General features: G+C 39.2%; 1 protein-coding gene across 7 annotated transcripts; it reads left to right on the top strand.

The window, feature by feature from the left end:
• Positions 1-153,979: 153,979 nt before the first annotated feature.
• On the top strand, positions 153,980-527,799 carry PDE194 (formyltransferase). Of its 7 annotated transcripts, none has more exons than XM_089448850.1 (13): positions 153,980-154,070; positions 154,502-154,564; positions 173,820-173,954; positions 176,838-176,940; positions 321,131-321,201; positions 321,308-321,412; positions 322,250-322,312; positions 420,649-420,682; positions 421,338-421,520; positions 456,246-456,346; positions 526,818-526,877; positions 527,019-527,225; positions 527,349-527,799. In XM_089448850.1, exons 2-13 carry the CDS (start codon positions 154,514-154,516, stop codon positions 527,436-527,438), a joined length of 1,203 nt encoding a protein of 400 aa, XP_089304976.1. In that variant the 5' UTR covers positions 153,980-154,070; positions 154,502-154,513; the 3' UTR covers positions 527,439-527,799. The 7 variants fall into 7 exon arrangements, with proteins under 7 accessions (XP_089304976.1, XP_089304977.1, XP_089304973.1 ...); XM_089448851.1 differs by lacking the exon at positions 153,980-154,070 and adding an exon at positions 154,071-154,196; XM_089448847.1 differs by lacking the exon at positions 153,980-154,070 and adding an exon at positions 154,077-154,415.
• Positions 527,800-576,716: the final 48,917 nt, after the last annotated feature.

The following is a 576,716-nucleotide window of genomic DNA, read 5'->3' as shown; positions in this document are numbered from 1 at the left end:
AATGGTTTCAAAATTGTGATGCTTACAAGGTTAAAGTTGTAGAAAGGAGAAGGAAAGCTATTGGTTGAAACTCCTAAGGTAATGCCCAGAGGAAGGAGAGCCACAAGGCCACAATCTCCACCACCCAAAGTTCCAATTCCAGCTGCACTTGAAACTCCTCAAGTTTTTCCTTCAACTAAGATTGAAGAAGTACAAGCAATACCAATTTTTTAGCCTGAATCCATAGCTATTATGTCTGGAGAAAGAGAGCCTGAAGGACCCTCTTCAAAAGAAGAAGAATTCAAGAAAGCTTTCTATACTTTGACTGAGATGGTTAAAGTCCTCTATGAAGAGAGGAACACTAGAATGGTTGGAGAGAGTAACACTAGAATGGTTGGAGAGAGTTCTAAACCTCCACATGGAGAAGGAAGCTCAGAGGACAAAAAAGATGAGAAGAAGGATTCCAAAGGGAATGGTGGAAAGCCACCTCCATCTCCACCATCCTCATCATCTTCCACTACCACCACTGAAACTGCCCATACACATTCAAAAACCCCAAAAGGAAAGACTCCATTACTGAAATTGGACATAAAATTCAAAATTCCCATGTACAATGGAGAGGTGAATGCAGAAAAGATGGACAACTGGATTTGACAGTTGGAGGTATATTGTAGAATTCAGAACCTTCAAGAAGACAACATAAAGGTCCATTTGGCTTCACTGAGGCTAGAAGGAGATGCGCTAGTTTGGTGGGAAGCAAAGACTCTGGAGGAAATGAGAATCCATGGTAATATATCCATCACTTGGGTTGAATTTGTTTCTGCAATTAAAAGATAGTTTTATCCTTTAGCCTATATGCAAAAATCCATTATGAGTTGGTAGAATTTTAGGCAGCTTAAAAGGCCAAATAGTCCAAGATTATACACAATAGTTTAGCAAAAAGGGCTTTGTTATTAGGAGTGAATTTGAATTCCCAAGATACACTACTGAAATATATTGGGGGTTTACATTCCTATCTGAAACATACTGTCCTTATGTTTAATCCAAATAATTTAGATGAGGTATGTGTGCAAGCCACGCACCTTGAATCTAGAGGAAAGAACATTCAGGAAGAGGGTAGTAAGAGGAAGCCATTCAAGGGTAAGGAGAAAGAAAAGGGTGGAAAAGGTAAGGGAAAGAAAAATTCAAGTGCGAAGAAAGAATCTGACAAAATCACATGCAAACATTGTTCCAAAGAGGGGCATGATGAAGCCCACTGTTGGATATTGCATCCCGAATTAATGCCTAAGAAACAAAACAATAAGGGAAAACAAAAGACAACCGCTACCACAAAAAATGACCTTGGTTCAGATTCTGGTGATGATACCAAGATTTTATCCATTTTTACAAAAGGAAAAGAAACTATTGCAAGCACTAGTTCATCGCGTAGTCAAAACAACACTCCAAATGAAGAGTCAAGAACAGAGTTGTTCCATGTTAGAGTGATTTCAAATCATACAAAGATTGATGCATTATTTGATAGTGGGTCACAATCAAACTTGATTTCAGAAGACTTGGTTAAAAAACTAAACCTTGAAAATTTACCTCATCATAAGCCATATCCATTGGGTTGTATAGTTAGCAATGCAAATTTACAGGTTACAAGGAAGTGTTTATTCAAGTTCGCCATTACTGAAAAGTTCATTGATGAAGTTGAGTTAGATGTAGTTCCACTTGACATCTCAAGAATAATTTTTGGTAGTCCTTATTTGTATGATATAAAAGCATTATTTTATCGGCATGACAACAGATACATTTTTCTCAAGAATGGGGTGGAGTACATAGTGAGATCCCATCGCAAAAAGTTGAACATTTCTTTGGTTAATGTAGGGCAGATGAAGAGACTAGTAAATAAAAATTTTGTGCTTCTCATGATCAAGAAAAAGAAAGATATTGATTATGAATATTTTGAAGCTTGTGATGATGATGTGGTAAGAAAGCATGGCGAAATGTTTCAGGAACCAAAGGGGTTACCTCCCAAGAGGGGAATTCAGCATGAGATTTAGTTGCAACAAGATGTTCCACTTCCGAACATTAGCATGTATCGCATGTCTATTATGGAGAGCATGGAAATCAAAATGCAAATTCAAGAATTGCTTAACAAAGGTATCATACGCCCATCTACTTTGCCATGTGGTTCACCCATTGTCTTGGTGCCAAAGAAGGATGGAACTTGGTGCATGTGTGTGGATTTCTGTGCACTGAACAAAATCACGGTAAAGAATCATTATCCACTCCCAAGAATTGATTATTTTCTTGATCAATTGAGGTATGCAAAGTATTTCACTAAGTTATACTTACGAAGTGGTTATCATCAAGTTAAGATAGTTGAAGAAAACATTTGGAAAACTGCATTTAAAACTAAACAAGGATTGTTTGAGAGGGCTTGTTATGCCTTTCAGTCTTACAAATGCTCCAGCTACTTTCATGAGGGTAATGGATGATGTATTGAGACCATTTCTAGATGATTTTGTTATTTTATACTTAGATGATATCCACATATTCAGCAAGTCAAGAGATGAACATGCCATGCATGTAAACAAAGTACTTGATGACTTAAGAAAAGAACAGTTGTTTTTAAAGATGTCAAAGTGTGAATTTGGAAAGACTTCTTTAGTGTATTTGGCACACATTATTGGAGGATGTGAGCTAAAGATAGACCCCTCTAAGGTTGAGGTCATTCTAAATTGGCCCAAGCCCAATACAGTTACAGAGGTAAGAATATTTTTAGGGGCAACACAATATTGGAGAAAGTTTATTGCTAATTTTTCTTCCATTGCAGCTCCATTACATGCATTGACAAGTGTCAAGAAAGTCTTAAATGGGGAGATGTACAGCAGAAAGCATTTGATGCTTTGAAGCAAAAGATAAGTTCAGCACCGGTATTGGCACTTCCGGATCTTAAACAGCCGTTCGATATTCAAACTAATGCAAGTGATTATGCCATGGGAGCAGTTTTATTGCAGCCTAGTAAGCTCATTTCACTTCATTCTGAAATCTTTAATGGAGTCGTAACTAACTATAACACATATGAAAAAGAACTTTATGCATTGGTACAAAGTGTTAAAAAATGGAAACACTATTTGATGGGGAAGGATACCATCATCCATATTGACCATCAACCATTGTAGTATTTACAATCACAGTCAAAGTTACAGCAGTCACGACATTTTAGATGGATGGGTTTTCTACAACAATTTCATTTGGTTATCAGGTATAAAAAGGGAATCTACAATAAGGTAGTTGATATGCTTTCAAGGCCTATTGTAAATTCATTTGTTATACTCAAGCATAATTCTGTTTTGCATGAAAGTTACATAGAACAATATGCAAATGATAGTGACTTTCAAGAAGTATATGCAAGCTTGAGTCAAGGAAATCAAATTGAAGAGTTGGATTATCATGTACATAATAGTTTGTTGTATCACTTGGGCAAGTTGTGTATTCCACAGGGAGAAAGAAACAGTATCATAAGGGAGGTGCACACTTCATTGATTGCTGGACACTTTGGTGTAGGCAAGACAGTAGCAAATCTTCAAAGGTATTGTTATTGGCCACACATGTTGGATAATGTTTCTCGTTTCATAAGAGGATGTTCTTTATGTGCTACAAGTAAGCCTAGCAATAGGAAACTTGGTTTATACACTCCACTTCTGGTACCTTCACGTCCATGGGAGAGTATCTCAATGGATTTTGTAGGAGGTCTTCCATTGTCAAGGAAAGGTCATGATTACTTGTATGTAGTTGTAGATAGGTTCAGCAAAATGTGCATACTAACACCATGTAAAAAGCAAATTACAGCTCAAGAAATAGCTCATCTTTTCTTCCAAAACATTTGGGTTTATTTTGGTCTTCCTACATCTATTGTAAGTGATCGAGATTCTCAGTTTGTTGGGAATTTTTGGTCAAAATTGTGGGTCATGATGGACACAAATTTGAAGAAGAGAACAACCTTTCATCCACAAACAGATGGACAAACCGAGGTGGTCAATCAAATAGTTATTTATCTTCTTAGAGGATATTGTAGCAAACATCCCAAGTTGTGGGATGAACAGTTGCATTACATACATCATGCATACAAAAAGGCAAAGCATTCTTCCACAAACACATCGCCATTTGAGGCATGTTATGGGTACTTGCCAAGATCACTATTGGACTTCATCTTTGAGAAAGATGTCGCCATCAAAGGTCACAGTGACATTGATAAGGCAAGGAAATTCATAGATCAAATTCAGTTGATACATCATACAGTGCAGGAACAGCTTGAGAAAATCCAAAGAAGCTACAAGGCAATGCATGACAAACACTGCGTTGATCATAAATTTTAAGTTGGCGACGAAGTTTGGTTATATATTAGCAAAGAGAGACTTCAAGGGGAAGGTAAAAAGCTTAAATCAATCCGTTATGGTCCTTTTGAAATTCTGGAAAAGATTGGTCACAATGCATTTAAGCTTGATTTGCCTCCTTATATGCAAATATACTTTGTTGTTAATGTTGAGAATTTGATATTGTTTGAGCCTCCTTTGATTGATGATCAAGGAGATCATGTTCAGCTGCCATCAATACATGATTTCTTGCCAGAATATCTATATGAGCATCAGCAAGATCTCATACTTGATAAAAGGACTAGAACTTCAAAGAGAGGGGATGTTAAATACCTTAGAGTGGGAATCAAGGGACAAAAGCCTTCTCAAGCCAAATGGTTGCATACCGAGAAGGTGAGGGAGTTGTATCCTCACCTGCTAAACAATTAATGGTATCTTTTGGGGTCCAAAAGGTTTCTAGTTAAGAGGAATGATCAGGTGCTCAGTATTTAGCTCAAAAATCAAAGTTATCATATTGGCTCGAAACTTGAATGACCACGTCCATCTTGGAAAAACGATCCTAATGCAACTCGTTTCGTCGAAAACCAAGTTCGTATGAGAAAGTTATTGTGTTTTGATCGCTTTGCTAAACAAGTGAAACTTACAAAAAAAATGCCCAGTCACCGCACAGTCAGCAGTCCATACTACTGACGTGGTAGGTGACTAGGCATGGTCAATATTGGTCAGCAGCGAATCAGGTATGGACAAGTGTCGTCATTTGGTTGGGTTGTACAGTGGTGAGTTGTTGCATTTTTATTGGTTTGATTTTAGACCAATGGAAGAATGCCACGTGGCAAGCTTGGAGGTTGCCACGTGGCACCTCCCGAGGGTCAAGTTGGTGGTCTACATTGGAGAAAAATTTATTGGCAGAAGTCAGGGTCAAACCCACGACCTACCACATACAAACCTCATGCCTTTACTGTCCGCTCTACACAATGTTTCTTAACCATAGAGTTCACAGTTTATATTTGAATGTGTAAGGTTTGGAGGGTGGCATTAGGGGAGGACCAGCCCGCAGGCCATCCCTCCGCCCATGTGAACGCAATGCTTAAAACCACAAGCGGCCACATTTTATTGACCCCGGCAACTACATAACCCTCCACTCCGACGGTTAAGAGCTTGCATGTGAATGCAACCTCCAACGATCAATTAACCCAACGACTATCCAAACCACAACTCCAATGGTTAGCATGTGAAGGATGGAGCATAACGCCTAATGGTTAGTCAGCTCCGATCATTCCGAGGGACCCTAACCGCAACATTTAATGCGACTTAACCGTTCCATGTGAACAGTCCACCATTGTCGTCGAAAGTCACAGTTTAAGTTAGCGCTAATCTCATTTTAACTCTAATTAAGTGCAGTTTATATTAATTAACTGCAAGTTTATTCTGGCGGTAAGTTTTGTGGTGCCCCCAAATTCGGGCCTGCCACCAATTTTAGCGGTGCTAACTGGAGATGTTCCAGAATTAGAGGAGAAAATGTAGGAAAAGACTGACTGAGCTCTAGAGAAGTCAATTTTCGACCAAATTGAGCTCAGAAAGAGGTGTTCTTGGCTAATTTGGACATTCTGAACACATTGGTGCAGGTATCAGGAGCCATAGAGCTTTGTAAATAGCATTTTTTCCACATTGAGCTAATACAGAGGCCCAAGCCATGGAAGTTGGACCAAGGAGATGTAGCCCAGGAGGGGTGAACTCCTTCATCAAAACACTGTGTTAATGTGTCTCTTTGATGGTTTTCTGCATTGTGCATATTTTTTGTTCAGTATTTGTTTATGAAGCTATTTTTCTCATGAATGTCTTTTTAAACTTAAGGAAATTTACCTGATTGTATGCACAAACAGCGAATGAAAACTCAGCGCAAGAAGCAATATGCAAGCACATATTTATAAATCTATAATTGTTATTAGCACAGAAAAACTAATCATGCAAAAACAGATCACCTATATGTTTTGATCACTGACTTTGAGTGTCTCTTAATGCATATAGATGAGTGTACAACTTCCATATGATAACAATAGGTAGAACTTGTTACATGTGAAGGGACCAAGACTAGAATAGATGCTTCCAAACAGACAAACACTAGCCAGTAGTATGTACGATAAGTTGTAGAACCAGCCCCAAAGTTAAATCCTCAGATGGAGAAGGACACCTATAAAGAGGCGTGTAGAGACATGATCATGACAAACTGGGATGCCCCAAAAGATAGTCTAGTATATAATATTCCCCAAATATATGATAAGATTTTTGCCGAAGATCTTGAAGGAGGAGACAAATCAACTAGAGCATTTTTAAAGAGTTGCTTGGAGTTTATTCAGGATGATGGATCCCTCTAGAATTTACACGGGATGATCAATTAGTGCACTAAGGATTTAAGGAGTGGAGTAGCGAAGATACCCAGGTGTGTAGTCAATAAGGTTGTGTGAAAGAAAGAACCATTAGAGAGTTCAAGTTTTGTGTGAAAATAGGAGCTTATGACATGGAGAATATTATTATTGATTTAGGCTATGATGTCAATATTCTACCTAAGAATACTTGGGAGATGATGGGGAGACCCAAGTTGACTTGATCCCCTATCTAGCTTAGATTGGAATATTAGTATAGAATTTTTCTTATTGGTAGGTTGTCAAATGTGGAGGTAGATATTAATGGGGTTACAACTATGGTGGATTTTGAATTTATTGAAATTGATGATGATACTAACCCATATCTAACTCTAGTAGGAATTGATTATGCTTTTAAAAATCGAGTGATCATCAATCTGAAGAAAAGGTAGATGGTTTTCGAGTATGGGGATGTTCAAATGATTGGATTGTTGGATCCAAGTGAAGGAGACTAGTACATGGAGGTTTTCCGAGAAGAGATTGATGGAGAGGAACTAGATGAGATTTACAAGATCAATGCGTTAAGGGAAGATTATGTCAACGCAACTGCAGATGGTGTTCTAGGTTGTCACAACATTGCTTCATGTTCTTTTGACTCTAACGAAGGGTTGGAGAATTGGCAGAACTGATTGCATGAGCTTTCTACCAGAAGGTGCACACATATCACTCGTGCAGTGCGATGGATTAGCACTAAAGTACTCAATCTCTCTGAGAGTAGGTACCTACATAGGAGAAGATACAGAATGTCAAGGCCCTGCATGGTTTTGCAAATGGATATGATCTCTCAAAGTAGATTCCAAAGGTGGAAGAGAAACAAATCCTTGTGTCTAAGAAGTGGGCTAGACATTGACCTATATTCTTGTCTTCGATCTACCAAGCAATGCACAGTATTCCAAAGAACATGGAAGGTGGAAAAATGACAAAAAGGGGAGATGGAAAATATGCTAGTTCGACACCTTCGTTGCAATGAAAGGGCTAGAGTAAACTTACTAAGGGAAGGGATATCAAACCCACTTATTCAATCAAGGTACTACTGAAGAATGTTTTAACAACTCCCCACTGGATGGATTGGTGCAAGGAATTAGCGATGCAGCGAAAGAGAAAGTTATGAGCCCAAATGTGTACTTTGTCGAGATATGTCATAGGGGTAAGTAGTGTGCAGTGTTGGGGGGAACATCACTACAGATAAGTACAAATATATATATATATATATATATGCTATTATTGGCACTGCTACTCCAACTTGCAATTGAAATACATCACTTCTTTGTTTTGATCTACTCAACAATATATCAGTTTCATATTCATATTTCCTTTATCAACATGCCTGGAAACATCAAAATGTTGAGGTAAAACTTGAGGTAAAAAATAGCTTGAAATCTTTTGATTTGTTAAAAATTAGGGGATAATGATAAGAGACTGTAAGCCTAGCATTCCATTTTGTTTTATATTGTCTCTCTCTTTAAAAACGGTTTCAACCCTCATCTCCTACCAACCCACTGGTTTGCAATACTCAACAAGCAGGATTCAATTCTTTTTCAACATTTGCATATGTCCTAACTACTTAGAGCTTTTATTTCGGTCCTTAATAGCCATTCCCTTCATTGTATATTGTGTCCTTCCTATTTTCTTTCCCTACTCATGTTGGGTCCAAATATATTTCCAATTAGCCATTCATTGACTATGTTGGTATGTGGCTTGCATCTACATACTATGTTTTTATTCATTTTTCTCCATGGTGTTTAATTTAGCCTATTTTGTATGCAGAAAGCTTCATATCAACTACCCAACTAGTCATATCTTGGAAATAAAATATTAAAACTTTAATCCTCTCTCCATATATATGTACAAAGATGTTTCTTAGTCTTAATTATGCAAAGGGGTCTGTGTGAAAATTGATGGCAATTACGATAGAAAAGCCTCGAGTAACGACTCCTAGTGTTATAGTAGTTGTTGAATGCTTAAGATTCTTAGCTATTAGAATAGCCTTTTTATGCTATCATGAGTAAAAGGTAGGGGAAGGCAACTAGAGCTAGTCCCGAGGTGATCTTTTGTGGCATCATTCCAACATGTACAAAGCTTTTGGCATTTGCAAATGGACCCATGTGTGAAGGATTGGTAGTGGTGTAACTTTGAGCATGTGCCAGAAATGGAATATGGAACTGTGGCAAGTGCAAGTTGGTCGACTCTCATGCTACCAACTCTACCTTATTTGCACAAGGACATGCAAAAGTGCAAGCGTGGGGGAGAATAAATATTAGTTGTATTTCTTCATGGAAGTCCATCTCCTAATTTATTAAGTCATATCCATGCATGGGAACAACAGGCTACGAACGACAAGGAAAATACTTTTTCATTTATTTACACCATTTTTCCATATAAAATGTAGAAATTTATTCAAGGATATCTCCTAAATCGCACATCAGATGACCGTGAAACTTAGAGGAGGGAAGCATTAAGGTAAGATGAACAAACTTGAAAAGTTTTAGGCAAAACTAGTTTATAGTTTTTGAGAAATTAAGTATCATCACATACATCCATTTTGCTTATATCTCGAGATATGTGCATTGAATTGCACTGATTTTTTGTGTGGAGAAGCATTAAAATAATAAAAACCTGCTCACAAAATTTCTTCAAAACCTAGTTTGTACTTTGTGATAAATTGGTTAACAAAGATTGTTGCTACACCTGTAACAATTTTCTGCTACACCTGTAATAGTTTGTTGCAACTCCTGTAGCAACTTGTTTTTTATATCTCAAGTACTATGCAATGGTTTGCTATGATTTTTGGTAGATAAGGAAATTAAATGGTGATGAATTGATCAGGTGCTCAAGTTTATGCTAAAAAATAAAAGTGTCAGAATCTTGTTAAACTCAACTTCCAATTGAAGAGCTCATCATTATGAATCCAACGGTGCAAACGACACTCAAATCCAATCTCGTATGCAGAAGTTAGATCAAGTCAAAGTTTAAGTTTGACTTGTCCACATGGCAGGATTGGGATGATGTGGCAAGGTCTTCAGCGAATGAGGAGGCGCCAAGTGGCAGGCTTCCATTGGCCCTCGTATTTCGCTATTCACAGTAGCAGGAGGAAAGGCATTACAAAATCGGCCCCAGAACAGCCAGGGTTGTGATGCGATAAGGCAATCGGAAATCGCAATCGCAATCGGTGAGGGGAAGGTATTATGAAAATTGGCCCCCGGCAGGTTGGGTTGCAATTTGATATCGCAATTGTATATCACAGGAAAAATACGGCCACAGACTTTAAGACCCCAATTATTCACCAATTGTGATGAGCGATAAGTTCCCGGATGCGATACATTTATGAGCCATAGTTTAAGTTCTCATCGGGTTTGTTGATATCGCATCGTACAATTGCCGCTTTGTTTACAAAACCATCCACCAGGTTTTTATGTTGATTGCGATTTGCGATACAGCCAAAGGGTTATGGCCCATAGCGCGGTGAAATATTTTCCTGGTTAGCAGATTTTGGAGCAGAAATGTGGGTTTCTGCCGGTTTTGGAGAAATTTGTGGAACGAATAGAGGGAGAACTAGGAGAGGTCATAACTTCTTCAGTTCTTATCCAAATTAGGTGCAAAAAGAGTCAATTCTAGCAGTTTTGGCTATTCTGAACTCATTGAGATAGGTTTTCAGAGGCATTTGAGCATTGTAAACACACTTTTGTTGTAATTTGGAGCATAATAGAGAGGCCCAAGCATTGGAATCTGGACCAAGGAGACATAGCCCAGGAGGGGTGAACTACTCATCAAATCTCTATGTTGTGTGTTGTGTTTTGATGTTCTTTGTTGTTATTTTGCTAATGTTCAGCATATGTTTTATGTTAAATTTTTTATAACATTTACATAAGAACCTCTCATGGGAATCAGTTAATTAAGAAAAAATAGTGAATCCTTAAGCACTTGATAAGAAAATGATAAGCATATTGGGTTGTATTCTGAATGGGGAATTAGCAAAGCATTATTAATCTGTTCCATTTCATATCAAGTTGGTATCAGAGCACTGGTTTTTTCTTATTAGATTTTCTTGTGCAAAGAAGGAGTATTGTTTGCTAGTTTGTGTCATGCTAACAAGGTTAAAACTCAAAAGAGAAGAAGGAAAGCTAGTTGGAAGCCCTAAAGTTGGTTCAAGTGGAAGAAGAGCAAGGTTTCCAAATTCTTCTACACTAGTACATCCTCAAGTTGTAGTTGAGACTCCAGAGATCATGTATCATGAAGGAGAACCTACAGACATTACAAAATATGAGAAGACCTTTAGAAAGGATTTCTTTGATATGACAGAGATGGTGAAGGTCCTCTATGAAGAGAGGAATAGCAGATTGCAAGGAGAAAGTTCCAAACCTCCCAAAGGAAAAGGCTCTTCAAGAGGAGGTAATGGAAAAGGAGGTAATGGGAATGGAAACAAACCTCCACCCTCTCCACCATCTTCTTCATGTTTTTCTTCAAAAGCATCTTCACACTCTTCCACTAATACAACCCTTACTCATACTCATCATCATACTTCAAAAGGAACTAGTAAATCACCTTTTCTAAAGCTTGATGTTAAATTCGAGTTGCCTATGTATAATGGAGAAGTTAATGCATAAAAGTTAGATAACTGGATTCGTTAGTTGGAGGTGTATTGTAGAATTCATAACCTTCAAGAGCATGATATCAAAATTCAGTTGGATTCATTGAGAATGGAGGGTGCAGCACTCATTTAGTGGGAAGCAAGGACTCAAGACGAGATCAAAAAAACATGGTAAGATCTCTATTACTTGGTCTGATTTCATTGCTGATATAAAAATACAATTCTACCCTTTAGCCCATATGCAAAAAGATATCATGAATTGGAAAAATTTCAAACAGTTAAAAGGTCAAAATGTGCAAGAGTATACTCAAAAGTTCGAGAGAAGAGCACTTATGCTAGGAGCAGACTTGCAGTCACAAGATACTTTCCTAAAATATATAGGAGGTTTGAATAGCTATATTTGACACACCATTCTTATGTTTAATCCTACGAATCTTGATGAGGTTTGTGTTCAAGATACATACCTCGAAGCAAGAGGGAAAAATGTACAAGAAGAATGTAAGAAGAAGCCATTCCAGAGAGGTGAAAAATGAAAGAATTTTAAAGGAAAGCAGAACAAAAATGCTTCTGTTAAGAAAGAATGGGAGAAACCTGTGTGCAAGAATTGTTCCAAAGAGGGCCATGATGAAGCACATTGTTGGAAGCTTCATCTTGAATTACAGCCGAAGAAATTTAACAATAAAGGGAAACAGAAGACCAACGTTGTTGTACAACAAGACTTGGGTTCTAACTCAAGTGATGAAACAAATATTGCAGCCACAGTCACTAAAGGAAAATTCGTGGCAAAAACAAGCAAAGAGGAAGTCGTGGCAAGCACCAATGCATCAAATAACTCCAACAATGTTTCAAATGAGGAAAACAGAATTGAGCTTTTCCACATCCGAGTTATTTCCAAACACACCAAGATTGATACGTTGTTTGACAGTGGATCCCAGGAAAATTTAATTTCTACAGATTTGGTCAAGAAATTGAATCTGGAAACTGTGCCTCATCATAAACCGTATCCGTTGGGTTGGATAACCAAGGATGCCAATCTTCAGGTCACACGGAAATGCATTTTCAGGTTTGCAATTACTGCCAATTTTGTTGATGAAGTCGAATTAGATGTGGTGTTGCTGGATATTTCTGGAATTGTGTTGGGAAGCCCATATCTGTATGACAGGAAAGTCGTTTTCCATAGATTTGAGAACAAATATCATTTGTTCAAAGACGGAGTGGAGTATATTGTGAGAGCCCATCATAGGAAGCTTAATCTGTCTTTGGCAAGTGCAGGGCAAATGAAGTGACTGGTCAATTCCAGAAGAGTCTCGTGCTCCTTATGATCAAGCAAAAGAATGACACAGAGCATGAATCCTTTGCAGGCTGTGACGTGAACCTGAAAGTTGAATGTGTTGATGTGGTCAATCAATATGGAGACATGTTTCAAGAACCGAAGGGATTGCCACCAAAAAGGGGAATTCACTACAAAATTCAGCGACAGCAAGATTGTCCACTCCCAAACATCGGTATGTATCGAATGTCAATTCTGGAAAGTTTAGAAATTAAGAAACAAGTCCATGAATTGTTAGATAAAGGTGTAATTCGCGCCTCTACTTCGCCATGTGGTTCACCAATTGTTTTGGTACCCAAGAAATATGGAACCTAGCGCATGTGTGTAGATTATCAAGCTTTGAATAAAATTACCATAAAGAATTGATACCCACTACCCAAAATAGATGATTTGCTAGATCAGTTGAAGAATGAAAAATATTTCACTAAATTAGACTTGAGAAGTGGATATCATCAAGTTAGAATAACTGAGGAGGATATTTGGAAGACTACTTTTAAAACCAAACAGGGATTGTTTGAGTGGCTGGTTATGCCTTTCGATCTTTGCAACACTCCAGCTATATTCATGAGAGTTATGAATGATGTTTTAAGATCCTTTCGAGATGAGTTTGTAATTGTCTATTTAGATGATATTTTGATATTCAACAAATCACTAGAAGAGCATGTCAAGCATGTGAGGAAAGTGTTGGATGTCTTAAAAAAAGAACAGTTATTTCTGAAGATGTCTAAATGTGAATTCGGGAAAACTTCTTTAGTGTGTTTGGACCACATAGTTGGAGGAGGTGAGCTGAAGATTGAGCCCTCTAAATTTTCGGTCATTGTGAATTGGCCAATACCCAAATCAATCACAGAAGGAAGGAGTTTTTTGGGAGCAGCGCAGTATTGGAGGAAGTTAATTTCCAGTTTCTCTTCCATAGCAACTCCACTACATGCTTTGGCCAGCGTGCAGATTGTCTTCCAATGGGGAGGCAAACAACAAAAATAATTTGATGCTTTAAAACAAAAGATCATTTTAGCCCTAGTTTTAGCATTGCCAGATTTGAAACAACCATTTGAAATACAAACAGATGCAAGTGACTACGCCTTGGGTGCAGTTCTTTTATAGCATGTAGCATGGTAAGCCCATTTCATTTCATTCTGAGATTTTTAATGGTGTTGTTATTAACTAGCCTACATATGATAAAGTGCTTTACGCATTGTTGCAAAGTGTGAAGAAATGGAAGCATTACCTAATGGGAAAAGAAACCATTATTCACACCGATCATCAACCTTTGCAATATCTGCAATCTCAGACAAAATTTCAGCAATCAAGGCACTTTCGTTGGATTGGATTCTTACAGCAATTCCACTTGGTAATCAGGTACAAGAAATGTATTTATAACAGAGTTGCTAATATGATTTCTAGACTGGTTGTTAATGTAGTCATTTTACTCAAGAATCATTATGCTTTGCCTGAAAGTTATGTTGAACAATACGCACATGATGTTGACTTTCAAGAGGTATATTCAAAATTGAATCAAGGCCACCAAGTTGAGGAATTAGACTACCATGTACATGATAATCTGTTGTATCATTTGGGAAAACTTTGTGTTCCACAAGGAGAGAGAGTAAATGTCACAAGGGAAGTGCACACTTCTCTTATTGTTGGACATTTCGAAGTAAGTAAAACAGTGGCAAATCTTCAGAGGTAATTTTACTCGCCTCATATGCATGAAAGTGTGTCAAGTTTTATCAGAGTTTGTTCATTGTGTGCAGTCAGTAAGCCTAGTAATAGGAAACTAGGATTGTACACACCACTTCCAGTGCCTTCACGCCCATGGGAGAGTGTTTCTATGGATTTTGTAGGAGGTCTTCCTTTATCAAGAAAAGGTCATGATTATTTGTACGTTGTTGTGGGTAGGTTCAGCAAGATGTGCATATTAATGCCTTGTAAGAAAAAATTACAGCTGAACAAACAACTCGACTTTTCTTTTAAAATGTATGGGTTCATTTTGGATTACCTACTTCTATTGTAAGTGATCGTGATTCCCGATTTGTTGGGAATTTTTGTTCTGTTTATGGAACTTGATGGACACCAAGTTGAAGAAAAGTACAGCCTTCCATCTGCAAACAGATGGTCAAACTTAAGTGGTTAACAAGATAGTTATTCATTTGCTAAGAGGATATTGCAGCAAACATCCTAAGTTGTGGGATGAACAGTTGCATTATATTCAGCATGCTTACAACCGAGCAAAACACTCTTCTACTCTAACTTTTCCTTTTGAGGCATGTCTTGGTTATTTTCCTAAATCGCCTTTGGATTTCATCTTTGAGAAAGATGTAGCTGTAAATGGACATAGCGACATAGACAGAGCAAAGAAATTCATTGAGAAAATTCAGTTGATTCACCAAACAGTTCAAGAACAACTAGAAAAGAGTCAAGGTAAGTATAAGGCAAGGCATGATAAGCATTGTGTGGATCATCAGTTTCAAGTAGGTGATGAAGTTTGGCTCTACATTAGCAAGGAAAGGTTTCAAGGTGAAGGTAAAAAGTTGAAACCAATCCGTTATGGTCCATTTAAAATTCTAGAAAAGATTGGTAATAATGCTTTCAAGCTTGAGTTGCCTTCATATATGCAAATTTATTCCATTGTTAATATCAAAAATTTGAGATTGTATGAGCCTCCTTTGATTGAAGATCAAGGACAAAGTGTACAGATTCCATCAATTGAAGATTTTTCTCTAGAATTTCTTGATGAGCTTCAGTAAGACACCATACTTGACAGAAGAACGAGGTCATCAAAGAGGGGAAATTTTGATTATCTTCGAGTGGGTCTCAAAGGTACAAATCCATCAAAGGCCAAATGGATTGAAGAGGGGAAGGTGAGGGAATAGTACCCTCATCTGTTCAATAACTGAATATAATCTTTTGGGGTCCAAAAGGCTTCTAGTGGAAGGGAGTGATCAGGTGCTAAAGTTTATGCTCAAAAATCAAAGTGTTAGAATCTTGTTAAACTCAGATTCAAATCGAATATCTCATCATTCTGAATCCAACGGTGTGAACGACACTCAAATCTGAGCTCGTATGCAGAAGTTAGATCAAGTCAAAGTTCAAGTTTGACTTGTCTACATGGTAGTATTGGGATGATCTGGCAAGGTCTTCAGTGAATGAGGAGGTGCCAAGTGCCAGGCTACCATTGGCCCCTGCACTTCACTAATCATAGTCGCAGGTAGAAAGGCATTACAAAATCGGCCCCAGAACAGCCAGGGTTGCAATGTGATAAGGCAATCGGAAATCGCAATCGCAACCAGTGAGGGGAAGGTATTACGAAAATCGGCCCCTGGAAAGTTGGGTTTCGATGCGATATCACAATCGCATATCACAGGAAAAACAAGGTCGTAGACTTTAAGACCCAGGTTCTCCACCAATTACCAATTGCGATGAGCGATATGTTCCCGAATGCGATACATTTATGAGCCACAGTTTAAGTTCCCGTTGAGTCTGCCAATATCGCATCGCATAATCGCCGCTTTTTTTACAAGACCATCCGCTGGTTTTTTACGCCGATTGTGATTTTCGACACGATCGACAGGTTATGGCCCGCGGTAGGGTGAAACATTTTCCTGGTTAGCGGATTTTGGAGCGGAAATGTGGGTTTCTGGCATTTTTGGAGCAATTTGTGGAACGAATAGAGGGAGAACTGGGAGAGGTCATAACTTCTTCAGTTCTTATCAAAATTAGGTGCAAAAAGAATCAATTATAGCAATTTTGGCTATTATGAACTCATTGAGACAGGTTTTAGATGCATTTGAGCATTGTAAACACACTTTTGTTGTAATTTTGAGCATAATAGAGAGGCCCAAGCATTGGAAACTGGACCAAGGAGATGTAGCCCAAGAGGGGTATACTCCTCATCAAATCTCTGTGTTATGTGTTGTATTGTGATGTTCTTTGTTGTTATTTTGTTGTTGTTTAGCATATGTTTTATGTTAAATTATTTATAACATTTACATAAGAACCTCTCATGGGAATCAGTTAATTAAGAAAAAATAGTGAATCCTTAAGCACTTGATAAGAAAATGATAAGAATCTTGGGTTTTATTCTAAATGGAAAATTAGCACAGAATTACTAATCTGCTCCATTTCATATCATGAACGCACCCACCAAAAATTGCCTCAATCTAAAGTGTTGTTTGCATGAAATGTCAAATGTATTTGAATCTACTGTAACTCCATGCACAAATTGCTACAACTAACATTGTTGCAACTCCACCAAAACTCTCAAAAGGATACTTTTGAAGATATGTTGGCTATGGGAATTAAACACAAGACTAATAAGTTTATCTACATAACAATGGATTGAAACGTCATATGTTAGATCACTAATGGAGACATGTGTTGTAAGAAGGCCTCTTTATGAAAAATGCAATTCTAATCAAATGGGACAACCATTGCTCAAAAGAGTTTTAAGGTGATATTAGGATTATCTTTTATCAATAAATTAAGCTAAGAGGTGTTAGCAAGTGTTGTTAATTACTATGCATTAAAAATTGGAAGCTTCAGCCTTTCCTAACCTTTATGCTCAACGCTATGTATTTTCTAGGGAAATTAATAGATCAACACAAGAATTATATTATAATAGTATGTATGTATACCCAAAAGGTGCAACAAATTCCCAAGACAACATCAACATTGATACACAAGAACAAATGTTGAACAAAGAACAAAATGAATCAATGTTGCCACACAAGAACCAATGTTAGATATGGAAGGAAAATTTGTTCTACAAGAACCTTTTGTGGGAATAAGAGAAATGATCAAGGTCATCGTCATTATTTTGTTGGAATCATTCATGGAAGGAAAATGGACATAAAATAAGGAAATCATTCAATGTAAAAAGCAGCTTTTTAGTAGAGGTATTGGGTTACATCGTAGTGGCAATTTTTGCAATAAACAGGAAAGTTTGATGCACTTATTCCTAACTAGTAGTCTTAGAGAAACATGGACAACAATCTCTACCAAGGGTGGAATGGAAAATGATGAGGGTGACATCAAGAATAGGTGACTCTTGTAATAAAGTCTACCATGTTTGCATGAGAACATGCAAAATTGAAAGTGTGGGGGAGATGTTGGGTCGCCAAATTGTCACCTCTTTCACCATTCTAAACAACCATTTTCAGTCATTTTATCATAATTTTTTTCCCTTCCATTACATGTCTTGATGTGTTTCTTCGTGAATGTGCCACATTAATCTTATGAATGTTAAAATAGTTAATTATTGTTATTTTTCTTTATTTTTGATGAGTTAGAAATGATTATTGTTGGTTTTATTAATGATGGTTTTCCTAGCTCTCTCCCTGTAGCTATTGTGTAGTAATTGTAATAACCTCCAAGGTTGGCCTACTTACGCAGGTCCAGGAGAAATTTTAGAACATGGGTTTTTATCCTAGGAATGTTGACATGGATTTATGTTACTAAATAATACCCAAGTTAACTCCATTAAGATCGAACTCATTATCTACATCTCAGACAACTTGTGTAACGCATAATCGAGTAACTAAATTCAGGCACGATTTCCAGAAAAACACAGAAGAATCTAGAAATGTTGACAACTTAATGCTCCTTAGCCCTTATGATTTTCTCCTAATCCATGGATATCTACTTTTGTAGGCATCTCTACGCCCCTGTCACCTCCTCTACCACATCCTTCCCACCTTCCTCTCCTTCCTTAGCACACCTTCATGCTGAATCTATTGTTTTCCATCTCCTTGTGTCATCAATCAACAAGGTGGCTCGGGAGACCCCTTTTAAGTTTGTACACATAAAAGAGGATATCCCATTAGTAAATATATCAGCCTACTTGGCTCAACAATATGCTTTGGATCTTGCAAATCAAGCCTTGGTTAGTCATTTTACGGTGTTATGGCCTTCCCCAAACGCAGTGAAAGAATGGCTTCAAAAAACCTGGTTTGGAATGATTAAGGGAAACCTCTCACACTTTTTTGTGGGAAAAGGTTTTATGTTTTTTATTTTGATTCAAAGGAAGATCGAGATATTATATTCAAAAGTGGGTCATATTTTTTGGGAACAAAGGGACTATACTTGAAATGATGGAATCTGGATTTCAGTCCAGACATTAACATCCATTCGGCAATTCTGGTGTGGGTTCGCCTACCTCATCTACCGCTTCACTACTAGGAGGAAGACATCATGAGGGAAATAAGGAATTCACTGGGAAATTACATTGATAAAGTAGAACCAAGGGCCAAAATGTTGGCTTGCACCCAAATGTGTGTGGAGGTAGACCTACAAAAGGGTTTACTAGAGGTTGTGGAACTAGTAATTTATGATTGGAAATTCATTCAGAAATTGGATTATGATAAATTTTCATTCAAGTGTAATCAATGCCATGAATATGGGCACTTTTCTAAAAATTGGCCCAAGAAGGAACAAGTAGGGCCAACTACCCAAGACAATAATGATCAGTGGCACCAAGTTAAAGGAAAAAAGAATCCAAGTAAGTAAGGACCTAACTAGCAGAAAATGCAAAATGAGACTACTCAATCTGGTAATCCTGAGACTCCATAGAAGAAACCCTAGGAAGTTGCTCAAGGTGTTGGAAATTAAATAACATAGTAATGGAACACATAAAATATTACAGAATCACAAACACAGAAAAAACATAAAACAATAGAGACACAGATATACGTGGTTCACCCAATTTGGGCTACATCCACGGAGAAACAGTCAATCCTTCCTTTTATATTATCCAAAAAAATGAATAGATACAACCTAAAACAAATCCTTTGTAATTTCCTCTTTACTCTCACACAGTCTTCTCTCTCTTTCTCGCAGAGAAGAATTATTCACAGCAGCAATAAAATTCCCTCATATAAACTGAGGGTTGCCTTCTAGGGAAAAAAAAAAACTAAATTAACATAAATTCTACCATCAAATATTTCGCTTAATGAATCGCCTATATTGACTATGAAATTACAATATTTATGGCCCTAGACCCCCCTGTCAACGATCTTACGAGGAACATTGTTGCCTCATTAGGAACCAGGGTCCAACGCGACTAAAGTGAGACCTTTGAATGAAGAAGATAATCAAGCTCCACACCCAATACAGGGATATAGCTAATATCCACAAAAGAAGAATAAAGACAAAGTTACCTTAATATCAGTTGGGGAACGTCCCTCGGGTTTTTCCCATACAAATAGGTATGACAGTCTAGCTCTTGATCCTCACAATGTTGTGACTGATATTCCATACATAGATATTGTGATCAGCCAAACCCCAATAGATATTGTATTGGTTCAAATTCAATAATTTTCTCCCTCACCAAAAGTGGCCAACAATATGGAAATTGGGGAAATTCACATATCACCTAAGCGATTTGATCCCACCCAGCTCCTCTCCTTGGGAGGGAAATAATCCATGGACATGGAAGATAAACCAGATGATGAAAAACTAGAGGTGGTTCAAGAAGTTTGATCTGGGAAGAAGAAGGGAAAAAAGGCTACAAAGGAGAAGAGAGAGGAACATGCTAAAAAGGGCAAAGAGATTGGACAACAAATAACAATCCCTTAAACAATAGGAAAGAGGAATACGTGTGTTGCATTTGGGGTAGCCCCAACCTTGGGTGTATCCTAGACCAAAATTATTTGAAATGATGAAAGTCCTATCATGGAATTATCGAGGAATGGGTAATAAGGAAGATTATATAGGAAGATTGATTACAAGAGAAAGGCCATCCATTGTATTTTTTCAGGAAACTAAGATGCAAGAAACTTTAGCCATCCAGAAGTGTAGTAAGGTGTTCAAGGCTACTAGAACCATTTCCCAGAGTACTTGGGGTGCATCCAGGGGGATTTACACTTGTTGATGTGAATCAATTTGGACTTATATGTCCTCTCAGTAGTCGTAACATTGGATCATTACATATCTGTTTCATAAAATCTCCAAGGATCAACTTAATGTGGTAAACATTTATATTCCAACCCTATATGGTGAAAAACAAGAGTTTTGTAATTCCCTTATGGCCTTGCTAGATGCAGAGGGTAGTGACAAGCTTCTAATTTCCGGGGACTTCAATGTCACCATTTCACAAGCTGAAAAGAAAGGGGGATCACTGGTTAGATATCCTTTTAGAGAAAAAATGAAGATCTTATGTCTCCTTGCAATTTGTGGGATGTCAAGCCCACAAGAGGTAAGTTTACATGGAATAAAAAACAAATTGGCCTGAGGCATAATGTAGCTAGGTTAGATAGTTTTTTTCTTCATAGTCTTTTTTGGAGGGCCCCTTTGCGTGGTATTCAAAATCACCTTCTGGGCAGACTCTGATCATCGACCAATTATGCTCTCTCAGTCTAAGGTACAAAGGTATGGTCCTCTCCCATTTTGATTTAATCCTATTTGGATTCAAAATGAAGAGTGTGTCACACTCATCAAGACGACAGTGAGTCACTAGATTGAAGGATCTCCTATGAAAATATGGGAAAGGAAAATTAAAAGGTTAAAAGGGTCCCTTGAAGCCTGAGCAATTATTTCAATTGAGAGACAAGTGAGAAAAACACAATTGAAGTTTGAATTAGCCAAGGCACAGCTAGAGAATGAGCTTGTTTCACTCAATGCCTTGATGAGAGAAAAGTGTTGAAGAATGTAACTAGTGTCAGTTTTCATAATTGTATTTGAGTCTTGATGTAATGTATTTGTCAAAAGAAAGAAAAATAAATTTTATTATTGAAGAAATTGACTTATTAAAACATGGGTTTCATGCTTGGGTCAAATTTGTTTAGGTCAAAGCCTCCATTTAAGGTTTCTATGGTTTATGTCAAGTGTCCTTGTTCATTCATAATGTAAAATATCCTTCTTTGGCTTCATTTGTAAAGAAAGAAAATTATTTTAATGTAAATTAGTTCTTCTAGGCCTCCTCCACCAATTCGGCCTCAAACTGGACAAGTCGGCCTAAATGTGGGGCTGAAACTCCTATATAAAAGCAGCAAAACTCAACCTCATTTGAAACACTAACTCATCAAGTTCGATCTGAAACTTCTGGGCAGAAAAAAGTGTGAAACAAAATGGAATAAGAGGAAGGGTATATAGCGAAGGAAAAGGAGGTCTTTATCAAGCACAAGAAGTTGAAATTATCTCTCTCTCTCACACACACATGTAAAGAAATTGAGCTGTTGGAGGGGCTAAAACTGTAGTGCTAAAGCTAGGCCGAAATTCTGAGTTGTTGGAGACTAAAATTCTGGATTTTTGTTGGGTTGTAGTTGCAGGACAAGAAGAGTCTATTAAAGGTTGTTGAATTTCATTGGAAGGCTAACTTGTTGGAGGAGGAAGGTCTTTAGGTCTAAGATCTCAGTCTATCTCAACTTGAATTTGCTAGTGGAAGAGTTTGACTTGGTTTTCCCCTATAAATGGGTTTTATCCCCTGGCATAATGCCTATATCTCGTGTCTTTGATCTTCGTGTTTTTATTTTGATAATTTCTTGATGAAACAAAGATAAAAGAAAAACATAAGAAATTTAATAATAACTCAAATATATCACAAGTAATTATCAACATAAGAAAATATTTATGCCTTTCTGATTTTCTAACATGGTATTAGAGCTAAGGTGAAGAAGGAAGAAAAAGGTAGACTGAAATATATTGAAAAGAGAGATATAAGAGAAAGTGTTTCAATGAAAGGTCACAACGAGTAGAAGATAGCAACATGACAAACTTAATGAAGGGAGAAAACAAACTAGAAGGAGCCTCCAACTATAGGGCATGGGAAAAGAGGATAGATCTTATCCTCGAAAAGCACAAAGTTTTGAATCTTGTTCAAGGAAAAGTCAAGAAACCTACCAGATGAAGAAGAGAAAGAAAAATGCAAAGAAACTGGAATCTTGGCCTTGACCTTAATAGTGGATGGAGTAAAGGACAACCTAATTCCATACATATCCAACATAGATTTCACTCGATAAATGTATGAGGCTCTCTCCAAGTTATTCACCATAAAAAACATTAGTCAAATAGCAAGCCTAAAAAATGAAGGACCATAAAGATGACAAGAGACGATATTGTATCATCCTACTTTGTAAGGATATCTAGAGTTAGAGATGAACTCCAAGGAATAGATGAAGTTATACCAAAAAAAGAGATCGTAATTGTTTCTCTTCTAGGACTACCAAAATATTGGAGTGCATTTGCATCATAAATTAGCAGTTGGAAAGATACTTCAACATTCAAACAAATGTGGAATGCATGCAATCAAGAAGAAGCCTGAATATCATTAGTAAAAAATAAGAAGGAGGATGAAGAAGAAAACACCTCTAATGCCTATAATGCTCATCAAAAAAAGAAGGGAACCTTCAAGAAGTTCAAATGACCAAATAAGAAAGTTGACCTATCCAGGGTTGAATGCTACAACTATCATAATATGGGTCGTTACAAAAATCAATGTCCTGAGAATCCAAGGAATGAGAAGAGAGATAGGGAATAAGAAAATGTTACCAATGAATATCAACCTAAGAAGAACAATACTGAAGAATTAGAAGTCCAAGGACTTATGTTAATAAGTCCTCTCTCACATATCCCTCCTAGTCTTCTATTCTAAATTTTGTATTGTTTTCCTTTGTGTTTTCATTTCTAGAATTTGTAGGTCTAACATGCCTTGTTAGAACATTTTTTAATTATTTTGATAAGTTATAGGTGTCCCTTAGAAATATTGAATTAAGAGGGGGCCTCCACCATTTTACCAAAAGATAATTATTATGTTATTCGTTTTCATCTTTTCATGTTTGGTTTCCTTCCCACATTAAGTTTTGTTTGCACTATATGTTAATAACCTTTTCTTTATATCTTTTCCTTGGTAGAAAATATTTCATAATACATAAGGGTTATGGAGGACACTTCAAAAGATAGACTTGAAGCATGGAAGAAGTTTTCAAAGGAAGCCTTTTAAGAATTGATGTCCTACAAGGTTTGTTAAAGAACAATTCAGGGTATGTCTTGAACTACAAGTTGTGTTACGAAGTTCTCTTCATAGAAAAGGTATGTTCACTCTCTTTAGTATTTTTCTTTACTAACATTGCTATGTCTAGGTTTTTGAATCTTAAATATTAATGTTAGGGTGATTGATCATTAGATTAAATCTACCCTTATCATACTATCATTTTGATCATTCTTGTGAAACCCTAACCTTTAGGGTTCACTATAAAACCCTAACCTCTTGATGCTAAGGGTATGTCAATAATGTTGAAACCATAGTCCTATTAGGGTTGATAATAAAGTATAGAAATCAAATACTTTTGATTTTTAGGGTTTTGGTATTGTTATGATGGAAACCCTAGTTCTTGTTGAAAAATGCAGCAAGAAATTGTCAATTTTATTTTTCCTTGAGAAAATTCGAATTTCCACATCAGCAGACAACTTGGGTGTAGTTAACTTGTGTGACATGGCTTGTGTCACCTAGTTTACTCAGTAAATTCAATTTAGAGGGTTTGAAGTTCAGTTAAGCGTGTGTGATTGCTAATTTTTAGCAAGCAAGTTCAATTATTTAAAGTTGTTTTCAGTTAAACTAGTGGTAAATGTTGAAGGAACTAGTGGAAGGTTAGTTGTGAAATGGGACAACAGTCTAACTCAGTGATCATCCAGTTAATTGATCAATCAACCCAAAATAGCTAGTGCATGAAGATAATTTGGGTTACCAAGTTGTGGTGGAGATTCCAAGGCAGTGTAACATCAGTTGTAGACTAGTATTTAGTGTACAAGTGTTGCATGCAATCAGATGATCAACCTTTGGAATTGTGCAATCAATTTAAGGAATTTCCTAACTAATAGGGGCCTAATTTCTCAAGGAATTACGTAAGGAAATAGAGTCTCAAGCAAAGGAAAAATTTGACTAAGTCTGGGTCAGAGCTTCTTAGTGAGCAGAGAGATAGGTTATTCACTTGCAGGTTGTTCTTAGTTGAGTAAAGCAATTGTAATACATCTCTATTCATCAGATTAATGCAAGTAGGAAAAGGGGTTTTTAGCAGATTTATTTCCCCTAGAAAAATATTGTGTGCATGTTTTTATATCTCATTGCATGTTTGTGATTGATATTTTAAATTGTGGCTTGCATTCCGCAAAGAAATAGAGTAGGTTTGTGTCTTGTGATTTTGATTAAAATTTCATGAGGAGTTTCAAATCTACACCATAATTTCTACATGATATCAGAGCAAGACTCCCATTAGAACAGGAATTTCGAAGCTCAATGTAGAATAATCTCTTTAGAGTTGGGAAGATAACCTTCAACGGGCTGAGAATAAAGTATTCCTTGGAAGGCAGCTCGAATTTCATTGCATGGAAGGATTGCATGGAGGCAGTGCTTGATACCAACAGATTGTTGGAATATTTTAAGACAAATATTGAAAAACAACAGACATACGATGCACAGAACCTAGCCTAATGGAAGAAATATGTATCCAAGGCAAGGAGAATAATCTTATAGGGAGTGTGAGTCCACATAGTCACAAATATCCATGGGAAAGAAACTCCTTACACAATGTGGCAGGCATTTGACATATATGTTCCATAATAGTACCAACCATAGGAAATTGGTGCTCAAGGATAAACTTTGAAATATCAAGATGCAGAAGAATGACACTATTTAGTAGTATTTGAGCAAATTCAAACAAGTTCATGATGAGCTTGCAGGCTTTTCCCAAGAGCTGGCATAGCTACCAAGATTCCGTGAATGGGAGGGAGAAACTACCACATTGGGAATGCTTATTGTCTGATTTGGTACATGAGGAAATAAGGTGGAATACCAAAGATGGGACTTCATCCAAGGACAAGGATGAAGAAAAAATTACATTAGTTGGAAAACAAAAGAAGGGAAAAGGGGAGAAATCACAAACTAAACCAAAATCAGCCAAGGGGGAAAGAAAAAATATTTGTCCAAAATTAAATGCTTCAATTGTCATGAATTTAGGCATTATGCCATGAAGTGTCTGCACAAAAATTCGAGCAAGAAGACATAACGAGGAATAGTAGGTGAATCCTTGGCTTCACAGTTTGAGCTTGACTTCACCCTTATTGAATGCATGGACAGCACAGTGATGGGGAGCGTGTGGTACTTGGACCTAGGTGCATCATTCCACATGACAGGGTGTAGAGAGTTTTTTAGTGACCTGGAGGAGAAAGATCTCTAGATGCACGTCGAGTTGGGGACGACAAAAGGTACAATGCGACTGGGATTGATACAGTCACCTTTCAAAGGGAGTTGGGCTCCCTTCTAAGACTCAAGGATGTCATGATCATTCCAGGCCTAAAGAAGAATCTCATTTATGTTGCAATTTTGAAAGACCATGGTTATGATGTGATCTTCAGCGAAGGGAAAGCATTCTTGAGACACATAGCCACGGGAAAAGTGAAGTAGATCAGGGTTCATGTGAAGACCCTATATAAGCTAAATGTGGTCGACTATGTTGCATCAAGCAGTAAGGCGGAGAAAGTGAAGAGCCACAATGTCGATGAACTTTGGAAGAGAAGACTTGGTCATTTGCATCATGGCGCCTTGAAGATTATGCAGTAAATAACCATTGGCCTCCCTAAAGGAGCACTTGAGTTGTGGAATGTATGCAAAGGATGTACCTTGGGGAAGTAAACAAAATCCACATTCCATGATCGGGATAGAAAAGCACATGCAGCCTTGGAAAGGATCCACTCTAATCTTTGTGGACCTTTCTCGATAGCCTCCATTGCAGACACAAATATTTTGTCATTTTTATTGATGACTTCTCAAGGAAGTGTTGGATCTTCTTCATGCAGAAGAAAGATGAGACATTCTCCAAGTTCGTAGAATTCAAGGCACTGTTTGAGAAAGAAATTGGCAAGAAGATGAAGACTCTCAAGAGTGATAATGAAGGTGGGTATGTTTCAAATGAATTCAAAAAAAAATGTGTGAAAGAAGGCATTCAAAGAGAGTTGACAGCATCCCACAACCCACAATAGAATGGGGTGACTGAGAGAGAGAACTATTTCATTATGGGAGTTGCAAGGGATATGGTTCACGACCAAGGCCTACCACTGCATTTGTGGGCAAATGCATGCAACATATCAGTCTACTTGTAGAACCAAAGTCCTCATTGGACTCTAGGTATGGTTACACCATAAGAGGCTTTCTTGGGGAGGAAGCTGGATGTGTCGCACTTCAGGATTTTTGGAGCCTTTGTGCATTGCCATGTCTCTAGAGAATCAAGGAAGAAGCTTGAGTCAATAGTAAATTTGGGGTATTTATGGGTTAAACAGAAACTCCTCACAACTACCGTGTGTACTTACCTTCCCTCAAAATGACAGTTGTGTGAAGGGATGTAAATTTTGATGAGGATAAAGTGTTGTGGTGCTCTCTTAAGAGGGAGCTTCAGATCCCACCCAAAGAGGAGATTTTAGCTCCAAAGGAGGACCCTCAGGAAGTCATGGAGTAGCCACAAAATGAGGAGCAGAGAGTGGAGACATTCACTGAAGCAGAACCATCTAGAGAAGGCAGAAAAAGAACCAAAGTTGTTGATAGACTTGCGCAGTATGTAAGGGAGAATGTGGGATCTCCTTCAAATTTGTGCAGGTAGAGAAGGTCACCTTAACGATACACTAGCTGCATGCCTCTAATGACTGAGCTTGTAGAGACTAATCCATCCTCTTTCGAGGAAGCAGTAGAGAAACTTTTATGGGTTGATGCAATGGTGGAAGAGTACAAATTCATTGTAAAGAACATTTTTTGGGAATTTGTCCCAAGACCGACAGATAAATCAGTTGTGAGTTCGAGATGGATATTCAAGATTAAGCATGTAGAAAACAAAAGCATACAAAAGTATAAGGCCATATTTGTGGCTAAGGGATACTCTCATGTTGAGGGAATTGACTATGATGAGACCTTTGCTCTTGTAGCAAGGTACTCATCCATTAGATCAATTCTTGCACTGGTTGCACAGATGGGGTGGAAGATCCACTAGATGGATCTAAAAACAACATTTCTCGATGGTTTTATTGAGGAGGAGGTGTACATCAAGCAACCAGAAGGTTTTGAGAAATTTGATCAAGAGTCTCATGTGTACAAATTCAAGTGAGTGTTGTACGGTCTCAAATAAGCACCCCGTGCTTGGTACACCAGGATCGACAGTTATCTCACTGGTTTGGGCTTCACAAAAAGTGAAGTGGATGCAAACCTCTATCACATCTTGGTAGAAGGTAAATTTTTTATTATTGTCTTATATGTTGATGATTTAATTTTAGCTGGTGATGAGTAGTTGATCAGATCTTGCAAGGAGGACCTTGCAAGGGAATTTGAAATGAAGTAAATTGGCCTTATGCACCACTTCCTCGGGTTGGAAGTATGGCAAGGCGATGGGAAAATATTTTTTTCTCAAGGAAAGTATGGAAATGAGATACTACAAAGATTTTTCATGGAGAGTTGTAAACCCATGGAGACACCTCTAGCGACCAACTAGAGGATGGAGGATGCTACTCTAGGTGGAGACATGGATGCTACCATTTATTGGAAATTAGTGAGTTCACTGATTAATCTTGTCAACACACGACCAAATATGTGCTATGTAGTCAACCAGATGAGCCAAGATATGATTAGGCCATCCAAATTATTTTGGGAGGTAGTTAAGCATGTTTTATGGTACCTCATAGGCACTACCTAGTTTGGACAATGGTACCGATGGATAGAGGGAGTGAAGTTGTGTGGCTTCATAGATGCAGAGTGGGTGGGGAGTCCATCTGACTGAAATAGTACATCAGGTGTAATATTTAGTGTTGGGTTCGTAGCTATTTCCTAGTATAGCAGGAAGCAAAGATCTATGACGCTCAACTCAACAGAAGCATAATACATGTAGTTAAGCAGCATGTGAGGAGATATGGATGAGAAAGATACTTATGGGACTATTTTGTCAAATGATGGATCTAACTGTGATCTACTATGATAATTAGAGTTGCATCAAGCTATCTAAGAATCTTGTATTTCACGATTGATCCAAGCAAACAGATATCTGGTATCACCATTTACGGGACTATGTGCAAAGGCGAATAATGTTGCTACAATACATTTCGACAAAGGAACAAGATGTTGAATGTTGTACAAAGGCTTTTTCAAGAGGGAAGTTTGAGTTCCATAGGTACAAGGTAGGGGTGGTTGATAATCCCTTTCTTGCTGAGAGGGAGTGTTGAAAAATGCAACAATAAATTATCAATTTGATTTTGCCTTGATTAAATTAAGAAAATTTGAATTTCCACATCAGCAGTCAACTTGGGTGCATTCAACTTGTGTGATATGGCTTGGGTCACCTAGTTTACTCAGTAAATTTTATTTATAGGGCTTGGAGTTCAGTTAAGCATGTGTGATTGCTAATTTGTAGCAATCATGGTCATTTATTTCAAGTTGTTTTCAGTTAAACTAGTTCTAACTGTTGGAGGAAGTAGTGGAAGGTCAGTTGTGGGTTTCATACTCGGGTTAGTTGTTTTTAGGTAAAAATCTCAATTGAAGGATTTTAGGTTTTATGTCAAGTGTCCTTGTTCATGTAATAATGTAAATGACCCTTATTGGGCTTCATTTGTCAAGAAAGAAATTATTTTAATGTAAATTAGGTCTTCTAGGCCTCCTCCACCAAGTCAACCTAACTGAGGGGAAAAAAATTCTATATAAAGGAAACAGCTCGACCTCATTTGACACACTCACTCATCATGTTTGATCTGGAACTTATGGGGCGAGAAAAAGTTTGAAATTCAAGGGAAGAAGAGGAAATGGATAACAAATGAAAAGGAGGTCTCTATCAAGCACATGAAGTGGAAATTCTCTCTCTCTCTCTCTCTCTCTCTCTCTCTCTCTCTCTCTCTCTCTCTCTCTCTCTCTCTCTCTCTCTCTCTCTCTCGCCCATGTGTAAAGTTGTTGAGTTGTTGGAGGCAGTGTTGAAGTTGGGCTAAAATTATGGATTGTTGTTGGGTTGTAGTTGTTGGACAAGAAGAGACTATTAAAGGTTGTTGAATTTCATTGGAAGACTAACTTGGTGGAGGAGGAAGGTCTTTGGGTATAAGGTCTTGGTATATCTCAACTTGAATTTTCCAGCGGAAGAGTTTGACTGCCTATATCCAATGTCTTTGATCTTTGTGTTTTGCTTGTGATAATTTCTTGATGAAACAAAGATAAAAGAAGAACATAAGAAATTTAATAAGAACTCAAATATATCGCAACTAATTATCAACATTAGAAAATATTTATGCCTTTCTAGTTTTCTAACAAAAGGAGACATTTTTTGCCTATCAAAAGGCCTTAATGGTTGAGGAGTAGCATCAAAGACTAAAGTCCTAAATTTTGTGGCTAAAGTAAGGGGTTTGGAAATTGATTTTCACAATAAAGCAAAGTCATGAGAGCTCATAAACAATGTGCAAGAGGTAATAGACTCATAGGGGTCAAATTTATTACTTATCAGCAAATCAAAGACGAAGCAGTGGCACATTTTCAAGCCCTTTACTCTGATTTGGGCCTAGGTAATCAAGAGATGGAACAAACAATGTTGGAGAATGTCCCCAAATTGGTGTCGGAGGAGGAAAATATGGTGCTTATTAAATCTATTTTAGAGGAGGAAATCCAGGAAGAAATATGGGCTTTTGACCCTAATAAAGCCCTGAGACCTGATGGGTTTTATGCTCATTTCTACAAGCAATGTTGGAATGTCATCAAGTTCAATTTGGTAAGAATGGTTCAATATGTTCATCGTTCATGTAAATTGGGGGGAGCTACAAAATCTTCTTTTCTTGCTTTAATTATGAAGGAGACTAACCCATCATCCTTCTCTAGATTTCGACCAATCTCCTTATGTAATGTGTCTTACAAGATCATAACCAAAATTATAGCAAATAGATTGAAGGCTCTACTTCCAAAGCTAATTTTTCCGAATCAAGGAGGTTTTGTGTCAAAAAGACAAATTATGGATAATATAGTGATGGTTCAGGAGGTTATTTACTCAAGCAGAACTAAAGGAGACAAAGGAGTGATTATTGAAATAGACATGGCAAATGTTTTTGACCACTCTTTTCTCAAAGTTGTGTTGGGAAAATTCGTATTCCATGCTCAATTTATTTGATGCATTGAATCTTGCATCTCAAGTCCTTGGATCGCCCCTCTAGTGAATGGGAGAGAAACAAAAAAAAATTAAGCATCAAGAGGACTCATGTAGGGATGTCCTCTCTCCCTAGCCCTATACATCATAATGGTTGATTGCTTAAGTAGAAAGATGGTAGCAAAAATGAATATTGGTCGTGTTCCTAGAATTTTTATTGTTAGGGAAGTTAAGAGTATTAACCACTCACAGTTTGTTGATGACACTCTCCTACTAGGCGGTGCATTTATTCAAATTGTAAGAAGATTTGAAATAATTTTGGATTCTTTTACCCATGTTTCGGGAGGTCTAATAAATAATCTCAAATCACATTTGTATGCCTATAATTTCTCAAAAAGGCCCATGGCAAGAATCTCAACGGCTCTTCATTTCCCTTTCTCTGTCGAATGGTGATCCTTTTCATGCTTAGGCATCCCTATATGTCTTGTGGCAGAAGGAATATTTGTGTGGCAACCAGTCTTGGAAAGAATAAAGAAAAAATGAATATGTGGGGTGCCTCTTGGCTATATCAAGCTGGCAGAATAATTCTTCTCAAATCTATTCTATTAGCTCTTCCTTTATTTTAGTGTTCTTCCATGTTGGCCCCCATAAGTATTCAAAATGACATTACAAAATAGTTAAGGAAATTCTTGTGGCAAGGAGGTAGATCCAATGCCACAAAGTTTCATTCAGTTTATTGGAAAACAATTACATCCCGTCTCTTTAGGGGAGGCCTAGGCATAAGAGACCCATTCCTAGGAAATATGGTGATGGGAATAGAAATGGTATGGTGACTTGTTTTTGGAAGATTCGATTGGTGGAAGTAAGTTATTGTAAGGAAATACTTGGGGAGATCGAGGTTGAAATTATTGGATGCCCCCTTCCCTTCTTTTAATGGTTCAACAATATGGAAACTAATCGTTGCAACAAGCATACCCATTATTTCTAATCTCACATTGCTACCAAGCTCTGAGAAGCATATTTCATTAGATCAAGCTAGAATCATGAATAAGCCACCTTTAATTGACATACTTGAAGTCTCCCCTTTGTTGAATTGGTTGTCTTCATAGGGGAAATCTTTTTTGAAGGACATCTCAGTTTGGGACACAAATGGAAATTGGATTAATTGGGACATAGGTTTCCCTCCTTAACGAGACGATTTGGTTCCAGTATTACTATTGAAATTGTAACAAGAAAAGGTTCATTTGACTAGTGCCTCAGTCAAATGGAGAAAATTTGATTTTCCACCTCAGCATAATGACTTGGATTGCAGTTAGCTAGAGTGGCATGGCCTTGTATACTAGTTATGGAAATTGGATTAATTGGAACATAGGTTGCCCTCGTCAACCTTGAGACGATTTGGTTTCAGTGTTACTGTTGAAATTATAAGAAACTATTCATTTGACTAGTGCCTTAGTCAAATGGAGAAAAATTGATTTTCCACATCAGCAGAATGACTTGGATTGCAAATAGCTAGAGTGACATGGCCTTGTCTACTAGTTAAGTTAGTAAATTCGAGTTTGTAGGCTAGAAGTAGCGTTGTGCATGAGTTGATTTCTAATATATAGAAATCTAGTTGAGTTATTGTTAGTTGAACTCAGTTAACTGAACTCTAATCATTAGTTGAGTCAATTCAAGGTCAATTGAGTAGTTATGATTGTTGTTAACTCATTGATCTCTTAATTAACTAGTCAATCAACTAAAAATAGACCCAATCATGCATGGAATTTGAATTTCCTAGTTGAGTGGATGGAAAAGGAATATTTGTATTTATTATTTTATACTATAGAGTGTATATAGTTTGTATGTAGAGGGTGAGGCTTTCCTCTTGGAAATTGTACAAGCAAATAGGGGCTTCTCCTATTCATTAGGAGCAATTTCCTCAAGAATTGCAAAAGGAAATAGGAGTAGGAGGCCAAGAATTGGCTAATTATTTTGAAGAGCATTATCAAGAGGAAGAGATCAGTATTATAGTGCAGGTTGTGCTTCATGATTGAAGTTATCATTGTAATGAATCATTTTCTTTCTCGTATGATATAATACAAACAAAGGAGGGGTTTTTCCCAGTTTGGTTCCCCTGTAAAATCACCGCGTTCCTTGTGTTTTGAGTGCATTTACATTTGTATTTATAATTATATACTATTGAGTGTATAGTTCTTTTTCATTGAGTAAGTGATCAATTCCTCTTGGATTTGTGCAAGGAAATACGAATTTCCTAATTTTTAGGAGCTTAATTCCTCCAATATTGTGCAAGAAATTTGGAGGTTGGTTGAGGCTTGAATTGGCTAAGTGTTGGCCAAAGCAGGTCAGGAAGCAAGAGAAAATTTATACTGTAGGGTGCACTTCAGAGTTGAAGTAATACATTGTAAATTTTTCTCTTTCTCATTTGAATCAATGTAGAGCAGCGAAGGGGTTTTTCCAAGTTGAGTTCCCTTATAAAATCATTGTGTTCCATGTGTTTTAATGGTTGCATTTTATTGCATGTGTTTCTATCGTGTGTTTTCCTTTTCGGAGAATAGTAGAAGAATTTTTTGTCTCTTTATTTCAGTGCGATTTCATTAGCAATATCAAATTTCTTACAATTTCTACATGGTATCAGAGCCTCAGAAAACTACATAGAAACCTTATTGCAGATATTCTCTCATAGAATTTTTTATTTGCAGAGTTTTTGGTGCAGATTCTCTTCAGTGTAGGAAAATTATCTTTCAACGGATTGAGGTTGGAGTATGCATTAGATGGCACCTCGAAATTTTGTGCTTGGAAAGACAGGATGGAAGTTGTCCTAGATGAAAATGGAGTATGAGAATACACTCAAACTGATATTCCAAAACCAGCAGCATCAAATGCACACGCACTTGCTCAGTGGAAGAAAGACACAACAAGAGCCAGGAGGATTATTTTAGAGGGTGTCATAGATCATGTGGTTTCAAACTTGCATGGAAAGAAGACTCCTTTTGAAATGTGGAAAACTCTCACAAATCTATTTTAGAGTAGTAGTGATGTTAGGAAATTGGCATTGAGAGATAAACTCAGGAGAATTTGAATGCAAAAAAATGAAATCATTCCACAATACCTCTCCAGATTCACTTAGGTTCGAGATGAACTTGGAGGAGTAGGAGAAAATGTTCCATCTTCTGAACTTATGAGCATGGCACTCCTTGGCCTTCTGAAATCCTGTCACAGTTATCAGGATTCAGTTAATGGAAGAAATAAGTTAGAATACTAGAAGAGACTTTGGTTTGATTTGGTGCAGGAAGAGATCAGAAGAAACATTAAAGATGGTGCCACATCCATTGCAGATGAGGAAGAAGATTGTGCTCTAGTTGAAAAAGGAAAGAAGGCTAAAGGCATGAACGCCCAAGTCAAGGCAGAATCCAACTAGAACAATGGAAAGAAGAAGGACCTCAGTAAAACAAAAATGTTTTCACTGCCATGAATACAGACACTATGCAACCAAGTGTCTACACAATAAATCCAGCAAGGAGCCTATTGTAGGAGCAAGAGGAGATGCTCTGACATCTCAGTTCGAGTTAGATTTCACCCTCTTTTCTTGCATGGAAAGCACAATAAGAGGGAGTGAGTGGTACCTAGATTTTGGTGTCTCATATCATGTGACAAGAAATAAGGAATTCTTCATTCTCCTAGAGGAGAAGGATCTCAAATTGCACATAGAATTTAAAGATGATGGGAGGTCTAGTACTAAATGAATTGGTACTTTCACGTTTAAGAGGGAGTCAAGATCCCATCTTCACTTGAAAAATGTAATGTATGTGCCTAGGCTGAAGAAAAACTTGATTTTTGTAGTTGTATTGAAGGAAAAAGATTATGATGTTGTGCTCAGTCAGGGAAAAGTTTTTTTAAAGCATGTTGCTACTAGACAAGTGAAGCATATTGGAGTTAGAGTGAAAAACCTTGACAAGCTAGAGGTAGATTTCACCATGCATGTGACCATGCCTCTAGGAGTGAGGTGGGGTGATGTAGATCCTTAGTCCTAGAGTTGCAAAGATTTGGGCAGGGTCCACTAGAGAGGGGTAGTAGTTGCAATATACCCTTTTCATTGATCATTACCCTTACTATAGGGTCCCACAAAATTTAGTAGCAGGAGGATCTGTGTCAGTTGGAGAAGTTAGATACTAAGGAACACAGAGCAGTGTTGATAGCAAATCAGGAGGCTCAATACCAGAGTCAGCAACAGTACAGATTTCCCAATAGACAGTGCAGATATTAGTAGCAGTCAGATTCTCAGGAGATAGTTACAACTCAGAGACACAGTTGATTAAGTATTTTGGATGCTTCTCAATTGTAGTTGTTGCAGTAGCAACAACAACAGTGAGAGGCAGTGTTATTTTTGTTTCAGTACATTCCACTGCAGTAGGATTGGGGTTGTGAAAAACCATTTTCTTGCTAAGACAGAGAGTTGAAATTGTAGCAAGAAAAGGCTTCATTTGACTACTACCTTAGTCAAATGGAGAAAATTTGATTTTCCACATCAGCAGGATGACTCGTATTGTAGTTAGCTAAAGTTACATGGCTTTGTCTACTAGTTACGTCAATAAATTTGAGTTTGTAGGCTAGAAGTAGAGTTGTGCATGAGTTGATTTCTAAGATATAGCAAAATAGTTGATTTATTGTTAGTTGAACTCAGTTAACTAAGCTCTAGTCATTAGTTGAGTCAATTGAAGGTCAGTTGAGTAGTTATGACTCTTGTTAACTCATTAATCTCTCAGTTAACTAGTCAATCAACTAAAAATAGACCCAATCATGCATGGAATTCGAATTTCCTGGTTGAGTGGATGGAAAAGGAACATTTGTAATTATTTTGTCTCATCAAAAATATTTTTAGTTCATTTATACTTAAAATCCAAAAAATCTTAAAATTCAAAAATTCAAAAACATTTGTACCTATGGTGCTCCATGCTGCATCTGGTGGAAAAACCAAATCTGGATCTCCTCTGAAGTCCATTTCGGCATAAGGGTAGTCTTCGACCGCAATGACCTATTGTTCCCACCAAAGGAAAAAATCGTCATCAAATGTATTCCTAGGGACCTCACCGCCCCCTAGTCGTTTCATTAGATCAGCCCACCCGCCCATTCGTGGATCCCTTGGGATACTGATTGTGAATAATACCTTGGGACGAAGCCCAGGTACTTTCTCAAAGAAGAAGGAACACAAGATGGTTCCATATCCGAAGTTCTTTGTCTGACCCTTCTGGATAGAGGTAATTTGTTTTTTCATATTGGCTAACAGGGGTGTGCACCAATCAAATACTGTAGTGAGACAATCCACTGCAAGACTCATTGAAACATGAGAAGCCTGATGTAGAGAAGCATAACCATTTACCCTGGCAATGGAAAAAAGAAGGATTCTCAGTGATAGACTCTCTACATGTTTGATTGGAATCTGGGTTCCAATCTTCTCAGTGTTTCCTAGGCAACAAATGTGTACGTAGTCTTCCACACAAAGAATACCTCTTGTTCTTCCTGTTGAGTGGACCCTCTCTCCCCTTCAGGAAAGACCTGTGATGAAATATATATCCTCTATTTTAATCCTCAGAGTCATTTGGTCAATAAAAAAAGCATCTTCTTCAGGACTCCAATAGTGGATTAACATCACAAGCAACATGGTATTTGCCTTCATATTCGGCATTTTGAAAAATTTTAATAATCCGCATCCTCGTAAAGCATATAATGCATCTGGATCTTCCATTACTTCATTATCAATCGCATTATTCTCTCTTTCATGCCAATTAATCGACATTCTACAAAAAAAATATGTTTTGAATCATTAAAATTGTGTTTCAAATTCTCAATTCACGCACACGCAGGTTTGGTATTCACACAGTCATGTATAGGGATTTTCTATACATAGTTCATACATGTCCAACCCATGTGTACGCAGAGCGAAAATTTTAAAATAAATTCCCACGATCAAATTTGTGACAAAAACATTTAAAAAGCATTAAAACTTATTAAAAGCTCAGTTAGAAGGTTACCTAGAAGATTGGAGGCTGTTTGAATGGATGAATTTGATGGAGTAAGCTTGCTTGGTTTTTTCTCCACAACTCCTTCACCCAATTGCTCAAAACACAAATGAAGAATTGTGAGTCAAAAAGTCCTTATATAAGTTGACATATGAAAATTATTTTTTCTAAAGTTTATTTTTCTTTTTTGTGGGCTTTTTTACCTTTTTGGCTTGGAGTGTTGGGATGGGTTGTTTTTACAGGATACTTTGGAGATTTTTTGAGAGATTGCTTCGGTTCCATGACTGCAGACCCGTCATGGCAGGTATCATTTTTTCACTGGAATATAGGTTAGAGGATATCATTTTCCGCTGCATTTTGCATACTAGCCTCCATACTGCAATATTTTTGCCATAGGGTCAACCCCATCATGTCTTGGTTCTAAAACCATTTTCACTCACCGACTTGTAAAATCATGATATGATGATAGAGCCAACCTTTACATGGGCATCTTAGTTAGATCCTCACTATCATATGTTTCCATGCTTCTATATTGCGTAGGCTCGGGAGTCCTCTTTAGTCCCGCCCTGACTTGTGCGTTGAAGACTCATTCTCTTACTTCTTCACTATTTTTCTAGTTTTATACCCTAGAGGCTCCTTTGTGTTGAGTTGTACTATTGCATTGCATGTTGACCATGTGTACCTTTTGGCCTTAAGCCGGCTTCACTTGGACTCATGTTTAAGCTACCTTTTGACCATGTCTTTTGTGAAATAAACCTTCCAATCACTTAGCCTCTGCAACTTGACATCCTCTTACCCTTGGAAAGAACATTCATTTGAGTGTCACTGACCAATTTCGTCACCTTGTATTGAGCATAGGAATGTTCCCCTCCCAGGAACTAGTGCATATGTATTTGGAAACTTGTTCTTTCCATTGTACTATATGCATTCTTTTATTCTTTTTGAGGCTTTCTAAATATGAAAAGAAAAGTGGGAATGGGACATTATTTCCATAATTGATGGCAGCTAGAGTCAGTTGTGTCACACTTGATCAAAGCGCTAAAAATAAGTCTTTGCTCCATTGGGATGGGCTATAGTTTGACTTAGGAGAGCCTTAACCTTGTTATTGAATCAGTACTCCTTAGGTTGGTTATCTCTTCCAATCATATGGAGAGTTTGTATATGCCTCATGCATGACAAACTTATACAAAGTTATCATATGTTGCCATGTAGTCACATTTGAGTCGTGCTCTTGTTCAAGGGAAGTAAACCTGAGTCGGCCTTTCTGTGGTGTCCCTTGACCTATTTTCACTCGACCATCCTTCGTTGTCAGAGTCATGTTCATTATCACATCATCTATTTGGCCCTTTGCTCGTGCTGGTTTGAGAAAGTCTCCACTGCATTCTTGTTGGCGAGTCTTTCTCTTATTGACTACGATAAATTTCTCTGAGAGAGGATCTAAAGATGCACCCTGGCCCTATTTTCATTATTGATAGGTCACCTTGAGCTAAGCATTGATCAATAGCATGGGTCTTTGACTGAGTGGTTTCCCTTGTGTTCTACGTCAGCTTTCATTATCACACATTGGGATTCGTGCAGTACCTTTGTTTCCATTTGACCCTATTGGTGGATTCCTCACCTCTGTGTTAGCTTTCATTATTGGTTCACTCAGAGGGTTTATATCGTGCCCTAGCCACATCTTGTGTACGTCGGAAATGTGCTTCGGTTGGGTTACTACATCTTTCTTCATCTGATTCCTTCCACATTATTGGCCTATGGGTTACACTCACATCGAATTGATGAAGGATGCCTTAATGCCTTCCTTTTAGCAGATCTTTTCCCACCGACTTCAACTCATTTCTCTGGGAACAAGATCTAGATTCCATTTGGCAATACCTTAGGTTTGCAGTCATCAGTGGTAGACTCTTTCGCTATCGATAGTGGGAAAACATCATTGTCTCCTGATTGATAGATCCTTCCAAGTGTTCGACTTCAACTCATTTATTCGCACTTATTAGATTGTATTGAGTACCTTGGCTCTCATCGTCTTTATCGGTGAGTAGTCTCATGTTTGTTAACGGTATACATCAATGACCATTAATTAAATGATTTCTCACATGGTCGAATTTAGATCATTAATTCCCATTGTGTAGAAATCTACCATGGCAGTCGGTGAAGACCTCGGATTTGCATCAGCATTTCTTGGTTCACTTGTTAGTTACTCATATTTCTACTAGTTGACACCATCCACCTTATATGTTGCAGTTCATTACAGCGACATCCTATATGTTGGAACCCGAGTAATGTGTAGTACCATTTGTTCCACCATTTGACTTGGTACTTTTTGGATCAACTTTATGACTTCAGTGATCAGCTTTCTACTTCAGCATCATTAATTAGTTCTTTATATGTGATATTGAGACATGTACTTCTATGGTATGATTGGATGATCCACTATGTATTTACAGTGCTTTTATACTTGTATACATATTGGATATGCTTTTGTACTTGACATGTGAACACGCTTTATTATCTCTGAGCATGGGTATGCTCGCCTCAGGCAACAGCGTTCTTTTTATCTCTTTCACTAGCTTGGTATGCTGAATTCTAGTGAACTCCTCTTAGGTCTTGGCAGGATTCCTTCTATACACTTAATAAATTTCGGCCATCATGTACCCCTTTTGTTGTCATATATTAGGGGGCATCTATTATAGCACCATGTACCACTCTTAGTAGATTTTATGCTCTGGTTATGGCCTAGGGAAACCCTTCCTTTCCAGACTTGGTCCAAATTCTAAAAAACAGTGTTTTAATTCCCATACGCTATTTTTCCTTGTACAAAAAGCATGTACACATGAGTCAGTTTATACCCAACCTGCGTATATGTGTTAAAACACTAAAAATATATATAATCTTCCTAAATTCGAGCGGAGTTTATGGGTTTTACCTGTTACTCACCTACTACAGCTCGTGGCCCAACTGTTTCCCAATTGAAAAAACTAATTTGGAGAAGTATAAATAAACCTCCATGGGAAGGCCTAAAGGGGAGAGAGATGATATATTGGTATTATAGTTGATTACATCCCTAATCAAGTTTGAAGAAATCCCTATGCCTCCTGCACTCCCAAGTTATATGAAACCTATGTTTCCTTCTTTGAGGTGTCCATCATCTTTGTATAACATCCTGGTGTTACTTTACAGAGGAGGACTGTTGAGGCCTGGGCAGGACGGATCCAGAGGATGGTTTCGCTTGGAGCTAGAGGAAGACTTAGGTTGTAGTTTTCCACCTTTCATTTAGCTTACATCAATAAAGAAATGTTGTTTTGTTCTTGATATTTATTGTGTTTATGCGTTAACCTATGTTATGATTTAAATGAAATCTTATGTTAATGCTCATTTGCTCACATGATTATATGATTTAACACCTATATCATGAACATGCTTTCTATTGTTGCTGTTGTATATGCTTTGCTTGGATAAGTTACAGGTTCTAAAGGCATTGGAAGGAGCAGAGGGTTTGGACCCTGCAGTATTGACCTCAAACATAGGACCTCTGGGTAATACCTCTTCTTCCTACTTCAGTAGTTAAGCATTTAGATTGCTTGTATGTGTGTTTCTTTATGCTATATGCCCTCTACTCTATTGGGGTTTTCAACCCAAAACCCTAGGGTGTTTCCACCCACAACAGAATTGGTGACCATACTGGGGAGGAAGGGTTGCCCTAGGCCATAACCAGAGCATCAAATCTACCAAGAGTGGTAAATGGTGCTATAACAATAATTGTATACTATTGATTGTACAGTGTTTTTGCACTAAGAATGTGATCATTTCCCCTTGGATTTGTGCAAGGAAATAGGGAATTTCCCTATTTTTTAGGATCTTATTCTTCCAGGATTACACAAGGAATTAAGAGGTTGGTTGAGGCTTGAATTGGCTAAGTGTTGGCCAAAGCAGCTCGGGAAGCAGGAGAATAGTTTTACAATGCAATTTGTACTTCAAATTTGAATCAAGACATTGTAATTGTTTCTCTTTCTCATCTGAATTATTGTAGAGCAATGGAGGGGTTTTTCCTAGTTGGGTTCCCTTGTAAAATCATTGTGTTCCATGTGTTTTGATAGTTGCATGTTATTGCATGTGTTTCTGTGTTTTCCTTTCCGCAGAATAGTAGAAGAAAGTTTTGTCTCTTGATTTCATTTCAATTTCATTAGCAGTAGAAAATTTCTTGCAATTTCTACAATTACTTCAAACTTGAGTGGTTGTGAACCCAAATCAATCAGATTAAACCATAGCTAAAGATGGGGTCACACTAGCTGTTCATTAAAATAAGGATATAATTCGTTAGTTCGCCAACAAGAGCTTCCCCCTGCTTCAATAATTTGGAGATGGGTGTGGTAGAAAGATAGACTACCCAAAGTTGATGTCTTTAGTTGAATGCTTTCACATAATAAAATCTTGACAGCTGAAAATATGTGCCAATGAGGTATACAGGGACGTTCATGGTGTGTTATGTGCAATAATAAATTGAAAGTTATTCCACATCTTTTCTGGAGTTTCCCATTCACAACGAAGCATGAAAGTGTTTGATCATAGGCCTCAAATAAAAAATTTGCTTCCCCAATGATTGGGAGATTGTATTAAAGAATTGGCATATTCATTACAAGGGCTCCTTCAAAGGCAAGTCCATTCTCAAATGAGCTTGGATTTCCCTCCCAAAATTCATGTCAAGAGATCTGGCTCATGCGAAACCATGCAATTTTCAAAGAGAAGAAAATTGATCTAAAGGTGGTCACTGACATGGCTCTTAGTTTATAAGATGAGGCTATCAACTCCCACCCAAAAAAAATGGAAAATATTTGATGTTGAGACCAGGGGAGAGAGATGAGATTAGCAGGATGGGAATCAGTCATGAAGCCAGTATGGAGAAATACGATATTGTGAATGACAGAACAAGTGTTCAATTACTAGCAAGCGGTAATGAATAGTTTTCTCTTGTATTTTGATGGAACCTCGAAAGGAAATCCTGGGGTGGAAGGTGCCGGGGGGGGGTTCATTTTTTATACTGGTGGACAAAAGGAGGACAAGTATGAAAGGAGTCTTGGTGACCTCACTAACAATATGGCAGAAGGTTACGCCTTGTTTCAAGGCTTAAAGATTTCTCAAAGTAAAGTAATTGCATGGATCATTGTAATTGGGGATTCACATAATATTATAAGGGCTTTGGTCATGGATCACAGACCCAAGAATGTGCAATTGGTTATTTTTTTAACCCAAATTTGTAGATTGATGATTAAAATTTAGTTAATTTCACTGTTTCATGTTCTGAGAAGATTTCATAAAGAAGCCAATAGCTTGGCCAACCAAGCATGCAAAGGGGGGTGGGGTTTCATGTTTGAACTCTCACCTTAACATTGGCTCTCTCTCCCTTGACAAATCCCATGGAAAGTTGAACTCAACACATGGACTGGAACAAGGAAAAAATCAAGACTTATCTTGTTAATTGACAAGTGCATGTATTTCAAATGTTTTTTATTCTTGAGCACATTTTGGAAAAATTTTGCATATACATATAGAATTTTGGTATTGACTGAAATAAGGATTGAAGCTCTCTGATTTCAGTATTCATGGAGAAGGTTATAGCTCCCATCCTTCAACCTAATTCTCACCTCTTTGTAATCTCACATTCTCTTTTATTAATACAAATACATTATTTTGGTTAATATATATATATATATATATATATATATATATATATATATATATATATATATAGAAAGTCCATGACATGGGTTTTTCAAATCATCCCCAATTAGGTAACTCACAATTGGTTTCTCCAAAAACTTTGTGGATTGGGAGATACGTGCGGTTCTTCCAAGAGGGCCTTTCTTGTTGTGACCATTGGCTAACAACGATCCATATAGAGCAACTAGTTAACCAATAAAACAAATCTAGCCTATCCTCAATTGGTTTCATGGTATATCAATCCAATGTAATCGAATCTTGAGTTTTTTTCCAACTAAGATCTTCCAAAAACAAGAAAACACAATATCTTGTAAATCTTTCCATAACTTTGATAGTCCAGATTTGGGGGAATTGGTTCTAATTCGTCCCCTTGTCTCTTTGTATAAAATGTATGGATTAAGGGTAGGTTGGGGGGGGGGGGTGGCATCATTATTTTCAGATTGTGCATCTTTTCATTTCATTTTCAAAGCTAATGCAATCTTTTATGAGTTCATGGTTTATTCATGATTTGTTGTGCTAGTCTATGAGCTGTGATTTACCAGCTCCCTACTAAGGAGGAAGGGCCCTCCTCTTTAGTGGGGATTTTTGTATCTATAGAGGTAGCATAGTTAATTTATTTTAATTGACTTGTATGTTATGATATTTTAATTCTTGTTATAATGTATCGTTGTTACAGAATCTTGTTAATATATTGTTGTTATTGTTGGTTAAGTTATCTTGCAAAATAATTAATACAGATTGCTCGTTTGTCATCATAGTTATTCTTGGACCAATCCTTACTAATAGTGTGGTTCTATTGATGTTCAATTACTGCTACAGATTTATAATACACTGATGATACAAAATATTAGTTAGTTGTTGTTACATATGATATAGTGTGTTATGCAATTAATGAGTGGGTTGAGTCTGATTAGATTGATGGTTGTGTGTGGTTGTGGTTGAATGATTTTTTGCAAGTGAATAATTTATTCCAAGTGTTATTTCTTATCCCTGCAAGAGTGATCTTAGAGTAGATGTGTGTTATTTTATTTGACAAGTGTGATTTCATTTATAGCATTGTGTGCAGAGTGTTACTTTTATGCAAGTGAGAATTTGACAGTGAGACTTTTGTTGAATTCATTTCCATCCCTGCAAGTGTGAAGAGTTACAACAACTTTTGATATGATTTAGTGCCAAGTTCTTGTACAAGAAAACTTAGTGATAATTAGGAACTAGTAGATGTCAGTTGACAATTGTTGCCTACATATATTGAGCGTGATAACCTTGAAATAAATAGACTTAATCTAGTTGAAAATTTATGTGTGAGTGAATGATTTGTTTTATTAAGACAATTAATTTTCCCAACAATTAGTGTCTCCTATAGTTTGGTGCCTACAAAGAAACCTAGGGGATTTGTGTCTCCTTAAGGTTGGTGCCTAGAAAGTAGCATAGGGGATTCGTGTCTCATGTAGGATGGCGCCTACAAAGTAGTAGACACTACAAGGAAAAGACCTGCTAGCAGAGGTTTTTCCGAAAGCACCTATAAAAATAGCCCAAAAATATGTTTGTAACAGAGGTCACTAGCGGAAATGGGTGAGCAGATGTTTTAGCGAATGTTTTTTAAAAATGCATCTAAAATACCCAAATGCACAGGTGCGTTGTATAATTATATGCAATGGTGATTAATGGAATGTGACAGAGTTAATATTTTATAGAAATAAAAAATGTAACGATGCACTAAGTACATAATGTTCACTACTGTGTATAGTACTCGGTAGCACCGGAAAGGTTTGAATTCAAACAAAAAAAATCGGTCCTAAAATTCATTTTTCCCAGTCTAATGTTATACTCTCATGACTCCCTAATGCTAAACAAGTACACGAACACCCCAATGCGTAACCAATATAGCACATCGTTGTGGGGTTTTTAACTTAAAAATAACAGTGTGCTTATTATATTATACACATCGGTGTCATTAATTGAGCTTAACACCTCGGTGCTTAATAGAAAGTGGTGCACCATTGCAGGGTTAATTTTTATAAAAATAAAAAACAATGGTGCACTACGTATATAAAGTGCACCGGTGTGTATACTACTCGATAACATCAGGCAAATATTAAATTTAAAAAACTTCAGTCGTAAAATTCATTTTCATCATTCGGTGTAATACTCAAACGATGCATCGGTCTTATTCATGTATTGAAACGCATCGGTGCGTAAATAGCAAGGCGCACCGTGATAGGGTTTTTAATTTAAAAATAGTGGTGTGCTTAGGAAAGTGCATGCACCTCTACGGTTACCCTAGCACATCGTAACATGGTTAAATAATAATAATAATAATAATAATAATAAATTAAAAATAAAAAACCCACCACTCATTAAATTCATTTTTACCATTTCCAGTGTTGTAGAGTTCTCAAGCATTGTTGCTACTCTTGCCTTTGTCAAGCACCCTGTCGTCGGTGCTTCCCTTGCTTGCCATCCTTCCATTTGTTACTCGGTGCATTGATTTCGATTTTTCTCAAATGGTGCTCAAATTTGTTTTTTTCTTTTACGTGGTAATCATGCCTTCTCGATGAGAAAATTTCTAGGTAGCTCCATGTTTCTCTCTAATTTAACTTTTTAGTGAAGTAGAATTGAAAAATTAGGTAAAAATATCCATTGTTTTTGAAAAAAAAATCCTACGCAGTGCAATCGAATGGTTCGGCTCGCACCGATGGCAGTGCACCCTATAAATTTATAGGGTGCACGCAAATCAATGTGTTCTGTTAATGCACCGTTGTTTTTCAATGCGTTTTGTAAATTGATACAAATCGGGAAAGTTGTAATTTTTACCACGGTGCGTCTGGTAAAAGTTACTTCCTGGTGCATATGTTTTTACCAAATGCACTACATGCATAAATATTGAAAAATATAGCTCCTTGCATTCATTAACCTGAACATTCAGTTTTGGTGCGAAAAGGTTATGCATACGCATCAGTGCGTAATGTTATGTCAATGCACCACGTCAAAAAATAAAAATAACCAATGTTTAAGCGATGTGTCAAATAGTTGTGCGCACTGTTGTCGGTGCTTTCCTATTTTGTGGCACACCATGTTTGGTGCATTACTGTTTTTTTAACGCACTAAGGATGTTTTTTATTTGAAAGTTATATTTCCATATTTATAAACACATTTTTCATTTAATAAAAAAAATATGTGTATGAGGTTGATGTATATTGTATGTAGATCATGCAACAGAGATGTTAACAGAGGGAGGAGAAACAACAACAAGAGAAAATGGCAAACCAATACAATGTGGTCCAACCATGGGAGGCATGAGAGAGGGAGAGAGATTTATACCCTCACCCTATTACCGCAGTGACCCAAGTCCTCTTAAGGAATGTATGCCTCCTTAAGTACTATGAGGAGGCTACATCCCTGAAGGGGCACTCTGGGTTGTTCGCACAACTGATCCGTCGGTGGGATGCCTACCAATAGGATTTTCGTGTCGATCCTAACACGTGGTATGGACCCATTGAGGAGGACATATATTTTATCACTGACCTATCCAGGAGAGGGTAGGATTTTCCCCATTTCCCTAATATCCCCCATGGTGTTGTAGCAGAGAGTCAACTTGTCTACTCTCAGAGATATGTTGTGGATCTTGTAGTGCATGCAATAGATTTTCAGGTGTCTAGTGGAAAACTACGAATTGCTTATTTTGGTGCATAGGTGGTTAGGTGCCTCTCACTATTAGTGAGTACCATTGCATACTATACTAGTGATGGGCGGTGCATTAGTTTCCCTCTATTGTTTTATGTCAATTCTTTGGTTCAGAGGCTATGATGTATCAGATGGTCTACCATTTTTTTGCGGAAGTTTTGTATGGCTTTAGATAGATGTCGTGCTATGATACATGGGAGGGAAAACTTCCCTTTTGCATTAGAGTTTTTTTGTTTATTTTTTGAGAGGTTTCAAGATATGAGGCCTACTTATGACCCTCACCCTCCTAGGTCAATGAATGAGGTGCAAATGTGCATGTGGGGCAAGATGATGTCAAAGAGGGTCATGTTGATATATCTGGCTAGGATTTCCATCGAGGCACTCGGGCTACTGGGCAATGAGACTGACCACATGTTTGTCTTGGTGTGTGTCGTTACGCGGGGATGGATTGGCGATAGTGTCCCAACATCCTCTTCACACTGGATGAGCTTGCAGATGATAGAGGTAATATTAGTGCTTTCTTTAAATTAATCTAGTTTCATTTTATTGTCTTAATTAATTAGAATAAAAAATAATTATATCACGTTATTTAACTTGCTTTATTAAATTGTTTAATGAAATTGTATAATTATTGTTGTGTACCATATATTTTGTAGACATCAACAATTTTGTTGGGGAGATGCAGATATGGTCGAGGCCGTAAAGGGTGAGGCGCATCCTTAGATACAGATGGGAAAAGGCATGCGAGAACATAGGGCTGGTGACAAATTCAGGATGGAGTATTGCGACCGACTCTCTAGACTTTTGGTTGATGAGGGAGTCTTCCCTACGATGGCTCGAGACATAAAGGTAGATCTTATGCTCCTAGAGATTTTGAGGGACTATCTGCATGATATGATGAGCCTTATACGTCATATCGTCAAATCTATCAAGCTACTAGAAGCGAGGAGGTATGGGCATGCAGCAAATACACATGAGTCTTCACCCACTGCTGCCCCATTAGATCGTAATGATTAAGGTGATGATCCCTCTGGTGATCAGGGTGGTGATCTTACTCATGATCCTTCAGATACATTTTTCTTCACCCAAACGTACTACCCATCGGATCATGATTAGGGTGTCGGTGATCCTTATAGTAGTACTCCATCTCCTAATCATTCACCTCATGATCACCCACTACCTCATGTTTCTCCTCATAGAGAAGACCAACCACCTTATCCTCCACATCATAGTTTGATTGTTGAGGCAGTTGACCATCCATTGTCTTCTGGTATAGACTAGACTGCCACTACTATTGTTGTATCATCTTCTGCTACGGACTGGGCTACCACTACTACTGTTATCATATATTTTGTAGAATTTTCTCGACAAATCAGCTAGCTCACTGATATCATGTAGAAATTTCACCTACAGATCAAACTGATATATGCAATGTACTAAAGCATAATACTAGATCTACATCTACCATAAACTTTGTGGAAGCTAATTAACCATGAGCAACATCAAGCATGAACACATATAACTGATAAGAAAGAATCAATCACACATAACACAGAAGAATTTATCTAGGAAAAGTACCAGCCTAAAACCCCATCTATGTATTATCAATCAAGTGGAAATCCTCAACAACATACAAAAAGAATCAGCTCAAAAGTTATCCTGCTCTCTCTATACTCTGATGATGTAGCTCATGGACTATCTAGGCCTGAATATATAGGCTCCACAAGTCCTCCAAGCCCTTATTTCCTTGCGCAATTTTGATTGGGGTCCAATTACATAACATGTGTGAATTGGCCCTAGTCATACCTGTTGTCAACCTCAGGCCCAACTACGCAATCCTTTAGGACTCAAGTTCCTCCTGCATGCAAGGAATATTCACAAGGAAGATCCTAGCATCTGATAGTACATTGTCCCTCATCTGATCTCAACTGGGTCTCTGTCTGAATTGCCATGCATCAGTTATCCATGAGAGAATATTTAGTTATCTTAAAATAATAGTTGTCACATGCATGCAAGCATCAACAAATTATATCTCATTAATTTAACAACTTGTTAAATTAATCTAACTGAACTTGACTAAGTTAAACTAAGTCAACTGATCCTCTCAATATAGAACTCATCCTTAATTCCTCAATCAGTGGAGCAAATCAAGGACACATTCCCCAATCAGTGTAGAAATTATTGCATGTTCTCACAAAGACTTCAAGTTTGATTTTCCTTGACTAATTAACTCATGGAGAATTAATTAATTAATATTTAAACTACTGGTAAGACCAAATTCGAATTTTACTTCCTATTTCTAGTCCAGGGACTGACTAAAATAGGAATCCACACTGCACTGCTAAAAATAGAACTTCTATTTTTAGCACTTCCATTTTTCATTCCCTGTTGCCCAATCCAGCACTGATGCCCAAACTGTTATTTTTAACAGTGTTATTTTTAGCACTTCTATTTTTAGCAATTTCTTGTTGCCAATTTTCAACACTCCCTCTCAACAAGAAAGGCTTCCTCTCGAACCCGATCCTGTACCTCTGGAATGTTCTGCATGCAACACATCTACCAAGTGTGGTTGCTCCAACAACTCTTAGAACAAAAAAAACTCCCAACCGACCTCTCTGTTGGGCTAGAAACATACTCTGATGCTGAAGCTCTACCTGCTACTGATAAGTGCTCCTTCTCTGGCCTCTACGCTACTGCAACATCTCCATGCATCTCGCATTGTTGCACCCTTCTCTATGCTACCCTACACTATGCAACACACTTGTGCCTCTCGCGTTGCTGCAGCCTGCATGCTCTGCACTATCCTGGGATTCCCTGCACTGTAGCTCTCTCTGTCACTCCATCCACATCTGTCTCTACCCAATCAGTCAATTCCTACTACTCCACATCGGGGCTCCTGTAGCAAATTCTCATCCAAGAGGTTGGGTACCTCAAGGATCCTGCCCCTCATCCTTGGGATGATCACTCTACATCACCCCACCTCCTACCTGGAGGTATGGTTGCATGTGATCTCTCAGCCCACCTGGCTCGAAGTTTCCCCCTACTGGAGGTCTCTGCATGAGTAGATGTCTCTACTCGATCTCCACTCAGCTTCCCTGTTGTGGCTGCTCCACAACCTCCTGAAGCCGCTGCACTAATCGTGGCTCCTCCATAATCATCTGAGACTTCTTCTGGCGCTGCATGTTGAGAAGTAATATACTCTCCCTCTCAACCACCAAGTCTCCATCAGTTGCCTTGCTGCTCAAGGCTTTGCATGCATCTTGAACCTCAAGAGCATACATATTCTTGACCTGTGAACCAATATGCTTCACCTGTCTAGTGATGATGTGTCTAAGGAAAACCTTTCCCTTACTGAAGACTACATCATAGCCTCTATCTTCCAACATCGTGATCGACACCAAGTTTCTCTTTAGCCCTGGTACATACTTGACATCGGTCAAGGTAAGGCGAGCTCCATGCTCCCTCTGAAAACTAACCATGCATACACCTGAGACACTATACTTTTCATCATTACCCATCGCTATGAGTATCTAGAGATATTTCTCCTCCAAAGTATTGAACAAACTCTTGTCGTCGGTCATGTGGAAAGAAGCTCCACTGTCAAGAAACCAACCACTTCCCACAATGGATGAAACCATGCATGCGAAGAGTGTGAAATCCAACTTGAACTGTGAAGCAAGTGCCTCACCTTCAGATCCTTCCCCGGATCCCTTCTTGGATTTTCTCTGTGGACAATTTGTAACAAAATGGCCCACCTCATGACAACGAAAGCATTGCACTTTCAATTTGTCAACCTTCTTCCCACCATGGGAAGAACTGGATTCGAAAAGAGAAACCTTCTCCTTCCCCTTCTTCGCCTTACTCGCTAAGGCACAATTCTCTTCATCCTCCATGGATGAAGAACCGTCTTTGGTGCTCCATCTGATCTCCTCCTGCATCAAATCCGACCATAATCATTCCCAATCTGGAAGTTTCTCCCTTCCATTAACCGAGTCCTGGTAGTTGTGCCAGCTCTTAGGAAGGCCAAGGAGTGCTAGACTCACCATGTCATCATCCGATGTCATGACCCCTACACTTCCAAGCTTATCCTTGCATGAGGTGAGCTTGTTCAGATACATAGAGATCGTGTCCCCACTTTCACACTTGATCTTTCGAAGTTTTTCCTTTAGTGCTAGCTTCCCTTGATCACTACTATTCTGATAAAGATCTTTCAAAGTTTTCCACATTGAAAACAGAGTCTCCTTCCCATGGAGGCTTGAGACTATGTGATCTCGAACTCCCTCCAGGATGATTCTCCTAGTTCTAGCCACACACTTCTTCCATTTCATCAGTTGAGTAGCATTAGTCGGCTTCGGGACTTCTTGATCAATGAAGTCCTTAAGACCATTATCTTCTAATACTGCCTCTATGCAATCCTTCCAGGCTATATAATTTGAACTGCCATCAAGGGCATATTTGAGTCACAAACCATAGAACGCCATCGGTGAAATAGATGTGATAAGAACTCAATTCAATATTTAGAAACCACAAACTTCAACTTCTCCCTTCTTGCATATTGTTCTTCCATGATCACTTGTGCTCTGATACCATGTAGAATTTTCTCTACAAATCAGCTAGCTCACTGATATCATGTAGAAATTTCACCTGCAGATCCAACTGATATATGCAATGTACTAAAGCATAATACTAGATCTACATCTACCATAAACTTAGCGGAAGCTTAATTAAACATGAGAAACATCAAGCATGAATAGATATAACTAAGAATGAGAAGTAATCAACCATAACACAAAAGATATAACCTGGGGAAAGCACCAGCCTAAAACCCCATCTCTTTATTATCAATCATGTGGAAATCCTCAACAACATACAAAAAGAATCAGCTCAAAAGCTATCCTGCTCTCTCTATACTCTGATGATGTAGCTCATGGACTATCTAAGCCTGAATATATAGGCTCCACAAGTCCTCCAAGCCCCTATTTCCTTGCGCAATTTTGATTGGGGTCCAATTACATAACATGTGTGAATTGGCCCCAGTCATACCTGCTGTCAACCTGAGGCCCAACTACGCAATCCTTGAGGACTCAAGTTCCTCCTGCATGCAAGGAATATTCACAAGGAAGATTCTAGCATCTGATAATACATTGTCCCTCATCTGATCTCAATTGGGTCTCTGTCTGAATTGCCATGCATCAGTTATCCATGAGAGAATACTTAGTTATCTAAAAATAATAGTTGTCACATGCAAGCAAGCATCAACAAACTATATCTCATTAATTTAACAACTTGTTAAATTAATCTAACTGAATCTATCTGAACTTGACTAAGTTAAACTAAGTCAACTAATCCTCTCAATATAGAACTCATCCTTAATTCCTTAATCAATGGAGCAAATCAAGGACACATTCCCCAATTAGTGGAGAAATTATTGCATGTTCTCACAAAGACTTCAAGTCTGATTTTCCTTAACTAATTAACTCATGGAGAATTAATTAATTAATATTCGAACTGCTGGTAAGACCAAATTCGAATTTTACTTCCTATTTCTAGTCCAGGGACTGACTAAAATAGGAATCCACACTGCACTGCTAAAAATAGAACTTCTATTTTTAACACTTCCATTTTTTATTCCCTATTTCCGAATCCAGCACTGATGCCCAAACTGTTATTTTTAGCAGTGCTATTTTTAGCACTTCTATTTTTAGCAATTTCTTGTTGCCAATTTTCAACATATTTGACTTGATGTAGTTATTTGACTTCTTTGTGTGTGTGTGTGTGTGTGTGTGTGTGTGGTGCATTTTTTTTTGTTCATGATGTTGTACTTAATTTATATGTTGGTGTTAATGTGTATATTGTTAGGTCATGTTAGATATGTTCATTTAATGTGCTTGCAGATATATGTGTATGTGATAGAAGTTATTAGACATGAGATGTATATTTGAGGATGTCTTTGGCGATGATGTTAGATTACAATGCTTTTGTTTTGTTAGATGTGATCACGATGATGATGCCCTATTAGATTATTAAATTTGTGTGCTAGCTAATGACACTTATATGTGCTAGAGGTGTATATAATTAGATGATGTTAGCGAATTTGAATGTGTATTTTAGATTGTGTTTATGTTTGTTAGATGGTTATTATCATGATGTTTATTTTTATGAAATGATATTTATAATTTATAGATTATTCATTGATGAACTTATATCAAAATTTTATATATGAAATTACATGCAAAATTACTTACTTTAAAAAAAACACAAAGATATTTTTATAGATTACAAAGTTTAATATGGTTTTGAAACTATAATTGTAAAATTACCATAAATATTTTTCTATTACTTAGATAGTTCATACATATTCATTCTAACCTAATTAGTAAAATATTTCAATACTCACAAGGAAAAATTAAGTAAAGGTAAAATAATTTAGTTAGTTCTTAATAAGACGAAAATGTGTCACTCATTCAATTTTAATATAAAATATTAATAATAATAAACTATCAATTACACCAATAGGTGCAAAGGAATGCTAAAAGCTCAATAAGCCAAGCATTTTGCTTTCTACTATCGGTGCATGTGGTTGCCTTCCATTTCATCTCAAGTTCATTGTCTCTTTCTCTCCTCCCTTGTGGCTCTCCCTTGTGGCTTTGTCTTTGTCTTTCTCTGTGCTAAGGGTGAGGAAGCAGTGAAGCTTAAACTAAGGTTAATTTTCCACTTGTGACTAATATAGGTTAACTTGCGACAAAACCATTAATATAATCTCTTTGGATGTAATTACACATTCAATCATTATTTCAAGGCATCTCATACATTTTAGAATAAACAACCTTCTCAAAAATTTAACCTTGTCCAATACTAAAGAAACTCTTCATATTTCACCATTCAATCTAATTTTTATGATTAATAAATTCATATAAATTAATAAAAATAGAGCAAAGACAATGATACCTTCTTACTCTAGTTTCCAAAAAAGGTTCCATCAAATTATAAAGGGGTGGATTACAGACTTCAATAACTCACCTCCTTTCCCCACCAGCTAAAACAACACTTTGACTAAAGCCTTGTAGTCACTACCAACTAAGAGTAACAATTAGCTCTAATACCATGTTGAAAATTGGACATGCTAGGAATCAAAGCCAAAAACTTCCCCTAGCTGGGGAGATGCTCTTCAAACCATGTAATTTTTGCATGATGGGTATTCATATTGATACAATGTCAAGGTGTAAATTTCTATCTCCAAAATTTACACAAAACATAAATATGCACCTTTTGAAAAAGGTTACATATGATAAAGGGAAAGAACATGAATTCATATCATAGTTACTGCGTTCAAATGCATGTTGAGATTGCAACAAGATGATGGAGCTTAGTGAAAAGAGTCGCCTTCACTAAGTGGGCCGAAGGAAAATTATGGCGCAAGTTCTATTTTTGATCCCAGCAAGGATGATCACAGTATGGGTGATCACAGTATGGGTGATCATAGTATGGGTGACCACAGTATGAGTGATCACAGTATGAGTGATCAAACTGTTTTTAGACTGGCTGTCAAAAATAGAAAAGTCAAATATTATTGTCTCATAATAATATTTGGACTATAAACTTGATCTTATTCTCTTGGAGCACTTCAGGATGAGCTACGAATGTGGTACATGTAGATCCCAGAAGGAAATACGTGGTTACCTATGGGATGACTAATATTTGCATGCAGGACTTCAGTTAGAACTCAAGTGAGTTGAGTTTAGTGGACTGGAGGTGCAGTTGATGGAGTTGTGTTCAGTTTAGCTTTGTTAAACTGGTTGTATTTAGTCTAACTGGAAAATAGACTAGAGATGAGTTGGGTGAATTAGTTATTAATTAATTCACAAGTTATTAACTCATAATGCAACTATAGAATACATCAGTTAACTTAGTTGCATGTCAATGCATGTTCAGTTCAACAAGGACAGGTGTTAGAGGATCAGATTGGTATCAGTTGTGACTATAGTTGTGCATGATGATTTGCACAATCAGAGGGATTGAGTATGCCAATGAATTGTCCAATACCAAGGATTGTAGCCTGTGCTCAAGTCCAACACAGTGTGAGTGATTCTTTGCAGGTGAAATACGAGTTTGGTAAACCATTCTCATCAGTTCTTGAGCAGGTATTGAGCTGGAGAGGCAGGCAAGCAGTGGAATAGATTTGGAGATCAGATCTGAGCTGTATTGTGTGTAACAGGTGGAGCTGGTACTGGATTGCTTGTGATAAGCATTGTACTTTGTAATGTTACATGTTCTCAATCATTAATATACAGATAGTGTGGGGTTTTTAGCGAGATGCTTTCCCCGGGTTATATACTGTGTTAATGTGTGAATGCTCTTGATGTTTTATTGTTATTGATGCTGCTATATTGATGATCAAAGTAGAGGAGCTTATGTATTGTGTATGTATTCCGCAATAGTACATGATCAGGATAATCTCTGTTGAATATGTGTTAAATTATTCAAAATTTCTACATGGTATCGGAGCTGTTGATCATCAGATCTACTATTCAAGAAGTGTTTACATTATATTTCTTCAGGCAGAGTCTGTAATCGGGCCAGGTAGCCTCTGGATTCATCCTTCCTTTGGAAGGTGAGATATCCGGTGAATGCCCATACAGTCAATCTCTGTACGAGAAATATTGTGTTCTCACGAATCTTAGATCCGAGGCAGTTGAGTTGGAGCTGGTGGAAATTCGAATTTACAGCAGTGTTTTCTTGGTGGCAACGCAGCAATGTCTTTCAACGGATTGCGATTGGAGTATGCTCTTGAGGGCAGCTCAAACTACATTGCATGGAAGGACAAGATGGAGGCAGTATTGGATGATAACGGGCTGAAGGAGTTCATAGAGACGGATGTCCCAAAGCCCACTGATGCTGCTGAGGCGGAAGTTTGGCAAAAGAAGACCGCAAAATGTCGAAGGATTCTGTTGGAGGGCGTGAAGGATCATATTGTGTCCAGCCTACATGGAAAGACTTCTCCATATCTGATGTGGAAGGCTTTAACAGATCTATTCCAAAGCAAGAGCGATCAGAGGAAGCTGGTGCTCAAAGATAAACTCAGAAACATCAAACGCGAGAAGGGTGACAGTATGCCCAAGTATCTCACGAAGTTCACTCAGTGTCGAGATGAGCTGGGAAGTGTGGGGGTCACTGTCGATGATGAGGACTTGGTGAGCTTGGCTCTCCTTGGTCTTCCGAAGAGTTAGCATTCCTATCAGGACTCTGTCAATGGTCGGGAGAAATTGCCAGGATGGGAAAGACTATGGTCAGATCTTGTGCAGGAGGAGATCAGGCGGAGTACCAGCGACGGATCTTCGTCAAAGGGAGCTGATGAAGAGAATTGCGCTTTGGCTTCCAAAGCAAAGAAAGGGAAGAGCAAGAAAGCTTCTCAGTCTGGTGCGAAAGGCAAGAAGCAGGATATGTCCAAGGTGAAGTGTTTTCACTGTCACCAGCATGGACACTATGCCACTAATTGTCCGCAGAAGAAGAAGAACAAGCAGGCTGCTAGATCTTCAGCAGGAGAGGCTCTAGTCTCACAGTTTGAGCTTTATTTTTCATTGAACACATGCTTGATTTCAAGTGTGATGGGATCAGTGTGGTTCTTGGACAGTGGTGCATCTTTTCACATGACGGGAGATAGATATTTGTTCTCTGATCTGGAGGACAAAGATCTTGGAGTGCACATCGAGATGGGCGATGATGGTAGATACAGTGCGACCGATATCGGTACCATTTCCTTTGAGAGGGAGTCTGGTAAACCCTTCGTATTGAAGGAAGTCATGCATGTTCCAGGATTGAAGAAGAATCTTATCTCAGTGGCAATGTTAGAAGACAAGGGGTATGATGTTGTTTTCAGCGAGGGAAAGGCTTTCCTGCGTAGCAAGACAACTGGTGAGACCCGGAAGATAGGGGTTCGAGTGAGGAACCTTTATCAGTTGCATGTAGATGGATGCGCAGCAATGGCGGGCAAGGCAGAAGGATTGGTGAGCCGGGATGATGGCGAGTTGTGGCACAGGAGATTGGGTCACCTTCACCATGGAGCCTTGAAGATACTGCAGCAGATCACTACAGGGCTTCCTAAAGGCACACTTGCGCAGTCAGATCAGTGCAAGGGGTGTACTTTGGGGAAGTTTGTGAAAGCCACCTTTCACAAGAAGGATAATCGTGCCACGATGATCCTTGAGAGAATTCACACAGACGTGTGTGGACCTTTCTCAGTTGCTTCGACAGCAAAACACAGGTATTATGTGATTTTTGTTGATGATTTCTCTCGTAATTGCTGGATCTTCTTCATGCAAAAGAAGAGCGAGACATATTCAAAGTTCTGTGAATTCAAAGCACTGGTCGAGAAGGAGTCGGGGAAGAAGGTGAAGACTCTTAGGAGCGATAATGGTGGTGAATACATCTCGAACGAGTTCAAGGATTTCTACAAGGCAGAAGGGATTCGAAGAGAGCTCATAGCTCCCCATAACCCACAGCAGAACGGGGTAGCTGAGCGGAAGAACAGAACGATTGTGGGTGCTGCACGGGCAATGTTGCATGATCAGGGCCTACCCCTTCACTTGTGGGCGGAAGCCTGCAATACAGCAGTTTATGTGCAGAATCGTTGTCCTCATAGGATACTTGGCATGAGTACACCGAGGAGGCTTATTCTGGTAAGAAGCCTGATCTTTCTCATTTGACGATTTTTGGTGCTAACTTTTACATGCATGTGACGAAGGATGCCAGGAAGAAGTTGGAGCTGACCGCAGAGGTTGGGATATTTGTGGGGTACACTGATATGCCCCACAACTATCGTGTGTATTTGCTAGACAGTGGTAAAATTGTTGTGCGATGGGATATAAAATTTCAGGAGGAGAAAGCCATGAAGTGTTCGCTTGAGAGGGAGCTACACTTGCATGCAGATGAGGAGCTATTAGTTCCTACGGATGAGCTTCAGGACGTGGATCAGCCATAGGACGAGGTTCATGGAGTGGAAGAGACCACTCATGCAGCGCCAACCATCAGAGGGCGAAAGCGCTTGATAGAAGCTAAGCGACTAGCTCAAGATGCAGAGAAAGTTGTAGGACCACCTACAGCCCAACGCAGGCAGAGACAGTCACCTGATCGGTACACTGGATACATGGCTCTTATGAGAAAGTGTGTTGTGATTGAGCCATCCTCTTTCGAGGAAGCTGTGGAGGATCCCGCATGGGTAGACGCCATGGTGGAAGAGTATGATTCTATTGTCAGAAACAGTGCATGGGAGATTGTTCCTAGACCGAAAGGGAAATCAGTGGTGGGTTCGAGATGGATCTACAAAGGTAAGCAGGCTACTGACGGGAGAGTAGAGAAGTACAAGGCAAGATTTGTTGCCCGAGGCTTTTCACAGATAGAGGGGATCGATTATGAGGAGACCTTTGCACCTGTCGCAAGGTATTCTTCCATACGGACGATTCTTGCTCTCTCAGCGCAGATGGGATGGCACATTCATCAGATGGATTTGAAGACTGCATTCCTCAACGGAGTCATTGAGGAGGAGGTGTACATTGAGCAACCCGAAGGCTTTGAGGTCTTCAGCAGCGAGTCGCATGTGTGCAAGCTCAAGAGAGCGTTGTATGGGTTGAAGCAAGCACCACGTGCTTGGTACACACGGATAGACAGCTATTTCACAGGACTTGGATTCTCCAAGAGCGAGGCAAATCCTAACCTATACCAGATTGTGGTGGAGGGTAAGTTGCTTATCATTGTACTGTATGTTGATGATTTGATTCTAACGGGTGATGAGCTGTTGATACTGTCATGCAAGAAGGATCTTACTACAGAGTTTGAGATGAAGGATTTGGGCCTCCTTCACTATTTCCTAGGATTGGAAATATGGCAGCGCAGTGGTGGACTGTTTATTTCTCAGGGCAAGTATGCTCGAGAGATACTGGAGAAGTTCAACATGCATGGCTGCAAGCCTGTTGATACTCCTCTTCCTGGAGGTTGGAGGAAGGAGGATGCCACTTTGGGAGAAGAAGTGGATGCCACTGTTTATCGACAGTTGGTGGGGTCGCTGATGTATTTGGTCAATACACGACCTGATATATGCTATGCAGTTAACCAGCTTTCACAAGCTATGGTTAAGCCTACCAAGCTCTTCTGGAAGGCGGGCAAGCATGTATTGCGTTATTTGAGAGGCACATTGGGATATGGTTTGTGGTACAGACAGGAGGATGAGGTGAAGCTATGTGGCTTCACGGATGCAGATTGGGCAGGGAGCCCAACGGACAGAAAGAGCACATCAGGAGGGGTCTTCAGTATTGGATCGACAGCAGTTTCTTGGTACAACAGGAAGCAGAGATACGTGGCACTCAGTTCAGCGGAGGCCGAGTATATGGCAGCAAGTTTGGCTGCATGCGAGGCTATATGGATGAGGAAGATCCTGGTTGGTTTGTTCGGTTCTCATTTGGATCCTACTGTGATTTACTGTGATAACCAGAGTTGCATTAAACTCTCGGCTAATCCTGTATTTCATGATAGATCTAAGCATATTGACATCATGTACCATCATATTAGAGATTGTGTGCAACGGAGGATCATGTTGCTTTCATACATTCCAACGGAGGATCAGGATGCTGATATTCTGACGAAGGCTCTCACCAGGAGCAAATTCGAGTACCACCGAGGCAGGATAGGGGTTGCTGATAATCCATATCTTGTTGAGAGGGAGTGTTGAGATTGCAACAAGATGATGGAGCTTAGTGAAAAGAGTCGCCCTCACTAAGTGGGCCCACAGGCAAATTATGGCGCAAGTTCTATTTTTGATCCCAGCAGGGATGATCACAGTATGGGTGATCATAGTATGGGTGACCACAGTATGGGTGACCACAGTATGAGTGATCAAAGTCTATTTTTAGACTCGCTGTCAAAAATAGAAAAGTCAAATATTATTGTCTCATAATAATATTTGGACTATAAACTTGATCTTATTCTCTTGGAGCACTTCAGGATGAGCTACGGATGTGGTACATGCAGATCCCAGAAGGAAATATGTGGTTACCTATGGGATGACTAATATTTGCATGCAGGACTTCAATTAGAACTCAAGTGAGTTGAGTTTAGTGGACTGGAGGTGCAGTTGATGGAGTTGTGTTCAGTTTAGCTTTGTTAAACTGGTTGTATTTAGTCTAACTGGCAAATAGACTAGAGATGAGTTGGGTGAATTAGTTATTAATTAATTCACAAGTTATTAACTCATAATGCAACTATAGAATACATCAGTTAACTTAGTTTCATGTCAGTGCATGTTTAGTTCAGCAAGGACAGGTGTTAGAGGATCAGATTGCTATCAGTTGTGACTATAGCTGTGCATGATGATTTGCACAATCAGAGGGATTGAGTATGCCAATGAATTGGCCAATACCAAGAATTGTAGCCTGTGCTCACGTCCAACACAGTGTGAGTGATTCTTTGCAGGTGAAATACGAGTTTGGTAAACCATTCTCATCAGTTCTTGAGCAGGTATTGAGCTGGAGAGGCAGGCAAGCAGTGGAATAGATTTGGAGATCAGATCTGAGCTGTATTGTGTGTAATAGGTGGAGCTGGTACTGGATTGCTTGTGATAAGCATTGTACTTTGTAATGTTACATGTTCTCAATCATTAATATACAGATAGTGTGGGGTTTTTAGCGAGATGCTTTCCCTGGGTTACATACTGTGTTAATGTGTGAATGCTCTTGATGTTTTATTGTCATTGATGCTGCTATATTGATGATCAACGTAGAGGAGCTTATGTATTGTGTATGTATTCCGCAATAGTACATGATCACGATAATCTCTGTTGAATATGTGTTAAATTATTCAAAATTTCTACAATGCATCCCAAACCTTTCAAATCAATCAAGGCCAAAACTATGAATTTGTCCTTTTTGAAAAGGAAACAAGAGCATGAAAGAATAAAGAAGCATATAATTTTTTATTTTTTTTAAGTACCTACCATATCTATAAATGTATACTATTTGTTTAATTTCTCCAGTATATATTCTAGTACTTTTCTGTGATTATTTAATTTTATGGGTAATATCTATAGTTTCTATATGCCATATTTCTGACCCATCACCGATCTGCCAGCTTCATCCCCAAGCTACTCTTAGCATAAAAGAGAATAAGTTGCTAGCAGTTTAGTTTGGATTTTCAATATTTTCAAGGGTCTTGAAAATATTTATCTTCATACTAAACATAAAAACATGTGGAAGAAATATTCTAGTGGTTCTTATGTTTTTACTTTGAAATTTGATAATTACTATTTTAAAAGAGAATAATGGAATATAAATTCTCATGAACAATGAGAAAAGAAATGTATCCAATTGAATAAAAAATGCCGCCTAAATTTTTTAAATAGAATCAAAATATATAGGTCATGAGAAAATGCAGAATAAAGAATTGGAAATGCTAAAATTGGACATTAATCACATGATAGATTAAATCAATGACCTATCTTTATTCAACTACATGTCCACTTTGTAGGGGAAAACTTAGTGAGTGAATCCGGAAAATATAAACAGATTACATTGGTATAAAGTTGAATGAAAATCTTTCCACAATGAGGGTCATCATCATACTATAATGAAAAGAGTAAATCTAGAAAATATTGCTAGATTACAATGGGAAAATGCTTACTTTAGTAGAATAATATGCTACTTTGTATATAGCATGCAATCCTTGTTCACCGAGAAAGTAAGGAGCACATAATTTATTTCAGATTAATTTGTTGCATTGTATAAAGCGTGCAATCCTTGTTCACCAAGAAATTTACTACGTAAGATTTATTTCCAACCAATTTTGTGTATTCACTTTCTTGATGTAAACTTCCAACTAAAGGTTATTCATCACTCTAGAGGCCATTAAAAAAATATGCTCAAATCCTGTAAAGCTTTGATCATGCAATAACAAGTGGCAAATTAACATATAATAGTCAATCTAAATAACCTACCTACCTAATATATATTTGTCAATCTAACTAACCTAGCCATACATAAAAGTGCATGGCTCTATTTGGCACAGTCAAGAAATATAACAGATTCCCAAAAAATCCAAAATAAAATTACTATCGAAATGCATATATAGTTCTACAAAAAATAAGCAAGGTGAAATGTCAATTTTGTCACTACTTTACCTCACTCTTTAGACATAATTGTTTTTCTTATGGCTTTAGTTTGTAAAGAAGAAAATTCATTATGGCTTCAAGCTATAAAGAAGCAAAGTTCATTTATTAGGTATGGAAAATTGTTAGGAGGGAAACTATATTGAAATTTATGTCTGTAAGCTGGGAAACATCTTAAGAATTTTCACATATGCTTCCCTGTGTGGTTGGTTACTATCTAAGTTAAGAATAAAGCTTTACGTCAATTATTTCACTTAGTCCACACCATGAAGTAACTTTGAAGTGTTATATGTTTTCTTAGGTTTGTGTTGGCCTTCATAAAGAAAGTCAGATGAACTATTCTTTTTTTGGGTTTAATTGGATAAGGCACTAATGATTCTTTAAACGGTTACCACCAAGATTTATGGTTATTGAACTATTTCATAGGTTGTTGAGCTTGGAAAATTTGTATTCTGAAAAAGCAATTTGATAGTTTTATTTTCATTCAGCTTGATGAACTCATACATGAAAAAAGATTTAATACACTGTAAGAATTGCCTTTGACAAACCCCTTGTGAGAGGTGTTACCTATACTCATAGGGTTCTTCATCTAGAAGAGGAGCAGTTTGAAATTTAAGGTCCACTCAAAAAATAATTTCATCTAATTTGACATTGGTCCATCTTATTATACACAAAATGTTCAAATGAATATTTCCCTCAGGGGCCTAGTTTAAATTCAATCTCTTCACTTGAAAAAATCTTTGTTCCTGGACTTAACGAGTTTCAATCCTAGTTCAAATGCATAAGTAAAACGAGGAACATTAAAAAGGTTCTAGACCATTAAAAAGGACTTAATATTTAACATTAGAGGTGTTTCTATTAAAAAAAATCGAAACCATGAAATGTAGCAAGATATGATCCAGACAATCTTCCACTGAAGTTGATTTCTATGACCTATAAAAATTAAGTCATATTCCTAAACATTTTGATTCAGGTTGCTTTGCTTGTCAATTGGTTCATTATACAATATTCAAATTATAAAAGAAAATGTCCATGAAGGATGTACATTCCGACAAGAAATTAAAACAGACATGTATCCTTAAGGCTTCTACACTAGGCCCAAACATAAAAACCCATAAACAATGTTATATGTTGTGAAAAAATAGAGAGAAATTTACCTTTGACATGCATGAAGGGCACGTGTAACCTATTGCAAATGGAGATCTTCACAAAAGTTGAAGCAATCAATGAGTGTGCAAAACATCTGGACCAACATATTTCTTGTTAGTGTTGTACTCAACAGTAAGAAGCCTTACATATTGACATAAAATACTAGATATCATGGATTTCTTAGTTGATAATGGTAAGGTTTAAAAATAAAAAATAAAACCTACTTACATAAACAGTTTAGCAGAATAAAAAAGTTATTTGTATTTTTGAATGTTTGTGAGCATGAGCTACACCTGGAGGAAAATTCATGAAAGCCATCCACATTCCACTTTGAATAAGTTTTAACCTGAAATCCCATCAAACCAGATACAACATGAGACCAAGCCAATCATTAAAATGTTGGAAATCGTCATCATAAACATTAAAAGCAGTGATATAAAAAAAAATATGAAAGAGTATAAGTCCCTTTATTCATAAGCATATCCATTGCCCAAATAAGGTCATCGTACCTCACAAGTGCTATGTTTAGGGAGGCATACACAATCTCCACAAACAAGGACCTTGTGCATGAAACAGTACAATGGTGTTGCCTGCAATATTGCATTCATAATAAGTATTAAAAATATTCTCCCATCATTAGATAGTAGTTTAAATCCAAGCAATAGTATTGTTTTGTCCCCTTTTCATTCTGTGAGATAACAATTTTTGAAATCAAATTGTAGTTTTTTCCTTTCTTGGTTTTTTACAACCTTACATGAGTTGCATCTTCCAATAGATTGCAATTTTTGAAATCAAATTTTAGTTTGTTTTTTTCCTTTTTTGGTTTTTTACAACCTTACATTGAGTTGTGTCTTCCAATACGGACTATTACAGCAAAACGCAATTAAGCAGGTGAGCCTATCAGGGGTGAACATTTTTCTGGGGAATTCGAACATTTGTTTGGGGTGATTTGAACCTTCGCTGGGAATAGAAATACATATGATCTACAACCAACCATGCCCAAATGACACAGATTTAAATTTTAATATATTGCATCATATTGTTCTTCATGTTCAACCATAAACCATGTTTGTATTTCAAAACGAGTATATGCAAACAACCCCTAAACCAACAAAGGAAATACGCCTTAGCAGGAGAAAGAATTAAATGAGGGCATTAAACTAGTGTTGGAAACAAGTTCGCAAATTGGAAAAATAATGAGACTTTTTATTTTTTCATGGCCATGAACTTTAGGGAACACTGGTATTGAAATTACTTTCATCTCTCAAAAGATACTCGACGAGATAATCATAGTGTTCAGCTTTTTGGTTTTCTATTCAATCAAACAATCTCCAGTTGCTCTTTCATTTGATATTTTTCATTCCAAATTAAAAACATACATGGTTAGAACAAATTCTTTAAACATATAATTAAGGAAATGAGTTTTGATTTATTTCAAATCAAAGCAGATGAATTCAAATTTACCAACCAGGACAGAAGATCAATATCCCAACGATAAATATGAAAAAAATAAAATACCTTGTGGCATTTACACACTACCATGGTTCAAATATTTGCAAGGAACTCGCCCACCTCTGTGAGCTCGAAGAAAAATCAAGTTTTCTTTTTGTTTAATATTCCACTCTGTTTCCAAACCATTGAAGCGTACTACATGACCTAAAATTAGTCGCATAATTTTCCACAGGAGCTCGTTGACGTACGCATAGAATCAAAAATATCAAGGAAAGTTCAGGACGGTATTCAGAATAAGGCTAAATTATTTTTTTAATTGATGTGCCACATGTTATGCCATGAAAATGACTAATGGAAATCCATAATTCAACGAATCATATGCTATGGCTGCATAGTTGTGAAAATTTGTCAAAATAGAGCACAATATTCCATGGGTTTTTTCACAAAATCCTCAAACAAAAAATGGGATTGTAAAACTGTTTGGGGGGATTTTGCAGTTGATATGTCTAATGGAGAAACCCACTGAGATGGCATATGGAAAATACAGGCAGAAAATTGTGCCTTGGATCATGGAAAAATGTCAATCAAAAGTCGTTGGAAATTCGAGCGCTGGGATTGGAGTGGAGGAAAGGATGATTTGGATACATGAATAAGGTGAGGGAAGGTTGTTGTTGTTCATTTAGGTAGGTAAGCGTGTAAGAATGGGTCCAGATTTCATGGAAGACTCCATTCCATTCCCCCGCTCTCATTTTTACCACACTATGCATTTCTTTTAATCAGGTAGTGCCTTAGAAGTGACTTCCTCCAATTTTTTTTAAATTGTGACAATATTTTGTATTCAAGGCCATGTTATGGAGGATATCTATGTAGGTCATTTGAATGTCACATTTTCACCAAAGAACCTAAGCTTATACACCTTCGTCAATGTGTCATGTAACCAACTCACAAATAGATAGATCAACGACTTAAAAATTATCCTCTTCGAGGGGAAACCTCCTTTACATTACATAAATGAAAAGTCTTGGATGATTCAAATGGAAAAACCTCCTTTCAATATATAGGAGTCTAAGGGGTCACAATATAGTCATAGTTGACATAACAATAATAATGTAATGGCACAACAATAACAATATGGGGACTACGTGGGCACAACAATAACAATAAGGGGGCTACATTGACAATAACAATGAGGGAATACAACAGTATTATACGGACCTAACATGCCCCTCTCCTTCAAAAAATTCTTTTCCTCAACGCTTGAGTAGTTCTAGATACTTCTGTATAAATTCTCATCCTACCATGTGGAATATTCAGTGGGTAAGTTCTTCGACTTGATGAGATACTCTAAAATTGATCGATTCGTAGCTTTCGAGTTCTTGTCTCTGTGTCTGCTTCAAGTTTCAATATGATTTTTCCTTCCTCATCAAGTTCTAGGAATATTGTTTGACCTAGGAGCTTGTCACCTATAACCTTCTTTAAGCATGAAACATGGAAAACTGGGTGCACTAAGGAAGATGCAGGAAGCTCCAATTTGTATGCCATTATACTAATCTTTTGCAACACCTTGTATAGACCATAATACATTGGTGATAATTTATTATCCTTCTTAGCTTGCTTGAGGGACATTTGTTTGTATGGTTGTAGTCATAGAAATACCCAGTCGCCTACATCAAAACTTCTTTCATTGCAATGTTGATCTGCATGTTCTTTCATTCTATTTTGTGCCAAAGTGAGGTTATCCTTTAAGAATTGGAGAACTTGTTGTTGATGCTCGATGTGATCTTCCTATTCATTTCAAGATCGAAATTTGATACCAAATGTTATGTAACCAGCTCACAAAAAGATAGATCAACGACTTAAAAATTATCCTCTTCGAGGGGGAAACCTCCTTTCTATATATAGGAGTCTAAGGGGTCACAATATAATCAGAGCTGACATAAAAATAATAATGTAAGGGCACAACAATAACAATTGTGGTATTCTATGGGGCTCAATAATAACAGTATGGGGACTACATGGGCACAACAATAACAATAAGGAGGCTACACTGACAATAGCAATGAGGGAGTATACCAGTATTATAGGCACCTAACACAATGGTAGATCGAATCACTGCCCAATCTCTTCGTCGAAGACCTGGTCCGAGACTTTGGAATAGCACTCAAGGGAGAGAATTGAGCAAGTTCAGAGCAACATCTCATAGACTTATGTGACTAGTGCGATAACAAAATTTGTGAAATAGAAAACTTGAGGTCATACGCCTTGTGAACCAGAAAACCAGTGTTGGAATATGCAAGGTTTTCGCGGGCCTCGTTATCCGAGCGGTTCGGGTTTCTTGCGAGAAATGATATAGAGGGAGCAAAGGGCGCGAGGTTGGAAAAACCGTCAGGATTGTCATTCCAATTTTTGCAATGGGAGGAGGAGAGGACAACGAATCTGAAGAGCCTCGAACGGTAACGATGTGGTTGTGGCAGAGACTCAAACCTAAGACGTGGCAAGTCTAACGACAGGAGCGATGTGGTCAAATACAATTGGATAGAGGAGGACGAAATTTAAGCTCACTAATTTGCTAGAGTGAATAGTGTTTGCACATCGAAAGCATGCAGAGAGAAACGCCTTCGTCATAATTATTCGAAACTATAACTTAAACAATGAAAAAATTCACATGATCTATATATAGAGATATAAAATCACTATAGATCCATCTTAATCACATATTTATGAAGCATTAAAAGAGATTAAATCTTTTGGCATGTACATATTTTTTCAATTTTTGCATTCTAAAAAGAGAGTTTCATATAATGAGATTTAATACATCTCGACTCTTGGTAGATTTGTTGTTAAGATGAATCTATACTAGTTTATAAAATTAAATCTATCGTTAAATTTAAAAAAACTTAAGTCATAGTTTGTTATAATTAATTTAGATTTAATATAACTTAAAAATTTCTATTTTAATAAATTTTAATTTATCCCTAAAGTTATGGGAGTTTCAAGCAATTTAAATTTAATATTTATGGCAACTATGACCAATTTAAATTAGAAATTTATCTATAAAGAGGAGGAAGAAATGTAAAATAAGGCTTGGGAAGTTACTTGTAGTTGGGGATTTGTTCTATTGGAAGTTCTCATTTAAAGAGGCAAGTGAACTTTTTCTAGTAATATAGATATAAATTTTGGTGCTAATTTGGTTCTTTATTTGTGATTGTGGTTTAAAATTATCTTTTTTTAAAAAGAAATACGAGTTAAATAATACAAAAATCATATTATATTAGATTTATCCTTTTTTAAAGATGAAATAGTACAGTTTATATTAATTTTGTGCTCGATCACGACAGAAAATCGGGTGATTTACATTTCCATTACATCTTTGGGCATCTTGAGCTGCAAATGTTGGCTTTCTAACCAAGCCCAGTTGTCCAACAAAATATCAAAACAGGACTGCACTCCTATTATTCTACTAGTATATACCCGACAGAACTGCGAGAGCAACAAGATACATAAGAAACCTGACATACAAACTAGTCTTCAAGAATGATAGGGCAGTTGAGATTAAGGCCCTATCTTTCTTCTGCAGGTGGAGAATTCTGCTTGGCAAACTAAATTTGGAGATCCTTGAGCATGCTTCTGAGCACCCCAACTTCATATTCAGCCTACCCAATTTGCTTTCTCTTTGTCATTAACTGCTCATGGTTCTCAATGGCTTCTTCCCTATGTTGGTGTAGGAGTATTCTGGTTCAACTATATCAGCACGTAATTTCGCATGTTCACCTAAACACAAATCATGGGCAGGAGGAGAAAAAGTGGTCATGGGAGGGCATTTGACCCACTCATGCACACCACTTCTAGCCACCTTGCCCGAGCACGGACAACAACCACCCCAAGAACTTGTTGCCATAGTGATTATTTTGTTGAGAAACTCTTCCAACCGGCATCTGGTTGCATGTAGAGGCACCCAATTCCTCACTAGATTCGTTATCGAATGCTTCCCTTAGTACTTTGTCAACTGAGCCAACTTCACAAAATACAGAGACTTCCAAGAATGGGGATAGTAGCTACCCCAGACGCTAATACCATTCAGGGGCGACACAAGCCCTTCAACAGAAACCATCCACTAACACTTCACAAGATAGAGTCAAACACCATCGCTAAGATGAATATCCTACTGCAACCTGTCATTAAATAGACATAGCCCAACAAAAGTCACGTGCAATCCAGGGGAGTGGTCTGCATACCCCCATGATCCCATGATGACTCCATAATTACTTTGTGAAATGAAATGACCCTCACTTCAAGCACCCTTACCTTCAAGTGGGCGAGTCATCCAATTCAAACCAGGGGAATTAAATGCAACTCAATCGCAAAGGAAGTTCACATGAAGCAAGCTTGAGAAAAACGGTGGTAAACCAAAATTTGAGGGACGGACATAAGAGCTCCCACACTTGATGTCACCTTCTCTTCAGGTAGCTTCACATGTGCCAATATATAAGCACCTTGCGTCAGCAGAGAGGGGAGAGGGGACATCAAATGATGCCAGGTGGAGCGGGAGGAAGGGAGATTCCAGGGTAGGCGGGGAGGGAGGAGGGAAGATCTGAGTGGCGGGAAATATTCAAAGGGTACTATGGTTAGAACATAAGGGGAGGGAGATAGGCATTGAGAGGCAAACATGTAAAACTTATGGGATGGGTAGAAAACCCTCATTTCCATTGACCATTGTATTACCTTCATTCAATTGACATGCCTTGTTGGCTTGAGTATCTGCCTCTGAGTTTAGTCCTCTTAGGATGTGGAAAAATTGTGACTTGTCAAAAATAGGGAGAATTCCATGAGCACGCTGAAGCAGTTGATTAAGATTATTGTTTTGAAATGGAGAGTTGTGGCGCATGTGATTTATGACCAAAAATGAGTCTCCCATAATTATCACTTCTTTAATTCCCTTTTGATGAGTAAAACGAAGCCTAAAATATAAACCATAGGCTTCAGCTTGGTTATTGGATTTCGTTCCTAAACCCCATGCATGTTGGTCAACTAGTATTCCTTCGGGATTAATGAGAATCCCTACCCCTCTTGCCACCCCAAGAATTAACTTTTTGACAAATAATATATTTGATTATTTTTTAATGAAGAACTCAAGAAATATTATTTTTTCCACATACTTATCACAAGATAGTCACTAAAATTCGTGTTTTCACATTTCTCATAGCTAATACGTCATGTTTACAATGATAAAGACGTGTCAACTTTAAATAATTTACTTATAAATACATAAAAATAGATATTTATTTTACATCATCTAAATAGGAAAGAAAAATGCATCACCAAGTCTATTAGAAAGTCAAACAAATGTCTCTTAATCACCATCACACTATTTATCATTTAATTCTTTGCCATAAAATATTTGTTAATTCAACTTTAATTTATAATTACCCTTGAAAAGAAAAGTCAGAACTCTTCCATTATCTATGAAGAAAAAAGTAAAACCTCTTATGCATCCATCTAAGCCCATTTGTTTCTCTTATGGTCCATAAAAAGATGTAATCAACAATTTACACATGCACATAGTTTACATAATGTTACCAAAACTGGAATTTAAATATAGTAAACATGAGTTTACCTCTCATGTCAAGAATTTAATCTTGTGTATTAATACACAAGTTTTTCATTGTTAAAGTCCTCTTAGATTTATCACTACATGATTTATATTGATTTTGATATAAACCTGAAGAAAAAACATGCAAAATGATTAATAAACCAATAAGTATATAATAGTTAACTATACATTCCTTCTCTTTAATTCCTTCATCTCAACCATTTTATGTCAAGTAGGGAAGAATCGACTTATTTTATCGAAATCGTGGAGTGTTGTTGTGAACTTTTCTAGAATAAATCTTCAACGTTGTTTCCAAATTCCCTGTTTTCTCATTTTTAGGATATTCTTCTCATTTTCCTAATTGAGAAGTACTGTCACATTGAATCCTTATTATCATAGATATTTTGCACCATGTTTTAAACATTTATATTTATGGTGATATGTTGCATAGTGAAAATAAGGAATATTATTTTACTATATTGAAAAACTTTGATGATGGTTGTAGTAAGCCTTTTAGTACACATATATAACATATATATGATTTTCCTTCTCCATTTTCTTTCTCTTTGTGAGATATTTTATATTTATACTCACAATGTCATTTGAGAAAGGAGATAATGAGTATATTTAGATTGATATCTTAAAAAAATACAATTATAAATAAGCATTCTTAATGGACTACTCACTTTTAGGATTCAAAATGTTTTTTATATTATCTAGAGTAGAAAATGTTTTATATTAGAAATATATTTGGGGTCACAAAAGTACAACAAAAAAGTACAAAATTGATAACTCATGCTTAGAATTACAATTTTTTTATCCACCCTGATGTCTCTCCAAAGCCTATAGAAGAAGTCCAATGTAAATCAGAATTAAACTATTATCACACAATTGGAAACACTTTAATTTTTAAATTATAAATTACACAATTGGAAATACTTGGTTTTAAGTGTAAAAAGATTTCCACTGGAAAAAAACATGTAAAAACGTTTGTGAATCTTACTAGTTATACAAAATGCCAAAAACACGAATAAAAACAATATAATTAATGAAATAAAGAAATCCAAAACATACAAAAATAATATAAATGATGAAATAACACAAGTACATATCACTCTCCATTGTCATCACCTTGATTATCTTCATCACTTGCCATGATAACAGCGTTGTTCTCAAAAATATGTTTTGACCTAGGGTCTTATCTTAATACGAACCACCGAACCCTATCGAACACATTGGATTAAAAAAACATGTGCTTGCAGTGTTTGGGGAAAACATAAGGCTCCCTAGCTTCATGCCACATCTTTTTAGAGTTGATAGATATCAACCCACTATTGTGATCTTCATTTACATTATCCTAATCAAAGGTGTCCCACTACTTGCACCTAAAAATAACACATGGGAACAAACATAAGTCTGTGATCTCTTGTATATTTCCAAACTAACCTAATGTCCCTTGTATTAGGTTTTACTCGTGGTGGCTAGCATGACTAGAGTGGTCGAACTTGACTTCCACTCCACAGTTTTGTGTCATGCATCCATCATCTACATCCTACATGCGAAAATGATATCCAGATGCCCAAATAGATGGGAACAAATGCACCTATAAAAAGGTGAAAAAATCACAATGTCGTGTGTCTAATAACCTGAACATAATTAAAATATAAAATATTGATGTTACCATTCAAAGATGAATTATGAAGTTAAAAATTTACAGAAAGAGATTATTACCGAGTTACTACACCCAATCCCTATGTTTAGTGCATCCTCCTCAGCATGCGGGTAACTACCAAGTGCATTGTATTTCTCTCTGACTTGATCAATAACCCAGTTGTTAGGGCATGCCATTGGCATATTTTCTTTTAAATGATCAAGATAAGACACACTTCTACCATTCAACCATATGAATTATTTCTGTCATTGTCCCATTTCCTCCTCTTTTGTTAGTATAATGCGACCTATGGTTGTGTCACTTCCAAATTGTAAAGAATGAATTTGTTGTTGGCTTCAATTTCTGAATTCACTAATGAAATAAAACCAACATATATAGTAAGTATGTGATCAAAATATGCATTATGAAGTTCAATGTGAATAGATACTATGTAGAAATTTGACAAATGATAAGTTACTTACTCTTTGTCATGCACCTTTTTCCATTTTTTTGGAGAAGCTCCCCTTCTCTTTTGTCTTCATCCCTTTTGTCGTCCCAAATCATTGCACCTAGTGTGTTGTCGATCTGCTTGATGTACTCGCTAGCATAATATAAAGACTCATAATATATGTACCCTTCCGCCATATACCCATCAAGTTTGTGCCTTTGTCGAACAAAATTTTTCAGTTTATTCATGTACCTCTCTAAGAAGAACATCCAATGATAAAAAAGCACCCCAACTAATTTGACCTCATCCACTAGGTGAATTAGAAGGTGAACCTACAAGTCCATGAAACTTGTCGACAGTTAATTCTCAAACATACAAACAATTTAGCTATCTCCTTATCCCATTGTGGAATGCTAGCCATATGAATCTCCTTTGATGTGATCCAACGTACAAATGCAGATGATTTAGATATGGCACATCATAGATCTTAGGGGAAGTCATGGTTCACACACCCATGCACGAGCATAGGACAATGACACTACAAAGTAAACACATACAAAAATTAATTATATTTTATCCCACTACATAAGAATAATAAAATCATATTTTTGACATACGTACTCTTAGAAGGTTCAAATAGTCATGTGATTTCAACCACGACAAATGGTTTTCCACAGTGAAGTAATGTCATAGTGAAGTCCCATATCAATATGGCACCCTCATACCCATTATAGCTTCCTTTGCTAAAGAAAGATCATCTTTCCTTAAAATCCATGGGACATGACCTTCATTCAAAGACCAAGAGGGACCAACCTCTTCTCTACTTTTTTGTCTTGGCCAATGTTTCTTTTTAGTTTTTGAACAAATAAGATCTCTCCTAACATCCAATGTGTCATTTTCTTTCGATTATATGTGCCTCCATAAATAATATGAACCTTTTTTAAATATATGCATGGGATCTAGTAAGTAGGCAATCTTAAGATGCTCCCAATAGGGAGCTCATAAAAGACATATTTCCTTTTCATCCCAATGTACAATTTTTCAACATAGGTGTCAAATAATTTTGAATCATCGAACATAGGCTCCCCATTTGAATCTAACATTTATGTAATATCCTTCTCCTTTTCTCTCTTATATTTTCTAAGTCATTCAGATGGTGCCATTATTGTAGGCCTTTGGGTTCTCTATGGTTCACCATTTAAAGTGGATGTTGCTCTTCTGTAAGGATGTTCTTCTGGGAGGAATACCCTAAAGAAGTCATACACTATCATTCGTAGGTGGTTGGACCACCTAACCTTTAGATAAGATCCACAACATTTACATCCATGATACCCTTTTGTTACAAGACCTGAGAAATTATTGTATAATACAGGGCACGTTAGCAATCATGAACATCAAAAAAATTGCAGCGAATTAAATTAATATGTGGAACAATATTGTTACATATATAAACAAATCAATAAATAGGTCATTTACCAGACCAAACTCCTAAGCCTGGATAATCATGTATGGTGTAATCACATATGTCGTAAAATGTAAAACTACTCTATGTTGCGATGAGTTTTGATACATCGTATACATGTATCCCTTCCCATAATTCCTTCAATTAATCTACCAATGGTTGTAAGTGAACATCCATATTCTTCACTTATCTTCTGCGAAGGACTATGAGAGCCAACATAAGATGTTCATTCCTTTTATATTATCTAACAAAATGAAGAGATACAACCTACAACAGATCCGTTGTAATTTCTTTTTCGCTCTCACATAGTCTCATGTCTCTTTCTGGCTCAGAATAATCATACACAGCCGCAATACAATTCCCTCATATAAATAGACAATTTCCTTATAGGGAAAAAAAACCTAAATTAACATAACTTCTACCATCATATCATTTGCCTAATGAAATTACAATATTTTACAAGGCAAATTTTCATCTATTTTTAGCTTTAGGGGCGGCCCCACACCCCCCCCCCCCCACGATGTTGGACCCACCAACATTCAGGCGATCTCCATGGTAAGAAGTCCTAACTAGACATCATATTGTTTAGAATGGGAGTCCCAGCAGTGGGTGGTAATGTAGTGTCTTGCCCGTGGTAGCGCACAGAGAAAATTATGATGACTTTGGTTGGAAGCAAGTGTGTGACATTGCAGCGGGTCAAGTGAGATGCATGGGGGTTCTAACACACAGCAGGGGAAAAGGAAGTGTTCCCCTTAGAAGCCTATAATAGTATGCAGCTTGAAAGGAACACACAAGTGAAATGACATCACAAGATGAAATGTGGAATAGTCCACAAACAAAAGTGACGTGTTAATCCAACAACACACATTCAACAAGATTCATACAATTGCATACAAAGTAGTTCAAAATAAACTGTGTAAGTCAAACAATATACATTGCTAAAGCAACAAGAATAGTCCAACTACAATAAAAACATATGCATGAAAGCGTGATGGCTCAATTATTATTATTATAAGTGAAAGTTCCATCCATACATACACCATTGACAGCCACTAGCCCCAATAGTGGAACATTACAATCAAAAACACCTGCTCCTCCAAAGAAGTATACTCGCTCTACACTATGGAGAATTCAAGGCTCATCACAATACTCCCAAGCTTTCTCTAAGCCTAAGCCTAGCCAAAAGCTTGGCTCCCAAAATCCCCTTCTATGAGTTATGAGGTTCTATTTATAACAAAGGGTGGGGTGACCCTTGACATTCCCCTTTGTGACTCTTTGACTACCCTCATGACTCTTCAACTTATTTACAAATAACTCATTACATTACATAGTGATTGTTCACATTCCACTAATGACACTTGGAATTTCACTTACAACATATTTACAAATAATATACATTTTCCACATGTACCTATGTCAGACAAAATAGGCTAGAGACATCCTAACAAGACAAAACACTATGACTCAGAAGTTTGGGGAAAGACCAACTCGGCAACCTCCACTTGATGCTTCTTGGTGACGTACTGATACCAAGCTTGGTACTGTGCTATGGTGTCCCCAAACTTCTTGATGGTGTCTTTATGATAGCAAACTCTTGGCTCCATAGCTTCTCATTATATGGTCTTGGAACCTTTGTCCAACTTATCCTGAAGCATGTGCAGCATGGTATTGACCATGACAGGACCACCAATGTACTTCTGCATGTTTTTTGCACTCAGCTCCAAGTCATCGTTGGTGGCCTCTCGCCTTAGCTGCTCCATGTACCTGTTGATCTCTAGCTAGAATTGGTTCTTGTGCTTAGCTTCGGTGAGGGAACTGATTGATGGGATCATGTGTGTTCTTACCATGACATCCAAACTCTTATACAACCATGCCTATGAAGCATGTATGCTACTGAGGAACGGGGTGAGTTGCTCATAGTTCTAGATCAACATTCAGATATTTTCTTTCTCTAGCTATGCCTGTGGCTTCATCATATTTGGAAAGTCAAGCGAGGCTCCCTTGTACGTCATTTTCCATTCTTGCACATGGGAAAAGCTCAGCATGTATGTCCTTGAGAGTTTGGACAATCATTTTGCTTCACTGCTGAAAGTCATATAGATGGACAATTGCCTTATGCATGATGACAAATCCGTCATAGAGTTTCCGCATGGTGGCCTCAAGAGTTGATACTTCAGCAAGTATCGCTTTCCTCATCCCTGCCATTTTGGAACCTGCAGATTGTTCTGCCTTCTGATTGGCCACTTACAAGTTCTTTTCCATATATTCATTCTCTACTAACACGAAATTGGCATTTGAGCTCGTGGCTCCTGCATAAGAAAAGGTGGCATCGGCCATGGTAACTGGATGCTTTCTGACATATGACACTATCACCCTTTCCTTCATGAATGTAAGTGATGCATGATATTTCTTTTTGCCTGTACAATCTTCTTCTGCAACTTGTCGAATGATAGATTGTACACATCCATCACCAGATCATAATCAAGGAGAACAACCTCTCCTTGCTCGCTCAAGACTAGTTATGATATTAGAGGTGGTGGAGGCTGAGGGGTAACCTAAGGTACATGCGGCATGAGGTCAGTGTCTTGATCCTGTGGTTCATCTACCAACTCTGTGTCTGTCACTTTGATCAATTGCTTAATCTATTGAGAAAGTTCCTGATCCTACATCGGCTCACCCTCTTCTTCAATTGTTGGTTGTTTTGAATCCTCAACCTGTATGGGCGCAATTTGCTCTGTCATCGCGCCTTGCCTTTCATTTTCTTCTTGTTTATGCTTCTCTTCACTCTCTCTCCTTCTTAGCTCCTGCTCTTCCTTCAACTTATTCTCTGTTTCCTGCATATTCCTTTTTGCTTCCTCCAGCCTTTGCTTTTATTTCTTCCTTCGCTTTGGCCTCTTTATGCGTTGTTGCCTCTTTGCTTCAACTGCCAAAGTTGATTTCTCAATCATAGGATCTTCTTTGATCTTGTAGATTTGCTCATCCTATGAGTACTTGACAATCTTCCTCTTACCTTTGTCCTACGTTAGTTTGTTGCTTATTGTTGTTGTCGTTGTTTCTTCTTGAGGTGTTGTTGCCTGCAAAGCAGCTTTCCATGTTGTGGCTATACTGACCAGTTCATTAAGCTTGGAGTAGTTGTAACAGTACCTCCAAGGGTCCTCCTCTACCAATGACATGGCCTATGGATCCATGGATAGTTCACCTTCACATAGTGGTTCTTGAAAATACAATGGGGATCATACAGATTGAAGTCTTTCGTGTCGAAATCAAACTTCACTATTTCCTTAGTTTTGTAATCTGCATCTTTCAAGTTCTTAATCTCATATAATCTGATCCGCAAAGGAAGAGTGGGCCATGGTGCCTTCTTATTCATGTGTATTCCCATTGATAACCCTGTGGAGAGGTGATATGTGACCTCCTACATGACCATCTTGTCCATGGCATACCTTGGTAGAACATGCAGAGGCTTTTCTCCACCAAACACTTTGATGAAGGTGCCACTAGGTGAGGCATACCAATTTGCAAGTTTAAGTATCGCCTCCATTACTTCTTGGGACATGCAAGGTGGATCGTGCTCAAATATCAACTTGTATAGTGGGGTGAGGAAATGGTGAGACAGCCTCGCCATAACTCCTCAGTAGTTGCATTCGAAAAGCAACTTGCAATAAATGTTGACAGTGGCCTCTTTTGGTGTCCATGTCCAACCCATGCCAGGAAACTGATGTTGGGCATAAATTGCATCAAGTAAATACACAGACATGTAGAATCTCACCTACTAATCCTTGGGTGGGTTCTGGGCATTAGTCACATGGAATTTCAACTGAAGAGCCAACATATCCGACTAGTTGAATGGCCTTCCATCATTCACCAACTGATCTAACACAACCACCCAATTTTCTGGAAAGGACTCCGTGCTCTTTTGACCATATAAGTGGCATGCAAAGATGATCAAGAATTGGTAGGCCTTCCTGAGTGACTTTGTCTTGTAAACATGATTGGGTGTTGTTCTGAACTTTGACGTCTCTTTCACCCAATGCTTTACAATATTTCTGGTGTTTACAAAGTTGTGGGTAGCATAGAAAAGTGAATCCATGCAGTTCACCAGTTGAGGTGAAGTTGGAAAGTTGTATCCCACTGGCACTGCTCAATGTCATAGTCTTTGGATCTGTGTGTGAGACAATCTAGTGGATGTTGTCCGCACATAGGAAGGCGGGGTACCTACATGAAAACTTATGTAATCCTTCCTTAAAGTCCCTAGTAAAGATATCCTTGATTTCCTGCCATGTTAACTTCATGCCCTTCTCAATGAAGAACTAAGTGTGCATAAACTAGAAAATTCACTGACACCTGCTCAATTGCTTCCCCAGTGTTACTCTCGACAATAAACTTTGATGCAACTCTCTTGGAAGCCATGTTACCTATAAATGCTAGAGAGTTGCTCAACAATTGTTGTACCTGGAGACATAGAGGACACTCGTGGCATGCAAATGATAGCTTGAAACCACAAGCACTTCAAGAGCAGACCACGCAACAAACTGGGTAACTGCTAGGAAGGATTATGAAATCTTGGCTCATAGAGGTAATTGGATCCCAGTTGGAGGTCCAAGCAGTCAGTGGGAGGTCTAGCTGACTAGAACTGCGCAATGCGTAATTCAATTTGGGCATAGGTCGGGAGAGAATGTACATTGCACAGTATCAGTGGCCAAGGTTTGTAGCTAGCTCCTAGAATTGTGTAGCATGAAGTTGGAGCCAGGCCTGGGAAACCTTTGCGCAATTCCAAAAGCCAAGGTCGAGGCCCTGAGTTCTAGAAATGTGTAGTGCATGCTCGAGAAGATGAGATCTAGGCCATGGAATCCTAGATATGCCCAAGAAAAATGAAAAATCGAACAAATATAAAGGATTGAATGATTTTGAGTGTATATCTAAGTGAATGATAATGCATGTGTGTGAAACAAGTGCAGGAATCAATCAAACTAAAGGAAAACAAAGCATGTGGAGAGAGTCTCCATAACGGTGATCGGTAGTGAAAAAATTGGGTAATGCATGCAACACTTGGGAAAGGCAATGAAAAACTTAAAATAACACTTGTACAAGTTGAAACGCCAGAAGTCCTTCACCAAAACAATTGAAACAACACTCTCACAAGCTAAACAAACAAAAGCGACAGAAAAAGTAGCAAAAGACTAGAAAAGCAAGACTTACCCATAAAAGCAACAATGATTGCACTGGAGGTTCCTTGATCTCCTTGGGAATGCTAGAGCTCTAAGATTGAATTTTAAAATGAGCTCTATCTATGTCAATTAAATAGATTTGTTCGATTTAGGGTTTATGACGTAAAGGTTAAAAATCAAGGAAAAAGTGACACTTGGCTATATTTTTCAAAATAACTTCAAGTGCCTCCTCTGAGCTGCTAAAAATAGATCCCTATTTTCTAGGGATGTTTTTCGCTTTTTATTTTTTGCTTTTTTAGGAAAATATTCCATGCATTTCCTAGAGAGATTGCGCAGTTCTGGGAAGGACTGGGAAACTCACCAGCTCATGCACTAAGCAACTTCTAAGGGAGAAGCTTCTACGCAATTTCTGAGTTGAGTTGATTTGGGCTACCTCTCAGGCTCTGCACAGTTTCCCAGTAGAAGATTGGGTTTCAATTGGCTCTGCGCAATTATGGAGTTGAAGGCTCGCTATTAGCTTGGACTGTGCAATTCCTGAAAGCAAGGTTGGTTTCCCTCAAGGATTGTGCAGTTCACTAAAGCAAGCCTAGAACTGAGTTGAAACCAAGTGAAGAGATTGGCTTGTGGGTTAGACAGTAAGTCAAGTGAGAAAACACAAGCCATAAAGCAAAATATGAAGCTCAATCAAAGCACAAGTACTTGGGTCAGTGCGAGATTAGTTGTTATGATTTAGGAGGGACACTCCAAAATGAAGCATAGGTAAAATTTTGGAGGGTGGTTGTAGCCGCTACAACATTGGCGACACACTAGTAGAACTCTAGCTCTATGTATGGACCTTTTTCATGTAAAGCGAGTCTAACTCTTCTGGAAGTATTGTTTGATTCTTTGATCGTCATAGCTTCCTCACTAGCTTGAGTTAAAGATGTAGTCCCTACCTTTCTCTTTATCGACAACACACATACCAATCCAATTCAACTGAGTTGTTTCGATTAGGGATGAGGGGTATATTTATACACAAGTAATATAGGTTGTCGAAGTTTTAGTTTCATCTATAATGTTGCTCCACTGCTAGTAGGCCTTGACAGTACCTCGGCGGAGTCGCTTCAAGAACACAAGCATTGCTCCTCTGCCAACGAGCCTAGACAGTACCCCGACGAAGTTACTTGCTTCACCTCTCTGCGTAATAATCTTTTCTCTTATTTTACCTTTATTTTATTTTTCTCATTTCCTTTTTCATTTTTCAAAGCATTGTGCATAGGCACTTATTTATATCATGACGCAGAAGAGGGATCCCGACTTATGGAGAGTAGAAGAGGTTGTCCCGTCAAAGAAGGATGTTTATATATACCTCTGACATACTTGTTAAGGTTTCCCCCCTTCAGCTTACTCTACTTAACTGAGTTGACAAGGGCTAACAGAATATAGAAAACTGAATAGAGTAGGTGGTACTAGTTAAGAGTGCAAGCGTTGTGTTTTCAACATGACTCACTCTAAATGGAACGTCTTTTCCGTCAGGGTACCATCAACTAGAAGAAACGCAAGATCTACATAAAGGGAGGGAATAGAAGAATAACCAAATGTTGATAGTTGTACAATTCCTCATGTATTTCACCTTGCTTATCTCAAGGATCCAAACATGGTTTCATGCGGAAACTAATCCTACATGTGCATAGGACAACAAAAGCAAAGGAAAGAAGTAAGACGAAAACAAAACTAAGCAAGCAAAAACAAAATAAGAAAGCAAACACTACTCCTACTCCTAAGCTAAGAAGAGCATGGGCCAAATCACGTGAAGTGACGTTTCCAATGCAGCCAGCAGCGCATTGGTTGACCCATGTAGGTGATGGCATGGTTGACAAGAAAGATATTAAAGCATACTAACAGACAAGAAGGATAAAGAAATGCAAACCAGAATGTTCGAAGTTTGAATGCATCCACAGAAAATAAAAAATTAAAAGCACATGAAAGGCACTCTGCAGACGTATCATGGTGTTGTGTCACATTGCACATGGAAGACAAGAATGTACACACCTTCAAACTTGAAAAATGAACAAACATGAAGAAAGAAGAAAATTTTTGTTTCGCAACAATGCTTGCTACGTATGACTCCTCCAATGCATGAGTAATAGGATCGTGTGATCCTAGTGGAGGATACGAAAATTGTGAACTATATTGATTTTCAATGCAAACAAGAGAGTGATGAGGAGCCTAGGGAGATTCAACATATTTATGATCGGAAGTTGGACTGACCACAAGGCTACGAGAACTTGACATAACCATCAACTCGAGCTGAAGTGTCTTGACAACTTGAGGGGTTTCCACTTCATCGAAAGATATATCGTCAAAGACTAGTGGCTTAGAAAGATCAACAGTAGATGAATCAGAATTTTGATAAAATGAATGAGTGAAAAAATCATGACAGCCATGATCAAGAAATTCCAGATGGTCAAAAACATCCTCATGATCTGATGAATTGTAGAGAGGGGTTGATGAAAAACAAAAAATTTCACCCTCTGAGTTTCTGGAAATGAAATATGAGAGGTCGAATGGATTCGGAAAGAAATATTTGTCCTCTCCACAATCAAATGACAAACTGACATCATGTACGTTCTGTGGATGATCGGAAGTGGAAACATATAGAGATGAATTTTCACAAGAGGGAACAAAATGGAAAAATGACAAAAGATGTGAGGATACACCAAACAAGATGCAGACAAAAGGAGGTCATCCTTCACCGTAACTTCTTGTTCAAACTCCCACACATAATCATAAAAAATGATAACACATGTTGGTTGTTCAAACCAAACCCATCCACAACTTGATCCTCGTGAACATCACATGTGAAATCCGGAATAGATGAACACAACACGCCGAAATCCGGAGGATCAAAGGCACTAGTGGACGAAGGTGAGAAGATGAGACCACGTGAAAACCATCAAGCTTGTAGTCCAAATATGCTCAAAAATCCAAAGTAGGTGGGGAGTGAGGAGATGGTGACAATTCAATAGTTAGGTTCACAACTTATCCCACCTCATCCTGCAGAGCTACAGTTGTTTGATGAGAAGGGACAGAGGGTCACTTGGGACAGTAACCTTGTCTATCTCAAATTTAGAAGCTATAACACTGGGGTATGCTAGGAGGGGTTTGAAAAATTCTAACTCATGTGGATTCTCAGATACATGAACAAGATACTGAAATCTTTCATTCAGAAATTTCCAATCAACTTCATCTTCCAGAAATTCAAAACAGTAATGACAGAAACGATCATAAAAATGCACAATAGATTTGTCATGTGCTTTTCGCAATTTTAGAATTTTGCGATTAAGTGCTTTACGGTCATAAAATACGAAAGCACAGCCTAATTCTCTGATCATGTGGTTGAAAGGGTGTATAGAGGTTGCAAGAAATGTGTGACACCATTTCTTAATGTGCCCTTCGAACATGTAAGCAAACAATCCACAAGCAATGTCATCTGAGGGGACTTCATTCCTATCATAGAAACCCATAAAGGAAATTGTGTGGATCAACAGGGATTCTCTTCTTTTGCCATCAAATTTGAGTTGTGACAAGTCATCTATAACATCCTATGGCACATTGAAATCATGAGCATGAAAAAAACATGTTGGGTTTGAGATTGTGATATAATTCATGAATGATGTGCAGAAATTCAAAACAGACTTTGAGGTCTCAACTTGTCATCTGGCCCTCCTTCTAGCACCATAAATGCTGATGGTGATAGACCCACCAACATTCAAGGGATCTCCCCGATAAGAAGTCCCAACTAGACCTGAGACCGTTTGGAGTGGGAGTCCCAACAATGGGTGGTAATGTAGTGCCTTGGCCGTGGTAGCACGCAAAGATAAGTATGATGACTTTGGTTAGAACCAAGTGTGTGACCTTGCAGCGGATCGTGTGAGATGCATGGGGGTCCTACCACACACAGGGGAAAAGGAAGTGTGCCCCTTAGAATCCTATAATAGTATGCAACTTGAAAAGAACACACGAGCGAAATGACATCACCAACTGAAATGTGGAATAGTCCACAAACCAAAGTGACGGTTTAATCCAACAACATGCATTCAACAAGATTCATACAATTACATACAAAGTAGTTCATAAGAAAAATTGTAACTCAAACAACATACATTGCTAAAGCAACCAAAATAGTCCAACTATAATAACAACATGTGCATGAAAGCGTGTTGGCTCAATTATTATTATTATAAGTGAAAGTTCCATCCATACATACACCATTGACATCCACTAGCCCCAATAGTGGAACATTATAGTCAAGAACACCTACTCCTCCAAAGATGTATAATCTCTCTACATTGTGGAGAAGTCAAGGCTCATCATAATACTCCCAAGCCTTCTCTAAGCCTAAGCCAAGCCAAAATCTTGGCTCCAAAAAGTCCCTTCTATGAGTTATGAGGTTCTATTTATAACAAAGGGTGGGGTGACCCTTGACACTCCCCTTTGTGACTCTTTGACTACCCTCATGACTCTTCAACTTCTCTACAAATAAATCATTACATTATTTAGTGACTGCTCACATTCCACTAATGACACTTGTAATCACTTACAACTTATTTATAAATAATATACATTTTCCACATGTGCCCATGTGAGACAAAATAGGTTAGAGACAACCTAACAAGACAAAACACTATGACTCAAAAGTTTGGGGAATGACCAACTCAGTAACCTCCACTTGATGCTTCTCAGTGACGTACTAATACCAAGCTTGGTACTGTGCTATGGTGTCCCCAAACTTCTTGATGGTGTCTTTCTGATAGTAGATTCTTGGCTCCATAGCTTCTCGGTATATGGTCTTGGAACCTTTGTCCAACTCATCCTTAAGCATGTGCAACACGGTATTGACCATGACAAGACCACCAATTTACTTCTACATGTTTTGTGTGCTTAGCTTCATGTCATTGCTAGTGGCCTCTCTCCTTAGCTACTCCATGTACCTGTTGATCTCTAGATGGACTTGGTTCTTGTGCTTAGCTTCGGTGACAGAATCGATTAACGAGATCCTATGCGTTCTTACCATGACATCCAAACTCGTATACAACCATGCATATGAAGCATGTATGTTGTTGAGGAATGGGGTGAGCTACTCATAGTTCTGGATCAACATCTGGATCTTTGCTTTGTCTATCTTTGCCTACAGCTTCATCATCTTTAGCAAGTGAAACAGGACTCCCTTGTACCTCATTGTCCATTCTTTCACATGGGCGATAGTAGCAAGTATTTCCTTGAGAGTTTGAACAATCCTTCTACTTCGTTGCTAAAAGCCATATAGATGGACAACCGCCTTATGTATGGTGACAAATCCGTCATAGAGTTTCTGCATGGTCACCTCAAGAGTCAATATTTCAACAAGTATCGCTTTCCTCATCTCTGCCATTACGTAACCTATGGATTATTCTTCCTTCTGCCTGACCTCTTGCAAGTTATTTTCCATCTATTCATTCTTTGCTAATAGGAACTTGACATTTGAGCTCGTGGCTCCTGCATAAGCCAATGTAGCATCAGCCATGGCAACTGGATGCTTTCTGACATCTGATACTATCACCCTTTCCTTCATGAATGCATGTGACATGTGATCATCTAGGAAATTCTTTCTCCACACCTATACAATCTTCTTATGCAACTCGTAAAATTATATATTGTACACATCCTTCACCGGATCATCATCAAGGAGAACAACCTCTCCTTGCTCGCTCGGGACTGGTTCTAATATTGGAGGTGGTGGAGACTGAGGGGTGAACTCAGGTGCATGTGGCATGAGTTCAATGTCCTGATCCTATTGTTCATCCGCCAACTCTATGTTTGTCACTTAGATCAATTTCTCAATCTGTTGAGCAAGTTCATAATCCTGCATCTGCTCACCCTCTTCTTCAACTGCTGGATGTTCTGACTCCTCAACCTGTATGGGTGCAGTTTGCTCTGTCATCGCACCTTGCCTTTCATCTTCTTCCTATTTTTTCTTCTCTTCCCTCTCTCTCCTTCTTAGCTCCTACTCTTCCTTCAACTTCTTCTTCATTTCCTGAAACTTCCTTTCTCCTTCCTCCAACCTTTGTGTTTCTTTCTTCCTTCGCTATGCCCTCTTTATGCATTTTTGCCTCTTTTTGCCTTTGTTGCCAAAGCTTCTTTCTCAATTAGAGTATCTTCTTTGAACTTGTATCTTTTCTCAACCCTTTTCCTGCATTGGTTTGCTACTTATTTCTACTATTGTTGTTACTTCCTGCGATGTTGTTGCCTTTAGAGCATCTTTCCATGTTGTAGATATATTGACCGGTTCATTGAGCTTGGATTAGTTGTAACAATACCTCCAAGGGTCCTCCTCTGCCCAATGACATGTCAATTGGATCCATGGATAGTACACCTTTGCACACTGGTTATTTCAAACACTGTGGGGATCATATGGATTGAAGTCTTTGGTGTTGAACTCAAACTTCACTATTTCCTTAGCTTCGACATCTGCATCTTTCAAACTCTTAATCTCGTACAATCTGATCCGCAAAGGAAGAGCAAGCTATGTTGCCTTCTTCTTCATGTGCAACCCTACTGATAAACCTGTGGATAGGTGATATGTGACCTCTTGCATGACTAGCTTGTCCATGACATACCTTGGTAGAACATGCGGAGGCTTTTCTCCGTCAAATACTCTGATGAATGTGCCATTGGGTGAGGCATACCAATATGCAATGTTAAGTATCGCCTCCATCGCTTCTTGGGACATGCAAGGTGGATCCTACTCAAAGATCAACTTGTACAATAGGGTGATGAAATGGTCAGAAAGCCTTTCCATAACCCTCGGTAGTTGCATTCAGAAAGCAGCTTGCAATATGTTGATGGCAGTCTCTTTTGGTGTCCATGTCCAACCCATGCCAGGAAACTGATGTTGGGCACATATTGCATCAAGTAAATATGTGGACATGTAGAATCTTGCCTACTGATCCTTGGGCGGGTTTCGTGCGTTAGTCACTTGGATTTTCAACTGAAGAGCCAACAAATTCGACTAGTTGAATGGCCTTACACCATTCACCAATATGTCCAACACAACCACCTAATTTTCTGGAAAGGTATTTGTGCTATCTTGACCGTATAAGTGGCATGCAAAGATGATCAAGAATTGGTAGGCCTTCCTGAGTGACTTTGTCTTGTAAACATGATTGGGTGTTATTTTGAACTTCAACAGCTCTTTTCAATATATCTGGTGTTCAAAAAGTTGTGGGTTGCATATAAAATTGAATCCATGCAGTTCACTAGCTGAGGTAAATGATACATATATTAATAGTTCTTTGCCATGAAGTTGGAAAGTTGTATCCCACTGGCACTGCTCAATGTCATAGTCTCTGGATTTGTGTGTGAGAGAATCCAGTGGATGATGTCCACAAATGGGAAGGCAGGGTACCTGCATGCAACCTTATGTAAGCATGACTAATGGATATTGATATAAACTTGTTGATCCTATAAGTCTTATTTGAAGTCCCCTGCAAAGATATCCTTGATTTCCTGCCATATTAACTTCATGCCCTTCTTAATGAAGAGCTGAGTGTCTACATAATTTGGAAAATTCACTAACACCTACTCAACTGCTTCCCCAGTGCTACTCTCGACAGTATCCTTTGATGAATCTCTCCCGGAAGCCATGTTACCTGTAACTGCTAGAGATTTCTCAACAACTGTTGTATGTGGAGATAAAGAGGACACTCATGGCATGCAAATGTTAGCTTGAAACCACAAGCACTTCAAGGACAGACCAAGAAAATAACTAGGCAACTAATGGGAAGGATTGTGCAATCTTGGCTCATAGAGATAACTGGATGCCAGTTGGAACTGTACATTGCGCAGTCCCAATAGCCAATGGGGAGGTATAGCTGACTGGAACTAGGGAATGCGCAGTTCAGTCTGGGCATAGGCCAGGAGAGACTGCGCATTACATAGTCTTAATTGCCAAGGCTCGGGATTGGCTCCTGGAACTACGCAATGCATAGTTGGAGCCAGGCCTGGGAAACCTCTATGCAATTCTAGAAGCCAAGGCCTAGGCCCTGAGTTCCAGAAATATGCAGTGCATGCTCGGGAAGATGAAATCCAGGCCAAGGAAGCCCAGATCTGCCCAAGAGAAGTGAGAAATCGAACAGATCTGAAGGATTGAATTATTCTGGGTGCATATCTAAGTGAATGATAATGCATGCAAGTGAAACGAATGTGGGAATCAATCAAACTTAAGGAAAACGAAGCATGTAGAGAGAGTTGCCGCAACGATGACCAGTAGTGCAAAAATTGAGTAATGCTTACAACACTTGGGAAAGGAAATGCAAAACTCAAAACAAAACTTCTACAAGATAAAATAATTTTAAACTCTAGGGAACATTCAACAAAATGGGTGAAACAACACTCTCACAAGCTAAATAAACAAAAGCTACACAAAAAGCAACAAAAGATTGGAAAAGAAAGACTTACACGAAAAAGCAACGATGATCGCACCGGAGGTTCCTTTGATCTCCTCGAGAATCCCAGAGCTCCAATATCGAATGTGAAAATGAGCTCTAGCTTCGTCGATTAGATAGATTTGGTTTATTTATGGTTTATGATGTGAAGGCCAAAAATCAAGGAAAAAGCAACACTTGGCAATAGTTTCCAAAATAACTTCAAGTGTATCCTCCGAGCTGCTAAAAATAGATCCTTATTTTCTAGGGATGCTTTTTCACATTTTTCTTTTTTTATTTTTCAGGAAAAGTTACCATGCATTTCCGAGAGAGATTGTGCAGTTCTTGGAAGGACTAGGCAACTCACCACCTCATGCACTAAGGAACCTCTGAGGGAGAAGCTTTTGTGCAATTTCTGAGTTGAATGGCTCTAGGATGCCTCTAAGGCTCTACACAATTTCCCAGCTAAAGGATGGCTATTAGTTGGCTCTGCTCAATTCTGGAGTTGAAGGCTCACTATTAGCTTGGACTGCGCAATTTCCAACAGTAAGGCTAGTTTCCCTCAAGTTTTGCGCAATTCACTAAGGCAGGCCTAGAACCGCATTGAAACCAACTTAAGGATCAGCTTGTGGGTTAGATAGTAATTCAATTGAGAAAACACAACCCATAATGAAAAATCTGAATCTCAATCAAAGCACAAGTACCCTATTCAATGCAAGATGAGATGTTGTAATTTAGGAGGGAGGCTCCAAAACGAAGCATAGGAAAAAATTTGGAGGGTGGTTGTAGCCGCTACAACACCCCGCTAGACCCCCCTAACGATGATTAAACGGGCTACATTTCCGCCCCATTAGGAATAGGGATCCAACGTGGATGAAACAAAAATATCTCTGAACAATCAGGGAGATATTCAAGCTCCACACCCAACGATGAGCATCATCCCCTAGCTCATCATTCTAGAATGCATCTAACAACATTGCCTCCATGTAAGTCGTATCCTGTAAGTAATTATACATACCAAACTCTATTTGGATTGCCTCCATTGCCAACATGTGATGAAGAACTACTATTGCTATTGTCATTCCTAATTGGTGAATCTGGACGTAGTGGGAATTGAATAGGTGTTGATTCAACCATTCTTTGTATGCTTCCTCTACGAATTTTGTTGTTAATTCAACTTTCTCTCGATTTTACATTGTAGTGGGGTGCTCTTGAAGATGGTAGGTGGGTCGCTCATCATCACTAGAACCCTAATTTTAAAAAATCTTGAATATTAGTACATCAATGATATTAGTAAGCACAATATAATTGGTTTGTTGAAATTACATTATACCAAACAATTATTATCATCATTGATCTAGGATTGTGGTTGGAAGATGCCAAGTTCCAATTGGCAACGTGAAGCGGCTTTCCATTTTCATCTACCAACTACTTGCAGTATGTTTCTCCTTATAAGAGCTTTCGACGTTTTTGAAATGGTGGAATATTTTTTGCATCTGAACTTGATTCTGAATCAGGATCTTGCAAATTTGGATACATTTTTATTTAAATTGACATGGAAAAAAAATCAATTAGATAATTGGAATATAAATAAAATTTGAACTTAATGGAGATGGAAATGGAGAACTTCGTGAAGGACTTTGAGAAATATGGAACAATCTAGACTTTGAAGAATTGGCCATTTGATATTATGAGATTTTCTTCCAGCATTTGAGCAAAACCGGCAATATTTTTTTATGTATCTACCTAAAATTAATTTTAAAAATCATATAACCACAATTTGAATTTCAATATATTTTTCAAACCATTTTTCAAAAATAAGGCGACTTTAAGCAGAAAATGTATACTATGAACTATTGTAACTCATGTGGATGCATCCTAAAGGATAATTTGAGATGAATATGCAATTTTATGTGAAAATAAAAATTCAAATAACTTTTAACACATATGGGTGCTCTTGTAAAAATAAATGCACCGATATATTTAAATAATAACAACACTAATGTGTTAACATAATAACCGCACCGGTTTCCGGGATTTCAAAAATAAAAAAGAAATTATATCATATTGGTGTTCTTCTCAAACTGAATGCACCAATGTGTTTCACTAATGACCACACTGGTGCATTAAAATAATAACCGCATCGATTTATGGGATTTCGGAGAAAAAAATGCATGTTTGTTTTTTCAAATTGAAAAATGAGCACTAATTTATTTTTCAAAATCTAATTTCATAAAGTTTTTTAAATAGTATGAATTTATTCACTATTTCATTATTTTTCCCAAATTTTCAAGGGAGAGATTTACAAAAGAGACATATTGGGAACATTATGGAGCAGCAAAATACTTTGCAACAACAAAACTATTCAAAAGATCAAAAGTGGAATGGTATGGTGATTCACTGAAAACACTGCATAGTAAATTTTTATTGTTGATTTTACTAGTATATTTTTTTTACAATTTCTGTTAGATTTAATTAAAAATGAGATTTTTAAGAGAGACATACTGAGAGCATTGTGGAGCAACAAAATACTTTGGAACAACATATCAACTATTCAGAAGATCAGAATTTGAAATGTATGGTGATTCACTCAAAACCCTGCATAGTAAAAATTTTAAATTTAATTGTTTATTTTAGTAAAAATAATTACAATAAAAAATTTACTAGTGATTTTACTAATAATATTTTTTACAATCTATGTTCCTATTTAGATTTAATTAAAAAACAAAAAACAAAACAAAACAAAAAAAATCAATACTTACCTTAAACACTTGCTTCTTCTTACTCATGTTGCTGCAAAATTTCACCTTTGGGCTTAACAATTAGGGCTATTCATTTCAGAAATTTTAGATTTAATAGGTTTGTGTATTACTATATTTAAGGTGTTTCACATGTAAAGCATGGGGACCAATTGTTGAATGAGATCCAAATCCTATCGATCTTGTCCATTTTTTTAGAAAATGACTTTTGTTTACTGGTGTGCCATGTTTTATATAACGCACTCGTGTGCCATGTTTTCTATAATGTCCTAGGGCGCCTATGACAAATAGAACCGTTAAGTCAAAAAACTTGTGCTTAATTTTTTATTTTCGTTTTTTATTGTGATGAAAATGTTTTTATCATTACATATCGCACATTCATAATTCAAAAATATTATTACCAAAAAAAAAAAAAAAAATTGTCGGTGCTCAATAATTGAATGCACTGGTGCTCCTATGACAAATAACATCGTTAAGTCAAACCACTTGTGTTATTATTTTTATGTTTTCGTTATTTACTATGATGGTAGTGCCTTTATCGTTACCTATCGCACTGTCATAATTTAAAAAATAAAAATAATATAATAATAATAATAATAATAATAATAAATTAAAAAAATAAATCATTGTTGGTGCTCAATAATTAAACACTCGGCGCATTTACTAAATTAAAGGCACCGGTTTCCAAAGCTCTTTTTGTCTAAAAATTATGTGATTTATTTATAAAATATATCTATTTTTTTTGTATTTAATGGTACAAGTTGTATATTGATAATAAAAAAATGTTTGAGAAGTGTTCAAGTAGCAAAAATATTGATCGACACAATGATAGCACATCCAAAAAAGAAGAAAATGCAAGTTCTTTGTAAATTCTTTACAAAATTAATACGTTTGAATTGTATGTAAGTTTAACTAATATGTGTTAGTTAGTGTGTGTCATGTGGAGCCACAAAATGGGGAAGCTAGATAAGATAATTTATGATCTAAATGCAAAATAGCGTAAAACCCTGATGGAAAAATTGCAAAAGGAAGAATTAGGTGAATGTAAAAATAGTATTCAATAAGAGTTTTTTTCTTTTGAATGTCCAATAATAATATACTTAAGAATATTAGATCACATGTTTCAAACAATTTATTAATTCACATATGTTCAATGTTCTATAGGGACCAACAACGAAGGAAAAGAATGTTGTTCTAAGAAAATATATATATAATATGTAAATGACGATGAATTGGTCCTTAACTCATCTATAGTGGTGTTGGAGGTTAATGAAACGAAAGAAAAAAATTACAAAACTATGAAGGATATAGTGGAACAAGCATATAGACATACCTTCCACTTACAATACACAAATCAATTCAATGATTTCAAGAACCAAATTATATTAAAACTATAGGAAGTGTTTCCAAGGCAATGGTCAATGAGACCTATCAGGCTTGCAATAACAAAAACATACAGCAATGAAAAAGAATAATTCAAAAAGCAATATTCCTAATTAAAATGTTTTCTAGAATTATATGTATCTGTTACTACAAAGCATTCATTTATTAATATCAATTTTGTTGTATTTAGTTTTCAAATATAAATATAAAAATAGTTTATTATTTTTTTGGGAAGATTATGAAAATCCCAAAGGATCAATGAGATGATATCTGAAACATTCGAGTATGATGTCCAAAAAAATGTACAAGAAGATGATCAAAGAAATGGACATAATTACATCACAATAGGAGCTATGTTAACAACAACGTGCTTCAAATGTATGTAACCATAGAATTTTTGTATTAGGTACATATAAACAAATAATCTAGCATTAACTATTATTTTTCAAGTATTTTCTTGCAAAAAAAAACAAATTGGAACCCATTCAACACATAAAATAGGACAACAAGGAAGAAAAGGGTTGATATCAAAGTTTGTGAGTAATTGTTACTATTTCCTTATAACTACTTAGATTTCATTTTTGTATATTTTAAATTGTTTTACGACCACCATCCTTGAATGTATTCAAATAGGTGCTAACATACAAGAAGAGCCATCGGCAGAATTGATTGACATTGGGTTAAATATGGTTTGTGAGTGTATGTTGGCATCTCAAAAATTAATTGTCGAATTTGTAAGTATCTATGTTGTTTTACTTCTTTGGGTTTATAATTAATAGAACAAAAAACCCTTTCTATTAAATCTATGATTTATTATGGGATATAAAACTTGCACAAAACAAAGTATGGAACTATGCCAACAGGAAATTTATTGCAACAAAGCATGAGACTTGGTTTTGAAACCATGTGTACAATTCATGACTCATTTCTTGTTATGGTTCATTGTTATTTGATTTACATTGACATATATTATTTATTTCAATTTTCATTATTCTCACCAGAGTAAATACACTCATTACACTTTAATTTTATGTTTGCAAATGGAACATGAAGAAGACAAAAACAATCGATGCAATCAACAAAACGTTCGTCCAAATAACCCAAGTCGTGGAAGTGGTTCACGCACTGACAGCAGTTCCAGGGAATAATAATGATCTATTTGGATATCAATGCCAACTATTGTATTTTTTGAAATAATTGTCTATGAAAATCAGACATTTTGTTTAATGTAATGGACATAATGTCTCAATTGAAAAACAAAGGGTTACCAATAACTATCCCATTTTGTATGAAAACAAGCCTCTTATTCATATATAATAAAATACATTTTAATTAATTCTATTGAATTGTCCAATGTCATTGTGAAATGCTATGCCACTGATTAAATATATAGATGATTAAATATTATAATGAAAATATGTGAAATATGATGACATAACAAATTAATTCAAATATCATATATAAATGCACTAATCAAAATTTAATTTATATGAATAATGTTATAAGATATATGTCAATTTTGTATGAATAACGGGTTTAAAAAATCAAAATAATTGCACTGTCGTAGGTCAATGTTTCTAAAAAAGAGAAAATGGATACTAAAACATCATATATTAATGTGTGCCGCTCCGAATATGAATTTTTCAACAATGATATTTATAATAATAGAAAATGGTATCCTATACAAAATCTTGGCGCATCTGTAAAATAAACACGCACTGATGCATTATTTTACGTAAAAGCACTGGTGGGGAGAGATTTTTTTCTTTTTTTTTGCATGACCCAATGCCCTTTTTGATAAGTGCAACACCAGGACATTCGGAAAAAATGAGCACCGAGGCGTTATACTTTTCAATCATCGATATTGTTTGCATTTAACATCCTGGTGCATTGTAATTCTTAAAACACCGATGCTTTCATAGAACCAACGCCCTAGTGCTCTAAAATATAATTTCCAACCTGTTGTGGTGAAAACACAACCCCCCCATTATTGATTTGTTCAACTCAAATAATTGTGACCCTTTCTATAAAAAGGGTGGCTAAACACCTTTTTGGATTTTTATTTAGTTGATTTCCCTACGCTTTTGTTAATTTTCCATTTTTTTTAGATTCTTGTTTTGATTGCTTTGTTAAAATCGATTTTTTATAAGCTTCCATTGACGCTTGTTTCGCCTCATTTAGTCAAGTGGTTCAAAAATGGTACTCCTTTGAAGTCTCATCATTTATCTAGTCTAAGTTAAAAATGCATAAAACGTACGATATTGCATTTTGTAAATAAATTAGTTCAATAACACATTCATTTTAAATATTAACCCGTAGTGAGTTTTTACTAACATTTTTCCATTTTTAGTTATGCAGCCAAATCATTAAGTATCGGGATTTAAGAAATTTACTCCAATTTCCAAATCAATTACTAATCTTAAAAACCCATAATATCCAAGTGGTTGTAGTTTAAATAATAAGTAACTAACTTCATTAAAAAAAAACCAACATAAAAAATTGATGTTTAATATTAAATTTTAAATTAATTAAATTAATTAATATTAAATATAATTAAATTAATTAAATTAAAATTTAAAACATAAAATATATATTAAAAAAAAATAAAAAATAAACATATAATATAAAACATAATTGTTATCGCATCGGGGGATCGGGTCGGAAGTTTTGATCGGACATAGTTTAAACAACCCCGATACCTACCATACCCCGATGCCGATTACCGACACACCTCGACCACTCAATCCTCCCGATCATTAAATTACATAAAGTATTAAACCAACTTTCGTTATAAGCTTTGATCACATCGGAGGTTTCATGTGTGACAAATTTAACGAACCCCCCGAGGACCTCCTTTTCCTAATCGCCGATGTGCGGTGGTTAAAAAGGATTTAAAGCATTAAGCTTAGTTTTCATATGACTTGTTTTTAAGTTTTAAAGCTTTCCATCTTACGTGTGAGTGAAATGAATAAGAATGAGTTAAAATGTAATATGAAGTAAAGTAGGAATGAAGGTAGGGTAGGGGTATTTAATATTAAAATTAATATTTTATAATAATAAATTTTATATTAATTAATTTAATTAATATTAAAATTTAATTAAGTTAATTAAATTAAAAATTTAATTATTATTTAGATTAATTAGTTTATAAATAGTTAATTATATTTTAATTAGTTAAATTTATATTAATTAATGGCAGTTTATCAAATAATTATTTTAGTTTATAATTAAAATTAATTTAGAATTAATTAGTATCCTAATTTAGGATTAGATTTTTAGCCCACCAACAGAATTTCCAAATTTATGTCATATTTGACTCATCAACTTTGGAAGCTCATAGATTGAGTTATACTTGGCCAAATGAGGCCTAGGATGGCTCATTGGAAAGATAAAATCAATGAGAATATTTCTGAGGATGTTTCACTAACAGACTTGATCATTAATTGGGTCAAAAATTATGCAGAAGATCAAGCTCCGAATTTCTAAAATAAAATCAATTTTCTGAGTTATTTTCTGCGTTTTCATTTATCTAGAGCCTCTTCTAATTGCAGATCCATTGGTTAACAATATTCTTGGCCAATTAAACCATCTCGAACATCAATAAAGAACTTATATTTTATTTTCAATTATTTATTTAATTGAATTTGATTGGATTTATTTTATTGCCAGAAATGATATTTTGATTTTATTGTTGCATCTTAATTCATTTTGATTTCTTTTGCAGGAAAATAATAGAAGATATATGGAGAAAAGGATCTCAATCAATGAGAAGGCTCCAGTAATTAAAGATTGGAATTTTGAGCAAATAAAATTGGATTTGGCAGATTTCTCTTCAACAAACTTTCCTCTCAACAATTCATTCACAAATATTATAAATAACAGATTGCAGAATGTAAGAAGAGGTTGCTCTCCTCTGCAATTTTAGACTTCTAAAAGCACTACTGTAATAGGAATTTAGAGTTGTAGGAGAGATGAGAGAAAATCTCATATCTGGGGATTATTGAGGATTTTCCCTTTGTATCTTGAATTATGCATGAAGGGCAAAGTTTGCACTATTGTGGCTTTAACTTTGAAAGTAGAAGTTCAAGCAATGTAAAAAGTTGTTAGAGACCAAGGACAGAGAAATGGATGCAATAAATTGGTATTTCTAATACTACTATTTCAAATATCAGTTTCATTTTTATGGTAACAGGAATGTCTCATTTTATTCATGTTTGTGAACTATTGTCAATATGGGTAATTTGTCTCAATATTGTTATCATGTATCTCTGTTCTTATGAATTAATTTCTGATTTCTGAGTAACTATTTACTCAGAAATCTGTCTTATAAAACTGATTTATTGAATGGTAATATGTTGTGAACTATTTCCACATATTATTGTTTAATTATTGGATTTACTGATTTGATAATCAATATCATTTTTGTGAACTACTTCCTGAGTGTTGTTGGTTTATTATTTCAGTTAATAGGTCTCAATAGGATGTGTTTTGATATCCATAATATCAGTTAATTGAACTACTTCATTAACTTGATATTCATTATAAACAAGACATATTTAAAATCTCAATACTTTAATTATCTTGCTCTTAGTTGGGTTAGATCTATATCTGCCTAATTAAAATAGAATTTAGATTAGTTTCTTTTGTTTGCATTATAGAATAAGTTTGCATTTAGAGTAATTTCTATATTCTTTTAAGTCCTCTTCTCAAAGAGGCAAAACTTTAGTTGTGGCTTGGTTGAACCCAAATCAGGTTAAGGGTCATTCTCTTGCCTAATCAGCAAGAAAAAGTGATCTGATATCCCTGTCTATTGATAGTTACAGATACATCATAAACCAATAGCGATAGGGAGAAGGTAGCTGGACCTAGTTAAACCAGTCGGAGCCACCACACCAAACGGAAAAAGAGCTGCTTTAAGATCCAGACCGGATGGTTATCCCCCATTATTGTTGAGGCGATTTTCGAGGCATCAACATTTTTGGCGCTAGAATGAGGGTCTGAGACTTTTTGTCTGTTGGAGTCTTTTCAATTTTAATATTTTATTTATTGTGATGACTCCTCTTAAACTTCCAATTTGGTGTTGTATCCATGGACGTGCATCTTCCAATACTCCACCCGAAGTGGTAAGACTCTTGTCTCAGGTAAAGTTTAATGGTAAGAGAAATTCTTCTGCTTTTAATCATGTCCTTCAATTTATTCAAAACATTTCAAATTATTATTTTCAAGGAATTGATGAAAACATCTTATGCAGAATTTTTACTCTCACATTCGCGGCAAAAGCCAGGACTGGTGTAGAACTCTTCCGGTTGCCTCAATCCACAGCTGGGATCAATTTGTTACAATTTTCATTTCTAAATTTGACGTCTATGATTATGAACAGGTATGTGATGAAATTGAATATCTACGAATATTTGAAAATGAGTCTGTTAATGATTTTAATACTCGATTTCATTTGAATTGTTTAAGATTTAAAGTTAAAGATAAACCTACGAAAGAAGAATCACTAGATTGGTTTGAATATATTTGTTCTCTTCCTCCCATTCCCAATCCATATGAAATTAGTTCAAGTTTTGTTCCATTCTCTTCCAACATAAATGAGAATTCCAATTTGGATGTGCAAATAAATTATGATGAATTGGTTTCACAAAGCTTGAAAAATATTTCTATTCAAATGCAAGAAGACAACATCAGAAATTTTGGAGAAAGAGCCGCCTTGAAATCTGAAAGCTACTTTGAGGTAAATTCAGCAAATCAGATTGGAAATCAGCAAGTGCAAGCAGAAATTAAAGCACATAATAAAATGAAAACTGTTGTACAAATTTCTGAATATTTCCATGATGAACAAATGCCGAAATCAGAGCAGCAAAGCAGCCTTCTTCAAGAAAGCATGAGTACGCAAAGTAATGATCTGCAATCTGAAATTTACAATGAGCATAATGCACAAGAGTTCTCAAATAGAGACACTTTTAAATACATTGTTTCAGGTTCACATTTTTCCCTTTATCCTGATATTTTTAATGATGGTAATTTTTCCCCTCTTGGTATTAATGATATTTCAGAAAATACAGAGGCTGATCTAAATGAATTACCATTAAGTTTTCATCAAGATAGAGAAGCAATTAACGATCATTCTTTTGCCATTAATAAACATGAAATTCTTGTTCCTCCTTGTTTGGATATATTGGATAAGATTGAAGGGAATTATAGAGAATCTTGTGAGGTCATTTATGATAATTACTCTGATATTGAGGATGTTGATTTCAATTTTTCTCAAGAAAATCCTCATGATAAAATTCAAATAACATCTGAGAATGAGGAACGCTTCAATTTAGGAATTATTCCAACCTATCCTCATTTCAGAGCAACAAATTATCTTCATGATTTCACTATTCAAGAAAACATTCCAATTAATGATTCATATCATGATCAAGCTCTCATTCCTACTCATAATCATAATTCTTTTTCTAATTCACAAGTTGGAATTCAAAATTGCTCAAATTCCATAATTCTGGCCAATCCTTATGAAAAATAAATTATTTCAAAATGATCCCAATTGTGTTGTAACAATAGCTGTACAAATAGTGATTTCATTTTATTTTTGTTTCCTTACTTATTTTGTATAAAATCATATTTAATTTCAGATTTTATTTTTCAAATTTTTCACACTTTTCGCTGGCATATTGAGCACTTTACTATCAAACATTCAATTGATGCATTGCCCTATTGGGAAATTGAAGTTTCATGTTATAATCATGAACATCAAGAGTTGTTAACATGTCAATGTCAATCGATATTCATTTCTTACCTAAAGCTTGTATTTTCTCAAAGGCAATGTCAACCAGAGAATATATTTTTACAATCTGGCCAGCAATCTAATTTAATTAATAATTTTCAATTGTATTTAACAGATTTCCATTCATTTTTCATTGACTCATTTGAAAAATATTTGGAAGTTTTTCCATTAAAGAAGATTGTTAATAATTTAATATTTGTACATAACACTAACAATTTTTTCCAGGCCTTTGAATTTAAAAGCTCATCTTCACAATCTGGCATGTTATCTCATCCTTTGAACATTTCCCAATCATTAATGGAGATCCATCCAGATTTCTATGATCCAATTGGTATTCAATTGGAAAGAAAAATTCATGAGAAGGAGATTTTAAATAAGTTACTAACAATAACTGTACATTTTGATTTCATATTTAACTTTCTTAGTTCAATAAGATTTCTATTTTTATTACTAACATTTGAACTGTACATACATGCAAGAATTAAAATGAGAAAATGGTTACACTGGAAATATGACTATACCTAGTCATCTTCATGTATATGGTTAGAATAGGAGTAGAATTAGTTTAATTAGTTTGTTTTAGGTAGTTGATTTATTTTTAATAGTCTTGCAGATTAAAAATAAAGAAAGCAGTCAGCCCTTCTCATACATGTTCATGTTCAGTGAAAACATTTTCTTCCTATCAGAAAATTTTAATTCTTGCTCTCCTTTTAAAAATTTCTTACAGCAATACCTCTACTCTGTCTATTTTGAAAAATGTCTTGATTAAATGTAATTAAAGTTGCACTTGGCATTGATTGCCTCAAAGCCACTTTTTTTCATTTTGGGATTTCCTTTTAAGATTTTCTTTTGAAATTTATATGGTAAAGATTTGAGGATATAAAAGCTTCATGACCCCATTATCCCATGAAATGTATGACTGTCTATGATAAGCTTAATTCTAATTCAATCATTATTAGTCAGTCTAACCTTTCACGGTAATCATATGAAGTTCATATTATCTTCCTCGGAATTTGCTAAAGCTGACCTTAAGGATGTCCATTTTGCTGAGTGCACACATTCAAATCTGTTTTGATATTTTTCCACAATTAGTGGCTTTATCCCATTCTGATCTTTAGTTGAATATTTGATGCTGCAATACGCATCATATTCATTTACTAAAGGCATTATTGAACAGTCGCTATAACAATACAGATTCTTCTCAAGTTATTCAGAATAAGCAGAGGTAATAAATTGTTGTTTCAATTCAAAAGGGAAGCCTATTTTTATATTTATTTCTGGTAAATTTTATATTTCTTGAACATAAATAAACAGATTTTATTTAGGCTATTTGCACGCTTAGATTTATAATAAAGGATGAGATGATTTTGAACAAAGGCAAAATTTTGATAAATCAAAGAAAGAAAAAGAATATAATGAGGTAAAATCGATAGACAATTTCCTTCCAGGTACGCATCTACAAGTTCATTTTCATCTATTACTAGTTTCTATTTTTCTTAGTTTATTTTTTTTCTTGTTCTGTTTTATTTGCAGGTTTTTATTTCTTTTCAAAACATAAAGTAAGCAGTAAACCCATTTCAAATTTGCAACGGGTTCAGAGAAATTTTACTTTTGATTTATTAGAATTTAAGCATTTTTTAACTTTGCTTTTATTCACTTAGAAAACCCAATTGAAATTTCAAGGAATATCGTAAGATCATTCGCATCATAAGAATTTCATTGGAAGTAGTTCTTAGCATTTTTTTTTATAACAAATTGTTCATAAAAGACCTCCGATGTATTATCTTACTCATATGCCATATCGCATTTCGCATATCGGAGCTTTTCAGTTGAAGTATACTTCCATTATCGTGAATCGTCGATCTCTGATAGTCGACTTTACTGATATTGCGATGACCACATAATTTCGGACCCGATATGAAATTCAAATGAAATTCATAAAAAATATCGCGTCCATTTAATCGCAATAATGGTAAGAGCACAACTTTAAAAGGGTCAATGTCTCGGATCCGATATGTTATTAAAATCCCATCATAAAAAGTTATCGGGTCCGCTCTTCATCGCATATCGGCATCGCAAGAAATATATTGTGTTACATCGGATGCTTAAGTTTTCCAATCGCCGATTAGTTATGATATCCATCGCATCGCCCATATTGCAATCGCTTCATCACATTTTTATGGCCATATCACTATTCCAAATTTGCAATGCGCAATGTGCAATGTGCAAAATACAAATCGCGAGATGCGATGTGCGATATAAGAATTGCAGCATGACTGTCCCCGATTCGCAATATAACAGCTCTTCAATAGTGTGATCACTACATCTCATCGCACATATTTTCTTCGCATGATCTCATATCTGCAATTTGATATTTCAACCACCGATGCAATAGCTTCCAATGCATGCCTTTGAGCCATTAACATTTAATCGATATATGGCATAGCAACAAAGGTGAAGTCTTGCAAATTAAACTTGAAGCATGGTGAAGAAACATGTTATGTGAATCATCCGATACGGCGATGTGTTATTTTAAAAGCGTGCTTGGGTAACCACTATGGGAAAAAGCAGTTGATGACAAATTTGCAGCATACAAAAATCATTTCAATTTCTCATACATTTTAGTTTTAAATATATAATTCCATAATTAAAAATGGAATTCAAGACCTCTCTATCTTCATATTTAAATTTTATTATCTTGGATTTGGTCTTGATTCTGGACAATTTATAAAATCATGGAGTTTATATGAAACTTATAATATTTTGAGAAACATTCGTTACTGCAAATTCTCATTCTCATTTCTGATGCATTTCTTTTAATTTCAATTCCCTTGAGCACTAAGCATTCCATTTTTACATTTTACTGCTTGCTTTAGTGTAAATAAAATAAATAATGATTTTGGGTTATAGGATTTTGGTTAGTTTGACTTCTTCATGTTTTTAATGATAATTAAAATAAGAAGTCAGCTAGTTTGGAGAAACTGATACATTTTAGGTAAGATCAAAATCAATTATCCAATGGTAAGATTCATGTACCCACTTTCATTAATTTCCATTTCGTTGCTTTAGTTTCAGTTTTGTTTTTCTGATATATAAATATGTTTTGCAGCTCTTCATAAAAACTTTCAATCCTCAGCCGGATCATATTTTCGAAGTTCTATACTTTTCTCCCGACTTTATTTCTAGAAGTAGCGATAATCTTCATTGAAACAGCTACACCAGGAAGTTTCTGAACCTTTATTTGTTTCTTTAAGCATTCCTTTTATTAGAAAATGATCAAGATGATGCTTTGAAACAAGAAGATTGATACCAGATAGAAAGTTTTCATTGTGGCTGAATTTTAACGTCGCTGCTATCCAAAAAGCCTAAAATACTTACAACCCTGCAAGGTATGATTTTCATAAATCTCAACATAAGAAAGATTGATTACACGATTATTTTCTTTTTCTTCATATTGTTGAGACATTGGTATAAACATTCTTGTTTGAGTTTATCTTTTGAAACTTGGATTTTCCTTTCCACTTTTAAAATTTCTTCATTTTTGTTTTGTTTGCTGATTTCTTTTCTCACTTTAGCATAAGAATTCTTTTCTTTTGGTTTTCAGTTTTGATTTTGGTGACTTTGCCGTGATTTATATGGAAGGCCTTCTTGTTACCTAACTATGGTCAGCATACATGGAGAAAAATTGTTAATAGTCACCTATTAGCTTTTTCTTAAATCTCTTAGTAAAGTTTGATTTTCTTATTATAAAGGTAGACATACTTAAGGAAGAGATTATCAATCAAAAGAAGTTGGCAAAGTATCATAAAATCTGGAGAAATTATTTTTCATCGAAATTGTAATTATTTTGAGATTTCAATATTTTATTAAGATCTTTCAAAGTTCTATTATCACTGAAGAAAAAATATTTTTAACCAAGTAAAGAAACTTTACAGCAAAGCACCTTTAACTCTAAAATTGTCATTATTAACTCTTAAGGAGTCAATGATTCTCCCTGTCCCAAAGAGTCTTATTTTTCTAGAGTATAATCCAGAAATATATTTAAACTTAAAGGATAAGAGGTCTCATCATGAGCCTGCTTACCATGATCATAGGGGAAAAATAGGCTGACATTACCAACACTACTAAACAAACCAGTGTAATGGCTTATGATTGCAAACAATTATAAGACAAGGAGTCTCATCACGAGCCAGTTTGTTCAGTCCAATTTTAACCAGTGAATGGCATTGTCAACTATCTGGCTACCATACCAGGACAATGACTTTTAAAGATTTACTTAAATATATATATAAAATAAAAATAAAAATGAAACATATATAAATGGATTTATCTCTAGGTCAATAATTCTTAAATAGATGGGATTCTGAATCATTGATGATTAAAAGGTAACCCTGTCGAGACTATAGATGTTTGCATGCAGCGGTGGCTCTACCTGTGACAAATGAGTATATTTTAAGAGCTAAGCTGTAAAGTGACCCCTGCTTTATCTATTCAACTAATTAATGACTGATATAGAGTATTGAAATATTTTAATTTATGAGAAATTTTGAGAAAAATTACAGTTAGATGATTCTTGCTTTTATTCAGACTAATTAACCTAGTCAAGCATTTCAAGTATAATTCTCTCTTCTTCAATTATTTTTACTTTGATTTTAGGAAAATCTTATTCATATCAAACAGAGATAACTGGTTTTTCTCCCGTGTGTCGCCATTGTTGTGGTGAAAACACAACCCCCCCATTATTGATTTGTTCAACTCAAATAATGGGGACCCTTTCTATAAAAAGGGTGGTTGAACACCTTTTTGGATTTTTATTTAGTTGATTTCCCTACGCTTTTGTTAATTTTCCATTTTCTTTAGATTCTTGTTTTGATTGCTTTGTTAAAATCGATTTTTTATAAGCTTCCCATTGACGCTTGTTTCGCCTCATTTGGTCAACTGGTTCAAAAATGGTACTCCTTTGAAGTCTCATCATTTATCTAGTCTGAGTTAAAAATGCATAAAACGTACAATATTGCATTTTGTAAATAAATTAGTTCAATAACACATTCATTTTAAATATTAATCCGTAGCGATTTTTTACTAACATTTTTCCATTTTTAGTTATGCAGCCAAATCATTAAGTATCGGGATTTAAGAAATTTACTCCAATTTCCAAATCAATTATTAATCTTAAAAACCCATAATATCCAAATGGTTGTAGTTTAGATAATAAATAACTAACTTCATTATAATAAAAAAACCAACATAAAAAATTGATGTTCAATATTAACTTTTAAATTAATTAAATTAATTAATATTAAATATAATTAATTTAATTAAATTAAAATTTAAAACATAAAATATATATAAAATAAATATAAAAATATAATATAAAAATAATTTTTATCGCATCGGGGGATCGGGTCGGAAGTTTTGATCGGACATAGTTTAAACAACCCCGATACCTACCATACCCCGATGACGATTACCGACACACCTCGACCACTCAATCCTCCCGATCATTAAATGACATAAAGTATTAAACCAACTTTGTTATAAGCTTTGATCGCATCGGAGATTTCATGTGTATTAAACCAACTTTGTTATAAGCTTTGATCGCATCGGAGATTTCATGTGTGACAAGTTTAACAAACCCGCGAGAACCTCCTTTCCCCGATTTCCGATGTGCGGTGGTTAAAAAGGACCTAAAGCATTAAGCTTAGTTTTCATATAACTTGTTTTTAAGTTTTAAAGCTTTCCATCTCCCGTGTGAGTGAAATGAATAAGAATGAGTTAAAATGTAATATGAAGTAAAGTAGGAGTGAAGGTAGGGTAGGGGTATTTAATATTAAAATTAATATTTTATAATAATTAATTTTATATTAATTAATTTAATTAATATTAAAATTTAATTAAGTTAATTAAATTAAAATTTAATTATTATTGAGATTAATTAGTTTATAAATAGTTAATTATATTTTAATTAGTTAGATTTATATTAATTAATGACAGTTTATTAAATAATTAGTTTAGTTTATAATTAACAATTAATTTAGAATTAATTAGAATCTTAATTTAGGATTAGATTTTTAGCCCAGCAACAGAATTTCCAGATTTATGCCATATTTGACTCATCAACTTTGGAAGCTCATAGATTGAGTTATATTTGGCTAAATGAGGCCTAGGATAGCTCATTGGAAAGATAAAATCAAGGAGAATATTTCTGAGGAGGTTTTACTAACAAACTTGATAATTAATTGGGTGAAAAATCATGCAGAAGATCAAGCTCCGAATTTCTGAAATAAAATCAATTTTCTGAGTTATTTTCTGCATTTTCATTTGTCCAGAGCCTCTTCTAATTGCAGATCCATTGGTTAATAATATTCTTGGCCAATTAAACCATCTCGAACATCAATAGAGAGCTTATATTTTATTTTCAATTATTTATTTAATTGAATTTGATTGGATTTATTTTATTGCCAGAAATGATATTTTGATTTTATTGCTGCATCTTAATTCATTTTGATTTCTTTTGCAGGAAAACAGTAGAAGAAATATGGAGAAAAGGATCTCAATCAATGAGAAGGCTCTAGCAATTAAAGATTGGAATTTTGAACAAATAAAATTGGATTTGGCAGATTTCTCTTCAACAAACTTTCCTCTCAACAATTCCTTCACAAATATTATAAATAACAGATTGCAGAATGTAAGAAGAGGCTGCTCTCCTCTGCAATTTTAGACTTCTAAAAGCACTACTGTAATAGGAATTTAGAGTTGTAGGAGAGAGGAGAGAAAATCTCAGATCTGGGGATTATTGAGGATTTTCCCTTTGTATCTTGAATTATGCATGAAGGGCAAAGTTTGCACTATTGTGGCTTTAGCTTTGAAAGTAGAAGTTCAAGCAATGTAAAGAGCTGTTAGAGACCAAGGACAGAGAAATGAATGCAATAAATTGGTATTTCTAATACTATTGTTTCAAATATCAGTTTCATTTTTATGGTAACAGGAATGTCTCATTTTATTCATGTTTGTGCACTATTGTCAATATGGGTAATTTGTCTCAATATTGTTATCATGTATCTCTGTTCTTATGAATTAATTTCTGATTTCTGAGTAACTATTTACTGATAAATCTGTCTTATAAAACTGATTTATTGAATGGTAATATGTTGTGAACTATTTCCACATATTATTGTTTAATTATTGGATTTACTGATTTGATAATCAATGTCATTTTTGTGAACTACTTCCTGAGTGTTGTTGGTTTATTATTTCAGTTAATAGGTCTCAATAAGATGTGTTTTGATATCCATAATATCAGTTAATTGAACTAATTCATTAACTTGATATTCATTATAAACAAGACATATTTAAAATCTCAATACTTTAATTATCTTGCTCTTAGTTGGGTTAGATCTATATCTGCCTAATTAAGATAAAATTTAGATTAGTTTCTTTTGCTTGCATTATAGAATAAGTTTGCATTTAGAGTAATTTCTATATTCTTTTAAGTCCTCTTCTCAAAGAGGCAAAACTTTAGTTGTGGCTTGGCTGAACCCAAATCAGCTTAAGGGTCATTCTCTTACCTAATCAGCAAGAAGAAGTGATCTGATATCCCTGTCTATTGGTAGTTACAGATACATCATAAACCAATAGCGATAGGGAGAAGATAACTGGACCTAGTTAAACCAGTCGAAGCCACCACACCAAACGGAAAAGGAGCTGCTTTAAGGTTCGGACCGGGTGGTTATCCCCCATTGTTGTTGCAGCGATTTTCGAGGCATCAACACAACCCCGATGCATTATACAAATTAACAACATTGGTACTTTTATATTAGTAGCACACTCGTGTTTTTGTGCAACTCATAAGCACCAGTGTTGTAAATTTAAATAAAAGCATTAGGTCTGCAATATTTTTTTGCTTGCCCCGATGCCATTCCTGAAAAGTACTACCCAGGGAGTTTGTTTAAGACATCAGCACCGGGGCAGTATACTTTTCGGCACCGATGTTGTTTGCATTCAATTCCCTGGTGCTTTTATTTAAATTTACAGCACCAATGTTGTTTTAATGTTAGTCCAACGTTGTTATTTTTCCATTAAGCGCACTGCTAAAAAAAATCTGCTAAAACCCCCGACCGACCAGATTCTTTTTGTTGTGATGAAGTTTCGTTATCAAATCCGGTAAAACATCTACTACTGCAAACGGATGTTGTAGCAGAGGTTTTTTTAACATTTTTTGCCAATTTTATAATAGTGAAAACCTCTGTAATAACCTCCACTTGAAGGTATTTTCCTTGTAGTGAGAGGGGATTGGTGTCTCCTATAGATTGATGCCTATAAAGTAGTAGAGGGGATTGGTTTTGTGGTTTTATTTCGTAAGGGTTTCCATGTATATCTTGTGTTACTGGTTCAGTTTGTGAGATTAATTTTTTATGTTGTTTGAATTATTAAATAAGTAAAAGTCGCCATTATATTGATTCACCCTCCCACACTCTCCATATAATTGTGAATCCAACATCTTTGTTTGGAGGACTCTAGATAAGGGGTTGCATAAATGTTTAGGATCAAATGAACATTGAAATATTCTCATATTTCCTCGTCCTCTCTAACAGACCCCATAGTTGTTGCCCCATAAATCCCTACTCCCTTGGCTCCATCCAAGAATGAAGAGTGGTCCTATTCTCCAGTAGGCGTTAAGAGGTTTGCAAATAAAATCACTAAGACAAAAGTCAAATTGATTCAAAAGTAGAGAGATAAGGTGCTAATAACTATGGGTGACGTTATATTAGTGGAAGAAATACCCAAACTTACTGATAAGATGACAGTCAAATGTTTCTACTAAAAATCCCTAAGGGTGGTGGTGATTAGGGGTTGGGTAGAGAAAAATTGGATTCGAATGTTAGGTTATGTCCCATAATTTTATAAACTACTTTGAGGATGGCATATGTTTAAATTTTCCTCTCTCTAAGATAGAAAAAAGGTGCTTAGCAGGAGTTCGATACAGGGCCCCTCGAGTTTGTTGTTGAAGAAAGGGGAAGTTTAATTTGACCCTAGGCACGAAACACTAACTATAACTTATATCTAAGTCATTTTTACAAGCCTCATAATCCACTTATGGATGAAGGAGATTTTGGAAAGGCTGATAAATTGTCTACGTTGGTTCTTCATACTTTAAAATGGGTAGGAAAACAAGATTGGAAAGTGTTAGTTGTGGTTGTTTGTTGAGATGGACATCTCAAATGGGCTTATTGATCATATTGAAATCAGGAGTGATGAAAATATCTGATCACGATGTTTGAATTATTGTAGGGTGTTATTTCGATGCTTTAGTTTCCACATTGTGGGATATGTACTTGCATATTGCAAACTCTATCTTTCAAATGTTGCCCCTTTCAAGTGTTTTTGGTGTCCTAAGTGGGAAAAGAACAATGAAAAAGATCCTAATCAATCCAGAAAATCCTATCCTTGCAAATCATAATGGATCATATTGGTATCAAGTCAAAGGGATTGAGGAACGGACAATTTTAGTTCATGTCGTAGGTGCCTGCATTGATTTCAAACTTGGGTAAGTTTTATCTCTCCCCTACTTTATAAGAAAAAGTTGTGGATGAATATATTGAAATTCTTCCCTGGATCCTTCTCCTGCCCCTCTTCTAAATACTTTAGAGGTGCCCCTTTCGTTTTCTCATCCATCCAATACCCTTAGTAATTTTCCCTCATTTAATCTACCTCTCAAACTCACTAATATTACACATATTCTTGTCCACCCTCTATTTTCATCTAAAGTGTCATGGAAGGCACATCCTATAGAAGGTATCTCATAGGAGTGCCTAGAAAAAAAATTTGCAATCCCCTAAGGCCATGCTACCTTCTCCGCTCAAGATTCAAGAACCAAGAAAAATGAATTGTAGTGGGTGTTTTGGCTCTTGACAAGCCTCTGAGGAGTCTATTGAGATAAATCCCACATATCCCTAACTAAAATGAAAGATGAGAAAGAATCAAAAATGTAAAAGAGCCAACTATTACTCAAGTCCTTGAACCAAGTAAATCTCATGAACAAGTGCAAAAATTACATGTCTTTCTTCAAAAATTCGAGGGCTAGGTAGTGAAGCAAAAATCCTACCTCTAAAAATAATAACATTGTCCTACAATCTAGATATCATTTTTTTTACAAGAAGTGATGTGCCTTTGATGTAAATCCTAGGGTAGTATCTCTCTGTGCTTAAAAAATTGGGGGCACGTAGCTTTGGACATTAAAGGCCAATGTAGTGGCTTGGTATTATTTTCGAGGCCATCCTTTATCTAAACCTATATCTCTCTCCTCCCATTAGGGAACTTAATGGACTTGGAAGATAGGGTTTTAAGTGTCACATTTTTCTTAATCAAAATCTATGGACCCTATGCAAACCATAAGGTTTTCTAGGATTGTCATTTCAATGGGAACTCTAGCTGCTCCTGAGGTCATAATAGGGGGAGACTGAAGCCTAAGTATGTCCCTCAAGGAGGCTTGCGTATTTCATCCACATCAAGATCCCTTGGAAGGGTACTTTAATCATATTTTTATCTCTCTCTCTTCAGTGGATCCAGTGGCCGCAAAAATTTCTCCAACCTTCCATAATGGTCAAAGTGGAGATCATACTGTGGCCAAAATATTTGATCTATTCTTAATCTCTAACAATCTAATCAACAAAAATTGGATAATCAAATCATGGGTATAATTGTGGGGGTTATCTACTCATTTGTCTATTATTCGACTAAAGTTGGAAGCTCTAGAGATGAAGCCTCCTTCCCCTCTCAAATTTTCTCCATTATGGTTATAAGAAGAAGGCTATATCTAGTTGGTTTCCTCTACATGGGTGCTTTTCAGCCCCACTTCTGAGGACTCTGCTACGAAATAATTCTCTAAGAACCTGAAAATAATCAAATCTATGTTGATCCCTTGGGCCTAATCTTATCAATTCCACTCTTAGTCTCTAATGCAATAGACCAAAAGTAAGCTCAAAGATTTTTTGGTGGACAATGTATCAATTTCTCTGTCTATAGAAAATGAAGCCTTGCTCAATTCCTTGCTAGCCATAAGAAGCAACCTCCTAGAAAAGAAGAAACCACTTGGAGGCTCAAAAGTAGAGCTATGTAGATATCATAAGGAGATAACAACACAAAATATTTTCACAAGTGTCCTTGCTTACATCATTATATGAACATTATATGGAAGGTTCGGGCCTTTCATGGATCATGGGTTTCATCTTTAATTAAGAAGGCCAAAGATGAAAAATATTTGTTTTTCTCTCTTTTTTATGAACCGTACAAATGTTCCACTCATAAGATTATGGAAGTTTTCAATCTCTTCTCAATTGTTTTCCTTAATGAAATGAGTAAGGATCTGGAAAAATAAACTTTTGATGCAGAGCTTCGTGCAATTGTGTTCTCAAGAGAAAAGGGCAAGGGTCCTAGTCCCAATGGATTAGAGGTTGAATTTTATCAAGATTTCTACAAACTGATTAAGGAAGATTATGGAAGTTATAAATATCTTCTTGAGTTTTTTCATTGATGAAATGGGTGAGGGTCCAGAAAAATAAATTTCTAAAGTATAGCATTGTGATATGTTATTCTCCATGAAAAAAGGAAAGCTTCATAGTCTTGATGGATTAACAATTGAATTTTATCAATATTTCTAGAAACAGGTCAAGATTTTCTAAAATTCATTCAAGAGTCAAATCAATCTAGTAGGATATTCAAATCCTTTAACTCCATCCCTTTTGCCCTAATTTTGAAGAAATAAGACATTAAAACCTTCAAATATGTTTGCCCTATTTCATACTACAATGTAATTTGTAAGGTCATCAAAAAATCATAACAAATAGGCTCAAGCCCCTATTCAGTGACTTGATCTTAGAAGAAGAGTTTGGATTTCTATTTCATATATAGATTGAGGAGGTGGTATCTTTGGCTTAAGAAGCCAAACCCAAAACCTCCCTCTTGTTGTAATAAAATTGAATCTGTTGAAGGCATATGACATAGTTGGGTGGGTTTATATAAGGTTGGTTCTCTTAAAACTAGGAATGTGCCCTATCACAGCAAAATGGACCATGGAATATATCTCCATAGCTCCCTTCATAATCCTCATAAATGGATTTCCTTCTCCCATTTTCCGTTATTCAAGAGGTCTTCAACGGGGATGCCCCCCTATCTCATTTCATGTTCTTGTTGATTGCAAAATGTCTTAGTAGAATGATGTCAATGGCTAAGTCTAGAGGGAAAATAAAAGGAGTAAGGGTGTTAGAATCAATTTTTTTAACCCATGTATGTGCAGCATCTCAGGAGGAAATTTCTTATAATAATAAAAAAAAATGCATTCCTATTACTTGGTTTTAGAAATAATCATCAATTTAGCTAAGTCTAGTCTGCTCTATCACCTCATAGAAGAGAATCTATTGTCAGATTTGGATCCATCAACCACTATGTTAAAGATAAGGTTAATACAAGGAGTTAAATATCTCATTTTATAATTCAAGCCAATTCCTACATATATGAAGATTGGTTATTTTTATACAAGAAAAACGAAGTGGGAATATTTAAGTGTGTATGTTTTAGACCTATACAACTAATCGCTACAAACATATTCTTAATAAAACAAAAAAGATGCAATGGCAAACACATATATTAACACAATTATTTTATCCTCGAAACCCAAACCAAGAAAACCAGCAAGATCTTTTCCAATATATTCTTTTGTGTAGTATTACAATACAATATATATATATATAGATATATAGATATATCCCACGTCATCCATAAAATACCAATCCATTTACCATAAATTAGAATACAATTGTAATTCCTTAATTGAAACTAAAAAACCTCCATGCTCCAGAAAACCACTAAAGGTGAAAATCATGCACTGAAAATCACCAAAAATGGACGCAAAAGACTACCCATATTTTCTTTTGAGGGGTCATGACGCACGAACCCCTTATGACCCCACTATTACACCCAATGCAACAAATAGTGCATGCAAAGATTATAACTCATACCCAACATTGTCCCACCTATTTTTTTCTTTGCTCATAAGGGGGCATAGGAGTACATAATCAACAATACAAGGAGATGATGCCCATTGTTTCTCTACACCAAGAGAACTTCTCAGTGCTCGTAGATTAAAACCAGCAAGATCTTTTCCAATATATTCTTTTGTGTAGTATTACAATACAATATATATATATATATATCCCACGTCATCCATAAAATACCAATCCATTTACCATAAATTAGAATACAATTGTAATTCCTTAATTGAAACTACAAAACCTCCATGCTCCAGAAAACCACTAAAGGTGAAAATCATGCACTGAAAATCACCAAAAATGGACGCAAAAGACTACCCATATTTTCTTTTGAGGGGTCATGACGCACGAACCCCTTATGACCCCACTATTACACCCAATGCAACAAATAGTGCATGCAAAGATTATAACTCATACCCAACATTGTCCCACCTATTTTTTTCTTTGCTCATAAGGGGGCATAGGAGTACATAATCAACAATACAAGGAGATGATGCCCATTGTTTCTCTACACCAAGAGAACTTCTCAGTGCTCGTAGATTTTGTTAATGAATCTACAACATTATTTAAAGTGTCCACCTTCACCAACAACACCCTTTCTTCAACCATATCTCTAACAAAGTGATATTGAACATCAATATTCTTTGCATTAGAATGGTACATAGGGTTCTTCACTAGGAAGCTCTAATTGTCGCAGTCTATCATCATAACTCGTTGGAACAACCCAATACATGAACATAACCTTTGCAACCAAATTTCTTCCTTCCTTGCTTGAGTCTCAGCCATGTATTCAGCTTCTGTAGTTGATAATGCCACTACAGACAGTTTTTTGCTCATCCAATTTAATGCACCTCCAAATAGTTAAAATGCATACCCACTTGTAGATTTTATGAGATCTAAATCCCCAGCCCAATCTCCATCAACAAACCCATGTCTGTCCAATATTGATCTTCCTTGGTAGCATAATCCATATCCAATTGTGCCATGCAAATACATGAAAACCCTCTTTACTGTTGTCGAATGTTCCATCCTTGATTTTGACATATACCTGCTCGATAATCCCACTGTTGAAAAATGCAGCATGAAATTCTCAATTTTACTTTGCCTTTATTAAATTGAGAAAATTCAAATTTCCACATTAGCAGACAACTTGGATGCAGCTAACTGAGGTGGCATGGCTCTTGTCACTCAATTAGCTCAGTAAATTTGAGTTGGAGGAGTTAGAGTTCAGTTAAGTATGTGTGATTAGTAATTTTTAGCAGTCAAGGTTAGTGGTTTCAAGTTTTAAATTAAATTAGTTCTAACTATTGGAGGAAGGAGTGGAAGGTAAGTTGTGCAGTGGGACTTCAATCAAACTCAGTGACCATCCATTTAACTGATCAATCAACCTAAAATAGTTAGTTCATGCCGATAATTCGAGTTCCCCAACTGTGGTGGAGATCCCAAAGCAGCGTAAAATCAGTTGTAGACTAGTCTTGAGTTTACAAGTGTTGCATGCAGTCAGATGATTAACATTGGGAATTGCGCAATCAATTTTGGAGAAATACCTAAATAATAGGGCCTAATTTATCAAGGAATTACACAAGGAAATAGGAGCTCATGTAGAGGCAGAAACTGACTAAGTCTGGGTCAGATCTTCTTAGTGAGAAAAGAGATAGGTTATTCACTTGGCGGTTGTGCTCAATTGAGCAAAGCAATTGTAATACATCTCTATTCATCATAGTAATGCAAGTAGGCATTGGGGTTTTTAGAATATTTCTTTCCCCAAGAAAAATATTGTGTGCATATGTGTTATTTCTTATTGCATGTCTAATTTTTTTGTTTTAAATTGTGAATTAACTTCCGTAGAGTAGTAGAGTAGGTTTGTGTCTACAGTGATACCGTGTAAGAGTGAAGATAAAAGGATGGAGCCGAGGGGACATGTTGCAAGTTTCGGGGTAGCCACGCATTTTGATGGGCCCGCTCTTGGGCATGGTGCCGCGGAATTGACGTGAGCATTTCGAGGTTGAGGTTTTGGCTGAACAAGTTCCCAGTTTTTCACCATTCAAGCTAAAGGTTGACTGGTTTGGGGTTTACTGTTACTTTCATCCTTCAGTTTTTTACACAAACCATTTTCTATTTCCCTTCTTGCGTCATAAAGGAGCTCTCAGTTTTATCTCTGGGTTTTTAAATCATTTGTGATACTGGGTTACCGGTCACATTCTGCTCCCTGGAGGTTCTTCACACATTGGTTCTTCATTCAGCTCTTCGCTGCTTGAGCCGTTACCTCAGTCAATACAGTCAGTCTGGTAGGTTTCTTTGTCTTTTTTACTCATAATTGTTAGCACGATGGTTAGCCTCGAGTATTATGTGGATTTGGAGTTGGCACCGGAGGACATTTTTTCGGTATGGGTTTTAGAACCAACACAACAGAATTTGGAGAAGGTTGTCTTGCCAGCTAGGTCTACACCTGGAAAAAGTGGCGGTACAGAGCTAGCATGGACCTTTGGCGGTGGTCTAGGGTTGTTGGAGGAGTTAAAACCTCTATCCTCAAAGGTTGTTTGCTGGTTTCCAGATAATGGAGTTCTCTTCGGTCAAGAAGGTGCGGTGCATTTGGTGGGAAAAATAGTCGGGTTGTCGGCGAAAATACAAGTAAGCCCAAAATCCCCACTTGAAGTTTCTGGTTTTGGTTTCTTAATGGTAGGAAAAATAGTCGGGTTGTCGGCGAAAATACAAGTAAGCCCAAAATCCCCACTTGAAGTTTCTGGTTTTGGTTTCTTAATGGGTGGGTTGGAAGACATTGTCAAGAGTAGTGGGATTAAGAGAAAGGAAGGGTTGCAATCCTTCTTAAATGAGGAATTTGGGTTTGATCGGCCGATTACGGGCTTGAGTCTGTACATAACTCAAAATTGCAAAATTATGGCGACGGCATGCTCAATAAACCTCTCCAAGTCTTTTTCTTTAGCAGCAGAGGAAGTGGGTAATTGGGAGAACACTTTTATTGGTTTCCCGGACTTAAATTCTTCTGAAGGTATGCATCTCTAGGCATAAACAAGAAAAGTTGATTTAGGGTTTCCATCTCTGCCTTACCAGGTTCTGGAACTGGTGGGTCAATTGGAGTTGGGCTCCCAGGGGTCGAAGGAGGGTAGTCATCTACCTATTCATGGTTTTGGTAAGCGGGCCTTGGAGTTTAGGGTTTTGCCGAACAATAATATGGTTTTGTTTGAGTCGTTGGAGGGTTTCTCGGTGTTTGAAATTCAAGATGGTGAATGCCACTCATCAAAAGCAACTTCTGTAAATGGTTCATCTTCAAGACTGAAGAGGAAGAATGTAAAATTGATTAGAAAGAAAGAGGAAGGTTAAATTTGGTTCTAGGGATCGAAATTTAGATTGACGAAGCTATGGATGCATCAGAGCACATAATAGTGGGGAGGGGGGGTAAAGGGAAGAAAATTCATAGCCAATTTCATCTCAGAATGGGTTAAAAAGGAGTGGATTAATGTTTTGTTGTCATAGACAGAAGTCATTTTCCTAACCATGGGTTGGTTCATGGTCCGATTTACAAATGTTGATGCTATTGAATGGGGTTCTTGAATGAAACTAGGGTTTTGGGAAAGCTCTGATTTGTTTTTAAAGAAATGCACTCCTCTCTTTAACGCTCAAAGAGAAACATTAGAAAAAAATCATGTATGGGTGCGTCTTCCAGCTCTTGCCCCTCATCTCTGATCAATGGACATGTTCAGGGTGGTTGGAAACAGTTTGTGTACTTTTCTGGAAGCCAATATGTCCTTTCAGGTGTCTAAGGCAAGGAAGGTGGCTTTCATCCTGGTAAGGTTGGACCTGAGGGAAGGATTGGTAGATATGATGGAGAGACAGGTTGATGGTTATCCTTTCACTCAGTTACTTGACTATGAAGAACTGCCTTATATATTCCATTGCTACCACAAGTATGGCCACATGGCAAGGGATTTCCCCTTGGGGTTTAGACGACGAAAAAAGAATAAGGTTGAGTTGACTCAAGAGATGCGGGACCAGCTCAAGGATGAAGTTATGGAGCAACCGACAATGACTGGGGATCATCGGGAAGAGGCACCGGATCTGATAGTGGTGCAGGAGGTTCAATTGGAAATCCCTGATGTTGTGGAAACCCCAGTGAATGAACACATGTAGGACGAGATGGCAGAGGAGGAGGCATCTCTTCCTACGAATACTACTTCTCTCCTTCCTCCCTCTCATTCGATTTTGTTGATGCCTAAAATGGATTTTGTTTTCGAGCCTGATCATTCCAGGACTTCCATTGAAGTATTATCTCCATGTTGTAACATGTCTTTAGCTCTTGACAGTATCATCACATCCATCTCGGTTTTAAATCTCTCTAGACTCTCTTTTGCGGGATCCATTTTTCCCCTCCCATCAGATCTTTGCCCTGAAAAGCCCCATTATAACTTTTGGCCTTGAGACAAAAGATATCATCTTGATGAACCTGCGGGTGGTCTCAACTTTATTCATGATGTTGTTAGTCCTCCCAAGACCTGTGGCTAGAAAACAAACATTTTAAAGGCCCAATTAAAAGAAAAGCTTGACATTGTTGATGGAAAACAAGTCTCCCTCAAAGGGTCGTTTAAAGCAGCGATGACCCCAGTGGTGGTTTCCAAATGATTTTGTTGGCCTTCAACTATAGAGGGATAGCTAGCACCTTGAAAATGTTGGCTTTAAAACATTTCTTCAAAAATGTCAATTGTGATGTAATTATGCTCCAAGAGACTCTTGGCCCTTGGGATTCGATAATAAAGTCTTTGAGCATTATGTTGCCTAGTTGGAACTTTGTGGCATTGGATGCAATTGGTCATTTTGGGGGTTTAACTATGTTTTTTAGGGACAGCATCATAAAACTCCTGAACTGTTGGGGATCTAAATTGATGTCAAGAGAAAAGGTTTTCTCCTTTGATCTCTGCACAAACCTAACCCTAATCAACATTTACGGACCTTTCCAGGAAAGAATTCCCTTCTGGAACAATTTGTTTTCAAAATATCTGTTGAATTGCTCCAAGATTGTGGTTGGAGGGGATCTTAATGTTTCTTTAGGTTTGTCTGAATCTTGGGATCCTTTGGCTCAGGTGGACCCTTTGGCTAATTTCTTCTTAAGCAAGATTTAGATGGGTAGATTCATTGATGTTTACCTATTAAAAGAAAAACATACCTGGATAACTATGAGGGCTGGAGACGCTAGGGTGGAAAAACGTTTAGATCGCTTTTTTATCAAAGAAGATTTGGCAACTCAAATTCCATTTTTTCGTCAGTGGGTCGAATCTGGGAACAATTTAGAACACTTTCCAATTTTCTTGGAGTTAAAAGGAGTAAGTAGGAATCCAAACACTCCTTTTAAATTCAACTCTTCCTGGCTAAAAGATCAGCCCAATAATAAGCTAGTTCACAAGGTATGGAGACCTCTGAACGAATCCCAGGGTTTATCACTTGCTCAATGTTTTATGGAAAATCTTAAAAATTTGAAATAGGCAACGATATCTTAGGATAAGGAAAAATCATTAAGGGATGAAGCGTTTCTAAAATCCATTGAGATTGAACTAGAGGATTTAGAAATCTTGGAGGGGAATGGGTATGAGACAGAATAGAAAAAGGGAAGGATAAAAGTTATGGAGGGTGAAAGGCATAGGATTTTGAAAGAAACTGAAGAAAAGTGGAGGCTCAAAAGGTAGGGCTATTTGGCTTGAGGTTGGGGATGATAACTCCAAATTTTTCCAAAACTATGCAAAGGGCAGGAGAAACACAGACACCATTTGGGAAATGAAAAAAGTTGATGGGTGTTTGGAAATTTCTTTTAATGAGCTAGTTGTCCTGGGTGTTAGTCATTGAAAACTTTATTTAAGGCCCCTCTTGAGGCCACTATAGCCGAAGTTATTTGGGTGGCACAGGTTTTTCCCAATTTTGTTGAAGAGGAAGATAATTCCATTCTCATGGCTTTCGTAACAAAGGGGGAAGTGGAGGGAGTTCTAAATTCCATGCAAAAGGAGAAGAGCCTGGGTCCTGATGGTTGGACAGTGGAATTCTTCCAACATTTTTTTGACCTTATTGGTGATGACTTGGCAGGACTGGTGGAGGAATCCAGAAGCAGAGGTTTTGTGCACGAACCCCTCAATTCAACCTTCTTGGCCTTAATCCCAAAATCCAATGATCCTCATAGTTTTGATGACTTCAGACCTATCTCTCTTTGCAATTGTACATATAAAATTATTTCCAAAACTATTGCAAATCGACTAAAACCCATACTTTCAAAAAACATTTCTCAGGAACAGTTCAGGTTTCTTGACGGTAGGCAAATTCATGAATCCATCGATGTGGCCCAGGAATCCTTGCACAGTATCAAAAGACTCAACAAAAAATGAATGATTGTCAAAATTGATCTTTCAAATGCCTATGACAAGATTAGTTTGATGTTCTTGCGTCTTCTAATGACTCACTTGGGCTTTGACATTGGTTTTACTAATTGGGTTATGGGTTGTATAACAAATGTGAGTTTTGTTGTTCTTATCAAAGGTGTTGCCTCTCCTTTTTCACTAGCCATAGGGGCCTTCGTCAGGGATGGCCTTTATTGCCCATATGTTCCTCTTTTCTACTGAATATTTGAGCCAATTGATTTATGCTGCCATCAGAAGGGGCGTAGTCAAAGGAATTGAAATTGCAATAAATCTCTTTGTCACTCATCTTCCTTTTGCTGATGATATCTTACTATTTTGTGATGGTTCTAGGGGTGAACTAACACAACTGAAGATGATCTTGGATTTATTCCTCAAGGCAACTCGAATGAGCATAAATGTTCATAAGTCCTCTATTACACACAATGGGCTCTCTCGGGTGGAGATCAATATAATTTTATCTTTATTTCCTTTTGAAATTAATCCATTGTCGGAAAGTCTCAAATATCTAGGGTTCATCCTTAATCTAGACTCATACAGGAAATCAGATTGGAAATGGTTGGTTGCAAAAATTGAAAATCAAGTCAAGCACTAGAATTTCAAGTGGCTTTCAAGAGCAGGGCACCTGGTTCTTATAAAATTTATTTTATTGGCTATCCCTGTATACTGGATTGCGCTTTATTGGGTTCCAAAAGGGGTTATTTCTCAGAACAGGAAAGTATGTGGGCGCTTCTTATGAGCAGGATCGAAGGATGATGATGTTCTTCCTTGGGTTGCTTCAGAGAAGATATCACATCCAAAGGATTGTGGTGGGTGGGGAATTAAAGATCTTCCATGCTTTTCTCAATCATTGGCTACTAAATTGGGTTGGAGTCTTTTAACTAAGGACAACCTTTGGACAGTTGTGATAAAAGGAAATATATTGATCCCTTAGACTTTGATCCCTAGCTGAGAATCCCAGATAAGTCCTCAATAAATTCTTCAACCATTTGGAAGGCCACTATTGAATCTTTTGACACTATTGCTGATGTTCTATCTTGGCTTGTTGGGAATGGCACTAGTGTTCGAGTGGGAGTGGACCCTTGGGTGGGTTGTAATGATGCTTTCATTCTTCCAAGGGATCTGAGGCAGTTTCTCGATGCTCGGGGTATCTATTTTCTCGATCAAATTAAAAATGAGGAACACACTTCCTTTTGGAATCAAGGTTGGAAGTCGTTTGAGTATTTAAACCTCGAAACCTAATGGGATGGAGTTTGGTTGGACTATACTATGGATTTGTAGATAATAAATGTATGCATTAGCAAAAGGGTTAATGAAATTCAATGGGTTCACTCTCCCAGTAGTATCTCTGCTCTGAAGTTTGGGTACAATCTGCAAATGAATCGAAGGGTTGGTGGAGTTAGGAGATGGTGGCATAAGCCACTGTGGAAAATTAGGTGTCCAACAAAATCTAGACTTTTTTTTCTAGTGTATTCTCAAGAAAAAAGTTCCAACTTGGGATAACCATCAAAAAAGAAACAAGCATGGGCCGGGACGGTGTATATTATGAAAAACATTTGAAGAAAACATTTCTCATTTATTTTTAAGTTGTCCTTTTATCTTAAAAATATGGGAGACCTTCTTGAATGTTGTCGGCATTAGTCTCAATTGGCATGGTCTTTCGCTAGTGGATTCTTGGAAAAATAGATGGTTTAATTCAAATGACACTCATTATAGGAACATTCCCCAGCTTATTTGTTGGGGGATTTGGTTGGCCCGGAACAAAGTCATTTTTCAAGAACAGACTTCAGATCCTTATCCTATTGCAATTCAATGTGCCTCTATTCTTGAACTGATCCCTTCAAACACCCCCCTCTTTATCCTGTCAGAATATACAAGAAGAACATATCATACCTGATGTCCCATAAGCATACTTTGATGGTGCTTCTGATGCACAAGATAGATGCGGGGCAGGTATTATCATTCATATAAATGATCACATATCTCTAAAAGCATTAGTGGGTATTGGTACAGGTTCAAACAATTTTGCAGAATTAAAAACCCTGAAAATCCTTTTATGTTGGTTAAGATAGCTAGGGATTGACTCAGTACAGATTTTTGGTGACTCTTTGAATGTGATAAATTGAACAAACAATGTGCAGCATTGTCAAAATCTTACTTTGGTTCCTATTTTAGAAGAAATTTCTTTTATAAAATCTGGTTTTGTTGATTTCTTTGTATGTCATATTTATAGGGAGAGGAATGCGGAAGCAGATCTCCTTTCTAAGAAAGGTTTACAGTAGGCTTTGGACAACTGGCACATAGTTGATTCCGATAACGGGGGGGATACCGAGTCGGATCAGCCTCCTTACATTTAATGGCTTGGTCATTTTGTGTATGCACAATTTTCTTTTCTGAATCTTATGGTTTTTTGGGGCTATATTGGACTTCACTAGCGCCTTTTATCTTCGCTTATATATGTATTTATCTCCAGTTTGTTTATGGCTACCAGTTTTTGGTGAAAACTCTGAACTATTACATTTATCTTTTGTTTGATGGGTTGTTTTCTCTGATTGTTCGAAGAGACCCGAGTTTATGGTCACAGTTTATAGTACTTTTATGGTTATTGGTATTGAGTAAGTGCTTTTTTCACTTTCCTCGGTATGTTGTGTCTTCACTTTCTATGTATTGTGGATTCACAGTTTGGTTTATGAAAGCTTTATTGCATCTAATATGTAACTTTTTATTCCCTTAATAAAAAGTTCGATTTTTCCTTTGGAGTTGCAAATCTACACCATACTTTCTACATGTTATCAAAGCAAGATTCGCACTAGAGTAGAAATTTCGAAGTTGTTTCTCAGGAGGTTCAAATTTGGAGTTCAATGCACCAGGATCTCTTCAGAGTTGAGAATATTTCCTTCAATGAAATGAGGCTAGAGTATGCCTTGGAAGGCAGCTCTAATTTGATCGCATGGAGACAATATTGGATGACAATGGATTGCTAGAATCCATCAAGAGAAATGTTGCAAAACCACCAAAATTTGATGCCCTTAACCTTGTTCTATGGAAGAAAGATGTAGCCAAAGTGAGGAGAATAATATTGAAGGTAGTATGGGATCACATTATCTCAAATCTCCACAGGAAAGAAACTCCATTCTGAATGTGGAAAGCACTGACATAATTGTTTGAGAATAGTAGTGACCACAAGAAGCTGGCACTCAAGGATAAACTTCAAAATATCAAGATGTAGAAGAACACACTATTTCGTAATATCTGAGCAGGTTCACCCAATGTCGTGATGAACTTGGAGGGGTTGGTGTAAATGTTGCAGAAGATTACTTAGTAAGCCTAGCCCTTCTAGGCCTTCCCAAGAGTTGGCATAGCTACCAAGATTTGGTGAACAGGAGGGAGAAACTACTGAATTGGGAACACTTATGGTATGATTTGGTATAAGAGGAAATAAGGTGGAATACCAGAGATGGGACTTCATCCAAGGGTGGAGATGAAGAAAAATTTTCATTGGTTGGAAAGAGAAAGAAAGGAAAAGGGAAGAAATATCAATCCAGACCAAAGTCCATCCAAGGGGGGAAAGAAGAAAGATTTGTCTAAAATTAAATGCTTCAATTGTCATGAATTCATGCACTATGCCACGAAGTGTCCACACAAAAAAGCAAGCAAGAAGACCTCAAGAGGAGAATAAAGTGAAGCCTTCGCTTCATAGTTCAAGCTTGACTTTACCCTTATCGCATGCATGGCCGGCACAGTGATGGGGAGTGTGTGGTACTTAGACTTAGGTGCATTGTTCCATATGACAAGTTGTAGAAAGTTTTTCAATGACCCGAAGGAGAAAGATTTGCAGGTGCACATTGAGTTGGGGGACAATGGAAGGTACAACGTGACCAGGTTTAGTACAGTCATATTTCAGAGGGATTTGGGATCCCCTCTCAGGCTCAAGGATGTCATGTTTGTTTCGGGCCTAAAGCAAAATCTCATCTCTGCTGCAGTTTTAGAAGACCATGGTTATGATGTCATATTCAGTAAAGGAAATGAATTCCTAAGACACATAGCCAAGGGACAAGTGAAGCAAATCAGGGTTCATGTGAAGAATTTGTATAAGCTAGATGTGGAAGATTGTGTTGCATTAAGACCTAAGGCAGAGAAAGTGAAGTATTGTGATGTCAGTGAACTTTGGTACATAAGATTTGACCATTTGCATCATGGTGCCTTGAAGATTATACAACAAATAACCATTGGCCTCCCTAAAGGATCACTTGAGCAGTAGGTTGTATGCAAAGGATGTACCTTAGGGAAGTACACAAAATCCACATTCCATGATTGGGACAACAAAGCACATGCAGTCTTGGAAAGGATCCACTATGATGTGTGTGGACCTTTCTCGACTGCCTCCACTGCCAAACACAAATATTTTTTCATTTTTATTCATGACTTCTCAAGGAAGTATTGGATTTTCTTCATGCAGAATAAAGATGAGACATTCTCCAAGTTTTTAGAATTCAAGGCATTGATTAAGAAAGAAACTGACAAGAAGTTGAAGGCTCTCAAGAGTGATAATGGAGGTGAGTATGCATCGAATGAATTTTAAAAAAATTGTGCGAAAGAAGGCATTCTATGAGAGTTGATAGCACCCCACAACCCACAACAGAATGGGGTGGCTGAAAGAAACAATTGTAGCATTCTGGGCGCATCAAGGGCAATGTTGCATGACCAAGGCCTACCTCTACATTTGGAGGTTGAGGCATGCAACACAACAGTCTATTTACAAAATTGGATTCCTCATCATATTCTTGGCATGATTACACCGGAGGAGGCTTTCTTGGGAAGAAAGTTGGATGTGTCACACTTCATAATTTTTGGACCCTCTATTTACTGCGATGTCTCCAAAGAATCAAGGAAGAAGCTTGAACCATCAACAAAATTGGGGGTATTTTTTGGGTTACACAAAAACTTCCCACAACTACTGTGTGTACTTTTCATCCCTTAGAATGACAGTTGTGCGAAGGGATGTAAAATTTGATGAGGAGAAAGTGATGCGGTGTTCTCTTGAGAGGGAGATTCAAATCCCACCAGAAGAGGAGATTTTAGCTCCAAAGGAGGAACCTCGAGAAGTTGCGGAGAAACCACAAATTGAGGTGTAGAGAGTGGATACAACCACTCAAACAAAACCATCTACAGAAAGCAAAAAAAGAACCAGGGAAGATGAGAGACTTGTGCAGGATGTGTGGGAGAATGTGGGAGCTCCTTCAAATTTGCACAAGCATAGAAGGTCATTGGATCGATACATTGACTAGATGGCTCTAATGACTAATCTTGTAGAGACTAAACCATCCTATTTCGAGGAAGCAGTAGGGAAACCTGTATGGGTTGATCCAATGGTGGAGGAATATGAATCCTTTGTAAAGAACAGTGCTTAGGAAGTGGTCCCAAGACCACCAGATAAACCAGTTGTGGGTTCGACATGGATCTTCAAGGTGAAGCAAGTAGCATATGGAAGCATATAAAAGTATAAGGCCATATCTGTGGCCAAGGGGTACTCTCAAGTTGAGGGAATTGACTATGAGGAGACCTTTTCTCCTATAGAAAGGTACTCATCCATTAGATCAAATCTTGCTCTGGTTGTGCATATGGGGTGGGAGATCCACTAGTTGGATGTAAAAATAGCATTTCTCAATGGGGTTATTGATGAGGAAGTGTACAACTAGCAACTAGAAGGTTTTGAGACATTCGATCAAGAGTCTCATGTGTGCATACTCAAGCAAGTGTTGTATGGTCTCAAACAAGCACCCCGTGCTTGGTACACCAGGATCGATAGTTATCTCACTGGTTTTGGCTTCACCAAAACTGAAACCGATGCAAACTTATATCATATCTTGGTAGAAGGTAAATTTCTTATTATTTTCTTATATGTTGATGATTTCATTTTTAACTGGTGATGAGTAGTTGACCAGAGCTTGCAAGGAGGATCTTACAAGGGAATTCAAAGTGAAGGACATGGGTATAATGCACTACTTCCTTGGTTTGGTCAGATGATGGATCCAACTGTGATTTATTATGATAATCAAAGTTGCATCAAGCTCTATGAGAATCCTATATTTCACGATCGATACAAGCATATAGATATCCAGTATCACCATTTACGGGATTGTGTACAGAGGCGAATAATGTTGCTACAATACAATCCGACAGAGGAACAAGATGATGACATTTTCACACGGGCATGATAGGGGGGTTGATAATCCCTTTCTTGTTGAGAGGGAGTGTTGAAAAATGCAGCGAGAAATTCTCAATTTGATTTTGCCTTGATTAAATTGAGAAAATTGTAATTTCCACATCAACATACAACTTGGATGCAGATAACTGAGGTGACACGGCTCTTGTCACACAGTTAGCTCAGTAAATTTGAGTTGGAGGAGTTAGAGTTCAGTTAAGCATATGTGATTGCTAATTTGTAGCAATCAAGGTCAGTTATTTCAAGTTGTTTTCAGTTAAACTAGTTCTAATTGTTGGAGGAACTATTGGCAGGTCAACTGTGCAGTGGGAGTTCAATCAAACTTAGTGATCATCCAGTTAATTGATCAATCAACCCAAAATAGCAGGTGCATGCAGAGAATTCGAATTCCCCAATTGTCGTGGAGATTCCAAGGCATGGTAACATCAGTTTTAGACTAGGCTTGAGTAAACAGGTGTTTCATGTAGTCAGATGATCATCCTTGGGAACTGCACAATTAATTTTAGAAAAATTCCTAAATATTAGGGGGCTAATTTATAAAGGAATTGCGCAAGGAAATAAGGGCTCAAGCAGAGGCAAAAATTGACTAAGTCTGGGTCAAAGCTTGTCAGTGAGCAAGAGATAGGTTATTCACTTGCAGGTTGTGCTCAGTTGAGCAAAGCAATTGTAATACATCTCTATTCATCAAATTAATGCAAGCAAACATTGGGGTTTTTAGTAGATTGCTTTCCCCAAGAAAAATATTGTGTTCATGTGTGTTATTTCTTATTGCATGTCTAAAATTTTTGTTCTAAATTGTGAATTAACTTCTGCAGAGCAGTAGAGTAGGTTTGTGTCTTGTGATTTTGATTAAAATTTCATGAGTAGTTGCAAATCTACACCATAATTTCTACCATGTATGTCCAATATTAATCTTCCTTGGTAGCATAGTCCATATCCAATTATGCCATGAAAATACATGAAACCCCTCTTTACTATTGTCGAGTGTTCCATCCTTGATTTTGACATATACATGCTCGATACTCCCACCACATATTAAATGTCTGGTCTAGTACATACCATTGCATACTTCATACTTCCAACCAATAGGCATTTGGAACATGGGACATGTCCTCTTCCTCTTCCTGTCTCTTGGGAGAATGTTTGGCATATAACTTTACAACTACAAGTATAGGTACCCTCTTTGGTTTACATTCCTGCATATTAAATATCTACAGTGTTGTCTTGACATGCTTCCTCTAATTTAACCAAAGTTTCATGTTTTCCCGATATATTTTAATTTCCATGCCCAAAATAAAATTTGCAACACCAAGATCCTTCATGTCAAATTTAGAGGACAACTAAGTTTTCACTTCTAGGATAATTTCCCTTTCATTTCCAATCAACAACATATCATCCACATACAAGACCAAATAAATAACATGATCGCCAACTAATTTGAACTGCACACAATGATCTACTTTGCTCCTTACGAAGCCAAGTCCCAATATATAAGTATCAAATATTTGGTACCACATCTTTGATGATTGATTTAACCCATACAAAGACATTTTTAGCTTGCATACCAACTCTTTCTTTCCTTTCATAGCAAATCCTTTTGGTTGCTTCATGTAGATTTATTCTTATAGATACTGATGTAGGAATGTTATCTTCACATCCATGTACTCTACTTCAAAATCAAAAAAAGTACTAGCAATAGGAAATAAAACATCACCAAAGCCAATTCCCTCTACCTAGTAATAACATTTTTCTACTAACTGGGCTTTATATTTTTTCACTTTGCCTTTTACATTTAATTTCTTCTTAAACACCCATTTGTTTCCAATGGAATTTCTTCTAACCAACACCTCCACTAGATCCTGAGCCTCATTCTTGTCCAAGGCTACCATTTCTTCAACCATGGCCTTTTCCCAAAGTTTTCCATCCTTTGAATCCACTACCTCCCTAACCATTCTAGTATCTTCATTAGTAATAAACAAAGACAAATTTGAACTAAATTTTAGGGACTATACCTTTCTAGCAACCTTATTTCCTGAACAAATTTCCTCATTAAGTCTATGTTTTTTTTCTTTTGATTCTTGTTCTTCTATAGAGTTTGATTCATCATCATTAAATTCAAACTATATCATCTATTGTTCTTCCTCCCTTCATAGGAATTCCTATTTGATAACATCCTTGACTACTCTAATATTACGTCTCAACTATACACTACCTTTTAAGTTTATGGGTTCCAAAGCTTATAACCTTTAACACCATATTTATATACAATAAGGATACACTTTTCAATGTTCTTATCTAATATACTCTTATTCTCCTTTGGAACATGTATAGCATCATTGCCAAATATCATAAGATGTTTAAGATAAGGTTTCTTACTAGTCCATATATCATGTGGTGTCTTATCATCCAACACATATGAGGGTAATCTATTTACTAGGTAGCACATAATATCTACTTCCTTTGCCTAGAATTCTTATCCTAGCCTGACATCACTGATCATACTCCTTACTTTCTCCATCAATGTTATATTCATCCTTTATGCAACTCCATTCTGCTAAGGTGTGTATGAATTAGTCTTCTAGCTTGCCATACCACACTTCTTAAATAGCTCTTCGAATCCATTATGTTAGAATTATCCACCATTATCTATCCTCAACACCTTAATTTTCTTCTTCATCTGATTTTCCAAAAGAGCCTTAAACTCTTTGAATTTTTCAAATACTTCAAATTTATTATTTAGGAAATAAACCCATGTATTCCCTAAGAAGACATCTATAAATGAGACATAGTCACAAATTTACCTAGTGATGTAACCAACATAGGTTCGAACACATCAATTTGCACCAACTGTAATATTCCCTCTGGCCTCATAGAACTAGAAGATAATGTTGCCGAATTACGCTGCCAATATAAAAAATGTTCATAGAAATCAAAATCCAAGGACAAATTAGACATAAGTTATACCATACAATTAGCATGTAGTACTTGAAGGCTCTTCTCTCTAATATGTCCTAGCCTTTGATGCCACAACCTAGTCTTTTCTCTAGAGACTGTAGGAGTTGTTCCTTTTTCATCTACACTCTCAGGAACAATGAAACATTGCACCCAACACTAATAGTTCTTCCCAAAAACATTTATTGATTTATAATCCAAACTCCCCGTCATAATACCATTCCTCCTTGAACCATCTTACACGTATCCTTCTCAAACATTGTTTCTACACTTGCATTGCTCATCTTGCTTACAGAAATCACATTTTTGGCAAATCTTGGGATGTGTAGAACACCAGGGAGTATTCTAATCCTTCCACCCATGAGCTTCAACTTGACTTTTCCTCGTCCTATTATTCTAGTTGTTAATTCATCTCCTAGGAAAACATCATCGCTATCATATATTTCATACTCGCAAAACCACTCCCTATAAGGACTCATATGAAACGATGCAATTGGTCGACCAACCATGCCTCATGATCTACATGTGTACTTGAATAAGCCCAATATACATCTCTCCTTCATATGAGGGGGTTTATGCTTCTACAAAAGGAGAATCTTTAAATCCCTTCCATTTCTTAGGAATTTTAGATCTATAATATTTATTGTATTTCCCTTCTTTTCCACATCTCCAACATACTTTAACAATTTTTCCTAGATATTTAGAGCTATCTGGAGGACTTATCTTTATTTCTATTTTGGGAGCATCATCTTGTATCTGAAGCATCAATGTTCTAACTTTCCATGTTTTTCCATCTAACCTCCTCCAATAACAAGGATGGGATTGTTTCACCAAAACTTAAGGTAGTTGCATGATTGCCTATGGAAATAACCAAACTATCCCTCAAGTCTAGTAAATAACAATTAATACACTTTATCTTCATCTGAAATCTTGATGTCAATAGATAATAATTGACTTACCAAAACATTGAAGGTGATTAGATTCTTTGTCACCGAGTCTCCATCCTTCATCCTCAAATTATACAACATTTCCCACATGAACAATTTGTTCACCAGGGACTTGGACTAATATGAAGCCTCTAAATTTTTCCACAAAGCCTTTGTCGTAGTTTACCCTTAAACATTCTGTAATATTGAATATGAGAGACAAAATCATATTGTGCTCTTTGCATTTCAATCCAACATGGTCTAGTATTTTGTTGACATCCCCATTGATGCAAAACCTAGATCTACAATGATCCATTAACATTTTTTCACCAACAGAACTTCCATTTTGAACTTTTGTAGCTCAAAAATTTTCCCATTGAATTTCTCAATCTCTATCTTTGAACTACTTTCCATTTCCTTTCACAACAATAATAACTTTCACATATCTCCCATTATAATAGGGCCAACCATATGCCTAAGCCAAACCCCTTACCCACAAAGGAATCCCCTTGAAGCCAAAACTGCTATGATACCAAATCTAGGTTTTAACCATGTATAACTAATTGTTGCAAACATATTCTTAAAAAAACAGAAAAGATGAAATGGAAAATACACACATGAACACAAAGATTTTATCTTGGAAACCCAAACCAAGAAAATGTGAGTGCTAGGTCAAAGAAATATCTTATCCTTCTCTTTCATTTTTGAAATGTATTCTTCAGTATATTCTTTTGTACAATATTACAATACAATATATATCCCACAACATCCATAAACTGCTAATCATTTACCATGGATTAGAATACAACTATAGTTTCTTAACCGACACTATAAAACCATGGGAAAAACCACCATGCACCACATACCCAACAATGTGGACCAAGAGTTGGTTCACTAGGGGTGGTAGAGTAATTCTAATCAAATCAACACTAGAGAGTATTCTAGTGTTTTAGACATCAGTCACAAAGGTTCCAAAACGTACCCCTAAAATAAGGAAAGTTTGATTTAGCTTTTTGTGGTATGGTAACATGGATTTGGAGGGGATTTCCCTAGTCAAATGGACAAGGATAGCTCAATCAAAAAAGTTGGGAGGATAGAGCTTGAAAAATATTTATACTTTTAACAAAGATCTTGTGGAAACAACCCTAAGGAAACTTAAATATGTTCAATCTATGTGGAGTCGTGTGATGTGCTCTAAATACCTAAGGGGTCAAATTATAATTGAATGGCACCAATAACTACTTAAGACTAAAAATAACAACTCCATCATATGGAAATCCTTTATGGATTCTTTCCATATGATAGGACGATGGAAACTTGAAAAGTGGGTATTATTAGGAACATTTGACAAGGGGAAGACATGTGGATTAGGGATGGATACCTATACAGGTTGTCTCAACAATTACTAGATATGTTACACAAGAATGGTCGATTTTCTCATAGAAATATTTGTTCTTGGGACCATATCAGACTAGGTAGAAATATTTAGCTCTAAATATAATAACTTGCTTTGATGGATGATCTCCCCTCATAATTGAATAAATTTGTTGATGCATTAGTTTCAAGTTTTATCCCTGTAGGGCATAGAATAGATGGTGATGAGGTGTACTGTTAAGTCATTGCGTGATGTGAAGGTCATTGATTCGAAACCCTGTGGGAAAAAATCTAGTCATCTTAAGGGTTGGTGTGGCCCAGGCCAAGTGCGACCCTAGGTAATTTTGATGGCTTAGATGCCCCTGGATAGTGGTTACTAAGGCCACAGATCAAGCCTAAAGTCAAACTCAAACAACTTGAAAAACAAAACAAAAAATAGTTTCAAGTTTAATCAATTTAGATAATGAAGTAGAAGACACTTCATTGTGTTGGACTCTAAATATGACAACATGATCCTTTATTGCAAAATTTGGCTATAAATCTTAGAGTGAAACCAAATTATGGTTGTGGGATCACTCGCGGAAGATTCATGCTCCCCTTAAAGCCAAAATCATGTTATGGTTGGCTTTCAACAACAAGCTTTTTTCATAGGGAAAATTAACTAAAAGAGGGTGGATTGATCCAAGATGGCAGCAACAAGGAATAGGTAGAAACTTCTCTTCATTCGTTTCTTTCATGTATGTCTTCTATTAAAAGGCAAGCTTACCATATCTTTAGCCTAGGAAGATCCCAACTTAGAGGCCATGTTTCACTCTTGTATGAGAGAGACCTCACTTCAAAGCTTTGGTTGTATTCCCCTCCTTATGATGCATTTTATATGGTAGTCTCATTCCCAAATTTTTTCCAAGATAAATTTGTGCCATTAGTATTGATTTCATAATTAATTTACAAGCTAGAAAGTGAACAAAAAATGGATATGAATCAATCCAATCCAAGGCAGCTGGTGATGCCATATCTAGAAGATTGCCTAGGTTAGGTAACTGGCAAAGAAAGAGTAGCTAGTGGAACTAGAGGATTAATGGTACTTTGATTTGCTCCTAGGCCAAAGGGAGAGGGTCAGAGGGGCTCAACTGACCTTATATAAGGGAAGGAGAGGGTTAAAGTGCTCTTTAAGACCGACCATAGGGCTTGAGGGAGAGGGTCTAGGAATGCGTATTTAGATATGGGTGGGCTGACTAAATTCATTTCATTAGGGATGTTGGAAAAGAAGGGGCTAAATAACAACGCTTATCACGCCCCACCATTCTAATCTACCCGCCCTTGTACACCTATCTGCATTGCAACAAACAACACTGCTCAAGGGCCTTGGGGGATCCCATTGGGATTCTTTTATGGGACAAGCCAAGGTTGATATTTCATATGTCTTCTAAACTAATAATTACTTCTTATAAATTCTTAAGTTAATATTTATTGAGTACACATTCATTATAAATAAATTACACAAAATATCTCAATAGTAGAAACAAAAATACCAGTAGGATCATAAAAGAGACAGCTAAACAAAAGACCCAAGTATTTTACCCTGGAAAAACCTAGCAACCCTTTCTTAGAGAAATTATTCAGTTCAACAAGAGATACAATCTGACACTTTACCATAATTAGATCTAGGTCAAACTTGATCAAACATAAATAATTATCCTAAGGAATTTTAGTCAACTCCGCCATAAAGAATTTCTAGCCTCCTCAAAGATCTGGCTACCTCAAAAAATTCGATTTTCCATGAACTTGGTCTACCTCATATAATTAAGTCTACTCATAAAACTTGACCTGCCCATAGATAATCTTGTTCTATTGTTTCACATGTGAACAAAAGAGAATAAGAGATTTGAATTGTATTTTTTAGGAGGAGGTAAAATCCTTTATATAGTCTTCTATGAGGTCGAGTGGGTGCCTCTATAAGATGCACTAACTTGAACACTTGGAGGCCCGACTTTAACAATTGGAGGGCCGACTTGATATTCTGGGAGCCAAAAATTCAAATTTGTAAATTCAAAATTCCCTCTTATTGAAGTCGACATGAAGGAAATGCCTTATATTTGTTATTACATATATTTGGAAGGATAAAAATATTAATTATGAAGACCAACCATAGCTACAAAAACCAACACTCCCTCTTAGCTACAAAGGTATTCATAATGGCTTCTTCATATGTTCTCTTGTTGAACAATTTCTTGAAGAAAGGTTGAATGAGCTCGCTATGTTTATTTAAAAGAAGGAAAGCATCATGCATCAACATCATGCTCAACAAGTCGTCACTTGGAGTTATTTACCAATTATCCAAGTCGTCACTTGGAGTTATTTACTAATTATCCAAGCCGTCACATGGAGCTATTTACCAATTATCCAAATCGTCACTTAGAACTTGGTCAACGCCTATCACCTATGGTGAAATCCTAGGTTATTACCATTCCTACATTTTAATTGAGTGGCAACTCTCCTTCCTGATGTTAAAGGCACTCACACACCCACCTGAGGAGAGATCCAAGCCTTTCTGCTCTTTAGGCCTTTTCCCTAGACACATGACATGGTCCCTCGTCAATAACTTCAACCCCTCAATATCCTAACCTATGGAGAATGCCTACCCCTTAATGCTACAACTGATCCAGGTGGATATTGGTAGCCACTCGCCTATTCCACCTAGACCCCCCAGTCAGTTTGATATGTTTCCTTGTTCATTTCAGCATTTAATATTTTTAGTAGTTTTTCGGGTCTTGAACTTCCAGAGCAGTTTTAACCCCCTAAACGGTGTTTTCCTAGGGTCCATGGCAAGCCCATAACCATTGGTAGTGGCTTGCGACGAAACTTGTAGTACTCAGAGAGACCTTTCCAACAAGGTATCGTACGCGCCAAATTGAGATAATATGACCAATTTACGACATTGGGAAGTTGGTTGCCCAACTAACCCCAACAGAACCACAAACTCTTGGTGTTACATCTCCTGGGGTTAGGGTTTTCTCATGTTTTCCAATAATAAATAGGCCCTTGAGCCTCATTGTAACATAGTTCAGAGGCATGTATCTGCCACATCTCTTCTCAGAGATAAGCTACCATCACTTGAGCTATCTTATTTCCATTATGTTTGTAAGCATATTTCAGTTCTTTGATATTAATGAAAGAATTTTTATTTCTGCTGCATCTCTGTGTTTATGATTATATCTATAATTTGTTGTGTTCTTGCTTAAATTCAGATCAGTGGTATCCGAGCGGTCTGCTCTTTCTCTATTTTTCTTTGCATATCCCCAATGAGGTCGGGAAATAAGGAGTTAGGGCTTGAATTGGTCGAACCTTTGCAAGGCCAGCCTCGCAAATCCCGATGACCTCCCATGGGGAAGAAAAGAAAGACGAGGGGGCAGGAGATCCTTTCAAAATGTTACTTGAAGAAGCCCTCGAGCGACAGAGGAACACGATGATGGACAACTTTGCCCAGTTCCTTTAGTGGCTACCCAAGGGCAATGCATCTACTTCCAAGAGATAATCTAGAAGCACCACACCCTTTAAGGTACAAGTTAACTTTGACATTCCCATATTTTGAGGGTCAGATAGATGCAGACGTCATAGATAAATGGTTGAATATGCTAGAAGGATATTTTTTTGTTCATGATTTTTCCAGCCAGGAAAAGATTACTTTTTCACTTGTCAAAGCCAACCCCCATGTCAAGGACTAGTGGAAAACCTAATGTGAGCAGAAGGATGAGAGAGAACCCTCACTATTTTCAGCCTCACCCACTTGGAATTCATTCCAGGATGCCATCAAGGAGCAATACTACCATGTTGGGAGCTATGAGGATAAATACATAAAGTGGATCACTCTGCTTCAAGGAAGGGAGCAAGACGTGCCAGAGTTTACCAATATTTTTCATACCCTTCGCACGAAGTTAGGTATCAAGGATTCTGAGTGGCATTTAGTACTCAAATACCACGTTCGCCTACACGGATACATCCAAGACGAGATGGGGTTCCTGGACATCTCCTCACTCAGAACAACATATCGATACGCTGTCAAGATTGAGAAGAAGATTAAATAGAAAAAGCGAGACTTTGGATATGAGAATCTAAAGCAAGGGAAAGGCGCCCCCAAACCACAAAACCAAGGACAAAGACAAGGCGGGGTGACCCAAGACAACCCATCGAAGTTGCGAGAAAGGAACAACACCACGAAGTCAAAGAAGGACATAGGAAAGTGGTGTGAGTTCCATAAGAGCTCCACTCACAACACAACTGAGTGTCAAGCCAAGCAGTCGTTGGTGGCCGAGTTGAAAGCTTCAGAATTAGATGTATGTTCTGCCTCTGAGTCAAAACCCAACAAGAGGAATGACAAAGGGAAGGAGATTATTTATGAGGAGTCGAGTGCCACTATTGCCACCACCAAGATCCAGAAGAATGATCCCGAAGACCCAAAGGAGGGGGAGTGTCTTTTCCACTCACAAATGTGGGTGAAGGGCTCACCACCGCAATTCATTGTTGACAATGGAAGCCAAAAGAACATCATTTCAGCAGAGGTTGTGAAGCGGCTATGCCTACTGACTACAGCACATCCATAGTCATACACCATCGGGTGGCTTCACCAAGGACGAGATCTTTGAGTCAGCCAATAGTGTCACCTTCCCTACAACATCAAGCCCTTCACAGATGAGGTATTGTGTGATGTTGCTCCTCTTGACGTTTGTGATGTATTATTAGGACAACCATACTTGTGGAAGTGACATGTTGTATATGAGTCTAGACCTCACTCTGTGATTATTTCTTTGGGTAATACATTATACAGGATACTAGAGGTAGCCCCACCTACCACCACCTCTTTGATATCTGCTAAGAAATGCAGTAAGATCATCTCCTAGACTAGGAAATTTATTTTCTTTCTGGTTCACTCTCAAAGTAAGGGGAAGATCGTAGCCACATCCATGGCCCCCGGGAAGGGTTCCTCCATGCAGCAGAAGCAGGTGGATACGGTCATGAAAGAATACAAGGACATCTTCTCCTCACCCATAGGGGTATTGTTGCACTGTCAAGACAAGCATTCGCTCGATTTGACTTTTGAATCACTTCTATCCAACGGGCCGATATATCACCGCTCCATTATGGAAAATGCCAAGTACAAGCATCGACATGATCAACATCGAGTGCCACACAAGTTCCAGGTGGGCAACAAAACATGGTTACATTTGCAGAAGGAGCACCTTGCTAGACCCCGCCGCAAGCTTCACCCGCTCCGATATGGGCCATACACCATCACTAAGGTCATCAGTGACAATGCCTTTGAGCTTAGCATCCCACCGTTTCATAGTTTGCACCTAGTGTTCAATGTAGATCGCTTTCGGCCATACTTTCCACCACTGTTGGACACATCTAACGTTGCAAAACAACTCATGCCAATAGAACTCAAGCCAGACTACATGGAACATGCCACAACTAATCAAATCATGGATACACAGATCAAGAACACTCACCAACAGAGGATACAGCTATATCGAGTTGTCAAAGCAGGACAACTCCTTCACCAGGGACCAGGTTCAACAGAAATTTCCTCACCTCATGGAGGCTCTACATGCAATGGGGACCATTTCTTCCTAGGGGGAAGGAATGATCCAGGTGGATATTGGTGGACACCCGCCTATTCCACCTAGACCCCCCCAGTCAGTTTCATCCATTTCCTTGTTCATTTCAACATTTACTATTTTTAGTAGTTTATCGAGTCCTCAACTTCCAGAGTAGTTTTAACCCCCTAAACGTAGTTTTTGGGGTCCATGGCAAGCCCGTAGTACTCAGAGAGACCTTTACAACAAGGTATCGTTCGCTCCAAATGGAGATAATATGACCAAGTTACGACTCCAGGAAGTTGGCTGCCCTACTTATCCCAATGGGGCCCACAAACTCTTAGTGTTACATCTCGTGGGGTTAGGGTTTTGGTTATTTAGGGTTTTCTCATGTTTTCAAATAATAAATAGGCCCTTAAGCCTCATTTTAACACAGTTCAGAGGCATGTAGCCGCCACATCTCTTCTCAGAGATAAGCTACCATTTCCCACGCTATCTTATTTCCATTCTATTTGTAAGCATATTTAAGTTCTTTGATATTAATGAAATGAAGTATTATTTCTGCTGCATCTCTATGTTTATGGTTATATTTGTAATTTGTTGTGTTCCTGCTTAAATTCAAATGAGTGGTATCAGAGCAGTATGTTATTTCTCTGTTTTTCTTTGCATGTCCCCAACGAGGTTGGGATAAAGGAGTTAGGGCTTGAATTGGTCAAACCTTTGCAAGACTAGCCTCACAAATTTCAACAACCTCCCATGGGGGAAGAAAATAAAGATAAGGGGGGAGGATATTTTTTAAAAATGTTTCTTGAAGAAGCCCTCGAGCGACAAAGGAATGTGATGATGGAAAAATTTTCCCAGATCCTTCAGCAGCTACCCAAGGGCGACACATCTATTTCCAAAAGCTACTATGGAAGTGCCACACTCTTTAAGGTACAAGTTAACTTTGACATTCTCATATTTGAGGGTCAGGTAGATGCAGACGTTGTAGATAGATGGTTAAATATGCTAGAAGGATATTTTTCTGTTCATGATTTTTGTAGTTGGGAAAAAATTACTTTTACACTTCTCAAAGCCGCCCCCCATGTCAAGGACTGGTGGGAAACCTATTGTGAGCAGAAGGATGAGAGGGAACCCTCACTATTTTTAGTTGCACCCACTTGGATTCGTTTTGGGACACCATCAAGGAGCAGTACTACCCTATCGGGAGCTAAGAGGATAAATACATAAAGTGGATCATGCTGCAACATGTAAGAGAGCGAGACATGCCAGAGTTTACCTATATTTTTCATACCCTTCGCATGAAGTTTGGTATCAAGGATTTTGAGCAGCATTTGGTACTCAAATACTGTGGTTCCCTACACAGGTACATCTAGGACGAGATGGGGTTCTTGGACATCTCCTTTCTCGGCATGACATACCTTTACGCTGTCAAGATTGAGCAAAATCTTAAACAGAAAAAGTGATACTTTAGATCTAAGAATCCAAAGCAAGGGAAAGACGCCCCCAAACCGCAGAACCAAGGACAAAACCAAGGCGGGGTGACCTAAGACAACCAGTCGAAGCTGCAAGAAAAGAACAACACCACGAATTCAAAGAAGGACATAGGAAAGTGGTGTGAGTTCCATAAGAGCCCCACTCACAACACAAGTGAGTGTCGGGCCAAGCAATCATTGGTGGACGAGTAGAAGGCTTCAGAATCAGATGTATGTTCTGACTCTAAGTTAGAACCCAACAAGAGGAATGAAAAAGGGAAGGATATTATTGACGGGAATCTGAGTGCCACTGTTGCTACCACCAAGATCTAGAAGAATGAGCCCGAAGATCCAGAGGAGGGGGTGCATCTTTTCCACTCACAAATGTGGGTGAAGGGTTCATTGCTACAGTTCATTGTCGACAACAGAAGCCTAAAGAACCTCATTTCAGCAGAGGTCGTGAGGCGGTTGGGCCTACCGACTATTGCACATCCATAGTCGTACACCATCGGGTGGCTTCACCAAGGATGAGATCTCCGAGTCATCCAACAGTGTCGCCTTCCCTACAACATCAAGCCCTTCACAGATGAGGTATTGTGTGATGTTGCTCCTCTTGACGTTTTTGATGTGTTGTGGCTAAATATTCCACCAACAGCACAAGTGCAGTAGGAGACAAGAAAGCTCCCTAGAGATAACCTATGGGTTGATTGTAGACCAGTGCCTATGACATCTTAAATAGAGGAGTGCTTGTAAGGTTATATGTGAGGGGGTTGGAGCACTCCAATTGTCACAAAAAAAATAGAAAATAAAAGTAAATAGGAGGGCTTGGTTCATTCCTCCAAAGGTATGAGCTATGTATTTAAGGTATTCCCTCACACACAGTTCCCTAAGTATCACATAGGACAACGGAGGCCGATTACTTAAAAGGGGATTACAACTTAATAAGCTTTGTTGAGTAAATAAGAGAGGATTGGGAGAAATAATAACTTATCATATAGAGCCCAACACATCTAGAAATCTATATTGAACACATAGAGCTGCAAGCAATGGGAAATTCTACACTTGTTTGAGTTACAAGCAAAAGTAATGGACTGGAGAGAAGATGGGCACTACGATTCTTATAGAGTAGTTTAAAGATATACTTCAGCCCTTCATACATGCATTATGCATTAATAAATCAACACACATGGATCTGTAAGGAAGCATGAAATAATTTCTTACAACTATTGTAGCATCAATGCAGAGAGGAATATGTAACATAGTGGAATTAACAGAGGAAAAATATATTGTAATGCTAAGAAGGAGGAATCACCACCATTTCTGTGATAGTCTGACAGATCTACATGGGTAAATAAATACTATCTCAAATAACAATCATTCACTTACAGAGTTATGAGCCAAATTGGTATCATAGAGTTCAGACCCCTCAGGTGAGAAATTTCGGAACCTCTGTATAATATTGCTTCCCCCTATTTATAAGAGGGGGGAGATGGAATTACAGTTTACAAAATATCTGAGCTCGAGCCCCAGCTATCATGCTAGACTAGCTGTCTCGGTCAGTCTAAGGCTCTACTGCCCCAAAAAGATTACAATCGGGATCGAATCCCTTCTTGGAAATAAACAGAAATTAATGAATAAAGAAAGAAAATGGAGAGATGAAGGAGGAGGTGTCCCCTTGTTGTTCCAGTGGAGGCCCCTGATCAAGCCACGTCCCTGCCATGATGTGTTCCACTTGCTGCTTGGCCAGTTTCTGTCAATTCTGCCTTAACTGCCTGAGTGACCTGTTCAGTGGAATAGGGAGTGGAGTGGGAAAGGCGTGTGCCCAAGCGGTCCTTTTCTGTGTAGAGGGAGTGGAGCACCATGTCATGCCATTAAGTCTTCCTAAATTCCCCCCATATTGTTCTACAGCTGTGCCATCTTCCATTAACTATTACAGCTGCCGGCACATCCACCCATTTAAAGTTTTGTCCTGCACTATCGGTGCCTCGTTGTAGTGTAACAACCAAATCTCTCAGTTGCAGGCCTTTAACATTAGAAACAGACGAACAGGCAGGCGTTTTTTTTTATTTCCCCCTTAGCCCCTATGCTTTTAGCCCCTTTTGTAACTTTTTGCATATGACCAGGGGTTGGAACCAAGGGCTTAGTCCTTTGAATGCTAAGGCTCTCAATAGTTGTGCGGGGGACTTATTCCTTTGTTATTGCAAATCCACATATCGGCACTTTAAACCTTGCTTTACCCTTTTCTTTGGAGTGGGCCGACAGTCTGGATGCAAGGTCCATATAGACTCGCCCTAGTCATTTTTCCCGTGCGGGGAGGAGTCCCACACATCACAATTATTCTACACCAATGTCTTAAGCTTTTTCCCCTTAACAACTGCGATCGTCAACCTGTGGGGTGACGTCCTCACTGCCATGTGGCGCCCTGTGAGTGGTGACACATGGCACTCGGAAATGGCCCCATGTTACCCCTGAAAACACTGAAATTGGGTGACACATGTCCCCTACCATGTCATCAACCATACTGCCACGTCACTACTGACGTCAGCTGCCCTATCAGCTCAGAGTACCAATCAGAGGTCGCCACGTAGCCCCTAGAGGAGAGAGAAAAGGGTCTACCAGCCATGTTTTGCAAGCCTTTCTTGTGTTAAACTTTTCGGTCCTCTCCCAATGATACAACACTATATCACAATATCGGCCCTCGCATGGTCTATCAAGTTTGGAACTCCGTCGATATGACTATCTTACGGGATGCGGGGTCGTCGGGATGCGGGAACCTGCCACATGGAGGAGAGAGAAAGGGGAGGCCTGACCCTTGTTTTGTCGACCATTTCCTTTGTATTTGGTTTTCTCGGCCCCCCGAAAATGCACCACTTTATCGCATGATTGGCGGTTTGCGAGTCTTTTGAACTGTGAACTATGTTGATTCATCGATATCATGGCACTATGGGACTGTGATATTGGCCTTCGGCCCCGAGAACTACCGATAATCCTTAAGTGTGAGCCTCAGGACTCCATCGATAACTGATCTGCGATAAATGTCGTGCTCGGCCCCGCCGACTATTGATATGCGATATCAGTCGATCACTTTTTTTCATTCTGCCCGTGTTCCTTGTCTGCCAGAAAGCTCGATTTGCGATTGCGATAAGCCTCCCAAGTCTCGATTGCAATTTACCTCGACACTTAGTCATTTTCTTAGTTTGTTGGACTTTTCCAAAGTAGACTTCAAAATGCCTTAACTTCTACTCTAGGAGTCCATTTTTGGACTTCCATATACTGTTGGAAAGCTCTTTTCGAGAACTACGCAATGGAGAGGGACCAATTAAGCTATGATAGCTTCTGTGGCTCAAAAATTGGCATCAAACTTCACTGCTTTTGTGTATTTGAGGCAATTGAAGACTGATAAAGTAGTGAGTGACAACATGATGTATTATTAGGACAACCATACTTGTGGAAGCAACATGTTGTATATGAGTCTAGACCTCGATTTGTGATTATTTCTTTCGGTAATACGTTATATAGGATACCAAAGGTAGCCCCAACTACCGTCACCTCTTTGATCTTTGCTAAGAAATGCAGTAAGATCATCTCCTAGACTAGGAAATTTATTTTCTTTCTGGTTCGCTCTCAAAGTAAGGGGAAGATCGTAGCCACATCCATGGCCCCTAGAAGGGTTCCTCCACACAACAGAAGCAAGTGGATACAGTCTTGAAAGAATACAAGGACATATTATCCTCACCCATAGGGGTACCGTTGCACTGTCAAGTAAAGCATTCGTTCAATCTGACTCCCGAAGCACCTCTACCCAATGGGTTGATATATCGTTGCTCCATTATGGAAAATGCCAAGTATAAGAAGCAACATGATCAACATCGGGTGCCACACAAGTTCCACGTGGGCAATAAAGTTTTGTTACATTTGCAGAAGGAGCGCCTCACTGGACCCCATCGCAAGCTTCACCCACTCCAATATGGGCCATACACCATCACCAAGGCCATCGGTGACAATGCCTTCGAGATCAACATCCCACCATTCCTTGTTATGCACCTAGTGTTTGATATAGATTTCCTTCAGCCATTCTTTCCATATTGTTGGACACATCTGACATTGCAGAACAGGTCACACCAACAGAGCTCAACCCAGACTGCATGGAACAGGACACAACTGATCAGATCATGGACACACAAATCAAGAACACTCACCAACAGAGGATACAACTATATCGAGTTGTCAAAGTATGTTGAAAATAGCAACAAGAAATGATAAAAATAGAATCCAGAATATTCCAATTTTAATTTGTCCTTGAATTAAAATTGTGAATTAAATTCGAATTTAGTCTCACCAGCAGCTTGGAAATAATTAATTAATTCATTATGGATTAATTAGTTGGATAAATTAAAGTTAGAAGTCTTTCTGAAGTCATGCAACAATTATCCCTTAAATTAAGGAGATTATCCCTTAATTAAGGAGATAAGATTGAGTTATATTTGAGTTGTAATTAGTTAACTCAATTTACTAAGTTAAGTCCAGTTAAATTAGTTCCAAACTATTTGAGGAACTAATTGTGAGTTTTCTGTTAGTTGATGCATGCATGCACTCAACCAGTGTACTCCAGATAACATAAGATTCCCTCATCAGAAACTCATGCATGTCTATTCTAAGAAAGGCCCATTTGAGCTAAATGTCAAGGACAGGTTACTATCGGTTGCATGTGTTTTCCTATAAAGGAAACTCATCCATGCAGTCAAGGTAAGGTTCCTTGAGGATTGCCCAGTTCTGACAGTGTGTTAGAGCAGTGTGTGAGAGCAGTGTTACACTGGGTGAAGGAGATCATCCCAAAGGTAACTGTGCAAGGAAATAGGAGCTTGGAGGGTAGAGAAGAAGGCTTGTGAGAAGCTTTGTTTGCCTATGAGCATCCAGGAGGATTGTACTAAGAGCTGGCTAGCTGTGAGAGCTAAGGCTTTGTGTAATTTTGATGTATTTCCACCTTGTATGATAATACAAATAGTGGGGTTTTTAGCTGAGGCTTTCCCCTAAGTTTTTTTTGTGTTTCATGTGCATTGATTCTTCTTCTTCTGGTTATATGTGTTTAGCTTTGATTCATCTCGATCTTTAAGCTTCCGCAAGTTTGAGTTAATCTACAGTCAGATTTTCTACATAGATCTCAGAGGTAGATTTGTAGAGAATTTGCAGGAAATTCTACAAAGTAGGCCAACTCCTTCACCAAGGCAAGTGGTTCACTAGGGACCAGGTTCAACAGAAATTTCCTCACCTCATAGAGGCTTTGCACGCAATGGGGACCATTGCTTCCTAAGGGGGGATGAATGGTCCAGGTGGATATTGGTGGCCACCCACCTATTCCACCTAGACCCCCTAATCGGTTTCACTTGTTTCCTTTTTCATTTCAGCATTTACTATTTTTAGCATTTTTTCGGGTCCTGAACTTCTGGAGCAGTTTTGACCCCCTAAACGACATTTTTCTGGGGTCTGCGGCAAGCCCATAGCCATAGGTAGGGGCTTGCGGCAAAAATTGTAATACTAAGAGAGACCTTTCCAATAAGGTATCGTATGCGCCAAACGAAGATAATATGACCAAGTTACGACCTCGGGAAGTTGGTTGCCCAACTAACCCCAACAGGGTGCACAAACTCTTGGTGTTACATCTCTTGGGGTTAGGGTTTTGGTTGTTTAAGGTTTTATCACGTTTTCCAATAATAAATAGGCCATTTAGTCTCATTGTAACACAGTTTAGAGGCATGTAGCCACCACATCTCTTCTCATAGATATGCTACCATTGCTTGAGCTATCTTATTTCCATTCTATTTGTAATCATATTTCAGTTCTTCGATATTAATGAAATGAAGTTTTATTTTTGTTGTATCTTTATGTTTATGGTTATATTTATAATTTGTTGCATTCCTGCTTAAATTCGGATCAACAACATCAACACTCCCTCTAACTAAGGGAAGCATTCTCAAATAATTTTAGCTTATCCTTGAAGTACACAAACTTCTCAAGCTTGTCCCTGGAGTGTACAAAACTTCTCAAGCTCGTCCCTAAAGTGTACAAACTTCTCAAGCTTCGCCCTGAAGGGTACAAACTGATTAATCTTGTCCCTAAAGTGTACAAACTTCTCAAGCTTGTGCTTGAAGTGTACAAACTTCTCAAGCTTATCCCTGAAGTATACAAACTTCACCGTGAGCTAGAGGCTTTATTAGAATGTCAACATCCTGCTCATTTATAGAAATGCATTGGAGCCTCACTGCTCCCTTCTGTACCATGTCCTAGATGTGGCGGTACCATGATCTTGATGTGCTTCGACCTTTCATCATGGTCATCTCTGCACCTGATCAAACAATCTCATGAGTAGCTTCTGAAGACACACTCCTTCACAACTCGCCAAAATAGTTGTACTATACTTGGATTTTGTAGTCTTGAGTGCGATAGATGTCTGCTTCTTTCCCAAGCAAAATATAAACTGAATCATCATCCTGATGTGTTATTCCTATCCTCAACTCTCTCGACCCAATCCAAATCTGTATATCCCTAGAGTTTTACTTTTCAATTCACATCCAACTGTACCATGTCGATACCTCAACACATGTTGTGGCACAACTACTTTCCAGTCACCCTAACTGTATGCTCCCTTTGACACTGAAACAAATCCTGTTGTAGCAATCTGGCTACTCCCTCTACCACTTAACTTATTTAGATTAGTTATCATGGAAGTGACCATTGACTGTCTATCCATCATCCCAACTCTCTAAAGGATCAGATATGCTTATCCAACTTCTACCACACTTCTACTTCTAAGAAGTAATGTATCCAACCAAGATCCTTCATCTCTAACTTAAATGTCAACTACATTTGACATTGAAGCAAGGCTTGATTACTCCCTCTATCAGGAAAGCAAATTCTCCTACCACTATTGCTTTGTCTGTCACGTGCGTCCTTCTACTTTCGTCAGAAATAAGTCATATAGTAATAAGGTCCACCAAGACTCATCATATATCCATATCCAAGAATACCAAACTAAACATATTTGCTTTTGATCGTACAAAAATGTTTTAGTCTACAATCACGAGACTTCTTCTCATGTACCTTAAAGCCCTAAGGTAGCTATATGTACACTTCTTCTTCCTCAATTATTGTATTAAGGAAAGCAATATTTGCATCCACTTGGTGCAATTTTCAAAGCCATAGAAATAATAATAGTTATAACAAAATTGTACCTAACAAGTGGAGGAAACATCTTGTCATAGTCTTCTCCCTCTTTCTAGGAGAATCCTCGAATCTTTCTTTGTACTTCTCTATGTTTCCATCTATCACATACTTGTAGATCCACTTGGAATTCACTACAGACTTTCCTCAGATCTTGACACAATATTCATTATGGCATCCTTCAAACTTGTTTTCATGTATGTTCCCTCTGAACTAGGATCTCTTTTGGCCATTAGGCGCGGTTCTAGATGTTAGTAAAACTTCTCCCTCTTAAACACAAATCACTTTGGGAGAGTCCTCTTGTCACAAGCTTTGATTCATTCTTCTTATTGCTTTCATTTGCTACCAAAGCCTTGGAAACCTTTATAATGTACCTGCAAACATCATTAGGAGGTCATGGAAGAATGATTATAACCCAACAAATAGAAATAAAGATAAGAGGTTATCTAATAGTAAATCAAGGAAGAGATATAAAAGATACTTATCTTTTGAGGATTGAGGGAAATTTGTTAGCTCCATCTTGATATTTGCTTTCTTCCAGAAATGAAATCCATTTGCAACCTCATCATCCTCATCTTCATCATCAAGAAGTTGTTTTCTCTCATAATTTATGGTTTCTTCTAGAAAGCATTGATCTCTAGCTCTAGGGTTTTGTTTACAAAAGCGAGGGTTTTTCTTAATCATATCTTTTAGGAATTACCTGATGTTTACGAACCCTAGGACTACCAGATCTTCAAGAAGGTCTTATATCACAAATGTTGTGACTTCCATGTAGCACCCGACCATAGATTGGGCTGAACCAAATATTTCTTTCAACCAATCACCCCTGTGCCATATTCCAAGCATGAATGTGGGATTCAAGACAAAAGCACCCAGGGCTTCTTCAGGATTTACCACAATTCCACTAAAACCGATCAAGGGAGTCTTAGGCCCGCAACAAGCACCTACGCAAATAGGCTTTACTGCAATCCTGCCATTATTGGTTAAGGGATTCCTAGGCCCAACCAAAAACATACACTACCAGGATTTACCACAATCCCGCCAAAATCGTTCAAGGGATCACTAGGCCCTAAACAAGCTTGGATGCCTACAAATTTCTTCACCAATACCTTGTGGAATTTTCCCATCTCCGCCCTCAAGATTTACTACAATCTTGCCATTACCAATCAAGGGATTCTTAGGCCCTTGGGAATTTTCCTAAGACCACCTAACCCGGTTCCAAAACCATCTGACAATCCAAATCTCAACCAATGAAATAACCCCATCACATCATGGCTATTCGGAAATGGCAAGGCAAGGTTGAAACCACTGTCACACCTGGCAAAACCCATGCCAATGATGACAAGAGAACCAAATACACACATGCATGTATCATGCATACCAAAACTAGCAAGGAAATCGTACATGCAACTCGATACCTGTAAAATAATCCTGTTATAGCCGCTTGATCCAACTCTTCCTTGCTTGATCTTTGCTTTCCTTTTCCTTCTTGTCATTCCTTTGCCTTCCTTACTCCAATGCTAGAGTGCTCCAAGAATGCTCTAAGTGTGCAAGAGTATGAGAGGGAGAGAATATAGAGAGAGCTCCAAAACTAAACTGACAAAAGTCTGTGAATTGATCCTCAAAATCCTTTTTATCATTGAGGCCTCTATTTTCTTCATTATTCCTTCAAATTTCCTCTCATGCAAACCTGTGACCTTTCGCCTCCCTTTTCTCCTATTTTCGTTTAGTTTAATAAATAAAATACCAATTAATGCCTCTTTTCCTTTCCAATGTCTTTGCCAATGTCTTTGCTAATTTCCATAGCCATAATAAATCGAAACAAACACCCACTAGGATGTTTTTCCCACCATTCAACTTTGAATATGTGTCCCATGACCTTGGTCTTATTTTTGCCTTTATTAATTTTATTACATGAAATTTTAACCCGAAGTTGTTATAGACCCCTCCCCCTTAGGGGAACACTATCCTCGGTGTTCTATGGCACCTATGACCAACAAACCATTGAAAACAAAACATACTGCCTATGGAGCTTTATAACCCAACTCGTTGCAGTATTTATAATGACATTCTAATGAAAACATGACAATCTCACCGTTTACTCGAGCTTTATAACATAACTCATTATGATATTTACAATAATAACCATACATAAATATGTACATATACCAAAACTCCTTTGCCTCAACCGGCAAACAATGAAGAATACATAGCCCACATCAGCAACAAGGGAATCCAGAGGTTCACACCTTCACCCTCAAAGTAATACTGAGATTCACCTCCTTCTAGGAAGTCCAGAATCTACTGCCAAAGTCAAACTTGCATACAATATCCAACACTACGATCCTTGCGCTGCTTGTTCTCTTAGTGAAAATTTATTGGCTCATTGTTCTAGGGCACAGTCCGAATGTGCATATGATTCCATCTAGCAATGCTAATGACCAAAACAAATCCATCCCCTAGCCTTCCCTTCTCTACTACACAGTGCCTCGGGCAATCCAGTAACCCCCTTCCATGCAATCACTCACCTTCCAAGTTCCCCAACATCCTGTTTCCCGGGCGATCCATCCCTTGGCAAGGTTTCCTCACATCAAAAGGTCCAAAAATTAAGGCATATCCTTGCCTCAAAACCATCATACGGGTCATAGCATGCTCACGACAATCAATGAACACTATTAGGTACCAATTTCCCATAATGACCTCCCTCTTAAATGCTTTACCAACACATTGTTGCCTGTTCCAATTCCTTTTTGTTGTTGTTGCTAATTCTCTAGTAGTCAATCCAACCACCCAGACCGAGCATTTCCATGCTTTCTTGTACCAAGCACATAATTGCCATTAGACTCAAAACGAATTGAAATAAATTCAAAACATACCTCATTGGTAGCTCATTAATAAGGTACACATGCAATTCTATTTACTTCTTATCATAACAAGTCAAACTAGCTCTTCGATCAAATCATCATGTATAAGCATATCACATCCAGTTAGCTCAAAATGAAACTATCATAAATCAAAATCATAGATCACATGCATAGCTAAAACTGAAATAAAATACTTATGCTTATCCTTCAATTGGTTCCTTGCTTCTACCTTTGTTCTTTCTATACACACACTAGATCAATTGCCACACCCGACAATCACCCAATGCCTTGGCTTCTCTTCAATCATGTACACATACACATAGTGTACGCCACACACATACGATCACACACATCATACAACACCACACAATACATGCACCTACACCCGACATACGTGTACACTGCACCTCATGTACACAACACCACATATACAACATGTACACAATACCATCGGTGCATGGAACCGCATATACAACATGCACACTGTACCACATGTACGCAACACCATAGGTACAACATGTACAACATATACACCACAGTAGTATTGCACATCCAAAAACCACATTGATTCTACCAAGCAACCTTGCTTCCAGTGTCTTCCCAGTGTCCAAGCTTGTCCCAACATGCCAGATATCACATTGCTTTCATTCTGCTGATGTATCCCTCAGCATTACCTGTTGATAACATAAACATAATCATAGTATAAACATATAATATCAATTCATATCCACATGATACTGATCTCATAGATATGTCAGGGCTACTCTTCCCACTCGATTCCTCATAATACCAGGAACCTCTTCATGGCATTCACTTGCCTAAGCAATCGCTCCTCCACAAGAATGATCTCTGACAACCCCATCAGACAACAACATACATACATACATATATACATATAAACAATAACATTAAACAATCATGATCCCTGATGACCTTGTCAGACAATGACATACATACATATATATACATGTAATCATCAACATAATCATGATCACAACATAATTACCAGATATCATAAGGTCTAGGTTAAGAGAACTCCCTTTATCTATGCACAACATGCACAACATTGAGAACAATAGTTCCCAACTTAGCCAAGGCATTTGTTACCTTAAGCCCATTTACTTTACCTTTCCCATTACCTTTCTCATGAATGTACAACCATTGTTCATTCATCCCCATGGACCCAACCAAATTAACTAGCTATCATATTCTTACCTTCAACTGCCCTTTACTCATGCACCAAGCTTCATCCAGTCTTACATTACCTATTGGGTTCCACACAGCTCTTCCTGAGCTCCATTAACTTTCCTCTTTCCCAAACCAATTCCCAAGACCCTCAAAACATAAAAGACAAGAACAAGAAGGAAAACAAGAAGAAAACCATGAAAACCAATAACAATACAACACCACAAACAAAGTGGAATGGCCATGCACCAAACATAAAAAAAATTGCAAATCAAGCACAAATAATTCACAAAGCACTGAAAGCACAAAACTAGCAAAAAACACCATGAATCAACCCCATGGGTTCCCAATACTTCCCAGGGAAATCTCAACCCAAGACTTCTTCAAAGTTTCATGGCAGATTTTTTTGCCATGCAATCCCTACATCGTACTTTCATAAACACATAACTATCAATGTATAAATAAATATAACAATATACCAATTATCTTACCTTATTGTGGCAAGCACGTTGCCTTGTAACTGAACACATCCACACTATCTCTCAAGGGACTCCAATTCCCTCGTTGGATCTAGACATAAATAGAAACCAACTGTTATACATGTCAAATACATGTTCATGAATCTAGCATATATCCACATAATGTTAGACAAAATCAAGGTTAAGAAGACTTCTTGTATTCATGCAAAACACTCATTCATTTGGAGTTGCGGTTTCCAAACATAGCCAAAGGAATTCTCACCCAATTCCTTTCTTTTAACTTTTACCTTGTTGTAATTAAGTCTTATTAATTGTTATCACATCACCCAACTATTAGCTATATAGACAAATCAATTATTACCTTGTCATGCTAATACCAAGCATGTTTCCCTGCAATTGTTTACACATGTCAGTCACATGTTCCAAAGGTCAAGACATCGTGTTTATTAATTTAAAATCAACTTTTACCAAGACTAACATCCATGACATAATCAACTCACAATCATTAGTCACAATACTACAACTAGCACCCACTTGCACTCAAGTACATATCAGTTGTCTCAACACATATTGTGTTAGTACAACCGTCTTAAACAAGATCATTCTTTCATGCAATCTTATAGACATATACTCATATCATGCAATTAATCAAACATTGAAACAACTTGTAAACATAACATGTTAGATAAACCAAATAGACGACATAATCAAACTCATACCTCAATGTATCTCAAGGGAGGATATCACATCTGCACAAGTCAGTCCATATTAGTACGACACAATATCACAAATATATCAACTCATCCTTGAATATCATAACCATAACTATCTACATAGGCCAATCCAGATTAGCACGAGACATAATAACATCAAGACCTCAACTGCAATGACCATAATCATCATGCATATAACAACAAGTTACTACCATGCATAACTAACCGACACACATGCATATGACCGTATTGATTAACTAACATCTATCATGCATGTAACCACAACAACAATAGAATGACATGCACGTATATAACCATAGTGCATATAAAAACCATTAACCAACATGCCTGCATGCCCAACATACAAACTTGTATGACGATATGCTCTTACCCCCGAGGTCCAGTGTTGCAACCTCGCTTTGATAATCTACTTCTCCTACTCTATCTCAGCCAACATATTAGCATCATAACATACCAAGAGCATCATGATGACATAAAAAAAATACAATGACCTCATGCATGACAAACTTAACCATGACAATGCATGCATAACACACATGCATCTAGTTAGATGGGCTGAATGGGCTAGCCATAACCATATCCAGTCCAAGTGTTTGAACCATGCTTCTATACCAATTTGTAACCACCCCTCCCACAATTACCCACTTTCACCGACTTGTCGGGGTAAACGTGAGCTGAGGGCTACTATGACATGACTCAACCTCCTAAGTATAATTAAGGAAGTGGAGTCGACAACCTAAAACTTTATTGGTTTTCCTCAGGAGTTACAAGACCCCTAAGAGACAAAAAACTACTCTAGGAGCCAAAACACTGAGTTAACTTGTTTTTTGAGTGATCTGGACTCCTAGTTTCTTGCATAACAAGTGAAGACAATGACTGTAAGCCTCCAGTCGCATGGATAACTCTGCCTCCCAACAACTGTAGTATAGATTTCTCAGTTCTGATCACGTGACCCTAGAATTTGAGCCACTTTTTCAAGGCTAGTATCTAGAACTCTACCCATAAATGGATAGCAATTTTCGACTTAGTCACCGGAGAATCCACAGTAAGAACCATTTTCTGCCAACGTTTCAAATCCCAACCGGGATCCATCATCAGGACAACTTGAATGCTTGATAGAAGAAGAGCTTATTCTAGGGTTAAATAGTAATGAGGAGAGAAAAGATGAATGTCGGCTCTCAATTTTTGATGAGAAGTCGGCTGTCTCTGATTAATTTAATTAATTTTTTTATTAATTAGTATTATAATAATTAAAGATAATTAGAATTAATGATATTAAATTGATCAAAGTTAATGTTTTTTTTTGTTTCTCAGAAAATTGAATTAATATTTAATATTTGATCAATAATATTTATTAATATTGATATTAATTGAAATTATTATTATTATTTATCCTAAATTAATATAATAATTAGTAGTAATAATTATAATCATCATAATTAAAAAATTTAAATCTAGGAATATTGTGTTAATTTTTATATTTATTATAATATATGTTTGGTACAATTTTATTTATTTATTTATTAAATTTTAGAATAGGTTTTAGCTTAGTAAGGAAATTAATAAATAATTGCTAATTGAAAATATTATTGTTATTAATAATTATTATTTATTAATCTAATAGTTAATAATAAAAATTAGAATTAATAATATTAAAAAATGAACATGATTAGAATTGATTAAATTAATTCAAGAATATTGTATTTATAATAAAATTGAAACTACTAATCCTAGCAAATTGCATTTAGAATTTAATAATTAAAATTTATTTAATTATATATAATAAATATGTTAGTACTGATATTTATATTTTAATTTAGAATAATTATCAAAATACTTTTGATAATTTGTGAATAATATTAAAATTGGTTAAACTTATTATTTCAAAGAGTAAAAAATATAATAATAATTATTATTGTTATGTTAAAATACAAATTTTAATATTTAAGAAACGAAGTAATTAATGTAAAACTTTCAAAATGATGAATGACACCAGGACAAAGCCATTAATGTAAAACTTAGTTAAGAACTTGACCTAACCAGGCCTAACCATGATAAACTTTTCGTCAAACACATTGTGAACATGAAATCTACAGTCATAAATGCATATATGAACATAAGGGTCGTATACTTATCTAAGAATCGTCAAAAAGGTCTAATGCCCTCTCACAATAGTTGCAATAACATCTATTAGGTCATAGATTCAATAACCATTCATTTACCAATCAAACATGGTATGAGCCATAACTAGAATCTGTCATAAAACCATGTTTATAACCAACATATAACCAGAATAATAACAATGATAGAACTACCATCAAAGCCACATAATAGCAAGTACATTTACTCATAAAATACAAGAGGAAAAGAGCTCTTATTAACATATGTAAAATCCGACCAAGTCAGGGACTTCCACATACCACCTGACCATAGATTGGGTTGAACCAAATCTTTCTTTCCACCAATCACCCCTGTGTCATATTCCAAGCATGAATGTGGGACTCAAGACAAAAACAACCAGGGCTTCCTCTGGATTTACCGCAATCCTGCCAAAACCAGTTAAAGGATTCTTAGGCTCGAAACAAGCACCTACACAACCGGGTTTTATCGCAATACCGCCATTATTGGTTAAGGGATTCCTAAGCCTATACAAAAACATACACTACCAAGCTTTATCACAATCCCACCAAAACCAGTCAAGGGATCACTAGGCCATAAACAAGCTTGGATACCTCCAAATTTCTTCACTAATACCTTCAGGAATTTGCCTGTCTCCACCCTCAGGAATTATTGCAATCCTGCCATTACCGGTCAAGGGATTCTTAGGCCCTTGGGAATTTTCCTGAGACCACCTCACCCGGTTCCAAAACCATCTGACAATCCAAAATTCAAGAAATGAAAGAACCCCATCACACCATGGCTATTCGAAAATGGCAAGGCAAGGTTGAAACCACTGTCACACCTGGAAAAACCCATGCCAATGACAACAAGAGAACCAAATACACACATGCATGTACCATGCATGCCAAAACTAGCAAGGAAATCATACATGCAACTCGATACCTGCAAAGTAATCCCACTGTAGCCGTTTGATCCAACTCTTCCTTGTTTGATCTTTGCTTTCCTTTGCCTTCTTGTCCTTCCTTTGCCTTCCTTACTCCAATGCTAGAGTGCTCCAAGAATGTTCTAAGTGTGCAAGAGTATGAGAGAGAGAGCTCCAAAAATGAACTGATCCTCAAAAGCCTTTTTATCATTGAGGCCTTTATTTTCTTCATTTCCTTCATTTTTCCTCTCATGCAAACATGTGACCTTTCACCTCCCTTTTCTCATATTTTCCTTTATTTTCATAAATTAAATACCAATTAATGCTTCTTTTCCAATTTCCATAGCCATAATAAACCGAAATGAACACCCACTAGGATATATTTCCTACCATTAAACTTGGAATACATGTCCCATGACCTTGGTCTTATTTTTACCTTCATTAACTTTATTACATGAACTTTTAACCCGGGGTTGTTACAAATGTCCACTATGCAATCCCATCGTCATTGTGGCATTTGCCCAATGGGCCAAATAAATTATCATTGTTATAATGTAACTATGATACCAACCAATTTTAAAAAAATCTACTTGGCCTCAATGCATCGTAGCAATGTCTCGTCGTGAGTAGAAGGGAAACCAAACCATTAACAAATATCATATTTCTTGGCATAATCCATGACATCCATAAAGAGTGTCAAACTCCATAGTCTAGCACAAAGCACCTTTCTAATGGTAGATTTCTCATTGTAATGATCCTTCTTCTCATTATGCTATTTCGAAAGGACAACCTATTGTTCATGATCCATACCACAACAACATAATTTATCCCCAACAAACTTCTAAAGGTGTTTTATGATTAGTTGGTAGTTTACAAATCCAACAATCAACTACCTATGTTATATCTCTTCATACTACTCTAATGTAGTTCATGAAGCAAGGAAATTCATAATGTCAATGAATAAGTCTAGAATTGTAACATCCCTAGTTTTGACCCCTAGAATAACAATATACATGTGTACATGATGAATGGCTTATGAGTTATATGACATGAGATGCAAATATTATACATTGAATGATAATAATAAAAATACATCATAGGTTGTAAACAGAGAAAGACAAAAAACACAAGGGGCGATGATTCCATGACAGAGGAAAGAAAGGGGTCTCAAGGGGTCAAAGAAAGATAATATTTTTTTATTGTGATCCTAAGTCCTTAAACCTTAGCTTTATCAAACTTTTCTTCATGTTATCGTAAGCCCTATCACCCTTGGGATTAGTTGCCAAGAGAGATACACAGGCTTCTCAGGAAGACACGTGGTGTATTATTAGCATGCAAATATATTCCCTAGTTTTGGCCATGAAAAGAATTGTCGGATGATCTTTTTTCCTCTAGGGAATCGCTCTCAAAGCCCAAGTCTTTATAGTAATGTTGTATTAGAAATTGTGGGAAATGATTGACATTAACCATGTGGAAAAATGATGATCCTGGGTGAGAGAAACTGTTTTCATTAAGAAAACTGAGTATAGCCGAGAATACCTACAATCCCTAGCAGAGAGATTTCTTGGTCGATTTGTGACAGAGTCATGGAGGGAAGTGGAATAGCTCAAGCAATTGCTTGAAAAATGACAGTATCCCTTTCCTTGGGTTGTGCAAGTTGATGGGGAAAGAGAGTTAGAGGATTGAGATAGTTGTAAGATCCAACCAATTATAAAATTACGGGAAATTGGGTTGCATGAAACGATTGGAGCCAACCATAATCATTTTTGTCCTCATGGACTCTTAGCCTCGACTTGGGAGTGGCCATGTTGCAAAAAATATTGGAGACAACAATAAGCTTATGGTTGGTTGTAATGTCCTTCGTATGTAACCAATAAATGGTTAATTTCTATAAATGTAAATGGTATGATTTATTTGTGATTATGTTGAATTCACATACTCCTTGAGCCTTATCATAACAAACCAAAGATGTCCCCTTGCGGGATTTGAAATTAGGTGGAAGGGATAACATCCCATTGTAACCACTTCGTTGTCCCATGAGGAGACAAAGTAAGACCATTATTTAACTACACAAGCCAACAAATGAGAAAAGACAACTAACATAAACAAGTGAAAGGAGGCACACAAAGAAAACAAACTCCACAACACCTCAAGCTCCTCTCAAAGGTGAGGATGCTAATCAAATGGGAAGCCTCAAAATGTAAAATAGAATTGAAAGTATTTTAGTTGTATTCATGATCAATTTAACATGGTAAAAGTTAATAAAATAACATTTAACTTCATTCCATATTTTATAAATGACACAATAATGAAGTAAGCAGATAGTCCAGAATCACAACTTAATAATATAATCCTATTACTTATATAATAATTAATAATTAATAAATATTATATTATATTGATCTTTATCACTTATTTCATATATTACAAGATTATTTCACAAATATTAAATTGTTTTATTATTATTATTAATTTTCTCTTTTGAGGGTGTTTTGTTAAATTCCTCTTTGTAGGAAAATTGTTGGTTTAAAATTTGGTGAAAGTCTTTCTCTGTCACAATTTAATATAACCCCTCATAACGGTAATTCTAATACCTTAAATCTCCTAAATACCTTAGATCACACTTTCTTAACCAAAAACTAACCTCACACTAATCTCAAATAATTTCTTAACCAAAAACTAATCATACAGATCATAAACAAATTAATCTCACAAAAAATTTCTTAACCAAAAACTAATCTCAACATCATAAGCAAATTAGCAAACCAATAATCTTACTTTGATTTTGGTTAATATTTGGACATGAAAAGACTTACTTTTTCATCTATACTCATGATTTACAGTGATAACGGTTTAATGAATAATCTGTCTTTCACGTTTCGTCATCCTAAAAAAGGAATCGAGATCAACTTCGGTACATCCAAAGCTACCATGTGAATGATGCAATTTTATCATATGGGCAATCGCAACTCATATGCACAAATTTGATAACTCCTACAACTAATTGTAACACTGCTAGAAGGATTCTTAGAGAGTTCAGGTGTGGGCCAAAGGCCGGGTTGGTCCATAACACATAGCTTAACAGATGATGGATTTGCTCTGCAGATCCAGTATTGTCTTATCTCTACAAATATGGAGATTCTCTAAGCTACACCCACCCTTCAAACGGAGGGGGAGTTCTTCCTCTCTGTGCACATATTGCTGTGCTGATATTGAACACAACAGAAAGAAGCAACTGGTCTTCATGGGGTCACCTACTGTATGCATTATGCCATTTTACTTAAACACAGTCGTTTATTTACGTATTTGGGACCAGTTATTTTATTATTTATATGTTTAATGCAGGTGGCTGCCGATATGCTGCATGAACTGGTGGATGCATCTCGTGCAGATGGCTCTATCTTTGAGGTATTCTTGAAAATAAATGAGATTGCCCATTTGAGTTAAATATCCCTTTTAATGCCTATTGATATGGTATAAACAGAGATACACATGTTTCCATATAGGCATTGACGCCCCCAAAAAGTAAAGCAAACAATTAATTTGAAATCAACTGGACACAAGACTTTTAGCTCCAGATTTTTGTCCAGTTAGTTTATGTATAGTTTTAAGTGGACTCAAATGGTTTGAGCTATGGAATTAGAGAAATTACAGCTCCCTGAGGTTAGGAAGGAATGTTTTTGCCCACATTTCGTTTCACCTAAAAATCTGGAGTATGCACAGGTAATATTGAATATGCAATTGCTGTCTAACTAAAATACCTTAGGAGGATTAGCTGTCTGAAGTGAACTGCATTTCCCATAAGAGTACAGAACTGTTCAAGAGGCAATCCTTCGTGAATAACCTTAGCAAGTGCAAGAGATGTATACGTACATACATCTTTTGTACATAACTAAAAGAGACGTGTATCTGCAGAAAATGGTTCACCTATATGCGAAACCATTCAACCAAAGTATGTGTGAAGATTCGTTCATTCAGAGGACATGGCTCGGTCCCCATAAAACCAAGACTCAAGACATTCAAGTTCCCCGATCAAGTCTTGTTGATAAATATTAAAATCAGTGTTTTAAAAGTCGGCCGAACGGGGACCGGAACTGGCCAGTTCGGTTAGTTTAACTTTAAAACCCCTGAACTGCTGTTGAGTCTATTCCGTACCGAACCGGCTGGTTCAATTGGTTCTATAATGATCTGGTTTGGGCGTGACCGTGTCAAGGAACCTCCTTTAAAAAAAAAAAAACCTAGAACTTCCTTGCTTTGACCTCCTAAACCCTAAAATACTGTTATATAAGGAATCTCCTCCCAATTTGCCTGACACCTCTCTCATTGAGCATCAGCAAGCTTTTGTAGTTTGTGAAGCTGCATTCAATAGTTGTTGTTCAGAGTGAGCTTGGAGCTTGTTAGGCATCCTTTGTGGGCAGTTTGTGGTGGATTTGGCATCCAAATCAAGAGGCTACATCCCATCTAAAAGCTTGGAGAAGTTTTTGACCAAATCCTTGTGCCCATTCATACTTAAGTTAAATCTGCCCATATCTTTTACTTACGAAAATTGCAGATGTCAAATATTTTTGTTTGGATGCAAATAAATTAAGATAGGGTTTTCATTTATTGCATTTGCAGATTTGTTTGCATTTACCATGGCCCTTGGGACCAAAGACCCTACATGGATCCATGTTGATATTGTTGACAAAGAGATTTATTGCAAATATTGAAAGAAACACATAAAAGTTAGGGGGGGCATTCATAGGCTAAAAAAACGCTTGACTGGTCAAAGAGGTCAAGTTGTCCCATGTGATTCCAAAGACATTAGAGTGGAAATGCAAAACCTTCTTGACAAATGTAAAGAAGACAAGGCTAGGAAGAAAGAAATAGAGGATGAAATGGGGATAAGGAGATAGATTGGATCTCAAACAAACCCTAGTGTTTAGGGCTGTTGCTCTAACTCTTCTGTCACTATTAAGAATCCCTTTCAGTATGTTCCTCCCATTCATGAAAACCGTCTCAATGTTACAAACTTAGTGCCTTAAAAGAGGCACGCAAGGGTTTTTTGTCTCCCTACTCCAGGGTCCACTCCTGCCAATGCCGTTCAACCCACCTTAGGAAACCATTGGAACAAGCAAAGACAAAGAATCTACATTCTAATATACTGCTAGATGGTGGTATCATGTAGATACCCCGTTCAATGCTCCCTGCTCACCTTATTACCAGCATATGTCAGATTCCATTGTTGATGTTGGTAAGGGCTCTAAAGGCCCTAATATGTATGACCCAGGGGGATCTCATTTGTAGAAACAAGTTGGGTCCATAAAGGAATATTTGAAGAGTTTTAACGAGTCATGGACCAAAATGGGATGTATTGTGCTGTTGAATGGATAGACTGATGGAAGAACCATACCATAATAAATTTCTTTCTATTTTGCTCAAAAGGAAATTAGCGTATGTCTGTGATAGGGTGAAAGATGAAACTTGTTATTTTAGCTTTTGGATGAGATTGTTGTGGAGTTATGGCCGATATTGTTTGGAATTTGGATCATCAAAGATAAATTCTTTAACTATGTTCTTGTTGGTAATATGTCAAAGAGTAAATACAAAACCATATTCTAGACCCCATGTGCCACATGTTGCATAGACCTCATGCTTGATATAGGCAAAGGGGATTGGGTCAGGAATACAGATAATGCCAAGAGCATTATAATATATATCTACAATCACTCATGGGTATTGAACATAACAAGGAAAAACTACTGATGCTAGAATCATACTCAAGGGGATTGATTCACTTTAGAATCCTATTCCCAAGGATTTCATTTAGGGAGTTGCCTTAGGAGCTTGCTCTTGAAACAATTCCATTATGGGAGTAGCCTTGGGACTTAGCTCCCAACCTTTAAAAATCATTCCCTAGAATTTTTGTGAGCTCCACTAGGGACCTCACTCCACTAGAGACCTCACTCCACCATCACTCCCTGCCTCACTCCTAGTCGCTCCCATACTGCTCATTAATTGCTCCTTACCTTGCCCCAAGATCACTCTCGGATTTTTCCTCAAATGCTTCTGTTCGCTCTTAGGTGCTCCCATAAAATGAAAAAAAGAGGCAAATTTTTATTTATCTGAAGGTATTGTAGGGCCATTGGGAAGGTCCCAATATCCATTTGAGGTAGGGGAAAAATACTTGGGAGTATTAGATCCCTTTTTCCTCATCTTTCTCACCCCATTTGATCATTTCATGCATCTAGGACTAGGGTTTTGAGAGAGAATCTCATTGGTTTTTGAGGAAATAATATTGGTGAGAGCTTGGAAGAGATCAAAAGATGCTAGTCACATAATATATTCCATTTTGTTAATAGTTATAGAGTTGAAGAGGTGAGCTCAAACCCCATTTGTCGTAAAGTTTTTTTATTTGTGTTCTTTGTTTATGGATGCATCATATGCTCTTTTCTCCTACTCCTTATATTCCTTCTCTCTCTTGTTCTATTGTAGGTTTGTCTTCCAAGACTTGAAGAAATATGGTGTATGCTTCAATTTTGATTCTCATGATGTTTGTGGAGAATAGGCATGATAGGGTCCATAATGAAGAAGAGGAGGATTTTCATAGTGATCCAATCTTGGAAGATGAGGGAGGGGATGAAGGAAATAAAGGTGAAAGTGAGGGTGAAGAGAAAAACAAATTTGACTTAACACCCTTATGGAAGTGTGCGACAATAGTTTATGGGGACAAAGGGGCTGGAACCACAAAATTTTTGTGCGAAAAATGGTCATAAAGGAAACCATACACCAATTCATATACTCTTGTTAAGAAGCATCTTTGTGGGATAAATGCTAGGTGACAAGCCTAAAGCTAGTGGAATTAAAGTTTGTCCCCTAATATTAAATGAGGAGAGAGCAAAATACATCAAGGAAGAAGAAGCAACAAAAAGAAAGAGTTGTAAAAAAAGTATCAAATTGATATCACATTGAGAATGTTTTGCCATTATAAATTCACCACATCTAGTTCCCTTATTGCTAGTAACGTTAGGTGTTTGCATGTGGATGGTGGAAGTAGAACAATGTTAAAATTGGCAACTAGGGCCAAACTCCATGTGGGTCATCTTATTAATGGAAGCTGATATTTTTCTTGGATCGGCAGAAGCCGGAACTGCTGGGAATAGCCAGAATTGCCGGAATTGCCAGGAACTGCCGGGAGAAGCCGGAACTGCGGGGAACTGTCGGAACTACCGGGAAAAGCCAAAACTGCCGGAACTGTCGGGAATAGCCGGAATTGTCGGAACTGCCGGGAATAACCGGAATTGTCGGAACTACCGGGAATAGCCGGAATTGCCGAAACTACCGGACTTGCCAGGAACTACTGGGAAAAGCTGGAACTGTCGGAACTGCTGGGAATAGCCGGAATTGCCGAAACTGCCGAGAATAGCCGAAATTGCCTGAACTGTCGGAACTGCCGAGAATAGCCGGAACTGCCGGGAACAGTCGGAACACCTGGGAAAGATGACGCAAAGGGCAGAAGCCGGAACTGCCGGAACAACCGGGAATAGCTGAAATTGCCGGAACTGTTGGAACTGTTGAGAATAGCTTAAATTGCCGAAACTGCCAGAACAGTGAGAGCATTTGCCTCCGAAGGAGAGCAACATGCAAGGGACAACTAACTAACATTGGGACAATTGTATGGTACTTAGCAGCAAATACACCAAGCATGCAATGTTACAAGTAGCATGCAAGGGACAGCTAGCATGCAAAGAACAACAAGCATGCTAGGGACAACAAGTAAGCTAGGGACAACAAGCAAGCAAGATGCAACCAACGCATAGGTCAGTATGGCAACATTGTGCAACAATGGCACATAATGCAGTGCAATGATGGGTACAATCATGATTAATGAAGCATGATGAGATGCAGCATAATGATGATGGGTGCAACATGGTGCAACATGGTGAGGTGCAGCATGATGACGAAATGCAGCACACCGATAGATTAAGGAGTCACCTTGGAGAATCAATTGAAGTAGCATGTCTTCAACTGATCTCATGTATCATCTTCTTAGAGATGATCTCTGCTCTTATCTAGATAAATCAAAGTGTTGACTTTTGTTGTAAATGTACTATCTCTTTCTCTCTCTCTACTGAACTATTGAAGAACATATAAGAAGAATTGATCAAGGGTTTCCCCACATTGGGGTTTGTCCTTGGTTAGCGCCACATCTTGTGTCCTCTTGTCTTGGCTTGTCTTCTGCGATTTATGTTTATGTTCTATCTGTAGTTTACTTTAATGCTGATGTGATTGCTAATTTGGAAAAGATATTGAGCTAACTGTGAAAATTGAAATAAATTGCTCTAAGCATAGAACATACCTAAAATTAACATGGTATCAGAGCTGAGGTGAAGATAATGCCCAAGCAAGAGTGAAAGAGCAATCACCGAAGACAATTGGGAAAGGACAAAAGGATCAGTGGATTCCTCATCCCTCTTCAAATTCACCGAGGGTGAAGTCGAAGCAGAGAATATTATCAGAATGGCGCAGCGGAAGTTTCTGATGGCCTACCTAAAGATCACTTCATTGGGAAGTCCGGATCTAAGGTTGGAAGGAAAGGCAGATACCTTGGTTGCAATAAGTTCGGCCATTATGCGAAGGAGTGTCCGAATGGCAGAGACACATCTCTTGATGAAGATAACAATCATTCCAGGGACATCTTCAATGATCAAAGGAATGACAGGTAATGCAGGTCATCAAGGAAATGGCCGACTCTTAAAAAAAAGCAAGAATCAAATGTTGTTTTTGATAAGATAAAGAAGCGTTATCTTGTATTGGCCCTCTTTGGGAATCTGGCTTATTGATTGTAGTGCTTCAAGGCACTTCATCGAATAGTAGGGTGCACTCTCTAATTTGGTAGAGATGGAAATAATCGTGGGATTATACTTGGAGCCGATGGCACCTATCCCAGAAAGGGTGTAGGAAATGTTACCCCTCAATTGAATGCAGGTAACTTGATTCATTTATAGAATCTCTTTTATGTACCTGATCGCAAGAAGAACCTGGTGTCCATTTCGGTAATGGAAGTCAAAGGTTACAGGGTGGCACTCATCGATGGAAAGGTACGTGTTTGAAAATAGAATTTTCAAAGATGTTTTTGAGTTCAGGGTTGTATCAAGTTGCAGGAAGTCCACTGGGGACCATGTCCATTGACACATAGCACCGAAGGTCTATGAGTTAGATGGTGACAGGGATGCCTGAATTCAAAAAGAGCATGAAAGTACATGTCTGAGATGTATCGAAGGAAAATCTTACAAGGGGACCATTCCCCTCATGTAGCAGGTCCACAGGTTTGGAACAACCCGAGGGGTTTGAGATTGATGATCAGGAATTTCACGTATGCAGGTGGAAGAAATCCCTCTATGGCTTGAAGCAAAACTCCCCGGGCGTAGTATGAGAGGATTGATAGCTGTCAAATGAAGCTGAGATTCACTAAGAGTGAAGCCGATCCAAACCATTGTTTGAAGGTTGTGGATGATAGACCTCTCATACCAGCACCTTATGAGGACGACCTATTTCTAACAGGTGCAGACCCTCTTATTTGCAGAAGTAGGAGGGAGTTGGATTCTGGATGTGGAATGGTAAACTGCAAGCCCGTGACTACCTCGAGGATCTTAACTTTTAGAAGTTATATGGTGATGATGCCAGACCAAATTTGGGAAATGCCTCTGAGTTCTATAAACTCATTTGCATTGATGTTCGTGGTGAACTTCCGTTCGGACATATGTTTTGCAGTTAGCATGGTGAGCTCATATCTGGTTGAGCCTCACTGGATTGGTGCTAAGAATCTTCTGAGATATCTTCGGGGCACAATCTCCCATGGATTGAGATACACTGTCGGAAATATGAAGCTGCATGATTATTTGAATGTCGACTGGGCAGGTAGTGTGGAGGATTACTAGAGCACTTCTCAGCGCTGGTTCTCTTTGGGTTCTGCTTCGATATCATGGATGAGCAGGAAGCAGAAGTCGATTGCTATAAGCACCTCTGAGACCGAATACATATCTATGAGTATGATCTCGTATGAAGCTGCCTAATTGTGGAAGCTCTTCAGTGAGCTATTTATACACATGATGAATACCATTGTGATTCTCTGTGACAATTAGAGGGGGGATTTGATTATTGAGGAATCCCGTATTCGATGATTGCTCCAGTAGATAGCACTGTTTTACAAACCGGCCGTTTCGAAACCGACTCGGCCGAGTCGAACCGTTTCAATAGCCTGAGGATTGACCCGGCCAAGTAACCGGTCCGGTTGACCGAGTCACACATGACTTGGCCGAGTCATGTGTGACTCGGTCAACCCGGCCGGGTCCGATATGACTCGGCCGAGTCACAAGGGGACGGCTGGGCAACGTAAAAACATAAAAAAAATTCATTTTTTTGGTATTTTTTCAAATGTTTAATGCAGTTTATGGATTCCAAAGTGTTATAGTAATTTGCTAAGTGTTACTGAGCAGTGTACAAAGGTACAGGAGTGATAATGTCAATTGAAAATTTCCCCCATCTATATGATCTGCGCCTCATTTAAAATGCAGCATGGAGGGCATGCATTCAAGGATGACTTTTGTTATAAAAACTATTGTATCGGAAGGAGGATATTCCTCATTGTTTTTAAAACTCCACCATTCAATTTTGAAGCATTATTGATGAGGCTATCTACCAAAAAACTATGCCCCATTAGATCATGGAAATACTTACATTTCCATAGCAATATGATTCCTTTTGGATTCTCAAAATATGCCGAGCAAGTTTGCCATCAGTCAGAGTAGTCACATTATTCATAAGTTTGATGACTAAAGAAGGATCCCTGATGACAATTATATTCTTGATGCAACTTGGGTCCAGGAGTTTTAGCCCTTTAATGCGAAGCTTCAACATGGTTACGTTATGTTATTCTTGATGTCCTTTCAAAGCTGAATTCTTGATCTTCATGTGGATCAAGGATGATTGTCTCAACAATTGTTACCATTGGGTTGCCCTTTAACTCTTTATGAAACGAAGAATATGATTGTGTGGTGATTATTGCAATTGTTTGAAGTCTACCTCCTTTCAAAGCTAGCTTTTTCGTCTTTGTGAGGGTTGTTGGAATGTTGAGATTCATCAAGTGGTTTACCCCATAAGGAGATCAACTATCCAATCTTTCTCTTGTTGATCTAGAAATAGGGTGTTATGGCCTTTAATTCCCCACACTTTGATGGTTTTCATCATTAATCCACATGCCTTTGCAGTTGTGATCCTTGGGTTATCAAGTTCTTGTTGAAAAATAGTTTTATTTCAAGACAACCACACTTTCCATCAACAAACTTTGGTAGTGCTTACCAATCTCTCTAAGAATTGGTTTGTTTGGGAATGTCCCGTTATATTTTCTATGCTAGCTTATTAACATATCCCTCCATGATTGGGGGAATAACCCCCTAGTCTTCCATCTATATTATAATGCTGTGTGTTTGGATTCTGGAAACATGAATGAAAATCTTTAAAATTATGTTTAAAATATTTAAAATTATGTTTTTTAATAAAAAAAAAAAATATTTAATGTATTTTTTACAACGACCGAGTCATTGAAATCGAGCCGGCCGAGTCATTACCGTTTCGGAGTCGGAGTCGGAGTCGATCCTCGGCCGAGTCGGAGTCGGAGTCGGAGTCTTAAAACATTGGTAGATAGACATCAGATACTGCCTTATCTGGGATATGGTAAGTCAATGAGCGAGGAGGCTCCATCGCATTGAGACTGATGTCCAGGTCGTAGACATTTTGTTAAAGCCCCGGGGAAAGGTCAAATCTGTGACTTTCCCGAACAACTTGGAGTCGTTGAGAGACCTTCTTATAAGGGTCCTGCATGTTGCATGCATTGAGCTCTGGGAGCTCTGGGGGGCTTGGGGTACTTACTGGAGCAACATACGACCACAGGGCGACTCACCCTCCCCTGGTGGTGCGCTATGTACAAGATGACAGGTTCAACCTTCCCTTGTGATACCCCATGGTGATTGTGGAACAGGATGATTAGTTCTCCTATGGAACAAGATGATTAGTTCTCCTATGGGCCAGGATGATTAGTTCTCCCGTGGCAATTGTGGAACAGGATGATTAGTTCTCTTGTGGGCTGGGATGATTAGTTCTCCTGTGGGCTGGGATGATTAGTTCTCCCGTGGCAACTGTGGAACAGGATGATTAGTTCTCCTATGGGCCGGGATGATTAGTTCTCCTGTGGCAACTGTGGAACAGGATGATTAGTTCTCCTGTGGGCCGGGATGATTAGTTCTCCCGTGGCAACTATGAAACAGGATGATTAGTTCTCCTGTGAGCCGGGATGATTAGTTCTCCTGTGGCGACTGTGGGGCAGGATGATTCATTCTCTTGTGGACAGGATGATTAGTTCTCCTGTCGAGGTATCCTACTCATGCAGTTTGGGACTCATGGGAAGTACCTCTCATTTGATCAATGAGCAGGGAAATGGGGTTAGGGACCATAGTAGTACTATCGATGGACGCATCGATGTATCTACCGTACTCCCTATGCTAGGATGACCTCCATTGATCTGGGATCAATGAAACTGATCTGGGATTAGTATGAGTGGTTTGAGACACTCTCTTGTGATATTGATCTGGGATCAATAAAATTGACTTTGGGCCAGTAAGAGTGATGTGACACACTCTCTTTAGATGAAATTGACTTCGGGTCAGTAGAGAATGGTATGAGACATTCTCGATCAATTCTTCTTCTTCATGGTTCAGCAAAGCAGAGCAGAGCAAAGCAGAGCTCAGCAGAGCAGAGCAGTGCAGGGCACTGATGGCAGAGATAGTACAGTCAGACATATGGATCAGCGGATGGAGTTCTCCCTAGTTGAGAGGGAGTGTTAAAATTGGCAACTAGGGCCAAACTCCATGTGGGTCATCTTATTAATGGAAGCTGATATTTTTCTTGGATCCCTCTCATCGAGAGGTGTAGGATTGATCTAAAGATCATCCGATTCCGATAAGTATTCATGGAGATATGAATTTATTTGTGTTATTGGACAATTCGTTAAGGTCGGCCAGCAACCAAATAAACCCCACTTGTGCTTAACGTTTTAGTATAAATAGAGGTGGCCTTCAAGTCATTTCAACACACTTGGGATCTCTTCCTCTCTACTTGTCTTTGGGTTTTAGTAGGAGGAGAGATCCTAGGGGATAATGCTGCCCTAATCCAGAGGGCAGAAGTTGGAACTGTCAGGAATAGCCGGAATTGCTGGGAACTGCCGGCACTGCCAGGAGAAGCCGGAACTACCGGAATTGCCGGAACTACTGAGAGAAGCCAGAACTGCCGGAACTATTGGGAATAGCCAATATTGCCGGAACTGCCGGGAATAGCCAATATTGCCGGAACTGCCGAGAATAGCCGAAATTGCCGGAACTACTGCGAATAACCAGAATTGCTGGAACTACCGAACCTGCTGGGAACTGCCGGAACTGCTGGGAAAAGTCGGAACTGCCAAAATTGCTGGGAATAGCCAGAATTGCTGGAACTATCTGAACTACCGGGATTGCCAGAACTGCCGGGATTGTCGGAACTGTTGGAACTGCCTAGAATCGCTGGAACTGCCGGGAATAGTAGGAATAGTTGGGAATAGTTGGAATAGCCGGAAAGATGATGCAGAGGGTAGAAGCTGGAACTGCCGAAACTGTCGAAATTGTCGGAACTGCCGGGAATAGCCGGAATTGCCGGAACTGCTGGGAACAACCGAAATTGCCAGAACAGTCAGATCATTTGTGTCCGAAGGAGAGCAGCATGCAAGGGACAACTAACTAACATTGGGACAATTGTATGGTACTTAGCAGCAAATACACCAAGCATGCAATGTTACAGCTAGTATGCAAGGGACAACTAGCATGCAAAGGACAACAAGCATGCTAGGGACAACAAGCAAGCTAGGGACAACAAGCAAGCAAGATGCAACCAACGCATAGGTCAGTATGGCAACATGGTGCAGTAATGGCACATAGTGCAGTACAGTGATGTATACAGTCATGATTAATGAAGCATGATGAGATGCAGCATAGTGATGATGGGTGCAACATGGTGCAGCACGGTGAGGTGCAACATGATCACGAAATGCAGCACATCGATAGGTTAAGGAGTCACCTTGGAGAATTAGTTGAAGCAGCATGTCTTCAACTGATCTCATGTATCATCTTCTTAGAGATGATCTCTGCTCTTATCTAGATAAGTCAAAGTGTTGACTTCTGTTTAAACGTACCATCTCTCTCTCTCTTTTTGTTGAACTATTGAAGAACATATAAGAAGAATTGATCAAGGGTTTCCCCACATTGGGGTTTGTCCCTGGCTAGCGCCACATTTTGTGTCCTCTTGTCTTGGCTTGTTTTCTGCGATTTATGTTTATGTTCTATCTGCAGTTTACCTTAATGCTGATGTGATTGCTAATCTGGAAAAGATATTGAGCTAACTATGAAAATTGAAATAAATTGCTCTAAGCATAGAACATACCTAAAATTAACAAACAAGGAAAGGTTTTGTTGATCTCGATAGTGCAATCAAAGTGGATGCAAAAGTGGTAAGGTTTCTCTATGCATTTGGTATACCTTGCAAGGTTCTTTGCTTCCCATATTGCATGCTATGGCCAAGATCATCTGTAATGCTCCAAAATTTCAAGAGCTTTGGGTACAAGAAAGCCTGATAAGGAAAAATCAAAGTCTAGAGAGCTTTAGGATGGTATATATATGAGTGGTTGGATAGTGGGGTTCTGCTGCATTTGATCGTTAGACAAATGTTAAAAGTCAACATTTGATAAATGTTTTTGGTGTGTTTCCTAGTGGTGGAATCTTCCTTGTAGTGCATGAATTTTCATTATTTAATGCATCTTCTCATAACATTGCAAACCTCCTATTGTAAAACATTAACGATATTCGACTATCTAATATGATTTAAGTAATTACAAATAATGCAACAACTTGTAAGGGAGCGGGAGAAATCATTGAGCAAGTACATCCTCACATTTTTTTGTTTGGTTGTTTGGTGCACATCTTGAATCTTTTGATACATGATATTCCTAAGCATAGAGAGTGTGATTCGATCAATGCCTCGTATAAGAAAGGGAAACCTATCATTGAATTCATCATAGGGCATACTGTTGTTCACTACATTTACCAAGTTCACTCTAACTTGTAGCTTCTTAAGCATGCGAGGCATAGATTTGATAGCTATTACCTCACCTATAGGTGTTACTGGCATGGGCTACTAAGGTGGAGAGTGATTTATGCGAGTAGTTAAGGTTACATAATACATTAGATTGAAAGTGCCGTTGCAATGCAACATATTGTTCTTGATCCTAATTTTTGGTCATTTGGTTAAACATGTTTTGTAGTTGACAAAGCTAGTTTATAACACGATTCAATTTGCAGATTCAGATCAACCAGTATTTGGGGTGGTGTATGGGCACATGGACAACATGGTAGGCCAAATTAAGACACTGTTGAGTCTAGAGATGTAAACTTGTATGACTATATTTGAAAAAATGGTTGGCAAAGATAAATATTCCATTCCATGTATTAGCATATGTCATTACGCCAAAGCATTATTTTACATCATAAGCATATGTCCTTATGCTTGGTGGCAAGGTGAAGAGAATATTGCACACGGATCCAAAGGTTTAGAGTGGTTACATGCAAGCATTAGACAAGCTTGTCCATGATGAAGAGAGTGTGATACCATAGAACAACAATTGAGCACGTACATAAGTGCCCATGGATTATTTGGTTATATCTATCTAGTTAGGGATTGAGAGAGGCAAACTTCTTTCTAGTGGTGGAACTTGTATGGTGGTTCTTCTCCACAGTTGTAGCATTTGGCGAAATGTGTACTTTCACAGCTTGTGAACACTTCCTTGGAGAGGTGTTGGAGCACCTATAGTTTCACACATAGTTTAAGAGATATAGGTTGGATGTAAATTGGGCAAAGAGATTATTTTATGTGTATTGCAACTTCTAGTTGTTGTCCTATTGTTGTGATAAGGAGGCAAAGATGGATAAATCATATAAGGTTTGGGACAACACTCTAGAGGAGGACAATTTGGAGGATAAAGCATTGGTTTTGTAGAACTTGGGGATTTCTCTTTTTGATGATGTTGATTGTGTGGAGATTGCCTCCCCACCTACTGCCATGTTCAATCAAATCGGGACTTCAAGCACAAGAACTTTATGCCCAACTTTATCTTCATAGTTACTTCCACATCCAAAACTACACGGGGCTTGTGGTGGTGCAAAGAGGAAGGAAAAATAGATAGTAGATTAGAACGATTTTTTTTTTTTTACTTATTTGTTTGTCATATTAGTGTTTTCAAATTTCTAACTTCAATTTCTAATTTCTATATTTGAAATTGGGTACATGGTCTATTTTATAAACATAACTCTTTGGTGATGATGACCTATTTGATTTCATAAATTCATAGTCTAATCTACTTTCTATTATTTGATTGTTGTTTCAATCTTTGTAAGTTTGCACTTTGTAATTTCATATGCAATGCATTTAGCCCAATGTGTTACCTCAAGTGGTTGAGTGTCGTGGATTGTAAATAAGAGGTCTTGGGGTCAAATCGCCAAGTTTCCTATCCATGATTTGTTAATCCTTGATGTCCTTGTTGAGTCAGGGACACTATAGTCCATGTCAAGATGTACCTTGGTCACCACCTATCAACAATGGCGAAATCTTTGTGGGTTTCCCATGCATGGTTACATGGGAAAAACCTTGCATTAGCAATATGGTTAATGTTATCACTGTGGTACTAAATGGCTCCATGATTAATCTAGTTTCTACTATGATGACTTTCCAACTTCATAGTAATGTAGACAAGTAACATAAATATGTATGTTTTCATCTTATCAACAACTAATTTAATATTCTTCATGTTTTTATGAACAGACATGCATTAAAATATACATAATATATTATATATAAAAAATATGAAGTGCCTTAGGTTTTTTGGGGAATGGTGCCCTCGATGCTCATGCTCCCCACATTTGCTCCCGCTGCTTCTTTGCTCTATGCTTTGACAATGTTAGGAAAAACACAAGGGCCAAGGAGCTTGCTAGGTTTGCTATCACAAATATGCAATGAACTTCCTCATGTTGCAATCTCTTCGTTCCTAGTTACAGAACTTGAAAAAGATGTTTGCAAGTGATGAATGGAATGCATCTAAGTGGAGTTGGAAACGTGATAGGAAAGTTTTCGAAAATTTATTTTGGAAAAAAGCAATAGGGGTTATGAAAATTTCCAAGTCCCTTGTTAAGGTGTTGTGGTTAGTGTATGGAGAAAGATTGGCCATGGGTTACATTCATGAGGCTATGGATCAGCTAAATAAGTAGATAAAGGTGGCATACGGGGATACAGTAGCAAAGCATGGGCCTATTGATAATAGATGGAACAATCAACACCATTGCCTTGTACATGCAACTAGGTATTTCTTGAAACCAAGGTATCATGATTCATTACAGAGATGACTTTGGAGAAGATCAAACTAGGGAGGTCAAAGATGGATTGTGTGAGTGCTTAGAGTGCAGGGTCTTTGATGAGCCCCAAATACCTTTGGTAAAACCCTAATGAAGATTGCGAAAGGTGTGAACCAACTAGGTAAGAAATTCCAAAGTTTTTTTAATTTCATTTGTTTAAATTCTTGAATTTATAGGCAAAGTCACAAACTAATATGTTGAATTAGCTAATTTTATCTTTAATTGTGATGATTTGATCATCGATTGCAACACATCGGTGGGACTCATTTGGTGGCCATTGTCCTCTTTTGCAAGAGTTTGCAATTCAGATCCTAAGTGAAACTTGAAATGCTTCTAAATGTGAGTGTAATTGGTTTGTCTTTCAACGAATTCACATGAAGAAGAGAAACCGTCTAGAATAAGAAGGATTGAATGATCTTGTCTTCTTGTGATGCAAACTTCAGCTAAGGCCCAACTAGTTGCTAAAAGACTTGATGTAGATCCCATTGCCGTGGTGATATTGATCCATCCTTGGAATGGGTAAACTCACTTGATAAAGATTGATGTTGACAACTTGGAGTGGATGGGTTTGGATGACGATCCACTAGTAGCACCAGGCATGGCAGGTATTAGCTGTGTTACTATTATTACTATAGATATCTTTGAGGAGTTTGTTGGGTCTGAGATAGAATATGATTTGTATTTCATGTTGAGGGTTCCATTTCTAGCAGTGGGGATGAGTTTGATGATTGATCATGTTGGTTGTTGATACGTAGTAGGCTATCAAACGCGGCAACTATTTTTGGGAATCTAGAGGCCATGTAGAGCCTCATTGTTTATGTATTTTGTTTCAAATATGTATTGCACTTGGTGCCATTTTTATATTCACCCTTAAATGTTTTTTCTTTTGATATCTAGCTGAATCGACAACGACGGTGGTATCGTACTCGCGTTACACGGGATCGAATCCCATCGGCTGCCACTATAACAGTTAGGAGGAACCACCCAGCCCGCAAGGAACGGCCCCTCAGGGTAAGACGAGACTTGAACCTGTGACCTGCACAGTGGCACGAACGACTTAGCAGACTGTTCGCTGACCACGAGACCAAACCCTTGCGGGCAATTCACCCTTAAATGTTACATACATGAGTATACTTTACATATTTGATCTCTACATTGACGTACATGATTATATATTTTGTATTAGTAGTTTTGTTGTTGTTGTTGTTGTTATGTTTTATGTATTTTAAAGTAAATTGTTTCATAAACTGAGTCATTGGTTGATTCTAATCTGAGTCACCTAGCGCCACCACACCATTAAACACCTCCGATTTAGTAAACCCTAACCCATCAAACAAACCCTCACTCATGCCATGGCCATGACCAGAGATCGAAAATCCATCGGAGAAAACACCTGCAAAAGGAACCCCAGGAGGGTAGACCGAGTTTGGGTCGCAAAAACAGACTGTGTAGGGAAGACTGGACTCTGGAGTTGAGGGAAATAGACCGTTGAAAAGTGGAGAAAAACCCTAGATGAATCCAAAGGGGAGCTAGCCGTAGGTGCAATAGGGACCTCCAAAACAATAGGTTTACGAGGAGGAAAAACCACACCGTCTACCATCGCTGAGGTTCCAGTTGACCTTTCCTCAGAAACCGCTCGTGCTTGAGTTGGCTTGTCTGCCCAGATGGAGACAGGATCGTCCAACTTAGGAGAATAGTCAACTAGCTCGTCCAAATCCTCGAAATTGTTGATAGGTGGTTGTCATTGATGTGAACCCAAGAAGCACCAGGAGCTACCCTGACCTTCCATGGCAAATTTGACATGGAAATTCAAGAAATCTTGTGTTAAAATCCTTCTAGATAGATTCTCCTCAACGAGATGTTTCCGTTGATATATGGTACGTCTCGTGTTTCCTCTTGGTTTGAGAGAAAATTGAGGTTGAAGTTGAAGACCCAATTTTGTGGGCTAAAACCCTAGGGGGTAGAAACATGACACCTTATTCACCAACAGTTGTCAATATATGACAGGAATTCTCACCGTAATCTCACCACGTATAAGTTGAATAACTTCAAGATCCAAAGGTAGTAAACCAATCATTGACTTCACACTCGGGTAGGACCAAATGCACTAAGCCAATCATTGGTTTGCTTGCTATTAACATCAAATTTAATGCTTTTATTAAGAATTATTAAGGATATGTCACTAATAAGAAATAATTTAAGTCAATAAGTATTAATACAAATGTTAGGAGGAATATTAAAGTGATCCACTTACCTTAGAACAAAAGATACATATTTTAAAATATTTAACATTCTAAATATATTATGCATTACTCCTCCAACGTACATTAAGAAGCCCCTCCTTAACACCTGGCGGTCAAATGATAAATATTGTTACTTAAGTATGTGGTGTCTCCTATAATTAAGGAGCCCTATCCAACGTCTAAGTGAGAACCTTATACTATATATATGTTGTGAAACCTTGGCATAGATGAACTGAATGTATAATCTCTGAAATTTCGGGACTGCCCTAAAGGAAAATCAACGCAGATCAAAATTTTTGTTAGGGCTCAGTTTGTTACAGGTCTATCAAATGTTAGCGGAGTTTTTGGCAAGGTCTATCAAATATTAGCGAAGTATTTGGCAAGGAAGCGAGGTCCTATTTTGTTGCAGGTATATCAAAGGTTAGCAAGGTAGCGAGGTTCTGTTTTGTTGCAGGTCTATCAAAGGTCTAATCACCAAAATATTAGCGAAGATTTGGGCAAGGTAGCGAAGTCTTAGTCCAGGCCTATATCACAGAAGTTTCAAGCATCACAAATATTGGTCAAGGAGTTACAAGTCTCGATCTAGAAGTTACAGGTCTTGGTCAAGAGTTTCCAAGCAATCATTACTGTCTCAGACTACAGAACCTTGAGCAAAGAAAAGTTTCGGACCTGAAATTACAAGTCTGAGATCTCGGTCCACAGATTATCGTTTCCATTCAAGATCAAGTGAAGGATCAAGGTCTCGGAACCCCACTTCAATCTACCAGAGACAAGCAAGTAAATATCTTGATGATCTGCAATCTCGTTTAAGGATCTCAGCCCTTCTGTTCAGCAACAAGCCTTGGTCTTCGTTCCTCATTCAAAAACATCACAGGCCTGAACAACGTTGAATAACCCTTAGCTTGTTGTGAAAGGGACGAAAGGTAGACCTGTAATCAAGCAAAGATAAAGGTCTGTATAATTCAAATTCCCTTCCTGTGTGTTAATAATGTACTTTAATAACTGTTGACTGCACTGTACCATGTATTAGGCTAGTTTTCAGTCTTGCATAACTGCCTTGTCATAACTGTAACTAGAGTTGTGTCCAGCTAGGGTAAGTTTTGTCCTATGTATGTCTAAGTCAATATTCATCTCTTGTATAGTCTTGTATAAAATATGGTTGTGTCAAGGTTGGGTATGTTTAAGTAGAGTCTAGGCTTGTGTTCAAAGTTTGTCAGCTGCTGCAACAAGTCAACAACAAAAGGGACGAACTCAAAACACAAACACATTTCAGGTACGCATTGTAATCATTTAATTTGTACATTTACTTTTATGTACTTACATGTGTACTACAGGCAAAGGTAAGTTGAAGGGTATTTTTTGTTTTCCGTTTGGGATTGGGTTTCGTTTGGGAAAATTTGCATGCAGGTAAAAGAAGACTCAAGACATCCAAGAAGACATTCAAGAACTTGAAGAGACAAATCATCATCTCTTGAAGGAAGCATTACAATGAGATAATTCTTGAAGGCAGAACAACTATCTTGTCACATCATCAACAACTATCCATGTATTAAGAAGCATTGTCAAAGTCAAGAGTCAAATCAATGTAACTGGGCCATTATCTCTGGTATGAGAGCCCATATTTATAAAAGAGTCAAATTGCCTAAGAGTTGTAAAAGGCATTGTTGGGAAAGTCAGTTTTATTGTCAAAGTTTGTCGGGACAAGGGTTTAGGTCCTAGTGTTATTGATCAGTCAAAGAAAATCATTGGAATATCATTGTAACGTGGATCATTGTCCCTGGTACAGGAGTCCACACTTTTGTATTTAATTTTTGTCTTTATAGGGTGGTAGGGTGGTGCTAGGCAGGTGAATGAAGTCACCTACAGGTTGGGGCCTGTAAACACTTCAGGGTGGTAGGGTGGTGCTAGGGCGAGTTGAGACTCGCTAGGGTGTTGGGGCATCCTTCCAGTGGGAATTGGAGAAGAATGCTTTTCTAGAGTTCTAGGAAGTCGTAGCTTTCTTTTCAATTGGGGTTGAAGATTAAAGAACTTATTAGAAAAGTTTTCAGTGGTTTTTGACCCAGAGGGGGTTTTCCACCTAAAAATCTTGTGCCTACTGTCTCTATTTTTGCATTGTTGTTTACTGCTCTTACTGAACAATAATAATAATAACTGAAGATTAACAAATGCTCTGAAAAAAATTATAAAGTGCTAATTGCTAAGAAATACTGATTCACCCCCCTCTCAGTATTTCCAACAGAAATAAAAATCACCCTCCGACCCCAAACTGCTAGCATTGACAATAGATTCATCCATCTTGCCTGACACCAGATTGAAAATGTCAGACCCCTTCCGTTATCCTGCAGGCAATCACTTCTTCCTTGCTGAAACTCTTGCCAAAACCCTAGCCACGCTGCAGAGCCATCTCTTCAATTTCGCTACATGCAACTGATACATATAACTATGTAAATATAAATATAATTTGAGACTTTAGCCCAAATGTAACTAATCCACATTGGTTTTGGATGATACGGATGTAAGGCAAAGAAGAATGTGCAAGAGATAAACTTAGCAAAGTTAGGAGTGGGGAAATCAAATCATTTAGTAAGATATCATCAAAATAATGCAAATCTAAAGTAAACTGTTAATAAAATTTTGTATTCCCTGTTTACTGACATCTTGAATCCATAACATACTCTTACTCCATGCAAATAACTTATTGCATTGCTGGGCATGCGCAGGTTGCTGCTGGTTAGCTCCTTTTGTTTTTGATCTAGACTTTAATTACCATCTATGGAAATAATCATTCGATCTTATTGCATCTACTTATTAAGAATCCTTACCAAGCATATCAGGATGGACATCCTTTTCATAGAAATGATCAAGTTGCTTACATGGTACATTTGCATGCAATATCAGGTCTCGGCAGTTGTTACACAGCCACCTTCTCACAGACTTCGAGGAAGGAAACAAATACCTTCTCCTGTTGCACAGCGGGCATTAGATATGAGTTTTCCAGCTGATCGCATTTTCACACCAGAAAGAGCTGGGGAGGTACTTCCTGATGCATTTCTATTCTCTATGCATGGGATATGAATTAAAAGAGCTTAGCATAAACTCAGCAGTTTACTAGAAGTAAAAACATCAACAATGCGGTTATCATCTTTTTTGTTACTAGTGTGCTTTAAAAACAAATGGAATCATGAAAAAACAATGGTTTCCATTGTCTATTTGTGTTTTATTCACCATCTTTATATCAAATTTTGGCAAGGCAATGTTTCTGTTTAAATGAGTGTGACGATATGCTGTGTTGAGCATGTTAACTTATAATTTTAATTCTAATTGGCTTTGGTTAAATTATTTCTGGCTTTAACAAATCTACAGTTGGGATGCATATTACTTTATGGTAATGTATGCTTAACACGGTGTTATTCCACCCTGATGTATGTTGACCCTACTATCAATAAGTCCTGCAATCTTGTCTTCACTGCATTTTGATTTAAGATTCATGATTATATCACTTCATGAATAAAAAGCAGGAGATAGGGTTGGGTTTGCCACTTCTATTTGGCCATTTGTTTGAGGGTGAAGAGATGAGAAAAATTTCAAGCAACAACCAAATAATTTCTGTATGGGTAATGACTGAGGAACGGAGTCTCCTTATTAGAAATAACACAGAATGGTGTTCTATAGTGTGTCCACATCAGTTAAAAGAACAGGTCTATAGCTTTAGAGATGTTAACAACGAAGTCAGACAGATTAGAGTCAGGAATGACTTGGTAAAGCTGAAGAGAAAGAGCCTGACTTGGATAAAGGAAATACACGGGGAAATATCTCTACCCCATCCTTACATACTAAATTTGTCTTCAATGCTTATGCCAACATCAGAACTGATTGGTAGTTTGTGCAGAGATCTGTTTGGTGGTAGTTACACCATCTACTTACTTCCTCTTGGTTGTATATATTAGAAACTATCTTGTATTAACTGGTTAGGAATTAACACCAAATGATCTACCTCTTGCTCCTTGCAATTTGTCTCTGGTTTATACTCTGTAATGCTTCCCAAAATAATGTATCCGTACTTCCAAGCATGGACCCCAATAACTATCTCAAGGTTGGAACTAATTGTTTTTTTAATACATATTTGGGTTGTAGCTTCTTTAAACTATTATGCACTTCTCTTACTTAAACAGAGCAAAGTCCTTTTCCATTGGTACACATACTAACCAAGCACCCTTTGAAATGATTAGATAATTATTGGCATAATCTTCTGGCTTTATTAACCTACTACAATCTGGAACGAATCTTGCTCAGTTTAGCACTTTCAATACTTGCTGCAAATGGGCCTTTCTTAGTTGTCTAAAGAGATTACTGAGTCTAGGTAGTGGATATTTGTTTCCGATATCCATATTGTTTCAAAAAATCCAACTAATATTATTTTAAATACGTACTCAAGTTACAACAGATAGACATAAGAGGTACAAGAATATCCTCTTCATATGAAAGCTAGGAAGGTCAACATATGAGTCTGTGCCCCAAGGGGCAAGTCTTAATCCATTTGAAACATATCAACTCTAGCTTTGGCACAAATTGCCAAATCATTTTTGAACAATCTAATATCTATCTTGTTTTTACTTGTGCATGCTGTTATAGTTAAACTAGGACCATTCCTACAATCCCATGGCAATAGGGCCTGTTTGTTGTTGGTCAAGGATCTTCTTAACTGGACTCATAATTCTGCCATGTCCTGTATAATGAAGCTATGTGGTGCTTTAGGGCACAATTGTACACCTATTTCTAAATTAATGCATCATCTATTTTTCAACGAGGTGGTAACCTTGATAATCTAAATACATGTGCAAACTCCAGCAGCAAGGGAATATCTGCACCTAACCTACCAGTAAGCTTGGTAATTCTTTCTTACACTCTTTAAATTTGCTCAGTTGTCATTTTGCACACTGAAGTAGGCCGTTGGTCCCTTGCAACTTCATCTTCTGTTTATTCTGTAGATCCTATTTCTATCAGTTTATGTAGAAACTAGAAATCAATCTTAGCTCTACAATGTACATGCACTCAGATACTATTGACCAGGACAAGTAATGCAGAATGTGGATTTAATTTCTGGACCTTGCACAAAAGATTTAGTTTCCATGTTTTTCTTAGCCTTATTTGTCACTTGTACGCACCGTGGGCCATCTTGTTTTCTGATTTACATATTGCATTTGTGTGCTTGTATGGAAGTGCTCTAAGTATGCAATTAATGAAAATTAGGCGACTATGTTGTTGAATATCTCTAGGCCCTATATATGTGACTGTCTTATTATCAATGAGAGCACGTAAAAACTGTTATATAAATTAAAGGCTAGATTCATATGCACAAAGGGCATGCACCTCTAGCAATATACATGACAGCTGCAATTTACAACATTTTTGCCTGTTGATTTAGTGTTTTTGCTGTCTCCAATACGTTAGGTGGTTCTTATGGTGTCTTGACTTTGGATTAGATGGTAGACATTCTGCTCAAAGTGCAATGTTAATAACCTTGTCAATAGTGAATTTCACTCAATAATTGTTCTCTCAGACCAACAATGCCATCATGACAAGTCCTCACCTTATTGCTGACTTGAAATTCAAAATGACGCTTTTTGTTCTGTCAGCTTTTTGTCATCATGCCAACTCTTTATGAACACTTTTCACCAAAGCCATGGTGTGTGGTGTGTGTAAATTTATAGATTTCTGCTTGTGCATGTGTACATTCATGTGCTGTGTCTTTCTTTTCTTTGGCTTTCTTCATGCAGGCTGTTTCAGCACTGTTTGTGAGAATTTATTCACAGCCATTTTCAGGCAAACAACGAAGTTGCACATGCATTATGGTATCATGAACATTGTTGGTAGCAAGGATGGTAACCGAGAGCATATCACTTTGATTATGTACAGGAAATGTTTTTGGCAGATTTGAGAGCATTAAAACCGGATCTCTGTGTGACAGCAGCATATGGAAATATTTTACCCAAAAGATTTCTGGAAATTCCTCAACATGGTAACTTGTCATCTTCTCTTCATTTCACAGAAGGCCATGGTAACTTTTGTCAAGAATTCTGTATTGTAAAATTTCGATCTGAGCTCATTAGCATTTCCTGTGGGATACATTGTGTTTGATAGTCATAGGAATAATTTGTACAAATACCAGGAATTATTCCTGTTGTGTTTTAAGTGGGTGGTAGTTCCTTATATCCTCAAGCTTTTTGATTTCTAGTTTGATTTATATATGGAGGCATTTATGATTGTAATGTACCTAATTCAAGCGTGACAATAATCTGCATTCCTGTATGCTTTTTCACTCAAGTCTTACAATTGGTTTTGAATGTGCAAGGTAGATGGGCAGGAGATGTTGAATGGGATGTTGGTAGTACTTGGTGCTGTAGGAGAAAGTAAACCTCTCCTATGCAAAAGAAAAAAAGTTTGGTCTTAAATGCCGAATTTGCCGCATAGGGCAAAATGGTGGGGCCTGCTTAGGGCAAAATGACACATACAGGTGGGAGTCTGGGACAACATTCAAAGGGCTTGAAAAGTGTTTGCGGATGTTTTTGGGGACAATGAATCAGCACAAAGCTGTTTGAATGTGATCCTGGGATTAAAAGGTGCGAAAATGCTTGATTCACAAATGACATCCAAGGACCATGATACCCCGCATGTCAGCAGCGGTATATACAAAAACTTTTGCAGCATTTATTACCATCATTGTAAGCCCAAGGTCACAAGTAAAAGCATTGTAACAACAATGTGAGGTTTTGTATTAGATATCTTAGGCTTGTGTCTTGTTCTTGATTTTGTATCTTGTTGTCTTGGTTGGACCATGGCTAGTTCGTTGTAGGGCACTTTGGGTGCATGACATCTTATATAGGATTGGAAAGCCTTAGGTGATTTTACTTGAGGACTCATGACTTTATGGGAGTATGCTTTTGTAGGGTTGATCACTAGTGTATGGGTTAGTCCAGGGTGCATCAAGGTGCACATATGTCTTTACCAGATGGTTATAGTCTATAGAGTTTGTAGGTGGCCTTGGCTTTGGTGTAGTATCTCTTAGACAACTCTCATGCATGGCAGTCTCATTTTTGACAACTTTCACATTTCCTAAGGTAGTACATGATTCCCAATGCACAAAGTGGTCCCATTGGTCAAAAAGGCAACTTGGTGTCAGAAGATTCAGTTTGATGAGAGGAGTCCATGCCATGCTGAATTTATCCAATCGGAGGTGGCAATGGTTCATTACAACTTTAGGTGGTAGAACAAGGGTAGTGTTGGGCATAATGATGCATGCATTACGTAAAAATGGTCTACTAAATGAGAGGAACAAAACCCATGTTTTGATTAGCATTGATTTGGGCTTGGCTAGGTTGTGGGTGAACATAGGAGTCCCCATGTAGGGTATTGAAAGGGTGAGTCTCACCTATGACATTCAAATGCTTAGGTCTTCCTCCTCTTCATCTTGCTCATAAGGGCTATCCTCTTGAGGATCCTCAGAAGGTTGATCCCAAGGTGACCCTCCTTGCCCTACCAAATTGGTTGGAGCAAGAGTGTTGGGAACATTCTGTTGCATGGTACGGTCTCCTTTATTGACCTCCTTAGGAAAGGATTTGTCCTTGTTGAATTGGTTTCTAGGAGGAAAATTTGACCTAGATCTCTCTCTCTCTCTCTAAAGTAGTAATTCTATTCATGAGGGTTTTTTGAACTTGAGTGACTTCAGTGGTAAATTTCTCCAATCTTGAGCAAAAGCTTGTATGACCTTGTCGGGATGCGACTTTGACTTTGTCTTAGACTCAATTTTAATCCTAGGATAGTTGAACATGTCAATTTGTGCAACATTCAAGTTTTGTTCAAACCCCCATCACTATCTTCTTGGCTTCTTCTTGGCTTCGGCCAAGGAGTTAGGGTTCTTGTCTCTAAGAATATAAGTCATGTGCCCTGGGCAACCCTTAATGCATCTTTCAAGGATAATGGCGTTGGAAGGCTTAAGCCTATCAAGAATTTCCCTAAGGTGATTATCAAACCTTTGGATGAATTCTTTAATGTTCTCTTTGTTAGTCTTGGCCATAGCTAGGAATCTATCAAGAGCCATACTCCCATCCAACTCAGATGCCCATGTCTTCTTGAATGCATTGTGAAATTGATCCCAGTTAGTGATGCTTCCTTGAGGTAGGCTAAAATACTAGTCCCTAGCATCACCATCTAATGATAGGGCAAAATGAATCATGATGACATCCTCATGGTCAATACGTTTAGCATTCACCGCCTAGTAGAAGTTGTGAACATGTCTTTCTGCGGTGGTGACATCATTGCCACTGAATTTAGGTATCCATTCATAGTACTTGTCAAAGAAAGGATGAGGAACATGCTAAATTCTCAGATTGTTCTATGCTGTATCCATTTCTTTAGCCCTATTCAATACTTCAATTAGCAATCTTTCAAATTACAATTAGTCTTTGCAATCATCAATAGTAATTGAAGATAGAACAATAAATGTAATGACAAAGGAGACAATCAACACATCAACTAGAGACACTAGGTTTGGTCAAAGACCAGGGAAAAACCCCACAAGGGGGAAACCCTTTGAAATTCTTCTTCTATTAGATTGTCATAAAATGTTCAACAGAGAGTACAATGAGCCCAATACAATATCATCTAGCAAAACAACCCAATAACATTTAGAAATATGTTTCCAACATCATAATATATTAGAGACAACATTTCTTGTCTGCGGTTAGCTGCGGTCAACTTTGGTCAACGGTCAAATTTGAGTCAAACTTCCTGGTCACATCAAGGAGGAGTTGTGCGAGCGACTAAAGGCTTCTAGTTGCTCCCTTGAGCTTGCAAGTCAGCGACCGCGGTCTAATTTGTCCTGTGACAAGCCAGCGATTGTAATTAAAAAACCCTAAAACAAATGCGAGCCTCAGACCCTGTAATTTCAGACCTTTGCGAACTTCTTTTGTCAACCCAACCTCAGACTTGTGCGAACCAATCAAAGAAGAGAAGAAGACGATGCTTGATGATGTCCAAATGAGCTTGAGGTCACTTGTATTTATAGGCTTCCATGGGTGTTCAATTTGCTTTAGGGATGACCTGTCCAAATGTGCATATGCGGGCTTTTCTTCATAAGTACGCTTTCCCTTGTCCAAATTTGATGATCTTTAGGTCGATTTTGGTCCTCTCGAAAAGAGGAATTCAATGCAATCATCATCTCCATCAAATGAGTTGTCAAAGGTGGAATTTGATTGTAGTTGCATAATTTAACACTCCCTTTCAACTAGGGAGAATTCCACCTATCAATATCTAATCATCGATCAATATGTCATGTATATCCTGTCGTCATATCATGTCCCATCTTTGCTCAACTCTATCTGCTGAAACATTCTCGAATCTAAAGAAAAAGAATCATCGGGGAGCAAAAGCTACCACCCTCTACATTGTCGGAGAGCATATCTCAATTCGAAACCACATCGGGGAGTACATCTCAACCCATAATCTCATGGGGAGCTAAATATCTCCGACCCCATATTGAGCAATAGGTGATATAGGGGAGCACATCTCAACCCATCCTATTGCCTACTGATCTTCCCAATAATGACCCTCAAGAGTCATGTGGTAGAACACCTGCATCATAATCTGAGCTTGGGCTAGATACCTGACTTACCAAAAGGTAAGGATCACATGCCCCAAGCCTCCTCAACCTGTTGGCCAGACGGGGAGGGACAATCCCAACAAGCCTGACTTGTGGGTATGATGCCAAATAGGGTATACTCTGCAAAGACCAAGATAGGGGAGCAACATCTCCAACCCTATGGGTAACAGATAGGGATGATACCCTATTGTCCAGAGATCCCTCAACCCCAAGAGCCCTCCATCTCAATTCCTCACCCTGGGAACTCAAACAAGGGGGAAGAGTTGGCTCAGTGTCCTCGATCAGCGATGCTCCTTATCAGGAGGGGTCACATCGATGAGTCCAAGCTGCTCTTTGAAGACCGAGAACTTCCCTTTCGGCAAAGCCTTGGTGAGAATATCTACAATATGCTCATATATTGATATGTGATGGAATCTAACAGCGCCTCTCTGCACCATGTCTCGAATGAAGTGATATCATATCTCTATGTGCGTGGACTTGTCATGAAATATAGGATTCTCTGCTAGACAGATCCCACTCTTGTTGTCGCACCATATCACAATAGTGTCTAGGACCTGCTCAAATAGCTCTCCAAAGAGCTTCCTCAACCAAACTGCTTCGTAGCTAGCCATGCTAGCGGCAATATATTTTGCCTCGGCAGTACTCAATGTTACGAACTTTTGCTTCCTGCTCATCCAAGATATCATGGCAGATCCAAGGCTAAAACAACATTCAGACGTACTCTTCCTGTCGACAACGTTTCCTGCCCAGTCAACATCAGTGTATCCATGAAGTCGAACATATCCAACAGAATATCTTAGAACAAGTGTGATCGTCCCATGCAAATATCTCAGAATGTGTTTGGCAACAATTCAATGTGCATGGAGAGGTTTAGTCATGAATTGAATCAACGTATTCACTGCATAGCATATGTCCGGACGGGTGTTCACTAGGAACAACAGAGCCCCAATCAACTGTCTATACTCAGATGGACAACTTCTTGAAGTTCAGTTCCATTAGTGTGGGTAGTGACTTGCATTTTGTCATTCCAAATATTTCCAGCAGCTTCACAACATATTTTCCTTGTGAAAAGAAAACTCACCGAGCCTTTGCCACACCTCAAGGCCTAGTAAGTAATGCACGAGTCCAAGGTCTTTCATCTTGAATTCAGAGGCTAGCTCCCTCTTACACTCGATCATCAGGGGCTCACTACCATGCTCCGGGAGCTTGCTTCAAACCATGCAATGCCTTCTTCAACCCGCAAACACATGTCTTTCGATCCTCTACTTCAAATCCCTGTGGCTGCTCAACGTACACTTCTTCTTGTAACATGCCATGAAGGAATGCAGTCTTCACGTCCATCTATGATTTGATGAAGGGTCCATTTTTGACTTGCAGCAAGGGCAATTATCGAACAAATAGTTGTATATCGAGCCACAGGTGAAAATATATCATCATAATCTTCTCCCTCTTTCTGGGAGAATCCTCGGCCCACGAACCTTGTCTTGTATTTCTCAATGCTACCATCGACTCCATGCTTGATCTTGAATAACCACTTTGAAGTCACCACAGATTCCCCTTTAGTCTCGACACAACATCCCATACGTCATTCTTCATAATTGATTCATATTCTTCAGCCATAGCATCTTTCCAAACTTGTTCTTTTACGGCTTCTTCGAATGTGGGAGGTTCGACTTGAATCATAGTGATCATGGCTGCAACATATCCCTGGTACCTGCATGGCTTCTTCCTTTCTCTAAATGATCTTCGAATGGGAGCTCATCTCTCATCATCCTGTAATGTGTCTCGAAGACAAAGTGGCCTCTTCTTGGCGGGAGGATCACATGGAGGAGGATCTAAGGGATCCATGGGCTCCATGGGATCATCAACAATATCTGTCTCAGATTCGGGTACGGAAGGACCATCTAAAATATCCATATCATCATTCTTCTCAGGAGGAGGAGGAGGAAGGTCCCTTGCTTTTCCAAGGGCGACATCTTCATTGAATGTAACATCCCTGCTAATTTCAACCTTCCTTTGACCAGGAATATATATTCTAAATGCTTTAGAATTTTCACAATATCCAACAAACGTACCTTTTCTTCCAGTGGCCTCCAACTTGTTTATTTTGTCCTTTGGCACATGAAAATATACGAGGCAGCCAAAGATACGGAGATGACCAACATCGGGCTTGACACTTGTGAATACTTCTTCGGGGGTCTTGTTGTCCAATGCTTGATGAGGTACCCTGTTTTGAACATATACGACAACATTTGTTGCTTCTCCCCAAAGGAACTTCGACAACTTTTGATCATGGAGCATGGCACAGGCAACTTCTATAATGGACCTATTCTTTCTTTCAACCACTCCATTTTGTTCGGGAGTATAGGGCACAATTGTCTCTTTCTTGATACCTTCCTTCTTGCAAAAATCAATGAACTCCTTTGATGTGTACTCTCCACCATTGTCAGACCTGAATATTTTGACTTTCTTCCCTGTTTGATTTTTGATCAAAGCTTTGAACTCCTTGAACATTTTGAAGGCTTCATCCTTGTGCTTCAAATAATATATCCATGTCTTTCTTGAGAAGTCATCAATGAAGGTGATATAGTAGAGATGGACACCAATAGAATGCACGGGCATTGGACCACATATATTGGAATGAATGAGATGGAGGATGTCATTTGTCTTGTTTTCGCTAGAGGGGAATGGTCCCTTTGTCTTCTTTCTGTTGGCACAACCTGGACATACTCCGTCATGATGGGCTTGAACCTTGGGAATCCCTGAGACCAATTTCTCCAATTTCGGAAGAGCATCATAATGTAGATGGGCCAATCTTTAGTGCCATAGCTCACTTAGATGATTAGTATCATGAACCAATGCTAGGAGAGGTCTTCCAGTAACCCTGTAGATTCCTTCATATCTTGATCCCAATGTGAATGCATCTCTCATAGGTGATCCAACAGGCCAAGTAAGAACCTTTCCCTTGATGAAGGCAACCCTCATCCCTTTGTCTTCCAAAGCGGATATTGATACCAAATTCTTCTTCAATCCTGACACATACATCACATCATGGAGCAAAATAGATTCCCCAAAATTCAAATGAAATTTGACGGACCCAAAACCTTTAACGGGATGAGTGGAGTTGTCTCCAAGGATAATTTTCAAATTTGACTCCCTCTCTACCAAATTAGAGAGAACTTCCTTATAACTAGAGAAGTGATGAGTGGCCCCACTATCAACCAACCAACTATCCCACGAATCCGGAGGAGATGAACTAGTAAGGGCAGAAATAAGAATATATTCAGATTGATTCGCAACATTACTTTCATACCTGGAGAATCTTGACTTCTTTTGTGGACGACGATCTTCTTCATGATCACTTGGAGCATCTCTTCTTCTTCTTTCATCTCTTCCATTGCGATCATTTCTTCGGTCATCTCTCCTTCTTTGATCATTGAACATGTTGTTGTTGCTTCTAGTATTGTAGCGTGGTCCATTGTTCTTCTCAGGGCAATCTCAAGCATAGTGGCCTTTCTTATGACAATTGTAGCATTCAATGTGCAATAATTCCTTCTTTCTATTTGGATTTCGAGGAGGAGGCTTTCTTGAATTTGATGGACCTCCTTTTCTTTTCTTCTTCTTCTTTTCATGAGTGATGAATGTAGCGAGCTCTCCTTCTTCATGCTTTTGAATCCTTCCTCTTGATATCATCCTTGATTCTTCTTGAGTGAGATTTCCAACAATTTCATCAAATGATGGGAGGACATTGTTGTTGCTTATAGTAGTAATAAAGGTTTCCCAAATAGGAGGGAGACCTCTTAGAGTCACAATCACCAATTCCCTGTCAAGCACAGATTCCCCAGTGCCTTGCGATTTATCTCTAAGACGAGATATCCTCATTATGTAGGATTGCACAGACTCTCCTTTGTTCATCTTTGTGTCTTTGAGTTGATCTTTCAAGGAGATGATTTCATTCAAATTGTTGACTTCATACATGCCAACTATCTTATCATACATATCCTTAGACACTCTCAAATTTCCAACATATGCAAGTAAATTATCTTGTAAACCATCAGCTATAATTTGCTTTGCTTTCAACTCACCTTTCTGTTAGGATATTCCGACACATAGGAAATAGTTAAGTACATCTTGGTCTAGTATAGAGTTAGGTAAAGTGTGTTTCTTTACTATGTACATTTTGTAACTTACAATCCGACGGTTACGATATGTAGTGATCCGACGGTTCATTCTCTCCTCGGTATTACCGACACTTGATCCGTGGCTTAACACCCGATTGGTCCATGATCTCTATTTAAAGAGCATGGAGGGTCATTTGTAGGTAAACCGTTCACGAGAGAAGCTTATGTAAATTTTCATTCTTTTATTAATAAATTGCCTGAAGTGGCCGCGTTGGCTCAGGCCGTGGACTGTTTCCCTCTTTGAGGGTTTTAACCACGTCAAAATACTGGTGTATTGATCTGTGATCTGTTTGTGAGCGGTGTCCTTTGGTGTTCTTTCTGAGGAACTTACCCTGTAAATTCCTACATGGTATCAGAGCTATTTGAGGGCCGCGTTCGTTGGTGATCCAAATCTGAAGCCGGTAGAACTGCATCCGACAACCGTTTCCTAGATCTACTGTTTCTGACTGCTTTTGGGCCGAGAGGACTGCTTTGTTGTGTTGGGAGCATCTGTTCCAGTGAGGAACCCCTTTCGTTTCACGCGAAAAGGTTTCCGGTAGCCCTAGCTGCGTCATTTTTAAGATCTGGAGGTATACAATGTTTATTTGTAGTTTACAGTCATTTTCTCTCTGTTTATTTCGGTTTCGGCTTATTTAGCCTTTTTTTAATTACCAGATCTATACCTTTCATTTCTGCGTATGCTCTTTGCCCTGCGACTCTGTGCGATCTGGGCAAATCAGAAACAGAAAGGAATGATTTTTCTCATGCGTATGCTCTTTTCCGCTGCGCCTTAGTGTGATCTCAGAAAATCAGAAACATTGAGGAAAATATTTAGTTTCCGGTTAAAGCTAACTTTGAGCTGCAAGGTTTGTTTTTGAAAATATCTAGTTTCCGGCTAAAGCTAACTTCGAGCCGCAAGGTTCGTTTTTTTTTGTATGTCCGTGTTGTGTTTTGTGTTTTTTGTTTTATAGGGAAAAAGAGCTTTCTCAAAGCAAGCACGCAACCCAAAGCATCAACCCCCCTCTCTCTCTCTCTCTCAAACTTTTTGTATAGCTCACTTGGTGCAAAGCTAATTTATGAGAGTAGAGGTCTTGGGTTCAAGTCTCCATTTTGTGGGGGCGGATTTTTCATTTCCGCACATTCCCGCACTTCGTCGGCGACTTCATCAAATTTTCTTCAAAAAGCCATAACTTCTTCATCCGGAAGCTGTTTTCAGAACCGTTTTTTTTGAAACAGCCTAATTTTTTGAGATCTTTCCATTGAAACACTTAGTTTCAGCATCTATAGCTTCAGTTTTTTTTTTTAAAATGGAAAGTCCATGCCAAGTTATTCTTGACAGCACCAACTACTTCCAATGGTGGTCCTACATTGTGGATTTACTTAGAAGTAAAGGTCTTTACAGAATAGCCACAGGCCAAGAGACCAAACCGAAAGATGAAGACAAGGCAGCTAAATGGGAAAATAGGCAAGACCAAGCACGTGGGTTGATAGGGATGTCTATTTCTCCAGATCTTAGATTCCATATTGCAGAACTTGATACTCCTGATGAAGCAATGAAACAGATTAATAAAGTCTTTGGAATTAAAAATGAACTTAAAGCCCATCAACTTGAAAATGAATTGCTTACATTGGACCCCAATAATTTTTCTTGCATTGAAGATTTTTTGTCCAAGTTCAAGACCCTTAGACTTCTCTTGGAAGGTGTTAAGGTTAAGAAAGAAGATAGTAGCCTTATCTACTCCATTCTTACTAAGTTGGGACCAGCCTATTCTGTGTTTGTTTCCACCTTCCATTCTACAAGAGAAGCCTTCATTTCTCAAGGACAAACCTACAAGTCCCCTTCCTTTGATTCCTTTTGTGATTCTTTAATAAGAAACAAGAAAAACTCTTACACCTTGGTCTTCTTCATCTTGGAAACTCTTCTAAGAAAGCGTTAGCCGCCCAGCAACAACCAAATCCAAAGAATCCTAAGAAGTTGTATCCTAAAAAGAATGGTCCTAAACCAAACAAGGGTCCTAAGCAATTTCAGCCTCAAAATGGAAAATCATTTCAAGAAAATGATAAGACAAATAAAAACAAAGGGAAGAAGACTGATAGACATTGCAACTTTTGTAATCGAGATGGCCACTTAGAATCCAAATGCTTTAAGAAGATGGAAGCCTTGGAAGCAGCAATGAAGAAGCATAACATCCATTTGGAGCACTCTTCAACTTCAACTTCATCTTCAGGAATGGCACTTTCTGCATGTGGTTGTCAAGCATCTCGGTCTGGCTATGCACTAAATATATCTTCTTCTCTTCATTCTCATGAGTGGCTCATTGATTCTGGAGCTTCTTATCACATGGCCAAAAACAAAGCCATGTTTTCTTCTTTAAATGATTGTAACACCAAAAATATATATGTTGGTGATGATAGATCTCTTAGTGTTGTAGGGACTGGAACTGTTCATCTAGACAATGGTCAGTTTAATGATGTATTATGTGTTCCAACCTTATCCTGCAACCTTCTATCTGTATATCAGATAACCCATTCAGGTGAAGGTAAAATCGTTGAATTTTCACCTCATGATGTTGTAATTAAGGACCTAAGAGATCCTAGACAGATTCAGCTACTGGCATTGCTGATGATTCTACAAGGTTGTATAAGTTTCACAACTTTGGGTCATCAAATCTTCCCTCAGTATTTGTTGCTCATAATGATGAAGTGAGCAAACTTTGGCATGAGCGATTTGGTCACTTAAACTATCGCTCTCTTCAGAATCTATGTAAAGAAAATATGGTGACAGGTCTTCCAATGGTATCTTGCAGAGATGGTGTTTGTTTCGGATGTGTACTCGGAAAACATCATCGGGACAGTTTTGAAAAACGTGCCTCTTGGCACGCCTCAACCCCTTTACAGCTCGTGCATAGTGATTTATGTGCTCCACTTCCAATTGCTTCATTCTCTGGCTACAAGTATTTCTTAACTTTCATTGATGATTTCTCCAGACGCACTTGGGTATACTTCTTAAAACTCAAGAGTGAAGTATTTAACATGTTCTTGGCCTTTAAGGCCTTTGTTGAAAAACAATCTGGACATCAAATTCTTAAGCTAAGATCTGATAATGGCGGAGAATATGTTAAAAACACATTCATCAACTTTTGCACTGAGAATGGAATTCAAATGCAACATACTGTTCCATATACTCCACAACAAAATGGTGTAGCTGAAAGGATGAATCACACCTTAAAGGAAATGGCTAATTGTATGCTTCAATCTAAAGGACTTAGTCTTAATTATTGGGCAGAAGCAATTAACTGTGCAAATTACATAATAAATCACACTCCTACTAAGGTTTTAAAGAATATTACTCCAGAAGAAGCATGGAGCTCAATCAAACCAGATGTAAGTCACTTTCGTGTTTTTGGAAGTGAAGCATGGGCCCATACTCCAGATGAGAAACATAAAGCTTTAGAACCTAAGAGTGAAAAATGTATTTTTGTTGGATATTCTGAAGATGTCAAAGGATATAGACTTATTCCACTTAAGTCCAAAAATGTTATCATTAGAAGAGATGTAAAGTTTTCTGAAAATATATCGGCCTGTGAGCCTAGTTCGGCGGATGTGCCACCTCTCCTTATCTCTTCTACTTTTGAAAATATTTCTTCTTCAGATGATGAAAGCGAGGATGAAAATCCTCCCCCACCTTCTCAGGATCCTCCTTCAGCTCCTCAGCTTCCAAAATGGGTCCGTGCTACTCGGGATGCAGCAGGTGATCTTGCCGGTGATCCTACAGATCAGCGACGTACACGTTCTTAGTTCGAGAGAGCCTCTTCTTTACTGGCTCAAGCTTCAGTGAATTATGATCCTGACACCTTTGCAGAAGCTTCAGGCCATCCAGATTGGGAAGCAGCTATGAATGAAGAATATCATTCATTATTGGCAAATGATACATGGGATCTTGTTCCTCTACCAAAGGGACGAAAACTTGTTAGATGCAAATGGGTTTACAGAACCAAGTATGGACCAGATGGGAAAGTTGATAAACATAAAGCTCGTCTTGTTGCTAAGGGTTTTTCACAAGTTGAAGGCATTGACTATACTGAAACCTTCTCCCCTGTTGCCAAAATGGACTCTATCCACCTTGTTCTTTCCCTTGCTGCCTCTTTCAAATGGGAAGTCCATCAGATGGATGTTAAATCCGCCTTCTTGCATGGGGACTTGCATGAAGAAATCTATATGGAACAACCTATTGGCTTTATACAAACAGACTCCAGCCTTGTATGTTGGCTTAAGAAATCCCTTTATGGTCTCAAGCAAGCTCCTCGAACTTGGTATGCCAAAATGGATAACTTTCTTTTAGAAAATGGCTTTTCTAGGTGTCATTCTAACAATACTGTCTACACCAAGAAAGTGGGCAAGTCTCTTATCATTCTTGTTCTTTATGTTGATGATCTTATCCTGACTGGTAGTGATCTCAACCTTATAAACCATGTGAAATCTAGCCTTAAAAGGAAGTTTGAAATGACAGACTTAGGACACTTACATTATTTCCTCGGTCTTCAAGTCTTGCAATCCAAGGAAGGTATTTCCCTTTCTCAGTCCAAGTATGCCTGTGATATTCTACGCCATTTTCACATGGAAGACTGTAAGCCAGCCCCTTCTCCCTTTCAGTCTGGAGTCAAAGTTTCAGTCACTTGTACTTCTCCTGAAGTTGATGCTACCTTATACCGTCAACTTGTAGGAAAACTTTTGTATCTAACCCATACTCGTCCTGACCTTTCCTTTGCCGTTGGCCTTGTTGCTCGGTTTATGCAAAACCCACATGAAAGTCATTGGAAAGCAGCTAAAAGAATACTTCGTTATGTTCGAGGTACAGTTCAGTTTGGGATTCATTACAGTGCCGAAGCAGCTCCTCTATTGGTTGGTTTCACTGATTTCGATTGGGCTGGTGACCCTGATGATCGGAAGTCTACTGCAGGTTATGTGTTCACTCTTGGTTCAGGACCTATTACATGGGCTTGCAAGAAACAAGGTGCCATTTCTCTTTCTTCAGCAGAAGCAAAGTATCGTGGTGCCGTAGAAGCTAGTAAGGAAGCCTTGTGGCTTCATCAGATCCTGTCAGAGTTTGGCTTTCAGCAGCAGCATCCGACTACACTTTGGTGTGATAATCAAAGTGCCATTCAACTATGCAAAGATCCAGTCCAACATCAGCGCAGCAAACACATTGAACTGCACATGCACTTCATCAGAAAGCTCATTCATGACCATGTTCTTGAAGTGCAATATTGTTCAACAGATGATCAAGTTGCAGACATCTTTACAAAGGCTCTCACAGAGGCGAAGTTCACTAAACTTCGATTTATGGTTGGAGTTCAGGAAGTTGTCACTAAGGGGGGCTAGGCTCTAATGCCTCCTTCCTTCTCCTGTTGTGTCATATTTGTAAATCCTTCAATCCTATCCCAAGTTGTTCTTAAGGGGGGATGTTAGGATATTCCGACACATAGGAAATAGTTAAGTACATCTTGGTCTAGTATAGAGTTAGGTAAAGTGTGTTTCTTTACTATGTACATTTTGTAACTTACAATCCGACGGTCACAATATGTAGTGATCCGACGGTTCATTCTCTCCTCGGTATTACTGACACTTGATCCGTGGCTTAACACCCGATTGGTCCATGATCTCTATTTAAAGAGCATGGAGGGTCATTTGTAGGTAAACCGTTCACGAGAGAAGCTTATGTAAATTTTCATTCTTTTATTAATAAATTGCCTGAAGTGGCCGCGTTGGCTCAGGCCGTGGACTGTTTCCCTCTTTGAGGGTTTTAACCACGTCAAAATACTGGTGTATTGATCTGTGATCTGTTTATGAGCGGTGTCCTTTGGTGTTCTGTCTGAGGAACTTACCCTATAAATTCCTACACTTTCTTGTACTTGTTCTTGGCAGCAACGAAAGCATTCTCTGGAGGCTCAGGTACTTTTCCTTGAATGTATTCCAAAACATCATTGTTGTCAGCTATGATCTCCAACCTGACTTTCCATGCAGCAAAATTGGATGAGTCACCCAACTTCTCATTTTCCTTGAAGAAGGAAGATATCTTGACTTGACTAGATTGGCTCCTTCAACTTTCCCAAAGATGATTGCTTCAATGCTTGTCTCATTTTGGGCTTGTCCTTCACCTTAGCTCTGATACCATGTTAAATTTTCAGATTGTTCTATGCTGTATCAATTACTTTAGCCCAATTCAATACTTCAATTAGCAATCTTTCAAATTACAATTAGTCTTTCCAATCATCAACAATAATTGAAGATAGAACAATAAATGTAATGACAAAGGAGACAATCAACACATCAACAAGATACACCAGGTTTGGTCAAAGACTAGGGAAAAACCCCACAAGGGGGAAAACCCTTTGAAATTCTTCTTCTATTAGATTGTCATAAAATGTTCAATAGAGAGTACAATGAGCCCAATACAATATCATCCAGCAAAACAACCCAATAACATTCAGAAATATGTTTCCAGCAGTAGATATATCAGAGACAACATTTATTGTCTGCAGTGAACTGCGGTCAACTTCAGTCAGCGGTCAAATCTGAGTCAAACTTCCCAATCGCATGGAGGAGGAGTTGTATGAGCGACTGAAGGCTTCCATTCGCTCCCTTCAGCTTGCAAGCCAACGATTGTGGTCTAATTTGTCTTGTGACAAGCCAACGACTGTAACCCAAAAACCCTAAAACAAATGCGAGCCTCAGACCCTGTAATTTCAGACCTTTGCGAACTTCTTTTGTTGACCCAGCCTCAGACCTGTGCGAACCAATCAAGGAAGAATAGAAGAGAAGATGCTTGATAATGTTGAAATGAGCTTGAGGTCACTTGTATTTATAGGGTTCCATGGGTGTCCAATTTGCTTTAGCGCCGACCTGTCCAAATGTGTATATGTGGGCTTTTCTTCATAAGTACACTTTCCCTTGTCCAAATTTGATGATCTTTAGGTCGATTTTGGTCCTCTCAAAAAGAGGAATTCAATGCAATCATCATCTCCATCAAATGAGCTGTCCAAGGTGGAATTTGACCGTAGTTGCATAATTTAATAGAGCATTAGGAAATCTACTAAATTTTAGAGGCTTGAAAGATCCAAGCTCCCAAGGCCTATTCATGGTTAGAGGAGGAGGATTGCTAGGGTAGAGTTGCCTAGCTATGGGGGTAGATTGCCTAATAGGGGAGATGCTAACCTCAACACCCTCCTAGTAGCATCTAGTTCTCAGAGCTATGATTATTTCAGGAGGAATCTTTGGAGATTCATAATTAGTTGATTTAGGAGTCGCTAAAAGAGGATCTATTTTGTCGTTAGAGAATTCATCTCATCAAATAAGATAGATGCTTTTGGGAAGGTAGACTCGCTTCTTCCCCGACAATAGTGCCAAAAATGTTGCCACAAAATCTAGTAGGCCTTGGAGAGGGGCACCCTAAAAGGGTAACACTATATCAAGTGACAATAATGGGGTGATGACCACTGTCACCACAACCAAAACCCACTGCTCTTTACGGATTTTCATCGATGGGAGGAGTCCCGGTATGTGAGAAGGTCACCTACTAGGTGTTCTAAAGTTAAAGTACAAGGACACAATGAGGGTATCTACAAGAAATGCACAATTTAGGCTCAAGGCTCCAAAATGAGGCAATTTGCTTTCTTTGTAGAGACATATAGAATGAAGCACAAGACCTAGGGCTTGATTGGTTAGTTGAGTGTTGGGGTGGCCAAAGGTCAAGGCAAGGAGAAAGGGTTTCCAACAATGTATATTAACAAGATCAAGGTACATGAAACCCTCAAACAAGCCCCTAAGTTGAAGCAAGACTAGACTAGGGTTTACCCTAGGGCAAACAACTAGGGCAAAGAAATTTGTGAAAAGATTGAAGTGGATGCCCACCAAAAGGATAGATTTTGTGGCAAATGCAATCCTCTTGATGTTTAGGCTCTCCAATCCCACAAATGTACCTTGCCTAGGGATTCACACCAAGCCCTAGTTAGCAAGCTTGGCCTTGAAGGGGTCGAATTAGAGAAGGAAGAATTTATGGATAAAAGTCAAGTTTGATCACCAACAAAATGGACCAGTCCCTTGTTCCTTGGGAGTATAGAGTCTATGATTTGATAGGACAACTAACAAGTTTTTATGGAGGCCGAAATCTTGATGCCCTTGCACAAAAACTCAAGCAATTACCTATGTAATGGATAATGAAATTTCCATGGGAGAGATAGTAAAAGATCACCACTAGGATATTCATTCACATGTTATTCATGAGTAATGCATGCAATAGTGATATCTAGATATCATTGAATAAAATTTCAATCAAATTAGGGCACAATAGCAAACCGTAGATTCAACATATTTCATACATTAGACATAGAAAAATAATATTCAACAATAGGTACACTTACAAGTTACAAGATAAAATGCAAAGAGGTTCCATCCATTTGATCCAAAAAATTGTTCCAAATGTCAAAATGGTTTCATAGATTTAAATTCTCCACAAGACTAGAAGGCCGAATTGTTAAAATTGGAAACTAGGGCCAACTTCCACCTTGGGACAGCTCATATGATGGAGATGATTATTGCATTGGATTCCTCTTTTGGAGAGGTACAATTTTGATATAAAGATCATCTCATTCTGACAAGCAGAAATGGAATTATTAATTTATTCTTCTTATGGACAAAATTGTCAAGGTCAGCCTCAGTGAAATGTAGGCTCATGAAGCCCAATAGATGGGTCTCCTCACCCTCAACGAATTGTATAAATAGGAGTGACCCTTCCCTCATTTGGACATTCACTCATCACACATCACATCATCTCTCTCTTCTCTTATTTGGTTCGTACAACTATTGGAGGTAGCTTCTCTTCTTCGCACGTGTGGCAGAAGGTCGAGTTTTTTTGGGGCAAAACAGATCGAAGTTTTAGGGCGTTGACCAAGGGGGATTTGACTAGCGTTGACCTCGGTTTTTGGGCTAGAATTCCGATTTTTCTAGGTGGCATTTATTGGCACAAAAACCGAGGAGTTTGGGACAGGTTGACCAACATTGACTTCAGATTTGATTGCAGAAAATTACAGCAGTGTTTCTCTCTCCTTTGACTGGGTTTGACTGAATTGTTTTGGGCTAGTTTTGAATCTCCTGGAAGACCGAATTGGACTGCTGTTTGGAGGACATTTTGGGACAACTTTGACCACCGTTGACTTTCTAGTTAGGGCTGCATTGACTGCTGATTTGGCAGATCTGTTTTGGGCTTGTACTTATGATATTTGTACTCTCTCTCTGTGCTGAACTATTGAAGAATAATAAGAAGATTTGATCAAAGGGTTCCCCACATTGGGGTTTGTCCCTGGCATCCACCACATCTTGTGTCCTCTTGTCTTGGCTTGTTTTCTGCATATGATTTTATGTTCTATTTGCATTTACTGTCAATGTTTATAAGTTAATGTGATTGCTATTGGATATAATTGGAAATTGTCATTGGGCTACTAAAGGAACATTGAAGTAAATTGTGCTTAAGCATAGAACATACCATTGTTATCTAAAATTAACATGGTATCAGAGCTGAGGTGAAGACAAAGACCAAGCAAGAGAGAAGCAAAGCAATCACTAAGAGAAGTTGTTGGACAAGGACTTGGAACTAGTCCCAATGACGACTACATCTTTCTTCAAACCTGAGGACAAGCTTAAGGATAAGTCCGACTATTATGCATAGAAGATGACTTTGGATTTGACTTTGGAAGAGAATGATGCCATGGACTATGTCAAAGGAAGAATAGCTGAGCCTCCTTCAAATGCATTTGCTACTGTACAAACCAAGTACAAGAAATGTGAGGTAAAAGCTAAGAAGATTATTGTTGATTCCTTTCATAAACCTTTGGTTGCATATATTTCTGATTTGGAAACATCCAAGGAGATGTATGAAAAGCTGGTTGGGATGTTCAAAGTGAACGATGCAAATCAAATTCTCTTTCTCAAGAACAAGCCGAAAGATATCAAGATGGATAGAGGAGAATCCATCCAATCCTATTTCATGAGGATTACTGAGATCAAGAATGACCTCCTATCTATTGGTGAAGTCACTAGTGACCGGGAACTCTCTCTCATTGCACTTGGGGGCCTTACAAGGGATTGGGATGTGTTCAAAACTACCATTCTCAACAATGACAGGATTCCTGGATTTGATGAACTATTGGCCAGATGCATTAAAGAAGAAATAAGGATGATGGAAAGAGACAAGCCCTCAAATGGAAACAATCCTACTACCTTCTCCGCTCATTCTAAGAGAAGGAACAATGTTGGTCCAAGGAATCAAGGAAAAGGGTTCAAGTCGAGATTCAAAGAAAGAAGAAAAAGAAGGGGCTCAATTGTAACAGGTTTGGCCACTTCGCTAGAGAGTGTCCTCACAAGAAGGATACTCCAAGAGATGATGACAACAATAACAACAACAACTTCAAGGGCAATGGCAATCAAAGGAACAACAGGTTCAATAACAAAGGAAAGAGGAATGCTCTTGCTGCTCGAAATGGAGGTGGTCGTCCTCCCAAGAAGTCGAGAAACTCCAGGTATGATGAAGTTAATGTTGTAAAGCAAAAATAATTTTATCTTATTTCTGCCCTCTCCACCGCCTCTCCTCTAGATACATTGGACCATTGGTTGATTGATAGTGGTGCCTCAAGGCACTTCACTGGGTACAAGGAGACCCTCTCTAACTTGGTTGAAAAGAAGACAAATATGGAGATTATACTTGGGGATAATGCCACTTATCTCGTGAAAGGAATTGGGACCATTACTCTTCACTTAAATCAAGGTCAAACCCTTCACCTACAAGAAGTGTTATATGTACTTGACTTGAAAAAGAAAGTGGTTTCTATTTCTGCGATGGAAGACAAAGGTTTTAAGGTGTCATTCATTGATGGGAAGGTTCGTCTTTGGCAAAGGAATCCAAGAGATGCATTCACTCTAAGATTCAGGGTTGAAGGTATTTATCAGGTTGGAGAAAGTTCGTTGGGAGCAATGATTTGTGACACCTATCTTCAATCCGAATGGCACCGAAGATTTTTCACCTTCATTTCAAAGCCTTACCCGACATAAGGAAGATGGTCACAAGGATGCTCGAATTCAACTTCAATCATGAAGGTGTTTGTCTAGGATGTGAAGTTGGAAAACATACAAGGGGACCATTCCCCTCAAGTGAGACTCAAACCACTGATATTCTTCAATTGGTCCATTCTGATCTATTAGGTATGTTGCCCGTGACATCTTTGGGTGGATATTTGTATTATGCTATTTTTGTGGATGACTTCTCTCACAAGACATGGATCTATTTCTTAAAGAAGAAGAATGAAGTATTCAAATGGTTCCTCTCCTTCAAAGCCTTGGTCGAGAATCAAACAGGGAAGAAGATCAAAATTTTGAGGACTGATAATGGGACCGAATATGAGTCTAATGAATTCAAACACTGTTGTAGAGAAGCTAGCATTAAGAGGGAGACTACAACCGCTTATACCCTTGAACAAAATGGTGTTGACGAAAGGAAGAATCATACTATCATTGAAGCCACCTGAAGAAGTATTCATCGGTAAGAAACCTGATGTTTCTCACTTTAGAATTTTTGGTTGTCTCGTATACTTTCATGTGCCGAAAGAGAAAAGAAACAAACTAGATGCATCTGGGAAGAAAGGAACATTTGTGGGCTACAGTGAAACTTCGAAGGCATATAGAATCTATGTGCCTGGTCAAAGGGAAGTGGAATTAAGTCATGATGTCACTTTCGATGAAGATTCTGCTCTTAGAAAGATTTGAGATCTTCCTATTCCAAGGAAGAACAATAATGATGCTGATGTAGAAAAGCAGGATGAACCTCCGTTCAATGAACCGATGCCCGATGTTGAATGTCCGATGGATCCCATTGATCCACCTCCTAGTGAACCCTCTACTACAAGGAAGAGGCCTTTGTGGCTCAAAGATACTCGTGAGGATGCCGAGAAACACATTGCATTAAGGGGGACATTTCGTGAAAGTAAGAAGTCGAATAGGTACCAAGGGTACTTAGCTGCCATGAGTACCATTGTACAATTTGAGCCTTGTACATTCGAAGAAGCCGTGAAGCAACAAGCTTGGAAAGATGCGATGAATGAAGAGTATGAGTCGATCATGAAGAATGACGTCTGGGATGTGGTTCCTAGACCCAAGGATAAGTCTGTGGTTACATCTAAATGGCTCTACAAGATCGACCATGGAGCTGATGGGAGTGCTGAGAAATTCAAGGCCAAATTTGTAGCACGAGGCTTCTCTCAAAAGGAAGGAGTAGACTACGATGAGATATTTGCGCCAGTTGCCTGATATACCACCATCCATCCGATCATAGTCCTTGTTACCTTCCAAGGATTGAACCTTCATCAGATGGATGTCAAAACTACCTTCTTGCATGGTTCGCTTAAGGAGGAAGTATATGTGAAACAACCCGAGGGGTTTTCAGGTTCAAGATCATGAGAGACATGTATGTAGGTTGAAGAAAGCCCTCTATGGGTTGAAGCAAGCCCCTAGGGCTTGGTATGAGAGGATCAATAGCTATCTTATGAAGCTGGGATTTACAAGAAGCGATGCTGACCCGAACCTATACTTCAAGGTTGAAAATGACAGACCTCTCATTCTGGTCCTTTATGTGGATGATCTCTTTCTGATAGGTGATGACCCTCTCATTCATCAATGCAAGAGGGAGTTGGATTCCGAGTTCGAGATGGACCTAGGACTGATGCATTATTTCCTAGGGTTGGAGGTCTGGCAAAAGCTAGGTGAGATTTTCCTTTCTCAAGGAAAATATATTGTGAAGCTACTTGAGAGATGTGGGATGGTGGACTGCAAGTCTGTGACTACTCTGATGGAACTCAACTTCAAGAAGCTATGTGGAAGTGTTGTTGGGCTTGGATTGGCGAACCCTACCGAGTATCGTCAACTTGTGGGAGCACTGATGTTCTTGGTTAACTCCCATCCTCACATATGCTTCGCTGTGAACACATTGAGTCAATATATGGTCGAGCCTCATCACATTCATTGGATTGCTGCCAAGAATCTCTTGAGATATCTTTGAGGCACAATCCACTATGGACTGAGATACACTGTCAGGGATTTGAGACTACATGGATATACAGATGCTGATTGGGCTGGCAGTGTGGTGGATCGTTAGAGCACGTCTGGGTGTTGCTTCTCTTTGGGGTCTGCTTTTATATCTTGTATGAGAAAGAAACAAAAATCGGTTGCACTAAGCATCGCCGAGGCCGAATACATTGCTGCGAGTATGGCCTGTTGTGAAGCAGTTTGGTTGAGGAAGCTCTTCAGTGAGCTATTTGAGCACGTGCTAGATACCACTGTCATCTTTTGTGACAACTAGAGTGGGATTCGTCTATTAGAGAATCCTGTGTTCCACGACCGCTCCAAGCACATTGATATTAGGTACCACTTTATCCGGGATGTGGTACAACGGGGAGCAATTAGGCTCCAACACATCAGGACAGATGAGCAGGTCGCTGACATTTTCACGAAGCCTCTTGAGAAGGTCAAACTCTTAACCTTCCGAGAAAGACTTGGAGTCATGGAACGACATAGAGCTGTGGGAGCTCCTAGGGGCATGGGGTACTTCTTGGAGCTATTTGTGAGCGACAATAGGGTGAGTGGTTTACCTTCCACTACTGGTGCGCTGGATACAGGGTGAATGGTTCACCATCCCTTGTTAACCCCATTATGGTTGCCATGTGTGTAGGGTGAGTGGTTCACCTTCTCCTATGGCATATGAGCAAGATGAGTGGTTCACCTTCTCCTGCTGATGCCCCGACACACATCCTACCCATAGAGTCTGGGACTCATGGGAAGTACCTCTCATCTGGCCAATGAGTTGGGAAAAGCTAGTTAGGGACCATAACACTACCGATGGACGCATCGTGTACTGTCGTACTCCCTTTGACTAGGATGCTTGGTGTTCAACAACTTGATCTGGGATCATGTAATGTTCCAAACTCAGATAAACAATGATATGTAAAGCAAGAACAAATACAATACCATAAATTTTAAACTTTCAGCAAATACTCATAAAAACTCTAGAAGTAAGAACCAGCTGAGCCATTTTATTAATCCAATGGAGCAAGTACAATAATATGAAGAAGTGCACCTGGGCTTGCCTGAATGGTAAGCGTGACAGAACCCAGGTGATAAAACATTGATCTCAAGTGCTGATAATAATTGCTCCAACGTTGCTCTGCGCTACCTAGAAGACTACACTGCTGGTTGGAAAGGAACTACTAGAAACCCCACCTCCGGTGCTCAGAAAATGCTTCAAAATTAACTCCAAGCTCCTTGACCAAAACCCACAAAAACCCATAAATGGTTTGGTTCGGTTCCAACCTCCCAAAATCGACCCCCAAGAGGCCCTACACCCTCCAAAACTGCTGAAGCACACAACCTGCAAATATACCAACAAAATCCTCCTCCAATGCTCCGGAAAAGCAACAATCACCTCCACTAGTGTTTCCCTTGTCTCTCCCGACAAGGATCAGCCTCAATAGCTGAGACTCCACCTCCCACGTGTGCACAATATTCTCCCTCTGCGCTGGCCCAGGAAGTGCGAAAACCCCACTGAATAGAATCTCTCTCTCTCAGCTCAAAAACTCATCCAAAATGCAGCAAAACACCCAAGCCTCCCTTCCGGAATTTCTCCCGGCCAAAGCTCCTCTGAAAGATGTCAAAATCACAACTCGGCCTCTCCTCACTACGTCCTCCAGGAATACGCACCACTTGGAGACACTGGATACAACTGCTGGAAATCACAATGAAAACCTCCTCCGAAAGAATGTAGATGAACCTCTCTAGGGTGGCACTCGAAGTCCCCCGAAGAAAGGGTGAGCTCTTCGCTTGAAGAACTCTTGCTAAACAACAAGTGACTCGGCTAAGCAACTCGAGCAACCAAAGAGAAATTTGATATGCCAAAGATGTCAAATGAAGAGTGTTGCGTCCTTTTTATAGATTTCGTGGAGCCTTTTTCCCTCCTTCGTGGGTCTCTCACTAAGCTTTCGATTTTCCCTCTCATGCATTTCAAATCATTGGATTAGGGAGTGCGTATTTCCTTGTGTGGGTGGCCCCACAGGCTACTAACAAAATCCCAAACTAACTTACTTCTAACACCTAAGTCTTCTAATAAAAATGAAATGGGCCCCGTCACCTCCAAAATTGGCTCCAAAATGTAGAAATTAATCCTGTTCCAAAATAATTTAGGAAGGGACGTTACAGATCAAGGACTGACTTTAGTCAGTGGAGTGTTGTATCACACACACTCTCGATCACTTCTTTTTCATTAATACTTCATGGTTCAGCAGAGCAGAGTAGTGATGGTATGATGGTTCAAGATGATAGGTTGGCATGATGATGGATTGGTAGGTGGAATTCTCCTTAGTTGAGAGGGAGTGTTAAAATGGGCAACTAGGGCCAACTTTCACCTTGGGACAACTCATATGATGGAGATGATTATTGCATTGGATTCCTCTTTTGGAGAGGTACAATTTTGATATAAAGATCATCTCATTCTGACAAGCAGAAATGGAATTATGAATTTATTCTTCGTATGGACAAAATTTGTTGGAAATACTGAGAGGGGGTGAATCAATATTTCTTTTCAATTATTATTTATATGAGTTAAAAACATTTATATTTGGAACACAGAAGTAGATAACAGGAATAGTTGCTTTTATTAATGTGATATTTGCAATAAATCAAGTACAATATCTATATATATATATATATATATATATATATATATATATATATATATGGTTTCAATCAATTGCCAAGCACTAACTTGGACCCTTTGTGAGGCTCCAACCTCCAGAGCACCAACTCTGTCTTGTTAAGGCACCAACCTTGAATTTAGGAGCACCAACTCCCAAGGACACCAATCCTTTCAGTTCTGAGGCACCAACCTCAAGGGCTCCAACCCTCTGTTGTAAACCGTCTGGATCTGTTTGGTTGTAATTCTCTGCTCCTAACCCTGCTGGGCCTATGACTTACTTCTGTCCTCCTGTTCCTTCCACTTCTGCCAGAACTTCAGCTTCCCTTTTTTCTTACAGTTCGCAAGCAACTCTAAACTTTCCTTGTTCTCCGTTTTATATTCTTGATACCCCTGGCCTTTGGCTTCCTTTCTCCGCTGGCTCTTTGGCTTCCTCAATGCTCGCTTGATCTTTTAGCTTCCTCTGCGCTCACTCTTCGGCTTCCTCTGTCTCTTCAATTCCATCAATACATACAGGACGCGTTAATGTGGAAGAGAGGCCGAAATACAATAATGTTGCCTATTAAAGAAAATATCAGAGAGGCCTCCCTTTTATAATATTCATAGAATATACAATAGTAATCCCGCAATCGCAATCGCAACGGTTCAGGTCCACTAAGCTATCGGAAACGTTAATTTATGCTTTTGGCCTTAAAAACCCGGGCAACATTATTTATTGAAATACACAGGAATACACGGAAAAACACCCTTCGAACACATAAGGCCGGACTTCAAATGCATTACGCCCGCATCTATAATTTCATCGGGTCTGCTCCTCCACAACTTTATCACAATCGACAGATTTTCACATAACATAGCCAATTCCCCTTCTGCTGACGAGACGGATGCGACATTCAATGAACTGTTTTTAATGAATCCATCAGGTCCATATGTATATATCGCAATCGGCGCTTTATAGTGTGGCAAGGCTTTACAATATATATGCAATATGCGACGGATGCGATTATATATTAAATCATATTGCAATGGTGTAGTCGGGTCCGTGTTATTATCGCAATCGCAGTTTTAACGTGACAAGGGCTTTAAATGCTGTGGTACATAACTCCCGATATGACAGACACGATATATCATTAGGACGCGATATAATAGGACCATCGGGTCCGCAGCTGTATATCGCAATCGGGGGTTTCAATGTGGCACTTAATAGAACCCGCCGCTTTGATTTCTCCGATATATATATATACTCTTCTGCTATATCGCATCTATATAATATATATATACTCCTCCGCTCTATGTATTCCTCTGCTCTTTCCTCTATGCTTCTCTTGCTCCTCTGATCGGTCTTCCTTTGGATTCCGATAGTTCTTTTTGGCATATATTACATGCGATACTCCCGATGTGGCTCCTCCGCTAACACTATTTATGCTCCTCCGCTTATGCACCTCCGATATGTGTTTCTCTTTGTTTCTCGTGGCTTCCAATGACCTCTTCTTATGTACCTTCGCTGATGCGATCCTCTTTCCAGTGGCTTTGCTCCTGTTCTTCACAAGTCTGCTCTGCTTCTCCTTGGCTTCATATTGACATTAATGACAATCTAGATCAACAATATCCCCCTTTGTCATTGATGGCAATATTCTTCTTCTCTCCCCCTTTGACATCAGTGGCAAAGGAGTGCTCAAGGACTCCCCCTGTTGAACTGTTCCCCTTGTCTTGCAACATCTTTATGAATCAACTTAAGTGATGCTAAAGAGATAACCCCCATATTTTGACGAAGATGTTCAAATGCTTCTCGAGGAAGAGGTTTTGTGAAAATATCGGCTATCTGCTCTTTAGTATTGATATATTCCAAGATGATGTTTTGTTTAGCTACTTGTTCACGAAGGAAATGATACTTGATTGGTATATGTTTGGTCTTTGAGTGCATCACTGGATTTTTGCTGAGGCTGATTGCACTTGTGTTATCACTATAGATGGTAATTGGTTGATTTGTGCCTATGTTGACATCTTTTAGAGCTTCCTTCATCCATAGTATTTGAGTACAACAATTTGCGATAGCTATATAATCTGCTTCAGCTGTAGATAGTGATATGGATGTTTGTTTTTTACTGAGCCAAGATACTAAACAGTCTCCTAGGAAGAATGCATTTCCACTAGTACTTTTTCGATCATCGACACTTCCGGCCCAATCAGCATCGGTGTATGCAGTCACTAGCCAACAAATGGGATTGCTTAGGAGCTGATTGAAATCTTCCCACCATTCCTACTACTTGCATAATGTCGGGTCTTGTAGCAGTTAAGTACAAAAGGGCTCCAATTATTGACCTGTAATGAGTTGCATCTACTGGAGGGGAGTCATCATTTTTTCTCAATTTGCAATTTGTGGTCATAGGTGTGCTCATGGGTGCACAGTGTTCCATTCCATATCTTTTAAGCATGCCTTTAAGATATTTGGCTTGAGATATAAACAGGCCTGCCGTGGTTTGAGATACTTGTAGTCCAAGGAAGTGAGATAACTCTCCTATCATCGACATCTCGAACTCTTTTGACATGTTTTGAGAAAATTCATGGCTCATCTCATCATTATTACTAGCAAAAATCAGATCATCAACATAAACAAGTGTGATTAGTAACTTATCCTCATCCGTCTTTATGTAGAGATTACTTCCTGCCACCCCCTTCTTGAAGCCTTGTTGTTGTAGATAGTGATCCAATCTTGTGTACCAAGCTCTAGGAGCTTGTTTCAACCCATATAATGCCTTTTTCAACTTACAAACAAAGTCTTTTCCTTCTATTAGATTAAACCCTTCTAGTTGCTCCATGTAGACTTCTTCCTTGAGTTCCCCATTCAGAAATGCTGATTTTACGTCCATTTGATAGATTTTGAATCCTTTTGAGCAAGCAAATGCCAAGAACATCCTGATAGCTTCCATACGAGCTACTGGTGCAAATGTTTCTTCAAAGTCGATTCCTTCAACTTGTGAATAGCCTTTACAAACAAGCCTTGCCTTGTTTCTGATGATTTGTCCATCTTCATTCATTTTGTTTTTGAATACCCACTTGGTTCCTATTATGTTTTTGTCCTTTGGACGAGGTACCAGCTCCCATGTCTCATTCTTCTCAATTTGAGACATTTCTTCTTCCATGGCTTTTACCCAATGAGGATCCTTGCTTGAGTAAATGTTTTTGGTTCTATCATGGATAGAAGAGCAACATCATTTTTCCTTGGTGTGTTTGTCATTATTCTTCGTGTCTGCATACCTTCATCTACATTGCCAATAATTTGCTTTTCTGGGCGATATTTTGGGGAAACTTCATCTTTGAAGGGGTTTGAGACGGTTCTTTTTCCCTGGGTTTTTCTTGATCTATTTCTTCTTTTTCAGGTTCTTCTTCTTCAATGAGAGGATCAACTTCATGTTCTTCAATTTCTTTTTTTGGAAGGTCTTCATCAATCTTTACATCAATGCTTTCCACTATTTTCCGTAGTCGATTATTATAGCACTTGTAGGCTTTGCCTCTTATAGAATATCCAAGAAAGATCCCTTCGTCAACTTGAGAATCAAACTTCCCTGGTGAGCCATCATTGATTTTATGAAGCACTTGCTTCCAAAAATCTTGAAGTATTTTACTGAAGCAGGTCTTCCTTTCCATAATTCATAAGGAGTCTTTTCATTATTTGGTCTTAATTGAGTTCGATTCAAGGTATAGACAGCTGTCCCGACTGCTTCTTTCCAGAATTTTGTCTGCAAGTTAGCTGCTATTAACATTGTTCTTGCCATTTCTTGAACTGTTCGGTTTCTTCTTTCAACTACCCCATTTTGCTTTGGTGTTCTGGCAGCAGAGAGTTCTCTTTTGATTCCATGTATTTTACAGAATTCATCAAATTCTTTTGATGTGAATTCTCCCCCTCTATCTGTTCTGAGACACTTAATCTTAGAGTCCTTTTCATTTTCGACAAGAGCTTTAAGATTCTTAAAACACTCAAATGCTTTGGATTTATATTTTATAAAATATACCGACATCATTCTAGTATAATCATCAACAAATAAAGCAAAGTACCTTTCTCCTTGGAGAGCCGGAGTTCTAGTTGGTCCACATAAATCAACGTGAATGATCTCCAAAGGCTTTGATGTAGAAAACTCATTGGTCTTGTGACTTATTCTAGTTTGCTTTCCATGTTGACATGGGCCACATACTCCTTGATATGGTTTGAATAACTTTGGGATGTCTGGTACTGCATTTATCTTGCTGATATTGATCAAATTATCGAAGCTCGTATGATCTGATAATCACCCTAAGAGTGACCTTAGTGAAGATTTATTAAACAAAAGGTATTACAGACCCATGTGCTGGTGTGTGTTCTGTGTTATTGAAACAACGGATCGATCAGATTGCCAATACACAGAAAATAAATGGAAAGACAACAGAGAAATACAGTAAGCAATACAAAGACAAACAATTTTTTAATAAGGAGTTCACCCTATTCTCCAAGGCTACGTCTTCGGTCCAGCTTCAGTGGTGGCTTTGTTTTATTGTGTCTTTCAGCAGAGAAATTACAATGCAGGGACTCAATATGAGTTCTCCTGAAGCAGAGTTTGATTGGCAGGGTGGTTCTTGGATTCCCCAAGCCACTTGGAGTACACAGGCTCTTGTTCTTCCTACCAGCTCTGTGACCCTCGGTCTACAGTGGAAAGAGTCAACTGTGATGCTCAATCCGGACAGATTCCTCTATGGGAAGGCTTGATTCTTCAAGCTCTCTGGTGCTCGATGCTGCCTGTGGTCAGCGCGGCCCTGTCTCCTCTGCTTGGCTTTACTGCTCTCTGTGCTCAGTGCTCCTCTCAGGGTTCACTGTTCACTGTCTCTCTTGGTCGCTTGGACTCTTCGCTCTCTGGTGCTTGATGCTGTCTCTGTTCATGGCTTTAGCCATTCGGCCTCCACGCCTATTCGGTTCCTCTCTCGCCTATGTCGATTCGCCTGTCGCCTATGTGCTTGGAATTCCCTGTTCGGCGTCAGCATGAACGCTCGAGAAGTAGCCACGTGTCCTCACTGGAACTGTGCTAGCCCGCTCGTCGATTCGTTGCTTTCTCCACCGTGGCGGTCAACGGATTCCAAATCCTCTTAAATCGCGGCTTAATCCCCTGTCAATTCCGCTCTGTCTATCAGACGTAATCTCAGCCGTCCGATCTGGGCTCCTCCAGATCCAACGTCATTCGCACGTCGAGCGCGGTTGACTTGCTCGACTGATAACACGCGATCACGGCGGTTTTTTTCTCACCTCCACTGCCACGCGTTGATCGCTGAGTGTGATCGCTCCACTTTCTCCAAAACCGCTTACTGTTCAAGGGCGCCCCGATCAAACCGCCAGTTTCCAGGTTGTGGGTCCCACCTTCATACGATGGCGCTTTACGTTTCTCCGCCCACGATCCTCTGGCTCCCAACGTGACTGAGTGCTTAAGGCTCCTCCTTTTCGGCCCTGTTTGCCCAGCGATGCGCGTTAGCGCTAACGCGCATCAAAAATCAGCTCCTTTTCCCGATCCGGGGCTCCCAGGGGCTATTTTGACCTCCTGCGTAGTCTCCATGGGCCTCGGTCAGCACGCTTTGACCGAGGTCCTCGTTGTTCCACGCCGGCTGCCATGGCCACTGGTTCAGGGTGTTTTCGATTGCTGTTTTGGATTCTTCAAGGATTTGTCTTGTCCCGATATAGTCATGGTCTTATGACAGTCGTTTATGGATCTGATTCGGATCACGGCCTCCCAACTGAAAAGCTTTTGGACCATCAAAAGTTGGTTTTCTTCAAGCATCGACTAAGTGAGGAAACCGCTGTCTCACTTGTCCGATCTCAATGCACTTCACACTGCTCGGCTTCGAACCTTTAAGCCCAATTCTGAGGTATTCCACCTGTCCACTGCACGTCGTCCTTACCTTCCTGTCCAGCACTGTATCTTCCTACAACTCATTAAGATATTCAAGTAGTAGGTCATCAACAGAAGGCAATTGACTCTGCTCTTCAGGGTCCTCAATCATTGAAGGTTCAAACAACCTCAAGCAATCTGCGTTCATGACTGAGTAGATGTGCATGTAAGCTGGCAGATCAAGGTGAAAAGCATTCTCACCAATCTTCTCAAGTATCTTGAAGGGTCCATACCTGATAGGTTTTAGCTTCTTACCTTCACCTTGCATCCTGTCCTTGCTGATATACAACCAAACTTGGTCTCCAACTTGAAAACTATGCTCCATCCGATGCTTATCATGCCTAGCCTTGTACTTGGCTTGGCTCTTTTTCAGCTGTTCCTGTACTTCCTGGTGGATCTCCTAGATCTGTTCAATGAACCTAGTTGCTTTGTCCACATCACTGTGTCCATCAACCATGGTATCTTTACCAAAGACAAAATCCAAGGGAGACCTTGGTATGAAACCAAAACAAGTCTCAAAAGGAGATCTTTGGGTAGAAGAGTGTTTGGCTCTATTGTAAGCATGCTGCACATAACACAAGTGTTCATCTCAAAGCTTAGGGTGTTTGCTGCAATATCCTCTCAGTAACTGGATCACTGTCCTGTTAACTACTTCTGTCTGGCCATCTGTTTGTGGATGAAAAGTTGTGTTTTTCTTTAATTTGGTGTCCATTAGTTCCCACAAACTGGACCAAAACTTTACCACAAATTGGGTGTCTTGATCAGATATAATGGAAGTGGGTAATCCAAAATGAACCCATACATGTTCAAAGAATAATTTTGCAGTTTGTTCAGCTGTAATCTGTTTACTACAGGGTATCAAAATACACATTTTGCTGAACCTATCCACAACAACATATAGATAATCATGACCTTTCCTAGATTTAGGCAGTCCTCCAACAAAATCCATGGAAATCTCTCCCAAGGGTGAGAAGGAACTGGAAATGGAGTGTACAAGCCTAGTTTTCTGTTGGTGGTCTTGCTTTTAGCACACATAGCACACCCCTTTACATATCTAGAAACTGTCTCACTCATTCTTGGCCAATAACAGAACCTTTGCAGCTGTGCAACTGTTTTACTTACCCCGAAATGACTTGATATCGGAGAAGTGTGTGCTTCCCTAATTATCTTTGCTCTCTTAGTTGGTGGAATGCAGAGTTTCCCACAATGATATAAGAGTCAGTCCTTTACATGATAGTCCAATTCTTCTACTCTTTTGCCTTGACTCAAAGTTGCATATACATCTTTAAAGTCCATATCCTGAGCATACTGTTCTATGTAGCTTTCATGTAGCACAGAATTATGCTTAAGTATGGTAGATGCATTTATAATGGGTCTAGATAACATGTCTGCAACCTTGTTATGTATGCCCTTTTTATATTTGATGACTAAATGAAACTGTTGTAGAAAACCCATCCATCTGTAATGTCTTGATTGTTGCAACTTAGTTTGGGAGTGTAGATATTGAAGTGGTTGATGATCAATATGTATTACTGTTTCCTTGCCCATTAAGTAATGTTTCCACTTTTTCACACTCTGAACTAATGCATACAATTCTTTATCATATGTAGGATAGTTAACTACTGCAGGATTAAAAGTCTCAGAATGATAACATATGGGTTTACCGTGCTGTGTCAACACTGCTCCCATGGCATAGTCACTGGCATCAGTTTGGATCTCAAATGGTCTTTGTAGATCTGGCAGTGCTAGTACAGGTGCTGTACTAATTTTTTCTTTCAAGGTGTCGAAGGCTTTTTGCTGTTTGCCTCCCCACTGAAACACCTTGTTCAATCCTGTCAAAGCATGTAAAGGAGCTGCAATTGAGGAGAAATTTGAAATGAACTTCCTCCAATACTGTGCTGCTCCTAAGAAGCTTCTCACTTCTGTAGCAGACTTGGGTTTAGGCCAGTTTACAATGATTGCCACTTTAGAGGGATCTATTTTCAATTCACCTCCCCCTACTATATGACCCAAATAATTTAGAGAGGTTTTGCCAAATTCACATTTGGAGAGTTTAACATGAAGTTTTTCTCTTTTCAAAACATCTAATGTCTGCTTAACATGCTTTAAATGTTCTTCCCACGTTTTACTAAAAATCAGAATGTCATCCAGATACACAATAACAAAATCATCAAGAAAAGGTCTGAGTACATCATTCATTAATCTCATGAAAGTAGTAGGGGCATTGGTCAAGCCAAAAGGCATAACCAACCATTCATACAATCCCTGCTTTGTTTTGAAAGTAGTCTTCCATGCATCTTGCTCTGCAACTCTGACCTGATGGTATCCACTGTGCAAATCCAGCTTGGTGAAATAAATAGCTTCCTTCAATTGATCTAAAAGATCATCTATGCGAGGAAGGGGATAACGATTTTTGATCGTTATTTTATTCAGTGCTCGATAATCAATGCACATTCTCCACGAGCCATCTTTCTTTCTCACCAAAATGATTGGTGACCCACATGGTGATGTGCTAGGCCTGATGAACCCTTTCTCGAGCAACTCCTGCACCTGCTTCTTGATTTCAGCATTCTCTAAAGCAGATAACCTGTACATCCCAATGTTAGGCAAAGGAACATCTTGCTGCAAAATAATATCATGTTCTATTCCCTTTTTGGGTGGCAGACCTTGAGGTTCTTGAAACAAGACATCATACTCTGAAACAATCTTTTCTATATCAGCTTGCTGATCAGAATTACAGCCCTCAAATACATTGGTTTTATCAGTTTTCTTTTCCTTTACAACCATTAGTAAGAACTGTTTGCATGAATTTATCATTCTTTTCATCTGTCATGAGTTTATGAGAGTATAATTATTCTTGAGCTTATGAGCTCTTACAAAGTATTCGATTCCATCTTTAACAAGTAGATACTTGTTCTCAGCTCTATAGAAAATAGCCTTTCTATCATACAAGTAAGGAGTTCCTAAAACAATTCCACATATATCCAAAGGAATTACATCTAACTCAACCTCATCTACAAATGCTGACCTAAAAGAAAACTTGAGTTTGCACTGTCTAGTCACTTGTAGTTGTGCTTTATCATTCAACCATCCTAATGGGTATGGTTTCTTATGAGTTGTAGTTGCTAATCCCAATTTCTTTACAATTGCTTCAGAAATCAGATTTACTTGTGAGCCATTATCAAACAAAGTATCAATCTTTTGATATTTGGAAACAACTCGAATATGGAAAAGCTCACGCCTTTTTCTCTCATGTTCTTCATCAATGACAGATTGAGCAGAATTACTAGTAGATGCTTCAGAATTCTTACCTTTTATACCTGTCGCTGTGATGATTGTTTCATCTCCCGAGTCTGACCCCAAATCATTCTGAATAGCTGTAGCAGTCTTCTTTTTCTTGCCCTCGGACTTCTTAGGTCTCAGCTCTGGATGCAGAATCCAACAGTGCTCATCATCATGCCCCTCCTTTTTACAGTGGGTGCATGAGGCTTTGCCTTTCTGTGCAGTGTTAGCCTTCCTTGCCTTCCACTTCTGCTTTCTTTTCTCCTTGCTTTTGCTTACAGTGGGTTGGGATGGTCCCCAACTTCTGGATTTCCATTCTTTCCTCTAGCTTCTAGATGAGTAGCTTGTACAGATACCTCATCTATACTAGTGGGATTAAACATGAGGATGGCATGCCTCATGTCGCTGTGTAGACCACCAATGTACTTCAAAAGAGTTTCTGGTGAGTCTAATGAAATACCCAACATCAATGCTCTCTTTCGGAACTCTTGAGTATACCCTTGTACACTTTGCCCTTTCAACTGCCGAAGAGTTTGCCAGCTCATCATGGCTTGTTGCATGTAGGCCAATGGATAGAACTGCTTTTTGATTGCAGTAACAAATTCACTCCAGACAGAGATGGTCTTACCATGCTTCCTCATATCAGCGTGGGTTCTGCCTTCCCACCAAACCAAGGCAGTACCCCCTAGGCGAAGGCTTGTCAGCTAAATCTTGCTCTTGTTTGAGTCTATATTTTGTACTCTGTAATACATATCAATTTGTCTTATCCAATTGTCCGACTTTTCAGCATTTAACTCTCCATCATATATAGGCAAATCAAATTTAACATCTAACTTAATCAAAGATGCTTTCTTTTATGCACAAGGCTACTAGGAGGTGTAGGGAAGCTTTCTTCTTTCCCCTTTCCTTTGGAGTGGTCATGGGAATGAGATTCATCTTCTTCTTTATCTTGCTTAGATCCTGATGAATCTTCATCCTTATGCTTTCTAAAGTCCCTATACATTTCTTCCACCATGGACTTTATAGCTAGGAAACTTTCTATGAATTGAGAGTTTGGCCCTACAGAGCCTTCTTCTGCCATTGTCTTTCGAGAATAGACTCTCCCAATTTCAGGACTAGTTTCCACCAATTCTCCTTCTCCTAATTTGAGCTTTGATCTAGTGAGCATTCACAGCCAAACCAACACAAGCTTGTCTAACCTTACAGCCTAGAGCTCTGATACCACTTGATCTGATAATCACCCTAAGAGTGACCTCACTGAAGATTTATTAAACAAAAGGTATTACAGACCCATGTGCTGGTGTGTGTTCTGTGTTATTGAAACAACGGATCGATCAAATTGCCAATACATAGAAAATAAATGGAAAGACAGTAGAGAAATACAGTAAGCAATACAAAGACACAAACAATTTTTTAATAAGGAGTTCACCCTATTCTCTAGGGCTACGTCTCCGGTCCAGCTTCAGTGGTGGCCTGGTTTTATTGTGTCTTTCAACAGAGAAATTACAATGCAGGGACTCAATATGAGTTCTCCTGAAGCAGAGTTTGATTGGCAGGGTGGTTCTTGGATTCCCCAAGCCACTTGGAGTACACAGACTCTTGTTCTTCCTACCAGCTCTATGACCCTCGGTCTACAGTGGAAAGAACCAACTGTGATGCTCAATCCGGACAGATTCCTCTATGGGAAGGCTTCTCTGGTGCTCGACACTACCTGTGGTTAGCTCGGCCCTCTATCTCCTCTGCTTGGCTTTACTGCTCTCTGTGCTCAGTCCTCCTCTCAGGGTTCACTGTTCACTGTCTCTCTTGGTCGCTTGGACTCTTCGCTCTCTGGTGCTCGATGCTGTCTCTGTTCATGGCTTTAGCCATTCGGCCTCCACGCCTATTCGGTTCCTCTCCCGCCTGCGTTGATTCGCCTGTCGCCTGTGTGCTTGGAATTCCCTGTTCGGCGTCAGCATGAACGCTCGAGAAGTAGCCACGTGTCCTCACTGGAACTGTGCCAGCCCGCTCGTCGATTCGTTGCTTTCTCCACCGTGGCGGTCAACGGATTCCAAATCCTCTTAAATCGCAGCTTAATCCCCTGTCAATTCTACTCTGTCTATCGAACGCAATCTCAGCCGTTCGATCTGGGCTCCTCCAGATCCAACGTCATTCGCACGTCGAGCGCGGTTGACTTGCTCGACCGATAACGCGCGATCACGGCGGTTTTTCTCTCACCTCTGTTGCCATGCGTCGATCGCTGAGTGTGATCGCTCCGCTTTCTCCAAAACCGCTTACCGTTCAAGGGCGCCCTGATCAAACCGCCGGTTTCCAGGTTGTGGGTCCCACCTTCGTACAATGGCGCTTTACGTTTCTCCGCCCACGGTCCTCTGGCTCCCAACGTGACCGAGTGCTTAAGGCTCCTCCTTTTCGGCCCTGTTTGCCCAACGATGCGCATTAGCGCTAACGCGCATCGAAAATCAGCTCCTTTTCCCGATCCAGGGCTCCCAGGGGCTATTTTGACCTCCTGCGCAGTCTCCATGGGCCTCGGTCAGCGCGCTTTGACCGAGGTCCTCGTCGTTCCACACCGGTTGCCATGGCCACTGGTTCAGGGTGTTTTTTTTTGCTGTTTTGGATTCTTCAAGGATTTGTCTCGTCCCGATATAGTCATGGTCTTATGACAGTCGTTTATGGATCCGATTCGGATCATCGTATGTCCAAGTCGCTTGTGCCACAACCAACTTTCATCGGTTTGGCTTAAGTAGCATTTATCTTCTTGAATCTTGTTCAGAATGTAGACGTTGTTTGGTGTTCTAACCCCTTTCGCCACAAGTTCCCCTGAGGAAGAGTTCCTTATTTCATAGTCTTTGGTGCTAAAGACAGCATTATGTTCTTGATCACAGAATTGGCTAACACTCAGGAGGTTGTGTTTGAGCCCGTCTACTAGTAAAGCATTTTGAGCTTTTCCTTTTCCATTAATAAGAGTAACAATTCCTTTTCCAACAATTTTGGCAGATCCACTTCCAAAGGATACATTTCCTTCCTTTTTGTTCAATGAGACAAACTTCCTTCTGTCCCCTGTCATGTGTCTGGAGCACCCACTATCCACAAACCAATGATTTTCATTATTTTGAGCACATAGAGCTAGGCCACATTTATCTGTGTTGGGATTCTCACTTCTTGCCTTTCCAATTTTGAGTGGGCAATTTTGTTCATTGTGTCCATTATTATTACATAATGAGCAAATCAGATCAAATTTGGCCAAGGGATCAAAAGAATTGTAGGTCTTGATTTGTCCTTGCCCTTTGGGGCCATATGGTTTGTTTATTTGATCCTTAAGTTTTGTTGTGTCATTCTTACGAGCCATGCAATGTCTAGCTTGATGACCAAAATTTTTACAATGGAAACAATGCCCAAAAAGATAGTTTTGTACCTGTTGTAATAGCCACGATTTGAATCAACATTCTTCCTTGGAGTTACTCCCGCTTTATTCTTTGAATTTGAGATGGGCCTTTGATGAAATACTGTTTTGTATCTGTTGTAGCATCCATGATTCGAATCAACATTCTTCCTTGGAGTTATTCTCTCTTCATTCTTTGGATCTGGGATGAGCCTTTGATGAAATAATCTTTCTTCCTTTGGGTTGGTGGAAAGTACATTGGCATAGCTTTTCGCATTATTCTTAGTGCTTGATGATTCTCCTTTAAAACCTATTTCAGATTTATCATGTTGAGGTTTTTGATTATTTAGGATAGTGTCAAGTATTTGAGAGCTTTTCCAACCCTTTTTAACTTGCTCCAATTCCTTCCTCAGAGATACTATTTCGGCTTCACGTTCTTCAGAAGCTTCTTCTTTTTCTTTTAGCTTGTTTTTCAAGAGATCTTCCATTCTTTTTATTTCCTCGTTTTCTACCTTGAGAGAAATGATTTTATTTCATAATTTCTCATTTTCTTCAATGGCACTTATTAACAATTCATCTACTTTTGCATCTAGCCCTGAGTCATCATCATTTGTGAATGCCATGAATAATACTTCTTGGCTTCCAGCATGGTCATTTTCTTCATCTGATTCTTCGTTACCTCCTTTGCGGTGAGGGGACTGGTTAGTTGATTTCTTTTTGATGACTACAAATTCATCTTCAGCAGACTCATCTTGCTTCGAGAGGAAATTCTTCTTATTGAGCCCTTTCTTTTTTTATACCATTCTTTTAGAATTTTCTTCATCATCACTATCATGCTTATGAGGACATTTTGCAGCATAATGACCTATTTTTCCACATTTGAAACAAATAAGAGGGTATTTACCTTTTAGCTCAGATCCTTTCTTCAGCCTTCGTACAAATTGCGCCAATTCCAATTCAACAACGGAGTCATCACTACTGACATTTCTTTCTTTCCCCTTTTTTGATTTTGAGGCCTTGAATGCTGCATCTTTGGAACTTGGGCAACCTTTTCTCATCTCATAGGCAATGAGGATTCCATGGAGTTCATCCATCTTGAGAGTATCTAGATCCTTCACTTCTTCTATGGCACTTACTTTGGAGTCAAATCTGTTTGGGAGAGATCTTAAGACCTTTTGAACAATGTTGCTTTCTTCAATGTTTTCGTCCAATCCTTTAAGAGAGTTGACCATTTCTGCTACTCGGAGAAAGTATGATGCAATATCTTCTTCATCATCCATTTTCAGACTTTCAAATTGCCTTCTATGTGTTTGAAGCTTTGCCTTCTTGACTTTGGAGTCCCCGTCGTATAAGCTAATTAGCTTATCCCATACTTCTTTGGCAGAGTTACAATTCATGACTTTTGTAAATTCAGAATCAGTGATTCCATTAGTGATGGAGTTTAAGGCTTTTGCGTTTGCAATGTAGACTTTCCTCTCATCTTGATCTGTTGGAAGAGTGGAAGGAGCTATGTACTCATTTAAGACCGAATGCCAAACTTCAGGTCCAAGGGACATTAAGTAATAGAACATTCTCTTTTTCCAGAAGCCAAAATTTGTGCCATCGAATAGAGGAGGTCTTCTTGACACTTCTTGATTTCTGTCATGACTAAGAATCCTTCTTCAAGCTGTTAGGCTGATATGAAGAAGCCCACTTTGATACCAATTGTTGGAAACACTAAGAGGGGGGTGAATCAGTATTTTTTTTCAATTATTATTTATATCAATTAAAAACATTTATATTTGGAACACAGAAGTAGATAACAGGAATAGATGCTTTTATTAATGTGATATTTGCAATAAATCAAGTACAATATATATATATATATATATATATGGTTTCAATCAATTGCCAAGCACCAACTTGGACTCTTTGTGAGGCTCCAACCTCCAGAGCACCAACTCTGTCTTGTCAAGGCACCAACCTTGAATTTAGGAGCACCAACTCCCAAGGACACCAATCCTTTCAGTTCTGAGGCACCAACCTCAAGGGCTCCAACCCTCTGCTGTAAACCGTCTGGATCTATTTGGTTGTAATTCTCTGCTCCCAACCCTGCTGGGCCTATGACTTACTTCTGTCCTCCTGTTCCTTCCACTTCTGCCAGAACTTCGGCTTCCCTTTTTTCTTACAGTTCGCAAGCAACTCTAAACTTTCCTTGTTCTCTGTTTTATATTCCTGATACCCCTGGCCTTTGGCTTCCTTTCTCTGCTGGCTCTTCGGCTTCCTCAACGCTCGCTTGATCTTTCAGCTTCCTCTGCGCTCACTCTTCAGCTTCCTCTGTCTCTTCAAATCCATCAATACATACAGGACACGTTAATGTGGAAGAGAGGCCGAAATACAATAATGTTGCATATTAAAGAAAATATCAGAGGTGCCGCCCTTTTATAATATTCATACAATATACAATAGTAATCCCCAATCGCAATCACAACGGTTTAGGCCCACTAAACTATCGGAAGCGTTAATTTATGCTTTTGGCCTTAAAAACCCGGGCAACATTACTTATCGAAATACACAGGAATACACGGAAAAACACCCTCCGAACACATAAGGCCGAACTTCAAATGCATTACGCCCGCATCTATAATTTCATCGGGTCTGCTCCTCCACAACTTTATCGCAATCGGCAGATTTGCACATAACATAGCCAATTCCCCTTCTGCCGACGGGATGGATGCGACATTCAATGAACTGTTTTTAATGAATCCATCGGGTCCATATGTATATATCGCAATTGGCGCTTTATAGTGTGGCAAGGCTTTACAATATATATGCGATATGCGACGGATGCGATAATATATTAAATCATATTGCAATGGTGTAGTCGGGTCCGTGTTATTATCGCAATCGCAGTTTTAACGTGACAAGGGCTTTAAATGCTGCGGTACATAACTCCCGATATGATGGACGCGATATATCATTAGGGCGCGATATAATAGGACCATCGGGTCCACAGCTGTATATCGCAATCGGGGGTTTCAATGTGGCACTTAATAGAACCCGCCGCTGTGATTTCTCCGATATATATATACTCTTCTGCTATATTGCATCTATATAATATATATATACACTCCTCCACTCTATGTATTACTCTGCTCTTTCCTCTATGCTTCTCTTGCTCCTCTGATCGGTCTTCCTTTGGATTTTGATAGTTCTTTTTGGCATATATTACATGCGATACTTCCGATGTGGCTCCTCCGCTAACACTGTTTATGCTCCTCCGCTTATGTACCTCTGATATGTGTTTCTCTTGTTTCTCATGGCTTCCAATGACCTCTTCTTATGTACCTTCGCTGATGCGATCCTCTTTCCAGTGGCTTTGCTCCTGTTCTTCACAAGTCGTCTTTGCTTCTCCTTGGCTTCATATTGACATTAATGACAATCTAGATCAACAAAATTGTCAAGGTTGGCCTCAGTCAAATGTAGTCTCAAGAAGCCCAATAGATCGGTCTCCTCACCCTCAACAAATTGTGGAAATAGGAGTGACCCTTCCCTCATTTGGACATTCACTCATCACACATCACATCATCTCTCTCTTCTCTTATTTGGTTCGTACAGCTATTGGAGGCAGCTTCTCTTCTTCGCACGTGTGGCAGGAGGCCAAGTTTTTTTGGGGAAAAACAGGTCGAAGTTTCAGGGCATTGACCAAGGGGGATTTGACCAGCGTTGACCTCAGTTTTTGGGCCAAAATTTCGATTTTTCTAGGCCACATTTATTGGCACAAAAATCGAGGAGTTTGGGACAGGTTGACCAGCATTGACTTCAGGTTGACTTCAGATTTGACTACAGAAAATTACAGCAGTGTTTCTCTCTCCTTTGACTGGGTTTGACCGAATTGTTTTGGGTTGATTTTGACTCTCCTGGAAGACTGAATTGGACTATTGTTTGGAGGACATTTTGGGACAACTTTGACCACCGTTGACTTTCTGGTTAGGGCTACATTGACTGCTGATTTGGCAGATTTGTTTTGGGATTGTACTTATGATATTTGTACTCTCTCTCTGCTGAACTATTGAAGAATAATAAGAAGATTTGATCAAAGGGTTTCCCCACATTGGGGTTTGTCCTTGGCATCCGCCACATCTTATGTCCTCTTGTCTTGACTTGTTTTCTGCATATGATTTTCTGTTCTATCTGCATTAACTGTCAATGTTTATAAGTTAATGTGATTGCTACTAGATATAATTTGAAATTGTCATTGGGCTACTAAAGGAACATTGAAGTAAATTGTGCTTAAGCATAGAACATACCATTGTTATCTAAAATTAACACGAATTAACTCAAGAGGCCAAAATTCACAAGTTGTGATGATGATTTGATACAGTGAATGTTTCCTCTACTTATATGAGGAATTCGACATCTAATTTTAGCCTAATGCCCCCCAAAATAATAAAATAATGTGCTAATCACAAGCTAGGTCATATGCCGACCTAGTAGCCAATGATAAAACATAACTCTTGCCGACATGTGTTAGCCATAAGAGAGAAAATGTTGACGCCATATATGTGTGAGCCCTTCTAGGGATAGCGTTGAGGCTTCTTGGTGCCAAGATGTGAGTAGAAGCCTTCTAAAATCACCTCCTAAGGTTTGGCCCTTAGGTGTCTGTCAATATTCCTTCGTGGACCGCAATTTTCACCTTGGGGGACAAAAGTGGTCTCATGGCTCTTTAGGTGATCAAAATGTCTGTCTCTGCTCCGACGTTGGGGGCTTTCAAAGTGGTGCTAGCCCTCCCATGTCTCAAGGTGTGAGACCATCCTCCTCTGGGCCCTAGATCAATTGCCATCCCTCTAATAGTGCTAAATTGACTAGGGGCATGCTGGGTCTAAGTGCATCATCCCATAAAAGTCATCAATGTAGGGAAAAGTGTTGGAACGTTGTGGGTGCTGGAGGTACCCATAGGTATGTATGATGCTTTGCTGTTGCTTGGAGTCCCATGGCTCTCAACTTTCCACTTATGGGTGTCAATATGTTCCTCTAAAAGACTTAGGTCCTAGTTAAGTTGCCCAAGCCAATGCTACAAAACCATCTGACAATTACACAATATATAGTGCTAGCAACTACATCATAAGGTACATTTAATCATTTTTGCATCGGAGTCATCAAGCTTGAAAGTAATGGGCAATCTGGCATTTCAAATAAGGCTTCCCTTCCAAAATTAAGGCTTTGAACTTGCAATGCTGTTATCTCCCTAGGTAGGAGTGGTTAATAGACCACCTTATTAGGTGTTCCTGACCCTTAAGGTGAAATGACATGTCCTTGGTCCACCCTTCAATTGATAGGCGTCATGTGAATAATGATGTAACCAAGGGGAAAATACTTCATGGCCAAGTGCCATGGTCAAAGGGACCAGCTATGAAGGGCTCCTCATACTAAGTGTACATATGTGGGGAGGGAGCAATCGTGGATGCATGAGTTACCAACTCGGCCTTTGTTTTTCCACCCCTCTTGTACACCTTTTACTTTTTCTTAATTTTTCTTTGTATCACTACTTGTAGCTCAAAGGGTTAGAGCTTGCTTTCTATGATGTATAACAATTAGTACCCCCTTAATGATGAGGTAGTTCATTACCCATTAGGGGTTAGGACATGTAAGGGTTCCTTCTCATAATATGAAGAGCAACATGTGCTCAGAAACTGGGTGATGGCCATAATGAGTGAGGTAGAGCTCATGTTAGGCTTTTGCTCACGTGCCAATGTGTATATCCCTACCATCTTTGCATTTTGATCTTTTTTTTGCTTGTGGCGATCATATGTTTTTCTTGCTCTTTTAGCTAAATCAACCTCCCAGGGCCTAGTGCTGAGCCCTACCTAGGTATGAGGATCTATGGTGCCAAATCCTAGAGAATCAATGGTCAACTGAAATAAAAGAAGGAAGGTGGAATATAGGGCTTGTAATATGAGATGGAAAGTGGTAAGTGTGGAATATGGAGAGATGGGACTACGCTATCTCAATTGGGGTTTTCCAAGTAGTGCCCCTCCTATACGCATTGGGTCTTTAAGTGAGGTGCCAGTGGACTAGGATGAAAGATTAACCCCCCTTTTAAGGTGAGGGAACAAGATCATGGTCAAAACCACTCTACCTTCTAGGTTACACCATAATCCATGCCAAATTCCCAAAATACAAACAAGCATGAGCGCTCGATTGCAAAATGAATAAAGTATCTTTTGATTAGAAGCCCAACTTCCAATATCTGCTCTTGCCGATTGGGCGAGGAAACATATAACTGATGCAAGTGGTAGAGATTTGAATGGCACATTGTCATCGACTATTAGTGGCTTTCAAGGGTTGCTGGTTGGCTTGCTGGAAGAGATGATGGGAGAAAAATTTCTCGTATGGGGTCACCCACTTTTGGTGGGTAACATATCCAAAATCAAGTTGTGGGTGCCTCGCGTCATCTCAATAGGTGCTAAGTAGACAACATGGTGTGCTCTCTAGTGTTGGAGCTCCCTCAGGTGCAATAAGCCCTCCTCAATCATCCTGGGGGAATGACCATCCTCGTATGGACTTTGGATCAAGGCATGCCCATCAAGTAGTGCTAAGGCCAGCCTAGGGGCATGCTACGTCCATTGGTACATCATCAAGAATCCTCCATGCCAAGCAAGAGAAACTTAACGTTTTGGCATCTAGGGGTGCTCTAAGGTATCCATCAACAACTAATATCATCAAAGTTCCCAACATTTTGTTGCATGGGGGCAACATTGTATTTGCAAGATCATCATGCTCTCTGGAAGTATAGTATGGTCTGGGCATCATGTGGAGTAGGGTGCCCTCAAGGCCTCAACCACTCTAGGTCAGTGTTATCAGAACTAGACCAGAACCGGTGGAACTGGTTGGTTTGGCCTTTTTTGGCCCAAAACCGGTTTGAACAAGGCTTCCGATCCGAAATAGGTTGGTTCGGTACTGAACTGGCCTATTTCACCGAACCGATTGGTTCAGGACCGGTTCCATGTAGTTTGTACCTATGCAGGGCAGCATAAAAAATTGCCTTTTTTTATTTTTTTAGTTGGTTGGCCCACTTCTAATTCTCCCTTAGGCTAGCCTAATATTCAAGCCTATGGCCCTCACCCTAATAATCAAGCCTATGACCTAATATTGCTATGAAATTCATGGTAATGTTAAATTCTTGAAGTAAAAGTGACATTCTCCTTTATCTTTCATTTTCATCCTTTTACTTAAATTTTTAACATTACCATGAAATGACTTAGGATGCTTGAGAGGTTCCAACCTCATTGGATTTAATATGGAGAAAGTAGAATTTTAGATTTCACACAAAATCTAGCAGACTTAACAATTTTTTAGGATTTCAGGATTGGGGGGATTGCAACGTTTCCATTGGATTTTGTTATGTACAAGGTTATGGAACTAGTATTTAATAAAGAGCACCAAGCCCTCTATATACTTTGATGTTAGTGTCATTGGTTGTCAAACTCCTTTATCACAACTCTACTAAAAGTGTACCCATCACTCAAACAAAATCTTGACAAGACATGCTATGTTTTTTCTATCTTATTTTAATGCCTAAATGGTTATATTGATGACAAAGACCCCAATATAGGCAATGGTTTTGATGATATGCAGGCATTTCTTGTAGCATAATTTTTTTTGGATGCTAGAGGCCATCTAGAGTCTATTTGTTGATGTATTTTCGGTTTAGAGATATATTGCACTCTATGCTATTTTGGTTGTGCACCCTTACATGCTATGTAAATGAGAACTTTTGTATATTTGTGTACAAATGGTTTGGATTCATATGGATGCACATGAATATACATGTTTTCCTTTAAAATATGAATATTTTATGTGTTTTTGGTAAACTGTTTTTTTTTTACAGTTTTTTTACTGGTTCCCGGGCCACAAGGTTTTTCGGTTTGATCATAGGTTCGGTTCTGATAACATTGCTCTAGATTATCTGGCAAAACGATCTTAAATTCAAGTGAAAACAACCATTCAGCAGAGATTAAGACCATAAATGCATCTAAGTGGACCATACCTAAGTGATAAGGGCATATTAATACTTCAAACTGAGATCACCTTCAATGTAATGTCCCCTTTTTCAATTTCCCTTATGATGCGGCTAGGATGGATTTCTAGGGTTGGCGACAATTTGGTCATGGGGGAGAGATTTCGTTATCAGCGGGCCTAGAGGGTTTTGGAGGAGTTTTATTGGGTTTGATGGGGATCGCTCACGACATTTCATCATTAGGGCCAGTTCTAAACAATTTATTCTTGGTTTCATTGAATTCCAACAATTCCCATAAAATGGGGTTGTTGGTGAACATATCTTAATTAAATATGCTTAAGGTGTCATTTTGGGAAGAATATTTGATGAAACACCTTAGTGTAATAGCTCGTTGGTGTTGAAAATTGTAACTAGGTTTGGTCTTCATTATGATGTAATTGTAATCATGACATTATATATTCTTTATAAAGAAAGAAAAATAAACTATATTTTATTTTTGGAGTATGGGTTTCATACTCAAGTTTGAGTCAAAAGCATGTTCTTCATGCTTTTAGGTCGTTTAGGATAAAAAATAATATTGGTCATGTGTTATGGTCCCATTTGGACTCATTGTAATGAAGAAAAATATTTATATTGTCAAGAAAAAGCCATGGATAAACCCAAGACCAAGTTGACCCAAGGAGCAAATTAAGTCGGCCTAAAGGGAGGGGATTCGACCCTCAAGAAAGGCTATATAAAGGAGAGGAGCTCGATTCGTTTGGAATCTCATATCAAGCAAGATCGACCTGCAATAACGAAGGTGACGAAGAGCAGTTGGAGGACGAAGAAGAGGAGTAGAGGTCGAAGTCTATCTCTTTCCTCGTCTCGCTAGGGTTCGTGAAGCTGCCAGTTGCAGGAGGCCAAAATTCTGAAGTAGTTGCAGGGGGCTGAAATTTTGTTGCAGGGGCCAACGTTGCAGCATCAAGGAAGCAATATCGAAGTTTTGGAAACTCTCATAAGGAAGGTCTTACTCGGCGCTGGCTTGGGCTTGGAGGGTTTGTTAGCTTTGGTATTTGGTTCTTGGAAGTCTCTTTTTGCTAGCAGATTCTAAAGAAGAAGAGTAGCATTTTCTGGGTTTTCCCTTGGAGCGGTTTTGCCCTGGCTTGGAGCCTATATCTTGTGTACTCTGTCTCTTTGTGATCTTCACTGTTTTGGTAATTGCTTGATGAACAAATCAGAAAAAGTAATAAAGAGCCAACTAACATCACAAGTAATTACCATGATAAGGAAAATAAGTTCTAATCTTCAAGTCTCCAGATTTTCCAAAAGTTGGAACCAGAACGAAGATATCTAAAGGATGGGATGGTGAAAAGTGACTTTCAGTGGCCTCAGAGATTGTAGATGCATATTTACCATTTTCCTAGATTAAAAGTGAATTTAATTAGTCACTTAATTAAACAAAAAGAAGAAAATGCTTAATTGTGGAAAAAGGCCAAGTAACTAAAATTGAATAAAACAAAATAAAAGTCACTTAAGATAAGGATAAGAGGAGAAACTTCTAGAGTGGAAAATAAAATAATAAAGAAGTGCTTCTAGAAAGTGGGAGAAGGATCCATCAAGTCCTTAAAAGGAAGAGAAACAAGACATTTGGGAATATCTTGGAGTTGAGTATTTTTCTATTGGTTAAGTTCGAAGAACTTGGTTCTAGCTTCAGTAGCCCCATGATGAAAACCCTTGGGTATTTCAGTGAGAGTGGATGAAAACCCATCTCATCCTTGGGATTTACATCCAGAATTCACAGGTGCACTTATATTGTTTCTAGTCTTAGTTTTGGAGGCCAACATCAACATTGTAGTGTATATTTTGGGTGGCCATTATCTCAACTATTTTCAACTGTTCTGTATTGGCATATATTCTTATTAATATAATAAAGCCGAGTTTAGATATTGCTGCAACATTTCTGATTGATTCTCATGTTACAATATTTTTATGAAATTGTCGTATAATTATGGGTTGATTGTAAATCTGAATTAATTACTAGCAATATTTTTTACAAATTTTATGGTGTTTTTGAGTGTATTTCCTCGTGCAATATTGCTGAGTTAAAACACTCGCGATTTTTACGAAAATATCCATTTGGGATATTACAGTGGTATCAGAGCATGATTTTGGCCAGTTATAGGTCAAATTCCAAGTTCGCCGTATTGTTCCTGAAGAATAAGGGATCCAAATTTGTGGGTTAAAATTATTAATCTATTTGTCGGAGAATAATTGTTGTAAGTGATTTTTCAAAGTGTCGAAGGAAAACAAATTGCTAGACCAGATTTATTGTAGGCGAATTTCTAGTGATCCTCAAGTGCCAAAGTGACAAATTTTGCTGCAGCGAGATTTATCTACTTGTTGGGCCGAGTTTATTTGTCGGAGCCCGGTTTATTTGTTGTAGCCCAATTTATTTACTGGAGCTAGATTTGTCTATTTCACTAGGCTGAATTTATCTTGTGAGGCCGGGATTATTCTGCTGAGCCAAATTTATCTTGTTGTGCCGAATTTCTCTTGTAGGGCCGAAATCACTTTTGTTAGGCCGAATTTATCTTAATGTGCCAAATTTTTGTTGCCGGGCCAAAATTATTTTGCTATGCCAAATTTCTCTTGATGGATCGAAATTATTTTGTTGGGCCGAATTTATCTTGTCATGCCAATTTTTTCTTGCTGGGTCGAATTTCTTTTGTTGGGTTGAATTATTTTGCTGGGCTGAATTTATTGGTGGAGTAGGTGATTATATTTGCCAAGTAAAAAAAAATATTCTTACTCAGTATTATTGGTTGGGCTTTTTGCTGTGGCATTTTTCAATTGAAAATTTGTGATTTACCGATTGGAATTTATTAAAATTTTCAGCAAAATTACTTTTGGAGATTTGCTGAAGAAATTTGATTAAAAAAAATTGTGACTAGCATGTTGACTATTTTTAAAGGTGGAATTTGAAAAATTTGCTCATGGATGACAGAAGGAAGAAAGCCTTAGAAGACCTCAGAAAAACTCTTAATAACTTTGAAAGAATATGGAATCAACAACAATTCAAGACAACACTTGCACTTGGTTCTTTGGGCTGCAATGCTTCCTTGGGCGAAAGAACAAAACAAAACCACATACCCTTCTCAAAGGGAATCCATGCTATTCTACAGTTGGAGCAGCTGAGGGATCTACAAAAAGAAAAGGATATAGCAAATCGACTTTTTGCACTTGGGTCAGATTTGAAACTTCGAGTCTCGTTCAATTAGATTCTCAAAAAATTCACACTAGCCTGTCGTATGCTTCGATGCTTCACTCTTCACATACCATGCATCCTCGTCGATGGCACCCTCGGAGAGTCCTCGAAACTTCTTGAGAAGTAATCCAGGTCACCTGAAGATGTAGCAGCCCTAGCTACTTCCTTTCCCTTCCTCTTCTCATTTTCTCCCTTCTTCTTCCGCGGACACTTGCTCGCATAATGACCATATTCGCCACATTTATAACATTTCATCTTTCTCAAGTCCTTCTTTGCCTTGCCCTTCACCTTACCTGCAAGAGCCACATTATCATTAGATGACTTCTTCTTGTGAAGATCCTTGTCCCACAATTCTTCCTAGATGAAGTCATCCCATAACCTATGCCAATTTGGCAGCTTATCATGAACAATAGTCCCTTTGATAAATGACTTCCATTCATTGGTAAAGCCCTTCAAAGTAGTCCTCACTAGCTGAGAATCAGGAACATTATCTCCGATGGTAGCAAGCTCATCACAAACTTGAGAAATCCTCGTCAGATACAGAGCCACACCTTCGCCATCCAACATCTTGGTGTTCTTCAACTTATCTCTCAATACCAACAACCAGTTCTTGTTCTTATTGTGGAACAAATCCTGAAGGGCTTTCCACATCACATGGGAAATGTTCTTCCTAGTCAGGTGAGGTATCAAGGGATCTTTTTTCACTATCTAGGATGATCAACTTAGCCTTCGTATCAACTTTTCATAGACTTCCAACTCCTTAGGGTTAGTTGGCTTCTTAATCTCCTTGCCAACGAACTCCCAAATCTGGTTCACCAACAAGACCATCCTGATCCTTTCCTTCCAATGACTATAGTTAACTATTATACAACCCATCCAACATGTCCTCATACCTCAGACCAGTGGCCAACTTTGCCATTGCTATTAGTCCTTCAACAACAAGGCAACGAACTCCCTCTTGAGCTGTACACTGTGCACACTCTAATTTAGCTATTCCTTTAAAGTAGCTATGATACCATGTTGATTTTTCCTCGGCACTTCAAAATCAGGTTTATGTCTAAAACACGATCATAAACACACTAAAATGCCACAACACAAACACTTTGCACAATGAAAAATGTATGACTGTGAATGAATGTAGTACACAAGAAATATTTGCAACCCAAAACATGTTATATTACAACTTTAATACAACAAACATAGGGCTCCCGTACTAGGGATCATGGGCCTTACCATTAGCCCTGATACAAGGAAAACTAGGGCTTGATGTCAACACTTTATGACACTCAATCTACCCTTAAACAAGACACTTGACTTACTCGCTAAAGGAGATCTCAGAGACCCCTCTGTTGTTTCAAAATGGCTTGCATCTTCAGCTAATCAAACCGCCCCTATTAGTGCACTTGTCTTCTCCAAAGTCACTGAACATAGGTCAACAAGTCTTGCCCTCCAACAGTCCTCTAGTTGTTCCTTAGATCACTATTCTTAGGGTCTTCAATCAATTTTCCCTTTATCAGCCCTTGCTGCTCCAAGAATACTGAACCTAGGGCTTCTATAAACAATCCTCTTAACTGGCTTCTTGCTGCTCCAAGATATCAATCCTTAGGGCACACAAAACAACCCTCACATAGTCCCTTAACACCCTATAAGATGACTGAACTTAGGGCTCAATAAAACGCTGTCCAAACATTTCACAGTGGAAAGACCTTCCACATCACCTTCACCACTCCTCCAATGATTCTGCCTGACGCTGGTCCTTCTATCACCTCATTACATCAACCCTCTCCTTTGTCCAAACACTTGCACTTCTGTTGTTAGTTTTTGATGGTTGGGTAGCATCGGACAAATGTTTTAGTCTCGACTTTGGTCAGAGAGGCTAAGAAACACTAGAGCTCCAGAACCCATAAAAAGTTTCAAGAGAAAACATTTAGAGATGGCTCAATTAAGTTAGTTAAATATTTCCTAAGTCTAACTTAGGAAGTGATTAATTAACATGAATTAATTGAGAAAGTTGAGATTTCTCTAGAAACTCACATGGATCGATGCAGAAATGATCTTAGCCGTTGATGAGGATTTAATCATGGCCATTGGTGAGCCAACAAGAGATTATAAGAGAAGATCAATGGGATTGAAGCAAGACACACTTGGTGTTGAGTTCCTTGACTGAGATCGAGCTTCTTAGTTGCAGTGATTTAACAGAGAGAGTTCGAGGTAGAGGGGACGTAGAGTCAGTGAGGGGCAGAGCCAGTGAGTCTGGAGGAAGATTTCCAGTTCGAGAGAGGCAAGAGTAGGAGGCTAAGTTATTCCACTAGAGGTTGCGCAGATAGCTTCAAAGTGGCAGACCAATTTAGCTGAGTTGATTCATGTTAATTTTAGATAACAATGGTATGTTCTATGCTTAAGACAATTTACTTCAATGTTCCTTTAGCAACCCATTGACAAATTCCAATTATATCCAGTAGCAATCACATTAGCTTATAAACATTGATAGTAAATGCAGAGATAACATGAAATCATACATAGAAAACAAGCCAAGACAAGAGGACACAAGATGTGGCGGATGCTAGGGACAAACTCCAATGTGGGGAAACCCTTTGATCAAATCTTCTTATTATTCTTCAATAGTTCAACAGAGAGAAGGAGAGTACAAATATCATAAATGTGAGCCCAAAACAGATCTGCCAAATCAGCAGACAATGCAGCCCTAACTAGAAAGTCAACGGTGGTCAAAGCTGCCCAAAATGTCCTCCAATCAGCTCGGTCAATAGCAACCCAATTCGGCCTTCCAGGAGAGTCAAAATCAGCCCAAAACAAATCAGTCAAACCTAGTCAAAGGAGAGATAAACACTGCTGTAATTTTCAGCAGTCAAATCTGAAGTCAACGCTAGTCAACCTGTCCCAAACTTCTCATTGTTCGTGCCAATAAATGGGGCCTAGAAAAAGCGAACTTTTGGCCCAAAAACTGAGTTCAACGCTAGTTAAATTACCCTAAGTCAATGCTGGTCAACGCCTTGAAAACTTTGCCCTGTTTTGCCTAGAAAAACTCACCCTCCTGCCTGTCATGTCCCTTCTTAAATTATTTTGGAACAAGACTAATTTTTATATTATGGGGGTCAATTTTGGAGATAGTGGGTCCCATTTGATTTTATTAGGAGATTAGACTTAGGAAAAGTTTTTTTTGTTGTGGTTAAGTTACACATGGGGGCCACCCACACTAGGGAAATATGCACTCCCTAGTTCGATTTGCATGGAGGTGGTTAAGTGAGGGCCCATGATGGAGGAAGAATTGGAGGGAAAAGTGCTCCACGAAATCTATATAAGGAAGGCAACTCTCCTCATCTCATTCATCTTTTGGCATATCGATTTCTCTTTGGTTGCTCGAGCTGCTTAGCCGAGTCACTTGTTGTTTAGCACGAGTTCTTCAAGCGAAGAGCTCACCCTTTCTTTGGGGGACTTCGAGTGCCACCCTAGGAAGGTTTTTCTTCATTCTTCAGGAGGAGGATCTCATTGTGATTTCCAGCAGTTGCATTCATCTCCAAGTGGTGCGTATTACTGGAGGACGCAGTGAAGAGGAGGCTGAGTTTGCTTGTGGTGTCTTGTAGTGGAGTTTGGGTGAGAGATTTTCCAGAGAGGAGGCATAAGAGGATTGTTGGAATTTTGGAATGTTTGGGCACTGGAGGAGTGTGCTACTTTGTAGGGTGATTTTCACACTTCCTGGGCCAACGCAGAGGCAACACTTGGTGCTCACGTGGAGGGTAGAGTATCAGTCTTTGAGGCTGAACTTTACTGTGGAGGTTAAGGGAAATACTTGGAGAGGTGATTGCTTCATTTTCAGAGCTTGGAGGAGGATTTCGTTGGTGTTCCTTGTAGGCCGTATTTCTTGAGCAGTTTGGAGGGCATAGGGCATATTGGAGGCCGAATTTGGGAGGTTGGATTCAGGCCAAACCCTTTCTGGGTTTTTGTGGGTTTTGGCCAAGGAGCTTGGGGCTAAAGTTTCAACATTTTTTGAGCACCGGAGACGGGGTTTCTTGCAGTTCCTTTCCAGCCAGCAGTGCAGTTTCTGGGGGACAATGCAGAGCATTAGAGGAGCAGTCATTTTCCAGCTTTGAGATTATTGTTTATCACCTAGGTTCTGTCAAGCTTGCCCTTGAGGCAAGCCTAGGTGCATTTCTCCATACTATTGTACTTGCTCCATTTCATTAATAAAATGGCTCAGCTGGTTCTCATTTCTGGAGTGTATTGAGCATTTGCTGATTATTTGATTTTTCTGTGTATAAATCATTTTTGCTTTTGCATATCACTGTTTGTTTAAGTTTGGAACATTACAGTGGTATCAGAGGTTAGATTCTGGCTCAGCCGTGGGAAATTTTTTCTATGAGTGAGGAGGATCGGCAGAATATTACTTACAGGAGATAGAGGTACTAGAGCAGGGAAAGGGAGTTGGAGATTACTCTAGACATGGAGGATCGTGGGAAGACTGTGGTAGCAGAAGATATGGGTGAGCCCAAGAGTAGGGAAGAGATGGCCTTCAATAGTCTCTTGAAGGCTTTGAGTGATTTGGCAAAAGGGTAGAAGGAGATGCTGGACGAGATCAAGATGCAGAACCGGGAGCGGAGCACTCACTAGGAGTTTGTAGTTGGAGAGACTTCAAGGGCCTCTCAACAGTTCGATCACCTTTCACCTACTACGCAGCGGCCATCCTCGAGTGAGCCAACTCGAGCTACTTTACCCTCTTTTATACCTTTGGTGCAGGGTGAAATTGGTGGAGGAGAGGATCCATTGTTGATGGGGGAGCATTTCCGGGAGTGGCAGTCCATGGGGGTAGACTTTAGAGAGGCTCTAACCTTCAGAGACTTTTGCAAGCTCAAACAGAATGAAAAGGGGAAGGGATATGGCACACAAAACTATGAGCTGCATCGTTCTATTGGGAAAATGTATTTTCCTACCTATGATGGCACTACCAAGTGCACAACACGTGCTTGGGTAGAGAAGCTAGACACATACTTCCAGTTGAACTGGATGACAGAGGTAGAGGCCATCAAGATGGCCACATTGCACTTGGAGGGGGAGGCACACGATTGGTGGTTTCATGGTTTGTCCACTCTGGGGCATGCCAGTGTGACCTCATATGAGGACTTCATGCAGAGAGTAGTGGAGCGCTTTGATCGGAGCGATATAGAGGCTCACTTTAGGGAGTTGACCTAGCTCAGACAGACAGGGCATCTGGAGCATTATATCACGGATTTTTTGAGAGTCTCAGTCATGGCATGGTACCTGATTTGTCATATGCGAGGAGAGTATACACATCTGTAGAGGGGTTGATAGAGCCATTGTGGGGACTGTTGAAGTCAAGCAAACCATCTACTCTTCTAGAGGCGGTATCTTGCACTCAAGATTTCCAAGGGGCTATTCCCAAGACCTAAGCTCCATTTCCTTCACGCACTCCCTACCCTCAGAAGGGAAGTGACACTAGAGCGCCCACAGTTGTTGCCCAATATTGGCACTTTCGGATTTTACTCAGCCTTTCACATTGGAGTGCGATGCATCAGGTGTGGGGATCGGGGCAGTCTTGTCCCAAGGAGGGCACCCCATTGCTTTCGAGAGCCGGAAGCTCCTCATGGGATGTCATATTCCATTTACGACAGGGAAATGTTGGCCATAACGCATGCATTGGCCAAGTTTAGACAGTACTTGGTGGGAAACCGATTTCGGGTGAAGACGGATCACAACAGTCTTCGCCATTTCATGGGGTAGCAGGGCCTCAATGACAGACAACAGAGGTGGGTTAACAAGGTGTAGGCCTATGATTTTGATATTGAGTATGTGCGGGGCAAGCACAACGTGGTGGAAGATGCACTATCCAGGAGACCAGCAGGGCTTTCACTCATGAGCATTTGTCATGATTGGAAGGCTCAATTATTGGTAGAGTACTCCAAGGATCATCAGGCATGCGAGATCTTGGAGGGTAGCTATGTAGATGATGTTGATTTTGGGGTAGCATCGGATGTGCTCTAGCCACGAAATTTGGTGGAGAGGTTGGGGCACATGAGATCTCCAATACCCAGAAAGGGTTTGGGCATATTCTAAATAGAACATGAGATATTAAAATAATTAATATTTTTAATGGAGTCCCTATGTCTAAACTTAGGGAAAATAAAATATTAATGTGTATTAATATGAATCTGTGTTAGAGTGGTCCAAACGATATGGATCAAGCCAGATCTAATCTTAGCCGTTGATTAGGGACTTAATCTCGGCCGTTGAGGTGTCAACAGGAAAAGTATAAGAGGAGGCTTGAAGGTCACTTGGAGAATACACCAAAGTGATCAATCCATTCTATTCTTTAGAGCGGGGTTTGCTAAGAGAGATAGAATCAGTGATCAGGAGAGTAGCTGAGGGGTACTGAGTACAGAGAAACAGAAAAGGCAGAGAGTGTGCCTGGAGAGCAGCGCAACAGCCAAGGAGAGTGACGCAGAGCCAGCAAGGGCTCACGTAGGGCCACGCAGAGGCAACCAAGTGCTGCGCAGAGCACCAGAGGGGCCAGCGTGGCTGACACAGAGGCTCCCAGAGCTGACGCAGGGCCTCCTGGGGCTGACGCAGGCCAAGGAAGGCTGACGCAGGGCCAACACTGGGCTAGGAGAGGCTGACGCAGTCTAGATTGGGCAAATGCTGGGGTTGCAGAGCAGTTTTGTGCTGAGGAACTGCCGGAAGGATTTTCCGGGGTTTCAGCCAGGAGATTTCTCTCAAACTGTGAGGTATAGCTGCTAAGGAAATTCTCTGTTGGGTAGGCTAGTTTCGGCACCTAGATTGTACTCTGATATTGCTTAATAAGAAAACCCTTAGATAGCTGCACTAGTTTTCCCGCATTGGGTTTTTCCGGGGACATTGGTCCAAAAATAATGGTGTCATGTGGTGTGTTTGTTCTTGTTTCTTTTAGTTGCTGATCTGTAATATGTTGAGCATGCACTGGTGTTTATTTTCAGTATTTACTTTGTAAATAACTTGCTAAAGGAAAAATAACAAGTATGTAGGACTAAATCAGAAAAAGTGCATGAAGGGTGTCTAAACTAAGTAACTTAGAAACTTCAACATGGTATCAGAGCGTGATTGTAGATCACAGGAGGACTAAAAGACATCACCCGAGCGGAGCAATAGTAGCAGAAAACAACTGTCCCGAGGTGACAGAAGTTGTTTCTAACAGCGTAGAAGCCAAGGAAGTGTGATGCAGAGCCAGCCAGAGCCACGCAAAAGACGTCGGGAATTGCGCAGAGCCTCAGATAGGCCAGTGTTATTGACGTAGAGGGCTAGAGGGCTGACACAGGGCATCCCAGGGGTGACGCAGACCCATCAGGGGTGACGCAGAGCCATTGTGGGGCAGAGAGGGGCTGATGCAGTTCACAGAGAGGCAGTTGCTGGGGTCTAGAAGGTTGCAGGAATATTACAGAGTGGAGCTGGTGAGGTACTGTAGTCAGAACAGTATCTGACAGAGCAGGGCCAGAGGAGTTGTTACCGAGGGTTTCTAGCTGAGGAACCTGGATCAGCAGTGCAGTTGCACAAGACGATCAGAGTAGGGGGCATCTCGACAAGCGGCAGAAGGATTTCCAGGAGGGAAATCAGGACTCAGAGGGAGTCCAAAAGAGAACTTCCAGACAGGAAGTAGAGACTTAGAGGAGTCGAATAGAGAACTTCCAGGAGGGAAGTAGAGAAGCGTCATGGCACTACACGGGGTAAGAGACCAGGAGACCAGGATAGACTGGATAGAGCATCGAACATTGCAGTCTAGAAGGCCATAATCTTATCAGTGCTTGACAGGAATCGTGTCAAGAACTTCGCCTTGAAGGTTATAGCTATCCAGTCGACCCTAATGATAACGACAAGTACGAAGAGGCGATGGTGAGGGCCAAGTGCATTATCCTTTACGGGGTCAAGGATCATGTGGTACCACATATAACCGAGAAGAAAACGACAGTTGAGATGTGGGAGGCTCTCAAGAACTTGTACCAGCATACTTCTGTGCAGAGAAGAATGTTGGTCGAGAACCAGATGAGGTCGTATCAGATGAAGAAGGGGCAATCGATTGACACCTTCCTCGGAGGACTGAATGAGATCCAAGACCAGTTGACTGCTATAGGAGCGACACCAGATTAGGAGCTTATGGTGAGGACAACCCTGAATGTTGTCTCAGAAGATTGGGAAGTGTTTGTCTAGAGTATCCTGGGCAGAGGGACTCTCCTACCTTGGGATGAGATGTGGGTAGCTCTTCGCCATTAAGAGATCAGATGGCAGTCGAAGACAGGTAGTAGTAGCAAAGGGATCAAAGTCAAGCAGGAGGAGGAGGATGTGGCCCTAGCATCTGAGGGAAAGCAGGAGAAGCGGAAGAAGAAAGATCTCTCCAAGATCAAGTGCTTCCACTGTGGGGAGATGGGTCATTATGCGACCCAGTGCCCAAGGAAGAAGAGTAAGGGAGAGTCTTCCGAGACTAAGGCAGTGCCAGCACGAGCAGAGAAGGAAGTTTTGACAGACGATGACTGTGCCATGAGTGCACACATGCCACTTGAGCGGAAGTGGGGAGACATCGAGCTGTAGTCAGGTGGACTATAGGCGATGAGGGGCAGGATCCTTGAGGTACCCAGCCTCTTGGATTAGACCTTGCTACGGGAGCCTCGACGAGGAGTAGCAGGACTGGCTGAGTGGGTAGAGACGAATGCAGATGAAGCGACAGAGAGAGCTACAGTGCAGGAGTCTCGAGACAGTGCAGAGCTAGCAGGCTGTAGCGGTGCGAGAGGCGCAGGAGTGTTGCACCAATGCAGGAAGGCACAAAGAGGTGTGCAACAGTGCGAGTTGCACAGAGTTGTTGCAACAACACAGAGGTTAGAGATAGGGAGCACTTGTCAGCGTCAAAGGGAGCTTCAGCATTAGAGGGTGTTTCTAGGCCAACAGGGAGGTCAGTTATTTACTTCTCAGTAATTGAGTTGCAGTGCAGTAGTGGGCGACACGATGCAACTTTATGAGAAGAGGTGCAGTGCGGATGCAGTGTTGGGAGAAAGGACCAGCAGCAACACGGATGCAGAGGGAACTGTCGTATAGATGCAGCAGTGGCAGTGGTAGAACCATGGGCAGCAGTACAGGAGGTAGCAGTGCAGAGGATGTTGGGCAGGAAGGCCTAGCCTCAACACAGGTACTGATGGCGGATGATCAGAGTAGTACTCAGTGAGGAGTATTGCTAGAGCACAATCCTCGCTATGAGGGAGTGTTGATTTGGGGTAGCATCGGATGTGTTCTAGCCACGAAATTTGGTGGAGAGGTTGGGGCACATGAGATCTCCAATACCCAAAAAGGGTTTGGGCAGATTCTAAACAGATCAGGAGATATTAAAATAATTAATATTTTTAATGGAGTCCCGAAATCTAAACTTAGGGAAAATAAAATATTAATGTGTATTAATATGAATCTGTGTTAGAGTGGTCCAAAAGACATGGATCAAGCCAGATTTAATCTTAGCTGTTGATTAGGGACTTAATCTCGGCCGTTGAGATGTCAATAGGAAAAATATAAGAGGAGGCTTGAGGGTCACTTGGAGAATACACCAAAGTGATCAGTGATTCTATTCTCTAGAGCGGGGTTTGCTAAGAGAGATAGAATCAGTGATCGGGAGAGTAGTTGAGGGGCATTGAGTATAGAGAAACGGAGAAGGCAAAGAGTGTGCCGGGATAGCAGCGCAACAGCCAAGGAGAGTGACGCAGAGCCAGCGAGGGCTCACGCAGGGCCACGCAGAGGCAGCCAAGTGCTGCTTAGAGCACCAGAGGGGCCAACGAGGCTAACGCAGAGGCTCCCAGAGTTGACGCAGGGCCTCCTGGGGCTTACGCAAGCCAAGGAAGCTTGATGCAAGGCCAACACTGGGCTAGGAGAGGCTGACGCAGTCCAGATTGGGCAGATGCTGGGGTTGCAGAGCAGTTTTGTGTTAAGGAACTGCCAGAAGGATTTTCCGGGGTTTCAGCCAGGAGATTTCTCTCAAATTGTGAGGTATAGTTGCTAAGGAAATTCTTTGTTGGGTAGGCCAGTTTCGGCACCCAAATTGTACTATGATATTGCTTAATAAGAAAACCCTCAGATAGCTGCACTAGTTTTCCTGCATTGGGTTTTTCCGGGGACATTGGTCCAAAAATAATGGTGTCATGTGGTGTGTTTGTTCTTGTTTCTTTTAGTTGCTGATCTGTAATATTTTGAGCATGCACTGGTGTTTATTTTCAGTATTTACTTTGTAAATAACTTGTTAAAGGAAAAATAACAAGTAGGTAGGAATAAATCAAAAAAAGTGCATGAAGGGTTTCTAAACTAAGTAAACTTAGAAACTTCAACAGATGAGCGCTACAAGGTGATGGATGAGGTTATTTATTATAAGGGCATATTTTTGGTGTCGGGATCCCAATTGAGAGATCGCGTCCTTCGAGTAGCTCATGATTCTCCTTTGTCTGGGCAATAGGGGTTTAGGAAGACTTATATCGCATGGAGAAAGTGCTTCACTTGTAAGGGCCTCAAAGGAGACGTGCTGAGGCATGTGCAGGAGTGCGAAGCTTGCCAGAGGAACAAAGGAGAGTTGACCCATCCAATAGGATTGTTGTAGCCTCTTCCCATCCCTGAGGGGAAATGGGAGAGTATCTCTATGGATTTCATCACCGGACTTCCCTCGGTGCAAGGGAAGGATTGTATTTTTGTGGTGGTCGACTGACTGACCAAGTTTGCACACTTCTTTGCCATACCGACACGATATTCAGCCTCACAGGTGGTAGAGTTGTTCTTCAAGGAGGTCTTTCATCTGCACAGACTCCCTAAGACTATAGTCAGTGACCGAGATAGCCGATTCATGGGAGGATTTTGGCAGGAGCTTTTCAGGCTAGTCGGCACTGAGCTCACCCCGAGCACCAACTATCATCCATAGACCGATGGCCAGACAGAGAGGGTGAACCAGTGGTTAGAGGGCTATCTCAGGAACTATGTGACAGGGCAGCAAAGGGCTTGGATTCAATGGTTGCATCTGGGAGAGTATTGTTACAACACCACCCATCACATGTCCATTGGTATGACTCCTTTCTGTGCTTTATATGGTTATGATGCTTTGTCTTTTGCTGACATTGTTTTTGGAGACAACAAGGCCCCAAAGGCCAAGGATTGGATCCTAGAGAGCTAAGATATCCTCAAGGCTCTTAAGGATAACTTACAGACAACCCAGAACCAGCAGAAGATGTATGCTAACCGACATAGAGTAGAGAGGCATTTTGAGGAAGGGGACTTGGTCTACCTTCGATTGTAGCCTTACCGTTAGTCCACGCTGAAGCAGAAGGGGGCCGAGAAGTTGCAACCAAGATTCTTTGGGCCTTACAGAGTGATCAGGAGGGTTGGAGAGGTGGCTTACGAGTTGGAGCTACCACTAGGGAGTAGGATCCATAACATTTTTCATGTGTCATGCCTCAAGAGGGTGTTGGGGAAACAGGTTACAATAGCTGTGGAGTTGCCTCCACTTGATGATGAGGGGCATTTGATTTTAGAGCCAAAGGCCATCTTGGAGACTAGGGAGAGGAAGCTCAGAAGCAGGGTCATTAGAGAGTACTTGGTGTGTTGGAAGAGTTTACCAGATGAGGATGCCACTTGGGAAGGGGAGCACATACTTGAGCATCCAACATTGAAGTTGCTTGGGGACAAGCAACATTTGGGAGGGGAGGATTGTCATGCCCCTTCTTAAATTATTTTAAAATAACATTAATTTTTATATTATGGGGGCCAATTTTGGAGATAGTGGGTCCCATTTGATTTTATTAGGAGATTAGACTTAGGAAAAGTTATTTTTGTTGTGGTTAAGTTACACATGGGGGCCACCCACACTAGGGAAATACGCACTCCCTAGTTCGATTTGCATGGAGGTGGTTAAGTTTTGCATGGAGGTGGTTAAGTGAGGGCCCACGATGGAGGAAGAATTGGAGGGAAAAGTGCTCCACGAAATCTATATAAGGAAGGAAACTCTCCTCATCTCATTCATCTTTTGGCATATCGATTTCTCTTTGGTTGCTCGAGCTGCTTAGCCGAGTCACTTGCTTTTTAGCATGAGTTCTTCAAGCGAAGAGCTCACCCTTTCTTCAGGGGATTTCGAGTGCCACCCTAGGAAGGTTTTTCTTCATTCTTCAGGAGGAGGATCTCATTGTGATTTCTAGCAGTTGCATTCATCTCCAGGTGGTGCGTATTACTAGAGGACGTAGTGAAGAGGAGGCCGAGTTTGCTTGTGGTGTCTTGTAGTGGAGTTTGGGTGAGAGATTTTCTAGAGAGGAGGCATAAGAGGATTGTTGGCATTTTGGAGAGTTTGGGAGCTGGAGGAGTGTGCTACTTTGCAGGGTGACTTTCACACTTCCTGGGCCAACGCAGAGGCAACACTTGGTGCTCACGTGGAGGGTAGAGTATCAGTGTTTGAGGCTGAACTTTACCGTGGAGGTTAAGGGAAATACTTGGAGAGGTGATTGCTTCATTTTCAGAGCTTGGAGGAGGATTTCGTTGGTGTTCCTTGTAGGCCGTATTTCTTGAGCAGTTTGGAGGGCATAGGGCATATTGGAGGCCGAATTTGGGAGGTTGGATTCAGGCCAAACCCTTTCTGGGTTTTTGTGGGTTTTGGCCAAGGAGCTTGGGGCTAAAGTTTTAGCATTTTCTAAGCACCAGAGACGGGGTTTCTTGCAATACCTTTCCAGCGAGTAGTGTAGTTTCTAGGGGACAGCGTAGAGCATTAGAGGAGCAATCATTTTCCAGCTTTGAGATTATTGCTTATCACCTGGGCTCTGTCAGGCTTGCCCTTGAGGCAAGACCAGGTGCATTTCTCCATTTCTCCATGCTATTGTACTTGCTCCATTTCATTAATGAAATGGCTTAGTTGGTTCTCGTTTCTGGAGTGTATTAAGCATTTGTTGATTATTTGATTTTTCTGTGTATAAATTGTTTTTGCTTTTGCATATCACTATTTGTTTAAGTTTGGAACATTACACTGCCACACGTGCGAAGAAGAGATAGAGAGATGCCTGCCACATGTGCGAAGAAGAGAGAGAGAGAGATCCTTGCCACATGTGCGAAGAAAAGAGAAAGTCCTCCATGCTATTCGAACCAAATAAGAGAGAGAAGATGATGTGATGAGTGATGTCCAAATGAGGAAAAGGTCTTCTCTATTTATACACTTCGTTGAGAGTGAAGAGACACATCTATTGGGCTTCATGAGCCTACATTTGACTGTGGCCGACCTTGACAATTTGTCCATAAGAGAAATAAATTCATAATTCCATTTTTGCTTGTCAGAATGAGATGATCTTTATATCAAAATTGTACCTCTCCGAAAGAGGAATCCAATGCAATAATCATCTCCATCATATGAGCTGTCCTAAGGTGGAAGTTGGCCCTAGTTGCCAATTTTAACACTCCCCCTCAACTAGGGAGAATTCCACCTGCTAAACCATCATTATGCCAACCTGTCATTGTGAACCATTCCTGCCATCATTTCCCTGCACTGCTCTGCGTTGCTGAACCATGAAGTAATAATGAAGAAGAAGTGATCGAGAGTGTATCATACCACTCTCCACTAACTAAAGTCAGTCCTTGATCCTAGATCAAGTTGTTGAACACCATGCATCCTAGTCATAGGGAGTACGACAATACATGATGCATCCATCGGTAGTGCTATGGTCCCTAACTAGCTTTTCCCAACTCATTGGCCAGATGAGAGGTACTTCCCATGAGTCCCAGACTCTATGGGTAGGATGTGTGTCGGGGCAACAACAGGAGAAGGTGAACCACTCATCCTACTCATATGCCATGGGATAAGGTGAACCACTCATCCTATGCATATGTCAATTGTAGGGGAAGGTGAACCACTCACCCTACACACATGTCAACCATAATGGGGTATCACAGGGGAAGGTGAACCACTCACCCTGTATCCAGCGCACCACTAGGGGAAGGTGAACCACTCACCCTATGGTCGCTCATAGCTAGCTCCAAGAAGTACCCCACACCCCCCAGGAGCTCCCAGAGCTCTGTGTTCAACTCATACAGGACCCTCATAAGAGGGTCATTCCACAACTCCAAGTCTCTCTTGGAAGGTTAAGAATTTGACCTTCTCGAGAGGCTTCGTGAGAATATCTGCAACCTTCTCATCTCTCCTGATGTGTTGGAGCCTAACTGCTCCCCGTTGTACCATATCCTGGATAAAGTGGTACCTGGTATCAATGTGCTTGGAGCGGTCATGGAACACGGGATTCTTTGATAGACGAATCCCACTCTGGTTGTCGCAAAAGATCACGATGGTATCTAGCATGTGCTCAAATAGCTCACTGAAGAGCTTCCTCAACCAAATTGCTTCACAACAAGCCATACTTGCAGTAATGTATTCGGCCTCGATGGTGCTTAGTGCAACCGATTTCTGCTTCCTGCTCATCCAAGATATAGAAGCAGACCCCAAAGAGAAGCAACACCCAGACGTGCTCTTACGATCCACCACACTGCTAACCCAGTCAACATCTGTATATCCATGTAGTCTCAAATCCCCGACAGTGTATCTCAGTCCATAGTGGATTGTGCCTCAGAGATATCTCAAGAGATTCTTGGCAGCAATCCAATGAATGTGATGAGGCTCGACCATATATTGACTCAACGTGTTCACAACGAAGCATATGTCAGGACGGGAGTTGATCAAGAACATCAGTGCCCCCACAAGTTGACGATACTCTGTAGGGTTCGCCAATTCGGGCCCAACAACACTTCCTCGTAACTTCTTAAAGGTGAGTTCCATCGAAGTAGTTATAGACTTGCAGTCCACCATCCCACATTTCTCAAGTAGCTTCACAATATAGTTTCCTTGCGAAAGGAAAATATCACCTGGCTTTTGCCAGACCTCCAACCCTAGGAAATAATGCATTAGTGTTAGGTCCTTCATCTCGAACTCGGAAGCCAACTCCCTCTTGCATTGATGAATGAGAGGGTCATCACCTTTTAAAAAGAGATCATCCACATAAAGGATCAGAATGAGAGGTATGTCCTTTTCAACCTTGAAGTAAAGGTTCAGGTCAGTATCACTTCTCGTAAATCCTAGCTTCATAAGATAGCTATCGATCCTCTCATACCAAGCCCTAGGGGCTTGCTTCAACCCATAGAGGGCTTTCTTCAACTTGCATACATGTGTCTCACGATCTTGAACCTCGAACCCTTCAGATTGTTCCACATATACTTCCTCCTTGAGCGAACCATGCAAGAAGGCAGTTTTGACATCCATCTGATGAAGGTTTCATCCCTTGAAGGCAACAAGGCTAAGATCGAACGAATGGTGGTATAGCGGGCAATTGGTGCAAATATCTCATCATAGTCTACTCTTTCCTTTTGAGAGAAACCTCGAGCTACAAATCTAGCCTTGAATTTCTCAACACTCCCATCAACTCCATGTTTGATCTTGTAGAGCCATTTCGAAGTGACCACAGACTTATAGTCTAGGAACCACATCCGAGACATCATTCTTCATGATTGATTCATACTCTTCGTTCATTGCATCCTTCCAAACCTGTTGCTTCACGGCTTCTTTGAATGTACAAGGCTTAGATTGTACAATGGTACTCATGGCAGCTAAATACCCTTGGTACCTATTCGACTTCTTGCTTTCACGAAATGTCCCTCTTGGTGAAATGTGTTTCTCGGCATCTTCAAGAGTATCCTTAAGCCACAAAGGCCTCCTTTTTGTAGTAGAGGGCTCATTAGGAGGTGGATCAATGGGATCCATCGGACCTTCAACATCGGGCATCGGTTCATTGAACAAAGATTCATCCTGCTTTTCTGCATCAACATCATCATTGGTGTTCCTAGGAATAGCAAGATCTCGAATCTTTCCAAGTGCAGAATCTTCATCAAAAGTGACATCGTGACTTACTTCCACTTCCCTTTGGCCAGTCACATAGATTCTATATGCCTTCGAAGTTTCACTATAGCTCACGAATGTTTCTTTCTTCCCAGATGCATCTAGTTTATTTCTTTTCTCTTTCGGCACATGAAAATATACGGGACAACCAAAAATTATAAAATGAAAATCATCAGGTTTCTTACTGGTGAATGCTTCTTCGGGTGTCTTGAAGTCCAAAGCTTGATGTGGGCATCGGTTTTGGACATACATAACGGTGTTGGCAGGTTCTCCCCATAAGAACTTCAAAAGACCTTGATCATGAAGCATAGCCCGGGTGGCTTCTATGATAGTACGATTATTCCTTTCGGCAACACCACTTTGTTCAGGAGTATATGCGGTGGTAGTCTCCCTCTTAATGCCAACTTCTCTACAATAGTCTTTGAATTCATTAGATTCATATTCGGTCCCATTATCAGTCCTTAATATTTTGATCTTATTCCCTGTTTGATTCTCGACCAAGGCTTTGAAGGAGAGGAACCATTTGAATACTTCTTTCTTCTTCTTTAAGAAATAGATCCATGCCTTGCGAGAGAAGTCATCCACAAAAATAACATAGTACAAATATCCACCAAAAGATGTCACGGGCAACATACATGATAGATCAAAATGGACCAATTGAAGAATATTGGTGGTTTGAGTTTCACTTGAGGGGAATGGTCCCCTTGTATGTTTTCCAGCTTCACATCCCTGACAAACACCTTCATGATTTAAGTTGAAACCAGGCATCCCTGTGACCATCTTCCTTACACTAGTTTAGGCTTTGAAGTGAAGGTGAGCAAATCTTTGGTGCCATAATTTGGATTGAAGAGAGGTGTCACAAATCATTGCTCCCAACGGACATCCTCCATCCTGATAGAGACCTTCAACCATGAATCCTAGAGTGAATGCATCTCGTGGGTTCATTTGCCAAAGATGAACCTTCCCATCAATGAATGACACCTTAAAACCTTTGTCTTCCATCACAAAAATAGAAACCAAGTTCTTTTTCAAGTCAGTTACATATATCACTTCTTGTAGGTGAAGGGTTTGACCTTGATTTAAGTGAAGAGTAATGGTCCCAATTCCTTTCACGGGATAAGTGGCATTATCCCCAAGTATAATCTCCATATTTGTCTCCTTTTCAACCAAGTTTGAGAGAGCTTCTTTGTACTCAGTGAAGTGCCTTGAGGCACCACTATCAATCAACCAATGGTCCAATGTGTTCGGAGGAGAGGCGGTGGAGAGGGCAGAAATAAGGTAAAATTCGTTTTTCTTTACAACATTAGTTTCATCATACTTGTAGTTTCTCGACTTCTTGGGAGAACGACCACCTCCATTTCGAGCAGCAGAAGCATTTGTCTTTCTTTTGTTATTGAACTTGTTGTTTCTTCGATTGCCATTGCCCTTGAAGTTGTTGTTATTATTGTTGTCATCATCTCTTGGAGTATCCTTCTTGTGAGGATACTCTCTAGCGAAGTGGCCAAACTTGTTACAATTGAAGCACCTTCCTTTTCTTCCTTCCTTGAACCCCGGCTTGAACCCTTGTCCTTGATTCCTTGGACCAGCATTGTTCCTTCTTCTAAAATGAGCGGAGAAGGAAATAGGATTGTTTCCATTTGAGGACTTGTCTCTTTCCATCATCCTTATTTCTTCTTGAGTGCATCTGGCCAATAGTTCCTCAAATCCCAGAATCCTGTCATTGTTGAGAATGGTAGTGTTGAACACATCCCAATCTCTTGTAAGGCCTCCAAGTGCAATAAGAGAGAGCTCCCTGTCACCAATGACTTCTCTAATAGAAAGGAGATCATTCTTGATCTCGGTGATCCTCTTGAAGTAGGATTGGATGGATTCTCCTCTATCCATCTTGATGTTTTTCAACCTATTCTTGAGAAAGGGAATTTGATTTGCATTGCTTACTTTGAACATCCCAACCAATGTTTCATACGTCTCCTTAGATGTTTCCAAATCAGAAATATATGCAACCAAAGGCCTATGAATAGAATCAACAATAATCTTCTTAGCTTTTACATCACCTTTCTTGTACTTGGTTTGAGCAGCAACGGATGCATTTGAAGGAGGCTTTGCTATTCTTCCTTTGACATAGTCCATGGCATCATTCTCTTCCAAAGTCAAATCCAAAGTCATCTTCCATGCATGATAGTCGGACTTGTCCTTAAGCTTGTCCTCGGATTTGAAGAAAGATGTAGTCGTCATTGGGACTAGTTCCAAGTCCTTGTCCAACAACTTCCCTTAGTGATTGCTTTGCTTCACTCTTGCTTGGGCTTTGTCTTCACCTCAACTCTGATTCCATGTTAATTTTAGATAACAATGGTATGTTCTATGCTTAAGACAATTTACTTTAATGTTCCTTTAGTAGCCTAATTTCCCTTAGTGATTGCTTTGCTTCACTCTTGCTTGGGCTTTGTCTTCACCTCAACTCTGATTCCATGTTAATTTTAGATAACAATGGTATGTTCTATGCTTAAGACAATTTACTTTAATGTTCCTTTAGTAGCCTAATGACAAATTCCAATTATATCCAGTAGCAATCACATTAACTTATAAACATTGACAGTAAACGCAAATAGAACATAAAATCATATGCAGAAAACAAGCCAAGACAAGAGGACACAAGATGTGGCGGATGCCAGGGACAAACACCAATGTGGGGAAACACTTTGATCAAATCTTCTTATTATTCTTCAATAGTTCAGTAGAGAAAGAGAGAGTACAAATATCATAAATGTGAGCCCAAAACAGATCTACCAAATCAGCGGACAATACAGCCCTAACCAGAAAGTCAACGGTGGTCAAATCTGCCCAAAATGTCCTCTAATCAGCTGGGTCAACAACAACCCAATTCAGCCTTCCAGGAGAGTCAAAATCAGCCCAAAACAAATCAATCAAACCCAGTCAAAGGAGAGAGAAACACTGCTGTAATTTTCAGCAGTCAAATCTGAAGTCAACACTGGTCAACCTCTCCCAAACTTCTCGTTTTTCATGCCAATAAATGCAGCCTAGAAAAATCAAACTTTTGGCCCAAAAACCGAGGTCAATGCTGGTCAACGCCCTGAAAACTTTGACCTGTTTTCCTAGAAAAACTCGGCCTCCTACCACACATGCAAAGAAGAGAGAGAGAGAGAGAGCTGCCCGCCACATGTGCGAAGAAGAGAGAGAGAGAGAGCTGCCTGCCACACGTGCGAAAAAAAGAGACCTCCAAGCTGTTCGAACTAAATAAGAGAGAGAAGATGATGTGATGAGTGATGTCCGATTGAGGAAAAGGTCTTCTCTATTTATATACTTCATTGAGGGTGAAGAGACACATCTATTGGGCTTCATGAACCTACATTTGATTGTGGCCGACCTTGACAATTTGTCCATAAGATAAATAAATTCATAATTCCATTTCTGCTTGTCAGAATCAGATGATCTTTATATCAAAATTGTACCTCTCCGAAAGAGGAATCCAATGCAATAATCATCTCCATCATATGAGTTGTCCTAAGGTGGAAGTATGCCCTAGTTGCCAATTTTAACAATTCAGCTTCCAAAGGTGTAGAAAATTTTCCAGAGGGCCAGAGGATCACTTCCAACAACAGCAGTTGGCATGACGTCAGACTCAGAGGTAGATTCTAGGAGTGTGAGTTATAGGCTATGCAGCATCTGCGCAGGGGTTTTGGACGGCTAGTTTTATGAGTGGTGTTATGCTGGGATTGCCCGTGGAGGGAGAAATTCCCTCAATAATTTTGCTAGATTTTCTTGCTGAGGATTGCCAAATTTTGGCATCTAGATTGTACTCATCTTTTCACTGCTGCATAATAATAAAACCCTCATCTACTGCATTGGTTTTCTCGCATTGGGTTTTTCTAGGGACATTTGTCCAAAAATAATTGTCAATTTTTATTTTGTGTGCATCATTTTCTCAATTCCTAGTTTTTTGCTTTCGCAGTTTTTTTATGGTGAAGAAATTGCAATGTGAATTATTCATTGTTTGTCGTTTCAAATAAATTGCTTAATAATTAACCAGTTAGAAGAATAATTTCCAGTTGTTGCATGTCAAGGAATTTTCACATGGTATCAGAGCAAGTTTGAAGATAGATTAGGAGCTCAACAACGAAGGAGAAATTTTGCACCTTCAGAGGGAGTCTCTGAGTAGAATTTTTTGGGTTTGCGCAGAGGCTAGCCAAGTAGTGCGAATTGCTGGACAGGGGTTCGATTTTCCATTTGCAGTTGGCAGGAAAGTTCGATTTGTTCAATAATAGTTCCAGCAGGTAGTGGTGTAACCAGGAAGCAATTCTGGTAAGCAGATTAGTGTTTTCGTTGGGTAGATCTGGGCACAGTTGTTTTTGCAGCAGTTTTGAAGTAGCAGAATTAGCGTTGGGTGGAAGAGAAATGACACACACAGAGGGATTTTTCTCAGAGGGTTTCCAGATTCAGTTTTTAGGAGGAAATCCATGATTTCCAATTGCAGGTGGCAACAACAGCTAGTAGGACTACACATTCGAAGATGAAGTGAGAGTAACAGAAGCAAGCAGCCTAGCAGTGAAGGAGGAGATTCTTGTTTATTTCACAGTTGTAAGTTTTTGCAGAAAATGGCCTCAACAGGACTTCAAGATCAGGATAGGTTAAATGGAGCCTCGAATTATTGTATCTGGAAAGCCAAAATGTCTTTCTTGCTAGATGAGCATGGTCTGAAGACGTATGCAGAGAGAGTTGTAGTCGTACCAACAGATCCGCAGCAGCTAGAGAACTATAATTTGGAGATGGCCAAGGGGAAGCAATTGATCCTCGATGGAGTTTGGGATCATGTAGTCTCACACATAGCAGTCAAGAATACAACCAAAGAGATGTGGGATGCTCTCTCATCACTCTACCATAATCCTTTTGTGAATCGTGTTAGTCTCTGTCGGTCCTGCCAGTCACCAGTGATCAAATGTACTCTTTCAAAGTTGTTGATAGGGTTATTAGGTCAAATTGTTATATTTTCAAATAAAATTTGATCGTTGGTCAGTTCTAGGTCATTGCTACTCTCTCCATTCTCAAGGTCAATTAATGCCATCATAGTCTTGTCAATAAAGAGTGTCTTGGTCAAGTCATCAAAATGGTCAAAAAAGAGTCATGACATCACTTATGGTTAATCATTATGGGAGTAGTAATTAGGGGAAAAAAATATGTTCAAGGAGATTTCAGCTTGTTTCAACATCCTCATTCATACTCCATATACCCCCCTCAAACTTTCCTCGTAAATCCCCCCATTCCATTTAAAACCCATTTTTCCTTGAGAAAATCCTTAAATCCTAAGTCAAAACCCATTTTTCCTTGGAAAAATCTCATATTTCGTGTTGAAATTCCCAAATTCTAGCCTTATCCCAAAGTCCCTTTGTATATTCTTCTAAGCCGCATTTCCATTGTTATACATTGAAACTCTAGCCGAAATCCCTTTTAAAATTCCAATTGTAGCCGAAAGACCATTCGGTATTAACTCTAGCCGCACCCATTTAAACTATGTTGAAGTCCCTTTAAAGCCCGGAGCCTATAATCGACGCATATCACATGAACTATAAAACAACGCTCCTCACCCCTTCCCGATTCCGATTGCGATATCCCGCAATCGGTCCCACATCAACCTTAAGTCTTTCCCCTTGCATGGTCCTTCCCTCGATTGTGATAAGTCCCAGCCCCCGACGATCGCACCAATCTAAATTCCCTCCCCCGCAAGGTCCTTCTCCTGATTGCGATTGCGATATGGTGAAAGTCCCCTTTCTGGACTTGCCGGGTATTTAGTTAGATTTTGAAAAACTTTGGGTCCGGGTTTGTGGTTAAGTCCTGCCGGATGCAATATATTATATAATGGATTTAAAGGGTTTTTCAGATCCGTTTAATGGAAAATCACCATGTAATAAGGATTCTGCCCCTTTTGTGCTGCGATTGCGATATGGAAAGCCCCGACTGGATGCCATATTTTATAAAGTTGTTCTTGATAAAGTTTCGGGTCCAGCTCGTCGGCAAAACACTATTGAACATGGTTAAGAGCCCCTCTCCCTGTTGCGATTGCAATATATAATCAGCCTGGATCAACGACCCAGATATATAATCGGCCCGTATCTTCTGTTAATAGCTTATATGAATGATAATCTCATCTCCTTTCCATATCTATGCTCTTCAGTGATTTTCCTAAGAGGTTTTAAACAAAATTCTTAAATTTAAGCTCTGTTTTGTTAGGAAATTCATGTTTATGTTACCTATCTTCTGATAAATGAATTCATGCTTGCCATGCTCATTTTGAATCTTTGCTTTTCCACCCTACACTACATCGACAAAGCCACAAAGTTTCACAAAAGCATACCTACCCTGCTTCTTTATATCTCTTGGAATTGAACCCTTGAGACCTGATCTAGCTCCTTGATTTTGACTCCTGATCCAACAAAACCCTAAATTTCAAAACCCTAGAGCTGAACATACCTAGCCTAATATCTTTTTCCCACTCCAGTCATATTTGGCTGTGAGATTTATAGAGAGAGCCCTCTTTGGTTTAGCAGGGCTAGTTGTTGAACCCTAAGTGGTTTGAGGTTACCTTCGTCGATCTCCTTTCTCAGCCTTGGGACATTGTGGAGGATAACAAATCGAAAGATGTTTCTGAAGGAGAAGCGAGAACCATTAGGATGCAAAAGGGAGAAGGTGTTACACCCTACCTCGCTAGGATTTAGGATGTCCGAAACGAGCTTGCCATAGTTGGACAGACACCTTAAGACACTGAGTTGGTGCATGTAGCTATCAATGGTTTCACCGAGGAATGGGCTACTTTCGCCCAAGGTATCACTGGACGAGATCAACTACCAGGTTGGGATCGATTGTGGGCAAATTTCATGCAGGAGGAGATGCGACTTGCTCTAGTCAAGAGTAATCTTAGTGGAAACAACAGAGGATTGAAGAATGTGAAGGAGGAGGAGAACGTAGCCCTTGCATCGAAGGGAAAGGCAAAGAAAATACTAGTTCAGGACAAGGCTCACAGGGAGGAGAAAAGAAGAAGAAGGATCTCTCGAAGGTAAAATGCTTCAGGTGTGGTGAGTTTGGTCACTACAGTATCCGGTGTTTTCAAAGGAAGAAGGACAAGAAGGAGAAGTAGGAGCAGGAAACAACTTTGGCGGAGATCGACAATTTGTCTTCCAGGGTGGAGGATGAATTCGCATTGTATGCAGCTATACCTCCAGAGCGAAGTGGGCTGTGAACTTTAGACACTAGAGTTGCATAATTTCTGGGTAGGGTCTTAGGAGGATAACATCGGACAAGTGTTTCCTCATGGATTAATATCCTTGCTACAGGGGCCCACCGTATTTAGTAGCAGATGGCACAGTCAGTTCTTGAGGGACAATTGCAGTACTAGTTGCAGTCAGATGCTGAGGGGTGCAAAGTAGTTGAAGCGTAGGCATTTGCAGTGGACGGTGCAGAGACTAGTGTGTTGATTTGGGGTAGCATCGGATGTGCTCTAGCCACAAAATTTGGTGGAGAGGCTAAGGCACATGAGATCTCCAATACCCAGAAAGGGTTTGGGCAGATTCTAAACAGTTTGGGAGATATTAAAATAATTAATATTTTTAATGGAGTCCCTAAGTTTAAACTTAGGGAAATTAAAATATTAATGTGAATTAATATAAAACTGTGTTAGAATGGTCCAAAAGTCATGGATCAAGCCAGATCTAATCTTAGCCGTTGATTAGGGACTTAATCTCGACCGTTGATTTGTCAATGAGAAAAGTATAAGAGGAGGTTTGAGGGTCACTTGGAGAACACACCAAGAGATCAAGATTTTGACTTTCTGGGGTTGGGTTTGCGGAGAAAGTTGAGAGAGTGATCAAGAGTTGCAGCTGAGGGGCAGTGAATACAGAAGCAGAGAGGCAGAAGTCAGAACAACCAGAACTGCAGGGAATTGCCGGAATAGCCGGGAAAGCTGACGCAGAGGGCAAAAGCCAAAACTGCTGGGAACAGTCGGAATTGCCGGGAACTGCCAGAACAACCGGGAAAGCTGATGCAGAGGGCAGAAGCCGGAACTGCCGAGATTTTTCTCTATTGGGTGAGCCGGATTTGGCACCTAGATTGTATTCTGAAACTGGTTAATAAATCAAACTCTCAGATCGCTGCACCGGTTTTCCTGTATGGGTTTTTCCGGGGACATTAGTCCAAAAATAATGGTGTCATTTGTGTGCTTGTTTTTGTTTCCTTCAGTTGATGATCTGTAATGTGTTGAGCATGTACTTGTGTTTATTTTCAGTATTTACATGGTAAATAACTTGTTAATTAATCAGAACAAGTAGGAAGGAATAAATCAGAAAGTACATGGAGGGTTTCTAACTGTTAGACTTAGAAACTTCAACATGGTATCAGAGGGTGGTTGCAGATCACAGGAGAACTGAGGACATCAGCAGAGCAGAGCAACAGTAGCAGAAAACAGTTGTCCCGAGTGACAGAAGCTGTTCCTAGCAGCAAAGTAGCAAGGGAGGGGTGACGCAGTGCCTGCGTCATCAAGTTCGAGCCAAGAAGAGGTTGTGCAAAGGCTGAGGGAGGCAAAGACAGGCTCACGCAGAGGCCAGGGGGCTGACGCAGTTGGCTGAGGAAGCTAGTTTGCCAGTGCTGGGACTGCGCAGAGCCTAGGAGCTCTCACCTTCAGGTTGCTGGGGTCTAGGAGGTTGTGGGTAAGTTGCAGAGTGGAGCTGGTGGGGTACTGTAGTCAGAACAATACCTAACAAGGCAAGGCCAAGGAGGAGGGAGTTGTTACCGAGGGTTTCTAGCCAAGAAATCCGGATTAGTGTTGTAGCTGCACAGACGATCAGAGTAGGGGGCATCTCGACATTGGCATAAGGGTTTCCAGGAGGGAAATCGAGGCTCAGAGGGAGTCACATCGAGAACTTTCAGGAGGGAAGTAGAAGAGCAGCGGAATGGCACAACAAAGAGTAAGAGACCAGGATAGACTGGACGGGGCCTCAAACTTCGTAGTCTGGAAGGCTAGAATCTTATCCATACTTGACAGAAATCGTGTCAAGCACTTCGCCTTGAAGACGATAGAGGTCCCAGTTGACCTAGCTAACAATGACAGGTATGAGGAAGCAATGGCGAGGGTCAAGAGTATCATTCTTGACGGGGTCAAGGATCATATAGTATCACATATTGCCGAGAAGAATACAACATTGGAGATGTGGGAGGCCCTTACCAAGTTGTATCAGCATACTTTTGTGCAAAGGAAGATGCTCCTAGAAAATCAGCTGCGGTCATACCAGATGCAAAAGGGAGAACAGATCGACACCTTCCTCAGTCGATTGAAGGAGATCTGAGATCAATTGACTTCCATAGGGGCCACACCAGATCCAGAGTTGATGGTGAGAACAACCCTGAATGCAGTCTCAGAAGACTAGGAGGTGTTTGTCTAGAGCATACTGGGCAGGGCGACCCTTCCAGATTGGGAGGAAATGTGGGCAGCTCTTCGCCAAGAAGAGATCAGGAGGGTGACCAAGACGGGAAGCAACAACAAGGGGATCAGAATCAAGAAGGAGGAGGAGGTGGATGTTGCCCTAGCATCTGAGGGTAAGCAAGAAAAGCGGAAGAAGAAGGACCTCTCCAAGGTCAAATGCTTCCACTGTGGGGAGTTGGGTCATTATGCGACCCAGTGTCTGAGGGAGAAGAGCAAGGGAGAAGAGCAAGGGAGAGGCTTCCGAGACCAAGGCAGCGCCAGCAAGGGCAGAGAAGGAAGTGGAGACAGACGATGATTGTGCAATGAGTGCACACATGCCACTTGAGCGAAAGTGGGGAGACATCGAGCTGTAGTCAAGCGGACTACAGGAGATGAGGGGCAGGATCCTCGAGGTACCCAACCTCTTGGATTATACCTGGCTACGGGAGCCTCGAAGAAGAGTAGCAGGACTGGCGGATGTCAGTAGAGGTAGATGCAGATGGAGTGACAGAGGGAGCTACAGTGCAGGATTCCTAGGACAACACGAGGCTAGTAGGCTGCAACAGTGTGAGAGGCACGGGAGTGTTGCACCAGTGCAGGATGGCACAGAGAGGTGTGCAACGGTGCAAGATGCAGGGAGTTGTTGCAGCAGCGAAGAGGTCAGAGAGGGAGCACTTGTCAGCAACAGAGGGAGCTTCAACATCGAGAGTGTCTCTAGCTTGACAGAGATGTCAGAGTTGGGAGATCAGTTACTTACTTCTCAGTAACTGAGTTGCAGTGCAACAGTTAGCAGTGGCGGTGCTATGGGCAACACGATGCAGCATGATGAGAGGGGATGCAGTGCAAACGCAATAGTGGCAGTGGCAGGGCCATGGGAAGCAACACAGATGCAGAGGGAGCTGTCGTACACATGCAGCAGTGGCAGTGGCAGAGCCATGGGTGGCAGTACAGAATGCAGCAATACAGATGATGGGCAACAAGCCTAGCATTAGTTACTGATGCTGGATGATCAGAGTAATACTCAGTGAGGAGTATTGCTAGAGCACAGTCCTCGCTAAGAGGGAGTGTTGATTTGGGTTAGCATCGAATGTGTTCTAGCCACAAAATTTGGCGGAGAGGCTAAGGCACATGAGATCTCCAATACTCAGAAAGGGTTTTGGCAGATTCTAAACAGTTTGGGAGATATTAAAATAATTAATATTTTTAATGGAGTCCCTTAGTCTAAACCTAGGGAAATTAAAATATTAATGTGAATTAATATAAAACTGTGTTAAAATGGTCCAAAAGTCATGGATCAAGCCAGATCTAATCTTAGTTGTTGATTAGGGACTTAATCTCGGTCGTGGATCTGTCAACAAGAAAAGTATAAGAGGAGGCTTGAGGGTCACTTGGATAACACACCAAGAGATCAAGATTTTGACTTTCTGGGGCTGGGTTTGTTGAGAAAGTTAAGAGAGTGATCAGAGTTGCAGGTGAGGGGCAGTGAATACAGAAGTAGAGAGGCAGAAACCAGAACTGTCGGGAAAGCTGACGTAGAGGGCAGAAGCAGGAACTGTCGGGAATAGCCGGAACTACTGGAACAGTCGGGAAAGCTGACGCAGAGGGCAGAGCCAGAACTGTCGGGAAAACTGTCGCAGAGGGCAGAAGTCAGAATTGCCGAGAACAACTGGAACTACCGGAACAGCTGGGAAGGCTGACGCAGAGGGCAGAAGCGGGAACTGCGAGGAACACCCGGAACTGTCGGGAACAGCCGAAACTGTCGGGAATTGCCGGAACAGCTGACGCAGAGGGCAGAAGCCGAAACTGCTAAGATTTTTCTCTGTTGGGTGAGCCAGATTTGGCACCCAGATTGTATTTTGAAACTGCTTAATAAATCAAACCCTTAGATAGTTGCACCGGTTTTCCCACATTGGGTTTTTTCCGGGACATTAGTCCAAAAACAATAGTGTCATTTGTGTGCTTGTTTCTGTTTCCTTCAGTTGATGATCTGTAATTTGTTGAGCATGTACTTGTGTTTATTTTCAGTATTTACATGGTAAATAACTTGTTAATTAATTAGAACAAGTAGGAAGGAATAAATCATAAAGTACATGGAGGGTTTCTAACTGTTAGACTTAGAAACTTCAACATGGTGGCAGTCAGATTCTCAGGAGACAGTGGCAATTCATAGGACACAGTTGATTCAGAGTTCTCAGTTGTGGTAGTTGCAACAACATGAGATTAGTTGCAGCGCAGTGCAGAGTTGGTGGCAATACAAGTTGTACAATGCAGTGTCAGCAGTGGCGCAGATGTAGGTTGGTTTAGCTTAGAGTAGCAGATGAATCAAAGTTGTGCAGTGGCTTGGTGGACATTGGCAAATTGTCACGGTTGTTAAACATCAACATGTATGGGAGGATGTTATGAGATGTTCTAGAACACCTTCCGCGCTAATAGGGAGTGTTAGTTTTTGATGGTTGGCTAGTGTCAGACAAGTGTTCTAGTCTCGACTTTGGTCAGAGAGGTTAAGAAACACTAGAGCTCCAGAACCCAGAAAACGTTTTAGGAGAAAACACCTAGAGATGGTTCAATTAAGTTAATTAGTCAACAATTAAATATTTCGTAAGTCTAACTTAGGAAAAGTGATTAATTAACAAGAATTAATTGAGAAAGGTGAGATTTCTATAGAAACTCACATGGATTGACTCACAGATGATCTTAGCCATTGATGATGATTTAATCATGGTCGTTGGTGAGTCAACGAGAGTTTATAAGAGGAGGTCAATGGGGTTGGAGCAAGACACACTTGAGGTTGAGTTCCTTGACTGAGATCCAAGTTCCCAGTTGCAATGATTCAACAGAGAGAGAGTTCGAGCCAGATGGGACGTAAAGTCAGTGAGGGGTAGAGATAGTGAGTCCGGAGGAAGATTTCCAGTTCCAAAGAGGCAACAACAGGACGCTGAGTTATTCCACTAGAGGCTGCGCAAGCAACTTCAGCATGGCAGATCAATTTAACTGAGCAGGGGGTCGATTTAGCTTCCAGAGGTCTGGAAAATTTTCCAAAGGGTCGGAGGATCACTTCCAGCAGCAACAGCAGCTGGCAGGACGTCAGACTCAGAGGCAGATTCCAGGAGTGCGAGTTACAGGCTATGCAACATCTGCACAGAGGCTTTCACAGGGATTTTGGACGATCAATTTTCTAAGTGGTGTTGTGCCGGGATTACTGGTAGAGTAGGGATAAATTCCCTTAATAATTTTGCCAGATTTACTTGTTGAGGATTGCCAAGTTTTGGCATCTAGAATGTACTCAGATTTTCACTGCTGCATAATAATAAAACCCTCATCTACTGCCCTGGTTTTCCCACATTGGGTTTTTCCAAGGATATTTGTCCAAAAATAACAGTGTCAATTTTCAATGTGTGTGTGCATTATTTTCTCTGTTCCTATTTTTGCTTTTGTAGTATTTTTTTATGGTGATGAAATTGCAATGTGAATGATTCATTGTTTGCCGTAGAAAATAAATTGCTTAATAATTAACCAGTTAGAAGAATAATTTCGAGTTGCTGCATTTCAAGGAATTTTCACATCTGTTCACTCTTTGAGGCAAGTTTCGGCCTATTTCAAGTTCAGAACATACACAAAAATGTGTGTATAGACCAGCGGCCCCAATCACAAAGATATATCAATGTAATAACCTCTTATTCAGGGTCTCGACCCTTCCCTTCAACACAAAACCTAAGCGCACTGATCACAGGCTTTAGGACAAAATATCATGGGCTGAGTATCTACGGAAATAGCCCTAACTAGGGCATGAACCAATCTCAAAAAATGACCTCTATACATGCCTGTAAAGACCTCCAACAAGGGCTGAAGATCACAGAGAAACTTCGTCTCATTCCTAGACAGATTCGTCCATCCAAACAAAGATATAATCACTACGAAAATGCTCCAGCTCTTCCTTACTTGAGGTCTGCAGCTCCCTTAGGTACTTGAACTCTCCTTGGGTAGAAATTACATGAGAAATGCTTGCTTGGATGGATCAAATGAGCTTAATCTTATCTCCCTTTTATAGTATTCATGGTAGAGTGCATTAGCCACCAAGGGTCACCACATATGTCCGAGCCGACCTTAGTGAATCATGCTTAAACACCAATAAAACTTGAGATAAAATTTCTTTCATTTATTTTTCGTCACATCATTGAAGCCCTAGGTGCCCCTTAGCCCTTCAAGGGTGCCCTTCATTCTTTCAGTAATTAAACAATTAATTTTCTAGTTGGGTCTTTGCCCACAACTTTGGGTACAAAGCCCATTGCTTGGGTACACTACCCATGAAGCTTCATTTTCGTGGGTTAGCTTCTCACAACCCAATGTCCTAGGGGTTGTGGGAATACCTCCCAAGCTACATATTTCAACACTCAGCGGTGCAAGGACATGAGGAGGATGATATGCATGGTGTGCATGATGAGCCATCTTTGTAGAGTCAGTTGCAGGCTCAAAATGGAGCCATGGTCGAAGGAGTTGAACATCCATCTTTGGGACCACCCATTGATGAGGTTCAAACACATGCAGAGGCGTTCAACAGTGCTCCAGAACTTCTAGATGGTAACCACCAGGAGAAGATTGCACATTTCAAGGTAGATCTTATGGTGTTGAAGCAGAAGATGCAAACAGTCCGAGGCACCATCTAGCAACAAAACAATAAAATTGAGGAGCTTAGAGTGGTATGTGCCGAGTCAACAGTCAAGCTGTCTAGCATTGAAGGACGACTAAAGTCTCTGGCGAAGCAACAAGAGGAGTACACTTGGGAATTTTAGAGTAGCCCTCTTCAGGATTACAACGATAGGGCTTACAACACTATCAACCCAACTCCGTGGTTTGGAAAGAAAAGTGCAGAGTTTTCTAGGTGGAAAAATGTAATGACCCGCCTATAAATAAAATACGAGTATTAGCATACATACGAGACCTCCATACGATAGCTATGTATGCATTGACCCGCATGTATCGCACTATATGTAAACTAGTTACTACTGGAGTAGATATAAATTAAGGTAATAAATTAATACCACACCAGAGAATCATATATATGATAAGTCCTTAAAACTAGCAGAAAATATTAATTTTAAAGAACAGATTAAAATTTACAATTTAAAATAAAGAAAATAATAAATTAATAATATAAATTAATTAAAAAATATAAATTTAATAAATTTAAATTAATTCATTAAAAATATATAATAAATAAACTTTATTAAATTAAACTATGTATCCAAATAAAGATCAACGAAATCAAAGGAGATTTGATTTCATAAAGTACATGTAACCAAAATTTTGACACGGGGATGAAGAGAAAGCAGTGGATGAGGAAATAAAAGAAGAGGGGAAAACCAGTTTGTGGGGGGCAGCAGAGTGGAGAATAATTGTGAATACAAGTCTTGATTATACTGAAGTTTTTGGGCACGAGGGAATCAGACTGCTTCATTTGTAAGCTTTCTGAGACTGAGTACCTAGGTTGTACTTAGTTCGGTAGGGTGGTTTTGACCGTTTTGGTGACATAGCCATTCAAGATTGCAGCAAAGCATATAGACTTTCAGCCGATTTTTCAATAGAGCAGACAACGGGACAAGATTTGCAGTAAACAGATTTTCAGCAAAGCAGAAAGGTTAGTATTCAGTAGATTAAATTTCTTTAAAATTATGTAATCATTATTTCAGGTTTTGGAACTGCTATTTAGAAATTAGCCTGAGGTTCAGGTTCTTACATTTAACATGAGTGGCGCATGGAGCAACATTGGCATAATAAACTTGTTCCATGTGTAGGTGTTCATGCATTTGATCCTTCCCATGGGATGGATTGGTGGGAGATTATGAGTTGGTATCCTATTGACGAGGTGATTCTTGGGATGCTATTTTTGGCAGAGGGTATAGCAGAACAGGAGCTCTTAGGCATGGACGATGATGATTGGCCATGGTGGCATTAGGATCCAGGTGAGTCTATTGATGGCAGGATGAGTTAGAGATTGGTTTGGGATCCAGGCATTGAGGAATCCATTCATGGTTGGTTGGCACGGAGGCATGGTGTCGCACAATGGTTTGTATGGGATCCTACTATCAGTGTACATATGCGAATTGCGTGAGGGTAAGCAATCTTGGGGCGGGAGGATTTGTAATGTCCCCATCTTCAATTTCCCTTAAGATGCGGCTAGGATGGATTTCCAAGGTTGATGGCGGCTTGGTCATGGGACCGAGATTTTGTTATGAGTGGGCCCGAAGGGTTCTGGAGGAGTTTTATGGGGTCCTATGGGGATCACTTGCAACATTTGATCATCAGGGCTAGTTTCGCTACATTCTAACAATTCCCGTAAAATGGGGTTATTATTGAGCATATCTTAATTCAATATGCTTAAGGTGTCATTCTAGGAAGAATATTCGATGAAACGCCATAGTGTAATAGCTCATTTGGACTGGAACGAACAGATCTACATGATGGGATGGTAGAAAGTGACTTTCAATGGGCTGAGAGATCGTAGAGGCAAATTTACCATTTTCCTAGATTAAAAGTGACTTTAATTTGTTACTTAATTAAATAAAAAGGGAAAAAAGCTCAATTGAGGAAAAAAGCCAAGTGACTAAAATGAAATAAAGTAAGTCTCTTAAGATAACGATAAGAGGAGAAACTTCTAGAGCGGGAAATAAAATAATAAAAAAAGTGCTTCTAGAAAGCAGGAGAGGGATCCATCAAGCCTTTAAAAGGAGGAGAAGCAAGACATTTGGGGATATCTTGGAGTTGAGTATTTTTCTATTGGTGAAGGTTGGAGAACTTGGTTTTCAACTTCAGTAGACTTGGGATGAAAACCCTTGGGAATTTCAGTGAGAGTGGACAAAAATCCATCTCATCCTTGGGTGAATTCATCTAGAATTCATAGGTGCACTTATATTGTTTCCAGTTTTAGTTTTGGAGGCCAACATCAACATTGTAGCCTATATTTTGGGTGGCCATTATCTCAACTATTTCTAGCTGTTCTATATTGGCATATATTCTTATTAATATAATAAAGCTGAGTTTAGATATTGCTGCAACATTTCTGATTGATTCTTGTGTTGCAATATTTCTATGAAATTGTTGTGTATTTCTAGGTTTATTGTAAATCTGAATTAATTACTCGCAATATTTTCTACAAATTGTATGTTGTTTTGAATGTATTTCCTAGTGCAATATTGTTGAGTTAAAACACTCGCAATTTTTATGAAAATATCCATTTGGGATAATACATTCAAATATCTAACTAGACCAAGTCCCATAAAAGTGTTCTGTACCTTTGTAGGGGTGGCTAAGTAGTCAACCCTATTAGGTGCTTCCAACACCTAAGGGGAGGTGGCATTTCCAAGGTTAACTCTTCAATCCATAGGTGTTAGTCAAAATAGGTGGCAATGGAGGGGAAGGACTTCATTGCCAAGTGCGATGGTCAGGGAGCCAACTAATGCGAGTACACATCGTGAGGGTATAGATGTAATGGAGGGAGCAATTGTGGAGGTATGAGTTACCGCTCTGTGGCTTGCTTTTTTCCACCGCTCTAGTGCGCCTTTTACTTCTTTTTGAAAATGCTTTTTATTGGTGCATAGCTCAAGGATCAAAGCTTGCTCGTTATGATGTAGCATTGTTTTATCCCTTGAGATAGTTTCTCGTTCATCAGGGTTGGACATGCAAGAGTTTTCCTTTTGACGAGATGTAGCATCTAGTGCTTAAGAATTGGGTGATAGCTAATGAGGGGAGTAGGGCTCATGCTAGGCTTTTGCCGACACACTAACTTATGTCTCTGTAGAAATTTCTCATTTCCCACCCCGGTTTTCAGTTTCTCCTTATTTCTCCCATATAGTTAAATGCCCTTTCCCATAACCATACATTTAACAAGCTGGAAAAAATAAATTTGCTGAAAACACAAATTCTGGAAATTTTACAGAATGCTGGAAATTGCAGAAATAAAAATCAGCAGTAATAAATAGCCATTAAAACACATTCAAACACTGAGATTTTTGGTCAATGTGACCCTGGAAAACCCCCTACAACTCTTGGGGAAAACCAGTTTGAGAGCTCTTTTTTATTTCTGGAAAATGCCTTTTTACAGTAAGAGAAATATTCAGCAAAAATCAGCAAGCAAACTTTTACAACTTATCTCAGCCTTGCTGAAACTCCGCCTTGCTGAAACTCCGCCCTGCTGAAACTCCGCTGTACAGACTTGCTGAAACTCCGCTCTGCTGAAACTCCGCTCTGCTGAAACTCTGCTCTGCTGAAACTCCGCTGCTGAAACTCCGCAGCTCACTGTCCAGAAATCTCCCTTGCTCGCTTGCTTTCCTTCTCTCAATCTGCTCATGAAAGAATGAATGACCTTTTCCTCCTTTAATCTAACCCCAAGTGACTTTTGGGTGATCCAAGTGACTTTTGGGTGATCCCTAAATCCAATGGCTGAAATAGATTGAGATTTAAGGCTGAGATTAAATGCTCATTTAAATCTCACTTTTTATTTTTTAATTCACCCCACTTTAATAAAGACCCACTTAGTCATTTATTTCCAAAGTCACTTTTCATTTCTAATTTTTCATTGACTTTATAAAAGTCACTTTAAAATTAGACTTAGTAACTTTATCACTTAAAGTCACTTTTAAATTAGATTTAACTTTATAAAATTATAAAGTCACTTTAGGAGAAAAATTAAATTCTTTTGGACACTTTTCCTTAGGCCAAAGATCAAAGCCTAAGGGAACCACCTGTCCTCCGGTACCAAATTTCAACACTCCCTCTTACTGAGGAAGGTGTTCCTCACCACACCCATCTTGTCTCTGAAGTAGACATGCTTGCCCCGTGGTAAGGCTTTGGTAAGAATATTTGCAACCTGCTCATCAGTGGAAATATACTCAAGCTTCACAGCTCCCTTCTGAACATAGTCTCTGATGAAATGATATCTGATCCCGATATGCTTTGACTTGTCATGAAATACTGGATTTCTCCGTAAGTTTAATGCAACTCTGATTATCACAGTAAATCACTGAAGGTCTCAACGGCTGACCAAATAAGCCAAACAACATCTTGCGAAGCCAGATAGCCTCACAACTAGCTAGACTGGCTGCCATATACTCTGCTTCCGCTGAACTCAGTGCTACTGACTGCTGCTTCCGGCTGAACCATGACACTACTGCTGAACCCAACCCAAAACAACACCCTGAAGTTCTCTTCCTATCAAAAGCACAACCTACCCAAACAGAATTAGTGTATCCTGCCAATCTCACTCCATCTCCCTGCCTGTAGTCCAGACCATAATCCATTGTCCCCTGCAAGTACCGCAAAATGTGTTTTGCAGCCACCCAGTGAGCCTTCCTAGGTTCACACATAAACTGACTCATCGTGTTGACTGCAAAACAGATATCTGGTCTAGTGTTGACCAAATACATCAAGGAACCAATCAGCTGCCTGTACAATGTGGGATCCACCAACTCGGAATCCGAAGCATGAAGCTTCTTCCAGTTGGTGATCATCGGTGTCGACATGGGTCTACAATCCTCCATGTGGAATCTGCTAAGGATGTCCACAATATACTTCCCCTGCCCTAGGAAGAAATGCCCCTCCTCCTGCCACACCTCCAAGCCCAAAAAGTAATGCATCAAGCGGATGTCCTTCATCTCAAACTCCGTCGCAAGATCTCTCTTGCAGTGCTCTATGAGTCTCTCTGCACCTGTAATGACCAAGTCATCCACATACAGCGCCAGAATGAGAGGCTCCTCACCAATCACAATAAAGTAAAGGTTCGGATCTGCCTCACTCTTTGTGAAACCCATCCCCGGCAAATATGTATCTATCCTGGAGTACCAAGCTCTGGGAGCTTGCTTCAGGCCATAAAGGGCCTTCTTTAGTCTGCACACATGGGACTCCTTCTCATGCACCTCAAAGCCCTATGGCTGCTCAATGTACACCTCCTCCTGTATGAAGCCATTGAGAAATGCAGTGTTCACATCCATCTGGTGGATCTTCCAACCCATCTCTGCTGCTATCGATATAATGGAGCGGATCGAAGTATATCGAGCCACGGGAGCGAAGGTCTCCTCATAATCAACTCCCTCTACCTGGGAGAACCCTCTAGCCACAAACCTTGCTTTGAATTTCTCAATGCTGCCATCTGCAGCATGCTTTACCTTGTAAAGCCATCTGGAAGTAACCACGGATTTGCCCTCAGGCCTCGGCGCCACCTCCCAAACATCATTCTTCATGATAGAAGAATACTCCTCCTGCATGGCCTCTCTCCTGACCTGCTGGCTAGCTGCCTCCTCATAGCTAGAAGGCTCAGAGTCAAGGATGCTGGTAACCATCGCCATATAGCTACAAAACCTCTCAGGTGGTCTACTCTCTCTGACCGACCTCTTCGGCTCAGCAACAGATGAGGCATCTCTCAAGGTGTCCTGAAGCCACTTGGGCTTCCTCTTCCCTGAGCGCACTTCTCCCACCAGAGAATGAAACTCCTCCTCCTCATCATCATCAGGAGCCTAAACTCCTGACTGTCTGTCTGCTGTCCTCCTGCCTGCACCTGAACCTGTAGAAGCTGAGGTACCGTGTGAACTGTCCATCAGTGGACTCCCTAGTGAACTGCTCTGTGAACTGCTCTACATGCTGCCCGAAGCACCACCCCTCTGGCTCGGTGAGCCACTGCTCACTGACGGACCTGACATCCTCATAGATGTACCTCCTGATCCTCCTGATCCTCCTGATCCCTACCCACTGGATCCTTGCGACTGACTCAACTGTTGCTGAGGGTCTGGTTGATCCAGATACTCTAACTCCCGTGACCTCCTAAAGGCCCTGTCCTCCTCGTACTTCACATCCCGTCTGACAACAACTCTCCTCTGTGCAGGAATGTAAATCTGAAAGGCCTTTGAGGTCTCATTGTAGCCCACAAAGATACCCTTCTCTGCGGTGGGCTCTAGTTTGGTCCTCTTCTCCTTGGGTATATAGGAGTATGTAATGCATCCAAAGATATGAAGATGACCAATATCAGGCTTCTTCCCAGAGAAAGCCTCCTTCGGAGTCATGTGCCCCAAGGCACGGTGCGGACTCCTGTTCTGCAAGTAAACAGCTGTGTTGCAGGCCTCTGCCCACAAGAACAATGGCAACCCCTGATCATGTAACATGGCTTTGGCAACCCCTATGATGGATCTGTTCTTCCTCTCTGCAACCCCGTTCTGCTGGGGGTTGTAAGGAACAATGAACTCCCTCCTAATGCCTGCCTCCGCACAATAGTCAACAAACTCTCCAAGGGTGTACTCTCCTCCATTGTTCGACCTCAGGGACTTGATCTTTCGACCTGTTTGTGTCTCCACAAGAGCTCTGAACTCCTGAAACCGCTTGAAGACCTCACTCTTGGTCTTCAAAAAATAAATCCAAGTCCTCCTGGAGTGATCATCAATGAATAAAACATAGTACTCATATCCACTCAAGGAAACATGAGACATCCGACCGCTCACATCGGAATGAATCAAATCAAGTATCCCAGTCGCTCTGCTGTCACTGCTGGGAAAAGGGGATTTGGCAAACTTGCTCATTGCACAACCTCTGCAAGTATCAAAGTGATCAGTACTGAAATCTGGCACACCTGTAGTGATCTCCCGTAATGTCCTCAAGGCTCCATGATACATATGTCCCATCCTGCGGTGCCAAATCTCACACAGCTCAAAACTGCTAGCTCTGCTGTCGGTACTACTGCTCAATGCCAAAAGGGGTTGGAATGCGTACACCTTTGCATGGCGTACACCTATCACTCTAGCTGAATCAGCTAGAGTGCCCCTGGGATACATCAACACCTGTCCTCCCCTGAACAGTACCTCATATCCTCTGTCCTCCAAAGCTGAGATGGATATGAGGTTCTTCCTCATCCCTGGCACATAAAGAACATCTGACATTTTCAAGGGAGGTTTGGACTCCCTCTGAAATGTCAGTGTCCCCACCCCGACTGCTCTAACAACTCTGTCATCACCGAGTACTACCTCTATATCAGTGCCACTCTCTGAAAGCTCTGAGAAGTACTCACGGACTCCTGTCATGTGACGTGAAGCCCCACTGTCCACATACCAGATACCTGAAGATGCTCTGCTAATCGAGGGAAAAGCATGCTCCCTCTAAACCTGTGTGGCAGGTGATCCTGCACTAGAGGACTCACACATAGTGAACGCAAACTCCCGGTCAAAACGACCTGCAAAGTCCTCAATCTCTGCTGAAGCTGCCACATCCTGGTTCTTCCCTTCTTCTTCTTCTTCTCCGGACACACAACTGCATAGTGTCCCATCTTTTGACAATTCCAACACTTCACCTTGGAATAGTCCTTCTGTGTGTTCCCCTGTTTACCTTTACCTTTGCCTTTGCCCCCACCACTGCTTGTGGAAGCCTGCTTCTTCCCTTTGCCTTTCTTGCCTCCTGCCACCAGTGCTACATCCTCATCCTGCTCAACTGGCTTGGCTACCCCAAGCTGACCTTTCCTGATCTCTGTCTGAATGCAATCATCCCAAAACCTCTCCCATGTGGGAAGGGTCTCACGTACACAAACCCCATCACCAAAGTTCAACCATGAACGGGGGAGGCCATTCACTGCAATCCGCACTAACTCAGTGGGTGGAATGGCCTCTCCAATCGTTGCCAACTCATCTCTCACATTAGTAATCTTTGTGAGATATCCGGCTGCACTATCATTACCCATCTTAATGTTCTTCAGCTTCTCCTTCAGGACCATCTTCCGGTTCTCATTGGTACTCTGGTAGAGATTGGACAATGCTGTCCACATCTCATGGGCATTGCTCTTTCCTCTCACATGAGGAATGCAATGGTCTTTGATTCTGTCTAGAATCAGCCTCTTACCCTTGTTGTTCTTTTTATTATAAGCTGTCAACTGAGTAGCATCAGTAGGCACAACAACAGGGTTCTGTGTGGTATGCACCATGATATCCCAGACTTCTGCCTCCTCAAAGATACTCTGCATTCTCTCCTTCCAAACGCTGTAATTTGTATGCCCATCCAGTGTATCTTCCACCCTCAATCCCAATGACATTCTGCTGTCCTAAAACTGAAAAATAGCACCGCTGTAGTAAAGATAAAACTGCTGTTTATGAAAAAAATCAGCTTGCTGGAATTTTCTGAGTGAAAAATCAACAGCTGTAATTTTTCCTTTTGCTGTCCCAAACTGTCCTTCAGCACTCAAGCTCTGATACCATGTAGAAATTTCTCATTTCCCACCCCGGTTTTCAGTTTCTCCTTATTTCTCCCATATAGTTAAATGCCCTTTCCCATAACCATACATTTAACAAGCTGGAAAAAATAAATTTGCTAAAAACACAAATTCTGGAAATTTTACAGAATGCTGGAAATTGCAGAAATAAAAATCAGCGGTAATAAACAGCCATTAAAACACATTTAAACACTGAGATTTTTGGTCAATGTGACCCTGGAAAAACCCCCTACAACTCTTGGGGAAAACCAGTTTGAGAGCTCTTCTTTATTTATGGAAAATGCCTTTTTACAGTAAGAGAAATATTCAGCAAAAATCAGCAAACAAACTTTTACAACTTATCTCAGCCTTGCTGAAACTCCGCCTTGCTGAAACTCCGCCCTGCTGAAACTCCGCTGTACAGACTTGCTGAAACTCCGCCCTGCTGAAACTCCGCTGCTGAAACTCCGCTCTGCTGAAACTCCGCTGCTGAAACTCCGCAGCTCACTGTCCAGAAATCTCCCTTGCTCTCTTGCTCTCCTTCTCTCAATCTGTTCATGAAAGAATGAATGACCTTTTCCTCCTTTTCCTCTTTTAATCTAACCCCAAGTGACTTTTGGGTGATCCAAGTGACTTTTGGGTGATCTCTAAATCCAATGGCTGAAATAGATTGAGATCTAAGGCTGAGATTAAATGCTCATTTAAATCTCACTTTTTATATTTTAATTCACCCCACTTTAATAAAGACCCACTTAGTCTTTTATTTCCAAAGTCACTTTTCCTTTCTAATTTTTCATTGACTTTATAAAAGTCACTTTAAAATTAGACTTAGTAACTTTATCACTTAAAGTCACTTTTAAATTAGATTTAACTTTATAAAATTATAAAGTCACTTTAGGAGAAAAATTAAATTCTTTTGGACACTTTTCCCTAGGCCAAAGATCAAAGCCTAAGGGAACCACCTGTCCTCCGGTACCAAATTTCAACAGTCTCGACCGTCTTTTGCATTCTAACTTTTATTTTTCTTTCATTGTGGCCGTCTTATGCATTTTCATTCTTTTAGCTGCATCAACCTCTAGGGCAATGGTTTTTGGCTTGATTTAAGGATGTGGATATGTGAGTGCCAAATCCCAATGAACCAATGATAGTTAACATGAATGGAGTTGATATCAAGGGAATGATGTGACATGGAAAATGTTAAGTATGGAAAGGGTCATGGACACACTACTTCAATTCAAGTTTCCCAAGTAGTGCCCCTCTTATGACCCTAACCCCTCAAGGGAGTTCCCACTAGACTAGGGCTAAAGATTAATTCCCCCGTAAGGTGAGAGAACAAGTTTATAGTCAAGATCTATCAATTATCCAGATCAGCCCTTTATCCATACTAAATGTCCAAAACATTAACTAAAAGCACTCGATTGCAAAAATGGTCATAGTACTTGTTGATTGGTAATTCACTTTCACCCAAGAAGAACGATGAATGGTGAGAGGTGTATAACTAGTGCAGATGGTAGAGGAACTGGCATATCATCATCAATGAGCAAATGTGTAGGACTGTTGGCCAGCTGGCTGGTTTTCTCTTATGGGGTTACCCAAAATGGTGGGTAACAACTGTGATCCATATTTATGTGGTCATATTGCACCATTTGATGGGAGTACTGATCCATCCATATTATAGGTTGATTTAAATTTTTTTCGTTAAGATGATCTAATGAGGGCATTTGCTCGTACCTTGGAGGATGAGGCATTCGAATCATTTCAAGATCTTGGTAGCAAAAAGTCTCCTCATTTGCTGATTTTATTAAAGTGTTTATTAAGCATTGGCACCTTTCTCATGAAGAAGGCAAGAATGGAAAGAATATTGGAGCCCTATATAAAGGGCACCTCGTAATTCATAAGAAGGTGATAATGGAGAATGTCTTCATGATTACATGGAAAATTTTCGTGATGCCTTTGAAGATCAGGCATACAAAGAAGGTAATGATGAAAAAGGCCCTCTAGTAATGAAGAATCTTTTCATGTTTTTATTGAAGATCGAACGCTTGAAGAAGATTTTGTTGGTAAGAGAATTGAAGTGTCGACTCCTCTATTTGAAGCCTTTGAAGACCAGGCATACGAAGAAGGTAATGATGAAAAAGGCCCTCTAGTAATGAAGAATCTTTTCATGTTTCTGTTGAAGATTGAACACTTGAAGAAGATCTTGTTGGTAAGAGAATTGAAGTGTCCACTCCTCTATTTGAAGACAAGGGTTTGGTAAGTTATAGCCCCTTTCAGATATTTGAGTTTGATGATATACTTGAGAAGTAATTTTTTGATGATAGATCCTTGAATTATGACGGGTTGACAAATATATTTACCTTCTCATTTGATGGAAAAGGACAGCCTAGGGCATGAAATTATGGACATTCAATTTTAAGTTTTTTGATCATAGTAGGGACATGGATTGTTCGAAAAATTATGGAGATCCTGTCTATGATACTTGTAGAGAGGCGTCTAATGAAGCAATTGTATGTTTGGTGCTTTTGGGATAGCCTAACATAGTGGAGGTAAATATTCTTTGTGACAGTTCCAGCCATATGCTTCTATTAATAATGCAAATTTTGGGACTCATGTGGTGTATATACATGCAGATTTTGGGTGCCATGTAGAGCATATTCATGCAGATTTGTTTCAGCCACGTCGTCTTATTTCTAGGGCAGATTTGTTCCAGCACTTTTAGCCATGTTATATGAGGTTTAATGCAGATTTTTCTCAGCATTTAGGGGAAATATATGCTGGTAAAAACTTTGAAAATTTCCATCCACAATTCTTGGCGAGTAAATGTGTGAATATCAGCTAAAAAATGTGTTTTAAGGGCTAGAAATTCTACGGTACAGAAGGATTTTAATTACATAAATTTTCAGCCACCTATTTCTTCAAATTTTTCTCATCTTCTGCATGTGTTTTCAGCTGGAAATTGTTTGGGGCAGAAAGCATTTCATTTTGAATCATCTTATTGAAATTTCTGGCCATCAAAAATAAGGTTTTAAGCCCTAGATTTGGGACTTAATTTATTTTTCTAAAGCTGTTATGTTGCTTCATATTTCATGTACATCATATTTGGAGGATAGCTGTGTCGTTTTAAGCTTGTAGGGCCTCCTAATCCCTTGTTGCTTGAGGGAGGTGATGATGATGTTGTAGCGAATGATGAGGTACTACTCTGACTTTTTCAGAAGTGATGATTTTTATATTATCCCTACCTAAACTTGGATAGACGAGTCTTGTGATGGTGCATGCCCTTCTTCACATGATTTTGGTATCTTTGGCCATCTTCATGAGCACATCTCGGATTTCAGCCATCATCTCATGGAGATTCCATCATTGATGCACCTTATCTTTGATGTATTCTTGTTTTGGTCAGTGACCAAACACAAGGGAAGAGTTCATGGCATTAATGAGATGCTAAGATGGTTACATTGGCTATTTGATTTCACTTAGCATCTTGCTTCATCATAGCATAGAGTAGGGTAGGATGGATAAGCTGAACATTCATGAGCATTAAGTTTACTTTCATGTCCTCTTTTGCATTGTTGGCTTATGCCTTATTTTGCAAATACAAATTCTGAAGAATTTTGTAGTATGAAGATTATGCTGGACTTGTGATGTGGTGTTTAAAGATGTGAATGTTGACCCTGTTGACCATGTAAATGTCAACAGTTCCAAGAAGCAGAGTACATAATTGTGGATTAAAATTTTTCATTATTATCATCATTATAATCCCAAATTTTGCGAATTATTGTAAAAAATTAAAATAATTCTAGTATGAATATTAAGCCATGTAACAACACCTAGGTAAACCTATGATTCTTTTTCAAAGAGTTTCACTCTAGGGAGTATTTTAACCTGCCCAATTACTTCTGTTTCTAAACATGATTAATTGGCATCGTTTTTCTCCCAGATGTACCCCAAAGCTAGGGTGGAACTCATTGACAAGGTCTTAGGTGAGTCCTAGTGTTATCGAGTCGATGATTTTTATCATACTAGATCATGTGTCTTGTGTCGCAGAATTTGGTTGAGTCTTAAGAGTTCTGTGTCTATGTGTAAATTCCCCTTCTAAGGGTTGATAATTGTAATATCTTGATGTAAAAGTGTGTTTCGAAATATTTTGGTGAATGGTTCCTCATAATTAGAACACCATTACCAAAGTATTTTTAGGATACACTTAGAGGGTGGAAAAAATATTTGTAATCCTCTCTTGAGCCCATAATTTTATTTTCTGGCAAAGATAAAAGAATAAATTAGCTAGAAATTGTCAAAAAATATAAGATGAAGGGAAAAATTAATTACCCTCCAAGTGGAAAAATTAATCAAAACATTATTGAGGCTATTTTCAAAGGAAAAAATTCTCATTTCCAAGGCAGGGTGGACTAGTCCAAAAATTTGTTGGGCCAAAGAAGAGTATTTCCTAGCAAACCGAAATTTTTGGACCAAGCAGTTAGTTATTTTGCACAAGAAATGATAATTCTATTTTTTGGAGGTCCTCCATGGTCCAAAAGTCAATATTTGACCCCTCCAGCATAGTGAATAAGGAAGATTGAATTATTTTGGAGATTTGTGCCTGCTAATCAAGGGTTTGATTTTTTTAGATGAGGATCAAGCCATGAATAGAGCTACTAGCTGTTATTTTCCACTTTGAGGGGTTGATCCCCCTCATTTTCTAGATAAGAAAGCTTTCTATCTCCTCATTGTAACTTATCTTTAGATGATCTGATCTACTGAGCTATGTTCTACTGAAATATTATTAATAAAAAGTCTTTGGGGTTTCAATTCAAAGTCTCTCTCTCTTGATGATTCATGGTATGTGCTGAATAATTTTAATGCTCTAATTGTGTCCATTATTGAAGATTATTTCTTCATAGCCAGTGGTTGGATTATCTATTAGCACAGGTATCTTGCTTTAGGTATTGGGCTAGAGTAAACACATTGAACCTGGCAGATCTAGCAGGTATCTCTAGATCTCTAGTTTTCTTGTGTGAATCAAACCCCTTTGAAACTAATAATCTATCTTTCGCGTGTGTAGAGAACTTCAGCTGATTCAGCCCTTGGGTAGGCCCCAAGTACATGGACTTTAAGGCGACCACGCCTTATTTGGACTTTGAGCTTATCTCACGATTTGTGATACAGGGTTTTGGCTAGTACATTAAAATAAAATTACTTATATCAATTATTTTCAAAATCTACTTGGGCTAAAAAGATTTCTTTGCTAATTAGAGCTTGAATTTAATTGTGAATAGTGTAAATAATTTGTGAAGTATTATCTAACCCTTGTATATTATTTTCCCTTTTTGTAAATAATATTTTGGGGTTTTTATTTTAGAATTTTCTATATCTTGTGGATTGGCTCTATTTATCTAACTTGTAGGTGCCAAAGATCAATTTTTTCAAGGACAAATCTCAAGTTGGAAGATCCTAGCCTTCACCTAGCCTAGACGACTAGGGTTTCGGCAGTCTTCAGCCTTAGGATGAGTCATCCAACCTCTTGGAAGAGAGCATTCAGCCAAGGAAGGTTGATTCAAGCCTTAGAGGCCTTGATCTACAAGACCCATGTCCCAGAAACTCAATGCCTAGCTTCTTTGTGGGGGCCACTAGCTCTAGAGGGCTTACTTGCTATAGAAACTGTGGTTTCACAAGTTTTTCTCATCCAAAATTTCTTGGCAGGGCTATCATTATTGTGTGGGAATCAATTCAACATCTGGAGGCCTTTGTGGTCTAGTCGCAACCCTAATAGGCCTTTTCAAGCCTGGCCATGGGGTTTTGAGGGGCTTAAGGCTTAGCCACAACCTTATCTTGGCCTACTAGGCCTAGCCATAGGCCTAGAAGGGCCTAATAATATCATTGCAATTGATTTTTGGGCTAATAATTTGTTTTGCAGGCCTAACATAATTTTTTGCAGGGGTTTTGAGGTGGTTTCTTTGAATATTTGCCATTAATCCATAAGGGATTGAGTTCATCTTGGCTAACCATTGGTTTTGCAGGACTACAATCCATTTGGAAGAAGCTTTGTGGGCTCAAATTAGGTTTTAGGCCTAGCCGTAGGCCTAGAAGTTCATTTTTACCCTAGCCATAGGGGTATCAAGGGTCTCAAGCCCTAGCCACAGCCTCTAAAGGGCTTTCAAACCCTAGCCACATACACTTGAAGGGCCCTTCTCCTGATTTCAAGCTAATTATTTGTGTTGCAGGTGTATGAGGGGTTAAACAAAGTCAAAACTTTACTATTTTGGTGCCTCAACTAGCCAAAATTGCAATCAAAGGAAGGCCGCTAGGCCTTAAAGGTTTGGACTCCCTAACTTTTCCTCCTTTCTTGACTGTCACATTAATAACCAGATCTGAAGCTAATCATAAGAGTGGCATTTAAGCTCATAATCTAATCAAGATAGCCTAAAAACACCATAAAAATATCATAGATTAATTGCTAATGCTTAATCATCATTCAAGTGTTTGTGTTCTCTTTTGTTGATGGCTATCTTGAGGTCTGATATAAATATTGCAGCAGTATAATCTCTTTGAAAGAAGCCCTAAAAGGTGATCCTCACAAGCTTAACAAGCTAAAGGAATATTGCATATTGACTAAAGGATCAATCATTGTTGTTTTGGCTTATTTGCAATTGACTTTGGGATTGTTTTCATAATAATAAGTGGGCTGATCTGATGCATCATTGAATGGTAAAAGCATTGGTGCATCTCTCTCTCTTTTGGTCTTGAGGATTAGCTAACCATTGCATCTTTCTCTTTGCATTCTTGCATCATTGCATTGTGTATCTCTTTCTAGCATCATAGTCAGTTAGATGCATTTGTTAGTCTCATCTTGCATCATTTATCACTGTTAGCAATCTCATTATTCCATTAGTGCTTGTTGCTATTGTGCTTAAAGAACATCAAAGCTTCTCTTGTTCCTACTCATAACATAAGTATAAGGGAGCTAGTTTAATTCATAAATAGGCATCTTGAAATCATTAAGTAATTGGTATTGCTAATCTTGTTTCATTGAGATAAAACATTCTCTAAAGTGCTTCATTCATTTGCTATTGTAATCTTGTAATCTTGTGTTAAAGGATAACATTTTGAGCATATTAATTTGAAGTGGTTTAATATTGTCATATTGGAGCATTTAATATACTCGTGATCTCATTGAAGCAATCAATCATTTGCATCTTCATTCTAAGTTAGAAGTGCATATATAAAAGCTACCTCCAAGCATAAGCTTGGTTGTAAGAGAGATAGGACCACCTTCTTCATCCAATTTGAGGAGACTAGACCCTCATTTGCAGTTAACATAGGTGACCTTGCAGTTCTCTTGTGGACAATCCCCTGTAGGAACGGAGGCACTTAGGTGGTTAGAACTCCATGAGAGCTATTGTTAATGAGGCCTTAGCCTCCTTCCTTTGGACTTTCCTCTACAACTTGTGTTCGAGACTAGCTTCAAAATACTTGAGAAAAATGATACACCTAGACTAAGCATTTAATTAAAATTGACTAAGATCTTGCATCTCATATTAGATTATGTCCTGCACTTCATCTAGGATAGATTTTTCATCTTGCGGTAATTGTTCATCCGATAATTTGATATATTAATCTCTATTGTACAAGTACTTTCTAATTTCAAGGCACTTGTTTATCGCTTATATCTTAAAGAATCTAATCTGGTTGTGCTAAATAATCATACTTGTCACACAATTTTAATTCAAGTTGCTAGGCCATTTAGTTGCATCTCCTGGAGTTGTTGGCTCCCAATGAGTTTCTCATCATCTCATCCATAGGGGCTACCCTCCTTAGCCTACATTTAGGAGATAGCTTAAACGGAGAGGGTGGGGATCAAAGTGACAACCCCTGCTTTGAGCATTGTCACATTTGGTGTACAATTCGAGCGACGACATTTTCTTGCACCGTTGCTGGGGATAAATTTCTTGTACTCGGTGCTACGACATTTTCTCCAGGACTATCTTTAGTTCTTGATTTTCAACTAACATCTCGACTTTTCATCTTTTGGCTCGACACTGTCACAACATTTTCTGGCACCATTGTTGGGGATAGATTTTTTTGTTCCTGGGCTTTATGACATTTCATCCTCACCTTTTCCTTAATCCAACACCGTCAAAACATTGTCTGACGCTCCTTGGTTTCCACAACATCTTTTCACTTCATCATTATCCCTTTGACTCGTTAATTGACACATTTTTTGGCATTTGATCATCACCGTTTTCTTAATCCGACATCATCAAAACATTTTCTAGGACTTGGGTGTTTGTGTTAGTTTTCTGTTTGGGTGGCGACTCCACTTATTCATCCTTTCACAAGAGCGTATACTAGAAGAAATCTAGGTAGTTTGGTTAATCCTGCTCTTGATCCAGAAATTGGCCTTATAGCTCGATTAAACAAACTCCATTCTAGTAAACATCATGTTTTTCTTGGACATGAAGCCTTCCTTGACATCCATTTTCTTTTCCCTGACCCCATCGAACAAGACATCATGGACTTGTTTGCCCCTTGTAACTTGGTATATGCGGGGTTATGCTCATGATCTTCTAGAACATGGTTTAGACAAAATGCTCTCTTTCCAAGGAAACAATGCAATTAGTGCTGAAGCTCATCTAAGATCTTTTACAACTTTCTTGATGAAACATACTAGCAGAGCTGCCTATAATCATGAAGATGTCAAAATGAAGCTCTTTGTTTTTTCCTTGGAAGAAGATGCGATGGAATGGTTCTCAGACAAGCCTAATAATTTTTTTGATTCCCTCCAAGCCATCATCAATGCCTTCAAAGATAAGTATGGGGATAAAAGGGAGGGAAGATATTTACTTAGAGCCATCAGTGATATCAAGAAAAAAGAAAATGAAACCGTGGTTGAATTCAATAAGAAGTTTAATGGTATTGTTAAAGAAATGCATCAAGATTATAAGCCCACTGACAAATCTCTATTGGAATATTATCTAGATGCATTTAGTGTTGATACGTCTTATGAATTAAGGCGTGCTAAGCCAACTGATTTGAAGACTGCTTAGACCTTGGCTGAGGAATTGGAAAAAGATAAGAAAGCATCTAGGAAATCTGATATCCCTGGTTTTGAGAGAGGTCCAACTAGGTCTTGTGAGCCTAAAGGAAAAGAGGTCAAAGAGGTTGAACATGATCCTATCAAGGAATTGACTCAATTAATTAAAGATATGAAGATTGAGCATGCTAGGGAAATGAATGTTATGCAATCTAGGTTGATCCAGATGGAAAAATCTCAAGCTCAGAATTTTCAGCTTAGGAATAATAATAACAAGAATAATAATGCATGGAAAAAGAAGAATCCTCCAAATGAGCAGAGACCGCCAAATCCGCTTGAAACTACCAATGTTGTTGATCAACCTTTGTCATTCTTCAAACCTTGCGAGAGTTTCCATGAAGAAAACTCTTGTGCCATTGCCAGAAGAATCTTGGATGAGGGAACAAGTGAACAGATAAATGTAAATAGTCAAGATTCCCATTTGCCTGCAAAAGAGGAGGATCATGATATGGAAATGATCCCGTCTTCCTTTGCCATTAACAATTTTTGTGATGAAAAAGATCCAATTATAAAATTGTATGGAGAGAAGCCATCTCAGGAACAAATCTTGGAGATTGCGAGAAGTAAGGGATACACTTATCGCAAGAAAAACAAAGATCAAGATAAGGAACAAATTGCTTCTAAAACTTATCAGTCATATTTGAAAATTGATTGGGTCACATGGATAAATAATGCTAAGATTTCTGTTCCTATGCTTGTGCTTTTAAAGATTCCATCTCAGAGAGCAGCGTTTCTGAACGCTGTAGGCATATCTCAACAGGATAAGCTTGATGCGCACCCTAAAGATGAAGAAATCAAGTTAAAGGACCCGTTGCACAGTATTTGTCAAAGTTCTAAGGAAGTGGAAGTACCAATTTTTTCAATAGGATCAGATCATTTATCAGCAGTTCATGTGTCATTGTAAACCCATTCTGCAAGTTATGTAATATAAATGATGCTAGTAGGACCATGAATGTATGTAACAACCTAGGTAAGCCTATTATTTTGGCGAGAGTTTCATTCTAGGAGGTTTTTCGTCTCACTGATTCATTTGTATTTCTAAACATGGATGGTCGGCAAAGTTTTTCCCTTTAGTCTCACCCTAAAGCTAGGGTGGAATTCTTTTTTAGTTTTAGGTGAGTCCTAGTGTTCTAGTCGAGTCTTATGTAAAAGTGATTTAGGAATAATTTAAGGTAGTTGGCTAAATTATTTTATTACAAATCACTCGGTCTACTAGATCATATTGTGTCGCAGATTGGGTATGTATTTTGACTCTTCAGGGTCTAAGCTGAATGGGTATTCCCCCTTTGAGGGTTGAATTGTAATTTTGATGTAAAAAATATTTTAATGCATGTTCCCTCATAATACTTAGACACCATGGTTAAAATATTAGAGGGTAAAAAAAAAATTAAATCGCTTCAAGTGTTAATTAATTAATTTTTCTGGCAAAATAAAATTAAATCCTAAGCCAGAAAATTAATTAAATTAGAGTAAAATTAAAATGTCTTAGGAAAATTAAATTCTCCAAGTGAAAAATTCGTGGGTCTTAAAAGAATTAATTTTTGGAGGTCTTCCACAAAGGGAATATTGAATATTTCAAGAAAAATTGGACCCTTAGACCTTTGTGGTTAAGTCAAAATCAATTTTTTGAGGAAATTAACTCAAAATAATTAATTTTGAGCTAATAAAAATGTAATTAAATGATAAATTCGAAAATTCCTCAAAAATAAAAATCCAACGACTAAGATTTAAAGATGGTCAATTATTTTTCAACGACCGAGATTATTTTGACGAGGATCAAGGAAACTAGCCGTTATTTTTCACTCAGAAGATTTATCTATAAATTAGAGGGTCATTTGAGTCTGTAATCATCTGTTTTCTGGCTAAGAAATTGCTGCTAAAGCATTTGTGTAAACTATTGTCTCGTTGGGAACTATTTTTTCTATCATAATAAAAACTTTGGGGTGCAACTCGAGGTGTCCATGTTCATTGATTTGTGGTATGTATTGACTATGGGCTTTCCTATGTTGTGCTGATAAATGGTAAGATCTGTTTTTCATTAGATGGAGATAAAATTATTGTATTGATATTTTTGGGCTAATCTCAGGTGATTTGATTCACCATATGATTAACAGATTGTCTTGAGATAAATACATAGTGTTTGCAAGTACTTCAGTCCTTGGTCTCCAAGTTCACAAACTGTGGGCAGGGATCAACTTTGCTTGGATCCTAAATATTTATGTGGTGGATTAAATCTTTGCTAAGGCTATAGTGTGCATGGGGTTTCTAAAGTGTTTTTAGCCATTTATCAAAGAAAATAACCATAAAAAAATTTATTTCTCAAAAATTTAATTTTCAAAACCCTTGTATATTTTTGTATTTGTAAAATAAATTTGTAAATTATTTTTGCTAATTGGGGTTTTGGGGTTTTAAGATTTTGTATATATTTGGGGTTTGGGTGTTTTATTTTCATTTTTGCAGGTGAAATCAAGAGAAGAGGCTGAAGTAGAGCTAGATCTAGGCCCTTAAGGGTAAGATTTAGTCTCTAATTTTTTTTTGCAGGGCCAGCCATTGAGAAATTTGCAGCAAAATTCAGATCTGGAAGAGAAATTTTTCCTGAAGCAAGGGTTTCATTTTTTGGACCTCTAGGGCCCGGTTTCAACCCTCCTAGGGCCAACTTCTCCCTTCGTTGGCCTGCATCAACCTTTTTTAGCCTCTGCGTCATCCTTCTGGGCCTCCAGAGGGCCAACGTCTTTTAGGGCTTTGGCCTTCCCTTGTGGGCCCAACGCTAGGGTTTTAAGGCCTTTTAGGCCTGGCCGTGAGGCCTAGAGGCCTCGGTCCCCTTCTGCAGCCCTCTTTCCTCAGGTCGTAGCCTTTGTGGGGCCCACGACAACACTTTTAGGGCTCTTTGCCTAGCCTTCTGGCCCTCTAGGGCTTCCTTCCTCCTACTTCAGCCTTTTCTTGGCCTCTTCCGCCTTCCTTTGCCTTTTCCTCAGCCTCCTAGCCTCCTTAGCCCTCAATGCTAGCCCTATTAGGCCTAGCGTTGGCCCTCCTTAGCCCTAATCTGCCCTAAATTTACCTCTAATTTTTCTGGACTAAATACTTGGTGGTTTTGCAGGTTTTGGGCCTCAAAAATTCTATTTTTCAAGTGGCAACTTGATCCCAAAGTTTCAACAAATTTGGACCAAGGGATCTTCAAGGCCTTGGGCCTAGGGTTTGCTCTCTAAACCCTAGCTTTTCACTGTTTACTACTGCTGTAAATTTTGTTTTATAACAGTGATAATTAGGCCGTAAAATCACATTTAAATTGGCCACTTGGGCATCAAGGATCTAGCCTAGATCTAAGTTTTTGTTTGCTGGAATTTACTGCATAAATCACTGAATCAGTTCTGAAATTTTCTGAATCATACACTCTAAAAAACCCTAAAACTTGTTTTTTTCAATTTTGGTAAATTTTTCCTAGTTTTGGGCATATTGGGCACTTGTTATAACACCATTAACTTGCTGACCTGCTGATTTGTTTACTGCTGTAATAAGTTACTTTAGATCTGATATATCACTGAATACTATATCTTAAGAGGGCTAATACATCTGATATTTGAGTTGGCTATTTTTATTTGGTAGTTGGATTATTCTTTGTGACATTGCGAAAGCATATGCACTTTGAATTTGATATTTACTTGCTGCTATCATAAGTCTCTTACTGCTGTCATAATAGTCACTTATTGATCATAAAAGGGTCATTGGAACATAAAGTGCATAAGTGTTTTCATAGTTCTATATTTTGTTGTTACTTGTTCCTAGCATTTACATTGTGAAAGTGGCTAACATTGTGTTTTTCTTATGAGTTTATGTGCTATTCATATTTCACATCTAATAGGCTCACTTACTAAAGCACTAAAATCATAAATCATCTTGGTGATGAGTCTCTTGGGCATATTGGTATCTTGTGAATCCAATTGAGTACTCTTAATAATTGGCATTGAGTAATAAGATCACACATAATCTTGTTTGGAAACATCTTTGGTAATTGTGATTGGCATCTTGTAGCTTTGTGGCTAATTGATAAGTGGATAGATTGCTCTAATTTCTTGAGAAAAATTGGTTAAGTATCTTGTGGATTATTCTAAAGTTGAAGCTTGCACTTGTATCTTTAGACACTTATCTTGTTTATGATTGTTATGTAATCAGTGTGAAGTACTCTTGCTACAAGATAATTTACATTAAGTACTTAAGTAACACAAACCAATCTTAACTCAAGATAATTTCACTCGTCATCATTGCACAAGCATTATACGACTTAGTTTTGCATTAATAACTTACCTCCAAACATAAGCTTGGTTGATAGACTCCTAGGACAACCCTTTCTCGACTAACTTGAGGGATTCAACCCTTCTTAGTGGTTAACACAGTGACCTTGTAGTTGCCAGAGTCACAGTCTCTGCAGCACCAAAGGCACTGGGTGGTTGGAACATGGGGGGAGGTATTGTTAATCAGGCCATTCCCTGCTTCCCGTTGGCTTCCATCTCACAATTTACTCTGAAAACTGTTTCTCAAAACAGTTAAGGGGGAGGTTCAACTTAGACTAGGCATTTAATCTAAAACTAACCAACGCCCTTGCATTTCACCTAGTTCTTAGGAATTGCATCTTTATATAGGATAGTCTATCATATTAAGAAACAGATATTCATTTGGTTACTTGGCATTAATTTATAATAAGCAAGAATTGTGACTCCATAAGGCACTGGTCTCATACTTAAAATCTAATCTAATCATTAATCTTGTTAAATTCTACCAAGTAGCTAGGCCACTCATCCATGTCTCCCAAACAAGTTGGTTCTCAACTTGTTTTACTTCACATCATTTCCATAGGGACTACCCCCCATAGTCTGCTGCTGAGAGACAACTAGAATTAAGTGGGCGGGGATCAGAGTGACAAGCCCCGCCCTGAGCAGTTGTCACGGTCACTGTATAATTCGGGCGACAACATTTTTTGGCACTGTGCCGGGGATAGATTTTTCTGTTCCTGGGATTTACGACAATTTCTTGTCCCGTCAACGCCACACTTTTTGGCACTTTTCTTGCATCATTCTTCATCTTCTCATGCCACACTTTTTGGCACCTTTCTTGCATCATTCTTCATCTACTCATCACCTTATCTTTTGTTCTTTCACTAATCTTCTCATCTTGTTCATTCACACCATTAGCACTTGAACATTTAGGTTGGTTTTGTTGAGAAATCAATGCTAGTAGAATTAGGGTTAGATTTCTCTTTCTTGATAATTACTTGTGAATTATGTTGGCTTCTTTTACTTATTTGTTATATTTTGTTTCATCATGCAATTACCAAATTATGTGTGTATGAAGATCACAAAAACACAAGACACAAGATGTAGGCACTCTGCCAGGGAAAAACTCCTATCTAGGGGAAAATCCCAGTCAAAATCTCTTCCTTCAATAGTTTTCTTGAGACTCATCAACCTAGACACAGACCTCCTCCAACCACCAAGTCAACTTCCTCTTCCAGCAACTTCGACCCAAAATTTCAACCTTGAAGCAGCAACACTTCGACCCAGCAAATGGCAGCAACAACTTCGACTAGACAAGGAAAACTTCGATCTCCCAGAGGAATCCAAACGAGAGAGAGAGAGATAGCCCAAAACTTCGATTTTCTCTTTTAATTCCTCTTTCTCCAACTTCGCACTTCTTTCAGCCTCCTTTCCTTCTTCGCACTTTTCCAGCTCTTTCTTCTGGATATCGAACTTATGAGTGAGTGAGAGAGTGCTCCAAATGAATTTGATCTCCTTGTATATATAGGCTTGAGGTGAGGTCGAATTGCCCTGTTTGAGGCTGACTTGATCTCCTTGAGGCCGACTTGGTGTGGAGGTGTCAAATACCTAATTTGACTCAATAATAAATCTTTTTACATGATTCAAAAGCCCAAGAAGGGTCTCTTTAAATGGACAATGACTCTAATGACTCAGAATAAATCCTAGAAGTCCTCAATGGGGACTTTGACCTAAAACATGATGACCCAAGCATGAAACCCATGCTTTAATAAGTCATTGTGATAATAATAAAAATTTTCTTTTTCATTCTTTTGACAAGTACATTACATAATGACTCAAATACATTTATGAAGACCGAACCTAGTTACATTTTTCAACACTCCCTCTTAACTAGGGAGGTATTCATAATAACATATACAAGTATAGCCATGTCTTTCTTGAGTGATCATCAATGAATGTCACATAGTAAAGATGACCTCCAAGCGATTTGTCAAACATTGGTCCACACAAATCAGAATGAATGAGGTCTAATATTTCTTTAGACCTTGTTTCACTATTTGAAAATGGTTTTCTTGTATGTTTACCCAAAGAGCATCCCTTGCAAACTCCTTCACGATCTTCTTTGATATCGGGGATGCCATGAACTAGTTGATTAAGAGTGGGAATGACCTTGTAGTGAAGATGACCATATCTTCTATGCCATAGCTCAATGGGATTGATTTCCATATGAACTAGGGCTTGAGGAGGTGGTGTAATAACTCTATATAAGCTTCCTTCACGAACTCCAATAACCCTAGCTTTATCAATACTTGAATCCTTTCCCCAAACCAAGACCTTTCCATCAACAAAAGCAACTCTATCCCCTTTATCTTCTAAGAAAGAAATTGAAAACAAATTCTTTTTCAAACCTAGAACATATAGTATGTTGTTGAGATGTAGTTTAGCTCCATTCTCCAGCTTCAAAGATGTTGATCCATGCCTCTAACAACATAGCTTTTGTTGTCTCCCAATTCCACTGCATGAGAAGATGGTTCCTTTGATAGAGTTTGAAGTTGTTTACTTTCCCTTGTCATATGCCTTGATGCTCCACTGTCAATGATCCATGCATTATCATCATTAAGTGAACCTGTAAGTGCAGCTAAGAACCCTTGACTTTTGACCTTGTTGAATAAGTAGTAGAAGATCTTCTTGATCCAACTTCTTGCAGTATTGAATCCCATTCTTATCATAGAGGGAGTAATCATTTCCTTCAAGCCAACGAAGTGATCTTCAATCTTCTTTGACCTTAGCTTTGATACCATGTTGAGAAATCAATGCTAGTAGAATTAGGGTTAGATTTCTCTTTCTTGATAATTACTTGTGAATTATGTTGGCTTCTTTTACTTATTTGTTGTATTATCTTTCATCAAGCAATTACCAAATTATGTGTGTATGAAGATCACAAAAACACAAGACACAAGATGTAGGCACTCTACCAGGGAAAAACCCCTATCTAGGGGAAAACCTAGTCAAAATATCTTCCTTCAATAGTTTTCTTGAGACTCTTCAACCTAGACACAGACCTCCTCCAACCACCAAGTCAGCCTCCTCTTCCAACAACTTCGACCCAGAATTTTGACCTTGAAGTAGCAACACTTTTGACCCAGAATTTTGACCTTGAAGCAACAACACTTCAACCCAGCAGATGGCAGCAGCAGCAGCATCAACTTTGACTAGACAAGGAAAACTTCAATCTCCTAGAGGAATCCAAACGAGAGAGAGAGAGAGAGATAGCCCAAAACTTCGATTTTCTCTTTTCCTTCCTCTTTCTCCAACTTCGCACTTCTTTCAGCCTCCTTTCCTTCTTCGCACTTTTCCAGCTCTTTCTTTTGGATATCAAACTTATGAGTGAGTGAGAGAGTGCTCCAAATGAATTCGATCTCCTTGTATATAGGCTTGAGGTGAGGTCGAATTGCCCTGTTTGAGGTCGATTTAGTGTGGAGGTATCAAATACCTAATTTGACTCAATAATAAATCTTTTTACATGATTTAAAAGCCCAAGAAGGGTCTCTTTAAATGGACAATGACTCTAATGACTTAGAATAAATCCTAGAAGTCCTCAATGGGGACTTTGACCTAAAACATGATGACCCAGCATGAAACCCATGCTTTAATAAGTCATTGTGATAATAATAAAAATTTTCTTTTTCATTCTTTTGACAAGTACATTACATAATGACTCAAATACATTAATGAAGATCGAACCTAGCTACATTTTTTAACAGGTTTCTTGTTTGGGTGGCGACTCCACTTTTTCATCCATTCACAAGAACGTACTCTAGAAGAAATCCTGGTAGTTTGGTTAACCTCGCTCCCGATCCTGAAAAGGTTTTTAGAGACCGGTTAAACAAATTACATTCTAGAGATCGTTTAAATTTTCTCGGACAAGAAGCTCTCCTTGATCTCCATTTTCTTTTTATCAACCATCCTATAAATCAAGACATCATGGGTGACTTCTACGAGCCTTGCAACTTCACCAACATTCAAGGATATCCACATGATTTTTTGAATGAATCCACTATGAGTAAGTTGCCTCTCTTCCAAGGGAACAATGCTATTAATGCTGAAAGTCACATAAAGAAGTTCAACTACTTTATCCAAAGATATGCTCATGCTACTGCTTATAATCACGAGGATGTTCGAATGAAATTATTTGTGCTTTCTCTAGAAGATGATGCTCTCGATTGGTTTCAAGATAAAGCTGACAATGCCTTCAACTCTTTGAGATCCCTTCTTGATGCATTTAGAGATAAATATGGAGATAAGAGGGAAGGGAAGTATTTGGTTAAGGAATTCAACATTATCGAGAAAAGAGAAAATGAAACGGTTGAACAATTTAACCAAAGATTTAATAAATTACTAAAGGATATGACTCAAGATTACAAGCCTCCTGACAAGACAATTCTGGAACAATATCTTGAGGCCTATCCTATAGAGACGCAGTATGAGATAAGACGTGCTCATCCCAACACTTTAGCTATTGCCCAAAGCATAGCTGAGGAATTAGAAAAGGACAAGAAAGCCTCAAGAAAGTCAAAGATCCCTGGTTTTGAAAGAGTTCAAATCAAGTCTAAGGGGAAAGAAGTTAAAGAAGAGGAATCTGAGACAGTTAAAGAATTGACCCGATTTATGAAAGAAATGAAGGTTGAACATGCCAGACAGATAAGCGAGATGCAAAATCAATTAATACAAATGGAAAGGTCCTGAATGCAGAGTATGCCGCCTAGAAATAATAATAACAACAGGGGTAACAACAACAATCCATGGCCGAGAAGAAATCCACCAAATGATCAAAGGCCTCCTACACCACTTGAGTCTGCTAATATGATTGATGAACTTGTTCCTTTCTGCAGACCTTGTGAGAGTTTCCATGGGGAGAGTACATGTGCCTTTGCTAGAAGAATCTTGGAGGAAAGTAGAAACCAACAAGATCATAACATAAGTTAGGATAACTCCAAGGAAAGTCGATGTGTCCACATGATATCTTTAGCTCGATGTGTCCACATGATATCTTCAGCTTTTGCCATCAATACCTTCAGTGAAGAGAAAGACCCCATTACTCAGGCATATGGTGAAAAGTCGTCTCAAGAGAAGATTCTAGAGCTTGCAAAGAGTAAAGGCTACACAAGGAGAGGTAAAGATCAGAGTCAAAATAGACAAGTTCCTGTCGAAAGGTATAAGTTTGGACTAAAGGTAGATTGGGCAACATGGATCAATAACATTAAAATGTCAGTTCTGGTAGAGTTGCTAAAGATTCCATCACAAAGGGCCTCATTCTTTAAAGCCTTAGGCATTGCTCAACAAGAAAGATTTGATACTCAACATAAAGATGAGGAAATCGTATTAAAAGACTTGAACTGCTATATGACTAATGAAGACCATCAACCTTTCTTCTTGACATTGGACATAAATGATCGTTTGCTCCATAATTGCATGCTTGACTTTGGTGCATCTACAAATGTTATGACTAAAAAAGTTATGGAACAGTTAAACTTAAGGATCTCTACAGCTTATCATAACATTTGCTCAATGGATTCTAGAAACGTTGAAGTCCTTGGTTTGGTTAAAGATCTACATGTCACTTTAGCTGATTACCATACAAGATCATCACCATGGACATAGCAGTGATTAATGCACCAGATGTGTGGGGAATACTTCTTTCTAGAAAGTTTGTAGCCAACTTGGATGGTTCTATTTAGATGGATCTATATTACACAACTATTCTAGTAGCAACAGGTGGCAAGGTCAGATTGTACAAAGAAGTGGAGAGAAGGTATCACTTGGGAGTCCCAAAGAAATTGGAAAACGGTGAACAAGTTGTGCCATAGGAGCATCTGCCTCATTTTGAGTCAGAGTTTGTTCAGCCAGTCTGCCACTTTTCTTTGTTCCACCGCCCATCCCCTCCTCCGAGCAGAAAGAAATAAATTTCAGTTTGATAGAGATATGCAACACAGTAATGAGCAGTTACATTGACTGAACACTGTCAAGTTTCAACACGAGACATCCGAGAAGTAGCCCAATGATCTACTAGTCAATGGACATATGCCCGAGATTGTGCCTTGTCGATGACATCTGATGCCATGGGGCATTGTTTTGTATGGTATCTCTAACCCTCCTCCCTTTCATTTCATGTCATTAGATAGTTTTATTTTACGCATTTATATTATGTCTTCTATGTTTCAGTTTGTTAGATTAGAATTTTATATTCTAGTGACATTTATTATGTATGCATGATGACTTCGATTTTGAATGGATATCTATTTGATGGACTTATGTTTTCTTGGATGTAGGATTCTGGGATTCTCATGTTACTTCTTGGAAGCAATGTGTCCCCATATGGAGCCAAATGTTGCAAAGTATTTGTCAAAGTTCCAAGGAAGCGAAAGTACCAATTTTTTCAACAGGATTGGATCATCTATCAGCAGTTCATGTGTCATTGTAAACCCATTCTGCAAGTTATGTAATGTAAATGATGCTAGTAAGACTGTGAATGTATGTAACAATCTAGGTAAGCCTATTATTTTGGTGAGAGTTTCATCCTAGGAGGTTTTCGTCTCACTGATTCATTTGTGTTTCTAAACATGGATGGTTGGTAGAGTTTTTCCCTCCAGCCTCACCCCAAAGCTAGGGTGGAATTCTTCGTCAAAGTCTTAGGTGAGTCATAGTATTCTAGTCGAGTCTTATGTAAAAGTGATTTGGGAATAATTTAAGTTAGTTGGCTAAATTATTTTATTACAAATCACTTGGTCTACTAAATCATATTGTGTCGCAGATTGGATATGTATTTTGAGTGTTTAAGCCAAATGGGTATCCCCCTTGAGGGTTGAATTGTAAATCTTATGTAAAAAATATTTTAATGCATGGTCCCTCATACTTAGACACCATGGTTAAAATATTAGAGGGTGAAAAAAACATTAAATCCCCTCAAGTGTCAATTAATTAATTAATTTTTTTTTATTTATTTTAATTTTTATTTTTAATTTTTATTTTTAATTTTTATTTTTAATTTTTAATTTATTTTTAATTTAATTTAATTTATTATTATTTTTTTTTTGGCAAAATAAAACTAAATCCTAGGCCAGAAAGTTAATTAAATTAGAGTCAAATTAAAATGTCTTAGGAAAATTAACTTCTCCAATTGAAAAATTCGTGGGTCTTAAAAGAATTAATTTTTGGAGGTGTTCTCCATCAAGGGAGTATTGGATATTTCAAGAAAAATTGGACCCTTAGACCTTGGTGGTTAAGTCAAAGTCAATTTTTTGAGGAAATTAACTTAAAATAATTAATTTTGAGCTAATATAAATGGAATTAAGTGATAAATTCGAAAATTCCTCAAAAATAAAAATTCAACGGCTAAGATTAAAAGATGATCAAGTATTTTTCGACGACCAAGATTATTTTGACAAGGATCAAGGAAACTAGCCATTATTTTTCACTTGGAGGATTTATCTATAAATTAGAGAGTCATTTGAGTCTCTAGCCATCTGATTTCTGGCTAAGAAATTGCTGTTGAAGCATTTGTGTAAACTATTGTCCCGTTGGGAACTATTTTTTCTATCATAATAAAGACTTTGGGGTGCAACTCGAGGTGTCCATGTTCATTGATTTGTGGTATGTACTGACTACGGGCTTTCCTATGTTGTGTTGATAAATGGTAAGATCTGTTTTTCATTAGATGGAGATAAAATCATTCTATTGATAGTTTTGGGCTAATCTTAGGTGATTTGATTCACCATATGATTAACAGATTGTCTTGAGATAAATACATAGTGTTTGCAGGTACTTTAGTCCTTGGTCTCCAAGTTCACAAACTGTGGGTAGGGATCAACTTTGCTTGGATCCTGAATATTTATGTGGTGGATTAAATCTTCGCTAAGGCTATAGTGTGCATGGGGTTTCTAAAGTGTTTTTAGCCATTTATCAAAGAAAATAACCATACAAATTTTTATTTTTCAAAAATTTAATTTTCAAAATCCTTGTATATTTGTGTATTTGTAAAATACTTTTGTGAATTATTTTTGCTAATTGGGGTTTTGGGTTTGGGTGTTTTATTTTCATTTTTGTAAGTGAAATCAAGAGAAGAGGCTGAAGTAGAGCTAGATCTAGGCCCTTGAGGGTAAGATCTAGTCTCTAGAAAATTTTTGTAGGGCCAGCCATTGAGAAATTTGCAGCAAAATTCAGATCTGGAAGATAATTTTTCTTTTTCTTTTCTGAAGCAAGGATTTCATTTTTTGGGCCTCCCGGGCTCAGATCCAGCCCTCCTAGGGGAAACTTCTCCCTTCCTTGGCCTGCATCAGCCTTTTTCAGCCTCTGTGTCATCCTTCAGGGCCTCCAGAGGGCCAACGTCAACCTTTTAGGGCTTTAGCCTTCCCTTGTGGGCCCAACGTCAGGGTTTTAAGGCCTTTTAGGCCTGGTCGTGAGGCCTAGAGGCCTCGGCCCCCTTGTGCAGCCCTCTTTACTCAGGCCGTGGCCTTTGTGGGGCCCACGACAACCCTTTTAGGGCTCTTTCCCTAGCCGTCCAACCCTCTAGGGCTTCCTTCCTCTTGCATCAACCTTTTCTTGGCCTCTTTCGCCTTCCTTTGCCTTTTCATCAACCTCCTAGCCTCCTTGGCCCTCAACGCTAGCAATAATCTTTCCTAGATTTACCTCTTATTTTTCTGGACTAAATACTTGGTGGTTTTGGGCCTCAAAAAAGCCATTTTTTAGGTGGAAAATTAATCCCAAAGTTTCAGCAAATTTAGACCAAGGGATCGTCAAGGCCTTGGGCCTAGGGTTCGTTCACTAAACCCTATCTTTTCACTGTTTTACTATTGCTGTAAATTTTGTTTCATAATAGTGATAATTAGGCTCTAAAATCAATTTAAATTGGCCACTTGGGCATCAAGGATCTAGCCTAGATCTAAGTTTTTGTTTGCTGAAATTTACTGCATAAATTACTGAATCAGTTTTGAAATTTTCTGAATCATAGACTCTAGAAAACCTTAAAACTTGATTTTTTCAATTTTGGTAAATTTTTCCTAGTTTTGGGCACATTGGGCACTTGCTATAACACCATTAATTTGGTGATCTGCTGATTTGTTTACTGCTATAATAAATTGTTTCAGATCTGATATATCACTGAATACTATATCTTAAGAGGGCTAATACATCTGATTCTTCAGTTGGCTAAGTTTATTTGGTAGTTGGGTTACTCTTTGTGACATTGGGCAAGCATATGCACTTTGAATTTGATATTTACTTGCTGTTGTCATAAGTCTCTTACTGCTGTCATATTAGTCACTTATTGATCATAAAAAGGTCATTGGAACATAAAGTGCATAAGTGTTTTCATAGTTCTATATTTTGTTGTTACTTGTTCCTAGCATTTACATTGTGAAAGTGCCTAACATTGTGTTTTCTTAATGAGTTTATGTGCTATTCATATTTCACATCTAATAGGCTCACTCACTAAAGCATTAAAATCATAAATCTTCTTGGTGATAAGTCTCTTGGGCATATTGGTATCTTGTGAATCTAGTTGGGTATCTCTTACTAATTGGCATTGGCTAATAAGAGCACACGTAATCTTTTTTGGAAACATCTTTGGTAATTGTGATTGGCATCTTGTAGCTTTGTGGCTAATTGATAAGTGGATAGATTGCTCTAATTTCTTGAGAAGAACTGGTTAAGTATCTTGTGGATTAATCTAGAGTTGAAGCTTGCACTTGTATCTTTAGACACTTGTTTAAGATTGTTACCTAATCATTGTTAAGTACTCTTGCTACAAGACAATTTACATTAAGTACTTAAGTATCACAAACCAATCTTAACTCGAGATAATTTCACTCATCATCATTGCGGAAGCATTATGGGACTTAGTTTTGCATTAATAACTTACCTCCTAGCATAAGCTTGGTTGATAGACTCCTAGGACAACCCTTTCTCGTCTAGCTTGAGGGATTCAACCCTTCTTAGTGGTTAACACAGTGACCTTGCAGTTGTCAGAGCCACAGTCTTTGCAACGCCAGAGGCACTGGGTGGTTGGAACACAGGGGGAGGTATCATTAATCAGACCATTGCCTGCTTCTTGTTGGCTTCCATCTCACACCCTACTCTGAAAACTGTTCCTCAAAACAGTTAAGGGGGAGGTTTAACTAGGCATTTAATCTAAAACTAACCAACACACTTGCATTTCACCTTGTTCTTAGGAATTGCATCTTCATACAAGATAGTCTATCATATTAAGCATTGGATGTTCATCTGGTTACTTGGCATTAATTTATAATAAGCAAGAATTGTGACTCCTTAAGGCACTGGTCTCATACTTAAAATCTAATTTAATCATTAATCTTGCTAAATTCTACCAAGTAGCTAGGCCACTCATCTGTGTCTCCCAAACAAGTTGGTTCCCAACTTGTTTCACTTCACCTTATTTCCATAGGGACTACCCCCCATAGTCTGTTGTTGGGAGATAGCTAGAACGGAGTGGGCAGGGATCAGAGTGACAACCCTTGCCCTCAGCGGTTGTCGCGGTGCTTGTACAATCATAGAGACAACAAGACCTAAATTGTTATGTGACAAATGAGGATCATCATCCCTTCTTCCTGACGTTGATGGTTAATGATCAGCTGTTGCACAATTGTATGTTGGATTCTGGGGCTTCAACCAATGTAATAACTAAGAAAGCCATGGATCAGTGGAATTTAAGAATATCAAGGCCCTACCACAATATATGTTCATCAGATTCAAAGAAGATTGAGGTTCTTGGTGTGATTAAAGATTTACAAGTCTGCTTAGTAGCATTCCCATACAGGATAATTACTATGAAAATTGCTATTATAGACGTCCTTGATGTATGGGGAATGCTCTTATCTCGAAAGTTTGCAGCTGATCTTGGAGGGTGCATTTAGTTAGACCTATCATATGCTATTATTCCTGCGGCTGTAGGCGGAATGGTTAGACTTTACAGGGAAGTTGAAAAAAGGCATCATGTTGAGGATCCAAGGAGACACAACAATGTAGATGTTGATGGACCTCCTAGAGAATATACTGCAATATTGACTGATTTTGTTGAGCCTACCCAAGATTCCATGTCATCACGTCTCATGAACAAGAAAAGGAAAAGAAATAGATTTAATTGGTCTATGTAATGCAATATTGGAAATCTTCATCAACCTAAGAGAACCAGTATTCAACAGGGGACATCAGAAAAGCAACCGATGGATTCGTTTGTGAGCAGACAGGTTCTCTAGATTGGACTTCACCGATGACATCTGATGCCACAAGACATTCTTTGTATTGTATCTCTAACCCTATTCTCTTAGATTAGTTTTCATTTCTGTCATTAGAATATGATTTTATTTATGTCATTAGATAACTTTCATTTCAGTGTTTGTGTTTTATGTTTTTAGATGCCATTGATAGAATAGGATTTCTATTCCAACAGTTGATGATATATATGATGATTTTTATTGGAATGGATATCTAAGTGACGTTTCTTTGTTTTCTTGGATACATGATTATGGATTTTCACATTCCTTCATTGAAGCAACATGTCCCCAAGTAGAGCCAAATGTTGACTATGTACATGTCAACAGTTCCAAGAAGCAGAGTACAAAAATGTGGATTAATTTTTTTCATCATAATTATCATTGTAATCCCAAATTCTACAAATTATTGTAAAAAATGATTCTAGTAAGACTAAGCCATGTAACAACACTTGGGTAAGCCTATGATTCTTCTCAAAGGGTTTCACTCTAGGGAGTTTTTTAACGTTCCCAATTACTTGTGTTTCTAAACATGATTAATTCGCAGAGTTTTTCTCCAAGATGTACCCCAAAACTAGGGTGGAACTCATTGACAAGGTCTTAGGTGAGTCCTAGAGTTATCGAGTCGATGTATTTTTATCATACTAGATCATGTGTCTTGAGTCGCATAATTTGGTTGAGTCTTAAGAGTCCGTGTCCATATGTAAATTCCCCTTTAAGGGTTGATCATTGTAATATCTTGATGTAAAAGTGTGTTTAGAAATATTTTGGTGAATGGTTTCTCATAATTAGAACACCATTACCAATGTATTTTTGGGATACACTTGGTGGAAAAAATATTTGTAATCCCCTCTCGAGTCTATAATTTTATTTTCTAGCAAAGATAAAAAAATAAATTAGTTAAAAATTGTAAAAAAATATAAGATGAAGGGAAAAATTAATTACCCTCAAAGTGGAAAAATTATTCAAAAAATTATTCAGGCGATTTTCAAAGGAAAAAATTCTCATCTCTAAGGCAGGGTGTACCAGTCCAGAAATTTGTTGGGCCAGAGAAGACTATTTCCCAGCAAATCGAAATTTTTGGACCAAGCAGTTAATTATTTTGCACAAGAAACGATAATTCTATTTTTTGGAGGTCCTCCATGATCCAAAAGTCAAAGTTTGACCCCTCCAGCATAGTGAACAAGGAAGATCAAATTATTTTGGAGATTTGTGCCAGCTAATCAAGGGTTTGAATTTTTTAGACGAGGATCAAGCCATGGATCGAGCTACTAGCCGTTATTTTCCACTTGGAGGGGTTGATCCCTCTCATTTTCTATATAAGGAAGCTTTCCAGCTCCTCATTGTAACTTATCTTTGGATGATCTAATGTACTGATCTAAGCTCTGCTGGAATATTATTAATAAAAAGTCTTTGGGGTTTCAATTCAAGGTGTCTCTCTCTTGATGATTCATGGTATGTGTTGAATAATTTTAATGCTCTAATTGTGTTCATTATTGAAGATTATTGTTCCATAGCCAGTGGTTGGATTATCTATTAGCACAAGTATCTTTCTTTAGGTATTGGGCTAGAGTAAACACATTGAACCTGGCAGATCTAGCAGGTATCTCTAGATCTCTAGTTTTTTCTTTTGTAAATAAAACCCCTTTGAAATTAATAATCTATCCTTTGAGTGTGTAGAGATCTTCAACTTATTCAACACTTAGGTAGGCCCCAAGTACATGGACTTTGAGGTGACCACACCTTGTTTGGGCCTTGAGCTTATCTAACGATTTGTGATGCAAGGTTTTGGCTAGTATATTTTTTTTTCGATCAAAGAACTTCTATTATATTATTAGGAAAAGATAGGTTACAAAATGTTTCTCAACGACTCCCCGAGCTTCACTCCGACCAAATTTGTTAGCTAGGAGAGCTGGAGTATGCAGAAAATGTTCCCATTGAACCTTTATTTTCGACAAGCCTTACAAGCCAAAAAGGAGACAAAAATAACAGACAACCTGTGAGCATCCTATCATGGAGGTGGCTGAGGAGGGTGCAAAGGAGGCACTGCAAATAGACCAGATCTCTCATGCATATGGAAATCAATGTGCTCGACTCTGGCCTCCAACTCATGCAAGCGATCATTAGTCCAATGTTGGCTCCGACGGATGTTAGCCAATTGCTCTAGAATCTCATTCTGACTGAACTGGATGTCGTTCATGTATGCCACGAGCTCATTCCTATCCTCATATCTATGCTCCTTGAGGATATCCAGGTTGGCTTGGATTCCTCTTAGTTTCTTTGCAATTGATTCGGAAGTGTCTGGCATAACCACGCGACCTGGGGAGCGACCTTGTTCTTGAGCTATCTCCTCCACGTGTTCCACACTCGCAGAATTTGCAATCGACGAACTATGGCTGCCTGCCTCTGCTGACCACCTCCTCTATGAGGCCGACCACACTGGCGAGGCATAGCAGAATTCACGCTAGAATCCCAACTTGAAACCCAAGTAGGGCAACAAACTCCATGAGGACACTACCCCCAAGAACCCAAATAGGATATATATAGACCAAACCACAAGGCGGGAGTAAAAATACTACAACACGACAGAGCCCACAAAACACAGGGGTGCTAACAGTCTTAGCCAACCCCAAGCAACTCGTACAGTGAATGAAGCTGAATTTGGAAGGAGAATTACATGCCCACCCTGCCCAGAAGATTTTTACGTTATGCACAAAGCTGCCAAACAGGACCGCTACAAGATAGCCTTAGCCCTGAGACAAAACCTGCCTAGGGACAAGTTCAAAGGAGGGTTGGACTGAAAATACCCTATACTCTCGAACAATAGAAAGAGCAATTCCCTCGAGGCACAGAGGAATCCCCACCTGAAAGCTGCCAAGCACACCACCTCCCACACAACCTAAAAAGATCACAGAAAGACTACACAATATGCACGACCCATAGGGTTGGGCACCAACTATACACCCAAAACCTCGAGCCCAGAAAAGCACACAACTGCAACTAGAATCGCAACACCTCTAAAACGAAAGCCGCGTAACAAAACCACAACTAGATAACCTGAAAGCCACAAAACGCTAGTCTGAGTGAGAGTCTACTTCGTTGGCAAGTGCCAGAGTTTCCACTGCCAAGCCCAAGTCTGAGAGGGAGGTCTGAAGGACAATTCAAGTGCACTCCAGGGTCCCAAATGAATGCTTGAGAGCTAGCCAAGATACAATCTGCTGCATAAAGGTTTGCCGTTGCTTTGCGCCAATTGTTCTGCTTCTAGGGTGAGCTCGCATGGACACCCTCGTTCAACCTCACCACCCTACACCCACTGCTCATCTCCCAATTCTCATCAACCTTCCCAAAATGCCTAAGAGTCATTATAACGATAACCGCCATGTTTGGAATGATCGAAGGACGACCATCCCATCCCATAAGGCCATTCATTATGTGGAGCATGTCCACCGCATGCCAGGGGGAAAACCCTGAGGCCAATTGGCCCAACGTGTGTACACCCCCATCGGGGGATTTGGATAGTACATTAAAATAAAATTACTTCTATCAATTATTTTCAAAATCTACTTGGGCTAAAAATATTTATTTGCTAATTAGAGCTTGAATTTAATTGTGAACAATGTAAATAATATGTGAATAATTTTGTAAAGTATTTTCTAACCCTTGTATAGTATTTTCCCTTTTTGTAAATAATATTTTGGGGTTTTTATTTTAGAATTTCCTATATCTTGTGGATTGGCTCTATTTATCTAATTTGTAGGTGCCAAGGATCAAATTTTGATGGACAAATCTGAAGTTGGAAGATCCTAGCCTTCACCTAGCCTAGACAGCTAGGGTTTGGATAGTCTTCAGCCTTAGGAGGAGCCATCTGACCTCTTGGAAGAGAGTGTTCAGCCAAGGAAGGTTGATTTAGGCCTTAGAGGCTTTGATCTACAAGACCTAGGTCCCAGAAACTCAACGCCTAGCCTCTTTGTGGGAGTCGCTAGCCCTAGAGGGCTTATTTGTTGCAGAAATTGGGCCCTGGGGTTTTCACAAGTTTTTCTCTTCTGAAATTTCTTGGCAGGGCGATAATCATTGTTTGGGCATCAATTCAACATTTGGAGGCCTTCGAGGCCTAGGCTCAACCTTAAGAGACCTTTTGAAGCCTAGCCATGGGGTTTTGAGGGGCTTAAGGCTTAGCTGCAGCCTTATCTTGGCCTACTAGGCCTAGCTGCAGGCCTAGAAGGGTCTAATAGTATCACTGCAATTGATTTTTGGGCTAATAATTTGTTTTGCAGGCCTAACATCGTTTTTTGCAGGGGTTTTGAGGTGGTTTCATTGAATATTTTCCATTAATCCATAAGGGTTTGAGTTCTTCTTGGCCAATCATTGGTTTTGCAAGACTACAATCCATTTGGAAGAAGTTTTGTGGGCTCAAATTAGGCTTAGGCCTAGTAGTGGGCCTAGAAGGCCATTTTTACCCTAGCCACAGGGGTATCAAGGGTCTCAAACCTTAGCCGCAACCTCTAAAGGGCTTCTAAACCCTAGCTGCATACACTTGAAGGTCTCTTCCCTTGATTTCAAGCTAATCATTTGTGTTGCAGGTGTATGAGGGCTTAAACAAAGTCAAAACATTACTATTTTGGTGCCTCAACTAGCCAAAATTGCAATCAAACGAAGGCCGCTAGGCCTTAAGGGTTTGATCTCTCTAAACTTTCCTCTTTTCTTGACTGTCACATTAATAACCAGATCTGAAGCTAATCATAACAGTGGCATTTAAGCTCATAATCTAATCAAGATAACCTAAAAGCACCATAAAAATATCATAGATTAATTGCTAATGCTTAATCATCATTCTAGTGCTTGTGTTCTCATGTTGATCACTATATTGAGGTCTGATATAAATATTGCAGCAGTATAATCTCTTTGAAAGCAGCCCTAAAAAGTGATCCTAACAAGCTTAACAAGCTAAAGGAATATTGCATATTGACTAAAGGATCAATCATTATTGTTTTAGCTTATTTGCAAGTGACTTTGGGATTGTTTTAATAATAATAAGTGGGCTGATCTAATGCATCATTGAATGATAAAAGAATTGGTGCATCTCTTTCTCTTTTGGTCTTGAGGATAAGCTAACCCTTGCATCTTTCTCTTTGCATTCTTGCATCACTGCATTGTGTATCTCTTTCTAGCATCATAGTCAGTTAGATGCATTTGTTAGTCTCTTCTTGCATCATTTATCAATGTTAGCAATCTCATTATTCCATTAGTGCTTGTTGCTTTTGTGCTTAAAGAACATCAAAGCTTTCCTTGTTCCTAATTGTCTCACAACATAAGTATAAGAGAGCTAGTTTAATTCATAAATAGGCATCTTGAAAGCATTAAGTAATTGGTATTGCTAATCTTGTTTCATTGAGATAAAGCGTTCTCTAAAGTGCTTCATTCATTTGGTATTGTCATCTTGTAATCTTGTGTTAAAGGATAACATTTTGAGCATATTGATTTGAAGTGGTTTAGTATTGTCATATTGGAGCATTTAATATACTCGTGATCTCATTGAAGCAATCAATCATTTGCATCTTCATTCTAAGTTAGAAGTGCATATATAAAAGTTACCTCCAAGCATAAGCTTGGTTGTAAGAGAGATAGGACCACCTTCTTCATCCAATTTGTGGAGACCAGACTCTCATTCGCAGTTAACATAGGTGACCTTACAATTCTCTTATGGGCAATCAAGGATAATTTTAGGGGCGAATGTTCGCCCTTTGGCGAAATTAAGGGGTTTTAAATTTTTAGTGGGCGAATATTTTGTATCATAGTACATTTTTACAAATCACCTCAAATAGCCCACCTTATTTTAAGGGAGAGGGTAAAAAATGTAAATTTAGCCCTTGAAATTAGGACTTACAACCTTCCATTCGCCCATTTTCAAGAATAGGTTTTATTTAAGTGAATCCATTCGCCCATTTTCAAGAATAGGTTTTATTTAAGTGAATCCTATGGGCCAAATACCATATTTATAAAAGAGGTATGGTAAATTAATAAAAATATAAATAAATGAGAGGTATGGTAAATAAATAAAACATTTTTTATATTTACTCCATAAGTCACCTTATATACATGTAAGGGTGCAAACAAATAAAAATATAAGTAAAGTGGAGGTATGGTAAATAAATAAAACGTCTTTTTATACTTACTCAAAAGGTATGGTAAATAAATAAAATTTATACTTACTCAAAAGGTATGGTAAATAAATAAAAATATAAATAAACTAGACGTATCGTAACTAAATAAAACCTCTTTTTATATTTAGTCCATAACCCTCGTTCTATTTATGAAGGCTCAAGAAAGAGGTTTTATTTAAGTGAATCCTATGGGCCAAATACCATATTTGTAAAAGAGGTATGGTAAATTAATAAAAATATAAATAAACGAGAGGTATGGTAAACAAATAAAACATTTTTTTATATTTACTCCATAAGTCACCATATATTTACGAACACTCAAAAAATGGGTTATATTTAGGTGAAACCTATGGCCAAAATACTATGGGACAAATACCATGGACTAGATTGTTATTAATACCATGAAAAAAACCATTATTAACCCTAATATTAGAATTAATAAAAATAAAAATGGCACATGGTATTGACCCATGGTATTCACCAAAATGGCACATGGTATTGACCCATGGTATTCACCTGGAATGTAGCGTATTTAAATGGGGGAATTAAACCAGCATGTAGCCTATGCTAAGATTCACTAGGACTTTACAAAGTTTTATTATTTAGTGAAAGACTCGCCAAGATCTTACAAGATTTTATAATTGAGTAAAATATTCGCCATGCCTGGTGAGAGATTCGCCAAAAAATTATATATACATATTATATTATTGATAAAATTGCCTTCCATTTTTCCTATATACCATGGAGATTCGCCCATTTATTATATTTATAAATTTAGGGGGGGTTCTTAAAATTTTCCCTGTGGGCAATCCCTTGTAGGAACAGAGGCACTTAGGTGGTTAGAACTCCACGAGAGGTATCGTTAATGAGGCCTTAGCTACTTCCTTTGGACTTCTCTCTACAACTTGCATTCGAGACTAGCTTCAAAATAATTGAGAAGAAAGATTCACCTAGTCTAGGCATTTAATTAAAATTGACCAAGATCTTGCATTTCACATTAGATTAGGTCCTGCACTTCATCTAGGATAGAGTTTGCATCTTGCAGCAACTGTTCATCCGGTAACTTCATATATTAATCTCTATTGTGCAAGTATTTTCTAATATCAAGGCACTGGTCTATCGCTTATATCTTAAAGAATCTAATCTGGTTGTGCTTAATAATCCGACTTGTCACACAATTTTAATTCAAGTTGCTAGGCCATTCAGTGGTATCTCCTGGACTTGTTGGCTCCTAGCGAGTTTCTCATCATCTCATCCATAGGGACTACCCACCTTAGCTTGCATTTAGGAGATAGCTTAAATGGAGAGGGCAGGGATCACAATGACAACCCCTGCCCTTAGCGTTGTTGCATTTGTTGTCCAATTCAAGCGACAACAGATCCATTTGAACACATGTTTTTGTTTGATTTTTGATGGTCATTGCTAAAAGGTACATGTCAAGATTCTGAGGTTCTCATGCACTCCCAAGAAGAGTACATGTCCTCAAGTTGGGCTGAGTTGTTATTACTCATTTTGCATGAGGATTCACTTGCAATTTTGATCACAAAAACATGACTGTATCACAAAAACAAGCTTTTATGATTGATTTGATGGAGCATTGAATGTTGAGTGGCACAAACTTTCAAGGATATATGTTCTTGTTTAGAGGGTTGTGCTTTCATTTGGTAGAGTGATGCTCCTTTGATGCTACGATTTATTATTTATATTATAGTCATGGAGGTCTTGAAGGTGTATGCGTTGGTGTTTGATGATCGGTGGTTCCATTCATATATGAGCCTAGTAGGTGAATGTCGTAGTGCTTTGGGGTTCATCTCATCTACGAATTACATCTTGGCTTGGTTGATTAGTCGCTTATGTAGAGCAGTCCCCTTCTTTGGTTCATGTGTCGAGACATTTCATACACTTGATGCATCTTTTGATGAGGTTGTTCCCCTTTCTTGATGAATTGGCATATATATGATAGTGATGTTTGACTTGTTTGACTCTTTCCCCCACAAATATAGCACATTACACATTTTTGAGGACATATTAGTGGAGAGCCCCCTCCTTTAGTAGTTTGATGGCACAAGTGGCATATTCACACTTGGTAATATATTATTTGCTTGTGCCTTGGATGAAGGGAAATGCTCGCATCTTGAAGTCCTTATTCCAGACCTAAGTAACAAGACACCTCCAAATAGGGCCTGTTACCCACCACCAATGGGTGACCCCTATAGGAGAAATTTTCTCCTAGATTTGTCTTCAGCCAGCAGTCAACAGCCCCCTGCTGCCACCTGATAGCTCAACGTGCTACCATTAACCGCCACCTGAGCTAGCTGTTGTGTACCCTCACTCAGCGGTCATGATTGTATGTTGAAGGTAGGCCGTCCAACGCTGAACGTATGATTTTTAACTATGTAATTGGGTGTTTATGCTTGCTTTTCTTGGGCACACTTGGGCATGGATTATTGGGCAACTTGGAAGGAGGCACTTTGACTATACTCTTGTTTCCTTACCTCAGCTAGGGGAGTTAATCTTGCATCCTAGTCTTGTGGGATCTCCTTTATTGGCTACTAGCTTTAGGAGTGGCACTACGTGGGAAACCCTGATTTGGGTTGCGTGGTCATGCTTCCCGATACCATATATTTCACTCACCACTGCTCATTACAAGCCCTTCTCACATTTTCCCCTTCTGGGTGCACATTTGTCCATTGGGTCCACAAGGTGTTAGCCTCCCCTTCCCCTTTCCCACACCTTTGGTCGAGCCTAGAACGGTGCCCCAGAGGTTGACGAAACTAAAAAGAAAGATAAAAGCATAACATGGCCACATACAATAGGAAATGTACCACAAAATGCAAAAGATGGCTAAGACGATAAATTTTAGCACGTGGACAAAAGACAAACATGAGCATTACCCTCTATCATTATCCATCACCCTAGTTCCTAGGGCCCCTTGCATCATTAAGGAACCCATGAATGTCCCAACCCCTGGTGGGCGATGAACTGCCCCACCTTAAGGGGGTAATCACTGTTATATCTTACACATCATGCTCTCATCCCCTTGAGCCCCGAGTAGTAAAATGAAGAAAAATCAATAAAAGGCAAAAGGCAAATGAAGAAGGGTGGAAAAATAAAGGTTGGGGTAACTCATGTACCACGATTGCTCCCTCCTTACATTCATACACCGAAGATGTGGGCCTCCTTCATCATAGCTACCCTTGTACCATGGCATGTGTCTTGGAGCCTTCCCTTTGTTCCTGCTCCGTTCCATTATTATTTCACATGACACCTACAACAGGATGGTTGTACCATGGGCTTCTCATTCCCTTAAAGGTTGAGACCACCTAATAGGGTCCTTCATTAACCCATTTTGCGGAGAAAGGTAACAACAAGACATGTCTAAAGCCCCAAATTTGGAAGGAAACCCCCTATGACGTGTCCACTTCTTCCTATGATTAGCAAGCTTATTTACTCAATTGCACTAATAAATTATTGTATTGGAAGTTGAGGAGACCCATTGGATCTTATACAGGATTGCAGGTGGGTTTTCATCTTGGACTTGGCCTCCCTATACGGGATCCAAGCCCTGCAGAGGATCACAATGACATTTGTAGGGTGAACGTTGAGAGCCATGGGCCTCCAACCATGCATAAAATTGATTGCCACACCATGGGCTCCTTCAGCACCACCACTTGCTTGTTTGTTCCCCAGTTATTCAAAGATGATGATGCACTTGGGCCACATTGCACAAATGACTAGACATTGCACCTGACACTTAGTAGCTGATCCAGGGCCTAGAAGAGGTTGTCTTTCCTAGGGAGACATGGGAGGGCATGTGTCATCTTATAGCTCTCATTGATGGAGCATCGACTTGATTATGAGTCACTTGGAGACCCATGAGACCCACTTGGAGCCCACAAAGCCCAAATAGGGTTTTGGTCATGTTTTGCAGCATATGGAGGGCACGCGCCTCTTCATCATCAATTTTGAGGCAATCTCCCACACTTTGAGCATAAGAGGCCTCAAAGCTAGCATTGGAGAACACCTCACATGGATGACGTGGGCTAAAGGGGAAATAAAATAATGATTAATGTTTAAACTATCTTGGGTGGCTTGTAATGAAGGGTTTGTCACCTTATTTTGACAATTTAGGGTCTTCTTCATTAGAAATTCGAACTACTAGCTCTTATATAAATACATGAGAATTAGTCTCATTGCAAACCATCATCAATCGAATTTTCGGCCTCCTTGAGAGAATTTAGACTTGCAATTTGTGGATTATTTTGGGTGTTTATGGATGAATTTTGATGTTTGGATAATTTTGTCTCATTTTTGGAGCTTCTTGATGGCATTGTTATAGATGGATATACTCTTCACTATCATGTAATTGCTTTTATGATGAAATTTCTGAAATTTACCAATGTCTAGTGCATGGAATAATGTCTCAGGGTTGTTAATATGCCCTAATTGTTAAAGTATCATTTCAAATTGTAACTATTGGGAATTTTTGCATGTGTTACTCATTTGTTGGTGAATCACTGAATGTTCCTAGAGGATTGTTGCAGCTTCTTCCTTGAAAATCCATTAACATATGCCTATGAAGTATAAATATCTAAAAGGGCTAGCGAAATTGCTCCATTAGGTTTCCTTGAAGCGATTTGTCCATATTGAAATCTTTCATGACTCCTAACCTCCCAATGGCCAAACACTAGTCTTAAATCCTTGATGGTCATCACAACTCAAACTATTTCTCTTTCTTTAAATTTTTTCCCTAACCCTAGACGACTGTCTAGGGCCTTGTGCAGATTGCATTAGAGAGGTAGCATTGAAAAACCAATTGGATAGAGTACTGCATTGTTTTCCTCTCTAGTGGTCCTCAAATTTTGAGGCAATTCCCACAACTAGTTTGAGAGAAAACTTAGACCCTAGCTCAAACTTTGAATCGATCTTGAACGTTTTGGGCTCGTGGTCTTTGAAGATTATTGCTCCATCAAAGAAATTCATCTTTTTGGCCCTTCCTCTTCACCACCTTGACCTAGTGTGCTCTTTGAAAGGTCACCTCACATGATTGATCATAAATCCTAGGTCTCATGTGGTCCCACTTTAGGCTTCTTAAGGATATCAAGGGCTTATCTAAAGAGGTATAAGCATCATACAAAGCTTCTTGAGTGGTCCTAAATATATTTGGAGTCTTGATCTTAGGCATCCATCATTATTGAACATTTCTAAGCCCTTGGTCTAGTTTTCCTTCATAGGTCTTTCTTGGAGAGCCCTTTACTTCCCTTGAAGCATTTGAACCCTTAGTTGAGACTCCCCTCAAATGGGCCTTGGAAATCACTTCATATCTTATCATTGATCCTATCATCCTAAGTGATTTCCTCCATACTGGGATTCCTCCCGTCGATGAAAATCCAAGAAGTGTAGGGGACTTACACTGTGGTGACAGTGGGCCTTTGTCCCAGGGTGTTATTGTGCCCTCTAGCTCTTGCCTATTCACTAGCCCTGCTAGTTTGTGCAACAACATTTTTGGCGCCATTGTCGAGGACAAGAGACGTGTGCCTTGTTCCCATACGACATCATTGATATATCCTTTTGGTGATTGTTGTAGGGATTAATGCACGGGTGATGGTAGACAGAAAACCCTCTTAGGTCTCCCGGGACCTAAGGCAAACAAAATGAAGTGACTTGCAACTGTTCAAACATACATGTAAACGTATCATGTTGATCTAGGAATTGACAAAGCAACAGAGAAGGATTACCTGTTAGTCTTTCGTACAAATCCACTGGAGTTTTCAGTGTGACGGGGAAATGATCCTCGGTCAGTTCTCAGATCAGGACCTGCACATAAGAAAGACACAAAGTGATCTTCACAGCATATAGTACTTCAACAATCTAGAATGTCAACATATAATGTTAGGTCTCTATAATACTAGTTTATCCCCCTTATTGTCATTGATAGTGTAGCCACCTTATTGTTATTATTGTGCCCTTACATTATTATTGTTAGTTTTTGGTAGCATCGGAAGTGCTCTAGCCTTAAAAATTGGTGGAGAGGCTAAGGCACATGAGTTCTAAAGAACCCATAAACCGTTTGGTGAAATTCCACCCGGATTGTATTTTATTAAAATAATTAATATTTTTAATAGGGTTTCTAAGTCTAAACTTAGGGAAATTAAAATATTAATGGGTATTAATCAAAATATGTGTGAGAATGATCTAGAAGGCAGATCAAGTCATGTTTTAATCTTAGCCGTTGATTAGAGACTTAATCTCGGCCGTTGAAGACTCAACAGGAAAAGTATAAAATGGAGGCTTGGGGTTCATTTGAAACACACACACACAGAGATTGAGGAAATCGATTTTTTGAGGTGAGAAGTTCTCAGGAGGAAAATCGATTGGGGAGATCTTGCAACTGAGGGGCAGAGAGAATCTGGGAGAAGGAATTTCCGGAAAATACTGAACAGAGAGGTGGAGAGAGCTTACAGAGAGGCAATGCAGTAGCTGGGAGAGTTGACACGGAAAAGTTGTCTGTCACGTAGAATCCAAAACTGCTGGAACAGCCGGGAGAGCTGACGCAAAGGCAGTGCAGTAGCCGGGAGAGCTAACGCAGAAAAGCTGTCTGTCACGTAGAATCCAGAACTGTCGGAACTACTGGGAACTGCCGAGCCTGTCGAGAACTGCCGGGACAGCCAGGTGAGTTGACGTAGAGGGTAGAGAAGGTCATGCAGGGTTGACGTAGAGTCAACGCAGAAATAGCCGAGGTTAGCCAGTCTTGTGTCGGATTAGCTGGAATTCTGCCGGGTGAAGTGAGGTAAAACTCACTCAGATTTTCCGCCAGTATTTTCTTTGTAAAGGATTGCTAAATGAGCATCCTAGATTTGTATTAAGATATTTCTCTTGCATAATAATAAACCCTCAGAACTGCTGCACCAGTTTTCCCGCATTGGGTTTTTTCGGGGACTATTGTGTCCAAAAATAAGTGTGTCCTATGTATCTTGTTCTTTGCTTTGTTTTCTGTTTCATGAGATCAAATATTTAATTAGTGTAGGCTGCAGAAGTAATTTGCTTCAGTGTTCAGAAGAATAACTTGATAAATGTAATTTAAAAATCAAGTAGGTGAAGTAGATTCAGATTTGCTGCAGTAGGGGTTCCTTTGAGTCTAGGAATTTTCACATGGTATCAGAGCATTGATTTTGAAATAGGAAGAGCAGATCCAGTGCTGAGCAGTGAGGCCGAAAGCTGCACTTGGCAGCAATTCGAATCCCCTTGAAGGGATTGCACAGTCCTTGCCGGGAAGTAGATCCGAGGAAATCTCTCTCTGAGTGAGACGACAGAGAGGTACGATTTCCAGTTCGTGAGTTTCCAGAGGTAGAGGGAGTGACACAGAGCCTCAACGCAGTGCTTGAAGAGTGCAGTTTCCGCCAGGAGAGAAATCCGTTGGAAAAGAACGAAGACACATAGAAAGGGGAATTTTCTCCTCAAAGGACTTCCAACCAAGGAGTTTGAATCTTCACTTGTTGAACAACAGCGGAGAGGGGCAGATCTACAAGCTCCAGTAGGGAGTGCGTAGGCTAGTCTAGTGCTGTGCAGAGGAGAGAGGAGGTCATTCGACATTTGGCAGAGATGGCAGCCACATCTCTAGGAGGGAGGTGGGGAGATTTAGAGCTGTAGTTCGAAAGAGCTACAAATGGGCAGGATCCTTGAGGAGTCCACCTCTTGGATCAATTCCTTGCTACGGGAGCCCAAGATTCAGCAATAGCGAGATGGACTTAGTGTCAGATGATGCAATGGAGTGTTTGGAGGACATATGCAGTAGCTTGGGACCATACACTGATCAACGCAGAGCAAGGTTGGTAGCAGTGCAGATGGCACAGTGCAGGAGTCAGCGACAGTGCAGAAGATTCAGAGGGTCAATAGTAGTCAGATTCCAACATGCATTGTATTATGCTGAACACAGTTAAGTTCAACTAATTTTGGATGTTTTTCAGTTGCTTCTCTCAGCAACTGAGTTGCAGTATGGATGTAGTGTTAGCATTGGCAGTGCTAGCAACATAGCAGATGCAACATTTGAGAGGGAGATGTAGTATGGAAGGAAGTGTTATACCGCCATATTATTTTATTCAAGCAGTGACAAAAATAAGAACTTGACAGCTACGGAATCGATCAATTTTAGAGTATCTCATTAAGTGGAAGAACTTACCCATTGAAGATTCCACATGGGAGGATGAGAATTTTATACATAAGCATCCAGAACTACTCAAACGTTGAGGAAAACACTTTTTTGAAGGAGAGGGGCATGTTAGGTCCCTATAATACTAGTGTAACCCCCTTATTGTTATTGTTAGTGTAGCCCCCTTATTGTTATTATTGTGCCCATGTAGCCCCCATATTATTATTGTTGTGCCCCATAGAAGCCCATTATTGTTATTATTGTGCCCTTACATTATTATTGTTATGTAGGCTCTGATTATATTGTGACCCCTTAGACTCCTATATATACAAAGGAGGTATTGTCATTTGTATCATCTAAGAATTGTTCATTTATGTAATGTAAAGGAGGTTTCCATCTCGAAGAGGATAATTTTTAAGTCATTGATCTATCTATTAATGAGCTGGTTGCATAACATATAATAGCATATAGAGTTAGCATGCACCAATGATAAATATCAGTCTCGCCATTGAACCAACATATACAGAAAGAAGGTATCAACATCATCGCATAGATAAAGCAAGAACAAATCTATATTATCAAATGTGAGAAGAATGATTACAACTATGATTGCTGAATCAAGTCTTCCCTTAGCTCCTAGCTCCTCTCTCTCTCTCTCTCAATCAACTTCTCGACATCATAACAGTGCACAAATTCTGATTCTCATTATTGTGGCCTAATCTCCAATTTATAGGCAAGGGAGGCTCAATCCTTGACAATTTCTCCATAAGTCTCATTCGGGCAAAAGCCAGATGTTGCCTTTGCTTTATTGCTCTTTCCTCCTTTGTTTGGTTCTTTCAGGATTATCAATTTCCTTTGACAGGTTTAAGGTGGATGTTTCCAGCTTTTTGGAGTCGACATTGAGTGAAAGACGGAGTGTTAGTTAGTCAACTCATGTTTGAACCTTCAGAAACTCATGAAAATCCAGTATCGTGGCCCTTTAGGAAAAACTTAGCGTTAATTCCTAGGTTAACACACCTTGCTGGGTCTTGGAATGCATTAGCATGCTTTTTCCCTGTTTCTAGAGTGCGTTACCCTGGCAAATAGGCCTGTAACTTAGGTTTTCTTCCAGTCAATAGTTTTCTTCTTTGAGCTGATCGGGTCATTTTTGTATAACAATGACTCCATTTGAATAAAGAAGCCCTAGTTCTTCATTGAACTTCAAAGTCAATGCTTGTAGGGTGAAGCAAGCATCTCTAAAGGCATTTCATTCACCCTAGCGACTCCCATGCCATTAATCTATTGATCCCAACAACATGTTGACGACATATATCCCCGCCCTAGACATGATAGAGACCCCACAATATCCCAAATCAGAATGAATGAAGAATATGACAATGTTCGATCGGAATCCACTTTTAGCAGCCAATCATGTTGTAAAATTCATGAAGTACATTTTAAGGCAAAGTATAAGTCAACCTTGTGACCAATTGGAATTATTTGTCCTATCCATTACCCCAGATACAGATTGGCTTGAATTGCGTGAGCATAAGAGCATTTCTTCTTTCTCAAATTTGGCTTTGCACTTCCTCTAGCATAAAGGGCCAACTTTGCAAACTGATGAAGACATATGCCAAATCTTAGACAACCATCAAGGAGGAAGAGATTGTTGAATATGATTATACACTTAAGAAGAATATCCTGACTCCTCCATAGATCACTAAGAACAGGTTATTGACGGAGACCTTGACGAAGAAGAAGATTATGAATTAGCAAGCCTGTCTTCCCAAGATGATGACGAGGATCTTGATCCTGGAAGCCTCCAAGTGCTCCAAGAAAGAATGGATGAATATAAGGAGTCTTGCGTGGAGCTAGCCGGAAAATATAAAGACAAAGATCTTATGTTCCTTTTATATGGGCAAGGAGGAAAGCTCTATAAGATGAAGCATGAATATAAAGAGAATCCTACGGACACCCTTCTCCTTGAGCTTTATTTTCAAAACTATGTAGTAGAGACTTTGTGCAGTATTGTTCAGGAAAAGGAGAAAGAAGAGGAGCTTTCCTTGCTAGTCAATGAAGATGATTCTAGGAAGATGTCGAATGTAGAAAATCATGAAGCCCCAAATAGTCATGATGGTGAGGAATGCATGGATGAGTTCTGGTCTGCAGGCTGGGGGAGATAGTCTGATCATCGAGAAGAAGAAAATGTTTTGCCCCCTCCGATCGATAATATGGATCAATATGAAGCTTCTTATGAAGTCCATCCTAATGATTGGAAATATTTCTTCTTTAGGTTTCAAGACGATGCTAATCCTACCGAAGAGGATATTTCCATCATTGTGGATGATTCCAATAGCCATGGTGTGGAAGGGATTAAGAAGGGTTCTTCCTCTAGCCATGTCACTGACAAAGGGTTCTTCTTCATGTTTGAGTAGTATTCCCCTTGTTGTGGCATTGGCCCAAAAATGGATGTTTGTGATGAGGTTCATTTCCCTAGTTTTGAGGAAGAGTTAGGTCCTCCTCTTAAAGGATAGGAATTGTGGTTTTTCCCTAGGTATCGTGATAGTGTCACGTCTTGTTTATTTTCCAAAGGTCAAGATAGTATTATTCTAGATGTGTCTGAGCCATGTATCTCCTCATGCTACGATGATGATATGCCTGAGGTAACCCTTCATCGGAAGTTCATGAGCTTGGTTCATGGAAAATTTTAGGGGCTAATTTTCGCAAGTGGGCTGATTTTCCATGGTTTTCCCAAAAAAAGATTTGCCAATTTCCATTTTTTTCTAAAAATGATTCGCCCAAATTTTATAGTATACAATTATTTTACCTTAAAAATTGCCAAAATTTTATCAAGGCTATTTATTAAAATATTAGAAATTTGCATGTTTTTACAAAGATATCATCAAACGTTTTATAATTTGCAATTTGGGCACTAGTAAGATTCTCCAAAGTTTCTAAACTTTAAGACAAATTTTCATCCTTAAAAGTTTCCCTGGCTTGGTTGTTGACATCTCCATCTTTTGGTTAGAAGAAAGGATCCAATGGTGTAAACTGCAACCCCCTTTTCCCCCTTATCCATGATTCTTAGCACTTGGTCCTTTTGTTTTCCCACCTCCTGCCCTCATGATCCTGCATATGTTGGTTCTTATCCTTGTTTTCCAATTTATTGCATGGGTGATTATAGGGGTGGACGTTTCTATATTGACTTAATTATATGTTGGTTGCATTGGCTGCATGATTATACTTAGCATTTGCATACTATAACCATGCATAGTAGAATAGGATGCATTGCAATTAATTGTTGCATTAGAATTTAATATCATATTAATAATATTATGTTCTCATGCTAGAATAGGTGCATTTAGATTAAACCTGCACTTAGAATATTTTTTTTCCTATTTGGTTTATTATCTAACAAAAGCATGGGCAATCAAAGTATGCCTTCGACACATGTTGCCCCATTTGCTCGTCTGTGATGTGCAAGTAATAGGTCTATGGTCCCAAGAGATTGCTAGTGTTCTCATGACCTCCCGTTCAAGTACATGGTTTGTGCACTCTACTGAGAGCTCATGTCCCAGTTGGAGCTAGATGTTTCCCACCACCAGTGTGTGACCCCTATAGGAGAAATTTTCTCCTAGATTTGTCTTCAGCTAGCAGCTAGTAGCCCCCTGTAGCCACTTGATAGCTCAATGTGCTACCATTGTCCGCCACCTAAGCCAGCTATTGTGTACCCTCGCTCATCTATCATGATCGTATGTTTGAAGGTGGGCCATCTAACCCCGAAGGTAAGATTTTTGATTATGTAATTAGGAGTTTATGCTTGTTTTTCTTGGGCACACTTGGGCATGGATTATTGGGCAACTTGGAAGGAGGCGCTTTGACTATACACTTGTTCCCTTACCTTAGTTGGGGGAGTTAATCCTGTATCCTAGTCCCGTGGGATCTCCTTTATTGGCTATTAGCTTTAGGAGTGGCAATACATGGGAAACCTTGATTTTGGTTGCACGGTCCCACTTCCCGATACCATATATTTCACTCCCCACCGCTCATTACAAGCCCTTTCCACATTTTCCCCATCTAGGTCCACATTTGTCCATTGGTTCTGTTACCCACCATTTTGCGGTTGATATCACTAGGAGAAATTTTTTTCTCCAAGATGGTTCTCAGCTGGTAGCCAGGAACCCCTTGCAGCAACTAGCTAGCTCATTTTGCCATTTCTCCACCACTTGAGCCAACCATGTGGTCCCTCACCCATCTATCATGATCGTATTTTGAAGGTGGGCCTCCTGAACTTAAAGGTATGCCTTGTCATTTGGTAATTGAGTATTGTAGTTTGCTTATCATGGACACTTCTGGGCATGGATTAGTGGGGGGATTTGGTGGAAAGAATGGGTTAGGTTTGTGCCCTTGTCCCCTAGATCCCTTTTGGATATTAACCTTGCATTCTAGTCCCGTGGAATCTCTTTTATTGACCAATTGGCTTTAGGGATGGTATTTCATGGTGTTGACAACTACGTGTCAACGACCCATAGCAGTACACCCCCTTTTTTCATAAAAGGGATAGCGCTTGATCTATGTTTGCATGCTGATTCAGCTATCATTATCAACCTGATTTCCAAGATGTTATAATGTAAACTCATTCTACATGTTTATGATGTAAATAATCTCAGCAGATCCGTGTCATGTATGTAACAACCTAGGTAAACCTACTTTTCTAGTGACGATCTACATTCTTGGAGGCTTTTTGTCTCCCCGATCCATTCTTGGATGGTCGATAGAGTTTTCATTCAGTGTTACTCCAAAGCTGGAATGGATTTTGTCGCTAGGATCTTAGGCGAGTCCTAGTGTTCTAGATCGAGTCTATGTAAAAGTGATTTGGGAATAATCTTAACTATTTGGTTAGGTTATTTTATTACAAATTGCTTGGTCGGATTATATTTGTGTCACAGAAATGGGTAGTCTGTGAGGGTCTATTACAAATGGATTTTCCTCCTTATGATGTAAAAAATATGAAAATCATGATGTAAAGTGTTTTGAGGGTTGGAAAAATAATTTATCCCCTCATATGTTAATTAATTAAATTTTCTGGCAAAAAATTAATTAAAATCCTAAGCCATAAATTTAATTAATTCTAAGTCCTAGGTAAATTTAAATTCTCTAAAGGCAAAATTCATCGATCCTTAAAAATTAAATTTTAAAAGGTTCCGGGACTAAGGTAAATTAATTATTTTGCGAAATTTTAAACCTTTGATCTTTGGGGGTTAAGTCAAAGTCAAATTTTTGGGGAAATTAACTCAAAAATTTAATTTTTGAGTTAATTAAAATGCATTTAGTTAAAAGTTTCGAATTTCCCTAAATATTTAAATATTTCGACGGATGAGATTAAAAGAAATTTTAATCTTCATCAACGGTCGAGATTGCTTTGACGAGGATCACTCGAACTAGCCATTGGAGGATTTATCTTTAAATAGGAGGTCATTTGTCAGTTGATCCATCTGATTTCTGAGTCGTGTTCTTAACAAGAAGCTTTGGTGTAATATTTTTTTTGGATAATAAAGAAAGACTTTGGGGTTAAATTTCGTTGGTGTTACTCTTTATGGGAATATTGTAAGATGTGTTGTTTTCATGCATATTTTTTTTTCTAAAGCCATTGATGATAAATTTTGAAGAGTGATTTGAGTACAAATATCTTGCTCAGTCGCTGGGGTTTAAATAATAATTTAAATTTTGAACGTAATAGCAGGTATCTCTATTTGTCTGAATTTTATTATTATTTTCTCGCTCTATTTTGATTGCTGGATTGAGTTTTGTAGGGAAATATTGATGTTTAGATCCTCAGGCATTAGGGGAAGTTTTCGGTTGGACCAACCAACTCCTGATTCGTGTTTTCTGAAGAGTCTAGCTAAATTAGTTCCGGGCTTATCATAAGATTTTATTGGTGATACGCGAAAGGTTTCGAGTTAGCACCTCTAAAAATTTAAAAATTTAATTTTTGTGTGGAAAATTGATAGATCTAGCTGTTAAGAGCCTTAGATTATCAAATCTGGGAGTGGAGTTGGAATCATACTCCTCAGATCTGATAGATCTACCACTTTTGTGCATAGATCTGTATTTTTCTTAGTTTTTTGACTTGAGTTTCTGGGGTTTTATTTATTTTGTATATCTAGGTTCTGGGTGTTTTTTTTGTTTCTGTTTTTTGCAGGTACAGGGTGCAGATCTGAAAGAGAAGTTTAATTTGAAGCTAGATCTAGTCCCTGGAGGGTAAGATCTGGCCTCAAAATCATTTTGCAGGGATATTATTCAATTTTTTTGCAGTCCAGGGGTTTTAAAATTTTAAAGCTAGAAATTTTACAAGGGTTTCAAGGCCAAATCTGAAGCATAAAAAATATATTGATGTGATATTCGTTTTTCTAGGTTTATTTTGGGTTCTTTAAAGCTACCATTGGCTGCTTGGAACTGTTGTCTGGGTTTTTCTTTTTTATTCTTCTTGCTGTAGAAAATTTCAATTTTTTTTTGTAATCCTTTCGTAGCTCCTTGCCTTTGCTGCATCTTTGCCTGCGTTTTCCTCATCGCTACTCACCCGTGGCTCCAAACCATTCCCGTCACCCTTTACTGCCATCTGCGTGCTACTTCATCTCCTTCAAAACCGTTCTTTGCGGCTCCCTTTTCCTCGCGTTTTCCTCACTCATCTATTTGCAGCCTCGTCAACCTACCCTCGGTTCCTGCTTTTCTCTCTTAACCCGAGGTTCTCTCTCCATCGTTGCTACAAACCTTCCATCTGAAGCCACGCCAAGTCTGCTTCCCTTGCAACTCTTCTTCCTTGAGTCTCCAACGCTGCCATCCCCCCTCCATGCGTCCTACTTTTCCTCCATTGACCTGCATGCAAATACCTTCCTCCCTTTCACTGTTTCCATTAACTGCTCGTTGCCTTCTCCCTCTTAACCTGCTGCCAAGCACTGCGTATCCCTGCTCGTTGCTCCTCAAAACTTCTCTCCTTCGCCGCCGTCGTCGAGCTTGCCTACAAAAACGTTTCACTTCCTTTTGTTTCATTACTTTATTTTGATATGCATTAGGTTTAGGTTTTATTATTTTTTTAACAAGTTCGATTTTTGTTTAATTTGTATTATGTATGCATCAGGGTCAGGGTTAGGCTTATAGTTTTCTTAGGTTTTTGATTAATTCAATTTTATTTTTCTTTACTTTTAAATTGTTTTAGTTTGATTTTTTTTTTTTTTTGGTTTTGTTTCATTTTTTTTATTCATGATTTTTGTTTTGATTTCATTTAATTTTTTTTTTTAAACATTAGAAAATCTATATATATATATATATATATATATATATATTTTTGTGACTTTAGAATTGCTAAGGGATTAAATCAAAAAGGGGAATTTGTGCCTTCACATTTTAAATTTTTTAATTTTTATGTGGCCTATGGCCCATAAAAATTTAAATTTAATTAAGTACTTTTGATTTGATTTTTAGTCACTTTAAAAAATTTAATTGCCGCATTAAATTTGCTTCATAAGCTTAACATTTACCTAAGAGATAATTAACATTCAAATTTAAAGTTCCTTGGTGTCATTGGTGTTAAGTGTAAAATTTTAATTTTTGTGGTATTGATTTCTCTATTGGCAAGTGCGATTAATGTTTTGAAAATTATATTGCCTATAGGAGAAAGATAAATTCTTCTAGATCTAGGATTTAATTGCTAGAAACTCTTGCATGATAAAGTTTTGAGCATTCACATTTAATTGTTCATGATCGTCGCTTTGCCACATTATAAATTGCTCTGAGTAACTTGTTTTTATTTAGTCTTTGGTTAATTGAACATAAGGCACTGGTCTAAAATCATTTTTATCTTGTGGTTGTGTCTTATTTTATTAGATCTATCCATCTCAGTTAACCAGGACTCGTTTACACTCGTCAAGTTGTCCATCTTTAAGTCTCCTAGAGCCTGTGTTTCACAGGTTATTCTCATTCATTCACCTTAGGGACTACCCCCTTTACTTGTCTAGGAGAGAGTCTAAACGGAGTGAGTAAGGATTAAAGTGACAACCCTTACTCTGAGCGTTGTCGCGGTGCCTAGACACTTTGTGAGACAACACATGGGAAACCCCGCTTTTGGTTGCGTGGTCCTGCTTCCTTTTCTGCTCATATTACTCCCTATCCACTCATTATTACCCCGTTCATCATTTCTCCCACTTGGGTCCACATTCCTCCACTGGGTCCACATAGAGTTAGTTCGCCCCTTCCCCTTGCCCACACCTTGGGTCAGGACTGGAATGATGCCTTGGAGGTTGATGCAGCTAAAAAGAAAGATAAAAGCATATTTGGCTACATTCAACAGGAATGCAAAAGATGGTCGGGACAAACATATTTAGCACGTGAGAAAAAATCAATACATGAGCTTTACCCCATCATCATGGCCATCACCCTAGTTCCTACAAGATCTATGAACCCCCTTCATCATATAGGAACCCACGATTGCTCCCTCTCATACATTATAAACCCAAGTGTGGACTTCCCTTTTATTAGCTACCCTTGTACCCCAACATGTGGCCCAGGACTCCCCTTTCTCATCCCCTACTTCATTTTCCTATCTGTCACATGCCAGCACCTTTTGAAGGATATACCTTGAATATATTACCCCCTTTAGAAGTAGAAACCACTTAATATAATTCTTGGTTAACCCCATTTGGAGTTTAGGAGACATTGGCACATCCCGAAGCTCATTATGGAAGGGCAGGCCATTATGAAGTCGCCACCTGTGGTCCATGATTGGTAAGTTCATTTACTCGATTTCTCTAATGACTTGTTGTACTAGAAGGCTAAGGGACGCATTAGATCTTATGCAGGATTGCAGATGGTCTCCATCTTGGGTTTGGTCTCCCTATACGGGGTCCTAATCCTCCAGAGGGCTACATTGGCACATGTAGGGTGTGCGTTGAGAGCCATGGGCCTCCACAACAATAGAAAACACTCCATGGATCCCCGAGGATGGTCAGAGATGCTTGAGATACTCCCATTGGACGAGGAAGATGCACTTGGTTCATTTTTGCCCAGCCAGCCCCACAAATGTATCATGCACTTGGCAGCTGATCCAGGACTTGTAGGACGATGTGGCATCCCCTACATCATCATCAGAGCCCTTGCAGATGATCTACAAGCATCTTTGACTCATTTTGGAGACCCATGAGGTTATTGATGTGCCTCCACACCCATTGGAGCACCATAGGTTTATTGTTTGGAGAATAAGGGGCCAACCCCTTGCCCATCACTTTTGAGGGTCCTACTCTTCATTATGGCGCCCATGGACCTCATTAGGCCTCTTAGAGGGCCCTACGACATGCATAGATTATTATTTAACCTCTTGAGAGGCTTATTCTTTCATTTATGAGCTAATTTGGTGGACTTGTCACCAAAAGTTAGATTATTAGAACATTATTTTATTTTTGGGGCTTATGTAGGCCAAGGAGGCTAATTTGAACTCCCCATTAGTCTATAAATACAAGTGGGATGAGTTCATTATCTCATCATCACTTTGGATTGGATCTCTTCTCTATCTTGAAAATTTCGCACTTTTTCTTTGTGGATGAATTGGAGCTTTATGGATGAATTTTGATGTGTGGATTTGGTCTTTCTTATCTTGGAGCTTCTCTCTTGTCAAATTGTGGATGGTTGGATATATTCTATTACATGTAAGTGCATGCTTTTAATGTTATTCTGATACGAGAAAGCTTGTTCACTGAAATGTGTCAATTGCAGACTCATTTATGTAGGTAATATATATGTTATTATTCCAAATTTTTGATGATGATTACAATCCCTTGGGTGGTTCTCCTTATATGAGTTGACGGGTCACAAGGGTTAAAGACATGTCTTTTGGACATAAGTGCCCTTTCATAATTTAATTGGCCAACTTAATTTAATTTAATTTAATTAATTTGTTAATTATTAAAAAATTAATTAATATTTATTTATTATTATTTTATTTAGTTTAATATATATATATATATATATATATAGAGTTATGAATATTTTATTCATAACATTGCCTCTCTCTTAAAATGCTTTGTCCTCGAAGCATAGGCAATGTTGGGTGTTGCTGGAGAAAACGTTTTGTCTCCCATGATGAATCTTCTTTTGGTAGCCTCTTCCATTTGATAAGGTACTCCTTAATAGTCTTGGATCGTAGTACCTTCTCTTTGGTAGAGAGTATGCCTTCAGGTTCTAATATGATCCTTCCTTCTTCGTCAGTCTCAGATATCTTTGTTTGAGCTGTTTGATTTTGACCCAATACTTTTTTGAGACTTGATACATGAAATGTGTTGTGGATTCGACAATTGTCTTGTAGCTTCAATCCATAAGCCACACTACTTTTTTTTTTTATTATTTGGTATGGTCCATAATACTTAGGAGATAACTTATTTTTCCCTTGTTGTTTTAATGATAACTGCTTATAGGGTTGAATTCTGACGAAAATCCAATCTCCTTCTTCGAATTCTCTTTCTGTGTGGTGCTGGTCGGCTTGTTGCTTCATTCTATTGCGTTCCATTGTTAAATTTTCTTTTAACAGGTTAATAATTCTTTGATTTTCTTCTAAGTGGTTCCTTACTGCTTGAACCTTAGAATCATGCAGTGAAAAATCCTTCCGTCTGTGTGGTTCCTAGCCATATAGGGCTTGGAAGGGAGTCATTTTAGTTGAAGTATGATAGGTGGTATTGTACCACCATTTTGCTAGGTGTAGCCACTGAGACCATTTGTTTTGTTTGTCGGTGACGAAACAACAAAGATATGTTTCCAAACATTTATTTACAACTTCAGTCTGACCATCTGTTTGGGGGTGATAAGTTGAACTCATGTTGAGAGATATTCCTGCTTGGTGGCAGAAATCCTTCCAAAAATTGCCTTTAAATTTTGCGTCTCTATCACTGACAATAACCTTGGGAAAACCATGTAGTTTGTAAATGTTTTTACAAAACACTTCCGCAATTTGCTTGGTTGTGTCAGTTTTTTCTGATTGCCATGAAGTGGGCATATTTGGTGAGTCTATCTACTACGACAAATATCTTGTCCTTACCATCAGACATAGGTAGTCCTTCAATGAAATCCATCGAGATTTCCTCCCATTTTTGATTTGGAATATGTAATGGGTGTAGTAAACCAGGAGTTGGAATATTTTCACCCTTATTTCTCTAACAAACATCACATTCAACAACATATTTTTGGATTTCCTTACTCATACCTTTCCAGTAGAATGATTGCCGAATGTTGTAGTAGGTTTTGAAGAATCCAACATGCCCAGCTGCTGGAGAACTGTGAGATTCTTTTAGAATTTTCATTCTAAATTTGGATGATGGAGTTAGATAAATTCTACCTTTGTACCATAATATGTCATTTTTCCATTCAAAGTTGGCATATTGACTGATATTTTCAATCATAGTAACACAGCCCGAATCCTTGGTATACTCAGCTTGTATTTCATCTAACCAGTCAGGAACAATTACCAAGGCGACGCATGTTGTGTTGTCATCATCTTTCTATGAGAGTGCATCAACTACAACATTTTCCTTTCCCTTTTTGTGCAGTATTTCCAGGTCGAATGCTGAAAGTTTCTCCATCCATTTTTTTGTTCTGTTGATAATGTTTTTTGTTGAAGTAGGAATTGAACACTGTTGTGATTAGTTCGAATTGAGAACTTATTTCCGAGCAGGTACTGTCGCCATTTAGTTAATGCATGTATGATGGCAAGCATCTCTTTTTGGTAAGTTGACTTCAAGCTTTCCCATTTGTTAAGCTTCCTGCTTTCAAAGGCTATAGGATGGTTGTCTTGCATTAATACTGCTCCAATTCCAAATCCTGAAGCATCACATTTGACTACGAATGGTTTGGAGAAATCTGGAGTTGCCAATACTGGTGTGGTTGACATTACTTTTTTTAGATTCTCGAAGCATTCGTCTGCCTGGTTATTCCATTGGAAAGCGTTCTTTTTTAACAAGTTTGTTAGTGGCACCGTCAAATGTGCATAGTTCTTTATGAACCTTTTGTAATACCCTGTCAAACCTAGAAATCCTCTTAGTTTTGAAATGTTCTTGGGTTTTGACCATTCTTTAATTGCTTTAATTTTGCTGGGATCCACCTTGACTCCTTCTTTGGATATGACGTGTCCCAGGTATTCCACTTCCTTTCTGCCGAAAGGTACATTTTGATAACTTGGCATAAAATTGATTCTTCTCTAATACTAAAAGTACTTCTTCTAGATGTTTGAGGTGTTCCTTCCATGTTTTGCTGTAGATGAGGATATTGTCAAAGAAGACCAATACGGATTTTCGCAAGTATAGATGGAAGAGTTCGTTCATGGTTGCCTAGAAGGTGGTTGGTGTATTTGTTAAACCAAATGGCATTACCTTAAACTCGTACTGCCCTTCATGAGTTTTGAATGCAGTCTTCTCAATATCTTCTAATCTTACTCGAATTTGATAGTAACCCAACCTTAAATCTAATTGAAAAATATTCTGTGCCATGGAGTTTGTCTAGCAACTCATCAACCGATAATCCATACATAACCGGAAGGACCCATCCTTCTTCCTGACTAACACTATTGGTGCAACATATGGACTTCTGCGTTTTGTAATGATTCCACACTTTAATAGGTTTTGTATCAGCCTCTCTATTTTTCTTTTATGATGATGGGGGTTGTGGTATGGTTTTGATTGCTAATTATTCTCTCTTGGCCTTTTCTGAATTCCTCCTACTTCTTTTCGACATTGTCAAGGCGCTGGCGCATTTTGTCGATTTCCTCATGAAATTTCCTTGAATTTGCATCGTCATGGCTACTTTCCATTTTGTTCTTCTTTTTCTTAGTAGACCAATATATATATATATATATATATTTTTAATTTTGTTTAATTAAATACTTTTTATTTTTATTTTTTATAATTAATTAAATAATAGTAATATTATTATTATTATAATTAATATTATTTTCAAATAATTTAATTAATTTAATTTGGAACTATACATAATTTATAGTTATAATTTTGATGAACCGATACACCAAATTTCACACTGTTTGACCTGCAAAAACACGACGACAAACGTTGATCTGGTGATGTGAACTTGGGATATGGGATGTCGTACTGTTGGGAAAGATGGTTATGGGTGCAGTCGCAGGTCGACGACAACATGGATGAAGACGAAGAGTTGGATTAGATTGCTTGTCGTCTGTCGGGATAAGTTGACATGCCGACAACCATGCAGCGGGGACTGGTTGAGGAGGCTAGTCGACAACACAGGCAATGAGGCTGGTCGATGGATAGAGAGCACAGTCCGGAACGAACGACAGTTAGCTGCGGGGAACACGGGGCGTGGATAGGGAGTGAAACAGTGAATGAACCCACGGTGAATGAACCTAGCATAGGCAAAAGGATTTGTTGGCTCTGATACCACTGATACGAGAAAGTTTGTTCACTAAAATGTGTCAATTGTAGACTCATTTATGTATGTAATATATATGTTATTATTCCAAATTTTTGATGATGATTACAAGCCCTTGGGCGGTTCTCCTTATAGGAGTTGACTGCCACAAGGGTTAAAGACATGTCTTTTGGACATAAGTGCCCTTTCATAATTTAATTGGGCAACTTCATTTAATTTATTTTTAATTATTAATTAATATTTATTTATTATTATTTTATTCATAACATATTCTTGGTTTACTTTGCCATATACATTGCACTAGGATTTTCGCTATTCTTAGGGCTAATTGCTGCATGCATTTACTGCTTTAAATTATGGAATTTTGTCTCTATTATATCATCTCTCAATGTATGGGCCATGTAATGTGAATAAAATCTCCTAGGGGTAATTATATTAACGAATTGATCTTGATCAACCATCACCTTTTGCACATCGAAGTATAAAAGCTGCAAGATTGCTTCTCTTTGACCTAGAAGGCTAGCGAAGTAGTCTTGAGGCCTCCTTGACCAAGAACCAAAGGTCCTCACTCATATTCATCATAGACTCCATTCTCCCAAGACTAAAGGCACTGATCTACCAAAAGGTGGTCCCCTTAAACAAACCCCTTTCACCTTTTCCTGGGTCTAACCAAGTTGGGTCACCTAGGGCATCATTTTCCCGATGAACTAGCCCTTCAAAAATTTCGATCTCCTAGCCCCTCCTGCGTTGGTGTTTCCTCTAAACCTCCTCCAAATTTGAGGCCATTCCAACATTGGAGTTGTGAGAAAAGCCAAGCCCTAGCTCCGAGATCAAACTTTTCCCTAGCATCCCCAAAGGCTAGTACCTTATTGGATCAATTCAACACCTTTAAGTGAATATTCTTTCTTTGATCCTTTCCCCTACCTTGTCTAGGTTAAGGACACCATTGGTTGCTAAACTCCTTCCTCTTGACCTAGACCGGGTCCACTTGGTCCCATGTGGTCCTGTTCCTTTGAAAGACAATTCTTCAAGAACCATTCGGGATACCAATTTCAACAAGGATTTCAGGGATTGGGAAACTCCTTCACAAGTCATATCCCATAAACCTAACCCTCAAATCCTCCCTTCCTTTCCCTAAAAGACATTGTACATTGCTTAGAAAGTAAGCAAGCTCCATCTTTCAAACTCTTCAGGGAAGGGGATTATTTGGGTCACTCCATATCCATTCATTGATTTATCCTTCATTGGTGACTCCATAATATATTGAGTCTCCTCCCATCGGTGACTCCATAATATACCAAGTCTCCTCCCATCGGTGAAAGTCTGTAAATAGAAGGGAGTCTTAGCTGAGGTGACAGTTGGCTAAGTCTCCATTTGTTTCCCTTGGTCTAGCATTTTTCCGTTTAGGTCCCCTGCTAGTTAGAGCGGTAATAGATTCCACAAGGTGTTAGTCTCCCCTTCCCCTTGCCCACACCTTTGGTCGAGCTTGGAATGATGCCCCAGAGGTTGATGCAACTAAAAAGAAAGATAATAGCATAATATGGCCACATATAACAGGAAATGTACCACAAAATGCAAAAGATGGTCGGGACAATAAATTTTAGCATGTGGGCAAAAGTCAAACATGAGCTTTACCCCCTATCATTATAGCCATCACCTTGGTTCCTAGGGCCCCTATGAGTGCTCTTTGCGTCATTAAGAAACCCATGAATGTCCCACCCCTTGATGGGCGATGAATTGCCCCACCTTAAGGGGGTAATCACTGCTATATCTTACACATCATGCTCTCATTCCCTTGAGCCCCGAGCAGTAAAATGAAGAAAAATCAATAAAAGGCAAAAGGCAAATGAAGAAGGGTGGAAAAACAAAGGTTGGGGTAACTCATCTACGCGATTGCTCCCTCCTTACATTCATACACCCAAGATGTGGGCCTCCTTCATCATAACTACGCTTGTACCATGGCATGTGGCTTGGAGCCTTCCCTTTGTTCTTGCTCCATTCCAATATTGTTTCACATGACACCTTCCACTTGATGGGTGTAACATGGACCTATCATTCCCTTAAAGGTTGAGAGCACCCAATAGGGTCCTTCATTAACCTCTTTTGCCGAGGAAGGTACCGGTACATGTCTAAAGCCCCAAATTTGGAGACCCCCTATGAAGTGCCCACTTCTACTCTTGATTAGAAAACTTATTTACTCAATTGCACTAATGAATTATTGTATTGGAAGGTGAGGAGACACATTGGATCTTATACATGATTGCAGGTGGGTTTTCATTTTGGACTTGGCCTCCCTATATGGGATCCAAGCCTTGCAGAAGATCACAATGGCATTTGTAGGGTGAGCGTTGAGAGCCATGGGTCTCCAACCATGCAAAGCATTAATTGCCACACCATGGGCTCCTTCAACACCACCACTTGCTTGCTCGTGCCCCAGTTATTCAGAGATGATGATGCACTTGGACCACATTACACAACCGGCTACACATTGCACCCGATACTTGACAGCTGATCTAGAACCCAAAAGAGGTTATGTCTTTGCTAGGGAGACATGGGAGGGCATGTGTCATCTTCTAGCCCTCATTAATGGAGCATGGACTTGATTACGAGCCACTTGGAGACCCATGATATCCACTTGGAGCCGACAAAGCCCAAATAGGGGTTTGGTCATGTTTTGCAACATATGGAGGGCATGTCTCTCTTCATCATCAATTTTGAGGCCCTCTCCCACGCTTTGAACACAAGAGGCCTCAAAGCTAGCATTGGAGAGCACCTCACATGGATGAGGTGGGCTAAAGGGAAAATAAAATAATGATTAATGTAAAAGCTATCTTGGTTGGCTTGTAACGAAGGGTTTGTCACCTTATTTTGACACTTTAGGGGCTTCTTCATTAGAAATTCGAACTACTAGCTCTTGTATAAATACATGAGACTTAGTCTCATTGCAAACCGTCATCACTTGGAATTTCGGCCTTGTTGAGAGAATTTTGACCTGCAATTTGTGGAGTGTTTTGGATGTTTATGGATGCATTATGATGTTTGGATAATTTCGTCTCGTTTTGGAGCTTCTTGGTGGCATTTTTATGGATGGATATACTCTTCAGTAACATGTAAGTGCTTTTATGATGAAATTTATGAAATTTACCAATGTCTAGTGCATGGAATAATGTCTCATGGTTGTTAATATGCCCTAATTGTGAAAGTATCATTTCAAATTGCAACTATTGGGAATTTTTGCATGTGTTACTCATTTGATGGTGAATGAATGACTGTTCCTAGAGGAATGTTGCAGCTTCATCCTTGAAAATCCATTAACATATGTCTATGAAGTATAAATATCTAAAAGGGCTAGCGAAATTTCTCCTTTAGGTCTCCTTGAATAGCGAAATGTCCATATTGAAATCTTTCGTGACTCCTAACCTTCCAATGGCTAGACACTAGTCTTAAATCTTTAGTGGTCATCACAACTCAAACTATTTCTTTCTTTAAATTTTTCCCTAACCCTAGACTACTAGTTAGGGCCTTGTGCGAATTACATTAGAGAGGTAGCACCGAAAAACCAATTGGATAGACTACTAGGCTGTTGTCCTCTCTACTGGCCCTCATATTTTGAGGCAATTCCCACGGCTAGTTTGAGAGAAAACTCAAACCCTAGCTCAAACTTTGAATTGATCTTGAACGTTTTGGGTTAGTGGTCTTTAAAGGTCATTGCTCCATCAAAGAAATTCATCTTTCTGGCCTTCCTCTTGACCACCTTGACCTACTGTGCTCCAATCATTATAAACCCTAGGTCTCGTGTGGTCCCACTTTAGGCTTCTCAAGTATAATGAGAGCTTATCTAAAGAGGTATAAGCATCATAAAAAACTTCTTGAGTGGTCCTAAATATATTTGGAGTCTTGATCTTAGGCACTCATCATTATTGAACATTTCTAAGCCCTAGGTCTAGTTCTCCTTCATATGTCTTTCTTGGAGACACCTTTGCTTCCCTTGAAGCATTTGAACCCTTAGTTGAGCCTCTCCTCGAATGGGCCTTGGAAATCACTTCAAAGTTCATATCTTATCATTGATCCTATCTTACTAAGTGATTTCCTCCATACTGGGACTCCTCCCATCGGTGAAAGTCCGAGAAGAGTAGGGGACTTAGGCTGCGGGTACAGTGGGCCTCTATCCTAGGGTGTTGTTGTGCCCTCTCTCTCTTGCCTATTCACTAGGCCTGCTAGTTTGTGCAACAACAGGGCTCGTGTTTCCTATCCTACATGTTAGACACCAATACATGAGGACGCATGTTTGACACATGTTTTTCACGTGACGTATTCATAGGACACTTGCCAAACATGTGTTCGACAAATACCCTCACCGTGTCCCTCGTAAAAAAGGCTTCTGGCCGATAAAAACATGTTTTCCCTTTCATATGAGCTCATTTCACTCAACAGGTTGGAGGTGTGAGATGTTTTGGAGTCTAGCTGAGGGTTATTGTGTAGTGTTAGAAGGTATTGCAAGCACTGTGCAAGTGGATTTGTCCACCAATCTTCAAGTTTTTTCCTACAGTAATCCATTGTATTCCTCATTTCTTAGAAATCATGGCTCAATGATCAAGGGCATCTGGAAAAAGGTTAAATGAAAGGGAGGATTGCCCCCATTGATGTTGCCCCCCCTCCTTCATTTTCTTTAGGGTATGCTAGTGCTCTATCTACTATAAATGGGGCTACAACAATAGCTGCAAATGCTGAATAAACTGTTGTTTTAGCAAGACAACTGGCTCAAGAGCAAAGTTGTATGATTGAATTTGTGTCATGATCATGTAAAAATTAAAATTCTGAATGTTTTCAGTTTCTAAATTCTAAAAAAAATTGAATCTTTGCCTATATTTCATTTTTCTGTGTAAGTTACTACTTTTTTATATTTTTCAATATATATGACAAATTTTTATGTGAGTGTGTAACGTGTCCTTCATGTCCTGTTTCTGGGGTCGTCATGTTTTGTGTTGAACACTCATATTTCCCTGTACTCTGTCATGTCATGTGACTTAGTTCCACACATATTCATGGTTATGGAGGACATCTTCATCTTGTTGAGCTACATGTGACTCTCGGAGGTTTTATTACTATATTTAGGGTTTTGACTTTGGTTCAAATCCTCATTATGGAGGACGTTCACTTATTGGATCATTGTTGCACACATACTCATGCATCTAGAAGAGCATTCTACAATTGGAAGCCACATTGCACATTCATCCATGCCTTTTTGAAGGGGTGTTTCACTTGGAGATCTCACACTTGCTATCTCTGGCTCATGCCCTATTTTGAGGAGACATCCACCTTGAAGAGGTTGCTTGCACTCATATCTATTCTATTTTGAGGAAACACTCACATTGGAGGAGCTTTGTTGCACATTTATTTTCTTTCAGCAATGCAAAATGTGAGAAGCATTTTTAGTTGATGTTCTGTTCATGAAGTCAATGTTGCTTTGCTAATCATACTCTTTATGAGCTTAGTTGATTTTAATTGATTCAATGTGACATGTTGCTTAATTTAAATTGATTACGTTCGTAAATTTATATTCAAGGCTATCTTTTAGTCATAAAGTATTTTCTTATTCTGGTTTATTAAGCCATATTATATTGCTCACTGTTGTGATTTTAGACACACATTTCTTTGTAATCTTGGCGTTTTTGATTGACATTCATGGATGTTATTGATTATAAAAGAGTGTTTAATTTATGATTTATCCAACTATTTATAAGCTCCACAAATCTACTTGTTCTTGTAACATGTATTACATGGCTTTGTCTACACTTCTAACTGAACTATAATTACATGGCCTTTTAGGCACTGTCAATGTACACCCTAGCTTGTTGCCGTTATATAGGGGTGCTGCTCCAGTCCAAAGAGCATTGCAGGTTAAGAACTATACCTCCTAGTCATATGCTACATGAAATTTGTTATGGTCTTTTCATAAACTACTTTATGCTTGTTTTAGCTGATGTTTCATGTTTATATCTGTAGGATGGAGTGAAGGTTACAGGGGTATCCGTTGCATTCACAGTCTATGCATTGGATGCAGGGCCAATTATTGCAGCTGAAAGTATGGAAATTGATGATAGTATTAAAGTAAGAATATTTTTTCTAATTGGTTGCAATATACGGACCATACTTGTTGACTTTTGGTGTTTGACAAGGGCTGTATGCAATTCTTCTATCTTTGATGATTCTGTCAAAGTTACTTCGATGTAGCTGCTTTGATTGTGTGTCACTGTCAAATCACCATTAGTGATTTAGAAATGGAACTATTTTAACAATTACTTATAAGCACAAAGATAATAGAAAGTATGTAACCAATCTAACTATTGTAATCAAAACATCACCAAATGCTGCTGTTTCTGACAGGAAATGTTTTCATTATGGAAACTATATGGAAACACAACAGAAATGCCAGGCATTTTCATGCATGGAAAATGTTATTTACCTATTTTATTTACTTGTTTATTGTCGAACCATGGGTGAGCCCTGCATTCTTTAAACCTGAAAATAATTAACAACGTTAGAATAAATAAAAAAATTAATAAATGTGAAAGAGTACATCACTCTTCCAATCAACCACTTATGCTCCTGAAAACATAAAAAATCCACACAAGCATTATGCGCAAGTCAAACAGGTCTGTAATATGTACAACACTAATTCCCTGCCCAGGAATTTTATACAGGTCTATATTGGTATATAGAAGTCTTATTCTTGGGACATTTTATTTGATTTCGGTATTACTCTTGATGACGATAGATTATCACTAGTATGTACATATATCACTATTGTATTTATTAGTAATATAAAGATAATATTTGTATATGTACAATGGTATTACTTCAATAGAATATCAAATTGTTCAATCTTCACCCCTTAATAATTAATGTAGAGTAGCAATGTATTAATTGATAATGCATTAATAACAGATCCTTGGACGGACTGTTCAAAATTTCGTTGACATCTTCAACAAAATATCCATCAATCTTGTGGTAAGTGAATCCCGAAGATACCATCCATGTTAAATTCATTTCTTGTTTACTGCCCTATCTTTGGAAGGAACTGAAACTCTTCCTTGTTACTTATCTGGAACATGCATTCCATTTTGCTTCTTGTTAAACATACAGAAAAATGATAAACAGATTTAGATAAATTGTGGAATTCATTTCTATTCACAAAGATGTACATATTAATACATTTGTTTGACCATTGGTTTCATATTCCAAGAGGTCTCTTGGACTTCTGTGACAGTTCACATTTGTCCACACCAACCCTTAACGGATTAGGGGTCAACATTCCCCCCCTTAATCTGAAGGGGTGTATATGAGTCCAAGAAGAGAGATGAAATACAAAAGTAAAGTACATGGAAGCCAATGGCTGAATGTGCTCTCTGAAATGGTGGTTTTTAAGGAAGACCACAAACCCAATGAGGTGGGAGAACTCGAGGTTTCAACTGGTGGTGGTTTAAGGCTGACCACCAACTCTGGAACTAAATTTGAAAGCAGTTCCTGGAACAATTCCAAATATGGCTATAATCTGAAGACTTATTTTGGTGGAAGTGCTCCCTCATAATGGTTTATAGATGACCACAAATTGATGTAGCAGAAACTGAAGTCTTCTCCCAATGGTGGTTTAAGATAGGCCACCAACCAAAAGCATGCTCATGGAGCATTACTCTGTCTTTGGCTACAATTATGAATTTGGCTATGGTTGACATTGACTCTAGGCTCTGGCAATTGGCTCTGGTTCAGGCTTGTTAATTTTCAATTTGTTCAATGCTGCTGTAATCACTTAAAACAATTTCATCCAATTTCATTCACCCCAGTGATAGATAAGAAATTATAGATAGAACAGTGAATAGTAATGTACAATAGAAGATAGCCAAGCACAATGAGACACAGATTTTTGGTCAACGACCAGGGCAAAACCCCACAAGGGGGAAAACCCAAATCAATTCTTCTTCTCCTTAGTCAATCAATGTTTAGCATGAGATACATAGTCCAATAGTAAATCCATAAACCAGTCAAAGTCAAATATTTGACTATGCAAGTCAACCAAGTCAAAACAAGTCAAAAGAGAGAGAGTCAAATCTGGTCAAAGATCGCATTTTGCAACAGAGGGCCGAATTTTGGCCTATGGAAGTTCGGTCAACCTCCTGCAACTCTTGGTCAAATGCCTCAATCAAACTTGTGATCAAATCCCAGTCAACCTTGCGGTCAATGCCCATAAAACGTTGCCAAAGATTCGGTCGACACAAAGAATATTCAACCTTCCTTCCTCAGTCAGAATTCGGTCAAATCAACAACAAATGGTCTTGGTCAAAGCAAAGAGAGTTGACCTACAGTGAACCTCAGTGAACGACCCAAAATAGAGAAATAACGCAATCGACCACATTCAAATATACCATAGAATATTCAGCCTCCAAAATAGTTCGGTCAAACAACAAAAGAATAGTCTTGGTCAACAAAAGTCAATGTTAGTCAAACACAAGCAGAAAGTCAACTCTCGGTCAAACAAAAAATATCTCCTTCCCCTTCACATCTGTGAAGTCTCCCTGTGATTTTAAGATCAGATCAAACTTGTTGAGTGATGATGTGATGCTCTAAATGAAGTCAACGATGGTATATTTATATTAGACTTGGGAGGTGGCATTTCTCTTGTGGGGCTTGTTACCCACCACTAGTGGGTGACCCCATAGGAGGAAATTTTCTCCTATATTTGTCTTTAGTCAGCAGCCAACAACCCCTAACAGCCACCAATGTAGCTGATATTGTGCCAGTTGTCTCCCCTCCCTAAGTCAGTGATGTGCCCCCTTACCCATCTGTTGAGAGCGTATGTTTGAAGGTGGGCCATCTAATCCTAAAGGTATGTCTTTCATTATGAAATCGAGTGCTTATGCTTATTTTTCCTTGAGCACACTTGGGTATGGATTATTGGGTGACTTGGAAGAAGGAAGGGTTTCGACTAAGTCTTGTTTTGTCACTCTAAATGGGGGGTTAATCCTCAACCCTAGTCCCGTGGAATCTCCCCTACTGGCTTATAGCTTCAAGATGGGCACTACTTGGGAATCCTCAGTTTTGGGAGCACAATCTCGTTTTCCCATTCTATCCCCTCCACACATTACATGCCCTATTTCATCATTTTCCCTCTCTCGGTCCACAAGGCTCTAGTACTCCCCCTCCCCTTGTCCACATGTTTGGGTTGGGCTTGGAACGATGCCCCAGAGGTTGATGCAGCTAAAAAAGAAGATAAAAGCATATCATGGCCACATACAAAAGGAAATAATACCACAAAATGCAAAAGATGGTCGGAACAATAAAATTTAGCATGTGGGCAAAAGCCAAACATGAGTTCTATCCCTTATCATTATGACCATCACTTTAGTTCCTAGGGCCCCCTATGAGTGCCCCTTGCATCATTAAGGAACCCATGCATGTCCCAACCCTTGGTGGGCAATGAACTGCCCCACCTTAAGGGGGTAATCATTGTTATATCATACACAGCATGCTCTCATCCCTTGGAACCGCGAGCAGTAAAATAAAAAAAATTCAATAAAAGGAAAAAAACAAATGAAGAAGGGTGGAAAAACAAAGGCCAGGGTAACTCATATACCACGATTGCTCTCTTCTACATTCATACACCAAAATATGTGGGCATCCCTCATCATTACCACCCTTGAGCCCATGGCATTTGGCCTTGAGAACCCTGTGTCCCGATCCACCTCATCATTATCCACATGACACTACCACTTGAAGGATGTAGCTTGGACATGACTTTCCCTTTAGGGGATGGGAACACCTAATAGGGTTGTTTACTAGCTACTCCTACCTAGGGAGGTAACACCATGACATGGTCAAAGCCCCAAATTTGGAAGGGAAACCCATTATGAAGTCTCATTTGTGCCGCTGACTAACAAGCTTGATTCACTTAGATGCACTAATGAATTATTGTACCTGAAGGTGAGGAGACGCATTGGATCTTATGCGTAATTGGTAGGTGGTTTCATCATGGGCTGGGCAACTTAACTGGGGCCCAAGCCCACCAGAGGATCATATTGACACTTGTAGGGGATGCATTGAGAGCCATGGGACTTCGTCATGTGATATAACATTGTCTCATCTTATGGGTGCCCTCAACACCTTCAGCAACTTGTTCATTGCCCCACATTATATGCGAGATGATGCACTTGGACCAGCAGTGCCCCCAGTTGGCTTAGCAGTATATACAGGGTTTGGCAGCTAATCCAAGGCCTAAAGGAGGTTTGTCTCATCCTTGAGACATGGGAGGGCAAGCACCATCTTCCGTGCCCTCATTTGAAGCAGTCTACAGACTTATTTTTCATCAGGAGACCCATGAGACCATTACTTGTGCCCTAGAGCCACTTTGGAGCACCACATGATCATTTGCATAGAGATTAAGGGGCCAACCCCTTGTTCATCATTCATGGAGCCCTCACCTTCATTATGGCACCTTGAGGACTCATCTCAGCCTTCCAACAATCCTTCTACACCACGATTTCATAATTTAGGCTCACTTATGGATGGGTTCCTCATCACTTCATGAGCTACTTGGTGGGCTTGTCACAAAGGACTTGTTATTTGCACATTATTTTATTATTGTTGTGGCTAATAGGTTAATTTGAATTAGGAAAAGGATTGTATAAATAGAGATGACTCTCATTGTGAGAGATCATCATCATCACACTTGGATCTCTCTTGTAAAGAATTTCACACTTCTTCTTCTTGGACGAATTGGATGTTCTTTGATGCATTTCGATATCTTTGGAAGCTAATTTCAATTTCTCTTGGAGCTACTTCTTGCTATGGTTGGATATATCTTGTCATCTTGTAAGTGCTCTCTTGTTGAAATTTTGTTGAAATAATGTCTAATGTGTGGAATTATTGCAATTAGCTAGATCTTTTGTGCCCTAATTTTATTGAATATCATTGTAAAAGATTCGTTTGATTGCAAATTGCACATGTTACTCATTGAATGGCAATAGATGAATGTTCCTAGTGGATGGGATTTTGTATTCTTCCATGAAAAGCGATAGATTTTGAAGTAGGTAATTGTTGAAAAGTGGTTGCTAGGGCATCGCTTTTTAGCCTCCTTGAAAACGAATTTACCAAAGTTTGAATCATCATTGACTCCATACCCAAGGGAAGTAGGCACTGGTCCAAGTAAAATTGGTGTTCACCTTCCTTTTCCTTGTCTTTTCTCTCCTAAAATTTTCGACCCTTTTTCTAGACTCCATCATATTGCAACTGATGATTGGATAGCTGACATACTTACCAAGCCTATGTCGAAAGGGAAGGTATTGGTATTCAAAGAGCAACTTGGACTGACAGACGTGACCCTTCCTGCTGGGGGCTGTCATAGATGATTGAGAACACTAAGCTATGCTCTTCCCTCTTGTTTGAGCTCCCAAGTTGGGAATGGAGCCAGGAGAGCTCCTGGGGTTGAGGGAACTCTTGACTGTAGGTTGTGCACGATCCTTGTCTTGTGTTAACAAGTGGTAATCCCCCCTACCATCAAGTCTGGGACTTGCCAAGAGTATACCCCAATATGCATCCTACCCACAAGTTGGGCTTGTTGGGAGTACCACCCATCTGGCCAATGGGTGTGGTAAAACTTGGTTGTGCGTGATCCTTAACAAGTGGTAATCCCCCCAAGCAGAGGTGAGACTTGGTTGTGCACGATCCTTGTCAAGTGTTAATCCCCCCACGCAGAGATGAGACTTGGTTGTGTGCAATCTTTGTCATGTGTTGACAAGTGGTAATGCCCCCAAAGTCTATGGATGCATGTGTTCTACCACTTAACTCTTGAGGTGAAGCTTGGTTGTGCGCGATCCTTGTCATGTGTTGACGAGTGTTAACCCCCCCAAGTAGAGATGAGACTTGATTGTGCGTGATCCTTGTCATGTGTTGATAGGTGGTAATCCCCTCAAGTCTGTGCCAAGGTGGGAAGATCAATGGATATAGGGTGATAGATGAATCTCCCCTATGATGATTCTTCTTCATTAGATTGAGACATCATTGTTCCAGATGATACAGAGCATAGATGAACAAAGATGAGTAGAGAAAGCAAAGATCTTTGATGCAGAAAAAATTCCTCCCTAGCTGAGAGGGAGTGTTGAAAATTGGCAGCTCAAGGATGAATTTCTTTATCTAAAATCTCGTTTCTGACAATTTTGGAGTGACTTTTCAAAAATAGAAAATCATGTCTAGCATCTCAATTATGACTTTCCAAAAATAGCAAATCACCTTGCATCAATTGGTAATCAATTATAGTTGATGAAAAATCACTTAACTTATCATTAATCAATCCTAATAGTTCAATCTCGACTTAATCATCAATATTGTTATTATTACTATTATTCCTTATACTACTATTATATTATTATTAAAAGGAAATTCATGTCACTCAATCATGTCATATGTAACTCCCCTCAATTAATGCATATGTTACTCTCTCTCACTTAATGGATACGTAACACTTTCTCTTACAAAGTCATTAAAAGCATGGCATATTCCTCTTACACACTCATTAAAGCATGTCATAAAAGATTCCTCTTACGCACTCTTTAATGCATATGTTACATTCTCTCCTTTATGGCATAAGTTACTAAGGCATGCGTTGATCTCCTTTATGGCATAAGTTACTAAGGCATGCGTACCTCCTTAATGGCATGAGTTACAAAGGCATGTGTACCTCCCTAAATGGCATATGTAACTCCTCCTCAAGGCATGCGTATTGCTCCTTCTTTATGACTAAAATTTGTTGCTCCTCCTATATATATGTATCTCATATCATCTCATTCTCACTACTTGTGCATTGTGAAAGAAGAATTTGAACTTGAGAGAGAGAGTTGGAGAGACTTGAAGAAGATTATGAGAGAGAGACTTGGAGAATAAGAGCTGGACTTGGTGAACCAAGGTTGATTCAGTGTTTTAGTGTTGATCCATTTGAAGGGAAGGTTGATTCAGTGTTTGCATTTGTTGTTGCTACCAGTTATCTTTATGCTACAACTTGTTTAGATTTGGGTGAACTTACTCATTCTCTTGATCTCTCATTGTACTTTGTATCTCTGCTAAACAATTGATATCTAATAGAAGAAGAATTTGGTTGGGTTTTCCCCTCGTGGGTTTTGCCTTAATCATTAGACCTAAATTCTCTATGTCTGATCTTGTTCTTCGTTGTCTTCAATTGTGCATTTGGTTTATGTTCTATCTACAATTGCTTAACTAATATTGCAGCAAAAAAGAAGAAGTTTTGGAATATGTAATTGTTACAACATAGAACATCACAATTTCAACATATTGTACTTTGTATCTCAACTGAACATTTGATGAATATCTAAGAAGAAGAATTTGGTTGGGTTTTCCCTGGTCTCTGACCTAAATAGTGGTATCTCTATTGTGTATGCTTTTTTTCTATTGTTCCTTATTGTTCCGCTACATTGTTGATGTTATTGTTCTCTCTACATAATTGCTAATGATGATATGATGTTACGGGTGAATGTAATGTGAAAATGTTGAAAAAGTTAAAAAATGCAATTATCTACAACAAAGAATTATTTAGCCCAAAAATTAACATGGGATCAGAGCTGGGCTAAAGAAAAGTCATTGAGATCACCCCTGTGAAGGCACTTATGATGGATTTCTTGGTCAAGCAGAGTGAAAAAGATGAAGATGTTGGAGACCTAAAAGAATACTAGGGTTTGAAGGAAACCCTTGGGAGCCTTTGTTCTTGCAAATAGAAGTTAGGGTTTGAAAGAAAACCCTAGGAGTGGCCTTGGATATGAAAAAGGCCTAGGTTCTATAACATTGGAACCCTAGTATGATTCAAAATTTTCATAATTTGATTTGTGAAAAGCCATTGAGTTATTGCAGTACCTATGACAGGTTTAGAGTAACCCTGGATGGGCATGTCTGCCAATAGGAGATGGTATGAAGCAAATCAAGTGGTCATCTAGTACATTAATAACTGGGCTTAGCTGCCGATATTAAGGATCTAGAAATGAGAATGCAAAGGAAGCATTTCTTAGATAGTGGTGACTCTTGGCTAAGAAGGAAACAAGATCAAGAGGGCGCTGAGAGCTTCCTATAATCCTCATCAAAGATAATTACTTTCGAGACTTATGTTTTTCTTTGTGACATTGTTCTTATTGATTATCCTTTTAGATTATTGTTTATTCTTCTTGCATGAGTAATTGGCTAACCAAATGCTTTTTTTCTTGACTTCTTGAATAAGAGTGTGAGAAAGCAGATCCATCTTGAGTGCCATCAAGATGTGGAGCAATGCAGGGACAGTTAGCTCCAAGAGGGAGCTGGTGCAGGAAAATGAAGAAGCCACTCTGGTACCTAGAGCAGAAAGACAACCCTGCCTCATCGTCAGGTACACCTTCATTATGTTTATTTAAATTTCTATTATTGCTCTTGCTCTTGTTTTGGGGTCAACAGGTACATCAGATGGATGTAAGGACCTAGTCCTCAATATCGAGAGTGATGAGGATGCATAGCCATCCCATGATTGGAGTGGTGCTTTAAAATGGACAAGAGGTCAGACCTTGAAGGATGGATCCCAGTGTCGCAAGTTGATATGTATGATTGAAGAAGGCTTCCTATTCAGACAGAGTACAAATTAAATGCAATTGTGAAATGAGATGCTGGGAGCAATATTTCCTTCATGCAAGGAAAATTCTAGATGACAAAGAGACAACAGTGTCAAATGCTTCCGCATCAGTGATGAAGGTCTATTATGAGATCCTAACACCTGTAGCTAGATGCAATATTATCAGCTGTATGTGAAGAAGCATATTTGGAGCTACCTCAGGGCATTGAGGAACATGAGTAGGAGACTCGTGATTGCAGATTGAAGCAAGTCCTCTAGACTTGGTATACTTGGATTAATGGACATCTAATGTGGATTCCAACCTCTCTTCAAGGTTGAAGTGTAACATAGAGATGATGAGGACTTCCTTGTCAAGGGAAGTATGCTGTTAGAGACTTGGCATGATGGATTACAATAAAGCAGTTGTGAGACTCCTCTTCATATTCAAATTTGATGGATCCCATGATGAGCAGGCAACCAGATGGATCCTTGCTTTGTAGCATGAGCCTTGAATCAGATAGAGCTTGAACATGTATATTGGACGCTGCAAAGATGGTATTGACATGGATTGAAACAACACTGTGACAGAAGAAATATGTTGATGCCAAGTGAACTAGGAGTGTTGTGAACAAGAACACATTGAGGTGTTGCTTTAGTATGGGTCTTGCTCATGATTTCCTCGATGAGCCGGAAGCAAAATTTTGTTGCTTTGAGTACAATAGAGGCATAGTACATTGCTGCTAGCATGGCGAGCTTTGAGGCAGTGTAGTTGAGAAAGCGCTTTGGAGAGCTGTTTGAGCATATGTTGGATACAACTGTGGTATATTGCGATAATCAAAGAGGGGTCCGACTTTTAGAGAATCTCGTGTTCCATGACAGGTCAAAGCACATTGAGATTAGATATCACTATATCTAGGATATGGTGCGAGAGGAGCAGTGAGGCTCTAACACATCTCGACTGATAAGTAGGTTGCTAACATTCTCACCAAGCCTTTGCCTAAAGGGAAGTTCTTGGTCTTCAGAGAGTAGCCTGGAGTTGTGTAGAAAGTATACAAGTATCCCTTCCGGGAAGGGATCTTGGTTGATCACGACCATCGAGCTCTGGGAGCTCTTGGGGGCATGGGGTACTCCTTGAAGATATAGGGTTTGGAGGATCCTTATCATTTTGATAAGTTGATCTCCCCTAGTCAAGTCCAGGACTTGACGGAGTACATACCCCAACATGAATCCTACCCACAAGTCGGGCCAATGAATGAGGAGACTTAGGTATGGGGGATAATTACCTATGGTGGACGCTTCTGGAAAATGGATCTTTAACAAGAAGTGGTAAATTGATCACCCCTATGATGATTGTGTTGGAGAAGGTAAATAGATTCGGTCTTCATAATGACTTTTGTAATCATGACATTATATACTTTATATAAAAAGAAAAAAATAATTTTTATTTATTCAAGCATCGGTTTCATGTTCAAAGTCTAGGTCAAAGCATGTTCTTCATGCTTCTAGGGCTTGTTGAGTCGAAGAATTTTTGTCATGTATTGTAGTCCTATTTGGATTTGTAACAAAAGAAAATCATTATTTTTGAGTCTAGAAAGTCAATTTTTCCTCCAAGTCCAAGTTGTCCTTGCTAAGGAGAAGTCGGCCTAGAAGAGGCCTATTCGACCTATTGAGATGTGTATATATAGAAGAGACTTCGGCTTATTTGGGAGACACTTCACAAGTTTGATTTGAAGCAAGACGAGAAGGCATTTCAAGAACGAAAGTCAAGGAAGAAGAAGTAGATCAAGAAGAAGAAGAAGATTTGTCCTTTCTACCCATTTCTGCTCACATGTGCGAGAAAATATAGGATTTCTGCAGTTGCTAAGGGGTCAAAAGTTGCAGGTCAAATTGCAGGCCCGAAGTTGTAGGACCGAAACTTTGATTGGGACAAATCTTAGAAAGTTTGACCTTCGTTGAATTTGGAAAACTTTTACTTGTTTGGAAGAGATATTATTAGAGGGCTAACTTGGTGCTTGGAAGGAATCTTGACTTTGGTCTTTGGATCTTGGAGGTCTCATTTTGATTTGATTCTATAAGAAGAGAAGTATTATTTTTGGGTTTTCCCCTTGGAGGGGTTTTGCATGGCTTGGAGCTTACATCTTGTGTACTTTGGATCTTTGTGATCTTCATTGTGTTGGTAATTGCTTGAAGAAGAAGAAATAAAAGTAATAAAAAGCCAACTGATATCACAAGTAATAATCAAGTAAGAAAGTCAACTCTAATCTACAAATACTTTGATTTTCCAACATGGTATCAGAGCTAAGGTGAAAGAAGGAAATTGGAAGATCACATCTTTGTTGGCACTTTTGTTGAAGAGCAATCTAAAAGCAGTTATCTACTCTTTCTTCTCAATGCCAAGCTTTATGAAGAAAGTTCTCAAGATTCTTGGGAGTCTCCTTGTAGCTATCAAAGGATGCATCTTGAAGTACATTTCCAAGCTATCAAAAGAAGTGATGGATGGAAGTTTCTTCTCCGCTCTCACGGGTACTTTTAAGGATGATAATGTATGGGTTATTGGTAGTGGAGTTTCCAGACATATGATAGGCGAATGTAGTCAACTCAAGACCTTATCAAAAGGAACCTCTTCTAATTTAGTCGAACTTGGAGACAATAAGAGCTACCCTATGAAAGGAATTGGATCTACTTCGTTGGAGCTAAAGACAGGTGGAAGTATTCATCTCAATAATATACTATATGTGCAAGGTTTGAAGAAAAAATTGCTTTCTATTTCTTGTCTAGAAAATAAAGTTGATAGGATTTCTTTTTGTGTTGTTTTCTTCCTGAGTTCTCGCATCCATGATTGTTTGTATCAACGTTTCAAGCCATCCACTGTGGCTCATCATCAGGATAGATCAGTAATTATGTAGGACAAATCTCATTGGACTTGAATAAATAGGGTGTGAGATCTGCCTTGTTCTTGGCTATCATAGATCTTAGATGTTCGAATACCCGAACCTCTTGTAATTTCTCCCTTCTGTATCAGGTTAAAATTATTGTTTTGAGGCTTCTGCAATCAGTGCTTTGTGTGTTGTTTTCTTCCCGAGTTCTCACATCCATGATTGTTTGTATCGACGTTTCGAGCCATCCACTGTGGCTCATCATTAGGATAGATCAGTGATTATGTAGGACAGATCTCATTGGACTTGATGGCAAAATTTTGGTTTGGGGAAAGGGCTCTAGTATTGAACATGCTAAGATAATTGGGATTCATGAGGGGATGTTGTATAAATGTCTTACATCTCTTCCTCAAGCTCTAGTACACTTAGATGTTAGCCCTTCTGAATTGTGGCATAGAAGGTATGGACACCTTCACTATAAGATATTGCCATCTTTGAATCAAATGGTCACTGACATCCCTGATGTGAAAGAAAAGCATGAAGGATTCTGTAAGGGATGTGCTCTAGGCAAGAATGTGAAGAAACCTTTAGCAAGCAGTGATAGAAGATCCAAAGAGATTTTATATCTTATACACTCTAATGTATGTGGACCTATGGCAGTAAAATCTCTTGGAGGACATCGATACTATGTGACATTCATTGATGATTACTCTAGGAAGACATGGATATACTTCCTCAAGAATAAATATGAGGTATTTGAAAAGTCTCAAGAATTCAAGAATGAAGTGGAAACTCTGACAAAAAGGAAAATAAAGATGCTAAGGTCTAATAATGGTGGAGAGTATACCTCCAAAGAGCTTATAGAATTTTGCAAGGAAGCAAGAATAAAGAGGGAGCTAATTGTTCCACATAACCTTGAACAAAATGGCGTGGCTAGAGCCATGCTTCATGACCAGGATCTCCCTAAATTCTTATGGGGAGAAGCATCTATAACAACAGCCTACTTACAGAATCAAAGTCCTCATAAGATTCTCAATAATATGACTCCAGAAGAAGCTTTTATAGGAAAGAAGCCTAGTGTGGACCATCTCCGAATTTTTGGATGTCTAGTTTACATGCACATTCCAAAGGATCAATAGAAAAAAATGGATCCTACAAGTACAAAAGGCATCTTTGTTGGTTATAGTGCTTCATCAAAAGCATACATAATCTACATTAAAGAGGATCATCGTATTGAAGTAAGTAGAGATGTCATCTTTGATGAAAATGTAGCTTACAAGAGATCCAAAGATATCACGGTTGATTCTGATGAAGAAGAGGTCACCTTTTTAGAGGAAATCTCAAGGGACAAAGATGTTCAAGATCCTACATCTAATCATGAAGATGTTGAAGGACCTAGTGGACTTGCGCAACATGTTGTCATTCCAGAAACTCGTAAAAGATGTGCTTGGTTGAAAACAACTCTACAAGAGGTTGAGGGACATGCAACAAGTAAGGAAACTTTTAGAGAAAGTAAGAAACCTAAAAGGTATTCTAGTTATGCAACTTATATGACTAAGCGGCTAAACCTTCCTCCTATGAAGATGCAACTGAACATCAAGAATGGAGGAATGCAATGTAATAAGAATACCAGTCGATCATGAAGAATGATGTCTGGGAAATTGTTCCTAGACCAAGTAATAAATCAGTTATCACTTCCAAATCAATATACAAGATAAAACATGCAGTGGATGGGAGCATTGATAAGTATAAAGTTAGATTTGTGGCAAGAGGCTTCTCACAAAAGGAAGGTATTGGTTATGAAGAAACCTTCGCTCCTTCAGCAAGATATGCAACTATTAGATTGCTTGTCTCCTTGGTAAAACAACTTTTTTGAGTGGGACCATTGCCGAAGAGGTTTATATTGAGCAACCTTAGGGATTCGAAGTCCATAAGAGGGAGACACACGTCTGTAGATTGAAGAAGGCTCTATATGGCTTAAAACAAGCACCTAGAGCATGGTATGCCAGGATGGATGCATACCTATTGAGACTTGGTTTTGTCAAGAGTTCTATAGATCCTAACCTCTACATCAAAGTGGTCAAGGATGAACTTGTGATCATACTTTTATATGTGGATGACTTACTTGTCATAAGTGTGGAGAATCAGATACAAGAATGCAAGAGGCAGTTGGCAGCCAAATTTGATATGAAGGATCTTGGACTTATGCACTATTATTTGGGACTAGAGGTTTGGCAGAAACTTGGTGAAATATATCTTGGTCAAGGAAAATATGTGATCAAGATACTATAGAAATTTGGCATGATGGATAGTAAGCTAATGACGACTCATATGATTACCAATCTAAAGAAGTTGAGAAGTTCAGAATCTAGTCCAGTGGATCCTACATGCTATAGAAAACTGATTGGCTCCTTAATGTATCTTGTGAATACTAGACCTAACATTTGTTTTGTAGTAAATGATGTCAGCCAATTTTAGATGGAGCCAAGGCATGACCATTGGATAGCAGCCAAACACATCCTGAGATATCTTTGTGGGACAATGCATCATTGCCTTAGATATGCTGGTAATGAGATTCAACTATTGGGATAAACAAATTTTAATTGGGATGGTAGTAAGACATATGGTAGAAGGACAACAAGTGGATACTTTAGTTTGGGATCTTCCATGATCTCTTGGGTGAGTAAAAAGCAAGAGATTGTTGTTTTGATTAGTGCCGAAGTCGAGTACACTGCTATAAGTGAAGTTTGCAGAGAGGCTATTTGGCTTAGAAAGTTGCTATTAGATTTATTTGAAGGACCATTGAGCCCTACAATTATACATTGTGACAACCAAAGTTGCATAAGGTTGACAAAGGACCTAGTGTTTCATGCTAGGACAAAGCATATTAACAATAAGTACCACTATATCAGAAGCTTGGTACGAGATGGGTTGTGAAGCTACATTATATCTCTACAGATGAACAGGTAGCTGATATTCTGACAAAGACACTTCCAAACAAGAAGCTTGAGTACTTAAGAAGCAAGCTTGGTTTGGTGGATATCTCCTCCCTGATTGAGAGGGAGTGATGATGGACATTATATTCTCTTGTTCATGTGTCATGCACTAGGCCAAGACTAATAGCCGTACGTCTAAGTGAAGGCCATGAAGGGAGAATGGGGTCCGAAGGATTGGATAAGCATTTGAGATTAGTACTTCTTGAGGATTGGGAGATCCAAGATAGAAGTAGTCTCATAGACCGATACTCTTTGAGGTTGAGGTAGGGCATCCAAGACAAGAGTAATCGAAGAAGACTAATATGCTTTGAGGATTGGAAATTGAAGATAAGAATAGTCATAAAACGACATACCTAGTGAACATTCAGATGGGGTATGTGCCTTAAGAGGTAGTGTGGTGTCTCATGTAAAGCCTCCCAACATTATGCTTTGATATAGATAGAGCTTGTCTATGTTGACAATGTTGGTTATTATGTTGATGCTTAAAAGATGGCTTATCAATCCGACTCTTCTTATGAGAATCATTGTACCTCATGATGGATTATGACTACCTCCCTAGTTAAGAGGGAGTGTTGGAAAATGTAACTAGATTCGGTTTTCATAATGACTTTTGTAATCATGACAATATATACTTCATATAAAAAGAGAAAAATAATTTTTATTTATTCAAACATGGGTTTCATGCTCAAAGTCTAGGTCAAAGCATGCTCTTCATGCTTCTAGGGCTTGTTGAGTCAAAGAAGAATTTTTGTCATGTATTATAGTCCTATTTGGACTTGTTGTAACGAAAGAAAATCATTATTTTTGAGTCTAGAAAGTCAATTTGTGTGATACCAAGTTGCCCTTGCCAAGGAGAAGTTGGCCTAGAAGAGGCCTATTCGACCTCTTGAGAAGTGTATATATAAAAGAGACTTTGACTCATTCGGGAGACACTTCACAAGTTCGATTTGAAGCAAGACAAGAAGGAATTTCAAGAGTGAAATTCAAGGAAGAAGAAGCAAATCAAGAAGAAGAAGAAGATTCGTCCTTTCTACCCATTTTTGCTTACATGTGTGAGAAAATATAGGGTTTCTGCTATTGCTAAGGGGAAGAAAGTTGCAGGTCCAATTGTAGACCTAAAGTTGTAGTACTGAAATTCTGATTGGGACTGACCTTGGAGAGTTTGACCTTCATTGACTTTGGAAGACATTGACTTGTTTGGAAGAGATCTTATTGGAGGGCTGACTTGGTGCTTGGAATCTTAACTTTGGTCTTTGGGTCTTCGAGGTCTCACTTTGATTTGATTCTATAAGAAGGGAAGTATTCTTTCTGGGTTTTCCCCTTGGAGGGGTTTTGCACTGGCTTGGAGCCTATATCTTGTGTATTTTGTATCTTTATGATCTTCATTGTTTTGGTAATTTCTTGGTGAAGAAGAAATAAAAGTAATAGAAAGCCAACTAATATCACAAGTAATTATCAAGTAAGAAAAGTCAACTCTAATCTACAAATACTTGATTTTCCAACATGGTATCAGAGCTACAGTGAAAGAAGGAAATTGGAAGATCACATATTTGTTGGCACCTTTGTTGAAGAGCAATCTAGAAGTAGCCATCTACTATTTCTTCTTAATGGCCATCTTTATGAAGAAAAGTCTCAAGACTCTTGGGAGTCTCCTTGTAACTATCAAAGGATATATCTTGAAGCACATTTCCAAGCTATCAAAAGAAGTGATAGATGGAAGTTTCTTCTCTGCTCTCACAGGTAATTTTATGGATGATGGTGTATGGGTTATTGATAGTGGAGCTTCCAGACATATGATAGGCGAATGCTATCAACTCAAGTCCTTATCAAAAGGAACCTCTTCTCATTCAATCGAACTTGGAGACAAGAAAAGCTACCCTGTGAAAGGAATTGGATCTACTTTGTTGGAGCTAGAGACAGGTGGAATTATTCATCTCAATAACATACTCTATGTGCGAGGTTTGAAGAAAAATTGCTTTCTATTTCTTGTCTAAAATATAACGGTGATAGGATTGCTTTTGTTGATGGCAAAGTTTTGGTTTGGGGAAAGGGCTTGTATTGAACATGCTAAGATAATTGGGATTCGTGAGGGAACGTTGTATATATTTCTTACACTGCTTCCTCAAGCTCTAGTACACTTGATGTTAACCCTTCTGAATTGTGGCATAGAAGGTACGAACACCTTCATTATAAAGATATTGGCATCTTTGAGTCAAATTGTCACTGGCATCCCTGATGTGAAAGAAAAGCATAAAGGAATGTGCAAGGGATGTGCTCTAGGCAACAATGTGAAGACACTTTTTGCAAGTAGTGATACAAGATCAAAAGAGGTCTTAGATCTTATACACTCTAATGTATGTGGACCTATGTTAGTAAAATCTCTTGGAGGTCATCAATACTATGTGACATTCATTGATGATTACTCTAGGAAGACATGGACATACCTCCTCAAGAATAAAGATGAGGTATTTGAAAAGTTTCAAGAATTCAAGAATGAAGTGGAAAATATGACAGAAAGGAAGATAAAGATGCTAAGGTCTGATAATGGTGGAGAGTATACCTCCATATAGCTTATAGCATTTATGCAAGGAAGCAGGAATAAAGAGGAAGCTAGTTGTTTTATATAACCCTGAACAAAATGGTGTGGCTAAAGCCATGCCTCATGACCAAGATCTCCCTAAATTCTTATGGTGAGAAGAATCTGTAACAACATTCTACTTACAGAATCAAAGTCCTCATAAAATTTTCAATAATATGACTCTAGAAGAAGCTTTTACAGGAAAGAAGCCTAGTGTGGATTGTGAAAATTCCGTAAGCTGGAATCCTTACTGTAGCAATTGATTAAATTTCTCCTATTTGTTAATTACTGAAACAAAGTATTTAATGTTTCCTACAACAAATATCGAAGCTAATACACTGCAACCTACACCAATTAAATTATATGCCCAAAACAAGAACAAAACAATAGAGAAAGATACAACACAAGTGACAGTTATTTTTGGACAAATGTCCCTAGAAAAACCCAATGTGGGAAAACTGGTGCAGCAGCTCTGAGGGTTTTTATTATTATGCAGTAGTTTTCTGAATACAACTCTGGATGCCCTCCCGAAAATCCAGTTACAGAGAAATAAACTGATAGAAGAAATTTGTGAGATTACCTCACTCTACCCAGCAAGTTTCTGCTGATCTGGCAGCCTAACCAATGTGTCCTCGACTATTTCTGTGTTGCCTCTGCGTAGGCCAAGCGCCAGCCTCTAAGGCTCTGTGTCAGCGCAACTGGGAATCAATTTGCCTTCTGGAGCAATTTCTAGCCCTCCTGGCTCAGAAATGTCAGCTCCCTCAGCAAATTCGGACTTTTGCTTGGAGAATTGCGCTGCTTCTGGCTCAGCATCAACCTTTGCGTGAGTCCTTTTGGCTCAGCGTCAACCCCTCCTGGGTCCTGCACTGCCTCCTTTTGGTGTCTCTCTGCCTCTTTGCTGCGTATCTTGGGCTTCTAGAGAAAATACTCCAACCCAACTATCCCTGCCCCTCACTACACAAGCTCACTATTGATATTCTCCCGGTAGCTGCACTGCTTCATAAAATTGAACTTCTGAACTCTCTGTGTGTCTTTCCAAATGACCCTCAAGCCTTCTTCAATAATCTCCTCGTTGACATTCAATGACCCAGATTAGAAGCTAATCAATGGCTAAGGTCATTTTTGCTTGATCACCGTCTTCTTCTAGAAGTTACGCCCACAGTTAGATTAATACCCATTAATTATTTTATTTTCCTAAGTTTAGACTTAGGGTTCCATTAAAATAATTAATTATTTTAACAAAACTGTTTTTGGATGGAATTTCCCAAAACTCTTTCTGGGTTCTTTGGAAGACATGTACCCAAGCCTCCTTGCAAAATTTGAGACTTAGAGGACATCCGATGCTACCAAAAATCGACATGGATCATCTTCGAATATTTGGATGTCCAGTCTACATGCACATTCGAAAGGAATAAAGGAAGAAATTGGATCCTATAAGTAGAAAAGGCATTTTTTTTTTGTTATAGTGCTTCATCAAAAGCATACAAAATCTATATTAAGGAGGATCGTCGTATTGAAGTAAGCAGAGATGTCATCTTTGATGAAAATGTAGCTTACAAGAGATCTAAAGATATCCTGGTTGATTATGATGAAGAAGAGGCATGCATTTTTGAGGAAATCTCAAGGGACGTAGATGTTTAAGATCCTACATCTAATCATGAAGATGTTGAAGGACCTAGTGAACCTATGCAACATGTTGTCATTCTAGAAAATCGTAGGAGTCATGCTTGGTTGAAAACAACTCTACAAGAGGCCGAAGGACATGCAACATCTTAGGGAACTTTTAGAGAAAGTAAGAAACCTAAAAGGTATTTTGGTTATGCAACTTATATGACTAAGCTCATTGAGGTTGAACCTTCGTCCTATGAAGATGCAACTGAACATCAAGAATGGAGGAATTCAATGCAAGAAGAATACTGGTCGGTGATGAAGAATGATGTTTGGGAAATTGTTCCTAGACCAAGTGACAACTCAGTTGTCACTTCCAAATGGATATACAAGATAAAACATGCAGTGGATGGGAACATTGATAAGTATAAAGCTAGATTTGTGGCAAGAGGCTTCTCACAAAAGGAAGTTATCGATTTTGGAGAAACCTTCGCTTCTATAGAAAGATGTATAACAATTAGATCGCTTGTCTCTTTGGTTGCCACTATGGGATGGAACATTCATCAAATGGATGTTAAAACAACTTTTCTGAATGGGACCATTGATGAAGAGGTTTATATTGAGCAACCTCAAGGATTCAAAGTCCATAAGAGGGAGAAACACATCTGTAGATTGAAGAAGGCTCTATATGGCTTGAAACAAGCACCTAGAGCATGGTATGCCAGGATGAATGCATACCTATTGAGACTTGGTTTTGTTAAGTGTTCTGCAGATCCTAACCTCTACATCAAAGTGGTCAAGGATGAACTTGTGATCATACTTTTATATGTGGATGTCTTATTTGTCACAGGTGTGTAGAATCAGATACAAGAATGCAAAAGGCAGTTGGCAGTCGAATTTTATATGAAGGATCTTGGACTTATGCACTATTATTTGGGACTAGAGATTTGGTAGAAACCTGGTGAAATGTATCTTGGTCGAGGAAAATATGTGATCAAGATACTATAGAAATTTGGCATGATGGATAGTAAGCCAATGACAACTCCTATGATTACTAATCTAAAGAAGTTGAGGAGTTCAGAATCTAGTCCAGTGGATCCTACATGCTATAGATAGTTGATTGGCTCCTTAATGTATTTTGTGAATACTAGACCTGACATTTGTTTTGCAGTAAATGTCCTCAGTTAATTTCAAATGGAGCCAAGCCATGACCATTGGATAGCAGCCAAACACATCTTGAGATACCTTCGTGGGACAATGCATCATTTTCTTAGATATGTTGGTAATTAGATTTAACTATTGGGATATACAAATTCTAATTAGGGTGGTAGTGAGATAGATGGTAGAAGCACTACAGGTGGATGCTTTAGTTTGGGATCTTCCATGATCTCTTGGATGAGCAAAAAACAAGATATTGTTGCTTTGAGTAGTGCTGAAGTCGAGTACATTACTACAAGTGAAGTTTGCAGAGAGGCTGTTTGACTTAGAAAGTTGCTATCAAATTTATTTGAAGGACCATTGAGCCCTACAATTATACATTGTGACAACAAAAGTTGCATAAGGTTGACAAAGGACCTAGTTTTTCATGCTAGGGCAAAGCATATTAACAATAAGTACCACGATATCAGAAGTTTGGTACGAGATGAGGTCGTGAAGCTACATTATATCTCTACAGATGAACAGGTAGCTAATATTTTGACAAAAGCACTTCCAAACAAGAAGCTTGAGTACTTAAGATGCAAGCTTGGTTTGGTGGATATTTCCTCCCTGATTGAGAGGGAGTGATGATGGACATTATATTCTCTTGTTCATGTGTCATGCACTAGGCTAGGACTAACAACTGTATGTCTAAGTGAAGGCGATGAAGGGAGAATGTGGTTTAGAGTGTTAAAATATGCAACTGCGGTCAAATTCCACTTTGGACAACTCATTTGATGGTGATAACAATTGCATTGAATTCCTATTTTTGAGAGGACCAAAATCGACCTAAATATCACTCAAATCGGATAAGGGAAAGTGTACTTATGAAGAAAAGCCCACATGTGCATATTTGATATAGTCGGCCCTAAAGCCAATTGGACACCCTTGGAAGGATATAAATACAAGTAACCTCTACCTCATTTGGACATCATCATGGATCATTCTTCTATTCTCTTTTTGGGTTTTGGCTCGCACAGGTTTGAGGCACATCCGTAGAGGAATAGGTTCGCTTGAAGATGAAATCGCAAGGTCCGAAGCTCACATATCTCTTTTAGGGTTTTGGGCCTCAGTCGCAGGCATGACACATGAAGAACTTGACCACAATCGCTTGTTAGTTTTTGGTAGCATCAGAAGTGCTCTAGCCTTGAAATTTGGTGGAGAGGCTAAGGCACATGAGTTATAAAGAACCCAGAAACCGTTTGGTGAAATTCCATCCGGATTGTATTTTATTAAAATAATTAATATTTTTAATGGAGTTCCTAAGTCTAAACTTAGGGAAATTAAAATATTAATGAGTATTAATCAAAATATGGATGAGAATGATCTAGAAGGTGGATCAAGTCATGTTTTAATCTCAGTCGTTGATTAGAGACTTAATCTCGGCTGTTGAAGACTCAACAGGAAAATTATAAAATGGAGGCTTGGGGTTCATTTGAAAACACTCACAGAGAGATTGAGGAAATCTATTTTCTGAGGTGAGAAGTTCTCAGGAGGAAAATCGATTGGGGAGATGTTGTAGCAAAGGGGCAGTGAGAATCCAAGAGAAGGACTTTGTTAGGATATTCCGACACATAGGAAATAGTTAAGTACAACTTGGTCTAGTGTAGAGTTAGGTATAGAGTTAGGTAAAGTGTGTTTCTTTACCGTTGTACATTTTGTAACTTACAATCCGACGGTCACGATATGTAGTGATCCGACGGTTCATTCTCTCCTCGGTATTACCGACACTTGATCCATGGCTTGACACCCGATTGGTCCATGAATTCTATTTAAAGCGCATGGAGGGTCATTTGTAGGGTAATCCGTGCATGAGAGAAACATATGTAAATTTTCATTCTTTTATTAATAAATTGCCTGAAGTGGCCGCGTTGGCTCAGGCCGTGGACTGTTTCCCTCTTTGAGGGTTTTAACCACGTCAAAATACTGGTGTATTGATCTGCGATCTGGTTGTGAGCAGTGTCCTTTTGGTGTTCTATCTGAGGAACTTACCCTGTAAATTCCTACATGGTATCAGAGCTATTTGAGGGCCGCGTCCGTTGGTGATCCAAATCTGAAGCCGGTAGAACTGCATCCGACTGCCGTTTCCTAGATCTGCTGTTTCTGACTGCTTTCGGGCCGAGAGGACTGCTCTGTTGTGTTCAGAGCATCTGTTCCAGTGAGGAACCCCTTTCGTTTCACGCGAAAAGGTTTCCGGTAGCCCTAGCTGCGTCATTTTTAAGATCTGGAGGTATACAGTGTTTATTTGCAGTTTACTGTTATTTTCTCTCTGTTTATTTCGGTTTCAGTTTATTTAGCCTTTTTATTACCGGATCTATACCTTTCATTTCTGCGTATGCTCTTTGCCCTGCGACTCTGTGCGATCTGGGCAAATCAGAAACAGAAAGGAAGGATTTTTCTCATGCGTATGCTCTTTTCCCTGCGCCTTAGGGTGATCTCGGAAAATCAGAAACATTGAGAAAAATATTTAGTTTCTGGCCAAAGCTAACTTTGAGCCGCAAGGTTCATTTTTGAAAATATTTAGTTTTTCGGCTAAAGCTAACTTCGAGCCATAAGGTTCGTTTTCTTTGCATGTCCGTGTTGGGTTTTGTGTTTTGTGTTTTGTAGGGAAAAAGAGCTTTCTCAAGGCAAGCATGCAACCCAAAGCACCCCCCCCCCCTCTCTCTCTCTCTCAAATTTTTTGCATAGATCAATTGGTTCAAAGCTATTTTAAGAGAGTAGAGGTCTTGGGTTCAAGTCTCCATTTTGTGGGGGCGGACTTTTTCATTTCCGCACTTCGTCGGCAACTTCAACAACTTTTTTTCAAAAAGCCATAACTTCTTCATCCGGAAGCCGTTTGCAGAGCCGTTTTTTTTAAACCAGCCTAATTTTTCGAGATCTATCCATTGGAACACTTATTTTCAGCATCTTTAGTTTCAGTTTCCATTGAAATGGAAAGTCAATACCAAGTTACCCTTGACAACACCAACTACTTCCAATGGTTGGCTTACATTGAGGATTTACTTAGAAGTAAAGGTCTCTTCAGAATAGCCTCAGGCCAAGAAAAGAAACCGAAGGATGAAGATAAGGCTGCTAAATGGGAAAATAGGCAAGATCAAGCACGTGGACTGATAGGGATGTCTATTTCTCCAGATCTTAGATTCCATATTGCAGAAATTTATTCTCCTGATGAAGCAATGAAACAAATCAATAAAGTTTTTGGCATTAAAAATGAAATTAGAGCCCATCAACTTGAAAATGAGTTGCTTACATTGGACCCTAATAATTTTTCTTGCATTGAAGATTTCTTGTCCAAGTTCAAGGCCCTTAGATATCTTTTGGAAGGTGTTAAAGTTAAGAAAGAAGATAGTAATCTTATCTATTCCATTCTTACAAAGTTGGGACCAGCCTACTCTGTGTTTGTTTCCACCTTCCATTCTACAAGAGAAGCCTTCATTTCTCAAGGAACAGACTACAAGTCCCCTTCCTTTGACTCTTTTTGTGATTCTTTAATAAGAGAACAAGAAAAACTCTTACACCTTGGTCTTCTTAATCTTGGAAACTCTTCCAAGAAAACGTTAGCCGCCCAGCAGCAACCAAATTCAAAGAATCCCAAGAAGTCATATCCTAAAAAGAATGGTCCTAAACCAAACAAGGGTCCTAAGCAATTTCAGCCCCAAAATGAAAAATCATTTTAACAAAATGATAAGACAAATAAAAACAAAGGGAAGAAGACTGATAGACATTGCAATTTTTGTAATCGAGATGGCCACTTAGAATCAAAATGCTTTAAGAAGATGGAAGCCTTGGAAGCAGCAATGAAGAAGCATAACATCCATTTGGGGCAATCTTCAACTTCAACTTCATCTTCAGGAATGGCACTTTCTGCATGTGGTTGTCAAGCATCTCGGTCTGGCTATGCATTAAATGTATCTTCTTCTTCTCATTCTCATGAGTGGCTCATTGATTCTGGAGCTTCTTATCACATGGCCAAAAACAAAGCCATGTTTTCTTCTTTAAATGATTGTAACACCAAAAATATATATGTTGGTGATGATAGATTTCTTAATGTTGTAGGGACTGGAACTGTTCATCTTGACAATGGTCAGTTTAATGATGTATTATGTGTTCCAACCTTATCCTGCAACCTTCTATCTGTATATCAGATAACTCATTCAGGTGAAGGTAAAATCGTTGAATTTTCACCTCATGATGTTGTAATCAAGGACTTAAGAGATCCTAAACAGATTTTGGCTACTGGCATTGCTGATGATTCCACAAGGTTGTATAAGTTTCACAACTTTGGGTCATCAAATCTTCCCTCAGTATTTGTTGCTCATAACGATGAAGTGAGCAAACTTTGGCATGAGCGATTTGGTCACTTAAACTATCACTCCCTTCAGCATCTATGTAAAGAAAATATGGTGACAGGTCTTCCTATGGTATCTTGCAGAGATGGTGTTTGTTCCGGATGTGTACTCGGAAAACATCATCGGGACAGTTTTGAAAAACGTGCCTCTTGGCACGCCTCAGCCCCTTTACAGCTTGTGCATAGTGATTTATGTGGTCCACTTCAAGTTGTGTCATTCTCTGGCTGCAAGTATTTCTTAACTTTCATTGATGATTTCTCCAGACGCACTTGGGTATACTTCTTAAAACTCAAGAGTGAAGTATTTAACACTTTTTTGGCCTTCAAGGCCTTTGTTGAAAAACAATCTGGACATCAAATTCTTAAGTTAAGATCTGATAATGGCGGAGAATATGTTAAAAACACATTCATCAACTATTGCACTGAGAATGGAATTCAAATGCAACATACTGTTCCATATACTCCACAACAAAATGGTGTAGCTGAAAGGAAGAATCGCACCTTAAAGGAAATGGCTAATTGTATGCTACAATCTAAAGGACTTGGTCTTAGTTTTTGGGCAGAAGCAATTAACTGTGCAAATTACATAATAAATCGCACTCCTACTAAGGCTTTAAAGAATATCACTCCAGAAGAAGCATGGAGCTCAATCAAACCAGATGTAAGTCACTTTCGTGTTTTTGGAAGTGAAGCGTGGGCCCATATTCCAGATGAAAAGCATAAAGCTTTAGAACCTAAGAGTGAAAATGTACTTTTGTTGGATATTCTGAAGATGTCAAAGGCTATAGACTTATTCCATTTAAGTCCAAAAATGTTATCATTAGAAGAGATGTAAAATTTGATGAAAATATATCGGCCTGCGAGCCTAGTCCGGCGGATGTGCCACCTCTCCCTATCTCTTCTACCTTTGAAAACATTTCTTCTTTAGATGATGAAAGTGAGGATGACAATCCTCCCCCACCATCTCAGGATCCTCCTTCAACTCCTGAGCTTCCAAAATGGGTTCGTGCTACTCGAGATGCAGCAGGTGATCTTGCCGGTGATCCTACAGATCAGCGACGTACACGTTCTCAGTTCGAGAGAGCCTCTTCTTCACTGGCTCAAGCTCCAGTAAATTATGCTCCTGACACCTTTGCAGAGGCTTCAGGCCATCCAGATTGGGAAGCAGCTATGAATGAAGAATATCATTCATTATTGGCAAATGATACATGGGATCTTGTTCCTCTACCAAAGGGACGAAAACTTGTCAGATGCAAATGGGTTTACAGAACCAAGTATGGACCAGATGGGAAAGTTGATAAACATAAAGCTCGTCTTGTTGCTAAAGGTTTTTCACAGGTTGAAGGCATTGACTACACCGAAACCTTCTCCCCTGTTGCCAAAATGAACTCTATCCGCCTTGTTCTTTCCCTTGCTGCCTCTTTCAAATGGGAAGTCCATCAGATGGATGTTAAATCTGCCTTCTTGCATGGGGACTTGCATGAAGAAATCTATATGGAACAACCCATTGGCTTCATACAAACAGACTCCAGCCTTGTATGTCGACTTAAGAAATCCCTTTATGGTCTCAAGCAAGCTCCTCGGGCTTGGTATGCCAAAATGGATAACTTTCTTTTAGAATCTGGCTTTTCTAGGTGTCATTCTGACAATACTGTCTACACCAAGAAAGTGGGCAACTCTCTTATCATCCTTGTTCTTTATGTTGATGATCTTATCCTTACTTGTAGTGATCCCAACCTTATAAACCATGTGAAGTCTAGCCTTAAAAGGAAATTTGAAATGACAGACTTAGGACACTTACACTATTTTCTCGGTCTTCAAGTCTTGCAATCCAAGGAGGGTATTTCCCTTTCCCAGTCCAAGTATGCTTGTGATATTCTACGTCATTTTCACATGGAAGACTGTAAGCCAGCCCCTTCTCCCTTTCAGTCTGGAGTCAAACTTTCAGTCACTTGTACTTCTCTTGAAGTTGATGCTACATTATACCATCAACTTGTAGGAAAACTCTTGTATCTAACTCATACTCGTCCTGACCTTTCCTTTGCTGTTGGCCTTGTTGCTCGGTTCATGCAAAAACCCCGTGAAAGTCATTGGAAAGCAGCTAAAAGAATACTTCGTTATGTTCGAGGTACAGTTCAGTTTGGGATTCATTACAGTGCCGAAGCATCTCCTCTATTGGTTGGTTTCACTGATTCCGATTGGGCTGGTGACCCTGATGATCGGAAGTCTACTGCCGGTTATGTGTTCACTCTTGGTTCAGGACCTATTACATGGGCTTGTAAGAAACAAGCTGCCATTTCTCTTTCATCAGCAGAAGCAGAGTATCGTGGTGCCGTAGAAGCTAGTAAGGAAGCCTTGTGGCTTCGTCAGATCCTGTCAGAGTTTGGCTTTCAGCAGCAGCATCCGACTACACTTTGGTGTGATAATCAAAGTGCCATTCAGCTATGCAAAGATCCAGTCCAACATCAGCGCAGCAAACACATTGAACTGCACATGCACTTCATCAGAAAGCTCATTCACGACCATGTTCTTGAAGTGCAATATTGTTCAACAGATGATCAAGTTGCAGACATCTTCACAAAGGCTCTCACAGAGGCGAAGTTCACTAAACTTCGATTTATGGTTGGAGTTCAGGAAGTTGTCACTAAGGGGGGATAGGCTCTAGTGCCTCCTTCCTTCTCCTATTGTGTCATATTTGTAAATCCTTCAATCCTATCCCAAGTTGTTCTTAAGGGGGGATGTTAGGATATTCCGACACATAGGAAATAGTTAAGTACAACTTGGTCTAGTGTAGAGTTAGGTATAGAGTTAGGTAAAGTGTGTTTCTTTACCGTTGTACATTTTGTAACTTACAATCCGACGGTCACGATATGTAGTGATCCGATGGTTCATTCTCTCCTCGGTATTACCGACACTTGATCCGTGGCTTGACACCCGATTGGTCCATGAATTCTATTTAAAGCGCATGGAGGGTCATTTGTAGGGTAATCCGTGCATGAGAGAAACATATGTAAATTTTCATTCTTTTATTAATAAATTGCCTGAAGTGGCCGCGTTGGCTCAGGCCGTGGACTGTTTCCCTCTTTGAGGGTTTTAACCACGTCAAAATACTGGTGTATTGATCTGCGATCTGGTTGTGAGCGGTGTCCTTTTGGTGTTCTGTCTGAGGAACTTACCCTGTAAATTCCTACAGACTTTCTGGAGAATACTAACAGAGAGGCGGAGAGAGATGCAAAGAGGCAACGCAGTAGCCGGGAGAGTTGGCACTGGGCCAGTCTGGGCCCACACAGTCCTGACACAGAGTCAGAAGGGCCAGCGCAAGGCAGAAAAGCTGCTTGTCACGTAGAATCCAGAACTGTCGGGAATAGCCGGGATAGCTGACGCGGAGGGCAAAAGAGGTGACGCGGGGCTGATGCAGAGCTTGAAACGCTGACACAGAACCTACGCAGAAATAGTCAGGGTTAACCAGTCTTGTGCCGGATCAGTCGGAATTCTGCCGGGTGAAGTGAGGTAAAAATCACTTAGATTTTCTGCCAATATTTTCTTTGTAAAGGATTGCTAGAAGAGCATCCTAGATTTGTATGCAGATATTTCTCCTGCATAATAATAAACCCTTAGAGCTGCGGCACTGGTTTTCCCGCATTGGGTTTTTCCGGGGACTATTGTGTCAATAAATAAGTGTGTCCTATGTATTTTGTTCTTTGCTCTATTTTCTGTTTCATGAGATCAAATATTTAATTAGTGTAGGCCGCATAAGTAATTTGCTTCAGTATTCAAAAGAATAACTTGATGAATTTAATTTAAAAAATCAAATAGGTGAAGTAGATTCAAATTTGCTGCAATAGGGGTTCCTTCGAGTCTAGGAATTTCCACTTCACTCGCTAGCAAGCTTATCCATGCGACCGAAGCATCCCAGTCGCACACACAACTCGTCCTCTGTGCAACTAGCATCTAGGGTCTCCGAGTTGCAGTCATAGACTGCGGTCGTTGGCTTATAGGCTCCAGGGAGCGACTAGAACCTTCCCAGTCGCACACGACTCCTCCTCTGTGCGGCCAGGACCTAGATGATGAAATTTCAGTTGTCCGAAGATTTCGCTCAGTGATTGCAGTGTTCGGCAGTTGACCGCAGACAGGGATAGTTCATTACAGGGTTCAGAATCAGAATTTTGAGTATAAGCATTGTTGGGTTCATTTCATGAATATTGTGTAGTTGTTTTTGCTGGATAGTTGTATGGATAAAGATATGGATCATTCTACCTCTTTTTGCTAAATCATTCGATGACAATCTAATAAGAAGAATTTGAAAGGGTTTTCCCCATAGTGGGTTTTTCCTTGGTGTCTGACCAATCCTGATGTCTCTATGTGTGAATGCTTTTCTTCTATTATTCCTTTATGTTTCGCTGCATTGATGATGATGATATTGTTCTTTCTATATAGTTGAATATGCTGCTAAATAATGATGTAAATAATGTTATGAGGTTATGGGGTGAACTTAATGTGTTAATGAAGAAATGCAATTATCAAAGCAAAGAACAATATCGCCCTAAGGAAAATTAACATGGAGGATTGGATAAGCATCTGAGATTAGTACTTCTTGAGGACTGGGAGATCCAAGATAGAAGTAGTCTCATAGACCGATAATCTGTGAAGATGAGGTAGGGCATCCAAGACAAGAGTAGTTGAAAAGGACTGATATTCTTTGAGCATTGGAAATCGAAGATAAGCATAGTCCTAAAAGGACATACCTAGGGAACATTCAGATGGGGCATGTGCCTTGAGAGGTAGTGTGGTGTCTCATATAAAGCCTCCTAGCATTATGCTTTGATATAGATAGAGCTTGTCAATTAAAGGCCTTGCTATGCTGACAATGTTGGTTATAATGTTGATGCTTAAATGATGGCTTATCAATCCGACTCTTCTTCTGAGAATACTTCAATTTGAGAATCCTTGTACCTCATGATGGATTATGAATACTTCCTTAGTTAAGAGGGAGTGTTGGAGAATGTAACTAGATTAGGTCTTAATAATGACTTCTGTAACCATGACATTATATACTTATATAAAAAGAGAAAAATATTTTTTATTTATTCAAGCATGGGTTTCATGCTCAAAGTCTAGATCAAAGCATGTTCTTCATGCTTCTAGGGCTTGTTGATTCAAAGAAGAATTTTTGTCATGTATTGTAGTCCTATTTGGACTTGTTGTAACAAAAGAAAATCATTATTTTTGAGTCTAGAAAGTCAATTTGTCCTCCAAGACCAAGTCGGCCCTACCAAGGAGAAGTCGGCCTAAAAGAGGCCTATTCGACCTCTTGAGAAGTGTATATATAGAAGAGAATTCGATTCATTTGGGAGACACTTCACAAGTTCGATTTGAAGCAAGATAAGAAGGCATTTCAAGAGCGAAAGTCAAGGAAGAAGAAGCAAATCAAGAAGAAGAAGAAGTTTCGTCCTTTCTATCCATTTCTTCTCACATGTGCTAGAAAATGTAGGGTTTTTGTAGTTGCTAAGGGGCTGAAAGTTGCAGGTCGAATTGCAGACCTAAAGTTGCTAGAATGAAAGTCTGATTGGGACAGATCTTGGAGAGTTTGACCTTCGTTGACTTTGGAAGACTTTGACTTGTTTGGAAGAGATCTTATTGGAGGGCTAACTTGGTGCTGGGAAGGAATCTTGACTTTGGTCTTTGGCTCTTGGATGTTTCATTTTGATTTGATTCTATAAGAAGAGAAGTATTCTTTCTGGGTTTTCCCCTCGAAGGGGTTTTCCCCTAGCTTGGAGCCTCTATCTTGTGTACTTTGTTTCTTTGTGATCTTCATTGTTTTGGTAATTGCTTGATGAAGAAGAAATAATAGTAATAAAAGGCCAACTAATACAGTGTTCCAAGGGGACGCGTCCCCCAGGGTCGGGTGCACGCACCCCTCACACCCCACGCACCCGAGAGGGGGGGACGTCTGGGGAAACGTTTTCCCACGTCCCCCTTTTGGGGAGACGCAAGGGGGGACGTTTCCCCAGTGTGGGGGACGCGACTCCCCAAAAGGGGGACACCTGGGCATCCCTCCTCAAAATGGGCTATGCGTCCCCCCTTAAATTTGCTTGTAAACAATGATTTATGACGGGAAAACGTAGTATTTGACCATATTTCCCTACTAATGCTATGCCATTCATGGTAATATTAAATTCTTAAAGTAAAAGTGACATTCTCCTTTATCTTTCATTTTCATCCTTTTACTTAAATTTTTAACATTACCATAAAATGACTCAGGATGTTTGAGAGTGGTTCTGACCTCATTGGATTTCATATGGAGAAAGTAGAATTTTAGATCTCACTCAAAATCCAGCAAACTTAACAGTTTTTCAGGAATTCAAGATTCGATGGAGTGAAATGTTTCCATTGCATTTTGTCATGTACAAGGGTATGGAATTGGTATTTAATCAAGAGCACCAAGCCCTCTGTGTACTTTAGAGTGACTTTTAGACTCATCACTCCATTGTTTTTGAGTTTTAATTATATCAATTTACTATTCCAGTCTTTAGATCAATTTTTCAGGAATTTAGGATTCGATGGAGTGCAATGTTTCCATTGCATTTTGTCATGTACAAGGGTATGGAATTAGTATTTAATCAAGAGCACCAAGCCCTCTGTGTACTTTAGAGTGACTTTTAGACTCATCACTCCATTGTTTTTGAGTTTTAGTTATATCAATTTACTATTCCAGTCTTTAGATTTCAGTGTCTATTATAGTCTATTTTGCTTAGTACTAATTAGATTCTAGAATGATAAATGATGAATTTTAATTTTAAATCAATTTAGAATCTAGAATGATGAATGATGAATTTAATTTTTAAATCAATGTAGATTCGAGAATGGTGAATAATGAATATTGAATATGGATAAGAGTATTTCATTATTGAATCTCATGGTTTAAACTTTATGGATGAATCATATATGTATTAGTAAGGATGATGAGTATGGATCAATGTATTTCATTATTTAATTCAATTATGTATGTATCATTCTATTTATGCTTTCATTATTGAATATGAATTTGAAATATATATATATATATATATATATATATATATACTAGCCCCAAGGGTTAGCCCAACTGGTCAAGTCGTGCCTCGCCAAAACGGGAGGTCACAGGGTCGATTCTACCCGAAGCCCTTGGGGTTAGGTCTGTGATGGCCGAGGGGTGTGATTCTAGAGATCAGCGCTAGTTATTTCGTGGACGTATTCTGCACCCCTGACCACGGGTGTACGTGAACCACCGGGAAAAAAAAAAAAAATATATATATATATATATATATATATATATATATATATATAATAAAAAGGAAAAAAAATTATATACCCCGACGTCCCGCCGTCCCCCCTAAATTTCCCTAAAATTTGAGGGTACTCCCACACGTCCCCCTTGTGCGTCTCCTCGCACCCGCGTCTCCTCGTCCTGAAGACTTGGTGGAACATTGAACTAATATCACGAGTAATTATTAAGGAAAGTCAACTTTAATGTTCTTTAGATTGGGACATCATTGTTAAACAAAGATGAGTTGAGATGAGACGAGATGGGCTTCTACTATGACGAATCATATACATCTGAGATGATACACATGGTACAACTGGAAATTCCTCCCTAGTGTAGAGGGAGTGTGGAAATTTGGGGTAGCTATGGAATGAAGTTCCCCAAGAGAAACCCATCTTGTCCCAAAGAGAATTTAGTTTCGGTGGAATGAAGTTCCCCAAGAGAAACCCATCTTGTCCCAAAGAGAATTTAATTTCGGTAAAGAAAATTATTATTTGGCTCTCCTCTTGTTATTATTTAATTGCACAAATTTATTTGGGCGAGCAATCTTTAAGGCCTTCGTTAAATATTTTCTGAATTTGGGTTTTCCCTCCAAAGTTACAAGTCATCTTCATAAATTTTCAAGTCGGCTTGTCCCAAAGATCATGACCTTTCACATATGGAAACAACTATAAATTGGCAACTATCCTTCCTCATTTTGGCATTCAATTCAGACTTCTTTGTGGCTTCTCTTTGCGGCACATCTGAGGCATCTCTGTGGCCTTGTGTGGCACTTCTATGGTCTTGTGTGGCATACTTTTGCGGCCTAATCATGGCATCTTCTGCGGCCTAGTTCAATGACTTTCTATGGCTCACACCAGACTTAATGCGGCCTATTTTCTATGGCATGTGTGGCCTATCTCAGAGGGATCTACGGCCTATCAGTGGCATCCTATGAGACCCTCTTCTATGCATCTCTGAGGCCTTAATGTGGCAATGTTGGCCTTCTTCTGTGGTTTGTATCGTGACTTTTGTGGCCTATTTCAGTGGAATATATGTGGCCTATCTCAGGATACAAGCAACTCTTTTATACACTCTTTCTCTGTAAGTGAATGTGGCTTTCTTGTCCTATTTATATGCGATCTTTCTCACTGAATAAGAACACTGTTCCTGTGAGGTTAAAAGGACTTTATGTGATGTTTCTTTGGCATATCTTGGTGTGGCCCTAATGGCCCTAATCCCTTGTAGTTAGGATGCTATTTGTGTATCATTCAAGGTAGTCTTTATGAGGCCTGTTAGGAGTACATTGTGGCCTACTTGAGCAGCCCTGTGACAAGGGTGACAATCATGTTTGATCAACGATTCTTATTCTTATATGACAAGTGTTCTTCATTATAGTGATGAGTGGCATGTCAATAATATAAGACCTAATGACAGTGTGAATGACAGTGTTGTATAACAGTGACCTTATAACAGTGTTCTCATGGCTGTGATGCGTGACAAGTATTGTATGGAAATATCCTTTATGGCAGAGATATATAGCAAGGTCCCTATGATTGAAATGTATGGAAGTGTTCTTGTACGAAAATACTCTTGTTGACAGTGATAACAATAATCTTGATGACATTGATAACAATAATCTTGATGACAGTGATAACGTATGTCTACAGTACTCTTGATGACAGTGATAGTGATCCCTATGACAATAATGTATATGATTGTGATGTTGGAGCAGTGGCTCTTGTTCTTATATCAGTGTTATATGGCAGTGTATTTATCACAGAGATGTGTGGGAATGTTCTAATGGAAATGTCCTTATGACAAAGTTGTGTGGTAGTATCCCTGCATGGCAAAACTTCTATGACAGTGACAGTGAAGTGCTCTATGATGGTGACAATGATGTATGTACTATGACAGTGACTTATGTATGCTGTGCTCATATCAGGAATACTTGATAGATACATGTGCTACTTGTGACAATGATATGGAGGCCTGTGTATGCCACTTTAATATACATATCTGTTGCCATCTTAGGAGGATCTTGTATGATCTTGGATTGGCCTAGGAGGCCTAATGTATTGGATGTTGAAAGATGTGTCTCATAGTTATTGTACTTTATATCTCAACTGAACATTCGATGAACATCTAAGAAGAAGAATTTGGTTGTGTTTTACCCCTTGTGGGGTTTTGCCCTTGTCTTTGACCTAAATACTGGTGTCTCTGTTGTGTATGTTTTTTTTTTCTATTGTTCGTTACTATTCCGATGCATTCTTGAGGTTGTTGTTCTCTCTACATGATTGCTAATGATGATATGATGTTATGGGGTGAATGTAATGTGAAAATGTTGAAAAAGTTAAAAAATGTAATTATCTACAACAAAGAATTATTTAGTCCAAAAATTAACACCCCATGCTACACTTCCTTTTCTCTCCCCCTTTGACATCAATGGCAAAGGGTGACTTATGTCTTTGGGGCTGCTCTGTTGAATTTGTAACTATGGTCAGTCTTCATAATGTACTTTTGGTCACTTGATGTAATGATATTTATCATTGTAAAGCATATTTATAAATGCTTAAGTCAAGGGAAAATTTATTTTGAGTCAAGGTCCCATTATGATTTTTGAAAGATGTAAATGTGAATTTTTAAAATGGAATTTTTGGCTCCAAAAGTGACAAGTCGGCTTCCCTCCAAGTCAAGTCGGCCTTGGGCAAGAGACACGTCCATTCACCCTAGACAGACTACTATATAAAGGCAACTCGAGCTCCTCATTCATGCAATTCACATTCCTCTCTCAAAACAGTTTCTGGGCAAGTAAGCGAAGGACAAAGAAGGACGAAGAAGAAGACCAAATTTTCTCTTTCCTCTCTCTCTCTCTAGCAACTCACATGTGTGAAGGAATCTCTCTCTCTCTGTAATTCACAATTTTTGGGGTAACTATTGCAGGGGGCCGAAGTTTTCTGGGTTATTGAGGCAACTGCTGTAGGGCTGAAATTATGGGCAACTGGCTATTACAGGATCGTCGAAATTCTAGAAGTGCAAGATCAAGAACGAAGTGCAGGATCAGTTCGGGTGACTTGACTTGGAATAGAAGGCTAGGTTAGACCATAGGTCTAGGTGTGTCTCTCATTGAACAATAAGAATTTCTCTATTGAAAAAGTTGTTGGATTTTTCCCCATAGTGGGTTTTCCTAGGGTAAATCTTGTCTCTCTTTGCACATTGTGATTTCTATTGTTCTCATGTTTTTTATTATTGAATTTTTGAAGTATAATTGCTGAATGATATATTGGAATAAGTTAAATAGAGATCTACATCAAAAGTAATTATCAAAATTTCATAAATATTGTGCTAATCCTAATTGTACTAGAAAATCAACATGGTATCAAAGCTTTGGTGAAGGAAGGAAGGAACACTAAGATCACCCTTGCAGAAACCGTAGAGAGTGCATTTTATTAAAGTCCTTGTACATTGACATCTATGGCTTCCTCCCTGAAATTCAAAAACAAGTTAGAGGGAGCATTAGAGATTTTAAAGTCAAAATAATTCTTATTCTTGCAAAGAACAAAGTGTTGGATATTGTGATAGGAAAGACTCCTAAACCAATGGATGCAGCTGGAAAAGAAAAGTTCAAAGAGGATGGCATTATTGGCATGAGTCTAATAGTAGACTCCATTAGAGATCATCTCATCCCTTACATTACAAAGCATGATACCTCCAAGAAGATGGTTGATGCCCTAATAAATCTCTACACTATCAAGAATGTTGGTTAATCCATGAGTTTGAAGAATGAGCTCCAAAATACAAGGATGACTAATGACGACATTATGGCGTCATACTTCATAAGGATTTCACAAATAAGAGATCAAATTCAAGCTTTGGGAGAATCAATTCCCGATCAAGAATTTGTGACTACAACTCTCAATGATCTCCCTAGATCATGGGATGCATTTGCAACAGACATAAGTAGTTGGAAAGAAGCTCCTTCATTTGAACAATTATGGACATCCTGTGCACAAGAAGAAGTAAAATTGATGACCAAAGATCGTCAAGATGAAGAAGTTCAAGCCCTTGCAACTCACTTCAAGGGCAAGGGAAAGAAGAAGTTTGGACCTCAACATAAGAAGTCAGGAAAGGGATCTTCCTCCTCTAAGAAGAAGAAAGGATTATCAAAGATACAATGTTATGGTTGTCAAGAATATGGACATTTCAAGAGACACTGTCCTAACATGGCTAACAAGAAAAGAAAAGGGAAACAACATGCTTCCACAATAGAAGTTGAAGAATATGAAAAACCAAAGAAGACCAAAGGTGAAAAAGATTTCTTTTACTACTCTGCTTTGATAGGTTCCTTTGCAGATGATGATGACATGTGGATGGTAGATAGTGGAGCATCAAGACACATGACTTGAGAGCGTGGGGATCTTTCATGCATAACATAAAAGAAGTTGTCTCAAAGGGTTGAATTAGGAGACAATAACACTATGCAGTCAAAGGAGTTGGAAAGACATCCATAGAGCTGGAATTTGGTAACGACTTTCATCTCAACAATGCCCTTTATGTACCAAGTTTGAAAAAGAATCTTGTCTCTATTTCTTGTTTAGAAGATAAAGGAGATAGGGTTGCTTTTGTGGATGGCAAATTACTTGTATGGTCAAAGGGCTCTAGTATAAATGATGCTAGGTTTATTGGGATTCGTGATGGAAGACTATATAGACTTGTGAGTCAACTAGATCAAGCATTAGTACATGAAAAATAGATCCAAGTGACTTATGGCACCAGAGGTATGGACATCTTCATTTTAGAGCATTGCTTGAATTAAGTGAAATAGCGTTAGGGGTTCTTGAACTACAAATCAAGAATGATGATGTATGCAAACGCTGTGCTCTTGGGAAGAACATTAAGAAACCATTTCCAAACAGTGACAACAGATATAAGGAAGCCTTAAACTTGATTCATTCTGATGTATGTGGTCCAATGCCTGTAAAATCACTTGGTGGTTCATTGTACTATGTGATATTTATTGACGAATTCTCCTGTAGGACATGGATATATCTGTTGAAGACAAAAGATGAGGTATTCGACAAGTTCCAGGAATATAAAGCTGAAGTGGAGAACTCGTTAGGTAAAAAGATCAAGATACTAATATCTGACAATTGAGGAAAATACACCTCAAAGGAGCTTGTTTCTTTTTGCAAGTAGGCTGGGATTAAAAGGGAGCTAATTGTCACTTATAATCCACAACCAAATGGTGTAGCAGAACGAAAAAATAGGTCCATTGAAGCATCTATCAAGGCCATGATGCATGATTTAGAGTTGCCGTTGTTCTTATGGGGTGAAGTGTCACAGACAACTATGTACATTCAAAATCGAAGTCCTCATAGAGTTCCGAAAGGTATGATTCTTGAAGAAGCCTTCTTTAAGAGGAAGCTAGAAATCGGGCACATGAGGATCTTTGGCTGTCCTGTATATATCCATGTTTCTAAGGATAAGAGGAACACGCTTGAGCCTTCAGGAAAGAAAGGCATATTTGTTGGATATAGTGAATCTTCAAAAGCCTACAAAATATACATTCTAGAGTAGCGATGGATTGAGGTCAGTCAAGATGTCACCTTCGATGAGAAAGTGGCATATTGGAGGTCTAAGGTGTTGATATTTGTAGTTTAGAAGGTACTCCAAACCATAGACTCATGGGTTTCGGAGGAATGGGCACACAAATATGTTTGTGGGCATAGAACCCAAGCTTGTGGGCTTTTGACCCAAGCATGTGGGTGTGAATCTATGAGGAGATTTCTACATGTGATGATTTGAGTTGATAGAGGACTTCAACAGTAACTGGGGAGATTTCTACATGTGATGATTTGAGTTGATAGAGGACTTCGACAGTAACTGGACGCAACGAAAATCACTTGAATCTGTGTTGTAGAAGTGAAGATATGAATTTTTGAGGTTAGAGTGTGGGCTTGTGCATGAAGAGTCAAGTTTGGCTTAGTGTTTGAGTGACCTTATGACAGTTGACAAGCCCTCTTGGACGAATTTGTGAAGCCCTTGTATTGTGTATATATAAGGTGGAGGAGATTCATTTAAGCATCGGTTTGAGCAACACATGAGCAAGTAAATGTGAAGAAGGGAGCTCACATTAGAGGAGATAGGCATCTTTGTTTTAGGCCGTATGTTAGGAGCTGCGTGAGCGAAGGAAAGAGGAGCCGTTTAGGCTATCTTAAGATTGTCTTGAGGAGTGAGTTAATCTGCAGGAAGGCCGAGTGATGGAGGAGTTGTTCTGGGCTTGTTTTGGTGTGGGAATTCTTCCTTGAGCAGGCTGAAAAGTTTACACACCTGTAATGATTAGGCTGCAAACCTGTAGTGGCAATTTGGTAGGCTAAACTAGCCTAAAACAAGGTGCTGTAGGAGCTTAACAAGGCAGCGAGTTACCAAGACTTGAAGAAGGGAGGAGGGCACAATATTTTGTGTGAGTTTTGGTCACAAATGGTGGGCTGTTGTGGGCTACAAGAGTGCCCTAACTAGTGACCAAAATTTAGTCCATGAACAATAATTTAAAGGTATGTCATTTCTCCATTATTGCTAGGTGTTGGGTCTAGTTTTGGACCAGATTGGATGGTATGCATTTGGATGATTGTAGCAACTAAGAGGTAGGGATGATGTGGCATGTTAGAAGCCCTAACTAGTGGGTAGATGCTACAGTGGTGATTGGGTGCCTATATTTGCGCAATAGCTCCTCTATTGCAGAGCAAAGGGCAGATCTTCAGAGCTCTAGTTGGATGATGTTTGAGCAGATCTGAAGGACACAATGGTTGGTGTTGTATTGGGCATTTGAGGTTTGTTGGAGGGCAGCGTGAAAGTGCCCAAGTGTGAAGCCCAAAGTGCAGTGTAGGGAAGGACACTTGGTTGCTAGGAGAGGCAATTTGTTGGAGCTCATAGGTCTGATCAACAAGAGGAGCAGTTGGTGCAACTCGTGTTCATTGTGGGAGAAGGACATCTTGCATTGATAGGTGGCAGCCCTCCGTGCTCTATGTTAGTCTTCATTGGAGCAGCGCAGGAAGAATATAGTTAGTTGAAGTCCCTAAGTAGCTGGGGAGCAGCAGTGGGAAAATGAGAGTTGTTCGGAAACAAAGTTGTGAACAACTCGACAAGAGTCTTGATGTGTTGATGCGTTGGAGGACGATTGATCAATGAGAGAACAAATTGTTGAGCTAAGACTCATTGGCTAGATGGACTTGGGGCTCTGATAGATGCAGATGCTGCAGATGAGGAGTTGAAGGACCAGGTAGATGTGTACAGGGTGGTCATTACGACAAACACCAAGCCCTATTTTTTGTATACTTGTACTAGTGGATATTTGAGGGCCATTATCCTTGGTACGAGAACCCTAGACTATTGTATTATGAGTTTGATTAATATAATTTCTGTCGATTAGATTGTATAGGAACGGTGTGACAATGACTCAAATCAGGGGCTGTCACCCTGGTCCCTGACCTCTTCGTTCTAACTATCTCCCAACAACAAACTATGGGGGGTAGTCCCTATGGAAGATGAAAATGAAGGACAAGTTGGAAACCAATGAGTCCGGGAGGCACGATTGAATGGCCTAGCCACTTGGTTGATTTAGCAAGCGCTTAGTGATTAGATTGAATTCTTAATGAGACCAATGCCTAATGGAGTTAACTTGCTTTATATCAATTAAGGACCAAGGGACTGGATGAACAACCACTGCTTGAAGGCTTAACTATCCTAGATAAGATGTAATCCCTATGGCTTAGGTGAGATGCAAGACTTGGTTTATTTTAATTATATGCCTATTCTAGGTATTTCCTTCCTCTTAACTATTTTGAAGCTAGTCTCTAGAGTAGGTTGTGAGAAAGAGGCCAAGGGGAAGCAAGCAGAGGTTTGATTAACAATACCTCCCCTTAGGTCCTAACCACCTGGTGCCTCTGGCATTGCAGAGACTGTGGTTCTGGTTACTGCAAGGTCACCGTGTTAACCACTAAAGAGGTGCTAGGCTCCTCAAGCTAGATGAGAAAGGTGGTCCTATTCTCTATCAACCAAGCTTATGCTTGGAGGTAAGTTATTAATGCAAGGCTAGTTGCTAGGATGAGATGCAATATGGGAGTGTGCTCTTGAGTTAAGATTGTTTAATGTTCTTAAGTACTTAGTATTGATTATCTTATGATGGGAGTACTTAATAATGAATTAAGAGACAATGTTAAACAAGACAAAGTGTTCAATGATACAAGTGCCAACAAGAAAAGAGATAACCACGATACAATTTTGCCCAAATGCTAATCAACAAGATATATGCTTTAGGAAAGATCACTAATATGCCAAAGATCCACAATAGATATCCACTTTAGACATGAACCATAGACAATTTAGAGCACTTATCCACTTAGAACAATTATCACAATGAGATTACCAATGCTCTTAAGATAAATTAGAAACCTTCCCAATTATGTCAACAAGGAAATGAAAATAAATTCTTTAGTGCCCACAATTATTCACGAGGTATGTGATTAGATTAGCAAGTCCTTAAGATATGTTACAATGCCAATGTGCCAATATGCTCAAGTCAAATAATGATTATCTTAGTTAATGCCAATGAAATGATATTTTAACGTTCAGGAGACTAAAAATAGTCTATGGGACCACCAGTTCCTGCTTTTTTGCCTTTTGCAATTCAATCCTTTTCTTATTCAAAGTGATGATGAGCTGGTCCAATCTTCTAACAATCCCCTCGTTGAAAAGACAATGCCAAGAAACTGATGCTAACATATTCCCATAACTTTCTTCGATGTCTTTGAATGCATCACATTCCAAAATGAAATGTTTTTCTGATTACACTACCCCAGACGTGCAAAATGTACACACTCGTTCTTCCCAAGCTTCTTTAGGCCTTTTCCACCTTCCCGTTTCACACCGAAGTTGATGTGAGTTGGGTTCTTAATTGAGAATAAGAACCTTTTCCCTCCACAGAATGCTGGCTCCAAATGTACTCTTTTTGTTGGAGATCACACGTAGGGTTGAATTCCTCAATGTACTACTTCTTTCTACCCAACTCTTCCCCATACTCGCTTACAAAACTTCTCCATAACAAAATTGTTTAGCTCCTTGCTATTTGTGAGAGAGGCATTGAGGTAGATGTTCCATTTTTACATCCATGTGTAGTTTTGTCTCATCCATTTTTTCTTTCTTTCACTCATGCCTTCACCGAAGATAACATTAGACCATCTACCTACTCCCATTTTCTCAATTCTTTTTAGATGTATTATGGGCTGCACCATAGCAATTGCTTTGATGGGAGTTGCTCCTGTTTCACCCAACATTATCTCATAAGGTACCAAACTTTTTATTTTGAACTTGCTCATGATCAAGCATTTTTGGATTTTCTCAATTTGTTTCCATTTTGAGATGAGGGTGCTGCTAGCCCACAATTCACACCCATATAGCATCACTAGATAAACGAAGAGTCCAAAAAGCACTTTAATCATTTTCCAATCTCATAACTCTGTCTCTCTACATCTATTTTGAAGAGCATATAATGCTTTCCACCCTCCTAAAATTCTCTTCTTTCTGCAGTCCTCCCAATTCAGTTTGTTGTTGAAATCAATCTCGAGGTACTTGTACTATTTACTCCTTCAAGAATGTTGCTTTCAAAGAAGAACATATGCTGGCTTTGCTTCCTTTTATTAGAGAAAATCATTATTTTGGTCTTGCTAGTATTAACTGGCATCTCCACTGCTCTACAAAAATGCTCAAGGGCATATAGGTGCATCTGCAATCCATGGGCCGATTTAGCAATCAATACAAGATCATCAACAAATAAAGGAAGCTTTATCACCAAATCCCCCAACCGAACACCATATCCACCTTGCAGATTTAGCCACTCTTCTAGTTTATCAATATATAAACCAAAAAGAGTAGGGGATAGAGGGAAACCTTGCTTGACTCCAATGTCACTTCTAAAGCTTTCTGAAATATTCATTGAGGTTCTAATTTTGACTTTCACCTCTTCATAAAGTCTATGGACAATGGCTCTATAATGCAAAGGAATTTCAATTTCTTCCATTCTACGCCACAACTTATCTCTAGGGACTGTGTTAAATGCCTTTTTGAAGTCAACAAAGCAACACAATACTTCTTCTTTGTCCCCCCAAACATTTTCAATAATGTGTCTCAGCGTGATATCATGATCCACTGTAGAATGCTTCGGCTTAAAACTCGCTTGTCCTTTTGCCCACTTACTGACTCTATTTTCTACCATGCTGCCAAAAAGCTTTGTAAACAAAGGATTGATCGTAATGGTCCTATAATTGGAAGGATTATTAATGTTTCCACTTTTAAAAAGGGGTATTGCTAGGCTAGTTGTCTAGTCTCTTGGGAATCCTTGTTGAATGATGTTGTTGAATATTTCCATGATGTGTGGTGCAAGAGTGTTCATTCCCCATTTTAGATACTCTGCTTGAAGTTCAACCAAGTCCTTTGCCTTTCCTGTTTTCAGCTTCTTAATTCCAATCTCCACCTCCTGTAACGTGAAGAGCTTTGTAGTTGTGTTGATCTTGGGGGGAGGCTCAGCCTCTGATTCTTTCTCATAGAGTTGTCTTGCATATTCAAACCATTGATTGACTGTAATATTATTTTCGATTTGCTTCTTCCTTGGTTGAAGTTCCTGCTAGAAAAGCTTTGGGTTATTCTTGCCTAGATATATTAACTCTTCTCGCTAATCCTAAAAAATGGAAGAGGTTTGTCGATGACACTTGTGTCATCTGGCCTCATGGACGTGAAAAGCTAGATCTTTTCCTCAACCACCTAAATTCTCTTTCAGATTCCATCAAGTTCACTATGGAGGTTGAGGAGAATGGTTGCCTTCCCTTTCTCGACATTCTCCTTTCTAGGAGGGATGATGGTTCCATTTTTCACCAAGTTTTTCGAAAGAAGACTCACACGGAATAGTACCTCCATGCTAGCTCTCATCATTTCCCAGCTCAGAAATTCGGGGTTCTCAACACTCTCGCCACCCATGCTCTAAGAATCTTTGATGATGACCACCTTGATCAGGAGAAGGCTCATCTTCTTGAGGTTTTTGAAAACAATGGGTACAACAGATCCCTGAGCCTTAAGGCCTTTCACAAGGCCAGCAAAGAACCTAGGGTTAAACCCGATGTTGCTGATCATATTCCTAAGGTTTATCTCCCGTACATCCAAGGGACCACGGATAGGATAGCCCATATTCTTAAGAAGACTAATGTTTTTTCCTCTTTCAAGCCTCTCAATACCATTAAAAATTCTCTTAGATCGGTCAAGGACCCTATAGACCCTAAAGACTCAAAAGGGGTCTACCTCGTTCCCTGCTCCTGTGGTATCCCCTACATTGGAGAAACAGGAAGATCTATTAAGCAAAGGATCAGTGAACATGCCGCTGACATTAGACACAATCGCTCCCACACCTCGGCTCTTGTAGAACATGCTGAGAAATCAAAACACCATGTTTGCATTGAGGAATCCAAGGTCATTGCTAAGATTGATCACTTCCACCACAGGAAGCTAAGGGAAGTGATTGAGATTGAGAGGCATGCCAAAAACCTCAACAGGGATGATGGCTGGAAATTAAGTAGGAGTTGGATTCCAGCTCTCACTTCTTAACTCCACCGCCCTTTCTTCACCCTTATCTTTTTCACCCTGACGAGATTCCCTTTACCCAATCTTTTCTTTCCTCCATTTTTAAGGAATCTTATCTTGTAGCTTGGCAGTGTGATCCTAATATTCTTTTATTAGGTCACTCCCAGCTAATAGTATTTTGTGTAATTATTTTAGGTCATAGTATTATAAAATTTGTTAATTATTTTATTACATAATAATTATATAAATTATTCATTTGTTTTTTTAATTTTTAATTTATTTTTTTATCACCTCAGCCCCAACTAATAATATTACATAAATAACTATTTTATGTCATAATATTATAAAATTTGTTAATTAATTTATTACATAATCAGTGTATAAATTATTCCCTTTTGATAATATTTATCTTGATAACAACTAGTTTTTATTTTTATTTTTTGAGCTCATCAACCCTAACTAGTGTTACATTATGATTTGACTTGTTAAATAAATTAGTTTTAATACTATTATAAACTAATTCCCTACCTAATAACCAATCTCAACCTATGATTATTATATAAATTATTTTTATATTATTAACTAATGGATTATAACAGTTAGTTTTTATTAGTAAATATATTAATTATTATTTTAAAATTATTATTAAATCCATTAAAGATAACGGCTAGTCTTCTACCTAACTTACCTTGAATAAATCAACCCTAACTTATGATATTATATTAATTAATTAATCTTAGATTATATTATTATTTAATTGGATAAATAAGTTACAATTTCAAGATTAAATATTTAATTAACATATAACAGTTATTTTCTAACTTAATAATTTTATTTCACCAACAGCTAGTTTTGAACGGCTTACCCTGAACCTTGATGCATCCCTGCTATTTATTCTCTCAGATCGTGTGGTTTCTCACCTTGTCCTGAGGATGAACCACATTAGTTGGTTCGAAACGTCGACCCAATCCTTACTATGTGATTAATCTGAAAGACTGCTCTCTACATTATGGATCACAAAAGTCTTAGATCTAACATCTTCTCACCTTGTTTGCATGAACTCATCTTTTTTCCTTTTTAGTATCTTCTTATATAAATTTACATTCATCTTCTCCCCTTGTTTGCATGAACTCATCTTTTTTCCTTTTTAGTATCTTCTTATATAAATTTACATTCATCTTCTCCTTGCCTGCCTTTTTCAAGGTTCTCCTTGCCATTTTGCATTACTTATCAAACCAAACATTTATAGGAAAACAATTTGATTTTGATTTCCTATTTTTTGCTCTTTTGCGCTTCTCAAGTGCACTTTGAATTATATTTGTTAAGTCATAACTATTGAAGCTTTGGAAACTAGTTTTCTCCTTCTGAATTAATCTCTCTAGGATTGTCATGAAGATTGTACAATTTTCTTGTGTTAGAAGAATTTTGCCCCTTGATAGTGATTGCTGAGAACATTGGGTTTTCCTCCTATGCTGCCTTTCTTCTAACCATGATAACTTTATATAAATTGGGTTATGGTCTGATTTTAAGTCCCAAATATGCTCTCCAATCTTAACTTCGTCTATCTTTTCTATCAAGCTTTGTGAACAAATCACATAGTCAACGACACTTGCCCCATTGTATGTGTTGCAAGTGAAGTTCCCAGACCTTTTCCATCTATCTAGACCATTGCAAATAATTAAGTTGAAAGCACCACACAGCATAAGCAACTCCTCTCCAAAATGATTGCTAACTTTGTCATCTTCTGAACATCTCACCCATTGGGGATTCTCCTCTTCAGTGAGCCAAATAGGATTGTGATCCTCTTTGCAACAAAGAATACTAGCTTGTTGATTTGTTGTTCTAGCATTGAAATCTCCCACTAAAAGAACTTCTCCCTGCTGAGAGTATGCGACAATATCTTGCTTTAAAGCTACATATGGATCCTTGCTGTCTAGCCCCTTATTTTTGTAAGTTTTTGAGACTCGAGGGGCAAAATAGCATGTTGCAATTCTTATGTGATTCTCATTCTTTGATATCTTGAACCAGTGTTACTTGGGAGCGGGAGCGGGAACGGGGAGCGGGAGCGGAAGCGGGAGCGGGAGCGACCATTTTCAGAAGCTCCCGGTTTGGGAGCGAATCCCGGAGCGATTTTTTAAAAATATATATATTTTTTATATTTTTTAATTTTTGATACATATATGTCAACAAAAACATGTAGAATGATGAAATAGACATAAAAAACATAAAAAAACATAAATTGATCATTGAACCATATCACATCAATCATCTAGAAATTATAATCGTCATCAACCTTAGTAAAATAATAAATTAAAATAACATTCAATTCAATAACATTTATCATCATTGATCACCAAAGTAACAAGTTGTACTTGTAAGCCAAGTTTAACCATTACAAGAAGTAATATCGAAGATATTTCTAAGTCCTAACTTCTAACTGTTAACATGATATGAAATGTTAAAAATTTATAAAATGAAACATGAATAATGAGATGAAATGAAACAACTTTAGTCTTTCACAAAGCATCATATTCATAATTCACAATCATTACCAATGAGTTATAATTGCCAAGGCCCAACTTCAAACTTCAAATTTTCATTGTCACAGTGATATAATGTTTACAAAAAATATCATAATGTCATAATGATATGAAAGAGTCAAGAGTCAAGAGTCAAGGACTCAAAACTCAACACTGAACAGTTATGAAAACTAAAGTGACAAGTCTAATAGAAACTAAAAAAGACAAGTAAACTGTAAATCTACAAGTGGCCCTTGCCACGAGAGTCTCCAGGAGTATAAGTAGGTCTTGGCGGTCTTCTAGGAGTCTCCCTCCCAGACCGACGATCAGAACTAGAGCCTCCACGCGAGGGTGTCGATGGAGGTGGCGACAGCAATGGAACAAGACTCGGGCCCCGAGAACTGCTACTGGATGGTGGAGGTGGAGGTGGCATGGCTGCTGCAGCTGCTTCAGCTTCATCCCGTACAAGCTCATCTTCTAGTTCTTCCATATGTACAATGCCATCCTCTAAATTGTCGTCCTCAGGGTGACTGTCCCAAATTTTATATGTGGGATCTTCATTAGCCCGATCACAGTAATGGCTCAACAACCTCAAATTGTAGTGCACATAAACCAAGCTTTCTGCTCGGTTTTCGTTGAGCCTGTTTCTTTTCACATTATGTATATAACTGTAGGTGCTCCAACACCTCTCTGCAGAAGAAGAATTTACAACCTGTGCAAGAACTTTCAATGCCAATTTTCGCAAAAGTCCGTCGCCGCCATATGTTTCCCACCATGTGAGAGAATCAAATTTATCTTTGTCGTCCATTGCATGGAAGTTACCATACAAACCACTGCCAGTGAAGTATCTGCCTATTTCAAGGCGCACAGCTGCACATTCCTCCCTGTCAGGCACCAACTTTTCTAATGCATCCAGATATCCTTTAGTTACCTCTCGATCTAAATGGGGTTTGGTCCTAACACCACCCCCTGCTGCAGGTTTGCCCAACCAAGAATCTGAGTAGTATTTTGGCGTAAGGATATACGCCAAGCAATGTAGTGGAAGGTTAAGCTTTTTCCACCGTTCACACACACAATCGTGAATCAGATTGTACAAGTCGGGATCTCTGTTATTAACAATGTCTTTTATTTCCCCCAACATGGTATCCATTTGCTCATACACCTCGCCAATCACTGGTTTGTCTGTATCTGCAAACCGAATCATGTTATAAATTGGCTTGGTGAAATCCAATACCTGTCTCACAGCTGTCCAAAACTGCCCATCAAGAGCGGCCTCCTCCACCGTTTCAAAACCTGCAATGTCAGCTACATTTGTAGCCCTTTCCTTTAACACCTGCCAATTTGGACTTGATACCATGCTAGCTAAACCCTCTCTTACCTTCAAAAGGCGCCTGAAGGTGAGGTAATAGCTACCAAATCTAGTCCTCGCAATCTTCAGCAACTCCAATCTCGAGTGACTGCGGAAAAGGCCATGGGTATTGCTATGATTTGTAATAAATTTTATCATTTTTTTTCCTCTCTTGTACAAATCCCCAATCCATTGGTATTGTTCATTTTTGTTTTTGACAATATCATGCAACAGAAGGTTCAATGTGTGAACCAAACATCCAGACCAAAATATGTTCGGGTATCTATCCTCAATAATTGCTCCCGCTGCCTTACAATTAGGAGCATTATCAGTGATGACTTGGATGACATTGTATGGGCCAATACGCTCAATTGTTTCAAGCAATGCTTCTGCAATGTTGATAGCGGTCTTGAACTTGTCTGAGTAATCATGTGCAGCTAGAAAAATGGGACCACTTCGGGACACAGCAAGAACACTTATCAATGGCTTGCCTTTTACATTTGTCCATCCATCAGATACAATGGACACCCCATTGTCAGTCCAAGAACTTGTCATTTTATTCAAAGAATGTGATATTTTTGCTTTTTCATGATCAAGGCCAACTGTTCTTGCCTTGTCATACCCAGGGCTCTTGTATCCTTTAGGGGCATCATTTATGGCAGAAACCATTTCGTGCCAATAAGGTGAGCGTAGAACATTGAATGGTATCCCATTTGCATAGAGGAACCTGTAAATTTTTGAATCCACATCATTCCTACACCCCTCATCAAGGAAATCTGATATGGTTCTACGGCGTAAAGATGATGACCCTGAGCCTCCATGTCCATATCCACTGCCTTGGGAGGATGCTGAAGGAGTTCTTTGTGAGCTTGGTTCAAAGAAACCCCTTGATCTTTTTGCTTTGTATTGGGCGTCCTCTTCCTTTATGTATTTGGCTCTATCAACTGTTGACACCGCGTCGCAAGTTCTGATTCCTATTTGTTTCTCTCCATCCCATGCCCTTTTCCCGCAAAGGTGTCTTCTCAAACGGGTGTATGAGCCTGTGAAATCAGTGTTGCAATGGGGCAATGAAATTTAGTGGTTCCACCCCCTCTCCCTGTTTCAGGCCTCTGAACATATTTCCACAATGGAGTTTGGTCTTGTTTAGTTTTTTGACCCTCATGTTCACCCTCCACATCCTCCTCACTGGGGTTTTCACCTATTTGACTTCCTCCGGCTTCTTCATCCACCTCTTCAGTTTCAGGCCCCCTCCGTTTCCTACTCTCCACCACCATAATAACCAGAAAGGGGACCAGGAAGAGGAAAATGCCAATAAAAATGCTCAGGTCCATCATGTTTGATGTTTGTAGGGTTTGAGTCTTGAATCTGCAAATTAATTTAGTTTATTGGGATTAATTCATTTAATTTATTAATTTAATTTAAATTAATGATCTTTAAACTCAAACAGGTAAATGAAACTAACCAAATTAACTACCTAACCAGCTAAACTAACTAAATGATTAAGTTACTTACCTCTGCAAGCTTGCTCCTCGCTCCTCGGCACTTGCTCCTCGCTCCTCAGCTCTGGCTCCTTGCTCCTCAGCTCTTGCTCCTTGCTCCTTTGCTCTCAAACTCAACCTCAATCTCATTAGAATGATTTTGTTTTGGCCCATTGGGCTTATAAATCCAAAAAAATTTGTTTAATTTTTTGTTTTTTTTCGGGTCCGCGGATTTTTTTTCCGCCGAATCGCTCCCGGAAATTTAAAATTCGCTCCCGGAGCGTTTTTTAATGCCCGGGAGTGATCAGGGAGCGATCGCTCCCCGATCGCTCCCGGGCATTAAAAAGCGCTCCGGGAGCGCGGGAGCGATCGCTCCCTGAAGCGCTCCCTCACAGACCAGGGAGCGCAAATTTTTTTACGGGAGCGCGCTCCCGAAAATCGCTCCCGTCCGGGAGCGATTTGGGGAGCGCGCTCCCGACCCGCTCCCGAGCCGCTCCTGCCCGGAGCGCGCTTCGGGAGCGGGTTCGTAGGGGGGGGGGCCGCTCCCCCGCATCACTGTCTTGAACCATAAATATTGGTTATTTGCATCTTCTTTCATTAATTGAATGTGACGACCTTCTTTTTCTTTCACTAAAACTAGTATTCCCCCATACCCTTTGCCATTTTCTGCTACCTTGTTCCAAACTGCTAACTTCAAATAACCATCAAACGCAGGAGTTTTGTAATGATCATATTCATGAGTTTCCGTGAGACAAATTATGTCTCTACCTTCCACAATAGGCCCTAACCCAGGTCCCCTCTTCCAAGGGTAACCTCTACAATTCCAACAAACTAGACTTAGGTAGACCTGGGTAGGATTTGACTGCTATGCAGTTTGGCACCTAAGACTCAAATTTGATTCTTCACGCCTTTTCATCCATGTGATCTTGTTGTTTTCCTCCCTATTATCGAAATCTCTGTTTTTTCTTTACTGCCAGCTTGCTGCCTTGTTTTGCCATGAGGCCCAAACACTGCAATAACTGCTTTAGCATTGTACAACCATGCCCTTTTTCCTTCATTTCTTGCTGCTCTAATTTTCGCCACTTCTTCCCTTCTCTCCTCTTGTTGTTCCCTGGTAGATGAGCCTTTCAAGAGTTTCTTTTTCTCAAGAGATGGTGTTTGTCTTGCACGCTTGCCATGGTGACTTTTATGGGTCAAGGCCTCTCTTCGCATATCTTCCCCACCTTTCTTGCTTGGCAAAGTTTCCCTTTCCAATGTAGTTTTTCTTTCAGAAAGTCCCTTGTCAAATTGAGAGTGCTTTCATTCTTCCCATAATCTCTTATTCCCCTAATAATAAAGTTTGTTTCCCTGTCCTTTCTTTCTTTGTGTTCTCTTTCCTGTGCTCTATGAGCACTTGCATATTCTTCTTCCTCTGTCCTTATGTAACCATTAGCATCTTCAGCTCTAGCTTTGATTTCTTTTGGACTATCTTTCCTATTGTTCTTTTTTGCCTTCTCTTTCGAAAGGTCTGTTTGCTGAGATACTTGTGTATCTACCTAAGTTGCTTTAGAAATGATCACATCCTTGTTTGCTGCTATTGATTCTTTCATGGTTTGCCACGTTGTCTTCATGCTTTTCCATTCTTGTTTTCCTGTCTCTAGAGCCTCTTGTAACATTGTTACATGTTCTTTTAAAATTCTATTACCTTCCATTAAACATCGATTTGCAAATGTGATCTCTGAAATTTTGCGGTCCCTTTCCTGTTCTTTGGCTTCCAAAATCTCCAGCCTTGTCCTGGCCTTCATTAGTTCTTGGACATAGAGATCTGATGACCAAGTAAGAGGTGTAGATGTGGGACTGTAAATGGTTGACTCTTCTTTATTTTTGTTGCTCTTATTTATTTTCTTTCTTTGGAACTATTTTCTTCTTCTTTGTTCCCATTTAAGGCGAGCAAGTCTACGCTTTAAAATGCCCCAATATTGCTTTGCATTTACCCAAATCCACTTTCCTGTTTTGTCTGTTGAAGCAATTTTGACTTGACCCAAATGATTTGTTTCCACAAAACCTGAGATTTCCTTGCCATTTTTAACATTTGCTATTGATTTGCTCTTCATTTTATGATGAGGCCATGCACTAAATATCCTTAAGTTGAAGGAAAACCTTTTTTTCACTTTACTGGTTTCCAAGACACAGATATCAAGCAGGGAAGGGCTAGAAAAATCTATCTCAAAGCTGAATCGCGTTGGTAGGAGAAAATCACGGGTCACAAAGCTTGTAAACAGGGACAATAATAGGTTGGCCTTTGCATAAGGGCATCCAATATGAATGTCTTTCTGTCGAGAAAATTTACTGTCCACTTCTTCCTCCTTCGCCTCGATCGTTTTGAACGATTCTCTTCCTCTTGTTCTTATAAATCTGCAACACCAACGGTCAAGCACGGACTCCGATGGTCACACAACAGGTTCACTGCAAGATTTTTGTTGAAATAGAAACCACTCAACAAGTGATAAGATCAATGTGCTTATATGAGTGAACTTATTAGTGCACAATGAGGATTATGAAAATCACAAGGCGAGAGAACATTAATATTTCTTATCCAATGTTACAATGCCAACAATCCTTTTTCACAATAGCATATTAGACAATGTAAACTAAGCTTTTCAACAATGAGTAACTATTAGAGCATGAGCAATAGAAGCCTTATGACAACAATGACTTACTTATGTTTTATTCTTGTGCTAAGTGAACAATGAATGGTTTTTTATGATAACAAGAAGTAGATGTAGTCTTAGAGCACTTAGAGGTGAATGATGCAACAAATTAGGAACCAAACCACTTTGCCAATGTAATGTAAACCATATGCTAGATAAGCCAAGAGACAAATGCCATTGATGATGCCACTGTTAAGCTATATTCAGACCTTATTATATGACTCATGATAGTCATCCAATTTTTGTGAAATCAAGCCAAATAAAAGATAACCCTGTTGTCGCACAGATTGTCACGACAACGCTCAGACCGGGGGCTGTCACCCTGATCCCCGATCTCTCTGTTTAAGCCTGTCTCCCGCGGCTAAGGGGGGTAGACCCTATGAGATGATGAAGACCAACTGTGGACCAGTTGGGTTGGGAGACACGAAGAAACAAGCACTAAATTGATTTTGTTAAGTTAAAAGACCAGTGCCTTGTGGAGTTAATGTTTAAACGATTAATTATCAGATGCTGCAGAAATATAAACCATGTAGAGCAATCATTTATCATCAAAGCTTAACTTTTACCAGAGACGAGATAATCAATAAATGCTTAATGGTTTGAAGATACTCCAGCAATTAAAATTTCGAAAGATAAAGAGCTTCAAACAATCACGTAATTTTGAACATTAACCAGATATCATATTCATGATCATTCAAGCATGTTAAATCACATAAAAATGATAACCATTAGTTTCACATCAAAATTTTAGCCTCAGCAGAAAAGATAAAACGTGATAAATCCCCGAGCCAAGATTGAATATGGCAAAATATTTCCAAAATATTTTTATGCTTTTCAGGTAAAACAAGACTATATTAACTAAAGTCTAAATAAAAAAAGCTTTTTGATTTTTTTTTTAATTTTTATAATTAATAGAAATAAAACTTAAACTAAACTATAAAATTAAAATCTAAAACTTTAATAAAACTAAAATCTAGTCTAAATTAAAGGAAACGGATCTTTGAACAAAATTTATAAAGCTCTAAACTATACAAATAAATAAAATAAAATCAACACTAAATCTAATTAAAACCTAAATGAAACTGGACTTTTTATATTTTATACCTTTTTATAATTTTTACGATTTTAAAATTTTAAATTTTAAAGCTATTTTTTTTTAAATACAATCAAATCTAAAGTCCTAAAGAAGTTTTTATGCTAAACCAAAATTAAACCAAAAAAAAGAAAAACTTAAATGAAATAAAAATAAAAAAAATGCAAGTTTCACGTGGATCCTTTTTCCCTTTTTTGTTTGCGCGTGATATTAATATCCAAAATTGAAAGATTCAGACAAAGCGTAAAAAAAAAAAAAGGATTTGATCTACACTCTAATGCAAACGTATGAATCGAAAATTTTACCTGACGCCCACGGAAAAACCCTGATCCTTACCCCGTCTCTGAAGCTTCAACGATTTTTGTTTGAGCAGGTGCAGGCCCACGAAAGTTTTGGTGCAGGTGATGCGTGGCTTAGGGTGAGAAACGTAGGAGTCTGGAGCAGCGGATGGACGCCTTCACAAAGATGAAATCCACGTTTGCTTTGCCTTTTGTTTGCAGGTGTGATGATGTTTGACAACAACGCATATGAAAGAGCCCGATCTTACCCACGTAATGCACGTTTCAGTGTTTTTTGCATTTATACGTGGGTGTATGCGGATCAGCAGAGGTTTGATGACTGCACAGATGACTGCGGAAGGCTGGAGCGGTCTTTGGCAGAGGACGTTTATGAGCAAGGGACGGAGGGAGCTGAGAACCGGACCCAAATTTGAACTGCGTATGGAGCAGAGAGTATTGAAAGCGATTACTGGAAGAAAGGCAGTGTGAAAAACGTGTGGAGCAACGATAGACAGAGATGGATGCGCAAAATGAGGATTTGGACGGAGGTTTCTGAGCAGATTTGATGGCAGAGAATGAAAGCTGCTGAAGGATGCCTGAGCAGATAGGGAAATGATGCGTAGAGAGTGAGGCAATGAGTAAGTAGCAGAGACGGCAGCTGCGTGAGATGAGCAGAAACGATGGACGCAGGAAAATGCCAGCGTAATTTCGAGAATTTCTTCCTGCTAATAAATCTTGAGCAGTAAAATAGCGCTGATAAACCCTCGGAATTCTTCAGAAACCCTGCAAACTGGAATAAAAAATTCACCCAAAAAATGATATGTGCATAAAACAAAATTAAAACCCTAGATCAGCTAAACAACATTTACAGCTTTTGGCTCTTAAACAGCGAGATTTATCAATAACAGCAGTAATATTATCAAAATTCCAGATTTATTATGAAATACTTCAGAAATCTCTCATGCAAATTAGAAAACAAACTTAAATGATAAACCCGGGGTCAAAACTGGCTGGGCTCTACAAGAAAATGCTTGCGGGAGTTCGCTGGTTCAACCGAGAACTTCCCCAAACGCCCACTGATATTCTTCAATAAGGGTTTCCTGCACAGCTCACCTCAACCATCAATAAAGAGAGAAAAAACAGTACTAGATCTCAAAAAGCAATGGAGATACCTGCCATTACTTCAGAAATTCTAATACCATTCAAACCCTAGCAAGTGAACAAGATACCTGTGCTCAACAATACTCTTTAATAAGCTGTTACTAATGGCTAAGAATTAAAATATGCAGAAAATAAAATAGCTCACAGCACTTCCAGAGAGTAACACCAGCAAGATTTCAACCCCAAAGTCTTTCTTTATTAGCACCAGAAAAAGTTTACAAGAGAGCTTCTTCAGCACAAGACTCCAAGATCCAATGATCTCAAATGACCCCTAGGACCCTATTTAAAGGAAAAATCCCCAACAGCTAGTTCGAGTGATCCATGTCAAAATGATCTCGACCGTCGATGAGGATCAAGATATCTCTTAATCTCATCCGTCGAATTTTTAATGCATTAAAAAACTGAAATTCTGCATTTATTTACTCAAAATATTATTATTTTATTAATTACTTTTTTATTTTTTATTTTTTATTTTTATTTTTTTATTTTTATTATTATTATATTTTTATTTTTATTTTTTATTTTATTTATTTAGTTATTTTTTTAATTTTTTAATTTATTTTTTAAATGGATCCTCGAACTTAGCCTTTGGAAAAATCACCTAGGACCTAGGACTTAGGACTAATGAGGGGATTAAAACATTTTTTAACCCTCAAGACACTTTACATCATGACTTTTACAACTTTACATCTCAAGGGGGAAAACCCATTTGACATAGACCCTCATAAACCACCCAGTTCTGCGACACAACTATAATCTAGCAGATTAACACACTAGGATTCTCCTAAGATTCTAATGACAAAATCCATTCCGGCTTTGGGGTTAGGCTGAAGGAAAACTCTGCCGATCATGGATCGGTGAGACGAAAAACCTTCTGGAACGTAGATTATCACTAGAAAGTTAGGTCCACCTAGGCAATTTACATACATGACTCATATCTGCTAAGATTATTTACAATTTATACATGCAGACTGGGTTTACAATATAATATGATGAAGCCGACGATGACTGTCGAATGGCACGGACATGTCGATCAAGCGCTATCCCTTTTTGCGAAGAAAAAAGGGGGTGTACTGCTATGGGTAGTTGACCGGTAGTGGTCAACAAACCCTATTCATGCAATGACTTGATAATTTGTTATATAGTTTGCCAATTAATTTAATGCCACTTATATGAATATCTTATCACTGTTAATGAAAGATTTGACTGCTGTAAGGGAATAGTGAGACAGTAGGGCCATAAGAGAGTAAACCAATGGGCTTAAGGCCTAGAAGGAGGCTAGGAAGCCATGCTCACCATTTTCTTGAGTAGTTGGTCCACCTGTAAACACAAAACTCACCCCAATTTCTCTGCAAACAACACCAATAGATAACTCAAAAAATAAATGACCCAAATCAGAGATGAAAAATGGCAACAAGGGCAAGAAAAAGGGATAGGAGAGAGGGAAACAAGGCCAAAATGGTCTGCGACTAAGGTTCAAGGCCTAATTAGGCCTGCAGCCAAGAGACTAAGGCCAAGGAGGACACACAACAAGGGTAGAGAGGCCCTAAAGGCCTCTCGCAAACCTTGAAGGGGCTGTGGCTTAAGGAAAGAGGGGAGCTGAGAGGGGGAAGGGATGAACAAAGGAGAAAGGAAGGCATACAAAGGGAAAAGAGGCCACGGGAGAGGGAGAAAAGGGCAACAGAGGGGGAAAAGGACGAAGAGGAGAAATAAGGATCTGCAACAAGGTTTCCAACGGAGGTTGAGGGCAAGGAAAAGGACGAAGAGCTGCAGGAGAAGGATTGAGGTCTTTAAGGCTTGCGACCAAGCTTAGAAGGCAATGGCTAGGCTTGGAGGAGGACGTTGGGCCTAGAGGCCCTAAAAAATTTGAAACCCTCGCCAAAATTTTAGTTTGCTTTAGATCTTCAGTTTCACTGCAAAATTCCTTGATGCTGGTCTTGCAAGAATTCTAGAGACTAGATCTTACCCTCAAGAATCTAGATCTAACTCCAACCCAACAAATCTTCTTGAATCTCACCTGCACAAATGAAAATACAGGTGCCCAAAACCCCAATATATACAAAATTTCAAATAAAAACCCTAAACCCCAAATAGATGGAAAACAAGGGTTAGAAAAAATTGTTTTACAAAATTAATTTACAAAATACATAAAAATATACAATGTTTGAATGATTTTGTAAAGAATATATATATATATATATATATATATATATATATATATATATATATATAATGACAATGGCTTGATGTATTTCAAAAGATAGATATTAACCATAACCTTAGCGAAGTAAGAAAATCACATAAATTTCCCGAAGCCCAAACAAGGTCAGTCTATGCCCACAATCTGTGAATTTGGAGCCCAAGGGTTGGGGAACCTGCAAACTCTATATATTTTCTTCAAGAAAACTTGTTAAACATATGGCAATCTGATCACCTAAGATAGGACCAAAATCTACAAATAGAATGTTCTTATGACCATCTAATTAATAAACAAGTTTATAAAATTTTAAGCACAATATAGGAAAGCCCATCACATACCACGAATCAATGAGACAAAGACACCATGAACTAAACCCAAAGTCGTTTATTATGAATTTCAAATGTTCCTAGCAAAACAGTGGCTTCACACTAGCTTTTACAAAATTACGTCAGCCAAAGATCTCATCATCATGACTTGAGAAGCAAATGGCTTCTAATTTATAGATAAATCCTCCAAGTGGAAAATAACGGCTAGTTGGCTTGATCCCCGTCAAAATAATCTCGACCGTTGATAAATATTTGATCATCTTTTAATCTCTATTGTCGAAAATATTTATTTTTGAGGAATTTTCGAATTTTTCATAAAAACCATTTTTTATTAATTAAAAAATAATTATTTTGAATTAATTTCCTCAAAAATTTGACTTTGACTTTACCACCAATGTCCAAGGGCTTAATTTTTATTAAAAGATCTATTTTTTCCTTGGTGGGGGACCTCCAAAATTTTACTTCTTCATGACCCACGAATTTTTTGGTCATTTTCCACTTGGAGAAATTAATTTCTCTAGAATTTATCCTTTGACTCTAAATTAATTAATTTTCTGGCCTAGGATTTAATTTTTATTTTGTCAGAAAAATTAATTAATTGATACTTGAGGGGATTGATTATTTTTCCACCCTCAAATATTTTAGCCATGGTGTCTGATTACGAGGGACCATGCACTAAAATATTTTTTACATTATATAATTACAAATTCAATCCTCAAAAGGGGAATACCCATTCGTTATAGTCCCTCAAAATCCAAGTAACCGGATTCGTTGAAAACCCCTGGCGAATCCGAATCTCGCGAATCGGATACGATTCGCTGGGAATTCGAATCCCAAAACAGGATTCGACGTGTCCGTACAAGATTCGTACGAATCCCGTACGGGCACATCGAATCCCGATTCTGGGATTCGTATCCCAAAAAAACGACCTCCGTGGCTTTAAAAACACGCTGTTCGAATCTTGTACAGACACGTCGAATCTCGATTCTGGGATTCGTATCCCAAAAAAACGACCTCCGTGGCTTTAAAAACACGCTGTTCCTTTATTCATTCACGCTTTTTCTCAGTTCATTTTGCATTGTTTGAGCTGTGGGCAAGGAGCTAAGGGTTTGGAGCAAGGAGCTAAGGGAGTAGAGCGTTCGACAAGGAGATTCAAGCACCAGGTAAGTGCATTTCAGCTCCATTTTTTTGCATTTCTTATTCTATTACAGCAGTTTGTATATGATTTTTTGTTTACAAATTTGTGCATGTTTTGTTCATTTTTTTTACAGTATTCATGGCTCAATCAAAGGCAGCAGTTAGGGGGCAAAGGAAGGGGAAGAATGTCTCCATTGGAGATGCCCCTCCTCCCCCAATATCATCAAAGTCTGCTGCAAGTAATGTTGAGGGAAGAGGAGGACCTAAAGACAACGTTGAGAAATATCCCTTTTGGAAATATGTCACAAGAGAGGATGGGACAAGCACCAAGGGGAAGGGAGGAGGCAATGTGCAATGGAGATGCAACTTTTGTCACATTGCTTTCAAAAGCACATATTTCCGTGTGAAAGGCCATTTGTTGGCTTTACCAGGTTGTGGAATTGGAGCTTGTAAAGCTATTCCTTTACAAAAGAGGAAAAAAATGGACAAGGAGTCCAATGTTGGTATGGAAAATGTAGCTGCAAAGTCAAGAAAAACCAAGAATGAAGACCCCTTTCCATTTTTGAGGAAAGGCACCACCAAATTTCCATTTGAGAGTTCTACTTCTGTTGGGGGACAAGCAACAAAAAGAAGAGCAATTGCACTTGGTCCAATGGACAAGATTTTCCAAAAAGAGAGACGGGAAGAGCTTGATCTCACCATTGCCTTCTTCTTCTATCAAAACTTCATATCATTTAATGTTGCACGCTCACCTCTATTTATTGAGATGTGCCGAGCTCTAACTCAAGGGGCTCCATCAGGGTATGTGCCTCCTGGGTCAGAGAAGCTGAGAACCACATTGTTGACGAAGGCAAAAAAAGAGGTGCAAAAAATGCTTGAGCCTATTGTAGCATCATGGCCAACATCTGGGGTTAGCATTGTTTCTGATGGATGGACAGATCCAGCACGACACCCAATCATCAACTTCATGGTGTCTTCCTTGAATGGTCCAGTTTTCTTGAAAGCAGTGGATACACTTGGAGAATACAAGGATGCACAATTTATTGGTGAGTTATTTATTAAAGTTATTGAAGATGTAGGTGTTGATTCTTGTGTGCAAATCATTACAGATAATGCACCTGTTTGCAAGGCTGCTGGCATGATTGTGGAAGCTAAATATCCACAAGTCTTTTGGACACCTTGCATTGTCCATTCATTGAACTTAGCACTTAAATCCATTGCTTCTGATGTGCTTTGGATTGGTAACATTATTGAGGATGCACGGCATATCCGTAACTTTGTGCAAAATCATACAAATAGCCTCACTATCTACAAGGAGTACACCAATCTATCATTGTTGAAGATTGCTGATACACGGTTTGCCTCTTCCTTCATGATGTTGAAGAGGTTGAGGGAAGTCAAGACTGCTCTTGGGTCCATGGTTATTTCTGAGTTTTGGTCTTTTTGGAGAAAGACAGATCAGGTAGCCTCTAAAAGAGTGAAGGAGACAGTGCTAGATGATGCTTGGTGGGAGAGGGTAGATCTAATTATTCGGATCATGGACCCCATCATTTCTTTGCTTCAATTTGTAGATACAGACAAACCCATCCTAGGAGAGGTTTATGAGGGATGGGATTCCATGATTGAGTCTGTGAGGAGCATTATTCTACAGAGTGAGTGCCCCGAGTATGAGACATCACTAGAGGTCTTCTGTGATACTATACAGGATATTCTTGTCAGTAGATGGGACAAGAATTGTACACCTTTACATTGTTTGGCTTACTCATTGAACCCAAAATACTACAGCCATGAGTGGCTGAATGGTGGACCTTCCCGCAGATTCCCTCCTCACATGGATGATGAAATCTCACAGGGGAGGAAAGATGCATTCAGGCGGTTTTTTCAGGATAGAGCATTGCTTGATGAGGTGGAGGATGCCTTTGCAAAGTTTTCCACTGGCATTGGTCAATTTGTAGGATATGATGTGATTAGAGATAGGGGGCTAAGAAGCCCTATTCTTGGTGGGCAAATCATGGGGCAACAAGCCCTCCTCTTCAGCAGTTAGCCATGAAGCTCCTCTCTCAAGTGACTTCATCCTCTTATTGCGAGAGGAATTGGAGCACATATGGGAATCTGTATAGTGTGAAGAAGAGCAGGCTTGAGCAGTCCAGGGCAGAGACTATGGTGTATGTGCACACCAACCTTCATCTTATTTATAGGCAGAGGGAAGAATGGTTGAGGGGAAAGACAAAGATGTGGGATGTCTTTCCTGATGATATGGGTCTGGACAACAGTGTTGAGTTGGCATTGGCCAACATGGATCTCAATGATCCAGTGCTAGAGCCTGTTAGATTTGATGACTTAGAGGGGTCATCTTCCACACCAGCGGATGCAGAGGCGACTATAGATACAGGCGAGGAGGAGGATGCAGAGGAGAGCAGTGGTGACCATGATGATGAGGACATTGATGCTGATTCTGATGATGACTCTGAGGATTGATGACTACCTATTGCCTTAAGGCTTATATACCTGTAGTTGTTTTATATTTTCTATTTCTATTTGCCATTGGCATTGCACCAGCAGTACCTATGTAACACTTTTTGATTTGATGACTTAATGAGAAAACTACAGTTGTCAGTGTCTTTATCTTACTATCTTGTAGTTGTAAGTTGTCTTTCATTTATGAATTATGAATCATGATTTATGTGACCACTGACATGTATTTGAATTTTATATGTACTATGCATGCTATAGATGAAGATTTATGTTTGAAATCAATGAATTTGTATCATCAATTAGAATTTGTGTAAGAAATATCTAATTTTTAATATATATATCTATATATATATATTTAAAATATATATATATATATATATATTAATAAAATAATATATAACGAATCCTACGTGTCCTGTTCCGGGGGGTCAACGTGTCCGAATCTGACACTCGAATCCCTGCATCCTATGAATCTTGAATCCTCGTGTCAGGTGACTTAGCTCAAAATATTACCCAATTCTGCGACATAATATGATCTAGTAGACCAAGTGATCTGTAATAAAATAATTTAGCCAAATAGCTTAAATTATTCCCAAATCACTTTTACAATAGATTCGACTAAGAACACTAGGAGTCATCTAAGGCTTCGACAACAAATTCCACCATAGCTTTGGGGTTAAGCTGGAGGGGAAAACTCTGTCGATTATCCATGTTTAGAAACACACATAATTTGGTGAGACGAAAAACATCCTAGGATGAAATTCGTCGTCAAAATCATAGGCTTACCTAGGTTGTTACATAATTCAATGGTCGTACTAGCATCATTTACATTACAATTTGCAGAAATTGCTATGAAACCGGATTCGTTCATACCCCCTGGCGAATCCCGAATCGTGCGAATCCGACACGATTCTGGTCGGATTCGTGTCCAAAATGAAGGGCACGTCGTGTCATTTTCTGACACGTCGTGTCGCTAACGTGCCGCTGATTTCCCAAATCGTGTCTCGATTTTTTGTGCGTGTCCTGTATTTCTGATTCGTTTTGCTAGGTTTTAAACGGCTTGGTTGACGGGCCACGGCTCATTATGCAAAGACAGTTGGTGCGGCGTGCCAAATTGTGTTGTTGCGGCGAGACGAGGAGCGGACTCTCAGCGCTGAGCGAGGAGAATCAACCACCCATCGTCCACTAACTTCTAAGTTCTAACTTCTGAGGTAAGTCCACGGTCCACAGCTCCAAACAAGTTTGTTGAACAGTAAATCGATAAATGAAGGCAATACAGGGAATTACTATGACGATTTCTTAAATAAATCGTTAAACCACATCGCATTTCTTGTATGCACCTCATGCTGCCATTGAGCTGGATCCCTTGTGCTCCTATTGCTCTAGCAGCCAAACCTCGTGATGGTTTGTGGGCCGAAAAGCCATCAGTGACCGAACCTGTGTGAACTGTGAACTGAAACTCGCATATCAAACTTTCCATGTATCACCGATTCACCACCATATAGCTCTGTTCTGATATAAAATGTTGGGTTTATGATTTAGCAACGTTGATACACTCAAACTGTCAAACATATATCGAGCCACAGAAGTTTACACGCAAGCATTTCTAAAAGGGAAAAGTCTATTCAATCAATCCATTTCAAATTGTAACTTTGTAAGTTGATAAGGAAACCGAAATATTATGTCAAATCATTTGACATAATTAAAAGGATCGTGAGGCAAGTTGCAACATATAGCCGCAGGTGGTTTGCGCTTTAGAAATTTCCGTCCAGGGTAGGCTTTATAAAACACAGGTACACGAAATTCTACAAATATGGTAGACCCTTACCGATTTCCACTTCCAGGCAATCTGATTTTTTTTATAAGAATTGCACAACCACATATCTAGTACCGAAATCCATATTTTAACAAGGCGGAGATAGAAGAATGCCAATCCTCATCTGCTGTTGGTCAAAAGTTGACATTCCAGTGGTACTAGAACATTCCAAGGATCTGAAACTTCTCATGCAAGCTATTCAATCAAAGTCCTGATAAATAAGGGGATTTAGGGTGGAAAGCATAAACAAGTTTGTTTGTTTGTCAATATGTAATTTTAATTTAAATAACTTATAAACACACTGCTGTAGGTGCATTTTTAAATTTCTTGTTCATTTCTTTTGCATTTTTAAATTTTTACAGCAGTTTGTTCATTTTTTTTACAGGTTGAGGTAACAGTGTTCATGGCTCAATCAAATGCAGCAAGGAAGGGCAAGAATGTCATGGGTAGAGATGCTATTCCTCCCCCAATATCATCAGAGTCTGCTACAAGTAATGTTGAGGGAAGAGGACTTAAAGACAATGAAAAATATCCATTGTGGAAATATGTCACAAGAGAGGATGGGCCAAACAACAAGGGAAAGGGAGGAGGCAATGTGCAATGGAAATGTAACTTTTGTAACATTTCTTTCAAAAGCACATATTACCGTGTGAAATCACATTTGTTGGCTATACCTAGTTGTGGGATTGGATCTTGTAAAGTTATTACTTCACAACAGAGAAAAGAATTGGAAAAGGAGGCCAATGTTGGTATGGAACATGTGGCACTGGCTTCAAAATCAAAAGCACCCAAGGGCAAGAATGAAGACCCCCTTCCATTTTTTAGGAAAGCCACCACCACCAAATTTCCATTTGAGAGTTCTACTTCTACTGGGGGACAAGCATTAAAAAGAAGATCACTTGGTCCAATGGACAGGATTTTCCAAAAAGAGAGACGGGAAGAGCTTGATCTCACCATTGCCTTCTTCTTCTATCAAAACTTCATATCATTTAATGTTGCACGTTCACCTTTATTTGTTGAGATGTGCCGAGCTCTAACTCAAGGGGCTCTAGCAGGGTATGTGCCTCCTGGGTCAGAGAAGCTGAGAACCACATTGTTGACGAAGGCAAAAAAAGAGGTGCAAAAAATGCTCGAGCCTATTAAGGCATCATGGCCAACATCTGGGGTTAGCATTGTTTCTGATGGATGGACAGATCCAGCACGACACCCAATCATCAACTTCATGGTGTCTTCCTTGAATGGTTCAGTTTTCCTGAAAGCAGTGGATACACTTGGCGAATACAAGGATGCACAATTTATGGGTGAGTTATTTATTAGAGTTGTTGAAGAGGTAGGTGTTGATTCTTGTGTGCAAATCATTACAGATAATGCACCTGTTTGCAAGGCGGCTGGCATGATTGTGGAAGCTAAATATCCACAAGTGTTTTGGACACCTTGCATTGTCCATTCATTGAACTTAGCACTAAAATCCATTGCTTCTGATGTGCTTTGGATTGGAAGCATTATTGAGGATGCAAGACATATACGTAACTTTGTGCAAAATCATACAAATGCCCTCACTATCTACAAGGAGTACAGCAATCTATCATTGTTGAAGATTGCTGATACACGGTTTGCATCTTCATTCATGATGTTGAAGAGGTTGAGGGAGGTCAAGACTGCTCTTGGGTCCATGGTTATTTCTGAGTTTTGGTCTTTTTGGAGAAAGACAGATCAGGCAGCCTCTAAAAGAGTGAAGGACACGGTACTAGATGATGCTTGGTGGGAGAGGGTAGATCTAATTATTCGGATCATGGACCCTATCATCTCTTTGCTTCGAGTTGCAGATACAGACAAACCCATCCTAGGAGAGGTTTATGAGGGATGGGATTCCATGATTGAGTCTGTGAGGAGCATTATTCTACAGAGTGAGTGCCCCCCGTATGAGACATCACCAGAGGCCTTCTGCGATACCATACATGATATTCTTGTCCGCAGATGGGACAAGAATTGTACACCTTTACATTGTTTGGCTCACTCATTGAACCCCAAATACTACAACCATGAGTGGCTGAATGGTGGACCTTCCCGCAGATTCCCTCCTCACATGGATGGTGAAATCTCACAGGGGAGGAAAGAGGCATTGAAGCGGATTTATCAGGATAGTGCATTGCTTGCTGAGGTGGAGGATGCCTTTGCAGAGTTTTCCACTGGCACTGGTCGATTTGGAGGTTATGATGTGATTAGAGACAGGGGGCTTAAGAAGCCCTACTCTTGGTGGGCAAATCATGGGGCAACAAGCCCTCCTCTTCAGCAGTTAGCCATGAGGCTCCTCTCTCAGGTGACTTCATCCTCTTGTTGCGAGAGGAATTGGAGCACATATGGGAATTTGCATACTGTGAAGAAGAACAGGCTTGAGCAGTCCAGGGCAGAGACAATGGTGTATGTGCACACCAACCTTCGTCTTATTTACAGGCAGAGGGAAGAGTGGTTGAGGGGAAAGACAAAGATGTGGGATGTCTTTCCTGAAGATATGGGTCTGGACACCACTGTTGAGTTGGCATTGGCCAACATGGATCTCGGTGATCCAGTGCTAGACCCTATTAGTTTTGATGACTTAGAGGGGTCAACCCCCATACCAGCAGATGCAGAGGCGACTATGGATACAGGGGAGGAGGAGGATGCAGAGGAGAGCAGTGGGGACCATGATGATGGGGACAGTGACGCTGATTGATGCCTTGAGGCTTGTATACCTATAGTTGTTTTATATTTTCTATTTCTATTTTCCATTGGCATTGCACCAACACTACCTATGTAACAGATTTTGATTTGATGACTTAATGAGAAAACTACAGTTGTCAGTGTGTTTATCTTACTATCTTGTAGTTGTAAGTTGTCTTTCAGTTATGAATTATGAATCATGATTTAAATTTTTAATAGATTTATCATTTATGTGACCAGTACCACTGAGATTTATTTGAATTTTGTATGTACTATGCATGCTAATAGCTATAGATGAAGATCTATGTTTGAAATCAATAAATTTGTATCATTAATTAAAATTTGTGTAAGAAATATGCTAATAACTAATTTTTAATATATATATATATATATATTTTTAAATATATATATATATATATATATATATATTTTTTTTTTTTTTTTTATTAAAATAATATATAACGTGTCCTAACGTGTCCTGTTCCGGGGGTCAGCGTGTCCCGAATCCGACACCACGAATCCCAAATCCTACGTGTCCCGAATCCCCGTGTCAGGTGACTTAGAGAAATTGGGTTTACAATGACATGATAACTGGCTGGCTGGCTGATGATTCTAAACTCTGAAAATTTTTGTACAACTGCTTCCTTGGACTTGTGACAAAATAGCTGTAGCAATAACGAAGTTGGGTTGGTATACAAAATTGTGTAAAAATTTGTGTATATTTTGTGCACTAGTAGATTTACTGTTGTTTATATTCTGCTGTGTAAAGTAGACTTGTGATACTTGGTTTTGTAGAGTCAGTGATTTAAGATTCTATCCTAGACACCAGTATCGTGGGAAGACAACATAAGGAAGTCTCCATAGGTTCCTTGGAAGAGGTAAAGTAGGAGACCTCAAGAGAAGAACATTTGAGTTCTACAAAATGTACTAGAAGGCCAGAAGGGCCTCAAGATCCAGTTGAACTAGTCATAGTTCCAAAGATAAAAAAAGACCAACATGGCTTAGATCCACAGGCAGAAGGACATGCAACTCCTGATGGCACATCTCGAGAGGTAAAGAAGCCTAAGAGGTTCTCCAACTATGCAACTCTCATGACAAAACTCATTGATGAAGAACCTTCCACATATGAAGAAGCAGCTAGTCAGTAGGTGTGGAAGGAAGCAATGAATGAAGAATATCAATCAATCATGAAGAATGATGTTTGGGAAATCATGCCAAGGCCTGAAGGGAAGTCAATGGTGACTTCCAAGTGGGTCTACAAGATAAAGCATGTTGCAGATGGTAGTATTGACAAATACAAGTCACGGTTCGTGGCTAGAGAATTCTCCCTGGAAGAGGGAGCAAACTATGATGAGATTCTTGCTCCAGTTTCCAGGTACACCTCCATTAGGTTCATCATTTCTCTTGCTACTGTGTTGGGATGGAGTTTGCACTAGATGGATGTGAAGACTTCTTTCCTCAATGGCGTGATTGACGAAGAGGTGTGCATACAATAACCTCAAGGATTTGAGGTAAATGGAAAGGAGCCTCATATTTGGAGGTTGAAAAATTCCTTGCATGGACTCAAGTAAGCTCCAAGAGCTTGGTATGCTTGTATTGACAACTGTCTAATGAGACTAGGATTTACCAAGCGTGAAGCCGATCCAAGCCTTTACTTTAAGGTTGTGAGGAATGCACCTATGATCTTACTATTATATGTTGATGACTTGTTTTTGATAGGTGCTGAGCCTCTTATCATTCAATGCAAGAAGTAGTTGGCTTCTGAGTTCGACATGAGGGATCTTGGGTTGATGCACTATTACTTGGGATTAAAAGTAAGGAAAAAACCAGGCGAAGTCTTCCTTGGTCAAGGAAAGTATGTGTTAGAGATCTTTGAGAGATTCGGTATGATAGATTGCAAATCCACGACAACTCCCATGGTGACGAACTTGAAGAAGTTAAGAGGCTCCAACTCCAGATTGGTAGATCCATCTATGTACTGGTGGCTAATTGGTATGTTGGTGTGATTGGTTAACACCTGATTGGACATCTGCTTTGCTCTAAACAACTTGAGCTAGTTCCAGATAGAATCGATACACGAACATTGGATTGCAGCAAAGCACATCTTGAGATATTTGCGTGGTACAATGAACTATGGCTTGAGGTATGTTGCAAACAAGGATGTACAACTTTTGGGATATACAGACGTTGATTAGGCAGTAGGTGTTGAAGACAGGAAGGGTACCTCGGGGGTATGCTTCAATTTGGGATCCACTATGATATCGTGGATGAGTAGGAAGCAGAGGTTGATTGCACTTACCATTGCTGAAGCAGAGTTCATCGCAACCAATGAGACTTGTACCAAAGGAGTATGACTTCAAAAGTTGTTTGCATGATTGTTCGACCAAGAGTTGGAAACGAAGGTGATACACTGCGATAATCAAAGCCATGTGAAAATTTTAGAGAATCTCTTATTCCTTGACAGGTCGAATCATATTGAGATCAAGTACCACTACATCCGTGACATGGTGCAGAGGAGAGCAATAAGGATCGAGTACATCTCCACTGATGAGTAGACAATTGATGTTCTAACGAAGCCGTTACTAACGGACAAGTTTGTGTATGTCAGACACAAGCTAGGGCTCGTGGAGATCACCCCTCTCGTTGAGAGCGAGTGTTGATTTGTCTGCAACATGAATGGACATTCTCTTGAAAGGGACAATGGGTCCAAGAGTGAGTGTATCTTGGAGGGGGATCCTAATCACACACCAGAAATGGTGGAGTGAGGTCTTGGACCCTGATCACACACTAGGCATGGTGGATTGAGGTCCTTCAGCATTTGGAACTTGATCACACATTGGAAGGGTGGAGTGAGGTCCTGGACCCTGATCACACATCGGATAGGGTGGAGTGAGGTCCTATTCAACATCTTGACCCAGTCACCAACTAGGCAAGGGTTGAGTGAGGTCTTGGCCCAGAGTGCTCATTTGGAAGGGTGAGCGAGTGCTTGCTAGTCAAGGGTCTCAACGTTTTGGCCTAGGTAGTGGCCATGAGATTTGAGGAACAATCACTCTGGAGGAGTGAGTCCTGATATGCTGATGACATTGCCATAGGCCTAGTACCACCGCGGATATGGCCACTAGCAGATGCTGATGATAACTGATGATGTTGGTAATAATGGATAACCTTTTCTTTAGAGAAATTTATTCAATTTGAGAACATTTATGACCGTGATTATGAATACCTCCCTAATTAAGAGGGAGTGTTGAATTTGTAACTATGTTCGGTCTTCATAATGTACTTTTGGTCACTCGATGTAATGATATTTATCATTGTAAAGCATAATTATACATGCTTGAGCCAAAAGAAAATTGATTTTCAGTCAAAGTCCCATTGCGACTTTTAAAAGATGTAATTTTGAATTTTTAAAATGGAATTTTTGGCTCTAAAAGTGACAAGACCCCTGGCTAAGAGACACGTCCATTCACTCTGGACAGAGTACTATATAAAGGCGGCTCGAGCTCCTCATTTTTGCAATTCACATTCCTCTCTCAAAACAGTTTATTGGCAAGTAAGCGAAGGACAAGGACAAAGAAGGATGAACAAGAAGGTCGAATTTTATATCTACTCTCTCTCTAGAAACTCGTACGTGTGAAAGAATCTATCTCTCTGTAATTCCGAGTTTCTGGGGCAATTGTTGCAGGGGGCCAGAATTTTCTGGGTTATTGGGGCAACTGCTGCAGGATTGAAATTCTAGGCAACTGGGTCTTACAGGAGGGCTGAAATTCTGGAAGTGTAGGATCAGTTTGGGTGACTTGACTTGGAGGAGAAGACCATGTTTGACCATAGGTCTAGGTGTGTCTCTCATTGAACATGAAGAATTTCTCTATTGAAAAGGTTGCTGGTTTTTTCCGCATAGTGGGTTTTTCCAGGGTAAATCTTGTTTCTCTTTACGCATTGTGATCTCTACTGTTCTGCTGTTCTTTATTGTTGAATTTCTGAAGTATAATTGTTGAATGATATATTGGAATAAGTTAAAAGAAGATTTACATCAAAAGTAATTATCAAAATTTCAGAAATATTATGCTAACCCTAATTGCACTAGAAAATCAACATGCTTCCCCGGAAAATATGGCACTCAACACTAATTCTGTCTTCTTGTCCTTTCCTTCTTTGTTGTGCTTTCAACTCCTTTGCTTGACCACAATTTTCTTTCGCTCTACTTGGTCTAGAATGTATATGTTGTTTGGTCTTCTTGTAGCTATTGCAACCAATCTTCTTGAGTCTTTTTCTCTGATTTCACACTTCCGAGAGTCAAACAAGATATTATACCCTTGATCACACATCTTGCCAACATTGAGACAATTGTGCTTCAAATCCTTAACTAGCAAAACATTTTGCGCTTTCATATGTTCGTTTCCAAGACTTGCTACACCTTTTCCACGTATCTTGACAAAAGAGTTATCTCTAAACACAACACTGCCACTTTTTTCTTTTAGGCTAAAAAATTTGTTTTGATCTCCAGTCATATGTGTTGAGCATCCACTGTCTATGTACCATTCATCTTCTTTATCTTCAACAATCAATGCTAGATTGCAATTTTTCTTCTTTCTCTTCTCCCATGTCATAGTTGTCTTGTTTGTCTGCAAGATTGGAGCATTCTCTTTCACAAACCTCCAATCTTGTCCCTGGTGACCTAGATTATTGCACTTGTAGCATGCAATGTTTTGATTCATTAGTGGTTCAAATGGATTGTAGTTTTTGTTGGTAGATCCATGAATATTTCTATATCTAAATCCATAATTATTCCCGCTCCTTGCATAATTAAATAATTGCATCTTGTATTAATTTTACAATGTATTGCTTTATGCCCAAAATTTCCACAAGAGTAATAATGACCAAGAAATATTTTTTCATAACTGGGATAATAGGATGATCTTCTGAAGTTGTTTTTCTTTGGAGGAGGTTCAATCCATTGTTGATTCTTGTGATGGGTGTTCTTGGAATCATCAACATGACTTCTTTTAGTTTCTTCCTTGGAGCTTTTGTCCTCATTGCTCGAAGATGCACTTATATAGCCAAGACGTGTTTTATAGTCTAGTGATATTTAACAATTGAGAATATTATCCAATACTAGTGAGCTGTTCAAGTTCCTTTTGAGTTTATCAACTTCAGCTCTCAATGTCACAATTTCCTCTTCCAACTTCTTACAATCTTCTTTTTTCTTCATCATTTGAGTCTTTATTTATTTGCTTCTTCAAGTTGAACCTCTAAGGAGATAATTTCTTCATCACATTTTTCAAACAGTGTTTTCAATTCTCTATTTTTGTTTTTGAGCTTGCTATTTTCCTTTTCATTATTTTTCAATTCTTCTTGAAGATCTTCATCTTCCTGTTCAGTCTTTGAATCTTTTCTAAGTCCCCCAAAAGAATCTATTCTCATATTTGGTTCATCATTTGAATTATCGACCTTTTCGTCATCATAATCATTATCTTGATTTTCTTGGGTTATGAAGAGAACTTCTCTTGCATCTGGTTCTTTTGTATCACTTTCACGTGAAGAGCTATTGTCTTCTTTAGAATAATGATTTTTCTTGTGGAAGCTTTTCTTTTCCTTAAAAGGACATCTCTTAGCATAATGACCTATTCTGTGACAATCAAAACATTTAAAAGGTAACTTAACCTTTGTTTTTTCTTGTACCTCTTTTGAGCTTCTTGATGAAATTTGCTTCTTCTATATCTGATTCATCGCCTTGTGTATCTTCTAGCTTGAGTTCTTTGTTTCTTGTCTTCTTTGTGGCTTTAAAGGATGCTTCTTTGTTTGATTGTCCGTCTTTTGTATCTATTCTCATTTCGTATGCTGTAAGAGTGCCATGTAATTCTTCCATTGTCATCTTGGTCATGTCCTTGAAATTCTTCCATAAAATCAACATCTTAATTGTGACTGTGACTGTAGAATACTGTGAATGTGGAGTACTGAGTAGACAACTTTAGATGACTCTGATTCTTTAAAACTATAAGAGTTTTTTTAAAATCAATCTCCATTACTTTATAATTTGTGAATCCCAAAGAAATCTTTTATCCTCCAAATATAAATTTAACTACTACTCTATCTGCCATCTTTTAATAAGAAATAAAAACGAACTTAATTGCAAACCTGGTACTTGCTATATTCTTCAATAATAGAGGTCTTTATTGTCTTTGACCTTCGGTTTCTCTTTAGCTCCTTCATCTTCTGCTATATGTGCTTCATTTCTTTCCTTCCTTTTATTGTTCTTATTATTCTTAGGGTCCTTGGGACAATCTCTCTTATAATTCCCATATTCATTGCAACCAAAACATTGGACTTTAGACATATCCCATTTACCACGAGGGTTGTTGTTTTTGTGCTTGTTGATGAGATCCAAATCTTCCAAACTTTCCAAACTTCTTCTTCGATTTAGCAGCAAATGCTTGAGAATTTATATTATTAGGTCCGGTATCATCTTTTGCCTTCAACCTTGTTTCATCTAGAACACATAGAGCCCAATGTTCTTCAAAAGATGGAGTATCTTTTCTTGCATAGATTCCACTTGCAAAACCATTCCAAGCTGGAGGTAGAGCATTGAACACTGAAGTGATTAATTCAGAATTGGAAATGATTTCTCCAAGTCCTTGAAGTCGATCCTTTATTTTTGATATCTTCACAAAGTATGAGGCCGCATCTTCGTCTTTTGACATTCTTGTTCCATAAAGTTGATTCCTTAGAGATATCTTTTGACCGGTAGTATTGACAGAATATATTTTGACCAATTTATCATATACTTCTTTGGATGTGGACAAGTCTGAAACAAAAGAGATAAGATGATCTTTGATAGACTCAAAGAGGATTCTTTGAGCCGTAATTTCTCCCTTGTTGTACTGGGCTACTTCTTTAGCATCATTTTTGTCTAGTACTGGAACAGTGCCTTCATTTTCTTTGAGAACTAGATTAATTCTCTTCTTCCAAGCCTTGTAGTTAGAAGCTCCATCAAGCTTGTTGCTTTCCTTACAAATAGATGTCATTTAGCTGGGAGGATTAGACATAGAGTATGGTAGAATACTTGTGAAAGAAGGAGAAGCTGTTGTAAGAGTGTCTCCAAGAATGCTGATGAGAGGACAAGAGTGTTGGTGAATGAGTGAGAACTTGATGATATTTCCAAATGCCTTCAATAATATCCTTGAGAGAGAGATGGCTGCTATGAGGATGTCTGCAACAAAAAGATCTTCAAGCCTTCCTTGGAGAGATAACTGCTGCAATAAAGTCTTCAAGTATGCAAACAATTTGTGATCTTTCAAACTGCCTTCCTTTCACCTTAGCTCTGAGGCCATGTTGAGAAATCAAGTGTAATAAAGATGATGCTTGATTTCTCTTAACTTGATAATTACTTGTGAATATTTGTTGGCTTCTTATTAAATTTTATGTTCTCTTCATCAAGCAATTACCAAAACATAAAGATCACAAAGAGACAAACACAAGAAATTAGACTCCAAGCTAAGGGCAAAACCCCACAAGGGGGAAAATCCAAAAATCCTCTTCTGATAGAATCAGATCAAAATGAGATATCCAAGACCCAAGACGAAGAATATCACAAAGAACCCAAGTTAGCTCTCCTACAAGTCACCTCCAACAAGTCAAAGTCAACAAAAAGTCAATGCTGGTCAAACCCTTATGAAATCTGGTCAAATCACAAAAAATATCGGACTTGTAGTGAAGGCTGAATTTTGGCTTTGTATTAGCCTCAAAAAACTGCAAAATTTCGCACGTGTGAGTAAAATTAGGTCAGAAAACATGAATTTTCTCTCTCCTTTGAATTTGGCTGATTTTTCTTCTTCTTGCACAAAAATTGATGTCATGAGTTGAGTGATGAATGAGGTCAAGTTGACTTCTATTTATACATGTCCAAGAGGGTCGAATAACGGCCTCTAAGGCTAACTTGTCCAAGGAGGGCCAACTTGGTCTTGAGTTGACTGTTTGACTCAAAATAAAGTTCTTTTTTTCTTTTTCTTACAAATGTTCAAATGGGACTTGACTCAAGTACATCTCTTTTGACTCATAATAAATTTTCTTTTTGACTTTATAAGCATGAAGAACATGCTTTGACCAAAATAAAATAATAATAATGAATATAATAATAAATCTATCAATGATAAAAAATACATTTTATTGTATTATGAAGATCAATAGTAGTTACATTTTTCAACACTAACAAGGTAGGGAACACTTTTACATGACTTGGTCTAGTTAGATATTTGAAGGTGATCTTGATTTTAAGTCTTACTTTTCCTTTAGCAATTAGGTATGGTCCACTATGATGCATCTATGGTCATTGTCTCTAATGAATGGTTGCTTTCACTTGAGATGGTTTTGCCAGGTGGTCCTTCATAAATCAACAAAGGCCATGAGGGCATACATTTCATGCTTGTACTCCACATGATGCTTAGGCTCTACTACACTTTCGGAGAGAAGTGATGACCTTGCAGATGCAACATTTCCCCTCCATAACAGAGCATTGGGCACTTTGATGATTCCAACAATTGATTGATACCTCAGAGCACCCTTAGATGTTGAAACGCTAAGCTCACTTTGCTTGGTGTTGGGGATTCTTGATGATGTACCCAATGGACCTAGCATGCCCCTAGGTTGGCCTTGACACTGTTTGATGGGCATGGCTTGATCCAGAGTCCATGTGATGATGATCATCCCCATTATGACAAGGGAGGGCTAGTACCACCTCATGGAGCCCCAAAACTAGAGAGAGATTGCACCATGTTGTCTTGATGGCCTTCTTGGAGATGACGTAGGGCACTCAGAGTTGACTTTAGACATATGGAGACATTTTGAGGCTTGATTTGAAGGATCCCCCTCAATCACTTGGTTGATTATGATGGTTGGAGATGCATCTTGCCCATTCCATGCATTTTTTGGACCTTTACATGCCCTAAAAAGGCGTGATGTTCATGCTAGAGAGGGGTTTCGACTGATACTTGTGGGATTTTAGTGGCTTGTTTTATTATGTTGAGCTATTGGGTTGGCTTGTAACCCATCTTCTTAATGTGCACTCAAAATTAAACTTGTCATAGGGCTTATAAGCTAATAATTAAGAGTGATTGACCTCATATAAATAGAGGACCACTCTTATGTTATTTTTTATCATCACTGATGGATTTTGACCTCCTTTAGAGAGCTCGACTTAGCCTTGTGTAACTTGCTATTGTTGAAGAAAGTGTAACTAGGTTCGGTCTTCATGACATTGTAATTATGATTTTTGTAAATAAGAAAATCAATTCATTATTATTCCTTGCTGCATGGGTTTCATGAGCAAGAGGTTTAATTATTAGTAGCTCCCATTGAGAGCCTTAGGATATCAAAGAGTCAATGTCATGCTCTTCTTGAGCCTATGTGTAATGTATACAAGTCTATAGAAAGGTCTAGAAGCCCTCCAAAGACAAGCACAATCCTCTTGAAGAAGGAAGCAAGCTAAATGATGTATAACACTGTCATGTCAGACTGCAAATTAAATATAAATCATGTTGGCTTGCATCAACGGACACACCTCTTCACACTGTCATGTTGGCTCAATATGGAGGACGAATTACTATATATACCCAACTAAGGTTTGCGCAAAACAAAGATACAAAACTCGGATTTGTCTGAGTTTTTTGGATGTCTGTACGGGGGTTTGCAATCAGCACTATAGGAGGACACAACTTTGTAGGTCTCTGAAACTTCATAGGCACAGTTACAGTCTCAGTGTAAATGCAGTCACTAACACCGTCTCGGCATAATTACAGTCTCGACATACTCTCTAAGCACAACTACAGTCTCAACATACTAAGGATGAAGAAGATCTAGGTGGTATCTCTGTAACAATGTCGACATAGTTATGATGGGAAGGATTTCGGTGATCCAACAGTGACATAATCTGTCTCAGCTTGCATTTTGAATGCAGTCATGATCTCAGAATAGCAGCAGTCATGATCTTAGTCATGATCGTGATAAAGATGTAGTTTCAAGATCTTGATCTTGATCTCGGTGCAACTGTCATATATATATAGACATATCTAAGTATAAAGATCTCACTGTTTTGATGAAGATCTCAGTGAGAAAGAAGCTGTGATCTTAGTGAAGGAGCAACAAAGATCTCAGTAAAGGAGCAGTAATAATCTCAGTGAAGGTGCAACAATGATGAAGTTGGAATGACCTCTGTGGTGCATTAGTAATGACCTCCGTGTAGCTGCAATGATGATGGTAAACTCAACAGTGATAAAGAAGAGGATTGGTGTCTTGGTCTTGGAGTGGCTTAATTAGGTGAAGGGTCATGGTCTTGGTATTCGTCAATTGGAATCTCTATAAGAAGAATTTTGAGCGGGTTTTCCTCTCCAAGAGGGAGAGATTTTGGCCTTGGCAGAAAGCCAACATCGTGTGCTTGTCTCTTTTGTTTTTGATAGCTATTTGATGAACTAAGAAAGGCACACTCTGATAATAAGGAAAGATTGTACTAATAAGAAAAGTCAAAAGAACCTCACAAATAGTTATCATGGCGAGAAGAATCCCCTTAATCTTAATTGCCCTAGATTCAAGGATCAAGTTTTAAGCAGGGCATCAAAGCAAGCTGAAGGATATCAAGATCTACATTGAAGAATCATCTTGATCAAACCCTAGATCAAAGAAGCAGTCTACAACAACAGTCTACAATGACAAGGGTTTTGGAGAACAATAGTCAAAAGATGAAGCATTCAGAACTCTGGTACATGGCAACAGTTTTGGTGCCTCCCACAGTTTCGATCAATGACATATTAAAGATGCATACTACAAGATTTGTCATCTCAAATCATTAATGCTGCATACCACAAGGTTTGAAGCAATTCAATGTCGACTCAAATCATAAGGATCAGATGTATAAGTCAAGTAACTTGAAGGCAAGAAGGCAAGCTTCCTATCATCAAGAGTCTCATTTGAAGGAAGCATCAATACATCTGCTTCAACCACTTTCAACGTAATTAAGGTGAAGATTCTATCTTCACATGTCAAGTAAGTATTTTCATTAATCAATTTGGTAAAATGACTTCATTGCAAGGAGATCTATAGGTTGGATGGGTCATCAAAGGTCCTTGCATGGAATAAGGAGGATTGTGATTATCATAATCCTCATAGACAAGAGAAGTTAGTAAACATATCAAGGTCTCCTTTGAATTCATGAGAGGGAACTCTTAAGGTCCTCTCATCCCTATGTAGCAAGAAAGGAGACATAAAAGAGATATATGAAATGCTAGAAGATATACTCTCTGAAATGAAGTTAAGAAGGTCATATCACTTAAACCTAATTGAAGGTATCAAAGAATGAAGGAATATCTTCATGAGATCTCAATTGGGAGATTTGGGAAAGATGATAAGAAGATGATCATCATTGATATACTAATTGATAAGCAAGGTAACAAATGTCCATAGACAAGGAAGTTACCTCATTCAACTTGTGGTCTCTATGCTAGATAGGAAAAGACAAGTTGAAGGTCAAAGAATGTAATGTCCCTTGCTAAATTATTTTGGAATAGGATTAATTTCTATTTTGGGGCCGATTTTGGAGGTGATGGGGCCCATTCAATTTTATTAGGAGGCTAGACTTAGTAGAAGTTATTTCGATGTGGTTAATTTGTACATGGGGGTCACCCACACTAGCAGAATACACATTCCTTAGTTCGATTTGCATGGAGGGGAAATCGATGGTTAAGTGAGGGACCCCCGATGGACAGAAATTGGAGGGAAAAGTGCTCCACGAGATCTATATAAGGAAGACAACTCTCCTCATTTCAGCATCTTATCTTTTGACATATTGAACTCAATCTTAGTTGCTCGAGTTGCTTAGCCGGGTTACTGCGCTGTTTAGCACATGAGTGTCTCCGAGCAGAGATCTCAACCCTTGCTTCGGTGGACTTCGAGTGCCATCCCTAGGAGGGAGTTCTTCTTCATCTCAGTTCGTAGTAGCAACAGGGAGATGAGTTACAACAACTGTAAGTCGAGTACCAGCAGTAGGGGGAGTTACAGTAGCGCGGGGATTGCGCAGTCACAGCGTGAGGCACTTCGGGAAGTTGGGGAGACAGGAGCATCCTTTCATCATTTTCAGGAGTATAGAGGGCAGCTACAGACAAGAGGGCCATCCTACACGCAGCTCTCATTTCATCACACGCAGGACTGCATCATCTCCTCCATGATTGTGCAGTCATTGGAGTGAGACTCTTTGGGGCAGCACCATCCGGGGGAGTTTGGAGTTGGGGTGCTGGGAGATCATTTGGAGGGCCATTTGAGGAGGATTGCTGGAGTTGGGAGAGCAGAGATTGACAGGATCAGTCACAGCAACAAAATTCGAAATTGGAGGAGGGCCAAGCTGTGAAGGGTCAATTTTTTAAGGTTGGAACCAAGGGAAACCCTTTTTGGTTTTTCTGGGTTTTGGGCAAGGATCACACTCCTAATTTTATAGAATTTTTTGGGTAGATCTGAGGGGTCAAATAGGGGTCCCAACTCAGTCAACAGCTAGAGGAGCTAAGGGGAATTTGGGCCAAAATTCCGAGGTCAACATTTGGCCAATTACTTTGTGGGTTATTCTGGGTTTCTTGCATAGAGGCTGGGATTAATTTCCCATAATTTTCTGAGCAGTAGGGAAGGCTCTAACAGTAGATCATTTCAGGCAGCAACACCTTTCTGGGCAGTAACAACGCAGCTCTTGGGCCGGATTACCAGTAGATTTGAGGAGGGTGTTCCATTGTTCATTTTGGGCTTTTGCTAGCTTGCCTAGAGCAAGCCCAGGTGCACACATTCTAGCACCTTGTTGTACACCTCTTCCCATTTAATAAAATGAGTAGACAACGCAGTTTGGTTGCCAATTTTGTGGTCTGATGGTTTGATTTAATTTTATGGTGTTATTTTTATTGTCCGCTTTGCATAGCACTATTTTCCCTAGTTGGGAACATTACAAGTATTAGAGCATGATCTTGGCCCGACTATGGGAAACTAGCCAGAAGATAATGGAAGCTTTGGGTATAAGTGCACAGTGACAGGTGAAACCAGAGACAAACCCATGGCTCAAGGGAAATCCAGTATGCAAAAATTTTGGGTAGAATTCATTGTGACGATGAGCGGTTGGCTCAGTTGAGGAGGGTGACAGACCAAACCCATCCTCACCCTTACAACAGAGACGTTAGACGTGAGTAGGCCATGGGGGTGCAACCATCTACATCATGTGGGGAAAGTCGATTAGATCAGGGCACCAAATCTCTTGAAAAGGAGCAAGCAGGACAAAGACAGTTAGAGGGTGAGACTAGGGGGTGCTTTTGCTGGTGGAGCCTTGACTTTAGATATCAGGAGCCTGAGAAGGAGGTTGAGCATGATGCTGAGAGCCCACAGGATGGTGAGGAGCACATCGATATACTCGGTGTGGCACAAGAGTCACCTTTATTAGGGACCTCTTTGATAGCCCCAGTTGACACCTTGGTGGAGAAGATAGAGCCTATACACATAGAGCCATCTGTTGAGGAGGAACCACCCATGGACGAGATGCCAATAGTTGCTGAGGTATCTGGAAATGTGACTGATTTTACAGGCGGTAGATGCCCACGATAGTTCCACTAGTTTCAGGCCAACCTTCTAGCATTAAAAAGGAAGGTTGCATTAGTGCGTGAGGCTATTCTAATTTCTGCTACAGAACGAGGTGGAGGGAACAAGAGCGGTTTGTGCCGAATCCACGACCAAATTGACTCACGTTGGGGAGCAGTTGGATTCCCTACTGGTGCAACTAGAGTGCACATTGGAGCGTGAGAGAAACCCTCTTCGGGCATACATAGACGGGGCTGGATGCATTGTTAGGTTACCTTGGCCCATTGGACAGAGAGAGACAGAGCTACCTAGTCAGATTTTATGTATTGACTAGGATAGCGAGATGAGACGATACCCGCATGCTGGGGTTGTTCTATGTGCGGGAGTTCGTGGATTTGATCCCTCTCTTGGGGTTGGGTGGTGAGAGATTCTGAGTTGGTAACCGATGGAGTGGGCTATGGAGATGGCAGTGGACCTAGTTGGAGCTCAATAGGAGTTTCTAGGCACTAGGGATGCTAGAAGCCCCGACTGGCATTGGGATCCAAGAGGGACCACCTATCATTTCCTAGGTATACAGTTTGACTACAACCTAGAGGGTATAGTTGACCTAGCAGTCGAGCGTGCACCTCCACTAGGAGAGTTTCGGTTAGCACCAGTGGCCAGCTAGTTTATGGATAGGCTTCTTGGGTTGACTTGGTACAACATTTGTACATAGGATCACAGGGTGATTAGCACACTCTGGCAGGAGTTTGTCGAAGGAGGTGGCATTGGCAGGCCACCAGATGGCGCCTTGTATGGAGTTGGGGATTCTTCACTTTTGTGTGGGGCACAAAGGACGCAAAGGAGCAACGCAGGGATAGCATCATTGCTGACACATAGGGAGATTCACTTCTCGGATCCCTCAGGGAGGATTTGGAGTGAAGATCCATTCACTGGATGGTGTGATGATGTGATGATGGAGGTGATGATACCGGTCAGGTGTGGGCCGACGCATAGGGACACAACTTTAGGCCATCTCATTCGGGGATGGGTAGGAGCATCTAGCATGGAGCATTGGTCTGTAGATGGATATGGAGACGCATGGGGGAGTGCCTCACATCGCATTGAGTACATGTGGGGAGTGACCGGTGCAGTGACATAGGACGTTACAGGATGGCATAGCCATAGCCAAGGGTATCAAGTGGTGTACAGGGACAGGTTACGACACACAGTGGCATGTCGAGGAATGCGATGTTGCTTGGTGGTGTGCACTGATGCATGGAGCGACGCAACGAGCTCTTGGAGCATTGCCTCCATGGAGGCATATGGACAGGGGCATTAGGTGTACCATAGGATGAAACTCACCTAGGATCGATGAGGACATTGTTAAGCATCTAGGGACACCATGCTTAGCGGAGACAGGGCTTCGAGGGAGTTATCAGCAGATCTGAGGCAGAGAGAGTGTTGTCTGTAGGATCACTCTTGGGCATTCCGACAGAATTTTGATCATACCGTTTGGGACATACCCGCCCATCATCCTCCAGTGTTTCTTACAGTCATAGAGTGTTTGGTTGTTTCCCCTTGACACTCTCCATTGAGGTAGCAGGGTATGAGAGGCTCAACCTAGACAATTGGATGAGACACCGCATGCCATGGGCCGGGAGGAGACTCTTTAGTTGAGACCCTTGGTAGGTGCACGAGCTGTCGGATACAGGCTTAGGGATGGTGTGGTTGATAGCTAAGGTAGCATATATTCCGCCCCTGAGCTCACACTTGAGGGACGGTGGATGGTAGACTTCATCTACAGGAGGGTACCCAAACTCCGAGCAGCGTCGAGGTGTAGCATCAAGAGTTGGGATAGCGGATTTCACTGCGTGGTTTGGCGGGAGTAAGGCAGGTTCACAGGCATGAGAGCTACTCCTTATGCTTGGGGTCCACCCAGGGAATACATACAGGGATCGAAGATGAGGACCAAATGGGTTCTAGCTGGTAACGACGTTACGCGACGACATCCTACGAGGAGTGGGAGTTATGAGCTCCTCATATGTTTGGGGAATCCGGGGACCCAGTTGGCGGGCAGATCACTCCACTTTGTGACAAGTAGGTTCATGGCAAAGGATGATCTAGTTCACTTTGGGTTTGACACATGGGGGATCACTGAAAGCTCCACTCCATGGCGAGGCAGACTTGTCCTGTTATGGCTTAGAGTTGAGATTGGCAGTGGAGGGGTAGATATTGGCATCAATGTTACACTAATCGTTATCGGTATTAATTCAGCGCGGGGAAAAAATCAGAAAAAATCGTAAAAATCGGGAAAAAATCGTAACATACAAAAATATTCATTTTTTTTCAATTTTTTTAATATCTAAAGCATCTACAACATAAAATAAATACATTGACACATAAATATGATAAAAGAACTAATATATAAGATGTTTAATATCATTTCTAGTGTCACATCACACATAACAATGAATCATGTCCTAAATAGTAATTCCTGACTCATGACTCCCAACTCAGCATCAAAATATCAACAAAAAATATAATAATGTATCTCATATCATGAGTCATAATGTCATATACAATGAAATGAACCAAATAACTAAAGTCTAATACTTCTGATTTCCTTTGCCCTTCTAGATGTAGAGGTCGGTGGAGTTGGCAGTAGACTCTGCTGTGCTCTAGAAGCTGAAGAACTAGGAGCTACAGGAGGTAGACCACGTCCTCTACTGGTGACAGGGGTAGCTTGGGTCACCTCCTCCTCAAAAAAAATAAAAATAAAATAATAATAATAATAATAATAATATTTATCTTTTTTTTCAGCGATGTTTTCCCAAAAAATTGCCGATTTTTTTTTTTTGTGATTTAATCGGCCGATAATATCTCCGATTTGAAAAAATCGCGATTAGTGCAACACTGATTAGCATTATGGAGATGCTCGGGTAGGATGAGATTGACTCTCACAGATTTTTCGCTACTAGGCCTAAGGAGGGGAGGATATTGTCTGCGCACGATGGGGAGTATGTCATATTCAGAGTAGCGCAGTGTCAACATGGTGGCACCACTCTGGGACTAGCAGGGAACTGGGGCATCACATCTCTTCACAGCGCAATAACCTTTAGGGATGCACTGGCTACTACAGTGGGAGATCATACAGATCTTCCATTGGGCTTTAGCGAGTCACTAATGGAGCAGGGGAGTTCTGGTACTTGCACTGGGCAGGATAATGAGTGGAGGGAGGGGAGCTTCATGTTGGATAAGATGGCTTGGGATCCTAGTATTGAAGGATTCTTTCATATCAGGACAGTGCAAAGGCCAGGGACGATCCAGTGGCACATCTGGGACCCTGGCACATTTTGCAGTGACAGTGGGGAGCAACAGTTAGAGAGGATTCTTGCTCAGACATTGCTTGAGGATAAGCGATTTTTGGTGCATTGGAGGAGCTTGTCGGATGAGGATGCTACTTGGGAGGGCAAGCACATACTTGAGCATCCAACACTGAAGTTGCTTGGGGACAAGCAACATTTGGGAGGGGAGGACTGTAATGTCCCTTCCTAAGTTATTTTGAAACAGGATTAATTTCTACTTTTTGGGGCCGATTTTGGAGCTGATGGGGCCCATTTGATTTTTTTAGGGGGCTAGACTTAGTAGAAGTTATTTCGATGTGGTTAATTTGTATGTGGGGGCCACCCACACTAGGAGAATACACATTCCTTAGTTCGATTTGCATGGAGGGGAAATTGATGGTTAAGTGAGGGACCCACGATGGAGGGAAAATAGAGGGAAAAGTGCTCCACGAAATCTATATAAGGAAGGCAACTCTCCTCATTTCAGCATCTTATCTTTTGACATATTGAACTCAATCTTAGTTGCTCGAGCTGCTTAGTCGGGTTACTGTGTTGTTTAGCACACGAGTGTCTCTGAGCGGAGATCTCAACCCTTGCTTCGGTGGACTTCGAGTGCCAACCCTAGGAGGGAGTTCTTCTTCATCTCAGTTCGTAGCAGCAGTAGGGAGACGAGTTACAACAGCTATAAGTCGAGTACCAGCAGCAGGGAGAGTTACAGCAGTGCGGGGATTGCGCAGTCACAGCATGAGGCACTCCGGGAAGTTGGGGAGACAGGAGCATCCTTTCATCATTTTCAGGAGTATAGAGGGAAACTACAGACAAGAGGGCCATCCTACACGCAACTCTCATTTCATCACATGCAAGACTGCACCATCTCCTCCATGACTACGTAGTCATTGGAGTGAGACTCTTTGAGGCAGCACCATCCAGGGGAGTTTGGAGCTGGGGTATTGGGAGATCATTTGGAGGGTCATTTGAGGAGGATTGCTGGAGTTGGGAGAGCAGAGATTGACAGGTTTAGTCACATAAACAAAATTCGAAATTGGAGGGCGAAGCTGTGAAGGGTCAATTTTTTAAGGTTGGAACCAAGGGAAACCCTTTCTGGGTTTTTCTATGTTTTGGGCAAGTATCACACTCCTAATTTTATAGAATTTTTTGGGCAGATCTGAGGGATCAAACAGGGGTCCCAACTCAGTCAGCAGCTAGAGGAGCTAAGGGGAATTTGGGCCAAAATTCCGAGTTCAACATTTGGTCAATTCCTTTGTGGGTTATTCTGGGTTTCTTGCGTAGAGGCTGGGATTAATTTCCCAGAATTTTTTGAGTAGCAGGGAAGGCTCTAACAATAGATCATTTTAGGTAGCAACAACTTTCTGGGTAGTGACATTGCAACACTTGGGCCAGATTACCAACAGATTTGAGGAGGGTGTTCCATTGTTCATTTTGGGCTTTTGCTAGCTTGCCTAGAGCAAGCCAAGGTGCACACATTCCAACACCTTTTTGTACACCTCTTCCCATTTAATTGTCCGCTTTGCATAGCACTATTTTCCTTAGTTTGGAACATTACAAAGAACTCAAACATTTGCTAAAAGGAAAAAGGAAGTTTGGTCCTCAAACAAAGGCAAAATAGTGCTATGGAAAGATTATGAAAAGAAAGCTCATATCACCTGAAAGATGGAGGAAGCTGAAAAGGGCCAAGAAAAAGAGGGAATAATAGATCTCTACTATGATTGAGATGGTATCCCTCACAAAAGTGTCCTATCATAAGCTTCTGTTATAGATATGACCATGATAATAAGATGCATCATGGCATCATGGAAGCATTAGAAACAAGAGCTCGTGACATCACCATGGGAATCATGGAGGACAAAATCTATGGCAGTCAAACATGAAGGATATAGCTCTTGGGAACCTCATTGGACATTAAAGGAAAGGATGAAGTCATCTAGGACAAGGCTCATCATACAACAAGTCAAAAAGGAAACATTTGCCAGATGGGGATATGTAAGATTCTCGAAGTTCTCTGATGGAATCCTAAATAGAGGGTTCACTAATCTAGAGAAGAAGCATGTGTTTCATCGGGAACTCCAACTTATGGAATTCATGGGATTATGATTAGGGGTGATTTTAGGGGCGAATGTTCGCCCTTTGGCGAAATTAAGGGGTTTTAAATTTTTAGTGGGCGAATATTTTGTATCATAGTACATTTTTACAAATCAGCTCAAATAGCCCACCTTATTTTAAGGGAGAGGGTAAAAAAGGTAAATTTAGCCCTTGAAATTAGGAGTTACAACCTTCCATTCGCCCATTTTCAAGAATAGGTTTTATTTAAGTGAATCCTATGGGCCAAAGGCCCAAATACCATATTTATAAAAGAGGTATGGTAAATTAATAAAATTATAAATAAATGAGAGGTATGGTAAATAAATAAAACATTTTTTATATTTACTCCATAAGTCACCTTATATACATGCAAGGGTGTAAACAAATAAAAATATAAGTAGAGTGGAGGTATGGCTAAGTTGCACGAAACGGGGAAACGGGTATGAGTTTCCGAAATAGGAAGCGATACGAAACGCGACCTCCCCAAATTTTGGAAACGGGGAAACGCGAATATATATATATATAGAAAATATTTAAATATATATATATATATATATATATATATGTGTCTGTGTGTGTGTGTGCAATCATAAAGCATAAATGATACATTATAATTTATTACACTTAAACATTAAGATTTAATTTATATCACATTTACTCATGAATGATCACATAATGAAAATAAAAATATCGGAATATCCAAAAGCAACCTTTATTAGATATCCAAATCTCAAAATCAGCCTTTATTTATATTAATATATGAGGCTGCAAGTACAATAAAGACTATAAGGCTGCAAGAGAGAGATCCAAATCAGGATTTTCTGCATCCACATCCCATTCTTTAGAAGGGGACCACTGTTGTATTGGGAGTCTCCTCCTACATAGTCGAACGACCTTAGTGCTCTTGATAAATACACGTTTCATACCCTAGTACCCTACATGATCTTGATTATTGGGAGTTTCTCCTGCATAGAGGGCTTGGTTATCTTGATTAAATACAAGTTCCATACCCTAGTACATGATAAAATCCAATGGAAACATTGCAATCCCCCCAATCCTGAAATCCTGAAAAACAAATAAGTCTGTTGGATTTTGAGTGAGATCTAAAATTCTACTTTCTCCATATGAAATCCAATGAGGGCGAAACCACTCTCAAACATCCTGAGCCATTTCATGGTAATGTTAAAAATTTAAGTAAAAGGATGAAAATGAAAAATAAAGGAGAATATCACTTTTACTTTAAGAATTTAACATTACCATGAACTGCATATCAACACTAGGGCAAAAATTCACTTTTATAACTTTAGACACACATCTAGAAAATTAAAAAACAAATTTGAAAAAAAAAAAAAAAAAAAAAAAAACACAATTCAATTGGGAAACGCGGGCTGTATGGCCGGGAAACGCGTTTCCGGCCGTACTGCCACGTTTCCATTTCGGGAAACGTGGCAGTACGGCCGGAAACGCGTTTCCTGGCCGTACCAAACGCGTTTCCGCGTTTCGTCCCAGTTTCCAGCCGGAAACGGGCCCCCCCCCCCACGTTTCCTGCAACATAGAGGTATGGAAAATAAATAAAACGTCTTTTTATACTTATTCAAAAGGTATGGTAAATAAATAAAAATATAAATAAACTAGACGCATGGTAAATAAATAAAACCTCTTTTTATATTTAGTCCATAACCCTCGTTCTATTTATGAAGGCTCAAGAAAGAGGTTTTATTTAAGTGAATCCTATGGGCCAAATACCATATTTGTAAAAGAGGTATGGTAAATTAATAAAAATATAAATAAGCGAGAGGTATGGTAAACAAATAAAACATTTTTTTATATTTACTCCATAAGTCACCTTGTATTTATGAATGGTATGGTAAATTAATAAAAATATAAATAAACGAGAGGTATGGTAAACAAATAAAACATGTAGAAATTTCTCATTTTCCACCCCGGTTTTCAGTTTCTCCTTATTTCTCCCATATAGTTAAATGCCCTTTCCCATAACCATACATTCAACAAGCTGGAAAAAATAAATATTGCTGAAAACACAAATTCTGGAAATTTTACAGAATGCTGGAAATTGCAGAAATAAAAATCAGCAGTAATAAACAGCCATTAAAACACATTTGAACACTGATATTTTTGGTCAATGTGACCCTGGAAAAACCCCCTACAACTCTTGGGGAAAACCAGTTTGAGAGCTCTTCTTTATTTCTGGAAAATGCCTTTTTACAGTAGGAGAAATGTTCAGCAAACAAAAATCAACAAACAGACTTTTACAACTTATCTCAGCCTTGCTGAAACACCGTTGCTGTTACATCGCTCTCAGTTGCTGTTACACCATTGCTGTTGCTGTTACATCGCGGCTGTTGCTGTTACACTGCGGCTGTTGCTGTTACACCGCCGCTGTTGCTGTTACTCCGCTTTCAGCTTTGCTGTTACACCGCTTTCAGCTTTGCTGTTACACCGCTTTCAGCTTTGCTGTTACTCCGCTTTCAGCTTTGCTGTTACACCGCTTTCAGCTTTGCTGTTACTCCGCTTTCAGCTTTGCTGTTACTCCGCTTTCAGCTGTCCAGAAATCTCCCTTGCTCTCTTGCTCTCCTTCTCTCAATCTGCTCATGAAAGAATGAATGATCTTTTCCTCCTTTTCCTCCCTTAACCCAACCCTAAGTGACTTTTGGGTGATCCCTAAATCCAATGGCTGAAATAGATTTAGATCAATGGCTGAGATTAAATGCTCATTTAAATCTCACTTTCTATTTTTAATTCACCCCACTTTAATAATGACCGACTTAGTCATTTATTTCCAAAGTCACTTTTCCTTTCTAATTTTTCATTGACTTTATAAAAGTCACTTTAAAATTAGACTTAGTAACTTTATCACTTAAAGTCACTTTTAAATTAGATTTAACTTTATAAAAATTATAAAGTTACTTTAGGAGAAAAATTAAATTCTTTTGGACACTTTTCCCTAGGCCAAAGATCAAAGCCTAAGGGAACCACCTGTCCTCCGGTACCAAATTTCAACACTCCCTCTTACCGAGGAAGGTGTTCCTCACCACACCCATCTTGTCTCTGAAGTAGACATGCTTACCCTGTGGTAAGGCTTTGGTAAGAATATCTGCAACCTGCTCATCAGTGGAAATATACTCAAGCTTCACAGCTCCCTTCTGAACATAGTCTCTGATGAAATGATATCTGATCCCGATATGCTTTGACCTGTCATGAAATACTGGATTCTCCGTGAGTTTAATGCAACTTTGATTATCATAGTAAATCACTGAAGGTCTCAACGGCTGACCAAATAAGCCAAACAACATCTTGCGAAGCCAGATGGCCTCACAACTAGCTAGACTGACTGCCATATACTCTGCTTCCGCTGAACTCAGTGCTACTGACTGCTGCTTCCGGCTGAACCATGACACTACTGCTGAACCCAACCCAAAACAGCACCCTGAAGTGCTCTTCCTATCAGAAGCACAACCTGCCCAATCAGAATCAGTGTATCCTGCCAATCTCACTCCATCTCCCTGCCTGTAGTCCAGACCATAATCCACTGTCCCCTGCAAGTACCGCAAAATGTGTTTTGCAGCCACCCAGTGAACCTTCCTAGGCTCACACATAAACTGACTCATCGTGTTGACTGCAAAACAGATATCTGGTCTAGTGTTGACCAAATACATCAAGGAACCAATCAGCTGTCTGTACAATGTGGGATCCACCAACTCGGAATCCGAAGCATGAAGCTTCTTCCAGTTGGTGATCATCGGTGTCGACATGGGTCTACAATCCTCCATGTGGAATCTGCTAAGGATGTCCACAATATACTTCCCCTGCCCCAGGAAGAAATGCCCCTCCTCCTGCCACACCTCCAAACCCAAAAAGTAATGCATCAAGCCGATGTCCTTCATCTCAAACTCCGCCGCAAGATCTCTCTTGCAGTGCTCTATGAGTCTCTCTGCACCTGTAATGATCAAGTCATCCACATACAGCACCAGAATGAGAGGCTCCTCACCAATCACAATAAAGTAAAGGTTCGGATCTGCCTCACTCTTTGTGAAACCCATCCCCTGCAAGTATGCATCTATCCTGGAGTACCAAGCTCTGGGAGCTTGCTTCAGGCCATAAAGGGCCTTCTTCAGTCTGCACACATGGGACTCCTTCCCATGCACCTCAAAGCCCTGTGGCTGCTCAATTTACACCTCCTCCTGTATGAAGCCATTGAGAAATGCGGTCTTCACATCCATCTGGTGGATCTTCCAACCCATCTCTGCTGCTATCGATATAATGGAGCGTATCGAAGTATATCGAGCCACGGGAGTGAAGGTCTCCTCATAATCAACTCCCTCTACCTGGGAGAACCCTCTAGCCACAAACCTTGCTTTGAATTTCTCAATGCTGCCATCTGCAGCATGCTTTACCTTGTAAAGCCATCTGGAAGTAACCACGGATTTGCCCTCAGGCCTCGGCACCACCTCCCAAACATCATTCTTCATGATAGAAGAATACTCCTCCTGCATGGCCTCTCTCCAGACCTGCTGGCTAGCTGCCTCCTCATAGCTAGAAGGCTCAGAGTCAAGGATGCTGGTAACCATCGCCATATAACTACAAAACCTCTTAGGTGGTCTACTTTCTCTGACCGGCCTTTTCGGCTCAGCAACAGATGTGGCATCTCTCAAGGTGTCCTGAAGCCACTTGGGCTTCCTCTTCCCTGAGCATGCTTCTCCCATAGGAGAATGAAACTCCTCCTCCTCATCACCATCAGTAGCCTGAACTCCTGACTGTCTGTCTGCTGTCCTCCTGCCTGCACCTGAACCTGTAGAAGCTGAGGTACCGTGTGAACTGTCCATCAGTGGACTCCCTAGTGAACTACTCTATGAACTGCTCTGCATGCTGCCCGGAGCACTACCCCTCTGGCTCGGCGAGCCACTGCTCACTGATGGACTTGACATCCTCATAGATGTACCTCCGAATCCTCCTGATCCCTGCCCACTGGATCCCTGCGACTGACTCAACTGCTGCTGAGGGTCTGGCTGATCCAGATACTCTAACTCCCGTGACCTACTAAAGGCCCTGTCCTCCTCGAACTTCACATCCCGTCTAACAACAACTCTCCTCTGTGCAGGAATGTAAATCCGAAAGGCCTTTGAGGTCTCACTGTAGCCCACAAAGATACCCTTCTCTGCGGTGGGCTCTAGTTTGGTCCTCTTCTCCTTGGGTATATAGGAGTATGTAATGCATCCAAAGATATGAAGATGACCAATATCAGGCTTCTTCCCAGAGAAAGCCTCCTCCGGAGTCATGTGCCCCAAGGCACGATGCGAACTCCTGTTCTGCAAGTAAACAGCGGTGTTGCAGGCCTCTGCCCACAAGAACAATGGCAACCCCTGATCATGTAACATGGCTTTGGCAGCCCCTATGATGGATCTGTTCTTCCTCTCCGCAACCCCGTTCTGCTGGGGGTTGTAAGGAACAGTGAACTCCCTCCTGATGCCTGCCTCCGCACAATAGTCAACAAACTCTCCAAGGGTGTACTCTCCTCCATTGTCCGACCTCAGGGACTTGATCTTCCGACCTGTCTATGTCTCCACAAGAGCTCTGAACTCCTGAAACCGCTTGAAGACCTCACTCTTGGTCTTCAAGAAATAAATCCAGGTCCTCCTGGAGTGATCATCAATGAATAAAACATAGTACTCATATCCACTCAAGGAAACATGAGACATCCGACCGCTCACATCGGAATGAATCAAATCAAGTATCCCCGTCGCTCTGCTGTCACTGCTGGGAAAAGGGGATTTGGCAAACTTGCCCATCGCACAACCTCTGCAAGTATCAAAGTGATCAGTACTGAAATCTGGCACACCTGTAGTGATCTCCCGCAATGTCCTCAAGGCTCCATGATACATATGTCCCATCCTGCGGTGCCAAATCTCACACAACTCAGAACTGCTAGCTCTGCTGTCAGTACTACTGCTCAATGCCAAAAGGGGCTGGAATGCAAACTTGTACACCTTTGCATGGCGTACACCTATCACTCTAGCTGAATCAGCTGGAGTGCCCCTGGGATACATCAACACCTGTCCTTCCCTGAACAGTACCTCATATCCTCTGTCCTCCAAAGCTGAGACGGATATGAGGTTGTTCCTCATCCCTGGCACATAAAGAACCTCTGACACCTTCAAGGGAGGTTTGGACTCCCTCTGAAATGTCACTGGCCCCACCCCGACTGCTCTAACAACTCTGTCATCACCGAGTACTACCTCAATATCAGTGCCACTCTCTGAAAGCTCTGAGAAGTACTCACGGACTCTTGTCATATGACGTGATGCCCCACTGTCCACATACCAGATACCTGAAGATGCTCCGCTAATCGAGGGAAAAGCATGCTCCCTCTGAACCTGTGTGGCAAATGATCCTGCACTAGAGGACTCACATGTAGTGAACGCAAACTCCCAGTCAAAACGACCTGCAAAGTCCTCAATCTCTGCTGAAGCTGCCACGTCCTGGTTCTTCCCCTTCTTCTTCTTCTTCTCCGGACACACAACTGCATAGTGTCCCATCTTCTGACAATTCCAACACTTCACCTTGGAATAGTCCTTCTGTGTGTTCCCCTGTTTACCTTTACCTTTGCCTTTGCCCTCACCACCGCTTGTGGAAGCCTGCTTCTTCCCTTTGCCTTTCTTGCTTCCTGCCACCAGTGCTACGTCCTCATCCTGCTCAACTGGCTTGGCTGCCCCAAGCTGTCCTTTCCTGATCTCTGTCTGAATGCAATCATCCCAAAACCTCTCCCATGTGGGAAGGGTCTCACGTGCACACATCCCATCAGCAAAGTTCAACCATGAACGGGGGAGGCCATTCACTGCAATCCGCACCAACTCAGTGGGTGGAATGGCCTCTCCAATCGCTGCCAACTCATCTCTCACATTGGTAATCTTTGTGAGATATCCAGCTGCACTATCATTACCCATCTTAATGTTCTTCAGCTTCTCCTTCAGGACCATCTTCCGGTTCTCATTGGTACTCTGGTAGAGATTGGACAATGCTGTCCACATCTCATGGGCATTGCTCTTTCCTCTCACATGAGGAATGCAATGGTCTTTGATTCCATCTAGAATCAGCCTCTTACCCTTGTTGTTCTTTTTATTATAAGCAGCCAACTGAGTAGCATCAGTAGGCACAACAACAGGGTTCTGTGTGGTATGCACCATGATATCCCAGACTTCTGCCTCCTCAAAGATACTCTGCATTCTCTCCTTCCAAACGCTGTAATTTATATGCCCATCCAACCTGTCCTCCACCCTCAATCCCAATGACATCCTGCTGTCCTAAAACTGAAAAATAGCACTGCTGTGGTAAAGATAAAACTGCTGTTTATAAAAAAATCAGCTTGCTGGAATTTTCTGAGTGAAAAATCAGCAACTGTAATTTTTTTCTTTTGCTGTCCCAAACTGCCCTTCAGCACTCAAGCTCCGATACCATGTAGAAATTTCTCATTTCCCACCCCGGTTTTCAGTTTCTCCTTATTTCTCCCATATAGTTAAATGCCCTTTCCCATAACCATACATTCAACAAGCTGGAAAAAATAAATATTGCTGAAAACACAAATTCTGGAAATTTTACAGAATGCTGGAAATTGCAGAAATAAAAATCAGCAGTAATAAACAGCCATTAAAACACATTTGAACACTGATATTTTTGGTCAATGTGACCCTGGAAAAACCCCCTACAACTCTTGGGGAAAACCAGTTTGAGAGCTCTTCTTTATTTCTGGAAAATGCCTTTTTACAGTAGGAGAAATGTTTAGCAAACAAAAATCAACAAACAGACTTTTACAATTTATCTCAGCCTTGCTGAAACACCGTTGCTGTTACACCGCTCTCAGTTGCTGTTACACCGTTGCTGTTGCTGTTACACCGCGGCTGTTGCTGTTACACCGCGGCTGTTGCTGTTACTCCGCTTTCAGCTTTGCTGTTACACCGCTTTCAGCTTTGCTGTTACACCGCTTTCATCTTTGCTGTTACTCCGCTTTCAGCTTTGCTGTTACTCCGCTTTCAGCTGTCCAGAAATCTCCCTTGCTCTCTTGCTCTCCTTCTCTCAATCTGCTCATGAAAGAATGAATGATCTTTTCCTCTTTTTCCTCCCTTAACCCAACCCTAAGTGACTTTTGGGTGATCCCTAAATCCAATGGCTGAAATAGATTTAGATCAATGGCTGAGATTAAATGCTCATTTAAATCTCACTTTCTATTTTTTAATTCACCCCACTTTAATAAAGACCGACTTAGTCATTTATTTCCAAAGTCACTTTTCCTTTCTAATTTTTCATTGACTTTATAAAAGTCACTTTAAAATTAGACTTAGTAACTTTATCACTTAAAGTCACTTTTAAATTAGATTTAACTTTATAAAAATTATAAAGTTACTTTAGGAGAAAAATTAAATTCTTTTGGACACTTTTCCCTAGGCCAAAGATCAAAGCCTAAGGGAACCACCTGTCCTTCGGTACCAAATTTCAACAAAACATTTTTTTATATTTACTCCATAAGTCACCTTATATTTATACTATGGGACAAATACCATGGACTAGATTGTTATTAATACCATGCAAAAAAACATTATTAACCCTAATATTAATATTAATAAAAATAAAAATGGCACATGGTATTGACCCATGGTATTCACCAAAATGGCACATGGTATTCACTTGGAATGTAGCCTATTTAAATGGGGGAATTAAACCAGCATAGATCCATCTTTACTCTGGATCTACTAACCCCCGAGAGGTATCAAATATCGTGATATGCAAACTAGCATAGAGTGAAAAAGTATTTGATCCGATCAAGAGTAAAAATGGATGTTGTGATTTAATGTATGTTAAACATTTTAGCTTGGTTAAAATAAAAATAAAATAAAAATCAACTATTAATTTTATTAATTTTTATAAATTACTAATAGTAATTTTTAAGCTCCAGGTTTATGATAACCCATGGTATTGACCCATGGTATTCATGTGAGCATAGACTATTTAAAGGGGAAATTCTATCTTAGATCCATCTTAATTCTGGGTCTACCAAGTGCTCAGAGGGATAAATAGATTTCATCCCTCTAAGAGTGGTAGATGTGGAGTTAAGATGGATATAGGTTGGTTTTTATGATAATCAAGATATTAAATAGACTTAGGAAATTATATTGTAAAAACATTTTAAGGTGAATGGTTAAAGCATAGACATTGGACAAGTATATTTGTATACTTCTGTTTTAAACTGAAACAAATCCAGGGCTAAAAGGAATGGATTGATTGCACTAGTCATCCTTCTATAACTTTCCAACATATGCTGGAGTAAACAGATTGTAATTTGGGTAATTTTTTTAATTGCAAACGGGAACATACTTGTGTATTGGCAGGGTGGTTACGAGGTCCCTAGAAGTGGAGTAAACAGATTGTAATTTGGGTAATTTTTCTAATTGCAAACAGGAACATACTTGTGTATTGGCAGGGTGGTTACGAGGTCCCTAGAAGTGATGAATTTGAATTTTTCTTGGTTTTATATATAGTATTAGGTTTTTTCTCATGCTTTCTATGAATGGCACGGGTGAATTTTATCCTACACCCACTAGGTTATCGATATGTAATTTCGGTAATTTTGCAAAAGATATTTTAAAGAAATGCAATGATTTCATTTGTGTATTCAATAAACACAAGATTTTATAATTGAGTAAAATATTCGCCATGCTTGGTGAGAGATTCGCCAAAAAATTATATATAGATATCATATTATTGATAAAATCGCCTTCCATTTTTCCTATATACCATGGAGATTCGCCCATTTATTATACATGTAAATTTTGGGGGGGTTCTTAAAATTTTCCCTGATGATGATGTGATGACATGAAGCAGATCAAGGGATTGAAGATCTTTCAATCAAGGAAGGATCCGGAAGAAGCCTAGATGACCTAAAGGTAAAATGAGGTATGTATGCTTGTATTTAATATTATAATGTCATGTCATATGGTTGTAGGTAACATGGATCATTACTTCTATCTTGAGAAGCATGACCAAGAGAAAAAGCATCTCCTCCTCTGAAAGGATGCAGGAAGGCATAAGTCACACTAGATGATATCAACATAATATGTACTCATATGAAGTATGAGGTGGTTGACTATAATGAAGAAACGCTGATTAAAAGCTCCTGGGAATGGAATGTGTGAGGAAGGAAGAGATCATGAGATATGCAACCCCGATAAAGGCGATCAACATCCAAAAGACCAAGAAGACTTGACTAGGAAATCTCCTGGAAAAGATATGAAGACTCTGATGAAAGTCTGAAAAAGATGGAGACCCTTGACAATGGATATCTTTGGGAGATGTGTCAACATGAATGCAAAATGCTGATACCTACAGGAAGATGTCATAATGAAGAGCCATCTAGTAAGGTATGATTTGATTTAATGTTATGTTTTTATCTCTTGAATAATATCTGGATGAGTGCATGCAGGGCTACTGGAACAAGAGTTGTAAGTACAAGTACAATTAGCGTTCATGTGGTGGATGGAAATTCCTGAAAGAAGCATGATGGGAAGAAGTAGCTATATGATGAAGGTTCCAGATATGTATCAAGAAGGCCACTTTCCATGAAGAAGGGAATGACATGACGAACCAAGAAGGAAAGTGATCGATGGCTGATGCCCTACAAGGAAGAAGCTCAACTGAATTTTATGACATCAAGGAAAAAAGTTGATCAAGCAGTTGAAGGAACCACGAAGAAGAAGCTGCTGATGAAAAGGAGAGTCCCTTATTAAGAGGGATCTTCGACAAGTCCCTGATTAAGAGGGAGCTGGGATTGAGTCACCCCTGATTAAAAAGGAGTGACAATTGTGTTTTTCTATTTCATGTATCATGCACTAGACCAAGACTAACAACCGTGTGTCTTAGTGAAGGCCATGAAGAGAAATGTAGACGCATGATTGATGTATCCTCCCTAATTGAGAGGGAGAGATAGACACAACATTCTTGTCTTCATTTAGGAAGAAGAATGGAGGATTAGGTAATCATCTGGCATCCGATGCTCTTTGAGGATGTGTAGGGCATTCAAGATAAGAGTAGGCAAGAGGACTGATATTCTTTGAGAGCTGGGAACCCAAGATAATAATAGTTCTAGAAGGTGATATTTAGTGAACACCCGGGTGGGTATGTACCTTGAGAGGCAATGATGAAGGTGTCTATAATCATTGGTCTTGCCAACATTGTGCTTTGATCTGATGAGAGATAGATTTGTCATTAGAGGCCTTGCTGTGGAAACAATGTTGGTTACTATGATGCTATACAGATGGGTTACCAATCCGATTGAGAAATTCTTCAGATTGAGAATGACCAAGTACCATTATGAATACCTCCCTAGTTAAGAGGGAGTGTTGAAGAAAGTGTAACTAGGTTCGGTCTTCATGACATTGTAATTATGATTTTTGTAAATAAGAAAATGAATTCATTATTATTCCTTGCTGCTTGGGTTTCATGAGCAAGAGGTTTATTTATTAGTAGCTGCCATTGAGAGCCTTAGGGTGTCAAAGAGTCAATGTCATGCTCTTCTTGAGCCTATGTGTAATGTATACAAGTCTATAGAAAGGTCTAGAAGCCCTCCAAAGACAAGCACAATCCTCTTGAAGAAGGCAACAAGCTAAACGATGTATAACACTATCATGTCTACCTGCAAATTAAATATAAATTGTTGGCTTGCATCAACGGACACACTTCTTTACATTGTCATGTTGGCTCAATATGGAGGACGAATTACTATATATAGCCAACTAAGGTTTGCACAAAACAGAGATACATAACTCGGATTTGTTTGAAATTTTCGAATGTCTGTCACAGGTAATTTTCGGATGGGTACAGGGGTCTGAAATCCGCACTACAGGAGGACACAACTTCGAAGGTCTCTGAAATTCGTAGGTAGAGTTACAGTCTCGGTGTAAACGAAGTCACTAACACCGTCTCGACATAATTACAGTCTTAGTATACTCTGTAAGCACAACTACAGTCTCGACATACTAATGATGAAGAAGATCTAGGTGGTATCTCTGTAACAGTCTCGGCATAGTTATGATGGGAAGGATTTTGGTGATTCAATAGTGACATAATCTGTCTCAGCTTGCATTAATGCAGTCATGATCGCGATAAAGATGTAGTTTCAAGATCTTGATCTTGATCTCAATGCAACTGTCATATATATATATAGATATATAGACATATCTAAGTGTAAAGATCTCACTGTTTTGATGAAGATTTCAATGATAAAGCAACTATCATCTCAATGAAGGAGCAAGAAAGATCTTAGTGAAGGAGCAGTAATAATCTCGATGAAGGTGCAACAATGATGAAGCTGGAATGACCTCTGTGGTGCATTAGTAATGACCTCCGTGTAGCTGCAGTGATGATGATAAACTCAACGGTGAAAAGAAGAGGATTGGTGTCTTGGTCTTGGAGTGGCTTAATTAGGTCAAGGGTCATGGTCTTGGTATTCGTCAATTGGAATCTCTATAAGAAGAATTTTGAGCGGGTTTTCCTCTCCAAGAGGGAGAGATTTTGGCCCTAGTAGAAAGCTAACATCGCGTGTTCTTGTCTCTTTTGTTTTTGATAGCTATTTGATGAAGTAAGAAAGACACACTCTAATAATAAGGAAAGGCTGTACTAATAAGAAAAGTCAAAAGAACCTCACAAATAGTTATCATGGTGAGAAGAATCCCATTAATCTTAATTGCCCTAGATTCTTCAACAACTACTTGTGGAGATGTGATCCTTTTGGGCTATTGCTATTGGAGATTGATTCTTGTCTTAGAGATGTTTTTTTGGGATTGAAAGAAGGCTATTTCATGGAAAAATTGTAAGTTTATTTGTAATTTTTTATTGTTTTAGATGTGATTAATTAATGTTAGGGTTTTTCTTGTTCCATGTCTAAATGCATATTATTTATGGAAAATCTTGGTTTATTATTGCAAGCATTTCATTTTCTCTTAAATTTAGCTCTAAAGACTCCATCACCAGAGTAGGAATAGGCATTGCGAATCCTTGTGTTGATAAAAAACTACAAAAGGCTTTTATATTTTCTTCCATTTCATTTTTCTAAGTCCTTCGAGGCAAGTCGCCAGGTCTATTTTGTAGGGCTGAATTCAATTAGGACACCTCTAGGTGGACATTGGAGCTAGAGAGGCTTGATTTTAGCCTTGTTGAGCCATATCATTGAAAACCTAGCATTCTACATTGTTAAATTTGCTTAGAAGGGCTAATGCCATCCTCCCTAAGTAATTTGTGTCCTAGAAAAACTCTAACCCTAGCTAGGGCTTAATTTGAGGGTTTGCTTTCACCTTTGCTGATTATGTCATTTGCAACTCTTTCTTGGGTGCTTGTAGGCCTAAGACATTCCTTTGTTGATCTACATCTTGAAACCCTTGGTTACACGTGCGTCTCTTGGGGCTTGGATTGAGTCACCCCTGATTAAAAAGGAGTGACAATTGTGTTTTTCTATTTCATGTATCATGCACTAGACTAGGACTAACAACCGTGTGTCTTAGTGAAGGCCATGAAGAGAAATGTAGACACATGATTGATGTATCCTCCCTAATTGAGAGGGAGAGATAGACACAACATTCTTGTCTTCATTTAGGAAGAAAGAATGGAGGATTAGGTAATCATCTGGCATCCGATGCTCTTTGAGGATGTGTAGGGCATTCAAGATAAGAGTAGGCAAGAGGACTGATATTCTTTGAGAGCTGGGAACCCAAGATAATAATAGTCCTAGAAGGTGATATTTAGTGAACACCCGGGTGGGTATGTACCTTGAGAGGCAATGATGAAGGTGTCTATAATCATTGGTCTTGCCAACATTGTGCTTTGATCTGATGAGAGATAGATTTGTCATTAGAGGCCTTGCTGTGGAAACAATGTTGGTTACTATGATGCTATACAGATGGGTTACCAATCCGATTGAGAAATTCTTCAGATTGAGAATGACCAAGTACCATTATGAATACCTCCCTAGTTAAGAGGGAGTGTTGAAGAAAGTGTAACTAGGTTCGGTCTTCATGACATTGTAATTATGATTTTTGTAAATAAGTAAATGAATTCATTATTATTCCTTGCTGCTTGGGTTTCATGAGCAAGAGGTTTATTTATTAGTAGCTGCCATTGAGAGCCTTAGGGTGTCAAAGAGTCAATGTCATGCTCTTCTTGAGCCTATGTGTAATGTATACAAGTCTATAGAAAGGTCTAGAAGCCCTCCTTAGAAGGGCTAATGCCATCCTCCCTAAGTAATTTGTGTCCTAGAAAAACTCTAACCCTAGCTAGGGCTTAATTTGAGGGTTTGCTTTCACCTTTGCTGATTATGTCATTTGCAACTCTTTCTTGGGTGCTTGTAGGCCTAAGACATTCCTTTGTTGATCTACATCTTGAAACCCTTGGTTACACGTGCATCTCTTGGGGCTTGGTATATGATACTCTGCTCCTATAAAAAAGGAATTGTCTTTGTCCATTGAAGAGTATCTTTACCTAGTCTACATTTACATCTCCTTGACCCATATAACATAGAATACCTTTAAGGTGATCACTGGGAAGCCTCTCGTGTGGTGAAATTACACAAAAGAGCAGGAGGAAGATCACTGAGGTGACAGTGTCACTCTCCCTCATCGTTGCAACAAGTTTTGGCCCTTGCCTTGTGATGCCTGTCTGAAGGCTTGCTAGATTTTGAAGCAACAGGTCCAACAATATCCACACAACAAGTTCCCTTGCACTGACATTGATCCCAAGGCAAGGCATTCACCCAATCTAAGCTCTCCAAATTTCAAACAAAACAAAAGAGGGGTGATGAGACCAAAATGCCTTTCACATCTCATGAAGTGCTCTCTTAGCATGCGTGGAAACACTTTTGAAGCACAACTGAAAACTAACATCAGTCTTTCCTCCCAGAGATCTTCACTACATTCTACTAGACAATGTAGCTTGGCTTGTTAGACAAACTATCTGTGCTAGCTTTTGAGTGCAAATACCTATCGGATCGATTGAGCAGTTGTTGTGTTAGGGATTGATTTGAGTGGTTAGCATTGTTATTTGCTGCCATATTATTTTCATTTAATAATCTGCAACTTGTATTTATTAATAGTTTAATTTCATAAGTTTAACAACTTTAGGAATGTTAACTAGTATAAAACCCTTCCTAGGTTTTGTTTAATGTTAAAAAAATTGATACTTGTTTCCATCCTGTAGAATTCGTGTGCCTGTATTCCTGCCCACCCTTTATTCTCTGTGTGATATTTGCCTCACTGTCCAGTTCGCTTTTTGTATGCAAATCCTGTTGGCCACAATTCATATGGAGATGCCTACAATGTCTACATCGTCAATGTGTCTCCTCAAATACCCTGTGCTGTTTGGCATTGACCTCCTAGATGCCAACCTTGTTTCAGGGTTTTGACCTCCCAGATGCCAATGGTTGGATCTAATACAGTATCAAAATTGCACATTCACATATTGTAAAATATTTGCAGAGAGATATTATTATTATTAATATTCATTGTTTAAAAGTCAATACACAATGATTTCTCATGAGTGATATGTAAGTTTAGACAACAACCTATGTAACGATAAAATGGTATGTGACTTAATTCGGCAATAAGTCGCTTGGTTAACTATTCATAACTTTAAAGTCCTAAGCTATGTAATAATACATGATCTGACCATTACTATAACATTAACTATCATTGGATCTGCAATGTATCTTGTTGCAAATCTGATCTGATCAGTGAAAACACAGATCCTAGATCAAACCTAGGTGGATCTTGTAACATTTATTTTATCAAATTTCTTTTATTTCAAGGTAATTCTTTGCGTTGAACTTAAGCCATATCTATTTTTTTACATTTCTAGCATTATCTACTTATCTCACATGATAAACCATCTAATTGGCAGAGTTCCATGGAACTTCTTTGTAGGCACCTGAATTGCTTGCCACTCTTTTTAATCGAGGTATGTGATGCTTTTATCAATATTGATTCATGACTAGAAAGAGTGTATTCATCTTGATATTGATGCATATTGTAAGAAATATCTTAGCATATGGTTGGTCTATTAGTTGCTTTTCTTATCACCAAGTGTTTGTTTCCTCTTTTGTTACTTTGAAACTTTTTGTGTTCTATTGTGAATACACATTTCTTGTGGAATTTAAGACTCGAGACCATCTTAAGTAATCTAGTTATAAAATTTGTTGGGCTCCCAAATGGGTCACATTTCGGAAAAGTTGATAAGACTAATAATAATTAGACTAACAACAAGAAAAAGAACTGGTGAAGGTTTCCATCCCCTTTATTTTGACATCTGGATATGATTATAATTGAACCATTAAGATTTTGTTATACTAAAGGATTTTGAGTTAATTCTATGAATGCAAAATAATCAAAGCATGCATTGATAACATAATTACTTTCTTTCTGAATAAAAAACTTCCTTTAACAACTAATATAATCAAAATATGAACATGGATGGCATTTTATACAAAAAAATGCAGTTACCACAAGCACTAGCAAAACTCAAGGTTGGGCTGGTTAATTAATAGAAATGTTCATATGTCCTGTTACTCAAATATTTTGAGATGTTTACTCCGTTATAGTACTGTCATCTTTAGGTGTATTTCCAGCACATTCTGGCAGTGATTGTTTACTGGTGGAGGTTGCTGTTGCTTTTAGATGCCAGCTGTCATTGTGTAGGATTTGCTTGATGAAGAGGAGAACCCAGGGATGTACAAGCAGTTTGATAAATTGGTTTATGGGCATACTGTTCACATGGAATGACCTATTGTTAAGTTTAGGTATGTTCTATGCTTAGAGCAATTTATTTCAATTTTCATAGTTAGTTCAATATCTTTTCCAGATTAGCAATCACATCAGCATTGAAGTAAACTGCAGATAGAACATAAACATAAATCACAGAAGACAAGCCAAGACAAGAGGACACAAGATGTGGCGCTAGCCAGGGACAAACCCCAATGTGGGGAAACCCTTGATCAATTCTTCTTATATGATCTTCAATAGTTCAGCAGAGAGAGAGAGAGAGAGATAGTACATTTACAACAGAAGTCAACACTTTGACGTTCTAGATAAGAGGATAGATCATCTCTACATGAGATCAGTTGAAGACATGCTGCTTCAACTGATTCTCCAAGGTGACTCTTTCATCTATCATTGTGCTGCATCTCATCCATGTGTTGCATCTCACCGTGCTGCACTCATCATCACTTCTGGACGTAATGACCATGTTATGCACTTCATGTTGATGCTCCTGTCACTGTGCTTCTCCAATCACTGGGCTGTTCTAATCACGGATCTGCACTCTATGTTACACTCATCATCACCGCATTCAGTGATGTAGCTGCATCATACATAGTGCTGCACCCTTTTTATATTATGCTGCGTTGCTACCCATAACTGTATGTTGATAGTACTATGCTGTACTAGCTGCTGTCCCATAATATGTTCAGCTACACCAACATGCCCAAATAGTCCAATTAGACCATGCTGTCATTTGTTTGCACCGCTGTTTGCTGCAGGAAACTCCTATTTCATAGACCATAGAAAAGTAAATGCTGCCTGACATGCAAGGCAGATAGCTTTTGCCCTCTGAGTGACAGCACGTGAATCGAGATAGCAACCTGGAGAGAGAGGGCGAAAGCTATCTGCCTTGCATGTCAGGCAGCATTTACTTTTCTATGGTCTATGAAATAGGAGTTTCCTTTGCTGCACACCTGGTTAGGGCACTTGCAACAGCCCTAGTTTCATCCCACAGTCAACAAACTAACCCTTTAAGGGCTGCGACATACCCTCATAGGTCTTCTCCTCACCCACGCTGCTTGCTTAGGGTGCTGTCCACCCTTGACAACCCTCACGCAGCCTCTAGTTGTGTGCTATGGCCTGCGGCCTAGCACAACAGATTGCTGTAGTAACAGACCTCCGAAAATGTGCCAAAATAACTTCCAAACAGCAACGTGTTTGACCCTTAGGAACTTGGCCTAACAGTCAGCCTTCTCGGCCCTATTCACAACAAACTCGGATCTTGATTATATCACTGTTCCAGCCCTAAGACTATCCACACTTACCTCAGTCACTCAGCCTCCTGTAGCAGACTTTGGATCCCTGTTTTCCCACGCTGTCCAGACTCTAGGTTGCTGCGGCTAGGGTATATCCATATCACCCTTAGGTAGGGCAACGTAGGGCCTCCTCTAGTTGCTGGTTAGGGCCTTCCCTTTGCTGCGGATTAGGGCTCCCTTTAGCTGCGGATTAGGGCTCTTCTTTAGCTGTGGATAAGGGCTCTTCTAGCTGCGGATTAGGGCCTCTTCTAGCTGCAGATTAGGGCCTCTTAGATCTGCAGCCAGATCTCCTACAAGTCTGCGGCTAGGGCTCTCCTAGATGACCCTTCTTTAGGGCTGCGTAGAAGGCATCTCTTCTAGACCTCCTCTTCCACCAAAAACCCAAAATAAGTGGAGAGTGAGATCACAAGAGATGAGTATTAAATGACTTGAAGTCCTCCTTTATTTATACTAAAACGTTGAGCACCAGTGGGGTTTATTTGGTTGCTGGCCGACCTTGACGAATTGTCCCATAACACTAATAAATTCATATCTCCATGAATATTTATTGGAATCATATGATCTTTAGATCAATCCTACACCTCTTGATGAGAGGGATCCAAGAAAAATATCAGTTGCCATAAATAAGATGACCCACATGGAGTTTGGCCCTAAGAGTGAGATCACAAGAGATGAGTATTAAATGACTTGAAGTCCTCCTTTATTTATACTAAAACGTTGAGCACCAGTGGGGTTTATTTGGTTGCTGGCCGACCTTGACGAATTGTCCCATAACACTAATAAATTCATATCTCCATGAATGCTTATCAGAATCAGATGATCTTTAGATCAATCCTACACCTCTCGATGAGAGGGATCCAAGAAAAATATCATCTGCCATAAATAATATGACCCACATGGAGTTTGGCCCTAGTTGCCAATTTTAACACTCCCTCTCAACTAGGGAGAACTCCATCCGCTGATCCATATGTCCGACTGTACTATCTCTGCCATCAGTGCCCTGCACTGCTCTGCTCTGCTGAACCATGAAGAAGAAGAATTGATCGAGAATGTCTCATACCATTCTCTACTGACCCAAAGTCAGTTTTATTGATCCCAGATCAATATCACAAGAGAGTGTCTCAAACCACTCATACTGATCCCAGATCAGTTTCGTTGATCCCAGATCAATGGAGGTCATCCTAGCATAGGGAGTACGGTAGATACAACGATGCATCCATCGATAGTACTACTATGGTCCCTAACCCCATTTCCTTGCTCATTGATCAGATGAGAGGTACTTCCCATGAGTCCCAGACTGCATGGGTAGGATGCCTCGACAAGGGAACTAATCATCCTGTCCCATAGGAGAACGAATCATTCTGTCCATAGTCGCCATGTGAGAACTAATCATCCCGGCCCACAGGAGAACTAATCATCCTGTTCCATAGTTGCCATGGGAGAACTAATCATCCCGACCCACAAGAGAACTAATCATCCTGTTCCATAGTTGCCACGGGAGAACTAATCATCCCGACCCATAGGAGAACTAATCATCCTGTTCCATAGTTGCCATGAGGACCGAGGTATCACAGGGAAAGGTTGAACCTGTCACCCTGTACATATTGCGCCACTAGGGGAGGTTGAGTCACCCAGTGGTCGTATGTCACTCCAGTAAGTACCCCAAGTCCCCCAGAGCTCCCAGAGCTTAGTGCATGCAACATGTAGGACCCTTATATGAAGGTCCCTCAACGACTCCAAGTCGTTCGGGAAAATCACAAATTTGACCTTTCCTCGGGGCTTTGTCAAAGTGTCTGCGACCTGTATATCAGTCTTAATGCGATGGAGCCTCCTCGCTCATCGACTTACCATATCCCAGATAAGGTAGTATCTGATGTCTATCTGCTGGAGCAATGATTGAATACGAGATTCCTCAATAATCGAATCCCCCCTGGTTGTCACAAAGAATCACAGTGGTGTTCATCATGTGTACAAACAACTAACTGAAGAGCTTCCACAACCAAGCAACTTCACACGAGATCATACTCGTAGCTATGTATTCGGTCTCGGCGGTGCTTATAGCAACCAACTTCCGCTTCCTGTCCATATCACTATATCGAAGCAGAATCTAGAGAGAATCAGCACTCATAAGTGCTCTTGAGATCCTCCACACAGCCTTCTTAGTCAGCGTTCGAACAATCATGCAGCTTTATATTTCTGGCAGTGTATCTCAATCCATGAGAGATTTTGCCCCGAAGACATCTTAGAAGATTCTTGGCACCAATCCAGTGAGGCTCAACCAAATATGAGCTCACCATGCTAACTGCAAAACATTTATACAGACGGAAGTTCTCCAAGAACATCAATGCAGATGAGTTTATGAAACTCAGAGGCATTTCGCAAATCTGGTCCAGCATCACCACCATATAACTTCTGAAAGTTAAGATCCTTGAGGTAGTCATGGGCTTGCAGTTTACCATTCCATATCTGGAATCCAACTCCCTCTTACTTCTGCAAATGAGAGGGTCTGCACCTGTTAGAAATAGGTCGTTTCTCAGAAGGTGCCGGTATGAGAGGTCTATCATCCACAACCTTCAAACAATGGTTTGGATCGGCTTCACTTTTAGTGAATCTCAGCTTCATCAGACAGCTATCAATCCTCTCATATTAGGCCTGGGGTGTTTTACTTGAAGCCATAGAGGGCTTTCTTCCACATGTATACATGAGATTCCCAATCATGAATCTCAAACCCCTCAGGTTGTTCCAAACCTGTGGCCCTGCTGCATGAGGGGAATGGTCCCCTTGTAAGATTTTTCTTCGGTACATCTCAGACATGTACCTTCATGCTCTTCTTGAATTCAGGTATCCGAGTCACCATTTGACTCACATCGGTTTGGGGCCTCATAAAGTAGATCTCAGGTGTTATAGATGAGATATGTCATGATCCCCAATGGACCATCCTGCAACTTGACAAAAATTGCCAACCTTGAACCCATGAGTAAAAGCATCTTTGAAAATTTCATTTTCAAACACGTACCTTTCCATCGATAAATGCCACCCTGTAACCTTTGATTTCCATTGCCGAAATGGACACCAGGTTCTTCTTGTGATCAGGTACATTAAAGAGATTCTGTAAATGAATCGAGTTACCCTCATTCAATTGAGGGGTAACATTCCCTACACCCTTTTCAGGATAGGTGGCATCGGCTCCAAGTATAATCCCACGATTGTTTTCATCTCTACCAAATTAGAGAGAGCACCCTTCTATCTGATGAAGTTCCTTGAAACACTATAATCGATAAGCCAGATTCCCAAAGAATTTGAAGGAGAGGGCCAATACAAGATAACGCTTCTTTATCTAATCAGAAACAACATTTGATTCTTCATACCTGGGGTTCCTTGCTTTCTATGAAGAGTCGGCCATTTCCTTGATGATTTGCATTCCATGTCATTCCTCTGATCATTGAAGATGACCCCGGAATGATTGTTATCATCATCAAGTGATGTGTCCATGCCATTCGGACACTCCTTCGCATAATGGCCGAACTTATTGCAACCAAGGCATCTGCCTTTCCTTCCACCCTTAGATCTGATCTTTCCATTGAAGTGATCTTTAGGTAGGCCATCAGAAACTTCCGCTGCGCCATTCTGATAATATTCTCTGCTTTGACTTCACCCTCGGTGAATTTTAAGAGGGATGCGGAATCCACTGATCCTTTTGTTCTTTCCCAACTGTCTTCGGTGATTGCTCTTTCACTCTTGCTTGGGATTTGTCTTCACTCAGCTCTAATACCATGTTAAGTTTAGGTATGTTCTATGCTTAGAGCAATTTCTTTCAATTTTCATAGTTAACTCAATATCTTTTCCAGATTAGCAATCACATTAGCATTAAAGTAAACTGTAGATAGAACATAAACATAAATCGCAGAAGACAAGCCAAGACAAGAGGACACAAGATGTGGCGCTAGCCAGAGACAAACCCCAATGTGGGGAAACCCTTGATCAATTCTTCTTATATGATCTTCAATAGTTCAGCAGAGAGAGAGAGAGAGAGAGATAGTACATTTACAACAAAAGTCAACACTTTGACATTCTAGATAAGAGAATAAATCATCTCTACATGAGATCAGTTGATGACATGCTGCTTCAACTAATTCTCCAAGGTGACTCCTTCACCTATCATTGTGCTGCATCTCGTCCATGTGCTGCACTCATCATCACAGTGCTGGACCTAATGACCATGTTATGCACTTCATGTTGCTGCTCCTGTCACTGTGCTTCTCCAATCACTGGGTTGTTCTCATCACAGATCTGCACTCTATGTTGCACTCATCATCACTGCATTCAGTCATGTAGCTGCATCATACATAGTGCTGCACCCTTTTTATATTATGCTGCATTGCTACCCATCACTGTATGCTGATAGCACTATGCTGTACTAGCTGCTGTCCCATAATATGTCCAGCTACACCAACATGCCGAAATAGTCCAATTAGACCATGCTGTCATTTGTTTGCACAGCTGTTTGCTGCACACCTGGTTAGGGCACTTGCAACAGCCCTAGTTTCATCCCACAGTCAACAAACTAACCCTTTAAGGGCTGCGACATACCCTCATAGGTCTCCTCCTCACCCACGCTGCTTGCTTAGGGTGCTATCCACCCTTGACAGCCCTCACGCAGCCTCTAGTTGTGTGCTATGGCCTGCAGCCTAGCACAACAGATTGCTGTAGTAACAGACCTCCAAAAATGTGCCAAAATAACTTCCAAACGCAACGTGTTTGACCCTTAAGAACTTGGCCTAACAGTCAGCCTTCTCGGCCCTATTCACAACAAACTCGGATCCTGATTATATCACTGTTCCAGCCCTAAGACTATCTGCACTTACCTCAGTCACTCGGTCTCCTGTAGTAGACTTCGGATCCCTGTTTTCCCATGCTGTCCAGACTCTAGGTTGCTGCGGCTAGGGTATATCCATATCACCCTTAGGTAGGGCAGCGTAGGGCCTCCTCTAGTTGCTGGTTGGGGCCTTCCCTTTGCTGCGGATTAGGGCTCCCTTTAGCTGCGGATTAGGGATCTTCTAGCTGCGGATTAGGGCCTCTTAGATCTGCGGCCAGATCTCCTACAAGTCTGCGGCTAGGGCTCTCCTAGATGACCCTTCTTAAGGGCTGCGTAGAAGGCATCACTTCTAGACCTCCTCTTCCACCAAAAACCCAAAACAAGTGTAGAGTGAGATCACAAGAGGTGAGTATTAAATGATTTGAAGTCCTCCTTTATTTATACTAAAACGTTGAGCACAAGTGGGGTTTATTTGGTTGCTGGCCGACCTTGACGAATTGTCCCATAACACTAATAAATTCTTATCTCCATGAATACTTATCGGAATCGGATGATCTTTAGATCAATCCTACACCTCTCGATGAAAGGGATCCAAGAAAAATATCAACTGCCATAAATAAGATGACCCACATGGAGTTTGGCCCTAGTTGCCAATTTTAACACCTATACTTGGTCATAGGGCAAGCATGGATTTGAGGATGGGGATAATTTGGGGTCTGTTGTTCATAACATATAGATAAACAAGTTTCTAAAGGATTTGCAAGAGCTGGATAGTTGGCTGAAGCGTTGTGTGTTTGTGCAATCATGGGATCAAAGGAAGTGACACTTGATCATGCCAATGTTGGCACCTAAATCTGGACAAGTCGATTGATTATTGAAGTCTAAAGATCGTGCAAAATGATTCCTTGGAGCCTTTCATGGACTAACTGTGGAAGAAGGCTTATGTTTCACGGGACATTGATTTGTGTTAAAATATTAGCTTTAGAATGATCTTACAACATCGCTGTTTGCATGCCCAAGATCATCTCCCAGATTAAAGGTGGTAGCTGTTTGATTGTGCTGCTGTAAAATAAATCTTTCAGGTGCCCTTCTAGCAGAGTTTAAAGATGAAATAAAGCTGATTCTGTATCAACTTTCAAGAGAGCAAAATTGAATGATCTGGAAGACAATTTAACAGTGGAAATTGCAAATGTATGGGACAAAGGATGAGGAATACCAAGCTTATGAGGTGTCTCTTTTACAGGCAGTTATGACACGATTGATTTGATATTGAAGAAGGGGCTTTTAACCTCATATGCAATCTAAGGAAACTCCATCAAAGCTCATTAAAGCATACTGCATGATTAAACAGCCCTCATTGCTTGATCATGGGGTAACAGCTCTCATCCAAACCAAAGACATCGGTTATCTACTAAGATTTAGTACTCCTGAATCTGCCATCTTGGAGTATTGTATTCATTTTTGGTGTGGTGATTTTTGTCATAAGAACTAGTATTACTGAGAGCTGAAGGAGTGGTGTACTAAGGATTTTTTGTTGGAGTGAACAACTCACCATATGTGGCTTGAGTGAAGGGGTAAAGAGCCAAAGAATGAATGCCTTCGCCGGTAGCTATGGTGCTTGTTGTCATCAAATCGAGCACCCGAGTCTGAAGAATCAATAAAAATATCACTTATTGCAATCAACTGGTAATTATCCAATGTATTTAATTTTGAGCAAAATTATTTTACTGCAAATACTGAATAAAAACACGATTGCAATATTCACAAAAATAAACTGCGGAAACTTTGATAGAAAACCAATCACAAAATGGACACAATTATTTTTGGACAAAACGTCCTTGGAAAAACCCCGAAGGGAAAACCAATTCTTCAGATTTGAGGGTTTTATTATGATTTAACAAATTCTGCAATTGATGAATATTACAATACTGCTTGCCAAACCCCGACAAAGCTCTGGCAAAATATTTCTTCACCTCCACAAGTCGATCTGACCATTGGGAGGCTTACGGTCTCCCTCTGCAAATTGACACAACCTTTCCTGGAATTTGCACAACGAATTCCGACAATCCTCCTTTCCTGCAATCGCACTAATTTCTAGCAATTCGCTCTGTAACTGGAAATCTTGATATGCTAAACTGGCAACTCATACGACCTCTTTTGGCAATCTCGTATGATCTCTCTATTTGCAGAATAACTCTAGGAGAATTCCTCCTACGGATCTCAGAAACTGGAAGAGTATTGATGAAAGAAAATCTCGGAAAATTTTCACTACTTCATCTGCTGCTGAAACCCTCGCTGGTGTCAGATCCCACGCTATCACTGCGCCCTCTTCACTACAATGAATGATCTCCAAGACTGCCCATTGATCTCCTTTATAATCTCTCGTTGAGAAATCAACGACCAAGATCCATATATGAAATGATCTAATCGATGGCTAAGATCACTTAGAAACTTTAATAAAAGTCTCTAGAGGAAATTAAACCATGTCTCGATTATTATTACTAATTAATTAATCTATTTCCCTAAGTTAAAACTTAGGAAAATATTAAAAACTAATTAATTAATTTAATTAAGACATTTATATTCAAAAGAATAACTTGGGCTTAGAGTTATTTTTCGCTCGTGTTCCTAGCCTCACTAACACCACTTGAGGCTAGAACACCTGTCTGAGCTACATCAACCAACACTTCCTCTTAGCAAGGAAGGTGTTCTGCGTTGTACACCATTGTGCTTCGTGCTTGCCTCTGGAACACCTGTCACCTTGAGTACTCCATGGCCCATTTCACTATGCCACAACTCTCTTGGACTGTTGCTGCAAGCGATGAGTGCAAACTCATCCTCTATTTGTCTAGAAAGCTCATTTGCAATTACTGTTGTTTGCTTCTTTCCCTTCTTGTCAGCGTTCTTCTTGAGTGGGCAGTTGTTGCAGTAATGGCCGAACTTGTGACAACCATAACACTTGATCTTCGACATGTCCTTCTTCTTTTCCTCCTTGGAGTTGGATCCTTTATTGAATCCCTTCTTCACTTTGTCCTTTCTCACAAGAGCAACATTCTCGTTGTCATCTCCCTTCTGCTCAGAACTACTGCTAGTACAACTATTTCCTCTCATAAGGCTCAGTAGAAGCTCCTCTTGTGTGAAGTCATTCCACAAGCGTTCGTAAGTAGGAAAATTAGATCTTCTAGTAACCACTTGCACGAAAACATCCCATTGCTTTTGAAACCCATTTAGGGCTGTTCTCACAAGCTCTTTGTCATCGACTTTCTCTTCAATGGCTGCTTGCTCATCGTTGACAGTCATCTATTCTATTTTCCTAAGTTTAAACTTAGGAAAATAATAAAAACTGATTAATTAATTTAATTAAGACATTTACATTCAAAAGAATAATTTGGGCTTATGGAGATATTTTCCGCTCTCGTGTTTCTAGCCTCACTGACACCACCTGAGGCTAGAACACCTGTCCGAGCTACATCAACTAACACTAAGTGCAAATCCTTTCACAAGGTGTTAAAGACTAGTGGAACATGGAAGTGTTACCACTTTCACCTTGGCAATAATTTCCCTCGTTTTAGTGAAGAAGGATAGATCCTATGCAAGGAAGGCTTCCCTGGCATTGGGCAGCCTCCAATGTTCTCAAGGCAAGAGAAGATCAAGTCTAAGGATAGTTATGTAGCTATTTAATTCCCCACAAATTGAACAATCAAGGTGAATTAAAAGGTGGTTATGAATTCAATTTAAAAATTTGAATGAATGAGGATATATGGCAATATAGAAGGCTCATCAAGTTAATAATTGAAACAAGAGAATCCCTAAATACTACAAAAGAAGAAAAAGCTGTAAGCTGTTAAACTTAGAGCAAGTTATGATAGCAGCAATAAAATCAGCCCTTAAACAAATGATTCTCGATCAAAACTAGGGCTGAAATAGTGAGGTAAGATAGGGTTTTATCAAACTAGCTAAATATGAAAATTAAAATGCAAGTGACAGCCCTAGATAACAAGATATCTAGCCTTAAAAGGGCTGTAAAATAAATCAACAATATAAAGTATGATGAGAAGATCAATTTCAAGCCAAGTAAATGCAATTACCCAATATGTAAAGCTTTTTCATGGAGAATGTTTGTAAAGCTGTTGTAAACCTTAATCTAAATAAAAGTTAAATTTTTGAGTTTTATGGTTGTGAATTGGGAGAAGACAAGTGCCTATTAGTTTTTTTGGGGTATATGGGATCAATTAGAGATGACTAAGGTTGTCCACAATTAACCCTAGAAGATCCACCTAGTACCATACGAGCCTAATTTTTTTTTAAGAGAATGTTCTCCACTAAAAATGTTCTCTCTGGCTGGTTTGTGCATGCATGAGCTTGGCTTCCCTCTATTGAGAAATCCATTAGGGCAATAACTTAGGGTTTTCATTGATTTCTCTTATTATGACATTATCTTGTGACATTTAATTATTAGTTCTTCTTCCTAATTATCTTGTTCTTATCATCAAGACTAATGCCAAAACAAAAGAGGACACAAGATGTAGGTGCACAACTAGGGAAAAACCCCTAGGTAGGGGAAAAACCCAATCAAGAACTCTTCCATCTGTAGATTCAAATCAAGATGAGATAGACCAAAAACCTAGACCAAGGACACCTTCCATCCATTAAGTCAACCTTGTTCCTGAGTGACACATCATACTTAGGTTCTGCAGTCATATCATACTTCACTCCTGTAGTCTTGTCAAGCTTCGGTCTTGTATTCAAGCCATACTTTGATCCTGCAGTCTTGTTATCCTTCAGTCCTGTACTCATGCCATATTTTGGTCCTGCAATCTTGTCATACTTCGCCTACATTACCTTAGTGCCTCGATCCTTTATTACCTTGATCCTGTTGATAATCCGAATCATTCTACCTTTGATGTCCTCTGTAGTATATCAACTTCTATCCTCTGCAATAAATCAACTTCTATCCTCTGCAATAAATCCGAACTTCTGTCCCCTGCAATATATCTGAACTTCTGTTCCTTCACTACTCTGAAATATGTCCGAACTGTTTTTCTTCAGGTGGGGGTTGAGTTCATCTGGGTATTTATAGTTTTTTCTGACTATAAATGAGCCTACATGAATAATTTATTGAAGCTGACTTGTATAGGGTCAATCTGGAGGCTAACTTGCAAGGTGACTTGACGGAGGAGGTTTTGACATGACTAAATAGCTTTTTATCTTTGACATCATGAACCCAAGAAGGGATTCTTACATATTAAATTTGACTTTGACTTGAACAAAAATCCTAGAAGCCTACAATGGAGGCTTGACCTATGAACATTGACTCGAGCATAAAATTCATGCTTTAATAAGTCAATTTAATAATAAAAATTTCTTTTGACAAATATATTATATCATGACTCAAGTAAATTATCAAGACCTACACTAGTTACATTCTTCAACACTCCATCTTAACTAGGGAGGTATTCATAATTACATACATATGAAGGTACATGGAAGATCTCAAAATGAAATGAACTACAAAGAGTTCTAGCACACTCAGTGTTGTGGACTAGATACTTGACTAAGGTAATTTATCTGGGTGGGACTAAGATGGACTCAAAATTTCAGCCAGCCAACCTAGGTACCATCAGGTGTACTTTCTGACCATCAACCTAGGGATCTAGGTGCGTATCCAAGGTCGGAGCTCCATGACCAACGCACCCTCCCTCTTCAGGATCTAGACATCAACACATAGGCCGGTTAGATGTCCTCCCAAGCATCTACCATTAGATGCTTCATCTCTCCCTAATAAACTAAACCAGATATATCCATTTGTCCAAGCATGCTTCCCAAGTGTTCATCCTTCTTTATGGAGAGATTTACCTGTTCAAACACAAACCCCAATAAAATTTCAAATATACATATAAGTAAACACAAACCTTCGGGGTCTTCAATCATCCTGGTGCCACTTATTCATATACAAATTGTCGAAAACTTTTCTTCTTTCATTTCTTCAGCAACACCAAGATATCCTCAATATATTGCAGATCTTATTCATTCTCCGTCGAAAACTTTTCTTCTTTCATTTCTTCAGCAGCACCAAGATATCCTCAATATATTGCAGATCTTATTCATTCTCCGATTTCTTCTACAAGGTATCCATCATGACTATCATAATAGGTCCTCCCTCTCAACTGGGGAGATGTACTCTTTTCTTTTAACCATGCTCCCTCTTAACAATTTTCTTCTTCTATAACATCGGAGAAGCTTCAATCTTTCATGACTTTATCAGTGTCATCTTTGATCATCATCATTCTTATAGCTTACTTCATCATGCTCATCATTATTTTTCAATTACGAGTATCTCCAACATCTTGAAGATTATGTACTTGCAAAATTTTAATAGCAAGTACATCCAAATATATATATATATATATATATAAGCATGAAGTTAACTATACTGAAAATCATATCATTATAATGGAAGCATTAAATCATTCAAACTTTAGACATCAAACACTTAAACCTAGATAGGTTCATAAGAGACACATACTAGATTTCAACCTCTTGCTAGGGTTTTGTTATAAACCCTAGACATCAACAACTTTAGTCAAGATATTAGTCTCATTATATCTAGGGCCTCAATGTGACTTTTAGAGATATATGACAGATTCTACTATGATTTACTATAAACCTTAGATTCCTTTTTTGAGTCACAAAGCTTTAGATATCAGTAATTTGATCAAATAACAATTCTACTATGCATCTAATGTTTCAATTCTACTAGTGTTTGTTCAAAACCCTAGATTTTATCATCAAAGCTAAATTCATATCAACAATCGAAAACAATATCATTATCATTTTCTACTAGGGCTTAGTTACAAACTATAGAATTCAGAAACATGAGTATTTAATAATAAGATTAGCATACTCACATATATCTAGGATAACATAATCATGCATTAGCATACAACTATATCTACTAGGTAAACCCAAGACACAAACATTAATACATTAGAGTTAGATATACATCAATTTTTCTTTCAGGCTAGGGTTTTGATTAGGCAGATGAATATTCACCTAGGGTTTCATTCCTAGGAACTTACTATGACTATTATAATGGTTTTGCTTATAAACCCTAAATTATCAAACCCTTAATATCTAGGGTTTCAATACATAACTTAGACATTGACAGCAAACCCCAAAGGGCTAGGGTTTCCATCATAACAGTATCAAAACTCTAAACATCAAGAGAATAGGATTTCTAGACTTGATCAACAACCCTAAGCAGACCAGGGTTTCATAAATATACCCTTAGGTTAGGGTTTTATAGTGAACCTTTTTAGGGTTTCACAAGAATGATAATATAATGAGGGTAGATTCAATCTAATTACTAATCACCCTAACAAGAATCTTTGTGATTCAAAACCCTAGACATAATGATGTTAGTAATGTAAAGCAAATTTTAAAAGAAAATGAACATACCTTTTTCTATGAAGAGATCCTTGCAACAAAACTTCTAATCTAAGACATACCTTGAGTTACTCCTTTGGTAGGTTTCCTTAATGAAAGGGCTCCCTCTTAAATATGATCACATCTTTATTTGATTTACCAAGTTCCTACAATATTTCTGGACAAATACAACCAAAATATACAAGTACAATAGTGTGATGATTATCTAGAATCTAGAGTTTCTAGAGTTTTGAGCTACAAAATCTAGACACCTTTAATTTTACTATTGCTAAGAATCGTCATATATGGATTATTCTTAGACAATTGGGAAAACAAGTAAGTGAGAGAGAGACTGACATATGTACTATTCTAGATATTAACAATCTTTAATGAGGATTTGTTATTCCTAGAGATACACTAGTAGTTAACTCTAGAAACATACCTCAAAACTTACATACCTTTTCATAGAGCTTGTTGCCTCTTCTTGTAAGCTGCATACACATTAGTTAGATGACTAAAGCATGAAGAGCAACGACAATACTTGATTTTTAATGAAGACTTTGAGCTGATTCCTAAATGTTGGATGCCATTTTCTTGACAGCAGTAGATGCTTCCTAGAGCTGCTTCTTCCAATGATACTGTTTCCAGAACAAGATGCAATATGCTACTACTTCCTTGCTACAGGTCTTCTTGGCTTCTGAATTATACGGGACTGCGAATTTTATTGTTGACTGTATGTAGTTGATGACTGAATATACGTCTTCGGCTCCTTTTTGTGTGTGATGGAGGCTTTATAACAGGTCTTTCAAAATAGACCATTAATGCTTCTAAACCATTCAGCGTATGTCCCTTTCTTGCTAGCTGTCTAGTCCTCAAATAATACTTTATTGAAGATAGACTTTGGACTTCTGAGGTTACAGGTTTTCGGATTTCTGGAGAGATTTCAGATCATGATATTTATTTCTAGGACTTCGATTCTTTCTTCAAGGGTTCGGTCTTGATATGGCTATCATTCTGGCCTCTCGACTCTACAAAGTGATGCTTCCTTCTTTCTTAAATCCTTCGCTCCCTTTGCTCGGGTCTGCGGTCCTAACCATAGATATACTGACTAGTGGATATGTCCAGAGTTCAGAATTTCTTCCCTCTAGGAGCTCGATTCTAGGTGACTGTCTTCTTTGCTATTTTGAAGTTCATGTGTCCTTTCTGCCCTTACACAAGTGAACCTCACTTTGATACCATGTTGAGAAATCCATTAGGGCAGTAACTTAGGGTTTTCATTGATTTCTCTTATTATGACATTATCTTGTGACGTTTAATTATTAGTTCTTCTTCCTAATTATCTTGTTCTTATCATCAAGACTAATAACAAAACAAAAGAGGACACAAGATGTAGGCACACAGCCAGATAAAAGCCCCTAGGTAGTGGAAAAACCCAGTCAAGAACTCTTCCTTCATTAGATTCAAATCAAGATGAGATAGACCAAAAACCTAGACCAAGGACACTTTCCATCCATCAAGTCAACCTTGTTCCTGAGTGACACATCATACTTAGGTTTTGCAGTCATATCATACTTCAGTCCTATAGTCTTGTCAAGCTTCGGTCCTGTATTCAAGCCATACTTTGATCCTGCAGTCTTGTTATCCTTCAGTCCTGTACTTGTGCCATATTTCGGTCCTGCAATCTTGTCATACTTTGGCCTATATTACCTTAGTGCCTTGGTCCTTTATTACCTTGATCCGGTAGATAATCCGAATCATTCTACCTTTGCTGTCCTCTGCAATATATCAACTTCTGTCCTCTGCAATAAATCCGAACTTCTGTCCCCTGCAAATAAATCCGAACTTCTGTCCCCTGCAATATATCTGAACTTCTGTTCCTTCACTACTCTGAAATATGACCGAACTGTTTTTCCTCAGGTGGGCTTGAGTTCATATGGGTATTTATAGTTGTTTCTGACTATAAATGAGCCTTCATGAATAATTTATTGATGCCGACTTGTATAGGATCAATCTGGAGGCCGACTTGGAAGGTGACTTGATGGAGGAGGTTTTGACATGACAAAATAACTTTTTATCTTTGACATCATGAACCCAAGAATGGATTCTTACATAGTAAATTTGACTTTGACTTGAACAAAAATCCTAGAAGCCTACAATGGAGGCTTGATCTATGACCATTGACCCAAGCAAGAAATTCATGCTTAAATAAGTCAATTTAATAATAAGAATTTCTTTTGACAAATATATTACATCGTGACTCAAGTACAATTATGAAGACCGACACTAGTTACATTCTTCAACACCCTCACCAGTTCGAGATCCACCCTCACCACTGTTGTCCTGCCTGCCTTGAAGCTACAAATGCGCACTAGCCAACTATGCTATCATATCCATCATGAGTTTTTGTTGTCTGGCCAACTCTGCAATTGTGGGTTATTTTCCTCCCTGTTCAGGCTGCTCTTGGTTCCCTTGATTCCCCATGTGCTCTTTGTCCCAACCTTACTCTCTCTAGTGTGCTCTAGCTCAGTGTCTGAAAAAGGGTCAGGCACTCGGCCTCTACCATGCCCTCTTCTGCCTCGGCCTCTGCCTCTGTGAAAGACAACACCCCCAAAACGAAGTGGCATCACCAGTTCTTGCGCCCACAACTAGCCGAGAACATGCTCTGATACCACTCTAATATTCCTAAGTGGAAAATGATAGTAAATACCAAACACATGAACTAGGAACAACAAATAAACTCAAAAAAAGCACCCAAATAAGAACACGAGAGACAATGAGCAGGAAAGCTGAGCCATTTTATTAAAAATGTAAATCTGGGTACATAATGAGTAAGAACAATGCAACTTGGGCTTGCTATGCAAGCTATCCAAAGACCAGGTTGAAATCCGTTGACCCAAGTTTCGAAATGGCTCCAAACTAAAAATGCACACTACACAGAAAATTCTGCTATTGGCTACCTGAAGGAACAAGTATTTCTTCCTGAAATACTGCTCAAAAGATTCTACAAAAAATTAGCCTCCAACTCCTCTCACCAAATCGACAAAGTAAGAAATGTTTTGGGCTAATTTTGGGTAAGAAATAATGCTCAGAAAATTCTGCAAAATTAGCCTCGAACTCCTCTCACCAAACTGACAAAATAAGAAATGTTTTGGGCTAATTCCGTGTGACCAAAACGCCTTTTTAGAGGTGTGAGTGGCCTTTTTGGCTGGTTTTGCGCTTTGTGAAGGAAATACTACTACTGCATGTCCCCAAATGCTCCACTGAAAAACACGTTCAAGCTTCTTGCCAAATTCTCTCCGGAAACCCAACCTCCTCCAGCCCCTGACTTGAATCTGCCTCACTCCCACACCTGCGCAGACTTTGCCTAGAATTGCTTGCGCACTACCAAAATTAGAAATATTTGGCCCTCAAGATTGCCTCAACTCCAACCTTGCAAATTGGTGTCAAAAATGCGGTCTCAAGGTAAGACATTCTTTTGCAAAATTCCTGGATTATCCCAATCACTGAAGCTAGCCCAAATTGTGTTGCATGAACTACCTCTGCGCCCAGGAAGAGCGTAGAACTAGAAATCTTCTGCAAGTAAAGCCCTATGAAAGCCCTGAAGTGGACTGCCAAAATTCCTCACTAGGGAGACGCTCGAAGTTCTCCGAAATGAGGGTGGAATTCCACCTGAAATTCCTGTGCTAAGCAACACCAACTCTTGTGCTAAACAACTCCAAGATAGGTCAACTTGTGTATCAAAGATAGTCAAAAGATGCCTCCAAAATGCCTCCCTTTTGCCTCAAGTACTCTAGCCCATGCGTACCCCCTTAGTGCTTCCCACAATCCACTAATTTGTTGCCTTTTTCCTTGTGGGTCGAATTGCCTCCCTTGGGTGGCCCCCACCTTCCACTAAGAAATCGATTTTCCTTTTTCTCCTAAGTCCAAAAATGTCATAGTGTGCCTCCAATACCAAAATTGCAAAAATGGCCATACTAAGAAAAATTTATGCAATTGGGATGTCACAATTTTAGAGGGTTTCTACACCACTCTCGGCACCTTAAGCCCTCAACGCAATTTTAGAGGGTTTCTACACCACTCTCGGCACCTTAAGCCCTGAACACATGCCCGAGAAGGTCTTACAAATGGATAACGTCAACGTACTTTTCCCTACGGCTCACATGTGTGGGCAAATTATTATGTTTTTGTCTTAGCTAGGATGTTGACTGCTGACCTAACTAATCATTGTGACATATTTTATTGTTTTTAGGGGCTCTAGGCTAAAATAAACATTAGTCCTCCAAATATAAATAGAGGAGAGATTCATTGTATTTCGGCCTTTCGTGACTTCGACCTTCATGTCTTGTCGAGAATTGGGACCTATGAATGCATTTTGACATTTGGAGCTGATTCGCTTGTCTTTTGAGCTATTGTCTTGAATTAATGGATGGATTTTTCATCCATGTTATAATGCATGTTGTTAATTTTTAGGGCTAGATTGTTCTCTGCTATAGATAATTGCATCTATAAACTTTTTAACATTTTCACATTGCATTCATCCCATAACATCATATCATCATTAGCAATTATGTAGAGAGAACAATAAACATCAGCAATGTAGCGGAACAGTACGCAACAACAAAAGAAAAGCGTACACAATAGAGACACCAGGATTTAGGTCAGAGACCAAGGAAAAGCCCCACAAGGGAGAAAATCTAACTAGATTCTTCTTCTAATTGATATTCATCAAATGTTCTTTCTGAGATACAAATATCATTAGACATCATCCTTAATTACATTAGGGCACCTAGGGCCAGTCCAACAGCAGACCATATCATACTGTCATGAGAACATGATATACATCACTATCACTGTTGCTGACATAGAGGTTCTACCATCACTGTCATGTCATGCTCAAACCATACATCATTGTTATAATACTGCCATCCATAGCTATCCTTATTGATATGAATACACTGTTATTCACCAAAGTCTACTACTGTGTTAAAGTCATTGCATCAAAGTTACTCTCAAGATTACTGTCATATTTGTTAGTTTTTGGTAGCATCGGAAGTGCTCTAGCCTTGAAAATTGGCGGAGAGGCTAAGGCACATGAGTTCTAAAGAATCCAGAAACCGTTTGGTGAAATTCCACCTAGATTGTATTTTATTAAAATAATTGATATTTTTAATGGGGTTCCTAAGTCTAAACTTAGGGAAATTAAAATATTAATGGGTATTAATCAAAATATGGGTGAGAATGATTTGGAAGGTGGATCAAGTCATGTTTTAATCTTAGCCATTGATTAGAGACTTAATCTCGGTCGTTGAAGACTCAACATAAAAAGTATAAAATGGAGGCTTGGGGTTCATTTGGAAACACACACAGAGAGATTGAGGAAATCGATTTTCTGAGTGAGAAGTTCTTAGGAGGAAAATCGATTGGGGAGATCTTGCAGCTGAGGGCCAGAGAGAATCCGGGAGAAGTACTTTCCGGAAAATACATAACAGGGAGGCAGCGTAGTAGCCAGGAGAGTTGATGCAGAAAAATTGCCTGTCATGCAGAATCCAGAACTGCCAGAACATCCGAAATTGCTGGGAACTACCAGAACAATTGGGAGAGCTGACACAGAGGCAACTCAGTAGCTGAGAGAGCTGACGCAGAAAAGCTACCTGTCACGCAGATTCCAGAACTGTCGAAACATCCGAAATTGCCGAGAACTGCCAGAACTACCGGGAACTGTTGGAACAACCGGGAGAGCTGACGTAGAGGGCAGAGAACGTGACGCGGGGCTGACTCAGGGCCAATGCAAAAATAGCTGGGGTTAGCCAGTCTTGTGCCGAATCAGCCGAAATTCTGTTGGGTGAAGTGACGTAAAACTCACTCAGATTTTCCACCAGTATTTTCTCTTTAAAGGATTTCTAGATGAACATCCTAGATTTATATTCAGATATTTTTCTTGCATAATAATAATAAACCCTCAGAATTGCTGCACCGATTTTCTTGCATTGGGTTTTTTTGGGGACTATTATGTCCAAAAATAAGTGTGTCCTATGTATCTTGTTCTTTGCTCTGTTTTCTGTTTCATGAGATCAAATATTTAATTAGTGTAGGCTGCAGAAGTAATTTTCTTCAGTATTCAGAAGAATAACTTGGTTAATGTATATTAAAAGTCAAGTAGGTGAAGTAGATTCAGATTTGCTGTAGTAGGGGTTCCTTCGAGTGTAGGAATTTTCACATGGTATCAGAGGGTTGATTTTGAAATAGGAAGAGCAGATCCAGTGCTGAACAATGAGGTCGAAAGTTGCACTTGGCAACAATTCAAATCCCTTTGAAGGGATTGCGCAGTCCTTGCTGGGAAGCAGATCTGAGGAAATCTCTCTCTGAGTGAGACGACAGAGAGGTACGATTTCCAGTTCGTAAGTTTGCAGATGCAGAGGGAGTGACACAGAGCCTCAATGCAATGCTTGAAGGGCGCAGTTTCTGCTAGGGCATAAATCTGTTGGAAAAGAGCGAAGACACGTAGAAGGGGAATTTTCTCCTTAGAGAATTTTCTACCAGAAAGTTCGAATTTCTCACTTGTTGAGTAGCTGAGCAGTGCTAAGCAGTGACTAGAGGAGTTAGTTCGACAATTGGGTGAGATGGCATCGCATGGGCTCAGAGATCAGGATAGGTTGGAAGGTGCTTCCAACTATGTCATATGGAAGACCAGAATCTTAGCTGTTCTAGAGGAATATGATCTCGAGGCCTACGTCAATAGTGTTGTAGCTGTTCCTGCTAACAACGATCAAAAGAAGAAGTACAAAGCCGAGCAGGGGAAGGCAAAGAGGCTCATTCTCGATGGAGTTCGAGATCATGTGGTCTCACACTTGCAAGGCAAGGATACAACCCGAGAGATGTGGGAAGCCTTGTCTTCTCTATATGAAGGCTCTTCTGAACAACGAAAGATGTATTTAGAGCAGAAGTTGCAGCAGACTTTGATGCAGAAAGGAGAAGGGGTGAACCTCTATCTTCAGCGTCTTCAGGACACTAGAGACCAACTTGCTGCAGTGGGGTCCACTCAACCAACCGCGATGGTGAGGATAGCCCTAAATGGAGTCTCAGATGAATGGCAAGTTTTCGTCCAAAGCATATTGGGCAGAGAAAAACTACCTTCATGGGAGGAGATGTGGGCGACTCTTCAATAGGAAGAGTTAAGGAGGGACCTAGTGAAGGTAAACCTCAATGGCAGTAGTGGGAGTGGCACAAAGACGAAGGAGGAGGAGGAGAACGCAGCTCTGGCATCAAAGGGACAACAAAAGTCGAAGCAAAAGAAGGACATTTCAAAGGTGAAAAGTGTCAGTTGTGGCGAGATGGGCCACTGTGCATCCCAGTGTCCTTTGAAGAAAAGGGATAAGGATGAGAAACATGATCCTAAGGCTGCTTCAACAAAGATTGATGAGGAAGAGTATGCCATGGGTCCCACGCATAGGGAGATGGGGCGATATTGAGCTGTAGTCAGGAGGACTACATGTGGGCAGGATCCTTGAGGAGTCCACCTCTTGGATCAATTCCTTGCTACAGGAGCCCAAGGATTCAATAGTAACGAGATGGACCTAATACCAGATGATGCAGTGGATTGTTTGGAGGTTAGATGCAGTAGCTAGAGACCAGTGACTAATCAGCGCAGAGCAAGGTTGGCAGCAGTGCAAAAGTCAGCAGCAACGCAGAAGATTCAGAGGGTCAGAGACTGGCACCAGTCAGACTCCAACATTCATTGTATTACACTGAACGCAGTTAAGTTCAGCTAATTTTGGATGTTTTTCAGTTGCTTCTCTCAGCAACTGAGTTGTAGTACGGATGTAGCAGTGGCAGTGGTAGTGGCAATGTCATGGGTAGCAGTACAGTAGCAACAACAACACAATGTTGGTGGCAACAACAATGCGGAAAGGGAGATGCTTCAGAAGCAAAGCAACATGCAGTTGGGCATTGTTGCTAGAGCACTTTCCTCGCTAAGAGGGAGTGTTAGTTTTTGGTAGCATCGAAAGTGTTTTAGCCTTGAAAATTGGTGGAGAGGCTAAGGCACATGAGTTCTAAAGAACCTAGAAACCGTTTGGTGAAATTCCACCCGGATTGTATTTTATTAAAATAATTAATATTTTTAATGGGGTTCCTAAGTCTAAACTTAGGGAAATTAAAATATTGATGGGTATTAATCAAAATATGGGTGAGAATGATCTAAAACGCTGATCAAGTCATGTTTTAATCTTAGCTGTCGATCAGAGACTTAATCTTGGCTGTTGAAGACTCAACAAAAAAAGTATTAAATGGAGGCTTGGGCAACCTTGACCATGAACTCAGGATCTGGTGTAGACCCCACGGAAGTCAACTGGTCTCTAATCCCTTGCAACCGGAGGAGGGAGGGATCGATCTCTTCTCCCTTCTGCGCTTGGTACTATCTCAACTGATTTTCTCATATCATCTTCCACTGTATGGAAGTGCACTGGTACAAGGTGGTCAATGCCTCCCAAATCTCCCTTGCTGTTTCTTTCTCAACAATGTGTGGTACTACATGATCTTTGACCCTGTCTAGGATCGTATACTTGGCCTTCGCCTGGGCCTCCTCGTACTTCTTTAACGGATCAACGTCGAGTACAACAACAACTACTTTCAAGGCATAGTCCTTGATGCAATGTTTCTCTAGGATTGGAAGGATCCTGGCCTTCTAGATGACAAAATTAGATGCTCCATCCAATCTGTCCTGATCCCTCAGTCCATGGACTGCCATCTCTGCTCAACAAATATAGAATAGGTTCTCTTCTCCCTCTCCTGCTGCTAATCCAGCAAGACTTGGATCTAGATTTCTTTGGCGCAAGAAAACATCTAAGGAACAAGCTCCTCTAGACTCCCTCTGAGTCCTGATTTCCTTCACGGAAATCCTCCGACCAAATGTCGAATCACTCCTCTCCAATCCTCCTTTGCTACTGCAACTCGGATCTAGATTTCTTTGGCTAGAAATCTGTCAAGGCAGTGACTCCCTCTACCTTGGCTCTGTCTCCACAGACATTGTTTTGCACCAACAACAACAACGTCCCACTAGCTCCTCCAATCGAATTTGCTTTGCTCCCCCAACCCCAACAACTGAAGAATCTGAGCTCCTATGGCTTTGCGCAATCATTGCGTGAGCTAGATCAGCTCCTCCTGGCCACTGTGTCACTCCTTCCTGGTCCAGAAAGACGACGTGGCTCTGCGTGATCCTGATTTTCCCTTCTCTGCTTTTTCGTTGGCTTAGACAGCTAACGCAGTTACTGCGTGGGCTCCTCCCAGCTACCGCGTCACCCTCACATGGCTCAGAATGCTGACGCAGGCACTGGGTGAGCCTCTGCGTCACCTCTTCTGCACTGCGTCACTCTCCCTCTGCGTCTGGCTCTGGAACAACGCTGTCACTCGGGACAGTTGCTTCTCTGCAGCAAATTCTCTGGATCTCTCGGTTGGTGTCTTCATTCTCCTATGATCTGCAATGCTTCAATACCATGTGAAAATTTCTGAATCTACACATCAGAAATCCTACTGCAATCACTGGTTTATCATCTCCTACTTGTTTTTACATTCAACAAGTTATTTAATTATTTAAATAGCGATGAAAACACTATTGCAGACTACACATACATACAGATCATGAACTGAAATAGAACGAGACAAATACACAAGGGACACCGTTATTTTTGGACAATCGTCCCCAGAAAAACCCAATGCAGGAAAACTGGTGCAGCATATAGAGGGTTTGTATTATTAAGCAGATTTCTGAATACAACTAGGGTGCCAAATTTGGCTCACCCAACAGAGAATAAACCTGGCCAACACCTGGATGAACAAACCCCACAGGTGACTGTGCTGTTCCCAGTGCTGGGCAGCGATGGCTGCTCCAAGCTCTGCGTTGGAACTGTGTCACCTCCTCTAGGAGCTGCTCACTGCGTCACTGAGACCCCTTAGCCTCCACTGCGTCACTGTGTCACTGCATCACTGCATCATTGTCTTATTGCGGCACTGCGTCAGAGCTCTCCCTCTGCGTTGTCTCTCCTGGTGTTGCTCTACCTCTCTGCTATGTATTCTCGGCCTTGGACTGAAGTCCCTCTGTCAAACTACCCCTCTCATTACAACTCAAATCACCTATTTGATTTTCTGAGCAAACCTCGCTCTAGAAAAATCGAACTAACTGATCTCTCAAGTGTATCTCCAACTGACCTTCGAGCCTCCTCTTATACTTTTCCCTGTTGATGAATCAACGGCTAAGATTAAGTCCCTAATCGACGGCTAAGATTAAAACAGACTTGATCCTCGTCACTTAGAAGTTTCTCACCCATATTCTTATTAATACCCATTAATATTTTTATTTTCCTAAGTTTAGGCTTAGGAACCCATTAAAATATTAATTATTTTAATAAATCCTCATCCGGGTGGAATTTCTCCAAACGATTTTTGGGTTCTGGAGATCTCATGTCTTCTAGCCCCTCCACAAAATTTTGGAGCTAAAGCACATTCGATGCTACCCAAAATCAACGAGAATATGTTGCAATATCTGCTTTTAACGCTGCAAATGGATCTTTGTGGTCAAGCCCTCTATCTTTGTAGATTTTTGAAACTTGCGGCGCAAAATAGCGTGCTGCAGTTCTGATGTGGTTTCCATTTCTGATATTTTAAACCAAATGAATTGTTTATTTGGGTCTTCTTTTTCTAACTGAATGAGATGACCTTCTTTCTCCCTCACTAAAACCATGATACCCCTGTGCCCTTTGCCATTTCGTGCTGCCTTGTTCCACACTGCCATCTTCAAGTATCCTTCAAATAGAGGTGTCTTGTACCCTTCATGCTCATGTGTTTCTATGAGGCAAATTATGTCTCTATCTTCCGCAATAGGCCCTAACCCAGGTCCTTGTCTCCATGGATAACCTCTGTAGTTCCAACAAACTCATATTAAGGAAACTTGGGTATGACTTGATTGCTATTTATTTTGACATGCACGGGTCACATTTGTGTATTTGTCCCTGCTTTCCCATACTGACCTTGCTTCCTGATTTCATGTTGAAGAGTTTGTTGCCTCTTCTTTATTACCATCTTGCTGCTCTGTTTTCGAAGGAGGTCCAAATCGCACTATCACAACTTTACCTTTATAAATCCATGCTCTCTTGCGTTCATCTCTTGCTGCCCTAACCTTTATCATTTCCTTTCTCCTTTCTTCTTGTTGTCTTACAGTTAAATCTTCTTCTAGAAAAAAGCGAGAACCTCTCAAGAGATGCTTCTTGCTTTGAATGATATATTTATCACGCAAGCTAGGTATGATGACTTTTATGGGCCTGGCTCTCTCACCGTTAAACTTACCCACCCTCCATGCTTGGCATATTTGTCCTTGCCATAGTAACTTATCTTTCAAAAAGTCTCTTGCAAGGTCAAGAGTAAATTCATTTTTCCCATAGTCTTTCACCCCTTTAATAATTTTGTTTGTTGCTCTATTTTTTCTTTCCTTGCCTTCTCTATCTTGCATGTTTTCAACCCAAATGTTTGTTTCTCCTTCCTTATTAGCAGAATTGCTAATAACTTGAGCCCAAGTTTTGGAAACTTTGGTGAAATCTCCTTTCCTTTCTTCTCTTGCTTTCTCTTCATGGTTGTCTATTTGGGCAATCGTTTTCCCTTTATCCTGGGATGATTTTGCATTCACCACCTTTGTACTTTCCACTATAGATTTCTTTGTGTTTTGCACATCCGTCTTCATACGTTGCCATTCTGTCTTCCCTATCAGGAGAGCTTCCTGTAACAATGCCACTTGTTCTTTCAAAACTTTATTGCTTTCTGCTAAAGCCTTTTTCTCAGCTGTTATTATATGAATTTTATGATCTCTTTCCTGCTCTTTAGCTTCTAAAACCTCCAACCTTTTTTTTGCATTTAACAATTCTTTCACATAAAGATCAGATGACTAGGTGAGGTGTGGATGTGGGACTATAGAAGGAAAAATCATCAATGACTTTTCCTCTAGACTTCTTGTTGCCACATGCTTGTAGAGGGGACTTGTTTGAGTGCTTATTGCAAAGGGCTCGAGTACTTTCCCTTTGAGACCATTTTTTCCTTGTCTGCTCCCATTTTAGATGGGCTAGTCTTCGTTTTAAAATGCCTCGATATTGTTTGGCATTGACCCAAACCCACTTCCCAACTTTGGCGGTTCTAAATCATTTGTCTCCATAGGTTCTGGAATTTGTTGTTCCGTTGTCATGTTTGAATGCATTTGTCGTCCAACCTGTTCCGAGAAAGATGTAGGTCCAACCTATTCCTCACTGCGTGCCTGTAGAAATTGGTCTCTGCCCTGCTCCTCACTGCTGCTATTTGAACCCCGCTGCCCCTGTCTGCTATTCGCTATCCCCTGTCTGCTATGCTATCCGCTGCTGCTAATGCTATCTACTGTAGGACTGCTTGCGACTACACAACACCCTAGAGATGCACTCTCGCACTCTGCAACTGTGACTACTCTTGGCCACGACTACACCCTAGAAACGTTCTATGGCTGAGGAAAGATCAAAACAAAAAATGCTCTGCGGCTGAGACGCACTCTCGCACTCTGCGGTTGTTACTACCCTACTCTCGGCGATTGTTTGTGGTCTCGACGGCTGGTTCTGCTCGTAGATTGTGGACTCAGCACTATCCAATGTTGGTCGGGACCATCTACCTCAGACCATCTACCTCAGTAAGTGTTGAGAAAACAGCCATTAATGGCAGCATCAAGCAATCTATGCAATATTACATGATTCGTAGAACATGATGCATAAAAATCAGCGAACCTCGAAAAAATGTTATCCACATGTTGGAGACTAAGAATTTTTTGATAAAATATTACATCATAATAATTTTTTTCCCATTGAGGGAAGTCAATGTGGTTCATAAGTCCCTTGAGAGTACAATGTTTCGCTTGTGTTTGACCCAAAAGTTGAATGAATGAAGATAAATGTTCAAAAAATGCCCAAGGATCTCCCTAGATTCTCAACGTCTCACTCTAATGACTAGATGTGGCTTGACTTGGTCCATAATACAACTCACTTGGAAGACTTCAATTTGGGTAAAGATGAAATCTTTTGACTTTGCAACAATTAGAAATTTGTCCACTTGATATCTTTTGGTCCATAGTACCCCCAACGTTCCACTTTCACCCTCCAATGGCTAGTCAATAAGCTCAAATGACGTAGTAGAAGTGGTTATAATGACTAGTGCAACTTGATTTGGTGCCCCTTTAAGTAGTTCTTCAATGCCTTGATGAATTTTTCACTTTTTCCATTTAGGTTTTTTGAGATTTGCCTTGATTTTACTTGGGTTTAGCCCTATTTGCTAGAGTACCTCCCAATGTTACCATATCAATACTGTTTATGCCACGTTATCATGCCCAATTGCTGGATAAAAAAACCCTTAGGAACATGGGAAAACTAAGACATGAGTCTTTCTCCTCTTTTTGTAGGCCAAATTTGACATAGTGCATGTAGACAATTGACAAGTCCCACACTTGTTATGCCACTTGGAAGCTGCATGCACCATTTGACTAGCTTTGATCCCCTGTAACTGTATCAAGGCTTCATTGTTTGGAAAGATTTCCATGTGGCATGTCATCTCCTTGTCAATCTGAGCACTTTGGAACCAAGTTGGCTTTTTGACTTATGGGAACACTTGCATTTGAAAACCTAAACTACCTCAGGAAATGTGAAATTGCTGATTATGTGAGATTGCCATGTTAACAACTGTTTGAGGAATGTTGCACTAAAGCTAAGGCCACATATTGACTCTATGACTCATAACCATGTGGTAAGATATAGGTGCACCCTAACACGGGCTAGACTGGGCCATACATGAGTGATCATTACTACATAAGCAAGGATCCTCTAAAACCATGACTCCCCCCAAGATCCTTCCAGAATCCCTCGATCCTAGATATGACAAAGAGACCAAGGACTTAGCCCAAAAGGACAGACCATGTTTGACCATCACAAGCCCTAGGATACCCAAATACAAAGACTCACAGGGTTTTTACAAGGCTTTAAACTTGTGACCTTGGGCTTATATTGGTGATATTGCAGTATGAAAAAATGTGTGTACCCCTGATGACACTGAAAATTCCACTAATGGAATCCTATTGCAGCAACTGGTATTGTTTCTTCTAACTGATAAATTAATTACTTAGTTTATTGCTACGACGACATCGAAATAAACACACTGCAACCTTCACAAATAAAACTGCGGAAAATAAATAGCGTTGGAACTGAGAAAATACTAGCACACACACATAAGCAACAACACAGTCCTCTTTGCTTCCTCATTGGGAATAACTCGACGCTCTTATTGTTGCCTCTCCGAATCTGGAAAACTTCCTCTGGATCACTATCTCTGCTGCCTCACTGAAGCTCAAACTCTCCGGCAACTGACTGTTGTTACTCTGGAAAATCAAATTCTCCAAGTGACTTTGGTGTATTCGCCATCACCACATTGATCCCTTCTTATATCTCCCTGTTGGGACTCCAATGACCAAGATTAAATCTTAATCGATGGCTCATACCATTTTTGGATCGATCCGTGTGAGTTTCTAGAGAATTCTCACTTTGAATGAATTAATTTTGATTAATTAGCCATATTACCTAAGTTTAGACTTAGGAAATATTTAAAAATTCGCTAATAATCTCATTAAGCCATCTCTAGGTGGAATTTCCAGAATTTTTTTTGGGTTTTGGAGGTCTCATGTATTCTAGCATCTCCACCAAATTTCCTGGCTAGAACACATTCGATGCTACAAAAACTAACACTCCCTCTTAGTGAGGAATGTGTTTTGGTGCTGCACATCCTGCCACAACACCCTGTATTTGTATCACCTCCTATCACGCTGCTGATGTCTAGATGTTGCTTCCACCCAACTACTGTGCAACCCTGATGCTGCATCTGTGCTGTTGCTGACACTGCCATACTACTGCCAACATTGCATCTGCATTGCAACTCCCTCTCATCTGTTGCTGCTGCAACTGAGAAGCATCCAAAACACTGAATCAACGATGTTCAGTATGATGCATTTGTCTCCCGAGTCTTTGACTGCTACTAGCATCTACACTGTCATTGAAGACTTTACGTTGTTGCCAACTTCTGCACTGAGCCACCTACTCTGCTGTTAACACTTCTCTGCACCCCTCAGCATTTGACTGCTACTAGTTTGCAACTGTCTCTCTAGTACTGACTGCATCAACTACCACTGATCCGTCTTGCTACTGAACACTGTTGGCCCTGTAGCTAGGTAATGATCCATGAGGTGGACTCCTTAAGGACCCTGCCCAATCTATAGCTCTCTGGGGATACAACTCCAAGTCACCCCACCTCACTCCTGGAGGTATGGCTGTCAACCTTGCGAAGTCTTCCTTCAACCTAGAGGACAACTTTTCGATCTCAGTTGACGCTGCCTGCTGGTCTTGCTTTTCCAACTTGTCCTTCTTTCTGAGAGGACACTGCGTGCTATAGTGATCGAGCTCACCACACCTGAAGCACTTGACCTTTGACAGGTCCTTCTTCTTCTTTCTCTGCTCCCCCTATCCCTGACTGGGACCCTTAGATGCTTGGGCCACATTCTCCCCCTCCTTCACCACCTTCTGTCCACTGCCACTCTGCCATTGCTCCCACTGATGGAGCTCTTCAACAAAGCTCGTCTCAACTACTACTGCTGCAAACCGGCCCACATTGTATCCCATTCTGGTAGCGTGTCTCTTATTAATATACTTTAGACGAAAACCTGCCAATCCTCTGAGACACTGTTGAGTGCCAATTGTACTAGTTTTGAAGGTTGAGGCGTTGCCCCAACGGCGGAAAGTTGGTCTCGGACCTCCTGAATCCCCACGAGGAAAGGGATCTATGCCTTCCCCCTTCTGCATCCTGATGCATCTCAACTTCTCCTCTAGGAACATCTTCCGCTGCTCAGAAGTACCCTGGTATAGCATGGAGAGAGCATCCCACATCTCTTTAGCCATTCCCTTGGCCACTATATGTGAGACTATATGGTCCCAGACTCCATCCAGGATCAATCGCTTTGCCTGCGCCATCTCCTTCCTATATTCCTTGAGTTGGTCTGCATCTTGAGGAACTGCCACTACATTATCAATGTAGGCTTTCAGGCCATATTCATCTAGAAGGAAGGACATCCTAGCCTTCCAAATGACATAGTTGGAAGCTCCATCCAACCTATCCTGATCTCTAAGCCCTACAGTGGCCATCTCTGAAATTGTCAAAAACTCCCTCTTTCCCTGTGCTCGGCTACTGCTCTGCTTACCTTCTGGAATGTGCGGATCTGCTAGCTGCTACTGCCAATCTGCAATTGGAAATTCGAACTTCCAAGACTTGAAGTTCCTTGAGGAAAATTTTCCCTCTGCTATGTGTGCTTTTCTCTTCCACCCGACGCAGATTCTGCTTTTGCAACCTACAACAAAACCCTCTGTGTCCAACCAGGAATTTGCTCAGCGAAAAATCGAGCTGTTGCTGCTCCCTCTGCCCGCTGGAATCATTGATTTGGGAAATTCAAACTTTTTTTTGCCTTGTGCACTGAAAAATCGAACTTCCCCAAGCAACTTGGCATTCCTGGCAATGAATTGCGTTGCCTTAAGAATTTCGGCATGCTGCTCCTTCCGAGCATCGAAATTCTTTCCTTCGCTTTTGAGCTTCTGATTGATCACTTATGCTCTGATACCATGTGAAAATTCCACTAATGGAATTCTATTGCAGTAACTGAGATTATTTCTTCTAACTGATAAATTAATTGTTCAGTTTATTGCTACGACAACATCGAAATAAACACACTGCAACCTTCACAAAGAAAACTGCGGAAAATATATAGTGTTGGAACTGAGAAAATACTAGCACACACATAAAAATGACATCGTTATTTTTGGACAAATGTCCCTGGAAAAACCCAATGCGGGAAAATCGGTGTAGCAGTGAGGGTTTTATTATTATGCAGCAGTGAACTCAGATTGTACTTAGATTTTTTGAACTGCTTCTCTGAAGCAACTGCGCAGTCCTCTGTGCTGCCTCGCTGGGAATAACTCGACCCTCTTGCTGCTGCCTCACTGGCAATAACTCGGCCCTCTTGCTGCTGCCTCTCCGGATCTGGAAAACTTCCTTTAGATCACTGTCCAAACTCCCTGCCCCTCACTACCTTTGCTGCCTCACTGAAGCTCAAACTCTCTAGCAACTGACTGCTGCTACTCTGGAAAATTGAATTCTCCAAGTGACTCTGGTGTATTCTCCATCACCACATCGATCCCTTCTTATATTTTCCTGTTGGGACTCCAACAACCAAGATTAAATCTTAATCGATGGCTCAGATTATTTCTGGATCAATCCGTGTGAGTTTCTAGAGAATTCTCACCTTGACTTAATTAATTATGATTAATTATCCATATTCCCTAAGTTTAGACTTAGGAAATATTTAAAAATTGGCTAATAATCTAATTAAGCCATCTCTAGGTGGAATTTACAAAAACGATTTTTGGGTTTTGGAGATCTCATGTATTCTAGCCTCTCCACCAAATTTCGTGGCTAGAACACATCCAATGCTACAAAAACTAATAGACACGAGGAGAAATAGGTACCAAGCCGATCGATTGAGCTAAGCCAATGGCTTAATTGACCTTGTCACCTATCAATCTAGTCAAGTTGACTGAATATGAGTCAACTCGAATCAATTTTTAAAACACTGGTTTAAAGAGAGAGGCAAGGCTACTAATGTGACAATGAGTAGCTTGTTTAAGTTGTCCTTGGGGTATCACAACTTGTGCTTTGGGACTTTTACACCAAGTGAGGTCCTAGGATGTAACATACTCCACAAGCCATGCTTGCTACAATAGAATAAACAACATTTGACATACTTCAATGTAATGATACTTGTGTATTTATATATTGATCGAATTTAGGCTTCTGTGATCCATATCTTGTTTTTTAGAAATCTTTTTCGGTGAAAATCACATAAAGATTCATTTGTCGACGTGTTTTGAACTAGCCAGTGTGGTTCACCATCAAGACAAGATGAAGAAGCAGATCATGGCAACAAGTTAAATAGAGATGCAAATCATTCCAATGGCTAAATTGAAACAACTACATTTGACTAGGTCAAAAATTGGGTAAAGGATTATTTATATAGTAATACAATTAATCAAATAAAATATATTTAAGATATTATTTTAATATATAAATTATGTTTGACTTAGACTAAGGGATAGGAAAAAACTAATAACCAAATAAATAAAATATATAAGATTAAGGAATAATGATGGGATATAATAAAAAGAAATATATTTAAGATATTATTTTAATATACAAATTATGTTTGAATTGGACTAAGGGATAGCAAAAACTAATATCCAAATAAATAAAATATTAGAAGACTAAGGACTAAAGATGGGATTTTACTCAATCCTCAAAATGAGGCATGGGATAACTGATAAAAGATAAATTACCAATGGTAAAAAAATAAAAATAAAAGCTAAAGACAATGGGACATAAATAATTTAATTGAAAAGATTTTAAAAGAAAACTCAAAAAATATATAAAATCAAAATTCCATCCAAAGGTAAAATGTTGAAAATAAAAAGGTAAAAGTTTGAGGGCCCAGGTAATTGCGAAGATTGCTCACTTTCATCACCGAAATTCAGGGAGGCCATTGAAATTGAAAGGAGGCCTAGCAATCTTAATAGGGATGCCGGCTGGAAAATCAACAACTGTTGGATCCCTGCCTTTCCTCTTAGCCTTTCTTTATCCTTGTGGTTGTTTTTATCTCTTTGTTTTCCCTTTGTATTTTATTTTTATTTTTAATTTTTGATTGAATAGTTTTAATATTATTTTTGTTGATTGGGGTAGCATCAAATGTGCTCTAGCCATGAAAATTGGTGGAGAGGCTAAAGCACATGAGATCTCCAAGACCCAGAAATGGTTTGGGGAAATTCTACCTGGTGAGAGAGATATTAAAATAATTAATATTTTTAATGGGTTTCTAAGTCTAAACTTAAGAAAATAAAAATATTAATGGTTATTAATATAAAATTGGGTTAGAAGGGTCTAAATGACACGGATCAAGTCAAATCTAATCTTAGATGTTGATTAGAGATGTAATCTCGGCCATTGAAGACTCAACAGAAAAAGTATAAGAGGAGGCTTGAAGGTTAGTTGGAGATACACCAGATTGATTAGTCAGTTCGATTTTCTAGAGTGGGGTTTGCTAAGAGAAATCGAACCAGTGATCATAGTTGCAGGGAGGGGCAGTGAGTGCATAGCACAGAGGCAAAGATAGTGCCGGAAGGCCAGCTCAGAGGCAGAGAGGCAGACGCAGAGGCTGCAGAAATGACACAGAGGGCTAGAGAGCTTGCGTAGAGCATCAGAAGGTTGATGCAGAGGGTTTCAGGCTGACGCAGAGGCCAGGAAGGCTGACGCAGTGCCTCAGAGAGGCGTTGGAGATTTTTCGTGGAGCAAACTTTTCGAATATCTGCTTCCGAAGGGAGGTATTATTGCCAAATAGATTTCTTTGTAGGGTGAGACAGTTGTACTCAAGAAAGTTGCTTAATAAGAAAACCCTCAGAATTGCTACACCGGTTTTCCCATGTTGGGTTTTTCTGGGGACGATTGTCCAAAAATAACAGTGTCCCTTGTGTGTTTGTCTATTTCTTTCAGCTGATGATCTGTAGATGGTTGAGATTGCATTGTGTTTATTTCAGTATTTATATGGTTAAATATCTTGTTTAGTAATTAAACAAGTAGGTGAAATAAACCAAATAGTGCAGGAAAAATTCTAACGGGTTAGACTGAGAAATTTCAACAATTTTTAGGTTTCTACCCCTAGGATCTAGTGTCTCATCTTTGGTCAACCTTTTCAGTTTTACCTTTGGATGGACTTTTGATTTTATATATATTTTTGAGTTTTCTTTTATTAATCTTTTCATTTAAATTATTTATGTCCCATTGTCTTTAGTTTTTATTTTTATTTTTTTACCATTGGCAATTTATCTTTTATAAGTTTATCCCAAGCCTCATTTTGAGGTTTGGGTAAAATCCCATCTTTGGTCCTTAGTCTTTTTATATTTTATTTATTTGGTTATTAGTTTTTTCCTATCCCTTAGTCCAAGTCAAACATAATTTGTATATTAAAATAATATCTTAAATATGTTTCTTTTTATTATATCTCATCATTACTCCTTATTCTTATATATTTTATTTATTTGGTTATTAGTTTGTCTAAGTCAAACATAATTTATATATTAAAATAATATCTGAAACATATTTTATTTGATTACTTGTATTACTATATAAATAATCCTTTACCCAATTTTTGACCTAGTCAAACGTAGCTGTTTAAATTTAGCCTTTGGAATGATTTGCATCTCTATTTAACTTGTTGCCATGATCTGATTCTTCATCTTGTCTTGACGATGAACCACACTGGCTGGTTTGAAACGCATCGACAAATGAATCTTTATGTGATTTTCACTGAAAAAGATTTCTCAGAAACTATTTATATATTCTCATGAGTGTTCCCAAGGGTCTATGTGAACTGCCCTTTCTTTTCATATTACTTCCTCAACTATGTAGCGGGCCACATTATGTTCATTATTCCCTTTGGATACTTCCCTAGCTACCCCATATTATCCTTCCTAGGTACATTACAACTTTGACTATCATTCTTTCTAGTTCTTGACCTAGTTTTCTTCACCCTTCAACTGTTCAATTGATCGCATTTGGTCACTTGCATACATCAATAGTAATTTCACTTCATTTCAAAGTTGCTACATTATAATATAACATTTGCTGACTGCAAGCCAATTTCTAGCTCCACACTATTGGTTGGTTTTATTGCTTTACACTTTCTTGCTGTTTGTTTGTATGGTCTTCACTGATATGAAATGTTTGCACCACTGCAGATATCAAGAACAATTATTGCTTTCATAATATTTCTCGTTTCAACCTTACAAAAGTACTTTTATGATCCCAACTAAAATAATTTCAGAGATTTATTCTGAAATGTTGTTTCAATGTGTTTCATGGAAACAATTTTTTACCCGAACAATATTGCTTCTTTAGTTATCAAGTTTAAACCATGAAATGTATTATTGTGACAAGGTTTAGGGGCAACTTTTAGTATGTTATTTGTATTTTCAATTCTTTTTTCTGTTCAAGTATTTCTCAAAATGGCTTTTAAATTTTCTTAGGCACACATCTTTTATTGCATGAGCTTCCATCAATTTTGAATGGATCAGCTGCAGAAAGTGCACAAGAACAAGCTCATTCGCTCGCATCTTTGGCTCCTAAGGTAACATTTGGTGGATAGATATGGACAATTTTCTATTCACATGTTTCCCTGATAAAGTAGAATATTACCAGAACAAAGCCACTTGCTATGATGTTTTTGGAATGAATTCCGAATCAGGTTGACACAGAATATTGTTTCATTGCTCTGAATATTTCTTAAAGAAAAATAATAAAATATTTTAGTGTGCTTTATTATCTGCGGATTTCTGTTTTATTTTCTTAAGTAGTAAGCTTGTGCTAATGGCTCCATAATCAGCTAGGCCTGCACACAAGTAACAAACTGATCAAGCTACATGAAATCCTCATCCATATTTAAGAAGCAAGATACAGTTGACATCAAATTGGCCAAGATTCAGGTCTGCATTGCTTGCAATATACCTGCGAGGATTCTAACAATGCACAATGCAGATGTGATAAACTCTGAAATTGCTAGAGACAATGGTCAACTCTCTTACTTTGCATTATTCAACATAAGTCTGTAAAGAAAAACCTAGGCAGAGATCTATATGCCTGTTAAGAGATAAATTAAGAAAAAAAAGAATTGTATTAATGTCCACTGATGACCAAAAGATAGGTTAATGGGACTAAACTGCACATCCAATATTAATATTTAATGGGTGAGTGCCTATCAATGTTATCAGAACCGGGCCAGTCATCCCCCTGGATCGGGAACCGGTCAGAACCGGACCGGAACTGGTAAAAAAACTGGACCAAAAACCGTTCAACCAATAAGACATAAAATATTCAAATTTTGAAGAAAAACATATGTATTCATGTGCATCGATATGAATCCAAACCGTTTATACACAAATAAGAAAAAAATCTCATTTATATAAGCATGTAAGGATGCACATAACCAAAATAACACCGAGTGCAGTCCGTCTCCGAACAAAAAATACATCTAAAAACAGGCCCTAGATGGCCTTTAGTATCCAAAAAAAAATCATGCTACAACAAATACTTACATATCATCAAAATCTTTGCCTATATTGGGATCTTTGTCATCAATATCATCCTCTAAGCATTAAAATAAGATAGAAAATGCTTAGCATGTCAATTCAAGATTTTGTTTGAGTGATGGGTACATTTTTAGTAGGATCATGATAGAGGAGTTTGACAACCAATGCCACTAACATCAAGGTACATAGCGAGCTTGATGCTCTTAATTAAATACTCGTTCCATACCCTCGTACATGACAAAATCCAATGGAAATGTTGCAATCCCCCCAATCCTGAAATCCTGAAAATCGTTAAGTCTGCTGTATTTTGAGTGGGATCTAAAATTCTACTTTCTCCATATGAAATCCAATGACTTCAGAACCACTCTCAAACATCATGAGTCATTTCATGGAAATTCTAAAAATTTAAGTAAAAGGATGAAGTGACATTTTCTTCATCCTTTTAATTTAAAAATTTAACATTACTATGAATTGCATAGCAATAGTAGGGCCATAGGCTTGAATATTAGGCACCTACTGTAGGCCAATATCTAGTTAAGAGAAAAAAAGGCCCCACGTGCTGTGTTGTACGTGGGTTTACTAAACTGATCGGTTTGGTACCAAATCTGCTGGTTCGGTTAAAATGGCCGGTTCGGTACAAAACCGGCTGATTCAGTACAGAACCGGCCGGTTCGGTACTGAACCAGCCAAAACAGTTCAGGAGGCTGGTCCAAACTGCTTTTTCCCTCCAACCAGTCGGACCGGCTAGTTCAGACCGACTTGGTCCGGTTTTGATAATACTCGTGCTTATAGCCTCAATAATAAGACCTTATACAAATCTTTTATTTTTCTTGTGTGATTTGATGAATAGAAATTACTTCTACAAATTTGCTGGTATAATCTTTGAAGGACAAGTTTGCTCCAATACTGAGATGTTAGAGTTGGAGTGAAACCATCACTGTTTCTTGCTGTAATCATTGTGTTTATTGAAAGATACTTCTTCCATGATGTCCCAGTTAGGGTTGTTCACTCTTCTTTGAGTGCTGCCCTAGCTATGGGTGAAGATTATGTGTGGCACATTGAGGTTCTCTTGATCTTGTGGCAGAGATCATGGTTGAAGAATGATGTATTCTTGGATGTGTGTTTTATAAAGAAGGCTTCCTACTGTTCCCTACTTCACTTGCTTTTAAATATGGCTGTCCTTCAATTATGCATTGCTGCACATTATTACTTGGCTGATTTTGTACTTGTTGTAAGGAGCTTTTTTGGAAAATCCCTTCTTTTATTTTTTTACATACTGAAGTAGATCAATCTTGTTAGTTTGAACATGTTTATGATAGCCTAATTATACTTGCTGTCATACTGCTTGAACCCCCTTGATTATTGAACCTTACTCCATTTCACAATTGGATAAGCACTAGTCTTGGCAATCCCTTCATTTTGAAATAATATTATAAATTATCTTTTCTACGGTTTCCCCTTTGTGTCAAAGGAGAGCCATCTTGAAGTGAGAGGAAGAGTCGATGCAGTGACAGTGGGGAGCCTTCTTAAGTGACTCTTGGGTTGCGCTTTGTTTAGGGACTTGAATGAATATCTTTGGTTGCAGGTCAGGGAGGTAACAGCCTGCAAAAATCTGTTCGTGTAACAAATAATAATTGTGAGCAAAATATTGATGCTTTAAAGAATCCGTTCATGTGAATTTATTCAAGGGAATTTGTCTGACAAGCTTGCAAACCTGAGAATTATATTACTTAACCTGCAAATTACATACCTCAACTTACATCCATGTAGAGTGTAAACGTCTAGAAGAAATTCTCTAGGAAATTATCAAAGCATCAATTAATTCAATCCAATTAAAATATGAATGGTTTACGATGTTCATTAGTGGCCAATCTTGGCCAAGAAGACTGTAAAAGGTAAAGAAAAAAGATAAAATTGTTGGGAGTGCTAAATCATCTTTAAAAGAAATACAGTAGAAGGAAATGAGAACATATAGAACTGCCAAAGAAACTCCAAGAAGTGGGAGGAGAAATTGAAGGAAAAGAAAAATGACTATAAAGAGATAAGACCAAACTACAAATACAAGATGTATGACAGCTAGAGGGAAGCCCGAAACCAATGATGTTGTCATCCTACTACTCTTCTAACATCCAAGGTTGAGAAGAAGTTGGTGTTGACATTCATGCTATCCATTGGTTGGTCACTATGGAGTGTGCCCTATTTAGCAAACCTAGTGTTGAATGCTAGAATATGACACAAATATATATCAATATGTTAATGACATGTCACCATATTAATAATATAATGTTGAGGATAGGGGTTAGGTGGCTAAACCACCATAACCAAGGGTGCTATATATTGATATATTATGAGATGATTAGATGAGAGAGTGGTAAATGTATGTTAAGCAAACCTATATCAAGCTGCTGTAGATATACCTGCCACAACAACATTAATATATGTGACATTCATTATTCTCTAGAACGACGTTTTTCTACTATTGTGATATGTATGCATGCATATGAAATCCTATATGGTATCTGTTACCAATCCACATACATGGGTAACCCTAGAAAAAATATTTTCTCCTACATTGCAGCTTGCCAGCCAGCATCCCTACCATGATTCATAGATAGCCAGCCTTAGATGCCTCTCATCCATTTATAATTTTTTCATTCTTTGATCTAGCCTATTCATTCGATGAAGGTGGATCATCTATTATAAGGTACTTTAACCATTTTTGCATTCGAGTGATTTCATTTAATGAGGTATTCTAGTATGGATCATAGGTTGAAATTGGGTTATAGACCACTATTGGATGTGTACTTGTTCCTTTTCTTCACCTTGGTGGTTATCATGTGCCCCTAGTCCAGTGTCACTTTTCTCAGGATCTTTCTTTCATTGTCTAGGAAGGGAACAAATAGGAGGCTTTGATGGTGGTAGTGCACCATGTTATTCATACTTAGTGCTTGTCAACATTCCCATATATCCGTTATCCCATCTTTTGATAGGTTGTTGTCATTCGCTCATACTGGTTCCCTATTAGCCTTGTCCTATAAGAAGAAGGGGTTGAATATACCCCGTGTTGATGCGATTTTAAGAAAAGAAAGAGTATGAGCCAAATGTCAAAATGAAAAAGAATGGAAAGGGATGTAAATCAAGCAAAAGCCAATTTTAGCTTGAGCTCTACTCCCTCTTATATAGCTACTAATCATCCTTGTTATCCACACAAATGGGTAACCCCTAGAAGAAATATTTCTCTCATTTTGATTAGCTTGCTAGCTAGCAACCCTACGATAATCTATAGATATCTAGCCTCAAAGGTCCCCCCCATCCATGCTTTGGTCAAAGGGCTTGCAGTCACCGCAGGTCAAACAACTGCAAATACCTCGATTTTTGTGCTAGGAGATGCGGCCTAAAGAAATCAGACTTCTTGCCTGAAAAACGCAGTCAAAGGTGGAGGTTTGACCCTTGGTCAACGCTGCTGCAGATGGCCCAAAAATAGTCCTAAAATTTCACCTTGAAATTTTTGGTCAACCCAAGTCAACGCATGAAGAAGAAGCGTTGCTCCTTTGTTGTACAAACCAATGAGGATAGGGGAGAGAAAGATGTGTGTTGAGATGTGTCCAAATGAGGAAAATGCCTCTTCTATGTACACACAACGTTGAGGGTGATGAGACATGTCTGTTGGGCTTCATGAGCTTACATTAGACTTTTGGTTGACCTTGACAATTTGTCCATAGAAGAAATAAATTCATAATTCCATTTCTTCTTGTTAGAAGGAGATGATATTTAGACCAATCTTGCACCTCTCGGAAAGAGGAATCCAATAAAAATATCATCTCCATCATATGTGCTATCCAAGGTGGAGTTTGGCCCTAGTTGCCAATTTTAACATTTTCCTTGGCATGAAAAGGGGCAGCGGGAAGTAATTGATTCTCCTTTTAGGGAAAACCAAATTTTTGATGCCAATAGTAAGGAAATTGATAAGGCTCCTACCAATCCTCCTCATGATTCTATATTCAAATCACCTGAGCCTTTAGATGATGAATTTGGGGAAGAGAAAGCTATTGGATATAACACTTGGCCCTCCCCTTTGCCGCCTTCTCTTGTTCATCATTTTGAGAGTGATTCCCTCATCTGTTCTCAAATGATCTCAAGTGACTTTGATCCCTTTCCCCTTTTGAGTAGAGTGTCGAGGAAGAACCCCTCATTGAATATTGTTCATCACCTTGGGCACCCCCTCGGGATCATGATCAATCTATAATCTCCCATTTCCAGTGTGATGATCATGGGCAACCTACTTGTGTTTCTCCATCTCATCAGTCTCACTTTCCTATTAATCATAGCCCGATAGAGGCCATAAAATATGACATAAATAATAAAGACCATAATGGAAATAATATTCCCGAAGTTGCCATCCATCAAAAGTTTACGAGCCTAATCATTGACATCTCTATATTTTGGTTAGACGAGAGGATCTCATGGACTAGATTACATCCTTTTCTTACCTCTTCTCACGTGATCACCCATGTGTGGGCATTCTATTTTCCTACCTCCCACCGGCCTTATCATCCATATGATTTTGTGGACATTCACTTTGGCATTTGCTACATGAGTAGTCATATAGGGCAACATATTTATATTGATTTGATGATATGTTGGTTGCACTGGCTTTATGATTACACTTAGTATTAGTTTTGTACCATATGCATGTTAGGGTAGGATGCATTGCATGCTGATTTTCATTGACATCAACATCAAATGATATTCTCATGCTAGAATAATTGCATTTAAATTTAAAATTGCATTTGAAGATTTATTTTCTTTATGATTTGATTTTATGGGTCTAATCCAAGCATATGCGATCAAGAGACGCTGTGAAAGCATGCCACCCCGTGTCTTTCATCTATGATATGTGCAGGTAACAGGTCTACGGTGAATCAAGAGACTGCTGGTGTTCTCGTGACCTCCCGTTCGAGTAGCTTTACCCACTTTCGAGAGATCGCATCCCAGTTGGAGCCAGATTGTTACCCATCATTTTGTGGGTGATATCCTTAGGAGAAGTTTTCTCTCCAATATGGTCCTTAGCCGGCAGCCAACAACCCCTTGCAGCCACCAACTAGCTTGTTGTGTCATTTCTCTGCTACCTGAGCCAACCATGTGGTCCCTCACCCATCTGTCATGATCATATGTTTGAAGGTGGGCAAACTTGAAGGTATGCCTTGTCATTTGGTAATTGAGTATTGTAGTTTACTTATCATGGAAACTTTTGGGCATGGATTAATGGGGGGATTTGGTGAAAAGAGTGGGCTAGGTCTATGCTCTTGTCCCCTAGACCTCTTTTGGATGTTAACCTTGGACCCTTGTCCCGTGGGATCTCTTTTACTGACCTTTGGGCTTTAGGGATGGTACTACATGGCAAACCTTGATTTTGGTTGCGTGGTCCCGCTCCCTCATCTACATATATCACTCCCCTTCCGCACATTATAATCCCATTCATCATTCCTTCCACTGGGCCCATAAAGGGTTATCCTTGCCCTCCCCTTTGCCCACACCTTGGGTTGGGCCTAGAACAATCCCTGGAGGTTGATGCAGCTAAAAAGAAAACAAAAAGCATAATTGGCCACATTCAACAGGAAAATGTACCACAAAATGCAAAAAATGGCCGGTACAAACACATTTAGCATGTGGGCAAAAACCAATACATGAGCCCTACCCAATTTCCATGGCCATCACCCTGGTTCCTATAGGCCCTAAATGAGCCTTCTCTATCATTTAGGAATCCATGATTGTCCCAACCCCTGGTGGTCAATGAACCGCGTCACCTTAAAGGGGGTATCCACTGCTATACTTTACACATCATTCTCTCCCCCCTTGAGCCCTTAGTAGTTAACCAAAGAAAAATCATAAAAGGTAAAAGGCATATGAAGAAGGGTGGAAAAATCAAGGCTGGGGTAATCATGTACCACGATTGCTCCCTCCTATACATTATATACCCAAGTGTGCGCTTCCCTTTATTAGCTACCCTTGTACCCTGACATGTGGCCTAGGATTGCCCCTTTCATTCCCTACTCCATTCATCTCTTTATCACATGTCACCATCATTTGAAGGATGTACCTTGGACATACTATCCCCTCTAAAGGTAGAAACCACCTAATAGGGTGCTTGGTTAACCCCTTTGGAGCTTGGAGACATTAGCACATGATAAAGTCCACTATGGAAAGGCGTGCCATTATGAGGTGCCCACCTCTTATCCATGGTTTGTAAGTTCTACAACTCATTTTCTTTAAATGACTTGTTGTATTGGAAGGCTAGGGGACGCATTGGATTTTATGCAGGATTGCAGATGGTTTCCATTTTGGGTTTGGTCTCCCTAGACGGGGTCCTAACTCTCCAGAGGGCTACATTGACACGTGTAGGGTGTTGATTTGAGGTAGCATCGGATGTGCTCTAGCCATGAAAATTGGTGGAGAGGCTAAGGCACATGAGATCTCCAATACCTAAAAAGGGTTTGAGCAGATTCTAAACAGTTTGGAAGATATTAAGATAATTAATATTTTTAATGAAATGCCTAAGTTTAAACTTAGGGAAAATAAAATATTAATGTGAATTAATATAAAATTGTGGTAGTGTTGATTTGAGGTAGCATCAGATGTGCTCTAGCCACGAAAATTGGTGGAGAGGCTAAGGCACATGAGATCTCCAATACCCAAAAAGGGTTTGGGCAGATTCTAAACAGTTTGGGAGATATTAAAATAATTAATATTTTTAATGAAGTCCCTAAGTCTAAACTTAGGGAAAATAAAATATTAATGTGAATTAATATAAAATTGTGTTAGAATGGTCCAAAAGACATGGATCAAGCAAGATCTAATTTTAGCCGTTGATTAGAGACTTAATCTCGGCCGTTGATTTGTCAACGATAAAAGTATAAGAGGAGGCTTGAGGGTCACTTGGAGAACACACTGAGGGAGACCAGTCAGTTCAATTTCTGGAGCGGGGTTAGCTGAGAAATTGAACCAATGGTTTGGTGAGCAGTTATGAAGCAACAGGTACTGAATAGAGAGACGGGATCAGTGACTAGAGATCAACGCTGAGGCAGGAGAGGCAGACACAGGGCATTTCAGGCAGACGCAGAGGCAGCAGGAGACTGCGCAGTCATTAACTGGGCCTGTGTGGGTAACACAGAGAGGCCTAGGGCTGACACAGTCAAGCAGGGGCTGACGTAGAGAGTCTGAGAGGCACACAGAGGTCAGCTGGGCTAACGTTGGGATTGGGAGAAGTGTTGGAGATTTTTTTTTTTCTCCGTGGGTAAGCCAGCTTGGCACCCTGTTGTACTGAATAATAAAAACCTCCCTTGCTGCACCGGTTTTCCCACATTGGGTTTTTCTGCAGATTGTTGTCCAAAATAACTGTGTCAATGTGTTGATTCATGTGCATATGTTTGTTTCTGTATTATGGTGTGATATATGCAACAATATTTATTTTAATGTTTATTGAAGTAATTTCATAAATAACTTATTGTGGAATAAGTAGGAAAAATAAATCAGTTGCTGCAGTGATAGAATTTTCACATGGTATCAGAGCAAGTAATCAGAGACAGGAAGGGAAAATCAGTTATGGGTCAAGACCACGATGCAGAGGCATCCATGTCAGGGGACTCACACAAATTTTCAGAAGATTGCACAAGAGAAAGAGATTTCAATTTCTCTATGTTAGCTTCTAGGCTGGAAGAAGAAGTGGCGTGTATGACTAGTGCTGCATCATCAGAAGTATGGTATATAGACAGTGGAGCCTCGTGGCATATGACGGGAATTAGGGAGTGTTTCTCAGAATATTGAGAAGAGAAGATGAACTTTCAGATCACCATGGGGAACAAGGCAAAGTGTACTCTAGTAGGGAAGGGTACCATAGTCTTTCAGACAGAATCGGGAGAACGGTTCCGTGCTACAAATGTGCTGCATGTACCAGGATTGGGGATGAACTTACTTTCTGTGTCACAACTACAAGGCAAGGGCTATGATGTCTACTTCATCAAGGAGAAGGTATACGTCAAACACCTAAGCTGGAAAAAGAAAGTGCAGATCGGGATCAAAAGTAATTGGTTCTATAGATTACAACTAGAATCACCAATGGCACTAATAGGCAGTCACGGAGACAAAGACTTGAATGAACTATGGCACAGAAGAATGGGTCACTTGCACCATGGAGCTCTGAGAATTCTCAGGAGCACTATAACAGGAGTTCCAGATCTGAGTATGGAACGAGATGATGTATGCAAGGGATGTGCTCTAGGAAAGTATGCCAAGGCAACATTTCCTAGGAGCAAACATAGGGCCAAGAGTGTACTAGGATTGATACACTCAGATATCTGCAGACTTATGTCCGTCAAAGCTCTTAGTGGTACCGAATATTTCCTTACCTTCATTGATGACCACTCAAGGAAAACTTGGATTTATTTTCTGAAACCCAAGGATGAGGTTTTTTGTCGATTCAAGGAGTTGAAGGCTCTGGTGGAGAATCTGACTGGGAAGAAAATAAAAGTTTTGCGATCAGATAATGGTGGAGAATATGTCGATAAGGACTTCATTGATTTTTGCGCTAAGGAGGACATTAGAAGAAAGTGAACAACTCCCTACAATTCAGAGCAGAATGGGGTAGCAGAAAGAAAGAACGGGACTATTGTAGAAGCAGCTAGGGCCATGATGTATGACTAGGATATGCCAAAATTCCTGTGGGCGGAAGCATGCAACACAACAGTATATGTTCAGAACAGGACTCCTCATCGGGCATTGGGCAAGATTACTCAAGAGAAGGTCTTCATAGGGAAAACACATGAAGTCAGTCATTTCAAGATATTTGGGAGTTTAGCATATTGCCGCATACTCGAAGAAAAGAGGAAGAAGTTGGATTAGATTGCAAAAAAGGGATATTTGGTGGGATGTAGCGAGAACGCTAAGGCATACAAAATCTATCTTCCAGGGATCAGGAAGGTAGTAATACGACAAGATCGAAAGAGGAGCCGTTGGTTAAGCCTCTACAACCAATAGAAGTAAAGAATTCTCCCTCAGAATAGGAAGATTCTCAGGATGAGGAGGAGCGAACAGAAGCACCCGCTAGCAGAGGAAGAACTAGCAAGGAACTTCGTCAGATTCTGCGAGATGCAGAGGACTTCATCAGTGCGCCAAGAAACAATAAGAGGGAGCGAAAACAGCCAGAAAGATATCAGGGATTGGTAGCTTAGGATAGAGAGCCTGCCAGTTTCAAAGAGGCTGCTCAACATCAGGTTTGGCTAGATGCGATGGTAGAGGAATTCAACTCCATAATGGTAAACGATGTCTGGGAGGTGGTGCCAAGGCCTCAAGACAGATCAATGGTAGGTTCAAGATGGATCTACAAGATCAAATACGTTGTAGACGACAATGTTGAGCGATACAAGGCCAGGTTTGTGGCTAAGGGGCATGCTCAAAAAGAAAGGATTGACTATGAGGAGACCTTCACCCCGGTAGCCAGGTATACATCTATTTGGACCGTGATATCTCTTGCAGCCTAGATGGGATGGGAGATCGATCAGATGGATGTCAAAACAACATTTATGAACGGGGTAATAGAAGAGGAGGTATACATTGAACAACCAGAGGGCTTTTAAACTCATGAGAAGAAGTCTCATGTATGCAGATTGAATAAAGCTTTGTATGGGCTGAAATAGGTATCGAGAGCATGGTATGGTCGAATAGATGGCTACTCGCAGAAGATGGGATTTGTCAAGAGTGACGCGGATCCGACTCATCAAAGGGAAGCTAATAAAGGGTGGCGGACATCCTCACCAAGGCCCTTGGAAGGACAACGTTTGACTACTTCAGGGAAAAGATGGGGATGGTGAAGAACCCATTTCAGAAGTAGAAATGGGAGTAATAGCAGCACGGATGCAGAGGGAGTTGTAGTGCAGATGCAGTGTTGGGAGAAAGGACTAGCAGCAGCACAGATGCAGAGGGAGTTCTCGTACAGATGCAACAGTGGCAATGGCAAAGACATGGGCAGTAGTACATGATGCAGCAGTGCAGAGGATGATGGGCAGCAGGCCTAGCATTAGCACGGGGACTGATGCTGGATGATCAGGGTGGTGCTCAGTGAGGAGTATTGCTAAAGGACAGTCCTCACTAAGAGGGAATGTTGATTTGAGGTAGCATCGGATGTGCTCTAGCCATGAAAATTGGTGGAGAGGCTAAGGCACATGAGATCTCCAATACCCAGAAAGAGTTTGGGCAGATTCTAAACAGTTTGGGAGATTTTAAAATAATTAATATTTTTAATGAAGTCCCTAAGTCTAAACTTAAGGAAAATAAAATATTATGTGAATTAATATAAAACTGTGTTAGAATAGTCCAAAAGTCATGGATCAAGCGACATCCAATCTTAGACGTTGATCAGGGACTTAATCTTGGCCATTGATTTGTCAACGAGAAAAGTATAAGAGGAGGCTTGAGGGTCACTTGGAGAACACATTGAGGGAGACCAGTCAGTTCAATTTTTGGAGCGGGGTTAGTTGAGAAATTGAACCAGTGGTTTGGTGAGCAGTTAGGAGGTAGCAAGTACTGAACAAAGAGACGGGATCAGCCACTAGAGATCAACGCTGAGGCATGAGAGGGAGATGCATGGCATTTCAGGCGGACGCAGAGGCAGCAGGAGACTGCGCAGTCATTAACTGGGCCTGCGTGGGTGATGCGAAGAGGCCCAGGGCAGATGCAGTGAAGCAGGGGTTGACCCAGAGGGTCTGAGAGCCACGCAGAGGTCAGCTGGGCTGACACTAGGATTGGGAGAAGTGCTGGAGATTTTTTTTCTCTCTGTGGGTAAGCCAGTTTGGCACCCTGTTGTACTGAAGAATTGCTGAATAATAAAAACCTCCCTTGCTACACCGGTTTTCCCACATTGGGTTTTTCCAGGGACTGTTGTCTAAAATAACTGTGTCAATGTGTTGATTCTTGTGCATATGTTTGTTTCTGTGTTACGGTGTGATATCTGCAGCAGTATTTATTTTAATGTTTATTGAAGTAATTTCATAAATAACTTATTGTGGAATAAGCAAGAAAAATAAATCAGTTGCTGCAGTGATAGAATTTTCATAGGTAGAATGGTCCAAAAGTCATGGATCAAGCGAGATCTAATCTTAGTTGTTGATTAGGGACTTAATCTCAGCCGTTGATTTGTCAACGAGACAAGTATAAGAGGAGGCTTGAAGGTCACTTGGAGAACACACTGAGGGAGACTAGTAGTTCAATTTCTGGAGCGGGGTTAGCTGAGAAATTGAACCAGTGGTCTGGTGAGCAGTCAGGAGGCAACAAGTACGGAATAGAGAGATGGGATCAGCCACTAGAGATTAGCGCTGAGGCAGGATAGGCAGACACAGGCCATTTCAGGCAAACAGAGAGGCAGCAGGAGATTGCGCAATCATTAACTGGGCTTGCATGAGTAACGCTGAGAGGCCTAGGGTTGGCGTAGTCAAGCAGGGGCTGACACAGAGGGTCTACTAGCCACACAAAGGTCAGCCGGGTTGACGTTGGGATTGGGATAAGTGTTGGAGAATTTTTTTTTCTCTCTGTGGGTAAGCTAGTTTGGCACCCTATTGTGCTAAAGAATTGTTGAATAATAAAAACCTCCCTTGCTGCACCGGTTTTCCCACATTGGGTTTTTCTGGGGACTGTTGTCCAAAATAACTGTGTCAATAGGTTGATTCTTGTGCATATGTTTGTTTCTGTATTACGGTGTGATATCTGCAGCAATATTTATTTGAATGTTTATTGAAGTAATTTCATAAATAACTTATTGTGGAATAAGTAGGAAAAATAAATCAGTTGCTGCAGTGATAGAATTTTTACATGGTATCAGAGCGAGTAATTAGAGGCAGGAAGGGAAAATCAATTATGGGTCGAAACCACGATGCAGAGGCATCCACTTCAGGGGACTCACACAGAGTTTCAGAAGATTGCACAAGAGAAAGAGATTTCGATCTATCTATGTTAGCTTCCAGGCTGGAAGAAGAAGTGGCGTGTATGACTAGTGCTGCATCATCAGAAGTATGGTATATAGACAGTGGAGCCTCGTGGCATATGACGGGAATCAAGGAGTGTTTCTTAGAATATCGAGAAGAGAAGATGAACTTTCAAATCACCATGGGGAACAAGGCAAAGTGTACTCCAGTAGGGAAGGGTACCATAGTCTTTCAGACAGAATCGGGAGAACGGTTCCGTGCTACAAATGTGATACATGTACCAGGATTGGGGATGGACTTACTTTCTGTGTCACAACTACAAGGCAAAGGCTATGACGTCTACTTCATCAAGGAAAAGTTATACGTCAAACACCGGAGCTGGAAAAAGAAAGTGCAGATCGGGATCAAAAGTAATCGGTTGTATAGATTACAACTAGAATCACCAATGGCACTAATAGGCAGTCATGGAGACAAGGACTTGAACGAATTATGGCACAGAAGAATGGGTCACTTGCACCATGGAGCTCTGAGAATTCTCAAGAGCACTGTAACAGGAGTTCCAGATCTGAGTACGGAACGAGATGATGTATGTAGGGGATGTGCTCTAGGAAACTATGCCAACGCAGCATTTCCTAGGAGCAAACACGGGGTCAAAAGTGTACTAGGATTGATACACTCAGATATCTGCGGACCTAGGTCTGTCAAAGCTCTCAGTGGTGCCGAGTATTTCCTTACCTTCATTGATGACCACTCAAGGAAAACTTGGATTTATTTTCTGAAAAGCAAGGATGAGGTTTTTTGTCAATTCAAGGAGTTTAAGGCTCTGGTGGAGAATCTGACTGGGAAGAAAATAAAAGTTTTGCTCTCAGATAATGGTGGAGAATATGTCGATAAGGACTTCACTGATTTTTGTGCTAAGGAGGGCATCAGAAGAGAGTGGACAACTCCCTACAATTCGGAGCAGAATGGGGTAGCAGAAAGAAAGAATTGGACTGTTGTAGAAGCAACTAGGGCCATGATGTATGATCAGGATATGCCAAAGTTCCTATGGGTAGAAGCATGCAACACAACAGTCTATGTTCAAAAAAGGACTCCTCATCGGGCATTGGGCAAGATTACTCCAGAGAAAGCCTTCACAGGGAAGACACTTGAAGTCAGTGATTTCAGGATATTAGGAAGTTTAGCATATTGCCGCATACTCAAAGAAAAGAGGAAGAAGCTGGATGAAACTACGAAAAAGGGATATCTGGTGGGATATAGCGAGAATGCTAAGGCATATAGAATCTATTTTCTAGGGAGCAGGAAGGTAGTAGTACGACGAGATGTAAAGTTCATGGAGGATAGGGCTCTCAGAAGATCTCGCGAGATGCCTTCTGAGGAGCAATTGAAAGAGGAGTCGTTTGTTAAGCCTCTTCAACCAACAGAAGTAAAGAATTCTTCCTCAGAATAGGAAGATTCTTAGGATGAGGAGTGAACAAAAGCACTTGTTGGCAGTGGGAGAACTAGCAGGGAACTTCGTCAGATTTTGCAAGATGCAGAGGACTTCATCGGTGCCCCAAGAAACAATAAGAGGGAGCGAAAACAACCAGATAGATATTAGGCATTAGTAGCTCAGGATGGAGAGTCTGCTAGTTTCAAGGAGGCAGCTCAACATCAGGTTTGGCTAGATGCGATGGTAGAGGAATACAACTCCGTAATGGTAAACGATGTCTGGGAGGTGGTGCCAAGGCCTCAAGAGAGATGAGTGGTAGGTTCAAGATGGATCTACAAGATGAAATATGCTACAGACAGCAGTGTTAAGAAATACAAGGCCAAGTTTGTGGCTGAGGGGTATGCTAAAAAAGAAGGGATTGACTATGAGGAGACCTTCGCACCAGTAGCCTGGTATACATCTATTAGGACCGTGATATCTCTTGCAGCCTAGATGGGATGGGAGATCCATCAGATGGATGTCAAAACAACATTTTTGAACGGGGTAATAGAAGAGGAGGTATACATTGAACAACCAGAGGGCTTTGAAACTCGTGAGAAGAAGTCTCATGTATGTAGCTTGAAGAAAACCTTGTATGGGCTAAAACAGGCACCGAGAGCATGGTATGGTCGAATAGATGGCTACTTGCAGAAGAAGGGATTTGTCAAGAGTGACACGGATCCAAATCTCTACTATTTGGTTGTAGAGAACAAGCCCCTAATCTTAGTATTGTATGTGGATGATCTCTTTCCGACAGGATCATCCAGTCTCATTGGGGACTGCAAGAAGAATCTAGCCATAGAATTCGATATGAAGGATTTGGGATGAATGCACTACGTCCTAGGGTTGGAAGTTTGGCAGCAGAAGGGGGAAATCTTCCTTGGGGCAAGGAAGGTATTCTACAGAAATCTTGAAAAGATTCGGGATGGAGGACGGTAGACTTATGGCTACGCCAATGATCACCAACTAGAAGAAGATTGATGCATCAGAAGACAAGGATGTCGATCCCACTCTATATAAGCAGCTCATAGGGTCCCTGATGTATCTGGTCAATACCAGGCCAGACATTTGCTACGCTATAAACACCCTCAGTCAATTCATTGTGGAACCAAAGAGGGCACACTGGGCAACAACGAAACATGTTCTCAGGTATTTACAGGGAACAGTCGATTATGGGCTCTTATACACTAAAGGTAAGGATATCAGTTTGAGTGGTTTACTGATGCAGATTGGGCAGGAAGTTCAGTGGATTGGAAAAGTACCTTTGGGTATTGTTTCAACATTGGATCAAGAAAGACTTCCTGGTGTAGTAGGAAATAAAAGTCCGTGGCTATGAGCTCATCTGAGGCAAAATATATGGCAGCAAGCACAACTTCGTGTGAGGCCATATGGCTTGGAAAACTGCTGGTGAACCTATTCAGAAAGAATATGGAGGCGACCAGGATCATGTGCGACAATCAGAGTTGCATCAAGCTCTTTGAGAATCCAGTGTTTCATGATAGGTCAAAGCATATTGATATCTGGTGTCACCTTGTCAGAGACTGTGTCCAACAAGGCGCTGTATAGTTGAGCTACACTCCTACAAGAGAACAGGTGGCGAACATCCTCACCAAGGCCCTTGGAAGGACAAAGTTTGACTACTTAAGGGAAAAGATGGGGATGGTGAAAAACTCGTTTCAGAAGCAGAAATGGGAGCGATAGCACGGATGCAGAGGGAGTTGTAGTGCAGATGCAGTGTTGGGAGAAAGGACTAACAACAACACAAACGCAGAGGGAGTTGTTGTACAGATGAAGCAGTGGTAGTGGCAGAGGCATGGGCAGCAGTACAGGATGCAACAGTGCAGAGGATGATGGGCAGCAGGCCTAGCATCAACACAGGGACCGATGTCGGATGATCAGGTTGATGCTCAGTAAGGAGTATTGCTAGAGCACAGTTCTCGCTAAGAGGGAGTGTTGATTTGAGATAGCATCGGATGTGCTCTAGCCATGAAAATTGGTGGAGAGGCTAAGGCACTTTAGATCTCCAATACCTAGAAAGGGTTTGGGTAGATTCTAAAGAGTTTGGGAGATATTAAAATAATTAATATTTTTAATGAAGTCCCTAAGTCTAAACTTAGAGAAAATAAAATATTAATAATGTGAATTAATATAAAAGTGTGGTAGAATGGTCCAAAAGTCATGGATCAAGCCAGATCTAATCTTAGCCATTGATTAAGGACTTAATCTCGGCCGTTGATTTGTTAACGAGAAAAGTATAAGAGGAGGCTTGAGGGTCACTTGGAGAACACACTGAGGGAGACCAGTCAGTTCAATTTCTGGAGTGGGGTTAGCTGAGAAATTGAACCAGTGGTCTGGTGAGCAGTCAGGAGGCAGCAAGTACGGAACAAAGAGACAGGATCAGCCACTAGAGATCAGTGCTGAGGCAGGAGAGGCAGACGCAGGGCATTTCAGGCAGATGCAGAGGCAGCAGGAGACTGCGCAGTCATTAACTGGGCTTGCGTGAGTGACACTGAGAGGCCCAGGGCTGACACAGTCAAGTAGGGGCTGACGCAGAGGGTCTGAAAGCCACGTAGAGGTTTGCCGGGCTAACACTGGGATTGGGAGAAGTGCTGGAGAAATTTTTTCCTCTCTGTGGGTAAGCTAGTTTGGCACCCTGTTGTACTGAAGAATTGCTGAATAATAAAAACCTCCCTTGCTACACCGTTTTTCCCACATTGGGTTTTTCCGGGGACTGTTGTCCAAAAAACTTTGTCAATGTGTTGATTCTTGTGCATATGTTTGTTTCTGTGTTACGGTGTGATATCTGCAGCAGTTTTTATTTTTATGTTTATTGAAGTAATTTCATAAATAACTTATTGTTGAATTAGTAGGAAAAATAAATCAGTCGCTGTAGTGATAGAATTTTCACATAGGGTGTGTATAGAGAGCCGTGGGCCTCCACAATAGTAGACAACACTCCATGGATCCCCAGAGACACTCAAAGATTGCTAGAGATCCACCTATTGGACGAGGAAGATGCACCTAGTTCACCATGCCCATCCGACCCCACAGTTGTATCATGCACTTGACAGATGACCCAGGATCTATATGATGATGTGGCATCACTTACATTACAATCCGAGCCCTTGCAAATGATCTACAGGCATCTTCGATCTACTTGGAGACCCATGAGGTTACTTGTGTGCCCCCACACTCATTGGGAGCACCACAAGTTTATTATTTGGAGAACAAGAGGCCAACCCCTTGTCCACTAGGTTTGGGAGTCCTATCTCTCATTATGGCACCTATGGACTTCATCAGGCTTCTTAGAAGACCCAACGACATGTACTATTGATTATTCGACCTCTTGAGAGGCTTATTCTTTTGTTTATGAGCTCGTTTGGTGGTGCTTGTCACCAAAAGTTAGCTATTTTGCACATTATTTTATTCTAGGGGCTAATGTAGGCCTAATTAGCTAAATCAAACTCATTAGAAGTGTATAAATACAAGTGATGTGAATTCATTTTAGCATCATCACTTGGATTGGATCATATCTACTTGTGAGATTTTCGCTATCTTTTGAGGATGAGATTTTTGGGATGAATGGATGAATTTCGATGTTTGGTTAATCTTCTTTGTCTTGGAGCTTCTATGATTGGCATATCTTGGTGATTGGATATATTCTTCTTACATGTAAGTACCATGTTAATGCTATTTTGATTCTTTATGTTGCTGCATTCATGATATTGGGATTTTCGCTATTTTAGGGTTAATTTGCTGTTTTTCTTAGAACGAAATTGTGGAAATTGAATCTCTAAATAGTGATATATCATGTATGGGCCATGTTTGAATGAATGAATGTTCCTAGAGACATTTTGTCTTGATAAGTCACCAAATATTGTTGAACGAAGTATAAAGACCTTGAAGCTTCTTCCATTAAGCCTTAATTCCCAACGAAGTTGCTTTTTAGGCCTCCTTGACAAGTGGAAATAAATCCAAACTCTTGATCTTCCATGACTCCATCTGTCCCAAAGGATTAGGCAGTGGTCCTCCATAGGTGATCACCTTAAAGCATATTTGTTTGGCGCCTTCTCTCTTTCCTTCTAGGCCTAGGCTACATAGGTCACCTAGGGCATCACTTATCTCACAATCCAGCCATCTAGATACTTCGATTTTCGGTCCACAACTACGCTGGAGTTTGTGCTAGAGGCCCTCCAAATTTGAAGCAAATCCGACTATGGGATCTCGAGATATTACAAGCCCTAGCTCGAGGACCATTTCTTGCCCCAGGTTTCCCTTGGCTAGTGACCTCATTGGGATTATTGCATCAAATTCAAAGAAAATTTCTCCTTTAATCCCTTTCTCCCCTCCTCAATTAGGTGAAGCACACCCATGGTTGATAAATTCCATCTCCTTGGCCTAATTCTGGGTCCACTTGGTCCCATTGTGGTCCCACAACCTTTTGAAGATAATTCCACAAAGACCACTTGGTATCCAAGTTTCCATAAGGAACTCAGGGTCTAGGAATCTCCTTGATAAGTCGTATACTCAAACCTTGACCTTTGGGATTCTCCCAAGCTCTTCCTAGAGAGCCTTTCATCTTGCTTTCTAAGCAAGCTAGCCATATATTCGAGCCTTTCTTGTGAATATGCTTCTAGGATCGCTTTTCTCCCTATCATTGATCCATTCATCTTTGCGATCCTCATTATACAGAGTCTCCTCCCATCTGTGAAAATCCGTAAAGAGTAGGGAACTTTCGCTGAGGTGACAATGGGTTATTGCTCCATTGTTGCCCTTGACCTAGTAGTCGCCCTATAGGACCCCTACTAGTTTGAGCAGTAACAATACTCAATGCACTACCTAATGAATGGGGCAACTTCGTATCAAGAATTTTTGAAAGAAGGAAGCCAACTCATTTAGTGAACTTTGGTCATTGTGTAAAATTGAAAAAACTAGGTTAAAAGCAAAGAGCGATGTGGGACTAGGTGAACCAGTTCAAGCCTTAGCTTCCATGACTAAGAGAAAAGGAAGGTTTGGAAAATTTGGTCCTCCAAAAAATAAGAAGGATATTTCAAAGATCCAATGCTATGGTTGTCAGGAGTATGGGCATCACATGAAAGATTGTTTGAAATTCAAGAAGGACAACAAGAGGAAAGAAAGAAATAAAGCTCATATCATCGAAAAAGTGGAAGAACCTAATGAGAAGAAATCCAAAAGGATAGATCTTCACTATTAGGGTTTGTCCAATGCATAGCAAGGAGAAGTAGGAGGTGAAAATACCTCTACTATGGCAGTAAAGATGATAAGCATTATGACTAGATGCATCTTAGTAGAAGTTGGCATCATATTAGACGCATACTATTAAACAAGAGCTCACTAGAATAGATTGAAATGATAGCTAATGTAGAAGTCTACGTGATTGTAGAGTCATCATAGAAAGGATGTAGCTCTTGGTAACCTCATTGAAAGCATAAGTATTACTTATGGGAAAAGAAAAGTCATTTAGCATAGAAAGAGCTCATCATGTATCATCATCATTAGGAAGGAGCATTTGCAAGATAAGGATAAGCAAGATCCTCCGTTGGAATCTTCATTAGAAGGTTCACCTCTCTTGGAGGAAGCGTCTTGTTGAGAATTCCATCTTGTATGGGATTCATGGGATGATGGTATGATGACAAAGGAGTGCAACAGGTCAAAATGGTTGAAGTACAAGTTGTCGAAGGAACTCTAGATGACCAAAAAGAAGAATTTGAGGTATGTATGCATGTATTTGATAAGATTGAGTCATGTCATCATATAGTTGCAAATAGCATGGATGAATGCTCTACCTCATGAGAATGATCGAAGAAAAGGGATCTCTTTCGTTGGAAAGATGCATGAAGGCATGGTTCACATATTGATAAGATGAAATCAACATAATATGTCCTCATATTGAATGTGAGGTGGTTGACAAAGATGAAGGAACTACTGATGGATGTTCCTAAGGAGAAATATGTGAAGAAAGAAAGAAGAGATCGTGAATGCTACAACTATGGTCACAAGGAATCAACATTCGATGAATCTGATATTACATCTCCATGGGAAAGGTATGAAGATCTTGATAAAGTTCGAAAAAGAAGAACACCCTCGACATTGAAAGTCTTGGATATGTGTTTATGAATATGCAAGATGGTAATGTCTCTAGCAGCATATGTCATTATGAAAGGCCATCACAAAAGGTAACTTCGATTTGATGTTCATTTTTATTTTTATTTTTATTTTTGAACAACATCTGGATGGGTTAATGCAGAGCTACCAGAAAAAGAGTTGTAGATGTCACCTACAACTAGCACTCATGTGGTGGGATAAAAGATCCTAAAAGAAACATGACGTGGAAAAGGTAGTTGTATGAAGGAAAGCCAGATGTGGACTAGAAGATCACTTTCCAATGAAGAAAAGGATGACATGACTGACATTGTTCGTAAAGGAAAGTGATGGATGGTCGATGCCCTACAAAGAAAAGATGAAGGCTCCATAATAATGAAGAAGAAATTCATGACATCGAAAGGAGGAGCCCTACAAGCAGCTATAGGTCCCATGATCTCCACCAAAGAATAGATAACTGTTGCTGGAAACAAATCCCTGGTTAAGAGGGAGGTTGGAAGCAAGTCCTTGGTTAAGAGGGAGCTTGGAAGCAAGTCCCTGGTTAAGAGGGAGCTTGGACAAGTCCCAAGATGAGAGGGAACTTGGGCACATTCCTTTTGTAGGAATGGGTACATTCCTTTATAGGAATGGGTATATCCTCCCTAGTTGAGAGGGAGAGATAGACACATCATTCTTGTCTTCACTTTGGGAAGAAAGAATGGAGGATTGGGTAAGCATCTGGCATCTAATACTCTTTGAGGATGTGGTAGGGAATCCAAGATAAGAGTAGTTGTAGAGGACCGGTATTCTTTGAGGACTAGGAATTGAAGATAAGAATAGTCCTGGAAGGATATACCCTGTGAACACCTGGGTGGGGTATGTTCCTTGAGAGACAATGAAGATGGTATCTATATATCATTGGTCTCGCTCGCATGTGCTCTGATCTTGTGGAGAGATAGAGTTGTTAGTCAAGGCCTTGTTATGTGACAATGTTGGATGATATTGTTAGTTTTTGTAGCATCGGATGTGTTCTAGCCACGAGATTTGGTGGAGAGGCTAGAATACATGTATTCTCCAATACCCAGAAATCGTTTCTGGAAATTCCACCTAGAGACGACTTAATTAGATTTATTAATCAATTTTTAATATTTCCTAAGTCTAAACTTAGGAAATATGATTAATTAATCAGAATTAATTAAGTCATGGTGTGAATGTTCTAGAAACTCACACGGATCGATAGGGAAATAATTTGGGCCATCAATTATGTTTTAATCTTGGTCGTTGGTGCTCCAATAGAAGATTATAAGAAGAAGTTGATGGGTAGATGGAGAACACACCAGTGCAATTACTCAGTTGCCCAGGCAGATTGATTTTCTCAGTGGCTATGATTCAACAGAGGAGATAGAGCTAGAGGGTGAGTAGTAGGTGAGAGAGAAAGAGGGTAGCAGCAGGAGTCCGGAAGGTAGATTTCCGAATTTAGGAAGAGGTTGCGTGAAGGAGAGCGTATTCCATGAGAGCACTGTGCAGAGAGTGACGCAGAGGCACCAACATATGGGCAAAGGGTCCATCTCTTGGTCAGGAAGTTGCTGTGGAGAGTGAGAAATTTCTTATAAAATTTCTCTCAGTATTTTTCTTTGTCTAGATTGCCAAAATTCTTGTACTCAGATTTGCTGCTAAAAATTAATAAGAAAACCCTCATTTGTTGCAACGGTTTTCCCACATTGGGTTTTTCCGGGGACAATTGTCCAAAAATAATTGTGTTAATATTTTCTGTGTGTGCTAGAATTTCTCTATTTCCAACATTTTATTTTCCGCGGTAATTTATTGTGAAAATTGCAGTAGTAAACTTATTCGATATTTGTCGTAGCAAATAAATTGCATAATCTATTTGACAGTTAGAAGAATATTTTTCGGTGATTGCAATAGATGAAATTTTCACATGGTATCAGAGCTGATATGATCAGTCAGAGAGCTTAGTAGTAGAGAAAGGAAGAGGATCACTGCTCAACGTGAGTAGCAATTCGAATCCCCTGAGGGCAGCATAGTCTCTTGGCCAGGAAGCCGTAATTCTTGAGGAAAATCAGCTTTTCGGAGAGAGCAACATAAAAACTTGATATCCCTAGATCAAGAAAGTCAGAGGCAGAGGGAGCAACCCCCATATTTTGTTGCAGCGCAAATCTCTAGTTGGATGCAGTAATGTAGCAGTTTGTTGAGCAGATTCAACGTCAGGAGGAAAGAGAAATAACACAGAAAGTTATGGACATAATTAATAGTCTGAAGGATTCAGATTTATGTTCTAGGTTGGAGGATGAATTTGCTTGCCTATCAGGATCAGCTTCACCTGGTGTCTGGTATATAGATAGTGGAGCTTCAACTCATATGATAGGAGTTAGAGAATATTTCTCTAGCTATCAAGAAGAGCAGATGGACTTCCAGATCACTATGGGCAATAGAACTAAATGTACTCTTGTAGGTAGAGGCACCATAGAGTTTCAGAGGGAGTCAGGAACTAGCACCAGTGCTACTAATGTATTGCATGTGCCTGGATTGGGTATGAACTTAATTTCAGTGTCCCAGTTGCAGGACAAGGGGTATGATGTACACTTCGTAGGGAAGAAAGTGTATGTCAAACACTCAAGCTGGAAGAAGGTGAAACAAATTGGAGCTCGGAGCAACAGGCTAGACAGTGTTGATTTGAGGTAGCATCGGATGTGCTCTAGCTGCGAAAATTGGTGGAGAGGCTAAGGCACATGAGATCTCCAAAACCGAGAAATGGTTTGGGCAGATTCTAAACAGTTTGGGAGATATTAAAATAATTAATATTTTTAATGGAGCCCCTAAGTCTAAACTTAGGGAAAATAAATTATTAATGTGTATTAATATAAAACTGTCAGAAGGGTCCAAAAGTCATGGATCAATCCAGAGTTAATCTTAGCCGTTGATTAGGGACTTAATCTTGGCCGTTGATTTGTCAACGAGAAAAGCATATAAGGAGGCTTGAGGGTCACTTAGAGAATACACCAGAGTGATCAGTCATTCTATTCTCTAGAGTGGGGTTTGCTAAGAGAGATAGAATCAGTGATCAACAGCGAGGGGCAGTGAATACAGAAGCAGAGAGGCAGAGAGAGTACCGGGAGGATCAACGCAGTAGCCGAGAGTGAGGGACGTTGAACTAGCCAGGGGTTCACGCAGAGCCAGCCAGGGCTCACTTAGAGGCATCCAGGAGCTGTGCAGTGCCTCAGAGGGCCAGTGTGGTTGACACAGAGGGCCAGAGGGTTGACGTAGTGCCTCCAGAGGTTGACGCAGGCCAAGTTAGAGTGATGTTGGGTAAACGCTGGGCCAGAAAGGGCTGACGCTGTCCCTAGAGGCTAACGCTGGGGTTTCGTGGGGTAGATTGGAGCTGTGAAGCTACTGGAGTGATTATCTGAGGTTTCAGCTGGAACATTTGTCTTTGACTGAGAGGTACTACTGCCGAGATTATTCTCTGATTGGGTGAGCCGGTTTTGGCACCTAGATTGTATTCAGAAACTGCATAATAATAAAACCCTCAAATAGCTGCAACGGTTTTCCCGCATTGGGTTTTTCTAGGGACATTGGTCCAAAAACAACGACGTCACTTGTGTGCTTATTTTGTTTCCTTCAGTTGATGGTCTGTAATGTCTTGAGCATGTAATTGTATTTATTTCCAGTATTTACATGGTAAATAACTTGTTAATTAATAGAACAAGTAGGTAGGAATAAATTAGTAAAGTACATGAAGGGTTTCTAACAGTTAGACTTAGAAATTCCAACATGGTATCAGAGCGTAGTTGCAGATCACAGGAGAACTGAGGACATCAGCTGAGCAGAGCAGCAGCAACAGAAAACAGTTGTCCTGAGTGACAAAAGTTGTTCCTAGCAGAGTAGTAGCAAGAAAGGGGTGACACAGTGCCTGCATCATCAAGATTGAGCCAGGAAGAGGCCAGCGAAAAGACTGAGGAAGGCAGAAAAGGCTCACGCAGAGCCACGCAGAGACCGGGATGGTTGACGCAGTTGGCTGGGGGAGCATTTTAGTCAGTGCCTGATTGCACAGAGCCTAGGAGCTCTAATGTTCAGTTTGTTGAGGTTTAGGAGGCTGTGGGTAAGTTGTAGAGTGGAGCTGGTGGGGCACTGTAGTCAGAATAGTACCTAATAGGGCAAGGCCAAGGAGGAGGGAGTTGTTACCGAGGATTTCTAGCCGAGAAATACGAATCAGTGGTGCAGCTGCACTAACGATTGGAGTGGGGGCATCTCGACATTGGCAGAAGGTTTTCCAGGAGGGAAATCGAGGCTCAGAGGGAGTCACACCAAGAACTTCCAGGAGGGAAGTAGAGGAGCAGCGAGATGGTAGTGAACGGGGTAAGAGACCAGGATAGACTGGACGGAGCCTCAAACTTCGTAGTCTGGAAGGCCAGAATCTTATCCTCTTATCCGTTCTAGACAGGAATCGTGTCAAGCACTTTGCCTTGAGGACAATAGCAATCCCAGTTGACCCAGCTGATAACGACAAGTACGAGGAGGCAATGGCGAGGGCCAAGAGCATCATTCTTGACGGGGTCAAGGACCATGTAGTACCACATATTGCCAAAAAGGACACGACAAATGAGATGTGGGAGGCCTTAAAGAAATTGTACCAACATACTTTTGTGCAGAGAAGGATGTTACTAGAAAATCAGTTGCGGTCATACCAGATGCAAAAGGGAGAACAAATCGACACCTTCCTCGGACGATTGAAGGAGATCCGGGATCAGCTGACTTCTGTAGGGGCCACACCGGATCAAGAATTGATGGTGAGAACAGCCCTGAACGCAGTCTCAGAAGATTGGGAGGTGTTTATCCAGAGCATACTAGGTAGGGAAACCCTTCCAGATTGGGAGGAAATGTGGGCGGCTCTTCGCCAAGAAGAGATCAGAAGGCTGAGCAAGGCGGGAAGTAGCGACAAGGGGATTAGAATCAAGGAGGAGGAGGTGGATGCTGCCCTAGCATCTGAGGGAAAGCAGGAGAAATGGAAGAAGAAGGACCTCTCCAAGGTCAAATGCTTCCACTGTGGGGAGCTGGGTCATTATGCGACCCAGTGTCCAAGGAAGAAGAGCAAGGGAGAGGCCTCTGAGACCAAGGCTGTGCTAGCAAGGGCAGAGAAGGAAGTGGAGACAGACGATGACTGTGCCATGAGTGCACACACACCACTTGAGCGGAAGTGGGGAGACATTGAGCTGTAGTCAGATGGACTACAGGCGATGAGGGGCAGGATCCTCGAGGTACCCAGCCTCTTGGATTAGACCTTGCTACGGGAGCCCCGAAGAGGAGTAGCAGTACTGGCAGATGTCAGTAGAGATGGATGCAGATGGAGCGACAGAGGGAGCTACAGTGTAGGATTCCCAAGACAACGTGAGGTAGTAGTGCGAGAAGCACGAGAGTGTTGCACCAGTGCAAGACAACACAGAGAGGTGTGTAATGATGCGAGATGCATGGAATAGTTGTAGCAGCGCAGAGGTCAGAGAGGGAGCACTTGTCAGTGACAGAGGGAGCTTCAGCATCGGGAGTGTTTCTAGCTTGACGGAGATGTCAGAGTTGGGAGATCAGTTACTTACTTCTCAGTAATTGAGTTTCAGTGCAGCAGTTAGTAGTGGCAATGCTATGGGCAGCACGATGCAACATGATGAGAGGGGTTGCAGTGCAGACGCAGCAATGGCAGTGGCAGGGTCATGGGCAGCAACACAGATACAGAGGGAGTTGCTGTACAGATGCAGCAGTGGCAGTGGCAGGGCCATGGGTAGCAGTACAGGATGAAGTAGTGCAGAGGATTTTGGGTAGTGGGCCTAACATTAGAATAGGGATCGATGCTGGATGATCAGGGTGATACTCAGTGAGGAGTATTACTAGAGCACAATCCTCGCTAAGAGGGAGTGTTGATTTGGGGTAGCATCAGATGTGTTCTAGCCGCGAAAATTGGTGGAGAGGCTAAGGCACATGAGATCTCCAATACCCAGAATGGTTTGGGCAGATTCGAAACAATTTGGGAGATATTAAAATAATTAATATTTTTAATGGAGTCCCTAAGTCTAAACACAGGGAAAATAAAATATTAATGTGTATTGATATAAAAATGTGTTAGAAGGGTCCAAAAGTCATGGATCAAGCCAGAATCTCAGCCGTTGATTTGTCAACGAGAAAAGTATATAAGAGGCTTGAGGGTCACTTGGAGAATACACTAGAGTGATCAGTCATTCTATTCTCTAGAGCGGGGTTTGCTAAGAGAGATAGAATTAGTGATCAGCAGCGAGGGGCAGTGAATACAGAAGCAGAGAAGTAGAGAGACAGTATCGGGAGGATCAACACAGTAGCCGAGAGTGAGGAACACAGAACCAGCCAAGGGTTCACACAAAGCCAACCAGGGCTCACGCAGAGGTAGCCAAGAGCTGGTCAGTGCCTCAGAGGGCTAACATGGGTGACGCAGAGGGCCAGAGGGCTAACGCAGTGCCTCCAGAGGCTGACCTAGGCCAAGTTAGAGTGACGCTGGGTAAACACTGGGCTAGAAAGGGCTAATGCTGTCCCTAGAGGCTAACGCTGGGGTTTTGTGGGGCAGATTGGAGCTGTGACGCTGCCAGAGTGATTATCCGGGGTTTCAGCCGGCACATCTGTCTCCGACTGAGAGGTATTACTGTCGAGATTATTCTCTGATTGGGTGAGCCGGTTTTGTCTCCCATATTGTATTCAGAAACTGCATAATAATAAAATCCTCAGATAGCTGCACCAGTTTTCCCGCATTGGGCTTTTCCGGGGACATTGGTCCAAAAACAATGGTGTCACTTGTGTGCTTGTTTTGTTTCCTTCAGTTGATGATTTGTAATGTGTTGAGCATGTACTTGTATTTATTTCCAATATTTACATGGTAAATAACTTGTTAATTAATAAAACAAGTAGGTAGGAATAAATCAGTAAAGTACATGAAGGGTTTCTAACAGTTAGACTTAGAAATTCCAACATACAGGTTGCAACTCGATTCTCCAATGGCACTAATAGGCAGTGACAGTAGCATTGGAAAGGAGTTGAACAAATTGTGGCACAGGAGGATGGGACATTTACACCATGGAGCACTCAAAATGCTTAGAGAAACTGTAACAGGAGTTCCAGTTCTCAGTACAGAGCACGATGATGTATGCAGAGGATGCGTACTTGGGAAGTACGTGAAGGCAGTATTTCCAAGAAGTGACAGCAGAGCAAATGGCGTGTTAGGACTGATACACTCAGATATTTGTGGCCCTATGTCCACTAGAGCTCTTAGTGGTGGTGAATACTTCATCACCTTTATTGATGACCATTCCAGAAAGACCTGGATCTATTTCTTAAAGACCAAAGATGAGGTCTTTGATCAGTTCAAAGAGTTTAAGGCACTCGTAGAGAACGCGACAGGGAAGAAGATCAAGGTGCTTCACTCAGATAATGGTGGAGAATACATTGATAAAGAATTCACAGATTTCTGCGCGAAGGAAGGCATCGAAAGAGAATGGATAACTCCATATAACCCTCAGCAGAATGGAGTAGCGGAGCGGAAAAACATAACAATAATTGGGGTTGCGAAGGCTATGTTGTATGATCAAGATCTGCCCAGATTTCTATGGGCAGAGGCATGTAACACAACAATGTACATTCATAACATAACTCCTCATAGAGCATTGGGGAAGAAAACGTCAGAGGGAGTCTTCACAGGAAAGAAGCCTAAAGTAAGTCACTTGAGGATTTTTGGGAGTACGACTTACTACCACATGCCAGATGAAAAATGCAGTAAATTGGATCACACTGCCAAAAAGGGGTTCCTCGTCGGGTATAGCGAGACCTCAAAGGCATAGAGGATCTACATTCCTAGCAATAGGAAGATTGTAGTGAGACGAGATGTAAAGTTCATGGAGGATAGAGCTTTTAGGACATCTCAAGAGATGCCTGCAGGTGATCATAATCAATTAGCAGAAGTTCCGTTAGTCTAGCAGCAGGGTCAGCTAGTGGGATCAACAGGGTCAACTAGTGGAACCAACGGGAGGACATTGACATGGATCAAGTACAATGACTAGTACCAGTATTTCCTCAGGGGTAGGAGATCCAGGGAGGTCTCAGCAAACAGAGCAACGGGAATAGGAAGAGAAACTGATTGAACCTCCCACCACCAGTGGTAGAGCCAACAGGGAAGTTCGTCAGACATTGAGAGATGCAGAGGAGTTTATCGGAACTTCTAGGACGAACAAGAGACAATGCAGGTAGCCTGATAGATATCAAGCCTTGGTAGCTCAGGTAGCAGAACCCTCTAGCTTTCAGGAAGCCGCACAACATCAGGTGTGGGCAGATGCCATGGTAGAAGAGTATAGCTTTATTATGACAAATGATATTTGGGAGGTAGTGTTGAGGCCGAAAAACAGATCAGTTGTAGGTTCTAGATGGATCTACAAGATCAAGTACGCTGTAGATGGCAGTGTAGAGAAGTACAAGGCTAGGTTCGTGGCAAAGGTGTATGCACAGAAAGAAGGAATAGACTACGAGGAGACCTTCGCCCCAATCGCCAGATATATCTCTATCAAATCTGTTATATCCCTAGCAGCTCAGATGGGATGGGAGATTCACCAGATGGACGTCAAGACAACATTCTTGAATAGGGTGATAGAAGAAGAGGTGTATATAGAACAACTTGAAGGCTTCGAAACTCATGAGAAGCGCACTCATGTGTGCAGGTTGAAGAAAGCCCTATACGGGCTCAAGTAGGCACCCAGGGCGTGGTATGGTCAGATTGACAGTTACTTGCAGCAGTTGGGATTCGTCAAGAGTGATGCAGATCCCAACCTCTACTATTTGATGGTAGAGGATGAGCCACTCATTCTGGTTTTGTATGTGGATGATCTCTTTTTGAAAGGATCATCAAGGCTCATAAAAGACTGCAAGAGGAACCTTGTAGCAGAATTCAACATGAAGGATATGGGCTTGATGCACTATTTTCTAGGATTGGAAGTTTGGTAGAAGAATGGGGAGATCTTCCTTGGGCAAGGGAGATGTTCTATAGATATTCTGAAGAGGTTCCGAATGCAGGATTGCCGACCCATGATCACCAATTGGAAGAAAATAGATGCATCAGGGACAAGGAAGTTGACCCCACCTTGTATAGACAGCTCATTAGGTCTCTCATGTATTTGGTCCACACTAGGCCAGACTTTTGATTCGTTGTCAATACCCTTAGTCAGTTCATGGTTGAGCTGAAAAGGGTACATTGGGCAGCAACAAGACACATTCTGAAGTATGTGCGCGACATAGCTAGGTATGGGTTGAAATATACTCAAGGAGATGATGTTAGATTATGTTGATTCAGAGATGCAGATTGGGCAGGCAGTTCAGTGGATAGAGAAAGTACTTCTGGGTACTGCTTTAGCGTTGGATCAAGGACGGTTTCTTGGTGTAGCAAAAAGCAAAAGTCAGTAGCACTGAGCTCAGCAGAAGCAGAATATATGGAAGCCAACACATCTACTTGTGAAGCTATATGGCTTAGGAAGCTGCGTGTGAGCTTGTTCAAGAAGAGGATGGGAGCAACCAATGTCTACTATGATAATCAGAGTTGCATAAAACTCTCTGAGAATCCAGTGTTTCATGATAGGTCAAAGCACATAGATATCAGATGTCATTTCATCAGAGACTGTGTACAGTGTGGGGCAGTCCAGCTGTAGTATGTTCCCACAAGAGATCAGGTAGCAGACATACTCACAAAGGCTCTAGGGAGAGCTAAGTTCATCCAGTTCAGGGAACATATGGGTATGGTGGAGAACCCGTTTCAGTAGCAGATATCGGGTATCTCAGATGGTTCTCAGTTGCAGATGTTGTAGTTGCAGCAACAACAAATGAGAGGGAGTTGCAGTTCAGATGCAATGTTGGTAACAGTTTAGTAGGGTCAGCAACAACACAGATGCAACGTATATCAGAGTTGCGCAATGGTTGGTGGGCAGCAGTAGCCAGACATTAGTAGCGTGACAGGAGGTGGTGCAGAGACAGGGTGTTGCTTCAGTGGGTTGCAGCGCTAGAACACATTCCTCGCTAAGAGGAGTGTTAGTTTTTGTAGCATCGGATGTGTTCTAGCCACGAGATTTGGTGGAGAGGCTAGAATACATGTATTCTCTAATACCCATAAATCATTTCTAGAAATTCCACCTAGAGATGACTTAATTAGATTTATTAATCAGTTTTTAATATTTCCTAAGTCTAAACTTAGGAAATATGATTAATTAATCATAATTAATTAAGTCATGGTGTGAATGTTCTAGAAACTCACACGAATCGACAAGGAAATAATTTGGGCCATTGATTATGTTTTAATCTTGGTCATTGGTGCTCCAACATAATATTATAAGAAGAAGTCGATGTGTAGATGGAGAACACACTAGTGCAGTTACTCAGTTGTCTAGGCAGATCGATTTTCTTAGTGGCTGTGATTGAACAAAGGGGATAAAGCTAGAAGGCGAGTAGTACGTGAGAGGGAGAGGGTAGCAGTAGGGGTCCGGAAGGTAGATTTCCGAATTCAGGAAGAGGCAGCGTGAGGGAGAGCGTATTCCATGAGAGCACTGTGTAGAGAGTGACGTAGAGGCACCAACGTATGGGTAGAGGGTCCATTTCTTGGTCAGGAAGTTGTTGTGGAGAGTGAGAAATTTCTTATACAATTTTTCTCAGTATTTTTCTCTGTCTAGATTGCTAGAATTCTTGTACTCAGATTTGCTGCTGAAAATTAATAAGAAAACCCTCTTCTGCTGCACCGGTTTTCCCACATTGGGTTTTTCCGGAGACAATTGTCCAAAAATAACCATGTTAATATTTTCTGTGTGTGTGCTAGAATTTCTTTCTTTCGAGGATTTTATTTTCCACAATAATTTATTGTGAAAATTGCAGTAGTAAACTTATTCCATATTTGTCGTAGCAAATAAATTGCATAATCTATTTGACAGCTAGAAGAATATTTTTCAATTATTGCAATAGATGAAATTTTCACAAGTATGATGCTAAACGAAGGGTTACCAATCCAACTTTTCTTATGAGAATTCTTGAGATTGAGAATGTCCAAGTACCTTGTATTGATTATGAATACCTCCCTCGTTAAGAGGGAGTGTTGAAATATGTAACTAGGTTTGGTCTTCATAATGACATATGCAATCATGATTTTATGTGTTTAATAAAAAGAGAAAAATAAATTTATTATTTTTTCTTGAGGCATGGGTTTCATGCTCAAGGGAAATCTATTTTTAGGTCAAACACCCATTGAGTGCTCTTCTAGGTGTGTCATAAAGTCAATTGTGTTGAAAAATGTGTAACTAGGTTCGGTCTTTATAAATATGAAATGTACTTTTGATTCTTGTAAATTGTAAAATGAAAGAAAATTACTATTATTATTTTTGGAGCATGGGTTTCATGCTCAAGGTCTTTTATTTTATAGGTCAAGCACCCATTGAGTGCTTCTAGGGTTGGTCGTAGGTGAAGAAGTCAAAAGAGTCATTGTCATAAGTTGAAGACCCCATCGGGCACATTGTAACTTGTAAAGAAAATTATTTTTGTCCTTAAAAGTGTCAAAATACCCTTCAAGACCAAGTCGGCTTGGCAGCTAGCAAGTTGGCCTAATTTGAGGAGCAACGTCCACTTTGAGAAGCTTATATAAAGGAGGAATGTTAAGTTATGGTATGTTCTATGCTTATAACAGTTTACTTCTTTTTCTTATTATATTCCATCGATTAGCAATCACATGTACATAAAGTAAAGTGCAGATAGAACATTAAACGATCGACAGAAAACAAGCCAAGACAAGAGACACAAGATGTGGCGGCTAGCCAGGGACAAACCCCACAATGTGTGGGGAAACCCTTTGATCAAATCTTCTTTTATCTTCAATAATTCAGCAGAGAGAAATAGTACAATAAATCTGATTCATATCAGCAGTAGCAAACCCTAGATCAGTAGCATCAGCATTAGCGGCTTCATTATCAAACTAGGGCAGACCATATCTCACAAACCGACAATCGGATTGACTTCATTCCACCACCAAAAGTTTCGGCTTCCAGAGGAGGTTCAGATGAACCTACAGCGCAGTTCAGATGAGGAGATCTTCTAGGCCATGCAAGTCAATCTTTACTTCTGCAGTTGCAGCTTCAGTTTCAGCAGTTTCCGGCTTCAAACTAGGGCAGTCGATATCTTGCAAACCGTTCGTTTGATTGACTTCATTCCACCACCAAAAGTTGCGGCTTTCAAAGGAGGTTCAGATGAACCTACAGCGCAGTTCCAAAGAGGAGATCTTCTAGGCCACGCAAGTCAATCTTTATTTCTGCAGTTGCAGCTTCAGTTTCAGCAGTTTCCGGCTTCAAACTAGGGCAGTCGATATCTTGCAAACCATTCGTCGGATTGAATTCATTCCACCACCAAAAGTTGCAGCTTTCAAAGGAGGTTCAGATGAACCTACAGCGCAGTTCCAAAGAGGAGATCTTCTAGGCCACGCAAGTCAATCTTTACTTCTGCAGTTGCAGCTTCAGTTTCAGCAGTTTCCGGCTTCAAACTAGGGCAGTCGATATCTTGCAAACCGTTCGTCGGATTGACTTCATTCCACCACCAAAAGTTGCGGCTTTCAAAGGAGGTTCAGATGAACCTACAACGCAGTTCCAAAGAGGAGATCTTCTAGGCCACGCAAGTCAATCTTTACTTCTGCAGTTGCAGCTTCAGTTTCAGCAGTTTCCGGCTTCACATGTGTGAGTGAGAGAGACCCATTTCAGCGCAGTAGAGAAGAGACTCATATCTGCGCAGTAGAGAGAGAGAGATGTGATGAGATGAGTGAGTCCAAATGAGGAAAAGTCCTCTTATATTTATACACAACGTTGGTGGGTGAATAGATGCGACTGTTGGGCTTCTGAGCCTACATGAGTTGTAGGTCGGCTTGATAATAATTCCATAATCAAAATAAATTCATATCTCCATGAATACTTATCAGAATCGGATGATCTTTATATCAATCTTACACCTCTCGACGAGAGGAATCTAATAAAAATATTATCAGCCATGAATAAGATGACCCACATGAAGCTTTGCCCTGGTTGCCAATTTTAACAAGGAAACTCAACCTCCTTGGAACACATTTGTCACTCACTCATTCAAGTGAAGGAGGAAGAAGAATAAGGTAGCAAAGAAGGAAGAGGACGAAGTTGACTTGTCTTTGGGCTATTTCTCTCTCACACGTGCGAAGTAAGGCTAGAGTTTCTGCCGCTGATCTAGGGTTTTCTTCTACAAGTTCGATCTTGAAGAAGGAAAGGAAAGAAGGTCAAGCGAAGGTCACAAGAAGCCATCCTTGAGCTCCAAAAGGAAGAGAAAGCCAAGCGAAGGTTTGACGGAGCCTTGGGAGGATAAAAGAAGCTCACATGTGTGGCAGTAGCATTTACAGGAGGCCCGAAAATTTCAGGTCTGCAGTGAAGGCTGAAATTCTGTAGCTGGGGTTTGAAGTTGTGCTACTGGAAGAGATTTGTCTGGGTTTGACTTGGACAAGGAAAGCACATCATCCAGAAGGGTTGGACTTGGTCTTGGAGGGTTTTGGTCCTTGTTTATAGGTCTTGGAATTCATCAATTGAAAAATCTATAAAAAGAGAAAAGATTTGCAAGTTTTCCTCTCAAGTGGAGAGGTTTTGGCCCTGGTTTGCAGCCTATATTTTGTGTTCTTGTGCTTCTTGTTTTGATATCTGTTTGATGATATACAAACATAATAATAAGTAAAGAAGCTAATAAGTAAGAAAAAGTAAAAATACATCACAAGCAGTTATCAAGAAAAGATAAATTACTCTAATCATTGCCCTATAGATTTCTCAACAAATTAAGTCATTGTCATGTATTAAAGACCGATTTGGGCATGTTACATATTGTAAAAGAAAATTTATTTGAGTCAAAATAGAGTCAAAAGACCCTCCAAGACCTCGTCATGGTACAAAGATTAAGATGACCTATATGAAGGGACATGTTGGCCTAAAGATAGTAATTCATACCCTCTCAAAAGCCTATAAATAAGAAGGAACTCGACCTCATTTGAACACACTCTCAAGAAAGTTCGATCTCCATAAGATAGAAGTTGGAAAAGGATGAATAAGGAGAAGAAGAGCAAGATCGAAGTTTTGGGCCTTTCTCTTTCTCTCTTTGATGTTAGGGTTTTTACAATTATTGGGCAAGACGAAATTCTGAAGCTACATCAAAGCTGTGAAGTTGCATCGAATCTATGAAGCTGCATCGAAGCTATGAAGTTGCAGCTAGGTTGACGCTGTGAAAGGGCGAAGAACCGAAGCTGCTGGGTTGAAGTTGCAGAAGAATCTGCTGGTCAAAGTTGCAAAAGAGTTTGTTGGGGATCAAAATTGCGGAAGTTGCTGGAAAGCAGGAAAGATTTGACTTGGTCTTGGAGGGTCTTGGTCAAGGGTCATAGGTCTTGTAATTCGTCAATTGAAGATCTATAAGAAGAGAATAATTCTTGTGGTTTTTCCTCTCAGGTGGAGAGGTTTTGGCCTTGGCTAATTGCCTATATCTTGTGTCCTCTTCTCTCATTGTTCTTCATTTTTTGGTAGCTGTTTAATGATAAGAACACTAATTATAATCAAGTGAAAGAAGAAGCTAATAAAGTTAAGTAAAAAGACATCACAAGCAGTTATCAAAGTAAGAGAAATCATATAATCTTGCTGCCCTATAGTTCTCAACATGAGTACAACTGAAGCTGAGTACATTGCTGCTAGCATGGCGAGCTGTGAGGCAGTTTGGCTGAGAAATCTCTTTGGGGAACTATTTGAGCAAGTTCCAGACACAACAATTATATATTGTGACAATAAGAGTGGAATTCGTCTTGTAGAAAATCCTATGTTTCATGACAAGTCCAAGCATATTGAATTTGAATATCACTATATTCGGGATATGGTGCAGAGAGGAGAAATGAGGCTCCATTACATCTCCACTGATGATCAGATAGCTGACATTCTTACCAAGCCTTTACCAAAAGGAAAGTTCTTGGTTTTTAGAGAGCAACTTGGACTTATGGACGTGACCCTTTCGGGAAGTGGTCACAACTGATCGAGAACACTGAGCTGCCTTCCCCCCTGTTAGAGCTCACAAGATTAGGGAATGATGCCAGAAAGCTCCTGAGGATGAGGGACCTCTTGTGTAGTGTGTGCCACAAGAGTAGGCCTCAGTATGCATCCGACCCACAATCTGGGACATGGGAAGAGCCACCTATCTGGCCAATAGGTGTAGTGAGACTTATTTGTGTGACTTGTCTAGGATGTAGGTGTTCCACCACTTGACGTTTAATGAAACTTGGTTGTGTTTGATTCTTGTTTGTGTGACTTGTTTGAGTCTTATCTATGTGATGTTTGTGTTCTATCACTTAATTTTTGAGATGAAAATTGGTTGAGTGTAATCTTTATCTATGTGACATGTGATGATCCTTTCCAAATTTGTGTCAAGTGGATGATTCTTCTTTAGATTGCAACTTCATTGTTACAGATGTTACAGAGCAGAGTTGAACTAAGATGAATGAAAGAGATTAGAGGAAGCAAAGATCTTTGATGCAGAAAGAAATTCCTCCCTAGCTGAGAGGGAGTGTTAAAGTTTGGTAACTCAGAGGTGGATTTCTCTTAGAAGAAATCATATCTTTTAGTTCTGTTTGAACCACTTATAATAAAATTTAATTTCTAATAATTCTAATATGATTTTCCAAAAATAGTAAGTCACATCTCAATTTGGAAGTTACTTTCCAAAAATAGAAAGCCATTTATAAATGATCAAAGATGATCTCGACATATGGAATCCACTTTAAAATCAATTCAATCATGATTATACAAGTCAAGAATTAATATTTTATCCTTGCTAGTATTATTATTATTATGATACTATTATTTATAAAATAGTCCAAAGTCATTCACCTTTAATGGATTAATAAAAAATGAATTCCCAATAGTCTCTTGGAATAAATCAATTAAATTGAGAATCTCTTACTTGGCAATTCAAACCTCTTTCTTGGAATAAAATAGTAACTCCACACTTAAGAGAATGTAACTCTCCCCCAATAATTCGATGTATGACAAAAGTGTAACTCCTCCTCATTAAATGCACTTGTAACTCCCTCACTCAATTCAATTTGTAACTCTCAACAAATATTCTCTCATGTCTAATTGTAACTCTCTCTATCTCTCTAATTCAAATTGTAACTCCTCAAGACAAGTGTACCTCTCTCTCTCTTCTTGGGATGAGTTACACTTCTTCTCAAGTAACTCCTCCCTCATGGAATTTGATTCTCCTATTGCTGGCTCAAGGCACGAATTCATTTTGTAACTCCTCCCCTTTTTCATCTATTTAAGCAAGAGCGAGAGTTGAGTGTAGCATGTTCATTGTGAAGAAGGAGAGCAAGTGTTGAGTGTGTGCAAGAGAAGTGTGAGAGCAAGTGAAAAGCAAGAGAAAGGGAAGAGTTGGAGCAAGTGTGAAGGACAAGATCTAATCAAGAGGAGGAGATCTTCAAGCAAAGAGACAAAGCAATTCTACTACAAGTTGATCAGACATTGATGACTTTATTCATTCTCATTCTCTCTCTCTCTATACTCCGATGAACAATTGAAGAAATCTAATAGAAGAAGAATCATTTGGGTTTTCCCCTTTAGGGGTTTTGCCCTGGTCATTGGACCTAAATCTCAGTGTCTCATATTTGTTCTTGACTATCTTCATATGATCCTTATGTTTATGTTCTATCCACAGTTGCTGATTTGAGAAGTTTTGAAGAAATCTGCATTCTAAGTATTTGTAACAACATAGAACATTTAATTTTTGCAAAGTACCTTCAAGTCCTAGCATAAAACATTCAATTTTCTGCAAAAAACATTCAGCTTTCTGTAAAGTACATTCAATTTTCTGCATAGAACTTTCAAGTTTCATCAAAGCATTTGTGTTTCTGCATAGAACTTTCAGATTTTAATATTGGAGCGATTCTCTAGCTTTGGAGATGTCATTGCAGAGCAATAAAGGACTTGATCATGCATTGTATTTTGTAAGTGTACCTTGTATTTTATAAATCTTTGTGTTTTGTGGCTATTGTATGGAATTGTTAATTATCTAGGGTATTTATGTGCAACTTATTGTTGAAAAGTATTATGTGGAATCTAGATGATAGTATTGCATGCATTACCCACTTATACACTGTGAATGGCAATCCCATGGGTGAATCTTTCTACTAGCTCTCCCCAATGACTTTGCTCCCTCTCAAAAGTAATAGTTAAGGTTTAGAACCTAGGGTTTTGTTGAGAATCAGTGCATGTAGATATTAGGGTTTGATTCCTCTTTTCTTGATAATTACTTGTGATGTGTGTTGGATTCTTTTACTTCTTTATTATGATGTCTTTCATCAAGCAATTACCAAAACTAAAAGTGCATGAAGATCACAGGAGCAAGAAACACAAGATGTAGGCACTCAGCCAGGGCAAAACCCCTCTCTAGGGGAAAACCCAGTCAAAATTTTCTTCAATAATTGAATCAAGTCAGAGTGAGACAATCAAAGACCTTTAGACCTAGACAAATACCTCCAATCACCAAGATAGCCCTCCTAAGTAGATAGATTCTGTTAAAGTTAGTGAGAGTTACTTCCTTCAAAACTACTTCAATCTGGAATTTCGGCCCCTTGCAACTCAAAATTTTGGACTTGAAGTTGTTGTAGGAGTTCTACCCCTACAACTTGCCCAGAAACCATAGAAAAAACTTGCACGTGTGAGAGAGAGACGCCCCAAGAACTTCGATTTGTCTTTTGATTTTTATTCCTTCTCCTTGACTTCTCTCTCCTTTTTCTTGCTCTTGTATTGCAGATCGAACTTGTGGATGATGGATGCCAAATAGGTCAAGCTCCTCATCTATTTATACTGCTTCCATAGGGTCGAATAGCCCCAATCTGGGCCGACTTCTTCAAGGCAGGGCCGACTTGGTGAGGAGATGACAAATGACCATTTTGACTCAAAAATACTTTTCTTTACATGATATAAAAGTCCAAAAAGGTTCTAATAAATATGACAATGACTCTTATGACTCGAGACAAAACCTAGAAGCCTTCAATTGAGGCTATGACCTAGGAAATAAATAAAAGAACATGAAACCCATGCTTCAAAATATTTTTTCTTTTATAATAAAATTTCTTTTTCTTTCTTTTGACAAATACATTACATCATGACTCAAATACATTTATGAAGACCAACACTAGTTACATTCTTCAACAGGTTTCATATTCCCTTACTCTTTTGCCAAGGTTTAGTCATTTTTAAACATCCCCTAGACTCCATCACCCAAGGTCAAGGCATTGGTCCTGTTTACATGGTTGATCACCTTGAAATCCTACATAAAATCACTATTCTAAACTTAGAATTTCAGCCTCTCAAGGTAAGCCGTTAGGTAGGGCTAGGGCAACTTTTTCAGCTAGAGTTTGAAACGTTCCTTGGTAGAGGGATTCAATATGTGGAGGTGAGGTATTTTCCTCAAATCAATTCATTCTCGTGGCTAATTTCTCTATTTTACGGTTAACATCCATTGCCCTTGGTAAATTGTGCCCTAGAAAAGCCCTAGTTTTCCCTAAGCTTCAACTTGGGGCTTGTTGAAGGTTTCTTGTTCCATTAATTGAAAGTTTACATCTATTTGAAGCCTTTTCTTATCCTAGATAAGCCTATTTACCTAACTAATTCTCAAGCCCTAGGTCGCTTGAGCCCTAATTAGGCCTTTTGGAGGATGCAAATTGACTTGTTGTGCTAGCTAAGCCCTGTTCTTAAGTAGAGCAACCCTCCTTAAGCCTATCTTGTCACCTTATCCCTTGTACTTGATAGATCCTTTAGGTGACCTAACATAGGGAAGCCTCCCTTGTGGTGAAAGTCCACTAAAGAGCAGGAGGTAGTGGTTGTGGTGACAGTGGGCCACACCTCATATTGTTGTCCCTTGGTCTAGGTCTTGCCTTGTGAGCCACCTCACAAGACTTGCTAGATTTATAGGCAACAAGAAGACTACCTCACATCATATCATTTTGGTTGTTTATTTATACCCATCAAGCCCTCTAACTTGTCCTCATTCAAGCTTTTCATAAAATTTTGGTGCTCATGACCCCAAATTGTTTGACCTTAGCACACAGGCTCTGTATGTCTTCGACGCATGTGACCTAGGTGCTATAACCATAGGCTTAAATTCTTTAGTGGGTCAAAGATTGATGTACCTGGCTTTATTCGAGAGTTGGGGTGATGAGCCGAGATTGTGGTTCTGAGATGATAGATCCTTGGGTGCTTTTCGCTAAGCCCTTCGCGATCGAGAGCTGTGACCATACCTATTGTACAATAGATATAGGATATTGGAGGTTTAGGTTAGTTTCGATGATGATGCACTAGAGTCTTAGACTGAGGTCTCGATTAGTGATAGACCCTTTCGGTGCTTCTACTAAGTCCTTTGCAACAAAGGGATGTGATGATGGTCTTGAGCTTCTTAGATCTCAGGAAAACCTTCTAGACTCCAAACATCGAACTCCAAGACCAACGTCTCTAGATGGGGTCCACTGCCACATCACCTGCCATTTTGTCTGACACATCATCTGTTACTGCCACTAAGAACCTGCTAGGTGTTCCACCTATTGATGTGTGCCTGCCACGTATCTTGGCCTGTCAAAAGTGCTGAAATCACCTGCCACATGTCAACCCCAATGTGCCACCATGTCATCTGTTTGCTACATATGTTCCATTGTGCAACCACACCATTGCCACTTGTCATTCTCGTAAAATGTGCCACGATTTGCCATGTGTGCCAATCACCACTTTCCCAGTCATCACTCTAGTGTGAGCAAATAGAAACTTTAACTCGCAGTGTGATAAGTGCCTAGGTGCTTATCGCCATGCTCCCTGTGACTGAACATTGTGACCAACAACTTGCTGGTTCACTGGCCATCTATGAAACCGAATTCGACCCCCACCCTTTGAGTGTCCCGAATCGGGCAAATCAGACACAATTCGGTGGGACACGTGTCCTCCGGATCGTGGCCCAGTCGGATGCATTCGTGTCCTAGCGTGTCCCGAGGCGAACTCGACGTGTCCTGATTCTGGGACACGTGTCCCTTTCTTGGCATGTCGCGCGGCCCATAAAAGGCGGTTTTGGCCCATTTCACCCTCACTTTTCACTTTCTCTCTTGTTGTGGGTGTGATGTGAGTGTGTGGGAGCGATTAGCAAAGGGTTTGGGAGCATTTTGGAGGCGATTCAAGCAACAAGTAAGTGCATTTTGTTTCCATTTTTTTGCATTTTTATTACAATGGTTTTCATGTGCATTTTTTTACAAGTTTGTGCATTTTTTCTTTATTTTTTTACAACATTCATGGCTCAATTAAGGGCAGTAGGGAAGGGGCAAAGGAAGGGGAAGAATGTCCCCATTGGAGATGCCCCTCCTCTTCCAATTTCATCAGGGTCTACAAGTGTTCCCTCTATCGAAAGTGAGGTTGCAATAGCAGCTTCAAATGTTCAGGGAAGACAACAGGCTCAAGATAACAAATATCTTTTGTGGAAGTATGTCACAAGAGAGCAACGGTCAGGCAACAAGTTGAAGTGAGGCAATGTTGCTTGGAAATGCAACTATTGCAACAATCATTTCATGAGAACATATTACCATGTGAAATCTCATTTGTTGGCTTTACCAGGTTGTGGAATGGCAGCATGTACACAGGTGTCTTTAGTTAAGAGGAAAGAAATAGAAAAAGAGGCCAATGTTGGTATGGAAAAGGTGGCAGCAACATCTAAAAAAACCAAGAATGATGGTCCCCTTCCATTCTTGAGGAAAAGTAACAACAAATTTCCATTTGAGAGTTTTGGTGGGGGACAAGCAACAAAAAGAAAGGCAGTGGCACTTGGTCCAATGGACAAGATTTTTCAAAACAAGAAACGGGAAGAGCTTGATCTCACCATTGCATTCTTTTCTATTAGAACTTCATATCCTTTAATGTTGCACGCTCACCTTTATTTATTGAGATGTGCCGAGCTCTAACTCAAGGGACTCTATCAGGGTATGTGCGTCCTAGGTTAGAGAAGCTTAGAACCACATTGTTGACTAATTTCAAGAAAGAGGTGGACAAAATGCTTGAGCCTATTAAATCAACATGGTCAACATCTAGGGTTAGTATTGTTTCTGATGGATTGACAGATCCAGCACGCCACCCACTCATCAACTTCATGGTCTCTTCCTTGAATGGTCCAATTTTCTTGAAATCAATGGATGCACTTGGACAATACAAGTATGCACAATATATGGGTGAGTTGTTCATTAAAGTTATTGAAGATGTACGTGTTGATTCTTGTGTGCAAATCATTATAGATAATGCACTTGTTTGCAAGGCTGTTGGCATGATTGTGGAAGCTAAATATCCACAAGTATTTTGGACACCTTGCATTGTCCATTCCTTGAATTTAGCACTTAAATCTATTGCTTCTAATGTGATTTGGATTGGAATTATTATTGAGGATGCATGATATATCCTCAACTTTGTACAAAATCATACAAATGCCCTCACAATCTACAAGGAGTACACCAATCTATCATTGTTGAAGATTGCAGATACACGGTTTGCCTCTTCATTCATCATGTTGAAAAGGTTGAGGGAGGTCAAGACCGCTCTTGGGGCCATGGTTATTTCAAATTTTTGGTCATTTTGGAGAAAGATAGATCAAACAACCTAAAAGAGAGTGAAGTACACAGTGTTAGATGATGCTTGGTGGGAGAGGGTAGATCTACTTATTAAGATCATGGACCCTATCAGTTATTTGTTACGATTTGCAGATACAGACGAACCCATCCTAGGAGAGGTTTATGAGGATGGGATTCCATGATTGAGTCTGTGAGGAGCATTATTTTATAGAGTGAGTGCCCCGTGTATGAGACATCATCAGAGGCCTTCTTCACCACCATACATGATATTCTTGTCAGCAGATGAAACAAGAATTGCACATCTTTGCATTGTTTGGCTCACTCATTGAACCCAAAATAATACAACCATGAGTGGCTGAATGGTGGACCTTCCCGCTGATTCCCTCCTCACATGGATGGTGAAATTTCATAGGGGAGGAAGGATGCATTGAGGTTGGTTTTTCAAAATAGAGCATCCGTTGATGAGGTGGAGGATGCCTTTGCAAAATTTTCCATTGGCACCGGTCGATTTGTAGGATATGATGTGATTGGAGACAAGGGGCTAAGAAGCCCTATTCTTGGTGGGCAACTCATGAGGGCTTGTCTACAGCAGTTAGCCATGAGGCTCATCTCTCAGGTGACTTCATCCTCTTGTTGTGAGAGGAATTTGAGCACATATGGGAATTTTTATAGTGTCAAGAAGAGCAGGCTTGAGTAGTCCAGGGCAGAGACAATGGTGTATGTGCACATTGTGAAATTTCGGAGACCCGAATTCCTACTGCAACAACTGATTAAATTTCTCCTACTTGTTAATTTATGAATCAAGTTATTTATAGTGTTACACAGTAAACATCGAAATAAAATCTATTGCGTCTTTCACAATATATAATACCGCGCAAACAAAATTCTACATAGGAGAGAAATAAGCACACACACAATTACACCGTTGTTTTTGGACCAATGTCCCTGGAAAAACCCAACTTGGGAAAATCGATGCAACAGTTGAGGGTTTTATTATTATGCAGTAGTAATCTGAGTACAAATCATTAGATGCCCAAACTGGAAATCTGATGTAAAGGATAAACTGGCAAAGAGGTAGTGAGAAATACTCTCACACTATCATTGGCTATCCGAATCTGATCTAGGCTCTGAATGGCTAGCTGCACACTGCCTCAGCGTCAGCGTACGCAAATCTGCGTCAATGCTTCTAGGAACTGTGTCACCCTTCCAGCTGATCTTCTGCTGACTGGAACTTTGACCCTCTGGCCCTTGGTCTCACACCTCGGCTTCCGGCTCTAGATCTCGACTGCTCCTAGCAAAAATATAGACTCCCTTTGAAGCTCTGCGCTGCCTCTGTGTGGCACTGCACTGCCTCTTTGAACCTCTCGTTGCCTTCTCTGCCTTGCACTCTCCGGAACTGGAAAATGCTCCTCCAGTCTACTATCCCTGCCCCTCACTGCAAGAAGATCACTCAATCTCTCTCCGGCAACTCAGCGCTGCTACTCTTGAGAAATTCGATCTCTAGATCTCACTATCTTGATGTGTTCTCCAAGTGCCCATCAAGCTCCTTCTTATAATCTCTTGTTGGAGCACCAACGACCAAGATTAAAACATAATCAAAGGCTAAGATTAACTGGGAGTTGATCCTTGTCTTCTTCTAGAAGATTCACACCAAATTTAATTAATACCCTTTAATTAATCACATTTCCTAAGTTTAGACTTAGGAATACATTAAAAATGATTAATTATTTTAACTAAACCATCTCCCAAACGATTTCTTGGTCTTGGAGAATGCATGTGTCTTAGCCTCTCTGCAAAATCTTGAGGCTAGAGCACATCCGATGCTACAGAAATCAACACTCCCTCTTAGTGAGGAATGTGCTCTAGTGCTACAACCCACTGAAGCATCACTCTATCTCTGCACCATCTCCTGCTGTGCTGCTGATGTCTCGCTGCTGTTGCCCACCAACTATTGCACAACTCTGATTGCTGCATCCCTGCCACTGCTGGTTCTGCTGAACTGTTGCCAACACTGCAACCTTCTCCAACTGCTGTTGCTGCAACTACAACAACTGCAATGGAAAAGCATCTAAAATATTGAACCAACTGTGGTCAGTATGATGTATTTGTCATCCGAGTTTTGACTGCTGCTAGCCTTTGCACTGTCACTGAAGCCACTGCACTATTGTTGACTCTGCATTGTGCCATTTGTATTACTGTCAACTTTATACAGGTGTTCTTTCTAGGTCGGATGGGCCACTCTCGCGTGAGTGTCTATGGCTTCTTATTTGGGAAAGCTAACATCCAGAATATTCTCCACACTGCTCAGTCTCAGACCACTACTAGCTACTGCATTTGTCACTTTGGCACCTAACTGCACCAACTGCCATTGGTTCATCCTGCTACTGCTGACTATGGGCTCCGTAGCAAGGTACTGATTCAAGAGGTGGACCTCCTCAAGAATCCTGCCCATCCTGTAGATATCTGGGGCTATAGTTCCAGATCGCCCCACCTCACCCCTAGAGGCATTTCGACGATCATAGCAAAATTATTCCTCCAATCTGGAGGACAGCCTGTCGATCTCAGCGGATGTAGCTTGCTGATCTTGCTTCTCCTCCTTGTCCTTCTTTTTGAGAGGACATTGAGTGCTGTAGTGGCCAAGCTCACCACACCTGAAGCACTTGATCTTTGAAATGTCCTCCTTTCTTCTGCGCTGCTCCTACTACCCCTTAGATGCGAGGGCCACATCTTCCTCCTCCTTTACTTGTTTCATCCCATTGTTGCTGCTAGCACCACTGATGGTGCTCTTCACCAGATCTCGCCTCATCTCCTCTTGCTGCAGATCAACCCACACACATTCCCAATCTGGCAGTTTTTCTCTGCCCAGGATACTCTGGACAAAAACTTGCCATTCTTCAGAAACGTTGTTTAGAGCTAATCGTACAAACTTTGTAGGTTGGGGCACTGTCCCTACTGAAGCTAGCTGATCCCGGACATCTTGAAGCCTAGTAAGGAAGGGGTCTATATGCTCCCCCTTCTGCATCCTCATGCATCTCAACTTCTCCTCAAGATACATCTTCCACTATTCAGAAGATCCTTCGTACAACGTAGCTAGTGCCTCCCACATTTGTCGGGCAGTATCTTTGCCAGCTATGTGAGATACCACGTGATCTTGAACCCCATCGAGAATCAACCTCTTAGCTCTCGCCATCTTCTTCTTGTACTTCTTAAGCGGATCTGCATATGCGGGTACAACTACCACACTATCAATATAATTTTTGAGATCATGCTCATCTAGAAGGTAGGAAATTCTAGCCTTCCAGATCACATAGTTGGAGGCTCCGTCCAATCGATCTTGATCTCTCAACCCAGCTGATGCCATCTCTCAGAAAAAGTCGAATTCCTCCTCTTCTCCTCTGCACAACTACTGCCCAGCTATTTGCACTCCCTTCTGGAGTGAGAAATCCCACACACAGCTACTGCTGCTCTACTAGGAAAATTTGAACTTCTTGGCTAGAAGTTCCTTGAGGAAAGAATTCCCTTAGTGTGTGCTCTTCCTTCCTCCTGACGCTATTTGCACTAGTAAACTGCTGCAAAATCAGCGTCCTAGCTGAATATCTGCTCTGCAAGGAAACTATTACTACTCCCTCTACCTCTGGTACTCTTCGATTTGGAAAATTTTATTCTTTGTTGACTCACTCAAAGAAGTAAAATTCCCACGAAAAACTGACCCTTCTGGCCAAGGAAATATGTTGCCCCTGAGGGTTTCGATTGGCTGTCTATGCAAAAATTCGAACTGCCTCATTCCTTTTGCGCTGAGCTCTCCGGCTTACAATCTGTGCTCTGATACCATGTGAAAATTCGGAGACCTGAATTCCTACTGCAACAACTAATTAAATTTCTCCTACTTGTTAATTTCTGAATCAATTTATTTACAGTGTTACATAGTAAAAATCGAAATAAAATCTACAGTAGACTTCACAATATAAAATACTGTAGAAACAAAATATTGCACAGGAGAGAAATAAACACACACACACAATTACACCGTTGTTTTTGGACCAATGTTCCTGGAAAAAACCTTGGGAAAACCGGTACAGCAACTAAGGGTTTTATTATTATGCAGTAGTAATCTGAGTACAAATCATTAGATGCCCAAACTGGCAATCTGATACAGAGAGTAAATGGGCAAAGAGGTAGTGAGAAATACTCTCACACTATCATTGGCGAACCGAATTTGATCCAGGTTCTGAATGGCTAGCCCCACGCTGCCTCTGTGCAATCTCTGCATCAGTCTATACAGATCTGTGTCACAAATTCTAGGAACTATGTCACCCTTCCAGCGGATCTTCTGCTGTCTGGAACTTCTGGCCCTTCGGTCTCACACCCTAGCTTCCGGCTCTAGATCTCGACTGCTCCCAGCAAAAATATGGATTCCCTTTGAAGCTCTGCGCTGCCTTTGTGTGGCAGCGTTGCCTCTCTAAACCTCTCGTTGCCTTCTCTGCCTTGCACTCTCCGAAACTGGAAAATTCTCCTCCGGTCTACTATTCATGCCCTTCATTGCAAAAAGACCGCTCGATCTCTCTCCGGCAACTCAACGCTGCTACTCTTGAAAACTTCGATCTCTAGATCTCACTATCTCGATGTGTTCTCCAAGTGCCCATCAAGCTCCTTATAATCTCTCGTTGGAGCACCAACGACCAAGATTAAAACATAATCAAAGGCTAAGATTAACTTGGAGTTGATCCTCGTCTTCTTCTAGAAGATTCGCACCATATTTAATTAATAACCTTTAATTAATCACATTTCCTAAGTTTAGACTTATGGATACATTAAAATGATTAATTATTTTAATTAAATCATCTCTAGGTGAAATTTTCCCAAACGATTTCTGGTTCTTGGAGAATGCATGCGTCTTAGCCTCTCTGCAAAATCTCGAGGCTAGAGCACATTCGATGCTACAAAAATCAACACACACCAGCCTTCGTCTTATTTGCAGCCAGAGGGATGAGTGGTTGAAGGGAAAGACAAAGATGTGGGATGTCTTTCCTGATGATATTGGTTTGGACAACAGTGTTGAGTTGGCATTGGCCAACTTGGATCTTAATGAGCCAATGCTAGACCCTGTCACTTTTGATGATGGTGATACCGTAGAGGGGTCATCTTCCACACCAGTAGATGTAGAGATGACATTGGATACAGAGGAGGAGGATGCATCAGAGGAGAGCAGTGGTGACCATGATGATGACAGTGATGTTGATTTTGATGATGGTGATTGATGGCTCATGAGTTACCTATTGCCTTGAGGCTTGTAGTTGTTTTGTATTTTCTATTTCTATTTGCCATTGGCATTGCTACTACCTATGTAACACATTTTGATTTTGATGACTTAATGAGAAAACTGCAGTATCTTGTCTTTCTCCTATTGGATCATTGATGAATATGTCACAATTGTATTTGTATGCATAATGTTACTTTGTAAAACTTACATCTAGATGAAGATCTATGTTTGAATCAATGAATTATCATAATGAATGAGATTGTGTAAGAAATATCTAATTTTTAATATATATATATATATATATATATATATATATATATATATATATTTTAATAAAATAATATATAACGTGTCCTATTCTGGGGGGTCAACATGCCCGTGTTCGACACTCAAATCCTCATGTCGCGTGTCCCTGTGTCAGGTGACTTAGCTGCCCATTGGTTGTCAGTGTTCCCTCCTGAGCTTATGACTTGGGCTTTGGCACCTATTTAATGAGGGGCCTGCTTCCTGTGATTTCAGATCTCGGATCTCGGGGTTTCCAAATGGTGTTATCGTCCTGAGCTTTGCTTTCGTAGTGTTGACACCTAATCATTGGGATTGAGTGAATATATGTAAATAGTAAATAATGGAGAATAGGAATATGAAGAGACACTGGGAGGTGAAGCCCAAGAGTCTCTCCCTCCTTGTATATATCCATGAGCAATCTTAATGCATAGACACAATTCGCATTGTGGAGTTACCTCCTGGCCTGACATGGTATCAGAGCACAGGTCCCAACCTCTATTTTTGGCTCTCTTCCTACCCTTGTAACTCCCTCTCTGCCTCTGTCCTGCCTATATTTTGTAGAATGACACCTTTGTTCTGCCATTCAAATCTCTTCGCTCCCCTCTCCATAATCGATTTTTAATAATAGTTGATTTTAAACGCCCCTCCATACAACGCTTCCCTCTCTCTGCTTTCTGCGCCACTGTGTTATTCTCACAGCATAAGGAGAAGATTCATCTCTGTCCTGGCATGGTGTGGCTGGTACAATGAAGATGGTGCATTGAAGCCAGAGTGGTGAGTTGGTGAGTCTGCAGAGCGCTATGACAGTGAACCCAACGTTGCTGTGACTGTGTTGTTGGGGTATGTATTGGTAGTGGCACGAATGGTATGTAGTGAAGCACCATATGTTGAATACTATGACTGTGAATACCGTGACTATAAAGAATAGATGTCCTTTGAATACTGTGACAGTGAATACCGCTTGGCACCACTGTGAGGTTTTTAACTGCGCTTTCAATATATATATATAACTCCCATGGTCCCAGAGTGCATCCTTTACCCGGTTTTTAACACTCGCCATAATTAACGCAACCCTGTCCGTTGCATATAACGGTTGCCAAGCGTGACTGTGATATGTTGGCGCTATGGTAAACCCAGCTCTCCCCCATCCCACCACCATATGAATGCTATCATATCAACGCTGTCCCCTCGAATACCACCCATACCACCATCGGATACCACCCTCCATCGTCCAGTTCATACACTTCTGGTTAACGCCTCTCACACATCTTCGCTGTTTGAAGCCCGGTCCATACGTTGACTGTTGAATGGTCCACATACCACAGTCTGGTTTTTTACCACTGTTTATTATTGTGTTGAATAATACGTGTAATGTTGGCCATTAACACAGTCTGCCTTTTCATTTCATATAGCTTTGCCTCATTTATGATTTGTTGTAAAACGCATCATACATTACTACCTCCCCTTCCATACTACCTTCCCCAAATATACCTCTGTTTTAATATATCAGAGTCCATTTTTTACACATATAACCACCACAAGTGCAATTTTTTTCTTGGAAGCAAAGTACATTTTACACAATATACATTTTAAAATGCATTCATTGATATCTATTGTTGGAGTAGTTCTCTCGGGAAAAGAGAACTATCCTGAATATTCGCGGAAGATAAAACACACTCTTATTTTCAATGAAGTGTGGAAAGGAGTTTGTGTAGGAGAAAGAGATAATGAACTTGCAAAGCCCACCTCAGATAAGGAGATTGCCATTTGGGAAAACAAGAACAACAAGGCTTATGCCTTGATTGCAGCATCTGTAAATGAAGAGGTGAGTCGCCATATTTCACCATTTTCAAATGCTTTTGAAGCCTTACAGAAGTTGAAGGAACTCTATGACTCACACTTTGAACTTGAAGTTGTCCAATTGATGATTAAATTGTTCAGTCTTGAATTGAAAAATGATGATCCTCTTGCTTTAGCATCAGAAGTAAGATCTATTATGCATGATATCAAAACCACTGGTGTTCAACTAGACATTCCTCTCATAGCTTTTGTCAAGGCACTATATCCCACTTATTCAAATTATCTTGAGTCATTGCAAGCAAGTGGAAACCTCAAGGAGATTACCTTTGACTCCCTTGTGAAGAAGTTTGCTGAGAGAGAGAAAGATTTTGGGAAGAAGACAACTCCTCAGTCTTCTGAAGAAGCTGTGTGTCTTGCACATAGAGAGAAGAATCATGCTCAAGATTCTTCTAGAGGAAGAGGTGGTCGAAGAGGAAGAGGAAGAAGAAATTTCAGAGGCAGGGGGGCAGACACTCTCAAGGAGAAAAGTCTGATCTTCATTGCATACATTGCAATAGAGATGGACATGATGCATCTACATGTAAGTTGCCTTGGGACAGAATTGAGCAGGAAAGAAATCAAGCCCAAGGTAAAACCAATGACAAAGAGAAAGGTAAAGCACCTGAATCCGCTCACTATGTTGTGGCACATTGTAATATTGGAGTAACTGAAGACTTGTTTAATGCTTCACTTGCTTCTTGGAAAAATGATTGATTGCTTGATTCAGGGGCAACTTGCAACATGACTTTAGAAGAGATTCTTTTGAAGATTTTACTGACAATGTTGATGGAGTAGTATACTTTGCAGACAAATCAAAACTCAAGCCATCAGAGCTTGGCACCATCATGCTCAAATTGCCTGGTCTTCCAGACTTTCTTTTGCATGATGTTTTATATCTCCCACAGCTGAGGAGAAACTTGCTGCCCTTGGTCCACATCCGCCAACAAGGACATTCCATTCATATGTTTGATGGCAAGGTTAAGTTCAGAAAAGCATTAGATCACTCACTTGTCATGACGGGGATAGAAGAAGAAAGACTTTTGAAGTTGCAAGGTGCCTCTGTTCGTGCACAAAACTTCTCATATAGTTCTCATTATGATGAAGGTGCATTTCCATCAAGTTTTTTATGGCACGCTAGATTTGGACACTTGAACTATGACAACCTTTGCTTGTTGAAGAAAAATGGTGTCACTGGTTTGCCTACAATTCCTAAGAAACTTAAGCAATGTGATGCTTGTATTCTAGGAAAGCATAGCAAACAATCTTTTCATGATTCACATTCCAGAACACATAGAAAACTTGAACTCATTCATTCAGATTTATGTGGTCCAATGCATGTTCCTTTTGCAAATGGAAATAAATATATGATGACATTTGTTGATGACTACACCAAAATGTGTTGGGTTTATTTATTGAAGAACAAATTTGATGCTTTTCAAACATTCAAGGACTTTCATACATGGATTGAAAATGATGCACAACCTCATATTGGTTCTATACACATTGATAATGGAAAAGAATACACTTCAAATGAATTTGAAAACTATCTTCACCAACATGGGATCAAACATCAAACAACTGTTCCTTATAATCCCCAATAGAACGGAGTAGCTGAAAGAATGAACATGACAATTTTAAATATGGTACGTTCCATGATGTTTTTCAAGAATGTAAAATTGATGTTTTGGGTTGTGTTGGAAATATTGAGAGGGGTCTGAATCAATATTTCTTTTCAATTGTTAGTTTACCAGTTAGATCATTTATATTTAGAACACAAAATGAACAATAAGAATAAATGCTTTTATTAATTTCTTTTTCACAATAAATCAAGTACAATGTATATAGGGCTCCAACCCTAGATGAAGACACCGATCTTCAATCTCCCAGGCTCCAACCTGTTGCCAAGCACCAACTTGGACTTTTGTGAGGCTCCGAACTCTAAGGCACCAATCCTATCTACCCAAGGCTCCAACCTTGTCACTTTGAGGCACCAACCTCTAGGGCTCCAACCTGGTCTTCTTGAGGACTCTTATCCTCTAGGGCTCCAAACCTTTGCTTTGATTCTTCAAGATAAGATCAACGATTCTTCACAGATCCCAGTATCTTTTGCAACGAGCCCTGACAATATCTTCACCTTCAACACTGCCCTCAAACGATCTCCAAGGCACTTAGCTCATCAATGACAACTTTGTCTTCTCATGAAGGTGTCTCCACAACTCTTCATGTTACCCAAACAATTTCTCCAAAGTCACCTCATGATGGCTTCAATGCACCATGATCTCCAAGGATGTCTTCACAAAGCTTCAACAATGATGGCTTCAATACTTTAGATCAATCCTTAATCAAGCCTCCAATTATGCTTCAAGTGGTTTTCAGAATTAGCTCAATGATGATGTCTTCAAAGGTTCCTCAAATCAACCCAAGTCTTCACAAGGATGTTTTCAACAATCTGCTTCAGATATGATGCCTAATACTCTCAAAAGCTTCCTTGTCTAAAGCTCCAAATAATTCACTGTCTAGAGGTTCAATTTCTTCACTGCCCAAGACTCCTTCACTATCCAAATTCTTTACTACTCCAAGGCTCAAAAAAATTGCTTCAATACTTCAACCAAGCTTGCAAGACTGTCTACAAGGTGTGATTGTGTGTGTGCTTAAAGCTTGGTTCAACACAATGCAATCTGCTATTCTTGGCTTCAACAGGTCATCTGTACTTCATAACTAGTCCTTCATATATTATTTCACTTTACCATACATTCTTCACAAGTTGCACTTAGTCACAAGACTTGGACAGTCTTAACAAGTTCTTGTAGACTCTCTTCAATGTCCAAAGGGAAGTTCCAACACTGCACTGATCTAAGTATGGAAAGCCACAAGTATAAGTCTTCTACAGAAATAATACCACATATATGAGTTCTCCCTATAGGACCAACGCCACAAAAGCAACTCTTCAGATTCAAGTTATTCTACAGGAGTTACGCCATACGTTGATCCTTTTACTTCTATCGAAGCACATATCTAAGAGTATTGCCACACGTCACAAATTTTTATTTCCTGCAGGAGCACAGATCAGAGAGTATGTTCAAACTTTTACTGTTATACAGATCTGAAAATACTGCCCAATGTTGCACGAAGCGGGAGCGATGCGGAAGCACGAAGCGGAAGCGCGGAGCGCGGAAGCGTCATTTTCCAAAAATCTAGGAAGCGAAGCGTCCGCGGAAGCGTCTGCTATATATATATATATATATTTTTATATTTTTTTGCATTTATACTCAAAACAAATATCCCAAATACCAAATTAATTGTAGAAGACATGAAAACATGCATATTTTTGCATAAATCAAGATAGATATGGCATCCATGATTCCATTGTAGTTACTAGTATGTACAACAATCATCTATATTCTAGCTATTACAAACATACATCAAATTTTTAAGCGGATATACGAATCTCTGTGGCACATTTTGGTTAAAAAACCGAAGTTTGCACTTAACACTTCGCTTTGGTGCAACCATATACTACATATGGTATAACAAAGACCCGACAGTGACAAGGCCTTGTGGCATCAGATATGATATAGTCGTAACCATATGATAAACATAAGCTCAATTGAACCGACAGATGATATGTTTGAGTTCCGCATGGCATATATTTGATAACTTTGGCATATGCATTATAACCAAAGTCCGACGGTGCGCCATCCGTGATTGGATATGACAATTATAAAAAATGTAACCTTGGCATATGAGCGCATGAACTCCGATAGTTATGTAACTCCCCTCAGTGGTGTGGCAAACATTGACGGTGTAATATTACTCCGACCCATGGCATATATCAAATATAACCAAAGTTTGACATAGCTCCCTGCGGAATATTCGTGATATACGATTTGACTTTGGAATATGGTGTTGCCGTAAAATTTCTCCACGCCGAGTTTGGTGGAGATTCCTGTGATATTTGGAGTGTTGCTAACCAACTCCGGAATGCCAAATATAATGAACCAGCGGACATATAAACCAAAGTTTAGACATACTCCGCCATATTGACTTCGCGCTGAGTTGCTGCTATCCATGAGTTTCAAGCATTGATAACATTGTCTAATGGTTTAGCGGGGCTGCTAGGTTGGCGGGGCTCCACCAATCCTTACCCCCATTAGCATTACAACAAAACTTTAAATAAGACTTGTGCGTCACCATAAATAAAATAAACTCATAGCGGATGGTAAGCGGATATTCCAGGAATCGTTTCAAAAAATAGGAATCGCGCTTCAGAAAAACCGGAATCGCGCTTCGCCTGGAGGTTCCGGAACGCTTCCGTACGGGACGCGATTCCGGCTTAGGATCCGAGGGGGGGGGGGGGGCGATTCCTGCAACTATGATACTGCCCACGTCCAAGCTTTTATACAGATCCAAGAATAATGCCCATGTCTAAGTCTTTACTAAATCGAAAGTAATATATCGATACTTCAATAGGTAGAGATTTTCCTTTAATAGGTTCAAGTCTTCAATAGGTTGAAACTATAGTTGATCAAAGTAGATACAACGGTTGAAGCAACAACTTTCTTGAGTTCACGAGTTGTGAGCTATTTTGTTTTCTTGCTTATATATTTTTTCACCTAGATAATTCATCAATGAAATCGCATATATAATCAGATAATTCGCTCGGATAATTCTTCAACGAAATCGCATAGTCCTGCTACAGGTTCGTAGTCCCTTTATCTCATTTGAGTTTTACCAGATGTGAACTATATTAATTCTTCTACCTGAGATATTTTTTTCACTAACATAGTTGATTTGTCTTGTATTTATATAAGGAAGGTATCATCATTGAGGAGGCCGACTGTAGTTATGGAGGCCGACATAAGTAGTTGAGGATTTTCTTATAATTAATTTTGGTGGTCGATAATTGGTAAGGGATTTTGTTTTTTGGAATGCGTTAGATTTTAATAGGACAAGGGTTATAGTAGAATAATAGGAACTAGGAATTTTAAGAATTTAGGAGTTCAGGAATTTGGGATTTTTAGGAATTTTGGATTTTAGGAATAGGTTAGGGTTTTTCATGGTTAGGGTATTAGCTAGGGTTTCATGTAGTCTAGGGTTTCTTTTTTTTAAGGGTTTCAAATGTAGGGATCCTTTGTAGGGTATGCACATAGGATTAGGATTTCACACCTTTAGGGTTTGGTTCAACACAACAAGGGTTTCTCTAGGTTAGGGTTTGTATAAGGAGAGGGAAACATCTCAAAGGTTAGGACATGTATCACAAGAATATTTGCCATCATAAATAATGCCATATTGACATCAATGATAACCTTGATTAATAGGCTAATTCAGTTCTATGTGCTATGTATGTAAAGAATAGATGTCCTTCTAATGCTATTAGAAACAAGACTCCTTATGAAATGTGGTATGGCCACATTCCTTTGGTAAAGCATCTCAGGGTCTTTGGTTCCACTTGTTATGCCTTGATACCAAAGGAACAAAGAAACAAACTTTGTGCAAGGAGTCGTAAGTGTATCTTCTTGGGGTATTCAAATACCTCCAAAGCATATCGTCTCTATGATGAAGTTAATAAGAAGTTTGTTATATCTAGAGATGTAATCTTTCTTGAATCTTCCAAAGCTGACAATGTTGTTGAGTGGCAACTTGATTGCTTGGATAGATTTGACATGCAAAATCGTTTCAAGAATTTGATAATAAGATTCCACATCTTAAAGGGGGTTTCCTCTACTTGATCAATCTGTGGAATCTTCTTTTGAAACACTCTCTCCCCCACATGAAGATCCAACCACTGATGATACTTTGAGTGATGTGATTGACAGAATTGGGAGACTCAATCTTGATTCAGTCCCAACCCAGTCAACTAAACAGCCCGAGCCATCTCAGAAAGGTCTTCCAAAATCGCTGACAAAGACACTTGAAAGTGTTCATCTTGATGAGGTTGGAAAGACAGGAGCAAGAAATTCAACCAGGAAAAATGGAGGTGATGTAGTTGATTCTAATTCATTTGTTGATATGGATGTTTCTTATGATTGTGAACTGAATTTGTTTACAGATGTTGAACCAACTTCCTTCAAAGAAGCCGCTTCTCATGATGAATGGAAAGAAGTAATGCATAAGGAATATGGTGCCTTGATAAAGAATGGCACTTGGAAGCTGGTTGATCCTCCATTGGGAACTAAATCAATTGGCTGCAAGTGGGTCTACAAGAACAATTATAAAGCTGATGGCTCACTTGACAAGCACAAAGCTAGGCTTGTGGCAAAAGGTTTTGCACAGAAGGAAGGGGTCAATTATGAGGACACTTTTGCTCCCACAGCAAAATGGGCTACCATCTGGACACTCTTGCCTTGGCAGCTCAGAACGGTTGGAAAGTCCATCAAATGGATGTAAAAACTGTTTTCTTGAATGAAGATTTGAAAGATAATGTTTTTATGTCCTAGCCATAAGGATTTGTTGTGAATGGCCAAGAACACTGTTAATTTTAGGTATGTTCTATGCTGATAGCAAATTTACTTCAATTTTCCATATTAGCTCAATATCAATTCTAGATTAGCAATCACATTTAGCATGATAGTAAAATGTAGATAGAACATAAACATAAATCGCAGAAGGCAAGCCAAGATAAGAGGATACAAGATGTGGCACCAGCCAGGGAGAAACCCCAATGTGGGGAAACCCTTGATCAATTCTTCTTATATGTTCTTCAATAGTTCAGCAGAGAGAGAGATAGTACATATACATCAGAAGTCAACATTTTGACTTATCTAAATAAGAGCAGAGATCTTCTCTAAGAAGATGGCACATGAGGCAGTTGATCTGAACACAGGGGATTCCATCACCTTGCTGTACCAACATACCATGTCCATCATCACTATGCTGCACCATCACTGAGTTGTACCTCATCATGTTGTACCCAACATGCTGCTCTTCATAGTCATGCTGCACTATTCATCATGCTGCACTGTGCATCACTGTGTTGCACCACTGTCACTGCTGCTACTCTTTTGCCTTGATTTCTGTGCTTTACTGTTGTAGCTTCCTATTACTGGTTAGGGCACATAACACAATGTGATAGCCCTCCAAAACTGCCACAATTCATTGCGGTTCCCTTTCCCAACTAGGTTGCTTGTCCTTGCTGTCCTTCTAGGCATCACTATACATTTTGTTGGCCTTGGAACCTTCACAAGCCACCCAACAACACAGTCATGTTCCAACAATACAAGCCAACCTTCTAACAAAGGTAACTACCACTTTTTGGGTTGCGGTCTCCTTTACATGTCTGCGACTAGGAGAGAGTGTCTCACTAGCCCTCTCAGCTCTCACAAACACTCTCCAGAACTCGTTGTTGTAGCTTCCTATTTCTGCGGCCCAAACAAAGACAAAATACACACATAAAATATGCACAAAATCCCTCTTACATTTCCTCTGATCTACGGCATGGTCTGTAAGGCAATTCGTCTCAAATCTGCCTAGGAATCTTCCTCACTGACTGCCTTAGAGTTGCAGCCCAATCTAAGAGAGCCCCTCCCATGCTACGCTGCTACATAAGGGCATATACCAGCCCTTGATTGCCCTACGCAAGCCCAGCTATGGTGTTATGGCCCGCGGCCTAGCACAATAGCAACTGGTAGCTTTCGGTCCCTTAAAACATGCCCAAAGAATTGTCAAAATCAACAACGTTTAGCCCTTAAGAACTCGGCCTAACAGCGAGCACCCTTAGCCTTCATGATATCAACTCGGACCCTTGTTTTGACCCTAAAACAACCCTTTATCTCCTCATTGTTTCTTCCTTCTGTTTTGCGGCTAGGAGACTGCAGTTAGGGTTAGGGAAGTGGCCAAATAGACTTCTTTTGGACAACGTTGATTTCACTTAAGCATATAGGCCTCCTTGTTGCGTATTCACCTTCTTGACAGCGTTATAGGGCATCTCCTTCCATGGCTGTAATATGATCTTCCTTAGGGCAGCATTAAGGCATCATTAGGCCAGCGGTTAGGGCTTCTTCATGATAGCTTAGAGCCTTCTCCATGATGGCTGCATTAGGCTTCTCCATTAGGGCAGCGTTGTCTCTTAGGATCTCTCCTCTCACCAAAACCCAAGTGGAGAGGAAGAGATCACAAGAAGAGTGTGTCCAAATGAATAGCAAGCCACCTCTTTTTATACTAAAATGTTGAGCACATGTGGGGGCAAGTTGGTTGCTGGTCAACCTTGATGTATTGTCCCATAACACAAATAAATTCATATCTCAATGAATACGTGTTGGAATCAGATGATCTTTAGATCAATCCTACACCTCTCGACAAGAGGAGTCCAACAAAAATATCAGCTGCCATAGATAAGATGATCCACATGGAGTTTGGCCCTAGTTGCCAATTTTAACACTCCCTCTCAACTAGGGAGAACTCCATCTGCTGATCCATTTGCTAGACTGTACTATCTCTGCCATTAGTGCCCTGCACTGCTCTACTCTTTTGAACTATGAAGAAGAAGAAATGATCAAGAATGTATCATACCATCCTCTATTGACCCGTAGTCAGTTCCATATAAAAGATAGTGTATCATACCACTCTTACTAATCCGAAATTTGTTCCAAAAGAGAGTGAGTTATATCACTCTTACTGACCTGAAGTCAGTTCCAATTGATCCCAAATCAATATCATCCTAGCATAGGGAGTACGGTAGTAACATGATGTGTCCATCGGTACTACTATGGTCCCTATCCCCATTTCCCTGCTCATTGGCCAGATGAGAGGTACTTCCCATGAGTCCCAGACTGCATGGGTAGGATGTCTAGGCAGGAGAAGGATGAAACACTCATCCTACCTACATGTTGCAAGGGGTATCCCAGGAAAAGGCTGAACCACTCACCCTGTACACAACAAATCACTAGGGGAAGGCTGAACCAATCACCCTATGACTGTGTCTCGACAGGAGAAGGATGAACCACTCATCCTGCCTACATAGCAGACCACTAGGGGAAGGCTGAGCTACTCACCCTATGGTTGCTCATCGCTCCAAGATGTACCCCCAAGCCCCTGGAGCTCCCAGAGCTCAATGTACATATCATACAGGACCCTTAGGAGAGAGTTTCTCCACAACTCCTAGTTGTTCTCGAAAAGTCACAAATTTGACCTTTCCTAGGGGCTTTGACAAAATGTCGGCAACCTGCACATCAGTCCCAATGCGATGGAGCCTTCTTGCTCCTCGATGTACCATATCCTAGATGAAGTGGTACCTGATGTCTATATGCTTGGAGCGATCATAGAATACGAGATTCCTCAACAATCGAATCCCCCTCTGGTTGTCACAAAAGATCACGGTGGTATCTAGCATGTGTCCAAACAACTCATTGAAGAGCTTCCTCAACCAGGCAACTTCACACGAGGTCATACTCGTAGCTGTATATTCGGTCTGAACGGTGCTCAAAGCAAACAACTTCTGTTTCCTGCTCATCCAGGATATCGTAGCAGAACCCAAAGAGAAACAACACCCAGGAGTGCTCTTGAGATCCTCCACACTGCTTACCCAGTTAGCATTCGAATAATCATGCAACTTCACATTTTCGGCAGTGTATGTCAATCCATGAGAGAGTGCCCTGAAGATATCTCAAAAGATTCTTGGCACCAATCCAGTGAGGCTCATTCATTTATGAGCTCAACCTGCTAACTGCAAAACATATATATCCGGATGGGAGTTCACCAAGAACATCAATGCTAGAATGAGTTTATGAAACTTAGAGGCATTTCCCAAATTAGGTCTGGCATCACTACCACATAACTTCTGAAAGTTAGGCTTCATCGTGGTAGTCACGGGCTTGTAGTTCACCATTCCAAATCCGTAATCCAACTCCCTCTTACTTTTGCAAATGAGAGGGTCTGCACCTGTCAAAAAGAGGTCTTCCTCATAAGGTGCCAGTAGGAGAGGTATATCATCGACAACCTTCAAGCAATGGTTTGGATCGGCTTCACTCCCAGTGAATCTTAGCTTCATCAGACAACTATCAATCCTCTCATATCAAGCCCAAGGTGTTAGCTCTAAATCATAGAGAGCTTTGTTCAACCTGCATACGTGAGATCCCTGATCATGAATCTCAAACCCCTCGGGTTGTTCCAAACCTGTGGACTTGGTACATGAGGGGAATGGTCCCCTTGTAAGATTTTTCTCTCCGTACATCTCGTATATGTACCTTCATGCTCTTCTTGAATTCAGGCATCCCTGCCACCATCTCACATCGGGTAGGGCCCCATAATAAGTAGACCTTTGGTGCTATAGAAGAGATGTGTCAACTGACATGGTCCCCAATGGACTTCCTGCAACTTGATACAAATTGCCAACCCTGAACTCAAGAATAAAAGAATCCTTGAAAAATTCTTTTTTCAAACACGTACCTTTCCAGCGATGAATGCCACCTTGAAACCTTTGACTTCCATTGCTGAAATGGACACCAGGTTCTACATAAAGAACTTCTTGTAAATGAATTGTGTTACCCTCATTCAATTGAAGGGTAAGATTCCCTACACCCTTTCCGGGATAGGTGGCATTGACTCCAAGTATAATCCCCACGATTGATTCCATCTCTACCAAATTAGAGAGAGCTTCCTTCTATCCGATGAAGTGCCTCGAAGCACTATTATCAATAAGCCAGATTCCTGGAGAGTCTGGAGGAGAAGTAGTGGAGAGGGCCAATATAAGATAATATTTCAGAAACAACATTTGATTCTTCATACCTGGAGTTCCTTGCTTTCTTTGAAGAGTCAACCATTTCCTTGATGACTTGCATTACCTGTCATTCCTTTGATCATTGAATATGTCCCAGGAATGATTGTTATCATCATCAAGTGATGTGTCCCTACCATTCAGACACTCCTTCGCATAATGGCCGAACTTATTGCAAACAAGGGATCTGCCTTTTCTTCCACCCTTAGATCTGGACTACCCATTGAAGTGATCTTTAGATAGGCCATCATATGCTTCCGCTACGCCACTTGGGTAATATTCTCTGGTTTGACTTCATCCTTGGCGAATTTGAAGAGGGATGAGGAACCCATTGAGCCTTTTTGTCCTTTCCAACTGTCTTCGGTGATTTCTCTTTCACTCTTGCTTGGGCTTTGTCTTCACCTCAGCTTTGATACCATGTTAATTTTAGGTATGTTCTATGCTGATAGCAAATTTACTTCAATTTTCCATATTAGCTCAATATCAATTCTAGATTAGCAATCACATTTAGCATGATAGTAAAATGCAGATAGAACATAAACATAAATCACAGAAGACAAGCCAAGACAAGAGGACACAAGATGTGGCGCCAGCCAAGGACAAACCCCAATGTGGGGAAACCCTTGATCAATTCTTCTTATATGTTCTTCAATAGTTCAATAGAGAGAGAGATAGTACATATACATCAAAAGTCAACATTTTGACTTATCTAAATAAGAGTAGACATCTTCTCTAAGGGGATGGCACATGAGGCAGCTGATCTGAACACAGGTGATTCCATCACCTTGCTGTACCAACATACCATTGCCATCATCACTGTACTGCACCATGCTGCACCATCACTGAGTTGTACCTCATCATGCTATACCCAACATGCTGCTCTTCATCGTCATGCTGCACTGTGCATCACTGTGCTGCACCATTGTCACTGCTGCTACCTTTTTGCCTTGATTTCTGTGCTTTACTGCTGTAGCTTCCTATTACTGGTTAGGGCACATAACACAATGTGATAGCCCACCAACACTGCTACAATTCACTGCAGTGCAGCACCATTGTCACTGCTGCTACTCTTTTGCCTTCATTTTTGTGCTTTACTGCTGTAGCTTCCTATTACTGGTTAGGGCACATAACACAATGTGATAGCCCACCAACACTGCTACAATTCACTGCGGTTCCCTTTCCCAACTAGGCTGCTTGTCCTTGCTGTCCTTCTAGGCATCACTATACATTTTGTTGGCCTTGGAACCTTCACAAGCCACCCAACAACACATAGTAATGTTCCAACAATACAAACCAGCCTTCTAACAAAGGTAACTACCACTGTTTGGGTTGTGGTTTCCTTTACATGTCTGCGACTAGGAGAGAGCGTCTCACTAGCCCTCTCGGCTCTCACAAACAGTGTCCAGAACTCGTTGTTGTAGCTTCCTATTTCTGTGGCCCAAACAAAGACAAAATACACACATAAATTATGTTAGGTAAACTTGACTCGGGATAGAGTCAAAATTGACGAGGTTAAACAGTGATGGTTTTGGGGCACATGGTATTGTGCACCCATAGTATTCTGCCCGTGGTATTCTATGTAATGGAGCTTATAAAAGGTTGGAAGGACTTCATTGTAATGCAAGGCCTGGAGGTGAGCGGTGAAGGCTCACTTGGCCGGATTGGCCAGGGTTTTGGCCAAGGATAATGAAATTTCATTATAGTTGGGTTTTTCCCCGGATTTGGTGTTTTCCCGGATAAACATTTGTGTTTATGTGTTTATGGTTGTTTACTTGGGGTATTGTTAACCTGACATCCCCCCTATCACCTAGGTCTAACCCAGGCTTTACGAGTGATCACCGAGGGGTACACATGCCTTACCAGGTCTTACAGTAGTATGCCCATTTACATGCAATAATTTTGACTTCATTATTTTTTTTTTTGGCTGCTGCGATTCTGATCCATCCTCTCTCAATTTGATTTGCTCAAAAACTTCTATCAAACTGCTCCAACTGCGAGTCCGACGAGAACCTCATAGATTCCAGCACCGGTGGCCTCACGTAGCAGAAAACGAACAATTTTCAAAACCGCATGAACAATTTTCTTCTGCTGACCTTCTTTAAATAGCCGCATGGAACAATTCATCAGCATGTTCCAAACCGGTAAATATCGTAAATGCACTACGATCCCTGGCAGTTACAGCACTATCTTCCGCACATTCTCCTTGAGGTTCTTCCGCATACAATTGTTCCACCATTATTTTCCAAACCCAGATCTGAAAAAAGGCTGCATTGATCTCATCAGGCAATATAAACCCCTGGCATCAAAGAATCCCTTTGAAGCCAATATCTGGCTCTGATACCAGTTGTTAAGAAATTTATTTATTACGGAGCAATGGAACACATAAAATATTGCAGAAATATAAACACAGAAAACACATAAAACAAGAGAGACACAGATATACGTGGTTCACCCAGTTTGGGCTACGTCCACCCCGAACAGCCAGTCCTTCCTTTCTATTATCTAGCAAAATGAAGTGACACAACCTACAACAGATCCGCTGTAATATCCTCTGTTTTCTCTCACAGTCTCACCTCTCTGTTTCTCGCTCAGAGAATACACATCTATTACATAGACTCAATACAATGCCCTCATACAAAAAGAGGGGTTGCCTTCTAGGGCAAAAAACCCTAAATTAAACATAATTTCTACCATCAGATCGTCTGCCTAATGAACGGCCCAGATTGACTAGAAATTACTATACTTTTACAAGGCAAATTTACATCTATTTTTGGCTTTAGGGGCGCTGCCCCTGTACCCCCCTCGCGTGGAGGGGTGTACAAACTTCCTGGGGTATACATCTGGCTGAAACAAAGACCTCTGAACAATCATGCTCCACATGCAACAAATTATGCACAAAAGCCCTCTTACATTTCCTCTGATCTATGGCATGGTCTATAAGGCAATTCGTCTCAAATTTGCCTAGGAATCTTCCTTATTCATTGCCTTAGAGCTGCGACCCAATCTAAGAGAGCCCCTCCCATGCTACACTGCTACCTAAGGGCATATGCCAGCCCTTGACTGCCTTACGCAAGCCCAGCTATGGTGCTATGGCCTGCGGCCTAGCACAACAACAACTGGTGGCTTTCAGTTCCTTAAAACATGCCCAAAAAATTGTCAAAATCAACAGCGTTTAGCTTTTAAGAACTTGGCCTAACAGCTAGCACCCTCAGCTTCCATGTCATCAACTCGGACCCTTGTTTCGACCCTAAAACAACCCTTTATCTCCTCACTGTTTCTTCCTTCTGTGTTGCGGCTAGGAGATTGCGGTTAGGGTTAGGGCAGTGGCCAGATAGACTTCTTTTGGACAACGTTGATTTCACTTAAGCATATAGGCCTCCTTGCTGTGTATTCACCTTCTTGACAGCGTTATAGGGAATCTCCTTCCATGGCTGTAATATGATCTTCCTTAGGGCAGCATTAAGGCATCATTAGGTTAGCGGTTAGGGTTTCATCATGATAGCGTTGAGGCTTCTGCATGATGGCTGCATTAGGCTTCTCCATTAGGGCAGCGTTGTCTCTTAGGATCTCTTCTCCCATCAAAACCATAGTGGAGAGGAAGAGATCGCAAGAAGAGTGTGTCCAAATGACTAGCAAAATCACCTCTTTTTATACTAAAATGTTGATCACATGTGGGGGCAATTTGGTTGTTGGCTGACCTTGACGAATTGTCCCATAACACAAATAAATTCATATCTTCATAAATGTGTCAGAATTAGATGATCTTTAGATCAATCCTACACCTCTTGATGAGAGGAATCCAACAAAAATATCAACTGCCATAGATAAGATGACCCACATGGAGTTTGGCCCTAGTTGCCAATTTTAACATTTAGAATTTCCCACTGTAGATCACCTGATAATGCAATATACTAAAGCAAAATACTTGATCTACTTCTACAAACAAACTTGCGGAAGCTTAATTGATTTTGAGCAAGATCAAATAGAACACATATAACAGAGAATGAGAAATCAATCACACATGAACACAGAAGAATACTCTGGGAAAAGCCTCAGCTAAAAACCCCGATCTCTATATTATCATACAAGTGGAAATATGTCCGGATTACACAAAGCTTTAGCTCACAAGCTATCCAGCTCTCAGTACAATCCCTCAATGCTGCTCATAGACTGAATAGACACAACATATGCCTTCCCTTAGTCCTCCAAGCCTCCTATTTCCTTGCGCAGTTTCTCCTGGGTCCTTTGGCTGCCACCTATGTGAATTCACCTCTCACACAACTCACCAAACTCAGAAATAACTGCGCAATCTCCAAGGAATGAATTCCTTCTGCATGCAAGAGATATCCTCAATGGAATATTCTTGCAACTGATAGTACACTGTCCCATCATCTGATCTCAACTAGGTCTTTGACTGAACTGACATGCATGAGTTATTTATGAGAGAATATTCAGTTATCTGAAGTGCAGTAGTTACATGCATGCATGCATTAACTAACTGAACTCACAATCAGTTCAACAAACTGTTGGAACTAATCTAACTGGACTTAACTCAGTTAACTGAGTTAACTAATTACAACTCAATGTACAACTCATCCTGATCTCCTTAATCAAGGGATAACTTCCTCAATCAAAGGGATAACTGTTGCATGTCTTCACATAGACTTCATGTTTGATTTTCTCCAACTAATTAACTCAAGATGAATTAATTAATTATTTTTCAAATAGCTACTGAAATCAAATTCGAAATTTAATTCTCAATTTTAGTTCAAGGACTAACTAAAATTGGAATGTATCCCGAAATGCAATTTATAGCAGTGCTATTTTTAGTGCTTATGTTTTTAACATTTCTTGTTGCTATTTTCAACATAACAAACACAAAATATGCAAACTTGTGAAATCCTTGTATGGCCTCAAGCAAGCACCGCGAGCCTGGTATGAAAAGTTAACTGAGCATCTTCTGAAAATCAACTTCAAACATTATGATCTTGATGATGCAACTTTGTTTGTCAAGAAAGTTGGCAAAACAGTTGTATATCTTGTGGTATATGTAGATGATCTTTTGATGACAGGGAACAATTAGAGCTACATTGCATCCATAAAGAAGGAATTGAGGAAAGGTTTTGAAATGACTGATTTGGACTATGTTCACTACTATCTTGGTATTGAAGTAACTCAACATCCGAAGTTTATATTCCTCTCTCAAAAGAAGTACATTGGAGATCTGTTGAATAGGTTTTGCATGGTTGAGTGCAATCCTTTGACTACTCCAATGGAACAGAACTTGAAGCTCACATCCATTGAAGGAAAAGAATTTGAGGATGCAACAAAGTATAGACAACTTGTAGGAAGTTTCAACTACTTGACTACTACCAGACGGACATTTCATTTGCTGTTGGAATCCTCTCTAGGTTTATGCAAAAGCCTTGTGAGGGACATTGGTTTGCTGCAAAAAGAGTTCTGAAGTACTTGAAGGGAACTCAAGACTTTGGACTCAAGTATACACAGGTGGGCGACTTCAGCTTGATTGGATACTCTGATTCAGACTTCGATGGAGACAAGGAAACTGGGGTATCTACTTTAGGTTATGCTATGAATCTTGGATTAGGAGCTGTCTCCTGGAGATCTCACGCAAACAATCAGTTCCAGCAGATTCCACAACAGAGGCAAAATATGTGGCAGCAACTGAGGCAACAAAGGAAATTGTGTGGCTCAGGAAAATTCTGGAAGATTTGCAGGTGAAACAAGTGCATTCAACTCCACTCATGATTGAAAACACTTCTGCAATAAAGTTGGCCAAGAACCCAAAGTTCCATGATCGAACAAAACACATCAATACAAAATACCATCTGATTCGACATCATGTTGAGGCCAAGACAATCCATCTACGCCATTGTTCCACTAATGAGCAAATTGCAGACATCTTCACCAAAGCACTTGGAAGAGAAAAGTTCGAAAGGTTCAGAATGATGCTTGGACTCATCAACATCCCTTCAGATTAAGGGGGGGGGGGGAGGGGGGATGTTGACACCTAATCGTTCGGATTGGGTGAATATATGTAATAATGTAAATAGTAAATAATGGAGAATAGGAATATGAAGAGACACTCGGAGGTGAAGCCCAAGAGTCTCTCCCTCCTTGTATACATCCATGAACAATCTTAATGCATAGACACAATTTACATTGTGGAGTTACCTGCTGGCCTAACACGTAGTGCAATGGTCGATGAGCTTTTAGCCTGATGAGTCCATGGAACTGTGACCCTGGCTGGAACTTTGCTATACTATGCTACTTTGAACCCAATTTTCACGTCATTCCTTGAGAGTTAGGCAAAGTGCCATGTATTGTTGGAAAGGCCCTTGATCAGGCTAGACAATTGTAGTTGTACACATGATTCTTATTTGGCCTAAGGAACTGAAGAGGAAATGCCTACAAAGATGGACAACTAAAATCTACAACTCCATCAATGACATTAGTCTAGACAACTTACACTTGGCAAGCCATGACAACATACATTCAGCACAGTAGCAATAACATCGAGGACAATGACAATGACATCAATGACAACATAGAAAATCTGCCAACACACTCAACAACATCATCTAGTCTTTTTTGTATATATGGGATGTTGATTTGGGGTAGCATCGGATGTGCTCTAGCCACAAAATTTGGTGGAGAGGTTGGGGCACATGAGATCTCCAATACCCAGAAAGGATTTGGGCAGATTCTAAACAGATCAGGAGATATTAAAATAATTAATATTTTTAATGGAGTCCCTAAGTTAACTTAGGGAAAATAAAATATTCATGTGTATTAATATGAATTTGTGTTAGAATGGTCCAAAAGACATGGATCAAGCCAGATCTAATCTTAGCCATTGATTGGGGACTTAATCTCGACCGTTGAGATGTCAACAGGAAAAATATAGTAGGAGGCTTGAGGGTCACTTGGAGAGTACACCAGAGTGATCAGTGATTCTATTCTTTAGAGCAGGGTTTGCTAAGAGAGATAGAATTAGTGATCGGGAGAGAAGCTGAGGGACTTTGAGTACAGAGAAACAGACAAGGCAAATATTGTGCCGGGAGAGCAGCGTAGTAGCCAAGGAGAGTGATGCAGAGCCAGCAAGGGCTCACGCAGGGCCATGCAGAGGTAGCCAAGTGCTGCGCAGAGCACCAGAGAGGCCAGCGTGTCTGACGCAGAGGCCTAGAAAGCTGACACAAGTCCTCCTGGGGCTGACGCAGGGCCAGTGTGAGACAGAGGGGGGATGCCGCAATCCAGATTGCGCAGACGCTGGGGTTGCAAAGCAGTTTTCTGCTGAGGAGCTGTTAGAAGGATTTTCCGGGGTTTTAGCCAAGAGATTTCTCTCAAACTGTGAGATATAGATGCGAAGGAAATTCTCTGTTGGGTAGGCTAGTTTCGGCACCCAGATTGTACTCTGATATTGCTTAATAAGAAAACCCTCAGATAGTTGCACCAGTTTTCCGGCATTGGGTTTTTCCGGGGACATTGGTCAAAAAATAATGGTGTCATGTGGTGTGTTTGTTCTTGTTTCTTAGTTGTTGATCTGTAATATGTTGAGCATGCACTAGTATTTATTTTCAGTATTTACTTTGTAAATAACTTGTTAAAGAAAAATTAACAAGTAGGTAGGAATAAATCAGAAAAAGTGTATGAATGGTTTCTAAATTAAGTAAACTTAGAAATTTCAACATGGGATGTATGGTTATATTGTTATCTACTTGTTTCTACAAATTTGTGTGAAGAAAACATCCTTTTTCTGGTAAATTTTTGGAATGTTATGATTTGCTGGTTGATAATAGGACCTCAGAATCCTTGTTAAAGATGCAACCTTCTTGCACAATGAGCCAGTGTTGATAATATCAGTATTGGCAAATTATCGGCAAGGGTCTAGAAAACATCTTATCGGCAATATTGGCGAAAATATTGGCAAATATCGACAAGCATAAACATGCATATTATTATTATTATTATTATTATTATTATTTTTTTTTTTTTTTTCAGATTTTTAAACATATAAAGCAATAACAACATGAACCAAACACATTGGCACATAAATATGAAGAAAGCACTGATATATATGATGCCAAATAGAAATGATACATCAAGGCGATACCAAATCCTGTTGATCCATAATAATTGTCCAATCAAGGACTCAAATGTGGAGAACCAATACAAAATATTAAATAACATCACATATATAAAAGTATCTCATCATTGTGAGTTATAAACTTATATGTAGCAAAACAAATAAAACTAGCAACTATCTATCTGTAACCAGTGCCCTTTCCCTAGCAGCTATCTTTCTGTCTTGTTCAGTGATTGCTTCGAGAGATTTTTGTATAACCTCCGCACTAGAAACCATACAAGGCATTACATCTGCATCATGTGCAGGGAGTCTAGCCAAATGGTATTTCAATCACGTAACCCCTCTTGACATCTTGGTCCCACACAATTTGCATGATAGATATGCCCGATTTACCCCATCAACAGGCTCCCCATACTCCCAAAATGGGTCCAAGGCTTTTGGCATATTTGACATTTGTAGTGAACAAATTCAAACCTAGGGCACAAAAGAAACAAAAAATTGGCATTAGACCCCCCAACACAAAAAATAATAAGTAATAACCACCTCATTTAAAAAAACTTACTACATTATTTGCAATGTGAATGAAAAATGGCAATAAGAGGGTGCATAAGAAAGTTGGAAAAAAAATGAAGTTTGCTGTCCAAATATGGAGAAAACCCTTGCATTGGCTCATGGGCATGAAAACCATAGCAAATGGAAAAAAAGAAAAGAAACAAAATGTTGGTAGGCAAAGAGGCAAGCAAGCATAACCCTAAATCTATGAAAAAATCATTAACATTGGGGTTTTTAAGAACATACTTGTTAATGGAAGAAATGAAGTTTGTCTCACTATTCTTCAATCTTTGATCCATAAAAAAATGTTAGTTGGTGGTGATAATCGCTATTTGATCCTCAATCCCTCCTTGACAACCACCACAAAACTCTTCCCCTTCCTTCTCCAATGCTCAGAAACAGAAATGAGGAAAAAAAAGGCAAATTTCCCTTTTTCTAGAGGTGGCTTAGCCTGCCTGGTGATATTTTATATCGTAGCGCGATATTTTGCCGCGCGATATTTTCTCGGCGATATTTCGGCTTGCCGAAAATATCGCGATATTTCCGATATTCGGCGATATCTCGCCGATATTATCATCACTGGTCTGAGCTTCTTTTGTATGTATTAGAGATGGAGTCTAGCTTGTGTAGGACTCTGTTCCTTCTTATCTTTTTATACGCATATAGATTCTAGAAGTTTGAGCAGACTCAAAGATTGTACAGTACCATGCGATAGTTTGGTATCTTGATGTGCTATTCACGTGGTTTACATTATATTTTTTTTGCATCCTAATGGAGGGGATTATTTCATTTGGGTGAGTGTTGAAGTGTCTTTGCTTGACTTCTTAATTTTCTAATCTATTAATGTATGCTTTGAGGGTGAGGTAACCCTTTTTGGTTGGGGGAAGATCTTAGAGGGTCATTGAAGTTGATCCAACTGAATCGACATGTCAGGTAGAATAGATTGTTAGGTTGGCTAGTTGACCATGCCAACTAATCAACATAGTCTGTAACTATCTGCTAAGTTCTACACATATAAATATCTAATCGATCTATGTATGAAAGGACAGAGAGAAAGCTTATCCTCCTATATATTTGAGTCATTTATAATACGGTCTACTTCTTTGCATCATGTATTAATATATGCAATGTATGATTAATATGGTTGTCTACTTGTTTTTGCAAAGTTGTGAGAAGACATCTTCCTTTATCTGGTTAATCTTTGGATTGTTGCTGTTTGCTGGTTGATAATATGACAAATACTCAGAACATAGATGCGATCTTCTTGCACAATGTCTGAGCTCTGATCTTTATGTATTGTAGATGTAGTATAGTTTTTGTAGGACCTTGTTCCTTATCTTTTTATATGAATATAGAAGTTTGAGCAGACTCACAGGGATTGTACAGTACCATGCAATCGTTGGGTATCTTGGTGTGCTATTCACGTGGTTTAAATCTAGGCTCAGAATTATATTTTATTGCATCGTAATGTGGGGGATTATTTCATGTAGGTGAGCGTTGAAGAGTCTTGGCTTTGCTTTGATCAACCAGCTTTGATGCTTCATAACAAGGTAATTTTTTTGTATTTCATGAGGATAATATGAGACTACCTCAGGAAATGTAATGCAAGGATCTTACATGTAATTATGTAAACTACTTATACAGCTATTGTGTTATTAACTTATTACAGTGGTTATTGCTATCTTTTATAGGTTCGAGCATTTGCAGGGTGGCCAGGAACAAGAACGAAAGTACAGATTAGCAATGGTGATGGTAATGGTTTTGATGACAGTCAGATTCTCGAGATTAAAATTGTCACAACAAAAGTGGGTTCCAAACATTATCAGGGCAATGAGGCCACTATAACATTTGATCTAGATGCTTTGATATTTTGTTGTGGGGGAGGCTCCACTCTTGAGGTGAAGTATAAAATAGATTTTCACTTTACTAACCTAATCAATTAGAATATAGTCCAAGATTATATGCTTTCACCAAAATTCGCATCTGTTTATTTAACGCTATCAAGTTTTGTGTGAAATTAGGTGTTGGAGCTTCAACCTCCAGGTAAAAGGATAATGAGTGCACAGGATTTCTGGAATGGGTTACGTGGTAGGAAACTGCTAAAAGCATAGTAAAGCAAAAATGATATCCAATGTCATCTAACTCCCCTGAATCTCTCTCTCAAATTAATAACTGAAGTTGGCTTATATATTTTCATTCCCGAATTAATGTAAACCATGCTCTGCATTTTAGAGTTCTGACAAGTAGTTTAGTGTACATTACAACTAGAAGAATGAAAAAAAGTAAATACAGCACGCAGAAGGTTCAAGACCCAACACTAGTGATTGTGGTTACCATGTCTTTGCAATCAAATCATGAAATGCCATCGCTTACTATCTCCCTTTAATTGTAAATCTTTGGATCTGAAGGTGCACATTTGAAAATGTCTTGTTTTCTGTTATTCCAAAAACACTGCCTTGCAAATTTTATTTACATGTCATGGTTATGGAGATGATGTTGGTGTTATGAGTTTCATTAGACATGAAAGTGCAAAAAGGATGGACTGTATTAGTGGTTTTTATTTCCATATTAATTCTGTAAACAAAACTACTATAGATCCATCTTGACCCCAGATATATTAAGCATTAAGAGGGATAAATTTTTTCGAGGTGCAAACATTAATGTTTGTGTATCCTTGGAAACTTTTTAATAAACATTGAGATTTGCACCTTGTCTTTGGTAATCTCCTTGGATGGGTAATAGATCCAAGGTTAAGAATTGATGAATCTAAGTTATTTATAGTTGTTAGTTAAATATGGTAAAGATTAACTGATATGTCAACTTTTTTTTGACTCTGGTAATAATTAAAAAAAAAATCTACCTTTTTCTTTTTGAATTTTTTTAGTATTTTTCACACACGCAGACATCGCCCACTAGCTGGGCTTTAGAACACCTTTCTTTTGAGTGCATTTAAAATTGGCAATGAAAAGCTGATATTATTTTGTATGTGTTTCTGTTTTTGATAAATAATGAAACAAAGTCCCTTGCTTTGTTCAAATATGGAACAATAGTCAATACAACAAATAGAACAACTTCTTTTCTTAACAGCCTAGTATCTAACATTTCTTAGTGTTGTGTAGGGTTAGGCTTATGGGCTTTGTATGCGGCAACTCCAAGCTAGGTTTGAGGTTTTGAACATTCTATAGTCTTCTTGAAAGTTCACATGTGACTAGCTCCATAGGTGTGAGTAATGGGAGCTAACATTGGCATCCACTTGGCACCATGGTGGTTAATAACATAGGTCAACTTATGGGAGGAAAACATCCTTAGACAAACTTTGATTGAGGTGACTTTTTCAGAATTGGAAGTTCTCAATGTGTAAAACAATGTCGGGGTTTGGGACTACATCCATAATGCTTTGACCCGATAAAACATTTAGTGCATCAAGTGGGCTCTTTAAGTTTTAGGACCTGTTGTATCCTCCTCATTTTTGTGTTAGTATTCATGTTGCAGAGGAGGCTTGTTTTGTGTACAGGGAGACATTGGAGACTTTGGAAAAGCGGAAAAAAAGGTTAAAAAGGAAAAAGCAAAAGGAGGAAATAGAGAAAGGGCAGTAGGGCATGGGCCTCCCCCTGCATTTCGCATCAAAGGGTTAAATAGCAATCACCTGTCGGGCGGATCACCATCCATCACAAAGGCGCCTACTCATGGTGAGACTTCGATTGGGTAACGAGTGCGACAGTTAAGCCAACACTTACCCCCAGAAAGTCAAGGTCAAAAAGGTAAGTGGGGCAGATCGACGGTTGGGATTAATTTCGGGGGGTCGAACCCCATTCTTGAACCCATCCAGGCACCCCACCGGAGGGTGGGGACCATGCATGCCACTTGTCATGCCAACAGAGTAGCAATGCCAGCAAGCGAGCATGGACCACTGCTGTGCAAATCACCCCCCTCTCACTCCTTTCCAACCCTATCATGTCGCATGTCACGCCATGTCAAGCCCTAGTTTTTCCTGCCCACACCCCTCCATAAAGTGACCGTTACCATTTGAATTCCTCTGTTTTATGCAGTTTTTCCCTCGCAAATGTCGTTCATTCGAGCTACAGGCTAGCCCAGAGTCCTCGCACCCTTGATGTACGACCGTCTTTGTTCAACAAGTAACATGTAATCTCTTGTCCTCAGATCGTTAATATCATGATAAAAATGAAGAAGTCCATGCCTAAAACCCCCAAGTCCCAGGAGGCGAAACCCTCAGGCCACACCGAGCACCTCATGGATATAGAGGTAGAAATTCATGACCCTTTCTACCCCCAACACCTGTCATACCTCCGCTTTGACCTCTATGGTAGCTACATGAACCAGGAAGACCCTGTTCGAGTCGTTGAATCAGGGTTTTATACTACTTGATCATTCCAACAGTGTATCCCTTCCAAGAATTTGTATCTTGGCTTATGTTGTTAATTTTAGGCAACAATGGTATGTTCTATGCTTAAGAACAATTTTACTTCAATTTCTTTATTAGCCCAATATCAATATCCAGTTTAGCAATCACATCAACATGATAGTAAAATGTAGATAAAACATAAACATAAATAATAGAAGACAAGCCAAGACGAGGACACAAGATGTGGCACTAGGGACAAACCCCAATGTGGGGAAACCCTTGATCAATTCTTCTTATAGTCTTCAATAGTTCAATAGAGAGAGATAGTACAATTTACAAATATGATAATTTATAACAGTGGCAAAAGAGCCCTAACCAGAAAAGTCAATGCTGGTCAACAATCAACGTTTAGCCTCGATTTCTGTGCCCAAAAATGCGACCTGCCCAAACAGAGATAGCCCTCACAAAAACACAGTCAAAGGCGGTCAATGCAGTCAAAACAACTTCTTGAAGTTTTCGGTCAAATCTGGTCAACGCAGGGACAATAGAAAAATAGCGTTTTTTTCGCACGTGGGGAGAGAGAGAGAAGCCCATAAATCTGTACCCAATCATGTGAGGAGAGAGAGATGTGTGAAGATGAAGTGTGTCCAAATGAGACTAAGTCACCTTCTATTTATATGCAACATTGAGGATGAATAGACATGACTGTTGGGCTTCTGAGCCTACATGAGTTTGCTGGCCGACCTTGACAATTTGTCCATAATCAAAATAAATTCATAACTTCATTTGTACATGTCAGAATCGGATGATCTCTAGATCAATCCTACACCTCTCGGAGAGAGGAATCCAAGAAAAATATCAGCTGTCATAAATAAGATGACCCATGTGGAGTTTGGCCCTAGTTGCCAATTTTAAGATATGCCCACCTATGTTAAGGAGAAGAATTGTTGTTTCTCATCCACATGGGAGAAGATTCTAGAAGTTACCCCAGAGTTGATCCAGAACGCTTTTATCTACCCCAAATCCCCAAACTTGGAGAATTTCATTGAGACCACCCTTGTTTTCAATTACAATGGACTCTCAGTCGTAGAGAGACAAGCCCTATTCTAGCAAATTGCAACCCCAAACACCCAATTGTCCACAAGTTCACAGACATTCTCTATCTCTCTGTTCTCAGAAGCTGTACAACCCATCTTAGCCACCATTTTGTTGTTATTAGGAGAGGATGAGACTGCCAATGTCACTAAGGCAGCCCTAGGGTTCTTACACACCATGATGAAGTCTGACTTCATCCTTGACATACCTTCATTCATGGCTGAAGCCATAAAGTTTCAATTCAACCACTTTTACCTCACCTCTTATTTCAGGTACTACTCTACACTGGTCTACCTTCTCTTGTATACTCATGTGGAGGAATTTTAATACCTAGGATTAAGTATTATAGACTCCAATAAACAAAGAAAATTTGTAGTTGACTAGGACAGTCCCCTGAAGAAGAAACCCAATAATGAGGGATTTTCCCAATTCATTTCCACTTTCATGTCTTCTGCATATAAAATAATCAACAATGTCCCTCCCCCAAGAGTCTTGCCTTAACGGAGAGAGATCCTTCAGTTTATCAAAGGTACAATGGTAGGTGACTAGTTCTTGTTTGAAGACTATACTGAAATCAGGGTCTATGAGTCTGAGCTCCCTCCTTATCAATTACCGGTATTCATGCCCATGAGGATCTTTGCTTTAGAGTTCATCAGGCATAGCTTAAATTCTGACGAAATCCACTTTCTCCTTGCCAGGAAGGTTATATATTCAAGCTCTCAGGAATTGTGGGTCCCTTTGTTGTGAATTCCAGAGAAGCCTTCCGGCAAGTAGAAGAAATGCTAAAGGAATTTAACTTTGAGATAGGAGAATTTTGGCATTATGATCCCCATGGTGTTATATAAAAAAGAAGAGAAATAAATTCATTTGCTTATGAGAGCGTGAGTCTAAACCAAAGCTAGAATAGAAGGCTAATACAAATTCCCGACCTATTAATACAATGATGGAGATTGAGACACCAACCAAAAAGGAGAAGATTCTGAAGAGAAATGTAGATGAAGTTGGAGATACAATGATGGAGGATGCACCATCAACTGGAAAATTCAAACTACGGGAGCAAAACAATGAAGAGATTGAGGTCAAACTGATCGAGAGGAATCTGGACCAGTCAGGATTCCAAGTGCTCTTGGAAGATCCTTAACAAGCTACCACCTCCAGTGCCACTAAGGTAGCTATTCTTGGCTCTTTGGGGAGCACATCAGCGACTGACCCTAAATGGGAGGAAGGGCAGATGACAGAGGAGAAAAACAAGAAAATCAAGGAGGAGATGCTATCAGAGCTAGCATCTCACTCAGTCCCATATTAGACTAGGGTATTAGCTGCCATGGACCTGGAAAGGAATCAAATGAAATTCTCATTGTATCATCCCTCAACGTAGTCCCTCCCATCTGTACCACAATTCAAGATTGTAGATCTGTCATTGGATATGGCTAGTGTCCCCTTGCAGGACAAAATAAATTTGCACAAGCAGGAAGGAGAGATGATTTATAGTGAACTGAGGAAGGGAGCCTTGACTATCAGTAAGGATGAGAAGTTGTTGGAGAAAGCTGCCACTAAAGTAAAATAGGAAAAAGCCAATTCAAGAGCCCTTCATTTGCAGAATGAAGGCTTCAAGGAACTGATTGTCAAATTACGGGTAGACCCAAATGACAAGGTTGCATAGATGCCAACATTTAAGGCTCATAGTCAGAGATTCAATCATTGAGGCAACAACTTAAAATGTTTGCATCAGAACATGTACAAACAAAAGAATTGGCCTAGGTAAAGAGTGAGAAGGAAATTTTGGCCAAAGAACTGATAGAGAGAAATAATGAAGTGGTGGTCCTTAGACTGAAAGTTACAGAGCTTCAACAGAGGATTGATTCTCACATTTATGTTGTGATTGTGCCAGACAATCCGCAATATCCTATTGAGCAGTGGACCAAGGCTCTCACTAATTTGCGGTTATCAAAGAGCGAGCTCAAGAAAATATAGATTGATTTGGACAACACTAAGCACATGTTTGTAAAGAAGGAGAAATAACTCGAGTCCACCCAGGTAAGTGTGGAACAAATTAACAATAAATTTTAGGTGGCACAAGATGAAATTAAAGTGATAAAGACTAGGTTGAAAGGCAATATGTCCCTTATTGAAGCTAGGCAACCAATTTGGGATGATATTATTTTTGAAATGAAGCAGATATGGGAGCATATGAACTTAGTTGCAAAACGTTGTAGTCAGGAATATTGAATTCTTCATCCTGTCACCCAAAAATGAAGATGCTAAAAATGTTAGGACTGTAGAAAATTTTATTAGATATCTCAATGAGAAATCAATTAATGACCTAAGAGCCATGGATATCATAGACATGACAGGGGAAATTATTGAGGTTACTAAAATGATCCAGAAAGAAGCAGTGAGGGCTAAAGCCAAGGAGTGTTTGAATGATTTAGAAAAATTGGTAGTTGCATTCAATTCAAATTTTGATCAGAGAACCAGGGTAGGGTTACCTAGCTGTTGGGACTTCCAAGGGAACTTGCTTCCATGGGAGAAGTATGAGCAACTATTAGTTGAAGCCAAGAGTAAAGTAGACTCTTCTCATGAAAAGACTACCACTCTCAAGGGCAGGACTATAGTCAACTATTTGTAGAGGGATTTCCAACTACTTTGGTTGGTGAAGACCTTGTTCACTGCCAAGCCAAATTACACCGAGCTTACAAATCTGAAGATAGCCTACAATACTTTCTTTCGCACTCCTTCATCGGACCCAATACTGTGGCAAAAATGTGACCAGTTTGTTAATCCACCACGAGTCCGAACAATAGAGCATGGGTCCACCTCAAGAGATCAAAGGAGTCAACAATGAAGATATTTTGATCCAAGAATCATGGCATTTTCATGTCATTTTTGAAATTTTTGTAAATATTTTATTTTCAAGAAGTGAATCAAATATGTTATGTAATAATTAGTACAACTAGACAAGTTGCACAATTGCACAATTGAATATTTAGGTAGTTGTTGTTTTCCGGGACATTTTGTAACCATCCTTGGTCTGTTTTCTCCCTATAAAAGGGAAGAAAGGCTCATTAGTAAGGGTTTGATGTTTTTGTCCTAGAGGCCATAAACACTCTGAAATTTTGCAAGTTTTGGATCTATGAGATGTATATCATTTTGAAGATTAATGAAGAAGTTTCCTAGTGATTCCAAGCATTGAGATGTGCAATATGTGTTTCTATCTTTGTTGATTATTTCATGTGTTTCTTTCCTCTCAGAAATTGTGTAATTGTAGCTATTGGATTCTATCTTAAGTTACGAATTTACCTAAGTTAGGTTATTGCAAATGGTACTTGTAATGTGTGGGATTGAAGGCCTTAAAATGCGCTCCATAATTTTTGCATTTTATCTCTTCAGTTTAATCCATTATTCTACCGAGATTTAGTGCATAGGATTCTGTGTTCAACCTTTTGCACTTAGTCCCTTTTCTTGTATTTCTTCTTTCACCTATACCACAACAATCAATGAAACTACATTCTTTGTGTGTAGGCCACTAGGTCTAAGCATTAACTCTTTGGAATGACATATTGTCTGTGTATAAATTGAATTTTCCTCTGAGTAGGGTAATTGAACTATATTTAGTCATTTTATATCTAACTCTTGAGCATAACAGATTTATATTTAAGACACATTAAGATGTCCTAGGCACTGGCCTTTCCTCAACCTGGAGGTTGTCTCTAAGAACCACAACAGGACCCAAATCACTAAAATAAGATTCACCACTAAAATGGGACCTTCAAGTTAATAACTCCAATTTTTCACTTAGACAGTATCAAAACACATGGAAAATTATATAGTGATCCATTTCCAATTACATCTCCTAATCTTGGGTAGCTTTTTGTCCCAAAAGCTTTTATTGAAGGAGGTTAGAAAATTTTGGCCTTACTTAGAAGTTGTTTGTTCCACTCGACCTACTAGAGTTCATGTTGGCCTTGTCTAGTTGTTTTGGATTGTCTAGTTGTTTTGGACATTTTTTTTATAGCAAAATTACGTTGTCCACTAGCTTTGTTAGAGAGTCTAGTGTTAAGTCCGCTATGGTAAGTAAGACTTGCTCATCATTTTATTGGTCCAACATGGAAGGATCATAGAATTTTAGATTTTCAACATTCACTATTTAGTGAATGCTGATATATGGAGGTAGATTAAGTAAGACTTGTTCATCATTTTCTTGGTCTAACAGGGAAGGATCACGGAATTTTAGATTTTCTAGATTCACTACCAAGTGAATGCACATATATGGAGGTAGATTGAGTATGTAGGCATTACCACCTACCTACATCAACACTTCAAAAAGGCCATATTGTAGAGCCTTGATCTTCTTACTAGTACCCTATAGCATTTCTTTGTTTAGATGCAACCAAGCTTGGTTTACTACATTGAATTGCTTGTCAATTTTGTGTTGGTCATACTTTTACTATGACTTCTTCAATGTCTCTTGTACTCATGAATGGATTTGCTTTGTCTTATCAAAGAATCTTTTAGCTTTCAATGCTTCACATATGTTGTCTTTCCTCACTCCTTTGTGCTGTCCATATACAACATCTAAACATGAAGGTGGAAAATACCTAAACTAAGTTTGAAAAGAGGACTTACTGGTGGAAGTGAGCATTGCTATGTTATAAGAGTGCTAGACATAAATCAAATTTTCACCCTAGGTCCTTGGATACTTTTGATTTTAATCCCTCAAAAACTAAACCACTGCCCTGCTCACTATCTTTGTCTAACCATAAATATGTAGATGGAAAGTTATAGATCTTTTCAACTTGGCTCCCACCTTTTCCTAAAAGTGTAGTTCAAATGTCATTGAGAAATTTGGCATCTCTATTTGAGATGACTCTCAATATCCTAAAGTGCAAACATATATTTTCAAAGAACATTATTGTTGCATGTTATCCCTGTTAATTTGGCAGCGCAATGACAAATTCTAATCATTGGACTAGATTCCTATTTTCGAGATGACCAAAATTGACCTTTGAAGCATTGAATTTGGATTAAAAAAAATGTATTTTTGAAGTCAAGCTCACATGTACACAAATTTTCAAGGTCGACCTAAGGACAAATTGCCCCTCCTCCAACACATATAAATATAATTAACCTCAAGCTCATTTGGACTGCAAATCAAATCAACACGTCTTCTTTCTCTCAATTTGATTGGTTTGTACAGGTCTAGGGCAACTTTTTTTCACATGTGTGGGTAGAAAGGATAACGAAATTACATGTGGCCGAAAATCTGAACTATTTTGCAACTTTGACTAGCGTTGACTTTGACCTTTGGAGGAAAGTTTGACTTCAATTTTTCTGGGGTATTTTTGTCTCTCTAGGCCACATCTTTTGGCACAAAACCGGGCATTTGGAGTTGTTTGACTTGGGTTGACCGCAAGAAAAATCACAGACTTGACCACATAAGTTTCTCTCTCATTTGACTGAGTTTGACTAAGTGTTTTTGCACTGTTTTTAGCTCTGTTTGACAAACACTTAAAGCCACACTATTTGACCTTTGTCATAGTTTCATTTGAACACTTTGACCACAAGATTGTGTGCTAGTTAGGGAACATTGACTACTGTTGACCGTTGAATCAAATTGTAGATTATGATAGTTGACCATATCTAACTATTTCTTCATTGGCATAATTGATTTTTGGATGGTTGATTTGTTGGATAAGTCAAACTTTGGCTTTGACTCTTATTATTGAATTTGGCTCATTGTACCCTGCGAATCATTTGAAGGCAATCTAATAGAAGAATATTTTTCAAAGGGCGTTCCCCCCTTGTGGGATTTTTCCTTGGTCTTTGACCAAATCAACGTCTTTTGTTGATGTTCTTAATTGTCTCTTATTGTCATTGCATTCACTGTTCTATCTTCAATCATTGTTGATTATTTGAAGAATTAATTGTTACTGAAAAGATTGCTTAATGAAGGATTGAATTGGGCTAAAGTAATTGATATAGCATAGAGCAGTGGAAAACTTAACATTGTTTCATAACTAAGGTGAAGGACAAGCCCAAAAGGAGACAAGAGCTAGAGCAATCATCTTTGGAAAAGTGAAGGAGTCTATCTAATCAAGTCAAGATGTCTACCTCATTCTTCAAGGACGCTGAGAAGCTGGGAGACTCATCAAATTTTGTTGCTTGGAAGCTTAGGTTGGAAATCATAGTGGATGGCAATGATGTCTGGGAGTACATTCAAGGAAAAGTACCCGAACCTCCGAGAAATGCTCCCATTGCTGTCAACAACAAGTACAAGAAAGGTGAGTTAAAAACAAAGAAAATTATTGTTGATGGTTTACAAGATCACTTGCTTATGTTGGAAATTTGAAGAAGTCTAAGGATATGTATGATACGCTGATCGACATGTATGAGGTCAATAATTTGAATGAAATCATCTCCTTCAAAGATCAACTCAAAGATATGAAAATGAATAAAGGAGAATATGTTCAATCCTATATCATGAGGATATCTTGTCTTAAATATCAACTATAGAGAATTGGGGAAATTGTACTTTACAGAGAGTTGGTGTTGGTAACCCTTAGAGGTCTCCCTCCTATTTGGGAAACCTTCATTACCACCATAAGCAATAACAACAGTTTCCTGTCATTTGATGAGCTTGTTGGAAAACTCACTCAAGAAGAATCCAGGATGATTTCAAGAGGGAGAATTCAAAAACATGGAGAAGGAGAGCCCGTTGCATTTGTTACTCAAGACAAGAAGAAAAAGGGAAAAGGAAGACCATCTGGTTCAAATAGGCCTTCTCCCAAGTCAAAGGACTCTAATAGAAGATTAAGGGATATTGAATGCTATAATTGTCACAAGTGTGGTAACTATGTCCAATATTGTCCGAGAAATAGAGATGCTTCAAGATCTGGTCGAAGCTACAACAACAACAGGTACAACAATAGAAAAGGAAGAGACAATCGAAGGAGAAGAGATACTTTGGATGATCGTGAAGAAAGCCCTCATCCTCAAAAGAAGTAAAGAAACTCCAGGTATGAAAGTAACGTAGCTACTAGTCAATCTAAATACATTCTTATTTTTGCTATTTCTGGTTCTTCTCCTTCGGCTTCATATAATAGTTAGCTAGTAGATAGCGGGGCTTCTAGACACATCTCTGGGTATAAGTAAGTCCTCTCAAATTTGGTTGAGAGGGAGACGAGTTTGAAGATTATTCTTGGCGACAACTCTACATATCCATTGAAGGGATTTGGAATTGTCAAATTTGATTTAGACTATGGAAAATATGTTATACTTCATGAAGTTATGTATGTTCCAGAACTAAAGAAGAACCTGATATCTATTTCTGCCTTGGAAGACAAAGGAATGAGAGTAGCCTTCATCAATGGAAAGGTCCTCTCATGGCAAGGAATTCTGAATGAAAGATGCTTTTACGCTGATATTTAGAGTTAAAGGACTCTATAGAGTCAATGGAAAACCTCTTCTAGCAATGGTCAATGACACTAATCATCGAAGTGAGCTATGGCATTGAAATAAAGACAAATCAAGGGGACCATTCCCCTCTAGCAAGATTAAGACCAATGATAATCCCGATCAAAATGAAGTAGTTGTGAGAGAATTGGTTTGGAAGGATGCTATGGCCGAAGAATAGATTATGAAGAATGATGTATGGGATGTTGTTTCGAGATCTCAAGGAAAGTACGATGCAACTTCAAAATGGCTATTCAAGATGAAGCATGAAGCGATTGGAAGCATTAAAAAACACAAGGAAGAAGTATGTGTTGAGTAGCCTCAGAGGCTTGATGTATAGGACAAGAAGACCCACGTTTGCAGATTGAAGAAAGCATTATGTGGTTTGAAGCAAGCTCCCCGATCCTGGCTTTCCTGAATTGATAGTTACCTAGTGAAGCTTGGAATCACAAGTAATGCCGATCTGAACCTCTATTTGAAACTGGTCCAAGATATGACTTTGATTTTGGTTTTATATATTGACAATCTATCCTTGACAGGTAGTGAGCATCTAACAATGTAAACTTTGAAACGGGAACTATAAACTCAAAATGGGAAGCAAAAAAAACTCGTAAAAACATCAAAAGCAATGCTAAAAATGAAAAGTGTTGATGCTGGAATAACACCTTTTTTTTTCTAGGATAAGTTTTCAACATGTTTTAAAAATGGCGGTGAAAACCAATGTTTTGTGCAAAAATTGTCCAAAAAACACTCTCAAAACGAAAAGTGTTGACGCTGGAATAACACTTGTATTTCGAGGGAAAATTTTCAACATTTCAAAATAATGGTGTAAAAGATTTTATCATGACTCCAAAAAACATTAAAAAATAGTTTAAAAAAATAACAAAACGTAAATTAAAATATATATTAATAACAAAACATAAAATTAAAAAAAAAACAAAAACAAATTGAATATATAAAAAAGGACAAAAAATTAAATATATAAAAAAAGACAAAAAAAAAATCAATCATAAAACTGTTAAAAAAACCAAAATTAACCTATAAAATATAAGAATTAAAAACTAAAAAAAAAATAAAAATTATAAACAAATAAATAGTAAGAAAATCATATTTAAAAAAAAACGTAAAAAAAAGATTTATCTTGTAAGCCATAAAAAAATTTGGGAAAAAAAAATAACAAAACAAAAATATGAAACAATTTTTTATTTTTTATTTTAAAAGAAACTATAAAATTAAGTAAAAATAGAAACATTAAAAAAAACATTAACAAAAAACTAAAAAAAAATTAAAATTAAAACAAACTAGATTTAAAAAAAATAAAAATAAAAAGAAAATTAACAAAAATAAAAATAAAAAACTATTAAAATTAAGATTAAAAACATTTAAAAAAACCTAAAAAAAAATATACTCAACTTAAAAAACAAAAGGAAAACTAAAAACCAATTAAAAAGTAAAAAATATATATGTATTTTCAAATAAAAAAAACAAAATACATTTAAACTATATATATATATAATTAAAATAAATACAAACAATTAGAATTTTTATTTAAAAAAAAAAACAATTTCAAAACCATTTTAAAAATAAATATTTTTTATTTAAAACAAAATAAAAAATTTACTAACCATTTTTTAATAAATGAACTTTTAATTTATTTTTTTTTGTTTTTTTAATTGATTCACACCGACCGCCCGTGGTGGCACAGTTGGGTGGAATCGCCTCGCCGCCGCCCGTGGTGGCACGGCCGAGTGGAATCGCCCCACCGCCGCCCGTGCTGGCACAACCTTGGGCGGAGGAGGCTGCATGCAGCCCCTCCGCCCATGGCCGCGCCACCATGGGCAGCCGGATGACGGCAAAGCGAATTCGGGAATTGCACCGCTGCCCATGGTGGCGCGGCCCTAGGCAGAGGAGGCTACATGTAGCCCCTCTGCCCATGGCACGCCACCACGGCGATCGGGCGTGAATCAATTATTATTATTATTATGCTTTATTTTTTTTTAATTAAAAAATATTTGTTTAAAATTTTTTAAAATTAATTAAAGTTTAAAATTTTAATTTTTTGTTTGTTGGTAAGTTTATTTAAAAAAAAAAAAAAAATGCTTATAAATTAATTAAACTTTAATTTTTTTTTCTTTTAAAATAAAAAAGTCCTATTTAAAAAAACAAAAATTAAATGTTTGTTATTGAAAAAAAATAAAAAAATATGTGCATATTTATTTATTTTTTTAAATAAAAAACTCTTATTTATTAAAAAAAATTAAATGTTTATTTTTTTTAAAAATCAAACATATATATGTTTGTTTGTTTGTTTTTTTTTTTTTTTTTTTTTTTAATAAAAAATATAGGGTTTAAGAAAAAAATTAAAAGTTTGTTTATTTTTTTCTTTTTAAATCTAAAATAGATATTTATTTTTGAGTTTAAATGTTTTTTGATTTTTTTTTTTTTAAATATATATATTTTAAATTTTCATATTTTTTTGGTTTATAATTGGAGTTTTCTTTTTCTTTTTTTCTTTTTTTTTTCCCCTTCTTTTTGTTAATTTTTTTTAAATTTTTCTATTTTTACTTACTTAATTTTATATGTTCTTTAAATTTTGTTTTTCTTTGCCAAATTCTTTTATTGTTTATGAGATACTATTTTTTTTTGTTGGTCTTTTATATATATATATATTTTCAAGTAATCAACATTTAAAAAAAGAAAAGAAAATAGCTTGAGCATTCTTTAAGTAATTATGATTTCAAAAAAATTGGACATAATAAATTTTAAAGTGTAAAAAATAAGCCCTTTTAAAAAAAAAAAGGTATGTTGCATCTACACGTTTCAAAATCAGCATGAAAATCACTAGCATTTAAAAACAATTTTTTATATTTGATACATAAGAAAATTTAAAATGTCAAAAATATGCTCCAAAAAAAAGGAGTGTATTCTGCATCACCACTTTTCAAAATCGGGTCACTTTTTTGCTACTTTTACGAAACGAGTAATCGTATCAGTTATTTAAAGTGCCAAAAACTATGTTCTAAAAAAATATGTGTGTTTTGCATCGCCTCTTTTCAAAATCGGGTCATTTTTTTGCTATCTCTACAAAACGGGTAACAGTATCAATTCCCATTTCAAAGTTTACGTTGTTCTCTAATGATTGAGCGTAAGAAAGTGTTGGCTTCTGAGCTCGAGATGAAAGATCTTGGTCTGAGATACACTTCCAGAGATGTGCCACTGCATGGATACAATAATGATGGCTAGGCAGGGAACATTATTTATACGTAGAGCACATCTGGGTGCTGCTTAGGATCTTCAATGATATCATGGATAAGTAAGAAACATAAGTCCATTGCTTTAAGCACAACTGAGGCAGGATACATTGTTAGCTTGGAAGCGCTACTTGAGAAGGTCCTAGATATGATAGTGATATATTGCAACAACAAGAGTGGAATCCAATTGGCAGAGAATCTCATGTTTTATGACAAATTCGATCACATTGAGATCATATATCATTACATATGTGACATGGTGCAAAGAGGAGCCATGAGTCTCCATCATACTTCGAATAATGAGCATATTGCAGACATAGAGCAGCTTGGACTGATGGATGTGACCCTCCCAAGCAAGGGTCCTCGTTGATCATGGACACCGAGCTATGCTCTTCCCCCCTAGCTGAGCTCCTAGGTGAGGAATTGAGCCTTAAAGTTCTCAGGGTTGAGAGACCTTTGGATTTGATAGAGTATACCCCAGTTGACATCTGTATTTCCCACCCATTTGGCCAATGGGTGATGGTTGTTTAAGTTAGGTGTGATCCTTACCATTTATGGTAAGTGGTATCCCGCTCAAGCTAGAGATGTAGGTGTTCTACCACTTGACTCTTTAGGGTCATGTTGATAAGATCAACAGATAATAGGATAAGTGCAATCCTTACCATTTATGATAGGTAGTATCTCTCATATTATCACTAGGAAGTGGGATAGGCACGATCCTTACCTCATAAGGTAAGTGGCATCCCTCCTATTGTCTGTAGGATTCCCAGGTAGTACCATTGGCTCCCTGCTAGCAGATGATTCTTAGGTAGTAGCATTGGCTCCCTGTTGGCAGATGATTCCCGGGTAGTAGCATTGGCTCCCCACTGGCAAATGATTCTCGGGTAGTAACATTGGCTCCCTGCTGGTAGATGATTCCTGGGTAGTAGCATTAGCTCCCCATTGGCAGATGATTCCCTGGTAGCAACATTGACTCCCTACTGACAGTTATTCTAGGTGGAAGCAGTGGCTCCCCGATGGATATAGAGGGTGGTTGCTGAAACTCCCCTATGATTCTTCTTCTTTAGATTCAAGAATCATTCAATAGATAGAGTCGAGTAGAGATGAGACATGATTTGATGATGCAGTTGGAATTTCTCCTTCGCTGATAGGGTGTTAATTTGGCAGCTCAGTGACAAATTCCAATCATTGGACTAGATTCCTCTTTCCAAGAGGACCAAAATTGACCTTTGAAGCACTAAATTTGGATAAGGAAAAATGTATTTTTGAAGTCAATCCCATAGGTACACAAATTGTCAAGGTCAGCCTAAGGACAAATTGCTCCTCCTCTAACGCATATAAATATAAGTGACCTGAAGCTCATTTGGACATCACATTAGATAAACACATCTTCTCTCTCTCAATTTGATTGGTTCGTATAGGCCTAAGGAAACTATTTTTCACATGTGTGGGTAGAAAGGAAGATAAAATTATAGGTCGTCGAAAATTTGAACTATTCTGCAACTTTGACCAGCATTGACTTTGACCTTTGGAGGAGAGTTTGACTTCGATTTTTTTGGGTATTTATGTCTCTCTAGGCCACATATTTTGGCACAAAAACTGAGGCATTTGGATTTGTTTGACTTGGGTTGACCATAAGAAAAATTGCATACTTGACCGCAAAAGTTTCTCTCTCATTTGACTGAGTTTGACTGGGTGTTTTTGGACTACTTTAGCTCTGCTTGACCAACACTTTAGGCTACACTATTTGACCTTTGATTGGAGCACTTTGACTACAAGATTGTGAACTGGTTAGGGCACATTGACTATTGTTGACTGTTAACCAAAATTGCAAATTATGACTATTAACTAGATTTGACTATTTCTTCATTGGCATATTGATTTTTGGATGGTTGATTTGTTGGATAAGGAAAAATTTGAAGTTGACTCTTATTATTGAATTTGGCTCATTTTACTCTGCTAAACATTTGAAGGAAATCTAATAAAAGAAGATTTTTCAAAGGGTTTTCCCCTTGTCTTTGACCAAATTGATGTCTCTTGTTGATGTTCTTGATTGTCTCCTACTGCCATTGCATTTATTTTTCTATCTTCAATCATTGTTGATTATTGGGAGAATTAATTGTTACTGAAAATATTTCTTAATGAAGGATTGAATTGGGCTAAAGTAATTGATATAGCATAGAGCAATGGAAAATTTAACAATCCCTTGCTGGTCTTTTTATAGGGGAATGTCCAACTTACTAAACCTATCCACCACCACAAAGAGTTGTTGAAATTGTTGAGAAATCTAGGGGAAGCTAAATTAGTTGATTTCTCTTAATTTGATAACTCCTTGTGATTTCTTTTTGCTTAACTTGATTAAATTCTTCTTCAACTTGATTATTATTGTGTTTTCTATGATCAAACAACTACCAAACATTAAAGATCAATGAAGCAAGAGGACACAATGTAGGTTGTAAGCCAATTCCAAAACCTCTTCTCTTGAGAGGAAAACCTAAAAGAATTCTTCTCTTCTTATAGAACTTCAGATGACGAATTCCAAGACCTAAGACTTGTGTCAAAGACCCCTCCAAGACCAAGTCAACCTTCATAGCTTCCAACAACTTTTCTAACAACTTCGACCCCAACAATTTTTCCAGCAACTTCGACTTAGTAGAAACTTTGAATTTCCAACAAATTTGACTTCCCCATCAACTTTTTCTGCAACTTTGACTTCCCCAGTAATTTATTCTGCAACTTCGACTTCACCCACTGTTTCTTTTGCAACTTTGACTTCCCTGACAATTTTTTCTGCAACTTCGACTTCCCCATAAAATTCTACAATATCCGGTCTAGAAACTACTTTAGAAACCCTAGAAAGGGAGTGAAAGAGGTCCAAAACTTTGATCTTGCTTTTCTTCTTCTTTTCCTTGATTTTCTTCTTTTTCAGCTTCCTTCTTGAGGAGATCGAATTGCTTCTTTCTTGAATGAATTGTGTTTTCAAATGAAGCTGAGGTTCCCTTATATAAAGGATTCTTGGGAGTTCAAATTGTTGTCCTTGAGGCCGACTTGATCCTTCTTGTACGTTGACTTATTTGACAAGGTCTTGAAGGGTCTTCAGTGACACTTTTGACTTTACAAAATTTTTCTTTACAAGATACCGCATACCCAAAGGGGTCTTACATGTATGAAATGGACTCTTTTGACTTCATAACTCTATGGAAAACCTAGAAGCACTCAATGGGTGCTTGAGCTACAAATAAATTTATCTTGAGCATGGAACCCATGCATCAAGAATGACAATAATAAATTTCTTTTCCTTTTTACATCAAATACATTTATTCATGATTACATATGTCATTATGAAGACTAAACCTAGTTACATATTTCAACAATCCCTCTTCACTGAGGAGGTATTCATAATCTATACAGGATACTTGGACATTCTCATACTGAAGAGTTCTCATAAGAATAGTCAGATTGATAAGCCATCTTATAAGTTATTATTTCGATGTATCTCATTGCATCTAATCATACCAACCAACATTGTCACATAGCAAGGCCTTGACTAACAACTCTACCTCTACACAAGATTAGAGCACATTGCTGGTGAAACAATGGCTGATAAACACCATCATCATTGTCTCTCAAGGCACATACCCCATCTGGATGTTCACAAGGTATGTTCTTTTAGGACCATTCCTATCTTGGCATAACACATCCTCAAGGAATTTCCTCTTCGACTACTCTTGTCTATTGGATGTCCTACCACATCCTCAAAGAGTTTCAGAATCAATCTCAGATGCTTACCCAATCCTCCATTCTTTCTTCATATCATAAAGACAAGAATGATGTGTCTATCTCTCCCTCTCAACTAGGGAGGATTTGCACATTCCTATAAAAGGAATATTCCCAAGCTCCCTTTTAACAAGGGACTTACCCAATCTTCCTCTCAATTAGGGACTTATTTCTAATCAGCAACTATATGCTCTTTGGTAGAGATTATGGTACTATTAGTTGCTTGTAGATCTCCTCTTTCTGCATCATGTCATGAAATTTATCTTCTTCATTATAGAGCCTTCTTCATCATAACTTCTTCGTAGGGAGTCTACCATCTTCTACATCACTTTATTTTCAACAAGACATGGTATTGAATCAATAGTCATGTCAGCCTTCTCTTCATCAGAAAGTGATCTTCTAGTCCACATCTGGTTATCATTCATGCATCTACCTTTTCCAAGTAATGTTTCTTTTAGGTTCTTCCATCCAATCTCATGAGTACTAGTTGTAGGTGACATCTACAACTATATTTCGGTAAGCTTGTTTCAATCCAATTAGATGTTTCAAAAATCAAAATGAATATCAAATCAAAGTTACTTTTTTTATGATGGCCTTTCGTCATGACATCAACTTCTTGCAACATCAACATCCTGCACATGTATGAATCCATCTCCAAGACATTCATTACCAAGATTCTTCTTTTTCAATATGCATATGAGGGTCTTCGTACCTTCTTCTTTCATGGAGATGTCATAGTTAATTCTTCTAGTTATCGGATGATGATCACTTATCATACATGACTATAGTTGCATCTTTCACGAACTCTTCTTCTTTTCTTAACATATTGATTTCCCGTGAACTTCCATACATAGTTCCTTTATCATAGGAACTATTGTCGTTCGAATTGTACATGCACTGCGACAACCGCTCAGGGCGGTGGCTATCACTTCGATCCCCACCCACTATGCTCTAGCTGTCTCCCAACAACAGGCTATGGGGGATAGTCCCTATGGAATGAGGTGAAGGACACCAAGTTGGAAACCAACTTGTTTGGGAGACACAAATGAGTGGCCTAGCTACTTGGTTAAATTTTGAAAAATTAATGATTGGATTAGATTTTAGTATGAGACCAGTGCTTTAATGGAGTCACTATTCTTGCTTATGGTAATTTGAACCAAGTGACCAAATGGACACTCATTGCTTGAATGACTAAATATCCTATATGATGTGCAAGTCCTAGGATCTATGTGAGATGCAATGATCTTAATTTATTTTAATTATATGCCTAGTCTAAGTATGGCTTTCCCTTAACTATTTTGAAGTGTTAATTTTTCATAGGGCTACATTGTTCTTTGCTTTTATAAGTTCACCCCATATCATCATTACATTATTCAGATCTAAACAATTATTTATCAGCATATGCAATTATGTAGAAAGAACAACATCATCCTCATCAATGCAACAGAATATAAAGGAACAATAGAAGAAAATCATGCACACACATAGAGACACCAAGATTGGTTCGAGACCAGGGAAAAACCCACTATGGGGAAAACCCTTCCAAATCTTTTTCTTCTTAGATCGTCATCAAATGATACAACAAAAGAGAGTACAATGATCCATAACTTTATCTGTGTAACAAAACAACTATGATATCCATGAAATAAATCTAATCATGCTTGAAATCAAAAACCTCATACTGATGGCTGTAATGTGCTATCACAGACTTAAGTCAAATGTTCTATATGATTGTCACTATGCCGAACACTACTGAATATTGTTATCACCGAGAGGAAACTTTGGAATAAAGAAATGTCATCTTTGAGTCTTGGACGCAAGGAGGAGCTATGCGAGTGTCTATGGCATCCTAGATGCCCCTAGGCCATTATGTGCATGCATTCGACGACCAACTTACCATATCTGCCAAAAAACCTTTGGATGCTCCTATGTAGTTACCGTGCATGTGTCCGGGACAACCTAGACACTCTCAAGACCACTTTGTGCGAGTGTTCGGGGATCGACACCTCCAGGTCTACCTTTGAAGCCCTGGATGCTCCCATAACTCACTATGCCAGCGTCCAAGGCTCCCTAGATGCTCCCATAACCATGTTTGATAGCGTCCAGGACTAAAATGCCTAGTTTTGTGCCAACCTCCAGAAACCAGAAAACCCTAACTCAGAGCGAACCTCACGCTCGTGATTTCGGACCCTTGCGCGAACTCCATCCGTCGAACTTTTGCGAACGAAGACAAAATAGAAGAGAAGATATCTTGATCGAATGTGTCCAAATGAACTTGAGGTCTCTTCTTTTTATAGGCTTTCCTGACGGTCCACTTGGGGTTAAGGCTGACCTAAGCAGCTACACATGTGGTTAGGGCCGACCCATACCATAACATGTATGAATAAAAGAATTCATAACTCAACTTCTTCTTGACCAAATTGTGTGATATTTAGGTTGATTTTGGTCCTCTCGAAAAGAGGAATCTAATGCAATCATTATCTCCAACATATGAGTTGTCTAAAGGGGAATTTGACCGCAGTTGAAAAAATTAACACTCCCTCTCAACTAGGGAGAATTCCACCTGCCAATATATTTCCATCGATCAATATGCCATTCTGGAATCTTCAAGTGTCATCACGTATTATCACGGTTGATCTATGTCATGTAGTCATCGTGCCATGTCCATCTCAATTGAGTCATCATCACAAATCATCATTGTACATATCGGTCTATCCTTTGCTTATTCCTACTTATCTCTTCATTGTTCTTGCTCGTATGTTGAACATTCTTGGATCTAGAAGAAGAAGAAATTGTTAACGGAGGGGAGCTAAAGCTACCACCCTCTATCCATCAACTTGCTACCTAGAATCTCTACCAACTAGATCCTACCCAGAATATCATCATCGATCGTCATCGAAGAGCATATCATCGGGGAGCACATCTCAACTTGGAACCACATCAGGGAGCACATCTCAACCTAGGATCTCATGGGGGAGCTACACATCTACAACCTCATATCGAGCAATAGGATAAGTCATCATATAGGTGAGTACACCCTCAATCCTAGAATTTCATCGGGGAGCTTACCCTCAACCCAAAATCCTATTGACTACCGATCTTCCCAACAATGACTCTCAGTAGTCCTGTGATAGACCATCTACATCATAATCGCCTTGGGTTGTACACCCCAAGTACACTCTCAACTCATTGGCCAGACAAGGAGCGGTATTCCCAGCAAGCCCTGCTTGTGGGTATGATGCCAACTAGGGTATACTATGAAAATACCAGACAAAGGAGTAGCACCCTCAACCTTATGGGTAACAGATAAGGGTCATGCCCTATTTTCTAGAGTTCCCTCAACCCCAGGAGCCCCTCTCCCTCAATTCCTCATCCTAGGAGCTCAAACAGGGGGAACAGTTGGCTTAGTGTCCTCGATCAATGTTGCTCTCATCATACTCATATTTGGTATCAGCGTGTCTCAATAGTAGTTGTTTCATGTTCATACATAACATCAAATCAAATATCATGTCAGAACATAAATAATCATATAAATCACAAAAGGATACCATAATCATCCTCCCTCTCAAGGAGGTGCCAACCACAAGCCTGAGCTTGTTTCAAATAGTTGCATTATCTCAATATATGAGAGTATCCTAGTCCCAACTATATATATATATATATATATATATATATATATATATATATATATGGGTTTCTCTATCATTGCAATGTACCCATGTCATATCCAAATCATGTTCAAACAACTCTTTAAGGAGGTTCTGTATCCTGCCTCGCAGCTAGCCATGCTAGTAGCATCATGATCAACCTCGGTCATGCTATGGACCCCTCATCCAAGATATCATGGCAAATATCATACTAAAGTAACATCCAAATGTGCTTATCAACAATAATCTCAAATGTCAGCAATACATCTATGCTGTCACATATTAGGAGAAATATCTCATCCCAAAAATAGAATATCTCATGCAGAGATTTCAAAGGATGCTTGGTAGCAACTCTGTGAATGAAGCAGTTCAATCATGAATTCATTCAAGTTCTATGCACATCATATATATATATATATATATATATATATATATATATATATATATATATGGATGTTCAAAACAGAACATCAATGCTTCAATCAATTGTCGGATGCCATGTCAAGTTCAACAACATTTAGAACTTAAAATTGGAGTATCCAAGGATTTGCATTTTCATTATTCAAAAACATTTTCAATAGCTATGCAATATAAAATTTCTTTTCCAAATTCCAAAAATTGATCCATCAGTCCATGATACATCATCTCAAGCTTCATAAGCTACCTCCCTCTGACTTAGGTCATTAGAGGCTCGTCACCTATCAAGAGTAGACCATCAGGTTGTAAAACCAAAACCATAATCAAAATCAAAGCCATACCTTGGAACTCATCATCCAGACTTCATCAGATAACTGTCAAATATAGACATATCAGGATCAGGGAACTTGCTTCATGCAATGCTCTAAACATAATGCCTTGCTAAGCTAGCATAATCATAAATCAATATCAAAGTTAGCATTATCATAGTATCAATACATTCAATCAGGTGACAGGGAGAGCTCATATCAAGTCGTGACTTCATTAATTATCATACCAACAAGTTGTCATCAACCTTGCATTATCAATCCGAACTTTATCAAGTCATTCTCATAATCATAACATAAGTCATTTTTGTCGCTAGGTGCAAATGCATACACCAAGGATGAGTCATGCAGGTTCCAATTTGATGTTGAATCACAACTATCAGTACCTCAATCATTGTGCTAGGAACGAGGAGGCCAATACAAAATCATTTTTCTAAATATAAGTCATTGTGCCCACATAGCATTGACATCAGGGCAAATCATCAATCGTCAAGTCAGATCATTAGACATCAAGTCAAGTCCAAATTAGCTATCGTAGAGAGATCTATAGTCAAAGCATATCTCTGTTCATCTATAACAATAAGCCAAATCATGCCAAACTCTTGTAGCACAAACATAGTGACATATCTATATGTATGTCTCAGTCACCTGCAAACACAAGTTCAGTCTACTTGTTCATGTTATGGCAAACATTCAAGCTTTTCCTGCTTCCAAATATTGTTATTTGCAACACATTTGTGGAATTGACATCTTCCAAGTGACCATCCAACTTTATGCACAATACTTCATTTTTATGTGATCAACACTTTTAACCCAACAACTTCAGAAATCAAATTATAATGGCAGAATATGTCAGAGACACCTTGATTCAGAGTTCAGACAACTTTAGAAAGCTTCAAATGATGGTCAAATGTAGTAAAACCCCTAGACGCTCTCTTCAGGTTAGCATGGGAGCGTCTTTAGCTTCCTGGATGTTCTCTTTGCCTTAGCATGCGTGCGTCTAGGGATGAGATCTCCCAGTTTTGTCACTGCATCCAAAGCAGAGACCCTAATTTCTATACAAGCTTCAAATCTGAGATTTTACTGCAGAACAATAATGTCAGGTGCACATAAATCATATTTCAGAATGCAAAAAGTGGTTTGAGAAGAGATTCTCCCTCTAACTGGGGATCTACTTCATATATCTTCATTCATGTCATCAACCTGTCCCTACTAGAGTCATGCAACAACAGATCTGTTAGAGCATAAACATATATTTGTCATGGTTGTTAGCAACATGACATCACCCTTTCATTAAAGGTTAGACTCCAAGCAACATATAGATGCAACATCATATCTTAGAGACTATGAGCACAATAACACTTTCTATCAGGTCACTCTATCAAGTTAGGTCATTCAACTTTACCATATGACCACATGAAGTAGGAGATCTAGAATATCAATCTCATAGTTATACCTCTAACATCAAGGTTTCCATGCTTATCATGATCAATAAGATCAAGTAAGGTCATTCAATAAAATTTTTGCCAAAACAACGAGTGTTAATCTCTCTTTCCATATGCTTTCATCATGCTTATCACAAGCATTATCAACACACTCATGTATAGGAGTCAATGAGCTATCCGTCCATTATGACAAGTATCAAAAGTATCATTTACTAGAGTCAAGGTGTTGGCTGTCTTTATAGGATCAAGATGTCCAATGGATGGATGTTAGGCAATCATTAAGTGTATCAATGTATCAACATTAGATAGCCTCATATAATTCAAGAAGATCAAAATGTTCAACACCAGGTGTATCATTTCATCATAGGAAACATATATCCAAGTCGCTTTCATATGCATGTATGAGCCATCAAAGGAAGAGACATTCTCATCATACCTTAGGGCTTACCGAGCCATCAAATGTTACAGTTGAAATACAACATACCATGCATACCTTGTGGTATTCAAATACTGTGCACCTTCTCATTAGACATAGGCAACACTTTGTCTTCTTATAGTGCCTCTTAACCTTTTCCAACTCTAGCCATCCTTCTTGCATTTCAAATTATCCTCAAGAAGGATCTATCTCATCACAACTCATCATGGAGGTTAGAAACATCCATTTACTCAAATACATATGCAAGAAACATAATAATAAGATCCATAAGTCTAAACAAAAGCAAGAGGCACCATGAGTCAAGAAATACTTATCTTCAATGAGAGGTGATCCTCTTCCTCTTGAACCAATCTTCAAGAGCCATCAATGTCCATGGTCCATATACCAATGTTGCCTTTAGTTGTCCACCTAGGTCTGCTAGAGATTATCCCATCTAGGGCTTCATCAAATCTCCCACAAGTGCTTGAGCATCTTCACATTGACCATACTAGGCTTCCAACCCTAACCTCATAGAATCCATCAAACCCTAAAATTATTTTAGGTCTCCACCATCCTCTTCTTTTTTCCATCAAAGGTGTCATCATCGGGGTGATCTCCATAGCTTTTCTTAAGCCCAGCTTCGATACCATGTTAATTTTTCATAGGGCTACATTGTTCTTTGCTTTTATAATTGCATTACTTCATTAATACATTAAGTTCACCCCATATCATCATTACATTATTCAAATCTACACCATTATTTATTAGCATATGAAATTATGTAGAAAGAACAACATCATCATCACCAATGCGGCATAATATAAAGGAACAATAGAAGAAAAACATGCACACACATAGAGACATTAGGATTGGTCTGAGACTAGGGAAAAACCCACTATGGGGAAAACCCTTGCAAATATTCTTCTTCTTAGATTGTCATCAAATGATACAACAAAAGAGAGTACAATGATCCATAACTTTATCTATGTAACAAAACAACTATGATATCCATGAAACAAATCTAATCATGCTTGAAATCAAAACCCTCATACTAATGGTTGTAATGTGTTGTCACAGACAGAAGTCAACTTCTGTATACTATTGTCATTGTGCTGAATACTGCTATCACTGAGCGGAAACTTTGGAATAAATAAATCTCACCTTTCAGTCTCAGATGCAAGGAGGAGGAGTTGTGCGAGCGTCCATGGAAGTCAGATTCCCTTAGGCCATTCTGTGCATGCATCCGATGACCAACTTACCAAATCTAACCAAAAACCTTTGGACACTCCCATGTAGTTACTGTGCATGCGTCTAGGACAACCTGGACACTCTCAGGACCACTCTGTGCGAGCGTTCGGGGACTGACACCTCCAGGTTTTCCTTTGAAGCCCTAGATGCTCCCATAACTCACTGTGCCAGCGTCCAAGGCTCCATGGACGCTCCCATAAGCATGTGTGCTAGCATCCAGAGACTAAAATGTTCACTTTTGTGCCAGCATCCAGAAACCAGAAAACCCTAACTCAGAGCAAACCTGACGCCTGTGATTTGAGACCCTTGCGCGAACTCCTTCTGTCAAACCTGTGTGAACCAAGACAAAAGAGAAGAGAAGATAGCTTTATCGAATGTGTCCAAATGAGGTTGCAGTCTCTTCTATTTATAGGCTTTCCTGAGGGTCCACTTGGGGTTAAGGTTGACCCAAGCAGTTACACATGTGGTTAGGGCCGACCCATATCATAATACATGCATGAATAAAATAATTCATAACTCAACTTTCGGTTGATCAAATTGGGTGATCTTTAGATCGATTTTGGTTCTCTCAAAAGAGGAATTTAATGCAATCATTATCTCCATCATATGAGTTGTCCAAAGTGGAATTTGACTTTAGTTGCAAAAATTAACATGAAGTTGGACTCCAAGGTAGGTTGTGGGAAGGAGGCCAACAGGAAGTAGGCAAGGGCCTGATTAACAATATCTTTTGTTGTGCTCCTATCACCCAATGCCTTTGACGCTGCAGAGACTATGGCTCTGACGGATGCAAGGTCATCGTGTTAACCACTGAAGAGTTGCCAAGCCCCTCAAGCTAGGTGAGAAGGGTTGGCCTAGATTTCTATCAACCTAGCTTATGCTAGGAGGTAAGTTTTAATGCAAGCTAGATCTAGGATGTTTATGCAAGAGATTATGCGTGAGATTATCTTGAATTAAGGATTTTTTATGTTACTTAAGTACTTAGTGTGAATTAGTTTATAGCGAAAGTACTTAACAATGATGAGATGACAATCTTGAACAAGATAGATTGCTTTAGAGACACTAGTGCAAAACTTCAAAAAATTCTCACAAGATGTAAAATGCCAATTTTTCAACAATGTTCGATACCACTTTAAGATAAACTAATCACCATTCAAGATAGCCAAATGAAAACTTAGATGCCAATATTTTGAGTGATTATCAAAGAGAAAGATGCCAATTAGATTCCAATTGTCACAAGATCAGATCTAGAGCTTAAATGTAGGAGTGCTTTAGGTGCCAAATTTCGGATATTTGACAAAGTTAGAGTAAACCACACAAGTGTTAGATCTCAATAGTTAAATCAGCAGTAGTAGTTTAGAAAATTTCAGCGCTTATTAATGTTATGACAACAGTTGAAAAATCACTCTAAATTATAAAATTTGCCCAACATATGAAAGTACTAAACTTTCCAATGACCAACAGAAGTAAATTTATGTGTCTGGCTTACTTTATGAAGCTGTATTAATATTTCAGACCTGTAATAAGATATTACAACAATAAATTGACTCACACATCAACAAGCTAGAAATGCCAGAAACAATGCCCAATATACCAAAAATAGTAAAATTCACCAAACTTAAAAAATTCAATTTTTAGTGTATTTAGAGTGTGATTAAGAAAATTTCAGATTTGATCTATTTACTACAACAATGAATAATTGATATATCTATTGGAATGCTTTTATTAAAACTCAAGATAGTGCAATGAAATAAATACAATATAAGTATATATCTGACTGTGAATAGTTGCCAAGCTCCAACTTGGACTTTAGAGAGGCTCCAACCTCTAGAGCACCAACTCTGTTTTGCAGTGGTTCTACACTTAGGAGCACCTACCCCTAATGACTTTAGTCTTGTTCAATTCTGAGGCTCCAACCTCTTGGGCTCCAACCCAACCTTGGTATAAATTGGTATGCTGCTACACTCTGTTCAGCTGAGGTTCTCTCACTCCTACTCTCCTGCCTCTATTGCTTCTACAGCCTCCGCTGCTTCTGCTTCCTCTTCTGCCTCTGCTGCTTCTACTGCCACACTCTGATTCTTCACCATCACAACAACACCACAGTCCTCTACTTTTACTATTTTATGCATTCCCATGCCTCTGTCCATTGGTTTCCTCTTACACTGCCTCTTAGACTTCCTCAACGCTCGCTGTCATTTCCTCTGTGCTCTCTTGCTTCTTTAGCTTCCCATCTTTCGGTTTCCTCTATCTATTCATACTCACAGGACACGTTGAATCAATGGCCAGGTCCAAACGATCCACTGGAGAACACATCTTCCCGGTTAAAACTGTAACAACGCTCCTTTCAACAATGTAGAAGTTATACACAGAGCTTTACGGTGTAACGAACATGCCACGTCCTATCGCAATCACAATCGGCGTAGTTCAGCCTCCTGAACTATTGAGAGCGTTATTGTATTGCATTTCTGCCTCCAAACCCTGCACTGGGCAAATATCAATTACATAGGAAATATAAGAAAAAACAGGTGAAAGTGCTAAAGGGTGGACTTCAAGGATCATTGCACCCGTATCTATACCTATGTCGGGTCTGCAGTGAAATTGCAATCGGCAGTCGCAGTATATGGTCGATGGCCGATGGCTGATCCACCACTGGATGTGATATTGTATTAAACCAAGTTGTGATGTCGCATCGGGTCCGCAACGTTCATCGCAATCAGAGGGTTTCTCTTGGCGGAGGACTGATGTGATATCGCTATCGGCAATCTCAATAGACCACTTGACATATTGTAGCGCCCGCTTCTGAAGTGCCTATGTGATAATTGATATCAGCGATCGCAAGTCACACACCGTCAAGACTCATCGTTAACATAGATCCCTCATAGGGATGCGATGTGCCGGACCCGATAGGATCCCAAATCTTCCATGCATATATTTTCAAGTTCATTTTCTGCCTCCGATAGTGTTAAATGCATATATGTAAGGTTTAGGCCTTTGATAGCATATTTACTGGGGATGCATAGTTTTCCCCCCCGATAGTGTTAAGCCTATATATATGGGTTTTACTGGCCCGATAATGTAACTGGATATATTTATGTGAGTTCTGCCCTCGATGACTCCTGATAACTCTGTCTGCTTCCTCTGTGGCTTTGATGGCTCTGTTTGCTGTTAAATGCATATACAGGTCTTGCTACCTTCATGTCTCCGATGGCTCCTGATAGCTGTTACCTGCATGCACATAAGCTCTCTGATGACTTATTTTCATGCCTCCATTGGCTCCGTCTGCTCTTTGCGCTGTTTGCTCCTCTGGTGGCTTTGTCTCCTCCTCTTGGCTCCGATAACTCTGTGTGCTCCTCTTGGCTCTGTCTACTCCTTGAATATTGCCATATTGACATCAATGACAATCTGTGTACAATAATCTCCCCCTTTGTTATTGATGGAAATATTCTTCTGCTCTCTCCCCCTTTGACATCAATGGCAAAGGAGTACATATGGACTCCCCCTGTCAAACTGCTCCCCCTGTCCTGCTACATTTTTATGAATGAACTTGAGTGATGATAAAGAAATAACTTCCATCTTTTGACGCAGATGTTCGAATGATTCTCAAGGAATAGGTTTTGTGAAAATATCAGCTATCTACTCCTTAGTACTGATATATTCCAAGACGATGTTTTGTTCAACTACTTGCTCACGGAGAAAATGATACTTGATTGGTATGTGTTTGGTTCTTGAGTGCATCACTGGATTTTCGCTGAGACTGATAGCACTTGTGTTGTCACAATAGATGGTAATCGGTTGATCTGTACATATGTCGACATCTTTTAGAGCTTCCTTCATCCATAGTATCTGAGTACAACAGTCTTCTGCAGCAATATACTCGGCTTCGGCTATGGATAATGATATGGATGACTGCTTTTTGCTGGGCCAGGATACCAAACAGTCTCCTAGGAAGAATGCATTTCCACTAGTTCTTTTCCGATCATCTATACTTCCAACCCAATCAGCATCGATGTATGCAGTTACAGTCAGTGTTGAGTCCTTTGGGTATCAAAGACCGAAATCAGAAGTTCCCTTCAGATATATGAGAATTCTTTTTACAACTAATAAATGGGATTGTTTGGGAGCAGATTGAAATCTTCCCACCATTCCTACTGCTTGCATTATGTCTGGTCGTGTAGCTGTTAAGTATAGAAGGGCTCCAATCATTGACCTGTAATGAGTTGCATCTATTAGAGGGGAGTCATCATCTTTTCTCAATTTGTAGTTTGTGGTCATAGGCGTGCTCACGGGTGCACAGTTCTCCATTCCATATTTTTTGAGCATTTCTTTTAGATATTTGGTTTGAGATATACACAATCCTACTCTGGTTTGAGATACTTGAAGTCCAAGGAAGTGGGACAGCTCTCCTATCATTGACATCTCAAACTCTTTTGACATGCTTTGAGAAAATTCATGGCTCATTTCATCATTATTACTAGCAAAAATCAGATCATCAACATAAACAAGAGCAACTAGTAACTTACCTTGATTTGTCTTTATGTATAGATTGCTTCCAGCCACTCCCTTTTTGAAGCCTTGTTGTTGTAGATATTGATCTAGTCTTGCATACCAAGCCCTAGGAGCTTGTTTCAACCCATATAAAGCCTTTTTCAACTTACAGACTAAGTCCTTTCCTGCTGTTAGATCAAAACCTTCTGGCTACTCCATGTAGACTTCCTCCTTGAGTTCCCCATTTAGAAATGCTGATTTGATGTCCATTTGATAGATTTTGAATCCTTTTGAGCAAGCAAATGCCAAGAACATCCTGATAGCTTCCATACAGGCCACTGGTGCAAATGTCTCTTCAAAGTCAATTCCTTCAATTTGTGAATAGCCTTTGCAGACAAGTCTTGCCTTGTTTCTGATAACCTGTCCTTCCTCATTCATTTTATTTTTGAACACCCATTTGGTTCCTATTATGTTTTTGTCCTTTGGACAAGGTACCAGTGCCCATGTCTTGTTCTTCTCAATTTGGGTCATTTCTTCTTCCATGGCTTTTACCCAATGAGGATTCTTACTTGCTTTTGCAAATGTTTTTGGTTCTATCATAGATAGGAGGGCAATGACTTTTCTCTTGGGTGTGATTGTTATCCTTCTTCGGGTCTGCACACCTTCACCTTTATCGCCAATGATCCGCTCTTCTGGATGATATCTTTGGACATACTTCATCTTTGAAGGGGTATTAGGTGGTTCTCTTTCCTCTTCTTCTTCTTCTTCTTCCTCATCTATTACTTCTTCTTTAGGTTCTTCTTCTTCAATGAGAGAGTCATCTTCATGTTCTTCAATTTCCCTTTCTGGAGGATCTTCATCAACCTTTACATCAATGCTTTCCACTATTTTCTTCAGTCGATAATTATAGCACTTGTAAGCCTTGCTCCGTGTAGAGTATCCAAGAAATATCCCTTCATCAACCCGAGAATCAAACTTTCCGGGTAAGCCATCATTTATTTTTATGAAGCACTTGCTTCCAAAGATCTTGAAGTACTTCACTGAAGCAGGTCTTCCTTTCCATAACTCATAAGGAGTTTTTTCAGAATTTGGTCTTAATTGAGTTCGATTCAGTGTATAGATAGCTGTCCCTACTGCTTCTCTCCAGAATTTAGGTTGTAAGTCTGCTGCTAATAGCATAGTTCTTGCCATTTCTTGGATTGTTCGGTTTCTTCTTTCAACTACCCCATTTTGCTGAGGTGTTCTGGCAGCCGAGAATTCCCTTTTAATTCCATGAATATTACAGAACTCACTAAACTTGTTTGATGTGAATTCTCCTCCTCTGTCTGTTCTGAGGCACTTAATTTTTGAATCTTTTTCATTTTCTACAAGGGCTTTTAGATTCTTAAAACACTCAAAAGTTTCAGATTTATACTTTATGAAATATATCCACATCATTCTAGTATAATCATCAACAAATAACAAAAAGTACCTTTCTCCTTGGAGTGCTTGATTTCTAGTTGGCCCACACACATCAGCATGGATGATCTCCAAGGGCTTCGATGTAGAGAGCTCCTTTGTCTTGTGGCTGATTCTGGTCTGCTTTCCATGTTGACATGGACCACATACTGCTTGATTTGGTTTGAACAGCCTTGGGATGTCTCGTACAGCTTTGATCTTGCTGATATTGATCAGATTTTCGAAGCTTGTATGTCCAAGTCGCTTGTGCCACAGCCAACTCTCATCTGTTTGACTCAAGTAGCATTTATTTTCTTGAATCTTGTTCAGAATGTAAATGTTGTTTGGTGTTCTCACCCATTTTTCCACAAGTTTCCCTGAGGCAGAGTTCCTTATTTCACAGTCTTTGGTGCTGAAAACAACCTTATGTCCTTGATCACAGATTTGGCTGACACTCAGGAGGTTGTGTTTGAGTCCGTCAACCAGCAGAGCATCTTGAGCTTTTCCTTTTCCATTGATCAAAGTAACTGTTCCTTTTCTTGCAATTCTACCAGATTCGCTTCCAAAGGACACATTCCCTTCCTTTTTTCTCAGTGAGACAAACTTCCTTCTATCTCCTATCATGTGTTTGGAGCACCCACTATCTACAAACCACTGGTTCCCATTATTTTGAGCATATAGAGCCAGGCCGCATTTGTCCATGCTGGAGTTCTTGCTACTTGTCTTTCTTCCTTTGAGTGGGAAGTCTTGTGCATAGTGTCCATTATTGTAGCAGAAAGAGCAAATCAGATCAAATTTGGTCAAGGGATCAAATGAATTGAAGGTTTTGATTTGTCCCTGCCTTTTGGGGGCATATGTGTTGATTATTCGGTCCTTTAGCTTTGTATTTTTACTTCTGCATGCCATACAATGTCTGGCTTGATGACCAAAGTTTTTACAGTGAAAGCAGTGTCCAAGAAAGATGGTTTTGTACTTGTTGAAGCAACCACGGTTTGAGTCGATTTCCTTCCTAGGAATTACTCCTCCCTCGTTCTTTGGATTTGCGATGGGCCCTTGGTGGAGTATAGGTTTGTATTTACTGTAGTGTCCATGATTCGACTCCACATTCTTCTTTGGAGTAATTCTCTCTTCATTCTTGGGATCTGGGATGCACTTTTTATAACATACTTTTTCATCTTTTGGATTGTAGGAAAGTGCATCGGCATAGCTTTTCACACTATTCTTAGTGCTTGAGGATTCTCATTTGAAACCTATTCCAGACTTGTCACGTTGAGGTTTTTGATTTTTCAGAATAGTCTCAAGTATTTGAGAGCGTTTACAGCCCTTTTTAATTTGCTCCAACTCCTTTCTCAGAGACACTATTTCGGCCTCACGTTCTTCACAAGTCTCTTCTTTTTCTTTAAGCTTTGCTTCCAAGAGATCTTCTCTCCTTCTTATTTCCTCGTTTTCCACTTTGAGAGAAATGATTCTGTTCTGTAGTTTCTCATTTTCTTCAATGGCACTTATTAACAGTTCATCTACATTTCCCTCCAGCCCTGAGTCATCATCATCTGCGAGTGCCATGAATAATGTTTCTTGGCTTTCATCATGATCACTTTCCTCATCTGATTTCTTTTTGATGACCATAAACTCATCCTCATCAGACTCATCTTGCTTGGAGAAGAAGTTTTTCTTATTGAACCCTTTCTTTTTGTGTGCCATTATTTTAGAATTTCCTTAATCATCATTGTCATGTTTATGAGGACATCTTGCTGCATAATGACCTATTTTACCACATTTAAAATAGATAAGAGGATGCTTGCCTTTAAGCTTAGATCCTCTCTTCAGCTTTCGTACAAATTGAGCCAATTCGGATTCCACATCTGACTCATCACTACAGTCATTCCTTTCTTTCCCCTTCTTTGACTTTGAGGCCTTGAATGCTGCATCTTTGGAGCTTGGGCCACCTTTCCTCATTTCATAGGCAGTGAGAATTCCATGGAGTTCATCCATTTTGAGGGTATCTAGATCCTTTTCTTCTTCTATAGTGCTGATTTTGGAGTCAAATCTGTCTGGAAGAGACCTTAATACCTTTTGAACAATGGTACTTCAACTTTTTCGTCCAATCCTTTCAGGGAATTTACCATTTCAGCTACTCGGAGGAGGTATGCTGCAATATATTCTTCATCTTCCATCCTCAAACTTTCAAATTGTCTTCTGTGAGTTTGAAGCTTTGCCTTTTTGACTTTTGAGTCTCCATCGTACAAGCCAACTAGCTTCTCCCACATTTCTTTGGCAGAGGTACAGTGCATGATTTTTGTGAACTCGGAATTAGTGATTCCACTAGTGATGGAGTTCATGGCCTTTGCATTTGCGATGTAGGATTTCCTCTCATCTGGATCTGTTGGAAGAGTGGAAGTCGTTTGGTATTCATTTTGAACAAAATGCCAGACTTCAGGTCCAAGGGACATTAAGTAGTAAGTCATTCTTTTCTTCCAGAAACCAAAGTTAGTGCCATCGAACAAAGGAGGTCTTCCTGATGCTTCGTGATTTCTCATCATGTCTGTGGATCCTTCTTCAAGCTGCTAGGCTAGTATGAAGAAGCTGGCTCTGATACCAATTGTTGGAAATACTGGGGGGGGTGAATCAGTATTTCTTTTTTTTTTAATTGTTCTAGTGATTTCCAAAGGCATATATAGATATGTATATGTATACATAGAACAAAGAAATCGACAGTTGGAATAAATGATTTTATTAAAACTCAAGACAATGCAATGAAATAAATACAATATAAGTATATATCTGACTGTGAATAGTTGCCAAGTTCCAACTTGGACTTCAGAGAGGCTCCAACCTCTAGAGCACCAACTCTGTTTTGCAGTGGTTCTACACTTAGGAGCACCTACCCCTAATGACTTTAGTCTTGTTCAATTCTGAGGCTCCAACCTCTTGGGCTCCAACCCAACCTTGGTATAAACTGGTATGCTGCTACACTCTATTCAGCTGAGGTTCTCTCACTCCTACTCTCCTGCCTCTGTTGCTTCTATAGCCTCCGCTGCTTCTGCTGCCTCTTCTACCTCTGCTGCTTCTGCTACCTCACACTTTGGTTCTTCACCATCACAACACCACCACAGTCCTCTGTTTTTACTGTTTTATGCATTCCCATGCCTCTGTCCATTGGTTTCCTCTTACACCGCCTCTTAGACTTCCTCAACGCTCGCTGTCATTTCCTCTGTGCTCACTTTCTTCTTTAGCTTCCCATCTTTCGGTTTCCTCTGTCTATTCATACTCACAGGACATGTTGAATCAATGGCTAGGTCTAAACGATCCACTGGAGAACACATCTTCCCGGTTAAAATTGTAACAACGCTCCTTTCGACAATGATAGCAGGCATACAAAGAGATTTACAGTGTAACGGACATGCCACGTCCTATCGCAATCACAACCGGCGTAGTTCAGCCTCCTGAACTATCGAGAGCACTATTGTATTGCATTTCTACCTCCAAACCCCGCACAGGCCAAATATCAATTACACAGGAAATATAAGCAAAAACAGGTGAAAGTGCTAAAGGGCGGACTTCAAGGATCATTGCACTCGTATCTATACCTATGTTGGGTCCGCAGTGAAATCGTAATCGACAGTCGCAGCATATGGTCGATGGCCGATGGCTGATCCACCACTGGATGCGATATTGTATTAAACCAAGTTGTGATGTCGCATCAGGTCTGCAACGTTCATCGCAATCGGGGGGTTTCTCTTGGCGGAGGTCCGATGTGATATTGCTATCGACGATCTCAATAGATCGCTTGACATATTGTAGCGCCCGCTTCCGAAGTGCCGATGTGACTTCTCATCGTCAACATAGATCCCTCATAATGATGCAATGTGCCAGACCCGATAGGATCCCAAATCTTCTGTGCATATATTTTCATGTCCGCTTTCCACCTCCGATAGTGTTAAATGCATATATGTAAGGTTTTGGCCTTTGATAGCGTATTTGCCGGGGATGCATAGTTTTGCCCGCCGATAGTATTAAGCCTATATATATGGTTTTATCGGCTCGATAACATAACTGGATATATCTATGTGAGTTCTGCCCCCGATGGATCTCGATAACTCTGTTTGCTTCCTCTGTGGCTCCGATGGCTCTATTTGCTGTTAAATGCATATACATGTCTTGCTGCATTCATTTCTCCGATGGATCCTAATAGTTGTTACCTGCATGCATATAAGCTCTCCAATGACTTATTTGCATGCCTCCATTGGCTCTGTCTGCTCTTTGCGCTGTTTGCTCCTCTGGTGGCTCTGTCTCCTCCTCTTGGCTCCGATAACTCTGTGTGCTCCTCTTGGCTCTGTCTACTCCTTGAATATTTCCATATTGACATCAATGACAATCTGTGTCCAACAATATCAACAACCTAATGCAGTTACAATTAATGCCAAATTTACCTAGAAATAGAAAAATTTACCAGAAACTGAAAATTTCAAGTTTTAGACCCTTATTGAGTGCTTGCTTTAGAAAATTTAGATCTGAAAACTTTAGTTATGTAGTAAATGCCAACAAGCATAAAAGTTAGATCTAGGCTAGATCTGGGATGCCCAGTGGGCAAAATTTATGAAAATGAAAATTTTGCAATTTTAAACAATTTTGACCATGTAAGATGTGATTTTAGGGCTTAATTGTTATTGATTTGAATGTTGTTGTAATGGCCCACTCTAGTTGACTGACAATGATATAACATTAACATTTATTTAGCCCTAAGGCCCACACTTTATTCTTTGAGGACCTCAGGTTGAGGATCCAGACACATGACTCTATTATTAGTGGATGTGATGTTTATGTATGTTCTCTATTGATATTATGATGATTGTAGCATTAATGGTTATGTTTGTTCTCTATTGATATTATGATGATAATAGTAGTAAAGGATATGTATGCTCTCTATTGATATCATGATGATGATAGCCATGACAAATGTGTCCCCTATGTTAGCTACTTACATTAGTTCTGGTTCACAATGAACAATGATGCGAATGACTAGGTCATGTTGATGATGCTATTATGACAATGAATAATAATGAGAAACTCTGTTACTAATGATTATTGAGTATGACAGGAAACCACTAGAGGCACTCGCATATGATGAGTTGATGATACTTGGTTTGATGGAAATTAATATTTTGTCTTTGAAATTCTAAGTCCATTTTGAAACCTACTATATATATATATATGATATGTTAGTGGCTACAAGCACATGTTAGTTGCTTGGCCGAATGACTCACATATGGGTGATGGGGTTGTACAATTGGATGGAACTACATGTGAGGGGTGGGACAGTGTCCCTGATCTCACCCGCTAGCACTCCTGTCCTGACTTGGGTTGGCAAGGTTGAAACACCTTCGCCTTGAAGATCACGATGCCATGGGGGTAGGTCCCAAATCTGGGTCGCTCACGAGGATTTTACTGGGGGCATGCATCAAGGTGGATTCCTTGATCCTCATCACCATTAGTCTCACTATAACAGGAAACGTAAGAGATGATAGCGGTCTCTGTTGTTGCACCTAGACTTTCCCCTTGTAGTCACTAAATTCTTGAAGGGCAAGTGGCGTGGCACCTTTGGAACTTCAAGGGAAGTTCTTGAAGGGCACAACCGACTTGGCACCCTTGGCATCATAAATAAATTGTTAGGCATGGCACCCTTGGAACTTCAAGGGAAGTTCTTGAAGGGCACAACCAACTTGGCATCCTTGCTATTATTGAAAAGAAACTAATAAATATAATCAATATATGAAAATCCTACAAATTCACATCAAATGGTAAATGATGTTATAACCGAGGCAATTAAATCAAGAATAAAACTTGGGGTAAGGGGAGAATAGGAAAAAATAAAATATTTTACCTTGAGAACTCTACCCTTCCTATGCTGAAAAATATTAGGTAGACAATGTACATAAGTAACTTAATTAGGTAAAAGGGGGAAATATGGACATAGATGTAAGTATAAATATTAATCTTAAAATAGTTAAACTTCATTAAGAGAAGAGGGTGGTGAATTAAAAGAAGATAAATAAATTAAATTTTAGAGAAATTTAGAGAGCCTCCATGTGGCAACAACCAACATAAGAATATCCATCTAAGAGGAAAATTGCGTTAAATTAAGAAGTAGTTAGGGGACCAAATATCAAACTTATCAATTTACTTTAGTAATTAACACAAATTAAAGAGTAAAAAAGGGGATCAAGAGACAACTAGGAGAAGAAATAGGAAGTATTGTTGGGGTGAGGAAAAATATTTTTTTAATTAAGATTTAAGTAAATCATTTTGGAGATCTTTAGTGAGAGAGTGACACATGGGTGGGTGAATAATCAAACTATTGGATTAATAAAAATAATTAATTATGCATGAAATGCCAAGTGTCACCTATGAAGCCTCTTATAAAAGAAAGGGCAAGCCATGGGAGAAGAGACTTTTTACCTTATTGTTGGATGGATGAGACTATGTCAGAGTAGTGACTACGAGCTATAGTTGAGTTTGGTGAGGTAGAGGAGTTTAGAGATGTTATCACTCTAAAATTTCCCTAAGGTTGTCATGAAAGAAATAATAGAGGTAACCACAAACCTACTTTTGAGATCAGGATCTAGCCTTCCTAATGCTCAGAGAGGGCTCTCTCTTAATGATTTAACTTTGTTGAGTTAATTGATTTTAGGCTAGTTATGTAAGCTTGATTGGGTTTTGATTTGGTGGTGGAATCACTGATTCAGATGGATAGATAAATATCTTTTTACCATTGGGCCATGGAGTCCAAATTGTCAAGAAAACAGGACTGAATCAAGTTCTAAAGATAGTGTTCACAGGGCAAGGTAGTTGAGTAATTTCAGATCTTTTAGGCTGGATGGTGAAGTGGTTTTTCAATCGGGGTCAAGGAGCAATCAAGGATTCCTCAAACTGGATAATGAAGGAAATGAAAGAGGTCAATCGAAACTAGGGAGCAATGAATAATTCCCTACTCTGGATATCAGAAGAAAACATTAAAATGAATAACTGTTCAAGACAGAGTGTACTTAAACAAATTTTGAAGTAAAATTCCAGTTATTTCATTTAAATTTGAAAACATGTATGTATGTGAAAAACTTAAGAAGATAACAATTCAACAAATGAAAGATACTTCACTGAAGTGGCCCAACACATGAATCCTGTAATGCAATGCCTTTATTACTCAGTCCAGTCTGCTGACTTGAAAATGTTTACAATAAACCCTCAGGTTTTCAAATCAATGTAACTATAGAAATTTTTAGAAATCCACCTCTATACTTCGAATTATGAAGTATTTATACAAAAAATAGTTACAAAATATCCTAAACTATTTTAGGAATTATTCAAGGAAAATAAATATCTTCATGCAAGAAGATAGAGACACCTAGGAAACTAAAAGGCTAGCTGTCCCTTCTTTTACTAATTTTGTTGTTTTATACTTTGATCTTTTGCTGCTTTCTCTCCTTTGTTGTTGCTCTATGCTGATTGTTCTTTTACTTTTCCTTTTGACTGATACTCTTTCATCTGATACTCTTTGACTTAGTTGATCTGTTGTTTTACTTTCACTGCTCTGTATTCATTGTTTAACTTGAATTTTGACAGTAAATCATTTAACCTTTCCCAAGTTTCTGTATCTAGTAATTTAATATTTACCATTCACTTCATCAACTTCTGTATAGTTTGCAAAGGTGGGCTTGTTTACAAAAAGATGTTTTACCTCATGTTGGAGGTAAAAGAGGTTCTCAAAAGTCTGGTAAAGAACATTTCCTGTAGGCATCCCTTTCATGGAGGAACTATTGGCTTGCTCCTTTGCTACTTCTTTGATTCTCTTGTCATAGTCTTCATGTGGCATTAACCTGTCATTAATTACCAGTGGATTAGGTAGACCTTTCTGCCTCAAAGCATCAAATTTGACCATGAACCTACCTATAGCTAGCTCCATTGTTTGGCATTTGTCCTCAAGCTGCATCATCAGGTTCCTCTTGGTGATTACCTTCTTCACCTCTAGTATAGTGCCAGTTCTGTCAGCTATTCCAAGCTCCTGCAATTCATATTTATTCTTTGAGTTAAGGAACTGGATTATTCTAGAGGCTTCTTCTGGCATGTTTCCAAGTTCGGCCTTAACCCTTTGAATTGCTTCACCAACCTCTTTGACTAAATCATTTTGTTCAAAGATCACCTGTATAGATGGCCAAATATCATTGACTGAGTCAATGATATTGGCCCATAAAAGTTGTTTTTCTTGGGCTAGTGGCTCTTTCAGTGTTAATTCTTTTTCCAGCTTCCCAATCTTTTCATTCAACTTGTTTGTCTTCTGAACTTCATTCTTATGCATAATTTGAGCCAATTTCTTCTCATCCTCTAGAATTTTGATTTGTTCCTTAAGTCTATTTATTTCAGTGGTCTGGATGGACATATCCTCCATGGCTTTGACCAGTTTAGCTGCTTCATCACTAGGATGAGCTGCTGCTGTTGTTGAACCTGTTGCTGATGTAGTTGTTGTTGCAGCTGGAAGTGTTGTAGCTAGTGGAGCTGTTGGGGCCAATGAAGCTGCCAAAGTTGAAGGAACTGTTGTAGTAACTGTAGGAATAGCAGTGGCAGTGGTTGTCTCAATGTTGGCTTGTTTCAACTGTATTAAATTGTCCAATTCATTCTCCATTTCTTTTAATTGAGCATTTAGCTGGAGAATGAGGTCCATCATTTCATCTTTCTGGCTTTGGCTCTCTAGAACCTCCTTGGTTTGTGGATGTTCAGAAGGAGGCAACTTTAGTTGTTTCTTCAGTGCAACAATGTCTTCATTTTTCTTCTTTATGAGCTTTTCTGCAGCCTTGATGTCATTTGGATTATATCCAATCTCAATAACCAAGTCTTCTAGTGACTTGATTCTGTTATCCTTTGCCTGTGATGATGCTTTCTCTAGTTTAAATTGTGTTGTGATGTTGTCTAGAGAATTTTGAAGTTTCTGAACACTCATGACCTTGTTGATCATTATTGAGTATAGCATTTCTCCTGCTTTCTTATGAAATTTAATTTGGTCAATAGGGTGAACATCCCTGGCCAAAACTTCAAATTCTATTTTCCTGTAGTCTGCTGATGATTTAGGCTGCTGGACTGTAGGCTGCAAAAAGGTCATTTGCATTTTACCAGTTTTAATGTCAAAAGCTGACATCAACCTATTCTGATTGCTAGGAGTCTGTTTGAAATATTGGGCATATGTTTCAGCCTTTAATGCCTCATTCCTTAATTTGATCTCTTTATACTTCTCCTTTATGTCCTTTTCCTTATCTACTGGTTTGCTTGATGAAGAAACCTCTATGCTAAGCTATTTTTGAATGCTTTGGGTATTAGAGGTGGAAGGTTGATGAGTTTCCTATGAAACTAATGGAGCTGTATTTTCTTTGACCATTGTTTCTCTATCAATGATTTGAAGTGTCTCAACTGTCCCAACTATCTCTGCTTGCTCTTCTTGCTCATTAACAGGATTTAGCTTGGGCTTCTTCCTGTACATGATTTCAAATATATCATGTGTTGTATCTATGCTTGAACAAGAACCTTCTTCCCTGGTCCTCTTTGTACTTTTGTCCTGCAGGGCTGGAGTATGCATAATGGAACTAGTATCCATTTGTTTCTCCATATCTATCAAGGTATTTTCCAACCATTCTGACTGGTTGGCATATTTTTCAATGTCTACCTTGGACTCATGCATAAAAGGGCTTAATTTGAATTTGAGCCTTAGTTTGTTTATGACTCCTAAAGGGTCATACTGCCATTTAAAACTGCTACTGAACTTCATTTCCTATAAACACTTCTCTGCTTCTTCTCCAGCCTCCCTATTATTATAGATAAAAGGACCAAGCTGGTTTTTTATCTTGAACTGTGTTTTCTTCCTAGCTGATAGGAAATTCACATCATCTGAGTTTATAATCTGCCTGATATATTCTAATGCAAATATCATCATGGGAAGATATTTGGGCAACTTATAGGGAGTGATATGGCATCCATATATTCTAATTTCAGTGTGGTCCTAGTATAGCTACCAATCTCCTATTCTACTGTTCTTAGACAAGCGCAAAACTCTTTTTATCTCATCACTAATCCTAGGTTGAATGCTACTGGTTAGCGTATTTACAACTGGATGCACAAAGGAATCAATGAACTCTTTATAACTGAAAAGAGTGGAATACTTTTGGATTAAGGATGTCCAAAATATGACTGATCTGGGATGGCCCTTAGTGTCTAGCTTCTCGATATTGACTGGAAACTTATCTGATTGGAAATACAAGAACATGTGGAATAATACTAAAGAGTATTTGAATACTCTTTCATTTGGCAATCTGATCAATTGATCGTGGATTCTGTCTACCAAGAACTGGACAAAATTGAAAATTGCAGCTGGAGGTTTTCCTGGGCAAAAAATAGAGAGGAAAGCAAGAACAGGCTCATCTACATGCTCATTTGTGGTGTATCCTAGAATACAAGACAACATGGTCACAATATTTCTAGCCCTCATAGAAAATGGTAGCAGAGTATGGGGGACTGTCTGTAGGGGTATAAGACTCTTCTACGATGAAAGTCTGAAAGATTTGAGTCTTCTTGGGAAGTTCCAACTTCAAATAGAGTTCAAGGAGATATTCAATGGAAGGAGTTTCATTTCGGTTTGACTAGATCTGCAACATTTGGTTTATTGACTCTGCAGTGATTGTAAACAAAATCTGCTAGTTAGGAGAGACTATGGCTCTTTGGCTTGGGATATAACAGTTTTGGCATAGATGGATGATTTCAGGGAACTGGTATACCTGTGGGAACAAGTATTTGGGAAAATTGGATTCCCATAGATGAATGTCATCATTTTGGTTAAGGAATTTGTCTTTACTCCAGCAGTGGAGTTTCAATAGATGGCTAGGGGAAACTGTGTCTTTAATTTGGAAATCTCTGTCAGCTAATGGGAGGTGGTCAACATCCAGGTGAGGGGTTTCTCATTTAGAATGCTTTGGGAATCCATAATTTGGTTTGTTCTATTGAATTATTGTTTATCTAGCTTAAGAAGTAAGCTCAGGACTTCTGGAACAGTGGGAAGGGTGAATATAGTCTGGAGAAAAGGGTTTCTTCGGATGCATAGTAGGTTTCTTCAGTTTGGTAAGGTTTTTAATTAATTTAATTAATTAACCTTTTATAATTACTGTGCAAAGCTTAAGTAGAAGGTCGTTCTGGTTTTATTCAAGAATACCTAGAAAAATGGAGTTTTGGTGTGCAGTCAGGGTTCTGTGGTAGCAGCAGAGGTTTCTGAGACTTCAATTGCCTGTGTGCTGCTTGAAACTTGAAGTCTGTCGCATCTTCTGGTTGCAGGTGAGGTTAAAATGGTTGAGCAAAGCTTAGGGGTTCAGAATTGGTCTGCAGAGGTTGTTTGCAACGAAATAACGACGAAAAGGGTAAAAGGGCGGCTTTTTGGCTTTTATCCAACAACGGTTAACATTTGGGCGCGAGATTAAAGTATGAACAATGGGCAGTTTCATCCTACACGGGGAGGCGGTTTTGTGGCATATCACACCGCTTTTGAGTGAAAGGCAGTATTTTCTGAGAGCACGCGATATAACGTGGGGCTGCCACATAGCAAAAGAGCGCTCAGGAAAAACCGCGAATCTCGCGTGCTTTTGGGATTTTAACAGTCGGACGATGGGAGTGCGTGATATGGATATGGGCCGTCAGATCTGGGAGTGTTTGATCGGATGGCTATCGCATGGTAGAGTTGCAAGGGTGGAGTCGGGGTGTGGTTGGTGGGGCCCAGGGATAAATAATGCGGCGGGTTACATATTTTCAAAGGTTTAGTGAGGGTCGAGGATTTATACAGTGGGGGGTTAATATACATAAAGTGAGACTATAGGTTAGGAAATAACTTAGGATAAGGGGGTCTAGTGGGTTTTTAAGGGAAAAGGGAAATTAATAAGGGGAAAATGATTTTTAAAGGGTAATGTCTAGGGAAAAGTGTAAAATCAAGGGGAAACAGGGTTAAAATGAAGGGAAAGGGTTTTTACAATGGGAATGTGTTAAAATGAGAGGAAGTGAAAGGGAAGGGTCCTTTGGAATCAAGAAGGGGAAATTAGTGAATGAAAAGTAATGAAGGGGTAATGGAGGGAAACTTAGATATGTAAGGGTTTGAGTGAAATGAGGGGAAATTAGTGAATGAACTTTAGTATTTAGGCCTAAAATCATATAGAACTTGTTTAGGGTAAATACCCAAAGTACTACACAACTTTTGTGAATGTCCTCTTTCCTTTGACAGTTCCTCTTGCACATGAAACATAGGATTAAGCATAATGAAGGTGCATTTGAGCTTGCAACCTTGTGCACTCCAAAACCTCTTGTACCTACCCTTTATTTACCCTAGCATTTTCTCTTCATTTATTGGGTGCATTTGAGCTTGCTGACCCTTGATTTCTTTTTCTTTGATAAGAAAACTATCTAATTCTAACCTTATAACTTCCAAGGGCTCAGATTAAACTGATGAGCTCCTTATTATTCTCTACCTAACTACTGATCCACCAAGGTTAAACAGTTTGGCTGGATCTTCATTCTCTATCTATCAACATGAAATTTAAAGCATGAATGAATCAAGATTAAACTATTTGACCATCATGGATTGTGGCATTTTTGACAAGCTGCACACAATCTTATTTTTGCAAGGAAAAGTAAAAAGTAGTGGCATTTGAATTTGCATCACTTTTAGAATCTATTTTAATCTCTTTTTGGTGGGGTTCATATTTTATTTTCTTTTTGATCCTTTTCTTTTAGTCCTTTGATTTTTCTTTTAGGACTTACCCTCTTTACATTTTTTATTTTTAATATAGGAAAACATTTTGCAGAAAGCAAAAGTATGTACAATATTACAAGACTAATCATAGCCAATTCAAAATTATGAATCCTATTATTATAGGACCCTAACAAGAGAGGGGACTCTTGAGCCAATGAGTGCTCTTGTCTACTAACTAGTACATCTCCTCCCTTGTACAATCAAATTGCAGCTCGGGGGTCCACGGGGAAGGAGAGTACCCAAGGAGTAAGTTGGGAGGTCAACCGGTGGGTCACTACATTCGGATTAAGCACGTCAACATTCACACTTGGAGGTGAACGACAACAAGAAAGTGCAAGTAACGGCAAGTCAAGATTGAAACTCATCTCCTAGTGAACGGTACCTATGTTATTTAAAATGTTCTTTTATATGACTTCATTGTGACTATAGTTAACAATGTGTAAAATAGATGATATGTGAAATGCAGTGAAGTTCACGGATGTTTTATATAAGTGCTTAATATTTTTGAATTCCCAATTCTATCTGGTTATGGTTTTATTCTTAGTTTACTGTATTATTCTTTAAAAAAAAACACAAGGTTGGTCCCTACACTTGGTATCGGAGCTAAGTTCAACCTTTAAGACCTAGGGCCCCTTAAATTTGAACTATTTCATGATTATGACGGTAATAAAATTGCATTAACTGTATAATTGTTCTCTTTTGAATTTAATCCATGAGAGGATAGCTCTGATGTAAACCATGATGTGTATTGACACATTTAAAAAAAATATATATGTGGGTGAAAGAAACTAAAACTCAACTAAAACCAACAAAAACATTTATAAAGACTTTTGAAATACAACCCATCATAAAATTATAAGACAAAAATTTCAACCCTGAAAAAGGCTTAGCAAGGAAATAAGAACCAAAATTAGGAGGTTTTCTTGGATGGGAATTTAATCTAGGTGCCAGTACTCGATATAGATTCTTGAGGTCCTATAAAATTTTTGACACATGTACCATGTCTTCTAATCAATGTAGACTGGGCTATAGAACATCGCGTAGTTAAATGATGTTTTTTGATTCCAATACAATATTTTGATCAAGCGAGAACGAATGATGGTATAAGAGTTAAATAAAGATATTAGTTAGATTTTCCTTTTTCTATATATACCTGCAATTTTTACTAACTTGCAATAATCCTATGTGGAAATGAAACAAAAACTGATCAATTGATTTGGTGGGACTACCCTTCTATCTTTAAAAATCGAAAGGGCCATGATTATCCATGTCAGGATTTCCACAAACTGATTTTCTGAGAACCCAATTGGTTTTATTCCTAACATTAGTGTTAAAGTAGGAAGCCATGCCAAATACCTTATAATCCAAAATATCATTTTAATAAATCTTTCTACACAGAAATAATGATGGTCATTGGTACCAAATGGCAGTAGTTTCACCAAAATCAGCAATGGCAGTGATAGAAATGTTGAATGACCTCCATTTTGGCCAAAAAAAAGAAGCGGTGCACAAGTTATAATATGTTGTCACCCATGTGATTCAATCAATCTTGATCGAACTGTCACACCCTTTGACATATCTCTTCCATAGGAGACTTGCATTTTGTTTTTATGATAACAAAGGTTTTAGTATATCAGTACCTCACCATTTCCTCATACCTAGCTAGTAGTAAACAAAAATGTAATATTGTATCTTTGGCATCTCTATGCTATCTAAACTCAACACTTGATGTTTAGGTAAAAACAGAAAAAAAAAAAGGAATACCTTTGCCTTTTTACTACCTACCCTTTTTTGCAATGCATCCATCTTGACAAGAGTTGTAAATGTTTCGAATGCTAGCTAACCAAATCAAGGAAATAAATCCCCAGGTCAGATCTAAAATAGGCATACCACCACCTTACTTGGTCTTGAGTTAACGATCCAAAGAAAAGGCGATTTCAAGAAAGACCAATCCCTCAGTTGGTTCAGTTGCTCTCGATTCAGATCTGCTATGAATAAAGCACATAATCTTTGCCACATTGCAGTGGGTAATTAATAAACAAATTGTAGAAGTCCTCAATTCCATATTTCAATAGCTTGTGTAGTTGAGGATAACTTTAGTTATTTTAAATTACAAAGATACACGAGATCAATTGGATCAATGCACTAAAATTCATGGATCAAACATGTGACCCTTAGATCTTTAGTATGACGCTCTTTAACATTAAATCCAATGAAATCCTTGCTCTTAATTAGAGCCACTAAAGTCGAGAACTAATTCCAACCAAACTAAACTCTTGTCCTTAATTAAATTTGACGAACTATAAAATTCCAAAACAGGGCATCAAATTTTATAAAAAATTTAACAATTAAAAAAAATAAACCTGAAAACATCTGGAATACACTTTATTTGTTAGTTTCAAATACGTTAATTTTAATAAATAGAGGAACAATTCTATATAGATTTGGTGGTTTTTCTATTGGGTACAACGAAATTGAAATGGGTGTTATATTTTCAGAATAGTAAATCCAGTGGTATATAATTACTGCGTTTCACTTTCTCTATTTTTTTTATTATTATATAAAAATATAAAAAATTAAATTTTTTTTTTGGATATTTTTGACAATTTTTTTCAGAGGGAAAATCAACATATGGCCGAGGCCAGCAGATTTTTACAACATATGGCCGAAGCCAGCAGATTTTTACAGCATATGGCCGAAGCCAGCAAAATTTCAGAATATTTACGGCATAGCCGTTACAAATCGTTCATAAGGCCGAAGCCAGCAGATGACCAAAGCACCGTCTACAAAAACACCCCGCAGGAATCGATCCCGGCTGGGGGAGCGAAAGCCATCCGCCCCAGCCGTCTAATCATGCACGTCGCGTGCAGGGTATTTTTGACAATATTGTGTGTTTAAAATTTGTATTAGAATAAAATTAAATGGTATTAATTTTTCCGATTCGTTTGAAAGATTTTGTTTGTTTCTTTTGTTTTGTTGCGTTGGCAAGAATTTATTCTGACCACCATATAATATTATTATATAACTTTCAGGTAGGATTTTGCAATCCAGCGAGGTTCAAGAGTTTAGATATTTTTGAGAATAATGACCTTATATTCATAATTACTTGATATTTTCACAATCTTATCCAATAAATTTTATTCAAAACTTATCTTCGGAAAAAATTAAAAAAATAAAACATGGAATTATTAGACTGGGGCTTCCCTCTAATACAACTCTGTAAACAAGTTTACAACAGTCTACAGCTGAGGACCATGACCCTCTTTCTTCTTATCTTTGTAACTCGTTCCCTACTGGCCTTCGTATCTCTCCATCAACTGGTTCATGTAGTGATGCATTTATCCTTGTGTTAAAAATGGCGTCTCAATGGTGTGAAATCATTATTACTTGAACTTTCAAAACTCTGGAATTTTGATTTCGAACATTTGCAATTATTTAGGTGGTATAACCAGTATATGATATCTTTAGTGTAATAATAAAAAATAAAATTACGACCTTATTAAATAATGAATATGGACTATTTCACTATATTACTAATGTACATTATATTTTAACTTGAGAAAGAATGAAGTTATACTTGAGAAAGAATGAAGTGAAATGACTATTTAATTTAGTTATTATTCTGAGAAAGAATGAAGTGAAATGACCATTTAATTTAGTTATTATTCTGGTAAAAGATGTAGTTAAAATTATTAAAATTATTTTTATTAATTCTAAACGTAAAATTTATTTATACCATAAATACTATTTTTGATAAGCAATTAAATTACTTTGTAATATTGAATTGTTTAAGAAATAATACTTGAATTAAATTGTGTTAATGAAATAACTCAAAATATTTTACATTATTTCCTTTAGTGCCTTCAATAATTTTATTTGTATCATGTAATAACTACTATAAATGCAATTGTTATATTAAATTTCTCTATGTAGGATTTAAAGATAACAAACAGTTCTCAAAAATATGGTTGAATTTGAACGTTGAATGGATGAAAAATAAAATAAAATAAAAATTGCATAGATAATGGTGAGCAATAACTCTTGGTAGATATGCTTCTTTACCTGAATATAATTAATATCTCAAATAACTCTTGCACTATTCTAGTAATTTACTCTTCATGGTTGTGCTAGTTTAACATTATCAGAATCATTACATTCATTTAATTATCTAACTATTTTCCATATAAATAATGGAATTTATTATATATACTCTCATTATTAATACTCGTTCTTAGATATCTTATATAATAAGATATAACATTATGTCATACCATACACTTTTAACTATATAAGCACTTATATATAAATAGTTATTAATGTAATTCCAAATTATCCATTGTTTTGAATTGGTATCCCTATCATACATGCATGTAATATAATAATTACCCTATTCTAGTAGTATGCCATATAACACAAGTAGTATGTCATATAACACAATATTTAACTATGCTTATTATTAATATTAGAGTTTTTGGTACTTCCATTATTGAAATCATAAAACGTTAGAAACTTATTCTCTCTCTCTCTCTTTTATTAATGACATTGTCAGTTTATGTTATGATAATGCTGCTAACCACATCTACCATTTACATAACATAATGCAGTTTAAGCCTACTATGCTGAGGTATATTGATTATGTCCTTGTGATTAAATCTTATAGGAAGGTTTGAAATTGATAGGTGAAGTATATCATCAAGAACTTAGAAATGCATAAATTGTTTCTTTGGAAGTATATAAGAATAGCAATAACTTATAGAGCCACTCACATTGGTTATAATTTTTATTTGATTGGTTTTATCTTATAAGGAAAAAAAATCGTGTTAAATTGTGGCAGGATTCATTAGTGAACCATGATTAAAAGAGGTACAAGAAGGAGTGGGGCAACTAAAGGGCACAACATGGTGCCAACACAATAGCCAAATCCTACCACCCCACCCAGTGATGGGGAAAACATCACAACACAAGAACGAATACTAGCCAGAGAAGTGTTGAACTTAATGAGATCATTCCAACATATGTCTGAGGCATTAATAAACCATTTGGAACTCGAGCATGGAGGACCTGTCATACAACATGAGTCACTGCTAGACTATAAAGAAAAGGTACTACATTTCACAGATGATGACGACCAAAGAAAATCCTTGAGGGGAAAGAACCGAGGGGTGTCCCTGAGGTTCATCTCCTCCATGCAACTAATGAAATGTAGGCGAA

The sequence above is a fragment of the Pinus tabuliformis genome, chromosome X (assembly GCF_031772625.1).
Source record: "Pinus tabuliformis cultivar Carrire ecotype Pingquan chromosome X, CPIR1, whole genome shotgun sequence".
NCBI lineage: Eukaryota > Viridiplantae > Streptophyta > Pinopsida > Pinales > Pinaceae > Pinus > Pinus tabuliformis.
Note: the sequence above shows the minus strand (reverse complement) of the source record. Positions and strands in the feature narration are given on the sequence as shown.

Bases quoted from the DNA above. Each gene is read 5' to 3' on its own strand.
- PDE194 (XM_089448847.1), top strand. From the start codon at position 154,242: ATGATGGATTTGCTCTGCAGATCCAGTATTGTCTTATCTCTACAAATA. The intron at 321,202-321,307 runs GTTAAGAACTAT...TTATATCTGTAG, and splicing joins CAGTCCAAAGAGCATTGCAG to GATGGAGTGAAGGTTACAGG. The intron at 321,413-322,249 runs GTAAGAATATTT...CATTAATAACAG, and splicing joins AAATTGATGATAGTATTAAA to ATCCTTGGACGGACTGTTCA.